The sequence below is a fragment of the Lissotriton helveticus genome, chromosome 5_1 (genome assembly GCF_964261635.1).
Source record: "Lissotriton helveticus chromosome 5_1, aLisHel1.1, whole genome shotgun sequence".
Classification (NCBI taxonomy): Eukaryota; Metazoa; Chordata; class Amphibia; order Caudata; family Salamandridae; genus Lissotriton; species Lissotriton helveticus.
In genome coordinates this window covers 1,510,115,133-1,510,602,719 of record NC_136065.1, presented here as the reverse complement: position 1 = coordinate 1,510,602,719, position 487,587 = coordinate 1,510,115,133, and the positions used below count along the sequence as shown (strand labels likewise).

The 487,587-nt window shown below is 45.5% G+C and overlaps 1 protein-coding gene across 4 annotated transcripts; it reads right to left on the bottom strand.

Moving 5' to 3' along the window:
* Positions 1-9,748: 9,748 nt before the first annotated feature.
* Positions 9,749-252,902, bottom strand: CD34 (CD34 molecule). 4 transcript variants are annotated; one of them, XM_078644506.1, is made up of 5 exons: positions 252,703-252,902; positions 191,532-191,720; positions 124,294-124,553; positions 20,068-20,223; positions 9,749-13,118 (listed from the first exon to the last, which is right to left on the bottom strand). In XM_078644506.1, the coding sequence occupies exons 1-5, from the start codon at positions 252,773-252,775 to the stop codon at positions 12,924-12,926; spliced, it is 873 nt and encodes a 290-aa protein (XP_078500632.1). In that variant the 5' UTR covers positions 252,776-252,902; the 3' UTR covers positions 9,749-12,923. The 4 variants fall into 4 exon arrangements, with proteins under 4 accessions (XP_078500632.1, XP_078500635.1, XP_078500633.1 ...); XM_078644509.1 differs by having other exon boundaries at positions 20,023-20,223; positions 191,541-191,720; XM_078644507.1 differs by having other exon boundaries at positions 191,541-191,720; positions 252,703-252,901.
* Between the last annotated feature and the right edge of the window lie 234,685 nt (positions 252,903-487,587).

The following is a 487,587-nucleotide window of genomic DNA, read 5'->3' as shown; positions in this document are numbered from 1 at the left end:
CGAGGGGGCTCATGTAAACGTTGAAGAGTGTTGGGCTGAGCGAGGAGCCTTGAGGAACGCAGCAGATGACTTCGGTGGCCTCCGATCTGAACGGGGGGAGGCGGACTCTCTGTGTCCTTCCGGCGAGGAAGGAGGTGATCCACTCCAGTGCCTTCTCCTGGATTCCGACGTTGCTGAGGCGCTGTACTAGGGTACGGTGGCAGACAGTGTCGAAGGCCGCGGAGAGGTCCAGGAGGATGAGGGCCGCTGTTTCTCCGTTGTCAAGCAGGGCTCGGATGTCATCGGTAGCTGCGATCAGGGCGGTCTCGGTGCTGTGGTTGGCCCGGAAGCCAGACTGCGAGAGGTCAAGGGAGCCGTTCGTCTCGAGGAAGGCGGCCAGTTGCTTGTTGACGGTCTTCTCGATGACTTTTGCCGGAAACGGGAGCAGCGAGATGGGGCGGTAGTTCTTGAGGTCGGTTGGGTCTGCTGATGGTTTCTTGAATAGAGCGCTGAGTTCGGCGTGCTTCCAGCTCTCCGGGAAGGTGGCGATGTCGAAGGAGGTGTTGATGATGTCCCGCAGGTGGGGTGCGATGACAGCGTCGGCCTTGTTGAAGACGTGGTGAGGGCAGGGGTCTGTCGGAGATCCGGAGTGGATGGAGTTCATCGTGCGGATGGTGTCTTCGGTGCTGATCGGGGTCCAGGCGCGGAGGGTGGTGGTGGGGGGCGGTGGTTCGGTCATGGCGGCGTCGGTTGAGTGCTGAAGCTGTTGTGTATGTCCGCGATCTTGTTGTGGAAGTAGGAGGCGAGGGAGTTGCAGAGGTCTTGCGAAGGGGTGATGTCGTTGTTTCCGGCGTTGGGGTTGGAGAGCTCTTTCACGATGTTGAAGAGTTCCTTGCTGTTGTGTGCATTGTTGTCCAGTCGTTCCTTGAATGCGGTTTTCTTGGTGGCGTGGATCAGCTGGTGGTGTTTTCGGGTGGCGAGCTTGAGGGCAGTCATGTTGTCCGGTGTTGGGTCTCTGCGCCAGGTTTTCTCAAGTGCTATGCAGTTCTTCTTGGAGCTCTTGAGTTCATCGTTAAACCATGGGGCTTTCTTGCTGCCGGGTCTGCTCGCCGGGGTCTTCAGCGGGGCGAGGTCGTCTGCGCAGTCGCTGATCCATTTCGTGAGGTTGGTGGCTGCTTGGCTGGGGTTGGTTGTGCTGGTGGGAGGGTTCTTGCTCAGGGAAGTAGCGAGCTGGTCTGTAGTGATCTTGTTCCAGCTTCTGCGGGGAGCCTGTTGCTGGTGATGGTGGAGCGTGGTCCTTCTGAAGCTGAAGTGGACGCAGCTGTGGTCCGTCCAGTGGAGTCCCGTGGTGTGGCTGAAGGCGATGTCCTTGCTGGAAGAGAAGATCGGGTCGAGTGTGTGTCCGGCGTAGTGGGTGGGGGTGGTCACCAGTTGCTTGAGTCCGAGGTTGGCGAGGTTGTCCAGCAGGGTGGTGGTGTTGCGGTCGTTGTTGTTCTCCAGGTGGAAGTTGAGGTCCCCTAGGAGGATGTAGTCGGCGGAGGGGAGGGCGTGTGGGCTGATGAAGTCGGCGATGTCCTCGCTGAATTGTGTGCGTGGTCCCGGGGGTCTGTAGATGAGGGTGCCTCTGAGGGTGGTCTTGGGGTTGGCGTGGATCTGGAAGTGCAGGTGTTCAGCGGGTGCGAGGGTGTCGTCGGTGTTGGTCCTGATGCGGATGGTGTTCCTGTGGATGATGGCGATGCCTCCTCCTGTCTGGTTGACGCGGTCTCTCCGGATGATCTTGTAGCCTTCTGGGATGGCGATGGCGATGTCGGGCGCTGAGGAGGCGTTCATCCAGGTTTCCGTGACGAAGGCGACGTCTTGGTCTGTGGTGTCGAGCAGGTTCCAGAGCTCGACGGCGTGTCTGTGGACGGAGCGGGTGTTGAGCAGGATGCACTTCAGGTGGGTGCTGCTGGTGTTCGGCTTGGTGGGTGCTGGTGTGGCGTGGGTCCGGTTGCAGGTGAACTTGCAGGAGTGGCAGCTGAAGGGTCCGTGGGTGCGTCTCGGTGTGGCTCGGTAGCAGCCCGGTGTTCGGCCGGTGTTGAGTGCGTTGAGGTCGGTGGCGTCGTAGGTCCGTCGGGACGGCTTCCGGCGGTGGGGACCAGGGGTCCTGGCACTGGGCGCGGGCCAGGCGCGGACGGGCGCAGACGGGCTTACCTTTGGCGCACCTTCGGCGCTCAATCGGTGCTCCCGCTGCGCGCGTCCGCTGCGCGGTCGCTCTGGGGGCGTCATAAGAAGGGAGCCGGCAGGGAGGGTCAGCTGGGAGGCGGGGATGAATGCTATAGACCAAGAGGTCTCATCGACAAGCGCTGGCCGCTGTTTGCCAGGTGGTGGTGCACCCTGACACTCCAAGGCAGACCGCCGGACAACCATGCTGCCCGCGAGCCAAAAGCCTAATAGATTGTTGGAAGACACGTCGCACTGCGGGTGCCATCAGGGCCTCAGGGCTCCGTGCAACAGGAGACAGCTGCTGAACTCAAGCAGGTGTACCGTCTCGCTCGCAACAGGCTGCAACTCGCTAGCAAATCACCGCAACCACAACATAACAGAAACTCCAGGCGAGAGGCGTCAAAACCGCTTTGTAAAAAGTATCAGCGTCTCCACAGGAATCGACAGGCATCAGGACTTTCAAGGCTTGGCTGCGCTATCATTTCACATCCATTGCTTACAAATAAATTCTAGTCACTTTGTCAAACTTCACAGCAACTCTGCATATCACGAACATCCATTGCTATGGCAATCCATGGAAAGAAGACAATGTCCCCTGTATAGAATTACAGATAACTTTAGCCATTAATTCTTATTGCTTTGACCTGTGTCAATGTGTCTAGGGCTCTGTGCTGAAATGTTTGAGGTTTCAAAAACAATGAAACATAGATTAATAATAATTTAATTGACTGGCGTGACTGAAGGTAGGCCTGTTTTCGATTCCCTGAGGGAGTCAAACTTTTTTAATATATGTGTGTTTCAGAACTTCATAATGTTTTAAAGTAAGGCACAGGATTAAATGTATAATAGGTAAAAATAAGAATGAAAAGAGTATATATAATGTAAATGAACAGGAAACTTTTATATTTCCTCGAACCACTGCATCTTGAGATCAGCAGTACTCTCGGGAATATATTTATCAAATATATAAATTACTATCTTTGCAAATCAAATGAAACAATGATTGAACCCTCATTTTTTTACGACTCTCGGTTTGGCCTCTGGGGGAAGCATTAGAAAGTCTGTATTCCTGAAGCAGCTCAGCTTTATGCATTATCCCTTTCACTCTTTCCGAAGAAGGTTGGATGGATGGAGGAAGACTAGACACATACATTTACTTGAGACTAGAGATAGGGTCGAGCCAAACCTGTGTTAATCAAGGTGTGTTTTTGATCAGTGACTCAATAGGAGTTTGAAATCTCTACCATGGACGCTCTTATCCGCTTTGACCTAGGGACAACAGCCCTTGCATGTGTTTAAACAGGTTTGGACCGTGCCAGTGTCCTGTAAATAAGGACATTCCATCTTGAGGACAACTTGTCTTCTGGGATTCTAAGACACAGCTCTTTCTGAAGAGGCGCTACCATCCTCCATGACTTGCGGTGGCTCCCACCAAGGCTAGTATCCAGGTATTCAGTATATGTTCACCACTCTATTGTGTTTAACGCTTTAAGACATTGTACTTGGTATCCACAGACCTGATTCAGTCGATGTGAACAATCTTCATTTGGTTTGTTCCACAGAGTACTGCTACTTGCTCTCCCTCGAACTTTCTGCCCAGTACCTTGTGAGCATACTCAGGGCCATTACTAATGGGCTGATAAGTAGCTGTAGACTGATTCTCTAGGAATGTCAAAAGTTGTGTAATACTAACTTTCCATCATACTCACAGTTTTTATATGGTCTTGAAGGATTACCCACATCCTTTGGCCCTCCTAACTTCCGGATTGATTTATATTTCAGCGGACGGGTTACTCCCTCACAGCGGTGATGGATATCCAGTCCGCCGACATATAAATCCCATAGGATATTTCCCCAGATGGGATATGTGTCACTGTTGTGACAGAATAACCAGCCCACCAAGATCTAAGGCCCTAGCTTGGTTGAGGGATAAGGTAAGAAGGCTTTTTAACAGGGCCTGTGCTGGCTGAAAGAATCTCCTTATATTTCGATTCAAAATAAGCAATTAACTTTTTACGGGGAAAGGCTTTTAGTGGAGGTCGATGAAGGAATGTCCCATGGAATTAGAGGGTCGGAGATTCTGCTGTTCCAGGCTCACCTATTCCACAGATTTACTTGTGAATATGAAGCAATTGTGAACACAATAGAATGTATTACTTCTGTTTGGGGAATGCAGTGCTTCTGAAAGGGGAAATGTTTATTACAATTATACTTCAACGGCTTTGCGCAGAGCTTAAAAATACCGGATGTTCTGGCCAAAGTTTGCTGCTTTGGGGACAATCGAGTGATATAAATCATTAGCCTGTTGTAAAACAATATTCTATTTGCCCAGAGAAATGATGGCATAGAGCCAGGCTGAGCAATCTGATGGAGCAGGGATTCCGCGAAATAAAACCTGCTTGGATTGAAACCCCATTGTGTGAAAACACTAATCGAGTGATGTTGTGCAAACTAAACGCAAAAGGCTAATGGAGAAAACGAAAACTGTGCAAGCGCATGTTAAATTTGCTGTAGTAGACCGCAAATGCATGTGAAAATAACAGACTAAAAGCTGCTGGTTTTATTTTACACTAAACTGAATCAAAAGAATAATCCTTTAAATGCGCATAGATAAAGCGAGAAAGTATGCATCACATAGGGTGTATTTAGTAGTGCGACTTTCTAAACAATAAATAACATTTGTATTTGTCTTTCCTAGAAGTGTGATTTTTCTGCTCTGCAGAAAAAGGCCTGAGAGTCACTTTTGAAATTAAAAAGACGGATCAGAAGGGGAGGAAAAATGTGAACTGTCCTTTGCAAGCCCTGTGTGTCTGCCAAGGTTGCATGGAGGAAACAAATTGAAATAAAGAATGGAACACTTCCTCAGTGAGCAGCGCATTGAAACAATCAAGGCACAAAAGTTGATACATGACTGAGATGGAGGAAGCACATAAACCATGGAAGCTTGACATGTGTATTTCCTTGGCAAGAAGTTGATAAAATCAGTATACGAACAATGGATCTTTTGCGAAATTGTCATGTCAAGAGTGGTGTGATAGAACGCCCCCTGTTTTGACCAAGAATGAACTGAAAATTGCGTGTTATGACACAATATGGGATGGACTATAGAGAATTTAGAGTATAACTACAGGTGCTCGGAAGGTGAGGTAAGAAGGCGTGATTTTCTACTTTGCTAGAGGAGAGGGCTGTATTGCCGTTTTCCTAATTTCTATGGGCTGGCTGATGTTCTGCTGAAACCTGTTTCTAAAACTTTGCTCCTTAACTCTTCTTGAGGGGCCTTTCTTACTCTCTTTGCCAGAGGGTAGCTTTCCAAATTTCTTGAACTTGGGTTGGTATGAATTTCTAAATTTGCATAACTATTTTGCAAATGATTTATGACTGTACCCTTTTGTCTCTACACCTTTCCACTGACTCAAAGGAGTGGAAATGCTTCTAGGATGCTTGTTTCCAGTCCAGGGAGGACCTGGCCTGGCAGTTCGGGCTGGACTGTTCACATAGGGCGGAGGGTCAAGACTGATTTGCATATGGCGGGGTCCAAACAGGAATGGCATGGTGAGCAAAATTAACGATGGATTTAGGCCCAGATCTCTGTATTGGGGTGAATGTATGACATTGTTCTGCATTCTGTCCATCAATTGTTGTTTTTGCATTGATCAGTGGTTTATGGTCAGTGCGTATGCAGAACTGTATTCCCCATAGGAAGAACTTAAAATGTCTGACCGCCTAAAAACAGGCGAGGGCTTCTCTTTCCACAACAGAGTAGTTTTTTTCGGACTTCGCACAATTTTCTCTTTACCTTCTATGAATTGGGAGAGAGTGGCTCTCAATCCTTTGTTACTGGCATCTGTAGTCAGAAATGTTTTAGGACTGGGTTCAAAGTTGCACAAATAAGGAGCGGCAGGAATAGCGTCTTTTATTTTCATTAAGGAAGTTTGGTGATCCTCCGTCCATTGGTAGTGTGCATGGTTCTTTACCAGATCTCTAAGATTAGACGTCAAGTCTGCAAAATTCTTCACATACTTTGCCATGAACTCAGCTAGTCTCTGGAAGGACTTAAGCTCTTCCTTATTTTCTTGAGCAGGTGCATTTTTAACAGCTTCTAAGAAGCACATTTTGGGCTTAAAACCATCTATTGAAATGCTATGACCTAAATATTCTACTGTATTAACACCTAACAAGCATTTCTCTCTTTTAAGAGTTAATCCTGCATTTTTAAACCTAGAGAGTACTTCTTTTAGGATTTTGTCGTGTTCATCAGTATTGGCACCTTAGATCAGAACATAATCTTGGAAACAGAGTGTTTTCTGTACCCCTTCAAGTATTTGCTGCATGATTTTTTTTTCAAACAGCTGCAGCTGAGGCGAGTCCAAATCACATGCAACGAAACATGGTATAAGCTGTTAAATGTCTAGACTCTGGGTGCAATTCTACTTGATGGTAAGCCATAGAGAGGTCTAAGACACTAAAACATGTAGCTTCCCTCGTTGTGCTCAACATCTCGTGGATGCGTGGTAAGGGATGTCTCGTGTCATGCTGGCATTAAGATCACGTAAATGAACACAGAGCCTAATGTCTTCAGATTGATTTTATTTTTGCAATTACGATGGGTGCTAACCAGTCTGAGCAATCGATGGGTTGAATGATGCCTAAGTCCTTAAGCCTATTGAGTTCTTTCTTTAACGGATCCCACACAAGATAAGGTATCAGCCTGGTTTATGTATAGTTGGTTTTGCATTGGGCTTAATTTTGATTTTATGTTGAAAGTCTTTAAGTAATCCTAACTTACTAGAGAAAACTTCTGGGTACTCATCAATTATGTGCTCTGGATTATTGGGATCAAGCTTGATCCCCAATTCCTTTTGGTGTTGCCACCTGAGGAGATTAGACCCCTCTTCCACTATGTACACCTTGCCAACCGTAGTGTGGCCTTTCAAGGATATGAGAGTTTTAATCATGCCGTTCAAAGGGATGGGATCTCTATTGTACCCACTGGGTGAAATATCAGCTGGGAGTAACTCATATTTGTTAACTTGACCCACGGACTTATAGTGAGAGTAGTTCAGTAAAGTAAATGGTGAACATGAGTCTGCAAACATTTTGACTGTTTCCTTCTAAATGAACTTCACACACAGGATCTTTTTGTTGGTTTTCTATACTTTCCTTGACTTGCAATACTTTTTTTTACTTGGAATTTCTCTTCTGGAGGATTATATTCACTTCCAAATCCTTTCTTTGAGAAGCTTTTGCATACCCTTGCCAGATGACCTCTTTCATTGCACCTCCTACACACAACTGTCTTAGCTTGACAATTAGGATTATTGGTTAAGTGGTTGCTACTTCCACAACAGAAGCACTTAAGCTTGAAATGTTCTTTATCGCTCAATTGGGTAGCACTTTTATCATTCTTTATCTTGCATATGGCTATATCAGTTCCTAATTCTGTTATTTCAGAAACTTTTTCACTAGAGTTTGGGGATCTGATTTCTTTCAAACATATGGCAGTGTGTTCAATCGATGTAGCCAACACAATGGCTTCTTCAAGATTGGGTTGTTTTTGCAAAAGTTTCTCTTGGATCTTATTATTGTTAGTGCATCGCTCTAGTTGGTCTCTTATAAGCGAATCATTAAGTTCTTGAAACTCGCATAACTTGCTCAATCCTCTAAGCCCTGACACATAAGTAGAAACAGATTCTTGTTTGCCTTGAACCCTGCTGAAGAACTTAGGCCCCTCTAGTACAATGTTCACTTTGTCTCAAAAGTGAATTCATAGTTTTAGCAGGGTAGATTTATAAGTATCCTCCTCTTCCTCATCAGAGTCGCTATTTCCTGATTCAGGTTCAGGTAAAGACTCAAAGATCTTCCTGCCAAATTCATTTAGGAAAGGAGCAGGTTGGGACATACTAGCTTCTGCCATCATATTATGAGATACCAGGGAATGAATAGAAGTATAGAAGTCACACCTATGATGCGAAAGTAGAAAAAGCAATAGCACTAAACCAGGTGTGATAAAGACACCAGAAAGCTGATGATAAGGAATGGTGTGCCTGTCAACGTGAAATGGCACGCATGAGGCTTTCAAAAATAGAAAGGGGTGTGCGTGTCACCGAAATTACATGCATACAATTGTGGCAGTAGAGAAAAGAATTTGGAGCAAAATATATGGTGTGCGTGTCACCGTGAACAGACATGCGAATCACTAGAAAAGGTGGATTACAGCAATCAGGTGACTAACAGACTCAGCACAGGGTGAGTGCCACCGATGAATCCTCAAACATTTGGTGTGCTTATCACCGTGGAGTGACACGCTAATACATTTATTTATTTATCTATTTATTTATTTATTTTATTACTGGTGTGCACATCACTGTAAAGAGACTCGCTAATGCAATGAGAAAAGTGGAGTGCGTGTCTCCGATACACGTGCTGGCAGACAGAAGCTGATGATTTATTTAGGTGAGCCCCAAAAGTGAAGAAAGGCACAAGAAACCCCTGATGATGGTAGAGAGGGGCGGCTGAGAAAATTAATGCGGAACAGCTGTGTCCATCAGTGAGCAGCGACAGGCGGCAGAAGGAAGACCCACCCAATTAGTCCGCCTCCACACGCCCGGGAAGCAGTTGCTGAAGGAACGGCAGGTAACGAAAGGTGAAGACATGCTCCACACACCGCAAGTCGATGAGAGGATGTCCGGGAGGAGAAGGCTTGCTGTGCGGAAATGCAGGTTATGGGCACTCTCAACACCACAACAAATGCCGCACGTCAAAGTAAAGAAGCCAGGCTAGGCTTGCTGCGAGGAGATGCAAGCACCAGATGGCGTAGACACACTCCCACGCCGCACATCGAAAGGAAGAAGCCCGGGTGGGCTTACTAAAAGGAGATGCAGCACTGGGCACACTCCATGCTGAAATGTTCCTTGAGAAGGAAAGGAACGGTACACCATCAAGGGAGTGGCAAAAACAAGAATTCTCTCACTTCGGTAACTGCAACTGCACAGCTCCAAGCACCCTCAAGAAAGCAGTGACACAGTCCGGTAACTACATCTGCTCCGCTCCATGCACCCTCAAGAAAGCGGTAGTGGTGCCACACGGTGAGGGAGGCGGTGCAGCTGTTAGAAGGACGTCCACACCCCAGAATGGTGGAGCAGGAGTAAAAAACAGAAGTAAGTGGAAAACAGTACCTTCAGCCAGCTGTTTGATAAATAGAATGAGGTCCCTGGCAATAGTAGTCACTGTAGGCGGAGTAGGATCCAAAAAGGGGGGGGGTTGGTCATCTGACCCCTCACACAGATCGTCGCCAGTGAAGTAATTACTCACACAGCCAATGTAAGTTCAGGAGTTTATTTCCAGCCTCCGCTCTCCGCCAAAGAAGTATTAGAATACTATTACCATGAACATTCTAAGTCAAGCTCCAGGAAGAGGGAAGAACCACGGGAGGAGAAAGGGGGGTTATGAAGTGGGCAGACCCAAGTAAATTACTTAGAACTTACAGGAACATGGTGAAGGGAAAAATATACAATAAACATGAGATAAAACAATGTGCACTCTTTCAACAAGTACAGACACAGAGTAAGAATGTAAATTTAAGCTTTATTGCAGCAGACATTTATTTTTGAGCTAAGGTAAAGAAGATCAGTGAATAAATGACTTTCGACTTGCTCAATATAACCAAGTGTGCTGGCTGAGGGTAGCAAAACGGACTTTCCAGCCTTCTGCATCCTAATCCAGAACTTTGACACCTGAAGCAGGCAGGTGGTCGAGAGAAGAGTCTCTCTTGTTCATTCACTAAACATAAAATGCATCTTTTATATTTATTCTATACTACAAACAAAATAATTTACATGTATTGCAATATAAAGCTGCACACAATATTGATTTTTCTGGGTTGCATAAAAACAGAGGACGGAAACTTCAGTTGGGCATAGCATGGTCATGAAATGTTAAAAAAGATAGGCTAGCCTTTGATTTCACTATCTTTATACAGATTATTTGTTTCTATAACAGAATCCAGGCATTATTAAATATGAGTACTTTAAAGTATTTTTACATAAATTCCATGTGTTTTTCTGAAAACTACACTTTACCTGCCTCTATAGAATCCAGTGGTCTTCAGCATATTCAGCTCCATCTCTGGGACCTGTAACTTAACATGCGTCTTGCATGTTGGCCAGGGTTGGATTGGGATCAAAAATCAGCCCAGGCACACCAGAAAAAAGTGGCCCACATTTGCTTATTGCCTTTCCCCAAAACACTGCTTCAGCGAAGTTTTATGAAAAGAAAGGGGGTGGGGGCATGTTTTAACTTCACTTAGATAAGAAAAAAATGCACAGATTATTTCACACTGCTGAGTCACACATGAATGCAAGTGTAACCACTTCTGCTCAGTCCCCCTGCCCACGCTCATATTAATGGGCCGGCCCAGCGAGAGAAAGGGAGTGATACCTCCGCCCATCTGCCTCTAGAAAGGCCACTCAGGCACCCACTGGGTCGCTGGCGGCATCCTAACAGCACAGACAGCCCCCAGGCTGCCCAAAAAAGCAGCCCACAGCTAGAACTCGGCTACCGGCCATTCGGCCATTTCCCGGGTGCCCGTGTTACCAATCTGACCCTGAAGTGTGGAGTCGCAGGCTAACAAAACTGTTGGCTTATGCCTTTCTTTAATGCGCATGCTACAACAGATCCTTCCACTACTCCCTAAAGACTCGCGCTCCCTAGTAGTGAGGAATATAGTGCTGAGTAGGCTGGACTACTGCAACTCCCTGTATCTGGGAGCACCGCAATACGTCTTCCAGGGGTTGCGGAGAGTCCAGTCTATGGCGGCAAAGAGGGTGTTAAATAGGCAATGCAGTTCCTCCACAATGCTGGCTCTGAGAGACCTTCATTGGCAGCCTATTAAAGAAAGGGTACACTTTAAATCACTCTGCATTGTTTACAGAGCTGTGCACAACTCTGGTCCTGTCCCACTGCAAGAGAAGTTTACCTGGTATAAACCCAAAAGGCAGCTCTGTTCCTCTAGCGCAAATCTGCTGACGTCCACCAGATTCAGGCGCTCTAGGATAGGGGGGGCTTTAATGTGGCAGCCACCCACTTATGGAATGAACTGCCCCAGAATATCAGACAAGCCAACTCTCTGGCAGAGTTTAGAAAGAGCCTGAAAACCTGTCTCTTTCCCAGGATTAATCCTTAAGCCTCCCCTACTGTTGTCCCCCCGGTCTGTGTCTAGGTTGATCTATTGAAGTCTGAGTGCCAGGATACCCGTAGGGTGGCAGTCGCGCTATATAAAAGCCTAATTCAATTCAATAATTCAAGTGGGCACATTCCGCAAACACCTAAGATCTCACTATGAGTGTCTGGTAAAAGGGGGGTGATATCGCACCCAATATTTCCAGTACTGGGTGTATTGGTTATTACTCTGTGACACCCTGTTGACCCCTATGCCGATGGGAATAACATGCAGAAGCTGCACGTGTAAACTCATCAACCAATTGCATTTATTGGAAAGTCCACCAGGCCTGACCTGGGAGATTTATTCTCAAAAATCATTTGGTATTGCTGCACCCTGGATACTGGTTGTGGTAATACTTCAGCACTTATGATTCTCTTTGGGGCCAGTAACTACTGCTACTGCCCCAGTCAGGAATTAAAAGCCACTCCAAGGGCCTAACAGGTGGTAAAGCAAAGGAGACTGATGTTGCCCAAATCTGTACTAATTAGCACAAGCTAAGGAATTGCATAAAATGGTTTGGTCATTTCCTAACGAGCAGGAAAGGACCTTAGCATTGCACGTACATGTATAGGTCAAATACACGCAAAGCCACTGGACTAACTCACCAGCCATGCACGCTCTGTTTACAGGAAAGGAATGTTTAGTAAGTAGTTATGCCTCCAACCACTCCTCAAAACATAAAGCTAAGGACCGAGCCACCGACACAGTTTTTGCTAGATTCAGTGGCTTGTACACAGTTTGTTAGGCCCTGCATTGTGACCTGAATTGCCTCTGGTGAGCAGGCTGTGGTGCGTTAGGGAATATGAAATGTTTGCTAGAACAGCTCTGTGCTGACACTAGCCCCACCCACTTCCATGATGGGGGAGGCCAGTGTGCCATTCCAACTAGCGTATGATACACCCTTTGCTTCTAGTGTGTAGAATCTAAGCACAGCTTCGGCCCTAGGTACAGCTAGAAGTACAGTAAGGCTGACTAGGTGCGAAGGTCCACTGCAAGGCTTATGACGCAAAGACCAGACAGCAAAATATCCTCTGATGGCATCAACTGGATAGAGCGCTGCCATTTACCTCTCACAGACTTATACTAGTTAATTATTCTTTCATGCAGGTATCTCTTTCTCTCGCCCAGTTTCAATGTGACCTTTGCATGGAACAAGACAATGAAAGGCAATGAAAGCAAATGCTACTAGGAGGTCACACTTTTAACTTCAAGTCTATTCAAAAGTGTCATATGTGAGTCGGCTGGCACGGCCCACTCTGGAAAGGGCTGCAGGATACTGAGTTACTCTAATTTGGGCACTATCTATTGCAATGCCCTCCTTTTCCCTGGTAGGAATTAACACTGGACTGATTGCCAAGCTCAAAAAAGCATAACTCTCCTCTTTCATGGTAACGACTTGAGGTCCTTGAGAACATAGGCTGTTGTGATCATAGGTAAATAGTCATTTTTGATAGGAACTCTTTGTCCTCCCTTGGTGCACCACTACACATCACAGGAGGTGTCCAAATACCTCCCCATGTTACAGTTCTGTGTCCGCCACAATGTGCTGCTTGTTGGAGTGTCCGTTGGTGGCCACTGGTGTTACTGCTTGGCCTGTTCCGTTTTCTTGGTTTCCTGCTTTCAGATTCGGCTTGTCCGGCTGTCCTGGCTGATCGCGAGTGGCCACTGATATCAAGGTATTGTCGGGGCTATCGTTTCCAGCATAGTCTTCATCCTAATAGGAATATAAATGGCAATGCAGTTAAAGAGTGTTGCAAAGCTAGTTTAATAGATATAAAGTGGTTCCTGCAGTCTTGCAGAAGGCAATACTTGCCCCAACAGTTAGAAATTATTCAAATAGTAAAATGATGGAAGTGACCATGGAACATTTACTTTTAGTCAAAGAGGCTTCCATACCATTATTAGATAACTGCGGGGGAAGTGTAGCCCTTGACTTCCACGGCAATAGTATTCCAAAGAAAAGCCTTTCATGCGAGTAAGTTTTTGTTATGCTTTTAGTGTATTTATTTTACCAAATCCCAAGCCACTATTCACTTACAACTTGAATATCCTTTGGGCTCCTCCCATCCTAACTTACCCTACTTGCAGTTAATCCAGATTGGAGCCCTAATGGACTGAGAGTTCCAGTCTTATCTGTGGGACATCTGATCACAGGCCCCTGCTTGCTAAATCTTCTTTGACTCACTGAACAAGAACTACAAACCTTTTGGACGGCACCATCAAAAAATATGATATCCCCAGTGCTAGCACAGACGAAATTCTGGCTACTACACCAAGCACACTGGACACCAGCTCGCCTAGCCTCGATAGGCCAGAGAGACAGCGACAGCTGCTGGAACCGTGGCACAGAAAAGGGAGACCTTGCACACCTCATCTACCACTGCAATAAGGTCAGCAAATTCTGGGGGAAGGGGTTCAGCTTCATTAACAAAGCCCTAGGCTGTACTCTAGAACACACATTTGCCACAACATCCACAGCACACATCACAGCAGACATAGCCACACAACAGGACAGAAACCTCCTGGACTTCCTCCTGATGACAGCAATCAGAACAGTGCTAGCCAATTGGAAGGACACCACCAAAGCCACATTCAAGGGGTGGCTGAATTGGGTGACTTTTCTCAGAGGGGCGGACAACACTGCACTTAGACACACACCAGGGAGGAACCCGAACAGAGGGATGTGGTCAAATCTATACATATTCCTAAACCCATACAAACCCCCATGAACAACAAAATGTGTGAAACCAGCCAAACGCAACTAAACAACTGCCCAACACTTCTATGTTTTGTGTTACACTATATATACCAATTAGTTACGCGTCCAATCGCAATAACTTAAATGTTCAGTGTTATATGTGCGCAAATCTGTGGGGCAGACAAGAGTAGTCTGTAAGACCAATCACTCAACCACAATCGAAAATAGCCACCACCACAAGCCGCATTGCCCTATGTGAATGTCCGAGAAACTTGTTATTTGTAACATGTAAATACCAATAAAAATATATTTAAAAAAAAAAAGAAATAGTATTTGGTATTTCTTCGATTGTGGAACTCTTTCCCCCAATCCCTTGGTATCTCCTGTATATATTTTTCCTTCCTGATGATGACCCTGTTCTAACTAACTATGCTTAGTGGTAAAACCCTCAACAGCAACATATGTGGACCATCTCTTTAAAATGTTATAGTGGATTTTGATACTCGTATCATGGGTGTTGACTATAACATCATATCATCCTTGCACATGCACTTTTTAGTCACTATATATCATTTTTCACTGCACCGTCACTTTTTAGGACCCCTGTGTTTTTAAAGAAGTATACATATTGTATTATACTGTCAAAGAAATTTTTGCATTATGAAATGGGATTTGGTCAAATAAATGCAATAAATGCATAACAAAAACGTACACGCATGAGAGGTTTTCACTTCTTAATACTATTGCTGTGGAAGTCAAAGGCTACACTTCCCCCGTAGGGTCCCCTTTGTTGATAGTAAATTGTCCAGCCAAGATCCCTGGGTTGTCCCTTTTCCCTCGAAAATTATTAGAAAAAAATGCAGGCTAGTCTGCTTTTAAGGCTAGACAGGGATCCAAACACTAAAATACGTCAAAGTTTCAGATTGAAATAGAGTGCAAATACGTGTGAAAAATGAAACCTGAGAAAAGCTTTTATAGGTAAGGCGAAATTATATTTGGAAAGACATTTGTAACCTGTGTCACATCAATATTTAGAACTATGTACAAAAGTTCTTTAGCAGGGCTTGGATACAGAAAGGAGTTGCTGTGGGGGGTATGCATACTGTATGTGAAGAGACAATTATGTTTTGAATAAGTGAGAGTAGATTTAATGACAAGAAAAAATTATGAGAGGTGCTAACCATATCCGGCATTAAGGTAAATAGATTTTAAGGAGAGAGTGGTGGGCAATATTTGTGAATGAGATTGAGTTGTGGTAGCAGCAGCATCCCTGTCCTGTTAGAACAATTGCAAGAAATGAAGGTTACCAGAAAATCAGAAGGCCTTCATGGAGATGAGAGGGGAGCTAACCCTCACGCAATCACTGCTACAGTAAATGGCCGGTGTATAAACTTCAAGGTAATACAACTCACTGCAAGGCAAAAGTCTCACCTTTTAGATCATGGCTAATCTCATGGTGCTTGTGGAAGAATACCTTTGTTAGGACAAAATCCCTCACCCATTGTAGGTGGCATGCTTCATCATTGGGATTCTCCTTGAAAACCTAGTCCCTAGTCTCTTTTTCTTGATATTGTCTTCTGGATCTTAATGTTTAAATATCATTGGTATTTACTTTTCCATCTTTATATTTATGTTATTATTCTTGTCTTGTTCTGTAGTGTCTTGTGCCGTTTTCTGATATTGTTATAAAATTGGTTTTCAGCCCTGATGAAGTTTCAAGTGTTTTGGAACGAAACGCGTTGGCTGGATTTCTTGTTGTAAATATAAAGAAAGGACATTTGAAAAATAAAGGATCTATGAAAAGATATTTGATTGGACTTTTTACCTGGTGCTCCTCCAAATGTCTTTGACCAATATGCTGATAATACTCAACTCTACTAAAAAGTCTCCTCTGCATCAGGCATCCAAATGTCTCAAACACTGTCTGCACATCATGCAGGCCCAAATGTTCCACACCTACCAGAAGTTCAACCCAACCAACACAGAAGGTGTGTTGTTTTCTAAGAATAACAAACAACAAACAGTACAAGCATAACTCAGTGATAATATTCTTGATGGGTTCAAACTCCAACTTTCAATGAATACCAATTCACTTGGATTCACATTGGACATCAACCTGACCCTCAAAGAACATATTGCAAAAAACAAAGACGGACCAGTAACAGCTCCCTTCTAAAAAAAGTAAAACTGTTTCTTGTACAAAGTGACTTCATGGTAGCTATTCAAGCCTTTGTGCACTGGGTATCCGGATAGTGGTAAAGCACTGCTCCATGACCTTCCAGACTCCACACAGGCACCCCGTAAGGGCATCTTACACACACAGCATTTCTCATCCAAAAGATTTGAGCACATCATCCCCCATCCTGATGGAACTCCACTGCCTCTCCTTACTGTCCATCATACATATTCAAAACCAGCTGCATCATTTGCAAAGCCATCCTGACCAACATTCCTGTTTTTCTTGTGGACTAGTTCACCATCTCTGGTGGTTCTCTGCGCACCTGCAGCCAGGACACCGTCAGACTGCAGATGAAGAAGTGTAAAGAAATAAAACAAGCATTTACAATGCAAGAGCTCTCGCAATGACATTGTTTTTTTTTTTTACCTTTGTGAAGCATTATTCAAATGGTGTAATGGAAAACAGCAATTGCTCACTTTGTTCTAATTGCGAAATCTATTGCATTGCATTTGTACTATAGTACATTCTCTATCGAAACTCCATATTCTTTTACAACACAGCCGTGACGCAAACGATCCAGTCCAGATACAGTTCCAGAGAAGGTCAATCTAAGGCAGATGCGGCTGAGATTCAGTCACGCACAGACCAGGTACGGGCCATATAGATAACTTTAGTACCAGTACAAAGAACCTGTGCAGTACTGGCAAATGAGCCAGCTTCACAGACACACACTAACGTAGAGTTGACCCCTTGAAGACAACACGCAGCCAAGGCTGCTTTCTGATTACATGTGCTGCTCACATTTGAATGCCGAGCCCCTCCCTGACAGTCGCGCTCCCAGAGGCATGCTTCAAACCAGTGTTGTCGTAAAGATTCTGGGAGTTCCATGCTCCAGACGAACACACGCTTTCGGCCATTAGGAACGCTGAGGAAAAAAAACAGATGGCCCCTGCGCCGCCTCGCAAACAAAAGTGAAAGCTCATAAACAGATGGCCCCCCCTAAAGATAAGCAATTGCTTCGCAACGGCTGCAAAGCAGACGATCCAGTCTGAATGGGCCGGACAAAAAGGAGAAAGGGCAGTGGCCAAAAAGCATCCTTTTCAATGGGAAGCCAGCGTTTAGCATAAACGCTGATGCGACCCAATGAAAATGATGGGCGGGGCTTCGAGCTCCCTTCTGAAAACTCCTCTCTAACAATATGTCTCGCCGAGCGAGCAGCACATGCGCTGCAACACTAGGCGAGACCTAAAAACAGGACCATAGGGCTTCTCCATCCATGCACCCAGGATCTGGAACAATACCCCTGTATCGATCTGGACTGCCCCATGCTGCTTCAATTTAGGCTTACAATCTTCCTGTATTATATGACCTTTCAAAGAAACCAATGTTTTATTTTTTTATCAATTAAACATGTTTGTACAAATACAGAACCAGAGGTGTCTTCTCAGTCACACACACGCACACACACTCATCAAATCATTGTGCAATATCAAAATTGAAAATACACAAGTCATTGGTAAAAAGTAAAGTTTTCCCGCTTTCTTCAAAGTTGTCATGCAATAAGTGTCATTGTTGAAGGATTTATGACTATGTCAAAATAACTGCAAGTCTGTATGACGATGTCACAATGATCAAAGTCATGACTTTGTACTAAGCTGCCGTTTTGTGTGTGAATACCTATATATGTACATAATAGGTCATCATATACATAAGGACATCCTTTTGTGCTAGCTTTCCAAGTCTTTCATTTCTTAAACAACATTACATTTCTGCAAGCAGGACATGTAAACAGCATCTGTGGATGCCTTTATTTACATGCATTGGCTCTTAAAGTCAAACCTATTTGTTTGCCCGTGCTTGTTCAAAATATCGACAGGGCAGAAATGACCTGCCTATTTCAAACTATGAACATTGAACAGGATTGAAGAGTTAACTTCATCAACACGAAAAATTGACAGGATTAATATTTTGATATTTAGTTTAGAGGTCAACTTTTTGTGAAATTGAGCAATACATAGGGCAAGACACATTTCTAATCAGGACTGACTTTCTGACCTGACCATGGTTTTTTAGGACTCGCCTACGCAGCGCGCATGCGCTGCATAGGAGGAGGCCTCTTGGAATCCATTCACTTTTTCGCCCAAAAACATGCACGCTTTGCAGGCACACTTCCCCCACTCTGTGGCTTTACTGTCAACCTGTGAACATGTTTGCAAAAGGCTCAGACAAAAACATTTAGCGGGCCTCTTGGAGGCTTGCTCCAGGTCACGGTCCCCAAATCTGCCAAAGCCTGCGCAAACAAATCGTTAGCAAATGTGTCTGTGCTCCCATTCACGTCGGCATTAATCCTCCATTCAGCGATACCTTGCGTGAAGGTATTGAAAGCAAATGACAGACAGTGCAGGACCACAAGCTCTGTGCACAGCCGCGTTGTAAAACTAAAAAATAATAAAAGCGACAATTAAGCGCCTCAGTGGAGTTCTCAAAAACAACTTGTTTGCTCCAGCGAAGCTTTAATCTGGGCTTTGGGAAAAAAAGCAAATGTCAACAACGTTATCTCGTGCATCGCTGATCCGAACTCGTGGTTTAGTAAACCCAGATTACGTCTCGACTTCCGGCTGTTGCTTTTGGGGCTCGCATCTCTTCAGGAGCAGTTTCCGCCTGCAACGCATCATTTCGAGAGCCTCGCAAGAGCCGTCGATTTCTAACACGTACTTTCAAAGTGTTGCGATGGAGATGTTGCAATGATATCTATTAATAACCCTCGCCGTTATTGTGTTGCTGTTTTTTTATACAAGCGAGGCCCCGCGGTAACAAAGCAATTTTTGCTTGATATGGATCGGCTTTGGCTTTATTACTTACAGGCAGGGCCAGGGTAATTATGCAATTGTGCCCGCTGCGTTTTTTCGCACAATTATGGATATGCTGCGTTTTCCACACAATCTATCGTCTGCTTCATAATCTGCAGGTTTTAACAAAAAAACATGTTTCTAGCTCAAACGGTCCGAAAGTTGCTTAAAATACTGCACAGTGGTAGGCAAATGTTTACTGGTCACTTTGGGTAGCTGATTGCTATGTTTGGTATGTTAAACTGGTGGTAATTGGGGGCAACCGTTCCCCAAACAGTGTTAACAAGTGTAACAAGCATTGGCATAGCCAATAGGTCTCGCCTTTGGGACCTTATAAGTGTTTAGCCATGCAACAGTTGATGTTGTTGCACCAAGGATATTGTGCTGCATAACTAAATACTTATAAGGTCCCAAAAGCGAGACCTATTGGCTATGGCAATGCTTGTTGTTGTATACGTTTTTAGATTTTACTTTTCGGAAAACGTTCACCCTCAGTGAGCTGCTTTACGTCTGCGTAGATAAGAATAGGTCTGTTGTACCAATTTCATTTAGATCCCACAGTTACAGAGTGCAAGGTGAGTAATGTCCATGACACTGGCTTCTTAACACAGACTTGGTTCCTGGCGTGTTCGTCTCTGCTAGAGATTTTTCTACTCTGGTATTTGCCCGTTGTATGAATTTTACTGAAGGATTGGCCTAACTAAAATCATCTTTATAAATGTCTATGAGGCATCTTACAAAGATGTGAATAATGCAGAATCATTGATACTTGCTTCCAGCAAACTCATGCACTACTAGCGGTTCCCCATCCAACCCTGTAGAATCCCCTCCAGCTCAAACTTCCTTTCCCCCAATAACAGAAGATAGAGTAGTTGGAAAACATTGTAAGTACATCAGTGATGTCTCCTTATTTGTTTTGCCAGCTGTATGAACTAACCAGCCTTCGACTCCCAGGACTCCAGCTCTGCCTGTTGGACAGGAAGTAGGCGCACAGGATGAGGGCTGCCACCACCAGGCCGGTGGTGATGAGGGCAATCAGTGTCGTCTGCGGCTTGCTTTGGGGGATGGAGGTGGTCTTCTGGTCCACACGAAGCTAGAATTGAATTGCAAGAAAAACCCACATTGATGAAACGTAATTACACATAGGTGCAGGATACAAACCAATTATATACATATTGTAAGGAAGCTCTTGTTGCTGATCAGTTCTGCATCATATTATCACTTTTAATATGAAATAACTGCGACAATACAATGTGTAAGTGGAGCGTTTATTGTACACAATGAAACTGAAGTACTTAAGTATTAGGTGGGGAAAAAGAACAAAGATCAAACTGTGTTATTAGGAAAAACTATTTTGATGAATTTATATTTAGTGGAAAGAAATATTAAACTTTCCTTTCTGTTTCTAGAAAAAATGTAGAACATAACTGGACATATTGAAACTGAATGGACTAATTAATTTCCAAAGTGAGTGCTTAATTCAGGCAAGAATTTCTTTGTTTTTATCCTGGCAGACACCTGTGCTGTCCCCATTTATCAGTTGGATTTATCAGGCTACGTATGCTATTCCCAGATAATGGTGAATTTAAGTCCCCCGGACCAGGGCCGGACTGGGAACCAGAAACCAGATCTACAACTATATGTTCAAACCATTGGTTTTATGCACCCTTCTGAAGTGGAGCTTATGAAATACTACAATACTTCCCAGCCACTGTAATGATGATAAATGTTTGTTAATATTAGAAAATGATGTATGTGCCTCTACAGATATTGTGTCAGATACAAACAAATGTATATGAAGCAGATACATATCCATGCCACAGAAGATGCAGCGCTACCCTGATACAGGGTGCCCTGCTGAAGAACCAGCCATACATATTCCTATGTAAAGACAAATACCGCCTGCTCTAGAATCCTTGAAGGACATGACCTTCAGGAGTGTGTGTGGCTCTTAAGAGTCTGAGTAACATTTTGTGCATCGGATATACTAAGGCATTGCTCAAAATGCTAGCGTGTCTGATGTGATTGTTGATATCAAATAGCAGTGCTTAATTTAAGCCAGTGGTTTCTGGTGCTGGGCACCGGCACTTAATTGTCAACACCAGTGCTTATGACAGTCTGCCACATGGTGGCGCTGTATGTCTAATTTAGAGATGAGCACATAATCATTGTTTATTAATTCATTGTACATTACCAATGACGAATATATGCCACCCAAGCCATTCCTATATCTTTAGGGTCGTTGAATATTCTGAATGTCACACTTGTAGAAGTGTGCTGGTTAGTAGTCAGTTGTGTTGGTACTGCCATTGGCAGCGCTGGGAGGGGCAATGTGTGATGCAAGCTGCATTAGCCCCCTGTGACTAGGGCCATGCCACTTATTTTAAAATAAATTAAGAACTGGAATATGTAGTTCCTACTGATTGTGGCAGGAGATAACTTGCTGTGCCAATGTCCTGCTCAGGATGCCACAGCTGCCACTCACGTGGCTGGCACTGGTGCAGGTTATTTACTATGCAAGTAACCAAGCAACTAACCTGTGTAGTGTGATAAAGAACACTACCAGGGCACATTCTACACTATGCATCATGAAAGTAAAACAACTTTGCTATGCCATAAACCACCTTGTGGAGGTATTAAACGCACCTGCTTCATTCAATAATCCCATCTGCACCATTTTTAAAGTTCCATGTTCAAGCCAGAACACCTATTATCTCTTGCAAAGCACTACTCTCAAGTAAGAAGAATCCATACTGTCCTGGTATGTAAAGCTTCACAGCCGTTCCAGAATCTACATATCTCTGGTACATAAAGCATTTCCGTAGTGCAAAGAGACATTGCCCCAGATTGCACAGCACCCCTATCATTCCAGAATTTAAAAAGCCCTAATGTGTAAAGCCTCATGTTTTGCATCCACCATTGCTACCATGTTATCATCCTCATCTTTCAGATCTCCTCGCCACTCCCATCCTCCTAATCACAGGACTGTGAGCTACAATGGATGTTGTGCTGCAGTTGCTCAATGAGCCTATGGGGCAGCCATTGGAGGCCAGAATGACTGCCAGGTGCTCTGTATACCACCGCAGACCTCAATGGCAACCCATGCTTCCTTCTTCATCTGTGGTGGTTCAATTTGTGTTCCTGAGGAAGGCCAAGAAAGGCACTAGCTCTGATCGCCCATGAATGAAACCATCTATGCACATGTATTTTAGCACTATTTTACCACTTGCTTCTTGATCTAGTCAGGAATCCAGGGGTTAGTGCTCTCCGGGGCTCTGACCCAGCATCGCGGAGGCGCTGTCACATTCCTTATACTCCCTGATGCCAGCTTCCAATGGGCCAACGTAGGATAATGTGGCAGAATACCTAGTGGTAACTCTGGAGGTGAGGGAGGGTTCGGTCACAGGATAATACAGATCAGAACTTTTTCGGACAAGGTGGAGAGAGCTCGTACATTTTGAAAGAGCCAAAACATTTTGGAAAAGGGGAAACATTCAGGAAGGAGCAGGAAGGTTCTGGGTTAGTAAGAGTTGAGAGGATTTAAGCACCAGTCACCGCATTACAATGTGCCTGGCAACAGCGGTTGATGGGTTCTTTCTTCCGGTTGGAAAGTATGCAGCTTTTGCGTTTCCTGCACTTGTTTTGTTTTGCTTTTCAATTCCATCTGGTAATCAAGGCACCTCAGGTTAACCCTTCCTGTGAAAGGAGTTCATCTTAGCTTCATCCTGTTTCTGAATTCTTCTTCCAACTTCAAACACTACAAGTCATCCTGGCTCCTGACATTTCTACAATTGGAGGAGGAGCTTCATACTCGGTTCCCAGACTGTATTGTGGTCATCTGGGGGCTAGCCAAGTCCTCTTCACTTCCATATCCTGGTAATCCATCCTACTGATAATCTAAAAACATTGTACCTTGTTGTACAAAAGTATTCTTTGTTTAATGCTACCTTGTTTTACAGGGCTATGAGGATTACATATCAGTCCATTACAAAATGAGGGTTCTTGCTGTATGCCTTCCACCAGCCCATGCTCCCGAGTTCAAGGGGCCAATATGCGTATGCGGTGTTTCTTTTCTCTCTGTTTTCCTTCTCCCTTTTCCCCTGTCGAGCCACTACAGATTCCAGTGTGCAATTCAGAGTTGACTGAAAGGGGAAGGAGTGGGTTTAGCATTGGCGTCCCTGGCCTGAATTCCTTTTTTTTTTTATTTTTTTATTAATTGAAAGTTCATGACAATATAGTGTTCTCTGTACTTAACAATAAATATTAACACAGAAGTATAGATATATACATCAAGAATGAATAATGCGCATAATAAAAAGCTCAGATGTTAAAAACATGTTAAAACATAAGGCCATAAATACAGTAAATATTTTAAGAGTATCAGCAGTATCAACAAAGGTGTTATTAAGCTATGAGCCCCCACTTTTTGCCTGCCTCCATGATGCCACGGGCAACCAGATCTTTAGTCCCATTTCCCTGGATTTCGCTCCCTTTAGGGCATACAGCTCCGACTCAATGTTATGGATCCCGAACATCCTACACATCCACATTTGAAAGGTTGGAGCCTCAACATCCTTCCATGCAGCAGCAATTAATATTCTAAAAACAGCTGTTGATATAAAAACAAGTGCCTTAGACTCAATGCTTAAACCTAATTTGGCATCGCACCCGATTATTAAGAGTGTAGGGGATAGGTCTATTTTGACAGCTAGCAGCCCCTCTAAAAACTTTTCGATTTCCTTTTTGATTGGCACTAATTTCCCACAACTGCAAAACATATGTAGTAGATCAGCAGGCCCATTTCCACATCTAGGACAATAGTTATTCACACTCTTACCCCATTCAAACAGTTTTGCCGGTGTATAATATAAGTTAAAGAGAGTCTTAATGTGCTGTGCCCTTAAATTTGAGGATCGTAAAAACCTTTTATCCATTCTGATGGCTCGATCCAAATCAATGTCGGGATCTCTCAATTTGGCAACCCAGGCAGCCTCTGTCTTGAGCAAGTCATCAGGTAGCTTTTCCAGGAATAGTCCGTACATTACCCTGATGCTGCGACCGCCTCCCTTCAAATAATCTAATAGTGTACAATCTTTTGATATGTTTATGGTAGGTCTTTTTGATTTGATTGTGTTAGTCAGCTGCATATATTTAAACTCTTGGGAGCCTTGAAGTGAGTATCGTGACTTCAGAAGATCCAGAGGCCTCAGGACATCCTTTATCATCACTTGACCTAGTGTACTGATTCCCTGTCTTTCCCAGTGTCTCCAGGGGCCATCTCTGCTCAAGTGCGGAAATAGTCCTGACTTCCAAAGTAAGGTATGTTTATTAAACTTTGGGATTCACTGATTCTTCTGCACAGACGACCATAGCCCCCAGATATCTTCCAATATTTTATAGCCTGATGCCTTATAAAATCGTTTATCATATTTCCTAAGCAATACCCCATGTGCTTCAGTCCCTAACGCCAGCTGATATATAGTTGGGATATCCCGCTGACGATGTGTCAAATCATCGGGAAAGAAGAGTATAGCCATTTCTATGAGGAGGCACGACCAATTATAGAATTTAAGAGTAGGTATTCCTAGCCCGCCCTTTTCCTGGGGTAAGGACATGAATTTAATTGATCTCCTCACCTTGCCGTATTGCCATACAAAATTCATAAAGACTGCCTCCATTTCCTTGATCCATATGTCATCTACTTTGAAGGGGATAGACCTGAATTTATATAGGATCTTTGGGAACATTGTCATTTTAATAACATTGACCCTACCTATGATTGATAAATGGAGAGTATCGATTCTTTTTAAGTCCTGTTTCATCTTTTCCAGTAATGGCCGAAAATTGTCTTTGATGATTTCCCTTGGCTGGGCATTGATTGTTATTCCTAAATATATTACTGAGTCCACATATCTATCATCCAGTTTGACTATGTTTCTTGAGCATAGTACCTGTGTTTTTCCCACATTAAGTCGGTATCCCGATAACCTCCCAAAGTCGGATGTAATGCTAATTATTTCCCTCATAGCCCTGTCGGGGTCAGTGGTGGTTATGGCTATGTCGTCCGCATATGCGAGTATTTTGGTATCTAATCCGTTAGTGACTACTGGCTTTATATTGATATTGTTCTCTATAAGGCGGATCAGGGGGGTCTATGTACAGTGCAAATAGAATTGGTGAGCATGGGCACCCTTGTCTTGTGCCTCTCGTAATATTAATCTGCCTGGAGCATTCGCCCATAAGCTGAATACTGGCAGTTGGATTGAGGTACATAGCCTTAATTGCCTGCAGGAATCTGGGACCAAATCCCTTATCGGCCATCACTTTCCAGAGAAAGCTCCACCTGACACGATCGAACGCTTTTTCAGCGTCGAGGAGGATCATCGCGATCCCCCCCCCCGCAGCATGAATGTCGAACAGGGTTATAGCTCTTTTAATGTGGTCAGTGGTGCCCCTGCCAGGGACAAAACCATGCTGCCAGGGGGAGACGAGACTCGCGACAATCCTCCCCAACCGTGTGGCCAGTATTTTAGCATATAATTTATTATCGCTATTTATTAGCGATATGGGCCGATAAGAACCAGGACTTTCCTTAGGTTTCCCTTTTTTGTGAAATACCACTATGTCCCTGGCCTGAATTCCAGTGAAATCCTGACAAAGGTTGCCTTAAAAACAACTAACATTTATTGAATGCATCATGTCAGCCCATTCGCTCTTAAAAGCAGCCACGTAGCTTGTAGAACTTCACTGACAAGAGTTTCAGTGTCCGAATGGCCAATCAGGCCAATCAGGCACTTGATGAATCAATACATGAATAGCTTTTTTTAAAGCAATCGCTGACAATTCTGGAAGGAAAGATCTCAAGATCTGGCTCTTCGACTGAACCTCAGCGCCCAGGAGGACCTGCTAGGCCCCCCTAAGTGCTCCCTCCTCCCCCCGCACCTTGAGACACACACGGGTGAGTAGTCGAGCTTAACAAATACTGATTGATTGATTGCTAGCGCGCTAATACCCCGAGAAAGAGGTGTCCTGGAGCTGTGCTAAATCAGATAGGTATGACACATGCATTACAATTGTTTCAATAGCAAAATGTATAGATTTTCTGAAAAGGGAGAAATCAGGAGACAGCCTCAGTCCAACCAGCCTGGAGTTTCACTTGTGCGCAGGGTTAAAGAAAGAGCGCCTGCCACTACTGCAGCGTCTTAATTTAGGGACCTGAAGTAGGTCAGTATCGTACGAATGCAGAATATGAGCAGAGTAGAGGTGGATCTTCCTCCATTTATTGTGAATGCTGGGCGGAGAGCCTCATAAGTGCATCTCTGCAGGGTAGGGAGCCAATGAAGAGAAGGCAGCAGAGGCTTCAGCGAGACTGTTAAGGAGAGATTCAGGGTGGCCCATGGAGTATCATTCTGGATCACCTGGAGCCCGTCCATTAGACAAGACAGCATGCCCAGGTACAGAGCATTGGCGTAGGCCAGCGAGATGAAAGAAGGGCTTGAACAGGGCCTAAGGCATGTGCAAGCTGTGCACCTGCACAGGGCTGCCAAACCCCAGGGGCCGCCACGCCAATATATATCCTTAGATACATATTTGCATGGCGGCCCCTGGCAGGGATTTGGCGGCCTCGGGCCCCCTACCTACACTCCCTGCTCAGGGCCTCCGCGCCACGCCAATATATATCCTTAGATACATATTTGCGTGGCGGCCCCTGGCAGGGATTTGGCGGCCTCGGGCCCCCTACCTACAGTCCCTGCTCAGGGCCTCCGTGAGCCTAGAGCCGGCCCTGGCTTGAACCTTAGTTTTCCATGCTGTGGGGGGCAGGCAAGGCAAGTTCCTACGTACCCCATGAAGCATTACACAACACTGGCAACTGATGCGATATGAGATGCGAATGAGGGATTGGATGCGAGCTGAGAACTGAGTCAGGAAAAGTTACTCAACCTAGACCAGTTGCTGTTGGTAAGGATGTAAGGGACATGTGTCGAGAGAAGAGGGTGCCCATGCAGATGAGGCATGCTGCATGCACTTTGGGAAATACCTGATCCTAATGCATTTTTAAGCTCTACTGTATTGCTCGTCATGAGTGCAATGTAACAACATTCGCAGTATTCGGCGAAACATCAGATTTTTGCTAGATTTAATACGGTTAGATGATCTTCCCTTCACCTGCTCGACTAGTACTTTACACCTTTGCAAGAATACTATAGTCTGTGACTTTTTATTGGCATTAGCATGAGTGAAATGAAAACTTTTTCTCCACAAATAAGTAGTAAGTAAATGGTTAAAAATCTTGTTTCTTCCCTTTCGTTAGAGCTTTTCATTGGTATGACCTCTATTGTAACCTTCAGTGCGTCACTCCTTCCAGACCTCGCTCGCGCCGCTCCCGGCGCTGGGATGTCCCGGGGGACCCTGAATGTGTCTCCGAGAGCGCTCTCGAGTTCTCAGGGAGAGGAGGAAGTTTTTCTTCAGATAAGGTAGTTTGATAGGACGTAGAGCCGCAGCTGGTTAAACAAGCAGTGGACCTGCCCTTTGCACGCACAGTTTCATACCGAGGTGTGCCTTGCAACCGAGGGAGGTGTCGGGCTCGCGGGTAAATCCCCGAGTTTGAATTAAAAGATCACCATCCACACGCGCCTCGTTACTAGCTGGGTGGAGTGGTGTCTCAGGGGGAAGGCTGCCCGCCGGATTCTGTATTTTACCGTGTGGGACCGCACACGCGTAACCAAAAACCTCCCAGCAGCCATTTTTCCATGGATAAAAGCAGGTGGGACTATTTCTACACAATAGTCCCTGTGATAATGAACTGCACGTGTGAAAGGGGTCCGATGTGCTATGCAAAATTCTGGAGTCAAAAACGTTTGATGTGCTGTGACTGAGGAGGCGAAATGGGGAGGCAAAACCTGACAGATAGACTCATTATGGCCCTAATTATGGTCCGGGTGTCTCCTACTCCAGTTATCCGGCACCTCAGAATGAGGAGCTCTGAGGGTTATTTTTTTAGGTAAACACGCTCCTTCTCTGAACCAAAAAACGGTGAAAGTTATAGGATGAATTTGGGCCATGATTCCCACACGGGGTCACTCATGTCAATGCTTAATTTGTAAAACATTGCATGCATGGTCCTGAGATCTTTCTAGGCCACGCCTCCCATGCAGCTGCTAGCTGTCTGCAAGCCCAAGCCTCTTGTGGAACATACCAAAACCTTCCAGGGGGTTAGAAGCCCACGCATTGCTTACTGTTGGTTGGCTATATTGTCACTCTCATTTTCTTGCTTCTTATTCAATGGCTTGCCTTCCTCTTCTTATGTTTGTCCCGCCTATGAATCATAGTCTCTTTACCATCATCCTTTTGACTGGATCACTTGTATTCTTTCACTCATCACATTTACAGAACGACTTTTTGGTTTTCTTTCAGCACTCCAGGCGAGTGCCGGTGTTTTATAGCTCTCTACCTTGTGTGCTGCTTCCCCCAAACTCTCGTCCACGTGTTCCCCATGTTGCTACCTCGTCTCTTCCAACCTCTTCTTTACTTTCCCCGCTCTTCCCTGCCATGTTAAATTATTTTTGTCCTACCGTACACCCAGCCAAAAGCACAAATGTTGCTGTCTTGCACATGCCCACTCTACTTTACTCCCCCTGCCTGCTCCACCACCCATTCCTCCATTGGTATTTAACCCCCTTAAGGTTGTTAACTTTTAAAAAAAATTGTTTTCAAGGGGCGTGCGGGTGGATGCAGCAGCTGCATTACGCTAAGCAATGTACAAAGTAATTTTGCCTGACTAAAATTTTTTTTTATATATATTTCCTTATCCAAATGGTGTCCACCACCATGGATCAGTAAATAAATAAAACAAAAAGGCACTCGTGTAATTTCCTTGGTGTGCGTATGTAAGGTGACACATGCACGCATCTAGGGAGGGAGGTGGACATCGGCACTGCACATTTTTTCCACTTTTCTGTTTTTTGGACTATGCTGCACAACATCAGCTAAAAAACACTGGCTTAGTTAATAGATGCAAAAGGCGAGACCAATTTGCTTCATAGCTGCCAAGGTTTCAGATTGCTATGTGTGACATTTTCATATTTTTATTGTAATTATGAGTGGCATTTCAATGACTAGGAGTGACACTTTCTCCCAAGCAAAATCAAGCAATGAAGATGTGGGAAACATAAATATCAGAAATTACACCCATTTGAGCAACGAGAAACTCTAAGGAGCTCTTAAAACAGCCGCAAAGCACTAGAAATGGAAGGGAACCAACCTAGTGCCCATATAACCTGGTTGGACAGTGGCCTCAGACACTCTGCATCGGGCAAGGCTCAGGAGAGTGAGGGTGAGGCACACATAAGTTACAGCCAGCCAGGGAGGTGTTGTGTGTTAAATGGTATGTTCCCTTATGAGAAAATCCAAACATATGGCAGACGCTGACACACCAAAAGAGGACGGGTTAATGTTTGACATAGGCAACAAAAGGGGTGTGCAGTTTCATTTTTGTTTTTTATTAATCCAACATACGTTTTGGCAGGAGGAGCACTTCTTTATCAGTTTCCCAGCTGACAAAGGATGTCCTATTAATATTAAACACAAAAGCCCGGAACAACTAATAAAGTCAGAAAGAGTAATGTTAATAATGTGGACAGTGTCTAGACTAATGTCCATTCAGAAATGACATCCCCCATTTGTAACGTTGAAGAGAAGTCATGAGCACAAAGAAAGCTAAATATAAATGTATTGTAGCACATAAACAGGTAAGCGCTTTCAGCCAAACAGAGAGAGGGAATAAAAGAGAGCTGCACTCGCGAGACAGTGAGTTCAGGTGCCTGCATGTCTGTGGAATGATGCTGGGCTGCATCTGTTGCCTTAGGTGATAAAATATAATGTGCACTGTTTTAAATCGCTTTTTGAGCATGTATTTTACCAAGAATAACTATATGAATTATGTTGCTCAACGACACTAATGTATGTTACGATTTTCACTGCTACAGGACGATGAGTGCAAAAGCAGAAGAGCTAATAAAATATAAAACAGATCTTGCTTTAAATTAATTTCAGAAGCAGTCACTGTATGGGATCTCTGCTCAGGAAAAACACAAACCTTTCCCTTGCAAAGCTCGAGGTTAGCACCTCTCAGTATGTACGTCACAGTATCAACTTATGAAAAAATTGTCTTACCATCATGAAGTATACATGTCAAGTGCCTGGTGACGAGGCCCTGAACAACTTCAGACGCAGCAGGTTGGTTGCCGGGCTCCCATAATGGTTAACCCTCTCAACCAATACTGGCCATGCGATTTCAGCGCTCTATAATTGAAGGCATCAACTTCGGTCTGCAGAGGTGCAAGGCTGGCTGCAGGCAGGCTCAGGCCGTGAGTCACAGCTGGCCGCGGCAATTCGAGTTTGCCCCCCAGGTCCGGCCCGCATCCAGTGATAGTCGGGCTGGCGGCCGTTCAGCTGTCCTGATTCCTGTGAGTCCAGGGCAGGGCCGTCCAGTAACAGAGTGTCCTGGTGGCTGCTGCAACACTGACTTCTCTCCGTCTCCCTCGGCTGCTGTAATATATTGAATGAAGTGGGGGAGAAGTAATAACTACAGCTGATAGGAGGCGGTGGCCCGGGCCGGTGCGAGCTGCATAAAACAGGGCTGTGAGCGCCTCAGCCTGCGCCATGATTATCTACAGTGCTCTGGCCATGACTATTATATGCACCGCATACTAGCCAGCCGAGCCGCCTTCTACATCACAATATAAACTCTCCGCACTCTGGCAGCAGGATGTAACGTCTCCTCCCAATGGTGTCATGCTGGTAGTGAGAGCCGCGGGGATTGGAAGCACTGCACAATAGTGAAACATTGTGATTGTAGCAGTTGAGTGTGCGCTGCTAGCCACCTTAGCTCAGCTGCAAGCCCAAGCCTGCTGCAGCAGCATGGGGAAGCAACAGGCGCCGCGCAACCACAGACTCAGTTTTATCAGCGATTTTAGTGACAGCTGACACACAGCATATGCGTGACAATGCATTTTAGTGCGGTAATGCTTGAGTACCACACTGAAATGTGTTAGTCTAACGCACAGGTACTCATAGTACGGCCCGCGGGCCGCCAGCGGCCCAGCAAGCCTTTCTCTGGCGGCCCGCGAACCTTGCAGACATCGTAACCGTGTTTTAAAAACACATTTTTAAGGAGTGTCTGCAACCGGAGCGAGACTATGCTGCTCTGTGGCAGTCGGGTGATTCAGCTGCAGGGGCCCAAGAGGTGAATTACAATAAATCCCCATTACATGCAAATGGTCTTTTAAAGACCTGTAAAGTGCTCGGGTGGGCTTTGTGTGTGTGTGCCCGGAAGCTGTCTCAGCCGGGCCAACACACAGGGTGAAATGCCGTTCTTGTCTCAGGCTGACTTATTGCTGAACCGTGGGTAGGGCTCGCAGCATCAGTCTAGCGGAGGGAAAAGGACTGCAGCCCCATAGCTCCGAAGTCAGCAGCAAGAAATTCCTTAAGTTGGGGGCGCAGAGGGGAGCTACCATGACTGACATTACTATTGTCAAGGAAGGCTGGGTGCAGAAGAGGGCTAAGAGTAAAAACAGAAGCATTCGCTCTGTATCAATATCAAAAACAGTCATTCTCAACAACATGGAAGCAGTTCTGTGACCACATTTAGAGGAATGACCAATCGATGAAACATGCAGTGAAGGGATGAGAAATGTGTTGTTTGACCAGCAGTGTTGACGGTCAAGTGACACATGAATTATATATTGTGCCTGGAGGGGCACAATGTCTGTTTCTGTTATGTGTGTCCTCTTTCCTGTGTTATGCAGGGCAAGATCCGTTTCTGCCTTGTTTCTGCAAAGATAGTTTGCCTCTTATGGATAGGGTAGGTCGGTGTGTTGTTGTTTTTGGTTTGTAACAGATGATTTATTTTATAAAGGGTTAGCTGTTTTTGTATTCACTTGTCTGCAAGCATGTCTCTTCTGACAATCCTTGAAATGAGGACTTTGTAAAAGTAGTGTCGTTTTGTATTATTTTGGTAAGCCCGTTTAAACGCTGAGGCCTACCATAATCTCTCTGTTTTAGAAATTAAACGTTTACAGTGTTTTGTTCCCATCAACCAAAAACAAGTTTGTGTGCACCCTGCCAGCCGTAAGATTTTCATCGCCAACACAACAGAAAATGAATGATTTACTTCTGTTTTGCCATTATTGGAAGGAATTGTTTTGTTTCTGGCATTCAAATCTACTGATTCCTGAGGCCCAGCTCGGTATCCTTTGTTGTTATTTTGAGAGACTTTTGGTGGTTGTGTATAATTGAGAACGGAAATTGGGTTATTGAAGTCACATGGGTACACAGTGGGTATTTTCACTTGGAGGTGGGAGTGTGGGAAGGGGAGTGAGGAAGGGAGGGAGGGGGGAGTGAGGGAGGGAGAGAGGGAAGGGGAGGGAGTGAGGGAAGGAAGGGGAGTGGGGGAGGAAGAGAGAGAGGGAAGGGGAGTGGGGGAGGGGGAGGGAGAGAGGGAAGGGGAAGCGGGGTAGGGGAGTGAGGGGAGTGAGGGAAGGGGAGTGGGGGACAGGGAAGGGGGAGCGGGTGAAGGGGGTGAGGGGGAGGGAAGGGGAGGGAGTAAGGGTAGTGAGGGAAGGGGAGTGAGGGAGGGAAGATGAGGGAGGGAAGGAAGGTGAGTGAGTGAGGGAAGGAGAGGGGGAAGGGGAGAGAGGGAGGGAGGGAGGGAATGGGAGTGAGGGAGAGAGAGAGGGAAGGGGAGTGAGGGAGGGAGGGAGAGAGGGAAGGGGAGTGAGGGAGGGAGAGAGGGAAAGGGAGTGAGGGAGGGAGAGGGGGAAGGGGAGGGGAGTGAGGGTGAGGGAAGGTTAGTGAGGGAAGGGGAGTGAGGGTGAGGGCGGGAGAGGGAAGGGGAGTGAGGGAGAGGGAAGGGGAGTGAGGGAGAGGGAAGGGGAGTGAGGGAGAGGGAAGGAGAGAGGGAAGGAGAGGAAAGGTGAGGGAGGGAGGGAAGGAGAGGGAGGGAGAGTGAGGGAGAAGGAGGGAGAGGGAGGAGAGAGAGGGAGAGGGAGGAGAGAGAGGGAGACAGATAGAGAAGGAGTGAGACCGTCAGAGTGAGGGAGAGTGAGGGAGTGAGAGGGAGAGAGAGGGAGACCGAGAGAGAGGGAGTGAGACAGTCTAGAGTGAGTGAGAGCGAGGGAGTGAGAGGGAGTGAGACAGTCAGAGTGAGGGAAAGAGAGGGAGAAAGGGAGAGAGAGGGATGGAGGGAGGGAGACAGAGAGATAGAGGGAGGGAGGGAGACAGAGAGAGAGAGAGAGAGAGGGAGGGAAAGAGAGAGAGAGAGAGAGAGAGAGAGATAGAGAGAGGGCTGGAGGGAGGGAGACAGAGAGAGAGAGAGAGATGTGTGTATGCCGGGTCTGGTGGCTCAGTGTACGAAGGCGTCTGCTGCAGGCACCTGTGTCCAACCTCACGGTCACAGTTTTTTTGTTGCTCTAGCCCCGCCCCCATCCCCCACTGACCCCGCCCCCACCGGTGCGGCTCTCTGACACAAACCACACTGTAAATTTGGCCCCGAGAGAAAGTTTGTGAGTACCCATGGTCTAACGCATGATGCGAGGCACTTGGCAGGACTGTTGCTTTGCCATTGCTTGTCTTAGGAGACCACCACTGCCAAATGACGGGCTGTCAAATAACAAGGCTAGTCTTGATTCCACCTCATATGTCTTTCTTTCACCTCTGGCTCAACTGGAACTTTTCAGTGAAATGCAATGGATTCTAGGAATTTTCCAGAGCACTAATGGAGCAAACTGGTAATTTCTCCCTCCTTCGCTTGTACGGTTCTTCAGGTCACCTCTGAGTGGCTATCCAGTCCATGCTTTTGCTCTGGAATATGCAGTGATGAGTTTATTATGGGATAAACACGACTACAAGTCCCAAATGCAGAGGAAAACCCTGGAATGGATGAGCTACTAACACATGAACGTTTAGAGTTCTGTTTTTGCACTAAAAATGAATGTCTGGCTTTCCAAAAGAGAACCACATAAGAATGATGGAATGTCCATAGAAGGTATAACACCAGTGGCGGCTGGTAAGGGACAGTGGTGAGGGGAAGGTGGGGGGTAAAGAAATAAATTACAAAATATAAAACTTACCTGCTGGGCACCGTCACTTCTCCTCGCAGGAAAAGAAAGCACCCAGGCTTCCAAATGCCCCCGGCCAATCACGATGCTGCTGATAGCAGCGTCGTGATCAGTCTGAGTGCTGTGGTTCGGCATTCAGACAGGGGCTGGGGTCCTGGGCATGGTCTCTACCCAGGCTGTAATGCAGACTTGGTGGAGAACATGCTAAGTGCGCATGAGGTGTAGCAGTAGTCAACCCTCCTCCCCGTGATGCGGGGAGCCCAGCACCTGGCGGCAACTGGAATACAAAAAATAAATTGATAATAACTTCCGTTATTATCATATTCTTTTTTCCATTGCACTGCTTTAAAGCAGTAGGACGACGCTCCTCCGCCTTAGTGGAGGAACCTCTGCTGTATATCATTGGAATGATTGTACACATACTTAAAAATATCTGAATTCAAACTTTTTTTTCTGTTGGCATTCCACGGGTTGGGCTAATTGTCATTGCATTATTTGGTTCAATTCAAATTCATATATTTACATGCAAACACACATATAATAAACACATACATGACTTTCAACGAACCCTTAGGAATCTCACTCCCCCCTCATCCCTGTGTTTTGCAAAGGTAGGTGGGGTTGACATTGTTGCTGACACACACATTCTACAACAAAACTCCTTGAGCATGTGCCCAAGATGCTGCTACCCCTTTAGTGGATCCTGACTGAACTTCCGGTAACAACACTTGGAAAACTAAACAGACTCCTGAAATGGCTGCCCCACTCTCCATTTTACTCAATGCAGCAACTAAAGGTTTTCAGTTTAAGAAATGAAACGGATAAGATATCACATATTCTGAACTAAGTAGTTCTTTGTAAAGATAGAGAAAAAGTTCTATGCCAATCTAAGGAATGAAAAGCCACCTCCTTTGGAGATTTTGTGTTAGGAAAGACAGTGGGTAAACAATATCCTGTTCGGGGTGAAACTTAGAAACCACTTTTCAAAAGAAAATATATGAGCTGGACAAAAAAATCTAACATAGGGTTTGTGAAATCAATGCCCCCAGCTCCCAATCCTCAGGGTAGATATAATGACCACAAGGAGTAGTACTTTGTAAGTACAGTATATAAGGCATGATAATGACAATAATCTCTGGTTTAAAGGGAGCCTTCAAGGACAGGCATACCAACTGTATATCCTAAGAAAGGACCGACATTAGTATTCTGCCTCGCTTCGGTGCTTGGGGGTCGGGTATTCCAAGAGCGTATTGTTTGCTGAAGCAGAGCTGACTCCAATACAACATCAGAGGCAACATCGGCAGAAATGCCCCGTACCTGCTACAGGACGGCTCTGAGCGATTTCCCGTTTATGACTGCACAATTAAACCGGTAAATTCCCCAGTTACATTATGAAAACTGACTTATGTTCAGCTGCCATACACGGAGGGCACAGCCACCTACTAGCCTCGAAGACAGGCATATAAAGGACGTGGAAGAGGGGGAGGGACCATTTAAACAGAATAAGGAGAGGTAATACATACAAAGAAATGATATAGCAGTCAGATTTGGAGTCGTTTTTTTATGGAATAGAGAGAGAGGCCGCAATCAGGGAGACCTGTTTAGTGGGCCAGGGGCACTCAAGAAAGTGACAAGACGGTGGGGCAATGAGGTAATGTTTACTTTGATAGTCACATTATTTTTTTACCACATTTGCGTTTTCCAATAAACTGCCAGACTGGCTGTAATGCATTATAATTAGGCAGGGCCACTGGAACTATGTGACATCCCCCACCCCCAACATAATTATGGATTTGTTGCATTTGCCACATAATCCAGCATCTTCTGCATAATCTGCAAGCTTTAACAGAAAAAAATGAGCGTCGAGCACAAACGGATCAAAAGGATCTTTAAAAATTGCGACGTATGATCGCATGTAGTGGAAGACCCTTCGCAAAGGCTGATCATCTTTCAGCTACTTATTTCGGTATTGGATCTTGAACTAGTGGATATATGAGACGAAATCTTTGCGGACGCAGGTGACGCTTCATGTTGAGGCAAGGTGAAGTACGACTAGTAGTTTACGGGGAGAAGCTCATTGGGCCAATGTGGGAGGAGTAAACCTTGCCCAGTGACGTCATGAACCCCTTCCCCCTCCACCCCCTCCCCTTTAACGGGAGGGAATGACCACTAAAAGTTGATTCGTTTTACACTTGCATTTGTGGGCCTGCAAACAAAAGCTCACAAAACTCTTTAAGAACAATGCTAATAGGTGGGGTCAAGTGCAACCAGGAAAGTTCAGTAAAGGGGAGAGAAGGAAATGATTCAAACAAAAAACAGCGACATAAAAAACAGCAAATCGCAGGCATCGGAAAAGGCAAGTTGGAAAAAATAATGTGACAAAAGAAACAATTGTGTAAGCTATACACCGGATAGGAGGGCGCAGAGAAATAAGAAAAGCTGGAAAGGCAGACAGACCTCGACTGAACCGTGTTATGTGATGGACAATACATTCAGTCTCCACCCCTTCATCATTTCTCTTTTTTACTCGCCACAATCCCCTTCTCAACCTCCTCTGCAAACCGAGTCCACGAAGGGCCGGTGGGTCTTTTTCATTTGACAGAAGGAAAGGGGAGAAAATAAGGAGGTGAACCAGCTGACAGGCGTGATGGACTGTTTGAAAGATAAGTGAGGACAGGCTGAGAGGTTGTTGTCATGGAGGAGTAAGAGGGGCGCCTGCGTCACTGCCGCTCGTCCTCTGAGGCTCTTCCTCTGCATGGAACAGCAAGAACCGTGCTCAGGTGAGAATGGACCGCAAAAAAGGCGTCAGTGCTTTATTCTTGAATTTTTTTTGTCTCTGCTTAACAGTGACACTGCTCCCGAACAATCAGCCAAAGCTGCATCAAAACAATCGCTTACTGGTTCCTTTGATAAGAAGGCACACAGCGCCCTCAAGAGATCACATGTAGCCATGCATTTAACACTCGCGCAAGCAAGTTGGTTGCTTACGTGATTCATGCTATGTTATACATTTTATAGAGCGCACCAATATTCATAAAGTATGTCCTGGTGTGTTAGAAATGGGATTCCTGGTTGGCCAAGGCTTGCGCCAAGGCCAGGCAGAAACCACCATTTCTAGTTAGGGTATGTAATGTAGTTGACGGTCTAGTAGTTGGGGGGGCGGAGCTAAGTGGGTTGAGGGGAAGAGGAGGAGCAAGCACAGGATGAGGGCAGTTAGAGTAGGGACAGGGTCGGAGGAAGAAGTGGAATAAAGGAGCTGTACCAAACACATTCTGTGTCTGTCATATCTTGTAGCACGATGCTACAACTGGCGACGACGATGGGATGACTAAGCCCACTGCTCACAGGACCCCACGAGAGCACCCTGTCCCAGGCAGCGTCGAGGAGAACGCTGCCGAGTGAAGCCGAGCTGCCGCCTGAGCAAGAGAGGCCAGCAGCAGGTGACCCTGGCCCTCCAGAGACCGTGAGGGAGCCAAGAGGGGCCGCAGTAACGAGCGCCGAACCGCTCGAAGAAAAGGAAGCCGATCGCGCCAAAGCGCGACTCACGCTGGAAGCGTGTGCCTTGGGTGAGTGCTGGAAGTGCAGAAAACGGGAGCCCACTCCGACCCTGCCTCGCACCCAAGAGCGAAGAAGAAGTGCCCACGCGTGGAGGACGCTGTCCCCGAAGGCCCGCTGGCAAGCGCCGCCGAGCGCGTTGAAGTCGGGGCTCGAGTGCCCGTCCACGTCGGAAAATCTCACGCCCGATGCGTGAGTTTTGGCACGCTGTCGCCGAAGAAAGCGCGGGACCTTGCAAAGTAAGGCGGGAGCCCACCCCAACCTCACCTGGTGGTAGCAGTGGCAGGAGAGAAGTGAATCCTGATGTGTGCTGCCTCCTGAAGTCGCCTGCCGGTGACTCCTGAGTGATCTGGGACCGAGTGAAGAGAGAGAGAGAGCCTCGTGTGCATGCAGTGACGGTGGCCATCTTGGAGTCAGGCAACTTTCAAGACAGACCGCTTGGTCATTGTAGAGTGGCCATTTTGAAGTCAGGCATACAGCAATATCAACAAGCATTGGCGAGTAAAAATAAACAAGCATTGACAAGAGCAAATAAACAAGCATTGGTGAAAAAAAAGTAAACAAGCATTGACAAGAACAAATAAACAAGCATTGGCGAGAATAAGTAAACAAGCATTGACGAGCAAATAAACAAGCATTGGCGAGAAGAAGCAAACAAGCATTGACAACATCAAGTCAACAGACAATAATAAATGTGAGTGAACTACAAGAACGAACATTGACAAACGCAAGCAGTGTAGTGAGAAAACAAGCACAGGCAAAGGAAAGAGTGAGAGGGAAACAGCGACACAATGGTGACCCCCAATACTTCACCACAGCGGAATGAAGCTAAGCCCATCATCGCGGGAGGATCGCACCTGCGAGCCCCAGAACCCCTGACCGTGACCACGGGAGGGAGCATGGGCCCCAAGTGGCAAGAATGGCTAGAAGACTTCGAAGATTATATTGAGGGGTCCAAAGTGACGGTAGTCAAAGAAAAGTTAATTGCCCTCCGCAACCTAGCAGGCCGAGAAATAAGCAAAATAATCAAGGACCTTCCGCCTGCAGATGCTGGAACCTATGACAAAGTACGTGAGGCATTAAACAAGAAATTCCTCCATAAAAGAAATGTGGACTATGAACGCCATGCATTTCATCAAGCGCGTCAAGGAAAAGAGGAAGCAATGAGTGCATTCATCACCCGGTTACGGCGGCTCTCGAGACACTGTGAATTCGAAACCTTCTCGCCTGACGCTGCCATCAAATCGCAAATCATAACCGGTTGCCACTCGGAAACACTCAGAAGGCGGCTGCTGAGAAAACCACATGAATTAGAAGAGATCGAAGAAATGACTCGTGTCTATGACCAAGCTGAAGAACACGCCGCCACCATCGAAACAGGACACAATGTAAGTCAAGAGCAGGTGCACCGCGTTCAAGAAAAACCCAGTAGCAGACGAAAGTACTCGCAAGAGAAGCAATGGAGACAGAGACTGTCATCGCGCCAAAGACGCCCAGAATACAGGAGGAGAGAACCCGGGCGAAGGGACCGGAAGCCAGAAGGGACTAAACGGTGTTACCGATGTGGATATGACTATCCCCATGTAGATACATGTCCAGCCATGGGTCAGCCCTGCAGGAAATGTGGGCGGTCGAACCACTTCAAAGCAATGTGTGTAGACTATCACAAGGAGAGGCGAAGTGAAACAACGAGATCGTCTCGTTCAGACACGAGAAAACATCACACACGAGCTGTCCAAGGAGAGCCCATGCGGTCCCCAGGCTCATCACATTCCAGCCGAGAATCACGCAGATCACGATGGGCACGCAGATCCCCGTCTCGGGACTCGAGATCATCATCATCCAGGGACTCAGCTTACACCGTAGAATACTTAAACATGATTGCAGACCCTGATCAACTCAAAAGGTATCCACGCTTAGACATTAAAGTGGGGAATCATGACACCAAATTTGTAATGGACAGTGGAGCTTCGCTGAACTACATTCCAGTTACAGAACACGAGAAAATGATCCCGAAGCCCCCATTGACTTTTGCACCAGTCCGTGTCTTCACGTGGATGTCCAAAAAACCACTCCCTTGTCTGGGCAAATTCCACACGACACTCACTCATGACAACATTACCATACCAGCGGTTATACATGTCATCAAAGGACCTGAGGCTGACTGCCTACTCAGTCTCCCCACTGCAGAGCGTCTTCGTCTAGTGGAAATTTTGCTCAAAGTCAACGACAACCAGAACTGCGTGAGCAAGTTCCCCAAGCTGTTTCAGGGCCTAGGAAGGTTGAAAGGGTGTCAAATTCATCTGCACATTAACGAACAGATCAAACCCGTTGCGCAGCACCCACGACGTGTTCCATTTCATCTTCAAAGTGCCGTGGAGGACGAGCTTCAAGAACTCCTATCTGCGGATATCATAGAGCGCACGGATGGCCTGACCCCATGGGTGTCGCCAGTGGTCATCGTACCTAAGAAAGGGACTCCCAACAAGGTGAGACTGTGCGTTGACATGCGCCTACCCAACACTGCGATTGAAAGGTAGCGGCACCCTGGACCGCACCTGAGCGACATCATCGCTGCGCTGAATGGTGCAAGGGTATTCTCGAAGCTGGACTTAAACAAAGGCTATCACCAGCTAGAATTAGACACCAAATCTCGCTACATCACTACGTTTGCAACTCACCTAGGACTTTTTAGGTACAAAAGGCTGAGCTTTGGTGTCTCATCCGCCACAGAAATCTTTCAGGAGGCGATCCGGCAAATCATTCAACACATCCCCAACACCTTGAACTACAGCGACGACATCCTGGTCTATGGGACCGATGTTCGTGAGCACCACATCGCTCTTGATCGTGTTTGTCATGCCCTGTTGGATGCGAATCTGACGTTGAACAAGGAGAAATGTGAGTTGCACGAGGCCACTTTAAAATTCTTTGGCCATATTTTCTCAGACGAGGGCATGAAGCCTGACCCGGACAAGATTGCAACCCTGAACAATACCAAGAGCCCGCAGGACGTCAACGACTTGAGATCTTTCTTGGGGATGGCCAGCTACTGTGCCCGCTACATCCGTGACTATGCTACTATCAGTCACCCCCTTCGGATCCTCACCAAACTTGGTCAACCGTTTGACTGGACCCCTCAGTGCGAACGAGCGTTCAAAGACATCAAGCGTGCTGTAGAGTCGGCCGACAGCCTCTCATACTTTAATCCTCAACGGAAGACCGAGATCACCGTAGACGCCAGCCCCGTTGGTTTGGGGGCCATCTTGGCTCAATATGATAATGACTCTGACCAGAGACGGATTGTTGCCTATGCCAGTCGCAGCCTGTCTGATCCCGAGAAGAAGTATTCGCAGCCAGAAAAGGAAAGTCTTGCGGTGGTCTGGGCATGTGAACACTTTCATGTTTTTGTATATGGCAAGCACTTTACCTTGATCACCAATCATCAGGCATTGGTCACCATCTACGGCAACCCAAGATCCAAGATGCCTCCGAGAATTGAGAGATGGGGTCTCAGACTTCAGGAGTACACTTTCACCATTGTTCATAAACCGGGGAAGGCGGAGAACCCGGCTGACTACATGTCCCGCCACCCTCAGCCATCATCAGAATCCAAACCATCGATTGCTGAGGAGTATATCCACTTTGTGGCTGACCAAGCACTGCCACCTGCCATTCCCATGAACGTCATTCGAGAGGTCACCGCCCAAGACACCGTCTTGCAGATGGTACTCCGCCGGATTCAAACTAATCGGTGGAGACATGATCCACGAGAAGAAGACACAGACCCCACAGTCCGGCAAGAGATACAAGCATTCAGGCACGTCTGCGATGAATTGTCGGTCACCACTGATGGAGTCATTCTACGAGGCCAACGACTTGTGATCCCTGGTCAACTACGGCAGGGAGTTGTCAATTTAGCCCATGAAGGCCATAGAGGAGTAGTATCAACAAAGCGAGCTCTCCGGGAACGCGTCTGGTTTCCTTTTCTGGATCAGATGGTAGAGTCTACCCTGAAGGATTGCCATCTATGCCAGTTGACCAACAAAAGCAATCCACCGGCACCGCTACAAATGACCACCCTGCCCAGCGGATTGTGGCAAGAAATTGCCATGGACTTCTATGGACCGCTGCAGTCTGGAAAATATGTGGTTGCCATAATTGACGAATATTCAAGATTTCCCATCGCGCAAATAATATCGTCTACAAGTGCCTCTTGCACTCTCAAGGTGCTAGATGAAGTGTTTGCAATATGGGGTGTCCCCAAAGAGGTTAAAACGGACAATGGGCCCCCATTCAATGGACACGAATTCAGTGCATTTGCAAAACACATGGACTTCAAGCACAGGAAAGTTACACCTCTCTTGCCACAAGCAAATGGCACCATCGAAAGATTTATGGCTACGATCAAAAAGACATTTCAACAGGCCACGGCTGAGAAGAGGGAGCTGCAAGCCACCCTGAATGAAGTCCTCAGAGCTTACAGGACAACTCCACACTCAACCACCGGACAATGCCCAGCGACCCTCATGCTAGGGCGCCCAATGAGAAATTGCATCCCAACATGGGAAGGGGCCTTGCAAGCTGTGTCGCCAACTCACATTCACCAAGAGATGGCTGTGACTGACAAACATAACAAGGACAGAATGAAATCATATGCCGATGTCAAAAGGAGAGCGAGGTCTCCATCCTTGCATGAAGGAGACTACGTCCTCGTCAAACAGGATCAACAGAGAAAGACTAATTGCCGATTCCGAGATGAGCCACTGCTGGTTACCCAACAAAAGGGCACCATGCTAACTGCGGAATCGGACCAACGTCGAATCACCAGGAACGTCTCTCATTTCAAGAAGTGTCCTCGAAACATGAAAGGGCCCTTGATGAGCCTGACTGACACTCTCACACTTGAAGAGCCCGACCGTGGTGACACAGAAGGCAGAGGTCAGCCAAATGAACACTTGCCTAGTGAGTCCACCGGGACCATGTCTTTGCGGCCACGTCGTGATATCCAGCCACCAAAGAGACTCATTGAAGAGATGGATTGAAACACTGTTTGTTTTGTTTTATTAAGAAAATGGGAGATGTAATGTAGTTGACAGTCTAGTAGTTGGGGGGGCGGAGCTAAGTGGGTTGAGGGGAAGAGGAGGAGCAAGCACAGGATGAGGGCAGTTAGAGTAGGGACAGGGTCGGAGGAAGAAGTGGAATAAAGGAGCTGTACCAAACACATTCTGTGTCTGTCATATCTTGTAGCACGATGCTACAGGGTAAGGAAGTCACCCGCCAAGACAACCCCTGCTCACCCCCTTGGTAGCTTGGCACGAGCAGTCAGGCCTATCTCGGAGGCGATGTGTAAAGCATTTGCGCACGCACCCACCAGCAACAACCTCCAGGGCCCTCCACAAAAGGAACTCCACACAAGGTATATATGAAAATAGCTTTTGTATTGAAAAACACACTTAGATATGAACACGTAATTTACAAAGTGCCAGGGGCACGGGCAGAATTTACAAGGGACTATGTACAGGACAGGGCCCGGGGACAACTGCCAGGGATATGCACTTGGTGGAACTGGCATAAGGACACATAACAATTAGGAGCTTCATAGAACTATCATTTACAACTCATTTCTAACCAGAAGCAACATACATGAGGCATCGGATATTCAGGAGGGAAGAAAAGACAAGGCACATAACGCAACAGAGGCACCTTCAGAGGTGCGACACATAATAACTCTCAGGAATCACATTACTTTCAACAGGCCAACTGGCCTCTATGGGGCTAGGACGCCCAATGTCTCAATGTTAGGACAGGCTGTAAGTAGCCCAGAACACACCTACACGTGGCAGCTGCCCACGAAGTGCTGTGCAGCTGTAGATGATAGGGCCATCGTGGGAGCCTCGCAGGCTCGGAGGAATAAACATAGAACTGAGAGAGCCCTCTGGCTCGAGAACAAAGGTGTAGGGGTTGAGCCTCGTAGGCTCGGTAGAGCAAGGGTCAACGGTGGAGCCTCTCGGGGCTCGAGAAACAACTGGGCCACGTTGGAGCCTTCTCGGGCTCATGAATAACAGGGGGGGTTGGGGGGAGTCCCTCTCGGGGGACTCGCGCTGAAGGACTGCCCCCCTGAGCCTCGTGGCTCCTCAATATCACTGGGAGGCCTGGCGCCTCTCTGGGCTCGACAACCTCGATGCTGGGGGCGAGCCTCGCAGGCTCGTAAGGGCAAATGGCCACGGTTGAGCCTCTCCAGGCTCAAGGAATAACTAGGCCGCCTTGGGGCCTCTCTGGGCTCTGGACCATGGTGGGGGGGTAGGCAGAGTCCATCTCGGGGGACTCGGTATCATTGGGGGCCCGTGGGCCTCGTAACATCACAAGGGATTCACTGGAGGGGAGGAGCGGGCACCGGCAATGTGCCCCGACGCCCCTCCTCTGCACTCACCGGGTAGGACGCGCCGGTCTCCTCTGCTCTGCCGGCCTCCTCTCGCTCTCCGGGGCTCCCTCTCGCTCCTGGGGGCCCCGGGGGGGAAGCGGCAGTTCTCTCGGGGGGAAGCAGGGGCGCGGAGAAGCCTCCCGCCGCTCCCTGCCTCCTCGCTCTCCTCAGGCCGCCTCACAAGCTCCTCGGGCTGGCAGCCAATCACGGCGCGGCCCGGGGACACGTCAGCAGCAAATCCCGGGCCGGCAGCCAATCCCAACGCGGCCCGGGGGAAGGCATCACGAAGGGTCCCGGCTCAGCGGCGGTGAGCTCGGGGGGGATCGCGAGGGGTAGGCTCCCTCGTAAATATGGCCAACAAGGGGGTCAGCGAGGTAGGCACTCGCTGGGGGCTCGGGGACCTTCCTGAGCACGGGGCAAATGCCGGGTGGGCACCGGCTTGTCGAATAAAGCGCTCCCAGCGCTAGTAACCGGAAATGAAGCGCTCCCAAGCGCTAGGTCAGGAATTCAGCGCTCCCAGCGCTAGAAGTGAAAGTAGAGCGCTCCCAGCGCTATAAGCAGGATAAAGCGCTCCCAAGCGCTAGAGGTCAAAGAAAACAGCAAAGTCCATAAAGAGTCCAGGACCTCAGGTGGAGCACAGCAGCTCCTAGAAGGGAAAGGCCATCAGAAGTCCAGGAGCTGGGCAGGGCCCAGGGAGGCAAGCCATACCCTGAGCCCAAGCAGCAGCACGCCCCTGGTAGATTCAAGTTGGGAACAAGAACATTTCCCGAGTGTCACAGCACCCTTTTTATACCCAACATCCTTTGTCTAAAGGGGCAGGCAGAGGGAGAACCAGCTAGAACTGGTTATGGGGGATTCCTTTCACTTGCCAGGCTAGGGACATCAGCCGCACCCCAGGGTGTGGAGCCAGCATTGTGTGGGGAAAACCCAGCCTCATTCAGGACCCTCCAACCAGACAGTCAATCCACAAGCAGGCTCAGGCTCACTCCTCCCCTCACATCAGCATGCTAATCACTCCATTCACCACCGGGGCAGACCCTCCCAGACTCTTGGAGCCAGGCTCACCAGCCAGCCTCAGCCAATCACACACCAGACACAATTTACACAAATATGCCAACTTCTAAAAGTGGCGCTTCTACACTAGACACAATCATACCGCATATACCAGTGCACAGCATTCAATCTCACGAGTGCGCACATACCAGACTCGACCCCGCACACCCCACGCATCAGGGACTACCAGGGATACATACATTCCCCATGCATTCCTATGGGAGGGCAGGCCTCTCTCACCACACGCACTCAGAGTGGGAACCACCATCCCCAGGTTACATATATTAAGCAAAACTTCAGGGGTGAACCTGCCAGAAGGGCCGGGTCCAACATGGTGCTGAGAGAGCATTTTAAGGACCAAACAGAAGTGGTAGGCCTTATACGCCCAGCTCTTCAAACCTTTCTGATGTGCAGTGTGAGTGAGAAGAAGATGCTTTCAAAGCTTCGCTGCTTCGTCTTCTGTCAGAGACATGTGTTCTCGTTGTGATGAGGCTGTCAGGATCTGTTGGAGATTACCAAATTACAAGGCAGTTTTGTGTCAGATGTTGCTTTTGATGTTCTGTGTCTCAGGGCATCAAAGCCAGTGTCTTTCTTCGCCACTAGACCACATCTTCACAGACCCTGGTAGAAAGGAAAGGGGGGGCCGCTCGGCCCCCACAAACATATGGCTGGGCCTGGCCCCCCTTCCCCTTCCCCTGTTCCCTCGGTGATGGGGCGTGCCTACACCCCAGGGCGGGTCGCGGCGCGATGATGCGACCTGGGGCGCCCCATCACCGATTGGTGCTGGCCCCCGCCGTTGACCTGGAAGCGGTGTAATGCTTCCAGGTCACGGGGGGGGGCTGGTAAGTTAAAAGGCCTGGGGAGTGCGGGAGGCGCCCTCTTTGCACTCGCGCTCCCCAGGCTTGCTCCTCGCCTCCGTCTTGGGGCTAACTACGCAAGGCGGTGTATTTGGTGCCTCACACCCAAGCGTTTGTGAAATTGTGTGGGCTGGCCTCGAGTGCAGCCAACGCAGGCATTAGGTGGCAAAAGATCGAGGCATTGGTGTCGGCGCTCTGGGCTACGCGAGGCTGTGAATTTGGTGCCCCACACCCGAGCGTTTGTTGAATAGTGTGGGCTGGCCTCGGGTGCAGCCTTCTTAGCGCAGTAGACAGCGAGTCAGTCTCATAATCTGTAGGTCCTGAGTTCGATCCTCAGAGAGGGCATTTGGAACAAAAATCCGTGATTAGGCGCAGAGGAGTTCAGGTTAATTTTGGGGCGAAGCAGGGTCGACCTGGGCAGGGCCTGGAGGGGAGACCATAAGGATAGCCCCATTTATTAACAGGGGACCGTGCTGCTTTTTGCAGATCATTGTGCAGCAGTGATCAGGTGTATTGTGGGGTGAATTTCAGCTCGATTTTGCACAAGGACAAAGGGGATTATTTCAATCTTAAAGTTTTGAAACGCTGTAGGCATCTGAAATCGTGTGCAATTTTTCTGGTTTATTAAGGGTACCCAAAAGTGTGGTTTTCACATTACAAATAATAATCTGAAGCAGTTTGTTGTTCGGAGCCGGCTGTTACAAGGGGTCCCTGTCTTTTCAACCAGGAATTGTTGTGTAACTTTCCTCTCATCGCAGGTCTGCATTCACGGGTACAGCGGACCGGACTGCGGGGGCAACACACGGTGGACGTCAAGAACCGAGGACACGGGCAGGCCTGCATTTCACTGCTTCTGGCGGGCCGCCGGGCTAGAGTACGCTCGCCCAAGCACCCAGACTAGCTGGTGTGTTGCGGTCACAGTTGCGTGGTGCATATGGCCAGCCTGTGAGCCTCCAACTTTTGTGCAGGTACAAGGCACACAGTGCCCATAAGTAACGTGTCGTGCAGTGTAGGTTGTGATCCACTGTGAAGGAATGTCTGGTAGGCAGGGTGCAAGGGGTTCCCGAATGGAGCTCATGTTTCAGACCATGATGCGCAGAATGTCAGTAATGGACAGGAGATTAGGGAAAGTGGATCAGTTGGGGACGACCGTGGCGGAAATGGGCGCGAGGCTTGAGGCTCAGGCAGGACCATCAGGAAGACCTAAGCGAGTAGTAGTGCCCCCTAAACCAAGGGGTGAATTGGATGCCTTACCTAAGCGTGTGAGGGCCAAGAGGACTTATGGTCGTCATCCTAAGCCATGTTGGGGAGGGGGGCCCACTGGGACTGTCCCTGATTTGGTACCGACGGTACCTGAGGCTCCCGCACCAACCTTGCCAACCCCAATAGTTGTACCCAGGGACCTAGCCCCGCCAGTGGTCCCACCAGTATGCCCGGTGGTACCCCCGGTGCCTTCCATGCCAGCACCTTTCCCGGTCAGTGAACCCCCTGGGACTGGTCAGGTACCCCCTGAATTGGCAGCGCAAATAGCGGCGGTACTCCCATGGTTAGGGATTGGGGGGCTTTCACCCTAATCGACTGATCCCTCAGCGGAGGCGCAAAGACTGGTAGCTAAGATCATGTTGGCTAGGGGTGATGGTGGAGTGCCAAGTGCACCAATTTCTCCCCTAACAGGTTCTGCCAGCGATGCGGGGAGAGATAAGACCTTAGAACTTACGCGAGTCACTGAGAGTGGTAAGGAGGTTGCTTTGCCGGTATTGGGCGAAGGTGCTATACCCTCCCGGGGTGAGAACCTGGCGCAACATGTGTCACAAGTAGTGAAGGAACTGATTTGGCCAGACAAGTATGTGAATATATTCTCATTGTTGATTGATAACAGGGAGGTGGAGTATGCTAAGTCACAAAAGGATTTTATGTTGCCTAGCGAATGGCGGTCTCAGTTGTCTAAATTCAGGGTGGAGGAGACACTGATTAATTGGATCAGAGCCTTTTCGGTATTTACGGCAGTTATCGCTGAACATTCACCTAACCTGCAGGCAGAGATGGCATGTTTCCAAAGTAGAATTGCAATGTTCAGCGAGAAGCATGGGGGAGACGGATGGAAGGAATATGACATTTCTTTCAGAAAATCTAGGGAATTTAACCGCTCGTTAGCCTGGGATAAGGTAGACTCCATTTCCTGACATGGCCAGTTTTCAGGTGGTCAGTCCACAGGGGTTGCCACAAGCTGGAACAAGGGATATTCGCCCAAGCCCCAACAGCCCTTTCGGCCTGCGCAAGGTGGGGATGGGTTCAATAAGGCCAGAGGCAATGGAGGTGGAAAGGGCGTGTGTTGGGACTTTAACAGGCGCACATGCACCAGGGCAGCGGGCACCTGCAAATTCAGACATGCATGCTACATATGCGGCCACACATCCCACCCAGAGACAGCATGCCGTTCAAAGGGAAGTACTTCAGGCAACAGGGGGAAGAGGAAACAGGATTAGTGGGGGATACGTACAAGTCGCACACTCACCCATTGATGTCCTGGCTATGATCCCTTGGATGAACAGGTACCCAGACCATGCCTTCGCAAGGATGCTGCAAGAAGGTTTCACACATGGTTTTCGGATTCCAGAGAGTAGGAATCAGTTGTCAGTTAGACACAACCCTGGGGTGGTGGCGTCCAAAATCTCGAAGGAGCTATGCCTAGGTAGGGCAGCGGGTCCTTTCACTGAGATCCCAGTTCCTGACTTTGTTTGCTCACCCCTGGGGGTGGTCCCAAAGAAAGAAAAGGGTGAATTCAGACTCATACACAACCTCTCAGAGCCTAGGGGAGCTTCTTTAAATAATGCAATCGACGAGGGCATCTGCAGCGTCAAGTATGCGTCCTTTGAGCAGGCGGTAGAGATGTTGAGAGTTCTGGGTCCCGGGGCATTGATGGCAAAATCAGATATTGAATCAGCTTTCCGATTACTGCCAGTATATCCTTTGGACCAACACCTGCTGGGTTTTTCCTTTGAGAGCAAATACTATATGGATATGTGTATGCCCATGGGTTGCTCTGTGTCATGTGCATACTTTGAGATATTCAGTTCATTTCTATAATGGGTAATGAGACAGGTAACAGGGCACCAGCATGTGATGCATTACCTGGATGACTTCCTTTTGCTGGGGGCAGTGGGCTCTCAGGAGTGTGCGTGGGCATTGCAGGAATTTTGCGTGCTCATGCGGGCTTTTGGGGTCCCGCTGGCACCAGGAAAAACTGTGGGTCCGTCTACATGTTTGGAATTCTTGGGCATCGTACTGGACTCTGTGGAAGGTTGTTTCAGGTTACCCAAGGAAAAGATTGTGAAATTCAAGACAGCCTTACAGCAATGTTTAGCGAAAGGGAAGGTCACATTGCAACAGCTGCAACAGACCGTTGGTCAGCTGAATTTTGCATTAAGAGTGATACCTATGGCACGCCCATTTTCCCGCTCAATCGCGCAGGCCATGAAGGGCCTGCGGAATAAGCATCATCACACCAGGCTGTCAGTTGAGGTGCGCCAGGACATGCGAATATGGATGGCATTCCTGGAGGATTTCAATGGCAGAGTGGTGTGGTGCGGCCCCCCCACCACGTCGGCGGAATTAGGTCTATGGACCGATGCTGCTGGCAGTGTGGGGTTTGGCGCAATACTTGATAACAAATGGGTGGCACAAAGGTGGCCGGAGTGGTGGGAAGAAAGCGGTCTGATAGCAAACATTGGTTTTCTCTAGCTCTTCCCAATATGGGTCGCATTAACTGTCTGGCCTGAACAGTTGTCCAACCAATCAGTGATATTCTGGTCCGACAAAATGACGGTAGTCGAATGCATAACCAACAGGCAGCACGGTGTAAGTTTATACTCCGCCTCATAAAGGAAATTGTGTTGAGATGCTTGAAATTGAATGTGCAATTTAAGGCCAGACATGTCCCAGGGGTCTTGAATAACGCGACTGACGCCCTTTCTCGCTTTAAGATGCAGCTATTCAGGGAACACTTACCTGCGGCAGAAGCTTCACCAGCACACTTCCCAGCAGCACTTTGGCAGATTGGTGCCCCCAACTACAGAACCTCATGGCAGCCAGTTTAGCACCCAGGACCAGGACAGCTTACGAAGGGGCATTCATGTCTTATTGCAATTTTTTGGGACAAGCATGGGAAGTAAAGTGGGGGCAGGAAGTGCATTTTAACTCATACATGAGCGCACTGCACGGAGAGGGGCGCTCGGCGGCGACAGCTAGCAGACACAAAGCGGCTGTCTATTTCTTTGCTCAGTTAAAAGGTGTCAGGGACCCCACAAACAGTTTTTTGGTGCGTAAAGCATTAAAGGGGTGGCGACGCCTTCAGGCAAGCCCCGCTGATTACAGACGGCCAATAGGTTTGTAACGGTTGTCCCGGGTCTTGGATGCCTTACCTGACACATGTAGCTCCCCTGGGGAAGTACTATTATTTAGAGCTGCATTTGCTTTGGCCTTTTATGGGGCATTGGGGGTAAGTGAACTGGTGGCCAACAACAAACTGGACAGGTTGGGTGGGCTGCAGTGGGAGGACCTCACGTTAAGGAGTCACTGTATCTAGTTAACGATAAGAAAATCAACAAGCATTGGCATTGCCAATAGGTCTTGCTTGGGGACCTTATAAGTATTTAGTTTTGCAGCACAATATCCGATTATGCAACAAGGATATTGTGCTGCAAAACTAAATACTTATAAGGTCCCACAAGCGAGACCTATTGGCAATGCCAATGCTTGTTTCTTCATCTTTTGAAAGAGGTAACACACTGAGATGGAAGCTAAGCTGCGATGACACCTGGGCGCCGGTTTTCTTGGAAGAAGCGAGTCATAACTGTCAGTCACTCCCACCCCGGCCTACCAGCTCACCGTGTTTGGGAATTTTCTGTTTCGTCACTGGAGGGGCGGTGAGCCGGAAGCACACGCGTGTGAACCAATCATGACTTAGGAATGTGCAACTGTGCAAAAACACTCGTGTGCACGTCACGAGAGCCGAGCGGCCGGAGGTGGAACACAACGGACCGGTTTCACGCTCAAAGGAGTAACGGATCAAAGCGGTGACTCGGGCACGGAAACGCATCACTGATTAACTAAATATCAAGTTTAGTTAGGACATGGATTGCAGTCGTTCGTAAAATCATTTGTAGTTAGCAAAAGTGAATTGCGCAAAATGCCCTATTTCACCACATAAAATTGGCGGCAGCTGGAAAACATCCCTCGGCGCATAGGCGATAATGCCGTCAAACAAAATGACACCGCCAGTTAAAACGATGTACCTTTCCGAAATGCCACAGAATGAGAACACAAAGCCCACATACACTAACCTTGGCATAAAGTGCTTTGCTGCCTCGTCAGGGGTAGTAAGCACTACATCAGTGTTCAATTTGAGCAGGAGGTTATAGGTGGGGCTTACGGCGATCATTTCTGAGGGCTGGAACGTAACTATTTGTTATTTTATCGGACTGGGACCCAGAGCAAGAGAGAAGGCGGCAGAAAAGGGAGAAGAGAGAATGGAAGGAGGCGGACAGCAGTGCAGAGTGAATAAGGAGGGATGAAAAACAAACTGGAAGAGTGAGATAAAGCGTCAGAGAGAGTAGGGAGGGGATGACAGACGCACAAGGTGGAATAAAAAACTAACATGGTAACTAACTAGCAATCTCTGACACTCGGCAGCAGGTGGTAGACTTCTTAGGCCTGGCACGTATACTTTTAGAACTTAAGAACTGCCTAGATGAATGGAATTAAAATACAAGTAAATGAAAAAGCCTGTGGTTCACTTCCATCCAAGTGATTATCTCAAAAACACGACAAGTTGCAAGGGATGAGGGAACACGGCCTGGGGGAAGCTGGCTGGGGAGAGAATGCAGAGCGCACGCTGGGCGAAGCCCTTTGATGTGCTGTGAGCGGCAGGGAATGAATGATTAGGGGAGGAGAAGCGGGAAAGTGAAAGTACGGCCGGCATGCGGCCGGCCATGAATAATTAGGGGAGGAGAAGCGCCCTGGCCGTGAATGCGCGTGCATGTTGCTCACGTGGTTCACATGAACGGCAAGAAAACGCCATGAAAACGCCAGCAAAAAGCTGGTGGTTTCATGATGTTTTCGCCGCTTGAATTCTCGCTCCGCTCGATGCGCATGCGTGCATCGATAGGTCGCGAGACCTAAAAACTAGTCGGTCAACTATGCTGGCCTGTGGCGGTAAGGTCATGATCGGTGAGCAGCAATTTAAGGTCCTTAGGGGGCGGCACCATTCTCGAATGGGGTCGCCCAGGGGGAGGGGCCAATGGTCTCTCCTAGAACTTCAGGGGCAGGATATCCGCTTGGTCGGAAGGGTGCGGGGGAGGGAGTAACGCTTTCCTTGGGCTGGTAGCCACCCCGCACATACACTATGACATCATAAAGTGGCGCGAGTGAAAGGGCCCTCCTCTTTGGTTTAATGGAGTTCACGGAGCGTACGGGGTAACCAGGAGAGGTACGTACTCTCCCGGTAACCGGGCCCCGTTGTGCAGGCGCACTCATACGTGAGGGCGTAGCTGGTAATAAGGATCTGACACCGGTCAACGACCTTGCCGTAGGCCCAAAATTGTTAGGATGCAAAATTCATACGTAGGATGTTAGATTCGGTTAGGAACACGCTGTATTAGACATTTGTTAAGGTTAGCCTTTTCATACCTGTCTACGTTGATGTAAATCTAATGTCAGAATTTTGCATATTAATGATTGTGTAAATAATGTTTATTTTAACAATTTAATTTGTTTACATATTTTAATAAATACGGCCGGGGGGTCCCGAGACCCCCCGCCTTCCAAAGAAATTCTTCACCTGCCTAAGTTACTAAGTGTATTGTTGTGGTGGTTGCTTGGTGGGGAGGGAGTGGTCGGTAGTCCCAGACCATAAGGAAAGGGGGGGCCGCTCAGCCCCCATGAACATATGGCTGGGCCCGGCCCCCCCCTTCCCTGTACCCTCAGTGATGGGGCGTGCCTACACCCCAGGGCGGGTCGCGGCGCGATGACGCGACCTGGGGCGCCCATCACCGATTGGTGCTGGCCCCCGCCGTTGACCCGGAAGTGGTGTAATGCTTCCGGGTCAAGGGGGGGGGCCTGGTAAGTTAAAAGGCCTGGGGAGCGCGGGAGGCGCCCTCTTTGCACCCGCGCTCCCCAGGCTTGCTCCTCGCCTCCGTCCAGGGGCTAAATAGTTTTCCCACCCACCATCCCTTAAAACAGCAGTTTCATTTGGGCGTTTGTTGCTTTTATCCTGGATTTTGTACTTGCACTGTAAATATGTTGTAAATGTTTTCCGTAGGCCTTTTTTCCTTTTGGTACAGGTAATATTGGTGAATATGAACAGTTTGGTATGTTTGTATAGGTTATATCTGGTTTTTTCTTAGGCCTTTTTTCCCTTTCACAGGAGTCTTATTGTCGTATTTATTGTAATCCTTGGTCAGGCGGTAAGGTCATGATCGGTGAGCAGCAATTTAAGGTCCTTAGGGGGCGGCACCATTCTCGAATGGGGTCGCCCAGGGGGAGGGGCCAATGGTCTCTCCTAGAACTTCAGGGGCAGGATATCCGCTTGGTCGGAAGGGTGCGGGGGAGGGAGTAACGCTTTCCTTGGGCTGGTAGCAACCCCGCACATTCACTATGACGTCATAAAGTGGCGCTAGTGAAAGGGCTCTCCTCTTTGGTTTAATGGAGTTCACGGAGCGTACGGGGTAACCAGGAGAGGTATGTACTCTCCCGGTAACCGGGCCCCGTTGCGCATGCGCACTCATACGTGAGGGCGTAGCTGGTAATAAGGATCTGACACCGGTCAACGACCTTGCCGTAGGCCCAAAATTGTTAGGATGCAAAATTCATACGTAGGATGTTAGATTCGGTTAGGAACACGCTGTATTAGACATTTGTTAAGGTTAGCCTTTCATACCTGTCTACGTTGATGTAAATCTAATGTCAGAATTTTGCATATTAATGATTGTGTAAATAATGTTTATTTTAACAATTTAATTTGTTTTCATATTTTAATAAATACGGCCGGGGGGTCCCGAGACCCCCCGCCTTCCAAAGAAATTGTTCGCCTGCCTAAGTTACTAAGTGTATTGTTGTGGTGGTTGCTTGGCAGGGAGGGAGTGGTCGGTAGTCCCAGACCATAATGATCTGGGGGTGCTGCAGCACCCCCATGATAACCATGCTGAGGTTAAGAAGAGGAATTTCCTGTGCGATCAAAGATAACAGGTCAAATGTCAGGCTATGTATTCTTACACATTGCTTCTTATTCTTTTAACATGGAGATTGGTGTTTACTTTTCTTTCTCTGCCTACACATTGAGAGGCTTTTGTAAACTGAAGTATGAGACAATATTGCTGGGGTACAGAAGAGGGTGAAAGGATAACTGTAGGATGTTTTTTTTTTAAACACACAACATTTAACTATCTGTAAATAAATTGTAGAAATATTTCAAAATATGTTAGAAAAGTACAAATTAAACTTTTTTTTGTAATTCTGAAGTGTGATGAAAACAAACATTTTAATAGGATTAAAAAGCAGAACATTTTGCTTGGTGATGCATAACTGATAAATACTTGCTGAACCCCAATTTCCACACATTATCTATTTTGCACTACATATTTTATCAGTAGAACTGCATGTGTGTGTACATTTAGTAGCCATTTCATTAGAAAATGTGCCGTCAGTAAATTAGAGAGCGCCTCACACCTTGCTTTAGAAATATATTTGCAACAGTGTGCTCCAAAATGAACTACCAGTTACATACTACACCCTTTTGCCGAATGGACGCGGCTCACATGCTACACTTGTTCTATGTGTGGGACTTGCATTTTTCCCAGTCTCTATGACATTAGTACTGTAGCATTGACAGCAGTACTCCCACTCCGAAAAATTGTCCCAACACCACTGTACATCTTTCACTCTGATTCTGAAAGACAGACGTTGGCTGGAAAGATCAGCTACTCCACCAGCCATTCGCAGGATCACATGGAACCCGGAGACCCCCAGAGTGGTCCAAACCCACCCCCCCATCACCAAACGAGGTACCAACAAATCCACGGTGTTACTTTGTTGTTGTGGAACAGTTTATTAACTCCTTTGCATATCACCCTTGTGAAAGTAGACAAAAATCATAACAAAATCCATGTGAAAACCCAATTAGCACACATGACAATCTCCTAAAACTGTCAAGAAATAAATGGTGTCAGTAAAACACATGCAAAACATAATTGTTATAGGAACCTTCGTCAACATCATGAAGTACACCCACCGCACTAAGGGCCACCTCGCAATCCTGAACGCTATTGGACCACACATGTGCAACCAACTGCATCCGTGAGGGGCGGCGCTGTACCCTGGTCCTCGCTGTGGGCACTGCCCCCAAAACACCAAGTACCCCAGGGGCTACGATGAGGTGGGCAGGAGCAGTGCACCCCATGCCCACCCCCCAGTGATCTATCTGTGCGCCCTAGCCCACAAGCGGATGTGCATCCTCTGGTTGGCTCAGTACTGCATAACCTTACTTACCCTTTAGTGCTGTCCTGGTTGGGGGGAGGGACTGCATCTGAAGGACCTCCCCCTGCGAACTAGAGGTAACTCTAGAATTCTAGATTCTGCCATTCCAGACCTCATGCCTAACATAGGGTTGGGTGGGAGAGTAAATTTCTTTTCTGCCCGCGTGCCCCAGCCGAGATGGTCCGGTCCGGAAAGAGACCGGGCCTGCCGTCTTGTTTTCGTCTGTCAGATTCCTTCTGACACTGGTGAGTTTTTGGATACCGAGGCAGTAGCCTCATTACTCCACATTCATTTTGAATTTTTTAGTCGCTGTTTAGGTTGTCCTATTGATGTGTGACACTTTGTCACAGTTGAGGTTGTATCACAGGGTCAGTTCAGTGATTGGCCGCGGGTAGTGGTCAATTGAGTTTGCGGAATTGTCAGCATGTTTCCACAAAGAGTCTCGTCTTTGTCTATCTAGTACCTTCTGATAGTGTTGAGTTTTGGCGGCCTGCCGAGGCGATTATGCCATCAGACAGTGAAAGGGTTTTGGTTGCCTGCCGAGGCGATTATGCCGTCAGGCAGTGATAGGGTTTTGGTTACCTGCCGAGGCGATTATGCCGTCAGACAGTGAAAGGGTTTCGGTTGCCTGCCGGGGCGATTATGCCGTCAGGCAGTGATGAGTTTTGCGTACTTCCCGGGCGTTTACCTTCAGGCAGTGATGAGTTTTTGGATGCTGCGTTCCTGTTTAGTTTCACAAGGTTAATGCTTCGATGGGCCATGGGTAGCGGTCAAATGGGTTTGTAGAGATGTCTGCGAGTTTCCTGATCAGTGGGTTTTCTTTTTGATCCAATCCTTTGTAGAATGCCCTGTTGAGTTTGAGGAGATGGTCGGCCAACATCTCAATGCCTAGGTCTCTGTGGAGGTCTGCTGTTCGTGTGATCATAGGAGCACCTGCTGCAATCCTTAAGGCCTTGCTCTGTAGTCTCTGTAGGTCTTTCCGAAGCTGCGGGCGGCAGCCACTCCAAACTGGTGAAGCATATGTCATAGTTGGTCGCATTATTGCGGTGATTGCTCGCACCTTGCTCTGCATGGGCATTGACTTGGTCTTCAGGAGTGGGTATAATGCAGCCAGTTTGGCTGCTACTTTCTAGCAGGTCTTCTCTATGTGGTTTCTCCAGCTGAGTTTAGAGTCCAGAGTCACCCCCAGGTAGGAGCTGCTGTTTTCCCATTTGATCTCATCTCCATTGAGGAGGATCTGTGGATGTTTCCTGTTCAGCTTCCTGGTGAACAATGTTGCTGTGGTTTTGCTTGTGTTCAGGGTGATCTGCCAGTCGCTCTACCATTCAGAGAGTGAGACCGGGCCAAAGGGCAAAGGGGGCTTTATATCCCCTGCACACCTCAGTGGCGGCACGCGGGAGCGCCGAGTGATGACGTGTTTCCGGTTGGCCTAAACATCCTATTGGGGGGCACAGCAACCGGAAGCAGAGAACAGAATCAAGCCACTCCTGGCCGGCACATTGGCTGAACGCGAGTGGCCCGGGCCACGGAGGTCCCGTGTCCTAAGCATCCCCCCCCCCCATATGCGTGTGGGGAGGGCTCTATCCAATGTTTTAGTTTTTGCGTTGGGACAGGCTATTTAATAAGCATCGCACAACCAAAGATTCACACCTTTCAAATGAAAAGTAGGTCATATTTGTCGAGCTGTTCATCAAGGTCAGCAACCTTTCAGACAAGGGGATGAAAGTCCTTTCAGAGAAGAGGAAGTGGTAGTGTGAAAGTCTTAAAAAGCAAACTGCACCCTTCAACTTTCTCATTGCAAAGTCTTGTCCATCCCAGACACTTTGTTAAGATGTCTCTGGCAGTGAGAAGAAGGACGCAAAATGTAGGATGAAAAGCAGCGACATCAGATCAGTAGGTCCTAGACGTGGTCCGGCTAGGCTAATCCATCGTCAAACGGTCTCAGGAATACTTTCAACAAAGATTGCTATTGAAGCATTGAAGAACCAGGTGCTACTGAATCAAGTAGCAAATCCATCACAAAAGAGAGAGAAAGAGATCGTTCATTTCCATGGAGAAAATAGGAAGGGGGAGACGGGTTATTCCAATAAGTGTCTTATCCATTCATCCTCTGGTTCCTAAAGACCTGTGATGAACTTGAAGCAGTCAACGGCTTCATGAAACGCTGATCCTTCATAATGATAATGCTATGGAACATCCTTTCGGTGGTTTCGCCATGAGACTTTCTAACCAAACAGTAACTTCTTGCAACTCACCAATAGCTACTGAAGCTTTCCATGTGGTTTCCGCATTTTTATTTCTACACCAAGGCTATTTGGCCTCGTACCTGATTCAGGAAATGTCATACTGGCCATTGCCTCTATTGTGGGATTCTTGCACATCGAGAAGGTCATGGTCGTTCCCTTCTCCGACAATTGGCTGTTCCAGGGGGGTTCCAGCCACAACCACCCATGACACCTAAACCGTATGTGCTGTTCCCCAGGACCCTAGTGGGTCATCAACCGCCGGATGTTGCATCTCTTCCCAGCTTATCTTACAGTTCATTGGTGTTGAGCTCAGCTGTGTTAACAAAATATAGGTGCTTCTGCTGTAGAAGATAAGTAGAAAGCTGCGTCACCTTCCGATACTCTTCTTGTAGATGTCCCAGTCCACAGATCAAAACTTGCTGAAGGTTCAGCACATAGCATGAACATCTCACCGTTGCTATGGCGACACATACTTCTCTCAACACCCTCTGTGGATTTAACCTTGCATTAGGTTAGGCCTATCTCTGTGCAATACAGTAATGGGGCTCGTAGCACAGGAAGTACTTAAAATGTCAGCTTCTGACTGAGGTATTATTGGGGCTTTTGACTACGGAGCAAAAAAGTAATTAGACTAATTCTGTATCTGATAACCATGTGTATTATATACAGTGATTTTGTGTTTGTTCACTCTTGCTAAATAAACTACAAAGAACTGATTCGATCGGGTTCTTCAAGTCCAAATAATGACAGGTATGAATAAACACCCGCAACTGATTAGACCTGACAGTGAAGCTTTTATGCTGGGAATGAACGACCATAATAACAGAACGTGACACTTCTGAATTTACAGGACTCCTGTTTAAAACCCTTAAGAGAACATAGTGTACGTGCCCTTCACATTCCTATCTCGTATTTCATCCCACCTTGTCATAGGAAATTAAACTGCCCTCTGAACAACTCTGTGTTTACGTTGGTGCTGTATGTAAGATGCAGTCTTGTTAGCAAAAGTCAGATGAGCCTTGACTTTCCTGTGCACTTGACTCTTTGCGCCATCTTGTAAGACCATCTAACTTATTTCAACACAGCAATGTTGAATAATATGAGTGAAGATTAGAAAAAGCTACATGCATGTGACATTGGGAAATTGCAGGGACTTCAGTTCTTTACAAAGATTTGAACAAACAGAAGGTGAGATATTTTATCTTTATATATTTGGAGTCTTTGGTCCTGATTTAGATCTGATCGGACGGGCGATTCCATCACAATGGTGAAGCATATCCTGTCTGCCGAAATATAAATCCCATAGGACATAATAGGATTTATATTTCGGCGGACAACAGTGACGGAGTACCTGTCTGCCGAGATCTAAATCATGCCCTTTGTGTACATCTTTTTATGACTCGACTCCAGGGATGAAAAACAAACCTGCCATTCGGTCATTATACTACGTCAAGATGGTATTAGTAGTCCCCTTGAAGCGCATTCTAACCCAGGTGTTGCATTCTTTTTAAAGCCTTAATCTCTAGATTATTTGCCATATGAACTGATAATGTTGCTTTCTTTCATGTGATATGCCGATGTGTGTTTATGTTATCAAATCAATAAAAATATATCTTTTTTTAAAAACGATAGTATTAGTAGGTCCCTCTCCAAGACTGGAATGATAGTATCATAACATGGAGTAACTCTGGAGTCAGTTCACGTGGCTTGGACCATAGAGAAGGAATGTAGACGATTCTGAGCACATTGTGATAAATCTCATCACTACTGGATCTACTGTACATTTCACTGCTCCCAATTAACTATCACAGCTACATTTCAGTGAGCTTAGATGAACTGTGTGAAAGATGGCTTGGAACAAATGACCCTAGGCACTGTGGAAAATTGTCAGAGCTGATTCGAGGACCACCCCTATGATGATAGCAGGCTTTGTTCTTCTCGTCCGTTCAGCAGGTGATTCAGTCCGTTCAAATGGCGACGTAGAGGTGGCTCCCGTTATCCCTGCTGCATCACTGAAATATTCCAATGAATCATATTAAGGTGTCCCTGGAAGTAACTCCTCTCTAATAGGATCCAGGAATGGAGGAAGGTCCTCTGGTAGTGCCCTTTGTTGGAACCTTTGCATACCAAGAATGGAAGTGTATGATGAGAAATATGAAAAGGTTAGAGTTGCTGCAGATGCTAACCTGTGTGAGGACACGAAATACTGAAGAATAGGCCGCTTGCTTAATGAAAAGAGCACTGTTTTGTTTTGCAAATAATCCAAACAATTTTCAAGCAGATGAATGATTCCATAGCTGTAGGTGTACAGACAATCTAAGGATATTGTGTAAATGGCATGAAACACGGAGATGAGTCAAAATCTCAGCATACTTTTAAATCTTAAAAATACTGTCTAACTCTTTTCTTCAATAACATATATGCAATAATCATGTTCCATGGGTTGGAATGGTGAAGTCTGCTTTGCCACTTCTTGTGTGGCGTAAACAAATTTGAGGTGCAGGATACAAACTAATGGAAGTGCTGGATTCACTTATCATTCACAGATGTATGCCCATACTTAAATGTTCTCTTGTTCATAATTGTTCTCTTGACCTAACTAAGCACCTGATTCACAAAGGGCCTCACACTCTTGGTGGAGGCCCCCTAGTCTGGGGGGAGGGTGCGGGGCACAGTCTCCACCCTTGTGGCGGAGGTCTGCAGTCTGGGGCAGTCTTCACACTCTTGGCGGAGTCCCGCATTCTGGGGGGAGAGTCTCCGCACTCTTGGTGGAGGCCCTGCAGTCTTGGGGGGGGGGGTCTCTGCACTCTTGATGGAGGCCCCGCAGTCTGGGGAGTGCAGTCTCCACACTTGTGGTGGCGGCCCGCAGTCTGGGGGGGGGCAGTAGTCTCCGCACTCTTGGTGGAGGCCTGCAGTCTGGGAGGGGGGAGTCTCCACACTCGTGCCAGAGGCCCACAGTCTGGGAGGGGGAGTCTCTACACTCGTGACAGAGGCCTGCAGTCTGGGGGGAGGGTCTCCACACTTGTGGCGGAGGCCCACAGTCTGGGGAGGAGGGTCTCGGCACTTGTGGCAGAGGTCCCACAGTCTGGGGGGACAGTCTCCACACTCTTGGTGGAGTCCCGCATTCTGGGTTGGGGAGTCTCCGCACTCTTGGTCGAGGCCCCGCAGTCTGGGGGGGGAGTCTCCGCACTCATAGAGGAGGCACACAGTCTTGGGGGGGAGGGTCTCTGCACTCATGGCAGAGGCCCACAGTCTGGGGGGAGAAGGGTCTCCGCACCCGTAGGCGGAGGCCCCACCGTCTGGGGTGGAGTCTACGCACTCATGGGGGATCTCGGCAATGAGATTTCTCATCGCCGAGATTCCGCCCGAGTGCGGAGGCCTTTTGTGAATCAGGCCCTCTGTGTGTAAACAACAAGGACCTTTGACATTTGCAAACAAGAATGGAAACACTTCATCATCTCCCCTTAGACTATAATTAATTTCTGTTCTTTCCTAGCAATGGCGTGCCAAACACTCCACGGAAATGGAAAGCTCATGTCTACAAGAAAAACACATATTATTTGTGCACAAACACCAACAACTGATTATGCTGTGAAACCTGTTATCTGTTTCTTCATTATGATAACTTTCAATCAATCAATCAATCAATCAATCAGAGTACTTGTAAAGCACGCTACTTACCCGTGATGGTCTCAAGGCGCTGAGGGGAGAGGGTGCCGCTACTGCTCGAAGAGCCACGTCTTGAGAAGTCTTCTGAAGGCGAGTAGGTCTTGGGTCTGCCATAGGTGGGTAGGGAGGGTGTTTCAGGTCTTGGCGGTGAGGTAGGAGAAGGATCTTCCGCCGGAGGTTGTTCGTTGGATGCGGGGGACAGCGGCGAGGGCGAGGCTGGCGGAGCGGAGCTGGCGGGTCGGGGTATAGAAGCTTAGTCTGCTGTTCAGGTAGGCTGGTCCGGCGTTGTGGAGTCTTTTGTGTGCACAGGCTAATTAATTGTAGGTGTAATTTTTCTGAGCTTGTTACACATTCATAGTCACATAGGCAAAATTAGATGCCAGAGTCCCCTCTCAGTTGCCGTCTTGCGATCTTGTTCAGGTAACATTTACAAAATGCTCCATTCTACCCCAAATATCAGTGTTTATGATTTTCTTGGGTTACATTATTGCCCCTTGCAAATTTTTTGTTTATAGTTTAGTATAGTTTGAAAATTTAAATTTCAAACTATAAAATCGGCATACATTATTTTGACTGTGACTGCTAGATTGTGTTTCATTTCAGGAATTCTCAAGGAACTTGTGCCAGATGCCCGGGACATCCTTCTCTGCTATTTCCGCAGAACAAATGCCGGACCTTGTTGCAGGTGCATCCTCGGCCTCTCCTTTGGATGCCTGCCTGTCTCCAATTGAAGCAGATCTACAAGCTGGTTACACCTTATATTAAGGACATCTCCATCTCTTCTTTGATTGTAGGTTGAGTCCCGGACTCTTCCTTGCTTAAGAAGTCATCCCTTGAATCTACTACCATGCTCAATCATCATCCAATGTCTCTGCTCCCTCTTTACGATAAACTTACATAAAGGGTGGTAAATGCGCAACTTGTAACATTCCCGGAGAACAACCATTGCCTCCATCTGGCCCAGTCTGGCTTCTGCAGGGGTCTTTTCAATGTCGGCAAGGTCACTCAAGACATCAGAGACATCCGTGAGAACAATGGTGTTGGTGAGATGATTTTTTTACATCGGTCAGACGCTTTGATACCATATCCTATTCACGTTTACCTCACAGAATTGAATCAGTGGGGACTGGTGAGAATGTTCCTGCCTAGTTTGCATCTTTTTAGTCTGATAGAACCCAGACACTTGCGCTTTCCAAATGTATTTTCTCCCCTACACCTATTTCCAGTGGTGTACCACATGGATCAGAATTGAGCCCTACCTTGTTTAATATATATCTATTTCTGCATTAGCCAAACTTCTTGAATCCTTCAACATCATTTTTTAATTGTACACGGATGATAGTCAGTTGATTATTACAAAACAGAATGATTTCAGGAACACAGCAAAAGAATTCAGGAACAGCTTATAAGAGGTTGCAAATTGGATGGTTTCCAATTATTTCATACTCAAAAAGGATAAAACAAATATTATGGTTCTTGGACCCTCCAATCTCTGATCCATCGAATGGGGACCAGCCTCCTTAGGCACTCTTACATTTCTTGTTCAGTCTTGGAATCTTGGAATTTGGTTTGACCATGATCTATCATTTAAAGAACACATTAAGGTTACATCCTCAACTGGCTTTAAACTCCTGAGCGTTATCAGAAAGATTCTTCCATTTCAACAAGCCAACTCCAGGAAGGATCTGGTTCAGGCTTTGATTCTCTCGAGATTAGATTATTGTAACTCTTTATGTTGGACTTCCGCAGTATCTCTTTGAAAAAGGACATCTACAGAACGCTGCATTCAGACTATTCTAGGGGCTTAAAATCTGTATTTATTTTAAGCAAACAGGTTAGACAACACTGACTCCCAATCTACAAGAAATGTCAATTCAAGGCTTTACGACCTCTGACCCTGCTCGCAGGCAGGTCGCTCCCCACGCCACCACACGGCCGCCAGCTGCTTCGTGCCTGTTCTCTGCCGCCCGCCTTTTTTTGCCGTTCCCATTCCTCCCACCGCTGCGTCCCCGCCCCCTGCTTCCCATTGGCCACCCCCTCCCGCCTCCCAGCTGCTCCTCCCTCCCTCTCCCCCTCTTATGGAGGCCGCTGGCGTGCCAAAGGCAAGCCCGTCTGCGCCCTTCCGCGCCTGGACTGCGCCTAGCGCCAGAACCCCTGGACCCTGCGAACGCCACAACACCAGACTCCGCTACGACGCTAGCACCCTCTACGCGCTCAACGCTGGCCGAAACCACACCTGCTTCCAAGCCTCCCCGAAACGGACTCACGGACCTTTCTCCTGCCACACCTGCAGCTTCACCTGCGACAGAGCCACCAAACCTCCAAGGACTGGACCCAACCACCTCCACTGCATACTCCTCAACACCCGCTCCGCACGTAAACACGCTGTCGAGCTCTGGGATCTGCTCAACACCTCTGCCCCAGATGTGGCCTTCCTGACCGAGACCTGGTGGAACGACTTTCCGGCGCCCGACTTCGCCATAGCCGTCCCGGACGGCTACAAGATCACCCGCAGGGATCGCGCCAATGGAATTGGAGGAGGAATAGCCATCTTCCACAAGTCCACCCTCAAGGTTGACACCCTCAACACCGCCGAACACCTGCACTTCCGGATCCACACCAACTCCAACACCACCTTCAGAGGAACTCTCATCTACAGACCCCCCGGACCCCGAGCTCAGTTCAGCGACTCCATCGCCAACCTCGCCAGCACCCACGCACTCGCCTCCATGGACTACATCCTCCTCGGGGACCTGAATTTCCACCTCGAGAACAACAACGACGCCAACTCCACCACCCTAATCGCCAACCTCGCCAACCTCGGCCTCAGACAACTCGTCGACAGCCACTTGCTGGACCCCGTCTTCTCCACAGGCACCCACGTCGCCTTCAACCACACCACCGAACTCCACTGGACCGACCACCGCTGCATCCATTTCACCTTCAAGAAACCAACCACGCACCACCGCACCTAACAGCTACCTCGCTGCTGCTGGAGCAAAGTCACCCAAATCCAGCTGATCACCACCCTCCGCCAAAACCCACCCACCGACCCCAGCAACCCAGACACCGCAGCCCGTAACCTCAGACATTGGATCGACGACTGCGCCAACAACCTCGCCCCACTCAAGAAACCCTCCAACAGCCACGCCAGAAAGAGAGCCACCTGGTTTACCGACGAGCTGCAGACCCCCAAATGCGCATGCCGGAAACTGGAGAAGACATGGCTCCACGCAAGCGCTCCCGACAACCACGCAGCCCACAAGGACGCCACCCGCAGACATCACCTCCTCATCAGATTAGCCAAGAGATCCTCCTTCAAAGACCGCCTGGATAACAACACACATGACAGCAAAGAGCTCTTCAGCATCGTAAAGGAACTCTCCAACCCCACCGCCAACGACATACCGCCCTCACAAGAACTGTGCAACTCACTAGCCATCTTCTTCCACCGCAAGATCGCTAACATCCATGACAGCTTCAACACCATGACCGCTCTGACTACGCCAGACCCCACCTCCCCTGTGAACACCACCAGCGCCAACCGCCTGTCCTCCTGGCCCAACGTCAACGACGACGAGACATGCAAGATCATGAACTCCATTTACTCAGGATCTCCGTCAGACCCGTGCCCACACCATGTATTCAACAAAGCAGACGCAGCCATCGCACCCCAACTACGGAAGGTCATCAAAATCTCCTTCGAAACATCGATTTTCCCGGAAAGCTGGAAACATGCCAAAATCAACGCACTCCTCAAGAAGCCCGAGGCGGACCCCAAGGACCTCAAGAACTTCAGGCCCATCTCCCTGCTCCCGTTCCCGGCGAAGGTCATCAAGAAAATCGTCAACATGCAACTGGCCCGCCACATGGAAGACAACGTGGTACAAAAGGGGGTGGTGATGGAAGACAACAACATCTTGGACCCGTCCTAGTCCAGGTTCAGACGAAACCACAGCACCGAGACAGCCCTCATCGCCGCCACAGACGACATCAGGCACCAACTAGACAACGTCGAAACATCAGCCCTCATCCTCCTGGACCTGTCAGCCGCCTTCGACACGGTCTGCCATCGCACTCTAAAGACACGCCTCCAAGAAGCCGGAATCCAAGAGAAGGCTGTTGACTGGACCACGTCCTTCCTCTCCGGCAGAACCCAGAGCGTCCGCCTCCCGCCCTTCCGATCCGAAGCCACCGACATCATCTGCGGCGTCCCCCAGGGCTGATCCCTCAGCCCGACGCTGTTCAACGTCTACATGGCCCCACCTCGCAGAAGTGGCCCGTCAACACGACCTAAACATCATCTCCTACGGCGACGACACCCAGCTCATCCTCTCCCTCACCAAGAACCCGCACACCGCCAAAACCAACCTCCACGAGGGAGTGGAAAAAAGTAGGAGCGTATCTTCAGGTATGTATAAGTAGTACGTAAGACTCTCAAAAGATATAGCCTAATGGGTAGCGCACAATCCAGTTCGAATTTCCTCAAAATAGTGGCGTGTCCTTGAAGTAATTACAAGGTATGTAAGCACCTATGAGATGGTATACTCCTACTTTTTTCCACTAATGGTTACTGCATCACAAGAGCCAGCGCTCATTTCGCCATCTCTGAGAGATATACTCCTTCCATAGACCCATATGAGAAGACCCCCTGGTTTTATATTGTACAGTTGTATATTTGTATATGTGTATGTATTAATGTTGGCCCTGAGGAAGGTGATCTAAATAATCGTTTATCACCGAAACGTACGTAGGCCCTATATATCTGAGACCAACCCTTGGAGGAGCTGAATAAACCGAGAACTAAAACAATTATCCCATGTTTGGAACAACTATGTATCAAGTTATTGATGAAATGCATTGTTAGTAAATCATGCTTCTCAGATATTGTGTCCTTTTGTCTGTTATTTTAGCTTTTTTTCACAGCATGAGAGTGAGTGTGAATGCTTAACTGGTAAGATAGCTAGGTATGATAGATAGACTGTTTTAGCGATAGATTTGTATTTTCTTAGCACTTGTTGGCGGTAGGTTTTGTATGCCAATTGTACTGTACAAAATCTCATAAATAATATGTTTATTTTTTGATAAATATTTCTTTTTGACAATGAAAATAAATACTTTATATAATAAAAAAAAGACAATTAATATAATGAAAAATAAAATTCTAGTTTGATAATCTTTGATGTGTTGCATCCATTGAAAGGTACAGATTAATTCATTCTGAAAATAATATAGGTCAGTTTAGAGGTACCTCAGTGGTATAGTTTTTCTTGTCTTTCTCCCTCCTCTAGACCTAAAACTATTTATGGGAGTCCCTTTGATTTACATTTACTGGCCGACCACACTGGGAACAGCACCAACACACACCGACCATGCACGCAACCTAGGATTCATCCTCAACTCCTCTCTCTCCATGTCTAAACTGGTCAACGCCGTCTCCTCCTCCTACTACAACACCCTCCACATGCTCCGCAGGATCTACAAGTGGATCCCGACCGAAACAAGAAGAATGGTGACACAGGCCCTCGTCAGCAGCAGACTGGACTACGGCAATGCACTCTACGCAGGAATCCCAGCCAAACACCTACGATGAATACAACGCATTCCAAACGCCACCGCCCGACTGATCGTTAACATCCCCTGCCACAGCCACATCACCCCCACCTGAGAGTCTTACACTTGTTCCCCGTCGACAAGAGGATCACCTTCAAGCTCCTCACCTACGCACACAAAGCACTCCACAACGCCGGACCAGCCTACCTGAACAGCAGACTCAGCTTCTACACCCTCACCTTCCAGCTCCGCTCCGCCACCTTCGCCCTCGCCGCTGTCCCCTGCATCCAACGAACAACCTCCGGCGGCGGATCATTCTCCTACCTCGCTGCCAAGACCTGGAACACCCTCCGTACCCACCTACGGCAGACCCAAGACCTACTCGCCTTCAGAAGACTCCTCAAGACCTGGCTCTTCGAGCAGTAGCGGCACCCCCTCCCCTCAGCGCCTTGAGACCCTCACGGGTAAGTAGCGCGCTTAACAAGTACTCTGATTGATTGATTGATTGTGTCTTTGCCTCATAACCTTACACGAAGAACTGCATCACTCCTACCATAAGGCTATTTTTACTTCGTACCTTCCACCCAGGACCTTAAGATCTCACCACCCCTGCTTGGTGGGTGTTCCCAGGTTCAGAAAGGCTAGATTGTGGGGCAGATCTCTATCAGTAGTCACTACCAAACTTTGTAACTCTTGTTCGCTGGAACCCTTGTTCCCAGCCAAAGATGCCAGTGTTTAGAAAACATCTTGAAAGGTTTTGTTTCAGAATAAAATCTAGAACCTATCTTTCTGACTTCGGGAAAGAGGTTCTCATGTCGCTGTCTATCCTTGGGCGGCATGTCTGCGAATTTATTTTCTACCTAGAGCCAGGATACTTTGTTACAGAAGTAACTGTTTTCTTTGTTTGCGCCAAGCATACATGCTATTTCACTCATTGATTAAACATTTCTGCACCTTATGGAGAGCTCTTGAAAAACACTGACCGCATTAAAACACCACTTAGGTCTATAGATGACTCCAGTTGATTATGCAAGCCCAGTTTAATTTGTCTGCCCTTATCACCAAAGCACTGTTCAGTTCACCTCCATTTGATGAGTCAATAAGTAGCAATGTGGAAATTCACGTCTAAAACTACGCTAAACAAAGGTCTAGACCTGAGTGATTGTCCTCTGGGTCTGCAGTGCCCTAGGTCTGGTGGACATGTTTCCACTAATTTGGATTCTGAGCAGACTAGTCCTACCTATATGGAAACTAAGCTGCGGTGGTTTTTCGGACTAACTCAGTGGAAATTGAGTAGACAGTGGAATTGCAATTTCGTGCTGGATTTTTCACATGTGAACATAAATATTGACAGGTTTCCTCCATGCCAGGTAGACGAGTTACCATGGATGTCAAAATGTTGACACCTAGGGCATTGTTTAGTCCTCCTCTCATGGACACATTATTTAACCACAGTTATTCAAACTATTTTATATGATGTTATAAATGAAATGAATGAACATACCAAATAACAAAACAAAAAAATGTTATTCAATGTTAGCTTATTTTTTATGTCTATGGGCCTGATTAGGATGGCTGTCATACCTTCTGTAACACGACTGCCAGACTAGCTGTCGGCAGTCCCACAACTGGAATCATGATGAGACTGCCTTCAAGGCGGTCACAATGTGTATCCTTTGTATTGCAGCATGTGCTGCAGGCCGCAGCACATGCCGCAGTACCAAAAATACACTCTGTATATATCCCTGCACCATGTGGCACACCATAGGTGCCGCCCAGGGCCCATGTCAGAGGGCCAGGGAGGAAGGGTTGCCGGCTACGAGCCCCCAATGTCCCTTTCCATCTGCCTTTTAATGGTGGGTGAACCGCCATGAAAAGGCAGGCGGGAAGGGACATCGTAATCCCTACTGCGGTACCTGGCAGGCACTGCCACCATTATGGGATGGCGGACCCTCCGACGCACTCTTTAAGCCCGTCGGATCCATGGCGGTCGGTCTCTCTGACCACCAAGCATCTGCCTGCCATCATAATGCGGAGGGCGGTAATGCTAGGTCCGATTGCGGTGGGACCACCACTGACTGGCTTACGGTGGTGGCCCCACCACCATCGTGATGAGGCCCTATATTTTTATTTTCCATTATCACAGAGAAACATTTGAACATGTCATGGTTCTCATGCTGCACTTCCTTTCAATTGTAACAAGACTATTAAGCTCCTTCCCTGTAAATGTGCACTCTCGATTAACTCTTGAGTGGATGGATCAAAGGGCAGACTAATCTGGTTGTCAGAGTAAGGAAGTAAGACCAACTACTGGGCTGGTGGTAGAATAATATTGCATTGTTAGACTTGTCAGCCTTAGAGTGGTCTTTCCCCAAACATTTTGTCTTCACCGTACTACTCGTTTGAGGAACAGTGCTAAAGTGCTTGTGCTTACTCCCTAAAACATGGCATCATTGACTTACACCTAATTGGCATATGAAATCTACTTATAAGTCCCAAGTAAAGTGGGATGTCATATACCCAGGGCCTGTAAATTAAATGTTACTATTGGGCATGTTGCACATATTGTACCCTACACTTAATTAGTCCCTTAAAACAGGTCCCAGGTCCTCCACTGCAGCCTGGATGCTGTTTTGAAACTGTCAATTCAACTTGGCAATATAACCCCCTTAGCAAACACAAGATGATGGACAGAGTGCTGAAACTATTCAATCACTCACCCCCCCGTCAAGAGATCTGGGTTTAATCCACTGTTCTTTTTACATACTATGCCACCCTAGTTTGGACCCAGTCATATGCAAATCAGCCTTTAACCCTGCTCCTCATGGGAACTGTCCAGGCCGAACTGCCATGCCAGGTCCTCCCTGGACCAGAAACTAGCCTCCTGGGACCGGTTTTGGGATATTATCCCTAATCAGCCAGGCTAGCTGAATCCAATGGCACAACAAGCAGTGGGACCCATGTTTGGGCACATCCTTGGCCACTTAGGGCGAGCAAAGCGAACACAACATGATGGACGGTGTGCTGAAACTTTGCAACCACTCACCCGCAGTCAAAAGATCTGGGTTTAATTCATCGTTCTCGTGCCTCCCCAGTTTGGACCCAGCCATATGCAAAACAGTCTTGATCCTGCATTTCATGGTAACAGTCCAGCCTGAATTGCTAGGCCAGGTCCCCCTGGACCGGAAGCAAGCATCCTCGGACCGGTTTTTGGGTATCACCCCTCATCAGCCATGCTAGCTTGAATCCAGGGACACAGAGAGCAAGGGACTCACGTCTGGGCATACCCTTGGCCACTTAGAGTAAACATAGGAAACACAAATAGATGATGGGCAGAGTGGTGAAACTTTTCAACCACTCACCCGCAATCAAGAGATCTGGGTTTGATCCATCGTTCTGTTGCAACCTGGGACCAGTTCTGGGGTATCACCCCTTATCAGCCATGCTAGCTTGAATCCAGTGGCATAGTGAGCACAGGAGAAATGCCTGAGCATAGCCTTCCCATTTAGGGTGACAAATGCAAAAGAACAGATGATGGACGGAATGCTGGACAAATATTAACCCAGAGACACAGATCTGGGTTACACTATCATTTTGTTGCTCACCATGCCACCCCAGTTTGGACACAGCCATCTACAATTCATTCTTGACCCTGCTCCTCATGGGAACAGTCCAACCTGGACTGGCAGGCTATGTCCTCCCTAGACCGGAAGCAAGCATACTGGGATACTCCCGAAACCAGTCCCAGGATGTTTGTTTTCCGGTCCAGGGAGGAACTGGCCTGGCAGTTTGAGCTGTACTGTTGAGTCCAGAATGAAGCAGAGATTTTGTGCGTGGTATGTGGGTGTGGGGGGGTTTCCGAGCACTGCGGCCACCAAGAGTCGTCCCAAGCGGATGGTGAGGAGCCCAGGAATGAGGACTTTCATCTTGTCGGAATTAAACTTGAAGCAGTTGTTCTTTATCCAGGTGGCAACTGCCTTCATCCCATCAAGGAAGTTGCTCTTGGTGACTGTGGGTTCGTCTGTGAGGCAGAGAATTAGCTGGGTGTTGTCGGTGTAGGAAGCGATGTTGAGTCCTTGGCTTCTTATATAGATGTTGGGCAGTGGGAGGATCCCTGAGGCACTCTGCAGCTGATCTCTGTGGTTTTTGATTTGAACAGTGGAAGTCTGACTCTATGCGTTTGGCTGGTGTGGAAGGAGTGGATACATTCTAGGTTTTTGTCGCGGATTCCGGCGTTGTGGAGTCTTGAGCAGAGGGTGTGGTGAGAGATGTGTCGAAGGTGGCTGAGAGGTCTAGGAGGATGTGACTGCAGTCTCACCTTGGTCGAGGAGGGTGGGGATGTCGTCTGTAGCTGAGAGGAGAATGGTCTCAGTGCTGTGGTTGCTTCTGAAGCCCAATTGGGAGAGGTCCAAGATGTTAATAATTCGATAAACTTGGAGAATTGGTCGTTGATGGCTTTCTCAATGTCTTTTTCTGGGAAGGGAGCAGAGAGATGGGTCTGTAGTTCTTAAGGTCAGTCGACTTGGCAGAAGGTTTCTTCAGCAGGGGCTTGAACGCTGCGTGCTTCTAGTCTTCCCAGAAAGTTGTGGACTTGATGGAGCAGCGGAGTTTGGGTGCGATGGAGGTGCCAGCTCTGTTGAAGGTGTGGTGAGCGCAGGGATCTGAGGGGGCTACAGAGTGGATGCTTTTCATGATCCTGAAGGTGTGGTCTGAAGTAAGGGTAGTCCAGTTGGTCAAGGTCTGCTGGGGGCTGGAGCCATTGGATGCAGTGGTTGTGGGTGGGGTGGGTGAGTCTTGGTTGGCAAAGTTGTCATAGATCTCCTTGATCTTGCAGTGGAAGCAGGTGGTGATGTTGTTGCAGCGGTCTTGGGATGGAGGGATGTCTGCTTTCTATGTGCTAGGTTTGGGAAATTCTTTGACTACGGCAAAGAGTTCTTTGCTGTTGTGTGCACTGGCATTGATGTATTCATCGATGGCTGCTTTCTTTGTTGTTCTGCTGGGATCCATTTATTAAGGCAATCTTCCAATACCCTAAAGCTCAAATACTTGGAAGCCCCGAGTTTATCTATGAGCTCATCGGCTCTTGAGATGGGGTGAGCATCAGTTTTGGCTACTGCATTGAGGCCATTGTGGTCCACACAAAATCTCAGCTCAGACAGCCCATCTTTTGGATTAAGTTTGGGTACCAATACCACTGTGCTGGACCAAGAACCTCAGGGGGGCTTAACCCTCTCTCCCAACACCAGCATGTTAACCTCAGCTTTGATGCTGTCCTTTACCTGGTTATACAATGATTAAACTGTCACCTATGTCCTCACCATGGACACACCAATGAGTATGACTTGGTGTTGCAGACGACTGATTTAACAGCAAACAACTTAACAAGCTGCGACAGTCCCTCTGCTGTTGCTCTGCAAGTGTGGCGGAGAGCACTACTCCTTCCCCTGAGCCTTACTAGCCCTTATGTGAAAGGAGGTGTGGAAGAGGCTTTCTATCCTCCATCTGTAACCATGAGCATGGATCTCTCTATGGGGGTTCCTGTGGATGATAAAGTCTGCCAAGTGGTTGAACTTCCCATTCTGTTCCAGTATCTGGTAGGGCCAGTCCACTTGTCCTGGGGCCCCCGGAGTCAGCATAAAGTGGTGGTGGCGTTTAGACAGCTTGAATCCGAGTGCACCGAGAGTGACAGAAGAGCCCGAGTGAAACTGGCATGGTGCGCACATGGTGTGAGTCAAAGAGAGTGTTGAGTTTTAATTCAGGAATTAAATCCAGTAATCGATGCAGAAGCACAGATTTCCACTGGTATTCTTCATTCTTTATTGGGCTAATCTGGAACACAGTCAATTCTGCATTTCTTTGGTAATTTCAGGTATGAAATTACTGCACAGGGACTAGCACCGGAATGTTTAATGGGAACCCTAGTCTGTAACACTTACCCGACTGTAACTCAAATACAAAGGCAACAATAAGATGTGTATAAGCACATTATCTGAAACAAAATGATGTGTGTTGTATGCTGTGGTTTGTACTGTTGTATTTAAACTGTGACATGTAAACCATCTATGCGGATTACAGTCTAATGTACCACGTGACTGGCCTATTATACAGCATTTCTGATGCAAATATTATCTCCATCAGGCTAAAAATAAGCAAATAAATTGTAGAATATGCACCAAATGGAACTTTTTTATATCGGGTAAAAATGGAGCAAACCGATGTGCTACAGTCCTTTTTAGCTGTGTTAAGAAAAAGCGGTAAGTGTACTTTTTTCCCAGAACTAGAGAACGAGATCAGGGATCCAGAAAGAGGCCACTGTGCAAACCTGGCGGACACCAACACGCTCACTGACCTCACAAAGAGGAAGTACGAACTCAACAAGATCCTGAGCGAAACAGCTGGCACATGGATTAATAAATGTAAAGCTATCAATCTGTGCACAGCCAACAAAGCTGGGCGGGCGCTGGCGTCATATCTAAAGGCAAAACAGAGGCAGCACTCTATAGCCACAATAACGGACTCTACGAAAAAGACTCACACAGCAACCAAAGAGATCCTGAAGGTATTCAAAGACTTTCACGGTAACCTATACAAAGATCTACTAGCAGATGGGGGGGCAAACCTACTGAGCAAACTTAGCCTACCAACGTTGACGGAGAACCAGAGATCATCCCTAGAACATGACATAACGGGGGCGGAAGTAGAGAAGGCGATAGAGTCACTCAAAGTGAACAAAGCGCCGGGGCCGGACGGATATACAGCAGCTATCTACAAACACTTCCTACAGCTATTAAAGCCAACCATGGTAGAAGTGTTCACGCACTGTGTGCGCAAAGGCCGTATGACAGACACAATGGCAGAGGCCAATATTATAGTAATACCTAAAGAAGGGAAAGACCCACAATACCCCCAAAACTACAGGCCAATCTCATTAATTAATGTGGACTGCAAAATCTACGCCAAAATACTGGCAACTAGACTCAACAACCACCTCGCCTACCTAATCCATAACTCACAGGTAGGATATATCAAGAACAGGCTGGCCCAAGACAACACTAGGCTTCTATGCCACCTTATTAACCACACATCCAATAGTATAGACCCCGCTGTCATGATCGCACTAGACACTGAAAAGGCTTTCAACAGGGTTTCCTGGTCGTACTTGGACCTATGCATGCAGAAGTTCGGGCTGGGGGAGAACTACAGGAGTATGGTGATGGCCCTATACAAAGAGCCCAAAGCACGATCGTGGTAAATGAGGGCGCATCAGAACAACTAACCCTAGAGAGGGGGATGAGACAGGGATGCCCGCTCTCCCCAGGCCTGTTCCTACTAGCACTAGAGCCGCTCCTCAGCATGATCAGAAACAACGCTGAGATTGCTGGCGTCCACATAAATGGGAGCACGGTGAAGCTGGCAGCCTATGCTGACGATATTCTGATCATAACAAAGAACCCGACCAAATCGATAAAGGCACTAATGAACACCATTGAGGAGTATGCGAGAGTCTCGGGTTACAAATTGAACAGAGAAAAATCTGAATGCAAACCCACGAACGTCCACACGCCAAGCGCAGTCCTGGGTGAATCCGGGCTGTCTTGGCAAAAGATGCACCTTAAGTACCTCGGTCTCCACTTTGGCAGGGATCTCAGGACGACACTTGATCACCACGAGGGAGTCCCCCTAAAAAAGGTAAAGGAGAAACTTAACTCTTGGTCACCAAAATACATCAGCTGGTGGGGTAGAGTGGAAACAATCAAGATGATGGTAACACCCATGATTAACTACATGATAGGTATGCTACCACTATCACGGACGGATGATTTCCACAAACAGCTAGACACAATGATCAACAAATTTATATTGAAAGAAAAGAGACCCAGGTTAAGCCTGCAGAAACTAAGGCTGAACAAAGGTCTAGGAGGGCAAACATCACAAATTTCAAAATATTCCAAACGGCATGCTTGGCCAAACAAGGAGCCCACTGGCTCGTCCCAGATCAGGAATACACACCGGTTTGGCTAACACTAGAGAGGGCGACCCTAGACGGACTAGACCCCATAGCCATGCTCACAGCAAACAAACACCCAGAGGCCAGAAACACTATCCTTAAGAACACAAAGGACGCCCTCCTAAAAGTAGTCAGGAAGATGGAACAGACCATCAGGAACACCAGTTGGGAATCCATCTGGTTTAACTCTAAGATCCAATACAAAGGGAAGATTTTAAACAACAGCACCTGGTACCGGAAGGGAATCTCCACCCCCACACAACTCAAAAAGAAAAACACACTGCTAACGTACGAAGCTTTAAAAGAAGCCCACAGCCTACCAACGGTCGAGTTCTATGGGTTCCTCAAAATTAGAGCGGCCATTACAAAAGCAAACCTAGACAAAAGGGTCCCCTCCATCATACAATACATGCGCAACCTGAACAAGATAGGACACCAGACTTCACACATATACAAACTCCTAAGCCCGACCACATCGAAACTCAACACTAAGACGTTAGGGTTCTGGGAAATACTGCTCGAGAGATAACTGAGCGAGAAAGAAAAATGTCGCCTGTGGCTCTCTGCCTCCCAAAACAAAGTCTCCCCCCAGGTGGCACAAACAAAATACTGGCTGCTACATAGGGTGTACTGGACACCGGCCCGCCTTGCGGAAGTCAGTGTCAGAGAAAACGACACCTGCTGGAACTGCCAAAAAGAGAAAGGTGACATAGCTCACCTAATTTTTTTATTGCACCAAGGTTACGACTTTCTGGAACAAGGTCACGGAATTCATCACCAAGATAACAGGGCGGGACATACAGTCAGGTTTTGTGGGGCTAGTTACTGCATTCATGGCCCCAGATCTAGACTCCAAGGGGACAGGGACCTGATAGACCTTCTCCTCACTGCTGCGGTCAAAACAATACTAGTGAACTGGAAAGACACAGGGAAGGCAACCTTCAAAGGCTGGGTCAACTGGATCACCTTCCTCAGGGGGGCGGACAACATAACCGCACTGTGTACACCCAACCACACAGCAAGGAGCGAAATGTGGGCCTCGCTGGACAAGCACTTGGGTCCACACAAACCCCCATAAGAGATATCATAAGTGGCCACCTAAGCCAATAAAGGGCAATGGAGTCACGCCATGGAAGAGCCACATAATGCTCTGTCTCCCCTTCCCCACCCCCTACGCTCCACCCACTCTTTTCTTCACTCTTCTCTTTCCTTTCGGCGAGGGTGCAACAGTGTTACCTGGAACAATGCACGCCAACCAGCAGGTCGAACGTTTGTGACCCACGATCAGCCATGCTAGCCATCATGCCTTATGTAACCCAAAGGCGTCTGTGAACCACCCTCATGCACTACTACTGTACTGTATATATAAAATCTCTTAATAAAATACTTTGAAATTAAAAGAAGAGTTTATGATAGAAGTGAAATCAGTTTTGTTTTTATAAAACAAGTAGCCAGAGAGCACAGCGTTTGGCTTTTCTGTCTTTAAACTGTATTAAACTCTCTGCGTACTCGTAAAATAATTGATGAGGAATAAATAAACGTCTCCTATGGTTCTAGGAATTGTTCCTGAATCCATTTATTCCCAACTGCAAATATGTTTATGGAACACCGATGCGCAATATTTGTTTGCTCTGTTCCCAATGTATTTATTTTAATAGTTATACAGGGCAAACGAGAACCTGAAGGTAGCTTGACACTAATATCTAAAGTGAACACACAGTCAACAGCAAATGCTAAAATGCATCAATAATTAAGAGAACGGATGTAACCATATTTTCAGTAATTGCCTGAATCTCAGTAGGTACTGTTCTGAACACATGGAAATCAGTTCCACAGTTTGACAGCCGTGACAGAGAAACCTCTGTCTCTCAAGATGACTCGCAAAAACTTGGGAACAGTCACAATTACACAAGCAACAAAGTAGTGCAAAATGGAGTTGACCTGGTTCTTGCACCTGTGTAAAGTTTCAGTAACATGGTCGCAAGAGACCTATATTTCATGCTTGTAAAAGAAGTAGATCTTGTAAACCAGGCCGTGTGGTCGACCTACATGTAGAGGTGTTCAAAGCCGCCAGCCCACTGAAAACCATAAAACCAGGTGTTTGTCTCTCACACCTCATCATCCACCACACTGCTACGTGCTGCGTCCCATAACACGATAACCACACCTCGGTGTCGGTGGTCATCTTGCACGACATGGAAACACTTCCCACATATGATCACAAAAGGAAGACAGAAAACTTTTTCAGATACGAGTCACAACTCTACCACCAGATCTGCGGGACATCTATGGGTTCTACCTTCGCGCCGAGACTGGCCTGTATTTATATGGCAACTTTCGAAAAGAACCACATCTACCCACCCGAACAGAACCCGTTCCGGGAACACCTCACCCTTTGGCGTCGTTATATTGACGACATTTTAATATTCTGGAAAGGTGATCGTACGACCTGTGAGGCCTTCTGTACGTGGATTAATCTACAAGACCCCTTTCTTAAATTCACAGGCACTATTTCCGAGACATCTGTCCCCTTTTTAGACCTGACCATCAAGTTGGACCCCACAGAAAATTACTACCACTCTCTTCAAAAAAGAGACTGACCGGAACAGCCTGCTCCTGTATAATAGCCACCATACTAGATCTCTGAGAGACAACCTGCCCTTCGGGCAATTTCTACGGCTTCGCAGGAACTGCACGTCAGTAGCGGACTATAAACAAGAAGCTAATATCCTACAACATAAGCTCCAGGACAGGGGGTACCCGACACAACTCCTCAAGAAATCATCAAAAAGAGCCCTCAATAACAACAGAGACTCGCTCTTGGAAACCTACACCAAGGAGAAGGATGACTTGATTACTTGCGTTACGTCCTATACAAGAAATTCCACATTCATAAAGAAGACTGTGAATTCACATTGGGGAATCCTAAACACAGCGGGCCTTGATCTCCCTCGGCCACGTTTTGCTTTCAAAAGGACAGCCAACCTTAAGGACACTCTGATCCATACCCGCCCTAAAAAGTGTAGCACACGCCCTTTGAAAACCCTGTGGGATTTGCCCCCTGTCATGGGCCATTAACGGTGTGGATCCTGTGTGGTATGCCCTCAGACCCTCCAGGGCAAAACTCTAGAACTTCCCAATGACTTCACTTGGCACCGCAATAAGCATACGAACTGCAACAGTGCTAAATGCATTTATATGCTTTTGTGCCCATGTAAATTGCTCTACATCGGGATGACGATGCGCACTGTCAAACTATGTAAGAAGACACACACTAGGCTGTACGAACACTGCAGACAACGAGATCACTTGGCTGAAGATATACAATGGACTATCCTTGAATGCCACCCATCTATTAATCAACAGTCACTATTCAGAATGGAACAGCGGTGGGTGCACCGCCTTCAAACTGACGTCCATGGTCTTAACGATTCTGTCCCTTGGAATGTGCTGGTCAGATGAACCGAACTTAGGCTATCTCGTAATTAATCTTGACATTCACTTCTCCTTTTTATGAGCCTGAGTGCTCTCTGGTCTAACCCCACCTGGGACCGAGTGCACTCATCCATTATCGAAATTCCCCACTCTAAGATGGCGCTCTACTTTGGCTGCGTCTAGGCGGTGTTCTTTGACCGTCCTTTATCTCCACACGACGCTCTGCCGCGCTGCCTAGCAACACACCCCAGACACGCCCACTCACGGCGCTCGCGGTTACCTGCATTTAAACCTCGCGGACAAACACCGATCCACCGGCTGTCCTGCGATTCCGCCACTGTGGGATGGGTAGGTGCTGACCAGCCTAATGCCTCGAGCAATCTAGGTAAGTTGTGGGGGACGAGCACGATGGGTACCCGATTGACTCATTACTCATTGTTACCCAATAGCATTGTGCAACCCTGACGGTGTAATCACCTCAGTGATCACACTAACTACACTAACTACGACCACAAAATATACCCTGTCTACCTTTCATTCAGGAAATCCCTCGCTGCTCAGGCCTCCCCAAGGACAGTCTGTGGGGCCCTCCTACCAGGGATTGAGGGTAAGGAACCTCCGAGAATCACCCCCCTGGTGACCTCACTATTACTATCCCAGTGAAACACGTTTGGCTCCGTTTTCTCTGTTTTCTCAGATTTTCTTTTCACGATTACACTACCGCTTAGCTTGAACACACGAATGAGTGACTTAGCATGGAGTGTAAAGAACGGTGCCTATTGAACCAATATATTCATAGCATTTCCAACTATGGTATACACCACACCCCCGCCCCCTTGCCTAATCATTCTCTCTCTCTCTTCTTCCCCTTTTTCGTCACTAGTATGTGTATGTACACGCCTTGAACCGTAGTAGATGTTACAGCTTGCTTCTACATGTAAGGTTCCGACTGATTGCACCCAGGACTGATTGTGTCCATTTTTCTCTTAACATCTAGGGCGTGGACTCGCGCAGGATTGCCTCCTGCCCTGATATACAGGTTGTATACGAAATTCCCTATAACTAGGTTGAAATTTCGCGCTAGTTGATGAGCATCTATAGGTCCTGAAGAATTGCCTTACGGCATGAAACATGTTGACCGCACCATAGGCGAGGGTCGAACGAGGCCAAATTACCTGACTCTTTGTGCTTCGCAACCCCTCCCTTTACCAATTTTAATTAGGCAGTGAGCCATATCATTAAAGTTTTCTCAAATGGACCTTACTGACCTATTTTAATCTTCTACTCACGCTCACTACTGCACTCCCCAGGTCCCTCACACGCATGCACCCATTGGCCAGGAATAAAAGAACTCCGCTAAAAGAGTAGCACTACGTGCTACCCGGCAGGCATTGCACCGCCAGCCTGTCGCTGGAGCAGGAGGCCAATGATGACACAATACAGTCATTAGGTCGGATGGCAACAGTTGTCCAGCCTTTTAATTGTGTGAGGCATCCTCAATTCCGCTAAGGGTTTACCTGATTCCCTGCTGTACAATTCTATCCTATCTCGAGAGAGAACTCACCCCTTTCCCTCCCTTACTAAACTCACCCCCTTGGGGAACTCTGTACACGCTCTTGTTACCCACTTGTAGGACACGTACATTGGACCCCGGTAAACATTGTCCTTGATTGTCCCCCTTGATTGCTAACACACAAAAGGAAGACAACAGCCTTCTAACCATGCACCTTATGTAGCACAGCTTGCTACTCATGTAGAGCAGCCTGCACCATGTATCAGCACTGGACCCTACTCTGCAGAACCCCACTCACCAAGTAAGGTAGATTCTTGCAAAAATGGCAGTCTTGCTTCTATTGGAACACTCCCAAAACAAGAAGCCTTGTTTGGTCTAGGTCTGATGCAGCCACTAGGAGAAAAACTTCCTGTTTCCAAAATGTCTTCTTGCAGTTCATTGTGCCCAGTGGTTCTCATCAAAGACTGCACAGGAAAACACACTGAACTAACTTGAAATAAGAAATGAGCCCCCACTGCAAGAATTCAGAACCATGCCAGGGCGGGTTTTCCCTTTTCCTTCCTTGACATTATTTTTACACATCCAAACAGGATGTCACAGCCCTGGCTGTGACTCGTTTATACATGCCACTGCCATGGGAGGGCGTGGAGCCATGTTCACCTCCGAGTTCTACTACAATAGATAGTGAAGGGCTTGGGGTCAGAGCAGCATTTTCTTGCCTTGTCTATTTCAGGCAGAGCGGTGTTGGAAGATGTTTATTTTGTGAGTAAATCCGTTGCTTGTGGCGGGGGCTACAATGAGGTTGATAAAAATTGAAGCGATCTGTCAATAGATCAGTGCACAATTTCATAAAAGAGGACACAGGGAAAAATAACTTATGACACAAGGAATTACAAAGCGCGGTCCTGCACACTACAACTCCAAAATATAAATGCTACATTTAGGCTTCTGGTGAGAGCTTCATATCTTCACTGACACCCCCCCCCCCCCCGCCCCCCCCCCCGACCCGGTTTTGACCAAACATGGTGCCCTGGGAATTGGAGGAAATAAAATGGGCAGGTCAGAGCACAGGCAGGTCAGGATCTGTCAGCTGTGATGAGCACATGAGCCCAACCATCCACTATGTCTGTGCACCACCTTGTTCTACCTCTGGTCAACCATGATGAAGCAGGAGAATCCGCAAATTGGGTTGGTACCCCAGATCCTCACCCGCGGTACAACTGGGTGCTGATCCTTCTAGTCATAAGAAGAGTTGATTGTGTTGGACCTCTTGAAAAAAGCAGCAACCATCTTGGGTGAACAGGCGGACTTTGAAGAAGGTGAATAAAAATCAAGGGCTCTCTGAATCAGAGTTTTTCACACCTCGCAGTGCAATGCATCAGTACAGAAAAAAGGATCCATTTGGAGAGGAAGCCAGAGAGGAAGAAATGGTAACATTTGAATTTGGGGAGAGGCCAGTGACCCAACTGATCCAGAAGAAAGAAGCCTTTTATATGGTAGGCACATCATGAAATTTCCTGAATCGAGCCCGGAGACGCTATCAAGCAAAAAGGTTCTTCGGGCTTAGAGACATTGCTCAGTAAAGTAGTGATTAACATCCCGTTCAGGATGAATTTCGATTATTAGGGACAAAAAAGTATTTAGATGGGAAAAAGGGGCCCAAACCTTGATGGACTATTTGGAAGAGTAACTTAGGGTGGGCGAAATTCACACATCTTGTTTTTGTGTAATTATGTGAAATTCTAGGAAATGTACATGACATTACGTTTAATTATGTGAAATGCAAAACTGTCACTTAGCACTATATTTTAGCATGGAATGTGTCCTTTGTCCATTTTGGATACGCTAATGGATTTTGCACTAAAAATAGCACAAGAAACAGAAGTACCACGAGCAACAGCTGCTGGAATTCTGGTCGTTCTCTTTATTTCCGCATTCGCGTGCTATAATTTTACTGTGAAAGTGGCATAATCATGTAATGTGGTGTAATTTAAGGAATTTCATGTAACAAGCGTAAGGCAAAATTCCTAAAACTACACAAGTTTCACATGCATGAATTTCGCCCTAGCCCATGGGATCATCACCTGAAAATTGGGTGTGCCTTTATTGCCAGTTTGATGTTGCTTGTTTTGCTGTTGCAAAAACACTGTTGATGGACAGAATGTAGAACAATGTCATACATTCACCCCAGTACAAGGATCTGGGCCTAAATCCATCGTTTTTTTGCACTCCACACCACCCTGGGTTAGACACTGGCTATATGCAAATCAGCTCTGACCCTGTGCCTCATGGGAACAGTCCAGTCCGAACTACCAAGCCATGTCTTTCCCAGACCGGAATCAAGCATCCAAGGACCGGTTTCTGGCTATCAGCCTTCATCAGCCTGGATAGCTTGACTCCAGTGGTGTGGAGAGCCGGGGACTCACGTCTGAGCATACCCAGCACACTCGGGGTGAAAATTGCAAAAAACACAGTTGATGGACAGAATGTAGAACAATGTCATACATTCACCCCAGTACAAGGATCTGGGCCTAAATCCATCATTTTTTTGCACTCCACACCACCCTAGGTTAGACACTGGCTATATGCAAATCAGCTCTGACCCTGTGCCTCATGGGAACAGTCCAGTCCGAACTACTGAGCCATGTCTTTCCCAGACCGGAATCAAGCATCCAAGGACCGGTTTCTGGCTATCAGCCTTCATCAGCCTGGATAGCTTGACTCCAGTGGTGTGGAGAGCCTGGGACTCACGTCTGAGCATACCCAGCCCAGTCGGGGTGAAAATTGCAAAAAACACAGTTGATGGAAAGAATGTAGAACAATGTCATACATTCACCCCAGTACAAGGACCTGGGCCTAAATCCATCGTTTTTTTGCACTCCACACCACCCTGGGTTAGACACTGGCTATATGTAAATCAGCTCTGACCCTGTGCCTCATGGGAACTGTCCAGTCCGAACTACCAAGCCATGTCTTTCCCAGACCGGAATCAAGCATCCAAGGACCGGTTTCTGGCTATCAGCCTTCATCAGCCTGGATAGCTTGACTCCAGTGGTGTGGAGAGCCTGGGACTCACGTCTGAGCATACCCAGCCCATTCGGGGTGAAAATTGCAAAAAACACAGTTGATGGACAGAATGTAGAACAATGTCATACATTCACCCCAGTACAAGGATCTGGGCCTAAATCCATCGTTTTTTGCACTCCACACCACCCTGGGTTAGACACTGGCTATATGCAAATCAGCTCCGACCCTGTGCCTCATGGGAACAGTCCAGTCCGAACTACCAAGCCATGTCTTTCCCAGACCGGAATCAAGCATCCAAGGACCGGTTTCTGGCTATCAGCCTTCATCAGCCTGGATAGCTTGACTCCAGGCTATCAAGCAAAAAGGTTCTTCGGGCTTAGAGACATTGCTCAGTAAAGTAGTGCTTAACATCCCGTTCAGGATGAATTTCGATTATTAGGGACAAAAAAGTATTTAGATGGGAAAAAGGGGCCCAAACCTTGATGGACTATTTGGAAGAGTAACTTAGGGTGGGCGAAATTCACACATCTTGTTTTTGTGTAATTATGTGAAATTCTAGGAAATGTACATGACATTACGTTTAATTATGTGAAATGCAAAACTGTCACTTAGCACTATATTTTAGCATGGAATGTGTCCTTTGTCCATTTTAGATACGCTGATGGATTTTGCACTAAAAATAGCACCAGAAACAGAAGTACCACAAGCAACAGCTGCTGGAATTCTGGTCGTTCTCTTTATTTCCGCATTCGCGTGCTATAATTTTACTGTGAAAGTGGCATAATCACGTAATGTGGTGTAATTTAAGGAATTTCATGTGACAAGCGTAAGGCAAAATTCCTAAAACTACACAAGTTTCACAGGCATGATTTAAATTTCGCCCTAGCCCATGGGATCATCACCTGAAAATTGGGTGTGCCTTTATTGCCAGTTTGATGTTGCTTGTTTTGCTGTGGCATACTTTATGGGAGTTGATCTCCATGTTGCTAAATTATGGATTTTAACCTTGAATGTTATCAGATTACACTTAGATTTTTAGCCCATGATTTGATTTTTCATATACTCTTGCTTTATCTGTGGTGTTTTGCAATGCCTTTTTTATTAACTAAGTAATAAAGAATGTAATTAATTCAGAGTTATGGATGGAAACCATTTGTGACTAAGGGAACACTGTATGAGACTGGGGAGAGCATGATCCTACCAACATAACATTCATGTGGTGGCTTACCTTTCTTGTCCGCTCTTCCCTCTTTTCTGGTCTTGTGGGATTTATTTCAGACACCCGAGCGCTCTCTGCTCGCACCTACTGACCTCTAAACCCAAGTCAGGTCTTTCACAAATTGCACCAAAGGTAATCAGAGCACTGATTTTAATCACCGACGGAAGCTCCTGATTGAGGGCTTCCTAGTTGATTTTATCGCACTGCACTGCACCTTGCAAATATTAATATTGTTGTCAACCGCTTTTAACTTTTAAAACTGTGTCACCACTTACTATTTCTCCTGTGCCCTGGCGTGTTCCCCGGTCCACCGCTGAGCATTCAGTTTGAGTGGAGGGATCGATCGCCACAACCGGAAGTGTCCCCCTACCATTTCCGGTTGCCACGGAGGTTAGCAGTCTAGCTGCTCGCGTCCCCCTGCAAAAAAGCCACATGCACTCCCAGACGCGCAGCGGGCGCGCCTAAGGTAAGCCCGTCTGCGCCCGTCCACGCCTGGACCGGGCACAAGGCCTCCCCCCCCCGGCCCGACCCCCCTATCACCAAACCACAAAACGCTAACCTACTCCTCATCCCAACTCAAGGCGATTAACACTTCACCCAATGAATCCCACCCTCCTCCGCCTGCCCTCACCTTTGATCCTATCCCAGGACCTGTTCACTGCCACCTGTGTAACATCCTTCTGGCCCGTCCCTCTCCCTGGCACCGCCCGACCCCCCCGATTCCTTTTCTCGCCGCTCTTATAAACGCCCGGTCCCTCCCTAAACACAATCTGGACATCCTAGAGCTAATTAGCAGCCACAAACTAGATCTTCTATGTATAACGGAAACCTGGGGTGACCTCTCTTCCGGGCATGACTTCTGCTCAGCTATACCTGAGGGCTATTGTGCTCTCAGACAGGACAGAGCCATCAGGAGGGGAGGTGGTCTAGCCATCATTCATAGAGACCACCACAATACCAAAATCGAGGCCCTTAACCCTTTGGGTTGTGAAGCACTCACCTACTCCATCGCCCTCTCTAACAATCAATCATTGAGAGGAACTCTTCTGTACCGCCCTCCAGGCCCCCGAACAATCTTCCTTTCAGCCCTCGGCAGTCTGATGGAGCCCTCAGCGGGAGCCCCCAACTACACCATACTAGGAGACTTCAATTCCCACCTAGAATCTCTTACCGATAATGACACCACCCGTCTTACCTCCGATTTACAAGCAGCTGGACTCTGCCAGCTAGTCACCACACCCACTCATCACGCAGGACACACCCTTGACGGTCTTTTCACAAACAACCCTGACATCGCCTTCCTCTCCGCTATCCCCCTCGTCTGGACAGACCATGCTGCAGTACTCTTCACTATCCAACCCCGGAGGGCCAACCCCCTGCGGTCCAACTCCCCCCTCCATCCCCAAGCTCACTCGAGACTGGAAAAACATCGACATCCCCCTTCTCACAACCACCCTTTCCAACTCCCTCGAGGAGCATAATCCTGACCCCGAAATAGCATCCAATAATTATGTTAACCAGCTACACTCTGCCTTCAGTTCTCTTGCACCTTCCAAGTTGACCTGCCGCAACCGAATCACTCACTCGGCCCCTTGGTTCACGGAGCCCCTCAGGCTACATAGACAACATTGCAGAAACCTAGAGAGACACTGGCGCAAACACTATAACCCGCGTGAGAAACAAACATATAAGAACGCTTTGGCCATATACAAACGTCTCATCATCTCAGAGAAGAGCAACTTCTATTTAACTCAAATTGAATCTGCTAACAACTCTCCCAAACAGTTGTTCCAAGTGGTCAATAAGCTCTCCAATCCCCCCTGTCCAATCCCTAACACCTCACAAGCCCTCTGTGACTCCCTTGCCAACTTTTTTGCTGACAAGGTCACCACCATTTATTCTGCTTTTGCTTATCACACCCATCCCAACCTCACCAATCCTAACCACCACCACACCATCGGCACCCCTACTTTCTCAAACTTCCAGCAGGTCCCCCCCGAACAGGTCTCCCAACTAATCTCCTCCATCAGATCAGGATCCCCTCTAGACCCTTGCCCACCATCCATCCTTAAACTCATTCCTGACGCTATAACCCTCCCCCTCACTAACATCTGCAACGCCATGTTCCTCACAGGCTCCTACCCCTCCGTCTGGAAAAATGCAGTTATCAAACCCCTCCTGAAAAAACCCACCCTTGACCCCACAGCCTCATCTAGCTACAGTCCTATTGTCTGTCTCCCATTCCCATCCATTCGAAAAACTAATGAACAGACAATTATCAGAGTTCATCAACCTAAATCACCTTCTTGACAATACTCAATTCGGATTCAGACAAGGTCATGGAACTGAAACTGCCCTTATAAAGGCATCCGACGAGATCAGGATGACCCTAGATCAAGGCGGCGCAGCAGTCCTGATACTTCTCGACCTGTCCGCTGCCTTTGACATGGTCGATCATGCCACCTTGATCAACCATGTCTCAACCTTGGGCATCAATCACACAGCCAGAGACCTCCTAGCCTCTTTCCTCACCAACCGGACCCAATCAGTAAAGCTATGCTCCTTCTATTCACCTGTCGTCTTTACCCTCCCATGCGGAGTGCCTCAGGGGTCCTCGCTGAGTCCTACCTTATTCAACATTTATGTTTCAGACTTGGCGAGGGTGATTAAATCTCATGGTCTAAGTTTAACTTCCTACGCTGACGACACTCAGCTGGTACTATCGGTACACAAAGACGGGCAAGCAGTTGCTGCCAGATTCCAGGAGGGAATGCCAGCCATTAGCTCCTGGATGACGAGCAACTGTTTAAAACTAAACTCCGATAAGACTGAGGTGATGACCTTCGGCAACCTCTCTCCAGGATGGTCCCCTACCTGGTGGCCCAACGAGATGGGCCCTCCTCCACAACCCCGTCACCAAGGTCAGAAATCTTGGGGTCCTGTTCGACGATAAACTCCTCTTCAATCACCATGCAAATGCGGTTGTCTCCACCTCTTTCTTTACCCTAAGGAAAATTGAGAAGCTACTTCCATACCTCTCAGCGTCTGCCGGCAAAACTCTGATCACCACCCTAATCTTCTCCAGAGCTGACTATTGCAACGCCCTTCTCCTCAATTCCCAAGAAAAGGTCCTAAACAAACTCCAGTTGGTGCAGAACGCCGCGGCAAGAATCCTACTCGGTATCCCCAAGTTCAACTCCATCACTCCATTCATTTGCAAACTTCACTGGCTTCCCATCAGAAGCCGAACCAAATTCAAATCCTTATGTATTGCCTACAAAGCCATCAACAATTCTGGACCTCAGTTCTTAAAAAAGGCCTTCTGCCTATACGCATCCACCAGATCACCTTGTTCCTCCTCTGCATACCTCCTACCTGTCCAACGAACCAAGAAAGCCACCTGGGGAGATAGGTGCTTCATAATCTCCACGGCCAGACTCTGGAACTCCCTCTCTCATCATTAAAACCAGTCCTACCTTCATCACCTTCAGGAAACAACTGAAAACCTGGCTGTTCAACCAATAACCCCGCAGGGTCTCCCTGTCTGACTCTATAATCCTTAAGCGCCGAGACACCCCAGGGTATTTGCGCGCTATACAAATCTCCCAAACATAAACATAAAAATAAACATTGTTAAACTACTGAGTTTAGTGTTTTTGTGATTTCGTCATCAGGTATATACCTAAAGTTATAAGTTGGTAGCTGTTATCTTTTTTCCCCAAACTATACTTCTATGTTTGGCATTCTTAATTAAAAATGTTTTTGAAAAAATGGTCTACGGTCGCCTCACATGGAAAAATAAAAGAAATAAGGTTGTCAAACTTGAGTCTACACAGGGGGCTGCAGTTTCCATTAAGATGTCTAACTTTTCACCGAAGAAGGGAATTTGGGGACATATTATCTAGGACGGGCGTCAAAATTATCGCCGCTTTAGCGGCAGAAAACTGACGCTAAAGCGGCGATAATGGGATTGACAATATGCCCTTGAGAATTCCAATAGAAGCCCATGTTCTGGTTTCAACATGGGCTTCTATTGGAATTCTCAAGGGCATATTATCAATCTCATTATCGCCGCTTTAGCAACAGTTTTCTGCTGCTAAAGCGGCGATAATTTTATCTCCCTGCTTGATAATATGCCCCTTGGTTCGATGGCCGACAGATAGGGCATGCGTCAGTGCGTAAGTATTAGCAACACCCTACTGGGAGTGACAGTTTTGAAAATGTTTCTGCCTTTATACTATGGTTCTTTTTTAGAAATCTTGCTTTTTTGAACTTTGAAATGACTTTTTGTATTTAATCCTTTAACAAGTTCATACATATTTGGGCCCCATCCCGGCTCCGGCTATTAAATGTGTCAGTGCCCAATATCCATCACCAATATTAAAATGCATGTACTGCAGCTTTCCACAAATGAACCATAGGTTTGTACGCATTTCCAAAGTGGGAAAAAACTACATTGAAATTGTTAGTGGAAAATCTCACAGTTACTAATTTGTGAGCGTTCATCAGATTTTGGAGGGCCCCTCTGAGAAGACCGCCATGCGGGTGTATTTTCCACATGCAAAAGTGCAGTTTACCAGAGTAGAATTCCATTCTTGCAAGACACTATCTTGTGTGCACCCTAAATGGTCATGCAAGGCACTACTGTCTACTCACAGATTCGACCAATACAGGATATTAATTTAAAAAATCCGACTTCTATTTCACCAATAAAGGCCCAGGTGAATGAAAGGGATTTTCCCAGGAATATGGGGGCATAACAACAATCAACGGCGATAAATATCGCTGAGCGCGTTTAGCGCTACTTCAGTTATCGCCGGCTATCACTGGATGTTATTGCCTGGATAATACGTTATCAACAACGCATTTCTCCTGGGCGATAAAAAATCCAGCAAAAGCAGCGATATGCGAGAATATCGCTGGAAATCCAGCGATATTCCTGCAGCGAAAGGGGAAAGCTTGATGATAGCCCCTGGTGGTCTTAGCCTGCCAATCCACCCCCCATTACAAATATAGCTAAGTCTCAATTTAAGCAGACGTAAGTTTACGGCGATAACCGCGATTAGCACAGGTTTTTAAATCGTCATAGGTGTCAGGGCCCAGGATTGTAAATAGCGCGATATGCGGTTAGCAACTTTTTCCATGTTGTATTCCATAGGAACGCCTACTTTGCATCTCATTAGAGATGCGATGCAGGGCGTTAGCAAAAGCAGTACTAGGACAAGGAAACACTTGCTAGCATGTCCTTGCTAATACTGAGATGCAATTATCGCCGCTTTTCGGCCGAAAACTGCCGCAAAAGCGACGGTAATGGGCTTGATAATATGCCCCATGCAGTCTTGGTGGGATAGTGATGCTGAGGCAAAGTAAACGTCTGATCTCATTCACCTGCACTAAGAAAGCCATCAGGCAACATTTCATCCAACATTTTATGCGCCAGTGTACGCATGTACGAAGGACAGGGTCACGGTGACTCCCTGATTTCTAGCTCTGTGATCCTTTTCCTCTTCTATGGCGCAGAAAGTCCAAATTAGAACCTCAATCTAGTTACAAAAGTGCGTTATCAAGTATCAAGTTTCATTCAGGTTTCTTTCCTCACATAAGCCTCACGGAAAAAATGAAGAACCTGCTTCCATAATAACGATACCGCTTTTCTTCAAAATTATTTTTCAAAAAGGTACAGCAAAGGACTGCCTGTGCAGTAAGGAGGGCCTTAGTTGCAGCAACTGTCCTCACACCACATTAAAGAAGCACTGGCAATGCCAATAGCTTTGACCTTGGCAAGCATACCATGTAAATCAAGTAAATGCGAAGAAAGTTGGCACAATAAGAGTGGTCCAGCAGCCATACCGTCGCACTGAAGTTCGCTTTTATTCTGGCGGTTAGGCCTATGTGATCAAGAAAAAAAGCTGTCATTCGCGGTGGATGTAGTGAGAAGATCTACTGCCCAATGTGTAGGCTGTGGTGGGCCGACCAATGGGTGGAGAGGGCTCTCCGAAATCCCCTGTTTGTATGCACATCTTTTTGTTGTGATTTTTGGGGGAAACAGGAGCCTGGCGAGGCAGCAAAAGCTGTTACTAAGCAAGACTTAAATAACTGCCTCGTCAGGGGTGATATGCGATACATACATGCAATTTAAATGGTGTGTCCGTTTTAGCATAGGGTCATCTGGGGTTACCAACAAGTCAAAATTCATTTTATGAGAACAGGATTTGCTTCTATCAAACTGCGGGCTTGACAGGCCTTTCTTTTTCAGTACGCCGAGAACGAAGAGAATGTGAAACATAGCACTGAGTGACACCGTTGAGCGGAGGTTAATTGAGGCGCCTTGACCCTCAACAGTGACCAATCCTGCCCCCTTGACCCTGCACTTCGGAGTTGGGCATTTCACACCTGGTTGCAATGATGGAAACTCCTTAGTAGGTCTATGCCAAAATGACTGAACACATAGGTGGCTCTGGAGCCGTTATTCAAGTTGAGACGGACCAGGGGCCAGCCGGGAGCAGACGTTTTATCAGTGTCTGAAAGTTATACTCCGAAAGGCAGTTCTTCTGTTTGTGTTTGCGATTTCATCGAAAACAGAGATATCCAACGTCCTCCTTCCTTTGAAAAGGTAGAGTTAAAATTATTTGTATTTGTTAAATGGGCAATTCTAAACCCCGAATTATTTTTTGTAAAGTGATACAAAATGTAAAGAACAAAACATACATACTTTTATTGTATGTCATATTGGCTTGCAAAAAAAGTGTGAATGCAACTACTGCGGCCTTGTATGACAGAGATGAAATGGTATATGTTCGACGTTAGCATGATATAATAAAAAAAGAGCAAAGAAAGTAAATGGGTGCATATGCCTTTGTTTTCTCATTTTCTGCAACAACCTCATTCTTATGCGCAACAATGTTCTCCCCACCATGTTCAAAGAACATCTATGACCCTCGCTCATGGTCAAGAGTGATTAGCATATGGCGGTGTCTGAACTGGGGTGGCAAAGAGATCTAAAGAACGATGATAGATTCAATCTAGATCTGTGACTGGGGGTGAGTTTCTGAAAAGTTTCAGCACTCCGTCCATCTCCTTGTGTTTGCTTTGTTCGCCCTAAGTTGGCAGGTTATGCCCAGACGTGGGTCCCTTGCTCACTTTGCCACTGGATTCAAGCTAGCCTGTCTAATGAAGGGTGTTACCCAGAAATTGCTCCCAGGATGCTTGCTTCCGGTTCAGGGAACACATGGCTTGGCAGTTAGGGCTGGACTGTACCCATGAGGCACAGGGTCAAGACTGATTTGCATACGGCGGTGTCTGAACTGGGGTGGCAAAGTGAGCTAAGGAACGATGATGGATTCAACCCAGATCTGTGACTGGGGGTGAGTGTCTGAAAAGTTTCAGTGCTCCGTCCATCATTTCCTTGTGTTTGCTTTGTTCACCCTAAGTTGGCAGGGTATGCCCAGACGTGGGTCCCTGCTCACTTTGCCACTGGATTCAAGCTAGCCTGGCTGATAAAGGGTGTTACCCAAAAACTGGTCCCAGGATGCTTGGTTCATGTCCAGGGAAGACATGGTTGGCAGTTCGGGCTGGACTGTACACATGAGGCACAGGGTCAAGACTGATTTGCATATGGCGGTGTCTGAACTGGGGTGGCAAAGTTTGCTAAGGAACGATGATGGATTCAACCCAAATGTGTGACTGGGGGTGAGTGTCTGAAAAGTTTCAGTGCTCCGTCCATCATAGCCTTGTGTTTGCTTTGTTCGCCCTAAGTTGGCAGGGTATGCCCAGATGTGGGTCCCTTGCTCACTTTGCCACTGGATTCAAGCTAGCCTGGCTGATGACGGCTGTTAGCCAGAAACCGGTCCCAGGATGCTTGTTTCATGTCCAGGGAAGACATGGGTGGCAGTTCGGGCTGGACTGTACCCATGAGGCACAGGGTCAAGACTGATTTGCATATGGCAGTGTGTGAACTGGGGTGGCAAAGTGAGCTAAAGAACGATGATGGATTCAACCCAGATCTGTGACTGGGGGTGTCTGAAAAGTTTCAGCGCTCCGTCCATCATCTCCTGTGTTTGCTTTGTTCGCCCTAAGTTGGCAGGGTATGCCCAGATGTGGGTCCATTGCTCACTTTGTCACTGGATTTAAGTTAGCCTGGCTGATGACGGCCGTTAGCCAGAAACCGGTCCCAGGATGCTTGTTTCCAGTCCAGGGAAGACATGGCTTGGCAGTTCAGGCTGGACTGTACCCATGAGGCACAGGGTCAAGACTGATTTGCATATGGCAGTGTCTGAACTGGGGCGGCAAAGTGAGCTAAAGAACGATGATGGATTCAACCCAGATCTGGCAGTGAGGAAACTAAGGGGGGGTCTAGAGGGCCCCCTGTTGTCTCTGGGCGTGGGGCTACATCTATCGGGGCACATGATCTGCCCCTGTGTCCATGCACACCCTTTCCTGCACGGCATAGGCTACACAGTCCATGCCGTGCAGGAATGGGCTTGGCTCTCCAAAGCGGTACAAAAGGGGGTGGTGATGGACGGAGCATATGAACCAATCAAACACTCACACCCAGTCAACAGATCTGGGTTTAATCCATCACCGTTCTTTAGCCCACTCTGCCACCCCAGTTCAGACATAGCCATATGCAAATCAGTCTGACCCTGTGCTTCATGGGAACTGTCCAGCCTGGACTGCCAAGCCATGCCTTCCCTGGACCGGAAACAAGCTTCCTAGGACCGGTTTCTGGCATTTCAGCCGTCTTCAGCCAGGCTTGCTTGAATCCAGTGGCAAAGTGAGCAAGGGACTCACGTCTGAGCATACCTTGCCAACTTATGGCGAACAAAGCGGTACAAAAGGGGCTGGTGATGGACGGAGCATATGAACCAATTAAACACTCACACCACATGGCCATATACCACTGGATTCGAGCAAGCCTGGCTGATGACGGCTGGAATGCCAGAAACCGGTCCTAGGGAGTTAGATCTTTTGACTGGGTGTGAGTGTTTGATTGGTTCAGATGCTCCGTCCATCACTACCCCCTTTTGTACCGCTTTGTTTGCCATAAGTTGGCAGGGTATGCTCAGACGTGAGTCCCTTGCTCACTTTGCCACTGGATTCAAGCCAGCCTGGCTGAAGACAGCTGGAATGCCAGAAACCAGTACTAGGAAGCTTGTATCCGGTCCCGGAAAGGCATGGCTTGGCAGTCCGGGCTGGACTGTGACTGTTTGATTGGTTCAGATGCTCCGTCCATCACCACCCCCTTTTGTACCACCTCTGTAATAAACCAGTCTCTAATTACTTTATTGCAGGCAACTTGTGACCCACCTAATCACCTGTAATAAAGAAATGATGTAGCGCTTTGCTGTAATGACTTAGTACAGTTGAGGTCTGACGTCACAGCCTCTTGCCAGACACAGTAGCCCTGGGGAAAGGCAGGTCACAGAGCATAATTAAAGTTGAATTTTCAAAAATAAAAATGAAGCATGGCTTTTCCTACATATGCTCTGGTTTTGAAGATTAACAGTGATAGGTAGTAAGAAGGTATTTATGGCAACATGTTTTTTTTCATGCTTTAGGTAATTATGGAAAAACAGAATATCTCTGAATGTTTATACAACTTCTGAGCGTTTAAAAAAATTTGGTTTATATCAAACAGATTCTACTATTCCTTTGCAACAGATATCAAACTGCTTTTTGACGTGTTTAATTTTGCACTACAGATTCAAATTTTATTTTGCACGTTTATAAACATTCTATCTCTTTTACAAGCAAGCAGAACAAACAAAGAATGTACATGTTTTGTGGGAAGGGTGATTCTGGGCCATGTATTATAAGGAATAAAGTACCCCTTGCTGTACTTTATAAGAATGTTTCCAGCTCCAATCCACAAAACCGTTCAAACAAAGGTCAGAATCTTACATCTGCAACTGGTGCACAGTTTTGATTTTCCAGACATCCCAAACAATTCCTGGATTAGGCCAGGGAAGATGAGACTGTTGCAGTTTTCCAGGGTTACTCATATACATAAATCTTGACTTATACAGTTTCACGGATACATTCCTACACGTGGAAATGTAATGTATAAGAGCATTTTCCCATGGAGAAACACTTTACTATTACACCAAGATATAAACCGTATAAACATATTTATTCATGTCCTTCAATCCAAACATCTACTCATCTTCAAGAAGGCAAACTACCTGGAAAAGTTTAGCAAATATGCTTTTATGGGATTTTCAAATAGTGCAACTCCCACCATTTCCAAAGAGATGCTGTAGTTGTGTTGGGTCTTAATATCTTATTGGCGTGAGGGCACCATAGGAATATTCCCATGTCAGATTAAATGTCATAGCCCTCAGCCTCAATCTAAATCTGTGTGTCCATTTCACTGAATTGATTGAGCTCTCTTATCCATGCTAGTCTAGTGTTCTTTCTTGCAACTTTTGTTTGGGTAACATTAAAGGCCATGTGTTCCCACTCTCACTTTTCACATGCTCCCTGTCAACCTCAATATATAACTCTGATTGCAGTCTATGACCACTGAAATCTCCATGAGGGAGTTGATCTTGTGGATTAAGGGCTAGCGCAAGGGGAGCATGATTAGTCAATGCATTGATCCAGAAAACGTGAGTGGTAGCTGTTGCGCTGGAGTTATGGGGTGTTCTGGCAAAGATGCAATTCAAGGAGCGATATATTTGAATGATAATTACTTTGTGATATGCACAGACTGCATCCTTTTGCTTTGTGTGTCACTATTGGACACACAAAGCTTACTTTCTCCCCAATATGGCTTCTGGGTATGTATTTAACAAGATTATAATTGAGTTAAAGGCTTGGAACATTACCTGTATAACCTAAGTTAAAATACTGAGGTACTGTAGTCTAAGGTATATGTAGGTTATTAAGAAAAGGCCAAACCTTTTCCATATGTTGGGAAAACGCTGTCCATCAAGATGGTTTTTTTGCATAATGAGTTTAAAACTTCAGTGGATGATTTCATAATTTCTTTTCTTAATTTAGCCTTGATTCTGCAGTTGTGGGGGGCGTGGCTAGCAGCCAAGCATGGCGGTCGTCTTTTAGACGAGCTCCGGACCGGCCGCATAATCCTGACATATACCCGCTAAACGCTGCAGGACAGAGACTAAAAGTACAGGGGAGATTAGCTGAGGAAGGCACGAAGACTAGGTGCCGCCTAATAGACGGAGGTTGCAAACACACTCGAAGTTATGACCCGGAGCCCTGATGGCGCAGCCGAGAGCCGTGCCAGGCCTGACAAAAGGAATCCTAAACATCGACACCCGCGAGACTGGGGATGAAATAGGTACGCGCCGCTCCGGCAGCTGTATAAACCCGAGGCCGGGAAGTGAATGTGAAGAGGACGCAGCTGCAGGAACCTGTCTGTTGTAAATAATTTAAGTAGGCAGCTAGACAGGTCTTCCAGTAGTTAAGTTGGATTTATTAAGTTACAAAGGAATAAGATAAGACAGCAGAGCACAAAGCCTCACAGCTGACCAGACCAACTGCCAAGGCTAGAATCCCCACACACCAGATAGAACACAGCTAGGTAAGAAGATAGAAACACAAAGAAAGGACTAAAGAGACCAAGAATCCATATAGAGCTAAGAATGAATTTACAACACAGTCGCGATGGAGGTGAGCCTGCAGTGCGGGGACTGAGATCACGCAAGCTCGGGGATGCATGGCGTCCTGCTCACCTGTGGCGTAGATGGATGCTGTGGTGCAGTAATGGAGGCGGCGCTTCCCAGATAGCGTGGACACCGAAAGAAGACAATGGGCAATAAAGGCCAGAAGCGTATGCAGGGCAAGAGCGAGTACCTACTGAGTGAACTTCTGGCAGCTGCGACCTGGTGTGTTGGCGCCACCGAACGAGAAATATCTGAAAGTGATAGGTGTATGACGACGGTGAGCGCCTTCAAGCTACCATAGGTAAGCCCACGCGAGACCGGAGGGGTGGAGCAGCCTGAATCCCCTAGATGTAACAGAGGCGAAGGTGATAGCAAGGTAGCGGCGGCACCCGGGGGAACACAGGAGGGTGCGAAGACCCCATGAACACTGCAGAGGTGGGGCTGGCCGAACAAGTAGTGTAACGAAGTCTAGAGTGACCGCATAACAAACAGATTTCTGGTCCCAGTTGCCCAACACACTTGCACCACATACCACTGTGGAAACAAAGCACGAATAGTGGGTCGCTCTGACGAAGGGTCTTCGCACCGAACTTGCAGGGATTGCAGCTGCGGCGGGGCCGGTGTGGATAGACTATGGCCTCCCACCCCTGCTATGCTACTACGCTACCGCACTGAAGGATAAGCACCGACAGAAGGTGGTGGAACGTCGGTGTGCAGGAGAATAGGCCGGGCAGCCCTGTATAGTGTCTGGTAAGACTTCGCTCCGGCACTGCTGGAGGAGGACTGAGGTGATTGCTGAGACAGTGTACTGGTGACCCACGGACGGAACACTACAAGACCACTATCAACCCTAACCATACTGTATGTATTTGGATTGATCTGTATGAATGGGCGTAATAGAGCGAAACAACAGGACCAGGGCGGACAGGACTCTGTCCCGGATACAGCGGATCATGCAGATAACACGCTTGCGGCTGTATGTATTCCACCTACTGATGTACCTACACCTGTAGACAAGCTGGATCTCGTACTGCAGGAAGTGCGCGACTCGAGGAAGGCGATAGAACCTCAGATTGGGACCCTGACTACTGGCCTTAACTTGCTTCGGGCGGACCACACTAAGCTCGCGGACAAAGTGAAGGAAACTGCTGTGACGCTGAGGGAAGTGGTCCCACGTCATACACAGACTAAAACCAAGGTAAAACAACTACAGGACCAGGTTGCTATCCTGCTAGAACAGGTGGAAGACGCGGAAGACAGGGCCCGGTGAAACAACATTCACGTCATTGGACTGCCGGAAAAAAGTGAGGGAAATGATGCAACGTGTTATATGGAACAGTGGTTCAGGGATCACATCACTAATGAGGGACTTTCCACGCAATACTGCATAGAGCGAGCACCCAGGATACCTACCGGATGACCCAAACCAGGGGCTCCCCCTCGACCTCTCATAGTGAAACTACTGAACTTTCGCGACAGAGACACTCTCCTGCAAAAAGCTTGTGAATCACCTCCGATACATTTTGAAAATACTAAAATGTCATTATACCCTGACGACATAGTGCTGGTACAGAGGCAGCGTTCTTCCTTCTTGGTGGTTAAAAGGAAGCTCAGAGACTTGAACCTGAAATATGCACTAATCTTCCCGGCGCAATTAAAATTTTTGCAGGAATAAAAATCTTATTTCTTCGAAAGCCCCGGGGATGTGGAAGGCTGGCTGGAAGTGATGGAGCTAACCAATGCTGCAACAACTAACTCTCAACACACCACAAAGAGCTGAAGCAGCTTTGAGACATCTGCTTGTCGAGACAGCCAGAGATCGCGCCAGACTACTGCACACAAATATATCACCTTGCAGCAAATGCGACAGAACAAATCACAGGCTATTGTGGCTGCGGCGCCTTTCACGCATGAAACAAGAATGGAAGCCAAGTCCTTCTCGGAAGAAGAAGCAACACATGAATGAGACCCTGAAGGCAGTGTGGCTCTGTTTCCAGCTGCGACTCCGCAACTCATTAATGATCTATATGGCTGATTGTACCCGCAAGTATAGCTTTTGTAACTGCAGAGTGTTCTATTGTAACATGATAATGGTAATGGCAAGCTCATTTAAAGTGTTTAAAATGCTAATTAGGCCCAGGCTTCCGTAGAAGCTTATCTGTATTGTTGTGTTACAGGATACATCACATGCGGAGCGCTAGCGATGTCCCCCACATGGCGAAAGCGCTTTACATGACCATTGAGTTCTTATTGGTTCAGTCAAGTTATATGGTCCGGTATAGTTGGGTGACCAGACCGAGTATTGGGTTGTTTAGGGGGTGGGACGGTCTCATGACACGGTGGTTGATGGATAGGCTCTTTCTCTTGCGCACCACATTAGCTTCTCATCAGCTACAGAAACTTCACAATGGATGCACAAGGTAGATACACCATTATAATGTGAACATACGGGGTATGGGCTCAGTGCAGAAACAGCATAGAACACACGTGCAGCTGTAGCGCCGTAAAGCACAGATAGTATATCTGCAAGAGTCTCATATGGTGGATAGCGAAGCGGCGAAACTACGCAAAAAATGGAGGGGACACATTTTCTCCACTTCTTACTCCAGATTTGCGAGGGGGACCACAATTTGACTGAGACATGGAGTACAATTTTTAGCTCTGGAACAGAGGGTGGACAAATTAGGGAGGTATATATTTGTAAAGGGTACGTTAGATGGTCAACCCGTAGTATTAGGCACGGTGTATGCCCCAAATTTTGATCAGGATAAGTATTGGAACATGGTGAGCGGTGCACTAGCAGGATGGGATTCGCAACTAAGGATAATGGGGGGAGACTGCAATGCGGTAATGGACATGGCCCCAGACAGGTTGTATCCGCCCCTAAATGGAGCAGGAGTGTTCAAACAAGCTGAGGCATTGGTTAGATGGGCAGATGGATGGAAACTATGCGATGTTTGGAGGATGCGACACCCCACACACAGGGAGTACTCCTATTATTCCTCAGTACACAACCTACATACCAGAATAGATAGGATATATTGCTCCCATAGGATAGCGATGCAAACACTTCACGCCACATATTTGCCCAAAACCTTCTTGGATCATAATCCGCTGGAGATCGTTATTGTATAGGGAAGGGTGCCTACCCTGATCCAAACGTGGCGGCTGTGGCCACAGATGCTAGAAGATTCAGTATTCCGTAATGATCTTTTAGAAACCATTGATCATTATTTCGCAGAAAATAGCAATACCCGACAAACAGGCTAATAGAATGGGACGCTTTTAAAGCTCTGATACGGGGAAAATTAATTAGCACGCCCGTGGGCACCAGACAGGAAATACATAAGTCCTTAGTAGACATAGAAGATAATATGGGCAAGTTGGGCCAAGAGGCAATAACAAATGAAGACCAAAAGGGCCCACTACAAGAGGCGAGAATTAAACATGCAGAGCTCCTAGAGTCATTATGGGTCATCGCCTATCGGGTATATTCGAGGTGCACCCACATGGAAGTAGATAAGTCTGGGACTCTACTCATCAGATTGATCCGCGATACCCCTCCTACGGTGGTTATACATGAGGTCACAACAGTGGATGGGGACAAGGTCAACACTCAGGGAGATATTAACACGGCCTTCCGACACTATAACGCCACATTATACAGTGCACCGGATTGCAACGTAGAGTTACAAATGGAGGCTTTCCTATCCAACTTGACATATCCGAGACTCATGGCTGCAGCCCAGAAAGCCCTCACATGGCTTATCACCGAGTCTGAGATCAGGGTATCTATGAAAGGACTTCCGCATAATAAAACCCCTGGTATGGAGGGGCTCCCAATTGAATTCTACAGTATGTACACAGAATCCCTAGTGCCCCAATTGGAACTACTATATAAGATGGCATGGGAGAAGGGCTCTCTACCACTCACCATGGCGCAAGCATTAGTTATATCACTCCCGAAGGTAGGGAGAGACCCCACAGACATGGCCAACTACCGCCCATTGTCATTACTAACCACGGAATATAAAATATTAAGTAAAGTACTAGCTAACAGGCTATTGCCCTCTTCGCCCAAACTAGTTCATATAGATCAAACCGGGTTCTTACCAACACGTAGCACATCACTAAATATTAGAATGTTACACTATTTAATGACAGAAGCTCCGAACCAATATCTTCACTCGGGCTGTTTTTCTCTAGATCTAAGACAAGCATTTGATACAATTAATTGGGAGTATATGTTACAGTCACTAGAGAAATTTGGGATTCCGGAGAGATATATTGCCTGGCTGCGGCTACTATATAAAGCCCTCACAGCGCTAGCCTGCACAGGGAACCACATTTCAGAGGAATACTCCACACATAAGGGGACTAGGCAGGGCTGCCCTCTGTCGTCTCTTATTTTTATAAAGGCCCTGGAACCATTGGCTATAAAAATGTGTAAAGATTTCACAGACCGGGGTATACCGATATGGAACACGGCGACATACGCTGATGACATTATTCTGTACCTACATGACCTATGTATGCCCTTAGCTCCAATATATGAGACATTTCGTCACTTTGAAACTGTGTCCGGCTAGGCCATTTACGTTGTGAAATCGCACGCTTTCTTCTTTGTGGAACACGCAGAAATTGCAGACATAGACTTTGGGGACACTAGACTACTGGTGGCCTCGGACACATTTAAGTACCTAGGTATACAAATTTATAGAACACACAAAGATATGTTAGACGGTAATTTACACTGAGCAATCCGGGCTTTGCGTTCCAGTATTACTTTCTGGACTGCCCTGCCTCTGTCTGTTATGGGGAGGGCGGCCCTAGCAAAAATGGTCGTCCTGCCGAGATTATTGTATTACTTAACTAACTTACCACTAATAGTGCCACAAGCCACATTCAAACTGCTGAACACATTGCTCATTGACCTTATCTGGGGCAATGGTAGACGACGTATAAGCCTGAAAAAACTGCAAGTAGGTACACGCATGGGAGGTCTGGGCGTTCTGGATTTGTGTGCATATTATTATGCATAACAATTACAGTGGTTGTCATATTGGACGGTGGGGCGCAACTTACGAGAAATAGGGTACATGGAGGCGGACATAGATAGTGGTGCCTTACATGTCCTATTGCTGCCTGGTAGTAGACCCCTGAGAGACCTCCCCCCATTACTAAGCACGGCGCTCCAATGCTGGAAGGCGGCGCTGCAGTATGCACAAGCATCCTCTTCATACGCGGGTGTTAGAACTGGCTATTTCTGGTAGGCTAAGGCTGACGCCAAAGCCAGGCAGAAGCCACCATTCTAGTCAGGGTAAGGGAGTCAAACGCCAAGATAACCTCTGCTCACCCAATTGGTAGCTTGGCATGAGCAGACAGGCTTATCCCGGAGGCAATGTGTAAAGCCTTTGCGCAAGCACACAACAGCAACAACATCCTAGGCACACCACAAAAGGAACTCCACACAAGGTTATATAAAAATAACTTTTGTATTGTCAAAACATATCAGAAAGAAATCACACATGTACATTGTGCCAACTGGCACGGGCAATATTCACAAGGGATTATTTACAAGACAGGGCCACATGGGCCACTGTCAGAATCAGCACTTAGTAGAAATAGCACTTCTAGAACATAGAATATAGGACATAAAATCACTGTAGCACAAATTAGCAAGTATAGCACACAACCAGTAACTACTGGTAACAGGTAAGTACCACCTACGCAACCCTAACCACCTTAGGAGAATGTCACGCAGGGAACCAGGACCTCACTAGGACCACCTGTACTGGAAAGAACAACCACCTAAGAATAAAATACATTTAGGGGTATCAGCAAGAACACATTACACATGATGCATCAAAACACATTCAGAGGTGCAGGGAAGGAAAACACATGATGCCTAAAACATTCAGAGGTGTAAGGAAAGAAAACACATGATGCATAAAAATACATTCAGCGGTGTGAGAACAAGGCATATGATGCATCAAAAACACATTCAGAGGTGCAAGGACAAGGAAGACACATGATGCATAAAAACATTCAGAGGTGTAAGACCAAGGGAGACACATGATGCACAAAAACATTCAGAGGTGCCAGAACACAACTCAATAGCGCAAAAACACATGATGCCTAAAAACATTCAGAGGTGCAAAAAAACCACACAATTGCGCAAAAACTTACATAAGCCACCACCTGTGGCAGTCCCTAGGCCAACTGGCCTTGCAAAGGGCTCAAATGCCCATAGTCCAAATGTCAGGCAGGCTGTGCAGGCAGCCAAGAACACAAGCCTAAACGTGGCAACTGCCCACGAAGAGCTGGGCAGCTGCAAGGAGGCCTGGCACCACTGTATTTCCCAGGGACTCTCAAATTGCGCCTAAACGGTGCAACTGCCCACTAATTGCTGGGCAGCTGAGAAACAGCAAACTGCGACAGGGGCCCTCACTGGCCCTTAGGAGCAAATTGTGCCCACTGCTGGAGCCACACAGGCTCTGACACCAAACATGCCCATCGTTGGAGCCCTCTGGCTCTAAGGACAACTAGCGCACAGTCAAAGCCACACAGGCTCTCTAAACAATTACACAGTGCCCCCTAGAATTGGGGACTTCAGGGGCAAGAATACGGTCCCCTCTGGCCCTCGGGACACCCCTGGGCCTTTTAAACACCTAGGGGCCAGTCAAGCCTCACAGGCTCTCAAATAACGGTGCCCCCGAGGGCAACAGGGAGAAAGGGGGCCAGGCTTGAGCCCTCACGGCTTTTAACCAAATCTTGCGCCGCTCGGGGAGCACGCTGACCCCTAATATCATTATGACCGCTGGTGGGCCCACTCGAGGCTCCAGGACTGAAGGTGCCTCCTGTTGGAGCCCCGCATGCTCAGTAACAACGCTGGGGCTGCCCACTGCCATCTGGGGCTGCCCTACATGCACCACGGTCCTAGGGCCGGACTCCGGCAAAGACAACACACGAGCCCCACTCACCGGTCTTGCGTAGTTCTGCTTGGCCGGACTCTGCTTCTCCTGCCAGCGGCGGTAGCGCATGGCGGGGCTCTCCCTCCTCATGGGAGCCCCGCCTTCACAAAGCGCCCGCCTCGCTGTCCACCCGGTCCCCCATCTCGGGACCGGAACTCGATGTGGAGCCTTCGTGGCTCCAAGGCAGTCCATCTTCTCTCTAGCCCGCGGCGGGGGCCGCCTCGCGCCCCCTCCTCCTTCACGGCTGCGGTGCTTCACCCGGGCCCCCTCCTGGGACCCGGGGCTCCTCCATACACCACGGGGCTCCCTCAGCTCATGGGAGCCCCGCAATACCTCTCCCCTCACTCCTCTGGTGCCGGCGGCGGGCGCGAGACTCCTCTCGCAAAACCGGAAATCCCACCCGCCGCCAGGCAAAGCATCACCTGACTTCCTGGTTTTCGAGCAAGGGCTGCGGCGGTGACACCAAGAGGCATAACGAGGGGTGGGCACTCTCGGTTGTAACAATAAAAGTAGAAACGGGGTGAGCACCCGTTAGAGAATCAAATAAATGGGGTGGCACCCGTGATATAAAAATATATCAGAACTCGGGCTAAATGCAGGTTGGGCACCTGCGAGGCACAAAGAGCAGGACAGGGAGCAGCTCCACGCTGCAGAGCCCCAATAAAGTGCTCACATCGCGCTGGGGGCACGGATAGCCCCACAAGTCCTCAGAGGTGACCCCTGCATCAAGAAGGGTCACAGGCAGCTCAGGATTCAAAGGGAAAACAAGCATTTACAATGCAATGGTTTCGCCTTTGGAAAAGTTAGAGCTATTGGCATTGTAAATGACAAATTTTGTATTTATGTGTTGGTTTTGAAAACAGATAAATAAATGGCATTGTCATTTACATTGCCATTAGCTTAATCTCTTGCAACCTATTGTACCCTACGGACGAGCTCAGCAGACAGCAATTACTACCACACACACACACCCAGAGCCACACACACACACACCCACCCAGAGCCACACACACCCACTCAGAATATTAATATTTGGCTTTTAAGGACTAAAAAGAATGTATTTACCATAACCAGGATTCCGATTTATGTACAAGGTAATGTGAGAATCTGTATTACTTGATCGAAAATCAGGTTCTGAAATGACCAAAGGGGTAAATATTCATACTACTATTCTCCTAGATTATTAGATTACAAGCTTCATATCTATTAGCATCAAGACCTGTCAGGGGCGTAGCTAGAGCTTGTGGCGCCCGGGGCTATCCCTCAGGTTGCCGCCCCTTGGAAGAGGGGAGGGTGCTGGGGAAAAAGGACGGTGAGCACAATTAAGAGACAAAATAACAGGCCCCGCCATTGTGTGCCAGCCATCTTATTATTAAAGAACAACAGACCAGGAAGCAGTGTTGCAGCCTTGATTGGATGACTGGTGTTATTGTGACACTGGTAACCTTTCCATGAGTCAGTCCTGTTTTATAGGCACACGGAGTTCACTAACTAGGGTGTAAGGTGAAGCGATTTTGGAATGAGCTACAATATTACTGTGCCCTTTAAGATATAAAGGGAGGGTGACAGGGAACGACTTGCACAAATCTAGCTCATAAAAGCCCACCACTGAGATCCAGATTGTGTCAATATTTCCACCCTTCCTCGTGAATAGAAAAGTTGCCTGCATAGGAGGGATTATGGGTATATTACTTCTCTCCCCCCTCTGTGGTAAAGTGGACGATGCCTAACTAAGGGATTTTAAAGTAGTGGTTCATAGCTGCCAAGGTTTCAGATTGCTTTGTGTGACATTTTCATAATTTCAGCGTAATTATGAGTGACATTTCAAAAACTAGGTGTGACACTTTTTCCGCAAATCAAAACCATGGAATTAGAACGAGGGAAACATAAATATCAGACATTACACCCATAGGGGTCACAACCCGGACACAGACTGTACTTTATTTCAAAAAGACACAATGAGCAGTTTAATAAAAAATCAATTTGCGGATTATAGCAGGGTTCGCAGCCCCGCTCATTATTTATTATTTACCCGAGGCTGAAAATACATGTTATTGCTATTCTAAGCCATTACCATACGACACAGTAAGGCATCGGAGGGAGGGGGGTGGGGCAGGGCAAGCCTCAGGAAGAGAGGCTGACTGAAGTACACATAGCCTAGTTCAGAGCCCGACTGTAAGCTGTATTCTCAAAAAAAATACACTTTTTGAGAGAGTGAGCAGTTATATTCATAAATAGTTGCACGCCCGTCAGCCCTGGCCATGGTTTACTGGTATGTCACCGCCTCTACCTAAGAGTACTTGCACCAGTGCGTGTCATGCAGGCTGTCTAAAAACACACATATGGCACAGAAGTCTTAATTTTAAAACATACCGGCACTCTCTCTCTCTGGTACATACTTCATTCTGATGACCAATGGCTTCGTGTGGCAGCTGAGCCCAACTCCAGCACTTCTCCTCCGGGGCTCCATGCGTCTCCGGGCGGGACTTCCGTCAGCTGGAGGAACACAACTCCGCTCCTGCCGTCTCTTCCCCCGGGGCTCCCTCAGCACACGGGAGCCCCGCACCATCCAGCACTTCTCCTCCGGGGCTCCATGCGTCTCCGGGCGGGGGCGGAACTTCCGGCCTTCTCTCCCACGCACCATGCCAACGGTGCTTCACCCTAACCCCCGTTTCCCCTCCCTTGCCCCACAGGACTCTGCTGACTTGCCTGACGCCGCGGCACCTGAGCCCTTTGAAGCATTCTTGAAGGGAGAGGACACGGACGGCGGGAGTGGGCGGGAGGGGGCGGGAGGGGACACGGACGGCGGGAGGGGGCGGGAGGGGGCGGGAGGGGACACGGACGGCGGGAGGGGGCGGGAGGGGGCAATCGGATATGAAATTATAAGCGTACCTTAACAAGCTAAGTGAAACGCAATAATGTAGTTTGCATTGACCGTGGATTGGACTCTGTTGCAGGAAATGGCCCTTTCTCCCGCGTGACTGCTGGCCCACATAATGCCTCGACTTCTGAGCGGTGACGGGTGGCGTTGTCTTGGATTGCTAGATGCGATCATCTGGGATGAACCCCCTACTGTTACATTAAAAAAATCCTATTAGAGCTTCCCTGCTGAGGTGTCAGGCTTTGTTGTGCTGGACGTTCTTAATCTTAGTGAGACGTGCTTCCTATCGAACGAAAAGCAGACTAAGACAGCTGGAGAGGACATTCAGTGACCCCTAGATAAAGAGCAGCCCTGGCGAGGAGTGTTTCTCTGTCCTACTAAACGCATAAAGTGCGACTACTGTCCGAATGCACTTATAGCAACACTGAGTGTATATTGCCCCAGTAAACGAATAGCTCAGCTGTCTGCCAAGAAGCCCTGGGTCTATGCACCTGAAAGCACAGTAACACTGCTGCCCCTCTGTCCTATGTATTAAAACCCCTGATTAGTTCCTGCACGGGCCGCCCCACCTGTGAAGCGGTTCCCGTCCCTTGGCTCGCGCGGGCACTTACAACAATGACGCATCCTACGCGCGGGGTGTCCGAGGAGTGACCTTGGCCCGGCTTACTGCTCAAGCAATCCCAGAGCCGAGGGGGGGCGTGACCCTTCTATTCATCCCAGTAAAGTCACCGGCAGAGGTCGACGGCCCGCCCCGCACTTCAAGGCGAGGGTGCTTTAAACAGAGGACAGACCCCAAGTGCCGCACTTCAGTGGAGTTTTAAAGACTCGGTGGTCTTGCAGTTAGAAATTCCTGTCAGGGTGCAGCTCTAGTATTCACGACTGAAGAGGGCTGCAGTATGTTTACTGGGGTTGTGCAAGCACGTTTGTTACCTTTTTCAAACAGTACGATCACCTCTCAGCAGGACCACTGTATACTTTATGTGGACAGTGTAGGCAGGGCATCTCCATTTAAATGGAAAAGTCCTTGCACTTTCAATCTGCAGTGCTTTTAAATGGGACGATGTCAGTACTTTGTGCAGTATCCTTGTATAACTTGTGTTGACATAATGTAATTTTTAATCTGCTTGTCTCTTATACACTCTGGTTAGAGGATACACACTTCTAAGCATGTCACTAGTACACGTACGGGGCAGTAATGACCCTATTTATCGGGTCTGGTTTACCTCTTTGATGGAAGGTGGCGAGCACTCTGTAGCACTTTTAAAATGACACTTTTTTAGCACGATGTTAAAGCTGTTATCCGGACTAGTTAGAGGAAAGCTAAGCGATACCAGGAGTTGTAAAAGTTGTATATTTTTTCTACGAGCTGAGTTCCGGGCAGCTTTGGGCATAGCCTCGATGTGGAGGGTTTGCCTTTTTTCTCTGACCAGTGATTTGCGGTGTGATGGCCAGGCCCTGGCCTGGGACTTTGATTGCTGTTTGTGTACATAACAAGGCATGCGTGGAACAGGGCGGGAGGGTGATGCCCCTGGGGGCGCCCGCCGCTAGCACGGCGGACCCGGTCTGTTTACTCAGCGCAGCATGTGTGTGCTATGTGTGTTCAGTGTTAATGGGAGGTGGGTAAAAAGTACGGGGTGACTTGCCTTCGCTCCAGGGTGCGCCGGGGGAGGAGGAGGGGGGGGGTGGGGGCGGGAGGGGACACGGACGGCGGGAGGGGGCAATCGGATATGAAATTATAAGCGTACCTTAACAAGCTAAGTGAAACGCAATAATGTAGTTTGCATTGACCGTGGATTGGACTCTGTTGCAGGAAATGGCCCTTTCTCCCGCGTGACTGCTGGCCCACATAATGCCTCGACTTCTGAGCGGTGACGGGTGGCGTTGTCTTGGATTGCTAGATGCGAGTTATGGTATGCGCTTCAGCTTCTCCAAACGCAACCTTGTCCATAGGTTCCCATCACAGACTCCTTCACTTAAACCGACCACCACTTCTGCCTCAGAGGACACGGACGGCGGGAGGGGGCGGGAGGGGACACGGACGGCGGGAGGGGGCAGGAGGGGACACGGACGGCGGGAGGGGGCGGGAGGGGACACGGACGGCGGGAGGGGGCGGGAGGGGGCGGGAAACGTGCACAGGACAGCGAGGGGGGGGGCGGAAAGGCACACCGAGGGGGCGGGACGGACGGCGGGAGGGGGCGGGAGAGGACACGGAGGGGGCGGGAATGGACAGCGCATCTGAATTCACTTTCAGTGAAAGGGGAGGGAACGGGAAAAAACGTAACTCCGCCCTGGGAAAAAATCTCGGGAACGCCCCCGAATCTGGTCCGGCCTTGACGGACAGATCCGGCACTCAATGGCTAGCCTCCATTTATGGAGCTAGCCAATGAGAGCCGGGGGACGTTCCCAAGTGCTTAGTGTCGACATAGGATTTCACCTGCGCTGAAAGGCTGCGCAGAGCGCAGCCTTTCGGCAGGCGAAACCCAAAAAAGGTCCTGGGCACCAAAAGAGGGAGCATGCAGCTCCCAAGAAAAAGGAAAGTCCTCCAGCCTTCCAGGTCCATCAAGTATCCAGGGGCTGGGCAGGGCCCAGGGAGGCAAGCCTTCCCCTGGGCCCAAGCAGCAGCACGCCCCTGGCAGGATTCAAGTCAGACACAAGAACATTTTTTAAGGGGACACAGCCCCTTTTTATACTATAAAATCCTTTGTCTCAAGGGTGCAGGCAGTGTGAGAACCAGCTAGAACTGGTTATAGGGAACTCCTTTCAGTGCGAGGGGCAGAGGCGACAGCCGCCCAGCAGGAGGTGGAGCCAGCATTGTGGCAGGCAGGCACAGCCCTATTCACTCCCAGGTGCTATCTCCTCCCACCACTCTAGTTGCAGATGCAGTCATTCAACCAAGGGCTGACTCAGACAACCTGCAGGGGGCTCCACAGCCCCTGTCGCCCTCAAACCAGACAGTCATTCCACAAGCAGGCCCAGGCACTCCTGGAGCCAGGCTCCAGCCAATCATGCGCCAGCAGACTCACTACACATGCACACCCATGTCTAGAAGTGGCACTTCTACACTAGACACATTCATTTATTTATTTATTTATTTTAAGAGTTTTCTATAGCGCGAACAAGACCCTTAGGTATCAGAGCGCTTTACATTACATGAGGTAGTTATAGACAAGAATTTGTATATTTTCTCAATGTTAAGAGGTAGGTACATAAAGTAGCAATAGATAGACATTATACATTAAACGTTATACAGTAAAATATATACAGGGTATGACACAGTCTGAGATTTTACATTAGTAGTTATACAGAACATATATACAAGATGTGATATATATTTAAGTCTGGCTAAAATAAGTGCCGCATACATCATTACGCAGCATTCAATCTCACGAGTTCGCACATACCAAACTCGACCCTGCACTCCCCACACATCAGGAACTACCATGGTCACACATATTCCCCATGCATTCCTTTGGGAGGGCAGGTCACTCACCACACATACACAGAGAGCTCACGCACTTTACACTGTACCACAGGGAAAAAGTGCGCAATCATCAACACTAGGTTCCAGAAACAGGCTAGGAAAAAGCAAAAAGTTTTGGGATGAACCTGCCAAAAAGGGCCAGGTCCAACACAACCCCCTTCCAGCCAAAACGCAGGGTAGACCAATCACTCCACTGATGGGCTTCCCTGCTTTGGGTGACAAAACACGGACACGGGCCCGCACGGCAGGGACACCCTCCGGTTTTTCGCCACTCTGAACCCACATGTATTTCTCTCAACAAGAGCTCTCTGGCACAACTAGGATACCCCACTGGTACTCTCTAGTCATCCACGGCCAGGACCAGGCCCTAGGCCATCCAAATGTCACAGGTCCTGACCACTCCACAGAGTGGGGGGCAGTAACCCCTGGCTCACAATAGCCATTCTCCACTCTCCTTCTCAGTGTAACTACAACTACCACTGATCCTTCAACCTAGGGACCATACCCTCAGGCTGACCAGAGGTCACGGGCAAGAATGCCCCACCCTACCTCTACTTCTGGGGTTCTGCACCCTCCCAGGGAGGCACCCACCAGAACACATCTCTCCCACCAGTTCAGGACCACTCTCCATCAACTGGTCTACCACCTGGGATCTGGAAACTATTTCACTTCGGAGGTACAAAGCACACAGCACAGTTCCTCTTCAAGCAGGTGGGGGACACAGCACACAGCAAAGTCCCCTTTCCTCTACCTCAGTGGAAACAACAAACTGCAGGTGAGCCCCAGATCACACAGCAAGGGCAGCCCCCTCAGTCTCTTCAGCTGATCTACTTTGGCAAAGATTCCTTCTTGACCTGGAAGTTTCCTAATCTCCCAACCTAGGATCTAAACCCTCAGGTTGCACCGGGGTCAGAGGTAAGGACACCATCCCTCTGCACCCCCTTCCAGAGTTCTGCACCCTCCCACCTTGGAGCGGTACCCCCGGAAGCCAAAACCGGTCAGGACACTGATTACAGATGCCCTTCCCTCTAGGTCAGGCTGAACCTGAACCTGGCCTCCCCCCTCCTCGGGGAACAACCTCCAGAGGCCCCAAAAATGGTCAAGCACTCTAGACGGTCAAATGCCCAGCGAACCACGACTTCTGCACCCTCCACTAGGAGTGGTACTGCCCAACACCAGGACCGCAGGAGTTCTGGTTACAGACACTCCCCATCCTCTAGACACAGGAAGATCCTCCTCAAATGACCTGAATGTACAGCCTAGGCCCCTGACCTAGCGCTCCCTTAGGGAACCCTCCAGGCCCTGAGATAGGGTTTCGGGCCAACGTGGGACACACCGTCCCACACTCACACCACCTCCACTGAGACAGGACGTGAGTTCCTACACCCCTACCATCCTACTGGGACCTAGCTGGGCTACACATGAACCTCTTCCCCTACACAGGATCATCAGATACACAAGCCACTACTTTTAGAATCACTCCCTAATGCCTCTGCAAGACATCTAGCACACCGCCAGACATCCACCTTCTTGTCTAGTGCCTCTGCAGGACCTCCTGCACACCACCAGAGGTACACCTCCCGTGCAAGCTCCTTTAAAAAAACTCACACCAACTCCTCCAGTTCAACACACCACTCACCCACACACTCCCCCTCCAGACTGGTGAGACAGTTCCTCACTGCCCCTGACTCTCAACCTGTACCCCTCTTACTGAGCACCAGGAACCATACTCTGGGAACTGGGAATGGGACTTCACGCACTGGACACATTTTAGCTGCCACCACTGGATCCTACCATACTGGGGAATCCAGACACACACACTACACTCAGGGGATAACCACCCTCCCGAGCTAGCCATTTCTCCTCCACACTCCCTCTCTTCCATCTACCCACACAGGGTCAGGAACAGGGATTGGGCACTGGACCCAGCAAGGGATTCCTAATCTATGGGAACCTCCCCCTCTACTGGCGTCCCGCCCTGTCATTTTCTCGCATCTGCCACTAAACATAAAGCACAGGAACACCATTTGAAAATGACATTCTTGAGGAAAAACAAAATCATAAACAATAATCCCAAACATGTGACTATCTAGAATGCAGAGTTTTGTAATGTAGCCAGCTATCGCTGTGGTACTGCGCAAACACAAGTCCTAATCCACACCGCTGACCAACAATGTTAGAACTGGCTATTTCTGGTAGGCTAAGGCTGACGCCAAAGCCAGGCAGAAACCACCATTCTAGTCAGGGTAAGGGAGTCACACGCCAAGATAACCCCTGCTCACCCCCTTGGTAGCTTGGCACGAGCAGACAGGCTTATCCCGGAGGCAATGTGTAAAGCATTTGCACAAGCACACAACAGCAACAACATCCTAGGCACACCACAAAAGGAACTCCACACAAGGTTATATAAAAATAACTTTTGTATTGTCAAAACACATCAGATAGAAATCACACATGTACATTGTGCCAACTGGCACGGTCAATATTCACAAGGGATTATTTACAAGACAGGGGCACATGGGCCACTGTCAGAATCAGCACTTAGTAGAATAGCACTTCTAGAACATAGAATATAGGACATAAAATCACTGTAGCACAAATTAGCATGTATAGCACACAACCAGTAACTACTGGTAACAGGTAAGTACCACCTACGCAACCCTAACCACCTTAGGAGAATGTCACGCAGGGAACCAGGACCTCACTAGGACCACCTGTACTGGAAAGAACAACCACCTAAGAATAAAATACATTTAGGGGTATCAGCAAGAACACATTACACATGATGCATCAAAACACATTCAGAGGTGCAGGGAAGGAAAACACATGATGCCTAAAACATTCAGAGGTGTAAGGAAAGAAAACACATAATGCATAAAAATACCTCAACGGTGTGGGAACAAGGCACATGATGCATCAAAAACGCATTCAGAGGTGCAAGGACAAGGAAGACACATGATGCATAAAAACATTCAGAGGTGTAAGACCAAGGGAGACAAATGATGCATAAAAACATTCATAGGTGCCAGAACACAACTCAATAGCGCAAAAACACATGATGCCTAAAAACATTCAGAGGTGCAAAAAAATCACACAATTGCGCAAAAACTTACATAAGCCACCACCTGTGGCAGTCCCAAGGCCAACTGGCCTTGCAAAGGGCTCAAATGCCCATAGTCCAAATGTCAGGCAGGCTGCGCAGGCAGCCAAGAACACAAGCCTAAATGTGGCAACTGCCCACGAAGTGCTGGGCAGCTGTAAGGAGGCCTGGCACCACTGTGCCATCTCTGTATTTCCCAGGGACTCTCAAATTGCGCCTAAACGGTGCAACTGCCCACTAATTGCTGATCAGCTGAGAAACAGCAAACTGCGACAGGGGCCCTCACTGGCCCTTGGGAGCAAACTGTGCCCACTGCTGGAGGCACACAGGCTCTGACACCAAACATGCCCATCGTTGGAGCCCTCTGGCTCCAAGGACAACTAGCGCACAGTCAGAGCCACACAGGCTCTCTAAAAAAATTACACAGTGCCCCCTAGAATTGGGGACTTCAGAGGCAAGAATACGGTCCCCTCTGGCCCTCGGGACACCCCTGGGCCTTTTAAACACCTAGGGACCAGTCAAGCCTCACAGGCTCTCAAATAACGGTGCCCCCGAGGCCAACAGGGAGAAAGGGGGGCCAGGCTTGAGCCCTCACGGCTTTTAACCAAATCTTGCGGCGCTCGGGGAGCACGCTGACCCCTAATATCATTATGCCCGCTGGAGGGACCACTCGAGGCTCCAGGACTGAAGGTGCCTCCTGTTGGAGCCCCGCAGGCTCAGTACCAATGCTGGGGCGGCCCACTGCCATCCGGGGCCGCCCTACATGCACCACGGTCCCAGGGCCGGACTCCCGCAAAGACAACACACGAGCCCCACTCACCGGTCTTGCGTAGTTCTGCTTGGCCGGACTCTGCTTCTCCTGCCAGCGGCGGTAGCGCATGGCGGGGCTCTCCCTCCTCATGGGAGCCCCGCCTTCACAAAGTGCCCGCCTTGCTGTCCACCCGGTCCCCCATCTCGGGACCGGGACTCGATGTGGAGCCTTCGTGGCTCCAAGGCAGTCCGTCTCCTCTCTCGCCCGCTGCGGGGACCGCCTCGCGCCCCCTCCTCCTTCACGGCTGCTGTGCTTCACCCGGGCCCCCTCCTGGGACCCGGGGCTCCTCCATACACCATGGGGCTCCCTCAGCTCATGGGAGCCCCGCAATACCTCTCCCCTCACTCCTCTGAAGCTGGTGGCGGGCGCGAGACCCCTCTTGCAAAACCGGAAGTCCCGCCCGCCGCCAGGCAAAGCATCGCCTGACTTCCTGGTTCGCGAGCAAGGGCCGCGGCGGTGAAACCAAGGGGCATAACGAGGGGTGGGCACCTTCGGTTGTAACAATAAAATTAGAAATGGGGTGAGCACCCGTTAGAGAATCAAATAAATGGGGTGGCACCCGTGATATAAAAATATATCGGAACTCGGGCTAAATGCAGGTTGGGCACCTGCGAGGCACAAAGAGCAGGACAGGGAGCAGCTCCACGCTGCAGAGCCCCAATAAAGCGCTGACATCGCGCTGGGGGCACGGATAGCCCCACAAGTCCTCAGAGGTGACCCCTGCATCAAGAAGGGTCACAGGCAGCTCAGGATTCAAAGGGAAAAAAAAGGTCCTGGGCACCAAAAGAGGGAGCAAGCAGCTCCCAAGAAAAAGGAAAGTCTCAAGCCTTCCAGGTCCATCAAGTATCCAGGGGCTGGGCAGGGCCCAGGGAGGCAAGCCTTCCCCTGGGCCCAAGCAGCAGCACACCCCTGGCAGGATTCAAGTCTGAAATAAGAAAATTTTGTAAGGGGACACAGACCCTTTTTATACTATAAAATCCTTTGTCTCAAGTGTGCAGGCAGTGTGAGAACCAGCTGGAACTGGTTATAGGGAACTCCTTTCAGTGTGAGGGGCAGAGGCGACAGTCGCCCAGCAGGAGGTGGAGCCAGCATTGTGGCAGGCAGGCACAGCCCTATTCACTCCCAGGTGCTATCTCCTCCCACCACTCTAGTTGCAGATGCAGTCATTCAACCAAGGGCTGACTCAGACAACCTCCTGGGGGCTCCTCAGCCCCTGTCACCCTCAAACCAGACAGTCAATCCACAAGCAGGCCCAGGCACTCCTGGAGCCAGGCTCCAGCCAATCACGTGCCAGCAGACTCACTACACATGCACACCCATGTCTAGAAGTGGCACTTCTACACTAGACACATTCATGCCGCATACATCATTACGCAGCATTCAATCTCACGAGTTCGCACATACCAAACTCGACCCTGCACTCCCCACACATCAGGAACTACCATGGTCACACATATTCCCCATGCATTCCTATGGGAGGGTAGGTCACTCACCACACATACACAGAGAGCTCACGCACTTTACACTGTACCACAGTGAAAAAGTGCGCAAAGTCCTAAAATCATCAACACTAGGTTCCAGAAACAGGCTAGGAAAAAGCAAAAAGTTTCGGGGTGAACCTGCCAAAAAGGGCTAGGTCCAACACAGGGTAACATTCCATTGTTGGGGATCCCACTGGTGGATGGCAGGCTCACAAAGCGCAAATTGACACCCTGGTTGGAGGCGGTGATAAGTACAGTGGCAGACCTATTCGGAGACGTGACACTGCTTGACCATGATACCTTTGTTAACGAAACCGGGGCCCGGCACATTTATATTTACTGCATGCTGCACTAATTCAATATATAAAACACACTGGGCCCCACAGAGGCAAGAACCCCCTACTAATGACTTGGTCAAAATGGTACATTATATAGGCAGAGGCAGACACCTTATTAGATGGCACTATGCAGGCATCAGCTCACGTACAAGATTCACTCTGGATACACTGAGGACTGCATGGACGGAAGATATAGATAGGGACCTAACAGATAAAGAATGGACGAAAGTGCTTGAGCCTCCAAGGAAAACATCGAGAAATGCGAAATTTTAATTTATCCAGACTATGGTGTTGCACCACACTTACCTCACTCTGCATAAATTAGATAGAATGTTCCCCCAAACGCAGCATTACTGCCAGAGATGCTTGTTAGAAGGAGCAAACCTAATTCACATGCTATAGACTTGTCTGAAAGTGCGGGGGTACTGGGACACCGTTAGGCAGAGAACAGGAGAAGCTGTAAGCCGTGAAATACAGAACACAACAGATGACTGCATTCTAGGGATGCATAAACAAACATCCAAGCATAAAGTGCAATATTTTTTTTTAGACCTAGCGCTCAGTTTTGGGGGGAAGCAATCTACCAGCCAATTTTCCACCTTTGAGCCAGCTTTGCAAGCGGACGTGCTGGCCATCTTGGAGTCACTAAAGTCGGGTTCACCCTCTGACCCGTGCCCCGCTAGGGTTCTGGGGGGAGCTGCGAGCTTGGTATACCAGGAGGCCACTCAGGTGGTCAATCTGTCTCTGGCCTCTGCCTCTGTGCCCCCTTGCTGGAAACAGGCGAAATTGCTTCCCCTCCTTAAGAAGCCTGGCCTGGACCCTCTAGCCACGTCCAGCTATCGTCCGATATCGCTGCTCCCGGCACTGGCGAAGGTCTGTGAAAAGGTTGTCTTTAGGCAGCTGAATAATTTTATTGAGTCCTCTCAGGCCCTGCACCCGGCTCAATCGGGTTTCAGGGCGGCTTTCAGCACCGAGACGGCTCTGGTGGAAGTTTCGGAGGCCATCAGGGAGTGTCTGGACGGAGGCGGCAGAGCGGTCCTGGTTTTGCTGGACTTATCTGCCGCCTTCGATACGGTACCCCATGCTCTGCTGCTGAATCGGTTGGCAGAGGTGGGACTGTCAGGCGCGGTTCTGGCCTGGCTGTCCTCGTTTCTGTCGGAACGGACGCAGCAAGTTTGGATGCCTCCTTACGCCTCGACTCCCAAGAAGCTCAGCACAGGGGTCCCCCAGGGGTCGACGTTAAGCCCCCTGTTGTTTAACGTTTATATGACCCCGCTGATCCATCTGGCTGAGCAGTGGGGAGCCAAAATAATGGCGTATGCCGACGACACTCAGCTGTTGTTTACCTGGCCTAAGAATTGCTTAGATGCCAGTGTCGTCTGCTCCTGTCTATCCAACGTCTTTCGGTGGCTCCTTTCAGCCCAACTTAAATGCAACGAGGACAAGACAGAGCTGTTGTTTTATGGCAACTTTCCGGCCAATTTTAAGGATCTCATTTGGCCGCCTGATTTTGCTTGTCCCAGCTCTCTTGGAGGCCCGGCCAAAAACTTGGGGGTCTGGTTCGGACAGGATCTTAAGTTTGAAGTACATCTAAAAAAACTTACGGCGACCTGTTTTTCGACCCTCAAGTCACTAAAAAGGTTCCTTCCACTGCTCCATAGGGAAGCAAAAGAGACGGTTCTGCGTGCTCTGATTCTATCAAGGCTGGATTATTCCAATGCCCTCTTTAGCGGTCTCCCTAAATATCTCATCAACCGAATGCAGATTATTCAGAATGCGGCGGTTCGACTTCTATTCCATCTCCCGAGAAGAACTAGCGCATCTGTTCATCTCCGAAAGCTCCATTGGCTTCCAGTGGCCCATCGCATTGTGTTCAAATCTCTGGTCCTGGCCTTTCGTGCCCTGCACCAACAAGGACCACAATATTTGCACAAGAGGTTCACGTTCTATACCCCTCGCCGTGCACTCCGATCAGCTAATCTCCTTCCGATGTTTACGCCTAAAATCAGATATGTGAGATTGGGGGGTCAGTCTATTTCTGTCCAAGCAGCTCGATCCTGGAACGCCCTGCCGCTCTCTTTGCGAGCGTCAGCCACACTGGCAGAATTTAAGAAGGGGTTAAAAACCCACCTTTTTAATCTCAGTATCTAGTTGCTTTCCTTCTCCCTCTGGTTCGGCTCTGTTTTAGCTCACATATCGCGCCAGGATACTCTGTAGTAGCAGAGCGCGTAATAAAATATTTTATACATACATACATACATACATACATATTAGCCATACGGAACATCACTATGCGATGAAAATCACGAAAACCCCCAGATATATTAACTTGGCACACAGAACTCCTGCGTTGGGGCAATGCTGAGAGTGCTGCACTACGCAGAGAAGAACTCAGGGGCTTATGAAAAACACCAATAGCGTTAGAGTGGAACGTTATGCTAGAGGCCATGAAAACAATGGATAATGCTTAGGAACCTTTAGGAGCTGTATAGCTGAATGCACAAAGGGATAACCATATTCTGTAAACAGTGCATAAACAGGGATCTAATGCATGCATGACCTTGTTATGAGCCTACACCACCTAATACAAGATACACAAGATAAAGAAGTACACATGAGACCGGGGGGATATGGGAGCGGGGAGTTGTGGACAAGTTTGTTGAAATAATGTGATAAAATATGGCCAACAGCCGAGATTGACATCACAACGACATGATGGCTATGGACTTACTAGAAATCATTGTTTATACCAACATCTCAGATAGAATGTGCAGTAGTCAGGTGTATACTTATTGTGATAAGAATGCTGTACAAGATATGTAACATGATGATATGATATATAAAAGATAAAAAATCAATAAAAGTATGTTTCCCAAAATAATTCTGAAGTTGTATGATAGAATATCAACAGCAAAAATATCAGACGACACAAATATTGAGTCAAATACATTAACTTCCTATAGGTATAATGTAAAATGTCAAAATATTGTGTAAAAAATATCATTTTACCCAATATCATTAAAATAAACAAAAATATTGTTTTTTTAAATAAATATGGAGTTATAAATAATACATTTGAAATATAACGTAAATAATGTTTAACATAACTTAAAGCACATTGTATACAAAGTTATACATATATATTATATATATAAAAATATTAAATGGTACATATATACAAAAACTTTAAAGTACAAAAATATGATAAATACACTTCACAAAAATATTAAAGTTATCAAAAAATGTATTCCAGATTAAACCTGAAAAAATGTGATATGTATATATATATATAAATATATATATATATATTGCCGCTCTCCACTCCAAAGTAGATTGTCATCCACAGGAATAAAGCACTCGCGGGGGCCGTTTGAATCAGTTTATTGCGAAACAAACACAGCAACCAGCAAACAGACGCGTTTCGGTCGTAACCTTCTTCTATGTTATATATATACGGTGCCAGTAGCTATAGTTAGGATCATGTTTCCATAGGTAAGGCATTTTTTGACTTGCCTATCTTTGGCACCTTTTGACTAATCTTCACGAACCGCGGCATGGGGCGCTGTTACAAAAAAATCATTTGTTTGTCAACTTGACAAAAATGCTTTTTATGTTAAAAGCACCCCATACCAGGCTTTCACTTTAATAGCAGCTGCAGACCTTTCTTTAGACACGGCTCATCTAAAGAAAGGGGCGTGGCCTCTAGTAACATGAAAGTGCGGCATGTGTAGTTTTGGATAATCCCTGACTGCCATATTTCACTTACCTATAAGTCCCAAGTATGTGGTGCTCTGTATATCCAGGGTCTGCAAGTTAAATGTCACTGGCGGAATGCAGCACCTTTTGCCCATATGGAAGGATGTTAGGGATTTATTAAGAAGGACATGAGTGCTTAAGTCTTTCTTGTCCTTTTCTGAAACATCTCCAAAGTTACTTTTCATTGTGGTAAGGCTGGTTCTTCCATAGAAAAGCACTTGAATGTATTTCAACATCTTATAATGCATAACTTCAAATTGGGAATAGTTAGAACCATGATTCAAGGACTCAATTAATAAAAATTACAAATCCAATCTAATGGTCACATTGGATTTTAAATTTCTATTATGAAAATGCCACTTTTAGATAGTTGGCATAATTCTACCTAAAATGTCCAGTAGCTCTCTGAGAGTTCATCCCCAACTGTCAACTGGCAGCCTGCTGGCCTCCTGCAAGTAGGGCAGAATGGCTCACAGGAAAGGGATCACAAGGGCCTTGGCTGGGAGGAGGTGTGAGCCACTCTGACAGGATGGCCTGGGCGATGTACCCACCAAATGCACAAGTTTTAAAGGGACATCCCCTGTCACAGGCAGATGCATCTTACACCTAGGCCGGCCATTGTGCAAGTAGCCAGAGTGGCATCAATCCCAATGGGGGGGGGGGGGGGCGGGGTTTTGGACGAGTTCCGGAACTGGTATGCAGGGAGAGAGACTCATTTCCCTGGACACACCTCAGGGGTGTGCCCCGAGCTCTGTCCATGGTAGACAAAGTTGTACCATGTGAGATTTCGTCAGAACAATGAATTATGGGATTGTTTAGGGTCAACCTCCCAAGAAGTGTTATCAATGTGGGTTGGGTAGCCCCTGGGAATAATTTCTCTATTGGTCATGGAGTTTCCTTACCAACAAGCTAGTGTCAGGCATAAAATTGGAACCCTTGAGTACCTTCTTCAGAGCACTGCTGGACTTGTGGAAGACAGAAGAAGAACTGTGCATGCTGTTGAACCTGAGGAGAGAAACCTCAAGGGCTGCTCCTGCTTCACCCTTGTACCCATAATAGAAGAGTGGTCTCCACGGCTAGTTAACTTACCTCCTAGTCAGAACCTGGAAGACAAAAGCTGCAAGAAGTCCACATTTCTTCTGCGCCTAGATGACCTACTCCAACTGGTTTTGCACTGAACCCCGCTGGTGACTTCTGGGACATTGAGTCTTAACCCCCAAGTTTTGCCTAAAAGGTCCTGGATCCTTTCTTAATCCATCCCACCCCACCAAAATTGGACACTTGAAAACTTTTTCTGAACTTTTTGCAAAAAGAACCAGAGGCTACCTCTGGACCACCACCGAGATAAAACCCATCAATGTCAAACTGCTGTCAGACTCAATTTGCTGGTTTACCCAGCTGAAAAGATCCCGACTTCCAGAAAGTCCAAACATAGAAGATTTCACCAGGACCATTACTAAGCAGCACCCCGACGATGCCTTCCTGGCCAGCAACTTTACTTCACCCACTCCAAGATTTCCTGCCTTTGATGTTGAGAGCCTTGATCTACCCGCCGGAGCCTAGGCTCCCTCTGAGGTCCAGCCAGCTGCAGTAGAAAAGTCCCTTTTTGGATCCACCTGGCACCATGACCCACACAACCCCGATTTTCTCTAGAAAAAAGGCTAGGTCAGAAGGCAAACTTTCCACCAGGATGAACTTAGTCCATGTATCTGACACGCTCTCAGCCTTAACGTTTGACTTTGACCTGGCCTAGTGCAACTACATACCTACAGTTGGTGCTTTGTAATTTGTGGCGCTAGAAACATCTAAACATTTGAAAAATCATATCTCTGGTTCACTACATCTGATGTTTGGTGTTTTGATGTCTATTTGCTAATTAAAAAAGTCTCTATTTTTATAAAATGGAGTGGGATACATATTGTGTTGTGTTTTCTACTTTAATCGTTTTGGTACGGATAAACGCTTTACACATTTCTCCTCAGTTAAACTTGTCTGCTCTGTGCTACTGCTACCAAGGGTTGAGCTCAGGTTTCAATTACTGAGACCTAACTGGACCTAGTAAAGAATAGTGTCACTATTACTTGAAGAGGACTACGATCCACCTCAACCAATAATTTACTTTCTCACAGAGAGCAAATGAGTTCCCAGAGATAAATATCCAAAAGGCACCAGGAGTTACTTAAATGCTTGGGCATAGATTCTTCATCAGGAATGTTTTAAGGCATGGGTAAAGTTGGAAGCTGCCCAGGGTCGCCATCTTCCAAGGGGCCCCTGCTTATGTGATCTTTCTCTCACTCTATGCCCCCATATATTATCGTCGGATATTGAAGCAGGCTTAAATAGTGGAAAATAGGCAAGAAAATTCAAAGTTACTCCAAACATGGGGTCCCAAAACATATCTGGCCCATTGCCCCACAAAATACTAAAACGCCATTGGCCTTCAGTACAATGGCAGGGCATTTAATGTGTTCTGTATTCTCACCTCCCAAATCAAAAATGCCTCCTGCAGCAGTGGGCTTAACAGTCACAAACCTTACTGCCCTCATGGATTGTGAGTTGGGTGGACAAATTGACATTTGGATCCATCATGACATCTGAACCGCCTTTCCACAATCCTCACAAGATGCTACTAAGTTATCACCATGAAGACTGCAATTCACTTGTCATTTTTAAATGTCAAAACAAAATTAGGGAGAATACTTTAAAAGAAATTCTTTCATTTCTACTTTGTTTATGCTCTCCAACCTTCACATGAGCATGAGTGGGTCCAGTCACTAATGTACAGTATTTTATGTTGGTCTATAACAGACTCATGTTTCATAAAGCCCCTGACAAGCCAGGTAGGTCACAAGGCTAACATGTTTTTTTCTGTCTGCTTTATCAAACTTCCTTTGTTTATTATTGATAGGTATCCTGCTGTAGCTGGCATGAGTTCTTACTAACAGGATGCTGCTACTGGCAGAATACTTGATCAGTAGGCCTGGCCGACCCATGCACCTACTTGCAAGGGTAGGTACTGATCCGGAAACACTCCAAAGAGTGGGTCCTATTTAGCAGCACAACTTCTCCTTTTCCTTTGTTTCTATGTCTACTTTAACAGGCCTTGTGCTTACCTGCTGGTTTGAGAAGTAGTATATATTAGAGTGGTCCCAGTGCAGTAGCAGCATTGGAGAGGGATAGGGAAAATATTTACAAAACATTCAAAATCAAGTAAACAAAAAAGAGATATTCTTTCAATGTTATTTAATCACATTGAAAATATGCATGTATGCAGAGAACAAATCTTGAGTCACAAATAAAGATATCAAATTTCAATATGGCAGTGCCCGAAAAGGGAGAGGGGAGGTGGGTGGTGATTGAGAGGTGATGGTGAGAAATAGTACAGGGTAGTCACATAAAATCACAAGCAATTCTAGCATATACCCTTCATATGTCGAGTAGTCAAGTACCATTACATCAAAGTACATAACATTTGTACACAATTGCCATGTAACACAGTTTCACAGTATACGCATTACTGTTGAATGAGATGACAGATATTCAAGTGTCTTCTGACTCCGGGTTTATCCTTTTTTGTAACCGGTGTGAGAAGTAGGGCAGGTGAAGACAGTGACCATGGTGTGCCAGCAAGGAGTAACCATGCGAGGGGTATGGACTTTGGTAACGGAGGACATGGGCAAGGGAGCAGGCCAAAGGCAAAAAGCTTACCACGCCAGGCAGGTGGGAGATGCAGGTGGGAGATGCAGTCTCAGCACAACAGACCACACAGGGCAGGCAGGAGGAGCAGTGACAGAACATGGAGGCCAGGGGAGAGGTGGGAAAGGATAGAAAGGCAACTATGCAGGACAGGCGTAAGAGACTGTGCTAGCATAACAAACCATGGAGGGAAAGAGGGAGGGGCAGTGGTAGCACAACGAATATGGAGGGCAGGTGGGATGCGGTACGGGTACAGCCGCAACGGAGGGCAGGAGTGAGGTAGTAGGGGCCACTGCATGGATAGTGGCAGTACAACTGATTCCTCTGGGACCTCCCACAAGGGCTAGGGGTTCAAGATATCCCTACTCTGCCCCCTATATGTTTCGTCAAATTGTTTAAGGACACAGTGACTTAAAGATACTGCCAAACAGCTTTGGTGATGTGAAACAGCCAATCATATTTTCTCTTTTGATCTGCCGGTTCCGCTGTATTCCAGTGTCTCTAGATATCAATACATTTTGAACCTTAATTTCTCAAAAAATACTCAACAGACTTACACCAAATCACAAAACATATGCTTTCTGGGTAAATATCAATCTCTCTGCCGAATCTGGTGTAGTTCTGGTTAGCTGTTTTGATGGCAGCTGTGTCTAAAGTTCTTATAGGAAACTGCAAGGGAAAAACGCATGTTGGGACACCCTGTCCAGCTTTTCTCAGCTCCCGCTTAATGGATTACCTTGAAGCTTTCCAGGAAGGAGCTGAAGTGGAATGAACCTTTTCTTTGAAAAATGTATGTGATGTTACCACAAGCAGCGCCAAAGGTATTAGTAAACCAAAACAAAAAAAACCTATTTCCTATGGAAACTTGTTCCTAACTATAAATACACAGCAAACACTGCATAGTTCGAAAGCAGGGTATGTTTTGGCAAGTACTTTAGTCAGATGCCTTGAGTTCTCAATAGTTTCACTGGTGAGCACCACTTTGTGGTCAGTCTATAATTCTTTAGGAAATACCGTTTTACTTCTTCTTATTGCCAATTGTTGTGAGAAGGCAAGGAAAGCAGATGTGGTGGTAATGATATGATTACTGTATTATTTATTTTATTTATTTATTTAAATGTATAATGCGCAGCAGCTACCCAAAAAGGGTTTCCTGGCACAGGCTTTATTGTCACAGTTCCTTCCTCGCTGATTGACCCTTGAAATGTTTCAATTTTTGGCATTGCTTGATCTGAACACCCTTATTTTCCGTGACTGAGACACTATGAGGTCACTTTCTCAACAAAAATAAAAGAACTAAAAGAAATACTTCTAAAGGAGAACATGTTCTTTCTTTTTGCTGGTGCCTCATGGGACAATTTAATTACAGGTCTCCAAGGTGAAGTCGCATGTAGTAAGGATACTGTGTTTGAAAGTATGTGGGTGGCCTTAGAAAGAGAGTAATGAAGATTTGCTGTACGAAATTGGACAAAAAACTCGAACGTGTTTTTTTTTATCACTGAAATGGTGAAATTAGGCATTACCAAACTGTTAACCCAGGTAAAAGAGGGGAAGTTACAAAAAATACAAAGAATGTACTTAAACAGGAAAATATTTCACACTAAAAAGATCATTGAAGTCTCAGAAGGGACTTGACAAGTGACAGATCTAGGTGGTAGTGGTGGATGGGAGTGTGGGTGTTCATATAACATAAAATAAATATAGATAAACCAGATCATGGGAGCATAAATCAGCTTGGATAAAAATACATTAAAAAGACTAGGTACCATTAAGCGAGGTGGCCTGATAATGATAACGACTCATAAATCTTACCTCTACATTCTCAGGTGGGTCCGAATTTCTTGGCGAATGTGGTACTGTCATAGCAGCAGGTTGCGTGACTGCAGGAGTAGTAGCCTGCTCGGTGGTGTCCATATGTGCAGATGATGTCTCAGCCATGGCATTAAAGTGCAGGGCATTATCGGTGGCATTTGTTTCAAAGACTGTAGTGTTTGTTGTAGCTCCTTCATCTGGGGTTGTGTCTTCTTCTGTGGTCGTTGTGTGAAGAGTACTCATCTCCTTTGTTGGGCTTTCTAAATTCAGAAGACAATAACATTTGGTTGAGACTTCGCACAACTTCCCGAAAAGTCTCCCTTGTTTTGTGAATCAGACACAAATCATTCCATTCACCTGAGCGAGCAAGGAGCACACAGAGGAGCTCCTGCTATGATGGAGGACTTCATAATCCCACCCCCTAGGACTGTCTCTTTTCATGGCCAATAATACCCAAGCCCCTGGAGGCGATTCAGTGCAGAGCATGCACTATAAAGACAAGCATGGGGAATGCCACACGTTTCGCTTTTTAGGTCGAGCCTGCGACAGCCTTGCAAGACACGACTGTTTATGCAAAAGGGCTTGGAGCCTTCCAACTGCTTACCATTTGTTGACTCTGTGTCACTGTGTTCCTGTCTGTGGAGCTGGGACCAAGCACAGAAGGATTCAAGTAATCAGTGCCTGTCCGCTGCTCGTCACATGCTTTCCCCAACCCCTCGCTTTTTTTTACCATGATCTGCTAGGCAACATGGCTTAAAACAAAAGCACTATGACGTGGTGAACCCTGGCTTAAGATGCACCCTACCAGTCTCTCCTAACTCCTGCTCGAGCCTCTAGAACCCAATATAGACGGCACCTGTATGCATGAATGGACATATCCTGCACGGAGGCCTGTTACTAACAAACCACTCACAGACCCCTCTTCCCTGATAACACGAACACAACTTTCACTGTCGGCCATTCGAAGTTTAAAATAAAAATAAAAAGCCTTTCTCTGTTTTATTCACAAGCTATTGCGTCAGGGACCCCATAAGCATCAGAGTGCTGCATGTCCTTGTCGTGGGTATATGGCTCAATATAAAGTAATGGAGTCAGACCACTCAGAATAGTGTCTTAATGCTAATAAGAGCATGACAGTCGAACTATAGAAAACCATAACATTGCTCTCCTTGCAATACAACGGACTTCCAAATAAACACTCTCCATGGAGTTTTGGTCTACCTTTCTGATAATAGCGTACGTGGATGTTTTGTGCGTGAAAGTATGGTTGTGGACGACAGCGTCCTTTCAGTTTGACTAGTGTTAACTATTGATTTCCCGTCACTGGGGCATAACTATAATTTTCTTTGCAGATTATTGTTTTCATGTATGGGTGGGGTTGTGGAGGTGGTGTGGTCTACTGGCTAAGTTGCTGTTATTACATGCAGGAATGAATCTTCAAACCCCCTTATTTTTGACACCCATAACTTAACCCATAAATTACAAGCACAGGGTGATAGCATCTTCTTATAGCCAACAATGCTAATTATTGTTGGAATTCTAGAGGCAGGGATTGCATGTGGTGCGGATGTTTCTAGAAGTACATTGTGTAAATTGTAGATATGGACCCACTACAGATAGGTAGGAACAAAAAGCAGCCTTTTAAAATGTAATGCCAGCTCCATGTTGCAAACGAAAAACATAGCAAGTTTCTATCTCTGCATTGCTGTTGGCGGGTTGGAGAGGGTGTCCTTCCAAAATCATTTTTTTTTAAATGGCGCCCAGCACTGCATGTGTTTTCTAGGTAAGCCAACATACCTAGGAACATTCATCTACTGCAACAGTAAAACAGTAAATCCCCAATTACATATCAATGGGGTAACCCAACAATACCCCAAAGGATCGAGTACAATGTGATACGCAACAACAATGGTCCAAGCAGAGAGACCAATAGGGGAGACAAGATTAAACCAATTAACTTATCCTGAACTGAATATTGCCCAGACCAGCCTCTTCAACCTAGATTTATGGGGTAAGGTATTACTTTCAAGAATATGGAAGAAAAAATTAAATGATATCAATACTTATCACACACAAGGAAGTCAATGCATTCATTATAATATATATATTTATACACATATATATATATATACTTGAAGATGAAGGATCACAAGACAACAACAGCCAGCCAGGGCAAAAATCTGGATCCCAAAGGATACAATGAGTCACAAAGAAATAAAATATCCAAGAACAAAGTGAATCAAACAGATAGATTCACCAAAGAACAAAAATATATTTCCACTACAACGTTTCAGCTTCCGCCTTCCTCAGGTAGTTTCAAGATGGTAAGCTCAGTGGCTTCACAGATGACACAGCTGAATTTTCAAAAAGCATCATGAGTGAAGATTCCATTTGGAATGTGGAATCAATGCAGTCCTGAGAGTTCTTGAGATATGCAGTAATCAGGTTGTATTGTCAGTAATGTTCAGTCCATCTGGATGCAATGATTTTAAACGGTACATCCAGAAGTTTTCCGTGGAGTCCAGTAGTTCTTCCTTTGAGACATGTTCCACGGGGAAAATCTTCAAATCTGATAGTGAATGATCCACAAGGTTAAAATGATTGGCTACAGGCTGGTCAATTTTCATATTAATTATTGCTGATTTGTGGTTCCTGAATCGTGTGCGGAGGTCATTCACTGTTTGGCCTTCATATTGTTTTTTACAGATTTGCCGTTGGCACTGAATCACATAAATAATGCAAGTTGAGCGACATGTATGATGCTGCCTTATTGCATAGGTCCTTCTGGTTACATAACTAGTAACTGATGATGTTTGTAAAAGGTATTCACACACGATGCACCTTTTAGAGTCACAGCAATGAACCCCTGCATTTGTTACAGCTTGCTTGAGTTCAGCTCTCACAATAAGAGATCGTAAATTTGGAGCTCTGCGGTAAGCAATGACTGGCGGTTTTGGAAAAACCTTTTGCAATTTTTCACAAGTGGACAGTAAGGGAAATGTTTTTTGCATTATATTTCTGGAGTTGGGAGCTGATGGATGATAGTCAACTACAAATGGAGTTCTGTCACTTTTGTTTCTGGCGTTGGTATTCCAAAGAAGTGCTTCTCTGGGTAACTGCAAAGACTTGTCAATTTGTTGCTGTATGATATGCAGAGGATAGCCTCGCCTTCTAAATAATGTAGCAAGCTCCTGTAGATGGTCTTTATAGGTTTCCTCATTGCTGCAGATGCGTCTTATTCTGAGTGCTTGGCTGTAGATGATGCTCAGTTTAGTGTGATGAGGGTGACATGAAGTCCAGTTTAGATACAAATGAGCATCTGTAGGCTTGTGGTACAGATCAGTTGTAATTTTGTGTTCATGAATGGTGACTAGCACATCCAGAAAAGGGAGATGATGCTCGGTTTGGTATTGCTGCTGGTAAATTTGATGGTAGGATGGATATTGCTGATATTAGCTGTAAATTGTTCCAATATTCTACTTCCTGCATTCCATATTATAAATATGTCATCAATGTATCGTAGTCATACCAGTGGTTTGATGCTAGAAGTAGCAAGTATACTGTTCTCTAGTTTGCCCATGAAGATATTTGCATAGGATGGAGCCATCCGAGTACCCATGGAAGTACCTTGTATCTGCAGATAGTGTTTACCATTGAATGTAAAATTGTTGGATTTAAGGATAACTCTAGCAAAGTTGGTAAGCACATTTGTTGATGGTTTTTTCACAGTTCTTTTACTAAGAGCTTCAGATAACGCCATAAGTCCATCCTCATGTGGTATATTGGTGTATAATGATGTAACATCAAATGTAGCCAGAAGAGTATCGTCATCAAATGTGTTGGTTTGGTTTAATTTTTGAATAATCTGAAGGAAGTGACTGGTATCTTTAACAAATGATGGAAGTTCCTGTACAATGGGCTGGAGGTGCAGGTCAATAAATAAAGATAGTCTCTCAGTGGCGGTGTCATTGCCAGAGATGATGGGACGGCCAGGATTGTTCATTTTGTGAATTTTGGGAAGCATATAAAATCTCCCAGGTCTTGGTTGGGGATGTTATGTTATGTTAATAATTTCTTATATAGCGCACGTTCACCGACTGGTTTCTTGGCGCTGAATATAGCCTGTACCTGAACCTGGAGTGGCTTACGCATGGGCCTGTGAGAACAGCCACGTTTTTAACAATTTCCTAAAGCTCAGGAGGCTGTTACAAGATCGGATTTCAAGAGGAAGGGAGTTCCAGAGTTTAGGAGCCAGAGTCGCAAACCTGCAGCCACCCTGCCGTTGTAGTTTAAATGAAGGGGTGACCAGAAGTTGCAGGCTCGTAGAACGAAGGGTGCGGGAGGGGGTGTACCTAGGTAAGAGACATTTAATGAATTTGGGGCTGTGATCGTGAAGGGATTTAAAAATAATGCAGGCCGTCTTAAATCCAGTGCGTTGGGAGATAGGAAGCCAATGAAGTTTCCTCAGCAGGGGTTTGGCGGAATGCCATCTTGGTTGTTGATGGATTAATCTAGCCGCCTGGTTCTGGACTAGCTAGAGGCGCTTGCTGAGATAGAGCGGTAAGCCAAGGTAGATAGAGTTGGCGTAGTCCAGGTGAGATAAAACCAAGGCTATCACCACCTGAATCAACGCCGAATGAGTGAGCATGAGACTGATCTTCCGAATCCTGCGCAGCTGAAAAAAACAGGTGGATACCACTGTGCCTACATGGGTTTTCAAAGATAAATCATTGTTGATAGTCACCCCTAGACTTTTTACTGAAGGGGAGGGAATGGGGGGAGAGCCGAGTTCTGTGGGCCAATAGTGAGGGCCCCAGAAGGTTTGGCTATTCCCATTCAGAATGATCTTGATCTTGCCAGGGTTCAGCTTCAGGTGGAACAAGTATATCCGCTGTTGTTTCATCAATGAGGTTTAAGCACCTGTACCTTACAACCATGTTTTTAATTTGTTTGTTAAAATCTTCAGTGGGATCAGTTTCTAAAGGTTTGTAAGTGTTGGTATCCATTAGTTGTCTCATTCCTTCCTCAATATAATCACTTACTTTCATGGCAACCACTGCACCACCTTTGTCTGACGGTTTTATAATGACATCCATTCTCTATTGAAGGAGGTGGAGAGCTTTTCTTTCTTCTTTGCTAATGTTATCAAAAATCCTTTTAGGTGTTGATTCCTTGATGTGTTTGCTGATGGATAAAATGTATGTATCAAGAACAGGATTCCTAACACATTGAGGAGTCGATGATTTGGGATGGCGGAACTTCTTAAATGGATCTGGAAGGTAGCTTGGCAGACCAACATTAGAATTATTGTAAAAGTATTCTGCGAGTCTGCATCTTCTCTCGAAGGTTTTTAGGTCTCTCATCATGTTGGCCGTATTATGGTCCTTCAGTACAGAACAGAAATAGAGGCCTTTGCTCAAGAGGTTCAGTTCACCTGGTGATAGGAGCCCTCCAGTCAAGTCAATAACTGAGTCAGATGTCTGGAAGGGTTGAAGCTGGCTGATGCTATGCATTCTTTTTTGTCTTATAAATCTTCTGTTCTTTTTATGCGGTTTATTCACAGGGCTTACACTGACAAGAAAATTTCCAAAAACAAAATGATTTACGAAGTGGTTAGTTGGAAGAGGAGGTATATGAAATCTTAACATATCTCTTTTTAGTTTTTCAGATTTAATTTTAATAGAATTCCTGGCAGTCATCTTTTTTACTACTGCAATCCTCTGAAGTATGTGTGCCACTTCAGAGTCACGTTTTGTGTTCTTTAAAAGTTCCAGTTCTTTTTGTAGCTTGGCTTTAAGCATCTGCATTTTTGAATGGTTACTTTAATAGATACCAATAGTAGGGCCATTGATGAGTTATGCAGTAAAATATTCCATGTAGCGGACCATTCACAACTAGTTAGTTTAAAAGGTGGCTTAGACTTAATCTCCAACCCCATAGGATAGATGTTAAGTTTTTTATAGAGTTGTAAATGTGCTATTGTAAATTGGCACTTACTGATTTTCTCCTGGATGAACAGCGCATATCTAGGATGTAGATTTGTTCTTGACATGGTGGTTGCTTCTGGCTTGAGTGTCGGATCCAGGGAGGATAGAGGTTTGTAATCCCCAAAACAGTGTACTTGAAGATGAAAGATCACAAGAAAACAACAGCCAGCCAGGGCAAAAATCTGGATCCCAAAGGATACAATGAGTCACAAAGAAATAAAATATCCAAGAAAGAAGTGACTCAAACAGATAGATTCACCAAAGAACAAAAATATATTACCACTACAACGTTTCAGCATCCGCCTTCCTCAGGTAGTTTCAAGATGGTAAGCTCAGTGGCTGCACACACAGCTGAATTTTCAAAAAGCATCATGAGTGAAGATATATATATATGCGCAACTTGACAGTATAATTCACATTATTTACATACGGTCCATCCAGATAGGAGATAGGAGAAAGAAGGTGCTCAAAGAGCCCTCCTGTGTGAAATTTCCATTAGAGAACAAAAAGAGGATCCGTTTCGCCTGGCAAAAAGGGAGAGGGGCCAGTTAAAGCCTCAACAGCGGGTCTTCATCAGGACTTGGTAAAAGGTGGGAGCTTTGCAAAACGTAATCACAAGACAAGGGCCAAACAGATTCTCGCCTCAGAGGGTTCATAAATAAACCTGCGTGTGGATTGGCCTTGGAGAGGGACTTAGTTATAAAACTAAATGAATAGGCTGTGGCTTTCTGTCTCAACAAGCCACGTTCACAATTCTCTGAGTGATGAACTAAACCAGAGGGAGAGCCTGAGGAGTTTAGCCGATTAAGAGGCTTCCACATATCACCAATACACGTAAAGCCACAGAGTATTTGTTTAACTGAAAAACTGCTGAACGTATTTATACTAAATTTGTCAGAAGGCTAGATCTTTGCATAGAAAGCGTGTTGTTTGTGTTTTGATGTAAATCTGTTCAGTATTTCTTTTAGCAATTAATCATCAAAACCTTTGTAAATTTCAAGCTGCGGAGATCCACATACCTGAAAAATCTCATGCTGAGATTTGAAAGGCTGCCCCACATCAACAAAGACATAAGGGGCAGTGTAGGGATACCCCGATCCCTAAGTCTGGTGGTGGGGTCAGCCTGGGGCCAAAAATGTCTTTTTTTTATTTTGCTGCAAATTCAGTGAATTTGCCCTACTGTTAATCCACCCCACCCTCCCCAGCAAGAACCAGGACACAGAGGGGTGGCACAAAACATTACATTTGGGAAGGGGGCCCCTTACCCAACCTCCACCCCAGGTGCCGAACTGCACTTCAAATGCAGTGTGGCTGCGCAACCACCCTGTAAAGGCTCCATGGACCACCTCCCTTGGGGTCGGCTCAATTACTGTATCCCGGAGAGCCCATCCCTGAGACACCACAGATTCTCTGCCTGCAATACAGCAGACAGGGAAACATATGTCTGCTCCCTCCTGGTGGGAGAATCTTTAAAGCTCCTGTTGGGTGGGAGCAGACATGACTGCGGTCATCGAATGCATATTTGCTCTGACTTGGCAGAAGCTTAAAATATGCTCCCTCAGAGTGGGAGCTGACTCTTGTTTCCCTGCCTGCGCTCTTGCTGGCAGGAAAACACACACACATTGATCCCACCAGGTGGAAACATTGCCGATTCCCGCAGCACCCAGGAAGGATGCATGCAGTGAGCCGCTGGGACAGCAAGAGCCCTAGGATGCCCCCCCACAGCCTCCAATGTATTGTTCGGTGGATGTCCCGGGTGGAACATGGGCCCTGGGGGATGGGGTCCCCAGGTCAATTAAAGCTCAGGCACACCCCCTCCTCTTATTAATGGGATTTGCTCCTGAGGGTTGGGATCCCCAAAGTATATTTAAGCTCATGGATGGGGGCCAATGTGCCCCACTTCACTTATCTTATATTACGGCCCCAAAGAATCGTGTTCCCTGGGCCCCCTACAGACCCGGGGAGGGGGGCCATTGACCCTGCCCTTCAAAGATATGTTTTGGGCACGGAGTATAGAGTCCATGGGGTCATTATTGGCTCAGGGAGGAAAGCCATGTGCCCCTCCTCTTAATTAAAAAAAAAGGCCTATTGGGATGGGGTGCTAGGGGCCTGAAGCGGCTTGGGGAACGGGGCCACGCATGGCGGGGGGTTGACTTTTTGTATGGCCATATAATATTACTTACGTAGAAATTCACTGAAAAAACTAATTTTAAAGGAACGTCATAGTTTGGTGAAAATTGCAGTTAAAACATACCCTTTTAAATTAACAAAACCAATGAAATTCATCAGTTATATTTATCTAAAGTATCCACAACACGAGCCCTAACGTAACTTTAACTTGCTCCCTTGCCATGCACTGCTAATTACCCAACATATTTCATCACTCATGACATGTTCTATGACATCACTGATAATATCACTGCAACATTTGATGAAAGAACTGCGGATGGCGGGCGGGATTTATAGTTACCTTAGGGCACGAGTTATAGGGCCACATGCATCAAATAATTTTGCATTCGTAAATGGTGTGTAACGATAATGTAGGCCGTTTGGAAATGCAAAATAACCTTTCAAGATGTATGAAAAGCTTTGCAGTTGCAATTTTAGGTAATCTCAGAAATAGCGATTACCTAAAATTGCAACTACAAATAGGGAATCACAGTTTGCGATTCCCTTAGTACATGTACCAAGCATTTTCCAAATGCAAACTGTGCATTTAGGAAAATGCTGTTACAATCAATTCCAAGACAATGGGAACCATGTGCAGATTTTGAAAAATGAATTGTTCAAAGTGTTATGTAGCGCAAACAGGTCCATAGGGCACGTGTGCACTTTACATGTGCATTTTTTGGGGGGTGCTTAAAGGAACACCCTTGGCTTTGCATTCCAAAATTTGCAATTACCAATTAGGTTATCGCAAATTAGCTAATGCAAAACCATTCGCCCCTGTGGGCCTTTAGGCCCATAGGAACAATTGGAGTAGCAGTTCCTAATAGCGATTACCTATTTACCGAATCACTGCTTGGTACTATTAAGGAATCACTAAATCTTTGGAGTTTCCTTACATACATAGCACTTTGTGATTACCAAATAGCAAGTCAGTAAAAATCGCAGTTTGGTAATCACCAAAAACTATTTTGATACTTGTGACCCATAGTTACTTAAGATAACTATTACTAGTGAATTTCAGTGGTTTTGTTAATTTAAAACTGTATGTTTTAACTTACAATTTCACCTACCTATAACGTCCCTTTAACCTTTATTAATTTTCAGTGAAAACATATATATATATAATATATATATATACACACACACACACATATACATATATATATATATATATATATATATATATATATATATATATATATATATATATATATTCAAGCTCCAAAAATCCACAGGATGTTAAATCCAAAAGAATGCAGCACACGCAGGGGTGGTTCCAACCAAGATGTTTAATGTTGGAACGCTCACAGCAACAAGACGCGTTTCGCCATCGGGCTTCGTCAAATTGTGCAGAGAGCCGAGGCGCCCATCAACTTTAAAAAGCGTCAATTGCAAAGTAACAAACAAAGAAGGACTAACATACAACAGTCTACTATGGCCGCCATCTTAAGATGGTCAAAGTATCGTTAGAATGATGGCAAAATGGTTAAAAACACAGATTCTGTGAATATAAGTACAAAAACCATACGTTTAAATGAACATAAATTAACCATCATTTCTGAACCACTGTAAGTCCCTCAAATCTAGCCCTGAATGGGCACAAATATAGTGAAAATAGTGCGCGAGCACGATATAGTGCCAGAGCCCAGCTCTAGTAATCAGAACTACATAAATTGCCTAGTCATAAATATAACTATAAGCAAATGCGCGCATACATCATAATGTGATCTTACTAAAAGATGCGCAATACATAATTGAACCCTGGATGGGCATAATCATAGGCTATACTACAAATGATGTCTTACTTTGCTAAACTGACAATAATATTAAAATGAGAAATATCAAGAGATGCAAATTTCAGAAATTTCAGTAATATATACATTCAACGACTCTCCAAAATAACAATGAAAAAGAAACACCATCATTACATGAATAATCAACCCAAGTGTACTGATAACTCCTCATGCATATTCAATCCATGAGGAGTTTTGCATTGCAAGTCAATTATGTACCTGGATTCCAAGCGTCTTAATTTCAGAAGGCGATCCCCCCCTCTGATGTTAGCAGGTACACTATCGAGACAGGTATACACCAACAGATCCCTGTTGCTTTTGTGCAACTTCTCGAAGTGCCTGGCTACTGGGTAGGAAGCATCCTTATTTGCAATTGCACGCATATGCTCTAAAATTCTAAGTTTCACAGCATTGGTTGTACTGCCTATGTATTTCAGGCCACACGGACACCTGAGACAATAGATAACATAAGGTGTCGAACAGGTGAGAAACTTAGTTATGCGTTTGGGGATGGCCAGACCAGGTACTTGATATGTAAGCGTCCGCTTACTGTGCTTGCATGCCTTGCACTTGCCACAAGGATAAAAACCATTGAGAACCGGCATTTTTGGAGGTATAACTTGGGACTGAAAGTGACTAGAAACAAGATGATCCCTGAGAGATCGAGCCTTCCTGTAGGTGACTAAAGGATTGCTTGGCAAATCAGCCTTGATAGTGTTATCTGTCAATAAGATATTCCAGTTCTTTCTGAGTATCTTTTTGATTTGCCCAGCATTCTCAGAGTAGGTAGTGATAAGGCGGAAAGAGCCATCACTGGCTTTCTTTGATTTTTTTGGCAGTAAAAGCTCTTGTCGCCTCAACTTTTTAACCCTATCATATGCATTATTTAAGACACTTTCACTAATGCCCCTTATTCTAAATCTCTGAAGACTAGAATACGCTGATCTCTCATAATCCTCCTCATTGGAGTTGTTCCTTCTCAATCTGAGTAGCTCTCCATAAGGAATGCTTTCAATAAGTGGTCGTGGATGACTACTCGTGGCAAATAGGGTGGAATTACCAGCTGTCTCCTTCCTGTAAAGCTTGGTCTGTATACTGCCGTTCTCATCAATGTAAATAGTAAGATCTAAATAATTCACAGATGTCTGGCTAATCTGTCCTGAAAATCTAAGATTCACATTGTTGTTGTTGAGGGCATCAACAAAGTCATATGCGGTTTCTATAGGGTTCTCTAGAATAATAAAAAGATCGTCTATATAACGATAGTACCCGATAATCCTATTATGCCATTCACAATTGTCATTACTCCAGGCCACCTGCTCCTAACACCATCCTACGAAAAGGTTCGCAAAACTAGGGGCGGAGCAAGCTCCCATGGCAACACCTGACATCTGTTTATACAGCTGTTTGCCAAATAGGAATATGTTGTTATTTAGACTGAATGTCATAAATTCAAGTAACATTTTGTTGTGCTCATAGAATCTAAGTGGACGTTTATCCAAAAAACTAGCCATAGCCTTAAGACCATCCCCATGTGCAATGCACGTGTATAAGCTGGTGATGTCAAGGACCAGCATGCAGTAAGTGTCCTTCCAGGAGATTTTGTTAATGCAATTCAAAAAATGTTTGGTGTCTCTTACATAAGAGTCTAGGGACATCACCATAGGAGAGAGAAAAGAGTCAACATAAATGGATACATTTTCTGTAAGACCTCCATTGGAGGCCACAATTGGCCTTCCTGGGGGATTAACAAGATCTTTATGTACCTTGGGGAGGTAATAAAAGGTAGGAATAACAGGGCTCAGGCATCGTAGGAACAAGTATTCATCTGTGTTCAACATGTTCAAGTTATACCACTTTAAAATCATGTCATGATATTCTTTCACACTGTGATTATATACTTTATCATTTACAGTCATATAAGTTGCTGTATCTCCCAACAAACGCATGGCTTCTGTTTCATATTGTGTCTTAGTAAGAAGGACAATATTGCCCCCCTTATCCGAAGGTTTGCAAACAGAACTACATAAATTGCCTAGTCATAAATATAACTATAAGCAAATGCGCGCATACATCATAATGTGATCTTACTAAAAGATGCGCAATACATAATTGGTGATGTAACCAACACTCAAATGTTAGGGATTGCTGATATACCGCAGAAGGGGGGGGCCAGTGCTTTCAAACCGGTCTCAACCTTCATGCCTATGATGTGTCCTGATGCTATGGATACATTTTCAGAGGCCGTTGTGAGGGATCTCACAAGGCTTAGACACACCAAGAAATATTTGCCTTCGAAAGACAATTTCACACAACAACAACAGAAGGCACTAAAATCTTTGTGTGAGGATTCAGGCCTGGTTTGCAAACCTTCGGATAAGGGGGGCAATATTGTCCTTCTTACTAAGACACAATATGAAACAGAAGCCATGCGTTTGTTGGGAGATACAGCAACTTATATGACTGTAAATGATAAAGTATATAATCACAGTGTGAAAGAATATCATGACATGATTTTAAAGTGGTATAACTTGAACATGTTGAACACAGATGAATACTTGTTCCTACGATGCCTGAGCCCTGTTATTCCTACCTTTTATTACCTCCCCAAGGTACATAAAGATCTTGTTAATCCCCCAGGAAGGCCAATTGTGGCCTCCAATGGAGGTCTTACAGAAAATGTATCCATTTATGTTGACTCTTTTCTCTCTCCTATGGTGATGTCCCTAGACTCTTATGTAAGAGACACCAAACATTTTTTGAATTGCATTAACAAAATCTCCTGGAAGGACACTTACTGCATGCTGGTCCTTGACATCACCAGCTTATACACGTGCATTGCACATGGGGATGGTCTTAAGGCTATGGCTAGTTTTTTGGATAAACGTCCACTTAGATTCTATGAGCACAACAAAATGTTACTTGAATTTATGACATTCAGTCTAAATAACAACATATTCCTATTTGGCAAACAGCTGTATAAACAGATGTCAGGTGTTGCCATGGGAGCTTGCTCCGCCCCTAGTTTTGCGAACCTTTTCGTAGGATGGTGGGAGGAGCAGGTGGCCTGGAGTAATGACAATTGTGAATGGCATAATAGGATTATCGGGTACTATCGTTATATAGACGATCTTTTTATTATTCTAGAGAACCCTATAGAAACCGCATATGACTTTGTTGATGCCCTCAACAACAACAATGTGAATCTTAGATTTTCAGGACAGATTAGCCAGACATCTGTGAATTATTTAGATCTTACTATTTACATTGATGAGAACGGCAGTATACAGACCAAGCTTTACAGGAAGGAGACAGCTGGTAATTCCACCCTATTTGCCACGAGTAGTCATCCACGACCACTTATTGAAAGCATTCCTTATGGAGAGCTACTCAGATTGAGAAGGAACAACTCCAATGAGGAGGATTATGAGAGATCAGCGTATTCTAGTCTTCAGAGATTTAGAATAAGGGGCTATAGTGAAAGTGTCTTAAATAGTGCATATGATAGGGTTAAAAAGTTGAGGCGACAAGAGCTTTTACTGCCAAAAAAATCAAAGAAAGCCAGTGATGGCTCTTTCCGCCTTATCACTACCTACTCTGAGAATGCTGGGAAAATCAAAAAGATACTCAGAAAGAACTGGAATATCTTATTGACAGATAACACTATCAAGGCTGATTTGCCAAGCAATCCTTTAGTCACCTACAGGAAGGCTCGATCTCTCAGGGATCATCTTGTTTCTAGTCACTTTCAGTCCCAAGTTATACCTCCAAAAATGCCGGTTCTCAATGATTTTTATCCTTGTGGCAAGTGCAAGGCATGCAAGCACAGTAAGCGGACGCTTACATATCAAGTACCTGGTCTGGCCATCCCCAAACGCATAACTAAGTTTCTCACCTGTTCGACACCTTATGTTATCTATTGTCTCAGGTGTCCGTGTGGCCTGAAATACATAGGCAGTACAACCAATGCTGTGAAACTTAGAATTTTAGAGCATATGCGTGCAATTGCAAATAAGGATGCTTCCTACCCAGTAGCCAGGCACTTCGAGAAGTTGCACAAAAGCAACAGGGATCTGTTGGTGTATACCTGTCTCGATAGTGTACCTGCTAACATCAGAGGGGGGGATCGCCTTCTGAAATTAAGACGCTTGGAATCCAGGTACATAATTGACTTGCAATGCAAAACTCCTCATGGATTGAATATGCATGAGGAGTTATCAGTACACTTGGGTTGATTATTCATGTAATTATGGTGTTTCTTTTTCATTGTTATTTTGGAGAGTCGTTGAATGTATATATTACTGAAATTTCTGAAATTTGCATCTCTTGATATTTCTCATTTTAATATTATTGTCAGTTTAGCAAAGTAAGACATCATTTGTAGTATAGCCTATGATTATGCCCATCCAGGGTTCAATTATGTATTGCGCATCTTTTAGTAAGATCACATTATGATGTATGCGCGCATCTGCTTATAGTTATATTTATGACTAGGCAATTTATGTAGTTCTGATTACTAGAGCTGGGCTCTGGCACTATATCGTGCTCGCGCACTATTTTCACTACATTTGTGCCCATTCAGGGCTAGATTTGAGGGACTTACAGTGGTTCAGAAATGATGGTTAATTTATGTTCATTTAAACGTATGGTTTTTGTATTTATATTCACAGAATCTGTGTTTTTAACCATTTTGCCATCATTCTAACGATACTTTGACCATCTTAAGATGGCGGCCATAGTAGACTGTTGTATGTTAGTCCTTCTTTGTTTGTTACTTTGCAATTGACGCTTTTTAAAGTTGATGGGCGCCTCGGCTCTCTGCACAATTTGACGAAGCCCGATGGCGAAACGCGTCTTGTTGCTGTGAGCGTTCCAACATTAAACATCTTGGTTGGAACCACCCCTGCGTGTGCTGCATTCTTTTGGATTTAACATCCTGTGGATTTTTGGAGCTTGAATACGTTCGCGGGCACACCCCCGATTTCTGTGCACCCGCTCGAGAGTGCAGTTGGCTGGTGTTTGGGAGCTGTTATATATATATATATATATATATATATATATATATATATATACATGCAAAGTTGGTCTATGCAGAGCAGAAAGGTTAACAAACAATTTAGGCAGGGGGAGGGAGTGATGGGAAAGTGTTCTTCTTATATTGGCTATCATAATGAGCTGCAAGTTTTTTATGTTGATGGCTGATAGTGCTCCTAGAAGAAATTGGGTTGAGTTTGCCTTGGAAATGACTGAGAATGTGATCTTGTGGTCATTCTATATTGATGATCTTTTTATAATATGGCGTGGCAACAAGTCATCAGCAGAAAGCTTTTTGAACAGGCTCAACATTAATAATCTAAATTTACATTTTACATCTAATTTCAGTGACAGTGAGATACAGTTTTTAGACCTAACTGTACATGTGGAAAATGGGTAGCTATACACAAAAACATACCGTAAATGCACCACAGGTAACACAGTATTACATGTACGGAGTTTCCGTCCTAAAAAACTAAAAAACAGCATCCCTTAGGCTGAGAACTTGTGCATGAGGAGAAATTGTAGTAGCCCAGATCAGCTCCACAAAGTACAAACAGAACTTAGATAGGTTTGCAGCACGAAGATATGGCAAATCAACCTTGGATGAGGCCAAAAACAAAGCAAATATGAAACCCAGGGAGCAGTTGATTTTTTCAGAAAAGATAAAGAATCCACCCACTCAGCAAGATCAGAATTTACGATTTATAACAGGGTATAGTACCCAGCATCAGCAAATAAGAGCGATTTTACAGAAGCATTGGCACCTGTTATTCAACGATCCAGTAAAAGGTTCGAAAATACAAAGCAGATCGTCCATAACTTTTCGGAGAGCCTGATCAATGAGATGGGATTTGGTGGTCATCAGTCCTGGGACTCAGCAACAAGAGACATGACTGAGTGGCAGTAAAGGCATTAGAAGATGCCACAAGTGCAAAGCGTGTAACCATGGTGTTAACATCATGGAAGTAACTTTGCCTTTTTATGGTAAAAGGTGGAAAATTGCGAAACCTCTGAATTGTTTGAGTGAGTTTGTAGTTTATGCTCTCATATGCACTTGTATGAAGCTCTTTGTAGGGAGTCTTATTTTACGTGCACATCAACGCATCTTACAGCATATCAGGGCCATCAAAAATAAGGGGTTGTACGATGGTACAATGCTGGTAAAGACATTGCATGCCTTTGCCTTGCATTTTTTAGCACGCATGTTTTTACCATGATTATGCAGTTAAATCGCATGCCAATACCACACATTATTTTTAGATTTAAAACCAATGTATTTGTGGGGGAAGACCCGCCCAAATTACCTTAAATATGTGGTCTTTTCATGCATTGTAAATGTATATTCTCTGTAAAAATATGCGTGCTAAAAAATGCGAGGCAAAGGCATGCAATGTATTTACCTCGTTGTAAAGGCTGTTTCCCAAAATAAAGATCAAACCTACCCGGTGGGCCAGGCACTATGACGCTGTACATGCCAGGAAGGTAGAAGATCTAAAATATTTTGTGTTGTATCAGGTGCCAAGCCAGCTAAGAGGTGGTAATAGAGAAAAATGTCTCAGAAAATTTCAATCCAGACATATTTTGAGATTTAATTCTAAGATTACAAATGGCCTCAACACTGAAGAAGATTTATATGTTCACTTATACGCTAAAATAAGAAGACAAAATAAGATAGAAGCTACCTTATCAGCCTGTTTTTAAATTTTATAATATAGAATTCACAATTAAGTAGTGGGATTTCACATTCAGCACTTGTAAGGCACTTTATAATGGAAAAACCACTGTCATAATAATATTGATTGGATACTCATATTCAATAGTGGTATAGGAGGCACTGTATATATGAATGATTTGAGTTGGTTAGATAATGGTTACTGGTCTATCAGCCAACAGATAAAGGGCACTTGCCCAGGATTAGATGGTCAAGCAGTTTACACATGAGATAAAGAAAATGTTAATTGTTTTGAATCTAATTTTGATAACATTTGAGGGAAGGATTTGTACACAGAGGGGTCGATTCCGATCCGGTAAAAAAACGTCCGTACGAATCGTATCCGGAGCCCTCTCCGTATGACTCGTACACACTCCGTATGACCCGACGAGTACGATCCGGACCGGGGCATCAGGACGCGATCCGTCCGGTCCACGTCAGGTAAGGGTGATTCGTACGGAAAAGCGCACAATCATATACACACCGTACGGTGCGTACCCCCATGATCGTTGGGGTACGCCCCGTACAACCAGTGTACATGGGGTACGGTGCGTACCCCTGCGATCATGGGGGCTACGCCCCGTACACCCAGCATACATGGGGTACAGTGCGTACCCCTGCGATCATGGGGGGATACGCACCGTACCCCATGTATGCTGGGTGTACGGGGCGTACCCCTGCGATCATGGGGGGTACGCTCCGTACCCGGGGGGTGGCGTTCCGTACCTGTTTCGGCGCGAACTCTGCTTTTACGGCTGTTTTCAGCTCCCGTAAAAAAAGGGTCGTACGGTTCATCATTGTGTAAACACATCCTGTCGCCATTCTAAGTTGAGAGATTAAGTCCCCTTCAATCCTAAGTGTCCCTAGGGTCAAACTAGCCCACTAGGTACCTCCAGTAAGCGCCACAGAGTTGCGTTGCAGAGACGTGTAAAAAGGGCCATGGCCTCTGAACACCTGTCTGCAACACAGCTCCCTGGCGTATACTGGAGATACCTGTTGGGCTATTTGGCCTTCAGGGATCCTCAGTATTGAAAGAGAATTAATGCCCCAACTTAAAACACACCACAGGGCATGTTTGCACAGTGGTGAAGGACGGGGGCTTGGCCTGAGGTGATAAGGCGCATTTTAGGTTAGAGAACTAATTCTCACCAGGTACCTCCAGTATGCGCCAGGAGGCTGCATTGCAAAGAGGTGTTCAGAGGCCACGGCTCTTTTTACAACACTCTGCAACACAACTCCGTGGTGCTTACTGGAGGTACCTGGTGGGCTAGTTAGCCCCCAGGGACCCTCAGGATTGACAAGGAATTAATTCCCCAACTTAAACCGCGCCACAGGATGTGTTTGCACACATGTGTACTCAGGCTCCGCTCACTCCATTCACCACTGTGCAAACATGCCCCGTGGTGTGTTTTAAGTTGGGGGATTAACTCACCTTGAATACTGAGGGTCCCTGGGGTGCAACTAGCCCACCAGCTACCTCCAGGAAGCACCACAGCACTGCGTTGCAGAGAGGTGTAAAAAGGGGCGTAGCCTCAGAATACCTCTCTGCAACGCAGCTCCCTGGCACATACTGGAGGTACCTGGTGGGCTAGTTGGCCCCCAGGGACCCTCAAAATTGAAGAGGAATTAATTCTTCAACTTAAAACGCACCATAGGGCAGTGGTGTTTGGGTAGTGTGGGGGGTCATGCCGGGGGTAGTGTTTTAGGGTAGCACAGTGGTGAATGGGAAGTGTAGGTGGTCATGCTGGGGGTAGATTTAGGGTTTAAAGTAGTGCAGTGGTGTTTGTGTAGTGTATGGGGTCGTGCTGGGGGTACTGTTTTAGGGTTTAGGGTAGTGCAGTGGTGTTTGGGTAGTGTAGGGGGTCGTGCTGGGGGTAGTGTTTTAGGGTTTGGGGAAGTGCAGTTGTGTTTGTGTAATTTAGGGGTCATGCTGGGGGTTGTGTTTTAGGGTTTAGGGTAGTGCAATGGTGTTTGTGTAGTGTAGGGGTCGTTTTGGGGGTGTAGATTTAGTGTTTAGGGTAGTGCAGTGTTTTTAGGTAGTGTAGGGGGTCGTGCTGGGATAGATTTAGAGTTTAGGGTAGTGAAGTGGTGTTTGTGTAGTGTAGGGGGTCGTGCTGAGGTAATCTTTTAGGGTATTACAGTGGTGTTTGGGTAGTGTAAGAGGTCGTGCTGTGGTAGATTTAGTGTTTAGGGTAGTGCAGTGTTTTTAGGTAGTGTAGGGGGTCGTGCTGGGATAGATTTAGAGTTTAGGGTAGTTCAGTGGTGAATGGGTAGTGTAGGGGGTCGTGCTGGGGTAGTCTTTTAGAGTAGTACAGTGGTGTTTGGGTAGTGTAAAAGGTTGTGCTGGGGTAGATTTAAGGTTTAGGATAGTGCAATGGTGTTTGGGTAGTGCATGGGGGAGTGTTTTAGGGTTTATTGTAGTGCAGTGGCGTTTGGGTAGTGTAGGGGTTCATGCTGAGGGTTGATTTAGGGTTTAGGGTAGTGCAGTGGTGTTTGGGTTAGGTAGGGGGTTGTACTGGGGGTATATTTAGGGTTTAGGGTAGTGCAGTGGTGTTTGTGTAGTGTTTGCGGGTTCGTGCTTGGGTAGTGTTTTAGGGTTTAGGGTAGTGCAGTGGTGTTTTGGTAGTTTAGGGGGTCGTGCAGGGGGTAGTGTTTTAGCGTTAAGGGAAGTGCAGTGGTGTTTGTGTAATGTAGGGGTCGTGCTGGGAGTTGTGTTTTAAGGTTTAGGGTAGTGCAATGGGGTTTGTGTAGTGTAGGAGGTTGTACTGGGGTCAGTTTAGTGTTTATGGTAGTGCAGTGGTGTTTATGTAGTGTAGGGGGTCGTGCTGGGGGTAGATTTAGAGTAGTGCAGTGGTGTTTGTGTAGTGTAGGGGGTCGTGCAGGGGTAGTGTTTTAGGGTAGTGCAGTGGTGTTTGGGTAGTGTAGAGGGTCATGCTGTGGTAGATTTAAGGGTTAGGGTAGTGCAATGGTGTTTGGGTAGTGTAGGGGGTTGTGTTGGGGTAGTGTTTTATGGTTTAGGGTAGTGCAGTTGTGAATGGGTAGTGTAGGGGGTCATGCTGGTTGTAGAATTAGGCTTTAGGGTAGGTGTGGGCGGAAGTCGCGTAATGGACTTTCGCAGAGAGGCACGGAAATTGAACCAATTTCCGTGCCTCTCCGCAAATTTCCGTTACGTAACACCCGCCCTCCGCCCGCCCACCTCCCGCCCCAATAGTAAAAAGATTAAAGCTGAAATAAGAGTTAAAACACTTACCTTATCGCGGGGACATCTCTTCCTGTGTATCGCGCCTTCTTCTTTGAAACTGCACATGCGCGGGAGCCTGTGCATGCGCATTCCTCGCCAGGAATGCTCATGCGCAGGCTCCCGCGCATGCGCAGTTTCAAAGAAGAAGGCGCGATAGACAGGAAGAGATGTCCCCGCGATAAGGTAAGTGTTTTAACTCTTATTTCAGCTTTAATCTTTTTAATATTGCGGGCGAGACGCGGGCGGGAGGCGAGTGGGCGGCGGGGGGCGGCCGGGATGCGGGCGAGCGGTGGGCAGACATTTCCGTTCTGCCCCAGACTATGCGGAAATTTTCCCCGTTTTCCCGCCTTCTTTGCGGAAGGGGCAAATTGCCGCACATTCCGTGAGCAGAATGAAAATGTCCGCCCACCCCTAGTTTAGGGTAGTGCAGTGGTGTTTGTGTAGTGTAGGGGGTCGTGCTGGGGGTAGTGTTTTAGGGTCGTGCAGTGGTATTTGTGTAGTGTATGGGATAGTGTTTTAGGGTTTATGGTAGTGCAGTGGTGTTTGGGTAGTTTGGGTGTTCGTGCTGGGGGTAAATTTAGGGTTTAGGGTAGAGCAGTGGTGTTTGTGTAGTGTAGGGGTCGTGCTGGGGATAGTGTTTTAGGGTCATGCAGTGGTGTTTGTGTAGTGTAGGGGTCGTGCTGGGGGTAGTGTGTTGGGGTTTAGGGTAGTGCAGTGGTGTTTGTGTAGTGTAGGGGGTCCTGGCAGGGGTAGATTTAGAATTTAGGGTGGTGCAGTGATGTTTGTGTAGTGTAGGGAGTCGTGCTGGGGTAGTGTTTTAAGGTTTAGGGAAGAGCAGTGGTGTTTGGGTAGTGTGGGGGTCGAGCTTGGGGGTAGATTTCGTTTTTAGGGTAGTGCAGTGGTGTTTGGGTAGTGTAGGGTGTCGTGCTGGGGGTAGATTTAGGGCTTAGGGTAGTGCAGTGGTGTTTGTGTAGTGTTTGTGGGTTTGTGCTGGGGTAGTGTTGTAGGGTTTAGGGTAGTGCAGTGGTAATTGTGTAGTGTAGGGGTAGTGTTTTAGGGTTTAGAGTAGTGCAGTGGTGTTTGTGTAGTGTAGGGGGTCGTGCTGGGGGTAGTGTTTTAGGGTCAAGGGTAGTGCAGTGGTGTTTGTGTAATGTAGGGTGTGGTGTTTTAGGGTTTAGTGTAGCGCAGTGGTGTTTGGGTATTGTAGGGGGTCGTGCTGGGGTAGATTTAGGGTTTAGGGTAGTGCAGTGGTGTTTGGGTAGTATAGGGGGTTATGCTGGGGGTAGTATTGTAAGGTTCAGGGAAGCACTTTTGCCTTGCCTTACGTCAGTGTGCCTTCACCCAATCCTCTTGAGGTATATTTGTGACACCAAATGCAATAAATAAACAATGCCTCAGGATAGATAGAAATACTAAACAGTATGTCGAAGAGAATCCTATTTTCAATCTTCCTGTTGATATAAATCTATATTGAATAACTTGTATCAATTTCAAGTATCCATAGTCGATGGCCAAAAGATATACATGTACTGAATTAAAGGTTCTTTGAACTGTATTTATTTCATACGTATCTTTGAAAGAAGTTGTCTCTTTTTTTATATTCTGAAAAACACACATACACAAAACTTTAGCATCTTCAGACCTTGGGTATTTGTGCTGAATAATGACTCTATAGACAAGTTTCATAGAGTTAACACTGTTCTTACAGATACTTTTTAATACACTGTGATGTATTTATCTGAAGTGTGGTACATACTAAACTCTCTCCATACTGTTAACAGTACCCACTTTTCTACCCATATCCACTTAATTTATTACTGTATTTTGGTGACTGTGAACTGTTTGATGCAGGTAAAGGCTATTCGGAGTAGGGCAATAGTTATGTAACAGAAGTTGAGTATCTGGAGGAAATAGTTTTTTTTTGCACAGCTGTATACAGATTGAACATGCGTAGTCGGAGTAACCCATCTATCTGTGGTTGACTGTTACTATAAACACGGCTGCCAGTGAAGTGTATGGTGTAGGCTCAGTGTTGCAGAAGCTTGGCTCACCTAAGGTGGTTGTATGTGAGATGGCATTAATGATGCTTCATATTAATCTGAGCTATCTTGTAGTGATTTCCAGACCTCATACGCCACACTCATTTATAGAGTAATGTGTACCAAAGAAGCCTGCTCCCACACCATGTGATGAGTCGGCTGGGGCCGCTGGGACACTGGGGCTCCCTCCACGGCCCCTAACATGGTCTTTGGTGGGTCCCCCAGGTGGGCACTGGGGCATCCACCTATAAATAATGGAAGGCCCGAGGGATAAGTCCCTGGGGCCAAAATATAGTAGGGGGGGCAGGCAGCCTCCCTCCTCTTTTAAAATTGTTTAAAAACAGATGCGAAGGGGGATGGGGTCCCCAAGCCCCAAGAAGGCTTGGAGAGGGGGGGATTTGCAGCCCTTCTCCCTTAAAAAAAACATATGGTCCTGGGGGATGGGGTCCTCAGGAATAATAGCGCTTGGGGATGGGAGCAGCAAACACCCCCTTAGATTTTAGCCCTAGGGGATGGGTTCCTGAGACCCAAGAAGGCTCAGGGAGAGGAGCAGTGTGGCCTCTTCCTTTTTTATTGTATTTTGCCACAAGGGATGGTGTCCACTGGGCCTATTAAAGCTCGGGGAGGGATCTGCATGCCCGCCCTCCCCTTAGATTTTGGCCTGGAAGATGGTGTCTCTGGAGCTCAAGAAGGCTTGGAGAGGGGCCCAAATGGCCCGCTCTCCTTTTTTGGTGTCTTTGGTCCCAGAGATGGGGTCCATGGAGACTAATATGTCTCGGGTGGGACCTGCATGTCCCCTTCCCTTTGACTTTGGCCCAGTGGATTGGGTCAACCAGCAGTTGTGGTCCGATAAAAAAGGGGGTCCCAAAACCGAAATCCCCCATGCATTTTCCATAGACTTCTTTAAGAAGCACTACCACAAAAACCTACTGAACGGAAAAAGACCAAAGTTGGTAGAACGCTAGATCTTGGTCCGCAGATTGTGCTTTTGTTATTTGGTCTAAATCAGTTCAGCAGTTTTGGGAAAATAAAGGTACAAATATATTTGTATATCTTGATGGTTGGGTCTTGCGAGAGGGCCCATTCTAAAATCGAGCATTCTGATTGGCCCAAGGAGCTCCCCCCTTCTGCATCCCCCCGCTCTTAGCCTACTTAGGCCCTGGGGACCCCATCCCTCTGGGCCGAAATGTAAAAAAGTGGAGGGGGCACATGTGACCCCGACATCCATGCCTTAAAAAGGCCCTGGGTTCTACATCAAATAGGACCATAACTTAAATTAAAAGGCAGGGGGACCGCATGGCCCCCGTCCCTAAACCTGTAATGGCCCGAGGACCCCATCCCCCAGGGCTGGCTCACTTACTGTGTCCCTGGAAACCAACCCCCAGGACACAGTTGTTTTCCTGCTCACACTAGCACAGGCAGGGAGACATGTGTTTTCTCCCATCTGGCAGGAACATTTAAATCGCTGGCCAAAAGGGAGAAAACACTAAGTCTGCTCCCAGCCAGCGGGAGATTTAAAAAAACACGTATTGCTCCCACCCGGAGAGAGCAGCATAAATAGCTGCTCCTCTGGGCGGAAGCAGTGCTGGCTCCTGCAACCCTGCGTCCCCCAACGTGGTGTTTGGTATGTGCCCTGAGTGGGCACCCACCTATTCTTAATGGTAGCCCCGGGGGTTAGGGTCATTGGGGATATAACAGGCTTGAGGAGGGGGGCACGTGGCCTACTCTACACCATTCTACTGCACTCTATGCCAATGCACTCTAAACCACTCTGCATCACTCCAATCTACGCCACTTTATGCCATGGCACTTTACTCTACTCTTCACCACTCTACGCCACTCTACTCTATGTAACTGCAATATACCCTGCACAGCTACACTCTACCCTGCACCACTCCACTCTACGCCACTTCACTCTATTACACACTTCGCTGTGCCGCTGTACTCTACTCTGCACCACTCCACTTTAGGCCACTGAACTCTATGGCACTCTACCCTAAAGCACTGCAACTCTACACCACTCTATTGAAAACCAATGCACTGGCACCACTGCACTCTACGCCAAACTACTCTGTACCACTGCACTTCACACCACTATACTCTACTCTCCAACATTTTTCTCTACCCCACTGCGCTCTACGCCACTCTCCTCTCACCACTTAACACTAGGCCACTCTTGTCTACTCTGCACCACTCTAATCTATGTCATTGAATTCTGCAACACTACACTACTCTATGCTACTCCACGCTACTCCACTCCATGCCACTCTCCTCAATGCCACACACTTTCAGCGAAGAACAGCAGCCATGCTGGTGTACAACATGGCTAAAGTACATTGGCAACGCAAATAGATCTTGCATAGGCGAGACCTACTGACTTTGCCACCATTTGATGAATCTTCACGAAACTTTCACAAAAAAATGTTCTTCCACCTCAGCTCCTTCCTCAAACGTTTCGAGGTGATCCCTCAAGTAGAGGCCGAGTGGGGTCCCAAGACTCGTTTTCCCCATTCATTTTTCCATAGGAAAATCAGAACCAGCTACAGCTTAAAGGAATTACACCAACATTTGCAGAACACTATTGTGGTCCAGAAAGTGTGCTTTTTGTGATTTTTAGTGCAGAGATCTTTTGGTGGGTGAGGGTTATTTTAAAAAACTTTATTGCTTTCCCATGCTTGTAACCAAACGGTTCACTTGGGTTTAGTCACTTTTTGGAAGGTTAGCACTTTATTTTGTAAATTCTGAGTGGACACTTTTTGTTTTTTCATAATTTACAGAGGAAATTGAGTCCATGACTGTTATATCTCTTCACTCCCTTCTTTGTTTTTTGATGGAAGGATGGGGTTTGGTGAATCCCTCCCCCCCAAAAAATATATACATTTTAATGTATTTTCTGGCTTTTTTGGGACCGCCAACCCTCCCCCCAAGTTTTCATTTTACTCCTAATCTCACTTTATAATTCCCACCAATAAATCTAAAAATTACCCTTCCCTCCCTTTCTGACTAAAATTATCTTTATCTCTCTTTACCACTAACCACCCCAAACCGTAAAATTACCCATGCGTGTTAAAGAAATTGTGTGGTAATACTTTGTTGTAAAGACAGTGTAGGCTTCTTTGAAGTTCATTAAGTTCCTGGGCAAAGCCCAGATTGTCTTTTAACCAGAGAAATGGATTGCTTCCCCACACAAAAGGCCTTTGTCCCTGCTCTGGGAGCAAGTTCACCCCTCAAAGAGCTATTCACATGCTGGGTGGCAGATGTAACTCAAGGAAATAGGCCTTTAGGCAACAAAGAGGTAACTTTCTAAAAGTACTTCTTCCAAAATATTTATTACAAATCCAACTTCACCAATGAATTGAGCTGTAATAAATATTTCAAAAAGTTTAATAATGAACTCTAGCTGTTTCCTAGCCGGAGAAAGCAATATTAAATGTAATACTTTATCCCATTGCTTCCCTATGCTTCCCTATGCAACAATAACTTAAAGGGCCTTTTCACTGTAAGGGAATGTTTAACCTTATATGTTCACATGTCCTACTTTTAAATACCATGCACCCTGTCTTAGAGGCAGTAAAGGCAACTTAGGGGTGAATTATTAATATTTATAAGGTACATTTTTATACTATATACTAGGGAATTATCGTTAAGGTGAATATGGCAATCAGGGTTATGCCAATTTCATCATGTTGAAAGGTGGAGAACAGGCACTTTACCACTGGTTATCAAGGGTAAAGTTCACAGAGTTCTACAGCCAACAAGGGCCAGCAGGAGCAAAAAATCTGAAGTGATCCCACACAGACGATGGTCAGTTCCAACAAGTTCCCTCTCAGTCAATTGGCTGAGGGTTCCTTCCATGAATAGAAGTAACAAATAAACTGGTCTGATTACTTGGGGCAGCATAGATTTTCTGTCATGGTCCTTCCATGGCTGTTTGTTTTTTAAACAAACTTTATTGAGCATTTCATGCCATCGTACGTCTTCTTGTTTACAATGAAAACCTTCAATATCTTTTACAATGTGTGCTGGACCCTTGAATCTGTACCCCAATGTGTTTCCAGATGGACAGACATATTGCTCCAACACATCGCACTGCTATTATTGCCTTTTCGGAACTGTTGTTGTGTCCGCGTGGAGGATCCGTCTATTTCATTAACAATCTATTAGCCCTGTTATTCTAAAGTATTGCATCTTAGATTCTTAACTATAGAACATCTATCATATAACTAACCCTACCCCTCCCCCACCCTCCCCCTAGGCGTGCTTTATTGTGATCTCCCACTATGGGTCTTACCCTATATGGGTTCCATGTTGTTGATTCATTAAGTAATAAACTATGATCGTTATTGATAAGTCAACAGGTTCATGTTCATTCATGCTCACGACCCCCCAGTGGCCCAATTTGCACTGCCACTTCTGCTATGTCCGGGGGTGTTTTAATACCTCCACTAGTGCTTCCCAAGCCCTGTCTGCGTCCATGGATCCCCTGCCCCGTCTAGCTTCTCTTAGTCTTACCTCTCCCTCAAAAGTCACCCACTTTGCAAATTCCTTTTTCCACCATTTGATTCCGGACCCCTCTGAGTTTTCCAGTTTCTAGTGAGTTCTCGTTTGGTGATCAGGAGTCTGAGAGTCTGGAATTTACTTGTTACCTTGACCTTGGCGGTGTGGGGTAACCAGTGTAGGAGACAGTAGCCTGATGATGCCTGTATCTCTTTCCCTGTTATTTCTGCTAGCAGTGTTGTCACTTCTCTCCAAAAGAGATCCATGTTAGGGTAGTCCCAGAACAAGTGTTTAAATGCAGCATTTGCTTCTCCACATCAAGGACAGAGTGCTACCTGTACCCCAAAGTGCTGGTGGATACGTGTTGGTGTGAGGTATGCTCTGTGTAGCACGTAGTAATTTATTAAATGGAACCTGGAATTTCTAGTGACCTTTGTTGTTCTTTCCACTAGTATGTCTCAAGTTTTCTCTTGGATGTCAGTCCCCAGATCTTCTTCCCATTTTTCCTGGGAACCGGGCAAGAGCAGGCAGTGTTTCTGTCCTGAGACGTCTGTATAAACAGGTAACCGCTTTAAAATTCTTGGAAGCTGACACCACATACTGGCACGCCCGATGTTGGAGGTTCCAAGAAGCCTTCCCCCCAGTATTTCCGTATTGCCTTTGTGAGGGCATTATAGATTAAGAAGTGACCTCTGGGTATATCATACCACTCTCTAAATTTGTTGAATGGTATGTCCTCATATAACATGCCTATGGTGGTCATTCCTGCCTCATCCCAGGTTTCTAGCCCTCGCCAGTCCCCCAGTGTGGAAGTGCCTTACATACGGATAGTGGTATCTCTGGGACGTGTGGTTTTTTAGTTTTAGATTTCTGGTGATTCCTTATCCAGCATTTACACTTTAACTTCATTGGTTTCCTCTCCTCTCTTTGCCGGCAGTTGGAGCACTATATTAGATAATACTGTCAGACTAGGGATTGCGTCCTCTGACTGGGCTGTTCCTCTCACCCTTCCAGCTTCCCACTTCGTGAGCCACTGCAACTGAGCTGCTAGATAGTAGTATTCAAAATCCGGGAGTGCTAGTCCTCCTGCATTCTTTGATCTCATTATTGTGGACCATGCCACTCTTCTCCTACCCGTCCCCCATATAAAGGATATTACTAATGATTGCAATGGTCCTTCCATGGCTGTTGTGGTCCTTCGATGCGTGTCAGAGTGCATGCAACTGCTCCCGTCTGGTGTGTATGGTATACTCTCTACGCCATGTTATATACACTCTGTACCCTAACCTTACATTGTTCCATAGTCTTTTCTTGTCCTTTTTTAGTTTTAGTTATTCACAGATATGTGACAGACGCACGTTCAGAGTGCCATCAGGAGTATTGCCCTTATAAATATGACCACGCCCTCAGCCGTATGTGAGTTTTTGCAGCTTTATCAGTGCGTGTGAAGACTTCATATCGGTGTCACATTGTAGTGTAGTTCCTATTATCCCAATAGGCTCTGCGCATTGGAATAATACCTCCAATAGTATAGACCTAGACCAGACGTTAACTAGGTCTTCTACTGTCGATATTAGACTTAAAGTTTTGGGTTTGCCAGCTAGCTCAGAGTTCACTAGAAACTTTCTCGAATAGGCAAGGAGGAGTTGAACCTCCCTGGATAGACAAGAAGGGATTTAGTTTCTGACAACCATAGAACATGACAACTTTGCTCTCCCCTAATCAAGAGTATATCTCTAGAGTCGTGTGAAAACAAAAGACAACTTATTTTACTCAGTCAGTACGTGCATTCTTAGTTTCACCAGATTGTAGAGAAAAGGAAGAGACGGGCGTGTTCAATAAAAGATGTTATTTATTGATCAGTCTCTTTTCTCGTACAAGAGAAATGGATCGATATTATCGCAATACTTATGGTTAAGTAAAGTGCATACAATAAAAGCAGAATTATAAAATAATACTGTAAAAACATTGATAGGTTTCTAAGCCATACGTTATTTAAAATGGACAGAATAGATATATACATATAAACATTTGACTAATCGTACTCAACTGGTGCTTCTAACTACGCCTACCCCAGTGTACCTGACCTAAGCCTAATACGTGGGCGGGGATAGAAAGTAACAGTTTAAGTTAAGTTTGTTTTGCCAAGTGACTGACTCAAGAATTCTCTGCAAGGGGTTATTCAGCTCTGTACCTTGAATCTAGGATGGTTGAGGGATGGTATCTCTCGTCTGAGGTCTCGATATTCCAAGCTGCCTGCGAGGGCTGCTCGGAAGCGCCGGAGCTGGATTTCTCAGCAGGAGAAAGCAGCGTCTCGTTCTCAGCGCGTCAGGAAGGCGGGGCAGCTAGTGGGCTTCGCTCTCTGCTGGGCTTCGGCAAGTCTCGCTGCTCCGATCTCGTCACCACCGCGTGTGTTTGCTTAAGGCAATGTCGGTAATATTTATACCTGTAAGGTGCCGAGATTGACGTAAGGATGGACATAGATACGTCAATAAGGATGTCATACGAGCTGGTCGTTAGCACATTCTTTTACTGAAGTTCTCGGTGAAATCAAAACAATGGCCGCAGGGTTTTTCCCAGGTTGTCATAGGTTTGATTTGTTTTGAGAACTCCGTATGCCTTATCAGGGGCTGGAGGAATATTGCTTTGCCTAATTAGATGGCAAGCGTTATGACCTAATCAGATAACGCACTCCTGTGCCGTGGTCTGGCGTAATCACATAACGGTTTCTGCATCATGGGATGGCTGCTAGTTAACGTGTTAACCAGAATAGGGTCAGGAATAGGGGGATCGATACAGAACCTATAGGAATACATCACACCCACTCCACGCTAACTATGGCCATATTTACGAATCTAGGCATAGTAAAACATACTGTAGAGTATCGTGTATACCTTACCACCCAAAAATACATAAAATGCATTTCGAAATTATGTAATGTACGGGAAAAATAAAATAGCCATATGTACTATATGCACTTAAGCAGTAGACTAATGCTAAATTAATCACGCATGTATACATTATTAGTAATCGAATATGAGAATTACACATGAAATGGCTCTTAATACAGAAGAAAAGTTCGAGACCACTTCATCACAGTTCAAGAGAAAAAAATATTTATGAACATACCAGCGGGCAGCTAATGTCTATGAAGTTTCTAAAAACAGAAATTAGTTCTCTAAGAATAGTTCTTACTTTAAGCAGAAGAAAAGTGTCCCGTAGAATTTAAAAAATTTGGGGCTGCTAAAAAAATTGCTGTCCGTGGACTGGAGGAGAAGTTGATCTTGCTACTTTATTATTAAAGTTGAAGGCCAAATTCAAGGTGTCTGGAACGCCGCGTGCTAGCTTGTTCAAGAGTCATTATTTCTGCTCTGGTGAGAACATCATATCATTGAGACTGCTGAAAAAGCTGTCAACAGCTTCCTGTGAGAGTTCCACTAACTCGGAAAAGGATGTAACCATGCATTCATGTGCATGATCGTCTCTATTGACGTTTTGAGTAGTATTGCTGACAGAAGGTTGTACCTGATCGATGCTGCTTTCATCTTGATCTTCACTACCCCTTAATCGTAGTGGTGAAGTTTCCACGAATGCCGTCATCAGGATTGGCAGCCGTTGAGGGCAGCACAATGCATGAGCCTTTACCGGACCCAACAGTGTTTCTGCATCCATTGGCGCATCCGATTGTAGCGTCAGACAGGTGTCCAACACGCATTCTTCTCCGCATAGCATGCACCTTAATACAGGTAAAACACATCTTTGCCATATCGGCCGAAATTAAAGAAACCAAGTCATGTTCAGGTCTCTAAGCCGGGTTAGTCCTAGGATTTTTGATATCCGGTCCCGGTATCCAATGGCTCGGATTGTTTCTTCCCTTGTCGCGGGTGTTTTGTCTGTGACATGGTTTGCCATAACGAAATATAAGGACTAAGAATAGGATTCCTGCAATTAGTCCCAAAATGAGGGGAACTCCTCCAAAAATCGAATGGACGAAGTCTGGAAAAATACCCAGTATGGCTTTGAATGGTGTTAATGCCATCGAAAATACTCTCTTAAATACATTTGAGACTCCACTGGTATCAGAAATATTTAAGATTTCATTCAGGATTTCTGCGAAATGTATGGGGGAATTAGTTGATAACAATGAGTGAATCTCTGCAGTCGTCCTTGCGACTAGGAGATCATACGTTTCTTTTGATGACGTGAGCCTGGTCGGCGTCTGAAGAAGCACTGTTTTCATTCTGCTTAAAGTATCAACTCGAATAGAAGTAATTTTCAAGTTAGGCCATGCCCTTGCCTCCCTGTCTGGAAAGGAGCTGGGGAACAATAAGCGTCCACAGCACATGACCTTCGCAGTCGTACTAACGAGATAAGGAACCCCGGGCAGTAGACTACAACATCTGCGATCCACAATTAGAATGTAACTTCCGTTATAGAGTCTTTTAAAGAATGGTTCTATCTCTGTTGCAGGTGTGCCTAGCTGGTGACATGAAAGGTTATTTGAGTTCCCTTCACAGGCTCCATGCAAACTAATTCCATTACACAGAAGTGTACCGCTTAGTGACATTGCACAATTATTGCCACTAAGAAACACTTTCTGTCCTTTATTACTGACACATGCATGTGAATAGGGCAAGTTCCATGTTGTCTTAATGTACCCTTTTCCCAATTTTTCGTACATGCCAGCCTGTATATATTTTTGGCAGTATTGAAACCTGAACGTAGATATCGGAATATTAATTATCCCATGTATTATCCATTCAATGACAGGTCGTTCTGACATTGTCAATGGTAATCTCTCGAGTTTCTCAATGCTCAGGATTGTATAATCAGCACCCTTCTGTGCCATACTGATCTGTTTATCAGTAAGGTTAAAGATATTGAATAGTGACGTTGTGTTGATTAGACGCCAAGGCACATAGCCTGAACGCAGATTTTGTAACGTCCAGCCAAGCTGTACAATAGAACGCAATTGAGACTGACCGTGTTGTAACAACAGTAAGTCTTGCGATATTATGTCGATTGCTGATGACACAATACTGTCCAATGAAAAAATTCTGGAGGACAGAGTCATTAACCCATTGTCCACTACAGAAAGCGATTTTTCCAAATTAATACGGTCAATTTCCCGTATACTTTCTGCTGTCTCAATTTGAGTTATCTTCCAGGCCTCCTTGTAAGCTGCATATATAGAGGCTGCTATGAAGCGTTTTTGACGCTGTTTGCGCGGTCCCATAATGAAATCACGCAAGTCAGCACCATCAGTAAGTAAAGTTAGGTGCTGCTTAATTTCTGTCAGTGTGGAAGTTTTTAGCCATTGAAGGCAGAGTTTGCCCACACTGTAGGTGGTGATTATCCCTGGGTGTTGTCTTTGGGAATATCTAGGGTCTGGCCTGGTCAATGTGAACCCCTGTGTTTTGTTCAGGAATCTGTCTTGACAGGTATTAGTATCTGTGGGCCAGATTAACCATTGTTTCCAATCAGGATTTGTTCTGTTTTGGTTTAATACATAGTTTACGTCTATCTCTTCATCTGCAGAGTTATTGCTGTTCATTGTTGGTTTTGGAATAGACGGTTTATTTAAGTCTTTGATTTTGGCTAATCCAAGACAGGTAGTTTGTTGAATAGTGTCATTCAAGAATATAATTTGTTCTGGGATCATGCAGGCTCTAAACAATGATTCTATACCCTGAACTTGCCATTCTCTTGTACCCCAAACACTTTTTACTTCAACATTTTTGTCCCAATAATCAAAACCAAATGTATTCATTTGTTCAAAAAATGAGTCCGAATATATCAATTTCGTGTTTGTAAGCATGGTTTTTGTTCCTGTCTTATTTGACAATTTGAAATAAAATGTTTCAGCATTACTTGTGTTGAACCCTGAAAAGTATGGAAATTTGCCATAAAAGGTTCTTGACCTTCCTTTTGGAGGGGTTGCACAATGTTCCCATTGATTATAATTTAAAACATTTCTAGGTTGTGCAGATTTATGTAGAAAATGGTTACCATAGTGGTTGTAGCAGTACATACTATCATAATTAGATGAACCCTGCAAATAATCATGTTTGGTAAATTTAGCAGACATCACTAGATCAGACATCATGTTATTAATACTTTCAAAGTCCCAATCATCAGCAAATGAGTTTGGTTTAACAAAGTCACTCAACGAGATCTTGATTTGGTGTGGATATTTGAGGATCTCAACCGGACCATAAATTTCATAGTCAGTATTGTCCCATGCTACCCCACCCGGTATTGGATTGGCTGTGAAATTGACTGAAGAAAGTTCTCTTTTCTTGACGTGTGAAGACGTGTGTGGCTTGAGGATCAAGTTGATTTTCTGGCTTGCTGTGTCCATTTTTGCATATTTTCCCTCAATGAAGCGTCCCAAGCATAGTACCATGATGAGCCAAAGTATGAGGATAAATACACCAAAGGACACCCAAAATTCAATCCATGGAGAAATCAGATAGGTTTCTTTCAGTTGTTTCAAAAGTTCCTTAGTTTTGTCTTTAAGGGTTTTTGTTGATGGCTGTGTCTTTGATTCACTGAGGTCTTCAGAGGAATCATTGAAGTTTATGAAGTAGCCGGATGCTGTTCTATCAATTGTTCCAATTGCTTCAGGATTACTGTTTCTTGCATATTCATTTGTTACTTCATTGTAGGTTGGTGTGTCTCTACTAAACGTTTTTATTTGGGTTTTCAGAGGTGTGAGTTCTATTGCATTGTTGCATAGTCCTTGTTGTTGTTCTGTAGGCGTTTCGAATGTGATTAGCCTTTTAGTTAGCACCTCTGTACTTGTAGCAAACCTCGGTGTTCTACTACTTATCGGGAGTCCACTTGGCCTACTGTTTGTTATCGGCCACATGATTGTGGTTTTACCAGGTCGATGGATACAACTCGGTTCTCCTTTTTACCAGCAAGCGGCGGTAGTACAACTGATCTTGTCCCGTTGATAGACAAGACAGGAACTGCTTTTCTGTAAGAAGGCCCAAATTCCTTCTTTACCGCGATCTTTTCTCTGACTAGATCCCCGATTTTTGGAATCCAGACAGGTCTTGCTGGGACAGGTGGTGGTTCTTCAGTGGTTGTTGGCTGCTGTTTCAACTTTATGTTGCTCAGGTCTTTTCTTGTTTCGTTTAAGTCCTGTAAAATAGCCAAACGATCTTCGATATCAAAGTTTTTTCTTTCACCACTGAAGTCTGACTGTCAAGATCTAAGACTAGCATCCTAGTCCCAAACAGTAATTCGTACGGACTGAATCCCCTCAGAGAATTTCTTGGCAAGTTGTTTAGACTACGTTGGACACTTATTAGATGTTTGACCCACCCAGCTCCCGAACCTAATACCTTTGCTGTTATAGATTGCTTTATGCCTCGGTTTTTTCTTTACACCATCCCGTATCCCTCAGGAAGGAAGTGAGAAGAATCCCGCTTCGCTATGCTCATTTGGCCGTGCTTTCCCACAAGCTTGAGGGCTAAAGTGAAAACATTGGTCAAACGTAGCATGCTCCTAGCGTATATGCCATTTAGACTCGCAAATCTTTGTATAACAGTCCCGACGTCAGCCGAGTGCTGGGGTCTACATTTATAAGTGGAAACTAGTCTTTATTTGTTAATGGGACGCATTATTTACACTTGTTTCACTGATTATTGTTTAACCCTTATTGAGTGAAACGCCATGGTATTACCCCGTTCCTCTCGCCGCTGCGATCTCTGTTGCAGCCCGGGCATTTTTTTACAAAAATGTGATGATGCAGGCTCATGCCTGGCCACCAGTACACTGATTGTAGTTCTTCCAGAGAATCTTTTAGTTTGAGGTCTCTGAGACCCTCGCCCATATGTGCGTCTGCTATTAACAAAGTTCTCCTGTCCTTGTTTGGAATTACTCTATCCCCCACTCCAGGGATTCGAGCAAAAGGAACGGAGTTCGCATCGATTATGTATGTATATTTGAGTGGATAACTGATCGGTAACGCTGAGCAGTCGCCTTTTGATGACGTTTTCACCGCCAGCATTGTTTCACCGTCAATGTATTTTACTGCACGCTTTTTTCTAGCTACGGAAGCCGATTTAGTTGCTACCGCTGTGGATTTCTCAGCCAATGAATTCCCTGCAACGTGAACGCCATCACGCTGATGACTCAGTGAGTGTATCACGTGAGTCTTTGGTAGTTCTTTCTTTAACAGAACTATTTGTTCCCAAAGCAGTTTTTGCTTTATTGTTGCACCTGTGTCATCTTTGTAACCGTTTTGAATCCATTTCTGTAAATCGCTGTTATATGATTTGACGCAGTAATACGAATCGGACACTATGAGTGTCGGGAATTCGCGATCTGCATTATCTAGCGCCATTTTCAATGCTATTATTTCAGTCTGTTGTTCTGAATTAGTTTCTACTGAGTGTGTTTTTGTTAATAGAGGTCTTAGTATACCTCCGCGCCACACTTCTTTTGTAATCTTACATGTGGGGTTGTATGCTTGTTCTCCCCAAACGGATGGTTGAGCATGTCCGTCTGTATAGATTACACAAGCGTACTGTCGTAATGGCAGAATGTCGATTGGCAGAGGGAATATTCTTTCATATTCTAGATATTTTAGTTCCTCTAGTTCTGGATCAAAGTAGTATTTTACTTTGTCCATTGTAATGGAATTCACCCATTGTATCCATTCCGGATTCAATGCTGTTGTTGGTAAATTCCACGGGGTTGTTAATGCCTCAAAGGCTGATTCTGCTGTTCTGACTGTGATGTGTCTACCGTCAGCTTTATCTTTTTCTCTAGCTATTGCGGTCTGAACTGCATGAACAATTTTTTCTTTAATGCTGAATTTCTTTTCAGCTTCTGTGTACAAGTGTGATTTGAATGCAATTGGTACCTTTTCTCCCTCATTAGAGGTCAGGTATGTGAATCCGCATCTTCCTGGGATGACTCGAATCACAAGGTTGCGTGTGTTATCACGTGTTTCTAATTTTGTTTTAATTAACATATCTGTTTGTAAGGATCTCAGAATTTCTGTGTGTTTTTGAGTCCAATTGGTTTTTTTAAAATCTGGTTTTATTAGATCATAAAGGGGTTTGACCCTTTCTGCGTAATTTGCAATGTATGTTCTTCCGAAATGTAGTTTTTTTAGTGTTCTAGGTGCTTGGAGTACGGCACATTTCTCTAGGAAATTGTCAGCCAGGCTTTTGCCTTCACTTGATAATTCATATCCTAAGAACAGGACTGTTAGATGGGCAATTCTAGATTTTTTAAAGTTGAATTTGTAACCCTCTGCCGCGAACCCAAGTATTATGGTGTTCACTCTCTTCAAGTGAGTATCCAAGTCATCATCTGTTAGGTATATGTCATCGACATAAGATAATGCTTCGTCATCATATGTTTGTAGTAACTCCGTTACTCTCGCTGAGAATACTCCTGGGCTGTTCTTGTACCCCTGGGGTAACCGACAGAATTCTTTTTGAGCGCCATTTATTGAGAACGCTGATAAGTATCTGCTCTCTGGTGCTATATTTTGACAAAAGAATCCATTAGAGATGTCTAAAGTTGTTTTGTATTTTTTGCGCACTATGTTATTCATTAGTGCAGCACTATGCGAGTTTTGCACTGCAAAAGTTTTGCAACATGAGTTAAGGTGTCTGTAATCCAAAACTAGACGATATGAATTGTCTGGTTTGGAGACAGGAAACAAAGGGTTGTTCATTTGTGAGGTGCAAGTTTCAATCACCCCCTGGTATTCTAGTTGATCTAGAATGTCTTTTACCTGTTTTTTAGCTTCTTGCTTGATTGGATACTGCCTTTGTGCAGTAGGTTGTGATTTTAACTGGATTTTGTGAGGAGGAGAGTGCTCATCCCATCCTACATGATTTTTATATAAAGCAGAAGCTTGAGCTACTGCCCACTTTCTTGCAAGTGTATATTTTTTATGAATTGGAATATGATTTGAGAAGGCAGGCATAATTATTTCTTCGCCATGTGGGCACTCCCTGGCGAACTCTGGTGGCCAATCTTTTTCAGCTAGAAGGATGTCATAGCCCTTGGAGAGATTATCCCAAAAAAGGCCCCTTATTTTCCTAGTCTTATCCCCTTCTATACGTAAAGTTATTTCATATATTTTGTGAGGTTTGCTAACTCTGGTGTCTGCAGTTTCCACCTGAATGTATTCATTCGTGTCCACTGTCTCCAGATGATTCATAAGGACTTTGCGTGCTATGCTCACTTCTGCTGCGCTGTCTAGCATTGTCTGAGCCCACTCTCCGTTTTTCAGCTGTGTCCTCAGTATTCTCGGCATTGTTGAATACTTTAATACTGGCTACCTTCTTTTTTGGAAACTGTAATTTTTTATTTGGATGAGCAGGTTCCTTGTCTTTGGACTTGACGTGCCCTTCCCTTGGTTCCGATCGTCCTCTTCTTTCCGATTTCTGCGAGGAAGTCTGAAAAGATTGAGAGGGACGTGTATCAAAATCTTGATATCTATCCGGTTTCTTTATGTTATCCCTATTTCTAAGGTTGTATTTTTTCACAGAGGGCTCCCTTTGGGGAGACTTGGGTCCTTGGTCCGGAGATCTTTCTCTCCGCTGAGGAGACCTTCCTCTGGACTGGAATCTCTATTCTTTTGGATTGGATTGTTTGTTTCCATCCCAGTTCTTCTTTTGACTGTTTAGATTATTTTTAATAAATATTTTTTCAGGACTTTCAATTAGTTGGGGCTTCACTGGTATTCCACCCAAACTATCTCTACCTAGTTCTTCATAGGATTTTTCTATAATTCTGGCAATTTCAGCTGGTTGGTCTGCTATATCTGTCTCTTTTAACCTCTGGCGGATCACCACATTCGCTGCTTCCCCTTTTATGTTGGCTAGTAATATTGCCGAGACCTGCTTTTAGTCTTTTAGTAATTTCATACCAAGAGTTAAAGCGGGTTCTGGACCGTATTCATCTTGAATTTGTTTTAGCACATCTGGTATTACCGACATGGATGGTACACCATGTGTTTTTGTGTAAATGGAGGCAAAGACTGTACCCCAAGTGTCACAGTCCTCCACGTGTGGTGCGGTTCCCATTGGAAGACAGATAGTCAGAATCCTGTGTTTATCCACAGGGGTGGTGTCTGGAAACACCGCCTCTATTTGGGTGATTTTTTGTGCTAACCAGAATGGTATTTGTTCCCGTTTAGCTGGTACTTTACCTAGGCAGGACTGTATGTTCTGTGGTGTAATTTTATTTGTGTTCCCCTGATGTGGGGTCAGCTGTGGAATTTTAACTACAGGTTGGATGGTTGAAGTCCGCATTACATATTGGACTAGTTGTCTATATATTTTAATTAATTGTTTTAGTTGTACTAAAACATCTGCTGCAGACATCCTTTCGATGTCTGGATGTGGTGTGTATCCGGCTAGGACCGGCCACGTTGCTCCTGGTCTACCTAGTGGACCGAGCCTGGTGATGTGATTATTATGTTTTAGGGCGCCATTAAACAAGAGCAGGTGCTCTTGAAATTTGAGTGGTACTTCTACTTCCTCGAAAGGAGTGTAGGTATCCGGTGGTTCCTCTATTTTATAATAGTGGAACTCTTTTGTTACAGCATTTGCTGCTGGAAAGTGTATCCATGAATAGAATACCTCTGTCTGCCGATATTCGTGTGCCTCAATTACGAATATGACTGTACCACCTCTTGGTGTCAGTCCATTGTCTATAAGTTTTAACGTTATAGATCTTCTTATGTTGACCGGGATGAGTTTTATATCCGGGTCTGCTTCTTGCATAGTATTATCAGCTTCTATTATTTCAGCTGCTAATCTAGCTCTCTCTCTTTCATCATCACTGTCTACCATTTTACGGACAGGAAGGTTTTTCTGTTTGTTTGCAGATCAGGTTTCTTACGGAAACAAAGATTAGATGCACAATATTTTGGAACAGTGTATCCTTCAACGTTGATTGAACCAAGAACCATACATAGGAGTTCCCTCCTGCGAGGTTTGGCGGATTTTACCTCTCACCCAATCCAGACGTCTTTGGAGTATTATGGGAAAAAGGGGTCTGAGTGAAAAAGCACGACTGAGTTACTCTAAAGTCTTGCGTTAGTTTTATCGCCTATCCAAACACGTTGGGCGCCATGTAGTGTAGTTCCTATTATCCCAATAGGCTCTTCGCATTGGAATAATACCTCCAATAGTATAGACCTAGACCAGACGTTAACTAGGTCTTCTACTGTCGATATTAGACTTAAAGTTTTGGGTGTGCCAGCTAGCTCAGAGTTCACTAGAAACTTTCTCGAATAGGCAAGGAGGAGTTGAACCTCCCTGGATAGACAAGAAGGGATTTAGTTTCTGACAACCATAGAACATGACAACTTTGCTCTCCCCTAATCAAGAGTATATCTCTAGAGTCGTGTGAAAACAAAAGACAACTTATTTTACTCAGTCAGTACGTGCATTCTTAGTTTCACCAGATTGAAGAGAAAAGGAAGAGACGGGCGTGTTCAATAAAAGATGTTATTTATTGATCAGTCTCTTTTCTCGTACAAGAGAAATGGATCGATATTATCGCAATACTTATGGTTAAGTAAAGTGCATACAATAAAAGCAGAATTATAAAATAATACTGTAAAAACATTGATATGGTTTCTAAGCCATACGTTATTTAAAATGGACAGAATAGATATATACATATAAACATTTGACTAATCGTACTCAACTGGTGCTTCTAACTACGCCTACCCCAGTGTACCTGACCTAAGCCTAATACGTGGGCGGGGATAGAAAGTAACAGTTTAAGTTAAGTTTGTTTTGCCAAGTGACTGACTCAAGAATTCTCTGCAAGGGGTTATTCAGCTCTGTACCTTGAATCTAGGATGGTTGAGGGATGGTATCTCTCGTCTGAGGTCTCGATATTCCAAGCTGCCTGCGAGGGCTGCTCGGAAGCGCCGGAGCTGGATTTCTCGGCAGGAGAAAGCAGCGTCTCGTTCTCAGTGCGTCAGGAAGGCGGGGCAGCTAGTGGGCTTCGCTCTCTGCTGGGCTTCGGCAAGTCTCGCTGCTCCGATCTCGTCACCACCGCGTGTGTTTGCTTAAGGCAATGTCGGTAATATTTATACCTGTAAGGTGCCGAGATTGACGTAAGGATGGACATAGATACGTCAATAAGGATGTCATACGAGCTGGTCGTTAGCACATTCTTTTACTGAAGTTCTCGGTGAAATCAAAACAATGGCCGCAGGGTTTTTCCCAGGTTGTCATAGGTTTGATTTGTTTTGAGAACTCCGTATGCCTTATCAGGGGCTGGAGGAATATTGCTTTGCCTAATTAGATGGCAAGCGTTATGACCTAATCAGATAACGCGCTCCTGTGCCGTGGTGTGGCGTAATCAGATAACGGTTTCTGCATCATGGGATGGCTGCTAGTTAACGTGTTAACCAGAATAGGGTCAGGAATAGGGGGATCGATACAGAACCTATAGGAATACATCACAACATTTTCCCCGTGAACGAAGAAGAGAAAGAAACCTGTGGTAGGTCTTCCTGCTTCGCTCTGCCTCCTTCAAGTTTCCGCAGACCGCTCCTGAACATGTGGCTCCGTTCTTGAAATTGCTGTCAGTCAGGTACGCGTTGGAGCACTCTTGCACACAATGTCTCTCTACTATTTTGGCATCTTGTTTCCCTAGACTGAGTAAACAAAAAGCTGTAGACCCTAGAAAGCATACACACGCCAGGAAAAAATGCTTATCATATCGTACATGGGACACAGAGGATCGGCGAGCACATGAGTGATAATGTGAACATTTTACAGTCATAATAACGGAGAAAAGATCAAAAAACCTTTGTATTTGAATGGTATAACTTGATTCAAAGACTTCTTGGAGACACACTAAACAAGTTTGTATAATTTTGCAATACTTTTATTCAAAGACTTCTGGAGACACATAAAGCATGTTTCTATAACTTTGTTAAGGAACTGCAAAGAGCATAACAGGTACTATACTTCTTGTAGTAAAGGAACTATAAAGAGCATAAACAATTACCATATTCTTGTGAAGGAACAAGACTTTGGCCAATGCATCTTGTTTCCAGAACTCTAAACCAAAGATACCCTAGAGAGAACTATTTTGGTGTTATATCTGGACCAAAGTAAAATATGGACTCGGAGTAAGAGAACTGATAAAACCAATAACAGAAACTCTAAGACAATACTGTGAAGTATCCAACAGTAGTGAGTGTGTTATTCATCATTCCTTTCCAGGTCTCCCTCCTCGCAGTACCCTCCCTAAACCCCTTCCCCTCATCTGGCCACTCTGTCAGAACTGCTTGTAGGTGGGCCTCTTGAGGGTACTGCTCTCAGCGCGGTCAGTGCAGGTAACAGCGGTTGGGCAGGGTGGGGGATCTCGCGGGACGATGCAGAGGGAAAATGAAATAAATAATTAATTTTGCCTGATCATCGTTTGTCGGAATCCCCCCCACCTAGCTCCACCGCCCCACTGCTGTTAGCTGCACGGGCCGCAGCTGACTGATCCTGAAGAACAATCCTGACATTTTCAGTATTCTGTTTGATTAATTAGCATAATCTAGAGTTTGGCATAATCATATTTAAGTGAGACTGTTCTTAAAGGCCCTGACATCACTTAATTGACACATCATGTATCATCATATTTCCAATTTGAATGTATGGTCAGCTTGTACAGTGAGTGAAAAAATTAATTCTACGGGTCATGTTTGACAAAAAAAAACACATGTTCACAACTCGTAGCAGGGACGTTAGGGACATTTTCTGATGCGCGAAATTGGTAAGTACATTACAAAGGGAGATACACCATAGTTTAAGGACTGCAAAAGGTGTTCAACTAAAATCATTGTATGCTTCCAGGTATAAAGTGGAAGTGATCACTTCATGAGTAGAAATCTCTTCTTTGCGGAATGAGTCGCCACATAAATTAATGTCACTGATGATTAAAGTGAACGAGGTTAACATAAGTTTTTCATGGAAATATTTTTGTGTCACAGACATACAAAAGACACAGTATATGAAGGACTATCTATATTAGTTGGAAGTTCTAATAACGTCAGCAGCATGGAATGAATCTACTCCTTGCATTAAGGAAATGGTGTTCTGCCTTTGGGTTGTTTTTTTCAGTACCAATGAAATCTGTCTTGTTTTCATTGTAGAGGAGAAGACAGGTTGTTTAACAGGTATGATGACTATGTTGAAAAGGTTGTGAGTGTTTCTCTTGAGAAGAATTTGACACCATGTTATACTCACATTTGGGACTTTTGATGTGGATGTCAGCAAGTATTATCTGTGTGAATATTTTGAAGGTTATACCTTTTAGGCATGCAATATTGGAGTATGGCTTTGAAGCCCCAACCACTCTCAGCCAATATTTTTAATTGGCTTGTGTGATGTCCTTTGAAAACGCTGGCTTCCGGGTCATTATTAGGCTTGTTAGTCACTCCTTGGTACTGCCTTGTCTGCATTTGTAACCTCCCATGGCCACTGGCCTTTTTACTTCTGTTGCGACACGGTATGTCTTATTTAGTCTGTAAGCAGTATTTTCTTTAATGAGTTTCTCCTATTGCAGGCACGACGTGCTCTCCTCGCTATGCCCACTTTCACTTTCAAGCAGCCCCGGACAATGGCGCAGCTTCTTTGAAGTGAAATAGGCCTCGCATTTTCAAGAGTTTGAGCTATTGCCATTGTTTATGACAATAGCTTAAACTCTCGTAAATGTAAGACCTGTTGCATTACAAATGCGTGTTTGATATTTTGTTAGGTGGTGTACAGAAGAACTGTAATTTTAAGTGTGGTGCTGTTGATGCAGAGAGTAATCTTGTCTATTTGTCCAGTGTAGAATTGATTCATTGTGCTACACTTGTCAGATGCAATGCTTGATCACTTTCCTCAACTATGCAACTGAGTAATGAGTATGTGAAAGACTGAATTGCTCCCTTCCACCCTCATACGCTTCCTCCTTCCCCATTCTCTCTTATCAATGATCATGAACCTTACACAATCTCCCCCTGTCCCTCCCAACCCCATCCCTACCCCGCGGCCTCCTCCACCTTCTACTACTACTACTAGTCTTCTACTACTAGCTCTCTGCCTCTTTCCCTTTCCTATTTCCCTCCCCCTCTTCCCTCCCCCTCCCTGACACGACAGAGCCACAGAAGACCAGACACACAGGTTGATAGCGCTGGTCCTAGGAGATGGGTACGGACAATCACCTCCTTCATATCATACCATCCTCTGAGCTAAGAGGCTACTATGGCTCACTTATAATAACCACAGCTGCACTACCCCGGATCACCAATGGTACAGCTACCATACCAGATCCACACTCCCCCTCCCTATAAACCAGGACAGAGCATGCAGGCCAACATCGACCCTTCCGCCCATAGCCCCTCGGGGATACATGTAGATATCCACATCTCCCCCTTACATACCACTCCCCCACCACATACCCATCCACCTCTTAATATATGTTTAATGTTTAACATTTATGTGAAGCACACTGCACATGGGATACCACTATGTTATTCTTTTATGCCCATGCTATGTGTAATCAATGACAAATCGACCACTGTGAAGTAACATGTCAAGATTGCCAATAAAGAAATATTAAACACAAAAAAATCATAACCTTTCTTAAAAAGATTTTAAAAAAAGAATGAATTGCTCCAATGCCGACCCCAGTTCTTACAGTCCAAGGTTACAGCACAAAATGTTTTGCTGGATGACGCATCTATTAATTGACAACATCACTGGCTTGTAAATAGGTATGTTCAGTATGTATATTAATTAAGCATAAACCACAGGCAAAGAGCCATGACAAGCAGATCATCTTCCAAAAGCCTGATATGTTCTCGATGTATTCACTTTTGAATAAAATTGTGTAAAATCTCCCTAATCCATTACTTTGAATTAAATTCTTCACTGTGCATCATTTCCGAAGTCATAAACCAATCTGTTGCATAGCACTACGAAGCCTCTGTTTTGATTTGAGACTCTATCAACAAACAAGATACAAATCATTTTTTGGTGCAGGTATCACAGCTTTTTAACTATTACTGGTCCCGATGAAAGCTGAGTTCAGTAGAAAAAACATGAACCGTTAGAAGAATGATGAACTACTACCAGTTAATGAGCAGATGCCCTTTGATGATCGCCCTTCTTTGTGATTCGTAATTATTCACAAAGCGTAGTTGTGAAAATATTTTTGACTCAGTAAGCACACATAGTACATTGAGAATCACACTTTTGAGGTCGCAAGGCCTCTGTGTTTTGTAAATTGAAGGATTTGCGACCGCAAGAGAGTTTACTACATCAGGTCCATAATGCCACAAAGAAAAACCTCTGTTCCTATGTACCTGCATAGACTGGACATATTTGCTCTTGCTCTCGCAATCTCTACTCATTCTTTCTAGCAAAGTTTTATACAGCTGTCTTTGTTCATACTGCACACTTGAGGAACCTGATGGTTATATGCTTTTCTTTTCGAATACTGCTGCTTTGTTTTGCTTTACTCCCAAGTCTTTTGTAATTAAGCAGACACTCTGATTTTCAGCTGATTGTCATGAATAAATACTCAGATTGGCCAATTAAAGGGTAGCCCAGTTTGTATGAAAATGTTGAAGGAGGAATCTGTTAGAGCCATGTATACGGATTGACTTGTTATATGTGGCTTTGTTTATGTTGTTGACCTTTCTGTTTGAAGAGTAATGAGCTTTCAGTGTTACTAGTAAGTTCATAGTCTGGTTTACTACCATTTCCTGTCTTACTTCGCTACTGCTTGTTTGGTGGTGAGGTCTTGTTTGAAACTGTCATTAGGAAACTTTTTGAAAGAGCCTTACCGTTGCTTGGCATGTTTTTGATGACAGTGGTTTTAGTGTACAGTGGATGAAGGTTGGAAAGGGCCTCGGTTTGACTTATCTTATGGCGTTCATAAATGCCATGCGAGGGACTGCATTGTGGTGAAGACGAGATTTAAAATATTGGTTCATTTGTTTAGTGACGTGATTATGTCCCTGTTCACTCTGTTGAAATCAAAGAGTGCTTCTTTCTATTTCTTGATGTTAGAATTTCCCATAAAGTTGGAGGCCTCAAAATTATTTTGAGGGATTGATTGACGGATGAAGTGGCGATGAGATCAGAATTTACTTGATGAAGATTTTAGTGGAATTAGGCGGGTCAGTGGATCAGGTTACTGCCTGAAAAGTAAATAGGTAAGAGGCAGATTAAGAGCTCTATGAGTTTACACTAGTTGGTTCTGAGAGAGCAGAAGTCTGAAAAATGTATAAGTGCACCATATTTACAAGCACGTAGTTAGTTTATACATGTACTGAACACGAGTGTTTTATATTTAGAAGTGGAATACACAGAGTGTCTTATATTCAGTAGTGAAATGTATAGAATGTTTAAGTAGAGTAACAATAATCATAACTGTGTGAGATTAATGTAGAAATGTTGGAATGAATATGAAAACCTCATGTTCTCATGTTAAAGGAATCATGTTAAGAGTTGAATAGAACTCTAAAAATCCAGTATATTGTGTAGGCCTTAGGGCAATTCACAGCAAATCTAAACGTGCTGCTAAAATAATGTGAGATGGGGTTAACCTGGTTCTTCCACAAATGTATTATCGAATTAAGTTTGAAATATATGTTTTATAGATGTGTTGTTTTAGAAACGTATGCTAGTTAAGAATGTTGTTTAAATCAAGTTAATGTTTTAGAGTGCAGTGACTCGCTTCATGTAAATCAAGGAGGCCTGTGCTGATAGTGTCATCTCCTTTGATGTGCCATGTGCTCGTTAGAGGAGAAGTCGAGAGGTGTCCAGCTCAGAGCTTCGGGCGTGCTTTACGACCTATAGATATGGTGGAGTTTGGAATTTGAGGCCCACTGCAGGACGGACTGTATGCAGGTGCGAGGGTCCTAATCAGCTAGAATGAAAGGGGCTTTGTTCAGTGGCGCTTGGCGCAGGCCTGTAGGAGTTTCCAGGAATTTCAGGGGGTATCAGCGCACTGGAGAAGAAGCCCGGGAACCAAGGTCAACTATAACGAGGGTCTTGAAGAGTACCATCATGGAGTTTGCCGCGCAAAGATGTACCACGTGAGGGGCGTCCCAAGGGGCGTTTCTATTGGAAATGTGATTTGGTATTAGGGAAAGCGACCCGGGAGGAGAGTAGAGCAGATGATTTTGGGAGCCTAAGGAAGCGGATGGGTAGGCAGATAGGCTGATCAGGAGAGACCCATTATCAGAGAAGAGACAAAGAGAAGTGCGTGATCTTCTTAGGAAGTCACCACGGCTGACACCTAGAGGGGTAAAGATCTTGTTAAGTAGGGATGTCACTTAGTGTAGTGTAGGGACAGACTAACCTGAATTTTTCTTTTCTGTAATGACTTTGAGGTTGCAACTTGTATCCATTTTGGCAACGCTTATGTTATTGGAAGTTGTACTCATTATTCTGTTTTTCAGACTCAGACTATTCAAAAAGTTCATGTTCATAGTGATACCAATTTATCTTCTGAATCTCATTTTGAGAAGTTTGTATCTTCAGTTATCTTTGACTTTATATTAAATCTTTGAAACTTAAATTTTGGTCAGTGGTCATTTAGAGTGGTGTAAGTTCTTAAATTGATTGACTTATTGTTAGATTACCTTTTACTCAATGACAGGTACCAACGATTCAGTCGACTTAGTTAGGGATCTGGTAAGGTAACTAATAATCAGTAATCCCGCGTTAACAGTTGGTAGCAGAGGATGGTTATCTTCTTGAGGAAGGTAATCTAGAGATGTTAGTTTACCCCAAGGCCCCGAGACGTCGAGAAACGAGCAGCGGAAGAATCGTGTGCCGAAAGGTGCAGACGGTGCGAGAAAAGCAGCAGTATCGGAGGAGAGTGAGTATAAAAAGGGTCATGCGTGAACAGATTGCGGTGTTTTGTGTTGTATTTGTATTGTAATGTCTTGCGGAGTTGAATGCCTGTAGTGTGAATGAGAGAAGGTTGTGAGCGCGCGCAACCTGGTAAACTGGTTACCTGGTAAACGGGTGAACTGGTGAAATCTTAAGTTCAGGCCAGAGCTTAAGTGGTTTTGGGTGTATCGAACATCCAGGGTAGTTGTCGACCATAGTACGGAGGTCACGAGGTACCATTGACCGCCGTGGATCCAAGATAGGGGGAGTGTAAGAGTGAGTGTATGAGTAACGGACGCTGGTCGAAAGTTACTGCGTGTGAGTAATCTATCGGAGAAGGCGATTGTCTGGAAGTAAACGGAAAGACATTTCGCCAAGTTAAGGTGACAACTACAGAAAGACTGTGGGCGTACAGTCAAGAAAGGTGATCGCTTGGACGGAAGTAATCATTTTTTTCAGAGTATGAATGGGACGCGTGCATGACCGAGGAGACGAGCTGAGAAAGGAGGGGAACTGCTGCGAAGGGGGACGGGTGACGTCGGCTAGAGCCGCGCTGTGATTGAGCGGTTGGTGTGACGTTAGCTAGAGCCGCGCTCTGGTTGGGCGGCTAGAGTGACGTCGGAGGAAAGTCGCGTACGGATAGGCCAGTTAGTGAGAACGGGGCTGAGATTGGTGGAATATCATCAGGAAGTAAACAACCGCGGAGAAAGAGCGAAATCATGAAGTGTTTTAAGTGTTTGAAAGGGATTTTTAAACGAAAACGAAGTGAACATTATTATGGGGAAGAGGCTCCGCCGGAGGGTACGCCAGCTCATTATATGGCAACGAATGTTGGGCTGCATACGATATTATGGATTGGGGCTTGGAATAAGCTTACGGAAGGGAATGAGGAAATGCAGTTCCCGAGGTACGGGACGTTTAAGTTAGAGGTGTTACATTGGCTAAAAGCAACCATGTCCTCATTGAAACCCTCGCCCAGACCAACACAGTTTGAGGCCCTTAATGCATGGATTAGGGCTGCACACGACAGAAATTTGAACAGGCGTCAACAAAGACTGACGCGATCGGTAAGAGCAGTGCGAGATTCTAAATGGGATGAGGAAGCAAAGCGGTGGAGGGTACAGGTTATTGAGGTGGAAAAAATGTATCCGATGAGGGAGGTGGCAGGAGGAGGAGGAAACCTCATGGAAGAAGACGAGGAAAGCGAGTCGGAGGACAATCTGATAAACAGATTGTTAATGGATAGACCACCTCCGAGAGTGGGGGTGATAGAAGATAGAGGGCTCGCAAGAGAGGATGGGAATGCCATTGAGGGGTATACACCACTCCCTATATCGGAATGGACACCTACCAAAGGTGGGGAGACACCTCAACCCAGCACAGTACAGAGTGTAGTGGGAAGGTTTGTGGTGCAGAAAACGCCAGCCACCGAAAGGGTTGAGTCCTTTGGATTGCCAGATGCTCTTCAAGTGCCTGTTACCATAGGACCTATAGTATCGATCTATAACCCAGAGAGAGATAGAGAGGAAGAACAGAGGCAATTGGATAGAGAAAGGATCGAGATGGAAAGGAGGAATAATGTGACAAATGCATGGAAGCAATTGCCAGGTTCGGTAACGTGGAATACCCCAATAGACACAACTGTCGGTCCCAATCCAGAACAGGGAGGTCAGAGAGGACCAATGGACCTAAGGGGACCGCGGCCAAGGCCCTATTCAGAACTAAGAGCTGATTTGAGGGAGTGGGACGGGTCCGCAGTATCCCCGAGCAACAGGACAAGAACAGAACCAGAGTGGGAAACCAGAGGCAACGGGACCGTATCTCATTGTGGGGCCAGCGAAAGCAGTCAGGGGCGGGAAGGCCAAAGTCAAGAGAATAGAGGAGTTACACGTCCTACGGAGGAGAGGGAACAGCAGGAGCAAAATAGTAGGAGTGTAGAGTGTGAGGAGATGTCCCGTCTCTGGGAGAAAGGAGGAGATGAAATGGTACGAGCTTTCCAGAATAGATTTAGGTGCCTTCATCATGTACTCGGAGAAGATGTTCAACATTGGAGAAAGGAGAACAGCGATAGGTTCCGCCACGCCTCGAATAATCAGGAATCACAGGGGAGTAGTGAAGAAAGAGGGAGTAATGGAATATCTTACCCTGCATCCCGTGAAACTAGCCAGGATGGGGAGAGAGGGGCTATGAGGCGTGAAGGAGTGTTTCACCACCCACCCCGAGAAGATGGAAAGGCATGGGACCTAGAGAGATGGGAACAGGGGAGGACTCCCTATAACTCGCCAGTACCTAAACGTAGATCTCGGAGCTGGGATGGGAGAGAGGCGGATGGAGGAGCTAAATTTAGTGTCTTGAAAGCTGAAATTAAGGCAAAGAGGCTCGATGTTACTAGTTTAAAATCAGATATTGATGAGATAATAGATGGAACATTGCCTTTGGAAAGGATAGAATTGTATGAACAGGATGAGTTATTGTTCATGGCAAAGGATATTACTAGGAAAGCTAGAGCGTTTCATGAGAAACTGACTGATTTGGCAGACAGGTATGCCGTGGATTTATCTAGGACAAGGGCATTACAGAGTAACCACAGATTACAGTACGCAGACCAGGATCTAGATGAGAAGAGAACTACTGGATTAAAAACACACATAAGAGAGCTGGTAGCAGGGATAAGAGTGTGGAGAGAATTGGACAAATGGGAAGAAAGGTGGTCGAAAAAGGGCACAGTTAGACGAAGTGCAAATGTGATGACCCCCGAGGGAAGGGTAATGCACATGGAGGCATTCCCTTTGCGAGAAATATCAAACGGAAATTATGTACATGTGCCCTGGAGTAGAGGAGACTTAGCTGCATTTACCAACTTTTTTCCGAAGTTAAGGGACAATCCAGTAGAGTGGTATAAGCAGGTAGAAAGGTTTGTCAAGATCTCGAAAGTATTGTGGATCGATTTGAACACGTTGTTTGACATCGTGGTCCCATCTGATTTGTGGACCCCGTGCAAGACTAGTGTTGAATGGCCAAATACTGAACCAGTGAGGGATGCTCGGACTAATGGACCGTCCGAGATTGTCATGCGAAAGTATGAAAGGGTAATAGCATGGTTGAAGGATAAGGTACCACCACAGGATATAGATTGGGTGAAAATAGACCGAACGAGGCAGGAACCCAAGGAGACAGTTCACGAGTTTTATGAAAGATTATTGAAAACGTTCAAGCAATACAGTGGACTCGATGTAATGGATCCCAAAGATATAGGGCAGTTTGTGTCAAAGTTTGTCTTGGGGTTGAGACCTGATATTTGTTTGATGATACAGCAACATTTAATCTGTTGGCAGAACAAACCACTAGATGAGATTCTACGTTATGCGAGATACTGTAGTGACGAGATAGATTCTAAAGCCAAGAACCTAAAGGAGAAATTGATGGTGGTACAAATGCAGTCCGCTGGGAAGGGTGGCCAGCAGAAGCAGGGGATGGGACGAAAACCAAACGGTCAGAACAAAGATAATGAAGAAGGGCAGAGACCTAGGATAGACTTTGCCACTTTAAAGAAAACGACAAAGTGCCATCAGTGTCACCAGGTGGGGCATTGGCGACGCGAGTGTCCCTTTAACCCTGAAAATGGAGAGCTAGAAGTAGAAGAGCAGGTTCAAGAAGTCCCAACTCCAAAGGTGACAGTTTCAGGTAGCAAGGTGGCCAAAGGGGGGACTTCGGCTCCACGGGCCCAGTTCCCACAGCCACCGAAGGTAGCGACAGGGGGAAAGGTCTTTAAACAAATGCCTCTATTCATCGAGGAAGAAAAGTGCTATTACATTGATCCATTGACAGGACAACGTGTGAGCAGTGAAGAGGACTGTACCCTCGGGGCAGTCCTAGAGGTGGATCAGAGAGGGCCATTTGTTGAGGCAGAGGTGGCAGGGTGTCCCACTACGTTCTTGGTGGATACTGGGGCTACCCGATCAACTCTGAGATCGGCGGTGGTTCCAGACTTGCCGATGTCAGGGGAAACAATTCAAGTGGTAGGTGTCGCGAACAAAAGGCTGACTAGTCCCTTGACAGAACCAGTGTCTGTAAAGATAGGAAACCATATGAACGAGCATCAGTTTGTGGTTTGTGACTCGAGTCCGGTATGTCTGTTAGGAAGGGATTTGTTGTGCAAATTGAACTGCACCATATACTGCACCCCGCAAGGAGTGGAGGTACAGACTACCGACGATGATGCTACCTTTAAGGTGGCCAATTCATAATCCTGTGTAGAACTATATCCTACTCTGACAGTAGAAGATCTTCCACAAGACTTACGAGATGCAGTGGCGTCAGAGGTATGGGATTTCACAGGAGAAGAAATAGGATTGATTAAAGGGGTAGAACCGGTAAAAATACTGGTAAAACCGAATGCCGAGTTTCCAAGAACGCCTCAATACAAATTGTCCCAGGAAACGATTGCGGGGATAAAACCTGTGATCGAGTCAATGATTCAACAGGGAATACTGAAAGAAATCGTGGGTAGTCCTTGTAACTCCCCGATTATGGGTTTACAGAAACCTAGCGGAAAATTCAGGATAGTGCAGGATTTACGAAAGATTAACAACATAGTCGTTTCATGTTGTCCCGTGGTACCGAATCCTTCAGTGATACTGTTTCAAATACCATGTCAAGCAGAATGGTTCACAGTGATAGATCTTTGCCAGGCTTTCTTTTCCATCCCATTGGATGAAGAGAGCAGGTATCTTTTTGCTTTTAAAATGGAAGATCGCGTTTTAACATGGTGTCGAATCCCACAAGGATTCACAGACAGCCCATCCATCTTCAATCAGTTGTTGAAAAAGAATCTCGAAAATCTAGTCCTGCCCCAGAACTCGGTTCTGGTCCAGTACATAGATGACCTACTTGTTGCGTCAGAGACAGAGGAAGCCTGTAAAGCGGACTCAATTGCCTTACTGAACCATTTAGCTGAGAATGGACATAAGGTATCCCCGAGCAAGTTGCAGTACTGTCTGACAGAAGTACAGTATTTAGGGCACCGGTTAGAGAAAGGAAAACGTAAGGTGTCACCAGAGAGGATTGAGGCGATAATGAAGATGAATGCGCCTACAACACAGAGAGAAGTTAGAATGTTCCTAGGAATGGTGGGTTACTGCCGACAGTGGATAGTTAACTTTTCACTGAAAGCAAAGCCCTTACAGAAACTGACGCACAAGGAGGTGAGTGATCCGGTACCATGGGACGAAGAATGCTTGGTGGCGTTCTTGCAGCTGAGGGACGATTTATGTCGTGCTCCGGCTCTGGGAATGCCCGATTACGAGAAATCATTTTCACTCTATTGCTGTGAGAGAGAGGGATGTGCTTTGTCAGTCTTGGCACAGACCCACGGAAATGCCCGTAGACCAGTTGCATATTTTTCGGCTACATTAGATCCAGTAGCCGCAGCGTTGCCCGGATGTCTCAAATCCGTTGCTGCAACGGGTGTCAGCATTGAAAGGAGCAAGAGTATTGTGATGGGACATCCAGTGGTGGTGTATGTACCACATTCAGTTGAATTGCTAATGACCAGGACGAAGACGCAGCATCTGACCAATAGTAGGCTCACGCGCTACGAGCAAGTTATTCTTGCCGCGGAGAACGTGACTCTCAGGAGATGCTCTGTCTTGAATCCTGCTACTTTAATGCCATTACCTACTGTAATAGAAGGCGAAGGATGTGAAGACCACGATTGCCTTGATGTGACTGAACTATGCACGAAACCCAGACCAGATATTGTGGATGAGCCGTTGTCTGACCCAGATGAAAATTATTTTGTTGATGGCTCATGTTTAAGAGATGATACTGGTTGATTGAGAGCAGCTTATGCTGTTTGTACCATTACTGGAGTTGTGGAAGCCGCTTGCCTGGAAGGAGTACATTCCGCACAGGTAGCAGAAATTATTGCCCTAACTCGTGCCTGCATAGCAGGAAATGGAAAGAGAGTCACCATATACACTGACAGCCAATATGGTTTCGGTGTGGTTCATGATTTCGGGCAGTTGTGGTCTCAGAGAGGTTACATGACCTCCTCTGGTTCGCCCATTCGAAATGGAGAATTTGTGAGACTGTTGTTAGAAGCATTACAAGGTCCAGTTGACATCGCAATAGTAAAGTGTGTAGCTCATACTAAGAATACAGATTTTGTGTCACAAGGCAACAGATATGCTGATGAGGTCGCACGTTATTGTGCGGAACAAGATTATTCTTTTTCAAAAGTGGAAATAGATGGTGCTGAAGAAAAGACAGAATTAAGCATGATGTTAGAGACCGTGGATACCTGGGAAGATTTGAGAATGATGCAGGAGAACGCACCTGAAACAGAGAAAAAGGCATGGGAAATAGCAGGTTGCGTGCGAAGTGAAATGGATTTTTGGGTTTCAGCAGATGGGAGGGCTGTGTTACCTGAAGAATTAGCTAATCCCATGGCGAGAGAGATACATGGTCCAGTACACCTAGGAAGGGATGCTATGATGAGAGTGTTTAGGCAAACTTGGTATTGCCCTAAATTTAGAATAGCAGCAGAATCAGTATGTAAGCGATGTGTTACCTGCCAACAACTGAACGTAGGCAAACGAACACCAGTCACACTGAGTCACATTGGGAGGTCGGGGGGGCCTTTCAATAGGATGCAACTAGATTTCATCGAAATGCCAAGAGTTAATCGCCTTCGGTATGTGTTGGTGATTGTATGCGTATTTTCCAGATGGGTTGAAGCGTACCCTACACGTAGGTGCGATACACTCACAGTGGCTAAATTATTGCTCAGGGAGTTGATACCGCGCTTCAGGGTGCCTGCCTCTTTGGAATCGGACAGAGGAAAACATTTTAACAGCGAAATAGTGAAGATGTTGTGCTCCACACTGAATATCGATCAAAAGCTGCATTGTAGTTATCGACCAGAAGCTTCAGGAATTGTGGAACAAGTGAACGGCACTTTGAAGAATAGATTGGCTAAAGTAGTGGCATCCACATCTTTGAGTTGGCCAGATGCTCTTCCTTTAGTGCTTATGAGCATGCGCAGCACCCCTGACAGGAGGACAGGTCTCTCTCCACACGAGATTCTGATGGGGAGGGCCATGAGACTTCCCACAGTTCCAACTGCTGCCCTATTGAATATTACAGATGATCTGATCTTGGATTATTGTAAAGGACTGTCTGACGCCATCCATTCTGTGTCCCTTCAGGTGCATGCGGCTGAAGTTCCAGCATCGAGGAACCTGTGTCATGACCTGAACCCAGGGGACTGGGTGTTGGTTAAAAAACACGTCCGGAAGAACTGCCTAGATGTTCGCTGGCGTGGGCCCTTTCAGGTAATCCTGATCACGAACACCGCGGTGAAGTGCGGGGGGCTGCCAAATTGGATCCATGCATCCCATACTCGAAGAGTTCCAGCACCTCTAGAAGAAACAGCTCCTATCCCAGACGAAAGCCCGGAAGTGGAAGAAGAGTCGCAAGAAGGGATTGAAGCAGCTGAGGGGGTGTCGGAAGAAGTTGGGAACGCATCAGATTCAGAAGAAGAGCGAAGGCAGAACGGCAGTGAGACTGAGGACGCAACTGAAGGAGAGAGCAGCAGTGAATACGAAACAGACACGGATCAGTACCAAAGTGATCAAGAACCGAGTGTGAGGACGAGATATAGGAGAACAAGGTGTGAGGCTGCCACTTGGCCGGGAAGAGACAGGAGGCTAAGTTTGAGGTCGGCCCAGGAAGAAACACTTGTTCCTATATCCGAAGACTCGGATCACGAGGAAGATACCCAAGAGGGAACCGAGGAGGGCCCTAGAAGATCAAGGAGGGCGCGAGTGCCTAGTAGAAGATACTCTACTCCTGATTGGACCTACCTCGTTGCAGATGTCGGTGGGGCACAGAACCGGGAGGGTCAGGGAAGTGAACCTGATCAGAACTGACCCAATCATCACTGTACAAATTCTGTTCCTGCTACCGGGGGCGGAGACTGAAAGGTTGCTGACACTCAACATCGTCTATCCTCCTCTCCTAAGCGGAATAAGAAAATTGATTTTAGAAACAGTTGAATTTCCAGTTTGGTGTTCACGATATCCAGTGTTGGAGGGAACTCTCCTTCGGTTAGAAATGCTTGAGCGAGTAGTGGAAGCTCTTGGAATGCTCATTGTTTTGGACTAACACTTTGATTGCAAAAAGACTTTTTGAAAGGACTTTGAAAAATTACTGCAAGATAACCTAGCGCCGAGTGGAAGAAGAAAATTGGTAGGGGTTTCCTTTTAGCGGATGGAGAAGGGCTAGGGTTGTCTGTTTTCTACAGGACTTTAAATTGTTTTGCGGAGTAAATTGTCGGCTTCCAAGTGTTCCAAAGAGGGACAAGATGTAAAAGAAAGGCTTTGTACAGAGAGAAGAAGAAGCGAATGCTGGAAGAAAGTCAAGAACTACACTGTTTGAGAACATGGAGGCTGGCAACCCGAACCGCAGGGCAAAATGTATAGTTGGCACATTGTTGGGAGTGGTGATTTCCCTGATAGTTTTAGTGGTTACTGTCTCATACATAGTGGGACACGAGAGAGATGCAACTGCAGTCAAGGAGGTCAAGGGAGTGTCAACACCGACAACCACTATTGTTAATGATAAGGGAAACATCAACGATAAAGACAAAGCGTTGTTAGATGCAGAAATAAAAAGGTTACACACAGATGAGTCACAGGGAAATTACAGGTCAAACGCTTATGCTAAATTGCTTTATGAATACGTTGATGCCATGGAGGTGAAGAATTGCTACGTTTGTATGCAATTACCAGCTTCTGTGGAGGAGGGTATCAGATACCATCATCTTCCATTGACATATGGAATCACATGCAGTTTGTTGTTGAGCATATTTTATGGACGAGAAGGATTTGAGTATTATTTCTCGAATTTCGACTCGACATTGCCAGAGGTCCTGAATTTCAAGCATTTGAACAAGTGGGACTACTACAAAAGCGAAGACAGATTACACAAATGGTTTATTCCATGGAAAACGTTAGATACTTCACATGCTCGAAGAAACAATCTGACTTGTCAAGTGTCAGAAATTGAGAAAAAGTTTATAGGGCAGGTAGATACTAGATACAGGAGGCAGAAGATTCTAAAGGCCTCAGGACAATGGGAAACAGATTGGACCAAGGAGGAAAGGGCACATCAAAGAAAGGGTAGTATTGGTCCAATTGCTTTAGATAAGGAGAAACGGGGGAAACTGTGCATCCACAGGATTTACTCCTATTATGAGAATTTTTATGTAGGTCAAGTCAATTGTGAACATGCCTTTCAACTGGAGTATTACTCTAAGGATTTTTTGAAAGGGATGCAAGCAATTCCAAATGTATATTTTGTATGTGGAAGAAATGCCTATGTGAAGCTACCAGATAATTGGTATGGATCATGCTATCTGGCTGTTGTCTTCCCTAAAATATATCATGTTGAGAATTTAGAAACGACAAAGAAAGAAATACCAACTAGGTGGAAGAGAGGGCTGGGTGCAGCAGAAGTAGTTGGAGATGTACTCGGTGCTGCATTCCCTATCTTAGGACTGATATTGAATGACATTAAGATCAGGAGGTTAGCTACAGTCGTAGATAGGCTATCTGCCAGTACTGCTAGATCATTGATGCTGATAGAAGGTGAGATGCAATCGATTAGGGCAATGGTTCTTCAGAACCGACTTGCTTTAGATGTTCTGTTAGCTAAAGAGGGAGGAGTCTGTAAGGCTTTGAAGGTCCAGGAATGTTGCACTTACATTCCAGACAATTCAAAACCTCTAGAGAAGTATATACGAAACATCACTGCCATACACTACGAAATTGAGGATCTGACAAAGATAAATGTGTGGGAAAAAGTAGGTCATGGAATGGGTAAAGTTGGAGGTTGGTTTGCCAACTTAGGAAAGGGTATCGTTTGGTACATATTGAAACCCATCATCATAATTGTGATTTGTGTAATCACTTTGTGGGGATTGGTGCGTTTGTATCAGTGGTATAGAGCAAATAGGTTACAGAGAACTATGAGAAAACAGGAGGAAAAGTTGACAGCGATGCAGGACACCCAATACAGGAGTCTAAAGGCATTAGAGACAATGAAAAGAGGTGGCACTGCCACGACTTCACTTTGAAGGGTTCTACATTTTGTGATGGTGTCCTGATGGTGATGACCCCTGAAGGTCATCAAAGGGGGGATTGAGAGAGCAGAAGTCTGAAAAATGTATAAGTGCACCATATTTACAAGCACGTAGTTAGTTTATACATGTACTGAACACGAGTGTTTTATATTTAGAAGTGGAATACACAGAGTGTCTTATATTCAGTAGTGAAATGTATAGAATGTTTAAGTAGAGTAACAATAATCATAACTGTGTGAGATTAATGTAGAAATGTTGGAATGAATATGAAAACCTCATGTTCTCATGTTAAAGGAATCATGTTAAGAGTTGAATAGAACTCTAAAAATCCAGTATATTGTGTAGGCCTTAGGGCAATTCACAGCAAATCTAAACGTGCTGCTAAAATAATGTGAGATGGGGTTAACCTGGTTCTTCCACAAATGTATTATCGAATTAAGTTTGAAATATATGTTTTATAGATGTGTTGTTTTAGAAACGTATGCTAGTTAAGAATGTTGTTTAAATCAAGTTAATGTTTTAGAGTGCAGTGACTCGCTTCATGTAAATCAAGGAGGCCTGTGCTGATAGTGTCATCTCCTTTGATGTGCCATGTGCTCGTTAGAGGAGAAGTCGAGGGGTGTCCAGCTCAGAGCTTCGGGCGTGCTTTACGACCTATAGATATGGTGGAGTTTGGAATTTGAGGCCCACTGCAGGACGGACTGTATGCAGGTGCGAGGGTCCTAATCAGCTAGAATGAAAGGGGCTTTGTTCAGTGGCGCTTGGCGCAGGCCTGTAGGAGTTTCCAGGAATTTCAGGGGGTATCAGCGCACTGGAGAAGAAGCCCGGGAACCAAGGTCAACTATAACGAGGGTCTTGAAGAGTACCATCATGGAGTTTGCCGCGCAAAGATGTACCACGTGAGGGGCGTCCCAAGGGGCGTTTCTATTGGAAATGTGATTTGGTATTAGGGAAAGCAACCCGGGAGGAGAGTAGAGCAGATGATTTTGGGAGCCTAAGGAAGCGGATGGGTAGGCAGATAGGCTGATCAGGAGAGACCCATTATCAGAGAAGAGACAAAGAGAAGTGCGTGATCTTCTTAGGAAGTCACCACGGCTGACACCTAGAGGGGTAAAGATCTTGTTAAGTAGGGATGTCACTTAGTGTAGTGTAGGGACAGACTAACCTGAATTTTTCTTTTCTGTAATGACTTTGAGGTTGCAACTTGTATCCATTTTGGCAACGCTTATGTTATTGGAAGTTGTACTCATTATTCTGTTTTTCAGACTCAGACTATTCAAAAAGTTCATGTTCATAGTGATACCAATTTATCTTCTGAATCTCATTTTGAGAAGTTTGTATCTTCAGTTATCTTTGACTTTATATTAAATCTTTGAAACTTAAATTTTGGTCAGTGGTCATTTAGAGTGGTGTAAGTTCTTAAATTGATTGACTTATTGTTAGATTACCTTTTACTCAATGACAGGTACCAACGATTCAGTCGACTTAGTTAGGGATCTGGTAAGGTAACTAATAATCAGTAATCCCGCGTTAACAGTTCCTTTAAAGGGCATGACCAAAATGCTGAGTGGATGGTCGTGTGACCTTCCCGGAGCTAGTGTACATTGGTTGACGTGTTGCATGTTGTAGCATCTGGGACTGTAAACACTGTGCTCAGTTAAAAAGCGTTTTGATCAGCAAAAGGAAATGTAAAGGTATCGTGAAGGGGGTCTTTTATTTTTATTTATTTATTTGATGAGTTTTGTATAGCGCTGGCTAGACCGTATCAGAGCACTTTACATAAGGATCAATGAGTTACAAGTTACAAGAGCCGCAAGATCTGTGCAATGTTCCCCCTATTCTTATTCCCTGTTCTGAGTCAGTGATCCCCCCACTTCAAGTGTGGGACCCCATTTCTTCTGAGCTCTTAAAAAAGTATTTGCATGACATCAAATCTGGCTCCCCCCTTGATCCAATGCCCCCTCAAGTTCTGAGCTCTCTGGACTCAGCCTCGCTCCTTACTATTTTGGATGTCCTGAACGCCTCGCTAACAGAAGCTTGTGTTCCTAGTGACTGGAAGCACGCTATGGTGGTTCCACTGTTGAAAAAGGCTAACGCTGACCCCAACAATCCCTCCAATTTTCGCCCCATTTCTCTGATTTCATGTTTTTCCAAGATCTTGGAAAAACACGTTAACTCTTTGCTTAATTCATATGTTGAAACTTCTAATTTTTTACATGGTTCTCAATCCGGGTTCAGGGCTGGTTTTTCTACGGAGACCACTCTGTTGGGTGTGTCAGAGACCATCAGACGGCAGGTGGACAATGGGGAGACGGTGGCACTCATCTTGCTTGACTTGAGTGCCGCATTTGACACCGTCTCCCACTCCATCTTGTTGTCCACCCTGAAGGCTATTGGCGTTGGAGGTGCCGCCCTGGCCTGGATTGCTAATTTTCTTTCTGATCGCACGTTCCAAGTTTTCTCGTCTTCCTCTGTTTCATCCATATTCCCTTCCACTCACGGTGTTCCCCAAGGGTCTATCCTTAGTCCCCTTTTCTTTAACCTGTATGTGAGACCCCTTGCTTTTTTGGCAGAACAGGCGGGTCTCACAATTTACTCTTATGCTGATGACACTCAAGTCATCTACTCATTGTCTACTAATAAAAATCTTCCCTCTTCTTCTCTTCAATCCGGGCTGAAACAAATATCAGATTGGATGCTGAACCACAAATTAAAATTAAACGGGGACAAGACCGAACTGCTCCTGTTTGGTTCAGACACCTCGCTCTGGGGCCCACAACATTGGCCACCTGAGATGGGGCCTTTACCCACTCCCACCGTGTCTGCTCGTAATCTAGGGGTTACCTTTGGTAACCAGCTAGCATTTAAACAACACGCGGTGAAAGTCTCAGCCACCTGTACCACCATCATCAGGTGGCTGAGGAAAATTACGTGGATGCTGCCTGCCGACACCCTGAGATCTGTAGTCCAGGCTCTTGTCACCTCACGCCTGGACTATGGGAATATTCTATTCCTCGGTGCCGGCAAGGAGGTGACCAGGAGGTTTCAGGTGGTACAGAACATGGCAGTCCGCCTCATCTGTCACCTCCCTGCGAGATCCTCGGTCTCACAGCATAGGCGTAAACTGCACTGGTTATGCATCGAGAGTAGAATTAAATTCAAAGCTCTCTGCTATATGCACAAGATCATGACAGGCAGAGCCCCTTATTATCTTTCTGTTTTGGTTCAGCAACACATCCCCCCCCGTACACTTAGGTCCTCCACTCAGAACAAATGTAAAATTCCCCGTGTCACCAGAGCCAAAATGGGAGGACGTTCGTTTTCCCTGCTGGCACCTTCGTTATGGAATTCTTTACCCCAATTTTTGCGCTCTGAACTTTGTTTTCTGAAATTCCGGAAAGGAATTAAAACCTGGCTCTTTGATTCTTAATCCTCCTGGTCTTGCTTTCCTTGTGCTCTTCATTTTGCTCAGCTTGCTTAGCGCCGGGAAACCTCCGGGTAGCTGTGCGCTTGATAAATGCAATTATAAATAAATAAATAAATAAGAGCCTAGTCAAACATAGGATAAAAAAGCAATATTACAGTAATTCGTCGGAGGGGGGGGGAGGAAGGAGACATAACAGGGAGACGGGGAGAAACTGTGCCCAATGCCCGGCTGGGTAGGTGACGGCCGAGGGAGTGAACCAGGGTCGATCTCCTCTATAGCTGTCTAGGGAGCTCCACCGGGCATCAGCCATAATGCTTGGACTCCGCTGTCAGGATAATGATCAGGTTAAAACAGAGAATGTCGAAATCAAATGAGGGAGTTGGAGATATTATCTAGAATCTAGATAATCGTCATCTAAATAAGGAGTAATTTCCAATTAAAGTACATTTTTGCAGTGTGTCCATTAGACCAAGCTTACATCTAGTCCTAGAATGGTGAGGTTTATGACTTTCCATATTTAAAATGTTTTAGTTTTAATGCAACCAGGAGAAGGCAATCACAGCAAAATCTCTGTCAGCTACAGCCAGTGAAACAACACAATGATGCCCTCTATTCATGACTGGACTATCTTGGCCACACTATATTTGTTCTTCTAGGTCATAGACAGAGGTAGGATGGTGTGAACAAGGAAATCATAACACTGTAAAACAAAGCTTAAGATTTAAATCAACCAGGACCGTATCTTGATCAGCTATGCTGGCTCAGCGCACATCTGATATTTCTCTAAATTAGTGCATTATTTTCAGAAGGAAAAAGTCAGAAAATAAAGAAACAATCCCTGCTCACTGTTTTGAAGCTGTACTGACTAAAAATCATGCTTTCACTCTGAGAAAAATTGGGTTGAATGAATGCACTTTAGAAAGTGCAAGTGCTTAAAAAAAGCTGATTTGCTCTCTGCTGAGCCAATGCAGCTGATCATGTTATAGCCTTGGAGTATGCAACAGCATGCATTTTCTAGCCACAATGAATTCCATATCAAACTCAGAGAGGTAATGGGAAACAAAATTCACATTGCTTTCCTCCAGTCCTATACTGTCTTTTCACACAGTCTATATATAATTTGAAGAAAATGATGAAAGCATTCAGATTTGCAAGCAATTGTCTCTGTTTAAAAAATGTACCACTCTTACACTGGGTTTGAGTAATTTCCTTTCTCAGCTGCTTCAGCGCAAGTGGAGAAAGAAATTGGTTCTGTCGGTAGTTCAATTGATTTGCACACGGTATTAAATACATCAAGGAAATATGTCCTAATCATATGTCCATGTAACACACCAAGAACAACAACTTATTTATGCAAGAAATGAATTTATTTACTTTTTGTTTATATATATATACAAATAAATGAAATGGCTGTCTGTGACATGAAACACATACAGCGAAAAAACACAGTTGGCTATGGTGTACACGTAGAAACTGGTAGTGATATGTGACGTGCTGTACAGAAATGACATAAATAACATATATGACATATACATAACACAGGGAGATATTTATCTTGCAAGTCCAAGAATAAGTGCATAAATCCCAACAGTGGTTATGATTTCCAGTTCAAGTCAGGGAAATCGTGTGGACTAATTGAGACAATAACGTTGACGTTTCGACCCTTAATAGATGTGCAGCTTATTAGGCATCAGAAGTGGGTCTTCAACAGGACAAGAGGGAAAAGGGGGTGACAGCCGAAAAATGGGGGTCCTAATACATGGGGATCCAACTTGAACCCATGTCTGGAGAGGTGTCAGCAGACACCTAACACTCACATCCGTGGATTGTGGTCTGATTGTAAACTTGAGGCCTATCTTCACCAGCCGGTGGAAATTAATTAAAGAAGCCGCCGAGGTGATCAGGTTAATTGAGTTAAACGTCCTTATCCGTCTATGTCAGTTTTGTTGTGCGCGGATGGATAAGTACGTTTAACTCAACCTGATCAGACCACAATCCACGGATGTGAGTCTTAGGTGTTGACGTTATTGTCTCAATTAGTCATGCCTTATCTAAAGCCGCAACTAAACCGCTTGAGGAGTGGTGTGCCCATTGGAGGACATTACCAATCTCCCTGATGGGAAGGGCGGTCCTCTTCAAGATGATGTCTCTACCCTGATTAATGTATGTTATACAGGACACCCCATGTCAGATACCAGACACATTTTTCAGTGCCGTGAATAGTGAGTTGAGGACGTTGCTGTAGGACGGCGAGGCGTCTGGATAGCATTGGCCAAGTTACAGAGGGGGGTGTACGAGGGAGGCCTGGCTATCCCTGACCTTCTAAAGTATTACTGGGCATCGCACTTAATGGTCATCAATGATTGGGCTTTTGCAGATCGGAATGACCCCGTATACAGGTGTGGTGTTGGGCATCATGCCCACATGGTGCGGAAATGAAGGACACAGACACTGGATCTGTAGTATAGTAAACTGGCCACGAGCACGTGCACCCAGGCCCTTTTATTAGCGGGGTCACGTCACTTGTGACAACAGTGATGGATGGGTGTGTGGGTGTAGTGTGTCCAACCCTCAAGGGAGTGGCTGGAAGTCCAGCTTACTGCGCAACACTAGAACGTGTTCCGCAGGACATTACATTCCTCCCCAACTTTATTAGTCCATCCTGTGGGGACAAAACAAACAGTTAACTAAATACCACCGGGTCCATCAGTCTCTAGAGTCAGGTGGCAGGACGACATCAGACCTGGGCTGGTGACTTTGCTTGCAGCAGAACCTTCGCGGTGGACACCCGTAGTTTAACCTGAGGGGCTCAGGACACGACCGCTGGCTTGGAGACGTCCTCTGTATACTGTCAGTTTGCTGACGATGACATGTCTTGCTGTCTTGCCTGGCTTCCACTTTGCTGATGTCGGTGATGGTCTGTGGTGGGTTCTAACAGTTCCTTGTAGTGGGTTGCGTCATGAACATGGATGGAGTCCCAAGTGAGAATTCACAGAGGTGTTGCTGGTTCTACTGTCCCTATTGAACTGCTTGGCTGTGACTCGAAACCTGTCAGTGGGGCAAAGTCTCTTCTCGCTCTCCCGCCTGGGGAGGCCCATTGTCGGGGTTGCTGCAGGACTGTAGAAGGGCTGCTCTGGGGGCCGCTTGTGTGCTTTCAGTGGGCAGCTGCAGGACCGCTGAGGAGCCAGTACTTCGTCGCACGCACAACCCTCCTGGGTGGATGAGTCTTGACCGAGACTTGCGCTCGCTGCCGCGGCTCCGGTGTAGGCCAGGTTCACAGGTGGCCTCTGGTTTCTTTTGTCGGCTGGTGTGGCGACGGTGCAGGACTCCAGTCCGCCCATATTCTGGGAGTGGTGTTGTTTGACACAGGTGCTGATGGCTGACGTGATGGCGGTTGCCAGCCATGTGGTGACTCGGGATGACAGGTGGTAGTGACTTGCTAAGAGTGTTGAATGTCAAGAAGGACTTGCCAGCCATGTGCCTCCGCCTTGCTGAGGTGGAGTGTCTGTGGCGGCTTGACACGTAGAGTGTGGGGATCCTCTCTTGCCTGGCTGGGGCCACTGCCGACTCCATCTTGAGGCGGTGTGAGGACGAACACTCTGTGCTGATCTTCACCCGTGGCATCTGCGGACAGAAGCAGGGATGCTGCTTGACTTAGACTGCTGATGCTCGGGGACAGACGGTCGCCTGGGGAAGCGCTAGGATGAGACGCGGTTGGCGCTTGCTGCGGCTTACGTTCGGTTCACCCATGAGGCTGTATCCAGGGATGTCGGTTTGCTTTGGTGGCTGTCTGGTGTGTCAGGGTGTGCTCCTGGCTTGCTGTGAGTCCTCGGTCTTCTCCCTTTGTTGGTCTATTCAGCCCACCTGTGTTCCTCCCATTTTCGGGGTGACAGAGCTGTCACTCTATTCTTTCTTCAAGGGCATTGCACTTGGACCTCGAGGCGGCGTTGTCATGGCGCCAGCTTCTGCCTTCGCTCCGGCGTGCTCCTTGCTTGCTGGGTGACGTGACGTCCGGTCACGTGTCGCCGGTTGTTGGAGCGCATGTAGCTGTGGCGCCCTGCCACATGAAGTGTGAGACTCCTCTCTAGCCTGTTGTGAGTCACTGCTGACTGTAACTGGAGGCAGTGCGAGGGAGGACACTGTTGTGTGGTCTTCGACCCACTACGGGGCTTCGCTGGGGTGGTGGAGATGTGGCTGCTCTCCTACCTGCATTCAACAGTACTTCTTTGTGGGGAGGTCTCCTGGGTGTTGTCTGTGCAGCCAGGTACACTGGCGCAGCTTTCTGCGCGCTTCTGGCTTTGCGTGCTCTTTGCCTGCTCGGTCTCGTTCATGGATGCTTTCTTCTGGCACTTGGGGTGCCTGTGGTGTGTTTGGTGGTTGTGCCTATTCACCAGTAGGAGCGTGTAATGCGACCTCTTCACTGGTGGTGGCGTTGGGCAGCCACGTGTGGCGCGTGCACCGCACCAGTCTCTCTTGTGCTTGTAGTGGGGTAATTACCTTGAGACATTGCTGTCTGGCTGGTCTTTCACTCTTTCTAGTGGAGATTGTCTTTGGTGTTGCTGCTTGAGTTTCTTGCAGTTCCTTGCGGGGTTTTGTCAGTCTCTCCCCGTACTTTGCAGAGGTGGCAGGCGGTGCTCTTGCCTATATGATGCTGGCTTGTGCTGGTGCAGCTTGGGGCACCTTGGGGCTCGAGTGTGGCATCCACCTGGAGACTTCGCTATCCTCACAGGTGTCCTGTTCACACTTGCAAGGTGCAGGAGGGGCAATCTTCTAGTAGGGCACATCTTGTTGTGTCCGGTGCCGTCCGTCTCAGCTACTGGGCGTGAGCAGGCAGTCTTCCTGGTGATGGCGGTGCGCACTCTGAGATCTGCTGACTGCTGTTGCCGGTTGGTTAGCGGGACGCTATGCGGTGCCCTGGTGCAGCTGGTCCGTGGGGTACCGTGCCGCTTTGCTGGTAGCAGGTCTGCAGCCGTCGGTCGCGGTGGGCAGTTAGTGTGCTGGACCGATACTTCTGGCAGGGTAGTTGGGAGTCCGGGTTTCTCTTCTGGTCTCTGGTGCTGTCTGGGTTGATGGTCGCGGGGTACAGCTGGCTAGTTGCTCTGGCTAGGCCGTCAGTCCGTCCCTTAGCGCTTGGCGTCTGGAGAGCTACCACGTGGTGCTGTGGTCGTCGCGGTGGCTTGCCCTGAATGCTGCAGGTTTTGGGTGCTGTGGGAGCTGTGCTGGGCTCTGTGCAGTGACTGTCTTGCTACCTGGGATGGAGTTACTGCCAATGCCTTTTCCCTCGCTTTGGCACTCACCCAGGCCTCGCAGTGTTCCTGTGGGGTGGTGCAGGCAGGTGCAGGGGCGAAGCTCCCCGGTTACAGCAGCAGGGTGCCCTTGCAGTGTGGGACGTGAGAGTCTGATGCTGCAGTGTAGGTGACTTCTCTCTCGTTAGAGTGGCGACCTGGGCTCGGGGCCCTTGTCTTCGCTTTTTCGGCCGCAGCAATCCATCAGTCTGTCTCGTACCTGCAGGCTTTGGCGGACGTCAGACTTGTTGCTGGGCTCTCGCTACCCGCTCCCTCATGGCTGGGGCAGCTGGCGACGGGCAGAGGAGCTTCCTCGCACCTGTGCCGATATGGGGGCATGGACTCTAGCACTGCGCTGCCGTGCCCTTATCACGCCTTCAGTCCTCCCTCTGTTGGCGGCGTCGCCCAGGGCCTCTACCGAACGGGGTGGCACTTACTCTTCCTGTGGGTACTTTCAGGGGCTTTTGGGGTGATTCCCCACACAGGCGTTGTTTTGCTGGCCTGGTGACAGCCCGATTGCGCTCCATTACTAGTTTCACTTTCGCTTGGCGATGGCTCACACTCGGCTTGAGTGGGCTCCGCTACTGCTCCCCCGGGTGAACCACTGGGCAGCGTCAGGCTGGGACTGCCGGTGCAGGCTTCCTCCAGTGTAGGGACGGGTTTGACATGCTTCAGGGGTCCGCTCGTTTGCCCGCTTTGGTCAAAGCGCAGCCACTGCAGCATCATCGCCCGTGGGGCATCTGGTGAGGTTAGTCTTCAGCCCGTTTGACTGTAGGAGATTGCAGGGGCACACGCATGCGACCGGTGGCAGGGCGGACGCCGGTCCACTCACCGGACGGTTCTCATCGTCGTGCTGGCGATGGGCATGGGTGAGCCTCCAAGCAGACTACCTTGATCCCCCCCAGGCTCGGGGGGGGCAGGGACTGGGGATGTGAGGGGCGCAGCCCTCTCTGCAGTCACGGGCGCCGCTTGTCACGCTCCTTTCCTTCTCCACGGGGAGTGATGACACGCAGAATAGCAGGCATGCTGGGTCAGCTGCCCGCCTCGTCGCCAATGTGGTGTTAGGCCTCAGGCCCACAATGCGCGGAAATGAAGGACGCAGACACTGGATCTGTAGTATATTAAACTGGCCACAAGCACGTTCACCCGGGCCCTTTTATTAGCGGGGTCACGTCACTTGTGACACCCGTGATGGATGGGTGTGTGGGTGTAGTGTGTCCAGCCTTCAAGGGAGTGGCTGGAAGTCTAGCTTCCTGCGGAACATTAGAACGTGTCCCGCAGGACATTACAACAGGGTTGACCACTGGTCAATGGGGGCTGGGGGATACCCAGGGGCCAGGGCCAGACTGGCCGTAGCAGCCCCTGTAACAAAATCGGAAGAACTCGGCCCTGGCAAACAGCATGACCGCACCCCCAAACCAGAGGGTGGGGGACCGAGCACTTTGCCAGGGCCGGTTTCAATTTCCAGTCCGGCCCTGCCAGGGGCACTGTATGGCGGCGAGTAACAGGTCAGACTGCACCAGCATACCCTGATGGTGCTAACAGTATGGGCCAAGGCCAATAGGTTCCTGGGTTGGGCAGGCCATCTGACGGACCAAACGCCTTTGTGGACCAGCGTGACACTCCGGGAGGTGGGTCGTCTGCAGGGCTTCTCAAATTTTAATGCTCTCTGAACCTAAAATGCACCCACAGAAGCCTCTCTCTTCTGCCTGTCATTCACTGGCTTCCAGAAACTGCACAACAGGCAAGCGCTTATCCCGTGTATTGCCTAAAAACACTCACAGTCCTAAAACAAAATGTAGATGTGGTTCATTTCACAGTTTTTGTGTTAAGAACATATACAATAAAATTAAGCATTGAATAGTGTGGTACTAGTCACCGCAGAACTGTAAATATATACATAACAAAACACAGTGTTCTTATGGGCCCAGGATCTTAAGAGGGTACACTTCCACTGACTGCTACAAATTACTTGCAGACTGGAAGGTACACACAAATAAGCATCTGCGTTACCTGTTCCACTTGTTCCACTTGGGCTCACTGAAGCAGCTGAAGTTGTTGCTTTTGTTGGGTTTTCAGTTGTGGGAATGGCTATGCTCGTTGTTTCTTTCGTGGTGATTTCAGCAGGGCTGGTGGCACTGGATGTAGGATGTGCTATCCTATTGTCTCCTGGATCAGCTGTAGTGCTGGCTTGGATTGTGCCTTGGAAAAACAAGAGACTTCATAAATTCTCAAGAGCTTCATCAGTAAGATTTTGTGAAATAAATTAAAACACTGTTCAGAATGTTTACCTTCTTTATCACTTTCAATTAGGGAAGGATCCCTGATCGTGGTGACATGATTCTAAAACTTAAGTTAAAGTACACCTACTTAAGCAGGTTACTGAGTAGTTAAATTATAGTAATGGATTACTTGTGGCCTGAATTTTCCTGTAATTATTTCGTCCAGAGTCAGGCCCTTTAGAAAAGTAAATACGAATGTTGTGTTGTGTTTGAAGTATTTGAGTTACTGGATAGCTCGTGGTTCCTTTTCAACATTGTTATGATGAAAACCTGATTCAAATTAATAATTCAAAGCCTAAATAAATAAATCAACGATGCTACAAAAATAACTATCGCGACCTAATGTTGAATGTTGGATAGGAACACGTTTTGGTTTGCAAGCAGGATCACTTCCTGGAATTGAAAAAAGTCTCATACATATCCTCAGTGGAATGAGTTATCTTAGAGACAAGAGGAAGGTCTGCTGCTTTTTCAATTACCTGGAAAAATTATTTTAATGTGTACATTTTACATGCAGGTCTCATTTCCGAATCAACCAGAGCTGTATCCATGTGCAGGTTGCAATTCCGACTGATCACGTCTGGTGCACCTGGATTTATGATTTTACTAGCAGGAATATCCGGCCAGCAAAATCACTTAAGGCTTTTGGCCACGAATGCAGTATTTCCCGGCTGGCCCCCTGGCCCAGTGGAGCACCGATTGCTCCCCAGAGCCAGACACAGCCTGATACGGTTAGGTGTTAAGTGGGAGCACTAATCTCCATGGAACTGGGAATTCTCTGTGCATTTCCTGCCTCGTACAACCGAGTCCGGACAGTTCTGTGGGGTTTCACTATTAATTGAAGGGTATTGGCATCGTTTTAGTGCACAATACTGTTAACCCCGCCAGTAACGCCATCAGGGCTTTAACGTTATAGTGTGGCGCTAATGAATTCCAACGAAATGTCTCACGTTGATAGATAAATGCACAGGGGACTTTTTCACAAAGGTAACAAATATGTTTATGGCTTGATTTACCTTACTTACTACCTGCCAGTAACTAAAAAAAGCAAAAACAACAGTTGATGGACAGAATGCAGAGCAATGTCATACATTCACCCCAGTACAGAGATCTGGGCCTAAATCCAACGTTTTTTTGCTCACCATGCCATTCCAGTTTGAACCCAGCCATATGCAAATCAGTCTTGACCCTGTGCCTCATGGGAACAGTCCAGCCCGAACTGCCAAGCCAGGTCCTCCCTGGACTGGAAACAAGCATTCTAGGACCGGTTTCGGGGTTTCACCCCTCTTCAGCCAGGATGGGAAACATCCTTTACGATGAAACTTTCACAACGCGGTACCATTACCACACAGGTTTTACAACGCAAGTCGTTACAACGACTTGCGCTGGAGGGCGCTGTAGGATAGGGAATAGTTTAATTTACTATCCAACACCTTGCCTACTATCCACGGGGACTAGAGTTGGAATAGTAAATTAAACTATTCACTATCCAGCGCCCCCCAACGCAAGTTGTTGTAACGACTTGCGTTGTAAAACCTGCATGGTAACGGTACGCGTTGTACCGTCATACATCCGCCAGGATAGCTTGATTCCAGTGGCATGGAGAGCACGTGACAAAAGGCATTCCTGGAAAGAGTAAACCCCATTTATGTGGGCAAAGATCTCTGCTACGAGTGTGGAGTTCTACACACCCGTAAATCCTACTAAAGAGTGGTGAGAATTGGACATCCATTGGAGTGATTGTAGACGTCTTCATTCACAACGTCCTCTTCTTCCCCTTTCCTCCCTGGATAGGGTAAGAGATTTAGTCCGTCCAAAGGCTAAAAAAAATTCCCTTCAAGGGTGGAAAGGGGACCGGATCACCCCCAGATTTGTTTGCTCAGAATGTTGGGGAAAATATTTAACCACAGGGAAAAAATGTTTTCCTCTGGAGAGAAATAAACACAAAAAGATGTGCATTGGCGTGGGGGATTCCATTCCCCCTGTGTAGAGTTCTCTGCTATGCAGACGCTGCCACACGGAATAAGACACCACTGGAAATGTCACGGGACCTTCCCAGGAATATGCATTGAAACTTGCACCTGGCACAGCTCTTCATTCACATTCTTCGGGAATATTTGTTCATTCAAAAGTGATAAGTATGCACTCGCATGTAGGTGCAGATTTATGCCTTTCTTTGTGACTGAGGACTATAGTTTCTATAGCTCACATTAGTATAGTATATTATGAATATCTATGTTTACAAAAACCAAATCTATTGTGCATGGGAAAAACGTAAACCCTTAAAAGAGTAGATTTTCAATTGCACTGCTGGTTCGCGTTGCACAGACTTCCTTCACAGCTGCAAAATGTTATCTTCATGCTCTGCAGATGTGATTAAACCGTAATCCCTGACATAAGGGATGGAAAAACTCATAACCAGCAAGGAGTAACCCACTGCCATGTTTCAGTGATCTCTCACTTATTGTGTTCCAAAAGAAACTTTATGCGCCCTGATTACCTCATCCCTGAATCCTCTGCATCTGTTCTCCGGGGCCTGCCTTGGCAGTGGTTGGAAAAGGATTGACAGTGAATTTGCCCAGTACCTGCTGTCGGAAAGAGGATTCAGCAAAGATCTACTGAATCCTTCTCCAAAGCATTGGGATTTCTGCTCAAAAGGCCTGGTGTTGGATCTGGAGGAAGGCAATATCCTCAAACTAGCAGTAGATGGCGCTGTTCTAAGGGCAAGTCATGGCACAAAAAGCCTCTCCTTGGGAGAGATAATCAAACTCTATGGACAGAAAAGAGAATGGAAGCACTTCAAAACTATTAGAGAGGAATTCGCTCGCTCAGCTAAATACTACTATTACGACAATTATTTCGACTTGCCGGGAGTCCTTCTCTGTGCACGGATTGTGGATTAGTTGGGCGAGCCCTGACGAAGTTTCATTTGGAACGAAACGCGTTGGCTGATGCCCAAATTTTAAATTGCAAATTCAATAAAGAATATATTTTGGAATACAACCGGAATTTTCTGACTTCATCCTGGTGCACCATCCTCCTTCTTATGAATCTAATTATCTGGTTTCCAGTGGAGTAAAAGTGTGACGTACGCCGGATGTGTTTGCACAGACTTTTTATATGAACTTGTTTACTTGAGAAACTGAGGTGCTGAGCCTTTGGTCAGCCGCATCTTGTCTTTCTAACAGCGCTGCAACTTTGGCTGCTGTGTTGAGGTTTTTTTTAGTTACGAAGAACAGTCCATTGGAAATGGATGAACACTACTAACCTTCTTCACTTTAAAAGTTGAAAAGGTCTGTAGCACAAGCCTCTCATATAAATATTTCTCGAATAAATATTTCATAAATATTCCTTTCCAAATACACCCACCCGTACCTCACCTTTTAATGCTTCAAAATGATGGGTTCGCTTTAGAAACTAGCTTTAAATATAAAAGCTTTAGGGTTAGTGATGGAGTCTTAGTCAGCTCATAACTACTCATGTCCTATTCATTGCATATAGCATTACTTTCTCTTGCTACGCAAAGCTAGCCACCCTGAAACATTAAATGGTTGCCTTATTCGTAAAAAGCGTTTTCTGACCAATAACCGCCTTATTTCAGAATTTAATTTTCCAGGCAAAATATTGGAGAAGGACGACCTACAGAATAAGATGAGACCCCAGTGCTTAATTTGTGCCGGTGCTTTCAGGTGCTGGTGCAAGCTGAATGCTTTCAATCTAACATGTTCTCCTCGATGTGTGGGGCCTGTCTTGTTTCTGGCTCTTCTGGTAAGACCTGCACTTGTTTTTACTTTCTATCAGGCTAGGGGAGGGTTATGGATCACCGAGGCAGGAGGAGTGCCAACATCCAGGCTTTGCATAAAGAGCACTAACTCCTAGACCAGCCGAGCGGCAAGGCCATGTACTTGGGTGGCCAAAACAATACAAGTGGAGCAGGAGAGAGATAACACACATCCCACTGCCGAGAACCATGCACACACACATAAGTGTACAAGTGGAACAGCAGAGCCAGGCGCTCTACCCACAGGCTGGGCTGTGAGCTCCTGCGGTGCCTCCTAAGCTCTGCTCTTCATTCACCCGAAGTACAAAATCACCTGACCTGATTCAGAGGAGATCCCAAACACCGGCAGGTCTGAGATTATTTTATTAACATTGCCCTGGACAGTGCATGCATTGAGAAAGAAACGGCAGAGAACAGAAACTGAAACCATTCAGCACAAGTGCTCACTCGCACCTGGCATTAAATGCTGTTCACTACTGGCATGCTCCTCTGCACGAAGGCCATTCTTGCCCAGCCAGGGACAATCATGTAAAGCGCTACAATATCTTCAATTGAGATAGCACTATATAAAACGGGCAGGAAAAAAAAACGTGATGCAGTTTTTGAGCGTGAATCCCTTATTTCCACTCCCGTCCCACTCTCCAAAACATGCCCAGGGTTCTTCTGAGACACTACAGAATGTTCCTTAAGAGCTGTATGGTCCGGGGTACCATTTTATGCGCGGTGTAATGTCACTTTTGGTGCACAAGTTTTTTTTTGTGTTCAATAAGTTTATTGTTTTAAAAAGTATAAGAAGTAGTTAAATACAATACATAGTGATACAGTAGAAATCCATAGACAAAGTATTGATGAGTAAATCAAGTACAAATAATTCCCTCAAAACAACATAGATGTAAAATATAAGAAACTCATAATGGGAATATCTGTGAGCCAAAGTGTCCGTAAAAAGGTATCACTATCATGAATGGAAGAAGTAAAAAGAGAGAAAAAGGAAAAAAAGAAGACAGAGAAAGAGAAAGTTGAAAAGAAGATAGCAAGAAGAAGGAGAAGAAAGAGAAGGGGAAGGAGAAGGAAGGATCCACTGCAGTACTACAAACACACATTACACAAATAACAAACAACAATCAAGTAGAGGACACAAAAGGATATTGGGCAACCAAACCCTTCGAAGCCAAATCCATATAAGCATCTAGGGCTTTCCAAACATTACTAGAAATCATAGGGGTAAGATGAGCCACATCGACTGAAATGTGTGCGCTACGTAAAAAAGAAACCCATGCCCACCATGTATGATATGAGACGGAAGAAAAAGACTTCCACTCCATAAGGATCACCTTAATAGCAACCGTCAACAAAAGGTCAAGCAATTGCAAGTCAAGGGCATCCAAAGGCAAGGGTACTCGGGAGGCCAAAGGGCCCAAAAGAATCATGGGGAAGGAAAGCTGAAAATCAGTATTGAAAATGAATATGAGGTGTTTATTTATGAGATCCCAGAAGGGTTGTAAAAGAGAGCAGGTAAAGAACATATGCAAATAATCACCAGTAGCCAGGCCACAGCTCCAACAGAGATCATCATCTTTTAAGTGTAGTGAATGCAAACGCACAGGAGTCCAATGGAGAAGGTTGAGAGAATTTTTTTTAGATTGGATTAAAGAAGGGGCAATCTTATCACGGAGAGAAAATTTACCAATCAGTTGCCAGGTTTCTGGCGAAATATGGTCAGTAAGATCCTTATCAAAATGATGTAACCACTTTTGTTGGGTAACAGTAGGTAAGGCAGAGGAAGTGGAAGACAGAAATTTATAGATTTTCGAAGCTATATGACCAGATCGAAGCCACAAGGAAAATAACATAACAGTAGGAGAATCGGGCTCCAGGCGTACTTTAGCAAGAGCTACTTTGATTTTTAGAAAAGTATAGAAGTCCAAATTGGAGAGCGAGAACTGTTGAGCTAAAGAGGAAAAGGGCAATGGATCATTATTGGAGTCATACAGATGACGAACCAAAGTTATTCCTTTAGAGGACCAGTAAGGGATCAACACAGGATCAATAACAAATTTTAACCTAGGATTACGCCATAAAGAAGACCACTTCGATTTATGGATCGGGGTAGCCATCTTCTTATCCACAGACTTTACTGCTGCAATAGTATCTAAGATAATGGAGCGGGCAAAAGGAATAGGTAAGGTGGTTGCGGTTAAAAAAGAAGAAAGTAGTAAGGGAAAGGAGAGATGTTGCTCAATGAAAACCCAGGAAGGCGTGTGCACAGGAGACGAGGAAAACCACAAAGCAGCTTGGGAAGCTAAAAAAGCAGTCTGGTATCTTTCCCAATCAGGAAAAATACAACCACCCATCTCATAAGGTTTCCTCAAAAATTTATATGCAATTCTAGCCCTCTTATCACTCCAAAGAAACTTAGAAGTAATGGAGTCAATCTCACGAAAAAAGGAAGAGGACAATTTCACCGGCAGCATAGAGGAAACTAAGTTAATAATAGGAGTAACCATCATTTTGAGAGTTTGGATACAACCCCACCAAGAGATGTACTTAGGGGACCAGGTATCTAGAAGTTGACGAACTTTGAGAAGAGTCTGCGTCTCATTATGTGCCACCGTATCATAGAGCGTACCACAAAACCAAATCCCTAGATATTTGAGATGTTTAGATTGCCACTTGAAGCCAGCAGTACCCATATGTGCAGGAAAACAATAGGCATTCAAGGGAAACATCTCAGTCTTATCTCTGTTAAGCGTATAACCAGAGACCTGGGAAAACCTAGCAATAATATCTGTAAGCGCGGGAAGAGCTGAAGCAATATCATCCGAAAAAATAAGAACATCATCCGCATAAGCCGCTGTTTTTATGCGATGCGGGCCAAAAGTAAATCCCTTGATATCTGGATGTAGGTCAATGAGTCTAAGAAGAGGATCAATAGCTAATAAAAACAAAAGCGGGGATAAAGGACAACCTTGACGGGTACCTTGACGGAGATTAAAAATCTCGGAAGTGGCCCCATTGACACGGATATTAGCTCTCGGTTGGGCATATAAGGACATAACCATGTTAACAAGAGAGTCACCAAGATTATGGGCACGAAGAACAGCATGAAGAAAAGGCCAAGATACCTTGTCAAAAGCCTTTTCGGCATCTAAGGCGAGAGCTGCCGCTGGAAGCGTAGATCGTTTAGCTGTACCGAGAATATGACAAAAGGTGCGGATGTTGTCTCTAGCAAGCCTACCCTTCACGAAACCCGTTTGAGAGGAATGAACTAAAGAGGGAATATAGGATTCCAACCTCTTGGCAAGAATCTTAGCAACGATTTTAGCCTCCATATTACGAAGGGAAATAGGGCGAAAGTTTTTAGGGTCTGAGATATCTTTTCCGTCTTTCGGAATTAGGACAATAGTAGCATCTGCCGCAGTACCAGAAACCGCGCTCTCATGAATAAATACATCGAAAACTGCTTTAAGATGAGGGACCATAGAAGGAAGAAAGGTCTTGTAAAACAGGATGGGAAAACCATCAGCCCAGGAGCTTTGCCAGACCGGGTTGACTTGATAGCATTGATAATTTCAGCAGATGTGATGGGGCCACCCAATTTCTCTCCATCCGCAGAAGAGACAGATTGTAGAGGGATAGTTTTTAAAAACTCCTCACAGGCTTCAAAGGATGATTGGTTGGTAGGGGTATAAAGAGAACTATAAAAGTCTCGAAACACTTCAAGAATTTCTTTAGTTTGAAATTTTTTAACCCCAGATCTATCAGTAATAGCAGAGATTTGAGAGGATTTAAAATTAGATTCCTGAAATTTCAAAGTTGCGGCAAGAATCTTACCAGCTCTATTCTTCAAGAGTAACCTCTGGATTTCTGGGCCTGGACCCCAATATGAGCCCGTTTGGTAACGATAGTATTATAGGAATATTTCAAATTCTTAATGGATTGCAACAATTGTTTATCATTAGTACGTCTAAAAAGAAGCTCTTGCTGTTTAATACTGTCTGCTAACTCTGCAAGTTCCCTTTTGATGTCAGCATTTCTCTTTGCCATAACTTTAATAATGTGTCCTCGGAGAGTACATTTAAAAGCGTCCCATAAGACCACCGGAGAGCTAACCGAGCCTTCATTATCAGAGAAGAAATGTTCAATCTCATCTTGTATGTTTTGAACTTGATCAGCATCATGGAGAACTTCTGTGTTAAGTCTCCAAGAGGAAGTTTTACTCTTAGGAGCGAGATTTAGGAGAGAAAAAGAAACAGCCGCATGATCAGAGATAAGAATAGGGTGAATGTACGGAGAAGATGAGTGTTGTACTAAAGACGAATGCACTAGGAGATAGTCAATACGGGAAAAGCTAGAATGAGGAGAGGAAAAGAAGGTAAAATTACTACCTGTAGGGTTATGGAGGCGCCAAATATCTTGGAGATTGGCAGAAGAGCACATATTCAACAATTGTGTGTGAGATCTAGGAGGGCGGAAAGAGAGAGCCGAATTTCTATCTAACACTGGATCAAGTGGTAAATTAAAGTCACCACCAAGGATCAAATTACCATTATGTGGAGTAAGAGCTAGTTGTTTAATGATCTTTTGCCAAAAAGAAGGATCATCAGTATTTGGGGCATAAATGTTCAAAACATAAAGATCAGCAGAGCCATTAGACAAACGAGACAGCAACCATCGTCCCTCAGAGTCATGCTCAACAGAAATGACTGACAACCCAGATTTTTTAGAAATAAGTGTTATGACCCCATTCTTTTTGCCAAGGGCATCCGAACACATCACATCAAGAACCCATTCTTTCCGTAATAACAATGCTTCTTTATAGGAGACCTTTGTTTCTTGTAAGAAGACTAAATCCGAAGAGAGAGATTTACAATAGTCAAGAACCTTAGCCCTCTTAACCGGATGGTTTAATCCCTTAACATTAAGGGAAACTACATTCAACCCAGACATAGGTCAACATAGAAATAAAAACCGAGCAAGACACATAGTAGGGGGAGTAAGACGACAAACAAAACACAGATCAAGGACCAACAGCGCTGTGCAGCAAAAGAGAGCACTACACGAGGATCCAGAAGAAAAAAGGGGAAGAAAGGGAATGAAGAGAGGAAGAGGAAAAGGAAAGTAGAAAGAGAAGTATCAGAAGAGAATAGAGAGAACAGAGAAAAGAGACCCACCAGGGGAGGTCTAGAGAGGACCAAATGCATACCAGGGGAGACATGGATGCGGGAGCAAGCAGACTGTCGGGAAACATCCAATAATCAAGTTAAAAATAACAACCCAATAATAGCGAGAAAAGTAGGTGATAGTTAAAAAGGGTAATAAAGGAAGCAGAGCAATGTAGAAAAAGAGCAAAAGAAAAGTGAAAAGGTCGTAAGAGGACTGCGGGTTAAGTAAAAAATAGAAAAATAAGAAGCGCAATAGTAAGAAAAATGAAAAAATCATGAAATATATAAGCAAGCAATCCTCATAAAAAGAAGGCAATCTAAAAAGCAAGCAGACCACTAAATGGAAAAAAAAGGAAACAAGTACACTGTCATATACCAAAAGTACAAAGTACACAGAGTGATCATATAAGAAATGCTATGAGAGAGAAACATAATGCAAAACTGTGAGTCAGAAATGGGTAGTAGAAATCAGTAAAGGAGCTGAACGATATAAGGAACTATAAACAGACGGTATAAACCAACAGTAAAGTAAGGAAACAGAGGAATCAGCATAATTAATGCCTAATAAGTATTATAATAGTAAACATCATGAATGAATATGAACTAGCAATAACAATAAATAGAAATTCATCACAAGTGCAAGCAAAAAAGACGTATAATGAGGCCGTTAGATAGAGGGAACAGTGAGTTTATAAAGTAGTGGACCGAGGATAAACTGAACGTACATCATAGGCACAGAACCAAAAGATATAGAGCAACATATGATCAATAGAGACAAGGAGAAAGGAATCATAGAAGAAAATATGAACAGAAGAGAAAGAAAAACTGGCATCGTGCGAAGTACTGTGAAAGTGTGTAACAGGAAATCCAACAAGCAAACGATGTGCAGCATACAAAGATAGAAGGAATAAAACCTGTGACTGTAGGCAATAATGAAACAGAAATATTACAAAGAAAACTTACAACAAAACGAGGAAGGAACAATGGTGGCGTATAAAAAAGAAGAATATACAAAGAAAACCAGGTAATAAGAATGAAAAACCAAAACAACATATAAGGCGAGCGACAATGCAGGGAAGGAAAGGCAATAAGACAATACGGCGCGAGGTAATACCACGCGAGGAAAATACGAGGAAGCGAAAAATACTGACAAAAATTATAACAACTAGAAAAAGACAAAAAAGCACCACAAAAGACGAATGGCAAAGATAGTGACACTGGACCGCCATCAAAGAACACTAAAAGAGAAGAATAATAACTGAGAATACAAAAAGAACAACTAACGCAAATGAAATACTATAAAAAGAAGAAGAGACCAAAACGTCAGGGATAACAAAGAAACATATAGGCTACGAAGAAAAACATAGGTAGCCATGATGAAAGAAATACGAATAACAAAACACCTGAGAAGGTGAGATGAGTCAAAGGCAACACGTAGGATTGAAACAGTTACATGTTGCAGACAGAAATATGTAAGGATTTACACAAAAAGAGAAACATAAAAAGAATCAAGTTCCAGAAGATCCAGGAGCAGAAGACGAAGGGCCAGGAGCAGGCGAAGAGTCCATCTGTGTCTCAGACTGGTTATCCAAAAAGGAAGAAAGATCAGCAGGTTCGTCAAAAATACGATAGCGACCCTTGAAAGTGATACGAAACTTGGAAGGACCAGCAAAAGAAAAGGGAATGTTCATGTCCAGAGTGTCTCTAGCAAAATCCTGTGAGATAGAAATCCTATGTCCGTCACAAGTCACCGATTTAACCTTCCTCATATGAGCCAAAATTTGTTCCGAATGCTGGTGACGCAGCGGTTTAAAAATTACCGCCCTCGGATGTGTGGAAGATTTGGGTTTGAACGTAGGAACTCGATGGGCTCTCTCAATTTCAAAGTCTCTCTGAAAGGAGATTTGTAAGGTAGAAGGAAGCCAAGTGGATAGAAAATCAATCATTGAGGAGGCTGATTGTTCCGCATCTTCAGGAAGACCAAAAATACGTAAATTGCTCCTCCGATTACGATCTTCTTGCTCTGTGAGATCTCTACGCAAAGCCGCCATTGAACGTTCCATCTGGTGGAAAGCCTTCGAATGTTGATGGGTATTATCCTCCACTACACTAATACGGGATTCTGCAGTTGTAACTCTGAGAGATAAAGCTTTAAAGTCATTCCTGATAGCTGCAACCTAAACCTGTAATAAATCAGTATTAGTCTTGGTAGATTGCGCAATATCATGGACAGCATTAAGGCGCGTCAAAATAGCATCCAGACTGGTATTAGAATCCTTCTGAGAAGACTCAGGAATGGGGGACTGTTGCTTAGACCTTTTTAGAGTCCCTTTAGAGTCTTTAGTAGTGGGGGAAGGGCCCATGGTGTCTGCCATAGGAGCAAGATCCAATAAACGCACCAAAAAATGTAGCAGAAAAGGAATGCGTAGAGGGAACAAACCAAAAAAGAAAGGCCAAATGTGACACAAATTGCACTTCAGCAAGTCACACCAAAAATAACCACAGTATGCTCAAAAAAGCTCAGAGTATGGCTGTGACAGGTAGAGCACAAAATGGCGGCTAGAAGCAGCTGAGGTACTTGAAAAAAGCATGGAAGGTACTACAAGAGCGCAGAAGGAACAATGTATTTTTAGTGAGAGGTAACCACTATAACAGGTTACACAGCGCAAACACTCCAGGTGAGGTAGGGCATCATAAAAAGACAGCAGAGGGAGGTAAGGAATGTCAGTAAGAAATCCACAGAAGCCAAAAAGCTGCAAACAGTGAAACACTTCCGAGGAATCAGCAATATATATAGAAGTAAAAAACATCACCTCATGCCGAAGTCAAATAGGAGTGAAGTTGTAGTACATTGCGCCTGTGAGAAGAAATACGAGCGTTGCCACCGGAAAAACAAAATGGCGGCCGCTCGCAGCAGCTCCAATAGCGAGGCTTCCACACAAGGAAAAGAGCAGATCCAGCCTTTTTCAGCAGATGTAATGTGCAGAAAAACGTTCACGGCACATTCCGAAGCAGTATCACAGATTCGGGAGTGAAAAACGGCATCGAACGGGATTCCAAAATCGTCCCGACAGCCGCTGTGGTTCCCGAGCTCAAGCGCGATCCGCCATCTCGCAGCGGCGCGCAAGCCACGCCCCTCTTTGGTGCACAAGTTTGAAGCTGCTCTGGCAAATATGTCATTCTCATAGCGCTATTTGTTTTGAATGGCAGACTGGGTCAAGAGCATTGCTTATACGGTGATATTTATTGGTGGTAAATGGGCAATGGGAGCGTCCAACAACTGCCATGTCAGTGTGCTGCGCGGAGAGATTGTGTTTTTTCTTTGTTTTCATGCAAGTGTTGCAGAGGGTCCACACACTGTCTTTCCATGGCTGCTGGGCTGACTTTGGCCCGGTGTGGAAGGTGCACAAGCAGGGCCTACTATTTGAATCAAAACTTTCAAAATCTGTGAGACATAGTGTAGGCTGCAATTCTTTCAACTTTTGGAAATGTGAGCTTAAAAATCCCAGGAAAATAATAGAAAAGATGAAGCACATCAGATAGGTGATTTGGGGAGGGAAATCTAGAGATGAGAGGTGGTATTTCCATTAGCCTAAAATAATTCTAGGCACTGTTGAGAAAATAACAGGAAAGTCAGCAATTTACAAGTTATATGATGATGGAGAGAGTGCCTGGATGCAGGGCCTGGTGAGTCAGTGGAGTAATGTATTTATTGCAATGATCTGTGTTTGGCCTCATAGTCATATGTTCAAAACCTTACGAGGCCATGCAGGCTTTTATCCTCGAGACAATATGAGAATTCTTGAGTTAGAAACACAGGAGTGAACATGCGTTTCACAAAACGTGAGGAACAGAAGCAAGAAAAGGTGGTTTTAATAGATGATAGCAGGGGCATAGTGACCATTGGTGCAGCCGGTACAATGCACCGGAGCACAGAGGTGGGAGGGGCCCAGTCTGGCCTGCACCAAGTGATAACATTTCAGAGGGTGTCTGTGCCCAGAATGTGTTGTCCTGGTCTCATCTGTGGACCCTAATGCTGCAGCTTAGTTTAGGAACCTTCACAACACTGGTAAAACTATGTTGGAAGGCATTGCTGAGCTCAGCTTAACTGCTCTCCTCCGATGGACGCAGCACAATAAACCCACACAGGTATTCTGCTAATTGCTGTTGTGTGTCTTGAAAAGCACAGCAATGCATTGATGAGACAGGCCAAGAATGATACAGCCCTGTCACCCCTCAACTTTACACAATGAATTACTGTATAGGTAATAAAGCAGAGGTGTACTCTTTTCATGCTTTCCCTCACTATCTACTTTTCTTTCTCCCCTGCACACCTCACTCCTTCCTTTCTCTCCATTCTTCCTTCACTATCCGCCTTATGTCTGTGTTTCCTCTTAATCGCCGCCTTTTCACCTTCCTCTCTTTCCCTTCCACTTTTCTTGCACACGCTGTCTGCTCTTCTCCTTTTTCCAATTTTCTTTCTCATCATGTTCAAAATCAATCTTGCACTCCCAATCTCTGCTTTCCCCACATCTCTTCACAGTCTTTGTCTACTGTATCTATCTTTGCCTTCAAACCTCTCCTCCTTCCTCACTCTCCCTTTTATGTTTTTCCTTCTTGAGCATATATGTATATCCACTGCAGGAATCTGTCTTTGATGTCAAGGTCATAAATTTAAATCTTGATGCGACCACTCAGTCTTTTTCTATCTGAGGTCGATACAATTAGTGCCATTGAGCTGGATAACAACATTTGCATTCGGTGTCAAGGCCCCCTCTGGTGAATATGTGCTATGAAAACATGAACGGTGTATTAAGGACACAGATATGTATTTTAATTTCTTTGCAATATTACCCAGCCATTATTCCCTTTGTCCTTCCTTGACCCAGTACCTTTCCTAGACATAGCCATTCCCCTGACCTCCTTTCTTTCCTTCATGCCAGCTTCTTCTTTCCTTGTTCTTTCCCTCAGCACCTCCAGCCATGCCTCCTTTCCCCTTTCCATTCTTGCTTTCTTACACCCTCATCCATTCCGCATCCTCCCAATCCTTGGTGCATTTCTTCCTTCTTCCTCCTTTCATTCCATACTTTCTTTTTTTCCTGGTTCTTCCTTCATCCCTTCTTTAATTTCTTCTTTTCTTACCTTCAACCCTTCCTTTTGCTTTTCTTCCTCATTTCCTGTCTTCTTTCTATTCATCCATCACACATCATCCACTTTCATTCTCCCTCATTCTTTCTATCCCTTCATTTCTTCCTTTCACATTATTTTCTTTTCTTATTTCCTCCTTTTTTAGACATTACCATTTAATTCCTCATTTCATTATTCACCTTCATGCCTGAAGTTGTTGCTGTCTTCTTTAATGGCTTCCCTCCTTCATACCTTGCTTTCTTTTAAACAGCACAGTACAAGCACATTCTCTTTAGTTTATAAAGCTGCCTCAGGCCCTCAAATGACCCTACTAATGGTACATTCTGAGATTTACACACATTTTCTCATTTGAGTTCACTTAAAAGTTGTTGCCATAGGCTTCTCAAATGTTAAAATATGTTATATTGATTCGTATAGCGCACTAATCAGGTGAGGTATTTGATGTGCCAATGTGAAGAACTAGGTCTTCATCTCCTGGCAAAACTCAAGGTAGGAGGTATCTCTAATGTGTTTAGGCTTGTAGATGTGGGTGGGGTCAATAAAGGAAGTGTGTGAAGGCACTGGAGGTTGTGGGCGGAGCCAGGGAAGTGGGTGTGGCCTCCTAAAAAAATGTGAGCACCTGCACTTCATATTTTACAAATTAAGCACTGGACCCACAACACATGCAAGGACATGTTTATTGCCAGGGACAAAGGCCAACTGATAGCCCTGATTCGACTCTACGCATTTGCTGCCTACGTTCCAGTGCCTCACCAGATACTTCATAAAGACCTTTGAGAGTAGGTGGGTAAGAGTGACTAGACAAACTAAGTACTGGATCACAGCGTACATCTTGGTAAAAAACCTTCACGTCAAGAACGACTCAGCGCATTCAGGCGCTATGTTCTTCTTTGAAGAGTTTCGCCAGGATCCCTGTGTCGCATCAGCTCATCAATGTGCCTCTAGTACTGCAGATGCAGGCGGGGGACTGAAAGATCCAACTAAAATAAAAAAAATTCACCCAGTTCTGTGTCTCTTTATTTAGAACCTGGTTAGACTAATTTGAACTTTGTGCTTAATATTGAGCCTGGAGAATTCTTCCTGTAGCGAAATTCCTTCCCCTCAACCATTGACGGAAATATGGGGATGTTTAGGGAACTATCCTTCACTAATTGCACAATTACCCTCATCCACTAACTGTCTGCGTAAAATGAGTGAGAGAAAAGCCTTTGAGAACGTTTTTAAATATGAATAAAGGACATGAGTCACAAAAAACAACATTTCAGCTCGCTGTGGAACTCACACAAATGTATTATATGAATGGAGGCAGCACCAGGGATGAATTCATAAATCGGCAAATTTATTTCAAAAGTTCTTTATTGATCTTCATAAAAACCCAGGACAACAGCGAACCCGTTTTGTTCCTGTAAAAGGAACTTCCTCAGGGAAAGAGAAATGCAGACTTGTAGGATAGACCCAAAATTCTGGCCTGGAAAGTGATAATTCCAATCCTATTGTCTATCAAGAGATTCAAATTCTCTGAAATATCTGTACATGGACATAGTTCACTAACGTCTTGTGTAGGCAAATTTCTCCTGGCTGAACAGTGCACAGCCTGTGTTTGGATACCATGAATCCAATGAACAGAAGTCCAAAAGAAGGAATCGTAGCAAAGGAGCTACATCTAAATATGATGGTTCCACCAATGTGTATAGCAGTGCCAAGTTAGGGCCAGAATTGGATAACGATGAAGTTAAAATTAGTCAGTTTAACAGAGGGAATTAATGATAATACAAAAGTCCACACCATACGGGACGTCTTTAGAGTGGGGCCATCACATTACACCCAACGAGAGAATGGTACACCTCAGACGTAAGAATCCGACTAGTCCTTTTCACAAAGTGACGGACACCTCAAAACCCAAATATCGGAAGCCTGCACAAATTTATGTCTAGAAAAATGTTGCTCTTGGTCTACTCCTCTTCCCCATGGATTGTTCATAGGCCGACTATCCACTAGGTTATGGTTAGAGGGAGCAGTGCAATTGTACTCAGTTCTTTGAAAAAATATTCTCTATAAAAACCCCATTGCATTGGGCGTGATCTGTACCATTTATCACCAAGCAAACACAGATCAACTTTTTTTGATGTCTACAAACAAATGATTCCAGGAAGGAAACCTATGTGTAAATATCTGTAAATGCCATAATGGTCAGACGTTGTTGGAGTTGCCAGTAAGGTTTACTACATACTCCCACACCATCAGTCCCTTTTATGCTCGTTTATCTCTTGTTTTCCTCTCTTTTCCTAGAGTTGCATACATGGAAAAGTCTACCAGGGGTGCAAGACTGTCCACCTGAATAAATGCATTTTTGCTCACAAATAATTTGGTAATGTTGGATTTCCAGATGCACTTTTATGTCCACAGGTACAACCCACAGGTGCGAAATGTTTGCTAATTAAGGCCAAAGTTCCAGCTTTGTTGGTTTTCTCAACATTCCCAGTGGACATCCCATGATGTATCTATGGGATCTCCAATTTTTCTGACCCTTAACTAAACATACAACTGCAGAAAAACATCAAATCGGGTCATTTTTCTGTATTGGTAAGTTCTATCTCCACCTAAAAATAAATAGCAGATGCGATTCTATAAATTAGATTCCTAGCTGTGGCTACATTTGGCACTTTTGATTAGTAATGGTTCTCTATGGTGGAAAGTGCATTTTCAACGTAGGGAGGTCTGTATCAAGGGCAAGTAACCTTTGTGTGAAATTTTGCATGAACATATAACCCCACATTAAATTATGTATAGTTCATCATCCGAAGCTTCCATTCACACACAGACCCCTATCGTAAAGCACCCAAAGGGGGAAAAGAGCAGCATTATCAACACTGCAATAAATGCAAGAATGACTTGTTGTCCAGAAAACCTACTAAATGCAAGAGAGGAAGGAAAGTGCTCACTAGGAGTCGCCTCCTCCTATCTGGAGGGGCCATCAGCTATGCTCAATTCATTAAAGATGTGGTTACCCTTAAGTTGAATTTGCTTGTACTTTGTCATCTACATCCTCTTGACAAATGGAGAAAAGGCTTTATTCACAATCACACTTCAGCTTTACAGGCTCAAATTGAGACTAGTAAGTTACTTGCGGTTGTTGGCTGCAGTAGTGAAGATTTTGATGAGAAGGAGAAGACACATTTTCAGGTAAATAATAGATGAAGTGTTGGGAGAAAGTACAAATAACCCTACCCTAGCGATGTCTTAGCTCTACAGTTTTCAAGAAATATACAACTGGAGTTTGTCTTCAAAGTGGTAATCAACCAGGAGTGCCGGGAGACACCGACCCGGGTGATCCGCGTATGAGCACAATGGCGGTCTCGTAATATGTGAAGGAATTTTCGCTTATCTCTTTGTCATTATCTTATTGAGGAGGCTGTTTGGGTATACCATAGAGGACTTTCTGACAGCAGCTTCCATTTGTTAGATTAATGGTATACGTTTGTGTTCCAGTTGACCCTTTACTAAACTTGACATTTTGGGATCCAGACCCTGTTTCAAGTTAGACCGTTTTGGTATATTGCTTTTGAACACTGAGTTGAACATTCAATCTACATTACGTTTTTAATCTGAAAACCCTATTGTGGACCCGGCTAAAAACAGTAAATCTACTGTGCTCTTCCAGACAAAATTTGACCTTAAGTGGCATGATACGCGATTTTGTATCCCAAATACACCTTTGGAACCTCGTTGATTCTTATTAGTGCCTGGGAATGTGAATATGTTTTATAACGTGTTTTATATATATCTTATGGAGCCCGTAAATGTACGTGAATACAATCATATCTACATGTTAGACAGAATGTCTCTCTGAACTCAAAGCACCATTTGAAGTCAGCGCCCTGATGAAGGATGGTACATGGCATTTCCGAAACACGCGTCGGCGCATTCGTGTTAGTTGTGTATTGTATATTTGAAATATGTTGTGTTAACTGTAATGGTGTTCTGTGTTTCAGCTAATTGTAATATTGTGAGTCCTTGTTATTTTGTTTGGTTTTAAGTATATGTTTTTTTTTCGTTTTTTTGTGGAGTCATGTACCAAAATTATGGTTTCCTCCAGAATAGATGGTGTCTCCTTCATTTGATATGAATCATAAACAATATTGTATATGTCGAACTGATTGTATGTGATAAATTATCTGTATATCTATTTAAATTTTTTTTATCATTTGATAATAAAAGAAATCAACTGCTCCTCTGTGGGACACTTTTTTATTATTAATAAATATATGATGTTAATTAAGTGGTAAGGGGTTGAGTTTTGTATATTTTGTAATCCACCAGGAGTGCCTTGAGTATCATTTTTGAAAGTTTTTAGGCAGCTACAGCAAACTTTGAAAACTGTGACTTTACGTGTAAGGCATTCTCTGCGCCTACTCTTATATCTTAGATCAGATTGGGTGAACCAAGGCAGCCATACAAAATGTGGGCAATTATAGAGGAAGAAATAAAGCATTTAATTTCTGAGCTACCATTCTCCAAATACTCACAAATGACCATTGAGGTAATTGATAAGAAAATGAGACAAGAGAGAACAATGATGTCTGATTGCAGTGTGCAAAGGTCACACTTTATGATTATAAGAAAATATTTTGAAAGAAAATTAGGGGAAGAGAACAGGCCCAAAATAATAAAGTAGAGCATTGATATATATAGAAAATGTAGTATATCAACATTCCTTGCTAAAAAATAACTCAATGTCTTCTTTTAGAGAAAAGGTACAAGGAAGAGAAGGGATCCAAATGAAGAAGACAAATACCATACACCCTTAAGAATTACAATATTAGATATAAAATAACAATACATAGTTTAAGTCAAGGTCAAATGAGCCATAGAACTCATTAGTGTTAAACCATACATTTTCATATACTGCATCCAATTGTTTTCACGGTCCTGATACTCCCCTATTTTGAAACCATAATTAAATCGCACATCCAGTCTACTACACAAGGCTTGACAATGAACTACCAGACATTCAAAGTTGGTTATGTAGCAGAAACAAATGTGACTTGTGAATCAAAAGATATTGCCACATAGAAAGTGGAGAAGTGTCGACCTGGCCTTTGGGAAACACAGAATGAATAGGGGTAAAGGGAAACATGATAACATACCAACCTGGGACTTGGGCCCAAGCATAATACTGTTCAGAATGCAGAAGGATTTGAGTATCCCACATGAGCTGGGAAAAGCACCTAATTTGGTATCTAAACAAAAAACTATGCTATTCTACTAATGTGTCTGCTCTAGGCTCAGCTAAAAAACAACCACACAAGGGTTAATAGCAACTTACACTGCCCCTGCATCAGCCCATCTGTCCACCAACATATAGGAACTCAGTCACTAACTCCAGCTGTATGGGATAATGTGTTATACTGCATTACGCTTCTTTACGTTACTATGGCCCAGATGCATGAAGCTAAAAACCGCTCGCAAAGGGGCAGATTCTCAGAATCTGCCCCTTTGCGACCGGTATTTTTGCATTTGGGATGCATCATCCCAAATGCAAAAATCTCAAATTGAGAATTCGCTAAATTGCGATTACTTGCATTTAAGGAATCTCAAATTGAGATTCCTTAAATGCAATGCATTAAAGATAAAAAAAAAAAAATAGCGATTTCGCTAATAGGGCTTGCAAATTACCATGAAGTACAACTTCATGATAATTTGCAAAAACTTTGAAAAGTGCATTTTTCAAAGTTTCATGTTGCGCACACACATGCCCTAAGGGAATGTGTGTGCGCAACATATGTGCACAGATGTGCACAGATCAATTTCAGGGGTGCAACAGGGTGTCACCCCTGCACCCTTGAAATCGCATTCTCATTTTGCCATTCGCTAATTGCGATTCGCAAATTGAAAATTCTTCCCATTCATTCCTATGGGCCTCTAGGCCCATAGGAATGAATGGGGAGGTATTCCTTAATTGCGACTCGCAATTTGCGAATCGCAATTAAGGAATTTTAAGAAATCGCTATTTTTAAAGTGATTTCTTCTTGCATACCATTTTGCTATTCCTTATTAGCGGTTCCTTATTTTTCGCTAATAAGGAATCGCAAAATGGATGCTTGATGCATCTCGGGATATATGTAGAAGGGACATCGAAGGGGATCTTTCATTTGAGAAACTAGCACGCAAATCAGTCAATGTAAACTTTCTGCCCAAAGGTTCTGGAACCTACTGCAGTTCCAATGTAGATGCAATAGGGAACCATCTTCATTACTGCAAGCTCTGCCTGTTTTCCAATCAGTTTTCCGTTCTTACAGGAATCCAGTAGATTCTGCAGAAGGTGTTTTGCTGCATGTATAGCAAGTTCAAGTGAAAGGTACCTTTGTAAACCATCCTGAAAACACCCTGTCATACTCATAACATTAACTCCAGGCTCTATGTCTTTGAAATTAACGGAATAAAGCTTGGTCAGCAATATGAATATTATTATCATATACAATATGGACAATACATGTTAAAAACTTTCAATGCTTTACAAAATTGATGAATTATTCTCAGTCTGGCAGATGCATCAAAGTAAATACCGGGAGCAAATGGGCAGAATCTCAGAATGTGCCCCTTTGCTCCCGGTATTTTTGCATTTGGGATGCATCATCCCAAATGCAAAAATCGCAATTTAAGGAATCTCTAAATTGAGATTCCTTAAATTGCGATTGCATTTAAGGAATCCCAAATTGAGATTCCTTAAATGCAATGCATGAAAGTCAAAAAAATTGCGAATTCGCTAATAGGGGGAGCAAATTACCATGAAGTTGGACTTCATGGTAATTTGCTAAAACTTTGAAAAAAGCACTTTTGTGCAATTTTCAAAGTTTCATGTTGCGCACACACATGCCCTTAGGGCATGTGTGTGTGCAACATATGTACATAGATCAATTTCAGGGGTGCAACAGGGTGTCATTTTGACACTCTTGCACCCTTGAAATTGCATGAGCAATTTGCGAGTACCTACTGGTACTTGCAAATTGCTCATGCAATCTCCAATACATTCCTATGGGCCTGTAGGCCCATAGGAATGAATGGGACAGCATTCCTTATTTGCGACTAGCAATTTGCGAGTAGCAATTAAGGAATGTTAAGGAATCGCTATTTTAATAGCGATTCCTACATGCATAGGCTTTTGCTATTCCTAAATAGCGATTCCTTAAAAATCGCTATTTAGGAAAAGCAAAAGGCTACGTTGATGCATCTGCCAGTTAATGAACTAAAGTTGCACTGAGTACAAAACAGTACAAAGGAGTAGTGCGCTGAGAAGAAGGTGAAGCCTGGTCGAACAGTATAATGGAACGGATACTGCTAGCAATGGACTCTGGAGGGACGTACAGTATCAACATGTTCTATGAACCCACCACTATGTAGTTAATACGGACAACAACATGGCCATCGATTCACCAAAATGTCAGGGGTGGTGAAAGTGGCATCATATACCATTTGACCCTCATTTTTTCCAGGAAGGCATATCACATGACCATAACATCATAACAACTGACGTTGCTGAAGTTCCATAATAACTTCAAATAGTGTAACAACATACTAATACAGACACATGTCTATTTTAGATACTGCCTATATTATGGTGCTGGCTTGAACTTTGAAAGTTCTGGGGTATAATACTTGCCCTGAATAGTAGTGAGTGAGCAACAATAGCAAGCCTGTCCTCTTTTAGGGGTTTCTTCCCTTAGAAAAATGTAAAAGAATGGGGTAACATAGTACATTTTTAAAGCCCATGACATAGGCACCAAAAGGGCACTTATTAAATATTCAAATCCTTTCATGGTGTGCCAAGCCAATGAAATGCAATGTCCCTTTGGGAGTAAACCCCATTTGTTCCAAATATTGGATGGGTGACCCCATATTTCAAAAATACCTTTCTTTGTGGTAGGGCCAGCATTTTGGTATGGGGAGCCTCATATTCCATGGGTGCCCCCCTAGATTTAAAAAAATAACATTAAATGTGCCAAAGTCAGAATGTTGCAATTAATGCCATTCATATGTCACCCTTCTGTCAAAAACGACTTCAGCATGTCAGGGCCAGCATTTTCTCTTGGTTGCCACCTTCCCATATGCCAAGTTGTTTACATTTATGCCAATAATTACCTCCATTGGGCTAGTATCAGAATTTAGCCACTGATATCCACATGCCAAGGATTTACTCAAATATGCCTGTATAAGTCCACCGGTATCCTTTATATGCCATGAATAATCTCAAGTATGCCAGTACCAGTGTTTTACCATTTGTGCCCATTGTGGCAAGAATAACCCTTAGTGTGCCAGTGCCGGTATTTTGTTACAGGTGTCTGTCATGCTAAGAATTGCTACATGCATGCCAGCACACAGTATTTTACCCTGGGTGTCTCTATAACATCATAATTACCTTCAGTATGCTAGGTCCAACGACAAACTCTCAAGCATCACATCACATTCTTGCTCACACTCACATTCCTTCACTTATACTCATTTCACACTCACACTCCCTCTCACTCATTCATCAGTTTAATGATGCAATTCCAGCGCAAAGGGTTAAGGTGGGGTTTGCAGTCCAACACAATTCAGGATTTTCCAATGGCTATTATTTCAAAGTAACACTAAGTTGAGTTATGCGCTGCATTGCTTAGCGTCATGGGTGATGCATGTGCACTCTCATGCAACCACCCATGGGTTTTGACGCTAATCCCTATCTACAAACATTGGTAGATAGGAATTTACCCCAAAATCTTATGCTTATTCCTTGAGATGGGCGTAACAAGGAGAAATTTTTTATTTTTTCCTCATTTTTTCAACTTTGCATGTGTCCTGCATTGTACAGTACATATACAAAATGGGAAAATAACTTAAAGCATCGTTTTTGTATTAAAAGGGGCCCCTTTCAGTACAAAACCTATGCTTCAGAGAATGCAAACACCATTGCACTATGGCGCAAGGGTTTGTTTGCTGGCGCATGGCTGCCAAAAGTGTGCCAGCACACGGGGAGATACAAATTCACCATATCTTAGTAGATATGGCACGTTTTTTCTCTCTACCTTTGATGAAAGTGCAGCAACTTTGGTGTAAATAGTAAATCTGGGCACAAATATCACAGAATTTCTCTCACTACCTGTTACTGACTCTCACTAACATTTACTTACACACACACACAAACTTATATATAGACATATATGGTCACACATATATGCATTCTCTTTCGCATAAACACACTCATGCCCAAAAGAACAAATACAACAACCCTTTAAAAGCATTTCACTTACCACAGCTGCCACAAAGCTCCTGTTCAAGACAACTGTGCTCCATTTTTAGATCTCACCTGCAGGCAGAGTGCATACACTTTCGCTTGGGACGAGCTATTGTGACTTTAAAAAAACAAGCATTGGCAAAGCCAATAGATCGCGCCTATTGCAGAGCCATTTGCTTTGCCAATGTTTTTTAGCCATGTCGTACACTAGCTTGACTACTGTTCAGCAAGGCTAAAAGTTATTGGGATGGAAGAGAGTGCTCTGGAGAGGAGAGGCATGGATTTGAGTGACATAAAGTGGAGTGGCATAGAGTGGAGTGGCTGTAGAGTGCCTTAGAGTGGTGTAGAGAAGAGTGTAGTAGCATAGAGTGCAGTGGAATGTCATAGAGTGGAGTAACGTAGAGTGGAGTGGTATAGAATGGCAAAGAGTAAAGTGGGGTACAGTGGACTAGAGTGTCATAGACTGGAATGGAGAACAATGTCATGGAGTTTCATGGATTAGAGTAAACTGTTGTAGAGTGGAGTGGTGTAGAGTGAAGCGTCATATAGTGCCATAGAGTGGAGTAGAATGGACTGTCATAGAGTGCAGTGGCGTAAAATAGAGTGGAGTGGTGTAGAGTGGAATGTTGTAGAGTGGTGTAGTGCCTTGGAGTGGTGCAGACTGGAGTAGAGTGTCGTAGAATGGAGTGGAGTAGTGTTGTGGAGTGGCATAGGTTGAAGTGGCATAGAGTGGCGTAGAGTGCACTATAGTGTAATGGAGTGGAGTGGAGTGAGATAGAATGAGTGGCCTAGAGTGGAGAGACATAGAGTGGAGTAAAGAGGTGTAGAGGAAAGTGGGTAGAGTGGAGAGTCAAAGATTGGAGGGTCCCAAAGTTGCAGTGAGTGAAGTGGAGTACAGTGGAGTAAAGTGGCGCAGAGGATAGTGGCGCTTTCATTTACTGGAGTAGAATGGAGTGGAGTTGCATCGAGTGGAGTAAAGTGGCATAGAGTGAAGTGGTGTAGAGTCGTAGAGTGTTGTAGAGTGTATGGTATGGTAGCGCACTGCCATTACAGACAAGACAAACATTTTCAATTGAAATACCATTAAATTTACACAGACATTTAGTTTTACTGATAAAACTATACAGAGTGCAAACAATAAGGTGTGGAAATCAGCATTACCTAGTGTATTGATTTGTTTTGCTCATATTAAAATATTTGTTTCCATGACACTTCAGAATTACAAAAAAGTGCTTCATTTGTGCTTTCCTAATTCTGATATATTTTATATTTGTACAGTTTATTTGCTGTTAAATTTTATTGTGTGCTAGAAATAACATGATATCCTACAGCCCTTCCCACTCCAAAAACTCAGCAACATTGGCACATAAATCCTCTCACTTTGCAGTCAGAGAAAGAAAAGTAAACAGCAACCTCCCTCAGAAGACAGAGCCTAACATTTGACTTGTCTTTGAATGCACAGCAAATGTAGCAAAATGAAAACGAAAGTTAAAGGCCTGTTTACTGCTCATTCTCACAATTTCAGACCAGTTATTTGGGGGGTGCTTCAACACTCCGAAACCTCTACTTACAGCGCGTATGGCATGGGTGTGAAATTGAGGATGAGGATTGTTTGAGTTATGCTATTAGTAAAGAGCACTGACCAAAATAAACAAGCTCATAGACTGAACATTTTTCCTCACAGGCATGCAAGATTAATGATCAAAATGGGAACAATAAGCATAAACAGTCAAACAGAAAGATAGGAAGCAGGTAGCCTCTTACAAGAAATACAGCATGTTTTCTGCTTCCTGAACTAACTTTCAAGGGAGACAAATGAAAACACATGCTTTCTCAAGGGATGTTTCACAAAAAAGAAAATAATTGTTCCTAGAAAGTGAGCATTCGTGGAGGCATGCACGGAGACAGTCAGAGAGGTGGTAAACAGGCTATGCTTCACAAGAGACACAAAGACATGCTGGACAGCCTAAAACAATTAAAGCCAGCACATAAATGTGTTACAAAACACAAAGCCAATGGTAAACAACGGGTGGAATACATCCCTATGGAAGCTTTCAGCATGTCCTCATATTTCTTTTCATCTAGTCAGCCATGCTGTCTGGTAGGCTATGACCAAACAAAGCCTCTAATAAGGGGATTTTAGCCCATCCAATACTTACCATTGGTTGACCTCTCCATCACTCTCAGTTCCTTGCTCCTCACTGGATAGCACATGCAGGCGTCACATCCACTTCGTGTGTGTGTTGTCGTCCTTTCAATGGAGCATGGAACAAGTACTGATTAATTAGTACTTATTGTGTCCTTCCACTGCTCGTGACCACATTACATTGTATTACATGAGCTTCATTCGTGTATCCGCTATACACCCAGGAAGATGCAAATATACAAAATCTATAACCAGCATGGATGGGCCAAGGACTCTGATGCACCAACCTGGTACAGCAATTTACAAAAAGGTGAGAGAGGCCAATAGGTGACTGGAAGATTAAAAAGGCCAGTTTTGCCTACATAAAAGGGACCACTGTCAACTCACAGAACCCCATCAAGAGTCTCAATCCTTATCACAAAAATGCTTCCAGCGCAATTACATGATCATCATATGTGCTAAAACTGAGGTCAAACGGATATAGCTTGACATGATGAATTTGAGATAGGAATGCATGCTCTCAAGAACCATGTAAGTGACCTTTTTCCCAACGGTTTCAAAATCCAAAACCCCAGAGTAGACTACTCCACATACTATGTTCATACTGCTACTGTCGGAGCACACTTGGGTTACCTAATAATATTGACTTTTATTGTGACATCTCTCAAAATTAGTGTTTTGTTTTCAATTCTGCATGCCTCTTTCTACTGACATCCAAGAACTGTTCCCAATACCTTCCTGTTAGACCTGTCAGCCCTTTGGGTGGTCCCTCCTATTATTTATTTATTTTTGTTCCCTTTCTGCCACCTAACCTTTCATTTTTATGTCCACTTGAATTTTTAGGTGTTGTCCTAGGGGTTAGGTACTCCTTGACCCTATAATTTCTTTTAGGCCTAGATGCCTCCCTTTTATCCTGAAAATTTAGTCCTACAAAATGGTGGCCGGTAACTGCCACAACTGATTACCTCAGGGGCTGGGCCATAGACACATATGGGGAATCTAGAACCTTCTGGCCTGTTCTGGACACTTGAGGCTAGGGGTATAAAAGGCCAACTGTAGGGCGGCCATTTTGTCATTCAGAGAGGGTCAGCTGGAGTACAGGCTGTGGCGCTAGGTGGGGGTAGGACATTCAGAGGGTGGACTTCTTTTTAAGGGTTGCCTCCTTACTGTAACACCATCCCCTTTTCCTGCAGACCTGGCCCCGTTAGACTTTCGTTCCTGTTGACCCTGGACAGAAAGACTGCTCGAGTTGAAAAGGTCTAACCCCTAACTCGGGGTGAATTTGAGAGACTTTGAGGAGTGAAGGGGTGTGGAAGTCAGCCCCGCTGTCCAGTATTGAAGATTAACTAGAACCTTGAGAAACTCTGTAAGACTGGTGATAGGATTGGCGGAGTTAATTATTTCCCCCTCCTTTCTTGCTCTCCTTGCCCACCTGCCGCCTGCGCTTGGCCCACCAAGTCTCCCCTCACCTTCACTTAGTGGCGCGGCTGGGAGATTCTTCCTACGCTATTGGTGACCTTGGTGAAGAGAACCGAGACCCCTGAGGTGTGTTCCGCCTGTCCGTCAGCCCGTTTCTGACTGGGAGATCAAGGACAACTGGGGGCTGCTGTGGTAGCGTAGAGGAGCGGGTGGCCGGCTGGGGCTGAGGTGGCGCGGTACTGCGCAGGCCCGGTGCAGTGTTCGATGTCCCTGAAGGGGGCGGAGATTTGGCCAGGAGAAACCTGCGATCGCGCAGGTCCGGAGAAGGGCCACTGAACACTTTGGGAGAAGGGGGTGGCCTCTGCCTAACACCGCTACTCCCCCGCGCCTGCTCAGTGTTGCCGTTTAGCAGTGAGTCGACGGAAACGGCTCGACGAGGAGATCGGCGGAAGAGAGAGCATCGGAGCCATAAACCCAGCGCGACCTCCCCTCGGTGCCGGCTTGATTGTCACACGGCCTGGCCTACGAGGGAGGCGCCACTGGGGAGAGGGTCTGGTGGCGAGCTCTGGTCTACTGTGACTGCGCATTGACGGCCGGAACGAACCAAAACCCTGTTGGCTTCAAGAAATAAAGTAAGCGGGGGGGCTCTTGGCTGGAGGGAGGAGAAAAGCGAAGCTGGGACTACATCGGGACACCAGCACTGGCTGCAAACTTATAACCAGACTACAGGATACTCCCCGAGGGATGTACTGAGACACCTATATGTCCCCATAGAACCGCATCCTTCGGTTTGCAGTGCTTCCCTAATTGAGTTAGGTTAAATTGCCAAAAACAGAACCCCGAAGTCAAGGCTGAGTCTGGGCTAATAAAGTGTGGGGCTGTAATTGGCTTGATACAGAACGTTGTGGGCCCGAGAGGAGAGAGTGAGGGATCCTACGTGTCTAATGAGAGTCCAGAGCAAGTTGGATAACTTGATTGAGTGAAATAAAAACTTGTCTGCCTTCATTCAGATTCCTAGCTGCTCGCACTGTAAAATAAGTGTGCTGTTACTGGAACTGTGCTGAGAACCTGTATCATCCTGATTGTAATATTCTTGAGATCTTACGGGTAATGTTCAGCTTTGCCTACCTGTAGAGAGACTTGACAAGATCTGAGACCTTTTCTAAGATTGTAAAATGTATGTAATGTTTACTTAATTTGCAGAATATGTCACTTTGTTTCCTTTCATTTGAAAATAAGAGAAGGAGATAATGTAACTGAAAAATGGAGTGTGGAACAATCTAATAATTGAAAGTGAAGTTATTTAGAGTATTGATACTGAAAACTGCTGGAAACCTTAAATCTGACAAAGAGTTTTATAAAACAGACCGTATTTTTCTAAATTGGTGTAGTGTCATTCTTTTCTAGTGGATAGACGCTGGGTTACTGTAAGGGTGCGACGCAAACTTAACACTTTTGCCTTTGGGATAGACCTTCCTACTTTGTGCCAAGCTACCCTATGTAGACTGGTAACCCCAGGTCTAACACTTCCCCATGACACCATTTTCTTATCTGCTCAGACAAGGTACTTGTGCAACATGAATAGTACTCAACAGACTATGGTAAGGGCAAAATATACAATATGAACAAAAACAAAGAATGGTGTTCCGAATTTAGAGATTGGACATGCACTTTTTCTACTTGTCTCTGGTCAAATGCATGGAATGGAGTACTTTGGGTTCATCTTATTGTTCAATAGAATGAACAATGAAATCCTGGAAGAGGTTGGTGTGTGTGTGTGTGTGCTGGTACCCCTAGGTCATCGCCCTTTTAGACAGAGGAAGCTAGTATGCCTCGGTATGCATGACTTGCCTATTGGTATGTAATTGAGCAAGTTATCTTTCCTACTACTACTTGGCATTTGGATGACTTCTTTTTATGCAAGAGTCCCCTGTGTAGGATAATAGTCACACCCTTTCCCTGGTGTCCTCCAGTAATGTGGAATCAAGCATGCTCTCTCTCTGATAAAACACTCTTTGATAGAGTTGTGTGGTTTGCGTCCCCTTGTCATTGGCTGTTGAAACTTCTGCGTGCTTACTTGATGTCGCAAGGCTCACAAAACTTTAAGGACTTAGATCCTCCAGCAATCAAGGCTTACTTGTCAGGCTCACGCAGTGCAACAGAGTCACTGCTGATTGAGTGAAGAGCTAGTAAGTAGATGTTGAATCCGCCATGCTCACCAAGTTTGCGGTATAGAAAACTCAATAAATAAAATAAATATTAGGCAGGTTATATGTCAGTGTTTATCAAAGGTGTCCTGCTCTCAGATTGCTGCGTGGACTTTTGGTATGTAGGGTTATTCAATGACCTCTCCCAGAGGTATGGGAGCCTCTGGGCTCCCACATTGCTGCTGCTGCTTCTGCTATGGTTGGGACGCCTTATAATAGTCCAAGGAAGCTAGCATGCTCACACAGTGTGGCAGAGGTTACAGCTGCTTCACTGTGGAGCCAGCCAATGGATGCGGTAGGTGTCATGCTCACTAACTGCTTCAGAGGTCTGTAGTGCTCAATAAGGGCCCGGTTCCTAGGGCAGTATCAGAGGACCTGATTTGCTCCCAGATTGCTGCATGGTTCACTGATGCATTCTGCTGGTCAGGGTCATACATGAGTAGATGTGGCAGCTGTTGTAGTGACACATTGCTGCAGGGTCGCATCTGCCTAGTTTTGGACACTGCGTCATTTCCTGTAGAAACTGACCTGCTCACAGGTGTTGTTCTTGGTACTTAGTGGCCCTCTTGGCATCGAGTGATCCGCCAAGTCTGTGGCTGTGTAAGATGTAATAATCAGACCCTGTTGCAGGATCACTGGTGTCACAGGGCTATAGGTTTGATAATAAGCGGAAGTCATGCCTACATCCCTGTTGACCGCCCTTTTCTCTGCCAGTGCCTGACAAAGGTGCATTTCTCATACTCAACTGTAGGGTGTCAAACAACATGCATCCTTACATGGCAGATAGCTCTGCCAGTGTACTGAAAGTCCTAACTGATACTACCCTCATTATGGTGAAAACGAAACTAATTCCTCCAAGGTAAAAGTACACACAGTTTTAAGATTTAAAATAAAATCAGATGGACCCCTCCTAACATCAAAAATAAAATTACAGTTAACAATCCCCCGCAGTCAGCATGGAAGTGTAACCAGCTACTATGAACCCAACTCAGAGCACAGAGTCAAGTCTTGTGCTGGTAACTTCAATATAAATATTATAATTAAAAAATAAAGAAAATACACAAATGTATACAAATTATTTAGTACATGGAAAATCAGAATAATTTTCTTTTTCTATTGGAAGCGCCTAATTATAAGCAGTCCATGGGGGCTTAGTCACGCAAGTAACTAAGATGGCCGCTTGCTGCTGAAGCTCTGTCGGACGCCCCAGCTACTTCTCCTTATCCCCGACACAAGCGGCTGCAACTTCCCCATAATGTATGGTGCTAAACAATCACCCTACACGGTGGGCTGACTCTGACCTGGCGATGTAACTCTGTCATCAAGATAAGCTGTGTGACGCAGGAGACAGTGGAACCCTCGCAGCCAGGTTCGGCGACTCTTTCCAGCGATTAGGGGCCGGAAGAAGACGGCAGGCTATCACCGAGTCGAGGTGAGAGGGTACCCGCTGCGGCGGTGGATGGGTTGTGTGCTGGGCGGCAGCAGCGAGACCCCCTCCTGTTTGGAAAACATCTTGCCTAGGGTGCGGCTGGGACTGGCTGCACCCACCTGCCGTTTCCCTGAGACCTGGCGGGGTTAGAGCCCTGCAGAGCCAGGGACGCGCCCATCCGGACGCAGGCGGGCGCGGGGAGCGGAGAGGGGATTGAGCCGGTGTCTGCCCTGCGCGCCGAGTCCTTCTGCCCTGGGTGGCGGCTCCTGCCCCTCAGATTCTGACTCCTAGGAAACAACGAGCCTTCATCCCACCTTTGGGCCCCTGCTGTCCCATGAAGCCCAGTATCGCCTGCGTTGTCGTGCTTTCCGCACAACAGAGACACATGGTGTGTCTTTCCTATGGACCGACGACTTACCTTGGTCACCTGGCCCACCTGCTGCTGCCAGCCTTCTGCTCCTCTCCTTTCGCTTCGGCACAGAGGCCGGGGCTGCACATATCCCTCCTGCAGTCACAATGCCCACAAATCGGCCCCGGAGGGGTTGGGAGTCTAGGCCCTGGATCCTGCCGCCATCTGGCTCCCCCCCACAGACCTGCGGTGAAGACGCTACGACCTGTGTGGGGGACTGCACTTTCCGGCTGCATCGATCCCGCACCTGGGTCTCCCATCGTGCATTTCCTGGGTCCCAAAACCTGACACTCCTTGCTTCTACGGGCCAGTTACATGGTGCGTTCTTTGGACTTACAATTGCTTTTATGCACTCAATGCTGCTGGATGGTCACGCTGGGTAGATTTCTCATTTCTATGAGACTTTGCTGTGCCCGACTTTCCCACGAATATGCTTGCAAAGCGGCCCCACAGTATGGGCCGTAAAGACCCCCAAACAGAAGACTTTATCCTTTGAAAAGCTTATAGACAAGGCCCCTGAGGAAGGCCCCAACATGGTGGAGAGTGCACAGGAAGCAGAACACACGGATGGTCCCCCAGCCCTATCCACAGCTGTGCTGCAGGAGATGAGGGCTGGCTTCAAATCCCTTGATGGACGTTTCGACACACTGGATAAAAGCATAGCTGATTTGGGTTCTAAGATCCAAGTCGTGACAGGCGCCTGGATGTGGCGGAGGCTCGCATCTCTGATATCAATTATGGCACTGCTCTATTCCGCAAAATCATAGAGCGCGTTGAGCGCATCCTCAAGGAGGTGGCACTCAAGAAGGAGGACCTTGAAGCGCGCAGCAGGCGCAACAACATTCGCATTCTGGGAGTTCCGGAGGCCACAGCCACCGGCCGTATGGACCTTTTTGTCGAGAATCTCTTAGTTGACCAGTTTGGAAGAGAGCCATTTACCCCCGGGTTTGTGATAGAGCATGTCCATCGATCCTTGGGGCCTCGGCCTAATCCAGGTTGCCCCCCCTAGGCCCATCATTACACGTGTCATGAACTTCAGAGACGCTACTCAGCATTGCGCCTTGCAAGGGGGTGTGGGGACACTACTTGGCAGAACTCTAAACTTTATTTTTATCCAGACTTCACAGTCATGGTGCAAGAAGCACGCTGCAAGTACAATGGTGTCAAGGGCACCCTACGAAATCTGGGTTTGAAATATGGCATGCTGTACCCCGCCACGCTGCGGGTAGATGTTGGGGGCAGGGCTCGCATTTATGACAATCCTACTGAGGTGCAGGAATTCTGTCATGCATACAAATGAAATAAGAGCAAGACTAGGGCAGGAGGGGGACCCTTACCCCCCCCACTCTTTTCTAGTTCCGGCACTGGTTAATTTTGAAACATTGGTCCTTATCTGTTAATACACGACTATTCAGGGATAATACTCTACATACATCTGTAATGAAACACATAGCTGGTTGTCTGACGTGGCGTTGCCACCCCTAACTGTGTACACCTTTGGCATTGTTCTGGTTATTACGAATGTCCCGTCCCAGAGAATTTCCAGTTCAGTGTAAAGGATATTGTTGCTTCACGTTCTATTTGCTTTTATGGTTCTGCCTCGCTTGGAAGGGAGTTAGTTTGGGTGGGTTTCTATATTTGTTTGCAGCATTGGTTACTGTCACAGTTTTCTCTATTTGCAGCTACTTGACAATGATAGGCTTGGAAAACCACACAGCCGATGGCCAGTTTAGGTAACGTGGAAGGCCCTCCTGGCCTCGCCTTGATGTCCTAGAATGTTAGGGGCCTTAATGATAATCAGAAAAGGAGGCGAGTTGTCCACTATTTAATTAGATACAGCATGGACATTGCCTATTTACAGGAAACATATCTACCCAAATCAGACTCGGCCCGTTTTGCAGCTAGCTGTGGTGTATCCAGGTATTTTGCTAATTACAGTAGCTATGCCAGAGGCACAGCCATCCTTCTCCTGGTCCCGTTCAGCCCCAGGTCCGTGACGGCAGACAGTGAGGGCAGATACATAATTGTCTCAGGATTGCTCATGGGGCAGACCACAGCACTGGTATGTGTTTATGGCCCAAATACAGACTCCACCGATTTTTTCCATACATTACACGCCCAATTAGCAAGGATCGAACCTTGCCTCCTGTTAGTAGGGGGAGACTTCAATCTACTCCTGAACCCCAGCTTAGACAGCACCGCCATGTCCACATACACCAAACCTAGAGCGTGCCGCGCCCTGTTGGGCCTTTGTGAACAATTATCACTGCTTGACATTTGGCACAAGTGCAATCCCGCCCACACGAATTATACACACTACTCCGGCCAACACAACACTTGGACTAGAATAGACTATTGGCTGATTTCCCCTGGCATCGCAAGTTGGTACGGGTCTCTCCTGACATTGCCGAGGACATACTCGACCCACTCTCCAGTACTACTTCATTTGCAAGATTCTCGTCCCGAGGGGTTTGAGTGGCAATGGCGTTACGCGAAGCCATTGAAGACTATTTTTCCTTAAATACTGGTTCAGTTGACACATGGGCGGTTTTGTGGGAGGGCGCCAAAGCATATATAAGGGGGGTCTGTATAGCTAAACACGCAGGAGCTCTTAAGGATTTGCATACACACTTGCACTTATTGAGTGCAAACTGGCGGACTTAGGTACCGCAACACTTCACTCTTTCACTACAGGGGCAGAGGGTCGGCGTTTTGCCCTATTAGTTGAATTTCGACACGCCACTGAATGCTAGATCTTATATATGGGCAAGTATCATACTGCTAGACAGTATGGAGAGGTAGAACGACCTGGCAGGGTACTGGCACAGATGCTCCACCCCCCAAACAGTAGGGCATACATCACTGAACTACACTCTCCCCCGGATCAGACACTCACTTCTACCTCAGAGATTCGGGATGAGTTCCTGGACTACTTCTCAACCCTCTACACTACTAAAGCAGAGAGCGATCAGGCTGCCCAAAAAGCATATCTGTCCGAGATTTTATTGGTAGATCTTGAAAAACATATGCAGGGCTTCTTAGCAGAGCCTATTGTTGAGGCAGATGTCCTCGGTGCCATTCGTGCCCTCTGCGGCTCATCTGCCCCTTGGCTAGATGGATTCACAGGGGATTTCTATAAGTCATATAAAGATCTGTTAGCGCCACTGTTAATAGAAGTATATGCCGAAGCCCTTTAAACACAGGTACTTCCTCCCAGGCTTCAAGAGGCAGTCATTGTTCTCCTCCCAAAACCTGGCAAGGACCCGTCCTTATGCAGCTCCTAAAGACCCCTATCCTTATTAAACCTAGATTACAAAATCTTAGCCAAGATCATTGCCAACCGTCTATCTCAGTTAATGGAATTTATCATATCACCGGCCCAATCAGGCTGTGTCCCGCACCACTCTACCTCTTTAAGTCTTCAAACACTCTTTTCTATACTTCACAGAATTAATCCGGAGGTTCCAGCTGCCTCAATTCTATTAGATGCCAAAAAGACCTTTGACTCCATAGAATGGCCCTTCTTCAACTCAGTGATGCGCCGAATGGGCATGCCCATGGGTTTTATCGCCACCACTGCCTTGTTATACAGCCGGCCCACAGCTAGGCTTCGCCTGAACGGCACACTGTCCCGACCCTGTTCTCTTTCCCGTGGCACTAGACAGGGCTGCCCCTTGTCTCCCCTATTTTTATTTTGGCTATGGATCCCTTAATTCGTCATTTCCAGGAAAGACATTTTGCAGAGAGACTTGCAATTCAACACTAGCCCCCTGTTGGTTTCCCTCTACGCTGATGACACCATTCTTTATGTTAGAGACCCCCAAGTAAATTTGGAGCCACTCATTAGGGAAATCCTCAGATTTGGCTGTTTCTCTGGATTAGGCATCAACTGGCACAAGTCGGTGATCTTTCCTCTAACACCTTGTAGTGTACAATGGGACTGCAAATTTCCTCTGGAATGGTGCAAGGACTCAGTGAAATATCTGGGCATCCATATTCATTTGGACACTACCCAGATAATCCGCTTGATTTATGGACGAGCACTCTGTGCGCTAGAAGCACTGGTTGATCGGTAGCTGCGTTTACCGCTGTCATTTGGCGGACGAGTCGCGATACTCAAGATGGTAGTGCTCCCTATATTTTTATATCTTTTCAACAATATCCCAATTACCCTTACAAATGTTTTTTTAACATGCACACACCTCATCAGGTTGATATGGGGAGGCAGAGGGGCAAGGGTCCTCTCGCAGGTGCTTACTCTCCCATACGACAGGGGGGAATATGGCATCCCAGATCTACAATTGTACTATCTGGTGGCCCAAAGCTGCTTCGCATATGCATGGTTTCATCCGGACGCGAGGATCCCATTTCTTCACCCGAGGCAGATTTTGTCCTACCGGAACCCCTATCATCGGTCCTGCCCAAGGGGATTCCCAGAGACCCTAATGACTTACAGACAGTCTCCAGCACCAGCTGGGCATATGATAAACGTAAACGGTACACGGGTGCCACTGCATTATATTCCTCTGCACTGCCCCTTCCAAACGCCCCTTGGCTGCCTATAACGTGTGAAAAATGGGTTCTAAGCACCTTAACCAAAATTTGATCTCACCAAAATAGGAGATTTATATCCAGGGTAACACATCTTTTCGCTATCAGACGACACCCGTTTCCTAGAGGTCTCCTTCATTGACAGTTTTGTGCTAGAGAGTCTTTGTTCGGCTATAAGCGCTACTCTACCTAACTATCCTGTGGAACCGGACTCCTTCCAGCCCTTTACGTTGGTCATTGAAAATGATACGGGTACCCATTTGATTTCTAAGCTATACAAAGTTTGTGCTAGCCTGAAGCCGGTAAACGATGACAAGGTCTGCAAAGCTTGGGAGAACGATCTAGGCCACTCAATTACGGATGAGCAATGGACAAAATGCTGTGAGGTAACCAAGGGACTCTCCCTTAATAATATTTACAAATGGGAGTGGTGGTCTTATTGTTAGCACATCACTCTCTATGTGCAGTATCCATTAGTTCACAGTATTGATGCCCCTCAAGGTTAAAAGATCCAGACCCCACTACCTAAGGTGTTAGCCCACTGTGGCCCAAATGAACCTAGTGGTAATATCAAAACATATAAGTAAACCCCGTCACTCTAATCAATTTAACATTGATTAAAAAAAATGTTTAAATATGGGTCAATTTGAAACACCAACAAACAAAAATGATATTACTTGCTGTTCAATTTAATGTACATATCGAATATACAGATTTGGACCATGTATTTAGAGGCAATAACATTATATTTCAATGATGAAAAACTTGATACAATGATCCTTCTGTCAGATGTTGGACCGGCAGCTGACACGTGTTTCGTTTCAAGGAAACTTTTTAAAGGCTTCAGTGGATAATGATTGAGTTCTCAAAGTATTTCATAAAACAATCTGGTTTTCCAGCGGCGATATTCATTCCCTATTCAAAATATTATATGTGTCCGGAACGAAAGTGGTGTCCCATGATTCCAAGTAAGTCATGCCATTTAATAAATTAGTCCGCGAAGTACGTCGGGCTATGATATGCCCCTGTCTTCATGTCTTGCGCCGCACAGTCGGGCCTCGGTGTGCGGCGCAAGACATGAAGACAGGGGCATATCATAGCCCGACGTTCTTCGCGGACTAATCTATTAAATGACATGACTTACTTGGAATCATGGGACACCACTTTCGTTCCGGACACATATAATATTTTGAATAGGGAATGAATATCGCCGCTGGAAAACCAGATTGTTTTATGAAATACTTTGAGAACTTAATCATTATCCACTGAAGCCTTGAAAAAGTTTCCTTGAAACGAAACACGTGTCAGCTGCTGGTCCAACAACTGACAGAAGGATCATTGTATCAAGTTTTTCATCATTGAAATATAATGTTATTGCCTCTAAATATATGTTCCAAATCTGTATTTTCGATATGTACATTAAATTGAACAGTAAGTAATATACTTTTTGTTTGCTGGTGTTTCAAATTGACCCATATTTAAAAACATTTTTTGAATCAATGTTAAATTAATTAGAGTGCCGGGGTTTACTTATATGTTTTGAGACACTCTCTTAATAGTAGGCATAAACTTCTCTATTTCAAATTCCTACGTCATATTTACTTCACACCCACAAAAGCACACAAACTGGACCCGTCCAGACCACACACTTGCCAGAAATGCGCTGCACCGTATGCAGATTTTGCACACCTTGCATGGACGTGTCCAAACTACAGACATATTGGGATCAGGTGCACACTACTTTAGGAGCCATGATTAACGTACCTCTCATTCCTACACCAGAAGTAGCTTTACTGGGCTATACAGTTAATTTCCCCAAAAAGTTCAGAAGGTTTGCATCCATCGGACTTCTGCTGGCTAAAAGGGAAATAGCTATAATGTGGGCCGTAAATAAGCTCCTAAACTGCAGAGTTGGCTAAGTAGCATAGCGTACTTTAATATAAACTGTGAGGTTTATGCAAGCATTGTGCCTAGCACGTCTCGTCCTAAAGACATATGGGGACACTATAGATCGTACATGGAGACTTTACGGCAGTCCACAGATTCACAACTAGAACAGAGCATAGTCCCGGAATGAGTGGGGTGAGGGTCAAATCGCGTGAGCAATGTGAATACAATTACGTTACAGTATATCTTACTTTGTATGTATGTTGTATCCTGAGATCAAAGATGGAAGAGAACGCTACTAGAGGGGCACAGGAGAGACCAGGAACTGTAAAACCATTGATAGTATAAATGTATGCAGAGACTGACATAATGTTGCCGATACCCATGTTAATTATCCACTGCTAAACATGTTGTAGCTATTACATATATCATACTGCTGTGACTGACAGTAATCGTTCGTTTCTGTTTATTGTGTTATATGGAAAATGGAAAATAAAGTTTTTAAAAATACTAAAAAAACTATATACAGTCCATGTCCTTCTGCCTATTACTAAAAGAAAGAATAGACAGAAATATATACAAAATATTTAGGCCATGGAAACCCAGAATAATTTTCTTTAACTATCCGAAGCACCTAACTATAAGCAGTCCATGTGCTTCTGCCTATGACTTCAATTAAACAGCCCTTAAATGTTCATTTTGAAAATGTCACCTTCAGCAAAAATATACAAGCTATTTTAGTTTAAAGTATTAGATTATCAAATACTCTAGTAAACTAGGATTGTGACCTGCCATATCTAGATTTAGTCCCACAATATTTATTGAATCATACATCGAAAGCACATTTTTTTCCGTAATTTTTTATTGTATAAAAAAAATATATATTTACATGGAGCATGAAAGCACATTTTTTATAGATGACGTCTCCCATTTACTTTATCTCCAGAAAGTGTGAGGAACTTCGTCAGTTTGTTACAGCAAATTACGCCTTCAGAGCCCAGCATGCGAAGATGGAGCCTTTTTTTGACACAAAACTCTTAGCATCGAAAAAAGTGGGCACAAAAGACACATTCTCGTCAATGGAATTCTGGGTATCGTTAAAACTGCTTAGGAAACTGACTGTGGCTCGTAGTCAGAAATATTTTAACTTGTGCTTTTTCGAGTCCTTGAGTAAAGGCGGCATTTGCTTAAACACCTTTGGCCACGGTATTATGTAAACAAGATTCTGGATGTGACAAGAACATTTGAGTGCATTAGATGTGTGGCATTTTTTTCTGGTGGTGATGTGGTTCCATTTTTTTTGTGCAGCTGTGTTTTTGTGCTCTATTATTGTAATGTTCTTTTTTATTCCTTGAATTGCAGTTTTTACGTTTTGTTGTGATGAACCCTGCTGTGTTTTGATTGTTTTTTTATGTGTTGTGTACGTTATTCCGTTTTTTTCAGTTGTTTACTTTTAATATGTAAACACATTCTAGCCAAACGTTCCTTTGACACTCAACCATTTATCATTGTCAAAGGTAGTAAAATAGAGCTGCACCAGCTCTTCAACTACCTAAGACATCATTCAGCCCAAACCTGTGGTAGAGACCATGTCTTAACTTCGTGCTCACTGTATATTGTACAGACTTTGTATATAATCCACACCATTGATGCTGTTCATGCATGCATGAGCAGCACATGCCTACGACACCCAAGGACGTGTTATGGTCCTACATGGCTGAGTGGTGTGCACCTGTATGTCTGAGGGATGAGTGACTGGCAAGAATTGGCGTGCAATGGTGCAACTCTTTTATTTACATATCATACGTCAGCACTGCCAAATCAGGCTTTTATTTCCTCATGCAAAAAAGTACTTCTACATACCATACTGTATAATATATTGAAACTGGCATTCATTGAACAATGTATCTAGCATACCACTTACGAGGATATGATTACTTTACATTACATAGAAACAGCTGACCATGGCTCGCATTGAATTTTATAGACTGGCATCGTTCAAATTCTCTAGCAGTAAAGCAGAGGTTTTGAGCCAGGAGTCAATAAATAGCACAGTGACCTAATTCAAGAAGCAACATTTCTCGGCGCGTAGGCTTTCTGAAATGCAATCCTGGGCATTAATGATTACACTCCATTACATCACGTTGGGTAATGTGAAGTTGCTGTCTAGTAAATAAAGGCACTGGGCTTTATATTCAGAAAGGAACTTTTATTTACTTATGTAATCACAGAGGAGCGCCGGCCGGCGCTTCCGATCTCTCTCACCCTTCGCGCGCTCTGCCTCTCGCTGCGCGCGCAGCTTCTCACTTCGCCCCCAACGCACGTCACGTCTGCGTGACGTGCAACAACTAGTATGCAGATACTACATATCTCCCCCTTTTTATTAAACAAGAAAGAGTCACTCACAGTTCATTGTCCAATTCAAAATCTCGGTATCTGGAAGGTCTTACCACCTGCCTTCCACTCCTTGTGACCCTGACGGGGTTCTCCATTGACTCTTGACTCTGAGTCCCAGGATTCACAGTCCCTTCGTTCTCAACTCTTCCTTCTTGTGTGCTTCTCTCCTGCCTGTCCCATTCCAATCCTTGACCTTCATTTTCTCCTTCTTCTCCACTTTCCATTCCAGCTCTCTCTCCAACTTGCTGTTCCGTGGCTGCTTGATTATTTTCCACTTCGGGACCTTCCTTGTCTTCCCAGTCGGCGCTCTGTTGTTCCCAGCCCAAAACTTTATTGCACCTGGCCATGCGGTCTTGGGACCACACATTCCCATCGCTTAGTAGGGCCGCCCGATCGTACACTTCTACCACTTGCAACGGCTTGCTGTACTTGCTGTCTCCCTTCTTCTGCAGGGTGGCCAATCTTACTCTTACCCACTCCCCATGCTCCAGATCTGTGCCTTTGACATTCCTACGTTTGTTGTAATGGTTGCTGTAAATTGCCTGTGCTTTTTCCAGGTTGGCACGCACCACTGCGGGGGACCATTCACTGGTGATGAGCTTTTCCTTCCAGATTCTGTTGTCGTGGGTAAAAGGTTCACGTCCTCTCAGTATTTGGAATGGACTATATCCCGTTCCTGTAGGGGTTATTCTGTAGGCCCATACCATGTTCTCTAGCGCCTTCTCCCAGTTCTGTCCACTTGAGATGGCCGCTTGTATGGCTCCCATCACCACCCTGTTAAATCTCTCCACTAAACCGTTTCCGGCCGGATGGTAGATTGCGGTGTGTTTGACAGTGACGCCATTTCTGTGCATAAACTTGGTCCATTTTTCTGACGTGAACTGGGGTCCATTGTCACTCAAGATCGATTTTGGTATTCCTTCCCTCGTGAAAGTCTCAGACAGAAACTTAATAATGTTCTCCGTGTCCATGGATTCATCTACCCTCACTTCCGGCCATTTTGAATAACGGTCCATAAGCACACACACGTATTTCTGTGTGCCTTGGTCGTCTAGGACCGGTCCCAAAATGTCTATGGACAGTTCTTCCCATGGATTTGAAGGGGGGTCAAACTTTCCTATCGCTGGCCTCAATGGTTTCAATGTCTTGTCCGCCCGTTGACATTGGGGACACTCTCTGACATGCCTTTCAGCCCTTATGTCCATGCCTGGCCACCAGTAGTTTTGTTTGGCTCGTGCCTTGAGTTTTCCTATGCCCAGGTGTCCCTCATGCAGCAAGTCCATCAGTTTAGAGGTGAGGGTCCTTGGGGGAATCACCTTTTCTCCTCTGTATGTGAAGATCCCTCGGTCTCCTATCGACAGTTCTTCCCGCACTTCAAAGTACGGCTTGAGGGTTGCTCTTACATTCCTTTTATCCGGCCATCCATGTGCGATGTACCCCTTCACTTCTTTTATGTCAGTGTCTTCTTCATAGGACTCGGTCCATTCTTGTAGACTGATCAGTTTCTCTTGGTCCTCTATTAGAGCTACCAAATCCCCACTGCCAGTAGGGTCATCTTCTCCTGGCTCCATGGCGGCTGCCCTGCTCAAATAGTCCGCTACTCGGTTCCGGCTCCCCGGAATGTACTCGACATCGTACCTGAACTCGAGCAACTTTAGAGACATCTTGGATATCCGAGGGGTGGCACTGGCATGTCCACTCGACGTCAGCACCTTCACCAACGGCTTGTGGTCTGTTCTGAGTAGGAAGCGTGTTCCCCACAGAAATTGCCGGAATCTCATCATGGCCCATACGACCGCCAGCATTTCTTTCTCGATCACGCTGTATTTGCTCTCTGTGTCTGTCAGTGCTCTGGATGCAAAGCTGATGGTCTCCATCTCCCCTCTGCCTCTGTCTTGCATGAGTACGGCACCCAAACCTTTGTCACTGGCATCTGTCGTCAGTATAGTGGTGCCTTGTGGGTCATATCCCTTGAGGGGAACGGCTCCGGTAACATCCCTTTTGATCAATTCGAATTCTGCTTGGGCTTCCGGTGTCCATTGGAACACTGTGCTGTCTCTGGTCAACAGCCTCAAATTGTGGGTCTTGGATGCGAAGTGTACCACGAACTTGCTGTAGTACTCCGCCATCCCTAGGAACGACCTGACCTCTTCCTTGTTCCTGGGCGGCGGTGCTTCAGCGATGGCTTTGACGTTTTCCAATTTGGGGGTGACTCCCTGTCGTCCGATCTCATGACCTAGGTACGTCACCGACTGCAGTCCCAACCTACACTTCGACCACTCCGCTGTGAGGCCTTTGTTCTCAAGTGTTTTCAGCACCTTTCCCAGCTTCTGGTCATGATCTTGCTGGTCTCGCCCCATTACCAAGATGTCATCCTGGAAATACTGGACATCCTTGCAGTCTCTGAACAGTTGGTGCATCATTTTCTGGAAAACAGCTGCTGCTGAGGCCAGCCCGAAAGGCATCCGACAAAATTGGTAACACCCAAACGGGGTGATGAAGGATGTGAGCCGTTTACTGTCCGGGTGCAGTGCAATTTGGTGATAGGCCGAGGTCAAGTCGATAGTGGAGTACCACTGCACCCCCCTGGTCTTGGTCAACATTTCTTCGATTCTGGGGAGGGGAAATTTTTCCACCACGATATTCTTATTCAGTTCTCTCAGGTCCACGCAGAGCCGGACCTTCCCATTTGGCTTCATTACGACCACCAGGGGCGCCAACCATTCAGCACATGTTATCGGCTCAATTATTCCTTTCTTTTCTAACTCTTGGAGTTCGGTTTGGACTGCTTCTCTCACCGCAATCGGCACATTCCTCACCTTGTGGGCTACCGGAATGGCCCCTTCCTTGAGCACAATCCTGTGTTGGAAGTTTTCCATCCGTCCCACTGTGCCTCCAAATACCTTCGGGTAGTTCTCTTTCCATTTGTTCATGTTCGGCCATTCTTCTTGCTCCGTCAGTAAAATCTGCTCCTTCCCTCCTGGATCTAGTTTAATTCCTAAGTCCCCTTGGTCTAGCCATCCCAGGACCGAGGGTCCCTTTTCTGCAATGTACAATTTGCACCATGCTGACCGGCCCCTGAATTCGAACAGTAGGCGGCGGAACCCCAACATGGGAATGCGGTCCCCATTGTAAGTGACCGGTCTGATGTCTAGCCTTTCCAACTCCGGTCCCAACCTGGGTCTGAATGTTTCTTCCCATACTGCCTGTTGGATGATGGTGAAGGGGGACCCTGTGTCCGCCACCACAGTGATGGCGACTCCTCCCATCGACATGTCCAGGATGGGTTTTGTGGATTTCCTCCCTTCTATGCTCATCACTTGGTCGTATATGCACAGGACCGTGATCACCTCTTCTTCTGCTACTTCTTCTAGATCTTCTTCACCTTGCTCAACACATTTCACTGTTTCCTTCGACTGTTTCTTCCTACATACCTTTCCATAGTGGCCTAGGATACCGCAGTGTAAGCACTTGGCTCTGAACGCAGGACATCTTCTGTCACGGGCATCATGGGACCAGCTGCCGCATCTGTAGCACGATTTCTTGCTGTCGCTCCCTGGTTGTTTCCCTTGCCACCGGCTAGTACCTTTGGCTGCTGAGTCTTTTCCTCTTTGGTCCTTACGGTGGTCTCCTTCTTGTATTCTGTTCACCATTGTCGGGGTGCCCACGTCTTTCTTGGTCGCTGCCGCGCACCTCCTAGCCAGCTCGGCCCTCTTTACTATGACCATAACTTCTTTGAGCGTGGTGTCGCCGCTCGCCCACAACTTGTCTTGGACCTGTGTACTCGTGGTGTGCATCACGATCTGGTCTTTTATAAATTCATCCTCCCACAGTGCATATTTACACGGGGCCGCTAGTTTCCTCAATGCCCCTACATACTCCTCTATGGTTTCTCCGGCCCGTTGCTTCCTTTGCTGGAAGTTGAACCTATCCACAGACACACATATGGTGGGGCGGTACCTCTCATCCAGGTCTTCTACTGCATGGGCATAGACATCCGTATCCGTGTCCTCTCTCTTCTTGGGCACCAAACTCTTGTAAATCCTGAGACCCTCCGGTCCTAGGTTCAGCAGCAAGATGCGTTTCTTCCTTTGGGGGGTGAACTTCTCTTCATTTTCGTCCTCCAGGACCCCTATGAAATTATCAATATATTCCTTCCAATCCTCCCACTTCATCAGGGGTTCACCAGGTTTTGGTAGGAATTGCACCGGTGCAATTGCATAGCCTGCCGGCGTGCTCATCTTCACCTCCTTGCTCTCTGTCGCTTTGACAGCCTTGCTGGTGGGGCTCCCTGGGGTGCTGTCTTTTACTTCTGTATCAGCGTCCTCCTGGGGACTCCTAGTGCCAGTCCCCCCTCCTTCTTCCTTGGCAGCCAGTGCTGTTCTTACCTTCCCCGGTGTTCTTGGGAGGTTTCTGCGGTGATCGGTGTTCTGTGTTATGCAGCACAGCCGCTCTGGCCACTTCGCCGCCCCCCTAGTTGCTGTGGCACTGCCACGCTCCTCTGCCTGTGTTCCTTGGTGGGTTCTGCTTTGCCCCCTTGTGTTCTCCACTTACTGGCCCATCAGCGCCGCTCTGTGCTGTGTCCCCCTTGGCCTGGGGTAGCCTGCTTGGCTGCAGTCCACGTGGAGGTGGTGGCTCTGTGTATTTCTTTTCTGTGTTGTTTTCTTTTTTTTTTTTCCAGTTGGTTGCCAGTGGGTGCCATCCCGTCCTCGTCGCCACTGTGAAGTTGCTGTCTAGTAAATAAAGGCACTGGGCTTTATATTCAGAAAGGAACTTTTATTTACTTATGTAATCACAGAGGAGCGCCGGCCGGCGCTTCCGATCTCTCTCACCCTTCGCGCGCTCTGCCTCTCGCTGCGCGCGCAGCTTCTCACTTCGCCCCCAACGCACGTCACGTCTGCGTGACGTGCAACAACTAGTATGCAGATACTACAGGTAAGAGTAAATTAGCAATAGGGGAAGCCACCCTATTGATCTAAACCATGTGTTAAAACATATATTGAAAAATACTAATACAAGTTAAAATCACCACCTATAGTTCATATTACAGATTAGTCAACCTACACTTCCAACAAGCACCCAAGAATTAGTGCAACCTTAACAGCCCATGCCTCACCAAAGCAGATGCTAAACTCACTTACAATGCCAACCATGGGCAATGAAATAGATCTAAGGCGAGGTCCACGTATTCAAGACAGTCTTCATAAGAATATCACGCCTATTAAGTCAGATCGCTGGCACACTGGGAACATAAAAATGAAGCGGTCATATAAAGATTCACGTCTCAATAAAGACAATCCGGTTTCCAATGTAACAGCGCCAACCACACGCTTTGCGTACCTGTACCACAAGTCTAGCACCTGTTCCTCCTCCACGCACTCCGCGTCTTTTGGTCTCACTTTTTGTAAAGAATATATCCAATTCCTGCGCTGTCCTTCAAAATTGTTGCTCTAATTCAATAACAAAAGTGCACCAGTCTGTGTGCAATCAGCAGGTCTATTGTCACTCATTTTCGCTACCCATATTATCCATGTGACAGGTGGCAGACATGGGAAGGAACAATGTTAAATGGCCCTCAAGCGCAGTAATACAGCTTCCTGCACATCCTGTCATTTACTTTTTGTTCAGAAAAAACAAACTTTCTTTTGGAGTTTTTTTTCTCTGAACAAAAAAAAAGTGCAAAGTGGGCACTTTAAATATAGCACCAGTTTGGCAAACTTTGCTGCTGTGAACGGAGTCACTGAGGCAGTGGCTTCCTTCACAGCAAAGAGATCCCTTGCAGGCAGGCAGGGATCTGCAAATACTTCTGGCAAACCTTTGCAAGTGTGGTGGAGGTCATGCCTCCTGACAAGGCCTAAATAATTTACCAAGACATAAACACTGAGAATGCACAAAGATGTAAAATTAAAGTCCAGGACTGGAAACGTGGTGCTATAGTTAGTCCTGCCTAGATGATATTTACAACTTTGCCAAAAAGGAAGTCAAAATCTAAACATAATGTATGCCAGTTTACAAGACTTTCATCATATTAGTGGTTGGCCACACACATTCTTCTGGTTAGAGTCATCAATATTCCCCTTAATATTTTATTTAGAGAAAACAATTGATGCCTATACACCTTGATAAGGGTCGCAGCATTGTTATCTTTAATAGATGTAACACAAGTGGAATCTGAAAGGGAAACAGTCCAATGATGGAGGCCGAATGACTGTAAAGGGTTAACCTTCTCTGTCCAGCAATACACACAAATCAGGAACAGGTGGCATGAGTTCATTGCTGTAAGGGTCTATAATCCCTGCTAGCCCAGCTTCCCCTTCACAGGACTTGTGTTTAGATAAAGCTTCCAGCAGGAAACCTGACCTCAATATGCAGAGGTGGTGCCTCAGTGCTGACCTCCCAAAGTGCTGCTCCCAACAGGATACACGCCTCTCAGCTTTCCCGCACGTGCGTGCTGCAGAGCGGTGCCCCTTCCCGACCAGTGTCTTAAAATCAGTCTTTCGTATTTATTGAGGGAAAGTTTTTCTAGCGTTTCTGCTTGCCACACATAGAGGCAGACTGACTCACTCAGTGTGTCAGCTCCTACTTGCAAGGATAGATAGTTTTGAAAAGGTTTCAGATATTTTTCACGTTGATAGCTAATGTAAAGTTTCAATCTTACCATTTAGGGTATGTGCTTCACTTCGGATGTGGGTAGGTCCGAACAGTGGGGCATATTTACAAGGAGCTAGCGCTGCCGCATTATTCTTTTCTTTGATGCAATGTCAGTTCAATCAGTGCTCCACACAGCTCCATGCTTACAAACTGATGCATTGGGCCCAATGTGTCAACTTGTAGAGGTGTGTGTCACATTATACCTGCCCCAGATATAAAGTGTGCAGGGTAGGCGTTCCCAGGTTAAAAGCAATGTCGACCTGATGTAGTAAAATTTACAACTTTTCACTGCATCACTCCACGACCTGACTGCGTTAAAATCCCTACACCTTTTCAAATCAGGCATAAGGATTGACGCAGGGTTTTTAACGCGGGACTCGTCTATGTGTTCTGGCACAGTGCTGGAGTTGCGTCAGTTTTATGACCAACTCCAGCAATGCGTCACTGTAGCGCCAAATGATGCATCCGGATTTCTGACGCATCTGTGAATCCGTGCCCCATGGAGTCCTGTATTGCTTATACAGCTCATTCATGGAGTTATTAGGGCATTTGCAACAGGCGTAAGAAACCTGATGCATCATTGCCGATGCGTCAATTCTTGTAAATATGCCCCATAGTGTTCTGGCATATCTAACAGGACTTCTTTGTCTGTTTGATTCGGAGGAGTCCCATTGACTTGCAGGAGCTAGAGGTAGGCCTAGCCAGTTTTGGCAGTTTAACGTGCCCCTTTGAGAGTGCCTACTTCTATCTACACTTGAACTAATACTCTTTATGTGAACTTCAATGAGAATTTCGTTTTCTTAGTTCTCAACAGAAAAATACCACAACTGGTGTCTAAAGCCAACCCTCAGGTTTCAACTAGGGCATTATTGCATCTTTCCATAAGCTACTCGACACCAGTGGCGGCTTCTCGAGGGAGTGCTGTGGGGCGGAATGCGGCACAACGTTGTTGTGTATATAAATAAATATAACAAATTACATTGCGCGCGGCATCGCCGATTTGGCGTTGCAGCGCGCGCAGTGTAATTTGTTTTATTTATTTACATACACAACCCTGTTGTGCCGCATTCCGGAGTTTACTACCACCCACTTTACCCCTTCTCCGCTCCACCACCCGCAGCACTCCCTTGAGGAGCCGCCACTGCTTGACACTACTTCTCATCTGCATTATGAACCACTCTTTACTGGCATTTTGCCTTCTATTTTCCTTTTTATTCTTTTTTACTGAGCTTCTTTTATTATACACATACTAATTACCATTATTATGCTGAGGTGTGGGTCAGGAATGTCACGTAAGTATACTGCGTTGCCACAATATTGGCAGAAGAATATTGAGGACCAAAATATTCACAGGTAAGTACGTTTAGATTTTCTGACCATATATATAAATACACGGTAGGTAGATAAGAGTTAAGAATAATAGTCTATTGCTTCCTCCTCAATATTTTGTTTTTCAATATTTTGGTCACTATATTATGACACCTCAATATTCCTTCCACAAAATTCCAGACTATGACTTTTATGCTGATCATTTACATAGTAAATGCAACAAACAAATCTATTTTATCTATCTAAAAACAATAATTTGGCCTCAGCCCAAAAGATCGAAAAGAGATAAGGAAGGACTAAAAGACAACCCGAGACACCATGCATGAATGAAGCAACTACGAGAGTGAGCTCATGAAGTGTAAGGTGGTGGAAAAAGAGGTGTGACGTGGAATTACGATAGGGCAGCCTTGGTAATCGGCAAACCAGGCATTTGGCAGAGACAGGGACGCATTACAAAAAAAATATTGTGTTCCTGCACTTTTGTTATTTTTTCATACATCACGTGCTGGATGTACGCCATAGTCCATTGATAATGCACACATACACCACAACATCACCAGAATTTTAAATTATAAACGTTTTACCGCCAAGCCCCATATTATTCCTTTTAAAGTCTCGGAAGGATGAAAAGCCGTCTTTCAGCCTGTATCTTGCAGGATAAAAGGACACCTCAGCAGCAGGCACAGACTACAACCCAAAGAGCTATCTTATTGGTGTATCTAATCAGACTGCTTCCTCAAGCTGTCCTATGTCTAGTAGAAAGTCAGTGATTGCTGTTCTTTCTGTGCTTTAGGTACGCGCGGGTCTGCATTTGAGCTACAGCGAGAACCAGAATGTGCATTGAAAAAAATCTGAAAAGACACGGGTGAGGAACGCAGGATATGAGCCAACTCCGGTCCGTGCAGCTGTGAGCAGCACAGCCTTCTCAAGGCTCAACAATCGTCGTTAAACGTGATCCGCATTAGCAACGCTGCGGGAACGGAAAGGGTGGAGCTCGGCTCGCTCTGGACATATCTGATAACGTCTCTCCTTCCCTCCACGACTTGCCCTCCCAGCCCCAGACAGGATATGGGTGTGGAGGCGCCCATCACGCAGCTCAGAGGGAAAAGGTTAAATTAAGTGTAGGGGGGGATGAGGTGAGGGCCATGACATCACCCCGTGCTGGCAAAGGAGAATCACCTAAAGAGCTCCGAGCCTCGCTGGGCCGCGCCTGATAAGGGAGTGATTGATTGCAACTGTTTCACAGGCTGACCACCAGCTATCGGACACTGAGCAGTGCCCACGCTGCGCCACAACAACCGCGCCAGGCAACTATCAGAAGAAAAACACGTTGTGTTTATTGAGCATCAGGCAGCCGCTTACAAGCCACTAGCCAGCACCACGTTCACTGAGTCCCGTTGGCACATACGGACCAGCTGCACGTTACGTCAAGTGCGTCGATAGCAGAACCTACCTGAAGGCACTGGAATATCCAACACACACGCCACTGCTGTTTTGTTAGACAAAGAGAAGCAGGACATTATTTCACTCCTCCCAAATCCTCGTTTTTGGCAGTCTTGTCTAAAGGGGCATCACACTGTCATATACATTTATTGGTAGACCTATCTTATATTACATCTCCCTCTCATCAAATGTTACTGATGCAATGATGGAATTAGGGAAGGACAGCAGGCTCAACAAACACTGTTGGTAGAACCAGGTATGCCTTAAGTGTCAATATGCATATTAAGCCCCATCAATAAATACAGGCAAGTCTCAAATTGCATCAGTCAATCAATCGAGATTTGTTGAGCACAGCTAGTCACACGCTTGGATATCCAGGCCCTAGGTTCTTGCTGTGATCATTGGAAAAGCCAAGACTAGGTTCTCTTTCTGAATTTCGGAAGGGAGGATGATGTTCGGAGGTGGAGTGAAAGGTCTTCCAGGACTTGGAAATGAAGTAGGAGAAGGAGCGTCCTCCACTGTAGCTTTGGCGGACGCTGGCAGTGTGTGCGGGGGTGAGGGAGGCGGAGTGCTGGTGTCTGGAGGGTTGGTGAAATTTCAGGTGGTTGTTGATGTATGCTGGTGCTTGGTCATGGAGGGTCTTGTAGGTGTGTAGGTGTGTATCAGCTTCTTGAATAGGCATCTCTTCTAGATCAGAAGCCAGTGGAGGTTCCTGAGGTGGGGGTGGTCTGGGTCCATTTAGGGAGGTCAATGACGAGTCTGTCAGCTGAGTTCTGTATCGTCTGGAGTCTCTTCAAGAGTTGGGTGGTGAGTCCTCGGGAGAGTGTATTGCCATAGCAAGCCAGCTGGTGACTAGTGCTTGAGTGACGGTTTTCATGTTATTGATGGGGAGCCATCTGAAGATCTTTTGGAGCATGCAGAGGGTGTGGAAGCAGGAGGAGGAGACTACGTTGATCAGGTATTTCATGTTGAGTTTGCTGTTCAGGATCATGTCATGGTTGCATGCGTGGTCTGTCGGTGTGGATGCTGATCCGCATTTGGAGGGCCACCAGGTGTCGTTCATTGGGGAGGTGTTGTTCCCAAAAATCGGCACTTCTGTCTTGTCCGTGTTGCGTTTCAGGCAGATTGTCTTCATCCAATCGGCAACACTTGTCATGCAGTTGTGGAAGTTTTTCCTAGGGGTAGAGGGGGCTTCTGAGAACGAGAGGATGAACTGGGTGTCGTCTGCTTAGGATGTGATTTTGAGGCTGTGGGTTCTGACGATGTTGGCCAGGGGCGTCATGTAAGTGTTGAACAGGATGGGATGAAGGATGAACCTTGAGGGACACCGCAGATGATTCTCTTGGGTTCCCAAGTGAATGGTGGTAGGCGGATACTCTGGGTTTGTCTTATGAGGAAGGATACGGTCCATCTGATGGCATCTCCCTAGATCCCGATGTGGTGGAGTCTTTTGATGAGGGTGTGGTGGGATAAGCTACTGAACACTGCTTAGAGGTCGAGGAGGATATGGGCCGCTGTTTCTTCCCGCTCAAGGAGGGCTCTGATGTCATCAGTGGCAGCTATCAGGATGATCTGAGTGCAGTAGGTGGCACGGAAATCGGATTGGGTGTTGTCCAGCAAGTTGTTTCTCTCCAGGTGTTCAGTAAGTTGGCGGTTGATGGCCCTCGAGGATTTTGACATAGAAGGGGAGAAAAGAGGTGGGGAATCATAATAAATGGAGCCCATTGGTAGACATAGGCAAGTCTAAAATAACAGCAAGCTTATCTACCTCCTATTGGAAGTTAGGTAAATGTCAAATGACATTATACTTCTTACAACCTTTTGGGAGATACAGAAAAGTATTATAAGGCAACAGGCACGATACATGACATTGATAAATATAGGAAGACTCCTGTGACATCATACTTGATTAAATCCATTGACATATACACAAAAATAAGGAATCGAAAAAGGATTGTTTACTCATATTGTCAGATTAAAACAAATGAAACAGGCGGCTAATCAAATACCATTGAAAAACACAGGCAAATCTCAAATTAATGAAAACATACAAGTCTTAAATGACATCAAAGTCAATATACTTTATTTCTGTCTACAAGCAAGAACTTAAGTGTAATCTCACTTATTGAATCCTATTGGAAGACACAGGCAAGTCTTAAATAAAATCACTATCAATGAAACCTTTTGTGTGATTGAGGCAAGTCTCAAACTACATCACAATCCTTGAATACCACTGAATTATAAAAGCAAGCCTCAAACAAAAGTTGTAGAATCCAATTGGTAGTTGCAGGTAAGTCACCAGCAGGCTGGACTACGGAAACGCCCCTAGGAACGTTGGCCAAGCTCATGAGGCCACTGCAACGCATCCAGAATGCGTCAGCACGTCTGATCCTAGACATCACCCGCTGCAGCCACATCACACCCCACCTGAGAGACCTGAACTGGCTCCCCGTCAACAAGAGGATATCCTTCAAACTCATCATCCACATACACAAAGCTCTCCACAAGACCGGCCCAGCATACCTCAACAGACGACTCAACTTTTACACCCCCACCCGCCAGCTCCGCTCTGCCAGCCTCACACTCGCCACAGTCCCCCGCATCCGAAGAACAACCACCGGCAGCAGATCCTTCTTCCACCTAGCCGCCAAGACCTGGAACACCCTCCCCACCAACCTACGACAGACACAAGACCTACTGGACTTCAGATGACTCTTCAAGACCTGGCTCTTCGATCACTAGCAGCAGAACCCCCCCAATAGCCCAATAGTACTGGGACCTGGGTAGATAGCGTTACAAAGAGACAAGGGTCCCAGTATCCACATATAGTTTCAACAATTAAATTCAGAAAAAACACAATTCACAACAAATGAGTATAAAAGATTATTATTGTTGTAGTGAGAGATGTTATTGATTCACTTCCTCAACTATGCATCAGCATTGAGGATACTCATTATTACAGTCATTTTATCCAAACGTAATGTGCCCAGAAGGGGAAGGAGAAAAGGGTGGGGAAGTGTATCGTGAGGATTGAAGAGGACGTGAAAAGTTTCAAAGAATTTAAAGTGTTGTCACATCATATAAAGTTGACATAGCACACACATATGAATTGATATGTATAAGAACGCAATTTATGATCCTATCCCATATATCAGAACAGAGTAACATTCACTAAAGTTGTCCATGGGTAGGAGGAGATATAGACAGTTGACGTTTCTACCCCCTCAGTCACGTAGGTATTGTGGCACCTTACAATGGGGTCTTCATCAGGACAGGGAAGGGGTGGTGGGGGCAGGAAGGGCACCAAAGGGCCAGTCTCGTGGTGGACTGGATGATAGGTAGAATGAAGGGCCCAAATGGCTCCTTACGTAAATAAGAGCGATAACCAATCTCGCGTTGTTGGAGGAAACCACAAATATAGTGTAGAACACAGGGGCTGAATTTTCTCCATAATACTTACTATCCTATCCCTGTGGTAGAGGACATTTAGCCAGTGAATTCTACTACATATTTAGAGTTTCCTGCACAAGTTGAAGGGTGTTCAATTTCCTCTAAACTCTAAATGAGGCCGAAAGCCTCCTATTCATTTATTTGTGGTTTTTGTTAAGTGAGTACCACTGAAATTAAGGTTTTGGACTCAGCTAATGAGCAGGAGGAGGATGTTGATGTAACAGAAACAGTTATCATATATTTTGTCATTTATGTGTGTGCAAACCGAGGCACTTTCTACATCGATATACACAATTAGGTCAAAAGTATGCGTGCAAGGAGTAGCCTTTATTTAGTTAGGTCGGAAAAAACGTTGCTATTTCACTCTTTCTGCAATTACTTGGGTACATCAAAAATTAATTTCAGTACCCATCAAGCGCCCTTGTAATAGCTATATTACCGTAAACCCACCAAACATTGGGTTGTACACACCTTCTAACCGAGCACCACACTAAAGCACATACGGCTCACTCCTGCACTTCAGAAAATAAAATAAAAAAAGGTTTGTCTTCAAGGGACACCCCATTTATCGTCGGCAAGGAATCCCACTCCCCTAATCAATAGACTAAAATCCAAGAAGACCCCCTTCCTCCAGCTCTCTCTCCCTGATGCTGGTACTCCTAAATGTACACAACCTTAGGCAGCCCCAAATGTATAATTCCACCAATGTGGAATTCCACTGTAGCTATTAGAACTAGTACACGACTGTTCAGCCACACAGAGTGTATTTAGGTAAAAAGAAACATGTCTAAAAAAATAAAAATAAACTGTTCAAATTAGTTATTTTAATGTCCATAGCTCTCATCACTTTGGTGCATTAATCCCAAACATAGCACTACGAATAGTCCTCAGCTGTTCACGTTCAACTAGTGATGTACTATTGTAAGTGGGATTCTGAGCACTTCCCTAAAGAGTCTGAGGTCTTGAAGACCATCCGCTACCACCCGCATGCTGGTGAACTCTCACAAAAGAAAGAAAACTTTGCCTTACTGTCATGTTTCATTAGGCAGTGTATTCAGAGCCATTGTGGCTTCATATATCAGATATCAGTTTTCATGGGCTATTTTGTTTTTTGTCAAATTCTTGACGTATTGCTCTGGTGGAGGGGTCGAATGAGGCATGAGGATCATCGACTGCCACCTAAGGCCTGTAAATATTTAAAGTGCGTCTTGCTCTTTGTGATTCAAGCTGTAATTAGATCCCCGCTGCCTGTGGTATCTCATCAAGACTGAGACTTTTGTTCTGTGCTTTGCGCATCGAGTCCAAGAAGCGCCACACAATAGCACAGGAAGGCCTTGCATGCATTATTAAGGGCTCGATTTTAGGCCTGGCAGACACTGAAAGTTTAAACTGGTGTCATCACGCTGGTTGATAGGAGTGCAGGGCACACTGGCCACCTGCTCCGTTGAGCACCTGCTGAATAGGGTGGTAGGGAGGGGTGGGCTGCACTTCAGAGGGCAAAGTGTCATGTGCAGAAAGCAGCAGTACTACCTAAGAGATGTCTGGCCTCCCAGAAAGAAACACTGCTCTATAGCAATTGTTCACCAGCTTATACCACCTCAGTCACACAAAGAGCTGTTTTTCAACCCTGCCCAGAGAGCATAAGGATGGAGCTTCTGTGCTGGATACCTCAAGTCTAACCAAATGGTTCCGAGACTCAATTTGTAATCCTGTCTAGCTCCTTACCGTTCGCCGCGTGGACAATTTTATGGTGTTGCATGTTTGTAACTAGTTATTTCTCTTTTCAAAATGTCATTGTGTTTGTCCAACCCCCTATAATCTTACACCCACAGGCACGTGCCCTCTCTTTATTGCAAAGAATCACTGATCTCTTATTGTCGCACACTCCTTGCCGCTGCTGCCTTTGGCCCCAATGACAAGTTTGCTGTTTTTTTGTCCATGAATGCCATGCTACATGTAATTGCCCGTGGCTGTCTCCTCAAGGAGGGAACGCACCAGGTTGACTAGCACCACTCGCAATATAAGCCTTTCTAGCTAACCTCTGTGTTTTCTTTCAATATTTGCCTCTTGCTTGGAGAGTACCGGCTCAGGATTCTCTACCGAAAGCAGGGCTCAAAGCATGAACTCAGCTGGAAACCAAAGACTTCAGGGAGTGGCTTTGAGAAGAATATGAGAATTAATGTGAGGGTTAACCCCTTCAAGGTACACTACTCATATGCACAGTTGCAACAAGAGCAGTGATATCTATCTTCACCATGTACTCATCACACTCTAATTCAGATGTAATTTGATGCTACCCCACGTGCCGTACTATTGCAAAGCAATATGACCACGTTTTTTATTTTTTATTTTTAAAACATTGCACAGTGTTCTTTAAAAATGGAAAGGGAAATTTTGTTTAAATTTAGCTCCTAGGTCAATGCAGGGCACGTGACTTATGTTTCTGTGGCTGTAATAGCCCACAATTTGTAAAGCGCTCCAACAATTCTGGGCTTGGTTCGACTACAGAAACACTACAAATAAGATTTTAAAAATGAAAAAGTCCATCAAGCTGAAAGCCAAATGCATACCATCGCCTAAGCGACAAGCTCAAAAGAGGACTGACTGGAGCCTCTGGAAAGCAAAGCCAGTCACATGCCAGGCATGTGCTCAGGCCTAACTGACTTCCGGGAGAGCCACCAGTCCACCTCTGCCAGCCAACAGCACCCTTGCCCTGCAGCTACTGCGTGTGATGCTCAAACTGTAGCGATTGCCTTCCCCAACACCCCCACTACGCAGCCCAGTCTGAAAGAACATGCCCCAACCCTCCTGATGATTCACAGAAGTACTTATGCGGCGGGGAATGGTACCACAAAAACACCATCAAGCATCCTTCCATGTCTCTGCCAATCGAACAGGAACCATCCAACTCCCTAAACTAAAAATGCAGAGAGAACAGCGTTTTTTATATGTTCGAACTGCATGTTTATCAGCACTGAATATACCGATTTTATTGGTATCTTAAATGTTTTGGGGCGCCTGAGAGTGCAATTCGAAGATAGTGTTTGGGTGTGGCTCTGATCATACACTCATGTGTGACTCTGCCGAAGTCTCATCCTGCAACAAGCACTCCGAACGAAGCTGCCAATCAGCTCTCTTCAACCACTCTACAAACCCCTAGAGTACAATAAAGGCAGTTTTAGTAAATCTTTGTGCACAGATTCCATTACTGATTTATGCTCTTATTGCAAGAAGGCCTGGAGCACGCACTCTTGACTCGTACTTTGTTTCTTCGAGGCAGTTGCTGGCTGAGGAACTCCGCCCAGCTCCGGGCCTGTTGGGCTGTGGGAGGCCCGTGAAGTGAACGAGAACGTCTGGCTCGAGCTCGCCCTTGGTTCGTGCAGCCGGCGCATCTGTGCCTCGTTTAGTGTGCAGTCACAACGGGGCTGCAGCTGTTCCTTCACGTGCTGCGGCGCCGGGCCCCAGCGACAGGCTGTGGAAACCACGCCAAGGCGCACATTCTTGAGCACGCGCTTATACGACGCCATGACGGACTCTACGCGGTTTAACCTACTCCATATTTACTAGCATGGCAGGAAGAAGATCCCCACCGCGTGCATCCACCCACTTGCTCTCTCCTCAGAACCGCAATGGTTCAACTCACTCTCATGTCCCTCTTGGCATTCATTTGAATGCAACGGTGTAAACATGTCTTCTTTATCTGTATCAGAGGCGCAACTAGACTCAATATTTTTTGGGGGTTGGGGAGGTGGTCGAGGGGCTAAGAAAAAAAGTTCAGGGGGGCTATCTTCCAGCAATAGGCAGAGTGGAAATGCAGGGGCTCTAAGAAGGGGTGAAAGAACAACCAACAAAGCCTCACTAACAAGCAAATAGTCTTTTAAAGACCTGTGAAGTACTCTGGTGCGGCTATGTGTGTGCCCGGGAAGGTGTCTCAGCCGGGCTGACACACACGACGGGGGTGGGGTTTGGGCTGAAGACCTTTGAGCCCAATGGGCGTTGCACGCCTGGTCTGGATTAACCTAGTTTTTTCACCTCTTATTTATCTTTACCTTTTTAATTATCCTGATTGTATTTGTAACTTGTTAGTGTGTAATTTCTCCTTATGTAATGCACTTGGTTATATTGTAAAGCGATCTGACATCTTTGGGTAAAGTCCGCGCTATATAAAACTGCATTAAATAAATAAATCAATGGTACATTGTCCTGCATCAACAGTTTATAAGCAACTGTCAATCCACCCACGTACCAACGCTTCCTTTCCATCTCCAACCCACACACCCATGAGACTGTCCAGTCACATGACTTGACTGCCGCCCTCCAATCTTATCTCTATATGACACGTCTTCATATAGCTACCATATCTCTATGTTCCAGTCCTTGTCCGTCCATATCATCCGTATATCTTAATCTGTTTGTGGATTTATCTGCCACTGAAGCGCCACAGTCTTAAACTGTCGGCCTAGATAGCATTCTGTTTGTCTATGGATCTAGGGGCCAGATGTAGGTAGGGTTTTACCGGTCGGTAACGGCCGAATTCGGACGTTACCGACCGGTAAAAGTATTTTGAGATGTAGGGGGCAGAATCGGTAAAATTACCGTTCGGTAAATTTACCGATCGGTAATTTTACCGAATCTGTAAATATACCGGTCGGTAAATTTACCGACCGGTATTTTTACAGATTCGGTAAAATTGATATGTAGGTGGGACTCTTATGAGTCCCACAAGGCCTAAGAAATCGGTATTTTACCATCAAATTCAATTTGATGGTGAAATACCGATTCAGGTGTGCATGCACATGTGTGCATGCACACCTGTGCCATATGACAGGCAGACCTGCCCTTAGGGCAGGTATGCCTGCCATATGGCCCGACCCTTTTTTGGGGGTGCTAGAGGGTGTCAAAGTGACACCCCCTGCACCCTTGTCAAAATCGGTATTTACCGATTCGGTAAATACCGACCGGTAATGCCCCATTCATTCCTATGGGCTTCAAAGCCCATAGGAATGAATGGAGCATTACCGGTCGGTATTTACCGATTCGGTAAATACCGATTTTTACCGAATCGGTAAAATACACATCTGGATGGACCTACATGTCCACCCTTCATATTTACCGATTCTTAATTACCGAATCGGTAAAATTCGGTAATTAAGAATCGGTAAATATTTTTTACCTACATCTGGGCCCAGATCTCTTGCTAAAGAAGGAAGAATGCACACACACGTGACAATCAGCAGCCCAATGTCCACAAACAAAACAGTTAAAGGCTCTTGCAGTTCTTGTCTCTAGCAATAGATGTCTGCAGACAGCATCTCCAGCTGTAAAGCCGCAGTACCACGGTCAGCAACTAGATGTCCCTGCAATGGCTAAAGATGACAGCTGCAGCAGTCAATCATTACAGATGTTCAATGCACTTTAAAGGTTGCAATACCACTCCCTGCATCTATATGTCCCAATAGAAACCAAACTGATGGTAACGGGTTCTGTAGTTATTCGGAGGGGCAATAGATAGCCTTATGCATGTTAAATGCAGTTGGAAGTTTGTCTGCCAATGCAACCATCTATATGTTCCTGCAGAAATTATATTTATAATATAGGCTGCCACAATCACACTTACTAGCATGACATATTCTTAAAACACTGCAAATTCAGTTCTAAGTCTACAGTTTCGCTGTCAATATATAGATGTCCTTGCGGAAGGTAAACACAGAAAATAGACAGCATTTCCTCCTGCACGCAATACAAAAAAATAATAATTGCTTATCCCTTCAGAAATGTTATTGATTATGCCCTTGCTGAAGTCATTTGTGAAGACAGCACCCATACCTTCAATGTGTGAGATTAAGAACAGGTCATGTGGAGTGTTCTGTGGTGTAGTTAAACAAATGTACTAAGTTTTGCATGACATCCGATCAACTGAGTATTAGTTATGGGAATTTGTACAGAGTTTCCACTGTGTTGCTTTGTAGCTAATCTTCTTAGACAACTATTACACCTCCTTAATAAGAGTTTGATAAGTACATTACTTTTTCGCTTTGGAATAATGTATTTCAACTAGTGCCCCTATTTTTGTAGTACATCTGACGCTAGGGCAGCCAAGGCCTTTCGGCAACAGGCATACCATATGCCCAGCCACCAGTGCCTGCTGGCCATGGCTAGATTACACTGTGCACAAGGTGTGGTCCTATCCATATCCTGTGCCAGTTTCCCGTTCCAACACTGGGCATGACGCATATCAGCTCCTGCTGAAAACCGTAAAACTGTGCGTCTGTCTGTTGCACTTCATCATCTATAACACACCGCTACGTGCTGCGCCCCATAACCGCACCTCGGTGGTCATCGCGCACAACATGGAAACAATTCCCACATAGGATTACAACTAAAACAACATCCTTCCAACCACACACCCTACAAGCGTAGAGAGCTACTCATGTAGGCTACCGCCTCAGCCCACCACATCGGGGTGGTGGGCTGAGGCCACCACCACACCCTTGACCCACTAACCAAGCTCCAGATACCTGTTCAACCTTTAAATGTGGACATGCCCATAGCTTACTGTGTACAGGGTGTGACCTTCAGTCACACCCTGTACAATGTGTTGAATGTTTGAGATTATATTTCATAATGTTTGTTGGAATATTTGTGAGAAAAAGACAATGGGCTCATACAGCATGAGGACATTAAAAAACAAAAGGAAATGTACACTATTTATAGCATAAGTGGAAATTATCACAAATTTCAGGACTTGATATATCATAGTATTACCAGTTCTCTGACTACTATTTGAGGGGAGCAGGAAGAAACAAGGGCATCCGACATACAGTGAGCTGGTAGTGGGTTTTTTGTTACAACTTGTCCTTTAAACTTGTCTCAGAAACTAGTCCAGTTTGGGCTGCACTAGTGGGGTTGAGCTCATTTTATAAGGAATATGAAATTCACCTGCCCTCATGGTACACAGGTCTGTTTGAGCACAGTTCACAGTGAGTAATCAGTTGGATGCACATTCAGCGCACAGAAGGGGGAAATCTTGATGGGTATTTTGGAACGAATCTCCAGAGGTTTTGGGACACATCTCCACTGGACAAAGTAACACTTAGCATGGGAAGGTGGGCAAATGGTAGATGCTTGGCAATTGGCATATTATTACAGGAATTAGGTGGACAACCAAGGTGCCAGCAATGGGCCCTACGGGATTAATCAAACAAGCCAATTAATCGAGCATATAAATGAACTCAAGGTGCACTTCGGCAGCACAAGGCATGGAGGAAAGCACAGGCATATAGAAAACATGCGCCCTGAACAGTGGGGGAAACCCAATGGAAAACTGAAGCAGGGACACCTCTGATTATCAGCATGAGGAATAAGTTCCATTGAAGCTAAAGGATAGCCCTTGTCCACAATACTCGGATGTCTGGAGAAGGGCAGGTGCATGCTCTGTAATCTATACTCCTGCCTAGACCACTGCCCACAGCCTGCAGCTGAGCACCATATCAGGACCCCAGCAACCACCGGGTGCAACCTGTGGGTGCCCCGGCCCCTACAGAGCCCAGGTGTGCCTTCCGACTACTCCCTCTGCCACCAACATGGACCACGCCCCGTGCTCCACTCTGCCAAGCCAAGCAAACTTGGCACTATGTCTTCACTTGACTTTCGTTATTGTGTGTGGGAATGTACACAGACATAGCACATTTCTTAAAATAACAATATTAATACATGTATAGAACATGCGTAGAATGTAATATGCTTATCATTATCAATGTTGATGGGGGCGTGGGGGCAGCATGATCGATTCAAGGCTTCACCTCCAGCGAGACATGGTCCCTCACCACATTCAATGGCAATAAAAATAGCGAATTACATTTTACACATCTATATATATAGTATATGTATTATACTATATCGGTATTATTATTAATCTTATAATTTCGATATGTATTGGCTATATTCTGGGTGTTTAAAGCATCCCTTGGCGCAATGAAGGGAGGAAAACGGGCAATACGTCGTTACTTTCTCCGTGTAATAACAGGCATGCTTTCAATTCTTCACATTTATAACACAAAGCAAAAGAAATACATCAGTCTGCAACCTTCCTCAGGGGAAGCTCTGAACAAAGCGGCCAGGAATGAACGGGCAGTGGGGTAACAACTGTGTGCACAGCGCTGCTGCCGCCTGCGCTCTTCGAATAGCGCGCGCTTCTGTCCCGCCCTCAAAACTCTCACCTGCAAAGTTCATCACACAGATCAGAGCCCAGAAAAGGCCCATCCCCTTCGTGGCTCCGGCGCGGCACAACATCCTGGAGCTCTCCACGCTGCTGCCTGACCCGAGCCTGTTCTCTGTCTGGCACCGCTGCGCTGGAGGTCTGTGGCGGGGTGTCCGTTTGAGATGGGCGTGTGGAGAGGTGGAGAGTGCGCCCGGCCTTCCTCCTCCCCTGCGTTTATATAGTGCAGGGGCTGCTCTGCTCGGAGTGGGCTGTGTTTGCCTGGCCAGGGTTAACCCTTTCAGAGCACAGGCTTCAGCATGGGAATACAAGTGATTGGTAAAAAAAAAAAGCGAAAACATAAACTACATTTTCTAACAGCAGAAGAGAGTTTATTGGACTGAGTGCCCGCTTATGAGAAGTGTGTGGCACCTACATGCCAGAATTTCCAATGCAGGTAAGCATAATCAACATCTCAGCATTTCACAGTTGGTAAAATGGGTACCATTGGCACAGGGTAATCGCATTTTTGTATTTTTCGCTCTTCTGAGAGCAAGCATATGATACTTATCACTACATAAAAATATATATTTTATTATTATGGTGATAGCTGTCAATCATTCGAATTTGACAAAAACTCGTAATCATTGTTTTGGGCGAGGTGGGCTTTGTGAGGTTTAGAAATGGTGAATATTTCCTGACATCAAGATTGTGGAACACTTAGGACGCACCGCAAATTATCTAGCATTTCTCTTGAACCGCCAGGCAGTAACGTCGCAGAACGGTGTAGTAGCTCGCTTCGGAGGCTTGCTCTCCGCATGCTCCCCAGCACTGGTCATTCTCGAGTCTGTCAGTCTAGGCACTAAGCATCTCACTATGATAATGTTCACCCATGGAGCGCCTTAAAGCACGTCTAAGGTGTCTGGAGTCCGTGCATGCTTGTGAGTCACTGGCAGGAGTTAAGAGTTTGTCTGATGCAAGTCCATCCACCCAGTGCACTTAGCTAATAGCCCATTCCTGGAGCCACGTCACTCTGGCACCTTAACCCCTTAACTGCTAGGCCTTTTTGGGATATTTGGGGTAGTTCGCACTTATGGCTTGTTAAGTTGCCCATTGAAGAAGAAGCACATATAAGTAAGAGCTTTTTGTAGTTTACTGAGTCAATCAACACCAACCGAGAACAACAGCCAACACCTTCAGCTCCGACTGTCCTCGCTCCTGAAATCCCTTCTACTCCTTATTCCAGGATGACAGGTTTCTGCATGGAACAGTCAACATGTCATCTGTTTGTTCTAGAACAGATGACATGTTTAACTCAAGTACAACACAACAAATATCCCTTCCTTAAACAGAAAAGGAACGTTTACAACATAGGAACATGAAATGTGACATTCAATTAAATCAGAAGAACATGAGTATATACAAAGTAATATCATCGGTATAATGACAGAAAATAAAACAAGAACCACTGAAAACCATGCCCCGGTGGAAAACAATATATAAATGAGCTAATTGAAAATGCAGCTCTTGATACTAAGACATTGCAAAGTAATTAAGACGCAACCAAATAGGTCTGGTAGAATACCTTGTGGTACGTCTCGAAAATAACTTGGGAATGTAACCACCAAAGTGAATACCCTGCTGATCACTACTACCAAGTTTTCCATGGCTATCACTTGCTCCAGATTTGAGTCCACTGTTGATATCACCATCATTTGTTCCATTCCATTTCACCAAACTTGACATGCTCCATACATCACCATTATCCAGTCTGACCACATTCTTCATAACTGTCTTAAACTTGAATGGACCCATGTAATTTGTCTCACCCTTCCTCACAAAATCAGGTTTCCTCACTAATACCTTCTCACCCACTAACCATGGCCAGAATCTGGTGAAGTATTTCTGATCGTACCTCTTCCTGGAATATCTTGAAATGAACTTCTCAGCAACTTGCCCTCTCTTCTCAGTTCATGCATGTTTACCTTTCCTCTCATTCTCCTCAACCCACAACCTCCTCCACTCATCCATGCAGGAATCAACTTTGCATTTCCTACTCTTCCTCCGATCCAAAAAAAGGTGCCTTAAATGTTACCTGACTGCGAGAGTTGCAATGAGCCCACTACACCTCGTCCAACACATCTGACAAAGGCGTTCTATTTTCCGCTGCTTTTTGCACACAAGATTTCACCGTATGATTCATGCACTCGGCAAGACCGTAAACTTGTGGAGAATACAATGCTGTGTTCAGATGGACTATTGATAGTTCTTCCCAAAACATTTCAGCATTTTTTCTGATGTTAACTGGACACCATTGTTCGTGAGAAGTTCATGAGGGACGGCGTCACAAACAGACACGTCTTTTAAGGAGGTGATCATGACCTTGGTGTTTAACAAAGCCTACACACTTAGGGTCTGATTTAGATCTTAGCGGACAGGTTACTCTGTCACAACAGTGACGGATATCTAGTCCGCCAAAATATAAATCCTATTGGTTATAATGGGATTTATATTTTGGAATATCCCTCACTATTGTGACGGAGTAATCCAGCCACCCAAATCTAAACCAGAGCCTTAATCACCACACATTTGGACATGTAATCAACTAATACAATCACATACATCTCACTAGCAGGTAACATATGAAAAGGACGAGCAAAATCCAGTCCCAGCTTCCACCATGGTTTCTCCAGAATTTCTACAGGTAACAACAGAGCTTTGGAAACAACCTTACTCATGTCATATTTGGAGCACGTAGCACAGTCTTTAACTACACTCTTGATGTTGATTCATAACCCTGGGCACCCATACAACTCTCTCACCCTAGCCTTAGTGTGGTTCCTCCCTAAGGGACCTTCGTGTGCCAGAATTACCGCTTTGTCCCTATGTTCCTGGCCGGAATCAACCTTGAGCCCCTGAACAGTTAATTTTCATTCCAATGTAACTTCTTCATCTCCTCTGAGAGAGCCCTGAACTCTGGCCATCCCTTAACTATGAATTCTTTGAATTTTCCGATCTCTTCATCTCTTTCCCTGGCCAACAACTGTCATTCATGGCCACGCAACAGATTTTCATATACCCAATTGATGTTGTTAACTTCCGTAAACATCGCCTCCCTGTCTAACAGCAACCTGAATGAGCAATCCGCTACTTTGTGCCTGGAACCAGTAATATACTACACCCGAAATTTGAAAGCACTCAGCCTTTCTATCCACCTCTAAATCCTGAGTGTCAACTCATCATCTTTCCTAATAGAAAACACATGAACCAATGGTCTGTGATTGGACCTGACCACAAATAGCATTCCCCACAGATAGAATTTAAAATGTTTGATTGACCACGCCAAGGCCTCCCTCTCGATGACAGAATACGTTCCTCTGCATCTTTTAGCATTCATGATGAAAATGCTACCAATCCATTCTTCATCTCCATCAACTTGTGAGAGCACTGCCCTAGACCCTTAAGACTGGCATCTATTGTCAAAATGTTTTTTGATACATCAAAATGCCACAGAGTAGGCATTTTACAGATGCAGTCTTTAATACCTTCAAAAGCCTACTTACACTCATCAAGTCACACAAATTTCATGGATTTCCTTAACAGTGTACGGATGGGCTGGATTACACTGGAAATATTGGGTATAAACTTGGAGTAGAACTCTGCCAGCCCAAAGAAATACTCCACTGTATCATTGCCTTGTGGTGCCAGCGCTTTAAGAATCAAGTCAATCAATTACAGCTTGGGTTTAATTCCCTCCGCAGAAATAGTATGACCCAAATAAGAGACAGTTCTGACTCACATACATTTTTTTTCCTTCTTAAGTGTTAAACCAGCTAGCACCAATTTGTCCAATAACTTCACAAGGGTACTGCCATGTTCTCCCAGATGGTTTCCATAAATCAAGATGTCATCCTGGAAGAAAAGTATTCTGGATATGTTATCAAAAACGTTTTTTATAATTCTTTGGAAACATGCTGCCACTGATGCCAATCCAAAGGGCATCCTAACAAAGCTGTAATCTCCTAAAGGAGTGACAAATGATGTCAAATGCGTGGACTCCTCATGTAAAATAACAAGATAGCATGCAGATGATAGATTCACAACACTGATCACTTTGGAACCCCCAAGCATGGTCAAAGCCTCAGAGATGTTGTGAAAAGGCTGATGATCAACCCAAATGCACTTGTTTAAACCTCTGAGGTTAACACACATCTTGATCTGTTTACCCCCATCTTTAGGTGCCAACACTATTGGGCCAAGCCACTCTGAGGATTCAACCTCTTCAATTATGCCATCTTTGATAAACCTGCTGATTTGTCTTTTCAAAGTTTCCATCGTAAGATTGGGCACTTTCCTGACCTTGTGAACACAAGGAATAGTGTTTATCTTGAAGATAATCCTGTGCTTGAAACCTCTGAGAAGGCCCGATTTATCAGTGAACACACTAGAAAACCATGAACTGCATGTTCCTGTTCTGCCTACACAGACATACCAGGCTGTACTGTATTGGAATTCAACATGATACCCAAATCACGTTGATGATGCCAACCAAGCAAATTATCTCCCCTCTTGGCCACATACACTTTTCCTACTGTCTCTTTGTTCGTGAGTGTGATTCTCATAACGGTGTACCCCAAGACATCAATCTTTGAGCACCATAGCTCACCGGATTTATATTAGGTGAAAGAAGAGGAATGTGTTCAAATTCTCTCTCAGTTTTTTCATACACCATGGTATGAGGCATCTCCGAATCATCTAAGATAATAATTTCCTTATCATTGAGTGTGATGTGACACTCGGGCATTATCAGAGGACCTACATCAACTTCAGCTGGACTGTGCATTAGGGTTAAAATCATCTTGGTTAGATCGTCAAACACTGTATCGACAGTTTGACCTTAATCACCCTTACTGACTAGGGCATAATGTTATGTTATGTAAATTGGGTTTTAATGTAACGCGAGTCGTCACCAAAGGGTCATCTTGGTGCTTTAACATGCAGGAGATGAGAGCATCGAGAGAGCAGCTAGTTAGAACAGCCACATTTTGAGCTGTTTTTTAAAACTGGTACTAGGACATGCACGAACAAACAGAGGGCACTTATTCCAGTGAAGCGGGCAGGGTAAGAAAAGGTGTGGCCTCCATATTTTGACATACAAATGCGTCGAGGCTGTAGCAGAAGTGGATTTTTTTATCTTAGACTCCTGTCAGGGAGGTATGGGGGGAGTCTGTCCTGGAGATATTTTGGGCCTAGTCCTGGACTAGATTTCTAAGTGAGGCAAAGGAGTTTAAACAGTAATCTGTTTTTAATGGGGAGCCAGTGAAGTGCTCTAAGTGCGGGGGCTGATGGAGCTGGTGGAGGCAGGTTGTTAACCAATCTGGCAGCAGTGTTTTGAATAGCCTGCATTTTGGTTACCAGAGACTCATTTATGGCAAGGAATAGAGCATTGCCGTATTCCAGGCGGCCTACGATTAATGCCTGGGTTAGTGTCTTCTGGGAACTCAAAGGAAGCCACTGGAAAACTTTCCTAAGAAGGCGCAGTACTCCAAAGCAAGCACCACAGACGGAAATTAACTGGTCTTTCATGGACAGAGTGTCGTCCAGAAGTATACCCAAATTCCTAACTGTTCTACTGGGCAGAGGGTCAGACCAAATTTGGCCGGCCACCAGTCATTCGACCAAAAGAGTTGTGCTTTACCAAACAAAAGAATCACTGTTTTGCTCCTATTTAATTGAAGACAGTTGTGGAACATCCAAATGGCTATTTTCCTCATGCAAACGGCAAATCGCTGTTTCACGTTCTCGATGTCGTACCCGAATGAGGTAACCAGTTGAGTGTCATCAGGAGAGTATTTCCAACCCACAGGACTTTACCAGTTGGGCTAGGGGGGGGCCACATAGATATTAAAGTGTGTGGGGCTCAAGGAGGACCCTGGGAGACCCCCTCATCCAGGCGGATGGTTTTAGAGTGATAGGAACGAATAGAAACAGCCTGAACCCTGTCTGTAAGAAAGTCCTTGAGCCGGTGGAGGGTGGCACTCTGGATACCAATCTGCTGAAGATGGTGTGTCAGAATAAAAAGAGAGATGGTATCGAACGCCGCAGACAGATCGAGCAAAACTAACATGGCAGGATTTCCACCATCAAGGGATAGCATCAACGCATAGACTGATAGTATCTGCTAATGACTACATAATGACCCTTCTTCCCACATTTCATGCAGATAGCGTTCCGAGCATAGCACTGAACACTATTTAAAGAGTGACCAGGGTTAGCACAGCAATAACATTTCATTTGACCATACATTGTTTCCTAGTTGTTACCACTTTGTTTCCCTTATCAATAACATCTCCAATAATTTAATTTACACCAACATAATTGGAGTCAGTCTGTGACGAAGGCGTAACTCGCATTTCATGCACGCAAGTGCTCATACTTTATATACTTTCCACAGTTTTGATAGCCTCTCTGAGATCGGAGTTCTTTGCTAACACCTTCTCCTGAACCCTGGTATTGTTAGTGCACCACACCAACTGATCCCTAATAAGTGAATGAGTTAAAAGATCAAATTCGCAAATGCGTGCCGAAGTTCGTAAGCAGGTTACATAGTTCCCTACAGTCTAATTTTTCCCTTGCATTCTTGAGAAACATTTATGGTGCTCCAACACCTCATTAATTCTTGCTTCAATATGTTTTTCTAGTATTAATGCAGACATTGCATAGGCACCTCTCAGTTCTGCTTCTGTGTTTCCATGAGGGATAATTTCAAGACTGTAATAAATGCTACGACCTTCCACCCCTAAATTGCCTAGCAGTGCTGCTTATTTCCTGGCAGATGAACATTTCTCGCCCCCAATGGCCACAAGGTATGAATCAAAAAGGTTCTTCCACCTATCCCATCCTCATCACCAGTGTTAAGTTGTCCATTGAACAAGAAACACATATAAGTGCTTGCTGTAATTTATTGATCCGTTGTATCAGTGTTGTCCTTCGATGTGAAGCACTGGTATGATCAGAAGGCTACTATGCCCAAGTATGCCCCAGGACAGTTGGTGTGCGTGTTGAAGCCTGTGGCTCCTAGGGCCCTCCATGACGAGTGAAGTTAGCCATATCCAATCATTGAAAAGAAGGGTGCGGTTATATACCTGGTTGACCTTGGCACCACCGGCACCCTTTTGGGGTACTGCATATGAATAGATTGAAACCCCACCTTGACAGGGCAGACATGACCATGTTTTTGGTCACAGATGAGGGAGTGGAGGAAGAGCCTGAGACATTGCCTGACCTTCTCTCCACCAAAAGCAAGATGGGTCACTGGAGGAAGTTGTACCCTCTCACATTGACCAACCAGCAGCACTGAGACTACAAGCAGCTGCTGGAACAGTTTGCTGGCCTGTTCTCTTTGACCCCAGCAATCACTGAGTGGTGTGTGCACCACATTGACTCCAAGGACAGCCCACCTGTCAAAAATAAACTGTACAGTTTGTCTGACCATGTCAGAACAAGCATTAAGGCTGAGGTAGCTAAGATGCTGGAGTCTTCTGACAGTCCATGGGCCAGAAAAGTGCTGCAGGTGGCCAAACCTTATCCCCAGGGGGGACCAAAGGAGCCAAGGTTCTCTGTGGATCACAGAGGACTGAATACAATCAGAAAGACTGATGCTCACCCTATACCTAGAGCTGATGACCTCATTGACAGGTATTTATTTATTTATTTTTATTTTTGACATTTATAAAGCGCACAAATGCCCTGGGGCGTCTCGGCGCTGCGGACAGCGGACAAGGTCAATAAGGGAAGTTATTGATTAAACAGCCAGGTCTTTATCATCTTTCTAAAACCAAGTAATGACTGACATGACCTGATCTCAAATGGAAGGGAATTCCAAAGTTCTTGTGCGTGGGACGGAAAGCTGGAAAGCATTGGGTGACCGCAGTAGACGGTTGGGAATGTAGGTGGCCAAATGATTGATTAAAAACTGGGGACCTGTCTTGCGGGAGGCTTTATATGCAATACATAGGGCCTTAAACTTTATACGGTTCCTGGGGCTGCTAAGTACCTGAGTACATTTGATTTGACTTCAGGCAACTGTCAGATTCCCCTCATAGATGGAGCAAAGGAGAGGTCAGCATTATCCCCACCAGAGGGAGATTATCAGTTCAAAGTAATGCCTTTTGGCTCAAAGAATGCCCCTGCCACCTTCCAAAGTTTGGTGAACAGGGCCTTGTCGGGGCTAGAGCAATTCAGTGTAGCTTATCTGGATGATATAGCTGTATACAGTTCTACCTCAGGGGATCACTTAAGACACCTGAAGGAAGCGCTGCAGGCCATGTAGCAGACAGGCTTGGCTATTGAGGCCAGTAAGTGCCACATAGGGCAGAATTCTGTTGTGTACCTGGGCCATCCGGCGGGTGGAGCCATACACAGCCTCTCCAGGCCAAAATCCAAACCATTATGGATTGAACTGCTCCTGCTACCCAGACCCAGGTCAGGGCATTCATTGGTCTGACTGGGTACTATAGAAAGTGTGTTCAGAATTAAGGGACCATTTTGGCTCACCTGACAGAACTTACTTCCAAGAAGAGGCCCAAGAAAGTTGTTTGGATCGCAGAGTGTAAGAAGACTTTTGAGACGCTAAAATCTGCTATGTGTTTAGCACCTGTGTTACTGGCCTTTGACTACACAAAGGGATTTGTGGTACAGACAGATGTGTCAGAACAAAGGATTGGGGCAGTGTTGTCACAGTTTAATGAGGAGGACCTTGATTTGCTAGTTGTCTTCATTTGCAGGTGTCTTCTTCCCAGAGAGCAGAGGTGGAGTGCCATTGAGAGAGAGTCATCATCATCAAAATCTTTATTCGACTATTAAAAAAGAGCCATAAAAGCACAGACAATATAATACATAAAAATTGGCGCATATTAAAAATACAGACATTGGTGTCATCCATTACTAGTTTATATCACAATGCTTTCCCTTACGGTAATTGATTTTAAAATAAACAGGGCAATGCTGTAACATATTACATGATCTGCTAGGCTTACAAGGAATGTCATAACCAACTTATGGGACCTGATTCCACGATAAGCAAACAGGAGTTTCAAATAAAAATTCCTAAAATTACAATAAAGAGAGAGAGTCCTTTGCTGTGGTTTGGTCCCTGAAAAAGTTGAGACCATATTTGTTTGGGGGCAAACTTTTGTGTTCAAATTGACCACAGACCTCTCAGATTGCTCATGCAGATGAGAGGTGAGAATCCCAAGCTATTGAGGTGGTCCATTTCCCTACAGGGAATGGACTTTACAGTGGAACACAGACCTGGGGTTGCCCATGCCAGTGCAGATGGACTTTCCAGATTCTTCCACTTAGCTGATGAGGACTACCAGGGTGTATGTTAGTGACCCATCATCTTTCGCTTGGTGGGGGGGGGGTATGTTGCAAAGTCATCCTCTGTGCCCTATACACATTAATGTTTTGCTGACTGGTACTGATGGTAACTGACTTTGTCTAACCAGGCCCAGGACCAGTGCCATATTGAAAACACAGTGAAAACACACACATACATTAGGATAGACAATGTGTTAGGGCACACTTATGATTGTCATGACCTACCCTTTCAGTCCCTAGTACATAATAGAGCAGGGGATTAAAACTACATATATGTCCCTAGTATATAATAGGTCATGGCAGTGTAGAGGCCAGCAGCCCTTTCTGCGCTTGCATCTGTGCACTGCTCAGAGCCTGAGGTTTTTTTAAAAGCAGCCCTGTTTTAAATTTAAATTGCGCCCAAACTCGACTTTGGTAGTGGGGCACTTACAAAGTGATAATCTACAATAATATGGCAGATTAGGTACCCCCAGGGTCTCCCGTTGGGTGTGCCAGGGGTGGGAGTCATGTAATTAAATGAAGGGTCCTTATAAAAGATGTTTTATATGACATGGTCATGGAGAAATTGCACATTTCACTTTCCCCGTTGTAGTAAAGTGCCTCCAAAAATCACTTTGGTGGTAGGAGCACTGGGGAGTGACGATATACACCATTTTGGCATATTCAGGACCTCTAAAGTCTCCCCTAGGTGTCCCAGGGGTAGGGGGATCCTGTAACTATAAGCAGGGGCCTTATAACATATGTTTTATATGTCCTGATGATGGAGAAATTGCACATTGCAGCTTCTCTATTGTAGATGCCTAGCCCCATAGGATAACATTGCAATCATTTCTGAACTCATAACCACCACTAAGAATTAAATAAAATACCATTCAAGGACACAGGAGAATAGTATTGATAACTCCAACAATATGCTATTGTTGAATGTACACTAAAATATATAGAACAGAAGTTATAAGACTTAAGGACAAACGGATTAAAGACATGTAAAAATCTACCAATTGAGATGCCTTTCCATTGCCCTCTATGGTGCTGGGGTTTGGGGACACGTCACTGCAGGGAGCCTACAAGTGGAGGAAAATCTCTTTCTAAAGAGACTCCTGTGTTTGCCCAAATCAGCCTCCAACAACCTGGTGCACAGAGAGATTGGGATCCAACATCTTTTAGATCTGATTGCCTTAAGACCATTAATGTTATGGCGTGCAATTTGGTTGAAGGAGGAGACTTCCCTTAATAGAGCCATTATAAGAGACTGTCTCTCTACCAATAACCATTTAAAGATTCCTTGGATTAAATTTGTCATCAATAGTTTTTCAGAGATTTATGGTCTCGATATAAGAGAGGACAGCTATGTCGCTTCTAGTCTGTCCAAATCCGAGATGAAGACTGCCTTCATGAGCTATAAGTCAAAGAGGTGGGGGAGGGACAGTGGCAATCTCTCCACTTGTGTGCTCTATGGAAGATATTGCGAGAATGTGGGCTACCAACCGTATTTGAGTCATGTCACCAGAGCTTCCCACCAGTTTGTCTTAACAAGACTAAGGTTCGGGATTGTGCACCACCTGGTGGCCTTCCCCTGCAACAAAAAACATCCGACTGGTCCATGCCCATGTGACAATACTTCAGCACAAAGCACTATGCACTTTCTATTGCTATGTAAACTTTACGGTAACTTTCGTTCAGCCTTTTCTAAAACCCATTTTTATCAAGTTTGGAGCTAGAAATGTACATGATACCATGAAGTTGCTTTTTAACATGCCCCACCCTGACGTTTGTTTTTTTACCGCTACTTTCCTTCTTCATGCTATTAAGGCAAGGTCTAGTATGATTTTTTAACTGTTTTTAACCATGTATTCTGTACTGCATTTTCTACCATGGTTTTATTGATAATTGTTTATGTAATGTAAATGTATGTGCTTTTATGGACATTGTCTTTATGCTCCGAATAAAGCCTTATGAAAATGAAATGACTTGAGCAAAAATTCAGCCTTCCGGTGTTCTCCCCTGATTGGTCAGAGCTAACAGAATTAGCTTGGCTGCTTTGATAAAGTGATAAGTGGATCACCCAGAGAGGGAGCCTATCTGTTTGAGAGAGCTCTGCTACATAGGAATACCAGAGCAGGAGGGAGGGGTCGTAAAACATGAGCTTCATAGGAGTAATAGAACTAGCAGTGAATCCCAGGCCCATCTACCCTCAAGCCACTCTGACCCAGCCATAAGGCCGGCTTTAGGCAGGAATTTGCAAATGGTAGGAGGGGAGCTATGTACATTTTTTAACTAGTTCTTACTCCTCTGCTAGCATTTCAGCCATACTGAATATTGGTGGAATAGTGCCTTCTGAGAGAAGATTATACCACACTTTAGAGGAAGTGGTCATGCTCTGGGGTGTTGCCCTGCACCTCATTGGACAGGTGCGCTCTCCTGATTGACACCAGAGAACACTGAATAAATATGTGAGAGGTTCAGAGCCTCGCAGACCTGCTGCTTGAAACTAAGAGAAGAGGAAGGCTTGCCAAGCTGGAAACTTGATTTGTGTCTTCAGGCCCTGTATTGTGACTTTCTGCGCCTGATGCATTATCTGGAACTGCAGTCCTTTTGATGTACCTTGCTTCAAGAGGAATTTAGAGTGAACTCTCTGCAAGCTACAGGTTAAAAGAGCTCACCTGGACCATCACCACCATGAATCCCCTGCTTGGAGTGCGTCCAGTGGATTTGTGAGGGTTTGGTCCAGGTGCATGGTGGGAATTGCGGTCTTAACTTTTTAAGGACCATGTTGGAGGTTCCAGACCCTTAGATTGTGTTTTGGACACTTTGAACCCTCAAGAGAAACTTCAAGAAGAAGTTCCAGATGTCTAGAAAAGTTTGGAGCAACTTTGGAAAAAACTTCATAAGGGGACCGACTCAACCGCGAGAGCCAAGCCGCCCAGTTTCAACTGCGAGCTGACCTGGCCAGCTGGTTCTTCCTGCTGAAAAGCTCCGGCGGTCTGACTTCCAGAGTTTGACCAGGAGCAAAGCCGGAAAGCAAGCCGGCTAACCATCACTGAATCAGGACTGGTGAAGAGCAGCAAAGAATCCCAGCAGAAAATGCACCAGAAAAGTTTCTAAGTACGATGGTACAATCTCTACAGATGCCTACCGCAAGCGGTATCCGAGCAGGGCTCCATTGCGGTCGACCTGAAACTTTGACTTTGCTCAGGTCAAGCGTGATCAGATGCCCCCAAGGTGGCTCTATAGGTTTCTAAGTGTTATATAGTGTTACATTTTTTTTAATTCATATCTCTGTTTCCCTACATTTGTAATATTGTCATTTCAGTGTTATTTTGGAAGATGAAAATATTTCCTATTTTTATAAATTGGTGTGGGATTTTTATTGTGTGTCTGTCTTACTTATTTACTGAATTGGTGTTTTTAAATGCTTCACATACCTGTCTCCCAAGTTAAGCCTGCCTGCTCACAGTCAAGTTACCGAAGGTTGAGTATTGAATATTTTATTGAGACCTATACTGAGCCCTAGACCATGTTAGTGGCTTTATTGCAAGTGGTAGATGCATGTTTACCACTACTAATAACCCACTTTCAAACAACACATGACCTGGTGACCTTTAAAGTACCTGGAAAACAAAGATTACATTTGTTTGAGCTTGTGTTCATGTAGAGGTACATCATAGGAATTTACTGTTACAGCAGTTTACGTTCCGAATAGAAGTAGAACATGGAAATAACTACGAACTAAGAAAGGGATACCAACCAGTGATTATAGTGCAAATTGTACAGCTATTGCACTCTTTGCAGTACATTTTAAATTTATATCCGCACCCTATTCAAATAAATATCCACACTCCACTCAACACCTTAACACATCCACTGACACACTTTACACATACAAGATCACTTGATACCACACCACATTATACTACATGACATTTCATCATGGAACACCCATCAGCGTTGACCCGATCCCCAACATCCCACCCCTTCTCCACATGACTGCTCATACCACACAAAAACAACCAAAATGAAAGCACCTCATGTCACATTACATGTCTCAGCACCACGTCAGATTATCCACATCAGGCATCACCCGATCACAATACACAATACTATGCATCTCTACAACACCCTACAGCATGTTAAACCTTATAACTCTTCTCACCACACAGCCCACATCATCACACAGTAATACACGACATGTTGCAGCCTTCTCCCACAGCATTATTTCGAATAATACTACAGTTACAAAATGTACTGCATAATCCCCCATCTGCTGATTAATTTGCAGATTTCAACAAAAAATCTTTCTACCTCAAAGGGATCAAAAATTACAAAAAGAATCCATACATAGTCCTGGACTGTGACATACTCACAGTATCAATGTGTCTTAAAATGACAAAACTGTAAAATATTACTGCCACAAAATGTGTTGCCTTAATCAGTCTTTTCGTGCAGCATAATTTAGTTAACGCTGCTGCACAATTTGATCCCTTTTTGCTTCCTTATTTTAGCTGCACTGATTATACGGTACAACAACCCTATAATGCATCCAAAGATCAAACTCTTTAAATCACACCACCTTTTTAGACAACACAACATCTTAACAGGACAAATGTCGCCATCCTCAAACACAGACTTCGCTGTAAAGTATCCGAGTATTCCCACCCGTTTCCAGCTCTCTGCTCCCGGAAACGTCAAATCAAACTCCTCATAACCACATTATATGCTACCATACCACACTTTACAGTCACACTTCATGCTATCCCACATGGCATCATGCCATATCAGAACCTACTATGCAGCAACACCTTTTACTAAATCATACAACACCATTACCCATAAGAGCTCACGATATTACACATTGATCAGCACCTTGTCACACTTTGTCACTCAATACCACGCTGTGCCATACTTTACTACACCATCCAACACAATACCATATCACATAATTATTTCACATCATTAAACATTATGCCACCCAAAACCACTTCACGCAAATCACACCTGATAACAGAATACCACACTGTTCAATGTCAGAACACACATTCCATCAATACACCACTCAATACTGTACAACATTTTGCATCATGCACACTATTGTACACTACACAGCATCTCATACCATACTATAATACAACATCCCACACAACCCATTGTCACACACAGAGCCCAACACAACATCAATGACTCAACCAAACATCACACCATCCATGTCACATCACACATACTATACCACACTACAATATTTTATTGTGCATTTGACCTTGGATTTAACTCCATGCTATACCACAATGCACAGAACACAAAAAGTAAAACCATACAGCATGCTACACTACACATTTTAATAAAGTACACCTACACATATCTGTTCAAGACGGCCGCTGGAGCTGGAGGTGCCTAAGGCAAGCTCCTGGGCTTGGGATCCAATTTCTTTAATATCCCTGATTATGCCTGCCATCTACCTGCTCAAGTGCTTGCATCTGTTTAAATATCATGCAGGAAACAGAAACAGTGGATTAAAACATTTACTTACATGGTGATCCTGCGGTCATTCTGGGGAATCACATCCAGCCTCATCGTGGATGACAGCTGCTGACCGGATGATTTTGCTGGTTTGCAGACTTTTTGGCCTCCGTGCTGCTTGCTGACTGACGCAGATCTGTGGTCTGTTGTGGCGCTGCATTCAGGATGAAATTGTACCGCTGTCGCCCTGCTTCACTTTCAAACCCGAAGCCCACGGACCTACTTGGGTAGATCTTTGGTCTTCCAGCTGGAGTGCCATTAGTGCTGTCCTTAGTGGGAGATCTGGTGCTCGAAGGGAAGCCGATCCTCTGGCTTCTATCTATTTGACCCCCAATGTTGTTTCCGGCTACACGGGTCCGTGCGCACCACATGCATGGGTCTTGTATCCATGCAGGTGACTTTTCCCTATGCATTGTTGTGCTTCCCTCTGTCCCTAGGGATCTTGGGTGGGACACCTGAGCACATTACTATCGTCCGCTGGTGTGCCGGGTTCAGCTGAGGATGTAGACTCACAACCAGCGCTCCGGGTGGGGGCTCTACTGGTGAGCTCTTCCTGCTCTCCTTGTTGGCCCTCTGCTGATCTGGATGCTGAATTTCCGACCTGGAGTAGGGAGAAATCTGGTGGGATTCATCTCCAGGTGAGCTGGTTCTGTTGATGGGGGCAGTTTGGGGCTGCTCACTTGATGTGTCTCCCGGGTGGCGTAAGAGAGCACTGAGTCTGACTTCATGGTGAGGGCATGGTGGATCTAGCTACCCTCCATCTTGTGGATGCTACTCCCCTTCCACACACAAGGGTACCTCGACAAAATGGAGTCTTCCTGTGGAAAACGTGTAATATTTTATTTGACATAAGCAGCAGCCATTTTGGCAGTGGTGTCCATTTCCTTTCCTTCGTAATTCACCCGTCCTCTGCTGCTCGTCTTTTCGTGCCTGTGCTTTCTAATTTAGTTGACTTCTTGACTCAGCTAAAAGCAATGTAAGTGCTGAGAGTTTGTAGCTGCCAGTACATATGTTGTCTGTCAAACATTTCTGCTGCCATAAGCACTCCTGCTTCCCCTCCCTCTTTGCTGACCATGTAGTTTTTAACTGCCCTTGCTTGCTGATAACTATTTATAAAACTGTTCTTTCCATTTCTGTTCACATGCTTACACTGCACATAAACCTGTATAATGAGGGCACTGGTTTGTGAAGCCAGTGTACTACCTCAGGCAGCACTTGAGTGTGCTGTGTGGATGTGGTCCCACTCGTGAGTGATTAAATAACTTATTATTTATTCCTACTCCAGTGTTGATCTCTAATTTGTTGGTCTTTGAAACCGTGGACAAAAGGGTGACCCTGCACCAGTGTACCCCTAAAAAAGGGGTACATTTCCACAGTTGGTGCCCGACACGTATGGCCCCATTGGAGACACAGCCGTCTGAAGGAGTGGTCTTGATGGAGGATTGAAATTCTGCTAAGGAAGCGCACTGCACGAGGAGACCTTTGTCTTTGCAGGCCGAAGTGACTTTTCCTGTTTTCCGGATTTGACCCTCCAGGTGGTAGCCGGTTTTAACTGGTGTTTTCTTTGGGGCAATTTTGGAGACACCATTAAGTCGACCGGAGATCAGTACGTGGGGTTTAGAGTCTTCTGTTTGGTAAGGTCACTAAAGCGGCCCTCTTGATTCATTAAGCCTGGGCTTTTTGTTTGAATTTGTTATTTAATTTTTGCAAAAATTGAAGGCAGGTAATTTGGAGATTTTCTCCTTTTAAAGTCTTTTCAGTAGTAATATTTTACTAATATTTGTAGAACATGCCTGCTCCCAGCACACTCCGTAGGTGATGTTGCTGCTCTTGTGGTATCAAAACTAGTTTAGAACAAAGTCAGCCGGCTCCCCCAGAGGGAACGCCTAATCGAGATATGTATGTCAAATATGGTATTTCTTCCATAATGTATGGTCCACTATGGAACAAATACGCAAAAAAAGATTCTGATCTACAATGGCCAGTGAATGGGTCATTTGATTTTAAAAAGGTTCAATATGTAGAGCAGTGTTTATTTAAAAGAAAAAGTAGACAGGATATGTTTCATTGTGTGTGTATGTGGGAGAAAGAAGTGCGAGAGAGAGTGAAGAGAGCAGAAGCTATAGCAGAAAAAGAACAACGAAAAATAATATATCAAAAAGCGCACGCATTAAAAAAATAAAGAAAAGATAGAAAAAATAGAAGAAGAAGATAGAGAACGTTGATTAGAGGTAAATGGCCAGTACCCTATTAGGCGCCCTATTTATCCCATACTTAATAAACCGCAGGATGACTGCATCCTAATAGAACAACCCCCACCCTCGTATAAATTCCCCACTCCAAGTGCCCCTGAGGATGAGGTTTCTGACGAGGAGCATTTGTCTTCTGATGAAAAAGATATAGATAAGCAAGCTGGGCGACAGACTCGCTCTACTCTGTCTAGCACAGGTAAAGATAAATTGAAGGGCAGTGCTAGAGAGGAACCTCGTCGGAAGACTACAGCGACGATCCTCACAACTAGAGTTCAGGCTTGGGAAAATGCAAAACAATTATATTTTTAGAAAAGTTCTGTTGGGAGATATTATATAATTGGCAGCATATCTCTGACGAATCAGGCCCAAATGATTTGAAGACAGATTTTAGGCAGTTAAGAGATGGTACTTACCCTTTCAAAAATATATCCGACACATTTAGACGAGCGGTTAAATTACGGGATGATACATTACAAATAGAAAAGGAAAAAGAATTAGCTAAAAAGCAGCAAGTAGGCATTGAGACAACAGAATCTCAGACAGAGAAGACGGATATTCCGGTGAATGCGAATGATCCCAGCAGTAGTGAGTCTGCTATGAGACCAATGCGTGTAGCTGCACCCCTGTATGTTCCCCCGAAGGGTGCAGGAACAAATGATATTTTATATATAATTGGGTTTATACTCCTTGGAGTAGAGCTGAAGTGATGGCTCTTAAAGCTGCTTTGCCCGACCCCCGGAAAAATACTGCCACCTTATATGAGGAGGTGGAAGGAGCCATTAGCTCCTGCACTATGACTCTGCCAGATATTGATATGTTCTTTGGGCTTATTTTGCCTCCTGATATGTGGAGAACAATACGTAAAATAGATGACAATGTAGCATATGGTGATACCTGGAAACATTTAGAACAAATAGATGCGGAAAGGGAGCCTGAGCAGAACCCTCAGAAGGAGATATTAGATCTGTGCAAAAGAAACAGTTGATGGACGGAATACTGGACAATGCAAACATTCACCCCCAGTCACAAAGATCTGGGTTTAATCCATCATTCTTTTGCTCAACACACCACCCCAGTTTGGACCCAGTCATACGCAAATCAGTCTTGACCCTGTTCCTTGTGGGAACAGTCCAGCCCAGACTGCCAAGCCAGGTCCTTCCTGGACCGGTAACAAGCATCCTGGGACCGGTTTCAGTGCATTACCTTTCATCAGCCAGACTAGCTTGAATCCAGTGGTGTAGTGAGCACGGGACCCACGTCTGGCCATACCCTTCCCACTTTAGCGACATATGCAATAGAAAAGCTATTGTGACTAAGTTAAAGACTCTCATACCCCCTAAGAAAATAGATTGGACTACGTTAGTGTCCTGTAAACAGAAAATGGATGACTCAGTTTCTGAATTCTTTTCAAGGTTTGAGGATACATTCCATGATATTAGTGGTCAGTAATTGGCCAATGATACGGGTAAGCATTTGTTTGTTGATAAATTTGGAGCTAATATGTTACCGGAAATAGCTAGTGGCTTAAAGGCTAGCGAGAGTTCTTGGACCTCGTCTTCCCCGTTTCCCTTTTGACCATGGCCCAATATTATGAGCGGCAGAAACAGGAAGCAAAAGGCAGGGAGGATAAGAAGGTTAGGGAGTTAAAGACAAAAGTTATGTTGGCTCTAGTATATGGTCCCCCATTTAGGGGAGGTGGAAGAGACGGACGTGTAATGTATACACCTGGAGTGCCCCCTCTTCCTCGAGCAAATTTGTCCTCTGATCAGTGTGCTTATTGTAAAGAGACTGGGCATTCAGTCCTGCCAAGTATCACGCATCAGGCGTGACTCTAACGCATTTCAGTGTGGTGATCCGCATCACCGCACTGAAATGCAAAGTCACGCATTATAGCCTTCTCACCTGTCAGTCAGAGCGCTGCTATATCCAAATTTACCATACAAGCTACAATGGCAGCGCGATGTTCATGGCAGGCTTGGGGACTGGCACAGCTACAAGCGCTGAACACAGTGTTACAATATTACTTAGGATACGCGTGCTGCATTAGCGTTCACTGACGTCAGATTCATTTTGCCCAATGGCAACCGGGACATCGTACGTGACTTTAGCGGCCGCAAGTGGCATCAAGTGTGCATGAGCTCAGCTGTTGCCTGCCCTAAGGCCATGCTGCTTGTGCAAAAGCAGCAAAGCGTGGCCCTCGCAGCGCGTGGTGGGTGGTTTCCAGCTATGGACTCTGCCGGCGGCTCGCATACCGGCTTTCACACACTGCTGCCCTGCAGAGGGCAATACGGAAAACAGCTCACCACTGCAGTGCGCCCACGCTGTAGACAACCGGACAGTCTATCCCACCGGCAGCGCCTGTAAAACAGTGTGTGCATGCTCAAGTCCCGGCTGGGACAGAATCATGCGGCATGAGGAGTAATGCCATGCTCAAAAGAAGTAAGTGTGCTGCTGAGTCCAATACATCAGTTGCTTTAAGTGCGAAGGCTTGGAAGAAGGGCTGGGCAAAAGGCAATACTTTTAAAATGATTAGCCCTGCAGTGCGACCGATGGACCCGGATGGTCCCAAACCCCGCCGGCACGGACCACGGCCAGCGGCCCGGGGGAGCCCAGCACATGAGGGTTTTTTTGTGTTGTCACGTAAAGATTATAGCGCAAAATCGGCCTGAAGGTATTAGAGCGCGCTTTACATGACCACCAAAGTACATTGTACTAGCACACGTTCACATTTTTTCCCCGACATTAAATAGGAATGCAACCTCGGCAACAAACTCATTGACAGGCTGCAAAACTACCCGCACAGAAGACAGGTAAGAGGCACTAGACTTTAATTCACTACTAATATGTAGCTCAAGTTGCTAGCATAACTTACCCCTTAAAGAAACCACCCGGTTCCTACCGAGCACACAGTTTTCTACACACAATGCTCATGGAATCCGGCGCCCGACCTACCAGTCCAGAATGACCTTCTAATCAAATATACATACCAGCATCTAATGTTCCAACCTGAGATAAGCTACGACAGCTGGTGCAGCAGGCACCATGGGCTGCAGGGACAGTTCAGCCCCCAAAACCCATATTTCGAGCCTGACTGAGAGATGTCTGGCTTTCAGTGACTGCTACCTTTAGCAAAGGAAAATAACAGCCTAACAGCTATTTGAACAGTTTAAAGCCTCAATAGTATACAGAGTCATTCTGTATTCTTTGTTTTTTATTGCTGAGGTGGCGTGTTTTAAAACTCATTTGTAACAATTTTTGAAAATGTAATAACCCTGTTGATGTATTTGGAGCTGCAGTTTTATATTTCTAAAGGAAAAATAGGAATTCAGACGAGATCTCCCCATTTTTTACCTGCATTGTTATAAAAATACCTGCCAGGCTGGTGAAACACTGGTGAAATATTAGTTTGGTCTCAACCCTAACAATGACGACTGAGTGATGTACCTCTTTCTCATTAACTGCTGAGAGGTTTCTCTAGCATACCATATTCACTGCAGAATAAGGGCCTGATAATTTCTCTCCAAAAGTGATCCGGCAGGAGTCATGGCAGTCATTACAAGGTGTCCAGGCTCTTTCCAGAAGTCACTACCGTAAGATCACTTTAGAAATGCAAAATCAGTTAGTGACCCTCCATTTCAGGGGGTTTATAACAGTTCCTAGGCCTTCTATGGGGTGTCTTACTGCTCAGAAGGCGCTCATTCCTGATATTTATCTCTTTAAATGGACCTTATTCCTTGGTTTCTCGTGTGAGAAAGTGTCGCTCGGAGTGTCACACATTTGCACTACAATGTCACACATAAGTACACTTAATTATTGGAAATGTCACACATAAGCAATCTGAAACCTTGGCAGCTATGGACATTGGCGTTCTGAGTGCCCTCTTTTGCGAGGTCAGCAGTATCAGCGGGGAAGGGGCAGTATGAGAGGACGCCCAGGAAATTCAGGAAACAGGGGAGGTATGGGAGCTCGCCCTAGATTTGAAACAGTTGAAAAAGGACCAAATTACTGTAATACTTTTGACAGATGAAATCAATATCAAATGTCTGATTACTCTGCTGATGCCCTTGCAGATTCTGCTTATGCATAGGAAAGCCTAGGATGGGGTAAGGAACTGGTTGAGGTGACAGTAGATCAAATGGGTCCTTATGTTGATGCAAACGTCTTGGAATCTACTGATCGGTTTCTGGTTGATACAGGGGCTACTCATAGTGCTCTGTCTAAAAAATGGTTCCTAGGGCTCCCCTGACCGGCACAATGAAAACATTGATAGGATTCGATGGAATGCCTACACCTAGCCCACTTTCACAGCCACTTGAATTCAGACTTGATAAATTTATTGCAGCATGCCCATTTTTTCTCTCCACTACCACACCGGATAACATTGTGGGTATCGATATGCTTAAATATTTTCGTGCCTCAATACGTTGTTCTCCGGAAGATGTGCGCGTTATTTTGAATGACAATTATTCAATGGTTGAGTGATCCTGTCTTATCAATGAGGATGCTGCTCTGGCGTCCTTACCTAGTGTAAAGAAGGAACACTGTTTTTGTTATCATTTCTTGCCTCCCATCATCACTAACCCCCAGATGCATCAAGCATCCATTTTGCGATTCCTTATTAGCGAAAAATAAGGACACACTAATAAGGAATAGCAAAATGCTATGCATGAAGAAATCGCTAAACAAATTGCGATTTCTTAATATTCCTTAATTGAGACTCGCAAATTGCGAGTCACAATTAAGGAATACCTCCCCATTCATTCCTATGGGCCTATAGGCCCATAGGAATGAATGGGAAGACATTCTCAATTTGCGATTAGCAATTAGCGAATCGCAAATTGAGAATGCAATTTCAAGGGTGCAAGGGTGTCCAAAGGACACCCTGTTGCACCCCTGAAATTAATCTGTGCACATATGTTGCGCGCACACATGCCCACACATGCCCTAAGGGCATGTGTGTGCGCAACATGAAACTTTGAAAAATGCACAAAAGTGCATTTTTGAAAGTTTTTGCACATTACCATGAAGTTCAACTTCATGGTAATTTGCTTCCCCTATTAGCGAAATCGCTAATTTTTTTACTTTGTTGCATTGCATTTAAGGAATCTCAATTTGGGATTCCTTAAATGCAATTGCAATTTAAGGAATCTCAATCTAGAGATTCCTTAAATTGCGATTTTTGCATTTGGGATGATGCATCCCAAATGCAAAAATACCGGTCGCAAAGGGGCAGATTCTGAGAATCTGCACCTTTGCGACCTGATTTTCCTTTCATGCATCTGGGCCAAAGTCTCTAGAAAGAAATTACAATTTTGTAGACAGCAGGTTACCTATTTAGGTCACCTCCTGTCTAAGGGGGGACGTACACTTACACAAGATCACATTCAGACCATTTTAGATACTCCCGTGCCCCGTACTCAGAAGGATGTCTGTGCACTGTTTGGCCTCACTTCTTTTTGTAGGCAGTTTTTCACACATTATTAAACCTTTGTTGGTCCTTTTTTTTGCCGCTCCATGGACTACTGAATGCCAGAATGCCTTACAACAGTCACGCCAAGCTCTTTGTTCTGTACCAGTATTAGGAACTCCAGACTACACTCACTAACAAGATTATGTGAGCTTAGTACAGACTTACTTGTCAATATTTTTACCGACCGCCAGTACGCATTTGGGTGGCATATAATTTTGGTCGCTTATATAAAAAAAGGGGTTTCCCCACCTCACATAGGACACAGATAGTGCATGGAGAATAAGTGCATAATCTTCTTATTGCCATAAACTATCCTAAGAAAGTAGCAATTGTTACATGTGGTGCACACAAGAAAGTGACTGATAAAATAGGAGCAGGTAAATGCATTTGCGGATCACACAGCTCCTGAGACCACAATGCTGCAAAGCACTACCTCCATGTATGTGGTGAAGTCACAAGCTGTACGTTGGCATGATGCCAGGCAAGAGGTGCTGGACATGCAACAATCTGCTTCCGCTGATGAGCTATACCAATGGTCTAAGGTGGGGGCACTGGATGATGAGGGCTGTTGGAGGAATAAAGATATGACCAAACAGAAGTTACCCACAGCTTACTTATACCCCATGATTCACATGCACACGGGCCGGCACATGTTGGTGCATCCTCAATGGCAAAACATCTCATGCAAGTTTGGGATCATCCTGATATTGCTGGCACTGCTAAAAAGATGGTCCAGTCTTGGTTGGTCTGTATCCAGTATAATCCTGGAAAGTGAACGCAAACTCCAACAGGAGGATTTGCAACACAAACTGCACCCTTTGAGGTCCTGCAAATGGACAACGGACCTCATTTAATTGGGCAAGTTGTAGAATATGTCATGAAAGGGTTCAGGATTAAGCAGAAATTTCATGCCGCTTTTCACCCACAGTCAGCAGGCCAGGTGGAGCGTTACAACTCCACCCTGAAATTGAATTGGCTAAAATACAGGCTTCCAGATTTTTTAAATGGCCTGATGCCCTGCCCCTAGCACTACTTTCTATCAGATCAATACCACATACACGATCTGGCCTTACGCCATATGAGGTTGTGTTTGGCAGGCCTATGAATATTTGGGGAATCCCTAGGCCTCGCCCTATACATGATGTACACCATGTGTTGATGAGTGACAATTTGTCCGAGTTAACTGACAGCTTGACTTCTATTTATCAGCAGGTATGGGCAGTTCTCCCAGACAGGTCGCAGGGTGAAGGCTATGATCTTCGGCCTGGCGATTCCATGCTGCATGCCCTCGTAAGCCCGGCTGCATTGACAAATCACCACGACATTTTGATTACCGTGAAAGGGCGAGCTGCATCACCTGAAGGACCTGAGGAAGTCTTCCCGGACCCCACGATCCATTGTATATCTAGATATCTGCTTCAATCCAGGAAGAAAGACATTTCATCGTAGAAAGAGACTGTTTGAACCACTGTCCTGTGTGGTTAAAGACTGACTACAAAGGGGGTAGCCTATCAGTGATTACTCGTCTCAACGTTAGTGAAGAAACCAATGCCTGCCCAGGACCCTAGGGCACCATCTGTTTTGTTCTTTATCAATGAAATAAACAACCCGGAGGAGAAGAAATAGAATGCTGCAAAAGTCTGTAGTAAAAGCATGATATTCGCTATTGGACTAACTTTGACTGTTGTCATAATGTGGGATGTAGAGGAAGTAGCTCCACTCGAAACTTACTGACTGCTACTACTCCTGTCCCCACTGAACATTATTATTTTACTTTTCCCTTTCGTGAAAGAAAACCCGAATGTCACATCTCAATAACACTTTCATACAAATGTGCATCATACTCATAATGCTACAAACACTACCAACTGCTGGGTATGTGGAATGACGCCAGCATATCAGAAGAAGGGAGGAACGCCTTTCCTTCCCTTGCCATTCTCGCATAATGGCTCCTATAGAGCCTGGTTTGCACTGTTGTGGGTCTCTGAAATTGCTAATATTACTCTAGATGATGTAGGAGGACTTAATGCAAAGCTTAATAAAGTTTGTTACCCCGATGAGAAAGGTGACCCACCAGCCAAAGGAACTGTATGGGTAATAAAGGAGTATCGCATAGGAAATTTCTCTGCACGTTGTTACCCCAACACTCTAACGGCAAAAGGTAACGGGCCTTTGGTCATTGCTATTGCTAGAGCCCGAGCAAATCTTTGTGTGAGCAGTTTTGGTAGTATCCCAGTGCTAAAAAGTGACTGTACCACAGTATTGAACATTACTGGAACGAACAATAGCAGTTTTCTATTCTCACACTACACTTATTTCATTTGTGGGAGTAAAGGCTACTATCATCTACCAATCGATGGTCCAGAACTTGCTTCGTGTCCTTCTTGTTTTCTCCTGTGTCCCTAGCACCTTATCATAAAGATCAAGAACTGTTTAATGACGTTTCCTTGAACCGATTCCAAACTATAAATGATGATGAAGTGGATCAAACTCACACTGCATTACAGAAATATGTTGACTTTAATTTGGGACTCTTTTTCTTGTTGATGCAGCTTTAAATAGCAGGTGCTTAACCAGTGTAGTAGAGGCTGTGACTAATCAGACAGCAATGGGGCTTATAAATATTACCGAAGAACTCCAAATTATAAGAATTGTGACTTTGCAAAACCGAATGGTGCTAGACGTGGTTTTAGTTGGTCGTGGTGGAGCATGTTGCATTATTGGTAGTAGTTGTTGTGTCTTTATCCCTGACCACGCCCCTTCTGTTTATGATGCCATTTCCATAATGCATAAAATAGCCACTGAGATACGTCAAGATTCAGGAACATGGACTTGGGCTGGATTGTTCTGTAACGTTTTTTTCTGTATGGGGATTGAAAATACTATCGGCCTTGTTCATAATTATAGCTATTCTCTTCTCTTGTTGTTTATGAATCCAATGCGGGCCAATGCTATGTTCCCTTTGTATTTCCACTTGTACTAGTTGTCTACCTTATAAAACAAATGTTCAAAATGTAAATACCCATTTAGCAATAGACAGAGAAGTCAGCGATATGATGCTGATTGATATCCATGATATTTATCGTACCCCTTTTAAAGCACAGGAAAATGTCTTAGCTTGTGCCAAAACGGCCGTCAGTGGAAAACGTGTAATATTTTATTCGGCATAAGACACATCCATTTTGGCTGTGGTGTCCATTTCCTTTCCTTCGTAATTCTCCTTTCCTCTGCTGCTCGTCTTTTCCTGTCTGTGGTATCTATTTTAGTTGACTTCCTAACTCAGCTAAAAGCAATGTACGTGCTGAGAGTTTGTAGATGCCAGTACATCTGTTATCTGTCAATAATTTCTGCTGCCATAAGCTCTCCTGGTCCCCCTCCCACCTGGCTAACCATGTAGTTTTTATCTGCCCTTGTTTGATGATAACTATATCTAAAACTGTTCTTTCCATTTCTGTTCACATGCTTACACTGCACAACACCTATATAAAGAGGTCACTGGTTTGTGAAGCCAGTGTACTACCTCAGGCAGCACTTGGAAGTGCTGTGTGGATGTGGTCCCACTCATGAGTGATTAATAAACTTGTTATTTATACCGACGTCAGTGCTGATCTCTACTTTGTTGGTCTTTGAAACCTTGGACAAAAGGGTGACCCTGCATCCGTGTACGCCTAAAAAAGGGGTACATTTCCACATTCCTTCTGCCATAGAAACAAAAGTAGGACTGCTTCTCTGCCATCCAGATCTTTATGGATAATGGGGTGGCCATCTTGTAACAGCTAGTGAGTGCACGTTGACCATTCCATTTCTATTCTGGCGGACTCCAGGCTCACTTTTGACTTTAATAGAACTTTGGTGTGGTCATATTAGCAGGGGCTTGGTTGCCGACATTTGCTCTTGGCTGTCTCCGTTCTCTATAATGACCCGACTTCTGACCCACCCTCTCTGGCCAAAAGAGGTTTTCATCTGGACACTTTATCACCACTGATAGTGACTAATATGACGTGGCTTCTTTGTCGCTAAGAGCTATGTGTCTGCATGATGTAACAAGGGAAGTAAGAAACGGAAGAGGGGCAAGAACCCATACATGGTTATGTAACTTCTGAGCGATTGTGTACTACAAAATGAGAAACAACAATAAACACATTTAAACAAAAAAGAGCTATGTCTCTGCATTGAGATACAAACCAACACCCGTTGATTGCCCTCCCATCTGGTTAATTGGGGCTCAGGTCATCTACGCTTCCCTACATCTTTGCCTTCTCTGAGTTCATCTGTCTCTCTCAATCATAGATACCACGTCACAGAGGTCACTTGATGCCAAGTTGGAGTCTTTGGGCCTCAATACTTTTACAATTACATACCCACCACCCTAATGAAAAATGCATCTAAATGCCTCAAACATAGAATTCTTAAATGTTATCCAGAAACCTTAATCTTTGATCTCTACTTCTGCTTTAAAAAGGGTTCTACAATTAGTTATCTCATCTTCTACTCGAAGAGATGAGCTAAATGGAGGAAAGCATTCCACTCGCTACTCATGATCACTTCCTCCCAAAAAATCGCACACAGACTAAGGCTCTTGGTAGTCCCCTCACCCATTTTCAAAGCTGCGGCTACCATCACCATATATAACAAAGGGATAATCCTCATCCAAGCTGCTGACCATCACCTTGGTACTTTTGAGTAAACTTTTCACAACATCAATAGGTCTATAACTAGCAGCAATCTTTATACTGCAAATAAGTGGATTAGCCCCTCATGCCTCTCGTAGCCCCCCCAAGTGATCCCATTACATAGTCCCTCCCACCTTTTCACCCCTCCCCCCCTCAACACCTTTGCTTCAAGCAGCTCCCACTTTCCCATCTCCCCTCATCTGCCAGCAAGAACCAACACTCACATAATTATCAGTGATCTTACCCAGCACACTACCCACTCCCCTAATCTTGGCGTCATAGCAATAGCTCTACCTCAGCCACTACACTTATACCCACATCCTGTGCTAGCCCCTGCCTACCCGCTATTAATTTGTCCCCCACACGTCCCATGGCTCACAAGGTGACCGCCCTGAAGTCTGACCCCATTTTCACTAACTCCATCAGTACTCATACAACCCTAGCATCTCTAAGTAATCTGCTCAGTAGTCTTCCATAGCTACCTGGCAAGCCAAATTATCTCTCCAACTCAACCTCTCCTCCCCTGGATCTCCCTGATCAGCATCACCCAAATTCTGTTATCAGATCTCCCTCCCCACACACGGGCTCCCAGATACACTCCTTGTCATATGAGCATAACCTCCTTCCTGCTTCTTGCCTAGCTGATATCTCTCAGGATCTTCAACTATTTAGGGCTGACCTACATAAGCTTACTATCATCACCTCAGTATTAGCTAATTACAGTTTGGCCCACAGGTCGTTAGGGAAGAACAGACATATTCAAGTACCAGCTGCTAACTACTACACCAAGTTGGCATCTCCCCTTTCAGTTCTAAAATCTCACAGAAGACTCAGACACAACCCTAACACTATAAACACCGCTAACCTCAAACAAGTTCTCATCACTCAATCTACCCCATCCGACTCAACTCCCCACTTGAAATGCTTACTTATCAATTGTAGATCTACTGTGAAACACACCGCGGATATTGCTGAACTCAACTTGGCACAGAACCTTGACCTTCTAATACTTACGGACACCTGGCTAAAGGAGTCTTCTGGTCTGGTCCTTGACATTCTAGACGCCTGTAAATATCTGAATAGTCTTATTGTGAAACAGTCACACATTGCTACTCTCCCCTCTTGTAAATACATGTGCATAGGGGAAACATCCTTTACAAGCAACTTTTACCACGCAGTGCTTTTACATCGCAACTTTTACAACGCAAACCATTGCAATGCATTGCGCTGGGGGGCGCTCTAGGATAGGGAATAGATTTAATTTACTATCCAACACCTTCCCTACTATCCACGGGGACTGGAGTTGGAATAGTAAATTAAACTATTCACTATCCAGCACCCCAAAGCGCTATGCGTTGTAATGGTATGTGTTGTAAAAACTGCGATGTAAAAGCATGCGTGAAGCATGCGTTGTAATGTCATACATCCGTGCATAGACATCATAAGCAGCCCCAGGCCTCTAAGCACCTTGAACACATTGTACTATCCGCCGGGTGATAACTTCCCTTTTGTTGAACAAATTATGGAACCATCACCTCCAATGTGGCTCATGACTGTCCCCAAATCTTCCTCAGAGACTTCAATCTTCACTAGAATGATGTTAATGAACCTGCAGTGAATAGCCTCAAAACGTTCCTAGTTGACCTTAACATGAGTCGGTTCTGTGACAGCCCCACTAATTGCTAAATCCAACTTCTTTCAACTTGACCCGATTGTCCTGTGTGACTGGGCTGATCATCACTACATCTCCTTCCGATAGAAGGGCTAAACTTCTGTTTTAAGATTGGTCCTACAACCTCTTTTTCAGGACTTTTGGTTTATAGACCCCCAGACTGTGTGCCTAATATAATTCCTGAACTTTGTAACTATATTGCCCAGAAATCTTTACTGTATTTCAATTTTACAGCGTATGGGGATTTTAACCTACATGTGAATGACCCAAGCTGTGTGCAGGCAGCGCAGCTGGTCTCGTCCCTCATCGGAGCCAATTTGACTCAGCACGTGAACCTACCCACTCATACGGCAGGGCATACCCGAGACCTTATTTGTTCTAACATCCCGTCCCTGATATCCGAGACCTCAGGCAAATTGGTTTGGACTGACCATTGCTTAGTTCCATTTTCATAGAGTTTGGAAAGACCTAGCCAGTACAGGAGAACTTGATATTTTCTAAAATGAAACTGGAAAAGGCTGACAGATGAGTCCCTGGGTCCAGTTCTGCAGGCTAGTCAACCACCACTATCAAATGATCCTAATCCAGATACACTTGCTTTAAATAAGTGGATTTCCCCAGCGGTTGAGTCCGCTGCCCCTGCTAGAGTCACCAAAACCTTGAGGAAATCCCCCTCGGCTCCTTGGTTTTCAGAGACTCTTAGGATAAATAAAAGTAGATGCAAATGCCTGGAACGTCAGTGGAGGGTGGATTATAGTGCCTTGGCTAAGCTGGCATATAAGAAAGCACCATTGAGCTCCATAAACTGATGAGAGAGGCAAGGAGGAACCGTGTGGTGAAGGGTATTAATAATACAGATGATTCAAGCAAGGAAATATTTAGAGTTGTTAACTCTTTCTTTAAACTAAGGGAATGAGAGATCGAAGTGCAAGCCTTTCTTTCACTGTGTGAAAAAAACTCAGACTTTTTCGATAATAACATTCGGAAGGTCTATAACTCCTTTACAGCTGTAACACAGACTAATAAAACAGATGAAAATGAGAGTAGTATGCCAGAGTTCACCCTCTCGGAATTCCTCCCCATTTCTCAGTAGGAAGCATTGGCAGAGATCCTGAGATGTAAGTCTGGTTCACCGGAGGACCCATGCCCCCCTAAATTGCGGAAAGCGCTGGTTTACTCCATTATCTATGTGCTGACTCACATATGGAATACATCTCTCACTTCTGGCACTTTCCCGGACACATGGAAACATGCCACACTCCTCCCATTGCTACCAGATCCAGCAAAAATGCTGGAAAAAATGGTGCAGCGACAACTGGCTAATTTCATCGAGAGTCATGACATTCTGCATGATACCCAATCCGGTTTCCGGTCCAGCTTCAGTGCCGAGACAACTCTATTAGAAGTGGAAGAGTCGGTGAGAATGTCAGTGGATTCAGGAGCTTCAGCGATGCTGGTGCTCTTGGATTTATCCGTGGCGTTCAACAGGGTGGACCATTCAATTCTGGTTCAGACACTCCTGGACATCGGTATCAAGGGTGGCACTTGCCTGATTGAAGTCATTTGTTAAAAAAATCGCTCTCAGAAAGTGGCCCTGCAACCCCATCAGTCGGAACCCAAGCATCTATGGTGTGGAGTACCACAGGGGTCGGAGCTGAGCCCGCTTCTTTTTAATATTTATCTGGCCCCGCTGTTCTCACTTATAGTCAAGGGGGGCGTGAAGGCAATATACCCAGTTAGTGTTTTCCGTTAAAGATTTGTGGGAGGACTCCTTCAAGAGTTTTAAGGACTGTCTGAAAGACCATGCTCTATGGATGAACAACAATAAGCTCAAACTCAATGCTGAGAAAACGGAAGTGTTGTTCTTCGGCAAGGCCTTGCAGCCAGCAGTGGAGCTGTGGTGGCCGGCTGAAATGGGCTCTCCCCCCATCCCAACAGCCACTGCAAAAACCTAGGGGAGAAGTGGGAAGCAGATCTCTCCTTCTGAGCCCAAATCCGGCAGGTGACAGTTTCCTGTTTCAGCAAGTTGAAAGATTTGCGGAAATTTCTATATCTTCTGCCGGAGGATTGCCTCAGAACCATAGTCCATGCCACTGTGACATCCAGGCTGGACTATGCAAACTGCCTCTATTTGGACCTGCCAGTGTATCTAGTTAGAAGACTGCAGATGGTACAGAATGCGGCTGCGAGACTGATCAGACATGTACCATTTCGTCATCATATCTCTCTGCATATCAAAGAGCTCCACTGGCTGCCAGTGGCAAGGAGAATCGAGTTTATGGCTCTGACCTTGGCATTCCAGTCAATTCATGGTAAATGTCCTAATTACCTAAAAGAACGGCTATGTTGCTATAAGCAGAAGTGTTCATTGAGATCCAATTTTCAAAATCTGCTCTGTACTCCACGATTTATGAAAGCTCGGCTAGGTGGCAGATCTTTCACGGTTGGTGCTACCAAACTATGGAACTCTCTGCCAACTAATTTTCGCCATATTGAATTATTTAGGAAGGCTGTGAAAACTTGGCTCTTTAGCCTGGGCTAGCCACTGGGGTCTGCTTACTGGTCACCGTACCGCCTACTGCTAGAGTGCCGGGACACCTCTGTTGAGGTAGCTGTTCACGCTTTATAAATGTCAGTATTATTATTATTATTATCATGGAACCTTAAACTGCATTAAAATCTCAACCTAAGATACCTATGGGCACATGCATCAACATTTTAAATTGCAAATACTTGATTGCGAATTCCTGAGAATCGCAAATAGGTAATTGCAATTTACAATGCATGAAACTCGAAGAGTTTCAGAATGTGATTCCTAGGGGGTCGCAAGTCTCTCTACCTCATTAATATTGATGAGGTGGATTGCAATTTGCAACCCCTAGGATTCGCAAAAGTCACGGTGATGGTGGTCTGCTGAAGTCAGCAGACCACCATGTCCGTGATTGCTTTTAAATAAAGCAGTCTTTTTTTTCTTAAAGGAAAATGAGATGCTTTACAAAAAAATAAAATGAAAAGTTTTCTTTAAATTTTTTAAGACCCGACTGTGGTCTGTGGGACCACTGCCTTCTCTTAAAAATGCTTTTACAACCTTCCCATTTGCGAATGGGTTACCACCTACTTGAAGTAGGTAATAATATGCAAATGTTTTGCGACCGCATTCACGGTCACAAAACATTCATGCATATTGTTAGGGTTCAGTATTTGGAAGAGATGCCCTTAACACACCCCTTCCAAATACCAAATCTAAAACCCAATTTGCGATTTGGTAACAGGTTACCGAATCGCAATTTGGGTTTGATGCATGTGAAAAGCCTTTATTGTATACGCAAATGTGAATCGGCCCGTTTGCAAATACAAAAATGCTTCATGCATGTCTCCCCTAGTCACTGGAAAAGATCCATCTGGAATGAAAACCTGAATGAAATTATATCCCTTGGCAACATGACCTTGCCTCCACCTACTCACATGTCTCGGGTTCTTGACCTCACTAAGCATTATAACAACTCTATATTGAACATTCTTGATGCTATTGTCCCCTTGCAACTACAAAAAATGTCCACCAAAGACTCCACATCTTGGTTCAACGATAGCTTAAATACAGATTGACGCAATCTGAGATGAGCCAAACAATCATGGAGGGGCTCGTCATCTCTTGAATACCTTAATCTCCTGAGATCTAGGAGGAGCACTTACAATGAACATATTAGAAGTGCGAAAGCAAACTTTTTCAGAAGCCAACTAGATAAAGCCAGAAACAGGCCAAAAAACATTTTTAACTAATTAAACTCCAATCCAACAATCTCCCCATTCTTTTGCCAATGGCTTCCATTATAGAGCAAAATGTGTGATGATTTTGCTGACTTCTTCCTTGAAAAGATGGATAAGATTGAAACTGATCTCCAGACATCGATGAACCAGCTGACAGCCCATCCCCCTCATCCACTCCCTCCCCTTAGCCACTCCCTGGTCCAGGGTATACAACCCAAAACAGCACATCCTGGAGCCAATACACACCCTTTGACGAAATCTCTATACTTAACATAGTTACTACACTTAAATCCTCAAACCACTTCAGTGATCCGTTACCCCCCAGTTTCTTCAATGAAATGAAGAGGTCCCTAGTTCCAATATGGACCAAGATTGTAAATGCCTCCCTACAGCAAGGTGTGATTCCTTATTGTCTAAAGTCTGGGCAGGTTACACCCATTCTTAAAAAACCTACTGCTCAGCAAGACGACTTTAACAACGTCTGTCTAATCACTAGCATTCCTACTCTATCGAAGCTGCCAGATGTGGCCATGTTCAACTATGTAGCCACATTGATCAATTCCAGCTTCAAGATCAATTCCAATCGGGCTTTCGTCAGGGCCATAGCACTGAAATTGCCATTACCCGCATATTGGGTGATGCTGTCAAAATGCTGGATCGGAACGAAGCTTGCCTTCCAATCCTCCTTGACCTCTCTTCGGCTTTTGATACGGCCAAACATGACAACCTTCTTGTCATACTGCAACGCAGGATGGGTCTTTCAGGATCAGTGTTAAACTGGTTTGCCTCGTTTTTTCACAACAAAACTCAAATAATTAAAGTCAATCACTCCCTCTCCAACTCTACGCCGATCACTCTGGGGGTCCCAGAAGGGTCCTCGCTCTCACCCACATACTTCAACCTGTTCATAAAGCCCTTAACACGATTGCTCAAATCATCCTATATACTGTACCACATGTTTGCTGACGATACTCAATTGTACCTGAAAATCTCTTCCCCCGAAGATATCAACTTACTCAATTCAACACTTCTCAAAACCCACCACTGACTGACTTCCACCCATCTCAAGCTAAACTCCATCAAAATGGAATTCCTCCTTATCGTTGAATACATGAAACAACTAACGCTCTCAACTGTATTCCACACATCATTGACTATACAAAATCTCTCTGAATAATACTTGATAAGGCCCTGAAGAATCAGGAGCACATCAGCGCTGCCACCAAAGGATCAACTTCCAAATGAGCATACTAAGAAGGATAAAACCCTTCCTTCCTCCGGAAGACTTCGAGTCTGCTCATCTCCAGATTGGAGTATGGGAGTGCTCCGCTCTGTGGTTTCCGAGCTACAAATTGGCACCGCTTAGGGCCTCTCTGAATTCGGCGGCTAGGCTCATCACAAGATCCAAAAGAAATCAGCACATCACTCCGGATTTGAATTCTTTAAACTGGCTTCTATTTGAGGCTAGGATTCATCTTAAAATTGCTTGCACGACCCACAAAGCCCCTCACCTTAATGCTCCTCTGTACCTCGCCCGGAAACTGGAACTCCATGGTGGTTGCAGATCTTTGAGAAGTTCTAGCACTTTGCTGCTCAAACTGCAAAATTTCAATGAAAGAAACCTATAACCGAGCCTTCTCCAGTATTGCCCCTAGAATCTGGAACGCCTTGCCTCCGGAAACCTGAATCCCTCAACGTCCTCTTTCAAAAATGAAGTGAAAGCACTACTTATGCATAAGCTCTGAACTTATAATGTACCTATAGCCCCCTAAGGCCATGCTTTGATGCTTCCTCCTTACATGTGTGCTTATGTATAGTATTTATGTGGTAGTCCTATAACTTGGTACTCTTGTTAACTTGTTAGTCCTGCACTTTCAGATTGTTGTATGACCTGCTTGTCTGCCTCCCTGTTATCCTTGTTCTTCTCTGAAGCGCTCTGATACCCACTTGGGTAATGTTTGCACTATTTAAAACTTTATTAATCAATAAATACACATATACAGAATTACTGTTCCCTAAGAATACTTGAAATACTTACCAGTAATCTTTATCACTTTAACTCTCCCTTTTTCATGCCAGCACTTAGGTCATTGAGATGAGTCCACCTCACAAGATCGGAACCTTGTTGCTTTCCATCTTTTTATAAAACAAAAACATGTACTCCAAATCTCATCTTACTACAAGTCCCTCACTTGCCATAAAGGAAGCCCCAACCTACATCCTGTGTAACTACCATTGCACACTTGGTATCAAGATGGCATTTTCAAGAGCTGGGAGTAACCTGTGCCCAGTCCCAAGTTCAAGTTCAAGTTCAAGTTCGTGTATTTATATAGCGCACTGCTCACCCAGAGGGTCTCAAGGCGCTTGGGGAGGGGTTCATTATTTGTCGAATATCCAGGTTTTAAGATCTTTTCTGAAGGAGATGTGGTTTTGAGTAAGGCGGAGGTGAGTGGGGAGTGAGTTCCAGGTCTTGGCGGCAGGGAAGGAGAAGGATCTGCCACCCATGGTGGATTTTCGGATGCGCGGGACCGCGGCGAGGGCTTGATAGGACGATCTTAGTTGGCGGGTGGGTTTATAGAAGGATAGGCGATTGTTGAGGCATTCGGGTCCTAGATTGTAGAGGGCCTTGTGTGCGTGGGTGAGGAGGCGGAACGTAATTCTTTTGTTGACGGGAAGCCAGTGTAGGTCTTTTAGGTGTCCGGTGATGTGATCTTGGCGAGGGATGTCTAGTATGAGTCTTGCTGATGCGTTTTGGATGCGTTGGAGTTTTTTCTGTAATTTTGCTGTGATTCCGGCGTATAGTGTGTTGCCGTAGTCCAGTCGACTCGTGACCAGTGCGTGGGTGACGGTCTTTCTTGTCTCTAGGGGGATCCAACGGAAGATCTTTTTGAGAGTGCGAAGTACGTTGAAGCATGAGGATGAGACTGCGTTTACTTGCCTGGACATCGAGAGAGGTGAGTCCAGGATGAAGCCAAGGTTGCGTGCATGGTCCGTGGGTGTGGGTGCTGTGCCCAGAGCGGAAGGCCACCAAGAGTCGTTACAAGCAGAGGGGGAGGATCCTAGGATGAGCACCTCAGTTTTGTCTGAGTTGAGTTTGAGGCGGCTATGTTTCATCCATTCGGCAACTTCTTTCATGCCTTCGTGAAGATTGGTTTTGGCGGTGTTAGGGTCTTTGGTGAGGGAAAGGATTAACTGGGTGTCGTCGGCGTAAGAGATGATGTTAAGGTTGTGTTGACGCGCGATGGAGGCAAGTGGACTCATGTAAACGTTGAAGAGGGTGGGACTGAGTGAAGATCCTTATGGTACTCCACAGATGACTTCAGTGGCTTCAGAGTTGAACGGGGGGAGACGGACTCTTTGAGTTCTCCCAGCGAGGAATGAGGTGATCCAGTCCAAGGCTTTTCCTTGTATTCTGATGTTGCTGAGGCATTGTATAAGGGTGCTGTGGCAGACTGTGTCGAAGGCGGCGGAGAGGTCGAGTAGAATGAGGGCCACTGTTTCACCGTTGTCCAGTAGTGTTCGGATGTCGTCAGTAGCTGCAATGAGGGCGGTTTCGGTGCTGTGCTTGGTCCGAAATCCGGATTGAGATGGATCAAGGGAGTTGTTGGATTCAAGGAAGGTGGCGAGCTGGTTGTTGACAGCTTTCTCGATGACTTTGGCCGGGAATGGGAGGAGGGATATGGGCCGGTAGTTTTTGAGTTCGGAGGGGTCTGCTGTGGGTTTCTTCAGGAGGTCGCTGAGTTCGGCGTGTTTCCAGCTTTCTGGAAAGGTGGCAGACCTGAACGAGCAGTTGATGACATCACGGAGATGGGGTGCGATGATGGAGTCTGCTTTGCTGAAGATGTGGTGGGGGCAGGGGTCGGTTGGCGAGCCAGAGTGGATTGAGTTCATTAGGCGGATGGTGTCTTCAGTGGTAATTGGTTCCAGGTGGTAAGGTTGTTGGTTGGCGGAGTAGGATCTGAGGGGGGTGGGGAGGGTTGAGCGCTGGGAATGTTCTCGAAGCTTTTGTGGATGTCGGCAATTTTGTTGTAGAAGAAGGAGGATAACGCATCGCAGAGGTCTTGGGATGGAGTGATGTCGTTGGATGCTGCGGTGGGGTTGGTGAATTCTTTAACAATGTTGAAAAGTTCCTTGCTGTTGTGGGTGTTGTTGTCAAGACGATCCTTGAGTGCTGATTTCCTGGCGGATGGGATCAGTTGGTGGTGTTTGCGGGTGGCAGCCTTGAGGGTGGACATGTTGTCTGTGGCCGGGTTTTTTCTCCATGTTTTCTCCAGGGTGCGGCATAGCTTCTTAGATTTTTTAAGGTCATCATTGAACCAGGGAGCCTTTTTGTTGGCTGATTTGATCTGGTGTTTTTTCATGGGTGCTAATTCGTCAGCACTGTGGGTGATCCATTGCTTGAGATTGATGGCTGCTTGGTTTGGGTCCAGTGAGAGGGTGGGAGGGTTTTGGTTGAGTGATGTGAGAAGTTGGTCGGAAGTGATTTTGTTCCAGTTTCTCCGAGGAATGGGTTGTGGGCGGTTGTGGGTTAGGATGGTTTTGTAGCTGAAGTGAACACAGCTGTGGTCCGTCCAGTGAAGGGCTGTGGTGTGGTCGAAGGAAATGTGCTTACTGGAGGTGAAGATAGGGTCGAGCGTGTGTCCGGCTACATGGGTGGGGGTGTCAACAAGTTGTTTGAGTCCGAGATTGGCCAGGTTGTCCAGAAGGGCGGTGGTGTTGCTGTCGTGTTTGTTTTCAAGGTGGTAGTTGAAGTCTCCTAAAAGAATGTAGTTCACGGAGGTGAGGGCATGTGGGTTGACGAAGTCTGTGATGTCATCGCTGAATTGAGTGCGGGTGCCTGGAGGCCTGTAGATGAGGGTGCCTCTAAGTGTGGTCCTAGGGTCGGTGTGGATCTGGAAGTGGAGATGTTCGGCGGTAGCAAGATCATCATCGGAGCTGGTCGTGATTTTGATGGTGTTCTTGTAGATGATGGCGATGCCTCCTTCTGTTTGGTTGGTGCGGTCTTTACGGGTAATCTTGTAGCCGTCCGATATGGCGATGGCGATGTCGGGTGCTAATGAAGTGTTCATCCATGTTTCGGTAAGGAAGGCGATGTCCGGTGATGCAGTGTCAAGTAGGTCCCAGAGTTCAGTTGCGTGTCTGTGGACCGATCGGGTGTTCAGCAGGATGCACTTCAGGCGGTCAGAGTTGGGGCTGTGTGTGGAGGAAGTGGGTTTGGTGAGGGTCCTGGAACAGTTGAACTTGCAGGAGAGGCAGGCGAATGGGCCGTGGGTACGTCCTGGGGTGGCTTCGCAGCATTGTGGTGAGCGTCCGGTGTTGAGGGTGAGGAGAGTTGTGGCATCATATGTGACTCTAGTGGGCTGGGTACGGCGGGGACCAGGGGGTCTGGCGCTGGGCGCGGTCCAGGCGCGGACGGGCGTAGACGGGCTTACCTTTGGCGCACCTTCGGTGCGCATGGGGCGCGACCGCTGCGCCCGACCGCTGCGCGAGAAAGCATCTGGCATAAATGGATAGTGGAGGGGAGGGGCGAGGGAGGGTCAGCAGGGAGGCGGGATCGGTCGGAGAGGACGGGCTCCGAGGCACAAACAACAAACAAAATGGCATCCAAGTCAAATTGCCTAAATCAAGGGGCACACCGAGTGAATGACGGCTTCACAACACGGTAAAATGAAAGTTAAACACTCGCTAATGCTTACACACACGAGCGCAATACTAAGTGGCAGCTGGCAGAGACAACAGCTGGGCATGCGCGTGTAGCACCACGATAGTGCTTCAATCGGCAAAGCGCTAGTTAATGAAAATTATGCACACGCTTGGTCTACTGTTACATGCAGCGCAATGACAAGCAGTGGGTTTAAATGCACAAATATCACAGGCAGGGATCACAGGCTGGGTAGCAATACGATACCACTGGAGCAGGGAGCAGGGAGCGACCGCTTCTGAGAGCGTCAGGACGGTCACGACGCTTCCGGGGGTGGGGGCTAGGTTATGTACTTCGTGGGAGGGAGGGTCAGCAGGGAGGCGGGATCGGTCGGAGAGGACGGGCTCCGAGGCACAAACAACAAACAAAATGGCATCCAAGTCAAATTGCCTAAATCAAGGGGCACACCGAGTGAATGGCGGCTTCACAACACGGTAAAATGAAAGTTAAACACTCGCCAATGCTTACACACACGAGCGCAATGCTAAGTGGCAGCTGGCAGAGACAACAGCTGGGCATGCGCGTGTAGCACCACGATAGTGCTTCAATCGGCAAAGCGCTAGTTAATGAAAATTATGCACACGCTTGGTCTACTGTTACATGCAGCGCAATGACAAGCAGTGGGTTTAAATGCACAAATATCACAGGCAGGGATCACAGGCTGGGTAGCAATACGATACCACTGGAGCAGGGAGCAGGGTGCGACCGCTTCTGAGAGCGTCAGGACAGTCCCCTACCTCATTGAAATCCATATATCATTGCCTGTGTAATCAAGTAACAAATCTTTGGTTCAACCCTATAGAGCAACACAAAAAATGCATCACAATTATTGAAAACTGATGGTCTAATTCAGTGCAAACACAGTCAAGGACAAGACAACATCAGGTATGCCATACTGAAAATATTGCACTTACATTGACATTCCTCGTTTTCTATTGCCACCAGTCCTCTGGCATGGGCAAGTGTGCCCTTTGGCATGTCAAACTACTGAACAGCCTGAAGGACTTTGGTTAATTGCTTTTGACCCCAAATATGAAAAAGTGTTTGCGTGACTGTAGATAGTGGAGTGCTCCAGGTAAATGCCTCTTCACTTGTACACATCCAGTAGAAGAGGGTGAAGTTGAGGGTCCAACCCTGGGCAGAGGAAAACAAGGAAGGGAGAACAATGTCCCACTCATGGAAGGAAGAAAACTGGTTTATCTAGGTGAACTAGAAATATGGCACCAGAGAGGGTGGCTTGCCTGAATGACAGAACATTCACAGCAGGAGGAACATGTTTGTACATTCTGCTAAAAGGCTCAAAAGTGTGATTCACCAAAGAACAGGAGAAGTCAAAAGGGTGCCAGCATCCTAATATTTTTTCTAGACATTAATTTACTCCGAGACCTTCGAAAGTTACACAGCACAGGGTGTCAAAGGACATGAAATAGGATTACTGGTAAGACCCTTTCAAATAATCCCCAAAGGATTTAAATAAGCCTCCCCAAGAATAGTACTAGGACTTGATTGTCAACCAGTAGTACCATAAGACTTGGTCCTGGTGGCTCTGCAGGAGGGCAACTTGGATGTGTTCCAATACTGAAAGTCCCATCCATTCATCATCATCAATATGTACTTTATTCGGCTAATATAGCCATAAAAGGTGCCACAATACAACAGTTTAAAAATACAAATAATACACAAAGTCTAGCAATAAGAACAATACAAAGCACAATAAAAGAAACTGCTAATACATACAATGGAAGCAGTGCCAATCTGTAACAAATAGCTCTTAATTCATGATTAATTAAGGGAAGAATCAATAATAAATAAAATGTACATTTCTATATGCATACCGGGCCTCCAAGGCTCCAGAACATCCTCAAAAAGTGGGTAGAGTCACATTCCTGCCCCGTAGCCAATTTTAGATTATATTACCAATTCTTTCAAGGACTAGTGTATTTAAAAATCTCATATTTATCAAAATACTAAAAGCTTGATCCCTAGTCATAATTGTATAAGTAATAAAAAGAGGTTTCAAAAATTCCTTCCATTCTTCCTGAAACCACAAACAGTCCAGCAAGATATGTGCGCTACCACATTTTACCTGTAGCCCACATGTACACAGACCCCATTCTTTCTCTTTGTGTTTTTTATCTTCCTGCCTGTATTACATCGGTTCAGGCAAACTCTAAATTTCAATACCCCGTTTCTAAGCTTAGGACTTGGCATCGTCTCAATGTAGGGGAACATATGATCATTACTCCACTAATTTACCAAGAACTGGGTGGATGACTTGCTCCACAGATAACATAAGTCTTCTTCTCGAGCCTTTATGTATATAATAGCACGTGGCTCCTGTTTGGGGATCTGCTGCCCTATATTTCATTGTTCTGAATGTACAGAAAGTTTAACACCCATCTTACCTAGCATATGTCTAATCTGGGATGCCCAATTAAGATCGCTTTCCTCTGTTTCTCTTTTACAAAGCTGTGATATTTTGGGTGTCCCTTCTCTACTCAAGCTCTGCTAGAAGTTTAATGTAGCTTGCAGTCCCTGAAAGTTCCAGGCTGTAAGTTAACATTCTACCCTCACTGCCTGGATCATAGTTTATACTGGGAGATCAAGGAGCTGTGTCACACATTTACGCTCCTCTAAATTCCAATCTAATTTACCACCTAAAGATAGCACTCCTACTCCGTATTGGAATTGCGGGTGGACCACTGCATTGAAAGCTGATAGGATTGGCTGTAGAGAAGGGTCTCCATATTTCTGCTTGAATTCTTTTAGCCCCATACTGAGGAAAGAGCTTATTCTTTTAGTGATTGTATGTGGTCCCTCGAATTTAGCTTGCTATCGAACCACATACCCAAATATTTATATTTGTCCACCACCTCAACTCTGACCTCTCCCAATTGCCAGTTAAAGGAACTCTTTCTTTTCCCCAGCACCATTATTTTAGTCTTTTCTAAATTAACCATAAGGCATTTCTTTAAACAATAATCATAAAAAATGTTTCTTACTTTGTGCAAACCCAGCTCTGTTATGTCTGTTATCACTAGGTCGTCAGTGTATCGCAGATATGGTGTGTAGGTCCCCTCATCTTAGGGCTTAACCCCCCAGCCTTACATATTGTATTTGGTAAATCAGAAAGGAATAAAGAGAATAGCAGTGGGGCCAGGACACAACCATGGCGTAATCCATTCTTTATCTGAATTTTCTTAGATAGCTTCCCAAGGATATCCAAGATTACCCTGGCCAAATTCAGCGAGTGCATTTCCTGAATTAGTGAGAGTACGGTGTTATTAATTCCAAGCAACACCAACCTATTCCACAATAATCTATAATCTACCAAATCAAAGGTGGCTCGGAAATCAACAAAACAGCAGAACATTCTACCCCACAATTCAATTGCCTTTTTTGCCATTGCCCATAAGCCAAGGCAATGGTATATTGTTGAGTAGCCCTCTTTGAAGCCGCCTTGCTATATCGATATCAAGTTATTCGGTTCTACCCAGCTCTTTAATATGCCTAACAATATCTTAGAGAATATTTTCACCCCCACATCCAGCAAACTTATACTGTGATAATTCTGGGGCTGTGTGACGTCCTCCTTTTTATATATTGGTCTAACTATTGCCCCTTTTCAGATTTCCGGGAAAAGTCCAGAAGTTTAAATATTTCAGAAGGTGACATTTAAAAAGCTTGCCCATCAATCCATATGATTTTTTAGTATAATTGCTAGTAATTTATCTGGCCCCGCTGCTTTCGTTAGTTTTAGACATTGGATGGTTTCTTTTAAATTTTAGAAAAGGAATTCCAGCTCTATTTCTTCCACATCTTTCAACCTTTTTTCCAGAGTCTCGTCTACCCTTTTTCTATCATACAAGTTACTCAATTAATTAACCCAAATATCTTCTCCCACTAAGCACCGCATTTCCCCTTGCACATTTTCCTCTCGTACCAAGTGCCAGAATAATATAACATTTTATGTGCCTATCACTTCAAACATTGTTTGACTATTTTTAGACATATATTTGTTTTGCTTTCCTTCAACTTATTTTTATACTCAAGTTTTGCCAAGCGGAGACTCTCCTTTATTTCCTTAGCCTGCCTTTTTCTAAACAGTCTTTCCCATTTTCAAACCCTCAATTTTAGGTTCCTACACTCGTTATTAAACTAGCCATTTCTTCCCCCCCCTTCTCATGATCACTTTTCTTGGTCTCGGGTCCTGATTTTATGTGTGCCCCTAAACAATGTACCACCTGCTCAATCACCATGTTAGGACATTCTCTCTTTCCTCTAGTTTACTGAGGAACGTATAGTCAATCATCAGCTCATTAACCAATTTCACACTGTCCTCGATTATACTGGTGGTTATGCGTCGAGAGTGTTCTATCTGTAAAGGAACCACTCTATCTCTTTTCGTCCCTTGTTCTATCCTGAGTAATAATAGTAAGGGCCAGTGGTCACTGCCTTCACTTTGCAGCACCTCAAACCCTTCTACGTCAGTAAAGTGCCAGGCATTTATAAAGGCATAATCAATTGGGCAGTTCTGATTTCCTATGCGAAAGGTCTTTCTTTGCGGGGCGGTGTGTATTTACATGTCCATTGGCACAGAATAGCCCTATAGATTCCTAGTTCCATCCATTGAGTGCTCAATTCACCCCTTGGAAAAAACAAAGTAACTATGGAAGTGAAGAAGAAACCATTTACAATCTACCACCAGTTGAAACTCTAGTGTGTAATGTAGTCAGCACTATTGCCCTGTCTGACTAAAGAGTCAAGCACCATCAGTAGTAGTACCTGCTGGCCCACTGGCAGCTTCCTCTAATTCAATGGTTGGTGGTGCTCATAATGAAGTATGACCACTGGGCATGCCTCGCTGCCTAGTGTCCTCCTCACAGAGAATGTTGTTCTATGCTGCAATCTTTGAAAGAAACAAGAAACGGTTCTGTCGGGTAGAAGGTTGGTTACTTAGTGGTGCACTAAATGCCCTAATTAGAACTGGATAGCAACCTTTTCTCCAACGCCTGTAAAGTAAAACATTTATTCAATGAAGAATTGAAACAGAAATCTAGATGCTTTGTACTGTTTCTGTTTATCAGAATTAATTCATTCATAGATTATCACAGTAATCAGAGGCTGTCAACATAAAGTAAATATTTAAATGAAAAACTGACCTTGTGACATAGGTGCTCAGTGCTCAAGAGGTGTACAATATATACAAGGTACTTGAGGTTTTATATACAGGTACGGAATAGGCCAGATACTGCTTTAATACCAATGACTCTTTACACTGATAATGTCCTTTATTATGTGTGGAATCTTGGTTAGTCTGGGCCTTGAGTAATCGTCGACGTTTCTACCCGTTGTGTGCCCTATTCGGAAGTCATACAGGGTCTTCATCAGGACAGAGCGGGGGATCAGGGAGGGGGGGCGGTGACAGCCTAAAAATGTAAAAACAGGAGTATTTCAAATTGATGAGGTTGCTGACGTGCTCAGAAGATGCACAGGGAATTACAGGGCGGTGTTACTCACCCTAGATGGGCCGGACAGTGTCCCGGCCGAGGTGGGGGGCCACTTTCGGAAGGTTCAATGCGGGCCCCAGCGAGGATTGCTCTACGGGAAGGAGATTAAAAACCTAAATGTTACAAATGGGGATCTCTGGTTGGCTAAGGCTCCGGCCAAAGCCAGGCAGAGACCACCACTCTAGTCAGGGAAAGGGAGTTACATGCCAAAGATAACCCCTGCTCACCTCCTTGGTAGCTTGGCACGAGCAGTTAGGCTTATCTGGTGGCGATGTGTAAAGCATTTGTACAACACACACAGTAACAACATACTAGGCACACCACAAAAGGAACTCCACACAAGGTTATATATAAAAATAGCCTTTGTATTATCATAAAACACATTAGATGGTAATCACACAATATACACTGTGCCAACTGGCATGGGCAATATTTACAGAGGGTTATTTACACAGGACAGGGCCACGTGGACAACTGTCAGAATTGAACTAAAGAAAACAGAAACTGTTTTGTAGGGACGCACTGTTCACATGCCCTTACGGTGCTCAATGTATTCGTAAATTTTACTCATTTACATTCAATCTGATTCTTACAAAAAATCAATCAAAATGATGTAACAAAAAACATTCCATATACATTATCAAATCAATAAATTGAGATGCTTCTTTTCTTGTCTTTATTTTCATGAGCTTGTTCTGGTTCTCATCATTGCACAGAATGCGTTCCATACATGAAGATCTAGGGTATTTACATCTCCCTGGTATTCACAACTCCTAATGCATTTCAGTAAATACCTTCTTCAGGGGAATACTAAAAATAATGGAAACAATTCTTGTAATAACACAATACCTAACTTATTTGCAGTTAATACACTATTATCAAGGAAATGGGATAATGGGATAGACCTGGCCGATAACACCATAAGTATGGTGCTTATTGTTTAACGTGCTCACTGAAACGAGGAATCCAACAATCTGCAACCTCATTGTATATCTTAAAAATCTCATTGTGTGTGTGAAAGATGAATCTTAAAGGTACCTACCAACCATGTGCTCTATTTATCTGAGTGCTTGATAACTCCAAATGTTTACCAATATCGTCCAACGCTCGTACCTTATTCACGAACGCCGCTTGTCCCTCACTTCTAGCTCCTCACCGGTATCATTTGCCGCATGAATGCGTGCGCTCACTAATGACACCTGATGTCGCCTGGCTTAAACGCTTGTGTTACTTCCACATTGCTGGTCTTTACACAAACAAACTAGAAAGCGGACTCTGCTTCAATCCCTCTATGTTATACCTATCTCTACATTCACAATAAGTGCCCGCGACATACAACACACAGCGTGCTCTAAATTCTTGAATCTTAAAACTTTATTAGGATGTTAGGAACCGTCTGATCCGGTCTAAGTACTCGGAATCTACTGTCAGAATTGTCACTTGGTAAAAATAGTAAAAGTAAGAAAATATCAGGAACTTAGAACACAGCCAGTAATCACTGGCAGACACTATACTCAGTGTCAACCTGTAACATAAATCATAACAGGCACAGTATCACATTAGGCGAGAACTCTATTCTGCACCAACGTCAGAAGCCTAAATATAGTAGACCATAATCTCCTAAACATAACTTGCATTAGGAAATAACTTAATAACATAACCTGCAGTAGGAAATAAATCAAACATAGACCACAGTAGAGAATCACAATAAACCATAAGACAGTAGGTAAAACCTAATAATCATAAAAGCACATCTATAAGCATAAATCAAGGTGCATAAAACATACTATAACCATTACATGTCCTGGAACCTATAAAGATCACACTAGGGCCTGGCACCCTCCAAATCTAACAGTCCCCTTGGCCAACTGGCCATCTCTAAGGGGCTCAATGCCCTCTGTCCAAAGTCAGGGCACGCTGCCAATGCAGCGACAGTCAAGGGTGCGCACTTGGCGCAAACCTAAATGTTGCAGCTGCCAACTATTTGCTGGGCAGCGGTGAATCTCAAATGAAGGACCTAAACGTAGCAGCTGGCACTAAGTGCTGCGCAGCTGTGCAGGCAAAGATGGGGGCAAAGGAGTGCGTCTCACTCCTGGCTTAACCATGTTCCCTAAAAGAAAACAAGACCTAAAAGGTGCAGCTGCCCACTACATGCTGGGCAGCTGTGAAGTAAAAAGTGCGGCATGGGCTCTCAATGGCCCACTAAGCAAATGCGCCAACATTGGAGCCATCTGGCTCTGAGAATAATCAGCAAAACGTTGGAGCCATTTAGGCTCTGAAAACAACTATGCCCCCTAATAAAGCAGGGGCCCCTCTGAGCTTGGGCCAAGAGTTATCACTAAATGTTTGGAGCCATCTAGGCTCTGGGAAATACTGAGGCAATGTTGGAGCGTCCCGCTGCCATCCAGGGCCGCTCTGGGAAATGGCACAGATATGGTGCCTGGACAAGTAGGGGGCGATACAAAAGGTGATGATGGACGGAGCTTTTGAGCAAATCAAACACTCACCCCAGTCAACTGATCTGGGTGTAATCCATCACCATTCTTTAGCTCTTTCCACCACCCCATGGACACGGGCCCTTTAAACTATTATGGCCCTAAAAGTAAAATATGCCCCAAGCCCCTCACGGGGACTTTAAACAAATGATGGCCAAACAGAACTTTTCCCCGATGAACTGTGGGGCCCATAAGTAAAAGAACTAGCCACCAACGTTGGAGCGGCGCGCTGTAAGCAGGGGCCGCTCAAAATGCGAAAATAGGCTCGGGCCTCGAAGGGCTCTAAGCAACATGGAGCCACAACTCACTGGACTGCTCAGGGGTGCTCCTTCCGTGCTGCGGGGCTCCTCGGGAGTTGGCGCAGGGCATCCACGGGACTCTCTCCTCACTAGGAGAGCCCCACACATCAACACCACCAGGGACCGGTTTCCCTGCCAACCAAGAGCCCGCGAGGCTGTGCATGGCTTCTCCCCGGCCACGAGAAGCAGAAGTGGAGCCCGCGAGGCTTCAGCCGGCATATTCTCTCTCGCGGGGCTTCCCTTCCTTCCTTGAAGCCCCGTCCATGGGAGACGTCAATGGGCTTGCCTTCCGGGTCGTGCTAGGTAGAGACTCGCAGCGGTGAGACGCGGGGTGGGCACCTGTGCAATTAAATACAGAAAATCCGGGCAAAGTCACGGGGTAGGCACCCTCGCAAGTTAAATAAAAATGAGCACGACGGCCAGGCGGAGTGGGCACCCGCAATGGACTCAGATAAGCGGGGTGGGTACCCGCATTCGTTAAAAGATAAAACCGAGGATGCAAGGTGGGCAACTGCTTAATCAAAATAAAAATAAGCTGGGTGGGCACCCGCCGCTGCCATCATCACAGGGGAATCCCTAAGCTGGGGATTCCCTATTAAAGGGGCCAACAAGAAAAATAAGCACAGCACTCCCAGGGTGCAAAAGAGCATAACGCCCAAGGATAAAAAGGAAGTCAAAGTCTTTCCAAGGTCCTGAGAATAATTCAAGCAAAGCAGAAGGGTCCCAAGAAGTCCTCCAGGCATCCAGGGACAGGGCAGAGTCCAGGGAGGCAAGCCTGTCCCCCGGGACCCAGCAGCAGCAAGCCCCTGGTAGATTCAAGTCCAAGAACTAGCACATTTACTTGGGGTCACAGCCCTTATATTTATACAGCTAAATCCTTTGTCTCAAAGGTGCAGGCAAGGGGAGAACCAGATACAACTAGTTCAGGAGCACTTTGTTTTGCCCAGCTCCTCTCTCCCTTTTACAAGACAGGCCAGGGACATCAGACTCACCACAGGAGGTGGAGCCAGCATTGTGGAGGGAAGGCACAGCCCTATTTAGGTCCCAGGAGCAACTCCTCACTCCCGCCTACATGCAGATCTCCCTATTCACCACTGGGCAGACTCATCCTGGCTCCTGGAGCCAACCACACCAGCCAGCCCCTATCACTCACAAGCCAGACAGGGAATTCACATCCAACCGCACACAGATAGCCAACTTCTAAAAGTGGCACTTCCCCACTAGACACAATAAATCTGCGCACACCATTGCGCAGCATTTATTCTCTCTAGTTCGCACATACCGAACTCGACCCTGCACTCCCCACATATCAGGAATTACCACGGGCACACATATCCCCCATGCATTCCTATGGGAGGGCAGCCCATCTCACCACACGCACTCAGAGTGCGCACACACTTTACACTGGACCACAGTGCTCTAGTGCCACTTCTCACAATAATCGTTAGCTCACTTAGGCTGACTCATGTGCCCTTGACCATCGTGTACGTCCAGTCATCTTGTCCTTGTCAATCTTTATGGTTGCGTCAAGGTGCGGATTGTCCTAATTATTTATTTAATGTACAGCTGCCGAGACAATTTTCTTTTCACTTTGCACTTAAGAACATGATAGGCATCACGCCTCTATGCCGCCTTCACCCCTACGGCGCTAGGCTACGACGCTCGGATATTGAACTAGGATTTTGTCAAACGCAGTGGTCATAACACAACACAGTCTGGGATAATCGCTTATTCCTCAGTAATTGTCCTCTCACTTTGCACTCTGGCATAATCACGTAGTAACTCGATCACTACTTAACCCAGTAGTTGCTGGTATCTATCATCTATAAGCATGCTAGTGCTCACACCCCGGCGCCCCAAGCGGTGTCAGCCTTAGGCTGGGATGCTCTAAAGTTGTTTGATTTCTTCACACAACCCTGCCCCACCATGATAAACCACGGTCCTGCCTTCTGGCCGTACCAAGAACAAACGACTTAAGGCACCTCTGTTTATTTCACCACGAGTACCACAGCAAGTCAAGCATTCATTCACCTACTCATTTTGAACCCACACCGCTCTTCACTGCAATCACTTTCACAGCGGTCCACCCAAGTTGCCTGCTAGAGTCAGATTCATTGGTACCAATTTTGAACTATATAGGTTTATAATCTCATTCCCGTAGAGCAATCCTCACTGGGGCCCGCATTGAACCTTCCGAAAGTGCCCCCCACCTCGGCCAGGACACTCTCCGGCCCATCTAGGGTGAGTGACACCGCCCTGTAATTCCCTGTGCATCTTTTGAGCATGTCAGCCACCTCATCAATTTGAAACGCGCCTGTTTTTACATTTTTAGGCTGTCACCGTCCCCACTCCCCGATCCCCCGCTCTGTCCTGATGAAGACCCTGCGTGACTTCCAAATGGGGCACACAACGGGTTGAAACGTCGACGATTACTCAAGGCCCAGACTAACCAAGACTCCACACATAACCTAAGGACATTATCAGTGTAAGGGTCATTGGTGTTAAAGCAGTATCTGGCCTATCCCTCACCTTTATATAAAACCTCAACTACCTTGTAAATATTGTACACCTCTTGAGCACTGAGCACCTATGTCACATGGTCACTTTTTTATGTAAATATTTACTTTATGTTGACAGCCTCTGATTACTGTGATTATCTATGAATGGATTAATTCTGATAAACAGAAACAGTACAACGCATCTAAATTTCTGTTTCAATTCTTCATTGAATAAATGTTTTAATTTACAGACGTTGGAGAAAAGGTTGCTATCCAGTTCTAATTAGGGCATTTAGTGCACCATTAAGTAACCAACCTTCTACCTGACAGAACAGTTTCTTGTTTATTTACATATACCCAGGTTCTGAAAGACACAGGGTTACCTCATTATTGTTTAACCACAATATTTGAAAGAAGCATGAGCTTTGACCCCTTTATCCCCGGATACCAGCGTCCTGAAATCTTGCCCGTGACACACTATGGGATCCAAGTACTGATGTTCCAAGCAGAGGCCTACAAAATCTGGAGGAGAGACTCAAGGGCAATACTTGAGCCTACTATGAACCATACTGGCTGGATAATCATACTTCACGTGCAGGAAGGACCAGTTCCACAAATTACAGATTCCTCCTGTACCAAAACCTGGAACCTGGCCTTCAGTAGCATCAAGCACAGATGATCTTTTGGCTTGGGCATCCCCATCTCCAGTCATGTCGATTCTTGCCTGATGAACTCTCAACCCTTTTACTGGTGGGCAGGAGAGTCCACTAAGATGACAGAAGTTGACACATCCAATCCAAGTCAATCTTTATTCTATCACTAGATGAGTCACAAACAACCCAGGCCAGCAGCCTCAGCATCTTGTTCGTCCCAATTGACTAGTCAAGCAAGAACCCAATGGAGAGAAGTCAGAAAAGGAGCAGATCGGCATTAGGTTAAAAGAAAAAACACAAAATTCCCAGAGAGCTTTGAAGTTGAGTTTCACAGAACTTCTAAGGGACAGGATATACAAGATACGTATTCTGGGGTTCGAAGGACACCTACCTTTCCCGTAACTGATTGTGTGATGTATTTCCTTCAAGACTTCCTCTTTAAAATATGAGATGCAAATGTCCAGAATAAGGTATGTACAACCTGTAGAGCACCAACAGAATTCAGTGTCCAAGTCCTGTAGCATGGGACACAATTCCCTACTGCGTCTACTCCAGAATGTGACAGTAGGGCGGTCTTATGATCAGGCTGACTGACCAGAGAGAAGGGATTTTAGCAGGAGCAGGTAGGTGAAAGTGACTGAGAAAACTGGAGTCAACAACCAGGAAACTTATTACCAAACATATGTTGGTATGTGGGGTGGTCAAGGTATCTTTGTTTAAAGGAATGAAAGGGTGGGGTGACGAGAGAATGGTCCACAGGCTTTCCCCTGAAACAAAGGTGCAATTGTGGCAAACATAATAAAAATAGAGAATATTAATGTTTTTTGCTAATATTGTGTTGCAGGATTTTTGGGTAATGGATTTATTTATTTTCACATAAACCCATCAAGTGTTTTAGCCGGATTTATTCTACACCAAGGCATTCTGTTATAACGTGTATCTGTCTCTAGCCTGCCAACATCCGTATAGCTTCTAAACACAAACAGAACATCCTGAAAGTAGAGGAAGGTCCTCCCATTAATGTTAGAGTGCGATTTTGCTCTTTCATTTGTAGGGATGCATTATATTCATTGGTAGTTCACACCCGGATATAATCCTTTGTGGTGTTAACATTGGGTCAGTATAACGTGTACTGTAATAACATAAAAAATTAATTGTTAGGGATATTTTAATGTAAACATGAAGACAGTAACATAGCAATTGTACATGATTAGACAAAATCATTAATGTGTAGAATTTGTACATGTAGCTAACAGTTGTGGCCAGCATGGCTCATGGGTGGGGAGGGATGGCACGGAGCCGCATGGGGGGGTGAGCGGGGCGGGAGAGTAGTCGTGAGAGATGGGTGAGTGGTCACAAGACATGGGCGAGTGGTCGCAAGGGAAGGTGTGGTCACACGGAGAGAGGGGGTTTAAATAATTGAAAGAAACAAAAAAAAGTACCTTTCCTGGGTTTCGTGTCTTCCCTGCTTGGTCTGCTCCAGCTTTCTTGCCTCCATAGGAACAGGAAGCAGGCAGCCTCCCTCCCCTCTCCTACGCCAATCACAGCGCTGCAATGGCAGCGTTGTGATTGGTTGGGATGCCGACCCCACAGGCGTCTATGGGGAGGCCATTTTCTCCACGTAGGCTGCATGCAGCCTATGTGGAGAAAAGGGAGAGTGCGCATGACTGGTTTGGTCGGCACCAGAGGGCCGACCAATCGGTCAAGGCCCGCTGCATTGGACAAGCCAGTCCTCCCCTGCCGTCGAGCAGACCTGCACACTTACCCGCCCCCAACAAATCCTTCTGCTTTCTTGCAGTGCGAGAAGCAGAAACATAAAATATGGTATTTTTAATACCATTTTATGTTTCTGCTTCTTGCACAGCGAGAAAGCAGTGGGTCGACGCTCCCCCGCCCACATGGAGGAGCCGCCCCTGATAGCTACGGAGCATTTATACAATTGATGTGTTCTTGCAATGTGTTGATTTAGGTGTGCTCAGTAATAATGTTCATTTTATAATTGTTCTTTCATGAAGTTATGTGCCATTTCTTATGTTGACTAATTTCTGTAGGCCTGAATTGTATTTTTTCACTGGATGCTCTTGCAATAGACCCATTAGTGAATTTCATATGCAGGTGGAATTTGTTCTTTCTCACGTTTCTGTTGCAGGTGTAAGAATCCATCCTTGTAAGTTAGAATAATGTCTTCATTTTAAGAATTAGGCTTAGGGAGGTGAGGATACATTGAATGGTGATGCTGATAATAAAGGACTGCTGACTTTCTCATCGGAGTGAGCCTGGGAATCAAGGTCATCTAGCCAAGGCCTAGGAGCATCGTTGCCATGTGGAACGTTACCTGGAAGGAGGTGGCTTGACTGGATCGGGTGATGCTGTATTGCATCATGGGATACTACCTAAAAGTTCATGTGTTGAAGTTAGGGACGGAGTCAGGGGACCTCGGCCTTGCCTTGAGAGAGATAGCATCTTAGAACAAGCTCTAGAACCTTATACTACTTGACCCATTCAACATGAGTGGACTTTTTTTGGAAGGTTTCATGTGCTGACACCTTTGTAGAACTTGTTTTCGGAAATGCTAAGAAGGGATTTCACATTAGTGGTAGCGTAGAGACAGACTAGATGATTTGCACCTACGAACCACCAATGAAGGGGAATCTTGATGTTGCAGGCATCCTTTTCTGTATCCTTATTCTAGAACTGGTTATTCTGTGCATGTTGCACTGCCTTAATTTCACTCGTAGGTTTATAATGCACCTCTACACCCTCCTCTTGAGGTGTTTGTATGTCCAACTGTTGTGGGCCTTGTAATAAACTAACTACACTTAACTTGGTGTCTGTGATTCTTCAGAGTCACAGTTCATTGGAATGGTAAAGATTGATTGGCTAACTATTTTCTTCCCCTCCACACGTTCATTCAGAGAAGAGGAGACACCGGCCTGGGGTTCCAGAGTAAATCTAGAACATGCAACCCGGCTCCTTTCTTAACTAAACAAAAGAATTATTGAGCTTGGCCAGCCATGGGCTCGTTGTACTTGTAGGAGGAGTCAAACGGGGGTGTCTAGAGGGATACCAGAGAGAGACTGCACAACTACAACTATCATCGAGGCAGCAGTAGTCCACTAAATGAAAGGGAATGGTGTTATTGAGAGGCGCGGGCAGACGCCGGGCTAAGCTCGGGCAAAGGGCGGGCCGTCTGTGGCCGTCAGGGGCCAAAGGAGGCCGGGCCGGGCCACAGACCTAACATCTGATTATCCGGATGAAGTAAGACTTTGGTCCTAAAACTGTATAGTGGACTTAATAATACTTTTTACGTATGTATTGTTGCATCGGGTGCTGGTAACGGTCTAATTGCCTGTCGAGTGTCCCTGCTCATATTGCTTTATACGTTGGTTTATTACCCTGGCCTTGGCTTGGCCTGTTTGCTGACAGAGCCGTGTAATTTGTGGAAGTAATGTCAGCAATGATGAAATCTAAGGAGGGTAAAGGGAAAGGGGTAGCAGGCACTCTGGATGCTTTTTTAATATGAGCTGAATCTGCAATTATAAATGAAACCAAGTTAACAGAACGTAGGCTGTCTTTAGATTCACAATTACTCCAGAGTCGACTTGCTACTAGTTGTCTAAATCTTAATGAAAGTCAGATTGAAGGAGGGTCACAACCTAACGTGTGCTCTCCACCGCTGTTAGATTCTCTCAATACCCAAGAACCCCAAGAAATCCCAGATTCTCCTACCATTAGAGATGAACCCAATGTATTAACTAGGGCACAGAAATCAAAACAGTTAAGTGGAAAATGCCCGGTATCACTAGGTAAAAAACGGAAGGGACAGATAAATAAAAGATCATGTAAACAGCACATATCTAAACCCTCAACAAAGACGGGCATGCAAGAGACTGAGCCAAGCTGTGAATCTCCCCCAATAGATATAACACCTGCACAGATGGCACTAAATATAAATCAGGGTATGGAGGAAGTCTTTTGGACTAAGTTGGAAGCAATGATGAATGCCCATTTACAACCTATTGTACTTAAATTGGTTGACATTGAAAATCGGTTAGCACGAATAGAGAGTCATCACCCAAATGCCTGTGCGCCAGAAGCTGAATTAAGATCTAGCTTGCACAGGCCAATGGGGAAAAATAGAAGTGGGGAAGTTGCTATGTTTGACTCCTCTGGGCAAAGTTTGATACAAGGTGGGACCTCCAAGGGGCATATAAGTCCTTTGGTGATCATGGATGGACCGTCCTAGGATGGGAATCAAGTAATAAACCCCACGAATAAGGATAAACCCTCGGGGACAGGCTTTTCTCAAAAATAAAGGCAGACCGCAAAAAACTATTAATGCAGAACGTTCCTTAGGCGACTTGTCTGTTAGTAGCCCAGACACAATTTTAAACTTGCCACCTCAAACTACGCCTTACATTGTTATTTTAGCAAATGTGCGCCCACTAAACCCAGGGGAAGGGGAAGACTGGCCATCCTTGCGGAATAAGTCATTGTATCTTTTAAATGCCAAGACAGGTATAAATTGTAATATATTGTTCTCTGAAATTAAGATGGCACGAAGGGTCAGATGGGTGGGACCAGGTGAGAAATCATTGGCGGGGGATTGCATAGCCTTAACCTTTAGGTCCCCAGGGTTGGTGAGAGCCATTAACGGAAGGATGTTCGATCAAATTATGGATAAAACAAAATTTTGATTCTACCACTGTTTTTTTTATTGCCCTCCTACCTGGTTATCGAACTTAACAGGAGCAGAGTATCAAAATAAAATAACCCAGCCGCCACAGTTTCCACCATGGTATCACGCAAATCATTTTGACCCCCTGAGTACATTAATAGAGGTTGATTGACTATTAACAGGGACCCCTTTGGGAAAAGATGTCAAAGATATGACGGTATCTCCACCATGCAATGGGAACATTAGCGAATCTTTCTTGTCGGTTGATCTTAAGAGAGACCATGGTGACCCTCAGCTGTCTCACAATAAAGACAAAATCCGGGCTTCGTCTATAGATTGTGAGGAAAATAATAATACTACTCATACTGGCCAAATATTAGAAAGCCCTCTCACTAATAAACACCCAGATATAGTAAAAAATCAAAACAACAGGTGTACCTTTCGTTTTATCTTGTGGAATGTGGCAGGCATCTCACGAAGATTATTGGATGAGGCATGGATTGAATATATTAAATCCTTTGATATCATCTGCTTTCAAGAGACTTGGAGTAGAACTGACCCATGCCTTGAAGGATATTACTCATCTGTTGTTCATGCTGAACCATCATTGGCTGGGAGGGCAAAAGGTGGGCTAATGACTTCACTCTCAGTAAAATATAGGTCAGTAAAAATAGATAAAATAATGACTTCTCCATGGTACCAATTGATTATGATTAATAATCTGCTCTCTGTCCCCTTGTTGTTAATCAATTGGTACTATAATATTTTTGACACGCAGAATGCATCAATTATTGATGGCCTACAGGTTGAAATAGCTAGAGTGACTGAAAGATACCCTCCCTTGTGTATTATATGGTTGGGGGATTTTATTTATACCACGTCATCAAAGCAGGAGTAATGCTTGTGGTTTACTTGACATTAACGAACAACCACTGGCACACTTCAAGCATACTATACAGGGTGATGCATTGAACAACATTATTGTGGTAAATGATCTTTGCATGTTAGAAATGCCCTCTAGCATTTCAACCATGCCTATCCCAACCTTTCAAGGGACTGGGGGGCAAATGAGTGTGATTGATTTTGTGTTAGTTTCTAGTAGTCATGTTCATCTTATTGATGATTTTAGAATAGAAGTAAATCCTGCTAGTGATCACAACCCGCTTGTTTTATTGTTGGACACAGTGGTTGATAGGGAACAGCCTATTGAACAACATATGAAATATAGTCACAACCATGGCTTTAGGATAAAATGGGACAGGGTAAATCCTAAAAAGTTGGAAGAAACAATCTTTAAAGCTAATCTTTCACAAGTAACCACCTGCCTTACGAATACCTGTGAGCCTGAATTAAAAGTACAGATTTTTTAGGCTCTTTGTGAGGGTGTTAGGCCACATATTTGTTTAAACTTGCCGGGAAAGGTAGTACCCAGGAGAACAAATGGTTTGATGCTGAATGTTCGGTGGCACAAACTTTTTGAAAAAGGCCTTACACGGAGTCCCCCGGGACAAGGAAATGGTTAGGACAGCTAGAAGAAATTATAAAGAGACCATTGAAAAAAGGAAACTGGAATTGAAAAAGCAGGCTTGGGATGACCTTGAGAAAGCCTCAGGTTATTCTGGGAGGTAATTAACCGCCCCTTCCTCAGTAACGAAAATAGGACCATTATTATGCACAAAACCGGGGAGGTCTGGGAATCCCATTATTCTAAGAATTTTAACCCAAAGGGTACTAGTTTGATAAACGAAAGTGAGGATGAAATCCACCGTAATACTGAGACTGCGCAAAAACTTAGTGTCTCGCTCTCTCTGGGAGAAGTGGAGGAGGCCCTGACAAGAGGTATTTCATTCAAGGCACCAGGCCCTGATGTTGTACCCTTGTATTTGTTTAAAAACAATCTTGAAGTGTGGGTACCCCTGTTGCTTAACATATTTAAGGCTATTATTGTGGGGCGTATTCCGTCATCCTGGAAAGAGGCAGTAGTCGTGCCTATTTTTAAAAAAGGTAATAAAAGTGATCCCTGCTGCTACAGGCCAATTTCCTTAATGGACGCCTCATGTAAGTTATTGGGGAGAGTAATATTGGCCCGCCTATAGAAATGGGCGAATTCCTCTGAACTTATTGTGGATACACAATATGGTTTTATAAAAGGCAGGGGGACAACGGAGCAGTGTCTTAATCTGGCTTTGATAATGGGTAAGTACATGAAGTCCAGGGGCGTTTCTATGCACCTGGCCTTTATGGACTTATCCAGTGCCTTCGACACTGTGTGCAGGGGGAAGTTGTGGACAATAATGGAGTCTATGGGGTTCGAGGAACCTTTGGTTACTCTGCTCCGTAGACTACATGCTGCTACTTCTGTGACCATTCGATACGGCCCGGGGGGCGAAAAAACAGGGCCTATTACATCAACTGAAGGAGTCCGCCAGGGCTGTATCTTGGCTCCATTTTTGTTTTTAATTTACACAAATGGTTTGGAAAAATTTTTGTTAGAAAAAGGTTTGGACTTCCCTAAAATTTATGGTAAATACATACCTTTATTGTCCTATGCAGACGATACTGTGCTAATGACCTTGACTCAAATAGCATGCAGACATGCTTGAATGCTTTTAATGAATTTATGCAGGGACTGGATCTAAAGGTCAACTTTATATAATCATTCACAATGGTTTGTGCCCCCAAAAGGACTAAAACGCGTAATTTTGTGGTGGAATAATATTCTTAATGAAAAAGTCCCAAACTTCAATTATCTGGGAAATCTTTTTAATAAAACCTTGAGTTGGGACTCACTAATTACCACTCGGGTACAAAAGACAACTAGATAGCCCTTTTTCGTTTTGCAAGCAAGTTAGGACAAAAACCAATTGCTGAATTAATAACATTATATAAATCTAAATGTTTTCCAGTTGCGACATATGGGGCAGGGGTATGGGAATATCACAAAAGTGCACAAAAACAAGTCACTGAGAACAAGTTTTGAAAACGTCTTTTATCTGTTCCAAATAGTTCTCCGAACACTTTTTGTCACTCCGAGGTGGGACTAGAGTTTGTGAGTGACAGCATTCATGTGTCCCCTCTGCTCTTATGGGGGGAAATATGGTCCTCAGAAGACCTGATGTTCTCAAAAGAAATCTTAAAAGATTGTGTAAACTTGGACAACGCCATGCAGATTCCATGGCTGCGTTATGTAAAGGAAACCTTTTTTAAAATTGGTCTTGGCAATTTTTATGATGATCCAGATTCTATTAAACCAGATAATAAGATGGTGATTAAGTATGCATATGTATTTGGTCTGGCAAACCATAATATTTAATTGACACATCAAGTGGGTATATTACAGCAACAGTATTATCTTTCCTTTTCTGTACACACACAATAGCGTTTTTATCTGACAAGATACCGGTTAAATACACTGCATTTTTTAGTTGCTTTTCCAAAGCAAGGGGGCTGGTGTGAAAGGCTACCCCCTTGCCCATGTGACAATGAAGCTCAACAGTGTACAATTCATGTTGTGCTCTTTTATACACTCTATAAAGCCCCAAGAGACCGTTTTATCAAACCCCTCTTAAGGGAAATTCGGCCTTGTAATTTTATGGAAGGCTTTGAGCACCTAAGATCACTGCAAACTGGTGCTATATGCAGCTCTATGCTTAGCTTCATTAGATTGGCTCTTTTAACCAGGAATCGTTACTGTTAGCACGTCTTTTGTTTTCGAATGAGATATATCGTGTTTGCCACCGAAAGCTAATGAAATTAATAGAAATGAAATTTTATTGATGATTTGTGCGATTGTACTTATTTGAAGTTAGTAAGTTCTTCCTTCGCAGTTGCTTTGCACAGTCAAGTGGGTTGGTGTGAGAGGCTAACCGACTTGTAAATGTACCTTGATAAAGCACGGTGCACTTTAAATGGGGTCACATGTTTTCATATAGAGATTCATAAAATATTCCTTGATGGATATCTGACCTATTTACATAAGGAAGTCTAGAGTGACAGTGATGGTGATTATTTTTTAATGGTTTCTTAATGTAATTTTATGACTTTTTAAGATGAGTAGAATGTTAAATGATGTTGTGTCTTTGACATACCATGTTCTGTGCCTTTTAAGTGGGTTGGTGTGAGAGGCTAACCGACCTGTATATGTACTTTGATAAAGCACAGTGCATTTTAAATTGGTTTACATGTTTTTAATAGAGATTTTTTTAAATAATTTTAGATGAGTAGAATGTTAAATGATGTTGTGCTTTTTGATATACCATGTTCTGTGCCTTTTTTTGTTGTTGACCATGTTGGATATGAAAATGAAATTCCATTTGTGGATTTTTTGTTGTTAAACTGTATACTTTTATGATTCTTCTGAATCGAATAAAATAAATAGATAAATATATTTATGATGATAATGAGAGATTGAAATTAACCTATTTGTTTTAGAAAATGTGGCAACTGGATGTGTCATTTGACGTGAACTCACCTCAATATAAATATTGGAATGAGGAGGGAGAGAGGGAAGTAAACCATTTTCTTATCTGTTCTAAACGCAGCAAAGCTATTGAATGATCAATGGCAGACAACTTAAAGTTTTTGCAGAGTACCCAGCTGCTGAGCTGCCATTGAAAGCTAGGTGAAGTTGTTCTCCATCATTTTAGTGCTCTCCTCCCATCAGTTCAACAAGCCCTGTTATACAATGACAGACACCCTTAAACAGATTCCTGTAACTCTAAATCGTAATTTTGATATGCTTGCGTAATTGCTGGGCTGCAGGAATTTATTAAGTTGCATCTTGCTAAGTGGCATGAGACATTTCTTCTCAAAAGCTCAGTTAGAAGGATTCTTTCTTCAGTCACTCTTCCTTCCATTCAGTTTCCTTCCACCACATGTTTTTCAGCCCCAGACAATAAGCATTAAAAGTGAGTCATAACTTCCTGTATGCTACCCAATCTGATTGTAATGCGGAAGCCTGTTTCACTTTGTAGCAACTGCCCAGCCCTGTGTATTTCCAAATTATTTTGTAAAACTCAATTTGGCGTCGCTCCTCAGTGGATGTCAGACCAGTTTTCCTGGGACGGTGTGACTCAAAGGCAATTAAGCAAGCCTTGTGACAGATACTTATGGAAAAACAGAACTAAGTACTACTGCAAGAGCATGTCCAAGCAGTGTTATACTTTTGTAAAAAAGTATGGCATTTCTTATTATAAATGAGCTAATATGCTAAGTAACCTCAAGAGGTTTAAGGCACTTCTACCTGGTCTGATCACAATACACTCCATAAAATGCTTCTGTGCCAAGATTAAGGCACAGGGTCAGACTGATTTGCATATAGCCATGTCTGAACTGGGCTGGCAGAGTGAGCTAAAGAACGGTGATGGATTAAACCCAGATCTTTTGACTGGGTGTGAGTGTTTGATTGATTCAGATGCTCCATCCATCACCACCCCCTTTTGTACCGCAGCATGGGCATGTAAGCGCCCTAGAAAGCAAGTGCGGGGCTTTGTTTCTGTGCAAATACCTTGTTGTTCATACAGTCTCCTGCAAGAGTTCAAATCTCTGTGGAATCCCGGGTCAGGTAGGGGCGGGGAATCACTGTTGGTGCAGCACTATTCAGCAGCCACACTTGTAAATGCATTACAATCTCGGTGCAGCTAGTCGTGGGTCATGTAAGCTGCTCATATGCTCCTGGTGTTTCAAAACAGGTACCGTCCATTTTCGGTTGCAGGGTTCTGTCTTTCGTTGCCTTCTCTGTGTGAGTCTCTGATGCACCCTAGGGACACACCGTCTTTTTGTTGCATAGCGATCATCTTTGTAAGATGCAGCATCACTTGGAGGATATCGCAGTGGGTGACCTGCCACCAGTACTGGGAGCTTCCAAAGGGTAACTTACACCCACCTCGCTTGTGGGTGCTTGATGTGGGGGAGCTTTCTATTCTGTGGAGGGGCTAATGGCCATGTGCACAACTGGATCTCAGTTACTGTTGGTGAAAGACAGGCTCTAAGAACTCTAAACAGTTTACTTCCTTTTTCTACAGAGCACAGCAACATAGATATTCTCCTCCATTCTTGGGGTATAATCCATACCCATGAAAGGGGGACAGCAAACAAGCCTGGATCTGTTCCATGCCCTTTTCTATACAGTTGTGCACAACTTTCTTCACGGAAATGATGACCACAGGATATGATTCAGGGGGAAGCCTGTGTTCAGTCCTCAGGCTGTTACTTGGAGTACATGTTGTTTTTAGCAGCCACATCTCCGTGTAAACCAGTTTCTGTTGACACTGCCACTATGACTGTATGTTTTGCATTCAGACAGTTATTTTCTAGCTACACCTGGCATGGGGGGATGAAGCAGCAAGCACAATGTCTTTACAGGAGGTGTGTTCTCTTGGCCCTGCCTCCGTGCCATTGCTTGCTAAGGTTTGCATGTTCACACATTGACCTGCTGGAGTTTGTTTGGGTCCAGGTCTAGTGCAAGAAAAGCCAGCTCCTTTTCCTTCCCCCAAGATGATGATTCAAGCCAGCCATAAACGTATGGTTCAGCCTCCAACCAAAGGAGGTGGCTGTATGTCACAATATTAACCACAAACATATTGTGATATGGAAAATACTGTTGTCTAACTATCAACTACCAAAATATCGAATTCTAAAGCGGGCCATGTAAAATGCACTAATATCTGCAACAACATTTCCAATTAAAATATCGATTATAACATATTATTGACTATAAAATAATAGACATCAAAATGATCAGCCTTTAAAATACAAAGTTGCAAGAGCTAACAAATAGTAAAGTACTACCAATAATAGTGGTGTACAAATAGAGGAGGCATTAAGCAATCAATATGCCTGCACACAAACCATAAAACAAAGCCACCAAACAACCAAAACGTAAGTGCACATTTTTTCACGTCACAAAAAACAAATAACTAAATGTCAAACTTATTTAAGAACACAATTTATTTCATACTTCAAAAAGTATAATTTTTTATTTGTAATTTTCGCACTATAGAAAAACTATGAAAAACACACAAGGAAACTTCTAATCCATAAGAGATGATAAATCTCTAATACACAAAGGCTGCTTTTGTGATCCTCTAAATACCCCGAGAAGATTTTGGCTTAGGCCGATCATCAGAAAATGCTAATATGCAATCATAGTGTGTCTAAATGGATCAGTCCCACTGCTAACTTGCATCATTTACTAAGCTATTGTAAATAGGCACCCTATTTTAATCATACCGTTATCACTCTTCATTCCTGAATGAATAATGTTTTTTTCACCTCTGTTTTTTTGTTTGTAATTATTTTTATTAATTATAAAATACACTTTTGCTAAGACTATTACAGCTATAACTGGCCATTTCAATGCTTAAAACAAATAAAAAATAACAACAAATGAACTTTAAAAAGTAATTAAAAATAAAACAATAGAAAACAAGAATAATAAACATGTTTCTATTTTTGTTAAATAATCTACAGATTCCAAACTGTCTATTAAGCCCAGCTTTTCCTCCTCAAAAAATGGGAAACCCCTTTTAAAATAAGATATGATTTCCGTAAAAAGGAACAACACAAAAAAACACACTCTTTGAAGTGCATAACATGTTTCCCTAATGGATGTTATGGGAGTGCCACAAAAACAAATATGAATCTTGTTATTCTTGAAACTAAACATCCAAGAGATGAGAGTAACATTTTCTCTGAATTGAATTGAATGACTAACTCAAGTTTTATCACTATCGTTTTCTTTGTGAAAGATGAGTTATTGTTTTAGATGACTCACGTGCCACTGTAAAGTAATTCACAGATATTAATATTCTGTAAATCCTAACTTGGCAACGGGTAGCATTGCACCTCTGAATACTCTAAGTATTATTATAAACACATAACATTTGCTACATAATTCTGTGTTAGGTTATGTTGATTTGTACAGCACGCTAATCACCTGAGAAGGTATCTAGGCTCTTGGACAAGGTGTGTAGGTGTATGGTCCTAAAGTGCTTACATGAAGAGATAGGTCTCCATATTCTAATTTACCATTCCTTCTTGTTCCATCACAGGATTATCTTAATTGATTGTGAAAATCCTACAGTTTTAGAAAAGGTCAAGATTAACGTTAAATAGTTTATAGTTTGGTTTTCACATCTTGACTTTCAAAGTACTTCACTGTATTCCCAACGTCCTTCTAACAACTCAAATGGGAAGCAACAGTTCTGTAGAAAGGAAATCTTAGATCTGCGTGGAAAGGTGCTAACTGCAGTGACATAATATCATGATTGCCTAGCAAAAATGCTGTGAATTATGAGGAAAGTTATACTCAGAAATAAAAAATGTCCACTGGAGCTCTAAAACTCTGAAGGAGTTTTTGGCCCAGTGGTAAATGAAGTTTGTCACTGGGGTGCTGCCGTATAACCTGTTCTTCACACAGGTAAAGCCTCTCTCTAGACAACACCAGCAATCTGCGAGGACCACCAGCCTTTCCTTTCCTTAGATAGATGGACTCAGCACATGCAAGATTGGAGTTACTTCTCTCCATGCTTGCTGAGTCTTAGACGGTATGCCATATCTCTAGTCATACTTCCATAAAAGGACTATTGTGCCAGATTATGGCCACAGAAAACCAACCCAAAGAGTTGACTAATACCTTCCTCTCCTCAATTTATATACATAATATCTTGAAAAAGGAGAGCAGACAGGCAAGCAACTCCAGCCCCATACACATATTTAGACAGTGATATCCCTACACTCACCCACAAAAGGATGCCTTTATTATATATGATAAACTAAACAATGATAAACAAAACATTATTTTTGACACAGCAAATAATTTTCTAACCATGCCGGAGTTACCCAACTCATTAATTAATGGCACTTTTAAAATATGCCAACCACCTTTTAACCACAAATACTATGTACTTGGTCAGTATCAAAATAACAATATCCCATTCATTTTTGCACTACTCCCTAAAAGAAGTGATCCAGCAAGCCAAGCCAACAGTGTGATTGGTGCTAAAAGCCAGACCACAAGCCAGGCTTCAAAATATTTTGCATCTGAACAAATGCAACAAATGCAATTTTAAAATATAAAGACTACCCAGAATGTAAAAAAGTACACATGACGCAAAAGGCAATATCCTTGGCATACAGAAAATTAATAAACAATAGACCAGGCTCACTTGTCCGCCTCAGACAGCACTGGGAGACAGATATAGGAAGTCTAGAGGAGGAGGAATGGTTAGAGGTGATATCATCCTTGCGGGAGGTGGTGATTCCAATGAGGCTGAGACTAATCCAACTTAAAAACATACATATCTCTTGGGGAGACCCTGGTTAAGATGAAAAATAGGATGGACTCGGAATGTCTTAAGTTTTGCACCCAAGATGGTACCTTTTTCAATTTACTGTGGGAGTGCCCCATGATTAAACTCTACTGGGAGGGAATCATAACTAAATTAAAAGAGGTTTGCGAGAAAGAAATCATCTGTTCCCCATGACTCTGCCTGTTCAGTATATGGGAGGCTACTGACCTGACCAATAGCGAGCAGACCTGGGTTTCCCTGGGGTTCGCCCTAGCTAAAAGGGACATTGCCCAGAAATGGGGAGTAAATTAAACCTCTAATCAGGGAATGGGCAAAGGAAATGGACAGGTCCATGATCAAAGAAGAGGAGGTCTTCAAGAAAAGGGGATGCCCGAAGAAATGGGACCAAAAATGGGCCAAATTGAATGCATTTTGGGGTGGACTCTGTATCTCCCCAAGAGAGCAATTGAGAAGGGGGAGGGACGAGACCGATCATTGATAACTGTGATATATGTAAGTGTATGCACAAGCTTACATCGGGACCTACTGAGAGACTAACTGTTCTGTATATTGCCAAGTTATATGTGAATTGTCTTCAAAGAATTATAATGTTTAGATCTTTGAATAAAACGACAAAAAAAAACATGTAAGAAAATGTATTTCCTTGGCATGCAAAAGGCATTTGCATGAATACATTAGATTATATCCCTGCATTTAGTAACATTTAAGAAAATTGCTAGTTTCTAAACATGAACTTCCACCTGCATTGATGGCTATGCCATTAGTGGACCATGACTCCATTCATTTGTCATGGGACTCTGCATGTAAGTTAGGGGGTTATTAAAGACAACATTATAGTGTGTAAAATCATGTACATGAGAGGATTTTGTACTTTACACACCCATAATTAATGTATTTCAAGGTGCTCTCAAGTGCTAATGAAGAAAAAGGAGGGACAGTGACAAAGTAATCACAGAGGATAACACAGTTTGGTGAATCTAGGAATGGGGTATTGATTGAGTATTCCTGGTCTCACTGTGTACAATTCAGCCATTAGATGGGTATCTGTTTCTCGCCTCCATTTTACATCAAATGTTAATGTTTTGTGTATCGGTACACTGTGTTAAATAAATACACTGAATTATATGTGAAATCAAGTTGGCACAAGCAGTCTTTTTGGAGAAATTACAAAATTAGGTTAAGGAAGGCAGGGTATACAATTTTAATGTTGATTTCCATGGCTCCATTGACAAAGAGACGGATTTTAGGAGAGCCTAAACACTAAAGTGAAAGCAATTTCATGTATTAGTAAAAAAAAGGGACGGGCCATCGAACAGATTTATGCCTTCATACACAAAAATGAAGACTCATAATCTGCTACATTTTCCATAATCCTTGAGTGGGCTAGCAGATCGAATGTGCCAATCCTGAAGATGCTGTGGAGTATTGTGGGAAGTTACTCAGAGAGAAACTGCAAAATCATTAGCATAATGCCTCTTTCTGAGCATTTTCACAGTGCTCCATGGGTCTTCACTCTCAACCCATCTGTAAACAAATTATGTAGCAGTAGGAAGCACCTCTTCTGCTGTCTGGTGGAGCAGGTGAGTGAGCTAAATGTAAATGTATTGTATTTATATAGCGCACTTCTACCCAGAGGCCTCATAGCGCTGTATTCATACCGCTGTGGAACCCATCCCGGCTTTCCTGTGAAATGTCGACTCCTGGGCACCCCCAAGGTGAAGCCAGGCATCCAAGCACTGCTGGGGCCGTTGTGGAGATTAGGCAAGCTATTGCCCAGAGTCGGATCCATGATTAGACTAGGCACCGAGGCAAGAATTATCAGGTCCGGGGAAATTGAGTCCAAGAGCCGCCGAGGCGGGAATTGAACCCTGGTCCCAGGCCAGACCTTTGCATCAGGGTCTGCCGCTCTAACCATTGAGCCACGCTTCTCCACCTACAGCTAGGCAGATGCCTTATGGGGCTAGGCTCATTTTTAGCTTCAAATTTAAAAAGGACCTCATCCTGAGCCAATCTCAGGTAGCTGACTTTAAACTGTCTTGAGTCTTCAGTGGCTCACCCACGTCTACTCCCCAACAAGCATAGCAGTATATACCACAGGTTTTTACCAATTCACTCAAAATTTCAGAACTACTTCCCATCACAGATTGTGGTAGACTTTGAGCATGCCGTGAACCTTACAATGACAAAAATGTTCATGCATATTGAAGGATGCTATTTTCACTTTGACCAGGTGATCAGGTGCCACCTCCAGAAATATACCCTTGATATTGGATATAGAAGTCAATTAGCATTTGACATCAAAAAGCTATAAGTCCTAGCAATTGTTTTTCCCCAGACGTTGTTAAACATGATTATTAATTAACGGACTGTGTTTTGTAAAAAACACAGTAATGAAAAAATCTCCACTTTACCTGATTATTTCCAAAATACCTGGACAGTTCGTATGCACCAATCATGTCAAAAGCACCAAGAAGCAAAGACCAGCAATGCTAGTGAAGGGTGGGCAACAACTTTTCATGTGACAACTGGGAGGTGTTTCCCATCACTCTAGAAATGTGTTGAAATTCTTTTTGGAAGAATTTACCTAATAAACTCTAAGAATTAAGCAAGTCCTCAGACAAACCCTAAAACCCGAAATGTATACATAAACTAACGACATGCATAGAATGTTAAATGTTTCTAAAATGTACAAGACTTGAATTATCTCACAGGCGTAGCCTATAAACTTAGTTATTTTACTCTACAATTACAGCTGTACAGATATTTACCAATACCAGAAAAAATAATAAAATTACTGCAGCCTAACCTGAAATCATTTAACAATTACAAATAAAGTTGCCAAAACACTATTTTTAATTGCTTATCTTTTTATAACAAAAGTCACAATTCTATAATAACATTTATTCCAGAAAACAAAACCAAACACCCTAAGTAAATTGTAATTCCAAATAACAAATAAAAATAAATCATAACAATTTACCTACAAAATAATACTGTCAAAAATAACCTTCGATATTCAGACAAATGTAAGTGAAATCATAATATGCAAACATTTTCAAAGTAACATTATTTAAAAAAAATACATAATAAAAACATTTAATTACCAACTCCTTATATGCATTAAAACAAAGCAAACATATCACAAATAATGCCACATATATATTCCCAAATATAAATTTAACAAAAAGAAGCATAAGAAATCCTAATTTACAGGAAATAATACACAAAAATGAATACCAAAATAAGTGTAAAGAAACAAATATCTTAAAAATTCCAAAAAATCCATGTTGTTAAGATTATTTATCAAATCCAATGTTTCCCATAAAACATCGAATAAAAAAGAGAAACTAGTTGAAAAATAAAGAGTAATGTTTAAAAAAAGTTTGGAATATCAATGGCCAACACATTTCCTGTAAAAATAAAAATCCCACAAATGAAATAGGGACACAATTTCCCCAAAATTAATAGCCTTGAACAGCACATTCTTCTTTATCAAACAATCACACCTATACCCCAAAACATAACAAACCTAACAATAATGTTAAAAACATACATATACATAACTACACCTGCCATATCAATCAATCAATCAATCAATCACATAATTTGTATAGCGCACTGCTCACCCGGAGGGGTCTCAAGGCGCTGGGGGGGGGGAGGGGTCCGTCACTGCTCGAAAAGCCAGGTCTTGAGTTGCTTCCTGAAGGAGAGACGGTCCTGGGTCATCCGTAGGTGGATGGGGAGGGAGTTCCATTTCTTGGCCGCCAGGTAGGAGAAGGATCTTCCTCTGGCGGTGGCTCTGCGGATGGGTGGTACGGCGGCGAGGGCGAGGCTGGGCGATCGTAGCTGGCGGGTGGGCATGTAGAAAGTCAGGCGGTTGTTGAGGTACTTGGGGCCCAGGTCGTAGAGAGCCTTGTGTGCGTGGGTGAGGAGTCTGAAAGCGATCCTCTTGCTGAGGGGGAGCCAGTGCAGGTCTCTCAGGTGGACGGAGATGTGGTTGTGTCGGGGGATGTCCAGGATGAGTCGTGCAGGGGCGTTCTGTATGCGCTGGAGTTTTTTCTGTAGTTTGGCTGTGGTTCCCGCGTAGAGGGTGTTCCCGTAGTCCATTCGGCTGGTGACGAGTGCCTGGGTGACCTTCTTCCTGGTTTCGATGGGGATCTATCGGAAGATCTTGCGGAGAATGCGCAGGGTGTTGAAGCACGATGATGAAACGGCGTTGACTTGTCTGGTCATCGAGAGGGAGGAGTCCAGGATGAAGCCCAGGTTACGTGCGTGGTCCGTTGGCTTGGGAGTGGTGCCCAGGGCAGGGGGCCACCACCACAACAATGCACTTGCTATTAACCTAAAACACATGTGCAAGAGCACCTTGTATGCTTTCACACACACACAAACACTTTAAAATGCTAAACTAACCTAACCGATACAATAAATGTACATAAATAGCAGTTTAAAATCTTAAAAATACACCCACCTAATATTTATTTTAGTTGTAAATAAAAATTAGCAGTAGTCTTTATCCAAAGATCCTTATCTCAATGTCCTTGACGCCTGACACTGTATAAAGAAATGGAAAAGCCATTACAATACTGTTCTTGGAAAATAATGGCAAACACATTGAAATAAAAACGAGACTGAATGAAAATACATTGTAGTCAACCTCTTTCATATAGTGGACAATTTATTAAGGTACACCACATTAACTCTTTTGTGTAGAGGGCATCAAAAAGCAAAGGAATAGGTTAATATGCATCCTGAATAAGTTTTCTTTGGCACTGTGACAAACAGAGTGCTGCCTTTAGGCAGGTTAGGTGGGACGTTTACCCATAGATCTGCCCACTAGGGGGTAGAAAGACCACTATCTCCAGGGATAATAATAAAAAAAAAGAAATGGTAGAACCATCTCACCCAGGCATCAGGCCATGGGTCCACCTGATAATGGCCCACAGCATCCTTTCTACGGCTGGGGAGGGGAGGGGGGAAGGTTGGGGATGAGGGAAGTCCAGAAATCAAACTAGACACCAGAGATTTTGTTATTAAATAAATACGGGTTGGGGCAGACTTCCCAGGTATCAGTCTGAGCACCACATCAAATATTGGCCCCAGCATCTTTCTGTCTCTATGTAGCAGATTATAGGGCTTACCCTCAATCTGCTCCCCTGGAAGGCAGAAAGCCCACTAAACACAGAGGATTTCTATTTTTTTTAAAGCAGGGATGCGGGCGGCCCACTCAAGCATCGGACCATGCCCCCACCCAATAATAGCCCCAGCAGATTCTCTACCTCTACTGTAGGAGAATGGGTTTTTATTTCACTCTAGCCTCCCAGGGGGGAAGAAAGCCCACTTATAACTAAGGCAAAACATAAGAATGGGTGGAGGCATTGGCCCTAGCCCCCACCAAATATTGGCCCAGCAGTCTTTCTACTCTCTGGGGGGCAGAAAGCCCACTAGACACCAGGGATAGTTAAAAAATAAAGTGTGGAGGTGACTATCTAACCACTATTCCTAAACTCAGCATCTTGGCCACCTTTTAAAAATAATTGATTTCCTGAATACCCATATTTCATTCATTTGAACTGATTCATAATTGACACACAATGAAAAAATTCGTTATAAGCTGCTGCTCAGTTGTTCGTTCTGGGCATTGTGTGTTTTTGGACAACCAAGAAACTCTATATATATCCCAGCGACAAGAAGCGTCTAACCATGTAACAGAATTTCACTTTTGCAAATCAGCCACTGAGATGCAAAAATTACATATAAAAACATTGTCACCTATTCATATTTTTTCTGAGTTATTTTCTTTACGTTCTTATTTGAACAATTCACTTCTTTGGTAAATCCATGATTGATCTACACAAATGATACCATGCTTAATTTTTAATTTAATCTAGTTTTCAGAAGTGTATAGTTTAATAAAACTGATCTAAAAAAATTGATTTATTAAATCTCTGCTTGTTTCTGAAAGCTTGGAAAATTAAGATCATAGCACAGCAAACCTTTTGTTGATGCCTTTTTTAGAGAAAAAAGCTGTATGTCTTCTTGCACAGGACTTTTTTCCCATGTTTAAACAAAAAAAATAAAGATTTTGCTATATTTTGGATATGTTCTTGATTTCCGCCAAAATAATCTTCAAACCCTGGGTACCTTTAGAATGCCAACATTTGGCCTGGATACATTTAGGACAAAAACATATGAAGGATTAAGTGCGAAGTGCTCCAAACAACAACACAAAAAGCTCTGCTCTGGGGTGGGAAAAGCCTCAGTAGCTTAAAGAGTTTATGGAAAAATATCTCTTTTAATACACAATCCAAAAATAATGTTAAAAATCTTCAAAAATATAAATTTACTGTGTTTATAATAGAAAGTGTTTAAGATATATAAATTGTTTCGTAACATAAATGCTTGGGGTTGAAATCCAGTCCAACAAACATTAGGAAAAGTACAAATATTGGGAGAGGGTGGGGGGATGGGGGGGATAAGTTGATTATTCTGACTCCAGGACCACTTTCTTTGCTAAAAGAGCATGTATGGGGAAGTGGTTGTATTCATTAATGTAACTCCAGTCCCAAAAATATTGGTGAAAGAATATATCCTTAAATTTACTGGGGAATGATTCTGTTTCAATAGCCTAACTGGAAATATTCCAAATGTATTTACATTAAACATCTGTTCTTTGAAAGTACTTAAACATTGCATTATCTATCATATTTATTTTACTAAAGTTACAAATATTTTCTTTAATTATATTTAATTAATATTTATGAGTTTTTAATGTTATCTCTATTTTTAAATAGTTTCCCTTTTCCCCATTAAACCATCATTTTGAAACTTATAAAATAAATTGTATTGCATTTAGTAAAATGCATAAAAAAGGCAATTAGAAAACTAAATATGATCCCTAATTCATTTTTAAAATTTTACTATTTTGTTTAAACTTATTTTTAAATTTAAAATCTAAATCGAAATGTTTTATTGTTTACTAAAAAAATGATAGAAAATGACAATACTAAATAACAAAAAAAACAAATCACATACATACCCTTAATGTATGTAAATAAGTCTATAATAATTAATTAAGTGTACAACCAGAAAAAGTTTAGTAACTCCCTATTTAAATTTAAAACATTCACAAACAAAGTTTTATGAAAACAAAATGCATTACAATGCATTTCGTGGATTTTTCATCACAATCATCCCTTGATACTATTTTTGTTACTGATTTTTGCTTCTAGCGGGTTTGATGATTTTTTTCCTTTTGGATTTAGCATAGCATGACTCATTTCTCCTTCCTTATGTCAGTAGAAATTTTGTGCTTTCCTGATTTCTCCAGCACTATCTTCATCTGCAATCAGTAATTGCAAGATTGCCAAAGGAAGATTTCCCCACTGTTGGAGTTCCTCTTAACTGTGACACTAAAGGAAACATGTGTTGCTTGTTACCGGTCACGTATATTAATCTGTGTAGAGCGGCACTGTGTTTACAGGGATGCATTGCCCTTTCGAAGGCATGGTACGCAACAGATCTTTTCAGCATACACGGCTAAACACATTCGTACAGTGCACCCTTTTACAGTGTATCATGTAGCTGTTTACTTGTTATCATATGTCACCCTTGTCTGGTTTTATGCAAATAAAAGTTTTTCTTTTCTTGATAACTAAACTTTGCATGATGCTCTCTGATGTAGTCACTTCCATTTCTGGCTCTCATGAAGATTTCTGTAGTAGCCAGCACAACGTGCTTGCCATACTGTTTTCAATCTTGTCTGGATTTCATTTTGATGTGCTTCAAAACCCTAGGGGACCGATTACGAGTCTGGCAGTCAAAGAACCATGTAGTAATGTGTATATATCTTTTAGAGTTCTTATGATGTCATGTATAGAAGTTTGCAGTTGCTAAGTTATGTGGAATGTATGTTTACTGTTGGTCTTGGCTGCTGAGCCTGGTGGAGCTTTCCCTGTTTGCTCCACGACCGTGTAGTTCTCAATAAACCAGCATTTACTTATGGCTGTTTCTGCCTGATTCACTACAAACATCTAGACCATCGGTACTCACAAACTTTCTCTCGGGGGCCAAATTTACAGTTTGGTTTGTGTCCGAGGGCCGCATCGGTGGGGGGCGGGGTCAGTGGGGGAGGGGGTGGGGCTAGAGCAACAACATAAAACTGACCATGAGGTTGATCAAAGGTCCCTGCAGCGGACGCCTTCGTCCACTGAGCCGTCCCAGCATACACACATCTCTCTCTCTCTTTCTCTCTCGTCTCCCTCCATCTCTCTAGCTCTCTCTCCCTCTCTCTAGCTCTCTCTCCCTCGCTCCCTCCCTCTCTCCTGTCTTCCTCTGTCTCACTCTGACTGTCTCACTCCATCTCTCTCACTCCCTCTCTCTCACTCCCACCCTCTCTCTCTCTCCCTCTCTCTCTCCCTCCCTCTCCATCTCCCTCCCTTTCCCTCCCTCTCACTCACTCTCTGTCTCACTCCCTTTCACTCCCTTTCCCTCCCTCTCCCTCCATTCCCCTTCCTTTCCCTCCCTCTCCCTCCCTCTCACTCCCTCTCAGTCTCCCTCCCTTTCCCTCCCTCTCACTCCCTCTCACTACCTCTCACTCCCTCTCTGTCTCCCTCCCTTTCCCTCCCTCTCCCTCTCTCTCACTCCTTCTCTGTCTCCCTCCCTTTCACTCCCTCTCCGTCTCCCTACCTTTCCCTCCCTCTCCCTCCATTTCCCTCCCTCTCCCTCCATTTCCCTCCCTTTCCCTCCATCTCACTCCCCATCAGTCTCCCTCCCTTTCCCTCCATCTCACTCCCCATCAGTCTCCCTCCCTTTCCCTCCATGTTATTCCCCATCAGTCTCCTCCCTTTCCCTCCCTTTCCTTCCATCTCACTCCCTATCCAGTCTCCCTCCCTTCCCTCCCTTTCCCTCCCTCTCACTCCCTCTCCGTCTCCCTCCCTTTCCGTCTCCCTCCTTTCCCTCCCTCTCCTTCCCTTTCCCTCCCTCTCCCTCTCTATCCCTCCCTTTCCCTCCCTCTCTGTCTCCATCTCACTCCCTCTCCCACCCTGTCTGTCTCACTCCCTCTCCGTCTCACTCCCTCCCTCTCCCACTCCTCCCTCTCCCACTCACACCACTCACTCCCTCTCACTCACTCACTCTCACTCTCACGCACCCCTCTCACTCACTCACTTACTCCCTTACACTCCCTCTCACTCACTCCCTCTCACTCCCCCACTCACTCCCCTCACTAACTCCCTCTCCCTCTCACTCACTCCCTCTCCCTCTCACTCACTCCCACTTACTCACTCACTCACTCACTTCCACTCACTCCCTCTCCTCACTCCCTCTCTCTCACTCCCTCCCTCTCACTCACTCACTCCCTCTCAGTCACTCCCTCTCACTCTCACACCCTCCTCTCACTCACTCACTCCCTCTCACTCACTCCCTCTCACTCACTCCATCCCTCTCACTCACTCCCTCCCTCCCTCTCACTCCCTCCCTCCCACTCACTCACTCTCACTCACTCACTCACTCCCTCTCACTCCCTCCCTCCCTCTCACTCCCTCTCTCCCTCTAACTCACTCCCTCTCCCTCACTCACTCCATCTCCCTCCCTCCCTCTCCCTCCCTCTCCTCACTCTTCCTCCCTCCCTCACCACCTTCCCTCACTCCCCTCCCTCCCCCTCACTCACTCCCTCCCTCTTACTCACTCCCTCTCACTCACTCCCTCCCTCTCACTTCCTCCCTCACTCCCTCCATCTCACTCACTCTCACTCACTCACTCCCTCCCTCTCACTCCCTCCCTCCCTCTCACTCTGCTCACTCACCCCTCCCTCTCACTCACTCCATCCCTATCACTCACTCCATCCCTCTCACTCCCTCACAGTCACTCACTCACTCCATCCCTCTCACTCCATCCCTCTCACTCACTCCCTCTCCTTCCCTCTCACTCCCTCTCACTCACTCCCTCTCTCTCACTCCCTCCCTCTCACTCACTCCCTCTCACTCCCTCCCACTCACTCACTCCATCCCTCTCACTCCATCCCTCTCACTCACTCCCACTCCTTCCCTCTCCTCTCCCTCTCTCTCACTCCCTCCCTCTCACTCACTCCCTCCCTCTCACTCCCTCTCACTCACTCCCTCACTCCCTCCCTCTCCCTCCCTCCCACTCACTCACTCCCTCTCACTCACTCACTCCTTCTCACTCTCTCTCACTCCCTCTCACTCCCTTCCGTCCCCTCCCCCTCCATTTCCCTCCCACCCCCTCTGTCGGTCACCCTCTGTCATCTCACCCTGCCTGTGTGCCAAGCCGGGCACACACACACTCACATCTGCACCGAGCACTTCACAGGTCTTCAAAAGACCATTTGCATGTTAATGAGGCCTTTGTATTTCCACCTCTTCTTAGGCCCTTGCAGCTTTACTATGGCCATTGCTAGGATCGCCCGGCCGGCAGCCCCCACAGAGCAGCAGAGTCTCTCGCACTGCTGCAGACACTTAACCCCCCCCCCGTAAAACACAGGTATGATGTCTCGGGGGTCCGCGGGCCGCCAGGGAAGGCTTGCCGGGCCGCCCGCGGGCCGTACTATGAGTACCCCTGATCTAGACTCATGGGGGCGCGGTGGTGGCGGTCTCCGAACCGCCCTATTATAATTTGGGCAGTCAGACCGCCACAGCCATGTTGCAGCTGCCAGTGAACTGCCATTCCCTGGTGATGTAGAGGCATCAATATGCTTGGCGGGACCACTGCGGTCCCGCCAAGCATATTAGGTGTTCCTTCTCCACCAGGGTTTTCATGGTGATTCCTCCTTCATAAAACCCTGGCAGAGAGGCCCTCTTGTGCCTCTGCACCCTGTGGATACACACAGGGGGTCACAACATGTGCCCCCTGTGTGCATGCACACCAGTTCCTGCACGGCATGGACTTTTCAGTCCATGCCGTGTAGAAATGTTTTTGGGGTTCCCATTTTTAGAGGCACCGCCATGGGAATGCCAAAAAAAAAGTCCTTCAGACAGGAGGAAATTCATAGTCTGACGGGCGGTCTGACCATGACTTTGGCGGTGCAGTGGCCTGGCACAATCAGGCCCTAATTGTGTGTGCTATTTCTATTATCTGGTGTGTAGGTCACTTTATCCCACACTTCTCTGAGTAGCTAATGAGCTACCAGTAGCTCTCCAGCTACCTGTAAGTAGCTCTCCTTTGTGTAGCCAAGCCTACTAAATTAGCTTTTAATTGGTTGAATTAATATATGCATAACAAAATAGAGAGTGCATATTGGAGACTGAAATGTATTTATTCTCAGAACTCAGGAGCGGGAATTTGAAGAAAAATGACTGAATTTCCAAAATATATTTAAACATGATATCTAAGTGATAAATTGAGATTTTCTTAGCTTTAGTGACAGAGGGCTAGATGTACTAAGGCCTTTTGTATTTCTTAACAGTCCAAATGGCAATTTCAGCCCGTTAGTACTACAAAACATCCTTTTCCTATATACAAAGGTCGCTAGGAAATCGCAAAATGCAATTTCTACCCAGTTGAAATCGCAAATAGGGATTTTCTATTTGCGATTTCTTAGCACATGTACAAAGCATTCCTAAATGCACAATGACCATTTAGGAAATGCAATTACCATCAACCAAAGGTCGATGGTAACTATTTGCAATTTAAAAAAAGCACCCCATTATGTTTTTATTACAAGTGCAATAGAGCGCACACATGCCCCTAGGGCACACGTGTGCTCTACATGTGCAGATATATTTTTAGGGTGCATTAAGCGGGGCCTTATGCCTATAGACATCCTTAGTTTAGCATTTCCAAAATAGGAAATCGCCATTTTGGAAATGCATAAACCCACCCATTGGTATGAATGGCATGGGATTTCCTAACTGCGATTTCCTAATAGCTATTCCTACTGTGTAGGAATAGCTATTAGGAAATCAGAAATTCATACATATCATTTTGCATTTCCTAAACAGCGAATTCCATGGAGTACCTATTTAGGAAATGCAAAATTGCATTTCAGTACATCTGGCCCAGAAAGTCTTGATTTTATTAAAGACAAGTAGGTGAGTATTATGCTATCTTTTCTTGCATATATTGGAATAGCGGCCAAGTTAATCTACAGATCTTATCATGCAAAGGGAAACAGCTACAGTATGATGTCATAATGGTGTCAACCAATCACAGACCAATAAACCTATAAACCATCTGACTGGGAGCAACAAATCCTCTTTTCTTGCAGGAGCAGATTAAAAACCTAAAAATAACAGAACAATAACTAGAATGATTATAAAAGTCATCAATAGAGTCAAAAGGTCTTTCGTGAAATTCACTAGAGGAAAGTTCTAATCATGAAGAACAGGAGATGCACAAACTTCAGTAAGTTGATCTTGATTTTTGTGAGACTGGAAGAAACGAATATGAAGATAGCTATCCATGCCGGGTCTGATGGCTCATTGGACTAATGTGTCCACTGCAGGATCCTGTGTTCGACCTCATGGTCACAGGTTCAAATCCCGGCGGGCCCACTCAGCCTTTCATCCACCTGAGGTCGAAAAAATGAGTACCATTGAGTTGGGTAACAATGAACATCTGTTATTCAGCGCCAAGATATCTCTGGGTGAATGTGCACTTTACAAATACACATATTATGTTGTGTTATGCCATCTAGAATACCGCCATTCCTCTTAAGATGTTTGGTTGGTTGTTCCGGTAGGGAACGGTAGTCATGTCAGCGCGGAAGAATAATACTCGCCTCCTTGTCTTCATTAAAATCAAGACATTCTTTCACTAAAGCTAAGAATAGCTTCATTTTACAAAACAGGTGGCTTCTATTATGCTGGTTTGAAGCATATTAACAACCAAATTAGATATAGTTTTTTAATAAAAAGTTTGAAATGTAGAAACATTAGGCCAGAGAGCAGATATGTGAATGTCGTCCAGGCCTGCTCCAGCCCAAAGAGCTTTAGATGCCGTAGCACCTCTAGTGGAATGTGTTCCAAAAACAGAGGTGTTAATTCCTATTCAATTCATTATCCATGTAACCCAATGAGCCAAGGTCGGCAAAGAGACTGGTGTATAAGGGGATTGAAACAAAATGAAAAGTTGGGATGAGGAGTACGTTCACATATCTTTTGTTTAAGCAATGTATTCTTGTAAACAATTCCCAACACAGAGCTTCGGTTGGAGAGGAAAATAAGGATAGAAAGTAGATTGGTTGTAGTTCTTCTGCTGACTTGGAAACATATACCAGAAGGAGTAAATTGAACCAATGAAACATCCAAAGCTTTGACATCAGAAAGACATTTCAACAAAACTAGACATGAAAGGACAGACCTCTTAGCAGAACAAATTTTGAAGATAAAGAAGAGTTGTCAGACCAACCAAGGAATACATTTAGTATAATGTTCACATCCCACATCAAATTATATTTTAGTGTTGCAGGTTTAGTAAATCGTACTCTCTTTAATAGGCAACATATCAAAGGATGTTCTCCTACTGGTTTGCAATCCACTCTTATGTGTCCAGCTGAGATTGCTGAGCTGTAATAATTAATTGTCCTATAAGCCCTCCCTGGGGAATCTAACGAAGATAAGAAACTAACTATTAAAGTTACATCCACTGAAAAGGGATATGCATCCATACACAAGCTAAGCCACAAAATCCAAGATGATCTATAAGCTTTTGTAGATCCTGGGGTGCCGGATTAGCGAATGAGTTGCACAGTATCTTTTGAGATTCCTGGGGTCTCCCAGGCTAACCCAAAACAACCCAGGCCATTAAATTGAGGGTATGATTGAAAATCAGGTTGTGCGGCAGCACTTGTGGATTTAGAAGTAGAGAAGTGAAGGAAATGAATCATAGCTGGTCGATCTACAGATAGCTTCAGAGCAGTAGCGAACTAGGGTTGACCTTGCCCAAAGGGGGTTATGAATGTTATGAATAGTACGGTCACTTTTTGACAACGTATTTGAGCTAGGACTCGGGAAATCGTTATGAATGGGGGTAATGCATAATTCATTTGGAGCTACTAATCCTGGAGGAAGGTATCTGTTGCCAATGATTGATGATCTGGTCTCCAACTGTAATAAGAATGGAGTTCGGTATTTAAACTGTAAACAAAAAGATATTTTGCTACGGGTGAATTTGGAAGAAAACTTCCTGAGAATTGAAGGATGATGTTGCCAATTGCTTGCATCTCGAAGATTTCTGGATCACCAGTTTGCAATCAGTTTAATTTCCCTGGAAGGTATTCTGCTTGAGCATTTGTTTTGAAGACAAAATGCCCAAAGGTTTTTGGCCAATTTGGCCAAAGATTTTGATCTTGTACCTCCCAGGCGATTTATGTAATATTTTGCTGTCCATGCAGAGTTGGACTGAGCTACTTAATTTTTCTTTGCCAAAGCTCCGGATCACAAAGCAATGTGCAAGCATCTCTAAACAACCAATATGTAACGAAGTCTCCTCTTGTGCCCATGTGCTAGCCAGTCAAAAGCTGCACACATTTTGTGCCCCAATCACTCAGACTTGCATCAAGTTCTAAAACAAGACATGGTGCTGTAGAAAAAAATCGCTTTTCCGTTCCATATATCTAAGTGGTTTAACCACCATTGGAGCTCAGAACGAGACTCTAAATCTAATTGGATGATGTCTAAATAAGAAATCCCTTTTCAGAGATGACAATTTTTTTATTTTTGGAGTGCTCAATAATGTAAGGGACCTGGAAAAATAGCTTGAATTCAAGAAGCTAGTAGGCCACAGTTCGTGCCAGGATTCTGAGAGATAGTGAGGACACCATCAGTACATGAGATATTTCCTTTTTAATATAGAATACTTTGTCTTTAGGCAGTTGAAGAATGGGCTTGTCTAAGCTGTTCAAGAAATCCAGATACTTAGTTTGTCTGGAAGGTTCTAAAACAGATTTTTCTTTGTTGATCAGAAATCCCAAAATCTATAAAAGAGTCAGCAAGGTTGTTAACTGGGTTAGATGATATATTAGCCCTTGTGCTCTGGTGTGCACAATAAAAGGTTTCATACCCTTGGTAAAACACTAAGGAGTAGAAAAAAGACAGAACAGAAGACATTTCTATTGGTAATATAGCTCACCCCATTGAAATTATAGCTATTTTCTGTGACAGAGGTGAATTTGAATTAAGCATCTTGCAAATCTAAACTACCCATCCAATCCTTCTCTAGAAGAGAGTCTCTGGGGTGAATGATTGTCTCCATCTTGAAATTGTGATATATTCTGTAATTGTTGAAGGATTTTAGTTTTAAGACTCGCTGGAATATTTTGCTTTTCTTCTGGACCGGAAAATTGGTGTTAGAAAGCCTGAATGATCAAAGATTTCTCTTTCGCCTTCTTTTGAGGAAGAGATTGAATTTCTTTTGTTATGAGTTCTTGATCTTTGGAAAAAGAAAAAGGATGAGGTAATGTGAGTTGAACTGGGGTGGCATAGAGCTCTACAAAATAACCTTTTACCATTTGTATTTCCCAGGGATCAGTCATAGTTTGACATGCATGAAGACATAGCTTTAAGCGACCTCCCACAGGAGGTTGGCCAGAAAGGATCAGGCTTAGTTGAATTCTGGGGAAAGAACTGTGGCACGAACTCCTGATGCCATTAGGAAGGGAGTGTGGTATGGTTATATGCACCTCTTGGGATGAAACAGACGGCAAAGAGTCTCCTGCTTTTGCTGGCCCTCCAAAAATCCCAGGATCCAAAGGTCATTTGTAAGGAAGTCTGAGTCTTGTTCAATTGAATTGCAGGTGGCAAAGTATTTACTGAGGTCTTTTATAAACTTTTCCCAAAGAGTAAGCCATTCGCTTTCTGCCCATTCTCCTTTAAGACCAAATTTCCCAATTTAGGCCTAATTTTAAGAAGTAAACTTTTTTGACTTTCCTGACCCATTGAGGAATTAGTGTTATGCAAAAAGCTGATTTCTCTTTCAGCCCAATTTATTAATATTAAAGGATCAACTTGCTTGCCTTAGATCCATGCTTCTTCAGCCAGATAAAGTATTCTAATACGAGGAACAGAAAAGTCCAATAGTCTATCTTGACAATTTGTCCAAGGTCTATCAGCTCCTTTTTTGGGATCCTTTGAAGGAAGTGACCGATTAGGGCCACCATGTCCCTTGTGACCACCTCTCAACCTTCCATAGAAATGAAGAGTCAGTCAGACAATAGACAATACAAACCAAGTATATTTTATTCAGGTACACTCAAGCGAACTCCAGTCTGACAAGCCTCCTAGGATTGCTGAAGTCGGACTGACTTCAGCAAACATTGAGATACATTATGTACATTTTCTGAACCAAGAATGTCCCGCCCCTAATGGAAATCTACTTGCAGGTGTAGCTAAAACAAAGAAGTACAGTAAGACAAGTCTCGACTCTGAGACCGGGCACACATTATCTCACTGCCAAGGTCATTCTGTTTGTGTCTATTGTTAGGCTAGTGGGAGAAAGCCTCTATCTATGGGAAAGGAATGCCTTAATAAGAACAGAGAAAGGCCTAACCTTGGAGAGATGAACATTTACACAGCCTGCTTCCCGAGTCAGAGGATATGTAGCTGATAACATGATTCAAAATGGTGGCCGAGCATAAAATGGTGCTGCGAATGCTAACTTAACACGAGAACAAAGCACAAATGAAATAGCAAAACATTTTTATTTTCTCACCTTGCCGAATTTTGTAAAAGATAAAAGCATGTTAGGATCAATTGGAGGAGTAGCCATGACATTATTACGTAAAGAGGGTCATGGGCATTCCAAATGGAGTACATTCCATGCCAATTTGTCTAAGAGCTGTATCAATTTATGTGACACATATTGAGCCACGTGTTCATAAGGAGACCATTCTGAAGAATTCAGATGTCTGAGCGATGATGGATCAAACATTGGTTAACCCGAAAAATCCAAGCGAGAATTAATTATTGGGATTATTATTCGCTGAATATGATTCTCCCATATTATTTGGAGAAAGTTTTCGCCTCTTCTCCAGAGGCTCAGCCCAGATCATTATGTCTGGATCTGCCTTGTCCATGTCATTATCCATATCACCCATGTCATTATCAGTGTCAAGTAACTGAACAACATTAATAGGCAATTCTATATAAGGAGAGTTCTCACATTTGCTTGTTTGGTCATAAGAATGCTTTTTAGCATGTTTAGGGCTGGCAAATTCAGCATTAGGTTCCTGTGCTAAAACTTTTTGTACTGAAGTCTCAATTGATTTAGAAATATTGTTTATAGAAACAGAGACATGTTGCTCAGTGATAAACAAATAAAAAATGTCTTTAAAAATCTGGGCCTTTTCTTCAATTTGGCTTCATCATGTAATAAATTTAGAGACATCGAGGGCAACAAGTATACAAAAATATATGTAGAAATATACATAGTATTCATAAAGCCAAATGTAATATATTCATAAACATATGGAATTTCTTACACATTTGCAAAATTGTTGAAGGCAAAATAAATTATATTTTTTTGTGCACGACAACACCCTGAAAATGAAAGCAAAGTATTGTGTGCTTTCCGAGAGAGCAGGCAGGCTGCAGACAGGCTGAGGAAGCTGGCCAGAGGCGAATCAGAGGAGGGACGAAGACTGGATGGAGGTGGGCTGATGGAGGGCGAGAAGCCAGTAAAACCTGTAGGAGGCGTTGAGGCCAGAGCTCCGAGCTGGGTCGGAGACATGGCACTGAAGAGCAGGCTGCAAAAGAAGAATATGCTCACTCTCTTCAGTGTGTCACAGAGAAAGGGCGTGCGGAAGGACAAATAACAGTTAAAGTGATGGTTGGCGCGTGATTAAGAACAAAGAAAAGGTCCTAAGAGCAAACGCTAAACGAGACAGACCACACAATAAAGGTCAGTTTAGAAAAATTATTAGAATATTAAGGGAAATAGATATTATATACAGTAAATATTATTATAACAGTTAATTAGAAGAAAGGTAAATATGTACTTATCTTGACTGCAAGCAGCAAGAAAATAAGACTTGTTGCTCCAAGTGAAGTGGTTTTTAGGCTTATTTTTTGTTACCATTTATGACATCTTAAAGTTGTTGTTTCCCTTTGCATGATGGGAACTGTAGTTTATCTTGCCAACTATTTCAATAGATACAAGCACACACAAGAGCCTCCTGCTGTCTTGTCATATAATAAATTGCATTGGGGAGACCTTTTACAAATTTTATTGCCTTGGGCAGTAAAAGAGTTCTGTCGCTCCTGTCTCACTTGTCAAGCCAGTGGCAAGACAGGGAAAACAAATGCTCCATTAATTCCACTACCTGTGGTTGGGACACCTTTTGAGAGGGCGAAAGTTTACATTATTTGTCTCGTAGACCCTCCAACTGCTTCTGGAAATATTTCCCTCCTTGCAGTTGTGGAGAATGCCACAGGATTTCCATAGTCAATACCCCTCAGTGGGGTTGCCTAAGGAGATGGCATCAGACCGGGGCACAAACCTCATGTCTGTGTACCTGAAGGCTGTGTGGTATTTGTGTGGAGTGATGTATTGGTTTACCATCCCTTATTACCCCAAGAACCATGGTTCAGCTGAGAGACTCAACAGAACCATGAAAAGCATGATTATGAGTTTCCCTGACAAACTTCTAAGACGGTGGGAAGTCCTACTGCCATGACTGCCATTTGCCTACAGTGAGGCACCCCAAAAAACGAATGGGCTTCAGCCCCTTAGAACTTTTTGTTTGTTTCAGCACTATGTGAGTGGTCCCTTGAGCCTGGTGAAAGAAGGTTGGGAGAAACCTCTCAGAGACCCAAAGCAGGACATTGTGGACTATGTAATGGACTATGTATATGAAAAAGGCAAGCAAGCACTTAAAGGCCAGCCAGGAGCTTGTGAAGCAATGGTATGACCAGAAGGCTGCCTTGGATGAATACTAGTCAGATCAGAAGGTATGGGTGTTGTAGCCTGTGGCTCACAGGGCCCTCCAGGATTAGTGGACAGGGCCCTACCAGATACTGGATAGATATGGGGAGATCACCTACTTGGTACACCTTGGCACCCCCAGACACCCTTACAAGGTGATCTATGGAGACTCGAGCGTCGTCGTGAACCAATGCTTCCACTGGACCGCTGGACTTCGCCTGTCCATCGCCGTTGAGCCCGACACCAAACTCAAGCTGCAGAGGACCCAGCTGATGAGACCGACCTTGAGAAAAAGAACCAGAAACATTTCAAAGTGCTAAGGTAAAAGTTTGACAAGGACTATCCCAGCCCCTGCATCCATCCCAAATTACATTGCAGTTGACCTGAAACTTTGACTTTGCCCTAAACCCTCATGTTCGAAGCTCATACATTATAGCTAACAGTGATTTGCAAAACATTTTGGAGTGAATTGCACTGATTTATTAAAACCTTGCTGAAATCATAACTTTGGCTCCCTTCATCAGATTTTTGCTATTTTGGTGTCTTTTTAAATATAAAAATAGATTAAAAAATTGAAATTGGGATAGGATTTTTATTGTATCAGTTCTAATTAGGCATTTTTTTTCACAACAAAATACCATGCTTGTACATAGTTTAAACTTTTACAACTTTGTATGTTTGCTGTACAGAATAGCACACATGCAAAGTTGGAAATGCTTGAGAAAAGAAACATTGGGGCTTTTCTCAAGAACGGCGATAAAATTATCGCCGCTTTAGAGGCAGGAAACTGCCGCTAAAGCGGCGATAATGGACTTGCTACTATGCCCTTGTGAATTCCCATAGCAGCCCAGGTTAACATCAGAACCTGGGCTGCTATGGGAATTCACAAGAGCATATTATCAAGCCCATTATCGCCGCTTTAGCAGCAGTTTCCTGCCGCTAAAGCGGCTATAGTTTTTTCGCCGTTCTTGATAAAATGCCCCATTATGTCTACCCCGAGGAGGAACACTTTTTTTTCTCAAATTTCTATTTAGAGTTTTGCACCAAAATCAATGGGTCGTTGCCCGTTGATGCAAAGTAGCTTATTGTAGTGCGTAGCTAACACGTTTTGCAGTGGAAAGTAAATGCTACTTTAACACTTGGTGGTATGCATCACTTTTCTGCTGCAAACCCAGCGCAAAGTGTTTAGTAACTGTGGTATGAATGTATGTTTTAGCTTGTTCCAATATTTAGTGCAGTTAATATGATTGAAAGTGGTTTTGTATTATAACAGAAGGTTGTTTGATTCTGAGCTCACAGAATGAGTTTCACAATAAACACATTTATAATATATCTCCTTAGACAACTAGGCACATTAGAGTGAATGAGGAAGGAGTCTTAAGGATGTGCAATGCTTTTTTTTCTTTTTGTGCAAGAGCTTTGTTTTGCCACTACTGAGCCTCCCCACATAAAAGGGGTTTCCAACCTTTTCTGTAATAAGAGCTACTTATGATCAATGAAAATCATCTCGAGCTACTAATATTATTAGTGCTGTAATGTTGACCACTTAGGATAAGGTTATATTAATAGCCACCCCCATTCGAGGTTACCAACTATGATGACCTCAGTGCTTCAGGCAGGGTAGTCAGCAGTAATGCAAAAAAGGCTTTGCCAGTTTGGAATGCTTTTAAATATGCAATACATAATAGGTATATCTTGAATGCCCCTGGTACCAAGGTAATACTATTAGTAAGCTTTAAATCTATTTTGGGAATTCAACCATCTTTCTACAAACTTCAGTTGAGTTCTGAAAATATACACATTTTCATCGTGAATGCACATTTTTCAATTTTGGCATACATATATATATTCAGCCAAGCAAAAGCTTTTAATTTAGTAGTAGGCTGGATAGACACTGAAGAGCTACTTAAAGGTAGTTAGAGAGTTAACAGTAGCTCGCGAGCTACTTGTTGGAGAAGCCTACGGGCGCGCATAGAGTAGTTGTATTACATGATCCATCCTCCTTGCAGAAGAATCATAGTGCCTTCAGAAAAACATGTGTGAAAATTTCACAGGCTTAAATTGTAAATGAGTTATTCTTCACTCCCTGCTGCCCGAAATGTTCAATGATAGTGTTATTGTTTAATATTCTTCTGCTACCAGTGTTCATGGGTGTGTTGCAAGTTGGAGTGTTTGTTCTCTGCTGTGAGAGGAGCATGGATTCTCACACCTGGAGATTAGTTTTTGTGCTTTTTGTTACTTTACAGCCATCATCTTTCCAGAATTGCACTGCAATTCAGGCATTTGGAATAACTAAGCATATCAAAATCAAAAATATTTGAGGAGCGCTAGAACTTAGAGTCACCAGTTACTACCAAGGAGTGCGGATTTACCATTCTGTGTGATATGGAGCATGGTCTTGAGGCCTTCTGTCCATTAATGCAGTCAGTTCAGTTCATGAAGCTTTATTCGGTACATGATAAAAATGACCACAAAAGCATAGCACAGGCAACAGAATTAAAAATACAAACGTGATTAAAAACTCATAGTTTTTCTAAAAGCCATTGATTTACATATAAAACTGGCAGTATAAAAACATACATCAGGGTGGTCCAAGGTATATAACAAACACATAGCATCCTCCACATTTAAAACTCCATACTTAAGGAATAATGGTTTTAAAATGGAGATCCTAACATTCTGAAATAGGGGACAAAAAAGCATAAAGTGCATTGTGCTTTGTTTAGAATGTCCATCACATGGACATGGGCCCACAGGGGGCTTTTTAGGGTGAGGGAAGGCCACCAATACATGAGCAATACCAACTCTTAGTCTGGTTAGTACAAATCTGTGAGTTGGCCTAGTTACAACTTTCAGATAACATTGAAATCCCTCAGCAGAGATATATTTATTGTAAATCTTAACAGAAGCGAGGGAATTGGTTATTACTGAACGTTTTTGGGCTTTAAGTAACATAAAGATATTTTTAAATTCCTGTTTCGCAAGGCCTCTAGGGGGACAATTTTCTGACAACAAATTAATATCAAAGATACTTTTGTAACAATCTACCACATATTTGAGCCAAGGTATCTGCATACAGTTGTCTAATGCAAGGCAATCCCTGATTATAAGTTGATTGAGCTCTGTCTCTTCCTTAAGCCAAATTGCACGATAAAGTAATAGAGGCCTAAGTGAGGCGAGCTCAGTCAGGTGAAAAACCCCCGCCTCTCTATGGATCAGCTCTGTTGGAGCGGACTTAGGGAGGCACAATAATTTCTTCAGAAAGTTATTTTCTTCTAACTGTAGGCAGTCGGTTTTGCAATAACCCCAAAGCCCCGCCCCGTAAAGGGCAATGGATACGCTGCGAGCCTTGTAGATTTCCAGCATATCCTTGATACGTCTGTCCCCTAGCTTAGATGCAAATTTAAAAATACCATAGGAGCTTTTGCTCATCTTAGATCGAACATTCATTAATTCATTCCCCCACCTGCCATCACTGGTAAAAGTTACCCCCAGGTAACAAAAACTACTCACATTCTGCACTTTAACCCCTTCTATAAAGAAGGAGTGGTTTCTGCCCCCCTTATTTCCACATATCATCGTGTGAGTTTTGTTCTTATTGATCAACAGTCTCCTGCTCCCGATAAATTCAGTGAATTTATCCATTAAACGTTGCAGACCAACGGGTGTCCGTGACAGGAGCACCGCGTCGTCTGCATATAGCAGGACTGGTACACTATCCCCTGCAACCTGAGGGGAATCGGCCCTAACAATTTTCAGGGCGGCTTCAACCCCATTAATAAAAAGGGTAAATAAAAGGGGCGCAAGGACACAACCCTGCCTAATTCCCCGTTTCACATTAAAATTTCTTGTACATTCCCCACTAGCACCATATCGGACACATGTTTCCAGCTTGCTATAGAGTCTGGCGAGGAAAAAGATAATTTCTTTCGGGGCACCCATGTCAAGCAGAACTGACCAAAGAAGTGAGTGATTAACTAAATCAAAAGCACTGCTAAGGTCAGCATAACAGAGATAGATGTTCCCAAGTTTGGCTCTGGTGTACTTGCCTATCAACAGCTCTAGATTCAGGCATTGATCAAGGGTCCCTCTTCCCTTCCTAAATCCATATTGGGAGTTTGCAAGAACTCCATTTTCATCAGCCCACTCCTCTAGTCTGATAAGCAGAACTCTGCTCATGATTTTGACAGACGAGTTGAGCAGGCTGATGGGCCGGTAGTTACTTGCCAGGTCTTTATCCCCTTTTTTATAAATTGGGACTATGATAGAATCGCCCCATGTTGGTGGAATCATGGTGGTTACGGCAGCGTTGAGTACCAAAGTAAGTATTGGACCCCAAAGCTGCGGCTGGTCCCTATAGACATCTATCGGGACACCATCTGGTCCCTGGGCCTTACCACCCTTACTATTCTTAATTCCATTCTCCACCTCTCCCAATGAAATATCTAAAGGCACTACAGGCCACCTTCTATTTTCATTGGGCATCATATCATTATCTGCGAGAATTGCGGTGAAATGGTTTACCCAATCTTCACTCCCAACGTTGGATGAAAGTTGCGGGGTTTTATTGTCTTGGAGGAAAGGTGAATTAACAGTGGACAAAAACAGGCGGCTATCCGCAGTTTCTGCTGCCTTAGTAAGATGCTCCCAGGCCTCCTGCTGTAGTTCCCTCTTTCTTTTAGACAGCGCCTGTTTATAATCAAATCTTAATAGTTTGACTCTATCCTTATCCCTTGGGGTAATAGCCAAAGCTTGTTTAAGTTGGGAGAGAAGAGACGTACAGGCATGGTCAAACCATCCAATCCATTTCCCTCCTTTATCTAGTTTTTTCCCCGTAAAGATGTTACTAATAGCAGTGTTAATTTTAAGAAAATGAGTCATAACCTGATAAGACGGACATCCTAGAGATAGAATAATATCAATGTCCATCTTACATTTATTTATGATTAAGGGTACCACTGTAACCGATTTTTCGCCTTTCCATCTTAGCCTAACCCCATTCGGCCTGTGTGGCTCTATATTTGCCAATACTCTAATGGGTGACTCAGTTCTAACCATCCATGTAGTTATTTGCAAGCTAATACAATTATGGTCGCTCAGGGAGGATGTATCCCTCACTTTAATTATGCAGTGGGGTACCAAGTTAGATGAGACCATAATATGATCAATGATGGAGTTCACATTCCTACCAGTAAAGGTCGGAATTGAACCCTCACTTCCCTCCTGGACAGTGCTCAGTAGCTCTAGATCATACGAGATCATAGTGCTATTGATGGCCTCTCCATAAGCATTATGCGGGAAGTGGTACATATTCTCCCCATTATTCGTTAGGATCCCACAGACCCTAGAGGAGGATAAACTACAGACTTGTGCATTAAAATCTCCCACCCAAATGAAAGTAAAATTGCATGTTGCTTTACTTACCAGCTTCATGAGGGCACAGGATAATTCATCTATCGCTTTGTGCCGGGAATTAGTAAAATTATTATTATAAAAGTTAATTAGGAGCACATCAGTACCATCCGGTAGACGTGCCCACAGGATATGCGAATGAGGTTCAACTACCAGATGTTTAATGACAGTCAACTTTACATCTACTGAAATAAGGATAAGGAGACCGCCCTTGGCCCTGCCATGGCTAGATACGGATGCATCTAAACTGTAGCATGTATACGCTTCCATGTTAGGTTTATCTACACACCACGTCTCTTGCATGCACAGTACATCATATGACCTTACAAAGTCCTCCCATTCTAGTTTATGTGCCTTAGATGCCCATCCGGCAATGTTCCAACTTGCCAAGTAAATCCCCGCAGAGTGGCTGTTGTTGACAGTATCAACAGTATTATTGGAACCATTACTCATCTTACTATGTTCGAATACCGGCCCGCCTATGTGAGTACCTATGGCACTCCCAATAACATTCCCAGAATCCTCAGTAATCTCAATAGCACGCTGAACTACTAACCCACTTTCGGGATTACCCATAATGGCAGAGGATAGATCTTCTTTTACCTCACTTAAGTTAATCTTGTTAATGCTCAATATAACGTCCCTTTCAGTCCCAGGTCCTATCTGATGTCAATCGTTTTGGTCCATGAAACTCAAGGACTGGTACCTGTTCTGAACTGGGACTTGATAGACCATCCCATTAATAGGCGAGAAAATACTATCACAGGTGGGTACAAAATTGGGAGTGTGTGTTACAAATCTGTTCCCACCAGGAACAGGGTTCGACATAGGCATAGGCAAGATGGGTCTGCCCCCAGTAAGACCAGGGATGAAAGTGGGCAACAAAGATCTATTTCCAGTGGACAAAAAATTAGAATTGAAAGCCCCCTCTCTACAATTAGCAGAGGGCAACCTGTTAAGGTGGTTATAGAAATAGCCCAATGATCTTGCGACGACCTCAGTCTCTGACTGCGTTAATGCAGATGCTCTATGTAAGACCGTCGCAACATGTTGCGGGTGTTGGAAATTAATAATCACACAGTCACCCCCGCAGGTCTTCCGAGTATTCCCAATCCAGTTAACCCTTCTGATAGATAAAATTTGATCAGAGTAGCCAACTGGATAACCGCAGTGGCTGTTTAACCATGATACCGTTTTGTTTTTTAAAGAAACTCCGGACTCCTGGAGATATGGGGTCTGGTCTAAAGCCGGGACGTTAGTTAGGACCACAACATAGGGCACACACTCTGGGGGGAGGTCTACTGGTCGACTACTTATGTTTGCAGGCACCCCATCGGTGCCCCCTATGGCAGCTGGCGCCGGCATGGTCCTGGCTCTATTTGGTACTGGTGATGTTCTTACAACAGAATTTACACCTGCAGGTGCTATGGCCGCTGATGCAACCACCGGCACCTGCATGGGTTGACTCCTATCACGTGCTGGTGGAAGTTTGGGAAAGTTCAATATAGGTGTTGTCTGTGAAGGTTGTTTTCCCACATTAATGCCAGGGGGGGGCAGTATTCACGTTGCGAGGCTTTTCCTTATCTTGATTAGGTACAGATTGATGGCATGTAACATCTCTTACAGTTAGTATAGGTTTATCAATTTGGCTACATGCTGGTCCACCACAGCCCCCAATCTCAGTACTTCAGCCGACAATGCATCAATTTTAGCTAACAAAGGCTCCACAACCAACTTCAATTTGTCATCAATGGAACTCACTAACAAATCGAATTGGTTAATATTAATGGAAACACCGTTGTCCTTTGTCGGGCCCCTTTATCGCCAATATTCTCCTTGTGTGTGGTGTCCTTTTTTCCCCTAGCCGAATGGCATCCCCGTTTGAGAACAGGTTTCCTGCATGCTCTCATAAATCGTGTAGCCCTGGCGGATTGTAGCGGGGTACCTTCCGGTTTTCGGATTTGGTTCGCCTTCCACTGCAGTAGGATCATCAGGGGCCTCAACAGCAGTAGATTCAACATTAATACAGGTATTATCAGTCTCGGCTGGCATATTAGTGTTATTAGTGTCAATATTACCCTCGTTAGTGGGGTCCAATGGTGAGGCCAAAGAGAGATTTATTTTATTTATTTTGCATATTTATAGAGCGCTCTAATACCCGGAGGTGTCCTGGCGCTGGAAGGATAGACTGGTGTAACGGAGCGTGCTTACTGAGTGAAGAGCCATGTTTTTAGACCTCTTCTAAAGGCCATCAGATTCTGGGTCTGTCTGAGCGCAAGTGGAAGTTTATTCCAGGCCTCAGCCGCCCCAAGAGAAAAGCTCCTGCCTCCCCAGCGAGCTTTTTTGATTCTGGGGACCTTAACCAGAGCCAGTTGTCCTGACCTCAAAGTTCTTGCTGGTTTATGCCAGCAGAAAAGAGATTTCAAGTGCCTAGGTCCCGAGTCATGGAGGGCCTTGAAGACCATGCATACTGCCTTAAAAGTGATTCTTTTACGAATCGGCAGCCAATGTAGGTTAACCAGCTCCTGAGATACTGAGGCAAATTTGGGTGTGTCAGTAATTAGGCGGGCGGCTGCATTTTGCAGAAGTTGGAGTTTATTCAGTATACTCTGCTGGGCATTTAACATCAGGCTGTTGCAATAGTCTAGGCGTGAGAGCACTAGACCAGTGACTATTGTTTTCCTGTGTTTCTTATCAAGGTAAGGTAAAATTTTCCTGATGGTTTTGAGTATGAAGTGAAGGGAGGAGGAGAGGGCACCCACCTGGGATTTATAGGTCAGGGAGGTGTCCACCAGAATACCGAGATTTTTCACTTTGTCCACCGGTTCTGGGAGAGGTCCCATTTCGTCTGGCCACCATCTCGGGGACCAAAAGTTGTCTCTGTCACCAAAGAGCAGAACCTCGGTCTTTGAGGAATTCAGTTTAAGGCAGCTTTGTGCCATCCAGCGGCCAACTTCGAGCATGCAGTTTCTGAATCTATCGGCGGTGTTTTCTGTGTTGCCGGGAAGGAGGGAGATCAGGTAAGTTATCTTTACCTAGCGATTTCCTTCTGTCGCTATTAATTCTGGTGACTACTTTCAGCAGGTAGTTATCTGGTAGGGTAGTTTGAATAGACATGTTGGCGATATCTCAAAAGCAAAAACAGTTAGGAAGCCATACACAAGAGTTCAGGCAATTGTTGGCCCGTGTAAACAAGCACTGGTACTCACAATTATAACCAAGGGGGCTGGCCCGTCCCATCCCTGGTCGTCCCCGGACGGCCACAGACGGCCCCGCCCTTGACCCGGGCTTCATCCGGGCGCTCCCGCGCGCGACTCGCGGGGCGAGAGGAGAGCGGTGCTCTTGAAGCGCCTCCGGGCGCGCTGCTGGTGTGTCAGGTGCGCCGACCCCCAGGTGTTGCTGGGAAGTGTAGTCCCCCGACTACAGCCGTTGCCCTCCCGGCGTGGCGGTTCGCCTGTCTGCCTGCCGTACCCCTCACGGCGCTTGGCGATCCCCGGTATGGTTGTGCTCCCCCGCTGGCCTCGCGGAGAGCGGTGCTCTTGAAGCGCCTCCGGGCGCGCTGCTGGCGTGTCAGGTGCGCCGACCCCCAGGTGTTGCTGGGAAGTGTAGTCCCCCGACTACAGCCGTTGCCCTCACGGCGTGGCGGTTCGCCTGTCTGCCTGCCGTTCCCCTCATGGCGCTTGGCAATCCCCGGTATGGTTGTGCTCCCCCGCTGGCCTCGCGGAGAGCGGTGCTCTTGAAGCGCCTTCGGGCGTGCTGCTGGCGTGTCAGGTGCGCCGACCCCCAGGTGTTGCTGGGAAGTGTAGTCCCCCGACTACAGCCGTTGCCCTCACGGCGTGGCGGTTCGCCTGTCTGCCTGCCGTTCCCCTCACGGCGCTTGGCAATCCCCGGTATGGTTGTGTCCATTAATGCATGAAAGCTATCTCTTGTATAAATATCCCATGATGCAAGGCAAAGAAACTGCATGACATTAAACAGGGAATGAACCGGAATTAATGTTCTTAAACTGCACCATTGGCCACCAATTTTCGTCATCATCTGTGGGGGTTATCATCACATATGCCTCGTACGTAAAAATTGTTTTCATCTCTATTCATCTGGATCCAGTGTGGTTTAGAACTCGCCTTTTACTACTGAATGTTCCAAAAACTGGAGCACGACAAACACATCCTGCAGGTACACTGACTCAATGAATATTAAAAGGCGACCTTTACATTCCGAGAGGAGGACCCATAATGATTTCTGACTCGGGCATTGAAGATGGCGCAGACCCCACAAATTAGAGAGCTTCGACCCCAAAGTGTGGGTCTATTGCCTCCGTACCTATATGTATAATGCCCGTTTGGTGTTTGCACTCCTGAGTCTGATGTACCCTGTTCTTGCGCATTTAATAGTGAGACACAACATTTTTCTTCTTTTTGAGAGATTATTCTACTTTACAGCTGATTGATTATCTGAGCCGCTGACAGAAAATGAAAAATGCTCAAAATCAAACAACAATTGCAGTTGTTGGTCCAGAATTCCAAACCCTGGGCTCTCAGGCGACAGAGCACACCTTCTTTGAGTACTTGGACCGTCCAAATTATTCACTGGTCTTTCGAGGCAACGTTTTCATTTCACCCTATCGGTGCACACGTGCTGCACTGCTGAAGACTCTCTGAAGGCCTAAATTAAACTGGCGTCGCACCTCTGTGGTGGAACGGCAGACTGCTGCGGCAGCGGTTTTGCCGGAGCCAGGGTTCGTGTCACTCCGGGTCGCTCAGATTCCACACTGGGCCGCGAGTCACCTCGCTGCGTCAGAGGGGCCCGGGCCGCTCCCTGGCCCAGGCAACTCCCTCCCAGGCTGAAAATAACCCGTTATGTCATATCCATTCTGGGGCCCGTCAGTTGCACCGCGAGCAGCTGCCCTCCCTTCTAGCGCCTACTAATTTCCGCCTATTATCTTCTCTTCAATTGAAGTTGGGAAGGAAAACAGTCCATCCTGATTGGCTGTGACCTTGACTTTCCTTTTAGAAAATGATTAAAATAGAATGATGTCTCCGATGCCAGGGTGGGGGCGGGCTGTGTTAGCTCTGCTGGACTTTCCCTGTCTGTGTGAGTACCTCAGAAGGCACAGTAAAGATAAAAGATGCAGTTTCTTTATGATATAATTCGCTAATGCTTCATCTAGTTCTGTGCAGGTGATTGTTGCTCCACTGGCTTAACTGAATACGTTTCAAATCATTCTATATTTTTAAACTTAAATATTGGTATGCACAAAGATTGTTGGAGCGTACGTCTAGACGTGGTTCACTTATTTGTTGAGCCTGTGGACTCACACACTAATCTCTGGCAGAAACGTTAACAGTGAAAAGAATGTGCCGAGGCAGACGTTCGGTACAGCTCCTTTCATTTCAATCAGGTAGCGCACAAGTGACCGGATCTCTATGACAGCAGTTCTCACTTGGAGGACTCAGGAACCACACACTTCCACGGCATTCGAACGACTAGGCCCGAGCTAGCTAGTGGCTCTGGATTGGGCCAGGACAGTGTGGTACCAGGAATGATGGGCAATAGTATCTGTCCTACGATCGGGCTACTGATTCAAGAGGATCTTCTGTCGCAGCAGCAGTGCACTGTTCTGTATACGAACCTTCTCAATCTACACCTCCATGCATAAAGTTTGATTGCCAGGAGGTGAGTGCATTTTATCTACCTCTTGAAGTTGTGGATGTTATCCTCGAGGGCAGGTGTCTCTCTCTAAAACCTATTAACAGAGGTCGCTGGACAAATTCGTGGCCTGGTGTGGAGTCCGTAAAACAGACCGCCTACAAGGCAAATTGTTGGAGGTCTTGCAGTGGGCACCATTAATGGTGTTTGTTGGTTCTGTCTGCCTTTTTGCGTTTGCCAGACTCACCTTCGTTGTTTAAATCACCTGTTGTGATGCTGTTCATTAAAGGTTTGAGTTTTTTCTCCTCCATTAGGAATTACCGTGATATTATGTCCATTTTTATTGGTGCTCAGAATTTTATTGAGCTGTTCTTCACTGAACCCGAAGGTTTTCAGTGCCTCCATTTAATGATAATGGGGAAGAAGAGAACTCTCCGACCCACCGGTCGTACACTCAAGTAAATAAAGAGAGAGGTGGCCCAACTCGTTCCAGGGAACAGGGCTCTTAAGCCAATTAAGCAGAGAAAAATCCTTGTAGGTAAATCCCACACACTATTCACTCTAGACACATTCACTCAATGGGCATACATAGTTTTAATAAAAGGAGTTTTCCTCTCCATATCGGAAATAGTTCTGAAAATGTATATACAACAATAAATGAAAAGTCACAGTTTATACAATGTAATATCCTTTGTAAAACATATTAATGCAAAAAAGCACATAAAGAGAAAACAAAGACCCTAAAAGAAAACACAGTAATAATTGTCTGTTAAAAAAATCATTGTGATCCAAATACAATACATGATCTGTAGGGAATTATTAGTAAAAAGATGTCTTTCTTATCTAATGTCCTTTGTTGTTTTGGATACTTATTTAGCAAGGGCGTCAACGCGTTTCGGTGGTAGTTTTGACTTTATGGACTGAAACCACCTTCTTCAGGACTGAGGTTCCGTGACAATTTTAAGTGATGTTTTCGACTCGCACGAATATGGTCGAGTCTGGTATCTAAGAACCGCAAATGACGAGTTTAGTAAGTGTGCGCAGTTTCGCTGTGCTAACTTAAACCGTTCGTTTGATATGTGGGTTTTTCATCTGTACCCACGGGTTCCATCTTAGATACGGCATCCATTTTGTCTCTTGCCCTCAAGTAGCCAGCGAACGGACACTGTCCGCTTCGTCACCCTGGGACTCTCAGGATATTTGTGGAAGACACATGTACTTTGTAAATATCTTTTACGATGAGGGGGATGATACTGTAAGGCAGATGGCCCCGCTCGAGGCTCATCTTGCCGTCCGGTTTATTGTCTCAGCCGTGCATCTCATTAGGCACGTCCCTTTGATGCCTGTATCTCGTGTTTCCCGATACCTCCCCTTTTACACCCTTTTCGATTTCCCCACTGTCTCCATCTCCCTCTGCACCTGTCTTTGTCCCTATTTCGATCTGTTTTACTGCCGATTGGAATTCACTAATGTTGGGAAGATGGGTTTTTACAGTTGGGAACCGCCAAATGTTTCCGCACTTATGTTCCGGACCTTATGTGTACCAAAGTGACCAAAGCGACCCCTCTGAGGGATAATTATGGGAACCAGGTTGTAAACTTTTGTGTACCATGTTGTCCTATGAGTTAATTTTGTATAAAAGGAGCGATCCACAGAACCAATTTGAAGCAGTCTCCCCAAGTTGCACGTGTTGTACTTGTTGTGACGTCTGTGTTCCCTGCAGTAAATAAACCTTGAATCTTTGACGCCGAAGGAAGTGTCCCGTGTCTCTGTAGTTTGTGCGCCGAAACAGGTATCCCATGAAGGTTATAGGTGTTGTTCCCTGGCACCGCTGGTACTGTTAAAAAGTCCAGTCCTTCAGTTGGCGCCCAACGTGGGGCGACTTCAGCGGTACCGGTCCGGTCCAAAGCCTGATGATCGTGAGGAACTTCGTGTGAAATCTCCGAGGGAAGGTGCACCCCGCTTCATCGATCCTGTTGTCGAAATAAGTGGCCCGAAGTTTTTCCCTGCGAAGATTCCCGCCTCCTGACGGCTGCAACGGACCGATGCCCTGACTGTCGACCTGTCTTCGACGCCCGGCGTAGACCTTATGTACAAGCGAGACGATAGACGGGCCTTCCTGGTGACGCCATTGAAGTTCTGAGTTAAGTATTTGTGGGTCGCTCCCAGTCCTTAGTGGTTGTTCTAGCTTTTTTTTGAAAGCTGTGTGCTTAGCCTTTAAGGCTTTGTGGTAATAGCTCTCCGAGCTTTGTAATAGCCTTAAGGCTTCGTTGTATTGCATGGTTCCATTGCATTTGTGGTTCTTAGTATTGGTTCTTAGTATTATTTGACAGTTGCAATTGCCAAAAACCGAGGGTTTTGACTTACACGAGGTTTTATTGCTTCGGTAATCCTTGAAGTTTGATACTAGGTTAGTGTGCACGATGCCTAGCCATAGTGATTTGTTTCGTATTTTCAAATGTTGCGCAATGGATTCCCGGTTGGAGGACTCGTGTCCGATACCTCCAGTTGGAACTCCGATACATGATCTTTATAGTCGACATGGGGTGGGTCCTATAATATATAATGATTACTGGATCCGCTATACAAAGAAAGACGGTGACCTTAGATGGCCACCACACGGAACTTTTGAACTTTCGATTTTAGATAATCTTGAGGCTAAATTATTTTTAAAGAAAGCTAGGCCAGCTATGTTTGATTCCTTTCGGATATGGCGTAAAGAGGCCAAACAGAAAGAAATCAAACAACTTAAAAAGGATAAAAAGCAAGAGTTTGTTCCGATAATGCAAGCTATAAAAGAATGTAGACAAGACAAAGAAGAAAAAGATATGGAAATCGCTACTAGATTGCATCACATGAAAATAGATAAATGTTACCCAGTTTTACCGAATAATCTAGAAAAGAAAGAAGAAGATTTGAAGGAGGATTCCTTGTTATCATACTTGATGAAATCACCACCTCCTTATGTACAGGGTGCTACTGCTCCTGTAGTTCCTCCTATAGCTCCTCCTGTTGTTCCTCTTGTTGCTCCAGCGGCTGCGGGCCAGCCCGCTGTTAACCCTACGTTTGTTACACCACCTGTCCTCGTTCCTACTGCTCCTGTACCTGTACCTTTGCAGACTGTTGTTTCTGCTACTTCAACTACCTTGTCCGTTCCTACTATGCCTTCCTTCACCTCTAGTGTTGTTGCCCCTGTTTTTCTTTCTCCTTCTGTTCGTAAGCGTGTTCCTAACTCTGTTGCTACCCTTTATTCACCTCTTTCTGGTCCGTTATTTTCGTCTGATTCATCTGACACTCCTCAGAGACGGAGACAGATCCCTAGTGGTAGGGAGAAAGAGACGTTAGTAACAATGGCACATAAGTGGATAAGACATCCTGCTAATTACACTCCACGTGTAGTCTTTGATACGTTTTCTCAGTTTAATGAGCCTACGCAGAGATTCGTATTTGAGGAAATGTGTAACTTTTTGAGGGAAGAATGGTACAATAATGATGTAGATGATGTACCGTCCGATATAATTGAACTCCAGAGTCACTTTTCGAACGGTATGATTATAGGAGACGATGTACGACGTGCAGTGGAACGCTTATTAGCATTCAGACCCACAGCACATTCTCGGATATCATTAGATGATACCACTGAGAACTGGAAAGCGGTTCCTGGTCAGTATCCCATGAGAGAAGTTCCGCCACTGTGGGTGCCTGGTGATCCTAATGCGAACCCTGTGGTGCTACCGCATTTTCGAAGGGTGTGGATACATCTTCCATGGAAACGATCGGAAGTTTTGCAAGTGAAGCAATCCTTACCCGATCCGCGTAAAAATCCGGCTGGTTATTATAAGGAGTTATCACAACTAATAGAAGCTTCTATTATGAATATTGCCGACATCGACATGTTGTTTGGCAATGTTGTACCGCAACCAGTTTGGGCTAAAATTCGTCAAGCCAATCACGCAGCTGAATTAGGGGGTGATTGGGCTGCACTGCTAGCAGCTGATGCATTACAAGTTGGTGGGGCTAAACCTGAACAGTTGATCTTGGATTTGCCTCAGAAAATCATTACGCTCATGAAAACTCTCATGCCAGCGATGAAGGTGAACTGGGATAAGTTATCAGCTTGTAAGCAAAAGAAAGACGAGAGTGTCTCAGATTTCTTTACTAGGTTTGAGGAAGCGTTTGTCGACCACAGCGGTCAGGACATGGGCGCTGAGGGAGGTCAGCGGTTATTCGTTGACAAATTTGTGTCAAATGTGTTGCCTGAACTAAGCAACAAATTAAAGAATTCAGAAAGTGCGTGGGCAGTTTCAACCCCTGCGCAAATACTAGCAACGGCTCAGTATTATGAGAATAGGGAAAAGGAAGAAAGTGATCGTGTAGAAAAGAAAACGAAAGAACTCAAAACAAAGGTTTTGTTGCAACAAGCATACCCTCCACGATCAAACCAAAATGATGCACAACAGCAGTATCGACCGCGAGCACAGCCCGATAGGACACAGCCGCGCTCTGACAACTTTGATTCCAGATCTTCACTTGGGTATAATCAGTGCGCATATTGTAGGAAAGAGGGACACCTAAAATATGATTGTCTTGCCTTACGGGACCGCCTGAATGGTGTGTCGACACGTGGAAACCGTAGTGGTGGTCCTCAACAGGCACCACGTGGTAGAGGTCGTGGTTCATCCCACAATCAGAGTGATCGTTATCAAAATCAATCAGATGCAAATAATTACTTTGACCAGCGAAATGCGGGGTCAGTTCGATCTGCACAGTATAATGTGGATGATTATTACGTAGAGCACGAGACTGTTGTAAATGACCATTACTAGGACAGCCAACGACAAAGAGAGGGAGTAGTGTCAGTTCCGGTCGATCAGAGTGGGCCTTACGTTGCAGTGGCTACATCGGGTGTAGTTGAGCCTTTTCTGTTAGACACTGGTGCGACGAAAAGTTCCATCATGCATTCAAAACTCCCTGGCGCACCTTTGTCTGGCTTAACGAATGTTTCCGTTGGATTCTCTGGCGCCCCTGTTAGTAACCCAGTCTCTAATCCTTTGCCTCTTATGATTGGATCTCGTGAGCTAACGGCTCCACTGATTCTATCTACAGGTTGTGGTGAAAATCTTTTGGGTCTGGATTTGTTGAAACGATTATATGCAACATTGTATTGTTCCCCCGAAGGAGTGGAACTTACATTGGGACGGAGAGTGATCTCTCCTATGTATTTATCGGTTGATAAATTCCCATCGGAATTGAGTTCCCTCCCTGCGTCTCTATGGGCCACAGGTCCCAATGACGTGGGCCTGTTAGACATTCCACCCTATGTGATTCAATTGAAACAAAATGCGCGATTACCGCGTTTACCTCAATATCGTATTTCTCTTGAGGGTGAACGAGCGCTATTAGCAATCATTCATGATCTCATTGGAAAAGGTGTTGTTGAAGAAACGCGTGGAAACGTGTGCAATAGCCCTGTATTACCAATTCTGAAACGAACTGACCCAACTAAACCTCCTGTGTATCGTTTTGTAATAGATTTGAGAGAGGTAAATAAAATAGTAGTTCCACAATTTCCTGTGGTACCTGACATTACGGCTTTATTAACAATGATTCCGGCATCTGCCTCCTGGTTCACAGTGATCGATCTAAAGAATGCTTTCTTTAGCATCCCGATTGCAGAGGAAAGCAGAGACCTGTTCGGATTCTCATTAGGAGGTCGCAGTTTTAGGCTAAAACGCGCTCCACAGGGCTACTGTGAGAGTCCGTCAATCTACAGCCAAGCACTTAAAGGTCAGCTTGATGCCTTTGTATTGCCTAAAGGTGCAGCTTTGATTCAATACGTTGACGATCTTTTAGTGGCAGCTGATACAGATGTTATTTGCAAAACGGCTACAGTATCATTGTTACACTATCTATATGAATTGCACCACAAGGTATCACCTTCAAAGCTACAGTATTGTTGTCAAGAAGTTACCTATCTAGGTCACTTATTGTCAAAAGAAGGGAGAAGGTTGACCCCAGAGAGAATTGCAGCGATTTCCCGAATGACTGTGCCAAAAACCCAAAGAGATGTTCGTGCCTTTTTAGGTATTACGTCCTACTGCAGACAATGGATTCCAAATTTTTCATTGTTAGCGAAACCATTGATAGCCCTTACATGCAAAGATGTTTCATCCCCAGTACCCTGGTCTGAAGAATGTCAGAAAAGTTTTTCGGAATTGCGTGGTGCGTTGTGTTCGGCTCCTGTGTTGGGTACCCCTGACTACAGTAAGCCGTTTACACTATACGTTCACGAGAGGGATGGTTGCGCGTTGAGTGTTTTGACACAACCTTTTGGTGGTAAGCAACGCCCATGTGCCTATTTTTCTTCGACTTTAGACCCAGTAGCAAGAGCTTTGCCAAGTTGCTTAAGGGCAACAGCGGCAGCTGCGGCGTCCATTCGACAGTCCGCAGGTCTAGTCATGGATAATATGCTCACGGTAATGGTTCCGCATGCAGTCGACACTCTATTGAACCGAACGAAAACTCAACATCTGACGAGCGCAAGATTGTCTGGATATGAGTTGACGTTGCTGGCCAGTCATATACGGATAAAACGATGTAATGTGTTGAATCCAGCAACATTGCTGCCGATCGACGCAGAATCAAGTGGTGAAGCAGTACATGACTGCTATCTCAAAACTGAAGAGGAAACTAAGGGTCGTATTGACCTAAAAGATACTCCATTGACAAATCCCGATGGTACTTTGTATGTGGATGGTTCTTGTTTCAAGTTACCGAACGGTGATGTGACGACTGCGTATGCTGTAGTTACATTGAGAACAATTATGGAAAGTGCAAGATTAAGTCAGAATTCGGCTCAGGCTGCTGAGTTAATTGCTTTGACGAGAGCGTGTGTGTTGTCTAAGGATAAACGGGTGAATGTGTTTACAGATAGCCAGTATGCGTTTGGTGTGGCACATAGTTTTGGACGACTGTGGAGAGAGAGAGGATTCCTTACGTCACATGGTACGAAGATTCAACATGGACAGCTTGTAAATGATCTTTTGGATGCACTTACGTTGCCTAAGCAAGTGGCAATTGTTAAATGTAGTGCGCATCGTAAGGTGACGGATGATGTTGGTCGTGGTAATGCGTTTGCGGATGAGACTGCTAAGGAGACTGCCCGGAACCTTAGCACTCGAATGTATGTGACGAGTTCGGTTAGGTGGCCTGCAGAATCAAGTATGTGTGAGAACACTATCGAGAGTGTGAAAGCAATTCAGAATGAGGCCACCGAGACTGAAAAGGCGAAGTGGAAAGAAAGTACGGGAAAGTTGGATGCGAATGGTTGTTGGACTGACTTATCGGAACAGAAAAGATGGATGTTGCCTGATGCATATGTGCTGGCTGTTGTGACTATGACACATGGGTTAGCACATATTAGCGCGAAAGGTATCTGTAAATTGCTGTTTCCTGTGTGGAAGAATGATGGTATTACGAAATGTGCTGAACGCTTGGTTAAGAATTGTATGGTGTGTTTGATGCACAATCCTGGTAAGGGCACTCCCACTCCACCTGGCCATTTTGCCCCTCCTGCGTACCCTTTCGAAGTTATCCAGTTGGACTTTATCCACATGGAGAGATGTAATAATTTGAAGTATGTGCTGGTTGTGGTGTGTGCATTTTCTAGGTGGATTGAGGCCTACCCCCTTAAGGATAATACGGCTTTATCCACGGCAAAAATTTTACTCAAAGAGTATTTTTCCCGCTACGGAATGCCTCGGGTTGTGTGGTCAGACAACGGAAGTGAGTTTGTTGGGAGCGTGATGAAGAGTGTGTGTCGCGGGTTAGGGATTGTACAGAAATTTCATAGTGCCAATCATCCTCAGTCAGCCGGTTTGGTTGAAGGGTACAATGGCACCCTTAAACTAAAACTAGCAAAGATCCAGGCTACGACAGGTCTTTCGTGGCCTGACGCTTTACCCTTAGCATTACTGTCAACAAGGGCAACTGTACACTCCCGAGTAGGGCTCAGTCCCTATGAAATAGTGTTCGGTCGTCCTGCCAATGTTTGGGGGGTCCCTAGACCGGGTGCCTTTTGTGATCTTGAGTATCCAATGTTGATCGATTATCTTCATGACTTGACTGCTAAACTGAGGTTAATTCACCAACAGGTTCACGAAGCATTGCCGACACAGACGGAGGGTCCAGGCCACCAGCTCCAGCCCGGAGATTGGGTGGTAACGCGGAATTTTTCACGCAAGAACAATTTGGATCCCAGGTTCACTGGACCCTATCAGGTCCTCCTTGCCACGAGAACTGCAGTTCGTCTTGAGGGGCGGAAAAATTGGGTGCATGCCACCCATACCAAGAAAGTCCCCATTCCGTTGCCAGCAGACTCGTGGGTAAGGAAAGGCATTGCATCAACTGAAACCGAAGGATTGCCGGCGTTTGTACCTTTCAGCGACGCACAACCTGTCGGAGAATCCTCAGTGCAGCAAAAAGGCATTATTGAACACTTGTCATCAGAAGACTCAAGACCAGAACATTCAGCTGATCAACAGGGCGTTGTCCCTTCAACGGATCTTTTGTTTAACGAACAGACACGTCCTGGGAAAACCCGATATTTTTTAAGATCCAGCACTAAAGACTAATAAAAAAAACCCGTTCTGTCCCTTGACAAGTGCATTATCCCGTTTTCCATGATCAGTTTGAACACTCATACTATTGTAATTATTTTGTATATATTCATTGAGCTTCGTTCCTTACACTTTTTGTTTCCACAGCTGAGAGACATTTGTTTTTGATATATATATATATTTGTGAAATAAAGGCCGTAGGGCCGCGCGTGTACTTCCTCCTGGTTAGTAGGTCTTGACGCTAGGTTAAAGACCGTCGGTTCCTGGGAACTCCTAGGAATTGACTATTGCTACACAGAACGAAGTGCGTCAAGAAACGTTGCGGACGGTCATAGGAAATGGCATTTTCAAAGCTGATGGACTTGGAAAAAGCTCAAGCACAAAGATTCAAGCTGCAGCAACTCAGTCGTGCTAAATGTTTTGTGTTCCAAATATTTGTACTGTTTGTGACTGTTTCTGCGTTATTTGCGGGTGGGGTGTATTACACAATGTCTTACTTCTTGCCCTCTATCATACCTACTCCTACCCCTGACCTTAAACTCACCTCCACTGTTTCTCCTCATTCTTTTCACATCTTACCTGAACACGAGCAGGCTAGACGTGCAGAATTCCGCAACAATTCCTTTATTCAGCTCCTTCATCAGCATCAGTTAGTGGTTAACACTACTAATTGTTGGGTGTGTGGGTTGATGCCACATACTACGGATAAGGGAATTCCATATCTGGTGTTACCGTATAGCTCCCAAGGGTCTGCTCGAGCATTTTAAACAATGTTTCGAAGCGCACTGGGTTTCCACCCCATTCGAGAACCACGTTCCCCCTACTCTGGTCCTACCTCGTACCAAAAATCTTTGTCTATAGCAATAGAGGATTTAGATAGCGATATCTATGATCCCTCGCTTATCCCTGAAGAAGAGGTACAAGCCTATAGGGTCCTAAGTAGAGGCGAATATAGTGTGTTCACTGGTGAAAAACAGCTTAAAAGCTCGCCTCCGATATGGGTCGTACCCCACACTGGCAATTTTTGTTTAATAGGTCGCGGCCGTAGATCGAAAGCCCGACTTGGAGAGAGTGCTTGCACTGAAAATTATATTTTGCCAATGGTCTCGTCCCCTGTGTTTTTGGCTGCCAAGGGTACATACTTTATTTGTCATGATCGTGCGTATGCATGGTTGCCCTCTGACTTCATGGGCTCATGTTTTATCGCAAACTTGTTGCCTCCGACATTTACTGTAGATGCAGATTATCACAAAACTAGAGTTGTGAGAGGCGTAATTAGCGAAGAGGATACTGCCGGTCAAGAGGCAGGAGACTTTTTCAAGGGTTTCCTCCCATTTTGGGGACCTATGGTTAATAGTAGGAACCTGAGACAGTTGACTCGAGTGGTAGAATCGACAGCTAATATTACTGCCAGTGCCCTTGGTAATATCACCACAGAACTTCAGGCGGATAGACTTATGACGTTACAAAACCGTATGGTTTTAGATGTGATCTTAGCAGATCGAGGTGGGGTATGTAAGGTGATCCATTCGAGCTGCTGTATTTTCATTCCTGATAACGCTCCGACTGTCTATCAAGCCATCTCGAAGTTGCATAAGATCTCCGAATCCATACACGTGGATGTAGGGGATTGGACGCTACTTGGATGGTTTTGGGGCCTGATGTCGACTTGGGGTTGGAAAATTCTGACGATCATTGGAGTCGTTGTAGTGTTCCTGTTCACGTGTTGCCTTTGCGTGCAGTGCGGTCCTGCCTTATGTGGCCTCTGTGCTACAACGTGTATGAGACAGCCACCTGTTACCAAAGGGTCTCGGTTGGACAGAACTATGCTACAGCAACATCTCGAGGGTCTGATGAATATCGAATATGATTCCGACTAGTGCTTGCCTATATGAGGGCGAAAGGAGCGTCTGAAGTTCCGTGACAATTTTAAGTGATGTTTTCGACTCGCACGAATATGGTCGAGTCTGGTATCTAAGAACCGCAAATGACGAGTTTAGTAAGTGTGCGCAGTTTCGCTGTGCTAACTTAAACCGTTCGTTTGATATGTGGGTTTTTCATCTGTACCCACGGGTTCCATCTTAGATACGGCATCCATTTTGTCTCTTGCCCTCAAGTAGCCAGCGAACGGACACTGTCCGCTTCGTCACCCTGGGACTCTCAGGATATTTGTGGAAGACACATGTACTTTGTAAATATCTTTTACGATGAGGGGGATGATACTGTAAGGCAGATGGCCCCGCTCGAGGCTCATCTTGCCGTCCGGTTTATTGTCTCAGCCGTGCATCTCATTAGGCACGTCCTTTTGATGCCTGTATCTCGTGTTTCCCGATACCTCCCCTTTTACACCCTTTTCGATTTCCCCACTGTCTCCATCTCCCTCTGCACCTGTCTTTGTCCCTATTTCGATCTGTTTTACTGCCGATTGGAATTCACTAATGTTGGGAAGATGGGTTTTTACAGTTGGGAACCGCCAAATGTTTCCGCACTTATGTTCCGGACCTTATGTGTACCAAAGTGACCAAAGCGACCCCTCTGAGGGATAATTATGGGAACCAGGTTGTAAACTTTTGTGTACCATGTTGTCCTATGAGTTAATTTTGTATAAAAGGAGCGATCCACAGAACCAATTTGAAGCAGTCTCCCCAAGTTGCACGTGTTGTACTTGTTGTGACTTCTGTGTTCCCTGCAGTAAATAAACCTTGAATCTTTGACGCCGAAGGAAGTGTCCCGTGTCTCTGTAGTTTGTGCGCCGAAACAGGTATCCCATGAAGGTTATAGGTGTTGTTCCCTGGCACCGCTGGTACTGTTAAAAAGTCCAGTCCTTCAGGACAAATATCAATAAGGGGTCACTTTTCTTCGCAATGCAAAAAATGTATCATAAAAGATGTAGGTCGTGATGTTCTCTAGGGTAACCTGTACTCCTGTCAAAGGTCCTTTTTGTTGTTGGACCTCAAAATAAAATAGTGGTGACTTCACTCCTTTCTTTCATGTACCTCCTATTACTTTTTCTTATTTTTGCCAGTGCCCAGGATGAGTCACAAGATTTAAAAGTGTTCAAACGAGAAGACCAGACGCTACGAAATTAAGGTTGCGGTGAAACTGAAATACCACGATAGACGTATCAAAGAGTCTACGGGGTGATAAATACGACGTGGGTAGGATATTACTCCCACAGAAAGGTTAAATTCTACTTACTGCAACACCACATTATAGAAGCTGCTATGCTGCCACATAATTTAGTGCTCGTGCAGTACATTGACGATTTCTTGATCGCATCAGAGACAGAAGAGGCTTGTAGTTACCATTGCTCTATTGAACCATTTGGCAGAAAATGGACACAAGGTGTCACCGAGCAAGCATCAGTACTGCTTGACTGAAGTTCAGTATTTGGGTCATCGCACTGAGAAAGGCAAGAGAAAGGTGTGACCGGACCGCATTGAGACGATCATGAAAATGAATACGCCTACTACTCAGAAGGAAGTCAGGGTGTTTCTGGGAATGGTTGCCTACTGCCGACAATGGATTCCAAACTTCTTGTTGAAGCCGAAACCCCTACAGAGAATGACGCATAAAGATATGAGCGATCCGGTACCCTGGGATAACGATTGCTTGGTTGCCTTCTTGGAGCTGAGGGAATGCCATTGTCACACTCCAGATCTCGGAATGCCTGATTACAACAAAGCATTTTCAATATTCTGTTGTGAAAGGGAGGGTTGTGCTCTATCTCTACTTACACAGACACATGGGGGTGTCCGTAGACCAGTGGCCAATTTCTCAGCTACATTAAATCTTGTAGCTTCAGCATTGCCCGGATGTCTAAGATCCATTGCTGCAACAGGTATCAGCATTGAAAGGTGTGAAAGTTTTGTGAGGGGTCATCCTCTACTGTTTCTGTTAAACACTCAGTTGAGCTCCTGATGACGAGAATCAAAACGCAGCATTTAATGAACAATAGACTTACTTGATATGAATAAATCTTGTTAGCCGCTGAGAACATCACCTTGAAGAGGTGTTCTGTGATAAATCCAGCTACTTTGATGCATATTCCAAATGTTGATGGGGAATATTGTGAAGACCATGACTGTCTAGATGGACTGAACTTTGTACCAAACCGAGACCTGACATTGTAGATGAACCTATACCTGAACCTGATCAAGTCCTTTTTAGGTCTCAGCCTGACCCAGCGCATGCGCTGGTCTCAGCCGAGACCTTTAGTCGGGCTCTGAGAAATGCTAATTTGCCGGCGATCAGCTTGCTAGAACGCACACAACAGCGTGTGCGCGCATGCGCGTTATAGCAAGCTGATCGCCAGCAAAGTAGCACTTGCGGTGATGCGTGTGCGCACCACGCGCGTCACACTCGCGTTTTTTTTTATTTCATTTCGCGGCCGATTTTCATTTCGCGGACGCTAATGCTTGTTTTTCTTTACAAGTGCAGCTTGTATTCGGATGGAGCTGGGAGCAGAGTAGCTGCAGCCGCTCCTCGGGCTGTAGCAGCGTAAGTCACTCCTCTCTATTTTTTAATTACTTTTAGCGCAGGGTTGGCAACATCATTCCGGCACTTTGCTTGTCCCAGCTCTCGCTACTGTACTCCGTGTGCACTGGCTGCTGCCCCTGGGACATGAGAGCTCGTCGTACCTCAGGCTCTTACAGTATAACGTGCGGGCGGTGTTGACAGCCATACTCACGGCCGCACACTCAGAGTGCTTGAGGGCGAGTGGCCAGCCCTGTTCAACTGGGAGTGTTTACTATGTTTTATTGAGCAGCGCAGAGCCGGACCCTAAGGCACCTACAGAGCAGAGCTAGACAGTCTCGCAAGGGATTGGCATCTCTGGGCTGATAACATGTCCCACGGAAAGAATATACGAGCAATAACCCCAATAGGAGGCAACTCTTGTTCAGCACAACGTAAGAGGTGCGGTTATTTGTGTCAATAAAAATAAAGAATATCGCGATCCGACATGGGTGGTGCGGACAGACTTGTCACTAGGCAAGCAAATCAAAGCTCCCCTAAATAGATTGAAGAGTAACCCCGGCAGTGCAAAGAAGCTCCTTATCACCTCTTGCAGTCTGGTATTTGTAGTTTGCACAGTTCCATCTTGACGCATGCCTGAAAGTTCCAGATGGTAAAACAAATACAAAAAAACAATGGAGTATTGCTACTGACTCTTTGAACCATTTAAGACCCCTGCCTCAGGGCTTGTTAGTTGATGGATGACTTATATGTGTGTAGGTGGTGGCCTGTGCCCTCTCTCAAAAGGTTCACAAAAATACTTTATCGGCCCTGTCCCTGGCAATGCTGAGTGCCTAGTGAAAACTGTCCCAGGAACAGCGCCTCTCTTCACCGCGGCTGCCAACCAAGCGAGGCACTTGTAAATAATTGTCTCGTGAGCTGTAATGTGAAAGTGGGTCGTAGAGGAGTGGGCGCTCTTCATAAGGGGATCTGCGCAGACCTCCGCTGGCACGGGGTTCCCTCTGGAGGAGTTGTGATAGTTTCGGGCATCGCCCCTAGCTCTACCGCACATGCAGCTAGAGGCTTGAACTGGATGAAATACCATTTGTTCTCTGTAGATAAAGCAAAGCAGCGGTGCAGACTCTAGTGTCTGTTCCACTGGCACAAGCTGTAGATAGCCTCAGTTACCTGCTTCTGCTTCTTTCTGATCCTTATTGAAAGGAAAGCTCAGGAGTTTTGGTAATTGCAAGTGACTGTGCCCCCTGACCCGCTTTATGGAGGTGTATCCAGCCCACCATCCTTGCAACAGGCGACAGCCCATTACCTTCACTGCCCTGTCTGAGGGAGACTGACTCACGGACCTCCCCCTGCGTCCTTCACCATAAGTGCATTCCCAGAGGCAGGCAGCCCTTACGTTGCTATACTGCAGCTACAGTTCCATGTAACTACCTGTATGTAAATACATTACATGAAACAAACTATCCCCCATATTTGTATATTGTGGAAAGTAAGGATTTTGTTGCATGTTTATTAAAAACAGGTTTGGGTTTCCTTTAATGCGATCCAGGGCAGTCAGTAAGAGGTCCCCATCACTGACTATCCATCTTAGTCAATACCTTTCATCCAATTTCCTTTCCCGCTGGTGTTGTCTTTTTGTGCTTCACCTGCTACTACACCCCCACCTTATAGGAAGATATAACTCCACCTAAAGAAGCAGCAATGCAATGCCAGCATATAGTTGACTAGCATTGGAGCTCTCCCACAGGAATAGGACACACCATTTTTTTTATCCCAAGGCCACCTTTTGAGGCTTTCTGAGAGGCGATCATCATTAATGTTCTTTCCCTAACCATTTCTTTTAGGCTCACCCTGTAACAATGCCCGCAACTTTTGCATAGATAATGAAACAAACAACAAGTAGATGCAATCATAGTGCTCAACAAGAATTGTAACGAAGAGTGATTCATCCTTACATGCAGAGCCTTGAGAATGCCTAGAATGCCCAGTCCCCCCCAAATAAAAACTCTGGAAGTGATTTTTCTCTGGGGGCAGGGCTAGAGGGATTGCCATAGCCTCCCCAGAACTCTTCCTGGCGTCTCCTGAAGTAAACAGTAAACTGTAAGGGTTGGAAGATTTGTGTCCAAGCAGTCTGACATTGGAAGCAACATGATGTTGCAGTGACCTTTAATGCTGCCCAGGCCTATGACCAACCCAGCTTCACTTTAAAAAGAGGATACTCTATCCTGTGTTCTTTCCTCTTGGCAGTGGCTTAATGCAAGATGATAGGGCTCCATGCAGATTGTGATAGGGGACCCCAGCAATTTCCAGATCGCACATTGGTCTTGGATGCAATGCGAAGCCCTGAATGGTTTCCCCCACCCCCACGCTGCAGGGGCCTGCTCCAGAAAGCAGAGTGGCTTTCCCCAGCGTTTAACTATTTTTGTACTGCTGTACTGCTGTACTGCTCATTGTGATTTCATTAAGGGTCACTGGTAAGCACAGCAGGTGTACCCTTTTCTATGCCCTCATTTGCAGTACACAGGGCTACAGGTAATGTTTTTTCCCACCAGGCAATACCTCCTGTGCCCCTTAGCCTACAGTAAACTACAGAAGTTTAGAGATGAGCAGCACACCTTCCACAACCCTTCCACTCAATGTGGAGTGCATTAGTGATGTAATGTGGAATAATTCACCTACCTATACCACTCAGTCTGCTTTGCTTCCAAGAGCCCAACAAGGCACTCCATCCATTCATTATTCTTTGCAGGCCTGCCAGTCAATTTGGTACCCTAAAAAGAATATTCCAGCCCCTGTTGCCTCCTCTGATTTGCATCAAGTGCACTTATAGCCCTTCCCCAGATTTAGTTCCTTTTGTCTCCCTTAGAATATGCAGTGCATGTGAAGCACTAAGTGTCCTGCCTAAGCGATACATTTCTCCCACTTGTTAATAGATGCTGGGTCCTTTCATCACTACCCACCGGGCACCACACCGTATCCTGATTGTGCAGTGCTTGAGGTTAGGCGGTTGGCTGCCTTGTCCAGGAGTGTTTCTCTCATAGTCCTGAATTTGCAATGCAATAGGTCTCGCATTTGCAAGAGTTTGAGCTATTGGAATTGTAAATGACAATGCTTTTGATTTATGTGTTTTGAAAACCTGCAAGCAGTGCTTAAACACGCACTTTGTACTTATAGTCATTGCTTATGAGAAGCAAGGCTGACAGTAACTATGCCTCTTTTACTGCCAGCCTTGCTTCTCATAAGCAAGCACTAGAAGTACAAAGCATGTTTACGCACCACCTGCAGGTTTCCAAAACACATAAATAGAAGGCCTTGTCATTTACAATGCCAATAACTCAAACTCTTGCAAATGAGAGACCTATTGCATTGCAAATGCTTGTTGTTGCTGGTTCTTGCTTAAGAGACAGTGAGGATTACGTAAGAGCAGCTTTTGCTGTATACACCATTTCTGGAATTGTGGAATCTGCTTGTGTACAAGGAGTATACTCCTTGCAAGTAGCTGAAATCATTGCTTTGACCCATGAATGTCTTGCTTCCTATCAAATATGAGTCACCATCGATACTGATAGCCAGTACATTTTCGGTATGGTTCATGACTTCAGACAGCTATGGTCACAGAAGGGGTTCTTAACCTTATCAGGATCTCCCATTAGGAATGGGGAGAACGTGAGACAATGGTTAGAAGCCTTGCAGTGACCAAAGGAAGTGGCAGGCATGAAGTGTGCTGCCCATGGGAAAGGGAAAGATTTTGTGACTGTAGGGAACAGGTATGCAGATGAAGTAGTCCGCTTTTGTGCAACTCATTCATGCATTTTTAATGGGTAATATTCTGGCGAGAGTACAGAGAGAACCGAGCTCAGCATGATGCTAGCTATTTCAGACACCTGGGATGAAGTCAGGTGTCTGCAGGGAGAAATGCCAGATCAAAAAGAGGGGGTTGGATCAGAGCAGGTTGTGAGAAAAGGGAAGATGGTATTTGGGTTTCAACTGATGGCAGAGAAGTGTTGCAAGATTTTCTACTGAATCCTATGGTGAGACAGATTCATGCAGCAGTTCACATTGGGAGAGATGAACTGGTGTGAGTGTTCAGATAAACGTTGATTAACCCGAGGTTTTGTGTGATCGCTGATGCAGTGGGCCATCAATGTGTCACGTGTCAGCAGATTAATGTGGGGGAAAAACTGTGGTTGCCTTGAGTCACATTGGACAGCCGGGAGGTCCTTTCAATTGAATACAGCTAGACTTTGTGGAGATGCCTGGGTGCAATGGCTTGAGATACATTATGGTTGCAGTGTGCATCTTTTCATGGTGGGTGGAAGCATATCCGACTAGGAGGTGTGATAGTCTCACAGTAGCTAAGTTATTGTTGAGGAATCTTATACCTCGGTTCGGGTTTCCAACTACATTGGAGTCAGATAGAGGGACTCACTTCCATATCGAGATCATGAAGCTGCTGTGCACTGCCTTCAATGTCAATGAAAGATTACGCTGTACCAACATGCCAGAAGCATCAGGAATGGCACTTCGACATCTCTGAACTGGCCTGATGAATTGCCTTTGCTGTTGATGAGTTTGTGCAGCATTCCAGGCAGGAGGACTGGGCTATCCCCTCATGAGATCCTCATGGCGAGGGCGATGTGCTTCCCTGCAGTGCCATCCACAGTGCTAATTAACATCATAGATTATTTTGGGTTTTTTTTCACAACGAAATTTTTATTATTCGATTGAGTTAAGCAGAGCAAAAGACGTGGTTCCCCACAATCAGGAGAGCGCCACCAAACATTGTAGTACAGTTTACATTGTCATAACGAAACCCAGTAAGAGTAGAATAATCCAAAGTAAGTAGCCCCCTCCCCTACCCCTGTCCCCCCCAACAACTCCCAATGCCCAACTTCCCCACTACCCGCCCCTTATCCCTCCCTAACCCCATGCACGTGCAGTAGAAACGCAATTTTTATCGGTCGTAAGGTATGACACAGTAAATAGGCCCCCTAGGTACCTCTGCCTATAGCTCTTCCTCATGCGCTACAGGGGGATCTAGAGGCAACTCCCTATAGTCCGCCCACCTCTTCCAGATCTTAAAGTGTTTACGGGGGCAGCCTCTCGCCTCAAACACAGGTCGCTCCAGTCCCATATAATAATCCAGGCCGGCCTTCCATGCACACAGGGGGGGGGCCCGGACCCCCTTCCATGCTCTGGCTAGGTCTCGCTTGGCCACCACCAGTCCCAGGAGCAATAGGTGGCGCTTGTATATGTTCCCACCGACTCCTTCAAGTATGTGGAGTAAACCTAAACGGTGTGTGCGTGGGAGGTCCCATCCCAGAACTTCAGACAAGCAATTCCATACACCCCTCCAGAAGCCAATCAGTCTAGGACATGACCATACTGTATGCAGCAGCGTACCCACAGCCGCGCCGCACCGCAGACATTCCGACGAGCCAATCAGTCCAGCCTTCCAGAGTCGCTCTCGGGTATAATAAGACCTATGGAGGTACTTGAATTGAATCAGCCTAAGCCGCATCGCTATTGCAGTTCCGCGCGGGGACTCTAGGGCCTCCCTCCAGTCATCCTCATCTAGGGGACCAATGTCAGCCTCCCAAGCTGCTTTCAGAGGGAGCAGGGTAGAAGAGCAGTGGGTTACCATCGTCTGGTAGATGCGAGATATTTTCTTATCACCAAGGTCTCCCATGAATACCTTCGCCTCAATGGGGCTAAACTCAGGGAGCGAATCCAGATCCGCAATGCTGGGCGTGAGTGCATGACGGAGTTGTAAGTAACGGAAGAACTGGGTTTGGGGCATACTGAACTCAGCGCTGAGCTCCTGGAAGGACTTAAGAGTAGTTCCGGACATGACATGTCCCAACATCGATATCCCAATCGCTTCCCAGCCATCAAACCCCGGGAGTGTCGTCAGTTCGGGGAGTTGTCCGTTATGCCACAATGGCGTCTCAGCAGTTAGCCTACCCCACCAACCCATACGACGTAATGCCTGCCGCCACACAGCAAAGACAACTTTCGTGACGCACGGTAACGGCCGCCGCAGCCGGGCCGAGTAGAGAATCGTGTGAAGTGTATTATCGCCCATCAATGAGCGCTCCAGGGCATATGCCGGGTCCCCCCTGTCACCATACCACCACTCATTGAGTATGAGCAGCTGTGAGGCCTGATAATAAGACAGCAGATCAGGGGTGGCCAAGCCACCACAATACGTGGAGAGGAAGCACGTCCGTAGTGCCACTCTGGCCGCGCCCCCAGCCCACAGGAAGCGACCCAATGCAGAGTTAACCTGCCAAAACCACTGGGGAGGGACGGGATGAGGATAGTTCTGTAATTGGTACAATAGACGCGGAAGAGCCACCATCTTGAATATTGCTGATCTACCGAAAATGGTTAGAGGCATCCGGGACCAAGTTTTAATGTCTTCTTGAACCTTATCCCACACGGGTACGATGTTGCGCTCCCACGTAATACGGGTGGATTCTGAAAGGAACACCCCCAAATACTTCAGACCGTTGGTTGCCTGCTGTAAGTCTGTCGCCCAGGGGCCTATCTCCGCCGTGCCTCCTAGCACCCAAAGGGTGGATTTGCCTAAATTCAAGCAAAGTCCCGAGACCTCTCCAAATATTCGCATGATTTCCAACACTCGGGGGCCCGAGCGACTCAAGTCAGTGAGGAAGAAGAGGACGTCGCCCGCATATAAGGCAATCCTATCGGAAAGAGTTTCAGTCCAGACAAAACCCCGGAGCTGTGCGTCTATGCGCACCCAGGAAGCCAGAGGCTCCATGGCCAGAGCAAACAGATACGGGGACAATGGGCACCCCTGACGGGTCCCCCGTCCAATGGAGAACACCTCCGAAGCGGCCCCAGCGACCCTAACGGACGCCGTAACATCGGTATAGAGCAGTGAAATATATGACAGATACACTGGGCCCAGGTTGAGGCGAGACAGGAGCGCAAAGAGGTACGCCGAGCTAACGGAATCAAACGCCTTATGGATGTCTGCCAATAATAAAGCCGCTCTGTCTCCCGAGGTCCCCATCGCGTCCACCGCTGCCTGCGCGCGCCGGATGTTGTGTCGTGTCGCACGGTGAGGCATAAAGCCCGCCTGGTCCAGATGGACTAGGTCCGCCATATGCGGGAGTAAGCGGTTCGCTAGTGCCTTTGCTAGTATTTTAGCTTCTATATTGAGCAACGATATGGGGCGATACGAGTCGTGTCTGTCAGGGGGTCTGCCAGGCTTTTGAAAGACCACAATTTCGGCGTGGCGCCAGTCAGGAGGCAATCTGCCCCGCTCACGTGCAGCCTCCAGAGTACATCGATAATGGGACCCCAGGAGAAGCTGGAATTTCTTTAAAAATTCGCAAGGGTAGCCATTCGGACCAGATGCTTTCCCCACATTGAGTTGGCCCAGTGCCACCCCAAGTTCCTCGGCCGTAAGGGGAGCATCGAGCTCCTTCCTGGCCTCGTCGGACACAGCCCGAGGCGGCAAGTCGTCTATAAATTTAGCTACATCGTCTGCGTGGAGACTGTCTCGCGGGGCATATTGTGACCTAAAATAATCAGCAAAACTCGCTGCAAGCTCAGCTGGGTCTGTAATCGTCACTCCGTCCTCAGCAGTGAGGCCCGGCAGCGTGATCGTTTGGAGACGTTGCTGACACAACCTATGGAGCATGGTACCGGACTTATCTCCCCATTGGTATATTCTGCTCCTCGTGGCCAACCACGCCTGTTTAGCCTCATCCATCAAGAGAGAGGCGTAGGACTGTTGCGCTTGGAGAAGCAACCGTATCGCCACTTCGTCTCCTCCTCCCTGACTCCGCTGTTCCAGTTCTTCTACGAGTTTGGCAGCTGTAGTGGTCGATTCTCGTCATCTACGGCGGGCCTCAGCACACCACGCAATGTCCACCCCCCTTATAGTAGGTTTCATGGCCTCCCACACTACCGCAACGTCCATATCGTCTACTAGATTTTCCCGCCAGTAGTGTGCGACGGCTTCCCGTAGGTGTTGGACATAAGTGGGCTGCTGGAGATGCCACGAGGACATCCTCCATCGGAAAGGTTGCCGCTTCGTAAGTAGTTCTACCGTGATTGATACTGGGGAATGGTCCGAGAGTCCCCTTGGAAGCATCGCAGCGTCACGCACCCTGCTCAGACAGACACCAGGCACAAACACATAATCTAGTCTCGAGAACGAGCCGTGAACCGCAGAAACATACGTGTATTCGCGCGCTGCTGGATGCATATGGCGCCACACATCCACCCATCCTAATCCCTCAGCCATAGCTCGTAACCGGGTAGGGGAACTTGGAGAAGGACCAGCGAGCACTCCCTGCTGCCTCTGACGGTCTACACAAACATCCATCACTTCATTCCAGTCGCCCCCAATCACAGCCAAGGACTCCGGGATATCATCCCACACCGTAAACAGCTTCTCGGACAGGGCCCACTGCAGAGGGGGGGGGGCATAAACACTTCCAAAGACCACCGGCTCAGTACCCACCATACCCTTGATAAATATAAAGCGGCCCTGAGGGTCCACCCACTGCTTCTCATGGACATAGGCTACTCTGCGGTGTACCAGAATAGCAACACCTCTAGAGCCCCTGACGAAACCAGCATGAAAGACCTGGTGATATCCGAACCTCTGCAAGCTAAGTACTTTAGAGCCCATCATGTGAGTTTCCTGGAGCAAGAGCACATCAACAGATTCTCTCTTCCCCCAACGTAAAACAGCTCCCCTTTTGATGGTATCCAGCATCCCCCTGACATTCCAGGTAATTATCCGTAGGGACTCCCTGGGGAGTCTATGAGTCAAGTCAGCCATAGTCAATTGAGGTCCAACAATTAGGCCTCCCGTGCCACCCCCACATACCTCGCACTTTCTTCAGGTCCTTAATAAACAGCACGTGCATTTCCCCCCCCCCACCCGTCCCAGGCCCTCCCAACACCCCTGGTATGCCCTTCATTCCCAGTCATCTCTGTTCCTACATGTCCTACCCCCAACCCCCGCCTCAAACACCCCCCACCCCTATACCTCATAGAACATTGAAGTACCTGTCGCGGCATGGGCAGCCCCGGGTCCAAAACAGAGAGCCCAAGACCAACCATACCAATGGATCCCAACACCCTTTAAGAACAGCAAAACCCGCCCCTCCCCTAGCCAACACCCACTACGCGTGGTAGTCGGAGGCCCCATCAAGTCACCCCCAAGCCCCTAACCGCCACCCCAGTTACAACTAAATCATCCCCAAGAACAAGCACCATGAGCAGCGCCCACACTACAAGGGACGAGGCCCGGCCGTGGGCCCTCCGGCAGTTCGAGTTCACTACAGCAGCGGAGTCTCGCCCAGGGACTCAAGAATTATCTTCAGATTGGTCGGATGTAATAGTCCCACTATCTTGAGTCACGCTGGCAGAGGCGGACCTCTTCCTTGACTGGGACCTCCGCTGTCGGCCATTTCGGGTCGGCTGGCCCCTCCGCTCCTGCGACGAACCTCCAGGGGCACCAGGATTCAGACCCGGCTGGGCATGCGGCCTGATCGGCACAGATTCATCAGTCCACTTGAAGACATCCTCAGGAGAATCGAAGAAGTGAGTGCGGGACTGATAGACAACCCGTAGGCGGGCCGAGTACAACAGGGAATATTGGATCTTCAATCCTCGCAGTTTGGCTTTGGCATCCAAAAAGGAACGACGCTGCTGCTGCACTAACCTGGTATAGTCAGGAAAGATCATGATCTTCCGATTTTCGTACATGATGGAGTCTCTGGTCCTCGCCTCTCGTAGAATCACGTCCCGATCATGATAGTTCAACAGTCTGGCAATTACAGCCCGGGGACGTTCCCCTTCCGGCGGTCGCTGTGTTAAGGCGCGATGGGCATGTTCAATTACAAAGCACGTGGAAAGGGCCCCTGTGGGGAGCCAGCTCTCCAGCCATCGGGTTAGAAACAGTTCCATATTGTCCTTCTCGCATCGCTCCGGAAAACCAACAAAGCGTAGGTTGTTTCTACGTGCGCGACCTTCAGCATCTTCCACTCGGGTCGCGAGGTTCTTTTGGACGTGTTCCATCGCAGCCATTTTGCGTTTCAAGGTCCCCACATCATCCTCCACCACTGAGACCCTCGACTCCGTCTCCGTAATCCGATCCACAGCATTTCGCAGATCTTGTCGCAGCAGGGTCACGTCCGCGCCCACTGCACCAATCTTTGCGTCCAGCATATCCCTGGACTGGGTGATCGCCGCCATGAGTGCCGCATTGTCTGGCCCTGTTCCTCCGCCACCCCCGGGCGCTCCAGACCCTCCACTGGGCCCTGTAAACTTGTCTATGGGCCCTTGTTTGGGCGGGCCGCCACCTCCCCTGGTCATGACCGCGTGGATCTGTAGGGCCACAGTATCAGAAGGATCCACAGAGGGGGCGGGGGGGGTCCTCCACCGATGTGTGGGTCTGTCTATGGTCCCGCGACCCCCGGAGATGAATCAGCCCCCAGCCAAGTCCGGGCAGTGCCAATGGGTCAATGTAAATCGGTCACCAGGCCGCTTCCCTCTCTCTCTCCCCTCTGGTCACTCCGTGGGTCACTCAGCGGACCACCTCGGATCTCGCAGGTCTTCGGGCACCTTAACCATCCCACCGCCGGCTGCGCCAACGGCGTCCCAGGGGAGGATCAATGTAGCCTGCAGGCTGCCTCAAGTAGGGTCTGCACCTCAAGTCGTGAAATGGCCAGGGGATTCGCTCCAGAAAGCAGCCCAGCGGCGCCACCCACGGCCGGCCGACGTCTCCACCGTCACGGAGGCACCTAGACACCTCCTGTTGTCAGTGTCGGCTCCGTCTGCAGCCGGCCCTGGGAGAGCGCGAAAATCTAGGCCCCGGCTTACCAGCAGTGATGTAGGCCTCCGCCCTTTCCAGGCCCTCCAAACGGGTCTCAGAGGTGCAGCGAGTCAGATCGGCACCCAGCTACAGCACCCTGGGGCCACCGCCGCCCCGGGCCAGCCCGCCAGCCGAGTAGTCCGCCGGCTCGGTCAGACCTCCCCGGCCACTCCAAAATTGAGGTCCCGGCTTCGGCGGCAAAGACCAGGCCGCACGTCTCTGCCGGCGGCGCAGCTCCGCCGGATCGTCCAGGGAAGCCGCTTGTGGAGCCGGAGGATCCCCAACGCTGCTGCCAGCACTCGCCCCGCTAAGATCTGGCGGAATGGGCTTAGGGGCCAGGATAAATCGACGGATAAAGTGCGGGCCGGCGGGAGCTCTGTTAGGCTGCGACCGCCATCTTCGCCCGTCAAGCCACGCCCCCAGATTATTTGGTTTTTGACTATTGCAAGGGATTGACTGATGTGATTTGTTCTGTGTCTCCCCAGGTTGAAGCTATGACTGCGCCGACCTCGAAAGACCTCTGCCATGACTCGAGCCCTGGGGACTGGGTCCTGGTCCGAAAGCATGTTAGGAAGAACTATCTTGATGCACATTGGCGAGGTCCCTACCAGATGATTTTAGTGACAAACTATGCTGTGAAGTGTGAGGGTTTGCTACACTGGATACACACCTCCAATACCCATAGAGTTTCAGGACCCTCGGAAGAAAAAGTTCCTCTCCCTGAAGTGACTCCAGCCATGGTTGCAAGACCACCGGCGAGGGAAAGTCAAGCTGTCAGAGTGTGGGGAGTGGTCAGATGTAACAGAAGAAAACTGTAGTCGCAAGAGAATTGTGGCCTGTGAGGCAGAAAAGGCAGAATCTGAGACTTGCTCCAGAAAGAGACATAACTGAATCATCTGAATCGGAGCAAAGTGAGTCCGAACAACAGCAAGGGAGCATGAGGAGGTTATGGAGAGTCAGAGTACCATGCCAGTGATACGCCGCTCCGAAGTGGACTTACCTTGTTACAAATGCCGAGAAGAGTGAGGTCCAGGAGAGTGAGGAATGGTGCTGATAATTGAAATTTAACTGCTTGTCCCTGGACTAGAGGCTAATAAAGTTCTGAAATTGACTGTACCATATCCGGGGGGGGCGTGGCTAGGCGCCAAGCATGGCGGCTGACCAGTAAGTGAGCTCCGGGCCAGGGCCGTCAATTATCCTGAAAAAAACAAGCATACAGCGTTTATAAACGGACCAGTGAAAGGGCATAGCAGCCGGAGGTGACAGGGAGCTGTAGGGACCAAAACCGCCAACTACAGACCCAGCTCCAGTGCCGGACAGCCTGAGCGGTCATCCCGAGGCGAGAGAAACTGCAGGGCACCATTTTAAGACTGCAGGGAGGCGCCTGGCGAAAGGCTACTGTGGACTACTGCTGAGAGGCGAGTGGAGGTGAGAGCAGTGGTTCAGAGCGACTTGCCCCGAACACTGGCGGCGACCTGCGGAGCACAACACCTGGAGATCCTATGTGAGGAACGAGAGCGGATAGCGAGACCGAGCGGGAGCGCCGGAACGGGCTGGTGAGGGAGGGTGCCGACACTGCTTGTGTCACGGACTTCCCCTCCACCTCCCCCCGCCTCGCTGGACCGGCGGCTCCGGGCAACGGTGGGGAGATTCTCCTGCAGCGGAGTGCCCCCCCCCTGGGCTGGGATAGACTGGAGGAGAGGAGAGAAGTGGCGGGAGTACACTGCGGCGCCCAGGACTGCAAAATCGGCCGCCCTGCGTAAGTGGATCTCTATGGGACTGAGGCTCAGGGAGTGAAGAACAGGCCGTGGGGCACATGGAGCTGCGGCGGGTGACACCAGGGAAACGGACCTCGGTGGGGCAAGGTGAGCGCCCCCCCTCCCAGACACCGAGAGGAGCGGGCAACAACGGAGAGCGTATCCCCCGCCCTTCCCCCCCCAGCTGCGCCCTGGCGGGCCTGACAATACCTGGCCTTACTTTTGGAATGCTGACCTGGGCATAGGAGGCCCTCCCCGGGAGACCGTTCTCTCTCCCTTTCAGAACGTGAGCCTGATTGCCGGAGGGTGGAGGGGCCCCTCGCCAGCGCAGGAGGCACTGAACAGTAGAGGACGATCTGCAGGGATACATAGATGGTTTTAGAGGGGATGCCGCTGGATGTCAACGGACGTACTGTTCACCACACGTGCTCATGTGACAGTGACTCGGTGCCTATTGCGATGCACACTATCGCCTGATAGGTTACCCAGTGCCCAACCTGCACACAGGTAGTGGTGAGGCGCATCGCACCTGCTAGGAGGGGGCGAGGGACCAGCAGCTATACTCACAGTCTGGTACAACACGTAATATAGGGCGCACAGACAGCGAAGGCAGTGCTTGGTGGCTGGAACCACACAACACAGCAACAACAAACAAAAGGCGAAAGATATACCATGGGCCGGAACAGAACAAAACAGCAGGAACAGAGCGACACGGATCCGGCGCCAGTCTTGGTGAATAGTGGAGGCAGCATGACAGCATCCAATTGTGTTCCCCCCACAAAGCCTGGCGGGCAAGAGGACAAGCTGGACCTCATATTACGCAAATAGAGGGACTCCAGAAAAGCGATGGAAGAACAGCTGGGGTGCCTAACTACGGGGCTGAACTTGCTTAGGGCGGACCACGCAAAAACGGCAGACAAAGTGAAGGATAATGCGGCGACTTTGGCGGAAGTGCTACCCAGACAGGTGCAGATGGAGACGGAAGTGAAGCTGCTGAAAGCGCAAGTAGGCACACTATTGGACCGGGTGGAGGACGCGGAAGGGAGGGCGAGACGGAACAGCGTCAGAGTGGTTGGCCTGCCGGAGAAATGCGAGGGATCCGACGCCGCTGGCTATATGGAGCAATGGTTTCAGGACCACGTCACAACAGAGGCTCTCTCCATGCAATACTGCGTCGAGCGGGCGCACAGAATACCCATGGGGAGGCCGAAATCGGGTGCCCCGCCGAGACCGATGATAGTCAGATTGTTAAACTTCCGGGACCGGGACACGCTCCTGCAGAAGGCAAGGGAAGCTGCACCCATAACCTTTGAAAATACCAGAGTATCGCTGTACCCGGACTACACGATGCTGGTCCAAAGGCAAAGGTCTTCATTCAGTCCCGGCAATGTGGAGGACTGGCTGGAGGTGATGGAGCTGACCGCGGCTGATCAGCATACCTCGCGTGGAAAGACAGGAGGCAGATCCCAGAATGGATTTACAGCAAGGAAAAGAGGCAGAAAACCAAGGCGAATGCCGGCACGTACACGGATCACCCTGCAGCTGTTACAACAGAACAAAACCCAGGCGATCATTGCTACGGCCACTTTCACGAATGCCCCCAGAGTGATGGACGTTAAAACCTCGTCGGAAGATGATGAGACACAAGGCTCGGAAACTGAGGGCAGCGTGGCCTTGTTTCCGTCGGCTACTCCACAGCTGATTACTGACCTATTTGGTTGATGGTATCATGCAAGTATAGTTTCGCTTTGATTGCTGTATTAGAGTCTCACTTGGTTTGATATTGCAGAGTAACTGTAACAAGTAATAACACTGGGTCCTACTTAACCATTGCTAGATTCCTACACTATACATAACCTCAATATGGAGCCCTGGCACCGTAGGAGCTTGACAATAAAGACTGGTAATGGCATACCACCACATGCAGAGCGCAGAAGCAGCCCCCCGCATGGCGAAGGCCCTCTTCATGTTAATAATGCTTATGTTTGTTTGGTTTAATGTTATGGTATGGTATAGTTTACGGATCAGACCGTGTATTGCAGAAGTAGGGGGAGGGACTGACTGCAGGGCACAAAGAACTACAGGTTTACTTAAGCCGGTGAGTGGGATGTTGATATGACAGTGGAGTATAAGTCAGATAAAATGCAAGCACAGGGTAAATACACAGTGATAACCTGGAATATTAGAGGTATGGGCACAATACACAAACGTCACAGAATACACGCGCACTTGCAGCGCCGCAAGGCTCAGATAGTATTCCTTCAGGAGTCGCACATGGTGGAAAGCGAACTGGTGAAACTTAGGAGGAAATGGCGGGGCCAAGTTTTTTCAACCTCATATTCTAATTATGCAAGAGGCGCCACGATCTGAATAAGACATTGAGTGCCGTTTGTAGTGCATGAGAGCAGAATAGATAAGCAGGGCAGATATGTGTTTGTAAGGGGCACACTGGATGGGCAATTGGTAGTGCTGGGTACCATATACGCCCCTAACTTTGAACAAGATAGATACTGGGATACCGTTAGTGGTGCACTGGCGGGATGGGAATCTTGCCCGTGGATACTGGGAGGTGATTGCAACACGGTACTGGATGTGTGCCTAGACAGGTCGCACCCCCTGCTACACGGTGCTGGGGTTCATAAACAGGCAGAGGCGCTCCAACGATGGGCGGCAGGGTGGGAACTGTGCGATGTGTGGAGAATGAGGCATCAGGGACACAGGGAATACTCCTATTATTCCGCGGTGCATGACCTGCACACTAGGATAGATCGCATTTTCTGCTCCGACAGGATAGCAAGGCAAGCGCTGCACACTACCTACCTGCCCAAAACCTTCTCGGACCACAACCCATTGGAGATGGTTCTTAGCTGGGGCAGGGTACCCACACCGGTCCCCACTTGGAGATTGTGGCCGCAGTTGCTGGAGGATTCTATATTCCGCAATGACCTACTCTGTACAATAGAGCATTACTTCACAGAAAATAGTAACACGGCGTCCAATAGATTGGTAGAGTGGGACGCCTTTAAGGCAGTCATACGTGGTAAGGCAATCAGTTCCACGGTGGGTGCGCGCCAGGAAATCCACAGATCGCTGGTAGAGGTGGAGGATTTAATGGGTAGGCTGGAGCAAGAAGCCGCGTCGGATGTCAACAAGAAGGACTTGCTACAAGAAGCGCGAATTAAACATGCCGAGCTCTTAGAAACACTCCGGATCATAGAAGCCTGGGATAAGGGTTCCTTGCCCCTCACCACTGCGCAGGCGCTGGTGATATCGCTGCCAAAACCGGGCAGGGACCATACAGATATGGTCAACTATCGTCCTCTTTCGTTATTGTCCACAGAATATAAAATCTTAAGTAAAATACTGGCTAACAGGCTGCTACCTTGCCTGCCGCGGCTGATCCACATGGAGCAGACTGGGTTCCTACCAGCACGAAGCACATCCTTAAATATCAGGAAAATACACTATCTACTGTCGGAGGCACCTAAGCGGTTTCCGCATGCAGGTTGTCTCTCCTTGGACCTTAAGCAGGCATTTGATTCCATAAGCTGGGAATATATGTTCAGGGTATTATTGCAATTCGGTATTCCACAAGGATATGTGGACTGGCTCCGCCTGCTGTATGCGGCTCCAACGGCACGGACTAGAACGGGTGAACACATATCGGATGAGTATAGGATCTACAAAGGAACTAGACAGGGCTGCCCGTTATCGCCGCTCATTTTTATTCTGGCATTAGAACCATTGGCAATTAAAATGAGACAAGATTTTCTAGAATGGGGTATCCCAATGGGAAATATGACACATCTTTTTTCGGCATATGCCGACGATATTATCATATACATTAATGATCTCCGATTGCCTCTCACCCCCATAGCTGATTTGTATACGCAGTTCGAAGCACTGTCTGGATTGGCACTAAATGTAGCAAAATCGCACGTTTTTTTCTTCATAGACCATGTAGATGTGCTGGACATAGATTTCGGTGTAGCCAGACTCCAGATAGCACAGTCAACTTTTAAATATTTGGGGATCCAAATCTATAGGACTAATGCGGATATGCTAGAGGGCAACCTTAACAGAGAGATTAGGGCCCTAAGATCTAGCGTTGCGTTCTGGGCTTCATTGCCATTATCAGTAATGGGGAGAATTGCGATAGCAAAGATGGTGGTGTTGCCCCGCTTACTGTATTATTTTACCAACCTGCCTATAATCGTCCCGCTGACCACGTTCAGCTTGCTAAACACTCTATTAATAGACCTGGTATCGGGTAAGGGTAGGAAGCGCATTAGTTTAAAGAAACTGCAAGTAGGTACCCGGGCAGGAGGGCTGGGAGTTCCGGACCTCCGCGCTTATTATTATGCCTGTCAATTGCAGTGGTTGTCATACTGGGGGGCGGGGCGAAACCTGCAAGAAATAGGGTATACCCCGGCGGATATAGATACAGGGCGGCTGCATGCATGGCTAACACCTAGGCATAATATACCGCGAGACTTTCCCCCATTATTGGATACGGCGCTCAGATGTTGGAAGGCGGCCCTGCGCTACACGCGCACACCAGTTCCATATTCCAGTAACATACCACTACTGGGAATACCACTGGCTAGCGGTACACTCACTAAACGCAGAATAGCGCCATGGGAAGAAGTGGGGATAAACGCGGTGAGTGACCTATTCAAGAATGGGACTCTACTAGACCATGACGCATTTATACATGAAACGGGTGCGCCAGCTCACTTGTATTTACTATATGCTGCACTGGTGCAATATGTGAAAACACACTGGGCGCCACAGAGGATGGAACCCCCCAGCAATGAACTGATTAAGATGGTACATTATATGGGTAAAGGTAGACACCTGATCCGATGGTTGTATACGGGTATCTGCGCCCACACAAGAGACCCCTTGGATAAATTAAGAATGGCTTGGGTGGGAGATTTTGATCAGGACCTTACAGAGAGGGAATGGACGACCATAATAGAGCGTCCCAGAAGGGTGTCGAGAAACTCCAAATTTAAGTTTATCCAAACAATGGTGCTGCACCGTGCTTACTTGTCCCCGAAGCCGCTGGACAAGATGTTCCCGCAAACACAACATGCCTGTCCATGCCTGTCCATGATGTAAGGAGGTGGGAGCTGACCTGCTACACATGATGACTTGCAGCGTGCCACCTCACTCAGCGCTCTAGTTCTCCGCGGGGAGAACGAGGAGGCTGTATTTAAGGCGAGCTGGTGGGAGCTGCTCGACCTTTACGGTAAGGGGACACCTATACCGCCTTGGCGCCTTCCTTCTCAGCTGCAGTAGGCGCGCAGCGCTTTTAAAACTTGCAATTTTATTCGTTTTTGTGTGTTTGTTAAAAATTAGACTGTGCACCTGGTTTTTACCTGTTTGTCACCAGCGCGGTAGCGCCCACATTCTTCCACCATAATTGTGCCCCCCACCGCTTGCAGAAGCGGAGCGCTGTCATCTGGCATTATTTTTCTGGGCAGGAAGTAGGGCCGCCATCTTGGGGCTGCTGCCTTGCAGCGTGCCACCTCACTCAGCGCTCTAGTTCTCCGCGGGGAGAACGAGGAGGCTGTATTTAAAGCTCGCTTCCTCCGTGAAGCCAGAGTCCTGCCCGTCTGCGCCCGTCAGCGTCCCGGAGGCGGTCCGGGCGGCGGGCGGGGCTCTGCTCCCTTAGCATGTGTAAACCCGGCGCACTTTTCGTGCGGTATACATCTGAGGAGTTGTGCTCTCTGAATTATCGGGAGAGCCGCTGTTGCTCTGTCTTTCCGGCACGCCATAGGGGTAAGTCTCGCTGCCCGGGCTGTGGCTGGCGCCCTAATCGGGCATTGTCATCTGTCCCTATTACTAACAAAGCGGGCGCAGAGTATGCCTGTATGCTGTTAAATACCAGATCAGCGTGCTGTCATGCGCAAGACATCTTTGAGCTCCTCGAGACAGAGAAGCCTCTCTGTTTATTGTTGACCGAGACATGGTGGGGAGAATCCTCGAACCCCGATGTGGCGATGGCAATTCCGCCGGAGTATAACATCCTCAGGAAGGACAGGGTCAAGGGTAGGGGCGGAGGTGTCGCACTGGTGGTGAAGAAGGGTACGGTTTGCACCGTCTTGCAGACGGTGGATATCCGTGGCTCGGAATCGCTTGCTTTTTCAATCATGCTAGCGCCGCACCAATCAGTGAAGGGACTCCTGGTCTATCGACCACCAGGTCCGCCCGGAACGTTCTTTGCTGATCTCGACTCGGTGTTGTTGGGACTGGTCCTGAGAGCAGAACACTGCATAGTAGCGGGGGATTTTAACATCCGGATGGATGATCCGTCTGACCCCGCTGCTATAAAGCTTTCTGAGACCATGACCGCGCTGGGTCTTACCCCCTATTTGAAGGGGCCGACTCATGCTCAGGGGCATACGTTGGACCAGGTCTTTTCCACTTCACCGTTGGTGGTGAAAGAGATTCTTCCGGTCTTGTGGTCGGATCACTGCCTCGCCAAATTTGTTATCAGTGGCACGGTTAGGCCGTCCATCCCTGTCCCTCAGCAACGGGTACGCGCTGCTAGAGCTTTTAATAGAGTGACCCCTGAGATGTTGGCTCAGGCCGCTTTGGATCACCCCTGTCCTCTTGCCGGTGAGCTGGAGAGAGACTTGGAGTCCCTGCAGAAATGGCTTGTGGATAGGCTTAATGACCTGGCCCCGGTGTTGCCCCCCCGCTTAACATCAAAGCGGGCTTCGGCCCCTTGGTTTACGGCTGCACTGTGGGCTACGCGGCAGCAGTGCAAGGTAGCCGAAAGGGCCTGGCGGACACACTATGACAGCGTGGATAGGTCCGCCTATAAGGCGATGGTGAATGCCTACCATCGGGATATCCGCCTCGCAAAGAAAACCTATCTTGCGGGTAGAATTGAAGCAGCCTCTAACTCTAGTAAGGAGATCTTTACTATTGTTAGAGAATTCATTGCTCCTCGGACCTTCACGTCGGATGAGGTGCCCTTAGAGTCCTGGGCGGCGGATCTTGCCTGTTTTTTTACGGGCAAGATAAAACTTATACAGGACTCTTTTCCATCGGGTGCACCTGAGGTAACATCGCTTACGTCCGAGGCTGGCCTGTCCCCTCCCGCCTGGCAGGGTGCCATCTTGGCCGAGTTTCCATCTTTGCCTGCCTCTGCCTCCCTAGCGCTTATGGGCAATTTAAAATCTGGGTCTCCACTTGACCCCTGCCCAGCTAAGCTCTTGGGCAAGTTGGCGGAGGTGGTCAACCCTCTGGCGAACCCTCTTCTCAATCTTTCGTTGAGTCAGGGAGTGGTTCCGCCAGTGTGGAAGCAGGCAATGGTTATTCCGTTGCTAAAAAAACCGGGGCTTGACCCGAAGGTCCCAGCCAATCATAGACCGATTTCGCTGCTGCCGGCCCTCGTTAAAATCTTGGAGAAGCACGTTCAGTCGGTGCTCTCCAATTTCTTGGAGTCTCATGAGATCTTACACGACTCCCAGTCTGGCTTCCGTTCAAATCGTAGCACCGAAACCGCGCTCCTTGAGGTTTCTGAAACCATCAAAGGAGTGTTGGACACCGGGGGTAAAGTCATGCTGGTGTTGTTGGACTTGTCGGCGGCTTTTGACACCGTCCCCCATGATGGCCTCCTTGCAAGACTCTATGAGATTGGCCTGCGGGGGACGGTGCTCAAATGGTTTTCATCTTTTCTTGCCGGCCGCCGGCAAACGATCTGGACTCCGCCTGACACCGCGGTGATGCCGCCATTGGGAGTCGGGGTCCCTCAGGGCTCTATTTTGAGCCCGTCCCTCTTTAACATCTTTATGACCCCCTTGGCGGCGGTCGCGGAGTCTTTTGGTGTCCGGATCGTGTCGTATGCCGACGACACCCAGCTCCTCTTCTCTTGCGAGAGAGGGGCTGACTTTGACGGGGAGAGTATCCGGAATTGCCTTGGGGCGGTGTTCTCATGGTTCCAACTGAACAGCCTCAAGTGCAATTCCGATAAGTCCGAGGTACTCTTCTTCGGGTGCGATACGGAGCCTAGCTGGCAGGCCTGGTGGCCCATCGATATGTTCCCTCCGTCCGGCTCTTCCCCTATGGCTAAGAACCTGGGGGTTAAGATGGACAGGGGACTGTCGATGAAAGCCCAGGTCTTTGGGGTGACCGGCACCTGCTTCGGTCTCTTAAAAATGCTGCGGAGGTTCCTGCCGTTTTTGTCGGAGGAGCATAGGAGGTTGACAGTGCAGGCCCTGATAGGCTCCAGGTTGGATTATGCCAACATTCTTTACCTGGGCCTACCAGAGTACCTGTTGCAGTGGCTTCAAGTTGCGCAGAACGCGGCGGCCAGGGCCATTTTTGGTCTGAACAGACGCACCAGCGCCTCCGGGCTAATGCGGACTCTGCACTGGTTACCGATCCGTAAACGGATCGCTTTTAAAGCCATGATATTGGCTTATAAGGCACTCCACGCAGTGGGAGCAAAGCATCTCCAAAAGAGATTGGTCTTTTACCAGCCGGGCCGCTCTCTGCGGTCTGAATCTTTGCTTCTGGCGGCTGTCCCTCGTGTCAAGCGAGCTCGCTTGGGCGGCCGCTCTTTCAGTCTGCTGGCCCCACAGATGTGGAATTCGCTCCCACTTCTACTTCGGGGAGCTACTACTCTTCTGGATTTTAGGAGAGGTCTTAAAACTTGGTTGTTTACCCAGTAGGCCTCCCTAGCAGTCCCTCTTTGTCTCTGTGTGTGCTGTGCTTTCTTTTTAACTGTGTTGTGTTATTTCGAATTAGTTCCCCTTACCCAAAGCGCCGGGACACTCTTTTTGAGTATCCGTTGCGCTATATAAAAGTATAAATAACATAACATAACATAACATAACATGATATGGGCATGTCCGATTATACGCGGGTACTGGAATACGGTGAGAGAAGTAGCTGGGGTGGTAACACACCGGGAGATACAGGATACAGTGGAAGAATGCATATTGGGGCTGCACAAGCATGCAACTAAACATAAGGTCCAATATCGCTTCATAGACCTTGCACTGATATTAGCGATTAGAACGCTGACCATGCGGTGGAAGTCGGCTAAACCCCCAACCCTTTACATTGGAGTACGGAGTTGATAAGATGGGACAGTGCAGAGGGTGCTATTCTGCGTAGAGAAGAGATGAGAGGGTTGCGGAAGATACAGATGTCGTTGGAATGGGAAGTCATGATGATTGCGCTGAAAGCCTTTGAAATGGACCAGGATAACTAAAGTACATCCTCTGTGGTGTACTGTTCTGCTCATGCCTTGTACTTGTATTTGTATTCGAATGTGCATGATGTAAATGTATGATGGTATATGAATGCATAAGATAATACAGCTTATGCACATAGACATAACTTGACATGCATGCAAACTGACATTGGAAAGAAATTTGTAGACCAAGTAGAAGATAGACAAGGTCATTATGGTTAACCTTAACAATAGAGAAAGACAAATTAAATGGACCAAAGAGGAGCTAGCTCACAATACTTAGGGAAGTTAAGGTCCAATAGTTTTGGATTGGGAACAGCGAGGGAAGCTTTGCATCAGACAAGTACAGACATATTATGCACCATATTTGTGGGACAGAATGTGTGTTATCACATTTTCACCACTGATGCTTCTTCAAAGAAGTTCTTACAGGATGCAGTGCAAGTGGTACTGAATGGGTATTTAGTGTGTGGAAAAAATGTGGTTGTTCAATTGCCGAGCAATTGGTATGGCACGTTATGTGGCTGTCGTGTTTCCTAAAATATACTACGTAGAGGACTTGAAGAGTTTGGAAGGGAAGTCACCACATACAGAGAAATGTGGAACCAGCGCTGGAGAGATTGTAGGAGATGTGTTTGGAGAAATGATACCCAGCTTGGGAGTGGTATTAAATGATGTTATAATTAGAAGGTTGTCAACTATAGTAGATAAGTTGTCGGTCAACACAGCTCAGTCATTGTGACTCGTAGATGGAGAGATAGTCTCAATAAGAGCTATGGGGATGCAAAACCGTCTTGCTTTAGACGTGTTATTAGCAAAAGAGGGTGGAGTGTGTAAAATGCTGTGGGTTAAACAGTGCTGTACATGTATCCCAGACCATAGTAAGGATCTGAGAAAGTATATGAGAAACATCACTGAGATACACCATGAGATACATGATTTGGCAACTGAGGGAATTTGGAGCAAAGTTGGAAAAGGGTTTGGAAAACTTGGAAGTTGGTTTGCAAACCTTGGAAAAGGAATCATTGGTTATATCTTGAAGCCAATAGTAATAGTTGCGGTTTGTGTCATTTTGTTGATGGGAGCAGTGAAGGATTATAAATGGCATTAGTTGAGATGAGCTGATATTAGAGAGTGAGACAGGAGACTGGAGAGACTGCAGAACAGTCACTATGAGACTCTTAAGAGTTTAGAGAGATTTCAACAGGGGAGACTGGATACAACATCTGTTTAGGTCAGTTCTTTTTACAGGGAGTTGTAATGTGGGGTGATGACACTTGTCATCTGAGGGCGGACTGTTAGAGCACAAATTTTGCTCTTTCATTTGTAGGGCTGCAATATAATTATGGGTAGTCTGCCCCTACATATAAACCATTATTGTATTAACTTAGGCCATTAGGACGTAAACTGTAATAACGTAAAAGGTGAGATGTTAGGGATATTTTCAATATAAAAATTAACGTTTCAACTATGCATGTTTAGCTGAAAACATCAACGTGCACAATTCATACATGTCGCTGACAAAGTATTCACACAATTGATGTTCTTATGTAACATGATAATTTAGATGTACTTAGTAATGTTCACTTTGTGTGCAATTTCATGAGGCCTTGTGCCATTTCTTATGCTGACCGATTGCTGTAGGCCTGAATTGTATGTTTCCCCTGGAAGTTCTTGCATTAGATGTATTAGAGAATTTCATGTGCATCTTGGATTTGTTCTATCGCACTTTTCTGTTGCAGGTGGATAATTCATCCTTGTTAGCTAGAATAATGTCTTTGCTTTAAGACTTAGGCTTAGGGAGAAGAGGATACATTGAACGTTGATACTGATAATAAAGAACTGTTGCACTTTCTCATCTGAGCATGTCTGGAAATCAAGGTCAACCTTGCAGAGGCTTGGGAGCATCGCTGTCTTTTGGAAAATACCCACAAGGAGGTGGCTTGGCTGTATGGTGTGATGCAGCAATTCATTTTGGGATACTACCTGCGAAATTGAAGTTCAACCCAGCTCCTTCAAATGCAGCAGACGGATCTCAGTCAAAGATGTCTGAGGTCTGCTGTGAATGCAATAAAAGGCAGATTCTGTGCTCGCTCAAATTGAAAATCCGATTGAGAATGATCTGGTAGGTGGTTGGACTCAAGACAGAAGGAGAGTTGCTTATTTACATGCATCTCTAGGATTTTCAGTGGTAAAGGAAAAAGAGAAATGTGCCAACAAATGCTTAAAATGGTAGGGCCAGCTATTGTTTTTTGACGAGTGGCATGACTAACACGTTTCCAGATATTCAGAACTATACCACATTCCGAGGAAAGACTGAAAATGACCAGAAGAAGAGGACTGTTCACATCACAGTCAAGCGAAAAAACAGTTGAGGAGCCAGACTGGATATGAGCCAGCGATGCTATGATGTCTTAGTAGAGGAGAGGGGGCAGTTTGTTTAAAGTAGAGCTGGCTGTCGAAGTAGATGGAAAAATGACCAGATCGGGGGTATCATCATGGGACAGAACTTGAAAATCATTGAATATTTTAAAGATCTTGTTATGCAAGAACCTAGAAAAATCACAGCATCATTCTTGAGAAGGGGTAAAGACTGATTTGCATATGACATGGTTCAAACAGGAATGGCATGGTGAGCAACAAAACAATGTATTTAGGCCCAGATCTCTGTACTGTGGTGAATGTATGGCATTGTTCTGCATTCTGTCCATCAATTGTTGTTTTTGCATTTTCCTCAGCAGCAGAAAGGAAAAGGGACTTAACAATGGAGAAAGTTTAGCAAGGGCAGTCGATAGATGATTAGATTGAGTTGACAAACCAGGTCATCAGCACTTTATAGATATGGTAATGGTGGTCTTTGATGGCATTTCCGTGATATCTTTGGATTGAGGATAATAGCTATTTCTACATATTCTCTCAAAGTGTTTGCAGTGGCTCTTGGCATCACAGAGATTGCATGTATATCAAGGGGAGGAGAGGGGGATTTCGGTCAAAGTGACCCACTTTCAGCTGAGCCAGTGTATCAAGCAGGGGAGGCTCCGGCAGGTAAGAGTGGTGCGGTGGGATGAGGGGAACTAGACAGACAATGTTGAGGGAAAACTAAATAATTATATTTTCCTTATCATCATCTGTCCAGTACCCCCCCAACCCCGCCCCGCCGCTCTTACCTTCACAAGCCACTCCTGGAATCAAGTACAGTAGAGATCTAATTGTTGAAATCCGTGACAACAAATGGAAACATCGTGGTAGTGAAAAGGGGGTTTATATTTTGGTGAATGATTTTGTACATGTCCTGTGTAATCCGCGAGGTGTGGCATGTCTGTGAAGATGAACTTGAGGTGGGAAGACAATTAGAAAAAGGGGAGCGCAAAATGGTCGGATCAGGTAAGTACACAAAAAAGGTCAACTGAAAAGGGTTTCTATACCAGTTCTATGAACATCTGCTAGGAAGCACTTGTACTTTTGTGTTTCAATTGAATACAATTGAGTGGAGAAGTGTGGCTCAATGGTTAGAGTGGCAGACCCTGATGCAGAGGTCTAGCCTGGGACCAGGGTTCAATTCCCCGCCTCGGCGGGTTTTGAGCTCAAAAATTCCACGCACCTGATAATTCTTGCCTCGGTGCCTATTCCAATCATGGAGTCCCACTCTGCAACTCTGGGCAATAGCTTGCTTAATCTCTACAACGGCCCCCAAAATGCTAAGGATGCCTGGCCTCCACCTTGGGGGTGCCCAGGAGTGGACACCTCACCGGGAAAGCCAGGATGGGTTCCACAGCGGTATTCGTACAAGCGCCTTGAGACCCTTGCGGGTGAGTAGTGCGCTATACAAGTATCAATTTACATTTAATGGTTATAGTTTTTTACATTCAACTTTTTTATTTGTAATCATGTGGCTGCTGCATTTAAGTGATAACATGTTTTCATTTTTTCATTATTATTTAGCTCTACAACTGCTTTATTATTTAGGAATACAACTAAATACTTTTTAAAATACTTTTAAAATTATAATCATCACACCAGTTTGCCAAGTGGAGACATATTCGCTTTTCCAATGTTTGTATGTGTTTGGTTTCTCTGTTGTGTTCCAGGGAGAGCTCCTTTGCCTGACAGTCACAAGTCTTGAGGGCAATGGTGTGCTAGGATGGAGGGATATGTTGGTATAAATGTACATATGCATTGGTTCTTTCTGACAGTGAACCTAGCTAGGGGAGCATCAGAACACCTTATGGGGCATATTCCCAAGAATGTGTAATAACCATGGCAAAAGTAACTTAACGCAACTTCCAACATAGTAGTGTATCGCGGGAAAATTAAGGTGTGTTAACTAAGCATTCTCAACACGGTGGTACCCTGCGATAGCCTCCAGATAACGTGTCAAATATCTGCGTTAAAATCAACGGCACTTCGCAAAAATGCAAAAGGCGAACTCAAAAAATCCTGCAATGAGGCCAATTGAGGTACAAAAATCAGCGAAAACCGGCGACAGGCCTGCAAATCCCACGAATGTGGTGGGAAAATGCACTAAAAAAACTACAAATACAACACACCAGAAACAATCTAAAGTGCGTAGCAACATGGATGCACCCTGACCTAGTGCAGAAGCCGACTCGAACCCCACAACCCCCAGAGACCACCAGCAATGAACAACAGGGTCGGGGAAGGCCAGGTAGAAGAGGGAGGGGAAGACCGGGTGCAGTCCGGAGGAAAACCAGATCAGCGTCATGGAGGTGACAGAACACTACCATCAACTGGCCCACAATTAAACTACTGCGGAGGCCAATCGAGGAGGCAAAGAGGCACTGGCCTGATGTGACAACCTAAACCAGGCACAAACCCGCTGCCAACAGGAAGGCTGCAACAGAGACAGGAGGTGAGAGTCCTGCACCAGAGGAGGAGCTGGAGGAAACCAAGACCACAGTCATCAGTGTGGAGACGGTGCAAGGAGTCGGGAGTACGGACATAGCTCGAGAGGACCTGACACAACATCAACAGGGTGTGTAACGATAAGGTACTGGTGGAGATGGGAACAATGGCACACATGCACAAAGAGGTCTAGCACACTACACGCCCACAATGACCCAGGATCATGTCCATATTCCCCGTAGCACACTCCAGCACACACACATAGCAAGAACAGCACACCCACATTGACAACAATTTGGTACAATGCGCAAACACGACTCTCCATAACAGAGGCCACAACTGGGTCCGCACACGTGGAGAAACAGGCCTACTACATCAGACAGAGCTGGAAACTGTGAAATGGAAATGTACGCGTACAACATTACATCCGTCATGTAGTCCAAATTTGTACACGGTCCCGCATCTAAAACCTGCACCACCAAAACAGTCACAATGTACATTGTCATACAGTCTGCATGTAAACAAGGACAATGCACCAACATACATGTCAACACAATGTCAACATGCATCTCCCCTTCACATTGCAGAGGGACACACAACACCCCCAGCAGAGCACAGAAGGCCACACATCAGTGATGCTGGAGAGGACCACCACACCTTCAACACCGACGGCCTACAACAGCCCATGGACATCCCATGCAATCCACCACCACGACCAGGGCAGCCAAGCTACTCAGACGAAAACACAGACCCTGCAACATACCACACAGTAGGAAGCACCCGCAAACACGGCTGGCTCAGAACACTTCACCTAGCCACACATGGCACCCCAATGCCAGGTGTCAGAACCCCAAAAGGAGGTGGCCGAACAGGTACGGGTGGGGTCCGAACCCTTGGAAGGCAAACTAGATCACATACGTGGGTGTGTAATATCCTTAGGGATCACCTACACCCCACAAAGGAGACCCACACTGCCATAGAGACACATGCAGATGCACATCCCTAGTACAGAAGCATGCAAATATCAGTCACACACCCACGTTGGCTCTGTGTACAATGGCCCAGTCCACTCCCCTTACTTATTGAGTGGGTGACGACAAAGCTACATGTCCAAGCTCCAACCCCCTGCCTGCGGTGACATGTCTGCGTCCGCTGTACACAGCACAATGTATTGTCATAGGGCTCAAGGCCCTCATGCATACAACAAAACCACAGGGGCACACGCAGATATTATGTTGAAATGGCTACGGGCACGTGCGCCCGGCTCCTTTATTGGCAGGGCCACATGTACAGTGACGCCTGTGCTGGATGCTTGTTGGGGTGAGTGTAAGCCAGCCCGCACGGAGTGCTTTGGTGCTGGCAACAACCTGAACAGTGGACCCCAGTGCAATGGAAACATAGAAAACTGCATAACAGAGTCAACTGCTGAGCAACATGGAGGGAGCGGGAGCAAGTACAGAGGTTACCCAACATACAAACAGAAGTGCCCTTGAGTTGCAGTGTACTGAGGTTGGGGCACTAGAGCTGAGCGTGCTCATGTGATGAAAATGACTAGGCTTGTGTCCCTTCCAAATATTCCTGATGCAGACGCAGTGGGGTGTGTTTGACCTGCATCATCTTCCACATCAACGTACCAGGTCTCCCACACTTCCTGAGCTGACATTGCTGCGCAACATCTCCACAGCACAAAACGTAATCAGTGATGGTCCATGGGTTGCGGTGCACTGAGTTAGTGGCACATGGAGTGCTGAACAGGCAGATGATGGCATCCACGACAGGTGTGAGCAACTCCTTTAGTCTGTCAGGACCACTATTTCGACTCTGGCAGATGGCGGTTGGAGGTGGTCCTGGCAAAGGTTGTGTGTGCCTCCTACGGTGATGCCACATCCGGGCCGATCAGGACTCAATTGGGTGTGTGAGCCCTGGTGGATTGCGGATGAGGCCAGAGGCAGTGGACAGTGCAGGGCCACAGACACATGGCGTTGATGACCCCAAGGCCATCGCCTCTGAGGCCATCCAATATCTCAGAAGAAAGGGTCCTGGACATGACCAGCACAGAGTTAGTGGCCCCGGATGCATAGCAGCTGGCACAGGCACCCTGCCACAGGACAGTGACTTGCGGTGCACTGAGGTAGGGCCACACGGACTGGGCAGGTCCACATCGATGTCGAAGGTGAATGTGGCGGAGGCTTTCGGGGGACAGTGGAAGGTGTCCTCCAGGCCATGATGAGGAAGGTCTGATTTTATCCAGAAGCAGCAAATGGTGGGTTGGCAAGTGACAGCCTCGTTGCCAGAACCAATTCAGTATCAGCTACATGAGGATGAAACTACCCCATAGTCCATAACCTCAGACGCCACCAATGTACGGCCATTGAGTGTCCATGAATGTTGGGGAACAGACTTAGTGACACCGGGGCAGAGAGGGGATGCAGTCTGCGATGATGCAGGTACACTGATATGAACTTGCTAAATCAAGACTCTGTGACCTACTGGACCGCAGTGTAGGCCAGAGGCAGCGGTCAGCAGAGGCCCACAGCCACCTGTCGTTGGCTCACGATGCACAGAGTTAGTGACACCAGGGCAGTTGTTGGTAGTGTTTTGGATCACCTCCGTAACGATGATCTTTTTTGCTCCTGACTGCAACACGTCATCTTCTTACACCTCTCCTTGCGTGCAATATATACTCTGCCATTGAAAAATAGATGCTCAGTTCCAATTGTGCGACCAACTCGACCCCTGTCTAGGTGGTAGGAGTTTCCAGCAAGGGGCCACAGAAACGTGTGTTTGTGATGCAATACATTGACTTGGTGTCACCACATCGAAAAGGGGGTACAGTGATATAAAGTCTGCATTGCCATGTGTACCTGGCCATTGCATGATCAAGACTCAGTTCCAAATGTGTGACCTACTCAAGCTTAGTGTGGCCAGGGAGCAGTAGTCCGCGTGGGCCCACAGACAGGTGTGGTAGTGATGCTTTGCACAGACTTGGTGGCACCACGTCAAAGGGAGTACAGTGACTTAACCTCAGCCTTTAATAATAATTTTTCCCTGCCATATTGAAATCAAGACTCAGTTCCAATTGTGTGCCCTACTTGTCCGCTGTGTATGCCGGTGAAGTAGGTCAACGAGAATGGAGTTCTGCGGGCCTGTGTCGCGGAGGCCTTGATGGTCCGAGGAGGCTGCCAAGGTCGTGGGCCTTGGGCCTGGAGCTTGCACCAGCATGTGGTGGGCCCCCTTCAACACATGCCGGTGTTGGCAGGTGGGCATTGAGGCCTTGGTGCGCAGGGGCGGGCAAGACAGTTTAGGGGACCAGCGGCCCGGGTTGCAGCTAGCGCATAGGATCACAGGCACCGGCCCTCACAGCATCGGCCTTGTGGCGGGGTGAGAGGCACCGCCTTGGCAGAGATGTTGGGCATTCGGGAAGAGGACCATCCCCAGAGTTACGTGTCTTTTATTCACAACCCTATGCTGGCCTGGGGTACGCTGGGCCAGCCCACTCCGCTCACTCTTATGGGGAAACGTAACAAGCTACTTTTCCTTGATCTCCCCCACTGGCTGGGGTGACATGGTTGTGTCCACTGTCCACTGCACTCCATACAACAGCAGGGTCTGTCGACATGGATACGTGTGTGGTCTGCATACTGCAGTATGTCCAGCACAACCACACCACACTTGCCATTGTGTACATTCATATTCAACGGTCACTTGCCTCCTTCATACATTTCTGGTCCCCACCTCTTCCCACATCCTGCAATTGTGTAGCTGAGGTGACATGCCGTTGATGGCTAAAATACATGGCTGGCCCAGGTTCCAAAAGTAAGTTGTGCTGTTGTGTCTGGTGGGTGTGCATGTTGTATGTGAGCTTGTGACATGTGCATCCCCAGTGTTTTGAGTTGCATGATTGTGGAGTTGAGGTGTGTGGTGTGTTCATTTGGTTTTGGCCAACGAACAGTGCATTTTTGTGGGTGCCATCTTGGTAGCGCAGGTTGATGATGGACTGTAGGAAGGTGTAGGAATAATGCACACTGCCTGGGGTGTTAGTGGTGACGTTGGTGGGGATTCCTAGGTGGTCCAATATTGCCTGGACATTGGTGGGATATATGCGCTTTCTGTTGCGCTTATTGTGTGCAGTGTTGCCAGGGGGCACTAGTAGGACATATGTGCTGTCAATTGCCCCCTGACACGTGTGGGAAGCCAGCTATGGCGTAGACACCTTGCTTGGTCTCCGGCTGTTCCTGCGCAGTGTGTGGCAAGTATAGATAGTGGGGTACCAAGCTGATGGTGTCATCCATGACCGTTGTGAGGGATTTGTATTGGGCTGGCTGTGTGACTCCTCTGACTCGTGCGGATGATGGTTGGAGGGTACCAGTGGCCAACAGGTGCATCACGGCCAGCAGCTTGTTCTGAGGTGGGATGTTGGTTGTCCGCTGTGTTGGTACCTTCAGCCTTTGTACAATGGTGGTCAGGATGCGGAGGAGGGTAGTCCCTTTGGGCATTTGGTGGGCAATGATATTCTTTGGTGTTGGGTCTGTGTGGTTGGTGCATTTTGGGAGGGCCTCTGTGTTTGTCTGCGCTGCCTCAGCATTGGTCCGGGGGGGGGGGGGGGGGGGCGGTGGGTGTCCGGGGATGTAGGGTGTGGTCCTGGAGGTGGTGAATGTCATGGCCCTCTTGGGTGTCCGGCCCGCATGTTCAGTGGCTCCATGTCATCTGTTGTTCTCCAGGTGTGGCTCCGGGCTGTGCTCTCTTTTGTGGAGCACACTGCAGTCTGCCTTTGCACCAGGTCAGAGCAGGTGTTAGTTTCATAGTGCTCACGTGCCTTATCGTGCGTTTTGTGATCTTATCGCAGATCAAGCTGGTCATTAGGATTGTTGCAGAGTGGTGTTGTGGAGGCTTTTTGCACGGGAATGCCTACTCTGCATCTCATTTGCGATAGTTGCCGGGACATCGTGGTGATGTTTTGTGCGGCTGCTATCGCCGGAAAACTGGTGATATCGGCTGTTTGCACCAGCTTGTGAATGGGGTGGTAAATGTTTTTACGAGTTTGGCTGGGATAAAGTGCTGTTAACTTGGCGATAGCTTCTTGAGAATGTGGTCATATATTGTATTGAGAAAGCAGTTGTAGTTCATGCAGCATATAATGGAATGATTTTAGATCAAGAATAATTTGAGAGAGGTAGAACATTGTGAGATTGTGGTTGGGGTCATAAAACAGAGAAGCTAGTTGCTCATTTATCAATGACTAATGAGGTGTATCTTTCAGAATATATGCACTAGGCTTGCTTCCTGATGTTTGTTATTTGCAATTATTGCTTTCCTTTCCAGCCATAACGTGGCTTCTTGTGTTAGATTGTCCTCCAGGTGTGGTTAACTTTTAAGCCAGGTAGGCTGGAGAGTTCATTGTGATTGGTAGTACATTGTAGCTGATGCAGCATGTCTTGTAGATGATGCAAGCCTACAGAGATAGCCAAAGTATATTCATCAGTATAATAATAAGGTGCTTCTGTTTTTCAGCCCTTTGATCAGTGGGGTGATGTTTAGGATATCCTTCAGTGGGGCCAATGTTGAGACACAGTTGCCAGTGGCAAAGGCTCAACCTCCAGTAGGAGTGAGAGGATCAAGGTTGGTTTGGGTGGTGGCTCTCAAGTCATATTCTGAGAAGTAGAATTTTATTCAGCTTAGAAGTGCACCACATATCTTAATTTCCCTTCCAGGTGTGTTTAGGAGGGCAGTTTTCTATTGAGGTTGAAGCTGAGCCATTTAGCATCTTTGGAAGTTTGGGTGATAAGTACTCCCACCTTCATTTCAGAAAACCATTGCTAGATATGAACTTTTCTGATGTTGTGTGCACTGAGAACAAGGCAGTCACTGAGACAAGGGAAACACCTTAACAGTGGAGATTTTCAAGCAGAGTTGAATGTGTGTGAAATATTTGTGGACTTTGATTCTGTGACTTGCATGAAGAACTCTACTAAGTTCCATATCAAAGTTGAATAAAACTAGGGGCAATATCTTTGAGGTAGTCCCGGGTAATAATGGAAACCACTAGTTTGGAGACGTTCATTTGGACGAGTTTGTGTCTGTGGAAATAATAGTAGGTAAAAGACTGATGAATCGGGCAGAATCCATTTATGAATCTGTGAAGTATTACAACAAGAGTACTACTTCACGTACTCTTAAATACCTAAAATGGGAAAATATTTGAATATTTTGGGAATATTCATATTTAATTGAAACAAATGTAAAAAAGTGTACCTTATTTCTGCTTTTACTGCTAGGGAGTTGAACATTTTGAGGTCCATTCATGAATGTTATGTATGATTATGTCAAGAAGAACTCATGTGGTACTAGTTCACATAATCACAAATGCTTTTGTTCATCTTGACCATATTGTCTGCAAATCCAATGCAGGACAATAGAATATTGATGAGAATTTGATGGCCAATTATCTTGAAGACAGTGAAGTGATTAAAAAGAAAAATAAGACAGGGATCACTCATTATAGTTGTTGAGAGTGGCAGTGACAACTACTTGAATGGTTGTCATTTCAATGCTGCAGCATGGTCTGAAGCTGTGCTGGTAGATGTGTAGGAGATGACTTCTGTTGAACTGGTAGACGTGTATGAGATGGCTGCTGTTGTACTGGTAGAAGTGTATGAAATGACTGCTGCTTTACTGGTAGACATGTATAAGATGACTGCTGCTTCACTGGTAGACATGTATGAGATGACAACTGGTTTACTGATAGACATGTATGATATGATTGCTGTTGATTAGAGGTGACTTTTTCTTTTACCTTTCCAAAGGATTGGTAGCCTTGTGATGGATTAATTGTTTGCGAAATTATCTGTCTTGTGGGTTACCTTCTCTATTCTGCTTTGAGTCCATCTGAGAAACGTCCTTGAGTTGATGAAGTTTGGAGAAGCCAACTGAGTCAACGTAGGGGTGTAGAATACTTTGTGGGTAAGACAGAATAAGGAGGCACATTATTATCCAGATATAGTTACTGTGAGGCCTCACTGTTTTAATTATAAGGGGGTGGGAAATTATACTAATCATATAATTGTGTGGTCCAACTCTATCTCATATACCCCCAGGCTTCCAAAAGACTGTGCATAGACCTCAGATGTGGACAATAATCTGTGCCATTCTCTGGGCAAATTGTGCAGCAGAGGAACCGATGGACGTTCTTCTGGGCATACTCCCTATCAAAAGAGCGCAGACAGATATAATAGTGGCACAAAACATCTGATGTATATTCCACTGACACACAAATAATGATGGGCATATACTTTGGCACTGTAACACCGGTATTCAGTACATCTACAGAGACAAGATAAATGGCGTCAATATTTCTCCCATACCACAGTATTTCAGATATATCTCCTGTAAAAAAATCCCAAAGAAGAACAGATGTAGCCCTAATTTTCCTTAGGTGTCTGGTTAAGTCACATTCCAGATTTACTGGTTTTGGCTCATTCAACCTAGTCTGCCCACCCATTTTTAAAGAAATCACCATGCAAGTGATTGTTTTGTTGTATCATTTTATATATAATAGCATATATTTATAAATATATCCATATATTTTTATAAATATCTAGATAGACAGATAATCTTACTGTCTTGTGTTTTTTCTTCGTGCACAGTATGTTGCAGGAATCCAGCTTCTATGCAAAGAGTACAAAAAAAATGAGCTCACAGAAATAAAAGAAACAGAAATAATCATCAGTATACAGAAAATGAGTTATGGAAATAAAAAAAATAGGCATTCATGACTGAAATGGGGGAACAGCATAGAGCCGAAAATAAAGAAGAGAGGACATTTTTGAGATGTGAGTGAGTGAAAAGTAGTGCAAAATGTGATATTATACAGGATAACGTAGGATGGTCTAAACACCATTCTCATTTGCACCTCTTTGCCAATGCTTGTTTCGGTGGCATTTTAAAAAAACAAAAACAAATGAAAATGGCTGCCATTGCTTCACGTTGCATGTGCACACATGCTCGTAACACTAGCAGATTTCTTGCTATTTCTCATAACGAAGTGACACATGTATGGGTGGCAATCCTACAAAAAATTTTCTTGATAAGAAAAATCTTCCCATGATGGCCACTGGTTCATCACCACGCATGTGCATATACAGACGACCATCTTGGAATGCTTTGTCTCAAGGAAAAAGCATTCCTCAATGGCCACTTGTGCTGTGTCTTGATCCAGGTAGTAAACTCGAGCTTGACCCTGTGAATTAGTGGTTTGTGTCACTACTTCTTCATCTGCAGTATTCGCTCTCTTCATGTGGGATGCTTGTATCAAATGTGGCAAACCTCCACACTTCACAGCAGTATTCACCACCAAGATCAACTGGGACACAGGACTTCGCATAGAGGCTCCAAACTCTTTTTACAAATATGTTTCTTCATCACGACCCAGTCTCCAGGCTGTAGGTCATGGCAGGGTTCTTCACGTGAAGACGGTGTAGCCAAATACACATTGTGAGAGACAGAGCTTATCAAATCAGACATACCTTTGCAATAATCCAGAATCAGATCATGTTGTGTATAATAAGTGCAACTGTAGGAATACATGGAATCCTCATAGCTTCCCCCATTAAGACTTCATGTGGAGTCAAGCTTGTTTTTTTTTGGGCATGCTCCTCATACACAGCAAAACTAAGGGAAGGGCATCGGGTCATTTCAGTGTGCACACACCTTAGTCAGCTTTGCTTTACGGGTTCCTTGGCCCTACATTCCCGATTCTTCTGGGTGATATCCACAATGTAATTTCTGCTCCACTTTTTGTGCCATGCATAGGACTCTCATGACCTCATTTTTACAAGGAGTTCCTCTAGCTGACTCTAAATAAGTTGGCAAACCACATCTAGAGATCAATTTCCTTGGTATATCTTGGCTGCAGTCAGTGAGTTGCACCAGCAGGTTGGGTAAATTACAGTCAATTACTAAAATATATCTCAGATTGTTATAAGGGGCATGTTTAATATTTTTACTGCAATCTTGTGAAGGGACCTTCTGACTTTCCTATCAATTTGTCCTCCTACCTATGTTTACCTGCTCACAAAGGCACGTCTCTGACATAGTGTCCCTATAATTTTTCTGAAATGTGGATAAAACCAATACCTTTTAACTGACAACATACCACCATGTCCCACATAAGTAGGCCAATTAATTTATCTTGCCATCCGCAACAAAATAGAATCAGGTAGTACAAATCTTTCATCATCTCACATCCAAATCCAAATCTTATTACTGTCTTTTGACCATCCTGCTTTCTTTCATTTTTTATTTTCATTCTCTGACACTATATTTTGCAATACCTGCAACTACTCAAGTGATCGAGCTGATTTGTTTCACATTTATCATCTACTTCTAACGTACCAGACAGAAAAGCACAGTCCTTCACTGCCTCATCCTCAAAATGATTGATTACTGAAGAGGTGTTATCTCCACCCCTGTGTAGGGCAGATTAAACAACTGCAATTTCTAAGGAGAATTGTAGGGCCTCCAAAAGAAACTGAATGGGGGAGGAGGAAAATTGGAAATAAAGTAAAAAATTAACCTGTGGTTTATAAGGAACCCATTGTCATGTGTACTCTCTTTGGATGGAGGTATCACAAAGTGTACCCACTTTGTGAAAAAGTTGAATGTAACCCAATAGGCAAAGATGATCTATGAGTGGCGTTGATCTGTATTGTTTGTTATGTGCTATGAAATATTGAAAATAAAGAGCCTTATTTAGATTTTTTCAAACACGTATGATGGAGTACTCTCTCAGCCGAACCCTCAATCTGTCTCTCTGGTCAATTGTGAGTCATGTGGACTGTCAGTGAATTTCTTGGGCTTTTCTTTATTTGGTGTGTTTAAGTAATATTTTCATATAAATATTGCTGTATGTATTTTTTGTGTGATTTTCTGTTGGTTTGTGGAGAAGTAATTTTGTAAAGTTTTATTTTTATGTATTTTATTTGTAAATACTTTTGTTTTTTCTCAAATTATATATTATTTTTCATATATAGTATGATTTAATATTTTCACCTTTAATTTAAATTGTTATATGTAATCCCTCCGAAACTCTAAAAATTACTCTACTGTTGCTTAGACTGTGGCGGGAATAGTAAATATAGCCCCTACGAAGTCCAACACTTTCCCTACTGTTGCTTAGACTGTAGTCGGAAATGTACATCTAACTTCCTTAGAGTCCTACAATTTCCCTACAGTTGCTTAGACCTTAGACTGGAGTGGGAATAGTAAATCTAACCACTCCGCAAGCCAACACTATACCTATTGCTGTCGAAACTGGAGTGTGAATAATAATTAATCTAATGCTTTAAACCCTCTGAAGTCCAACACTTACTGTTGCTTAGAATAGTAAATCTATACCCATTGAGTCCCAAATTTTGCCAAAATTTGGGAAAACTGTATTTATATTAATCATGTATTTTCTATATTGTTGTTTAATATTGTTTGATCTTATGTTAAGTACTTTGTATTTTAGAATTGTCGAAATGATTATCTAATTACAATTATTTTTTATATTACTTTAATTGATTATTATATTTTGAATGTATATATATATATATTATACATACAATGTTTATTTCATTTATTTATTTTACATTTTTCCTATGTTTATTTAAATATTGAAGTTATAATATATTCCTAGTGCTTGTATTTATTTTGGTTACTTTTGAATTTACTTTACTGTCAATATTTTAAATTAAATGGAAAAATTAATTTGTTTATTTGTGGTTGTTTTTAAAGTATAAATATATAATTGGTTAAAAAAAATTTTTAATGTTATGTACAGCTATATTTTAAATACATTTAGAGTGCCTATATATTTAAAAACTGATATTCATACCTTGTTTATGAAGATGTTCTCTTCCACAATATTTTTGACACAATCTTTTTGTGTCTTGATATTTTTGGTCATGATATTCTTTCAGACAACTATCTATTATAACCTTAGAGCTGGTCGTAGCAGGCTCTACCGGCCATTAAAGGCTGGGCCTTTAATGGTCAGTAGAGCCCGCTACGGCGGGCTATAAGGCTATATAAAACATTCTGCCCGTAGAGGGCAGATGTTCCAATTTTTTAAACCAAGGCCTCACGGAAACCCAAGGGGACTGAAGTCCCTTAGGGCTCCGTGAAGCTTTTGTTCACATCAAAAGCTGTGAACAAACAATGGAATGTACAATAACTTATTGCATGTTAGTCTCGGGCTCTCCAGGGCGTGCTGTCTACCGCAGCGCTTCTTCCCGCGCTCAAGTATGTAGGTGCGAGGCCCGCCTGCTGTTTTTTGTCAGCGGGCGAGGGCGATGCCTGAGGCGTACTTAAGGGAGGGCTCCCCGTTGGTATCGCGCTGCGCATTCCAGCACGGATCTCTCCAGGCCTCCCACCGTTTTCCTGCTGCACTTACCTGAATCTTCCAACAGCAGCTTACTGTTTGTCGTTGCTTTGCTCCTTAGCTTACAGGGCCTCTCCTGAATACCTTCTTCTTCCTGGGTTCTCTGGAGCACTTTTTTTTGGGCCGCCCGGCAATATTGTTTCTTGGGAGCCTCAGCCTCTTAACCTTTGGCTTCCTGGCAGCTTGCCTCTTAAATGAAAGGAAAAGTAAGGGTTGTAAAGGATCACAGTTTCTTCGTTTCCAGTGTTTTTCTAGCTTATTTGTAATAGAAGGAAGATGACACTTATCTGATAGTTATATGATTAGAAGGGGGAATCTGGTGGTCTTCTTTGATTCTGTTTAATCTCTTCTTGCTACTAAGAGAAAAGAGAGACTATATTAATAGTATGAGATAACCCACTTTTTTGTTTAAAGCGACCCTGCGATTTTTGCCCTATTTTTTTGTGCTCTCTCCTGTCCTGGGAAATTAGTTTTTAGTTTTTTCCCTTATTGAGGCGTGACGGATGATTATTATTTAGAGGGTCTTATATACTCCTATGGTGCTTTTTAATATAGGTTAGTATAGTAATGGCCGTCTCTTGTGTATTGCCAAACTCTCGCAGTCCTTCTACATACTGAACATTGCACTTCATATTTCAGATACTGGGAGTGTTCTACAGTTCATTGGAGTTGTTCCCCCACACGTGCTTAGCATATTCATTTACAGGTATCTCATTAGAAGTAGCGAGTTAATGTACAGCTAGCTACTCGTATACTGGATTAGTACTCACCTTGTGTTTTCTCCTGTAGGATTCTTGGAAACCACCCTACAGAAGAACCTTTGGACATCAACCCCTTCTTCCTTCCCTTGTTTTGTTTCCCTCTTTCCCCCCCTTCCCTCTTTGGCTTTGACCTAGTTGGACGAAGGAGGTAGGTGAGGGAAGTTGGGATTCATCACTTGCATCACTTCCATCCATTTCGTCCCTGCAGTAAATCCAGCTGAGTCTCACAGAACACGAAGCCCACGTTTTAGAATGCTGCCGGGCGTTATGGAGGAACATCTGATAACATTAGCTGATGTGGCGAGTATGATAGGGAATTTACAAAAAGAAACCAAAACTCTAACCCTTAGAGTTGATATCCTACAACACGCCTCTCGAGCTCCTCCCCCTCCTGATCTGTCATCGGGTTTCCCTACCCCCTCTTTTACGTCACATACTTCCTCTTCTAGCACTACGCCTCTGGTGTTGCACATCATGACTCCCTCTTCTATAGCTTTAGCTCCCCCAGAAAGATTCATGGGTGATCCTGCTAAATTTGCAACATTTATTAACCAGTGCCAATTGCACTTTAAGTGCAAAGCATCCTGCTTTCGCACTGAGCAATCCAAGGTGGCTTTCGTCTTATCATATTTAAGTGGTACAGCCACCACATGGTCAATTCCCTTAGTGGATAGAAATGATCCTCTGTTGTATGACTATAGAGCCTTTAAAGTGGAGCTAAGGCATTTATTCGACAGACATTAATTCATGCAGTCTGTGGACACTGAATTAATAAATCTGAAACAAGGATCAAAGAATCTTATGACTTACATCTCCTGCTTCAACAGATTGGTGGCTGAAGCGAGTTGGCCGAAAGCCAAACAAGGTGATCTTTTCTACAAAGGCTTGAGAGAGAATTTGAAAGATACGTTAGCACAAGTTGTAGACCCTCCAGAAACCTGTGATTTGTTAATCGATTTAGGGCCATATGTAGGTGGCCAAATACCGGTCGGTAACGGCCGATTTTGGCCGTTACCGACCGGTATTTGTAGTTTCAGATGTAGGGGGCCAGATAATTTCCGATTCTGTAAATTTACCGAATCGGTAAATGTACAGAATCGGTAAAATGGGATGTAGGTGGCACTGTTGTGCCACAGGCCCTAAGGAATTCGGTATTTACCATGAAATACTATTGCATGGTAAATAACGAATTCCTGTGTACATGCACATCTGTGCATGTACACCTGTGCCATGTGGCACACATACATGCCCTAAGGGCATGTATGGGCACACAAGCCAGAATCAGGGGTGCAACAGGGTGCCAAAGTGACACCCTGCCCCCCTTGACAAATCGGTAATTTTACCGAATCGGTATTTACCGATTCGGTAATTGCCATTGATTCCTATGGGCCTCAAGGCCCATAGGAATCAATGGCAACAATTACCAAATCGGTAAATACCGATTTGGTAATTACTTACCGAATAATTACCTACATGGCATTTACCGATTTGTAAATACCGAATTGGTAAAATTCGGTATTTACGATAAGGTAGATGCCATTTACCTACATATGGCCCTGAATGGTGAAAAAGGACCACCATTTGCATGAGAGAAAACGGGAGAAAAGCAGTATTGATATCAAGTACTCTACTGTTAGTAAAAGGAAACCCGAGGTAGACAAACCGATCAAGGAACCAGAACTAAGTATGGGCGAAATTTGCGAATTCGCCGTACGCGAATTCACGCGAAAGCGAATTTGCGGTCCGCAAAATCCGCAAATTTGTGCAAATTTTTTTTATTTTTGTGTGTTCGCTCGGTTTTTTTTCAGCGAGGCTACCGCGAAGTTACCCATGCGGTCGTACATGGGCGCGGCCATCTTGTTTTCAGTGTTCGCATTGTGCATTTCCTACGTGCAGGGTGCAATTGCATGTTCGCGTCTGTTTTTGCGTGCTCTCGGGGGAAATATCGTGTGAACTTACCCACGCGGTCGCAATGGGCGCGGCCATCTTGTTTTTCATTCATTGCTATGGTCTGGGCATGCTTTTTCAATCCTCCTTTAATCTTTGTAATCCTTTGTTAGTTTGAACTTTTTAAAATCTTTTTTACTCATTATCTATCTCTTTATTTTTGTACATCTATGTTTTGTGTTTTTTCTACTTTTGGCTACTTTAAAACTATTTTTTTAACTCTCTTTTGTTTTATTTACTTTCCCTATTCTTTCCTATTTTATTTTCCTTTAACTGTCCAGGACCATGGCAAAGGGAGCTGGCAAAAACCTGAAGGGGAAGGGTCCCGCACCCCGTAGCCGGCTCCATTGCGGGAGGTTAAGGGGAGAGACAGTTAGTTCCAGGGAGATCTTTAACACGGTGGAGGTGGTCACACTGGTTTTCTTTGTCCAGCGCCACCTCCCCAAGACCGTTGCGGCAGGCGGCAGGCCCGGTACCGGGTACGGGCTCCGGGAGCATTGCCAGCTATGGGGGAAGGTGTGCCGGGCGATTTATCGGGAGACTGGGGTCCGGCGCACCTACAACCAGGCGACGCACTGGTGGTCCGACATCCTGGACCGGGAACAAGACCTGTTTGACCTGCTTGGCGTCGAGATCCCTGGGCTTGGTGAGTAGTAATAGCTATTTAATCACTACTTTGTTTTCTCCTGCTCTGTGTTATGATATTGCAAATATTTGTTTTTTCCGAAGAGCAAGAATGCTGCCGATTACATTGCAGGTAAATTATGTTTCAAAAGCTTCTGTGATTGCAGGTGCTCGCCTGCTCACTGGCGGTGCTACTATGCTTACTTGTTTTCAATTTTGTGCTCATTTGGCCTGGGTGATTATGTATGAGTGTACTTTACAGAAGTGCGTACTGCTAGACACTAGAGATTACATTGCAGGTAAATTATGTTTCAAAAGCTTCTGTGATTGCAGGTGCTCGCCTGCTTACTGGCAGTGCTACTATGCTTACTTGTTTTCAATTTTGTGCTCATTTGGCCTGGGTGATTATGTATGAGTGTACTTTACAGAAGTGCATAATGCTAGACACTAGAGATTACATTGCAGGTAAATTATGTTTCAAAAGCTGCTGTGATTGCAGGTGCTCCCTGCTCACTGGCAGTGCTACTATGCTTACTTGTTTTCAATTTTGTGCTCATTTGACCTGGGTGATTATGTATGAGTGTACTTTACAGAAGTGCGTACTGCTAGTCACTAGAGATTACATTGCAGGTAAATTATGTTTCAAAAGCTTCTGTGATTGCAGGTGCTCGCCTGCTTACTGGCAGTGCTACTATGCTTACTTGTTTTCAATTTTGTGCTCATTTGGCCTGAGTGATTATGTATGAGTGTACTTTACAGAACTGCGTAATACTAGACACTAGAGACTCAAGTCCAGTCCTTCCTTTGTACTCCTGCCACTAAGAAGAGATAGTGGTGGTGGATTGATAGTTTGAGTATATTATGAATGGTTATTTAGTAGGAAACTTTTTGGTGGTCTGCAATCATGACGGACTGTGTCTGTCACTTCGCGTGCTGCAGAGTGCTGCCTGCCAGTCCTAGTAGAACCTTTTTGTAGTTGGTTTAGTGAGTTACAAAACTTTCCAAATAGACGGTCCGCGAATCCATCAATACTAATATCCTAGTAGACCACATCAGATAGGTCAATAGATTTAGTACAATTGTTGTCTATTTCCCCAAAATAATTTGTTATTGTTTTTTTTAAAATGTTTGATTTGGTTGACAACAATCATCCATGTTTGTGTCTTTCAAGTTGTACATCAGCTCCACCCAGGGGCAAGAGGACAGAGGAGGAGGTAGCGGCGCCGGCGGAGCAGGAACAGGAAGGCCAGCATAGGTCCGCCGAGGGCTCCTCTGCTGGCCCTAGTAAGTTTTCCTGTTAATATTATTAATTATACTTCCCTATCTTTTACATGTAGAAGTGGTCGGAGTCTGGTATAAACAGTAACAAATATCTCAAAAATGACACCAATTTTGGTAAAACACTTCACATTAAATCAAAAACCACAAATGTCATTCGAAAAAGAACAGGTTCACACATTCGGTGCATATTTATTTTGCACATAGTGACTTATAGAATGCATGAGTTTAGAAGGTATTGCAATTAATGCATTCATAACATAAGCAAAATTAGAAAGCGTACATTTCTATACAGTAAACACAATCATGTGTATTGGAGCGCTCACGGTGCATGGAAAAAAGGGGGGTATTTAGAGGGGATGGGTGTGTGGGAATACAAGTGAGGACCGGGTAAAGGTGGTGTGACCAAGTTGAAATCACAGTGAGAAGTGAAAGCCTTTACAGTCTATGTACAGATCAATTGGGTTCCAAAGTGGTCTCAAACATAGGTTCCGTGAACATCCATTAATGAGTCCTATGTTTGGAACAGAATACAGTATCGGTTGTCGACGTTTCGACCCCTGGTGGTAAGGGTTTTTCAGAACCTCAGGCTGGGGTCTTCCTCAGGACATGTGGTGGGGCAGGAGCGCCTATGGGTAAGGTGAAAGCAGTGAATGTATCTAATCGTTAAAAAATATATATATAGGGTGCACTCGAACTAGAGGGGTAGATTACCTACTTGGTTAGGGTCCGTTTGGACCTCGAACTTGGACCTCCAGGGTTCCTAAGTTGTAAGGTGAGCCTGTAGATGGAGTGAGAGAATCAGCGTTACAGTGGGCCGCCCAACACGTGGATGGAGCACCTGTGTAACGGACATACAAATTCAAAACAGGGGGAGCACTTACTGGCAGCTTTTCATAAATCCGGTTTGCTTGCGTGGGATTCAAATGCCCAATAGACCGGCCGGTCCATGGGTGGAATCCGATTGATTCTGAAAGTAAATGGATGCAAAGGGTTGGTTTCAGTCAGGACCAGATAACCAAAATTGCCGCCAAAATCACATTGTAATAGTTTGTGAATTGCGCGGTAACAAGCGTCAATGGGACGATGTACGCTAAAACAAAAATGAACCATCATACTCGTCATTTAATAAGGTAAAACGGCAAGCTGCCCAATAACTGAAACGACCGCCAAGATCACATTACAGTGGTTTGTGATTTGCGCGGTATCAAGCGTCGAGGGGAAGGTGTACGCTGAAACGAGTTTAAACCATCATACTCGTCATTTAGGGTAAAGGGCGGCTAGGTACATAGTCAAAAGCCCACAGCGGCGTTGCAAATACGCGCGGGTGATTGCCAGTGAACTAGCTAGAAAAATCAGCGGTGGTGGGGCAGAGGGAAAACAAACCGCCGAAGTCGATCACTGGTCAAATTTCAAGTGTGCATTTAAATTCTACACATTTAGGCACCCTAACCAAGTAGGTAATCTACCCCTCTAGTTCGAGTGCACCCTATATATATATTTTTTAACGATTAGATACATTCACTGCTTTCACCTTACCCATAGGCGCTCCTGCCCCACCACATGTCCTGAGGAAGACCCCAGCCTGAGGTTCTGAAAAACCCTTACCACCAGGGGTCGAAACGTCGACAACCGATACTGTATTCTGTTCCAAACATAGGACTCATTAATGGATGTTCACGGAACCTATGTTTGAGACCACTTTGGAACCCAATTGATCTGTACATAGACTGTAAAGGCTTTCACTTCTCACTGTGATTTCAACTTGGTCACACCACCTTTACCCGGTCCTCACTTGTATTCCCACACACCCATCCCCTCTAAATACCCCCCTTTTTTCCATGCACCGTGAGCGCTCCAATACACATGATTGTGTTTACTGTATAGAAATGTACGCTTTCTAATTTTGCTTATGTTATGAATGCATTAATTGCAATACCTTCTAAACTCATGCATTCTATAAGTCACTATGTGCAAAATAAATATGCACCGAATGTGTGAACCTGTTCTTTTTCGAATGACATTTGTGGTTTTTGATTTAATGTGAAGTGTTTTACCAAAATTGGTGTCATTTTTGAGATATTTGTTACTGTTTATACCAGACTCCGACCACTTCTACATATACCTGATTAACTGACCCAGGTCAGAGAGTTCTTAGGGTCTACCCCGTTGTAACTCACCACTCTCTGTGCAAGAGCTGTCTTGCGAGGGTATTTCTAACAATATTTGACATTTGTGTAATTATCTTGATTGAGGGCTTTATCATGCTTCAGTCTGAAACCCTCTCTTATACTGAGGATCATATCAGAGATTTAATTGGGGGAGACACCGGAACAGCTTTTCTATCAACCAATATCACCACAGTCGATTTCTCACTCAATGAGAAAATCAATAAACTCGAGCGGCTCGAGAAGAAATTAGTACGCACCAAATTACACGGCCATCTACTCACTGGGTACCTCAGGGCCAACGTGATACCCACGGGACTGCAGGTCCGCAACGAACCGGCGATCTTTGTGGACAACCCAAAATTTAAGGAGGGTTTCAGTTTTGTGGCAAATAACTGTTCCCGCCACTGGATGGTCCTTGGGGTAGAGACTGCACGAGACCAGGTGGAACAATTGAGTAAGGAAATTGAGGATCTGAAGGCAGAGATTGCAAGCCATTCAGCCTTTGCAAGCGCAAAAGACACCCTTGACCGCCTCAACAAAACATTGAAAGACTTTGATGTTGAAACTCAAAACAAGAAATTGGAGAAACTAGCAAAGGACATTCAGTATTACAACAAGAAGAAAACCTATCCATACCTGGCTGAAGACTATTTCAAGCAGGACAACCAGGGTCGGTTCTTCTACAGGGGTAGAGGAGGCTACCGGGGTGGCCAACGAGGAGGGAGAAGATACACCAATTTCTCGGACTCCTCGTACAGTGGAGGAAGTGACAACGATACGGCTGGGCCGAGCAATTACCAAAACCAAGAGCAATGGTATCAACCGGGACAGGAGCCTCCCAACAGACAACAACAACCTTTTTTAGAGAACGACACATGGAGACCCCCCCGAGGGAGAGGCGGAGGGTGGAACCGACGTCCGAACAGAAGTCAAGACCCTCAGAACTGGGACGATTCAAGACAACAAGGTTACAACAGCAAGCAGGTGAGGTTCCAGCAGGCCAACCACGGGGAAATCAGCACACGGAAAAAGACGTACCGCTGGTAACCAGAGTCAGCCCGATTATGAACTTATCGCAGCAGATACTATCTCCTGCCGAGACAGGAGTGCTGAGCAAGGGACTCTCTTTCGTCCCGACTTCACAAGGGAACCTTTTCACCATCAAGACGGAACTGACCAGATTCTTTCGGAAAGTTCGCTTGCGTGGTTTCTTCCTCAACAAACCTTTCACCCCAACCAGATCTTTCACCAACCTACGCCCACCCTCCACCTTCACACCCCACACTGCCATGACGAACCATCGGATTCTCACTTACGAAAGCCTTGTGATGAAGGATGTACTTGAGATGTGGAAGGAAAGACCATATGTGAGACATAACATCTCCAAGAGTGAAAGGGCAGCGTTGGATGGCCTTAAGAACAATAAATCGCTGGTCATCAAGCCAGCTGACAAAGGCGGAGCAATTGTCATCATGGGGACAGAGGATTATAAACAAGAAATATACTCGCAACTGAGGGACAATGTAAGCTATCGGCCACTAACAACTGACCCAACCAACGAGATCAGACGCCAGATTCTCGCCATCACGGCCAAAGCTAAGGAGGCTGGGTTCCTCTCTGAGAAAGAATATGCCTACCTGAATGTGGACCAACCACGGATACCGACGATTTATGTCTTACCTAAGGTCCATAAGAACCCCACCAAACCCCCTGGACGTCCGATTATATCAGGCTGTGGCTCAATCCTTGAACCGCTCTGCAAATATATTGATGTCTTCCTGAAGCCCCTGGCAGAAGCCACTACCACCTATTTGAGGGACACAATGCAGGTGATCAACTTGCTAGACCAACGTGCATTTGACAAAGATAAACACCTGTTAGTAACTATGGACATTGTGTCCTTATACACAAGCATCCCCCAAGAACCAGCACTGACAACCATACGAAGGGCGTTGGAATTAAGACCTCAACCAGCAGAAGTGCCCACGGAGTTTCTCATCGACTTGCTAGAGATTGCAATGACAAAGAACTTTTTTATATTCCAAGACGACTTTTTCATGCAGATGAAAGGAGTAGCCATGGGGGCGGCCTTTGCTCCAGATCTGGCCATCCTCTTTATGAGTGAATATGAACAGCACAGGATCCTCTGTCCAACCAATCCATATCATGGAAACATTCTGGAATATCGTCGGTATATAGACGACATACTGATCATATGGGCAGGCGATAAGGCAGAATTAGAGGCTTTCACGCACTGGCTCAACAATCAAACAGGTGACATCCAGTTCACCAGCACGTGTAGCAATGAAGCGATAGATTTCTTGGATATTACCATCAAAGAGAGTGAGGGACGACTCTATACCACTCTCTACAGAAAGCCGACGGAAAGGAACACGCTTCTGCAATACTCTAGCCATCACACCCGGGCCCTTCGGGACAATCTGCCATTCGGACAGTTCCTCAGGATTCGGAGGAACTGTTCGTTGAAGGATGACTACTTCCACGAATCGGATGAACTTATCCTCCGCCTGGTTGAGCGAGGATACCCCAAGAGACTGGTGAAAAGGGCAAGGAAAAGGGCATGGTTCAGCAATAGAGACTCCCTGCTGACACCGAAGGAACGCAAACCACTGGAGGACAAGATGATCTGCGTGACCACCTATTGTAATAAGAGCAATGCCGTACGCAGGATTGTGAACAAACACTGGAATATCGTGTCAGAGACTCTTCAGATGCCCCAACCACCTATGCACGCTTTCAAGAAGGCTAAAAGCATTAGAGACTCTGTAGTTTGCTCCATGTTGGACAGCCCAACAGCCCCCACGATTCAATCAATGTGGAACCTGCCAGCCATCCTGGGTAACCACAAATGCGGCAACTGCAAGGCTTGCTCATTGTGCCTAGAGACCAAAACTGTAACACACAATGATCTGACGGTGACATTGAAATCGTTCACGAACTGCAACACCGAGGGTGTGATCTATGCCATCTTTTGCCCCTGCGGAGAGATCTACATAGGCCAGACTAAACAAAAGATAAAGAATCGTGTGCTGCAACATTGCAGCAGGATACGGTGCAAGACAATGGGTGCACCCCTTGTAGAACATTTCCAAGACCAGTCTCATACACCAGAGTCACTCAAATGGGTTGTTATTGAAAAAATCACACTGGGCCGGCGCGGTGGGAATCTCAATTCTATTCTTAATGTACGCGAATGCAAATGGATGCAATCATTTAACTCTGTACAACATGGCCTAAATGAACTAGACACAACCTTTTCTCAGATGGCCCTTCTAAATCCAGATTGAACTAGTTATCTGTATCATCACAACTACTACATAGGGCTGCCCTGGAAGCACGTTGGGCAAATGTTTGTGATCTGCTATGCACTTCATTGAGTGGTGTATGTAGAGGGACCAGGTTTATAAGTGAATGTTCATGGTATAATTGAACCTGTATCATCTTAACCACTACATTGGTCTGCTTGTAATCACGTTGGGCAAATGCTTTTGATTGGCTATGTACCCCACTAAGTACGGTATGTACAGGGTCTAGGCTTATAAGTAAATGTCTATGTTACAATTGGTGTGGGCTTCATAACTACTATATTAGTCTGCTTGATAATCATGTTGGGCAAATGCTTTTGATCTGATATGTACTACACAGAGTGATATACAGTGATCAGGCTTAGAAGTGAATGACTATGTTGTAATTGTCGATTTCACAATTATGTGTGGCCTGTATACATGATGTAGGAATGACATCTCCTACAATCCACCCCAATAATGGGTCCACCGATAGTTCTCACTTCCTCACTAACCCAACTTTGACAACATACGCTTCTATACTCCACATGGATGGCCTTTACGGTATGCGGTCGTTTTGCGGCCCCTACCCATTATCTACTGTGCACTTGGGGCTAACCTTGCCACCGTGTATAACATCTGCCTTAATCTGGCATCCACTGTGACTATCCTCACCGAGATGCACATAATTACCAAATTGCCTGTATACCACCCGGGCGCAGTTTGATCTGTTTGCGCCTTTTTGTGAATACACACCCTGCCTAAATCTTTACAGATAGATACACCCCCAATGTTTGATCATTTGACATAAACAATGTGGTTCTATATCCCCTTGTGGATATCTTCGAGCTTCTATCTACCATAAGTGACTTTTTTCCGCTCCCCGGGCTCACCGGTCGGTGATTGGCCGACACGCGGCGAGCCCACCAGCAGCATTTAGCGCCGGCACCTCGCGGCGGCTCCTTTCAACATTGACAGCCGGAGCAGACGCACGAGTCAGACCAGCCCCGCGGCAAGTCGAGTAAAGATAGGTGAGTCAGGACGTTTTCCAGCGCGTCCCCCAGGCACCACAGTAGGATACTTGGACCCATCTACAATGCCTAAATGTGTAGAATTTAAATGCACACTTGAAATTTGACCAGTGATCGACTTCGGCGGTTTGTTTTCCCTCTGCCCCACCACCGCTGATTTTTCTAGCTAGTTCACTGGCAATCACCCGCGCGTATTTGCAACGCCGCTGTGGGCTTTTGACTATGTACCTAGCCGCCCTTTACCCTAAATGACGAGTATGATGGTTTAAACTCGTTTCAGCGTACACCTTCCCCTCGACGCTTGATACCGCGCAAATCACAAACCACTGTAATGTGATCTTGGCGGTCGTTTCAGTTATTGGGCAGCTTGCCGTTTTACCTTATTAAATGACGAGTATGATGGTTCATTTTTGTTTTAGCGTACATCGTCCCATTGACGCTTGTTACCGCGCAATTCACAAACTATTACAATGTGATTTTGGCGGCAATTTTGGTTATCTGGTCCTGACTGAAACCAACCCTTTGCATCCATTTACTTTCAGAATCAATCGGATTCCACCCATGGACCGGCCGGTCTATTGGGCATTTGAATCCCACGCAAGCAAACCGGATTTATGAAAAGCTGCCAGTAAGTGCTCCCCCTGTTTTGAATTTGTATGTCCGTTACACAGGTGCTCCATCCACGTGTTGGGCGGCCCACTGTAACGCTGATTCTCTCACTCCATCTACAGGCTCACCTTACAACTTAGGAACCCTGGAGGTCCAAGTTCGAGGTCCAAACGGACCCTAACCAAGTAGGTAATCTACCCCTCTAGTTCGAGTGCACCCTATATATATATTTTTTAACGATTAGATACATTCACTGCTTTCACCTTACCCATAGGCGCTCCTGCCCCACCACATGTCCTGAGGAAGACCCCAGCCTGAGGTTCTGAAAAACCCTTACCACCAGGGGTCGAAACGTCGACAACCGATACTGTATTCTGTTCCAAACATAGGACTCATTAATGGATGTTCACGGAACCTATGTTTGAGACCACTTTGGAACCCAATTGATCTGTACATAGACTGTAAAGGCTTTCACTTCTCACTGTGATTTCAACTTGGTCACACCACCTTTACCCGGTCCTCACTTGTATTCCCACACACCCATCCCCTCTAAATACCCCCCTTTTTTCCATGCACCGTGAGCGCTCCAATACACATGATTGTGTTTACTGTATAGAAATGTACGCTTTCTAATTTTGCTTATGTTATGAATGCATTAATTGCAATACCTTCTAAACTCATGCATTCTATAAGTCACTATGTGCAAAATAAATATGCACCGAATGTGTGAACCTGTTCTTTTTCGAATGACATTTGTGGTTTTTGATTTAATGTGAAGTGTTTTACCAAAATTGGTGTCATTTTTGAGATATTTGTTACTGTTTATACCAGACTCCGACCACTTCTACATATACCTGATTAACTGACCCAGGTCAGAGAGTTCTTAGGGTCTACCCCGTTGTAACTCACCACTCCCTATCTTTTACAGCACCTATTTATTCCAAACGTTCCTCATAATTCAATTCTTTCCTAAATCGTCTTTGATCTTCTTGAAGACTGTTTCTAAATTCTTATCCTGCCTCTACTATGACTCTCGGTGCTACTACTAGATTATTATTAGTCTGTCTGTGTAGCTAGCTAAGCTTGCACAGTTGGCAAAAGGTGCTAAACAAAACTCGGTTTCAGCAATAGCTCTGCTCTCTAGTGCAGTCCTCTGGGTAGTCCATAATATCTATTGAAGTCTTCTAAATGTTTATGCTTTGACAATTCCCAACAATAAAATGTCAATGGCTACCAAGAATAAGATACTAGTTTACTTTTTGATTGGATAGGAGGACATACTACTACTGTTGCAGGGACTATTCTGCACATATAGAACTATGGACAAGAAATAGGGCATTGGTGATAATAGGCGCAGTTAGACTTTCCACATACCTCAGTTATAACAGAAGTTGAACCCCCAATCTCCTTACTGACTAGCTAGTGTGTCAGAGTCATTATTTAGCTCCCGAATGCAGCGATGATCCCCAATGATTATACAACCCAGAACATAAGACTACGGAGTCAGAGTCCCGACCTCTCAGAGTCACGGACTTATGCTTGCAAATTGCAAACCCTTTCGCTCACTCACTCATGACCAAAAACCACAGAGTCTATGTAAGTTTTAAAGCTTTATTAAAAGTAAAACAACTAGCTCTGTGTGTACTCTGTATATTAATTTTCAATTGTGCATTAAAAAGATTCATTAAAATTAACTTCATAGAAGATAAACGGGGAACTCATGAACTGAACAGTGGCTGATTTACACAGTAATTGCAGGAGACCCCTCACCTGGTTGGAACTTAAAGTCTTGGTGGTGATGATGATGACGACTCCGACTAACATTCATATGATCTTGCTCTTGTTCGTAGAAGGGAAGCTGTGTCTGTAATGAGAAAAATTGTGCGTGTTAAAAAGCAAGCATTCATCAGTTGTGCCAAAAAGTGTAGCATCACATGTTATGGCTAAGCATAAGAAAGGGAAATTTTTAGTTTAGACTAGAGAGTCACAAATGATTACATTTCTTTATGTAGTACTAGTAACATATTTTTTCATTCCTAGACAAAATAGGGAGTTGTGTATATGGCATCTAAAAATATTAAATGTATTTTCTAGGCGTAACACCATTGGCACAGCCCACCACCAGTGCCGGGGCCAGCACAGAGGTGGTCACTCCAGGGGCGGATGCGGTGCCACAGCCAGCAGGAACTGCTGTGGGGGATGCCACGGTAGTGGCGGGCAGTGGTAAGCTATAATATTCCTTACTTATTGAGATTGCAGAGTGGGCTCTCTGCAGGGGTGTATATGTTGTACAGTACAAGTACACTTTACTGTTAAGAAGACTTACAAATTTAGAACTACGTTTTGTCAACCAGGTAGAAGACAGTCACCCTTGACTTCGCATTAGCAATAGCATTAGCGGCGGGAGTTGACGAGTAACCAATGGCCTCCTCTAAATTTGACTTGAACTCAGCTGTGAAAGTTTTATCGAGAAGCCAATTCAGATCAGAGATGAACTTGATGGATGGGATGAACGAAAAGGGAAAGAAGGGTGTAAGGAAGGACGAGCGAGTTAAAATTAATGACTGGCAAAGAATGATAATTGTTTTTGAATGCTGCCCGAGGTGGCTGGGAATCTGATGCATGGCCGGTTGAAGGCTGAAGCAAGGATGGGTGGAAGGAGAAAGAAAAGAGGAATGCCTGGGTGGGTGAAACAGAAACTGTATGTGTGCGCAATATATCCTTTGGTTCAAATTCAAATGCAAGTCAAGCATGGATGCAGGGCTGGCGGTTTACAAAATAAAATAAAAAGGTTGTTTTTCGGTGAGAAAAAGTAAGGTTTGACCAGTTGAGACATTAAGAAGAATGAGTGACATTTACTTTGAATGGATGGATGCCTGGATGGTATCTTCCTCATAGATAGCATAGGTGTATGTAGACAGAGTAGACGGTCACTGGATGAAGAGTGTTACTTTGAAGAGCATGTAACACCGCATGTCCGTGCCAGAGTAGCAAAGCAGAGGAAAGAAGTTGTAATTTTTCAGAATACTACCATGACTACTAACAGTAGTTTGCAAGCACAGCATATATCAGGCGATTACGGGGACCACTCACTACCTCTGTTAATAATTTTTTTACAACTCTGTCATTCATATGTGGCCTATCGGTGTTCACTCAACAAAAACAAATCACCTAAAGTCATCCCATCTGTAAGCAAATATCCTGTGAAGGGATAGATGATCATATTATTTATCTTCTTCCTTTTCCTTTTGTAGTAGTCAGGGGCGGGGCAGGGCAGGCTGAAAGTTGAATTAATTAAGCAGTAGCCCTTGTAACAGAGTATGGCCAGTGCCACCCGTAATAGAAAAGTAAGAGCTTCACCACCTGCATGTACTGGACTGGACAGTAACGCAAGTCTGTGTCATCATGGCTTGCATCTGTTTTTCTCGGGTGCAAGTTGACTGCGCTGGCATTATGCCGGCTTCCACAAGTTTACGTACCAATTTCGCTAAACAAGAGAGAAGAAGAAGACTAGTGTACTGTCTGTACTAGTGCTAGTAGAATTCCTGAAACTCCCACTAATGTTAGAGCAGAGGCCGACGAAGTGGGAGGTTAGATAGATACATGCCACAAATGTTATGTACTGTGCTTGCAAGTTGCTAGTGCTACTGTGACACAACTTTCTGCTGAATTATTTTGCGTTAATCTTAAAGAGCATTGGTTACAGTATGTTTTTCTTTCTTCATATAGATACTCCTTCTAAACTAACAAGGAAGGAGTTGGCTAGACGGGCCCGGCAACGGAAGCTGGAGGCAATTGTCGCCGAATATCGGCGGCTGGTGGCCCAGGAGGAGGAGGATGACTCGCAGTCGCAGTCAACAACATCCACGACAGCTGCATCCTCCTCCGCTGCCCCTGGGTCATACAGTCAGCGCAAACCTCCAGCGGTACGGAGCCGTGGTCCGGCAGCTACCCGCCGCCGCTGAGCAGCAAAAATAACAGCTGCACCCCACAGTACCTGCAAGTGCAAGGCTTGTGTGCACCGATTGACCCTGCGAGTGTCCAACCTTGAGCAGGAGGTGGCGAGGCTGAAACCCCTGCTCAAGGACCTCCGGAGAGAGCAGCGTGACCACCTGGCCAAAGAACACCGCCGGCGGAAGTAGAGAGACTATCCCTTGCCCCTTTTTTAAAGACTTTTGGGGGGGGGGAATTGGGGGTTGGGGTTTTTGGACTTTTGGGGACTGATTTCATGGACATTGGTTGGGGTTAGGGAGGGGGGTGGGTCGGGTCTTCTTGTGGGATAGTTTATTTTTGTTAGGGTTCAAATAATTATTTATTTCAACTTAAACATAGCATACACGTTTTTTACTGTTTTGTGGGGGAGGCAGGGGGGTTAACTAACTGTACATTTGTTTTCCTGAAACTTAACTGGCTGGTTGATTCAAATTGTCTAATCGCCCAAATTTGTACAAAAGTGCCACTGACAGAGTTAGTGAATTCATTTGTCCTACTACTTTACTAGTACTACCGTCAGTCTCTCCTCTCCTCCTACTCCATTATTCTTCCTCCCCCAAAATGCTTATCTTACCTGTGATTCGTGTTTGAGAATAGGGCTAGGCACAGGGCTGGCTGCATGGCAAATAGCGATATTAAGGTTGGCTATGGAATCCTGGACGGATGAAATGTCATCGTTGTGGTGGTAGTAGTAGTGGTACACACTGGCAGTAGCAGCATATGAAAAAAAAGGAAATGAAACATTGAGTGGCCTGAGCGAAGCATTAGAACAGTACGATAGATAGTACAGTACACAAGAACAGTGCCATAAATGATATCCTAGGAAATGCTAAAGTATTCAAAATATAACTACTAGTTGCGTGGAGTATGGCTACTACAAGAAATAGTACTGAAGGTAAAGGACACAGCAGCCGTCACGTGTAGGAGGAGGATGTTGTTGATGATGAATCCACTCGATGGCGCACATGAAATTCTGATTTGATTTGCAAATACTCATGGGTGTGTGTCAAGCTGAATAAGAATAAGAATATATCCTTGGATTCCTTCACCAGCCTTGAAATTGATTTTCTGTTGCTTTGACCTTATCCTTCCCAGCAAGTGTGTGGAATTATTGTTGTCATTTAGTCTGTCACACCTCAATGAAAACCACACAGCCCGGGGGAAGAGGGTTAGGGTTAGAAAATTGGATGGGAATGGGGGTTTTTGAGAAAGCTTTGTGGAGAGAGGAAAAAAACACAGCATGTACAAACAACAAATGAAGAAAAACAAATCTTTGGATACGAAGATATCCATAAATCTTTTAAGGGACATAAAGGAAGTGCACTGCATGCATGAAGTTGTTTGATAAATGGATGGTTAGGTTACTGAAAAGTAGTAGTTACTACAACTTACTAACTATGAATAAACAATTTCACAGTACAGGGCTACAGTAATTATGCAATTTCACTTGCCTATCTGCCCTCAGAGAGAATAAACACGTATTAGTACATTAAAAAATTCGTTTTAAAAATAGCAAAGAAACTTATCAAATAGCTGTAGGGATGAATTTGAAGCAGAGAGCAAACGCACAGAGTCCCACTCATAGAAGTTCACAACAATAACATTATTTAAAAGATGAGGAGAAGTGAAGAGGATACTGTAACTGTATGTTGTAGTTGTCCTGTTCAATTTGGGAAGCTGCATGCATCCAGCCATTCATCTTGTTCGCGGTACTCCTCCATTCCATCTGACGCTCTGTCGATCAATCTTGGTGACCAGACACACTGTCCACTGCCTGCCTGGCGGATGCGGAATTGCGGATCGCACAGGGTAAAAGGAAAGCTGGCCTGTAATTGTCAATGGAAAAACAGGAAGGGATATTAAAACACCACAGAGAAAAAATATAAGGTACGGTGTGTAGTGCAAAAATAACACTTTCACTTTCAGAGGTGACAGTATTACATACAATTATCATTTCTAAAGTGCGTACTCTGAGTCTCCTTTTCAAGGATAGTAATTAGCACACAGCAGGCCAGGGCCATGCACACGGTCAAGGCAGGCACCACTGAGTGAACCAACCTCCATGTAGCATACCTCTTTGACACAGACAGACAAAGCAGATCTAATTTTATGCAGCAAGCTACATAGCTGCAATTTTACATGAACTGCTGTCTGGACTCTGGCATAACAACACTACACTGGCTCGACCACTCCATACCACGACTAGACAGACATGTAGTTCTGCTGTGGTTGTTGTTGACTTGTTTACCTGTTTGCCACTAACGAAATGGCCATAGTTCTTCCGTAAACCGATGATGATGATCCATCCATCCCAGTGAGTGACTGTAAAGAAAGATATTAACTTTGATCATCAAAACTCATCATCATCATGGTATTGGCAAACTCAATGTTGTTCATGCAGTCACAGTCTACACACAGTGAGTCCAAGGACATTTTCCATATTAAAAAATGCAATGTAGTGGCCCCTGCTGTAGAAGTACAGTTTGAATTAAAAACAGAGTAGACTTGAGTTACATTTAGTGTGTAAAAGATGAAATAATAACAGAACACATATGATTCATTTCATGCACAACAAACAAACAGCAATTGCTTTCATCAGAGCCAGACAGCCAGTGTTGTCCACTGCATGCCATCTCATTATTCATTACCTGTTCCACTTTTTGTCCGCATCTTATTCTTAAAGTTAAGGCCCACAGGGCAGCCTCTCATGTCAATTTCAGAAGTAACAGTCAGCATATAGTCAGTAATTCCAGTCCCACATCTTTTGAGGGAATCGTCTACGAAGCAACAGTTTCTTGATTCTGCGTAATCCAGCCATCTGCCTTGAGGGAAATGGATAGGGGGAGTCTGGAGGAGGAGGATAGAGGAGCATGACTGAGTTTAAAACATGTGAACTTCAGGCAGGAATGCAGACAGCGGCACCTTCAATAAGGAAATAAGATGAAGACAGTGCTGCTGATGGATTTGTTGTGATTAGAGTTTTGTTGTGGTAAAAGTTGCAAAACAAAGAATGACCCACAGGAATAAAAGTGAATAAGGAAGGGAAAAAAGGAAGTCAGTATTTCAGGCCTAGGTGTCAGGGAAGTAGAGCTCGTCCTCAAACTCTGTGAATTGAAACGGGAGTAGGTCAGTGTCAGGGGGTCCCGTGCTCAGCCCCGACAGGGCTAACTGAATGTCCGTCTCCTCAACAGGCGGATTACTACGGGCCCTTTAAGGATGGCCTTTGTGTACGTGACGGAGGCTTCGCATCGGAACCACCTGACTTTTCGGACCTATCAGGAGTGGCGTCTCGCCATATGAGGAGAGACCCGGAAGACGCTGTGTCTTCGTCGTGGGAGGAGGAAGTTAGACGCCAGGAGAACCACGCGACCGGGAGGACGGAAAGCACCGTGGGGACGGATTCCTTGGAAGTGGACGACACCAGGAGCAGAGAAGGTGCCGGACCGAGAACAGAAGAGGAGCGGACGGCGGCAGCTGTAAAGCCAGGAGGCCAACGACACCGCGTTTCGCCCAGCCACGCAAAGGAGGACGCGTGGCTCTCCCAGGTGCGTGCTCGTTTGGGTTCGTTGTTAAACTTTAAGAAGGGAGGGACCGGATAGGGGACCGTGCAAACACTGGGGCACCTCGTTTAGCAAAGCCGTGTATAGCTCACTGAATGTGGTGGTGGTCTTTGCTTTATCCCTCACACCCTCCCTATTACAAGAGTTTCTAGTAAACGGAACAGCCCACTAAAAGCCACGTTCTTTTCTTTTCTTCCATGTGCTGGAGTGTCCCGGACCCCGACCCAGGAAGTGCCCCGAGGATCACAAACCTACCACCGACCCCGTGTCTGACTGAAAGACTTTGTTTTGTTATCTGTAAACCGCAATAAACTAGATAAACAGTCGCCCTCTAGTCTTGGCTCCTTCCCTTCTTGTGACCGAAAGGTGACAGTCAGCTAACAGAGAAGAACTTCCTTCACCTAAGTCGGTGTCCTCTTCTTCCTGCGTGGATTCATGTATTTTGTAATCCGGTGGTATGAAGTGCTGATTCATCTTGATCATTGTTACCCTCTCCACATTTTTGGGCGAGAGGTGGGTCCTTTTTGAAGTTACAATGGCACCAGCAGCACTGAAAACACGTTCAGAAGACACGCTTGCGAGTGGGCAAGACAAATAATTTAGAGCCAGCTTGGTGATCAGTGACCATTGACACCTTTTCCCATACCAATACAGCAATGGGTTCTGATCAATAAAGACCTCTGTTGGGTCATCCAGATAGGCCTGCACCATCCACTCAAGGTAATCCAGGGGTGCTCTACTTTGCGTACCATCTGTGGCCTTTGCATCAACACTGGAACAAGCAAACCCTTGATGAGTTACCCAATCCGCTTCCGACAATATTATGGCTGGGCCTGGTGCAGGTGAGGATGATGATGATACGGTTGCTGGTGTCAGTAACGGCTCTGAAGGAAAGTGACTGCCTTCGGACACAGAAGTGGACCTTGACGCCGGATGGCCTGCTGATTCAGTAGTACTTCTGCCTGTTCCTTCAATTTCCTGACGCTCTTTTTCGAACCGAGTGGCTGACAGAGCTAGCCAATGTTTGTACTTTGAAACATCTGCTTCATTAAAAGGAATGAATGTATTGCTGGCCAGTGCCTTTTTGTACCGTGGATCCAGAATAGTGGCACAAATGTAATATTGTTCACAATGTATTCCTTTAAGCTGTGCATTGTCAAGTAGGCGGGTTAATAAGCTCTCCGCCAACTGATATGTGTCTTGCTTGTCAGTATCATCTTTGAACGTTGAAGACACCGCCTTCAGTTGGTGCTCTAGCATGCGCAACAGTGGGATAGCTTTGCCCAAAGTACAGTCCTCCCTGCTGACTTCACGCGTGAAGACCTCAAGAGGACGAAGCATGTCTGTCAGGCTTTTAACTAGGTCCCATTCCTCCACCTCTAGCCTCATGTCTTTCATAGAAGAACCCCGTGCGTTAAAGACATACTCATTGATTACCAAGTACTGCTCAAACAGACGCTCAAGCATGTAGAAGGTTGAGTTCCAACGTGTTACCACCTCCTGGATGAGTCCTCTGACTGGCACTCTACAGACATGTTGAATGATCCTCAGCTGCTTCCAGGCCTTAAAAGAATTGCTGAAATGTGTGCAGATTCTTCGGTAGGGGGTTAGTAACTTGCTGACTTTGTTTTCTTTTTTGAAAGAAATCTTGAACAACAATGTTAATACTGTGCGCCAAACACGGCACTCTGAAATAGCCACCATCATTCATGGCCCTAACTATATTACTGCCATTATCCGTGGAAACATAACCAATCATGCGCTTTCTTGGATGCAGCCATTTAAAGACCTTACTGTTAAACTCCTCCAAAATGTTTACTGCAGTATGAGATTTCTCCATGGCAAACATGGCTACTGTTGCATGTTTCCGGCTAGCTTGAAAAATTGTAGCACTGTCAACACCTGCAGATATCTTGTCTCTAACCCCCGCAAAATAGACCCAGTGTGCAGTGATGCACATGTAATCAACGGTTTGGCAACTGGTCCACATGTCTGTTGTCAGGTGGATAGTGTGAACAGCACTCTTCTGCAAAGCTGCCCCAATCACCTCCAGCACATCTTGATGTAGTGCTGGAACCGCAACTCTGGCAAAGTAGGACCAGCTAGGAACCATGCATTTAGGGCAGACTGTTGTCACAAATTCTAGAAAACCCACCACTTCCATGAAAGAAAAAGGGAGAAGGTCCAGCGCTAACATTTTAGCCAGCAATGCATTATAAAGACGTGCCGTTGGGTGGTTGCGTTCAAATGGCGCCTCCGACCAAAACATGCTTTTAATGGTGGTCTGGACCGTTTTCATATGTGATGAGGGGGATCCAGACCTCTTCAACCCAGTTAGGCTCTTTGATGTACTTTTTCGCATTGGTGTCTCTACCAGACTACTGTGCGTGCCTCCTTGATGTTGCTGGGGTAGAGGGTGTGGGCGCTACCACTGCAGTGCTGCTGTCAGGTGAAGAACCGTAATAACCCACTCACTGGGTCTCGGCAACGGGGGAACCGCCCTAGTCTTCCATACCTTGTATACTTAGTAAAAAGGAGACACAAGAGCCTTCGTCTGCAGGAGGAACCCAGATTTCATCAATAGCCCGGGCAATGGAACAGAGTCCCAAGCTAGTCAGAGACAAAACCCAGGAGGCTGCTACTTTACTCTGTAGCTTACAAGCCTTTTATACATTTCTCATACCATTCTTTTGGCTGTCAGTCCATTGTCCAATCAGGGCAGTGTTTGTAGTTGATAGCTTGATCAAGGCGATGATTGTAGTTGGTGACCTTGTCAGGGCTTGGTACACAGAGCATTGTCCACTCTATGGTTGTAGTTGGTGACCTGGTCAAGGCTTGGTACACAGAGCATTGTCCACTCTGCTTTGATCAGGGCTCTTTCTTTCAGGTCATTGTTCAATTGCCTGATCAAAGCCTGGTCTTTCAAGTCATTTGTTTATTTATCCTGATTAGCAGTCAGACCATTGTCTAGATAACCTGATCACTGTGTCAAGGATGTTTTATCAGGCTGGGAGCAGGAGAGGAAAAATGAATCGGGGTGAGGGCCATGTGGCTTTCTGATGAACTGAAGAGAACAGGGGGTTGGGCGCGTGACAGTTCCTGGGCAGAAATGCAGGCCTGCAAAATTGGATTTTTGTCGTGCTGATAGAATTTTCCTCGTACATCAGGAAAAACTACCAGGTGGGTCGTGTGGAAAGTGTTTGCCACGAGATGGCAATGTAAAAATCAATGGAGCCCTGTAAAAATGATTGTCGTTCAAAAAAAAAATTTCCTCAGCCTCTCCTTTTGCCATAGAGTGGCAAATACTTCATGAAATGTCAATGTTCATAAGCCCATCTGTTTCTTGCTGGACCATTACCATCATATTAGTGTTGTGAATGCTTGATGGCGGAGGCTTGATGGTCTGGGCACACATAGTACAGAGCACTGGCAGGCACTGAAAACACAGACAGCAGGAGACCAGGACAGCTACTCCTAAGGCAAGGAAGATGAGGACCCTCCAACCCCACTGGGAAAGAAGGCCCCAGATCCAGCCGGTGAGGGCCCAGTTGCCTTCATCCAGATGCACTTCGGAAGAGAGACGATGCAGACGTTGGATGGCATCGTACACTGTAGGTGCGTTGTCCTGGATATACACGCAGCAGCTGGAGCCGATCAATTTACATACGCCACCACGATCAGCCAGGATGACGTCCAGGACCATGCGATTTTGGAGCGTTATGAGGTGGTCCGCCTGCAGCTCTGCAGTGATGTTGGAGAGGGCACCAGCTGTTACTGTGATGGTGGCCTCAAGGACCCTGGTCAGTCCTCGTATAGCTCAATTGTTTGCCATGGGGCCCCAGAATGGAAGCATACCTTTAAAGAAGTCCCCAGCTTCCTGGCCCGCTGTATCTTTGGCTGATATGACACCCCTACGTGAGCGGCGCAGGGCGCCCTTCATTGACAGATGGTAGCCCCCATGGGTGGAATATGTTGGTGGGAGGAGGAAGGCCAGATAGCAGGTACCAGACCAGTTACGGGGGAGCCAGGTGTGGGCGGCAGTTCCACAGATAAAATAGGTGTTGGGGAATGCCACCAGCTTCGGAGGAGATGTGGAGTTTAGTGTTTTAGTGATGTCACATATACTGGTGCCAACTTTCTTAGTCCCTAGGACATGGATGCAGACACGGCCTTGCACGTTTATGACATTCAGATTGTCTTTTTCATTAGGCAGTATCTTTCTGGTGCGGAACCTGGAAAATGTTTGTCGAGTGGTGGAGTTGAACACTACCATCTCACGAGTTCATCTCATGGTAGTAGCAATGTGGAAGAGCTGGTCGGGCAAAAAGGAGCATTGGCATTGCCAGATCTGTTCCGCCAGAAGTCATCACGGAATGTACCAAGGACAGGATGGGCAGTACCATTGACAGTGTAGGCCTCCTGCATCAACATCCACAATGCAAGACAAGACCCAGAGATGGAAAATGGATAAGGAAAGAATGGGACAGGATGTAGCATGGAATGTGGCATCAGTCCGCACACCCAGCATTGGAAGTGTTCATGATCAGTTGGTGGTGATGCAACATTTGGATGAAGGTGTTATTGAAAAATTCTGCACGGCGGGGTAATTCGTGGGCTGGTAAGGAATAGTACTGATGTTCTGCGGGAGTCGGGATAGGAGTTGGTGACGTAGCAGGATGGTATATCAGTAAGAGCCAACTAAGGATTGATAGGAGGAGGGAGATAAACAGCGTCACCACGGTGACTAGGAAGCATCTGCTATGTTGGAGACTGGCATCTCGTTTCTGGATACGGGTGTTTGGGAAGGCGGCCATTGTGCTAAGCCAGGGACCCCTAGTGGCTGTCTGTGATTGGTGGTTGTTTCACCAGATGCAGTGGCCGAGGGTCCATATGGTTTACCTCAGTCTTACAAATGGCACTACTCTCAGCCTGGGAGGATCACAGCCCTACAGCCTTTGGCACCTGGCGAAGCCAAGGGCAAGCCTTCCCTCTGGAATGTAGATTATACCTGTCGGAAGCAGGGACGGTATGATCAGGAAACAGTTGTTCTTGATGCTGAGCAGTGTTAAGGGAGGGCTCCACCCTTCCTTTTAGGACGTTGTCACTCTCCGCTTCAGTGGATGTGGAAGGCAGCCTGGCGTTGCTGAATGAGACAAAGGTTGGAACTGTCTCTGTCTCTGTGTCTCCCAGTCCTTCCCTCACCCACTGATCGTAGGGGAGAGGCAGAGGGACACGCCGGCAGTCGGTAGAATGGACCCAGTTTTTTTTGACCATCCACTTTCACAGCGGTGCGGGTGGCCAATAGGACTTGGCGGGGTTGTGTCCAGTGGGGCTCGAGGCTCTTGGTCCGCTGGAAGTTCCTCACCAGGACCCAGTCACCAGGTTGGATGATGTGTCCTGGACCCTCACTTTTGTCCGGTATGGCCTCGTGCACCTGGTGATAAAGAGTGCGAAAGTTGTTGGTTAGATTGTACAGGTAATCAGTCAATACAGGGTATTCAACATCTGGCAGTTTCTTAGGTTGAGGGACACCCAGACATTGGCAGGCCTCCCGAACACAATCTCATGTGGTGATAATCCTATCCTGGTGTGTGCCGTTGTTCTAGTGGACAGTAGGGCCAAGAGCAGAGCATCAACCCAAGTGACACCGGTCTCAGCTACTATTTTGGCCATTTTAGTTTTTAGGATGCCATTGTATACCTCCACTAGGCCTGCTGACTGGGGGTGGTTGGCGGCGTGAAATTTTTGTTATACGCCTAATGCTGTACAGACATGGTCCATGATTTGAGCTGTAAAGTGTGTCCCGTTGTCGCTCCAGACCAAGCGGGGCAAACCAAAGCGTGGTAAGAACTCCTTGAGTAGTACTTTGGCGGTAGTGATAGCAGTGCAGTCTTTGACGGGGTAGGCTTCCACCCATCGACTGAATGCACAGACTCAGGACATATTTTAAGTTAACGCACCTGTCCATCTGGATGTAGTCCATTTCGAGGACTTCAAACAGGAAGGTAGGAGGAGAGAATCCTCCCTTAGGAGTAACGGTGCCTTTTCCGGGGTTGTACATTAGGCAAACCATACATGTTCTAACCAGCTTTTCAGCATATGCTGATATTTTGGAGTTGTACAATGTAGGTTCCAACAGTTTGCAAATTCCTTTCGCGCTAATGTGGGCGGGACCATGGGCCATTGTAACTACGGCCAGCACGTGACTGTCAGGCAACATCCATTGTCTCTCCGTGGTTGTAAGGACCCAGCAACCATCACTTCCCTCCTTTGCTAAGTGATCTTCCCACAATCTTAGTTCTTCAGGAGTAGTATGGGACTGAATGTCAAGCACACTTTGTACTGTATTTTCAACCATGCCCCCTTCTGTCACCCACCTAGCGGGACCTCCTACATACATTCCTTCCCTCTTCCTCGGCACTGTTTGTCTGGCCATCTGATCAGCCAGAGCATTGCCTTTCCCGACAATGTCTGTCACCTTCTTATGGGCTTGACATTTCATAATGGCCACCTTTTTGGGGAGTGACAGAGAGTCTAACAGTAGGTGTATTAGGGGGCCATGTTGGATCTTGGTCCCATGGGAAGTAAGGAAATTCCTTTCTTTCCATAACCTCCCAAAGTTGTGGGCCACCCCGAAGGCATACTGACTGTCGGTGTAAATATTTACCGTTATACCCTTGCTTAACTCACAGGCTCTAGTGAGGGCCACTAGTTCTACTTCCTGGGCAGAGCACTGCGGAATCTGAGCTGTTTCGACTACCTTTTCTAATGTTGTGAGTGCATAGGCAGCTGAGGTGTTACCATCTGGCCTTCTGAGACATGATCTGTCCACATATAGTGTACCTTCTGGGTCCTCTATCGGGGTATTCTGTAAGTCAACCCGTCCCTTTGTCTCGTCCTCTGTCCTTAATATGCAGTCGTGTGGGTCTAAGCGGGCATCTGGAGTGTCCAGTGGGAGTAATGTGGCCGGGTTTAGTGCAGTGCATCTTTTGATGGTAATGTGGCTGGCAAAGAGTGTTAGTTCAAACCCTGTAAGTCGTGCGCTAGTGAGGTACTGTGTCTTGGTGTTGTTAAGGAGGGTGTCTACAGAATGGGGGACCATCAGAGTCAGAGAGGAGTTCATGATGATTCCCGCACCCTGACGGACCATGAGGGCGGCCGCAGCTGTCGCCCATAGGCATCCTGGAAGAGCCCTCGCAACAGGATCCAAGGTGGCTGAAAAATAGGCACATGGCAGTTGGTGACCTCCAAACATCTGGGTCAGGACTGCGCATGCACAGCTATCTGTCTCATGTACAAAAAGAAAAAATTGTTTGCTATAGTCAGGGGTACCGAGGACTGGAGCAGTACACAGGGCCCTCTTCAAATCTTCGATGGCCTGCGCATGCTCTGTAGTCCATCGAAAGGGACTGTCTGATACATCCTTGATGGTGAGGGCAAGAAGGGGTTTGACCATGGCCGAAAAATTTGAAATCCACTGTCTACAGTATGAGGTTAGGCCTATGAAAGCTCATACCTGCTTTTGTGTTCGTGGGGCTGTGATAGCATTGATAATGGCTACACGATCAGCGGTGAGCTGCCTTCCCTCCTTCGAGAGGAGATGACCTAAATAGGTCACCTTCTCTTGACAAAACTGAAGCTTTTTTAAAGAGACTTTGCGGTTGTGGAGGGCAAGGTGGCGTAACAGGTAGAGAGTAGCTTCTTTACATGTTGGGGCAGAATTTGCAGCAATCAGGAGGTCGTCTACATACTGCAATAGTGTTGAATTGTCAGGACGTTCCAAGGAATCTAGTTGGCTTTTTAGGGCTTGGCTGTAGATACTGGGGCTCTCTGTAAATCCTTGAGGGGCGCGGCAGAATCTGAAACTCCGCCCACCAAGGGAGAAACCAAAACATTGTCTGCTGTCAGGATGTATGGGTATGCTGAAGAAGGCGTTCTTCAGGTCAATGACAGAGAAGTGTGTGGCGTCAGAGGGAACCATCGTCAAGAGCGCAGTGATGTCGGGGACAACAGGATATTGGGATATTTTTATTTTGTTAAGGGCTCTCAGGTCAATCACAAATCTGTATATTTTAGGGGAGAGAGCATCTCCATTAGTCTTTTTAAGAACAGGAATATTGGGACTGTTACAGATATTGCCACGTGTCTCCTCCACTACGCCCTTGTCCATCAATTCAGATATTATTGTCAACAGGGCCATTTCTCCTTCCGCAGGCAGTCGATACTGCCGAAGGCGGGGGAGAAGTGCACCTGGCTGGATGCGAACCACATGAGGGGGTATGTTGAGACACCCTAAATCAGTGTCTGATGATGCCCAGAGGGAGGAAGGTAAAGACTGCAACTCTAGTGGGAGGGGACCGGACAGATACATGTAGGTAGCTGCAGTCGGAGAGATTGTTAGGGATACACCTTGGGGACTACATGATATGGTTGCATACAGGTCTTTTAGTAAATCCAAACCTAGCAAGTTCTCACTGCAACCTGTAGTAAGGACCAAGGGAGCGTCAACAAGTGCAGGGCCAAAATCGAGAGGGAGGGGTTCAGAGACAGGACTGGTCACGGGCGTCCCTGCAAAACCCACAGAGACATTCATATTTCCAGAAAGGGGTGCCTCCGGGACTGACAGACGTGCAATGGAAGACCTGGTGGCTCCAGTATCCAAAAGAAAATGCTTATCATTCCCCACAACTGACATTTTAACATACGGGCCCTTTTGATCCACTGGAATTTGCACTCTGGTAATACCCCTTTCCTTGCTGTCCTATGCTTGGTAGAATCCTGTCTCATCAACTTCGTCATAATCATCATTATAATAAGTGCGTGTTGCTTTGTTCAAATCAAATCTGTTTGTCGGGCGCTGCCGGATGGGGGCGTCATCCCTGGGCCTACATTCTTTATCCTGTGGATGGGGCGGGCCATGATCCCGAGTCGGCCTCGCTTCCCTGGGAGCGCGAGGCCGAGTCCTCCCTGTTCTTATGTTTTCTGCTAATACAGGACACTCATCTATCCAATGGCCGTACCCCTTACAATAAGCACACTGATCAGTTTGGAGGGCTCCCGTACCTTGAGGACTGGAGGGTGTGGACTGGCGAGCCCTTGGAGAGGGTTGGGATTGCGGTTTAAAATTTCCGTGGGCATCGGGACCTCGGGGAGGATAAGCCTGCTGCAGAAGTGCCTTAGTCTTAAGATCCCTAACCTTCTTACTTTCCTTATCTTTATCTTCGTTCTCCCAATTCTCATGATATTGAGCCATAGCCAAGATACCGGTCATAGTTTGGGCAGACCATGTCCTCTCAACCTTCTTAAGCCTGGCAGAGACCTCGGGAAGTAAGTTGCTGACAAATTTGTCGACAAACACTGGGCCAGAACCTGGGGTCCGGGGATCCAGACCACTATGTCCCTTGTATTCAGTCTCAAAACGGGTAAATAAGTCAGCCACATTTTCATCTTTTCGCTGTCTACAGGCGTTTATTTTATCCCAATTGATGACAGTTTCCGGTAAAAGTGTTTTCATAAACGTCATTATTTTACCGGGCAAAGTCAAGATGGCAGCTTCTGGTTTAGCCCCTCCTATCCTTGCTTCTTTCATAGCCTCTAGGTCAGCCCATTTACCTCCCAATGCCACTTCATGATCAGTATGCCGAATCTTGTCCCATATTTCAGTGGGTACAACCGCACCAAAATGTAAATCTATATCAAGAACGAGAGTACCTGCAGATATAATCTGACCTAGTTCTCTGTAAAAGGCAGCCGGATTCTTCCGGGGATCTGGTAACTGTCCTTTTAACTGCATTACTTCTGACCTTTTCCAAGGAACATGAACCCAAAGCCTGCGCCAGTGTGCTTCGACAGCCCCTCGGCCATTATTTTGGGTGTCGGTAAGTGCACTAACAAAGGCAGGGGCTGCCTCTCTCATTGGCACAGCTTATTCTAAAGGGGCATTTGAAAAGGCAGTCATGTCACGGTAAGCTACTAAAACAGATATAGCCCCAAACAGCCCCTCTCCCTGAACATCACCCCTTTTTATTTGTAACCTAAGGTCCATCAATCCGGTAGGTATCTGAACAGACACAATTTTCAAATTTTTGCATGACCAAAGCACACATGTATTCAGCCCAGGTGGTTTGTTCAATAATTGTCCATTGTGAAAAGGTGGACCATATTTCTTTAAAGGAATAAATATCTTTGTTATTCATCCAACATTCACACTGTTGGCTCTGTAAGTCTTTCTCTTGAAGAGACGAAAAGCTGACTGCTGAGCGTAAGGAGGCTATTCGGGGGGAATTAAATAATTTACATAAGTCTTGTTTGACTGTAGACCACGGGGAAGCAGGAGAAGGACGGGTAGGGGTAAAGCCGCTAGGGTTGGACTGATGGAGACTTGTTATCATTCCCTCGGCGAGGACAGAGTTAATGTGTGTGGTCGAAGTCATAGGAAAACTCGGGAGGGCTGGTGTGACAGGGGAACGGTAGGAGGGGCAGTGGGGGCTGGAGCGGGTGGTGGTAGGGGGACATGCGGGGTGTGAGGCGTCAGGGCAGGGTACATTGGGGCATATGCAGGAGGTCTTTCTAGCATGGTATCAAGCAAGGAATCACTTTCTTCTCCCCCTTTATATGGACCTTTACTTTTTCCTCACGGACTGGATAACATTTCTGTACCCGGGCCCCATGCTCCCTATCGGCTATTTCTACCGATTTGGTCATTCTATTTTGCAAATTTTCTCTGGTGTGGTCGGCCATATACATTTGTTCTTGTTTTCTTTCTTGCGCCTTCTGTTTCCTAGCTCTCTGTTCTACCTCTTTCCTCCAAAATCGGACAGACTCAAACATGGACTGGCGCGTTTTTCTTTTAATTAATTGCTCCTCTAAGTTTGCAAGGACTTGGGAATCAAAGGAGCCAAGAAATGGCCACTGTAACTCCGCGTTACTTTTCTTGGTGTATTTCACCCAAAATGAGGAAAACATTATGGCAGCGGGGCCATATTTAATATACATAGTGTGGCTAGGAGTTCCTTCTGGAGGAAGCGAGCAGACCTCCTCCAGCTGGGAGTCCTGCATACACATACAACAACATAACCTCTTGAATTTACTACTGACCGGCATGCTTTTAAACAGATAACAGACACCAGCGGGTTCCTAAAACTCACCTCGCTTGCTTGTCTTTTGCAAAGGACAATAATTCATACAGATTTCATACAGAACAGACACCAGCGGGTTTTAAAATTCCCCTCACTTGCTTGACTTTGGCAAAAGTCAATAATAAATTGGCTTTTGCAAAAGTCAATAACAGAATCATACAGACTTGGATGATCAGTCCACCCTTACCTTACAGGGGTAGTTCTCTTCTGCAGAGGTAGGGCTGTGTCCTGCTCCAGAAATTATTTGCTATGTGACTCCAGCGAGAAGGTGGTCAAGTGGCCCAGACCAGGTGGGGAGGAACAACGGGTGAGTCGTTCGGTCTACCGGAATAAAACAAAAATCCTTGGGTAGGGCGCCTCCGTCGGAGTCTCTCCATGCACCTCCTCAGGTCCACCGGGCCTGACCTCCGTACTCGTGGAGTCCCTCTTCGGGCACCATTTGAAGAACCGTAATAACCCACTCACTGGGTCTCGGCGACGGGGGAACCGCCCTAGTCTTCCATACCTTGTATACTTAGTAAAAAGGAGACACGGGAGCCTTCGTCTGCAGGAGGAACCCAGATTTACTCAATAGCCTGGGCTATGGAACAGAGTCCCAAGCTAGTCAGAGACAAAACCCAGGAGGCTGCTACTTTACTCTGTAGCTTACAAGCCTTTTATACATTTCTCATACTATTCTTTTGGCTGTCAGTCCATTGTCCAATCAGGGCAGTGTTTGTAGTTGATAGCTTGATCAAGGCGATGCTTATAGTTGGTGACCTGGTCAAGGCTTGGTACACAGAGCATTGTCCACTCTATGCTTGTAGTTGGTGACCTGGTCAAGGCTTGGTACACAGAGCATTGTCCACTCTGCTTTGATCAGGGCTCTTTCTTTCAGGTCATTGTTCAATTGCCTGATCAAAGCCTGTTCTTTCAAGTCATTTGTTTATTTACCCTGATTAGAGTCCAGCAGTCAGACCATTGTCTAGATAACCTGATCCCTGTGTCAAGGATGTTTTATCAGGCTGGGAGCAGGAGAGGAAAAATGAATCGGGGTGAGGGCCATGTGGCTTTCTGATGAACTGAAGAGAAAAGGGGGTTGGGCAGGTGACAGTTCCTGGGCAGAATTGCAGGCCTGCAAAAATGGATTTTTGTCGTGCTGATAGAATTTTCCTCGTACATCAAGAAAAACTACCAGGTGGGTCGTGTGGAAAGTGTTTGCCACGAGATGGCAATGTAAAAATCAATGGAGCCCTGTAAAAATGATTGTCGTTCAAAAAATACATTTCCTCACAGGGGTACTGTGTGTACCAGAAAAAATGTCTCTCGGTCGTTCACCTCCCCCCTGCACGATCAGCTCCTCCTCGGCATCAGATGCAATATCAATGTCTACATTTGGATTTGTACTTTTGGCTTTCCGGATGTTACTTAGGTGCGCCTCCCACTGGATAATGTGATGTTTTTTGAGATGACCTCTCTGGCCTCCGGTACCTTAGTTGGTACCAAGCTTACCCCGACTAACTACTTGTTTATAAATCAAATAAATTACTAGGTTTTCCGCCTTTTTGCTAATACTGAAGAAGTCTCAAACTGGGGAGTTGAGATTTCTGGTTGTGGTGGAGGTGCTACTTTCAATGCCAGATGAAGTGGAGGGTGGGTGTGGTTGAATTTGACTCTGTTGTGCACTTACAGCACCACTACTTGAGGTAATGGAGGTCGAGCTGGATGGAGGTCCCTGCCGGCCCTTCTGACGAGAAAATATGGAAGCTGTAGGTCGTGTTGGTGTAGTAGTTACCTGTGTTGGTGGTGGTACCATGTGCCATGCCACACACATCCTGCACAGCAGCATTTTTGGATAGGGTAAAAATGTCTGTCTGCTGCATGCCCGCTGGGGCTGGAGTGACGACTGTGATGACTGGGTCGTCATCGTCAGACTTCATCAGCAGCAGAATACACCACTTCTACTTCTTCTTCGTCATCACCCAAAACTGAAAGCCTTGCAGGAACCTTCCTTTTACCTAGCTTTGTCGGCTCATGGCGTGCCTCCCTCTCAGACTGCATTGGTGACTGCCAATCAAGATCTAGATCATCAGAAAGAAGGGGGCTTGAAGGAGAACTTGTACTAGTCCTCCTTGACCATTTCCTTGCTGGGGATCTGGAAGACAATGGATTATCAGGAGGAGTGACTTGCTCGGATGATACCTCCGCATGAATCTCAATTTCCTGATGTGCCCCTACTTCTGGAGGAACAAGCATTGTGGGCAGTTGTGCCTCTCCATGTGCCTCTCCTTGCGCCTCACCATGCGTCTCTACTTGCGCCTCTACTTGCGCCTCTACTTGCGCCACTCCTTGCACCACTCCTTGTGCCTCTCCTTGCGCCTCTCCTTGTTGCACCTTTGGTTGTCGTTGCGGCTGTGGTTGAACACTCATCAGATAAGTTACACCCTGCGTTGATTGGATGCTACTTTGCGATGAGTCAACGCCAACATCACTGGTCGATGGTGAAAGAGCAATTAAAGAGGTTGCCTCTGCAGCACTCATGGACTTGGACCTAACTTGAAATGGTGGCACTGAGACCAATGACGCGGAGGTGCTGCTCCCCGCTTGGTCCCCAGCGAACAACGCTGCTGCAGGCATAGTTTTTTTTTCCCCAAAAAAGTGTCTGTTGGCACACCAGTCTCCTTGGTAAGTGGCGCCACTTGCTTCTTCTGCTCCTTCTTACTGGCAGTGGCACTGGCAACTTTCTTGGTAGAGGAGCTACGGCCACCTTTCTTTGGGCCCATCTTCTTCAGATGTCAGAACAGCAGGACGCAGTTGCACGAGTTGCAGAGTTGTCTGTGGCCACCACACGTGATGTCACGTGACGTTGTGCACACACCACAGCAGGACTTCTTCCTGGCACTACAACAAGTGATGATGATGAGGATGATTCCTGGTTGAAAAAAAGGGGACTCAGTTGTTCCTTGGTGAAGAGTTATATGGTCAAGGAGGGAAGAAGGTTAATAGGAGGGTAGTGCTCAGTGGAGGGCTACCCTGGGCATCCCATTAGTTGGAATGAATGGCCTCACACACTCTTGCAAGTGTCATGCTTCATCATCGGTCGTTGCTCCTCGTTGGACAGGCGGTGCAATGTCCAACGGGCTCACCTCTAGGAGGGGCTCTTTGTCGGAGATCTTTTTTTCAACAGCCTGTGGGTGAAGTGCAAGTGAGGGGCCAGGTGAGGGGTGGATAGTATAGGTGGGTGCGTTAAAATATAGCACGGGATGCCGGAGATCAGTTTATTCTGGTGGTTCCCATACTATAAGTTAAAACCAGTGGGTAGCCTATGATCGCCAGAAGTTAGGTTCCGTATCACGATCTAGGACTACAAAGCGTTCTGTGAGGTCGACATGTTTCTCGCTTTTGCAATTATGCTGCGATTCTTCAGGACCTAATATAATTATACATCTATCACAAGGGAAGACCTAATAAAGTGTCAACCTATAAACATTATATTTTCTGTTGTACTACCTGGTAAGACTGCTCTTGCCTAGAGGAGACAAAAGAGAGAGTTACCAAAATACACAGACAACAATTTCCCATTCTTGACCGTGAACACACTGTGGTTGTGTGAAGAGAAGTGACTCTGTGGCTGTGACATTCTGTGAGCAGTGACTGTTTAGTATCAACTTAATTCACGTATACCACATGTCACCTCTATCATAATTCAAATTAAAATAAGCTTAAAAATCAAATTAAAACATGATAGCAGCAGTTTCTTCATGGTGTCTACTTCGTAAAACCACTGTGGGTTACTTAGTTACTCACCTACAGGTCAAGGAGTACAGGTGTCAACAGTACCCGATAGGTGTGACTTCAAGGGGGAGAGCCAATAGGGGTTTAATGGCTATAAGGGAGACAAAGGCACGTAATTCCAGTGTTGTCAGGGGTCCTCAAATGCCAAAACAACTCATGGTTCTAGAATTGGAGATGGTGTTTCTTTTGTGCTTAATGTTTCACGCTAATAGTATTAGACATGCCATTGTAGGGACACTCTTATACATTCATTCTTCCATTCGATAATATGCAGCTTGTTTGGTCAATGCATTCTCTAATTTATGCGGAGGCCTCAGTGTTGTTTTAGCCATGTTCTATTAAATGTTAGCTATGGTTACAGGATATAGGTAAAAACGTCCAAAGTGCAGCATTCACACACTTAGTTCTGTATGCATATGCCAGGGTCACCGATAGTGTGAAAGACACAACCGTGTGTTGGTTGTAATGTCGCCCGTTCCCTTCTATAGCTAGATTGGGGATTCAGAGGCAGTCGTGCTCGTGCGTTATCGGTAAGGAAACGCCAGCACTAACTTCAGCAACGCCGGTTGTCAGTCTTTGTGCACCTAAAGCAAAGGAAGCCAGAGGAACATCAGTTAAATAAATGTTGCATATGTCGTGCTTCAATCAATATTTACAACTAGGCATTTATTATTATTAACACAACACACCCAAAAACGGAAAGACCCAAACAATTCTAATCCAAAATGGATGTTTAAATTAATAGAAGAGAGACCACACAGAGAGAATTGTTTCATGCACCACTAAGTACCCCTGGGCATAATGGATGAAACTAAGCAAGGCAGACTGATTGCAGGTCTATGGCACAACGCACACTGCCTGGCTTCAAAATGGCCCCTAGACCCCACCTACATGGCCAGGCCCTGGACCAGGCCTCAAAATTGCCCCCACCCACATGGCCAGGCCCTGGACCAGGCCCCAGCAACACCCCAAAAATCAAAATACACACAAAAATCACCCCAATCCAATGGCATCCATGCCCTACATGATGTTTAAAATCAAGAGAACACAAAGAAAGACTTGGCCCACGCACCACTGACTACCCCTGGGCATAATGGATGAAAGCAAGGCAGACTGGGTGCAGGCCTATGGCACAAAGCACACTGCCTGGCTTCAAAATGGCCCCTAGACACCCACCCACATGGCCGGGCCCTGGACCAGGCCTCAAAATGGCCCCCACCCACATGGCCAGGCCCTGGGCCAGGCCCTGGACCAGGCCCCAACAACACCCAAAAAATCGAAATACACACAAAAATCACCCCAATCAAATGGCATCCTTGCCCTAAATGATGTTTAAAATCAAGAGAACACACAGAAAGACTTGGCCCATGCATCACTGACTACCCCTGGGCATAATGGATGAAAGCAAGGCAGACTGGGTGCAGGTCTATGGCACAAAGCACACTGCCTGGCTTCAAAATGGCCCCTAGACCCCCAGCCACATGGGCAGGCTCTGGACCAGGCCTCAAAATGGCCCCACCCACATGGCCAGGCCCTGGACTAGGCCCCAGCAACACCCAAAAAATCAAAATACACACAAAGATCACCCCAAGCCAATGTGGCATCCATGCCCTAAATGATGTTTAAAATCAAGAGAACACACAGAAGGACTTGGCCCATGCACCACTGACTAGCCCTGGCAATAATGGATTAAAGCAAGGCAGACTGGTTGCAGGCCTATGGCACAAAGCACACTTCCTGGCTTCAAAATGGCCCCTAGACCCCCACCCACATGGCCAGGCCCTGGACCAGGCCTCAAAATGGCCCCCACCCACATGGCCAGGCCCTGGACCAGGCCCCAACAACTCCCAAAAAACCGAAATACACACAAACATCACCCCAATCCAATGGCATCCATGCCCTAAATTATGTTTAAAATCAAGAGAACACACAGAAAGACTTGGCCCATACACCACTGACTACCCCTGGGCATAATGGATGAAAGCAAGGCAGACTGGTTGCAGGCCTATGGCACAAGGCACACTGCCTGGCTTCAAAATGGCCCCTAGACCCCCCACCCACATGGCCAGGCCCTGGACCAGGCCTTAAAATAGCCCCCACTCACATGGCCAGGCCCTGAACCAGGCCCCAACAACACCCAAAAAATCGAAATACACACAAAAATCACCCGTAATCCAATGGCATCCATGCCCTAAATGATGTTTAAAATAAAGAGAACACACAGAAAGGCTTGGCCCATGCACCACTGACCACCCCTGGGCATAATGGATGAAAGCAAGGCAGACTGGGTGCAAGCCTATGGCACAAAGCACACTTCCTGGCTTCAAAATGACCACTAGACCCCCACCCACATGGCCAGGCCCTGGACCAGGCCTCAAAATAGCCCCCACTCACATGGCCAGGCCCTGAACCAGGCCCCAACAACACCCAAAAAATCGAAATACACGCAAAAATCACCCGAAATCCAATGGCATCCATGCCCTAAATGATGTTTAAAATCAGGAGAACACACAGAAAGGCTTGGCCCATGCACCACTGACCACCCCTGGGCATAATGGATGAAAGCAAGGCAGACTGGGTGCAAGCCTATGGCACAAAGCACACTTCCTGGCTTCAAAATGACCACTAGATCCCCACCCACATGGCCAGGCCCTGGACCTGGGCTCAAAATGGCCCCCACCCACATGGCCAGGCCCTGGACCAGGCCCCAACAACACCCAAAAATCGAAATAGACACAAAAATCACCCCAATCCAATGGCATCCATGCCCTAAATGATGTTTAAGATCAAAGTGGCTTTAACACGCACCCCAAAATTACAAAAAACATCCACATACATATAACAGTGAGCTATTCAATTCCATGCCATCCATGCAGTAAATGATATTTAAGTTCAACAAAACTCACAGAAACAGTTGTATCATGCACCCATGACTAACCCTGGGCCTACTAGATACTGTTGCTACCCACAATATATTTTAATTATTTTTTAAAAAGTTGTGAAAAAGTTTATAAATTGTAGTTGCAGCAACTGCAATGCCCCAAACAAACAACACCAACTTACTTGTAAAATCTCAACTCCAAAAGTGATCCAAACAAAAAGTCCTCAAATACAAATATCCAGCAGCAGCCACAAAGAGTAATCCCTCCAGATCCAAATGATAAGCGACCAGGACATGTACAAAGCAGTGGGAGGAGCCTGCTGGACAGGAACAGGAAGTTGGAGATTCTGGGGCACTTCTTTCCTCCCAACCCCCCAAAAATGCACTCCTTGCACAAAAAAGTGCAGCCAAATGTCAATCTGAGGAGTTATTCTAATCCAAATCATCAATTTCAGAAGGTTTATGCTGCCAGCAATAGATTTCTTGTGCAGAATTGCAATTTTTGCTATTTCGGGAAAGCAAGATGTTCAAATCTACCGCCAGATGTCAGCTGCGCGGCGCATCTACGTGTTCGCAACTGTTTACTCTCGCGATGTGTGATCGCGGGCCCTTATGACATATTCGCAGTGCAAGATGGCGGGACACAATGACGTACTCGCGGTCAAAAAGTCTCGCGCGGTCATGCCATGACGTACTCGCGGTCGAAAAGTCTCGCGCGATCGTGCAGCAAGATCGAAAATGGCGCAGCGCACGCAAACCGGGAGGAAAACAACTCGGCGAACTCAGGATCATGGTAAGTCAACGCCGCGTGCGCGAGATTGTATTTTTGAAGTGCGACAAACAAAAAAAAATCTGCCGAATTGCGAATTCTTTGACAATTTCACGCAATTCGCGGACCGCGAAATTGCCAAAAATTCGCAAATTCCGCAAGCGGAACGGATCTTCAGCCCATGCTTTACCAGGACCCATGCAAATAGGCAGCATTAAAGGGCCCCTGAGTCAGGAAGAAAAGCAGAGACAACGGGCTAATAATCTGTGTCTATTTTGTGGCAAATCAGGAAACTTTCTGAGAGATTGCCATGTCAAACCTAAACGACGTACGGAGTCGGGAAACTGACTCGCCTGAGCATAGTGGAGACAAATCGCTCAGGTGAAACAGGCTTAATGGTCTCCCATTTGGGAGGGTTGGATCCCACTTCCTATCCCCTACAACATTTTTTTTATCTCTGCCCAGCTTAGTTGGGATGAACAAAGTATTGAAGTATGAATCATGTTCGAATCAGGTGCCACTGGGAATTTCATTGATTCAGCCAGGGTTGAGAAAATGAATATTCCTATGGAACCAAAAAAGACTGTGGACATTGTTAAAACCATTGACAGAAGTCACATGAAGTCCAGGCCTGTCACTCATACCACCAAACAGTTAGGCTTGCTCCTTTTAGACAAACACTCCAAAACTATCCAATTCTATGTCATCTCTTCGCCACAGTTCCAGGCCTTTTTTGGTCTTCTTTGGTTGATGAAACACAACCCTGACATTAATTGGGAAGACCATACCTTAGCTTTCACTTCTGAGTACTGCAAGGATCACTGTCTAGATCCTGCCACTTCACTGCAACACGTGGCTGGTATTACTGATCGTGGTTTACCTGTATTACCTGACTGTTACGAAGATTTCAGAGAAGTGTTTGATGAAGAGAAAGCCTGTCTTACCACCCCATCCGCCCTATGACTGTTGTATCAACCTGGTGCCTGGGGCCAAAATCCTGTGTAGTCGCGCATATGCATTGACGGAAAAAGAAAACACTTATTTGAGGGAATGCCTAGACGATATGTTGCAAAAATGATTCATTAGCCCGGCTAGATCTGCTGCGTCTTCCCCTCTTTTTTTATAGCAAAATGGGAAGGGGGTCTTAGGTGCTGCATAGATTACAGAGCCCTCAATTGTGTGACAATTAAGACTCAATACCCGTGGCCTCTGATTCAATCCTTACTCGATCAAATGAAACAGGCCACTATTTTTTACTAAGTTGGATTTAAGAGGTGCGTACCATTTGGTCCGTGTACGGGTAGGGGATGAATGGAAAACCACCTTCCGCACAAAGTTTGTGTTGTATGAGGACTTAGTGATGCCCTTTGAGTTGTGTAATGCCCCCACGGCTTTCCAGTTTTTTTATTAATGATGTTCTAAGAGAAACCGTGGATGTAAACACCATCGCTTATATTGATGAAATTCTAATCTACTCTTCGTCTGTCGAAGAACATATCAGACATGTAACAAGTGTTCTAACAAGCCTTAGAGACAACCTTTACGTGAAATTAGACACATACGAATTTCATGTTCCTAAAATCACTTTTCTTAGGTTTTGTATTGTCAGCAAAAGGAGTGACTATGGATCCTCAAAAGGTCGCTGCCATCACAAAGTGGCCCTCTCCCCGTTCAGGGAAGGAAGTGCAGAGCTTTCTGGGTTTCGCTAATTTTTACAGGCGATTCATTCAAGGGTTTGCATCTATAACAACTCCTATCACCAAACTCTTGAAAAAAGGGATGTCGTTTAAATGGTCACCAGAAGCTGAAAAAGCTTTTTTCTGTTTAAAAGAGTCTTTTGTCACAGCTCCTGTTTTGAAGCATTCTGACACTTCCCAAACTTTTCTATTGGAAACTGATGCATCCCAAGTTGCTATAGGAGGAGCGTTGTCTCAAAGAGATAGACAAACATGTCATCTACATCCTGTAGCTTTCTATTCTCATAAGCTTAACCCTGCTGAAATTAATTACTCTGTAGGAGATAGGGATTTGTTGGCAATAAAATGGGCCTTCGAAGAATGGCGTCAGTGCCTACTCGGAGCTTTACACACTGTCACTGCTAACACTGATCACAGAAATCTGCAGTTCTTGAAGGCAGCTGGTGCCTTATCCATGAGACAGCTGAGATGGACTCATTTCTTTAGTGATTTTGACTATGTCATACAATTTCAGTCGGGCACTAAACATAGCAAGGATGATGCTGTTGAAGGTGAGCAATAAAAATGGTCAGGCGATTTAGTCGATGTCTCTTCAGTAATTTTGCCCGGCGTTAAACGCCTCTAATACCTTACAAAGATTATCAAATAGAGAGGCAGGCGCTGGAGACAGGAAGATAGGAAACACGTTTTATTCCGACGGAGCAGAACACATCAGATCGGACAACAAGGTATCGTCTCGAGGTGCTCTCTGACAGCCTCTCTGAGACCTGGTCTTTTATACACTGGTTTATGACATGTGACCGTTCTTTATTACAATAAAAGACATTGTGAAGTAGTGAAAGATGACATCCCCGGTCCCCCCCCCCAGTTCCGGCTCATTCCAACACGTGGCTACAGTAGAGGTCCTCACCCTCCATACAACAGGAGGGGGCTATCACTCAGCTGAGTGTTTCGCCGATTCCTTTGAAATGTGTTCGCCTGATCGAATCTCAAGGGGTGGGGAGGTCATGATCAATAGTAGCTCCTTTGAAAAGGGTCGAGTGCATACAGTAGTGGGCAATAAACTGTATCCTCAGGCCAAGGGATGACCAGCGGTTCGTACAGACAATCGGGCTCAGAGGAAGGGGTCATCAAAGGAGAGGTATTCATGGAAGGAAAGGATCAGTGTGATTAGTGTGGATAATCGGAAGGAGGTGTTGGTCAGGCGCGGGGTGTGATTCCTAGAGACGGAGTCATGTGGAAGAGGAGGGTTCATGACTTACGCATGTGGATGCGGGGTCAGCCAGAGTGCATGGGGGAGTCTTTCAGGGTCAGGGAAGTGCGCTGATGATCGATCGTGAACAGGGAGATCATGGTACCTAAAATGGCTGTTGTGTATGTTCATACGTGAGTCTGAGGAATGGACAAGATGGCGCAGATGATGTTCAGTTCACGAACTAAAATTCCACAGTCCTCCCTTTTAACATGTCTCGCCAGTTTGTCAATTCGGATCTATCCCCATAAGACCACGTATTTCTACTTCATAGAGGGGACTCATGTGCTCAGTTCTGAAGTCCAAAGTCTTAGGGCACATACAGTTAGAAATGAGTGAACACAAAGGTGGCAGACATTGAATACCTAAACAGCACCCACACAGTACCACAACTGGTATCAGTATAAATGTAAACAATCTCCATCCCCAGTCCTTCAAAGTGTCCCAAAACCAGCTTCCAAGCGACCATCCTTCTTGCTCTTGGTGAACCTCTGAGGATAGTCTGTGGAGGTGTTCAATTGCTTTGTAGACTGAAGGCGAGTTATCTGGCACTTAGGTGCAACAGCTGGAGCCGATGATGCGGCATGCTCCTCCACGGTCGGCCAGAATCACATCTAGAACAAGGCGGTTTTGGAGAGCCACCAGGCGGACTGCCTGAAGCTCAGCCGTGTTGTTAGCAAGGATGCCAGCCGTGATGTTAATGGTTGTTTCTACTGCCTGAGTTAGGTGTCGGATAGCGCGGCTGTTTGCCATTGGTCCCCACAGAGGAACAAGTCCCTTTGCTGTATCCAGGAACTGTGCTCCGGTGGAGTCGGCTTGTTCAACGTCTCCGGCGCGCTTTTGCCGGTGATGGTAGGCTGAGGCCACATACGTGGGAGGAAGAATGAAGGCGATGTAGCACGTACCCCTCCAACCTTTCGGGAGCCAGGTGTAAGCTTTGGTGCCACAAACAAAGTACATATTCGGAGAAGCAACAAAGGAAGGGGGATCAACTGAGACCAATGTTCTGGTGATGCGGCAGGAACTGTGACCCACCAGCTGCGTTCCCTGGCCTTCGAGACACACGAGTCCTGTGACATTGATGACAGACAGGGCCACGGTCAGGGTGGCAGCCGTTTGCTTCCGCAGGTGGGAGAAGGTGGGTCTGGCTGGATTGTGGAGCACTTGCATTTCGACTCTTTCTTTGGCAGGGATGTTCATAAGGAAGGCGGAACCTGAGGCCGCAGGACAAATGGGGGCAGACGTCCTTCCTGTTTTGTTCAGCCAGAACCCATAGTAGAAGTGTGACACTGTCTGACCAGAAGCGGCGTTGTCCTTGTGGCTCTCCTGCAAGAGGATCAACCAGGCGAGGCAGGAGCCATGAACTGAGAAAGGAGAAGGGATGAAAGGTATGGAGTGTTCAGTGGCATGCGGGAGCAACCCGCAGATCCAGCAGTTCGTGGCATTTGTAGCAAGGTTGTGCTGGTGCAGCAGTTGCACGAAGGAATTGTTCCAGAACTCCCTACGCCTCTCTCGGAGCTGAGGCGAAAGGGGGATCAAGTGATGCTCTTTCATGGTGGTTGGCTGTACAGTGGCCAGCAATATCTAATGAGCGGGTGTGCTGTCCTCCAAGATCCAGAAGGAAGTCATGAGGAGGAGGCAAAAGAGGAAAAGGATGAAGTAGGCGATTGTCTTTGATTTGTGCAAATTGTCAGTCTTTGGGTTCCTGTAGTGAGTATTTCCGGTTGCGTTCATCATCTTCTTGTCTGGCGCTTCCATCATCTTCTTGTCTGGCGCTTCCATCATCATCATCTTCAAGGTGCTCGGTAGTGGGCAGAACCACAGACTTTGTTTAGCTTCTCTCCAGGTGACCCTTGGTTGTTTTAGGTCACCGTTCTGAGATTTTAACTTAGTCCGTGGTCTACTTAGCCGAAGCTCCCCCCTTTCGCGCAGGAAATACCCTTCCCGGGATGGCACAGTGGGATCAGAGAATTTTGCAAGTTCAAGTGCCTCTGTATCAGGATAGCAGTTCAGTGATGGTCGGTCTTTGTTCAGGAGCTCTTCTTGGGTGTCGACGTTTTCTGTCGTGGCCAGGGTCGAGGAGACCTTCTTACAGTGATGGCCGTGCAGCCAGTGCCTCTTTCCCTCCACTCGAAGAGCTGTCCGAGTGGTGATCAGTACTTGCCAGGGGCCCGTCCACCGGGGTTCCAGACTCTTCGCTCGTTGAAAGTTCCGGACTAGAACATAATCTCCCGGTTGGATATCGTGACCGGGGCCCCTGGAAGCATCGGGGATGGCCTGCTGCACCTGTTGATGAATGACAGACAACGTTTTAGTTAATTTGCACAAATAATCTGACAACAGGACGTCGGGGACGTCGTGAATGGAGGTTGGTTTGGGGGCAGTCCAGAGGTTCATTGGTCGCCCAAACACCACCTCGTAGGGGGTCAAGTGGTGCTTAGTGGGAGTGGAGCGCATCGATAGCAATGCCAGTGGGAGGGCATCTGGCCACTTAAGTCCTGTGGTGGCCACTATTTTTGACAGTTTCAGTTTCAGTGTAGCATTGTGTCGCTCAACTAGGCCAGCGGATTGGGGGTGGAAGACCGCATGGAACCTTTGTTTTACTCCCAGCCCCTTCAGGATTAGTTGGATAACTTCAGCTATGAAGTGGGGGCCATTGTCGCTCCATAAAATTCGGCAAAGGCCGTAGCGAGGGAAAAACTCTTTCAGTAGTACTTTGGCAGTAGTCATGGCAGTGTTATCACGGGTTGGATAGGCTTCCACCCATTTGCTGAAGGCGCATACAATGACTAGTACATACTTCAAGCCTTGGCATCTCTCCAGCTGGATGTAATCCATCTGAAGGACTTCAAAGGGGTGATCGGGGGTCCCAAACCCTCCCCTGGGTACCACAGTTCCTTTCCCGGGGTTGTGTTGTAGGCAGATAAGGCACTGCTGGACCAGGCGTTTGGCCGAGTCGGGGATTTTGTTGTTGTGCCAGACTTTGGAAATGAGTTCAATCATGGGGGCAGAACCTATGTGTGCAGGGGAGTGTGCCATTGTCAGTATGGGGATCAAGTATGAGTCAGGCAGCAACCACTTGTTTGTGTCCTTTGTCCGCCAGCAGCCTTCGTCGTCCTTTAAACCCACCCGTGCCCACTCAGTCTGTTCGTCAGGTGTGCTGGCCGACTGGATGTCCCTAATCGTTTCCCTAGCGTCAGTCCATTTTTCTGCTTGTGACCTGGTCACGTACATGCGTGTCGTCGTCCTATTCTCAGCTGTGGTTCGGGCAGTGATGTCGGCTAGTGCATTTCCTTGTCCAACTAAGTCTGTCACCTTCTTGTGTGCCTGACATTTGATCACTGCTAATCGCTTGGGGAGGAGAACTGCTTCAATCAGGGCGGAGACTAGATCTCCATGGAGAATGGGTGTGCCGTGGGACGTCAGAAATCCCCTTTCCCTCCACAAGAGCCCAAAATGGTGAACCACCCCGAAGGCATACTGGCTGTCCGTGTAAATGTTCGCCGTGGTTCCTGCTGCTATGATACATGCTCGTGTGAGGGCAATTAGCTCTGCCGCCTGTGCGGATCGTTGTGTGATGCGGGCGGTTTCAACTACTGTTCGGGCTGTCGTCACCGCATAGGCAGCTGAGGTGGTGCCGTCTGGGAGTTTGATACAAGAGCCGTCTACCCATAGTTCTCCATCAGGGTCTGTAAAAGCAGTGTCTCTAAGGTCAATTCTACTTCTGGTCTGTTCGTCTGTGAGGGTCACACAGTCGTGTATAGGGGGCACATCGGGGTCATTTTCAGGCAAGGGCAACAGTGTAGCAGGATTCAAAGTCGTGCATCTCTTAAGGGTGATATGGGGTGCAAGTAGAGTCAATTCGTACCCCGTCAGTTGTGCACTAGTCAGGTGTTGAGTCTTGGTCTGATTCAAAAGGGTGTCAACTGCGTGGGGTACTAACACCGTGAGAGAGTTTGAAAGTACAATTCCCTCACTCTGACGGATAGAGACAGCAGCGGCGGCTACTGCTCGAAGGCAGGCAGGTAAAGCTCTGGGGACTGGGTCAAGAGTGGCAGAGAAGTAGGCACAAGGGCGTTGTTTGGAGCCGATGGGCTGAGTTAGAACAGACAATGCGCATCCCTCCCTTTCGTGAGTGAAGAGAGAGAAGGGCTTGGAGTAATCTGGTGTTCCTAGGACGGGTGCCGAGCAAAGGGCATCCCGCAACTCCTTAAAGGACGCTTGGCATTCGGGGGTCCAAGGGAGTGGGAAAGGAACATCTTTGGCCAACAGGGAGAGTAGGGGTTTTATGATGAGACTGAAATTTGGCAACCATTGTCGGCAAAAAGAGGTAAGGCCCACCAATGAACGGATTTGCTTCTGTGTTTTCGGGATGGGGGTGTCTAGCATGGTCTGGATTCAGGCGGGTGTAAGTTTCCTCCCTTCTTTGGACAGGAGATGGCCTAGGTAGGTCACTTGAGGTTGGCAGAACTGCAGTTTCTTTTTGGAGACTTTGTGGCCATTCTCCGCAAGAAAATGCAAGAGTTGGATGGTGGCTGTGATTGCAAGAGGAGTGGTGTCGGCCGCCAAAAGGATATCATCGACATATTGGATCAACACCACTCCATCTGGTAGCTGGACGGTGTCCAGCTGTCTTTTGAGGGCCTGGCTGTAGATGCTGGGACTTTCAGTGTAGCCCTGGGGAGCTCTACAAAATGGATACGAACGGTTTTGTAAGGTGAAGCCGAAGAGATAACGGCTGTCTGGATGGATGGGGATAGAGAAAAATGCATTCTTGAGATCAATAACGGTGAAGGTGGTGGCAGTGGACGGGATGAGGGTCAGAATGGTGGTGATGTCTGAGACTACGGGGTACTGTGGCACTACCACTTTGTTGACTTCTCGCAGGTCGATAATGAAGCGGTACGCTTTCTCATCTCCCTCACCTTGCTTCTTAACAATGGGTAGGATAGGGCTGTTGCAAACATTACTAACCACTTCCTCTACCACTCCTGCATCTACCAGGGACTGAATAATTGCTACCAATGCCTTCTCGCCTTCGGGCGATACCCGGTACTGTGGAAGTTTCGGGAGTATGGCGTCTGGTCGAACAGTTATGTGCACAGGATCGATCATCATTCGTCCTACATCCGAGTCGTTGCTGGCCCACAGGTACAGGGGTAGGATGTCGAGCAAGGATCGGTTAGCATCAGTTATAGAGTACATATGTTGTGCGGGGCAGGATCTGGACATGCTCGGGTTGTCGTACAGGATGACTCGGACACCATCTGGGGAACACCTAATAGTAGCTCGGAAATGTTTTAGTAGATCAATACCCATAATGGCGTCTGGGGAGTTGGAGGAGAGCAGGAATGTTGTGTCCGTGGGGTTGTTTCCTAGGTCAAAAGAGATAGGTACAGACAGGGGATTAGTGGAGGGCGTTCCATCGAAACCTATCGATGTAATGTGTGAGCCAGACAAGGGTGCCCTTGGAATCAGTCGCTTTGATAATACACTACGTGTCGCTCCAGTGTCTACCAAAAATGGAGACTTTGTACCCAGGACCTTAGCGGTGACGTAAGGACCTTGCTGGTCAACACAGAGCTCGACTGGATCCCTCCCTCGCCCTTGGCAGTCCTATGCAAAGTCGTGAGCATTGTCGCAGCCGGACTGTTGGCACTGATTCTGTCGGGGCGGTCAAATGTGTTCGGTCTGTCAGGTTGGTCACTGTTGGTGTCGTGGGTGTGCCCTCGTCCCTGCCCTCTTGTCCTGGGGCCATTTGCCATATCCCTTGTCTCGCTATTCTTAATCGTTTCTCGGAGGACCGGGCATTGAGACTTCCAGTGGCCAAATCCTTTGCAAAACGCACACTGGTTCTCATCGAGGTCTGTTCGTGGAGCGCCAGGTGTGGGTGTGCGGTCTCTAGGGGGTGGATTTCTAGGGGCATTTGACCGGTAATTTCTCCTATACTGCTCCCTTCCTCGAGTCACTCCCTGTAATTGAGCAATCATCACTCGTTCTTTTAAGTCCTTTTTCTTTCTCTCAGTTGCCCTCTCGTTCTCGTTCTTTTGGTGTTCGTAATACTGAGCCATCTGAAGGATAGCTGCAGGTTTTGAGGCCCCCCAACTACTCTCGCTTGTCTGTAACTTCTGGGAGACCTCTTGTAATAGCCCCTTTACGTAGTTTTGCACGAATAGGTGCTGTCCGGTTGTGGTGGTCATGTCTTGGCCACTGTTATCGGAGAACACTGTCTCAAATCGGGAGAAATACTCTGATACGTCTTCCTGGGGTTTCTGACGGCAAGCCGTGACTATCGACCAGTCTACCTTTCTCTCTGGGATCAATGTCTTTAACTTCTGCACTATTTTGTCCGGGAGTTCCAGTATGTCTTTTACAGGTTTCTTACCGGGCTCTCGCTGCCTATCTAGTTCACCGAGTTGATTCCAGGTATGTCCAAACAGATCTGTGTGGTTGGCCTTCCGGATTTGCTTCCACACGTCAGCCGGCAGACATAACCCAAAAAACAAATCAATGTCCGCTAGAGTCATTATGGTTGAGCCCAAGGCTGTACTTAGTTCGGTATAAAATGCTGTCGGGTTCTTTCTTAAATCGGGCAGGGTTTGCCTATAGGTTAAAATATCTTGTCGATCCCATGGTTGATAAACCCAGTTGTACACAACCCTCCCTTTTGCATCTACGTGGTTAATATCGTCGTTTGTTCCCTGACCTCTTGGGGGAACCCAGTAGGGGGCGGCTTCTCTGATAGGCATCATAGTGTTGGCTACTTCTAATGGGGGCTCAGCCGTTTCAGAGACTGTGAGCTTAACCTCTGGTTTCTGTTCAGTGAGGTGGTGGAAGACCTCAAGCGTTTGCATGAAGAGGTCCGTCACGTCATGCTCAGTCCCATCTCCAACATCGATCTTTCTATATAGAGCCGTCAGCTTAGCAGGACCCTTAGTTTGATACCTATCCTCATATGCGTTCAGGGTGTGGAAGCTGAACCGTAAAATGAAATGCCGTTTGTGGCTACCGGCATGTGAATTGCACATATCCATCGCATATTCTTCGCTCTCTTTCCGTTCTACCAGTGTCTTTGCTATCTTATCAATCCCATCCCGCTCATCTTTGCTCAACCTATTCGGTCTTGCCGTTAGCTGCTTGCTAGTCTCGAGTTCATCTGATGTTGTTACCGATGTGGCCGGTGCGAAGACCGTAAGGGCCGGGGCACTAGCGCTAGGGTCACCCTCGCCCGTGCTCAGGACTGGTAGGTGCTGTGCCAGTGGCTGGCAGGGGGCATAAGGAAGGGGCATGTAGATGATCGGAGGACCTAGCAGTAACTCGTCGTTTGCCCGTTGTTTGGAGGGCATCTCTGGGTAGAGCGTAGAGGGGGTCCTAACAGGACATTGGCCTGTTGACCCTGATTCTTGCGTTTGTCTAACTTCCTCTCTCCTTTTTATCTCTTCATCTAGTTCCTTCGCTGCCAGGTGGGCTGCCTTTCGTAATTCTTTCCCTATTTTTGTTTCTTCTCTTTTCCTTCGTTGCTCTGCTTCTTTGCGCCACATGCCGATACTATCGAGCATAGTGGGTGTTGCCCTATTTATTCTAACAGCTGCTTCTAGCGCTTTTATTTTATGATCATCAAAGGAACCTATCAGTGGCCACTGATTTTTGGGGTTCCTTTTCGAATATTTATGCCATAGCTTACTATAAGCTATGGCGACTAGTCCTTGTTTAGTGAACATGTCCTTATTAGGGGTGCCTTCCAATGGAGCTGGATGGTTCATCTCTAATAAGCGGTCCGGGTTGATCCAACTACTGACCAATGGGGAGAAGATAGGCATGACGGGTTACAACGGGGACAAAAGTCTGCACTACCTACCCTTCACTACTTCGCGAAGACTAGACAGAATATTTTTATTCTGCAGTATTCGCAAATAGGGAATACCCAAAGAGAGAACCAATATCGAACAATTAATGTTCGTTCAATCAAACAATCAGTGGCGAGAAAGAAATAGGCGCAACGGGTTACAACGGGGGCAAAAGCCTGCACTACCTATTCTTCACTATCTGCAAAGGAGGACAGAATACTTTTTACCCTTCCCCATTTGTAGGCAGAGAATTCTCGAGAAAACCAATCCTCGAACAAACAATGTTCGGGCAAACAATCAATCAGTGGGGGAGAAAAGATAGGCACGACGGATTACAACGGGGGCAAAGGCCTGCGTTACCTACCCTTCACTGCATGCAAAGGAAGAGAGAATACTTTTATCCCTCTCAGTTTGCAGACAGAGAATCTCCAAGAGAACCAACAATTTGGAGAGTAATACTAGTATTTTCAATCAAACAATCAAATATTTCTTAGTTTGTCGTGTTACACGACCTTCCCCGGACCGTATGGACAGTTTCTCGTCTTCCGCTTCCAGCGCCCGATCGTCCTCTACTCTCTGCTGCTACCGTGGCACTCCTGATGGTTCCAAGTCAGGACCGAAGATCACTCGGGGAGAGGTCTGCTCGGAACCAGTGAAGTTCAGATGATCGGCTGTCAGACGAGGGTCTATCGGACAGGAGCTCTTCCGATCGTTGCAGTCGTTCACTCTGTCGTTGGGACCTCTCCCACCGGATCCACGTGTCGCTGATGGGCCCCACACGTTGGGACGCCAATTGTTGAAGGTGAGCAATAAAAATGGTCAGGCGATTTAGTCGATGTCTCTTCAGTAATTTTGCCCGGCGTTAAACGCCTCTAATACCTTACAAAGATTATCAAATAAAGAGGCAGGCGCTGGAGACAGGAAGACAGGAAACACGTTTTATTCCGACGGAGCAGAACACATCAGATCGGACAACAAGGTATCGTCTCGAGGTGCTCTCTGACAGCCTCTCTGAGACCTGGTCTTTTATACACTGGTTTATGACATGTGACTGTTCTTTATTACAATAAAAGACATTGTGAAGTAGTGAAAGATGACATCCCCGGTAACCCCCCCCCAGTTCCGGCTCATTCCAACACGTGGCTACAGTAGAGGTCCTCACCCCCCATACAACAGGAGGGGGCTATCACTCAGCTGAGTGTTTCGCCGATTCCTTTGGAATGTGTGCGCCTGATCGAATCTCAAGGGGTGGGGAGGTCATGATCAATAGTAGCTCCTTTGAAAAAGGTCGAGTGCATACAGTAGTGGGCAATAAACTGTATCCTCAGGCCAAGGGATGACCAGCGGTTCGTACAGACAATCGGGCTCAGAGGAAGGGGTCATCAAAGGAGAGGTATTCATGGAAGGAAAGGATCAGTGTGATTAGTGTGGATAATCGGAAGGAGGTGTTGGTCAGGCGCGGGGTGTGATTCCTAGAGACAGAGTCATGTGGAAGAGGAGGGTTCATGACTTACGCATGTGGATGCGGGGTCAGCCAGAGTGCATGGGGGAGGCTTGCAGGGTCAGGGAAGTGCGCTGATGATCGATCGTGAACAGGGAGATCATGGTACCTAAAATGGCTGTCGTGTATGTTCATACGTGAGTCTGAGGAATGGACAAGATGGCGCAGATGATGTTCAGTTCACGAACTACAATTCCACAATGCCCTATCCCGGTTTGGCTGTGAGTTGTCTGATGAACAGGGCACACAAGACCCACCTCTCATTCTAAGTCCTGATCATGTTTTAGGAGGTACCTTTTCAAAGGAATCCTTTTTGAAAGAAGTGGCCCATACACATGAATCACAAGAACTCAAAGACTAAGAAACCAAACACAATGGGGTCTGGATTAACAACTTAGTCTATATTCAAGGAGTCTTAATTCTCCCTACAAAACCCCTTCAGTTACAAGCACTGGGGTGGTGCCATACACGTACGTTGGCAGGTCATCCTGGACACAAGAAAACCTTTGCCCTGCTTAAAAGGTATTTTTGGTGCCCATTCATGAATCAAGATACTAAGTTGTATGTACAAAATTGTTATATTTGTGCAGAAAGTAAGAGTTCCCACCAGGTACCAGCAGGACTCTTAATCCCCCTGCCTACACCTCCTACACCATGGCATTCCATTTCTATGGGCTTTTTTGTAGTACTACCACCTACAAAGCAAGGGCATATCGTCATATTTGTAGCTGTTGACATGCTATTCAAAATGTCCCATTTCATATCCTTGAAAGGTTTGCCTACTTCGAAAGAGCTAGTTTGTGTATTTCTCCAACAGGTAGTGCGCCTTCATGGCCTGCCCTCTGTTATTGTATCAGATGGGGCCCTCAATTTGTGTCCCACTTTGGAAAGGATTGAACAACTTGTTGGAGATAGATGTACGCCTCTCTACTGTCCATCAACCTCAAACAGCCGGTCAAACAGAAAGGGTCAACCAGTGTATCAAGCAATACCTACGTTCTCACCTCTTACAGGCAGACAGGGATTGGGACTCAGTTCTTTGGACTGTGGAGTTTGCGTATAACAACAATGAACATGTATCTATTGGGGTATCACCTTTTTTCTGCAACTATGTGTTTCACCCTCGCTGTGGTTTTGTATCACTTTTAGTTCCTACTGACTCTCCTGCCGCTCTAGATTTGGTATCTCGTCTCCAAGACATTCATGTTTCCGCCAAATAATCCTTGGAAGAGGCCAATAGTATATAAGAAAGATGGCGATCGTCATTGTCGACCACCACTGGATTATGCTGTGGGAGACAGGGTATGGTTGTCCACTCGGAACATCCAGATTAAAGGAACAAAAAAATGTAAGCCCCGCTTCATTGTTCCTTATTTTGTTTCTATAGTGGTGAATCCTATCGCTCTGAAACTCGACTTGCCTGACATATTACATATCCATCCTGTCTTTCATGTTTCTTTGTTGAAACCGGTCACCCCTGGTACTGTTGTTCCTGCTCAACCCGCCCCCCTCCCCCAACCACCTGTTTTGGTGGATGATAATCCCGAGTATGAGGTGGCGTATACTGTGGACTCTTGCACGGTGCGTTGTCAGTTGCAGTACCTGGTCCACTGGAAGGGTTATGGGCCTGAAGAGCGGATGTGGAAACCGGCCTCTAATGTGCATGCTCCCCGTTTGGTTCGCTTTTTTCATCAGCACTATCTGAACAAACACAAACCTGTCGGGGGAAGGGTACTGGGGGGGTGTACTGTTGGGCACTCCAGGGCACACTGCTGCAACAGCGCTTCTTCCCACACTCGAGTATGTAGGCGCGAGCCCCGCCTGCTGTTTTCTGTCAGCGGGAGAGGGCGGTGCCTGAGGCATACTTAAGGGAGGGATCCGCGTTGGTAACATGCTACGCGTTCCAGCACAGATCCCACCAGGCCTCCCATCGTTTTCCTGCTGCACTTACCTGAATCTTCCAACATCAGCTTTCTGTTTGTCGTCACATCGCTCGTTATCTTACAAGGCCTCTCCTGAATACCTTCTTCTTCCTGGGTTCTCTGGTGCTCTTCCGGAGCACTTTTCTTACGTACTTCTTGCCGGCTGGCAACATTGTTTCTTAGGAGCCTCAGCCTCTTAAACCTTGGCTTCCTGGCAGCTTGCTTCTGAAATGAAAGGAAAAGCAAGGGTTGTAAAGGATCACAGTTTCTTCGTTTCCAGTGTTTTACTTGCTTATTTGAAATAGAAGGAAGGTCGCAATTCTCTGATGGTTATATGATTAGAAGGGTGAATCTGGTGGTCTTCTATATTTCTGTTTAATCTCTTCTTTCTACTAAGAGAAAAGAGAGACCATGGGCCAGATGTATGAAGCTCAAATGGGTTCGCAAACGCCGAAATTCGGGGTTTGCGAACTCATTTGAGCAAAATGGTATGTTGTAGCAGAGTTCAGTGCAAAATAAGGAATCGCAAATTTGCGATTCCTTATTTTGCGATTGCATTTAAGGAATCTCAAAATTTGCGATTCCTTAAATGCAATGTATGAAGCAAAAAAAAGTGCTAATTGTCCCTAAGGAATCGCAAATTACCAACAACTTCAAGTTGGTGGTAATTTGCGAATTTCTTGAAAAATGCCATTTTTTGCATTTTTCAAAGTGCCATGTGATGCACATACATGCCCTAAGGGCATGTATGTACACCACATGTGCACCCATGCTTATTTCAGGGGTGCAACAGGGTGTCCTTTGGACACCCCTGCACCCTTGAAATTATTCTCAATTTGCGATTAGCAAATTGAGAATCGCAAATTGAGAATAATTTCACATTCATTCCTATGGGCCTCCTGGCCCATAGAAATGAATGGGATTATTATTCCTTAATTGCGATTAGCAATTTGCTAATCGCAATTAAGGAATTTTAAGAAATCGCAAAAAAATAGCCAATTTCTACATACATACCATTTTGCAATTCTCATATAGCGATTCCTTAAAAATCGCTATTTGAGAATCGCAAAAGTGTATCTTGATACATCAGGCCCTATATTAATTATATGCGATAACCCACTTCACCGCATAGGCACCGCATAGGCAGCTGAGGTGGTGCCGTCTGGGAGTTTGATACAAGAGCCGTCTACCCATAGTTCTCCATCAGGGTCTGTAAAAGCAGTGTCTCTAAGGTCAATTCTACTTCTGGTCTGTTCGTCCGTGAGGGTCACACAGTCGTGTATAGGGGGCACATCGGGGTCATTTTCAGGCAAGGGCAACAGTGTAGCAGGATTCAAAGTCGTGCATCTCTTAAGGGTGATATGGGGTGCAAGTAGAGTCAATTCGTACCCCGTCAGTCGTGCACTAGTCAGGTGTTGAGTCTTGGTCTGATTCAAAAGGGTGTCAACTGCGTGGGGTACTAACACCGTGAGAGAGTTTGAAAGTACAATTCCCTCACTCTGACGGATAGAGACAGCAGCGGCGGCTACTGCTCGAAGGCAGGCAGGTAAAGCTCTGGCGACTGGGTCAAGAGTGGCAGAGAAGTAGGCACAAGGGCGTTGTTTGGAGCCGATGGGCTGAGTTAGAACAGACAATGCGCATCCCTCCCTTTCGTGAGTGAAGAGAGAGAAGGGCTTGGAGTAATCTGGTGTTCCTAGGACGGGTGCCGAGCAAAGGGCATCCCGCAACTCCTTAAAGGACGCTTGGCATTCGGGGGTCCAAGGGAGTGGGAAAGGAACATCTTTGGCCAACAGGGAGAGTAGGGGTTTTATGATGAGACTGAAATTTGGCAACCATTGTCGGCAAAAAGAGGTAAGGCCCACCAATGAACGGATTTGCTTCTGTGTTTTCGGGATGGGGGTGTCTAGCATGGTCTGGATTCAGGCGGGTGTAAGTTTCCTCCCTTCTTTGGACAGGAGATGGCCTAGGTAGGTCACTTGAGGTTGGCAGAACTGCAGTTTCTTTTTGGAGACTTTGTGGCCATTCTCCGCAAGAAAATGCAAGAGTTGGATGGTGGCTGTGATTGCAAGAGGAGTGGTGTCGGCCGCCAAAAGGATATCATCGACATATTGGATCAACACCACTCCATCTGGTAGCTGGACGGTGTCCAGCTGTCTTTTGAGGGCCTGGCTGTAGATGCTGGGACTTTCAGTGTAGCCCTGGGGAGCTCTACAAAATGGATACGAACGGTTTTGTAAGGTGAAGCCGAAGAGATAACGGCTGTCTGGATGGATGGGGATAGAGAAAAATGCATTCTTGAGATCAATAACGGTGAAGGTGGTGGCAGTGGACGGGATGAGGGTCAGAATGGTGGTGATGTCTGAGACTACGGGGTACTGTGGCACTACCACTTTGTTGACTTCTCGCAGGTCGATGATGAAGCGGTACGCTTTCTCATCTCCCTCACCTTGCTTCTTAACAATGGGTAGGATAGGGCTGTTGCAAACATTACTAACCACTTCCTCTACCACTCCTGCATCTACCAGGGACTGAATAATTGCTACCAATGCCTTCTCGCCTTCGGGCGATACCCGGTACTGTGGAAGTTTCGGGAGTATGGCGTCTGGTCGAACAGTTATGTGCACAGGATCGATCATCATTCGTCCTACATCCGAGTCGTTGCTGGCCCACAGGTACAGGGGTAGGATGTCGAGCAAGGATCGGTTAGCATCAGTTATAGAGTACATATGTTGTGCGGGGCAGGATCTGGACATGCTCGGGTTGTCGTACAGGATGACTCGGACACCATCTGGGGAACACCTAATAGTAGCTCGGAAATGTTTTAGTAGATCAATACCCATAATGGCGTCTGGGGAGTTGGAGGAGAGCAGGAATGTTGTGTCCGTGGGGTTGTTTCCTAGGTCAAAAGAGATAGGTACAGACAGGGGATTAGTGGAGGGCGTTCCATCGAAACCTATCGATGTAATGTGTGAGCCAGACAAGGGTGCCCTTGGAATCAGTCGCTTTGATAGTACACTACGTGTCGCTCCAGTGTCTACCAAAAATGGAGACTTTGTACCCAGGACCTTAGCGGTGACGTAAGGACCTTGCTGGTCAACACAGAGCTCGACTGGATCCCTCCCTCGCCCTTGGCAGTCCTATGCAAAGTCGTGAGCATTGTCGCAGCCGGACTGTTGGCACTGATTCTGTCGGGGCGGTCAAATGTGTTCGGTCTGTCAGGTTGGTCACTGTTGGTGTCGTGGGTGTGCCCTCGTCCCTGCCCTCTTGTCCTGGGGCCATTTGCCATATCCCTTGTCTCGCTATTCTTAATCGTTTCTCGGAGGACCGGGCATTGAGACTTCCAGTGGCCAAATCCTTTGCAAAACGCACACTGGTTCTCATCGAGGTCTGTTCGTGGAGCGCCAGGTGTGGGTGTGCGGTCTCTAGGGGGTGGATTTCTAGGGGCATTTGACCGGTAATTTCTCCTATACTGCTCCCTTCCTCGAGTCACTCCCTGTAATTGAGCAATCATCACTCGTTCTTTTAAGTCATTTTTCTTTCTCTCAGTTGCCCTCTCGTTCTCGTTCTTTTGGTGTTCGTAATACTGAGCCATCTGAAGGATAGCTGCAGGTTTTGAGGCCCCCCAACTACTCTCGCTTGTCTGTAACTTCTGGGAGACCTCTTGTAATAGCCCCTTTACGTAGTTTTGCACGAATAGGTGCTGTCCGGTTGTGGTGGTCATGTCTTGGCCACTGTAATCGGAGAACACTGTCTCAAATCGGGAGAAATACTCTGATACGTCTTCCTGGGGTTTCTGACGGCAAGCCGTGACTATCGACCAGTCTACCTTTCTCTCTGGGATCAATGTCTTTAACTTCTGCACTATTTTGTCCGGGAGTTCCAGTATGTCTTTTACAGGTTTCTTACCGGGCTCTCGCTGCCTATCTAGTTCACCGAGTTGATTCCAGGTATGTCCAAACAGATCTGTGTGGTTGGCCTTCCGGATTTGCTTCCACACGTCAGCCGGCAGACATAACCCAAAAAACAAATCAATGTCCGCTAGAGTCATTATGGTTGAGCCCAAGGCTGTACTTAGTTCGGTATTAAATGCTGTCGGGTTCTTTCTTAAATCGGGCAGGGTTTGCCTATAGGTTAAAATATCTTGTCGATCCCATGGTTGATAAACCCAGTTGTACACAACCCTCCCTTTTGCATCTACGTGGTTAATATCGTCGTTTGTTCCCTGACCTCTTGGGGGAACCCAGTAGGGGGCGGCTTCTCTGATAGGCATCATAGTGTTGGCTACTTCTAATGGGGGCTCAGCCGTTTTCAGAGACTGTGAGCTTAACCTCTGGTTTCTGTTCAGTGAGGTGGTGGAAGACCTCAAGCGTTTGCATGAAGAGGTCCGTCACGTCATGCTCAGTCCCATCTCCAACATCGATCTTTCTATATAGAGCCGTCAGCTTAGCAGGACCCTTAGTTTGATACCTATCCTCATATGCGTTCAGGGTGTGGAAGCTGAACCGTTCTACCAGTGTCTTTGCTATCTTATCAATCCCATCCCGCTCATCTTTGCTCAACCTATTCGGTCTTGCCGTTAGCTGCTTGCTAGTCTCGAGTTCATCTGATGTTGTTACCGATGTGGCCGGTGCGAAGACCGTAAGGGCCGGGGCACTAGCGCTAGGGTCACCCTCGCCCGTGCTCAGGACTGGTAGGTGCTGTGCCAGTTGCTGGCAGGGGGCATAAGGAAGGGGCATGTAGATGATCGGAGGACCTAGCAGTAACTCGTCGTTTGCCCGTTGTTTGGAGGGCATCTCTGGGTAGAGCGTAGAGGGGGTCCTAACAGGACATTGGCCTGTTGACCCTGATTCTTGCGTTTGTCTAACTTCCTCTCTCCTTTTTATCTCTTCATCTAGTTCCTTCGCTGCCAGGTGGGCTGCCTTTCGTAATTCTTTCCCTATTTTTGTTTCTTCTCTTTTCCTTCGTTGCTCTGCTTCTTTGCGCCACATGCCGATACTATCGAGCATAGTGGGTGTTGCCTTATTTATTCTAACAGCTGCTTCTAGCGCTTTTATTTTATGATCATCAAAGGAACCTATCAGTGGCCACTGATTTTTGGGGTCCCTTTTCGAATATTTATGCCATAGCTTACTATAAGCTATGGCGACTAGTCCTTGTTTAGTGAACATGTCCTTATTAGGGGTGCCTTCCAATGGAGCTGGATGGTTCATCTCTAATAAGCGGTCCGGGTTGATCCAACTACTGACCAATGGGGAGAAGATAGGCATGACGGGTTACAACGGGGACAAAAGTCTGCACTACCTACCCTTCACTACTTCGCGAAGACTAGACAGAATATTTTTATTCTGCAGTATTCGCAAATAGGGAATACCCAAAGAGAGAACCAATATCGAACAATTAATGTTCGTTCAATCAAACAATCAGTGGCGAGAAAGAAATAGGCGCAACGGGTTACAACGGGGGCAAAAGCCTGCACTACCTATTCTTCACTATCTGCAAAGGAGGACAGAATACTTTTTACCCTTCCCCATTTGTAGGCAGAGAATTCTCGAGAAAACCAATCCTCGAACAAACAATGTTCGGGCAAACAATCAATCAGTGGGGGAGAAAAGATAGGCACGACGGATTACAACGGGGGCAAAGGCCTGCGTTACCTACCCTTCACTGCATGCAAAGGAAGAGAGAATACTTTTATCCCTCTCAGTTTGCAGACAGAGAATCTCCAAGAGAACCAACAATTTGGAGAGTAATACTAGTATTTTCAATCAAACAATCAAATATTTCTTAGTTTGTCGTGTTACACGACCTTCCCCGGACCGTATGGACAGTTTCTCGTCTTCCGCTTCCAGCGCCCGATCGTCCTCTACTCTCTGCTGCTACCGTGGCACTCCTGATGGTTCCAAGTCAGGACCGAAGATCACTCGGGGAGAGGTCTGATCGGAACCAGTGAAGTTCAGATGATCGGCTGTCAGACGAGGGTCTATCGGACAGGAGCTCTTCCGATCGTTGCAGTCGTTCACTCTGTCGTTGGGACCTCTCCCACCGGATCCACGTGTCGCTGATGGGCCCCACACGTTGGGACGCCAATTGTTGAAGGTGAGCAATAAAAATGGTCAGGCGATTTAGTCGATGTCTCTTCAGTAATTTTGCCCGGCGTTAAACGCCTCTAATACCTTACAAAGATTATCAAATAAAGAGGCAGGCGCTGGAGACAGGAAGACAGGAAACACGTTTTATTCCGACGGAGCAGAACACATCAGATCGGACAACAAGGTATCGTCTCGAGGTGCTCTCTGACAGCCTCTCTGAGACCTGGTCTTTTATACACTGGTTTATGACATGTGACTGTTCTCTATTACAATAAAAGACATTGTGAAGTAGTGAAAGATGACATCCCCGGTACCCCCCCCCCCCAGTTCCGGCTCATTCCAACACGTGGCTACAGTAGAGGTCCTCACCCCCCATACAACAGGAGGGGGCTATCACTCAGCTGAGTGTTTCGCCGATTCCTTTGGAATGTGTGCGCCTGATCGAATCTCAAGGGGTGGGGAGGTCATGATCAATAGTAGCTCCTTTGAAAAGGGTCGAGTGCATACAGTAGTGGGCAATAAACTGTATCCTCAGGCCAAGGGATGACCAGCGGTTCGTACAGACAATCGGGCTCAGAGGAAGGGGTCATCAAAGGAGAGGTATTCATGGAAGGAAAGGATCAGTGTGATTAGTGTGGATAATCGGAAGGAGGTGTTGGTCAGGCGCGGGGTGTGATTCCTAGAGACAGAGTCATGTGGAAGAGGAGGGTTCATGACTTACGCATGTGGATGCGGGGTCAGCCAGAGTGCATGGGGGAGGCTTGCAGGGTCAGGGAAGTGCGCTGATGATCGATCGTGAACAGGGAGATCATGGTACCTAAAATGGCTGTCGTGTATGTTCATACGTGAGTCTGAGGAATGGACAAGATGGCGCAGATGATGTTCAGTTCACGAACTACAATTCCACAATGCCCTATCCCGGTTTGGCTGTGAGTTGTCTGATGAACAGGGCACACAAGACCCACCTCTCATTCTAAGTCCTGATCATGTTTTAGGAGGTACCTTTTCAAAGGAATCCTTTTTGAAAGAAGTGGCCCATACACATGAATCACAAGAACTCAAAGACTAAGAAACCAAACACAATGGGGTCTGGATTAACAACTTAGTCTATATTCAAGGAGTCTTAGTTCTCCCTACAAAACCCCTTCAGTTACAAGCACTGGGGTGGCGCCATACACGTACGTTGGCAGGTCATCCTGGACACAAGAAAACCTTTGCCCTGCTTAAAAGGTATTTTTGGTGCCCATCCATGAATCAAGATACTAAGTTGTATGTACAAAATTGTTATATTTGTGCAGAAAGTAAGAGTTCCCACCAGGTACCAGCAGGACTCTTAATCCCCCTGCCTACACCTCCTACACCATGGCATTCCATTTCTATGGGCTTTTTTGTAGTACTACCACCTACAAAGCAAGGGCATATCGTCATATTTGTAGCTGTTGACATGCTATTCAAAATGTCCCATTTCATATCCTTGAAAGGTTTGCCTACTTCGAAAGAGCCAGTTTGTGTATTTCTCCAACAGGTAGTGCGCCTTCATGGCCTGCCCTCTGTTATTGTATCAGATGGGGCCCTCAATTTGTGTCCCACTTTAGAAAGGATTGAACAACTTGTTGGAGATAGATGTACGCCTCTCTACTGTCCATCAACCTCAAACAGCCGGTCAAACAGAAAGGGTCAACCAGTGTATCAAGCAATACCTACGTTCTCACCTCTTACAGGCAGACAGGGATTGGGACTCAGTTCTTTGGACTGTGGAGTTTGCGTATAACAACAATGAACATGTATCTATTGGGGTATCACCTTTTTTCTGCAACTATGTGTTTCACCCTCGCTGTGGTTTTGTATCACTTTTAGTTCCTACTGACTCTCCTGCCGCTCTGGATTTGGTATCTCGTCTCCAAGACATTCATGTTTCCGCCAAATAATCCTTGGAAGAGGCCAATAGTATATAAGAAAGATGGCGATCGTCATTGTCGACCACCACTGGATTATGCTGTGGGAGACAGGGTATGGTTGTCCACTCGGAACATCCAGATTAAAGGAACAAAAAAATGTAAGCCCCGCTTCATTGTTCCTTATTTTGTTTCTATAGTGGTGAATCCTATCGCTCTGAAACTCGACTTGCCTGACATATTACATATCCATCCTGTCTTTCATGTTTCTTTGTTGAAACCGGTCACCCCTGGTACTGTTGTTCCTGCTCAACCCGCCCCCCTCCCCCAACCACCTGTTTTGGTGGATGATAATCCCGAGTATGAGGTGGCGTATACCGTGGACTCTTGCACGGTGCGTTGTCAGTTGCAGTACCTGGTCCACTGGAAGGGTTATGGGCCTGAAGAGCGGATGTGGAAACCGGCCTCTAATGTGCATGCTCCCCGTTTGGTTCGCTTTTTTCATCAGCACTATCTGAACAAACACAAACCTGTCGGGGGAAGGGTACTGGGGGGGTGTACTGTTGGGCACTCCAGGGCACACTGCTGCAACAGCGCTTCTTCCCACACTCGAGTATGTAGGCGCGAGCCCCGCCTGCTGTTTTCTGTCAGCGGGAGAGGGCGGTGCCTGAGGCATACTTAAGGGAGGGATCCGCGTTGGTAACATGCTACGCGTTCCAGCACAGATCCCACCAGGCCTCCCATCGTTTTCCTGCTGCACTTACCTGAATCTTCCAACATCAGCTTTCTGTTTGTCGTCACATCGCTCGCTATCTTACAAGGCCTCTCCTGAATACCTTCTTCTTCCTGGGTTCTCTGGTGCTCTTCCGGAGCACTTTTCTTACGTACTTCTTGCCGGCTGGCAACATTGTTTCTTAGGAGCCTCAGCCTCTTAAACCTTGGCTTCCTGGCAGCTTGCTTCTGAAATGAAAGGAAAAGCAAGGGTTGTAAAGGATCACAGTTTCTTCGTTTCCAGTGTTTTACTTGCTTATTTGAAATAGAAGGAAGGTCGCAATTCTCTGATGGTTATATGATTAGAAGGGTGAATCTGGTGGTCTTCTATATTTCTGTTTAATCTCTTCTTTCTACTAAGAGAAAAGAGAGACCATGGGCCAGATGTATGAAGCTCAAATGGGTTTGCAAACGCCGAAATTCGGGGTTTGCGAACTCATTTGAGCAAAATGGTATGTTGTAGCAGATTTCAGTGCAAAATAAGGAATCGCAAATTTGCGATTCCTTATTTTGCGATTGCATTTAAGGAATCTCAAAATTTGCGATTCCTTAAATGCAATGTATGAAGCAAAAAAAAGTGCTAATTGTCCCTAAGGAATCGCAAATTACCAACAACTTCAAGTTGGTGGTAATTTGCGAATTTCTTGAAAAATGCCATTTTTTGCATTTTTCAAAGTGCCATGTGATGCACATACATGCCCTAAGGGCATGTATGTACACCACATGTGCACCCATGCTTATTTCAGGGGTGCAACAGGGTGTCCTTTGGACACCCCTGCACCCTTGAAATTATTCTCAATTTGCGATTAGCAAATTGAGAATCGCAAATTGAGAATAATTTCACATTCATTCCTATGGGCCTCCTGGCCCATAGAAATGAATGGGATTATTATTCCTTAATTGCGATTAGCAATTTGCTAATCGCAATTAAGGAATTTTAAGAAATCGCTAAAAAATAGCCAATTTCTACATACATACCATTTTGCAATTCTCATATAGCGATTCCTTAAAAATCGCTATTTGAGAATCGCAAAAGTGTATCTTGATACATCTGGCCCTATATTAATTATATGCGATAACCCACTTTTTTGTTTAAAGTGACTCTGTGCTTTTTGCCCTATTTTTTCTGTGCACTCTCTCCTGTCCTGGGAAATTAGTTTTTTGGTTTTTCCCAAATACAGGCGAAACTGGTGATTATTATTTAAAGGGTCTCATATACTCCTTTGGTGCTTTTTAACATAGGCTAGTATAGTGATGTTCGTCTCTTGTTTATTGCAAAACTCTCGCAGACCTTCTACATACTGAACATTGTACTTCATATTTCAGATACTGGGAGTGTTCTACAGTTCATGGGAGTTGTTCCCCCACACATGCTTTGCATATTCATTTACCGGTATCTCATTAGAAGTAGGGAGTTAATGTACAGCTAGCTACTCGTATACTGGATTAGTACTTACCTTGTGTTTTCTCCTGTAGGATTCTTGGAGACCACCCCACAGAAGAACCAGTGGACGTCAACCCCTTCTTCCTTCCCATGTTTTGTTTCCCTCCTTCCCCACCTTCCCTCTTTTGCTTTGACCTAGTTGGGCGAAGGAGGTAGGTGAGGGAAGTTGGGGGTACTCAGACATAATATCGAACTTTTAATATCGAAGTGACATAATATCGAAGTTTAAATATCGATGATGAAAAATATCGGAATCACAAATATCGATTACAAAAATATCGTAATAAGTATGTGTGCTGAAATATCGATAACAAAAATATCTAAGTAAAAATATCGTTGTAAAGAAATATCGATAAATAGTAAAAATATCGAAATAAATTATATATTAATAATTATGTAGTAATATGTGTTATTGTTGTGTAATAATTAATAATATTTACAATTTATTAATAGTAATGTGTAAAAATAAAACATATATAAATTTAGGAGCGGGATGTTGGGTTAATAGGGGATAAGGGTGGGGAGTGTATTAAAAATGTATATATTATAAATATTAAATTGCAGATTTTTTATTTTAATTAGAAAATATATAAAAAAAAAATTAAATATAAATTTTATATAAAAAGTAATTAATTGATATATAAATTTAGGAGCGGGATGTTGGGTTTATAGGGGATAAGGGTGGCGAGTGTTTTAAAAAAAATTATAAATTAATTTTAAAAATATAATAAATTTACAAAAACATTTAAAAATTAAAATTTTAATATTTTTTAAAATAATTCAAAATTTTAAAAATATGTTTTCAAATATATATTTTTAGAAAGTTGATATTTGAAATAGATGCTATTTTATAATAATTATTTTAAAATAATATATAAAAAATGTTTATAAATAAATATATTTAAATAAGAGAAAAAATGTAAAATGGTTAAATAATTCTACATAAAAAAAGTGTTATAAATTTTAAATTTATTGGGAAAATTAAAAAAAAAAGAATAATAATTTTTATAATTAAAAAATTTATTTTTTACAAATTTTTGTTAAAATATGTCAAAACATTTATAAAACCAATATATACATTAAATAAAAATTTAAAATTTCGAATTTCGCAAAAATTTTAAAATAAATTGCGAAATCTTTTCTATAACATTTTACAATATTGTTCTACTTTAAAATATGTTTAACAAATTATTTTATATAAATAATCGGAATATTTTTTACATTTATTTGATATTTACACATTCGGAATAAGTATATTTGTTTGTTGAGTGTATGAAGTGAGTAAAATTGTTAACAATCTATATTGCTGTACAGTTTTGTATATTATACTACATTTGAATAGTGAAAATAAAAATTATTAATTATAAAAGATTATTTTTTAAACATTATTATTGTATATAGTGTTTAAGGTATGTATTTTTATTTAATTAAACATATATATACATGCATTTTATGTACCTTGGAGTGGGAATTTAAAAGTATATGTAAATAGTGTGCTAAAGTATTCCTAATTAATGTAGAATGGAGTAGGAATAGTAAATTATATATAATTAGTGTCCACCATCTATCTCTAATTAATGTAGACTGGAGTGAGAAAATTAAATTATATTTAATTAGTGTCCAGCACCTACCCCAAATTAATGGTGACTGGAGTGGGAATAGTAAATTATATTTAATTAGTGTCCAGCACCTACACCAAATTAATGTAGACTGGAGTGGGAATAGTAAAGTTATGTAGATTGAAATGTCATTAAATACTGTAGTGTTTTTGGAACAAATTAAATTTTTTATTAACATGAGAAAGAAAAACAATAAACATTAGTATAACATATATTTTTTACATTTATATTTATTAATATATTAGTGGATTTTGTGTAAATTTTATTAAACATTTCAAACAATATTGGTAATATTACTTAATTCAAAGAGTACATATTTAATAAACATAAGTATTGTTATAAGTAAATAAAATGGGAAACAACCATTACAACGCAACTTTTACAACGCACTACCATTTACAACGCAAAAACTATTACAACGCATGTATTTACAACGCATGTATTTACAACGCAGGTACCTTTACAACGCATACCATTACAACGTAAGTATTGGTAAGTATATAATTATATATATATATATAAGGGGTATTTTTAGGGTTCAGGGTCAGTGTTGGGTTTTTGGGTAAAAGGGTATTTTTAGGGTTCAGGGTCAGTTTTCAGTTTTTGGGTAAAGGGGTATTTTTAGGGTTCAGGGTCAGTTTTCAGTTTTTGGGTAAAGGGGTATTTTTAGGGTTCAGGGTCAGTTTGCAGTTTTTGGATACAAGGGTATTTTTAGGGTTCAGGGTCAGTTGTGGGTTTTTGGGTAAAGGGGTATTTTTAGGGTTCAGGGTTAGTTTTGGGTTTTTGGGTAAAGGGGTATTTTTAGGGTTCAGGGTCAGTTTTCAGTTTTTGGGTAAAGGGGTATTTTTAGGGTTCACGGTCAGTTTTCAGTTTTTGGGTAAAAGGGTATTTTTAGTGTTCAGGGTTAGTTTTGGGTTTTTGGGTAAAGGGGTATTTATAGGGTTCAGGGTCAGTTTTCAGTTTTTGGGTAAAGGGGTATTTTTAGGGTTCAGGGTCAGTTTTCAGTTTTTGGGTAAAGGGGTATATTTAGGGTTCAGGGTCAGTTTTCAGTTTTTGGGTAAAAGGGTATATTTAGGGTTCAGGGTCAGTTTTCAGTTTTTGGGTAAAGGGGTATTTTTAGGGTTCAGGGTCAGTTTTCAGTTTTTGGGTAAAGGGGTAGTTTTTTGGGTTCAGGGTCAGTTTTCAGTTTTTGGGTAAAAGGGTATTTTTCGGGTTCAGGGTCAGTTTTGGGTTTTGGGGTAAAGGGGTATTTTTAGGGTTTAGGGTCAGTTTTCAGTTTTTGGGTAAAGGGGTATTTTTAGGGTTCAGGGTCAGTTTTCAGTTTTTGGGTAAAGGGGTATTTTTGGGTTCAGGGTCAGTTTTGGGTTTTTGGGTAAAGGGGTATTTTTAGGGTTCAGGGTCAGTTTTGGGTTTTTGGGTAAAGGGGTATTTTTAGGGTTCAGGGTCAGTTTTGGGTTTTTGGGTAAAAGGGTATTTTAGGGTCAGTTTTGGGTTTTTGGGGTACAGGGGTACAGGGTTAAAATAAATTTAAAGTTAAATTAATTTAATTAAATGAAATTAAATTATATTAAATTAAATTAAATTATATTATTTTTAATTATTAAAATTTAAATTAAATTAATTAAATGATATTAAATTACATTAAATTATATTACATTTAATTAAATTATATTATTTTCTATTAATTTAAATTAACAAAATTATTATATACTTACCAATACGTATGTTGTAATGGTATGCGTTGTAAAGGTATCTGCGTTGTAAAAACATGCGTTGTAAATACATGCGTTGTAATAGTTTTTGCGTTGTAAAAATTTCGTTGTAATGGTATGCGTTCTAAACGTATGAGTTGTAACGTCATACATCCAAATAAAATATACTGTTTGAAAAATACATATACAATGTATATATTCAAATACATGTTGTTAGTAAACAATAGTTTTGTATTTATATTAATATAAATATATTAATATTACATTTTGTAACAAACATTTTAATTGAAGAAAATATTGTAGAAAACATTTATTTTTATACATTTTGTTAATTTTTTTTACACCATTTCAACATTTTTACAATTATAATAATAAATATTATGTATTTTATAATATTTATTTTTATAATTTTACAAATTGTGTACAGTTTTCTAAGTAATTTAATACAAAAAATATATTACTATTTTTTCATAGTATTCCTTGGTTTATTAAATTAACAAATACTTTGCTTGCATTAAATAATAAATGTGTAATTTCTATCATTTTCTTTAGTTTTGGGTCCTTTATTTTGTAACCACTTTAGGTCGTTTTGTGTCATTTTGAGGAAGTTCAGCTAGCGGTTGGGAAACACTTCACGTCTCTGAAGGTAAGGTTTATTTAATATGTTTTAACTGTGTTTTGAATTAATTTTGAGAGTAGTTTGGTCGTATTTAGTGTTGTTAGAAGTAAATGTGTTGTATTGGCGATTATGATATGTTGTGTTTGCGGATGTACATTTAACGTACTTTTTAGTGTTGTATTGCCTTGTGTGTAGAGTTAGTGGTTAGATGTTTAAGTTTATTATTCGAAATATTATGTTGCTATTAATTTTAGTAGGAGTGTATGTGTTATTTTATGTGGGTGGGAATATTTCTTTTATGTCTTTCACTTGCAGGAGTTCCTGATGTCCGAAGGAAGCGTTTTTTTTGGGGAGAAGTGTTTGTTAGTTTTATTAACAAATAGTTTGTAGACACTTCTTCAAATTTTTCAGCTTTCCTGGAGCGTTTTTTCTACATTTTTACATTTTTCGGGTTTTTTATGGTATTTCGAAAGAGCTTCGTGGAATGGATTTATCTATTTTGGGACAGTTGTATTTTTTCTTTTTTTTGGGGGTAACTGGTATTCGAAACTGGATTATTTTGGTGGAAATGGATTCTACATCATTTGGAATATCTTTGGTAAGTTTTTTTACATTTTTATAATTGTGGGTGGGTAATGTTTTAATGAATATTGTTTAGTTTTATTTATTTCAAACATAATTAATGTGTGTATATATATTTAATTATATAATATATATTCCATACATTAATTTTTTTCAAGATAAATTATATGAATGTAATATTATTGTATTAGAACATTTTTCTATTGAGATTGTTTGTGGCTTAGAGTAGTTTACAGTAGTGTTTTGGTTATTATATTGAGGTATTCCATGCCTGTTGTGCTAGGGTACAGCTTTACTTGTTGCTCTAGGTATTTGTGCATTTGTTTTGTTTGTTTGGATGTTTTTGGAGTTAGTTCAGTAATGGATTGCTCCATTCTGAATTCCTGATAACTTTGCTCTTTTTGGAGGCATGTAATGAATGTTTCTAATGTTGGTTTAGTTCGGCTTGATTGGAAGAAGGCATTGTGCCAACCTTCAACTGCGTTGTTTGTTTTAGATTCTCCATTTAAGGTGCTTCTGTAAACATTCCACCAGGGTATTAAGAATTTAGGATTTCTCCTGTGGCCAGATCTATGGAGTCTACCTATCCAAGTGTCCTCAAAGTAGTCTAAGAGAGGAGTTAACTTTGCTTCATTTTGTTTGTAAAATTGGCTGTCTATTAAAAGGTTGTAGTGTTCGGCCACATCTGTTTCAGGGACGTAAGCTAGTGCTATCAGTTTTTTTATTTGATATGCAAAAGATGAGCTTGTAGCATATTCTATGCTTAGAGTAGTTTTTTGTAAATGCCTCCAAAGACACTGATTAAAATGATAATAGCAGCCTTGGATACAGGTATGGGGGTGTATTTTTAAAATAGCTGAGAGCATTGCTTGTTCAAAATCCAGTATAATTTTTTTCAGGGGAATAGTCATTTGTTTTTTGTTTGATAATGTTTAATACATCCATATATGTTGAATTAGTTTTATTTGGAAGCAGTGCATATAGTAGAGGTATGTTACAGTTTTGATATAAGCCATGTATTGTGTAAAGTTGGTAGAAAGGTCTGGGACAGATGTTAAAAGTGCCGTCCATCATCCAAAATTGGCATTGTTGGAGTTTTATTAAATTTATAGCAGTACCAAAGATTATTATTCTTTTCTCATTGTTTTTATTGTCGTAAATTATAAAAGGTATTTTGTTTAAAGTTATAGTTTGGTCATGAGTTAAATTTATATCACTATATGTTTTAGGAGGTGGAGTGGTAGTAGTAGTTGCTTTTTTGGTACGTGATATTGTTCTTTTGAGAGAAATTATATTAGGCATTTGGGTAGTGGCTGTTTTGGGGATTTGTGGAATTTGTTCTTTTAAAATTAGGCTTGTAGGTTTTTGGGAACATGTACTAGCTTCTTTAATGTTTTCTAATGCTGTTCTGACTTCTATTTCTGTTATATTTGGAGGGTGGTTGTGTTCCCTGGTGTAAAGGACAGTTGCTTCTCTAGTTGTTGCTCTTCCATAACATTTGTTAGAATAATATTTGCAACATTTCCAATTTACTTTCATCCCAAATTGTTTCTCTTGGGTATAAGTATAACCCATGTAGCAGAGTAATAGTTTCCCTTTTTGACTGGTAACAAATTCAGCTCCTTCTGTCATTTTCTCCTTTTTAAATCTATTAGAAATATATGGTATAGTTATTATAGTTATAGTTATATGTATTTTAAGTGGGAATTATAAATATTTATATTGTGCATGCTTACCTTTGGTTGAAGTTTAGTCTGTGATTTTGATGTTCTTTACTCTTTTCCTTGTGGTCTGTCTTTTCTGGTGTTTCTTTGCTTGAAAAAAAACATTTATTTGTGTTAATTGTTTAGTTATATTTTTTTGGGTAGCTTTTACATGTTTTGCTATAAGTTAAAGCTTTTACTTATTTTATCTTTTTGAAGCTTTTACATGTTTTGCTATAAGTTAAAGCTTTTACTTATTTTATCTTTTTGAAAAGTGTTTGGATATACTTACTTTGGTAGTTGTATCTTTGTTTGTTGAATTTCTGTTCTTTGATATTTGTTTTTAGTGGATGTTGTAGTGGTGCTAGAAAAAAAGAAGGATATATGCATAAATTATTACAATATGTTAGCAATTTTTCATTCTTTAGGAGTTACTGTTTGTCACATCATTTAATTGACTTACTTTGTATTAGTTGCTTGTTATGCAGAGTTTTAATGCTGTTGTAGGTGTAAGGCAATCTGTTCAATTTTCAGTTGTGGCCTGTATATTCATTAAAATCCATATTTATAAACATATTTTTGGAAGCAGGTCTGTTTGCTGTTTTAATGTTAAAGCTTCAATTAATTAATGTTGTTCGAGAAAAAATATAAAATGATTACTTTGTTAGTAGTTTCGTAGTTTTCTTCTTAGTTTTTTCTGTTCTTTAGTAGTGAAGTTTTCTGTAGTGGTAGGAGATAATATACAATACATATGTATGAGTAATTTGTCCTTTTTACTAAATGTGTAATTTTAGCAGTTCCTTTAATTAAGTTACATTTTGTTACTTACTTTCAATCCTCTTAATGGTAGGTTGAATCTTAGTTTTCTTGTAGGCGTCGTCAAATGTATCCACAGTATTCTTTCCTGTCTTCTACTTTTCTCAGGTAATTTGTTTGTTGGATGTAATTGTTTATATAGTGTTTTGGAGTTAGTAATTAGTTAGCTATTGGTGAGTTTATGTTTGTACTGTTTTGATTCGTTGGTTTGTATTTTTGAAAAACTGTTGGTGTAATTAATTACCATATATGGTAAACGCTAATTAATGTTGAGCATACATACCTTTATATAATATGTTAAAGAAATAATTTATACATGTGTAAATCATTTATTTTTAAATGTGAAAATTTATGTATTTATAAATTGTTGTAAAATGTAATTTGTAGTGCTAATAGTATTTTTTTAATGTTTAAAAGTGTTATAGAATAATAATAAAATTGTTCGATATTGCTTAAATAACGATATTATTGTAGCCGATATTTTTACTCTCGATATTTTTAACGTACTGTTTATAAATTTTAATTATCGATATTTAAATATTGCGATATATATGGGGTCGATATAATTGATATCGATGTTTATGTATTGCGATATTTTAATTTCGATATTTGTGTATGTGATTAAATAAGTATAGGATGACGATATATTTGATGTCGATATTTTTGTGTCGATAATTTTGTACTACGATAATGTGTGTTTCGATATTATGTCATAGATTCGAAGTTGGGGCCTAGCATCACTTCCATCCATTTTGTCCCTGCAGTAAATCCAGGTGAGCCTCACAGCAAGCCAGTCGGAATCCTAACCCTTTCACAGGAGTGAATCTGCTCTGCTTTCGATCACCAATAATTACAGACACAATTAAACAGGGTAGAGTCACTGCCCTGATCCTCCGCCATCTTTTCACCACTTTAGCTATGTTATCCATCAACGTTTTACTGAACCAACTCCACAATTATGGAGTATATGGTAGAGTCTTGCTTTAGCTTAAGTGTTTTCTCACTAATTGTAGCCTAGTAGTCCACCTGCCTCATTTTCAGCCTTCATTTCATGCCATAGACTGGTCAGCCGCACAGAAGTCTTCCATCAGGCCAACATGCTTTAATATTTATGTGGCATTTTTAGCACAGCTTATTGACTCATTGTCCCACATTGGCTACCTATGCCAGATCACACTCCGACTCTCATATCACTTAATCATCTGAAAGCTTCCTTACCTGCCTCTTTGATATTTTTATCTTGATGAGCACAGTTACCTTACATTGAATACTGATAAGATGGAGGCTCTCCTATTTGGCAGTATCACCCATGCTTGGACTTTGACCTAGTGCCAATCAGAACTGGCATCTCTGTTGTGTGTGTTTATGCACAAACAAATCTGTGTTTTGCTAAATACAAAACTGTATATTTTTTACATACAAAGTTGGAGGGATCTCAGCCCTGTTGCTCTTCTCATAAACTCATCTGGATATGCCTAAACTACCTCAAGCCTGTCCTACAATTTTAGCAAAATATACGGATGCTGGCAGTATCAAGGCAATGGAGCAAAAACAAAGGTGAAGCCTAAGGGAATCATTTAGAGCTTGGGTGAGTGGGAGCACCACCAACTCTGCAATTCTTCCGCCTCACAAAACTTGCCATTCCCCCGCTCTATTTGGATCTGGCAAAACAACTATGTTTACACCAGTGGAGCCTTGGCTTGCTCTGTAAGCTTAAACCTCTGACCTGGCAAAACGTCTGCGAAGGGACTACCAAGTCCCAATAATGGTCGTTCCACCCTACTGAGGACTGAGCTACCATGACTCAATAACAAGAAAAATGTAGAATAGCCCCCACGCACAGGAGGAAGCCCCCCATAACATCAGGCCATCTGTGTTTTGTACTTAGAAAGCTCACTCAGGGGTTCCTGCGCCATAGAAGTGTTGTAAATGGGTGCAATTGGTTAATCAGCAAATCTAAAGGCTGCTTAGGAGACAGTATATGGCTTTAATTGATGAAGTCATTTTAGGCTTCCTGGCTACATAGATGTATTCTTTTTTTGGGAGGTAATGTAAGTGTGTTATCATTTCACCTCTAGAGTGCGTCCTCGTCCTTCTAATCCAAAAAGGGTTCAACTGGGCACAGTGTGATTCCCTATGACTAAAGATATATATTTTTAAACACACTTGTTTTATATAAATCACTTAAACCCACATGACGATTTGCACTGTACCAGGCGGATTTACCACCAGTAAATTGACATGAAAATGTACTGTTACTGTGAAGTAAATCCTGCCACGTTGTGTGCAATTACACGTTAAACCCTGTTGAATGGGGAATTACCATCTGAAACTGATTTTCCGGGTCAGTAATACCATTTGGAATCTCCAATTCCTTGGTGTTTAACACATACATTTACCACCTGCTCTGAGCAAGTAGTAAATATATGTGGGGACCACTTGGTGGGGTGAACAGTGAGAGGGAGGGAAGGGGAAGGTTATTCCTGGCAAAGGGGAGCATTGTTGGCTTGCCCCGTCAGAAAAAAAATAGGGAATGGCCCGTGTGATTTCACTGTGTGGAATTACCAAACAGCGAAACCAGATCTTGGTCTACCACACTCTGGGAAAAACTGCTGTGGAAAACGAATTCACTTCGAATCTAAATTCCCCAATGCAACAGCAACAACTAGGATTCAGTTCTGTGACTCTCTGGTTACACACGCAGACCTCTGCTATGATCTACTGGCCAGCTGGGCCTTCATAACAACGAATGCATTTTCCACCATTACTTTAACTTGGATTTGTTGTTAATCTAAGGTGTGTGTCATATTTTTATATTAGTATTTACCTGAAATGAAAGGCCAACAAAATAGTTGCAAAATATTGTATTATTTTTTGACCATGCCGCTAGCCCTGACCCTAATACGCTCTCCCTTTTCCCCGTTGCTCTTAGGATCACAGCTACCAGACTTTTACTTTTTAATGCATTTTAACCTCTGGATGAACCACAAAATACTTTGTAAGAGGTTTGCTGTCATTGAGGCACCATCTCCTGCGCAGTCCAGCAGCATACATCAGCTACAGCACTTTATGCTTCCTTAAAGCTGCAGCAGACCGCGCTAAGAAACACAATGGGGGAGAGGGGTAGGGGGGATGAAGAGCCTTTTATCCCAATGGTCGTTGCGTACCTTGCGCTAATGGCTGGAGGAAGGGTGAACAACCATCCATAAATTTGACGACCGTCAGTAATTTTTGACCTCACGTCTGTTGCCAGTCAGGATCCCTTTTACAGATGTTTTTTGTCCGTAGTTTTGGGACTTGCAGGGAGCATAGCTATTACCCAGTGAGCAGCCTCAGCTCCCTGATGGGGCTGCCTCGCACTCATCCTCGGAGCACAAGAGCAGCCCCACCCATTGTCATTCTGTATGCAGGCTGACTGCCACATACAGAATGACAATGGGCCAGTTTGGAGTGTTACAGCATGTGGTTGGCCTTCTCCTGCCATGGGCTAGGGCAGGGCATTCTGTTAGGGTTAGATGGAATAAATGTACAAAACAAATGTACAAAGTTAAAAAGAAGAGGTTATAGTTCTTACACAGTCTCATAATTTCAGAGCTGAAGCATTTTTAAAATTTTATACAACAAAGCCATTGTTTTTTTATTTATTTTATGCAACTAACATCCATTGACAAAGTCAATAGTCATGGGTTGTTGTAGGTCTAATGTTACTGAATGCAATGATAGGAACTGCAAAATACCACTCGGGCGGCACATTATGTTCAGCACATATTTTTAGCTGTGGTGTTTTAAGCCACGCCCTTAATTACATCAGTCACGCCCCTTGGAGAGACCCCTAGTTTTTTCATCCCACTTAAAGCACTGGAAACAACACCATGTCACTGTCACCTCACGTCCTGGCACTGTGCATCATGCATGACTTCCAAGTTTTCAGATTGCCTATGTGCAGGGGCATAGTGAAGCCTCCCCCACCCCTTGCTTTAGGAACTACAGCGAGGGTGAAGTTCTTGATGGACCTCCTATGTCTGCAACTGGATGGGTGGATGTGTGAAGGGTGGATGGAAGGATGGGTGGCTAAGTTGACCCTGCCTCCAGGATAGGTCGCCCCCCACGCGCTGCTGCCTTCCTGCCAGCCTGATTTCCACCGCCGCTGCCCGCCTTGGACGACCCAGCCGCCGCTGAGCCGCCCACCTCCAGTTTCCTCCTTCCCGCCGCTGCTTCCCTGCAGCCCCGCCCCCTGCCAGCCCATTCGCTGCCCCGCTCCCGCCACCTAGCTGCTCCTCCCTCCCGGTCACATTCTTAAGGGGGCCGCGTTGCTGGCGAAGGGAGCGACCGTTGACCCTGTCTTCAGGATAGGTCGCCCCCCACGCGCTGCTGCCTTCCTGCCAGCCTGATTTCCACCACCGCTGCCGCTGTCTGCCTTGGACGACCCAGCCGCCGCTGAGCCGCCCACCTCCAGTTTCCTCCTTCCCGCCGCTGCCTCCCTGCGGCCCTGCCCCCCACCAGCCCATTCGCCGCCCCGCTCCCGCCACCCAGCTGCTCCTCCCTCCCGGTCACATTCTTATGGAGACCTCGAAGCGACCGGGCAGCGGACGCGCGCAGCGGGCGCGCCGATTGTGCGCAAAAGGCGCGCCAAAGGCAAGCCTGTCTACGCCCGTCCGCGCCTGGACCGCGCCCAGCACCAGAACCCCTGGCCCCCGAGGATGCCAGCCCACACGATGGACTTACGATGCCGCCACCCTCAACGCACTCAAACCTGAACGGAACCCCGCCTTCTACCGAGCCACCCCGAAACGCACCCATGGACCCTTAACCTGCCAAGCCTGCAATTTCACCTGCCTCCGGTCCTGCACCGCACCCGAAAGGCAAGGCACCTGCAACAATCACCTCAAGTGCATCCTGCTCAATACCCGCTCCGTCCACAGACACGCCGTCGAACTCTGAAACCTGCTCGACACAACATCACCAGACGTCGCCTTCCTCACGGAAACCTGGATGAACGCCTTCTCAGCGCCCGACATCGCCATAGCCATCCCGGACGGATACAAGATCACCCGGAGGGACCGCGTCAACCAGACCAGAGGAGGCATCGCCATCGTCCACAGAAACACCATCCGCGTCACGACCAACTCCGACGACACCCTCACCGCCGCCGAGCACCTTCACTTCCAGATACACACCTACCCCAAGACCACCCTCAGAGGCACCCTCATCTACAGACCCCAAGAACCACGCACACAATTCAGCGAAGCCATCGCAGACTTCATCAGCCCGCACGCCCTCGCCTCCTCAGATTACATCCTCCTAGGGGATCTCAACTTGCACCTGGAGAACAACAATGACAGCAACACCACCACCCTGCTGGACAACCTCGCCAACCTCGGACTCAAGCAACTGGTGAACAACCCCACCCACTACGCCGGCCACACGCTAGACCCCGTCTTCTCCTCCAGCAAGCACATCTCCTTCAGCCACTCCACCGGACTTCACTGGACTGATCACAGCTGCGTCCACTTCAACTTCAGGAGAACCACGACCCACCACCACCCGCAACAGATTCCCCGCATGAGCTGGAGCAATATCACTGCCGAACAGCTCACCACATGCCTCAGCCAGAACCCTCCCGCCGACACAACGGACCCCAACGAAGCAGCCCGCAACCTCACACAGTGGCTCATCAATTGCGCCGACGACCTCGCACCTCTGAAGAACCCGCCCAGTAGACCCGGCGGCAAGAAAGCATCGTGGTTCACCAACGAACTCAAATCCTCGCCACCCGCACACATCACCAGCTGATCCGCACCACCAAAAGGACAACATTCAAAGAACGACTGGACAACAACACCCACAACAATAAGGAACTCTTCAGCATCGTCAAAGAGCTCTCCAACCCCAGCGCCGGAAACAACGACATCACACCCTCGCAAGACCTCACTCGCCTCGTTCTTCCACCGCAAGATCGCCGACATACACAACAGCTTCGGCGCACAGACCACGCACCCAACCACCGAACCAGCACCCCCCACCACCACCCTCTGCAACTGGACCCCGGTCAGCACCGAAGACACCACCCGCACAATGAAGACCATCCATTCCAGCTCCCCAACCGACCCCTGCCCCCACCACGTCTTCAACAAGGCCGACTCCATCATCGCACCCCAACTCCGGGACATCATCAACATCTCCTTCACCACCGCGACCTTCCCGGAGAGCTGGAAGCATGCCGAGCTCTGGGCCCTCCTGAAGAAACCGACAGCGGACCCCACCGACCTCAAAAACTTCCGCCCCATCTCGCTCCTCCCTTTTCCTGCCAAAGTCATCGAGAAGACCATCAACAAACAGCTCGCCGCCTTCCTCGAGACAAACGGATCCCTCGACCCCTCACAGCCCGGTTTTTGAGCTAACCACAGCACCGAGACCGCCCTCATCGCAGCCACCGACGACATCAGATGCCTGCTTGACAACGGGGAAACAGCTGCACTCATCCTCCTGGACCTCTCCGCAGCGTTCGACACAGTATGCCACCGCACACTAATACAGCGCCTCAGTAACACCGGAATCCAAGAGAAGGCTCTGGAGTGGTCATCTCGTTCCTCACCGGACGAACCCAGAGAGTCCGCCTTCCCCCGTTCAGATCTGAGGCCACCGAAGTCATCTGCGGCGTACCCCAAGGATCCTCGCTCAGCCCCACCCTCTTCAATGTCTACATGAGCCCCCTCACAGCCATCGCACGCCAACACAACCTGAGCATCATTTCCTACGCCGAAGACACCCAGCTGATTCTCTCCCTCACCAACGACCCCGCCACCGCCAGAGCCAGCCTACACGAAGGAATGAAAGACGTCGCCGAGTGGATGAAGAACAGCCGCCTGAAACTGAACTCAGATAAGACGGAAGTCCTCATCCTGGGTTCATCCCCCTCCGCCTGGGATGACTCATGGTGGCCCCCTGCCCTGGGCACCACCCCCAAGCCAACGGACCACGCACAAAACCTGGGTTTCATCTTGGACTCCTCCCTCTCGATGACCAAACAAGTCAACGCCGTCTCATCATCCTGTTTCAACACCCTGCGCATGCTCCGAAAGATCTTCCGATGGATCCCCACCGAAACAAGGAAGACGGTCACCCAGGCACTCGTCACCAGCCAACTGGACTACGGGAACACCCTCTACGCGGGAACCACAGCCAAACTACAGGAAAGACTCCAGCACATACAGAATGCCTCCGCACGACTCATCCTGGACATCCCCCGCCACAACCACATCTCCGCCCACCTGAGAGACCTGCACTGGCTCCCCGTCAGCAAGAGGATCACGTTCAGACTCCTCACCCACGCACACAAGGCCCTCCACGACCTGGGCCCCAAGTACCTCAACAACCGCCTCACTTTCTACACGCCCCCCCGCCTGCTCCGCTCGACCAGCCTCGCCCTCGCCACCGTCCCTCGCATTCGCAGAGCCACCGCCGGAGGACGATCCTTCTCCTACCTGGCGGCCAAGACTTGGAAATCCCTCCCCTTCCACCTACGGCTGACCCAAGACCATCTCTCCTTCAGGAAGCAACTCAAGACCTGGCTTTTCGAGCAGTAGCGGACCCTTCCCCTCCCAGCGCCTTTAGACCCTAACGGGCGAGTAGCGCACTTTATAAATCTGTTGATTGATTGATTAAGTGAAAGGGGAATGGAGAGGAAAAAAGGGAGGATGGATGGATGAATGGATGAGTAAAAGCATGGACGAATGATTCACAGACTGGATGGGCGAATGGGTGCATGGATGAGTGAAAAGAAGAATGTAAAGATGGATGAGTGAAAGAATGCATATATGAGTGAAAATGAGGATGGAAAGCTGGAAGAAAGGATGGATGGATGGATAAGTGAAAGGATGGATGGATGGACGGATGAGTGACTGGGTGGATAGATGAGTAAGTGAAAGGATGGCTGTGTGGGTGAAAGGGTAAATGGTTGGATGGATGACTGAATTGATGAATGAAGGGATGGAAGAGTGAAATTATGGATGGAAGGATAGATGATGGATAGGTTTGCAAATGGTTGAAAAGGTTTGGATATGGATGGGCACACAGATGAAAGGACAGAATGAATGACGAAAGACTGAATGATGGATGAGAGAATTATTAGATGACAAAATGTGTAAATTTGAAATGGTGGCTATCAGGGCTTAGATGGAAGGATGAATGGCTAGATCCTTGGACAAGAGAGCTCTTTTGGGAAGGGTTGTGCTGACTTACTTTGCTTTCTTGGCGCCAAAGGGGCTTCAGTTCAAAGTGGGAGGAGTAATGTTGTGAAAGCAGTAGCGCTAGGACCTGCGTGTCCACTTAGAGGTAGGGCCAAGGGTAGGCGGGCGGAAAAGGAGGAGTTAAAGTGGAAGGGCAGTTCGAGGTTAGATTAGGACAGGGGCAGACGAATGGAATAAAGAGAGCATAACCTCACAGCAGTGTCCGCGTCCTGTGTGCCCAGCGCGACACTACAACTGGTGACAAAGGTGGGCGCCGTACCTCCGTTGTGGCGTGCCTGCTGTGGAGGACCGGTGCATGCTGTGCGCTGTGAGGCATTTAGTGCGCAGTCCGGGAGCCCACCCCGGCTGCATCTGCGGCAGTACGTCGTTGCTTGAAGGACGCCCGACTACCCTGTGTGTGCTGTGACGGCCGGTGAACCGCGAGCTGGGAGCCCACCCCAGTCGCGCTGCCCGATGTCGCCGTCTGGAAGGGACTGCTGAACATGAGCTGGGAGCCCACCCCAGTCGCGCTGCCTGCCGCGGAGGTCTGTGCGGTTAGCCCTCACCTGCTGTGAGCGGCGGGTGTCTTGCAGCTGTCTCCGGTGAGTGTTACCGGCATTGCTGTGATCCCGGGAGGAGGTGTGCTCCTCGTGCATGCTGCAAGGAAGCCAAATCTCGTGAGGAACGAGAATCTCGTGGCGGCCATTTTTGAGTCAGGTGCCTGGGCCAATCCACTGTGAGGAACCTCTGCCGGCCATCTTAAAGTCAGGCAAATAGTCGAAAACTCATCAAACCTTGGCAAAATCACCTTGAAATTGCAGGAAAGTGGGCAGCAGTGATCTACAGTAGGAGTGAAGCAGCTGTGGAGAAAGTGCCTTTGTGGTCCTAGTTGAGGCAGAGTATTTTCAAGCCTGCAGGATGTCAGGGTCTCCGTCGTCCCGACAGAATCAGGCGGCAGCCAGCACTGGTCTCATGGGTGTGCTAGGTGTGTCCTTTCTGCGCCCCCCAGAGCCATTGACTCTTGAATCAGGCGGAGGCATGGGCCTCCGGTGGCAAGAATGGCTGGAGGACTTCCAAGATTTTATGAAAGGGTCGCACGTGACCGACGAAGGACAACAATTGATAGCGCTGCGCAATCTAATAGGAAAAGAAGTAGGGCAAATCATAAAAGAACTGCCAGCGGCTACTGCCTCCTCGTACTCTGATGAGTGTGAAGCACTTAACAGGAAGTTTTTACACAAAAAGAATGTCGACTATGAGAGATACACGTTTAACCTGGCTTCGTAAGAGAAAGATGAACCTATGAGTGTAGATATTACACGTTTAAGCCGCCTGGCACGATATTGTGACTTTGATTCATTTTCGACAGAAGATGCCCTTCGACTAAGAATTATTGAAGGCTGTGTATCTGAATCGCTACGTCGGAGACTATTAAAGCAAAGCTATGAAATGACACGGGTGCATGATCAGGCTGAGGAGCATGCGAAGAAAATGGAAGCCGGGAAAAGTGAAAAACGCAAACAGGCTTTCAGACTTCAGTCACGTAACACACGTAGACCATCCCCTACACCAACACGTTCCTCCAGATCCAAGACTCAACGTCATCCTGCAAGCCGTCGACGCCGCAGCTCGAGCCGCACCAACAAAAGACATGAACGACAACTCAAGTGTTATCAGTGTGGCTATGATTTTCCTCATCTGGACACGTGCCCGGCACTAGGTCAGAAATGTGGAAAGTGTGGAAGGGACGATCATTTCGAAAATGTGTGTGGAACCTCTCGTAAAGAAGGACAGCAAGGCCACAGGGGCTCACCTCGCTCGTCGGGAAATCGCCACCATGCCAAAGCGGTACGAGATCGTAGAGACTCGTCTACTGGGTCGTCACAGTCCAGCTGTCACTCACTACGGACCTATCAGTCTCGACGCTCCTCGTCCAGAGAGTCCTGGTCACTATCACATATCTCGCAGGACAGCGAAGAATACATATGCATGGTTGCGGACCCTGATAGACTAAAAAAATACCCGCGGCTTGACATCAGAGTTGGCACCCACTGGACCAAGTTTGTGCTAGATAGCGGAGCCTCTCTCTATTACTTACCGGTGGCCAAATATCGAAGAATGAAGACACCACCTCAGCTAAGTAAAGCCCACGTACGAGTGTACACATGGATGTCCAAGAAGCCACTCCCTTGTCTTGGAAAGTTTCCAACAGATCTCACATATCAAAATCGCACTATACAGGCTTACATTCATGTCATCGATGGGCCGGAAGCTGACTGCCTGTTAAGCCTACCCACGGCTGAGCTATTAAAATTGGTGGACATTCTGTACAAAGTGGATGATGAACTTGACGTCGTTCAGAAGTTCCCCAAGCTATTTAATGGACTAGGAAAAATTACCAACTGTCAGATTCGGCTACACATCAATGAACGAGTATCTCCAGTGGCTCAACACCATAGGAATATTCCGTTCCATCTTCAACGAGCTGTGGAAAGGGAGCTTCACGACCTGCTCAAAGCTGACATCATTGAGCGGACAGACGGACCAACTCCTTGGGTCTCTCCTGTGGTAGTAGTGCCCAAGAAGGGTGAAACCAACAAAGTTCGTCTGTGTGTTGACATGAGGGCGCCCAACACCGCCATAGAGAGAGAGCGACACCCAGGACCTCACATTAGTGACATGATTGCAATACTTAATGGGGCAAAGATATTTTCAAAATTGGATCTCAACAAGGGATACCATCAACTGGAGTTACATGAACGGTCACGATACATCACGACCTTTTCAACACACCTTGGCCTCTTCAGGTATAAGAGACTTAGTTTTGGTGTATCCTCGGCTGCCGAAATTTTTCAAGAGGCTATACTGAAAACGCTTCATCATGTTCCTAATGCCCTGAATTATAGTGACGACATTTTAGTATATGGAGCCACCACACAAGAACATGACACGGCTCTGGAACGCGTCTGCCATGCCCTGATGAAGGCTAACCTTACATTGAACAAAGACAAGTGCGAATTCCACAAACCAAATCTGAAATTCTTTGGACATATATTCTCAGGTGCGGGGATGAGACCTGACCCCGATAAAGTGGCTGCCCTGAATGACACTCCGAGCCCTTGTGATGTGGGGGACGTACGTTCCTTTTTAGGGATGGCGAGTTATTGAGCACGATACATCAGGGACTATGCCACAATAAGTTATCCCCTGAGGACACTTAGGGGTAGGTCAAGGCAAGTTCAACCGTTTCAGTGGTCCTCTCAGTGCGAACAAGCCTTCAACGACATCAAAAAGGCAGTCAACTCAGCTGAAAACATGGCATACTTTGACCCGAAGAAGAAAACGGAAATCACAGTGGATGCGAGTCCCATAGGTCTAGGAGCCATACTGGCCCAGTACGAGAATGAAGGTGATCAGAGGTACATCATAGCGTATGCCAGCAGGAGTCTAACGGAGATGGAGAGGGCTTATTCTCAGCCAGAAAAGGAGAGCTTGGCAGTGGTCTGGGCCTGCAAACATTTCCACATATTTATTTACGGAAAGCACTTTACGCTGATCACAGATCATCAAGCTCTAATCACCATCTTTGGCAATCCCCGGGCTAAAATGCCACCAAGAATTGAGAGATGGGGTCTTCGTCTTCAGGAATATACCTACACCATTGTGCATAAGCCAGGGAAGGCGGCGAATCCTGCTGACTACATGTTTTGACACCCTAAGGCGACAATCCCGTCTAATCAATCGCTTGCTGAGGAGTACATACACTTCGTGATGGCTCAGGCCAGGCCACCGGCTGTCCCACTTGAAGCAATCTGTGAAGCTACTCAGGAAGATGCCACTCTACAGGATGTCAAACGTAGGATACAAACCAACAGTTGGAGACATCTAGAAGACAAAAGTCGAGGTGATCAGATTGACACTCAGGAGCTGACTTCTTTCAAGCACGTCCAGGAAGAACTGTCGATCGCTGCAAATGGGTTGGTTTTACGAGACAGTCGAATAGTGATTCCTAGACAATTGAGGCAAGGAATTGTTAATCTGGCGCATGAAGGTCACATAGGCATTGTGGCCACCAAGAGAGTGCTGAGAGAAAGGGTTTGGTTCCCGATGTTGGATCAGATGGTTGAACTAACCCTTAAAGACTGCCCAGAATGTCAGCTGACGAGCCGTCCGGACCCTCCAGCTCCGTTGCAAATGTCCAAGTTGCCAGAAGATGTGTGGCAACAGATCGCAGTCGACTTCTTTGGGCCGTTCATGTCAGGACAGTACATTCTGGTCCTCATGGATGAGTATTCACGGTTCCCCATCGCACAACTGATTGCATCCACCAAAGCGTCTAGTACCATACTAGTTCTGGATGAAGTATTTGCTGCCTGGGGCATTCCGAAAGTAGTAAAGACGGACAACGGACCTCCATTCAATAGTCAGGACTTCGCCGAGTTTGCCAAACATCTCAACTTCAAGCATCGCAAAATCATGCCGCTTTGGCCATAAGCTAATAGAATGGTAGAGCGATTTATGGCCACAGTCAAGAAAAACATCCGACAAGCAGAGCTCACTCAGAAGAGTCCTCAAACAGCGCTCACTGAAGTGCTGCGAGCTTATCGGAACACGCCACACTCTACTACAGGGAAGTTTCCGGCCACACTCATGTTGGGCAGACCAGTGCGCACTAGGTTGCCCATGATAGACTCACATGATGGGGCGATGTCTCAGGATTCGGACCAAGAAGAAATTGCCGTCATGGACCAAGTAAAAAAAGAAAAGATGAAGATCTATGCGGCTGAACACCGGAATGCCGCAACTGCATCGATTAAGAAAGGTGACTGGGTGCTGGTGCAGCAGGATCAACAGAGGAAAACGGACTGTCGATATTACGAAACTCCACTGAGGGTCACTAGACAGAAAGGAACTATGATTACGGCTGAAACAGAGGGCAAGAGAGTCACCCGAAATGTGACACATTTTTGGAAGTGTAGCCCAAGAGTACGAGAACTGCTGACTGACTCTGCTCCTGAAGGACAGGGAAATGAGGAAATGTCCACTGGTGAGCGACAATCCCTATTAGCTCCGGATAGACGTGAGGCAGATAATCATGACAGTCAGTTGCGACCCCAACGAACCATCAGAAAGCCGTCGCGCCTGATTGAAAAATTGTAAATATTATGTTTAATTATATGACAGGAAAAGAGTTATTTCTATATGCATTTCAGTTTGTTTCTACAAAGGGGGGAGATGTAATGTTGTGAAAGCAGTAGCGCTAGGACCTGCGTGCCCACTTAGAGGTAGGGCCGAGGGTAGGCGGGCGGAAAGGGAGGAGTTAAAGGGGAAGGGCAGTTCGAGGTTAGATTAGGACAGGGGCAGACGTATGGAATAAAGAGAGCATAACCTCACAGCAGTGTCCGCGTCCCGTGTGCGCAGTGCGACACTACAGGAGGTTTTTAAATTTTCTGGATGCCCACTTGCCTATGTGTTACAATTCTGTATTTGCTGCGTGCTTATGTGTGGGATCTATACATCATGCATATGACATTTTGAGCGACACCCAACTGCTACTTGAATGTTACACTAGTAATTGTAAATGTTTGCATGTTTTGTTTTGGGTGGAAGGTTTTAGGGGAGCCTCATAGGGCCGTGAGCTGTGTTAGATATGTATATTCTGTTTATAGCAATAGGCAAGGCATTACAAATAAACTATGTAATAGTGTATCAACAGTGTATTCTTTAAGGAAGCTGCAGGGGAAAGCACCTTTGCGAATTCTGTCAACTTGTGCAACTCTCTGCGAAGCCCCCATAGGCAAAGTCAGATTATATATTTTAAGTTCCACTTGCTGAAACACCCATAATGCGTTTCCTATAATGGGTTCATCACAGCAATCCTCCCTTTAGTTCACCTATGATTGCCCCTTTACATCTCACAATGGCACTCAGATAGTATATGCTAGCAACAATGTCTATCCGAGTAGATCTTGCGTACTACTTCTCTCACCAAACATGCCTGCTCAGGACCATGAGTTGTAAACATAATATCATACTGGACAACCCAGTGCAGTAACCATATAAATAGATTATTATCATATGAAATACCACAAAAAGACCTGCACAGTTGCTCAATGCTGCATGCATACCGAAAAACTGTGAAGTACACAATTGTCTCAACCTGATATAAAACTTATTTTGACTCGTACTTAAGTGGTTGTCTATTTACTTACTTTTACACCATTGCGCAACTTCCTCTGATGTGCTTGTAAAACTTACCTTTTGTCCCGAAGTTTTGTCCTGAATTTTGACCTTCTGTCCTGAATTTTGACCCTCTGCCCTGAATTTTTACACTTACCGTGTTGAATTTGCACCCATGCCAGTTGGTCACCCTAGCGTGAGGTGCCTGGAGTGAATGTGATACATGGACTAAGCACGGCTGCCCTTGCTTTTCCTGTGAAGTCGCCCCAGCGAAGAGCGGCTTTCGCTGCAGGGGTGTCTGGATTGAGATAAGGGCGAACCGCCCAGTTTGGCATGTAGTAGTATCCATCACTGTCCGCCCTGGACCAGAATCCAGCTTTTGCTTAGTTAGGACGCCTGTGATTGTTCCAGAACCAACGAGGGACCAATGGGCCCTGCTGCCTTCAGACAGGAAGGAGCCCTTGACTAATGTAAATCATCTGTACTTCCAAACCAAGCAGGCAGCACCCCCTGAGCCCTAATCCAGCCCTTAATGTGCGAAAAGAATTGGGGCCTTACTGATCGGGACCAGTTCCCTAAACCCCCTGAGCCCGCGCCATCTCTACCCACCTGATGACGCAATCAACATGCCACCTGTGATCACGGGGACAGAGGGGGGGGGGCTGCTTTCATTTTCCCGCGCACGGACCGGATGGTCCATGTTTGATTGTGGGTGTTGCTGTCGCGCGCTTGGCCTCCGGCTGAGCTCGTTGGGAGTGGCTCCAAGTGTTGGGGGAGGGGGCGCAGGTTTGATTTCACTGTTAGCCCATTAAATTGGCGTTCGGTTTGGCAACTGCGAGGGCTTGGCAGGAAGTGTGTTTTTTAAGTAAACCCAGCAGAGCACACGTTGCGTTTGGCGAGCAGATGTTTGGAGGAGAACGGGGCTTTCTCGGCCCCCTAACTTTCCCTTCGGCGCGCAGAGAGCGCAGGCATCGACTCCTGGCCCCAGCTGCATTGTTTTGAAGTGGTGTCAGCGCAAGAGATGTGGGGGACACATTTCCTGTTTCTCCCCCCCCCCCCCCCCCCGTAAAAACCATTGCTGATCGGTTAGAATAAAAGCATTTTATGTGTTTGATATTGTTCCCTCTGGAAACGCCATCTGTCAGAGGTTCTTGTGAAGCGTCAGTGCCCTCCCTCTTTTACGTGGTTTTTGTTCATGTTTTATGGCTCGGGTGTAACAGAACGCTGCTGGATCGATAGGGCTGGGCTCGGTGTCCACTTGTGGTAAAGTGCGCTCTGCGGCGTCATCTACAGGCTTTGGGCTTTGCAGGGAGTACTGACCAGCGCCAGAGGCGAGGCTGCCAGTTCCCAGCACTGCCCCGGGATGCTGTTGTTTGCAGAGGTTAGCCAAGGCTCTTACATTCCCTGTGTCGAACAGTAAAGTCTGGACACAGCTACAATGTATTGCATAAACCAATGCACTTACTAACGATCAATATTCAGCCAGAGGTTTTGTTTGAAGATAGAACACAACTTCAATAAACAGTTTAATACAACTGTTAATCTGAACAACAGCAGTGAATATCAGAAGGTTTCTGGAATACTGCACTGCCATGACCCTGGGGGGGGGGAGTGGGGTGGGGAGGGAAACTCTCGGCTTTCAACCTGGACTGCCACCAATCTCTGCAGCCAACACCCACTGCAAACCAAATATGATAACCGATAACCCACCGAGAGGGTGTCAACCGCTTTCTGTTGTGCCTATGGAGATTGAGACCAGACTTTGGCGAGGGGCCAGGTTGAAGTGCATTAAAAAAAGTCTGGGAACTGTGATCCGGAGTGGTAAGGGGATAGCGGGGGATCAGCAAGAATGGGATCAAGGTCAAAGGCGTGGCTAGAAATAACAAAATGTGCTGAAACTATTTTGTTGGTCTTTCACCTTCAGGAAATTACATAAACACACACACTAAATTAACAATAAACCCAACTAATCAGTGGAAAAGGCATTATTATACACAATGTAAGATAGGCTGCCACAATATGCGCAAAAAGATTTAGGTTTAAGATAAAAAAAAAGTGGTTTCGAAATGTAGATATTAGTAATACACAATCAGACCATACCGAGTGCAAATATTTTGATGTGTCTTTTAAAATCAGGGACCACCAGCTCAGCTCGTAACATCCTTACAATACCTCTCAAAAAATAAATCTTTGTCATGAAAGCTTCAAGTGACCATCAACTAAAGCTAATACTGGCTTCCAAGCATTCTTTATATTTGCAGATTAACCAATTGCACACATTTACATTTCTTTCAGGCAGCAGGCACCTTAGCAAGTAGGCTTCTTTCTTATTTTTTCCTCCTCCTTCTTAATGGTACAGGAGATTGCTTCCCTTCCTTTTCAGCGGTGGCATCTCACCTGTAGAGGAAATCATCTTACGATGGTTGATTTTTAACAAAAAGTAGGTCTGTTTTTTGTTACATATAATATCATATTAATCTTTATTCGATTATACAATATAACCATAAAAGATAAACAGATTAAACACAGGTAAAATCACAATACAAAAATATATAGCTGATAAAAACTGGCATAATAATAATATTTTTTGATCCTAAAAATGATCCCAACATACTGCTCCCATACAGCGTAAAGATGTACATTACAACATTGAGATTTTATAATCTTATTCCAATATAATGCAGCGTTACTACATGATGAGGGAATAGTTTTAAGTACAAAAAAAGCAGGCCAAAACTGTTGGAATCCCATCGATTTTAAGACAGGAATTAAATACTAGCGTCATAAAAACTCATAACATTTACAAAAAAGCACCAGATGCTCCAAAGTCTGCTGTGAGCAACCATCACTGAGACACACCTCAATCGTATTTGGGTCAAACTGCACCGGGGGAAAACAAATAGATGACTGAATGGTCCCCACCCAAAATTTTGTCAGAAGTGATCTTTTCCACGAGTGGGTAACAGTGAGGAGATAAGGTTCAGGGCTCATCACAGTCTGGGGGGACAGATGCGATCTAGCAATCACCCTTTTGAGCACTTCCAAATCCCAAAGTTCCTTTAGATACTGTAAAAACTGATCCCCAATTACTCTTCTATCTCTCTTACTGAGGAGATACAGCTTATAATAACAGATAAGGAAAGCAGAAGATCCGAGCAACAGACTCCACATAACTCAGCCATGGAATTCTCAGACCGTAGTCACAACTAAGGCAGTTCTCGATCATCTCACTGTTAAATCCTGTGTGATCCCCAGACCATACAGAGAGTTCCAAAATAGCACGAGAGCCAGCTTCATAGAAGAATACTCCGTTTAGTTAGTCAAGGCCCAATTATTCATGTATAAATAAGAACGAGCTACTCAGCTACTGGGAGTCAAACCCAGCAGCCGCCTACAGAAATTATTCTCTTCTTGCTGTAAAGTCTTATCATTGCGATATCCCCAGAGAGCTGCACCATATAAAAGTAAAGGTAGCCATTTCACTTAATATATCTGCAAGAGTGGTTGTACAGGTTTGCTACCAACCTGTTTGGAAAATGTAAAAAGGGCACTGCAGGCTAAAGAAAAGCGGGAACACCTCTTTAATAAACATGTGAGCCAGTTGTTCAAGTAATCACAAGTAACCACCAAATAAGGGAAATCAGGCAACCTAGTGACCCAATTACCAACAATAGTTCTAGTTTTAGTTTTTCCTCCTGCATACCATGTTGTGTGTTTTACCGCTATTCACCTCCAGCTCCAACCCATCCATAAAGCTCGACAAAAAGGTCAACAAGACTTTTTAGCCCATTTGCGGTTCGGGCCATCAGCACTGCATCATCAGCATAGAGTAAGGAAGGTACAGGAATTGATTTTACATTGGGCATATCCTTCCCATGTGCGGCTAAATAAGTGTTCAGACCATTGATATAAAGGAGAAAAAGCTGTGGTGCCAGCACACATCAGTGTCTAACCCAACAGGGAAGCGAAAAAAGTTCAGAACATTTCCCACCCATGCCGTATCTCGCTGACGCACTCGTATCTGAGTGCAGTGCCCTATAAAAATTGATCAATGGGGTAGGTAACCCTGACACCAGCAAATTTGACCATAGCTTTGACCTAATCACCCGGTTGAAATAGTCCCTTGCTTAGGAAATACATATTTCCCTATTATGAGATTGAGGATCAGGCACTGTTCCATAGTACCTTTACCTTCCTGAAGCCCATACTGGACTGGACAAAGAATATCATGTGATTACGCCCACAATTCTATACGCTGTTATAATGCGACTCACCACTTTCACTACAGAATTAAGCAAAGAGATAGATCTATAGCATGTAGGATCTTATTTCCTTCCCTTTTTTACAACTGGTACTATAACTGCCACTTTCCAAGACAAAGGGAGACCAAGCTGCACAACAGTATTCCGAACATGTGTTAGAATGGGGGCCCAAAAATGGGGTTTGACTTAATAAAGATCCACAGGTATCCCATCCAGGCCAGGGGCGTTATTAGACAGGCTAGCCTGTATTGCCTTATAGACCTCTTCCAGGTCAAACCTGATCTCCAATGAATAGGGATCAATATCCTCATACAATGCCGAAATGGCATCGAAAACCAAGAGCATAAACATTTTTTCAATGGGTTACCCATTGCTCTGGTCTTATATTGGAGCCAATGTCATCTGGAGTGGTCAATGTTGGTTGTCTGCCACTAACAATGGCCCAAAAGCCCTTGTGCCTGCCTAAAATGACGGCCGCAACAAACCCTCCTGCGTCTCTCCTGACCTCATCTCTCTCCTCTTCCTACCCCCTACCCCTCCCCACTCTACTCTTCTCCACTTTCCGGCTACTGACCTTTGCCCCCACCTGTCCTGGCCCTTAGTCCCCACCCTGTTTTTCTGTGAACTTTCCCTCGTCAATTGAGATCTAGCTATTTTGTCTGATGCCCGATGGAGCCACCTGTTTAGCTATAGGGGAGACAGGTTGGGGATTCCCCCCTTGGACGTCACCTACCCAGTCGGTCTTTAGACAGACTTCCTTTCGTCTCTCCTGTCGTCTCTTCCCGCATCCTCTCTCTATTTAAGTCTCTCCGTCTCTCTTCCCTCAATGTATTGAGACTGAACTATTTTGTCTGATGCACGATGGAGCTACCTGGTTTAGCTATAGGGGAGATGGGCCGTGGATTCCCTCCTTGGTTGTCACCTATCCAGTCGGTCTTTAGACAGACTTCCTTTCATCTCTCCTGTCGTCTCTTCCCGCATCCTCTCTCTATTTAAGTCTCTCCGTCTCTCCTCTCTCAATGTATTGAAACTGAACTATTTTGTCTGAAGCCCGATGGAGCTACCTGGTTTAGCTATAGTGGAGATGGGCTGTGGATTCCCTTCTTGGTCGTCACCTACCCAGTCGGTATTTAGACAGACTTCCTTTCATCTCTCCTGTTGTCTCTTCCCGCATCTTCTCTCTATTTAAGTCTCTCCGTCTCTCCTCTCTCAATGTATTGACACTGAACTATTTTGTCTGATGCCAGATGGAGCTACCTGGTTTAGCTATAGGGGATGTGGGCCGTGGATTCCCTCCTTGGTCGTCACCTACCCAGTCGGTCTTTAGACAGACTTCCTTTCGTCTCTCCTGTCATCTCTTCCCGCATCCTCTCTCTATTTAGGTCTCTCCGTCTCTCCTCTCTCAATGTATTGAGACTGAACTATTTTGTCTGATGCCCGATGGAGCTACCTGGTTTAGCTATAGGGGAGATGGGCCGTGAATTCCCTCCTTGATCGTCACCTACCCAGTCGGTCTTTAGACAGACTTCCTTTCGTCTCTCCTGTCGTCTCTTCCCGCATCCTCTCTCTATTTAAGTCTCTCCGTCTCTCCTCTCTCAATGTATTGAGACTGAACTATTTTGTCTGATGCCCGATGGAACTACCTGGTTTAGCTATAGGGGAGATGGGCCGTGGATTCCCTCCTTGGTCTTCGCCTACCCATTCGGTCTTAAGACAGACTTCCTTTCGTCTCTCCTTGTTGTCTCTTCCCTTATCCTCCCTTTCTCACCTCCCCTGCCCCCTCCACTACTTTTCTCTCTGCTTTCTTCCTCTCCTAATGTATTGCCTATTTTTTGATGTATTGTGTAATTGTTGATCTCTTTCTGTTACATTGTTGATTCTCATGTAAAGCGCTCTGATACCTT

Excerpts from the sequence above, each read along its gene's own strand:
- CD34 (XM_078644506.1), bottom strand. The coding sequence starts at position 252,775 with ATGTTGTGCCGCGCCGGAGCCACGAAGGGGATGGGCCTTTTCTGGGCT. Across the intron at positions 191,721-252,702 it reads CTGTGTGATGAACTTTGCAG|GCACAATCCAAGCCAGCACT; the intron begins GTGAGAGTTTTG and ends TGTTTTTCCAAG. Across the intron at positions 13,119-20,067 it reads GTCCTGGGAGTCGAAGGCTG|GATGAAGACTATGCTGGAAA; the intron begins GTTAGTTCATAC and ends TATTCCTATTAG.